At 35.4% G+C, this 529,822-nt stretch overlaps 3 protein-coding genes across 3 annotated transcripts; 2 read left to right on the top strand and 1 right to left on the bottom strand.

The window, feature by feature from the left end:
- Window positions 1-154,806: 154,806 nt before the first annotated feature.
- LOC150101401 (protein ZBED8-like) lies at window positions 154,807-155,388 on the top strand. Its single transcript, XM_090400792.1, has one exon. It carries the CDS (start codon window positions 154,807-154,809, stop codon window positions 155,386-155,388), a length of 582 nt encoding a protein of 193 aa, XP_090256918.1.
- A 114-nt stretch (window positions 155,389-155,502) lies between these two features.
- LOC150101400 (protein ZBED8-like) lies at window positions 155,503-156,273 on the top strand. The gene has a single exon (XM_090400791.1). The coding sequence runs from the start codon at window positions 155,503-155,505 to the stop codon at window positions 156,271-156,273; it is 771 nt and encodes a 256-aa protein (XP_090256917.1).
- A 92,367-nt stretch (window positions 156,274-248,640) lies between these two features.
- LOC150101399 (protein sel-1 homolog 1-like) lies at window positions 248,641-527,887 on the bottom strand. The gene is made up of 19 exons (XM_090400935.1): window positions 527,530-527,887; window positions 510,518-511,309; window positions 489,369-489,429; window positions 475,900-476,062; window positions 461,687-461,740; window positions 443,369-443,428; window positions 427,822-427,903; window positions 413,813-413,967; window positions 398,642-398,698; window positions 386,534-386,602; window positions 376,625-376,702; window positions 364,996-365,058; window positions 345,686-345,773; window positions 327,637-327,785; window positions 312,678-312,843; window positions 296,939-297,013; window positions 286,541-286,713; window positions 263,749-263,871; window positions 248,641-249,070 (listed from the first exon to the last, which is right to left on the bottom strand). Exons 2-19 carry the CDS (start codon window positions 511,305-511,307, stop codon window positions 248,936-248,938), a joined length of 2,541 nt encoding a protein of 846 aa, XP_090257061.1. The 5' UTR covers window positions 511,308-511,309; window positions 527,530-527,887; the 3' UTR covers window positions 248,641-248,935.
- Between the last annotated feature and the right edge of the window lie 1,935 nt (window positions 527,888-529,822).

Here is a 529,822-nt window from a genome sequence, read left to right as displayed (position 1 = left end):
AGAAAAAGTTCCTAACGTGTGTGCTTGAACATATACTTCGGGAAATCGGCAGACATTTGCCGAATTGCAAAAGAAAACTGTTGGCAGTAGCAGAGAGATGTCGTTATTAATCTAGCAGATGTTTTTTTTTTTTGTTTTTTTTGTTTTTTTTTTTTGACTAAGTTACTCTATATGGATAACATCCTTAAACCATCCTGTAGTATGTAACAATGTCATTATGTTGGACACTGATAATTCTAACACCAGAATCAATCACTTCTTGTGTTATCAAATAGAAGCTGCAATGGTGATAGACTGCATTTTTTCATTGGCAAATTCGATGTATATTAGAGCATTTTCGCGCCTGACTTGTGACAAGTGTCCACCAATGAGGTCCCATCAATAGCCCGTCTAAATTTCACTTGCGGAAAAGGTGATCTTCAATATATATATATATATATTCCCGCTGACATTTGTCTTGCTAATTAATAATGTCACTTTCGTTTATGCCACTAAATAAATGACAAATTGGTCGCTGATAATTACGCCCTCTAATCCTGGAACCAGAAGAACTGACAACGCATACGCAATTCAAACAAAAGCAATAATAGTGACAGAACACGCTGTTGTTTCATTAACATCCTGAGCGACAAATATCGCCTTTTTTGGACTAATGTGAAATCAGTCAATATCAGACAGCTGTATCTGTGAGTGAGACAACTTTATCTCAAACGACCGTTATCAACTGCTTCATCAATCATCCTTTCAACTGCTGTACGGTAAAGGGATGATTTAGTAGATATTAAATGAAGATAAGAGATAATGACACATAATATATTTGTGTCGGCATTTCTGAAACTTAAAGTAGAACAGGAAAAAATAAATAAATATCAGCTGTATTATATTATCATAAATTCACTTAATGAGTTTAAGATATCATGAAATTAAAAAAAATCGTTTTTTTTTTCTCTCCTTAATTTTTCAAAGCTAAATCATTTAAAATACACAGAATACTTTTCTCAGCTACTCGTACTCATAGTAACTGCATTTTTAATGCCCTCTGACATCTTGGAAAAAAATGAGTTGAGGATGAACCGGCAGCGCGAAGAGCAATTTATTTTTATACCACGCAGAGCAAAAAACTGTGACATATCAGAGCTACACATCATTTGAAAGATAGGAATAATGATAATGTAATCATAACTGGCGGAATGAAGACCTATGAGAAGAATATTTCAAGAACATATCGATTTACTAGATATAATTGGAAGTAAGTGATGTATAAATATTTCTAAGCAATATTCTATAGCTTTGAGTTTGTTCAACATCCAATGCGTTAGGATACCTTGTAAAGATATTTGCGCTCTATCAGAAAATACAAAAAAACAACAGCTAATAATTCTCATAAACACGAAAGAAAAGAAGATACGAAAAAAAGCAATATTACTTAATACTTTTAATTTTGTACGGAGCCACTGTAAGTATCACAGCATAACAAAGTATAAAACCTGTCGGTTAAGAATTGAAAAAAAAATGCTGAGGAAATCTTACGGGCATAATTTCTTTACTAAGGAGGACACATTGGATAGAACTCCAAATTTAAACTCTTCAAGTTAGAAACTGCAGTGACATCTATAGTTCAATATTTTAATTCATAGAATTATACGTTACAAATTCGATTTTCCCCACAGCTAAATATGAATCAACAATGCTATTCAGATGTTCTGCGTCAAAAATAACGTAAATTGAAAACTGGAGATTGGTTTTTTCGTCATAGCAATGCTCTAGCTCACTATGCTTTCTCCGGGAAACATTTTCTATCAGTTTGATACACTAAGAGAATAATATCATCATATCTGACTAATAAATAAATAAATAATAATAGATAAATAAAGCTAGATATACTTGCCGAATTCAAAACAAATACAATCACGAATCATTGTATAATAGTGCTACTGAAGTTCGTTTCCAATTAACGTCCAGAGATTAAATAAAGACGCACTATTTGCCCAGAATAAATTACAAAATATTAAAGCATAAATGCTTCCTGTTTCCTGCAGTTTCAATGAAACAGAAGGCTTAAGCACCCTCATCGAAAGAAAAGGAATCAAAGCAATGGAAGTAAAGATTACACAGAAAATAATTAAAACACTATATGAAAGAAATTCAGAGTTTTTAAATCATTTGCATAATAAATACTGCGAGCATAGCTTCGAACCCTGCAGGAATCAAGCAGACCGTAATTTTTATGTATTTATTTTTTTTTAAAAAAATGTGCTATTGCATGTTTAAAATGCAAAAGTAATGTCAAACAACTCGGAAGTTTAACATAATAAAAATAATTGGACCGGTAAAGATAACCGCTATCCAAGTATTCCAAGACCATTATGGTTAATAGCAGTCGTATAAATTGAAATAAAGTGAGTCCTTCAGCTGATAAATTATTATTTTGCAATAATATAGATAGGAATGCTAATATTTAACAGTAAGTTGCATATAATAGATATCTTGGTGTTAAACTCTCATAAGTATGCACCCCGAAAATAATCGATAGCTTCGTATATATCTTTTTCCTTGCGAAAATAAAGTTAGAAGTATTAAGAAAATAAATCTCGATTACGAAGGAACGAGATATTAAATATAAAGAATGCATTATAAAGAAGTGGTATAGATATTACTTCATCTGTTTTTTCGCACTCTTATATTATCGTTAATGATCTAGTCGTGTCTGAAGTGGAGTGGTATAAGAAGACAGTGGGAAAAAATCAGTTCACAAAAACGAATGTTAACATAATTTAGAAATTTAATTTATCTTCCTTCTTTCCATCCCCTTCCCCCCCCCCCAAAAAAAAACATGAATGAAATTAGTACAAACTGGATTGAGGAAAGTTAACTTCCTTCGGATCGACGAAATAGACATAACTTCATATAAATATACTGACGGAATAGAATAAATATTTAATCTCCTTCTACAACTAGTAATTTTACGTAAAATTAAAAAAAAAATGTTGACGTAAATTTCTTACAGATGATGTTTATAATTTATTGGTTAAAATATCTTTATGCTTACGTTATAATTTTAAAGATAAATAGCATATTTCCAGATACTATTTGCTTTCTATGCTGAATGTTTTCAAGATAAGTTATTAAATACCGCTTATTTCATAAAGCACATTAGCGAAAAATAGAAGACTACTAACTTGCATGCAGAAGAACGAAAGTCATAAAAAAATGGCAACGATTTATCTTCTACCGCAATAGATCTCAATATCTTGGCTTTGAGGCAGTGCGCCTAGGTCTTTCCTAACTTGTACTTACACTTTTTCCTTTAGCATCGCCTCCAATTTCTTTTTCTCCCTCTCTAGCTGTTCTACACATATCCATTATTTTCCTGGATCCTACTTACACAATATTTAATTTCCAACCATCGTCATATTGCTATAAATAATTATTCGTTAATAAATTATTCATAAAAACAGTTTACCTGAAATTTATGAAGTTAAGTGAAGAACCTGCGAGAAAAAAAAAAAAAAAACAGAAGAGAACTTTCTATAAAAGTACTTATTAGCACAAGAGTAATTTTGAGTAAGCCTATGGAGGTAATTACTTGAGCGTCGTGCAAACACTTAAACTTCACGTTTGCTGCTAATAAGCTGCTCGGGCCTCTACTTAGGATATAAAAATCGCAAATTACTTTGTAAAGTAAAGCTATTAAAGGACACATTCGTGTCACTGAAGTCGAAATAATTATAGGAGAATAAAGACTATAAATCACAATAAAATACATGCCAAGGTGCTTAAGGAGTCTCAGAAAATTAATACGCCTACAAATTAAAAGATTTATTGACATATAACTGCGTTCAATTAACTCGAAAATCATATAATTAAATGCTAATTGGTGGCGCTATTGTTTCGAACAACTCGACACAGGTGTAAAAAGCAGACGATGACAAGGAAATTTAGTGAATATTTCAATGTTTTATTTTCGCGACATATTTGAATAATTTGAAATTGATTTTTTTTCAAAAATGTTCCAGATTTCCATGCCGCTGGTCTCGATGTTTGATATTTATTAATATGCATAAATCATTATTCTGCATTTTTAATATGATAATTAATTTTAATGACTTATTTACTTAGTCGTTTTAAGAATAATATCAGATCGAAACATATTTGATATATATATACGTTTGATATTTTGATGGCAAAATCTAATTTACTCGTAAGGGAGTAAATTAGAATTTGGGAGTACAGAATATATTTATTGAAGGCAATAATTAGTGCATTTCAAATATGACCAATTTTTTTTAAAAAAAAAAACAGACTCTGGAGAGAATAATATAAGAATAATAAATAAATAAATAATGTAAGAAGAACTTAACATTACAAGAACACCTTTATTTATTGTTCCAAAAAACTCGTTCAGTTTCAATAATCGGTCTTAATAATCTTAAAATGAATAAACGATTCACAGCTCAAAACTAAGCAATTAGTAAAACTAAGCGATTCACAGCTCAAAACGAAACGAAATGTAAGGAGATACTAGAAATAAACGAAAACGTAAAATGCATAAACTAAAAGAATGATACATTAAGTGGAGAAAATATTTAATATCTTCAATGCTACAAACGTCACAAAAAGAGTGAAGCTGAGTAAATGTAATTACCTAAACTTGGCAATAATGTTAAAACTGCAAAGAGTTTTGTGGTTTATTCGAGAGGGACAAACAAATTATGTTTACAAAGCAAAGTCAAGCGAAAGATTTTAATACAGCAATTAACACATTCTCCTGCCACTCGGACGTCTATCCCGCTAGTACTACAAACTCATTTCTGCGACTGAGCACTCACTTGAAGAGTTAATAGCCCTAGTAGAGCAAACGGGAAGATGACGAAACATTCACTCTTTGGTTGAAAAAAGAACTAGTGTCAGTCTTTATCATAACATGAAGACTATTGTAAGGACTTTGTCGACTTAAGCGAGTTAGGTTATAATCGAAAATAGTAGGGTCTTCCTCTCTCAAAACAAGAAAACCGGTACGATAATAAGTAATTAACAATGGACAAAAGACATTGATGGGTGGAGTAGAGCTTTGTGGTTGCACAATGGCCTACCGTGATGAGTTCTGAGACTCCAAGGCGGAGTCAAGTAATAATAATAACGATTATAGTAATTAAAAACTGTTCTCTGTTAGCAGAGCATGAGTCTTGGAGAAGCATTGTCTTAGGAGCATTAGAGGCAAAAGAACAAAAAATATTTTTTTAAATAAAAAGCGAATAAAGGAAGCATCTTTTTAGAAGAAAGTGCTTAAAGGTTATAAATAAATGCTAAGAACACTCTTCGCTGTTGTCAACGTAATGTCGAAAAAAATGGCATCTTATTCGAACGTGTTTTGAAATAATAATTAAGAAATAAACCAAAATGATTGGAGGCAATCACAAAAATATATTTTGAAACATATAACTGGGAATTAATGTAGAATTGGCGAGGCCCGTATCCTTATAGATAATCAAAATTTACATTTCCTTTAGTCTGTATCCTTGTTCACTCATCAAAGAATGAAGAGCCTTCGTAGCTCGATCGGTATCGACAATATCCTTTGGTTGTAAAGGAATTTGAATCCTGTCTAGAAGGAGAAAAAGAAACTTTATGTGAGAAGAAAACTTAAGCAAACCTGGACTCTCGGAGTTCTTCACGTCCAGCGTTTTAGTGCATGGTAATCCCACTATTAAAATTTAATATATTAAAAAGAAACTCTGCCTTATTAGTATCTTCGTCATCATTAGTAACCAGAGTTAAAATGAGCATTTATTAATAAATAAAGGGATAAAAGATCAGGCAAGAAAGAGACTCTGAAGAAGATCAAGAAATTAAAGGTTAATCATTTGAATAAAATTAACATTCCCTAACAATGAAACAATTATAGATAATACTTGCATGGTTGTAAAGCATTTTTATTTTATTTTATTTTATTTTTTGCATCGGCATTGCCGTCGATTTCGTGGGTATAGCAAATTATTAAAAATGTGTTGGACCTCCGAGATTTAATTTAGTTTATAATTACAGTACGGAAATACTGAGCAATTCAAATGCTGATGCTCGTTACACGCCCTTACAGTCTGAGTGCCTGTATAAGTTCGTGTACATTTTTTTGTACAAAAATGTTAGACTCCCCGCATAAGAAAGACATTTGTAGATTCGATGTTAGTCCCGGTCAAGAGGCAAATATATCAAAGTTTTTCTCCTAGATGGTTCCCGAGTTAGCAATATTTGCTAGCGATAGATGGCGTTAGTTTAGTTACGGTCTGTTGGTGGATTGAGTGGCGGAGACAGAGTTGTAGAGCAGGTGCCATCCCTCGATGGATCTTTGGACTCTCTGGAGGTATCTAATAATAATAATAATAATAATAATAATAATAATAATAATAAGAAGAAGAAGAAGAAGAAGAAGAAGAAGAAGAAGAAGAATATTTGGCGCTGGCAAGCAAGTTTCGCCTGGAAACTCCAACTTTAAGAAAAATGGATCGTAAAACTCCTTACTTAAGACAATAATGCGAGTGCAATGGTTTAGGATCACGAAATGGACACAGATGTTTGCGGAATTCTCGCCCAAACGCCTTTAAATATCATTAATAACAATGAGTAAAGTTTCGTTTTCGGCTAAGAGCTGCCCACCGATTTCCAAAAGTAAGTTTTGGCTAAAAGAGCTCTGCCTGTGCCATTTTTGGAATAAAAGGTATTTAGATGATTTATTTGTCAGATTATTATAGTAATGAAATACCGGAATATTTTACATGCTGATACTCGTCATATGCCTAAACCTACACAGCCATCGCTTGACCGGAGTTTCATTTAGCAAAACGAAGCAATCTTTACGTCATTAACTAATCAATGACATTTCGCAGTTCTTGCTGCGTCCAGCCTACCTGAACAATTGCAGAAAATGTGTATTATTTAATATTTCATGCATGCTATTACATTCTCAGGAACTACAAATACCCAATAACTAAAGAGAAAAATGTGAATAAATAAAATGAATGTCAGTATAAAGGTTATCTTTCAGAGACTGTTACACTTCAGTACCATCGCTACACTGTAATTAATTCTTGACTGTGCTCGCAAAATTGATTATTTTTCCATCTTTATGCCGCGTTAATAAATATCAGAAACCCATTAAGGACAAATTTCACGCTTATGAATACGATGTATTTTATGCATTCATTGTGCGTTTTTAAGCTTCTTATATTTGTTAAAGAAAGAAATTAAATGGACATTTATTGCCAAATGGTGGTTATTTTAGTTTAATGTGACATAAAAATAAAAATAATTTATCAGGTTGTCAGGGTCGCAATTCACGAGATATATTAATTCTCATTTTATTCTGTTCGTAGTGGCACTTCTAGTGAAATAAGTACCGGGACGTCTAATGATTTAGAATAAAACGGTCGATGTGTATATATTTCCGTATTCATGAGACCTGTTCTAGGGGTATCCATTTGTCGTATAACCCTACAGTCGATATATACCACAAGTATGTGTATTGTTCTCCTAGAGCCGATTTTAAGTTTGTCAATGGTAGATAAAAAAGAAAGTACAAACCTCGAGAAAGGTGCTGTCATAGTATGTCATATGTCATAGTATGAATTGCCTATCTGTTCGTGAAATTGGTAAAAGATTGCCTCATTCTAAAATTAATTTCAGGCAATATTATCAGCCAACTAAAATGGGAAGGAACTATTTCAGCTAAGAAGAACACAACAGAAAGCTCACTGAGGGGCGTGGGGAAAGCAAATGGTGCTTGGAAGTGTGGTACCTAGATCTCAGTAGAAATTATCGCCTAGGAGCTTGATAGAGTCTACAGAGGGTTTTCGGATAGTAGTAATAGGAAAACTATGTAGAGAACTGCACATTCTCAGTTTCTGTGGAAGGGTAGATGTTTGGCTGTACATCAGCCAAACTGAAAGAAAAAAAAATTGTAATGATCTGAATTAATGCGTCCAGCAACTGTATAAGGAATAATGATTATGGCGATAAAAATGGTCCAAAATCACTAAAACAGATTTTTACTAACACATACAGAGAGAGAGAGAGAGAGAGAGAGAGAGAGAGAGAGAGAGAGAGAGAGAGAGAGAGAGACTGCATAAAAAAAAAAACTCTGAAGACATCGGTAATTTTCAAATTTGGATAGGCTGTACTGTAGACTGGCGACTCTTCTGTCAACTGTACTGAAGTTTCACAATAATTTTTTTTCTTAATTTATAAGCATAAAATTCCCGATTTTTTTTTTTTTTTTTAGATGATTGTTTGGTGCTCTTACATGCCACTTCATGCTACATGTGCTTAGCATCCAAGATTGCATTTTAAAGAATTTTAAGTAACAGGCTATTTTCGATAATAGTAAGATAGAGGAAATCTCTTTACTATCGGTCTTAAAGAAATGTTGGAAGGTTAAATGTCTTTCGTAAATCACAGATGGGTCTTTCCCAAAATCATATCATACGTCATATGATCACTCAACGCTACTGACTACAGTTACGACAAGACCGTCAGGTCAGGCTGTTATGTTTAACAATTTTATGTTCTCGAGACAGTTTGCTTGTTTTGCAAGGAATTAGAAACCAAACTACTTCATGCTGAACACCGTATGAGGATGATAACTAATATCATCCATTTAATTTCTATGGTTATTCCATAAGTTATTGAGAATATAACAGACGATGATTTTAACTATTTTTTATTTATTGAAGGAATTATCTCATTTTAGATACGTTTTACAAATTACGTAAGCACCTTTTAGATTTAATTCGTCCAATCCAATTATAATTTCAATCGAACTATTTGCATTGCCACTAAATCTGTCGAAATTATATATTGCAATGACTTCTCTTTTGAATGAACCGGGATTTAATAATATTTGATATTTAGGATGTATCAAAGATTGGATTCTTTGGGAAAAAATAACAAATTGATGCATCCTGATATTAATAATTCTGCACTGTGGGGATGGAATTTATATCAGGATTTCTATTAAATTTTGTCCTTCAAAAATGGACCCTCTTAATGCAAATATTACGCAAACACAACTTATGTGTACTTTGTGAAATGCATCTTTTTTATGATTGTCTGTAGTCATTTGTTTACTTCAAACATTGCAATTGGCTTATGTCGGCCTATGCACAATAGGAACTCTATTATTATCATGAAGAAATTACTTCCTGAAAGGAAAAAAGCGGATTATCTTTCTGACAGTCGTAATAATAATGCATTTTATTTTCAGCGAATCGTATGTTTGTTAGATGAGAATGCGATTGTCGAATATAAAATGAGTGCCGTAAACCCTGAAATGCATACCAAGAGTTTTCGTGTTTGTTCGGAAATTTTCGGAGAACTTCGGAAGCTTTTTTACTATCGTTTGGAAATTCGGAAGTTTCCAATAAACGAAGATTTATAAATGTTGGCTTGGTTCCTAAGCTAAGCCAGTTCACAAAAAAGCAATGTTTTTGGAAACGGTGAAAAAATGTAGTTTTGTGTTGTTTTCTGTTAGTACTTAAATGTTTTTTGAAAACAATATCAATAAAATGTAATAGTAGTATTAAACTGTTGTTGGCATTGTTTTCAAAGCTATTTATTGCAATGATAATTATAAGAAAAATAAAGAAAAGAAAAGGAACACTACAGATCATTGCCTGATTGCTGTTGAGATCACCACTAATTTAAACAACTGGTCAACTCGAATACCTTTCTTGTTTCTCAGAATACTTTATTGTGTCATATCCAGTTCCATCGAGTATTTTGTCTTTCAGGGTTCTTTTAAAATGAGAAAAAGAAAAGAGAACCGTGCAGAGCCATTTCTATACATGTCTAGTGCGCAGAATGTTCTACTAGTGAGATACCGTGTTTGGTCAAAGATTATATCACAACGTGGCTTGAGTGTGCGCAGAATCATTATTATGGTGAAGTTCTCCAAATAATCACAAAGTTCACTTTGATCATTTTTTTTTCACAAAACTTAAATGCTATGTGCCTCTCAGATATCAAGAAATGAAGCATGCAAGAACAACAAACTACCATCAGAGCTGACCATAATCAATGGTCTCGTCGGCTGGCCTAGTCGAAAACATCTTCACCTGGAGGATGTTTCTTTGAATCCCACTGTAGTATGGCTGTATGTAAATGTAGTTAGGTGGTAGATGAATTTTTCATCCCCGGTGAGAGAGAGATCATTTGGTGTGTTTTTGTTAGAGAACTGAAATGGCTTGGAAATTACCATATTTGGGTATTGGGTGTCCCAAATCATGTATTCCCTCATACTAAATGTGCGAGGTGTCTGAAATCTTTCGTGAGCGAGATGCACAACAAAAAGGCTAAAATGATCAAATTGCTTCTCTATATGAGAAGTAATTTGTTCAAATACATCGGCATATTCTTACCATGCCATCACGAGAGTAATTTACAAGAGACGCAAAGCTGGAAATTTTAGCCGTAGTCATAGATTTATAGTTTGTATATTTTAGTTTCCGCATTACGAGACTTCAATCGTTACTAACTCTCAATTTTAAAGCGAAAACGAGTCTTTCTAATAGAATTCAAAGGTTTCCACCGTCAAGTAGTACCAAGAGATGATAAAGAACATCATAAAGAAAATCCTCTATTTTTTATCGCAATACAAACCGGTTGCATCTACTCATTGATGACCAACTTTGGTAATACAGCCCAAGTTCTTCGGCTATTCATTTACTACAGCCGCCATTTTTTTCAACCAGCATTTACTTTGATCTTGTAGAAGATCAAAGTGACACTTCTTTTTGAGTGCAATTTTCATGAGCAATTCTTGCAGATGAAAGCAAAGTTGACCCATTAAATTTTGAATAGATCGCCTCGAATCACTGTCGAAATCTTTTGAGAATATGAACATTTTCCACTCAGACTCACAGTTGGAATCTTTCATGCATATTTGATGCTAATAAAGTTTAGCATTCATCAAGGAATACTTTCCCTTCAGTTGTTTACTTATAATCTTATAATCATCAAGGAATACTTTCCCTTCGGTTGTTTACTTATAATCTGCAATTTGTTTGCTAAGTATCAGCGTGGCGTTTTCTGAAAGTCTTTGGACTCTTAGCTTCCTTAGAAACAACGAAACGTTAAAAGTTAAACAAATGAAATATCATTCAAGGAAATATTTGCAGTGATGAAATTGGAAAAATTCTTTATGTTGTTTGTTTAAAACTGATTGGGAATGATGTCTTTTAACTTGTATTAATTTTTAATTAACTTCATGATATTTGGGTTCTCAGCATTCCAGTGAGTATAATTAAAGGTATAGTTCAACAAGTTCGTGCGACAAAATGTCTGGAATAAAAATAAGGCCCAAAAAAGCATTTTTTATCGCACCAGCCAAGTGCATGGGAAAAGTACAAAAGTAGTTATATTCTAAGCTATTATTATTATTATTCACAAAGACCCATCATTAGGCTTACAACATTTACAGACATACTACAACATAATCACTGATTGGCTTAAGCATAATTCTATCGTAATAAATAGCTATAAATCTAAATTCATCATATTTAGAAATCTTCGGATGGCTGTACATCTCTCACAACTCATATTGTCCAAAAACGCAAAACCTGTCCATGGTCAACAATCCAGGAAGTTACAAAATTCAGATAGTTAGGCCTGTACTTTGACTACAATATGCGATGAAACACACATTAACTACACAAACCAGCCATTGAATTAGAAACTTTTATTACAGCACGAATGCGGGTTGGCATAGATTCCACAAGGTGTTGGATTACATCTACTCTACAACATACCAGGCGTTCACCAGAGAGTCCTTTACCTGGCTCAAATTTGAAGGAAAGAGGACTTGGATCTGTTTTCAACATGTCCCATACATTCTCAATGGGATTCATATCCGTGCTTTGTGGTGACCAGGTAAGATGATGGAAGTCGCTGTCATGCTCGCTGATCCACTGCTGAACAATTCTTCTGCGATGGATAGTACCACTGTCGTCCATGAAACAACCGTCACCTGCTGGATAAAAAGTCAACAAGGCACTTGATCAGCAACAATGTTCAAATGTTAGTTAGAGGACACCCGACCTTCCAGCAATATCAGGGGACCTGTTCTGTACGATCTCCAGAACCTTCACTTGGGTTTACATATGCTGGGTTCATTGCTTCATGGAACTCGCGCAAAACTCTGCCTACCGTCGGTAGAGAATAAGGTGTACTGTTAGTCGTTGGATCACATGACTTTTTTTTTCCAGTCTTCCAGTGTCTAATTACTGTGTTCCCGACACTATTGTAGACGAACTTTCCGGTTCTTCGCAGAAATGAGTGGTGTTCGTATAGGCATGCAACTGCCAATACCGTAATCTTCAATTTGCTGCGCATAGTTGGTGAGATATGGGCCTGGTACTGCCTCGATCAATTGCTGCACATAAAAAATTCTGCTTGTCCGTATACGACGATCTCGTTCCTGACAGACTGTTTTATGACCGCAGCTACTCTTTTAGACAAGCAATGTAGGTTATTTTTCCACTGATTAAACATCCACGATATCTGACATTTTGAGAAATCAGCAAGCTCTTCTGTATTCAAAATCGTAGCCTCAGCCAGATCGAACTCCGAAAGATTATTTATTTTTTTCTCATTGTGATCACCTTTATGCAGATGTACGTAAACGTCACTTACTGAGCGTATATGCAAAATACGTACGTCACCACCTGTTCAAGGGAACTATTTAAAAATGCTTCTGGTCACTAATCGCCAATAATGTTGATCACATTATTGGCGACCAGTGAATTTATACCATTTCTCAGTATAAATTCACTTTGGGATTTATAGATGACTTTCGTAGTGTTTGAGGGTGATATGTTTGTACATAGTCCATTTTAAAGAATAATATTCGAATTTTTCGTGCATATGCACATACCGACCAGTGAATTAGAAAAATTCGAATATTATTCTTTAAAATGGACTATGTACAAACATATCACCCTCAAACACTACGAAAGTCATCTATAAATCCCAAAGTGAATTTATACTGAGAAATGGTATATCATGCTATGGTTTTGCAACCTTAATACTTAATGGAAAAAAAAAAAAAACTAAACTCATTACAATACAGGTTGATGGCAACCACACCTCTGGAGGATCAAAATGGCACTACCTTTTACAACACATGCTAACAATCGACCTCTGACTGTCCCAAATCTTATACGTAACACTTATGACGATAGGACACTACTTTTCCGGAAAATACCAAACAACAACTATCCTTATTAAAGCAGATCCCAACTTATAATATACATTACAAGTTACTATAATAATGCACATGGAAACGCAACCCATCAATTCTATATACCAGTCCTATTAAATAACGTTCCGTACAATATAAAGAACCTAACTACATATGCTGCCTTAAAGAAAACATTTTGGTATACATTCAGAATTCTCTGATTAATAATAATTGTGTTTTTATCATTGTTGATTAACAATAATTTGATTACTTTAGGATTATATAATCTAGCATTTATACAGCATATATTCACTTGACAAAGCACGTTCAACATTCATACATTGATCACTTAGTTTTTGACTAACTACGGAGGCGCCCTATCACATAGAAAGATAGTGGCTTAGTGACTTTTTTCTCTCCGGCATTTGATGGAGGAAAACGACCGATCAAAGATAACCGAAGAAAACTCAGAACTGCTGTTCTAGCTATGCAAAAGATAGCATTTCTTCCTTCAACTAATAGGCTGTGAGTTCTAATTTCACTGTCGTATCGATAGTTTTCAATGCCTGTAAGGGTATAACGATTTTTGCTAGTTTATCGGAGAAGTGATTTGAAAAAAGATATTTTTAGTCTCCAGATCAGGGATCCAGATGATTTTATCTTTATCCCGCTAGCGGTAGTAAATTCATGATAGGCTGACAACTTTTTCTTACGGATCTGGGAGGGATTCATATAAAAAAAAATCTGTTATTCTAATGGCGCGACAACAAACTAATATTAGCTATACATGAAAGAGAATATCAATTTTATATAATTAATAAAAACTTCGAGTGACCGGCAATTTTTTTAAAAAATACATTCTAGATAAAAATAATTCTGTAGATCCCGAAATTAACGAACTCTTTTCTTTTCTAGGTTGCCAAAATGATCATGGTTGTCGTCATAGCCTTTGCCGTATCTTGGACGCCTTATTTTTTGGTCACCGTAATAACAGTGTTCCAGCCAGAGAATTTCTTCGAGAAGCAGAACTTTTTCTTCACCATGCTTTGCATCAATCTGTTTGCTTTCCTCAACTCGTGCGTTAACCCTTTTATTTACGTCACTATGAGTAGTCGCTTCCGTAACGGATTTCGGAGAATAATAAGAATCCTGTTTTGCTACTCAGCTGCGAAGTCTCCCCCTAAAACAAAGAGAAACCGAATTGGTGGGAAACTCCGCCAAGCATATAACAGGAGGGTCATTGTGTTATGCGAGACAACGCAGAATTCTTCGGACAGTAATTCTCAGAGTGATAGCATGCCGCAGAGCGGCATCAATATGGGTAGTGTCAGGACCATAAGAAGTCTTATCACATCGTCTTTTGTGAAGAAGTCGGGTAAACCCAATGGGGATAAAGTTGCCAGCCGAGTACTTAATAAAGCAGCTGGTTCTTGTAAGTATGCATCAGACGCTTCTTTTACTATACGAAGCACTCGTCAAATTGCCCTCAACTCGTTTGTCCGAAGTTCGTGTGAAACGGGCATGACTCGACCGAAGAGCGATTCTAATCTGTATAACATTACGAAAGGCCAGCGAAAAAAAATGCTGGAGAAAACAAATTCCCTTTGGTGCATACATTGAGATTTGCTGAATATTACTTCCCCAAGTAAATAGCGATCAAATCAATCCAACTGAAAACTGAGACGATGATACGACTGAGAGAAGTGAGCTTCAAGGTGCTCTCATTATACTTTGTCATAAAAAAATTATTCTATTTATATACATTTTTTTCATGTATTGTAACTGATAAAACTGAATGTGAATAAATGTCAAACTAAAGTCAGTTTTAGTTTAATAGCTCATAGATCGCAGAGTTCATTTCACAAGATCCAGCAGAATTAAACTTAACGCTGAGGCAGTAAAATTTGTTAATTACGCAACAACCACAGAGCTATACAACTATGAAGATATTATTATTATTATTATTATTATTATTATTATTATTATTATTATTATTATACGGTATCTCTATGGAGTCAGAAGACTCATCGCGGGAGACCGAAACTATCAAAACAATATCTGTCCTACCTCTTCTTGAACTCATTTACAGACGAAGCACTCACAGCTGAGTCAGGCAATGCATTCCATTCATTCACCAATCTCCGAGTAAAAAATCTAGTTCTCACATCCTCGTTAACCACACTTTTCCTTAATTTACAGGGATGACCTCTTGTTCTTCCATCACTATCACACAGCTGAAATATTTCCCTTGCATCAATCTTATAAAAACCTTTAAGTAATTTAAACGATTCTATCATATCTCCTCTGAGCCCTTTCCACCAATTCCTCATCTCCAAGGAAGCTAGGCGACCAGACTTGAGCACAGTAATCCAAATGTGGAAGTATCAACGCCTTATAAAGAGGAATGATAATCTCTTTATCTCTGGATGTTAGTGTGTTCTTCAATAACCAAGTAATCCTATGTGCTATCTTGGACACCTTAGCAATGTATCCTCTGAACTTCAACTCCCTATCCACTAATACCTCCAAGTCCCTAGCCCTCAACAATCTCTTGTAGTACCGTTCCATCAATATTCTCAACAGAATTTCATGTTAATCCTTTATATCGGCATAAAAGGTGTGGAATATTTCACATCTTTTATGCAAATTCCCCTGTTCCAATTATTTTAAATTATACCTGTTAACGGCGTATATTTCAGCAAATTAAACCTGAAATTTAATAAAAGACGTACAATAGTGACTTCCAATAGCGGATTTTGAATATTAAAATGTTCTAAAGCAATAAAGCCATGTTTTATTTACTACAACGTTGTCACATGATGGATACCACTGATATTAAAAATGCAGATCCTCTAGTGGCCATTGTGAAAAATTAATTTAATTATTTTACTACAAAATCTTCTTGCTAACGCTAAGTACACCTGAAATCAGGATAATGTGATTTATACATTCTTTATTGCGTAAAAAGCATTTATTATTATTATAATACACACAAGCAGCACTTTATAGCCTTCATCTGTGCATTCTTAATAAAGTATTGCAGAAACATTGTTTCTTATTTATTAATTAATTTTCGTTCATTTTATATCATTATTTATTCCACTGTTCGCAGAATATTTTATAACACCAACTACTGGTTGGTGTTATAACTCTACTGTTTAAATTGAATTCCGTCCTCTTTCCTAAATGTTCGAGTTCTTTCACAAATACGGTATTTCGCATGCTTCACACTGGATTGTACTTTACTGTGGTGAGGCTTTTGTAACACGATCCGTAAAAAGCCTTTTTTCAAGACATCCTTTCAATATTCACTTTTTTCGATCAGCTTTGAGTCTCTCTCTCTCTCGCTCTCTCTCTGCTGTGTTTCTTTCATATATATTAAGTCCTCTCCAAAATTTTGGTTATTACCTAAACATTCAGGTATCCAGGCATTATTCAAATTTTTCTTATGTTTTATTTTCTAAATATCTCCAAGACAGTGTCATCTAACATATATATCCATTTCGTTCGCCTTTCATTTCATTGCATAAAAGACAGCACGTGCATTTTACTGTAAGCCGTGCAGTATCGAGGTCCTAACTGTGAAAAACCGAATTATTATTATTATTATTATTATTATTATTATTATTATTATTATTATTATTATTATTATTATTATTATTATTATTATTATAATAATAATAAAGACGAAGAGCCTGTGTAGCTCAGTGGATGTGGCGTTTGCACACCATCGCGCTAGGCCGCACGAAGGAAGTCTTGGTTTCGAGTCTAGTCGGCGACTAGAGGAAATTTTTCTAAGCCTTTTTTCGACCGGTTCCCGAGTTAGTCGATCTCTGGCACGGGCAAGCAGGTTTTTCCTCCCGGAAACTCGGGTTTTTCGTCCTGTAAACTCAAGAAAATCGACCGTAGAACCCACATTATTTCAGACATTAAATATATTGTGTTAGGGTTAGTCACCACGAGATGGCGGCACATTTGAGCCGTCTCTCTTCACTGCGTACCGCTTAATTAGTGATAGGCTTGGGCCATCTGTCTCTGATTGGGTACCAGTGGAGATTGAACTGCCCACTCAGTCTCCAAAAGTTAGATAGGGCTAAATGGCCTCGCCTACTCCCGTATATACGGGAATAAAAAGGCGTTAGCTGATTTTTTTTATTTTTTATTATAAAGACTTATAATAATAAGTCTTTTATGAATAAGTTCTTATACAGTATATGCTTTATGCATTTACAGATTTTAAAAATCATTTATTTGCCAATTTTTACACTCATTCTTCTCCTAAAAGGAATATAACACTATATGAAAATGTGGAAAAATTCACCGAGATTGCACCCTTAACCTCAAAAAATCGTTCACTAATTTTCGTAATCCTCAAAATGTATTTGGAACTATTCAATTTCATCACGGCTTAAACTTAATTTAATCTAAAATCTGTAGAGGTATCAACTTATCGCCTAACCTACGTGATGTATAACTATACAGTAATATCGACTTATACCTTACTCTGAGCGAGCTAAAGAAATTATTCTCACTGAGACGAAGGCCTAGGTGGGCCCCCTCCATATCATCCAAAATCTCTCACAAATACACCCACAACTTTTTAATGTAAGGTTTAAAAGCAAAGTGCTTTAACAAAGAAGTTGCAAACAATCCATCTTTGGGGAGATTCTATCTTCCTAAATGTCAAAACGTTGTGTTCCGGAACTAACACCTGTTCCGTACTCTTTTATACGTTGAATCTATCTCAACGCGTGAATAAAAATAGGAGAGATAAAAGTCTGCCATCCAATTACTCCCCCATTGCAGTCAACTCTGTCCACTCCAAAAGAATGGAGTAGTTCATTGACATTCATCTTCTCCACTACATCTAATATAAGGAAGGACACGAGTCAATCAATGAACATTTGTATGGATTCAGCCACTCTAAACCTACAGCAGATTTCTTAACCAACATAATACACTAAAGGATCTGCATGTCCTATCAAAATATTTGGACCAACCTTCCTATGGCTCTTGACATTTCCAGAACATGTGATCGTGAAATAAAAGCCTAAAATAAAGCCTGTTAAGTAAATTGTCTTTCTTTGGTCTACCCTCCACCCTCTGTAACTGGATAGTCGGCTTTCTCTCTTATCATTAACTGTGTATCATGGTGGATAGCTTCCTCGTTTCGTGCTTCTCCACCTATGCAAGAGACGTTCAGGAGAGCTAAATGAAATAAAAATTCAGTTGCAGATTTATCTTATGATTTCAAATCGTTTGAAATAGTATTTATGCGTAACTGTGTCTGTGTGACAAACAAAATATAAATATATTTATCTGAATATTCAAGACAAGATAATGCTTACGCATTAAAAAAATTAAGGGTACCAATAATAACCAGAGTGGTCTGAAAAGTTCTCGCCATAACAATAAAAAAACGAATTTATAATTTCAAAATTATTTTTATTTTTCAACATAATCACCCTTAAGACTAATGCATTTATTCCAGCGATGCTCCAGCGCCATTATCCCGTCCCTGTAGTGGTTCTCAGTAATATCTGCAAAATATCCTTGTACAGCTGCAATCACCTCTTCATTCGAAGAAAAACGCTGACCAGCGAGGAAGTATTTTTAGTTTTGGGAAGAGACAGAAGTCAGAGAGAGCCAAATTTGAGGAATAGGGTGAATGTTCCAACAATTCACAGTGCAGATCCCTTAATTTTCCCATTGCTAAAACACCTTTGTGGGCAGGTGCATTGTCCTGATGAAATATTATTTTTTTCTTCTGCAAACCGGGTCCATTCTCACGAATTTTCTGTCTAGTCTGGTTAAAAGATCGGAATAATATTTTCAGGTTCTTGTTTTACCCTTTTCAAGATAATTAATAAACAAAATGCCTTTAGCATCCCAAAACACTGATGCCATGATCTTTCCTGCTGATGGAACCCACTTTTTTGTCTTCTTTGGCACTGAACAACTGGCTTATGTCCACTGTTTTGACTGCTGTTTGGATTCTGGTGTGTAATGGTGAATCCAAGTCTCATCCATAGTAATAAATCGACGCACAAAATCAGCTTTATTCTTCTTAAAACTCTCCAAGCACTGTTCGCAGATTTTTATGCGAGTGAGTTTTTGATTTGCTGCGAGCAACCGCGGCACCCATCTTGCGCAAAGGTCTTTCATTTGCAATTCTTCATGCAAAATATATCCTACACGTTCTTTTGAAATGCCTATAGTCTCGGCAATTTCACGTATTTTGACTCGCCGGTCATCCAATACCATATCGTGCACTTGATCAATAATTTCTGGTGTTGTTACACTTTTTGGACGTCCTTCACGTGGATCATCTTCAAGGCTGGTACGGGCACGTTTAAACTCAGCATCCCATTTCTTAATTGTCGCCAACGAAGATGAATTGTGTCCATAAAGCGTTATGAACTTCGAATTTTTGAATTTCTTTTGGCGTTAAACCTTCTTTTACAAAGAATTTTATAACCGCACGATACTCAATTTTATCCATTTCAAGGGATACAGACAACACTTCAGACAGCTTTATAAAACAAACTATTTAATAGAATGACTTATAATTTCACATGGATACTTATGACAGATGTACCAACTTAGAAAAAAAATGTTGCCGATAGTGTTGCACCTGTGGTCGAGGCCGAGAACTTTTCAGATCACCCTCGTAATTCCAACTCGTCAAGAAACAACAGCGTTTCTTCTCTCATTTCATCACTTTTTTATTAAAAAATCTTACCATACCATATTAAGACAGGTTTGTATAATTCATTTCGTAATTAATTAAATTTAAAATCATAGTAATTAGTGATGGCTAACGTTTTTATATTTAAATAGAACTTGCTAAAAGTTTTTGATAAGTACGTAAGCAATACAAAATTACATAATGCGATCTAACCATGAAATATCCTACTTTCGTTTCATTAAAATTTCGCCCTTATATTTATTGTCTGTTTAAAGAGAGTGCAATTAGTATTTGATGAGTATTAAAACTTAGTCATAATGAAAAATTTTCAGTTTAACACTTTTGATACTGCAGGCAACTTTATAATATCATTTAAGTAGCAATTAAAAATAAACTAAAATGTCGGATGGATGGAATTACCTGTTTTAATTAACAGTCAAAAACCTTGGTAGAAAGTTAATGACCCATAGACCCACACAAAAAGGTAATTTATTGTACGATTAAAAACTATTAAAACGTAACAAAATAACTATTAATAGAAAATGAAAAAATATACATTTGAGCCACCTAAATTTCACGCTATAAAACAATTAAGAACCAATTCAAACCTAATAGAGCCTCGATGAAAGTCTCGAGGAACTAAAGCGACAATTCTCATCGGTCGGAAAAATGTGAGCTTAAATTCGTCTAAGATTTCAAGCACACCTTTCTAAGAGTTTTAAAATGAAGGTAAGCTTTTCGTACGGAGGGGGAGGCATGGTAAAATGAAAAAAGCTCACTTTTTACTCGAAGAAACTTTCGTACCGTAAAACAGTACAATGCCGAGAATACACGCAATGAACAGAGATGCTATATAGTCTTATAATTTTAACTGCTTCAGCTGTATTTCTAAATAACCAAGCATAAAGCAGAGAACAAGGGCAACTAATCACACGTAACATTTCCGTAGTATTCAAATTGGTATCATTTCAGATGCCTTGGAAACAATGATTTTTATAAAAAATACCACAACAATCCCCTTAGCAAAACGTAATGCAAACTTACTAAATTGCCTTATGTAGTATTCAAGTTTGGATTAAAACATAAACACCAATTCTTTATTTACCCAAATAAAGTTTCACACTTACACCTAAAAAACGGTCGTTGTCTTCTTTAGACGACAAATCACTTAATACCAACGAGGTAGCGTTCGCAAATCACATAAGATTGTCCATCAATCATTTTCTCTCCGCTGACCATGAAATCAAGCAGATAATAACTCTCACACCGGGCAACATCTGTGAGTTAATTTAAACACTAATCTCGGCATACTATTTTCAATTTCAAGACTAAATCTTTAAACAAATACACAATATATAAAATTAATAAAAAAAACAGAAACAATCTCTGACCCACCTACTATGCTAATATACTATAGTTTTACACTTTTACGTGGGCCGTAAATAGCATAAAAATCACCATTGTGGTCAAAATCGATACGGAAATTCTCCATCCCAAGTGTAGGTTGGCTCGTTCATCTTCACGCTCTTATCTCCTCTCTCAGTTTCATTCACAAAAGTAATTTATTATTTTTATTATATGCAAACACATAACCACAATGTGCAGTCGTGCTAAAGTACAGTCATACACAAATTCTTAATTGCATCGTGGTGCCTCAAGGCACAATGCAACAGTAAAGCAGTCGAAAGCGAACTGCACAGACGTCGCCTTTGCATTCGATTATCGACTTCGCTCACACACACACAGCATCAGTTTGTAAATAGGTTGTAAAAACCTATACGTGGGAGTGATTACAAAATCATCCTAAAGCTACAAATAATTATCTAATTTTTTTCTAAGCACCACTTTTATTAATAGCTTCCGCAACCCGTTTCTGAAAGTCATATACATATCTTTTCGACCTTTTCAGCCAGTTACTCTGATCACATAATTGAAATAAAAATAAACGCTTGTTACCAAAGCCCCTACTTTTAATCAGACATAGGCAAATGGGAAAACTTGCCCACACAACTGATTAAACGATTAAGATTAAGCGCCTATGTGTGTGTGTGTGTGTGTGTGTGTGTGTGTGTGTGTATGCACAACAACTTAAATTTCTTATTAAAACAAAACTCTTGGAAGCTAATCTTAGTCTGTTTCTCATATTTTGTTTCCTGGGAGAGAATCCAGGCGTGTCCCTCAGGAAGTAGAGAGAAAAACGTTTCGAATAAAGAAGCCCTGGACATAGAATAAATGGGTATTTACCCATTCTGTGGAAAAGGACTCTACAACCGCACCACTTCTATACCAGCAGTGAACAGAAATGGTGGGAAAATGTCTTTTAATGAATCTTATTCTACATCGGCAGACGAGGAGAATACGCAGAGACGTGTTCAGGACTCAGGAAGATGGTACTTTTCGAGATTCCTCTGCTTATATTATAGTCCCTGTACAGGTCAGTGTATTACTATGAATGAGGACACTGAATTAACTTCAGAGAACTTTACATAGACGCATGAAATACCACGAGTTTCAAGTGGGTTCTCTTAACAATGTCGGTAGAGAGATGGCAGGATGGAGAACTGACATCCTGACAATTACAGAGACTAAATGGAATAGTAAAGGTAAAAAATCAGAAGGAAGGATGATGAGTTAGTTCTTTAATCAGGGGAAAATTCAACGCACCATGATGTAGCTGTGGCATTGAGGAAAGTCAAGCAAGATCCCTTCTTGGTTATATTCTTAGAAATGACAGAAAGTTTATCCTATCAATGTCAATCACGCTGGTTTTATGCACCCTCCATACAGATAGGTCTCATGAAGCGAGTGATGAGTTTTATGAAACCTGTAGACTCTTGTGTGCACTGCTTACCAAGGAAAGAGAGATAGATAGAGAGAGAGAGAGAGAGAGAGAGAGAGAGAGAGAGAGAGAGAGAGAGAGAGAGAGAGAGAGAGATTCATTTTAGGAGACGTCACTGAAAAAATTGGAAAGGAGTATGACAATTAGGCCAAAGTATGGCTGGTTTCGTCTGGGGAAACATAACAATAGTGAAAGACGGTTGAAATCGTCCCACACTAACAGAGATAGCTATCAGTAATACCTACTTCCAGAAGCACTAAATATATGCCTGTGCTTCGACATTAAACACTGATAGGTCAAGATAGCAGACTGATTACATCCCCACATTGCAATGGTGGAAAATTGTCTGACATCTTTCATGTGCATTCTTGTCAAGGAGCTGACTCTGACACAGATAACAAGAAAGAATCAAAATAAAACTGAAACTCCGATATCTCCCAAGGCAATCCCCATGCCGCCATGCAGGATGTCAAAATAATTTCCAGAAGGTTCACAGGAAAAGAATCCGTCAAACAGTTAGATGCACTTTGTAGGATAATGGGGAGAACAACAGTGGCGACCAGTGAAAATTTTAAGGTGGGATGCTGCATATACAAAAAAAAAAAAAAAAAACTTTTTTTTCCTAATCAGTAACGAATTTATTAATAAATAAATTTACATATAAAAAATTGCTTTATTAAAAATATTTCATTCTCACCACGAACAATCACCAATAATAAAAGTTTCGTATCAATAGTAATGACAAGCGCAAACGAATATCGGCGTTAGATCGCAGTGCATTTGTTTCGTGTAACGATAATTGAAAAAATATAATTCTTTTCATATTTTCAACAGTGACACTCGTCATAATTCAGCCTTGTATCTATAATAAATAAATAATTATATGTTATTTTAACAAAATAAAATAAGATTTACAAAAAATAGTTCACCACGAACACGCACCAATAATAAACGTTTCATATCTCAGAAATAAGGTGTGGAAACATATGATACACTGCCCAAGCGGCAGTGTATCTAATGACGTAATGTGCAACGACAAGCGCAAACGAATATCGGCGTTAGATCGTAGGGCATTTATTTCGTAATCTAAAGCGTTAATCGAATCCAATTATTAACTATTCAATCAATGTCAAAACATAAGCTAACCTTTAACATGTTGTATTGCATTTATATAATGTTGTAAGCGTTTTTATTATTTATAAACACAAACAAAATTTAATTTTTGCATTATTTCCTTGGGGGTGCTGCATGTCGCAGTGCTTATGTACGAGCCGCCAATGGAGAACACACTTGAAATATTCTAAGAGGGATCAAAGGCTTAATATGAGATAAAGCCAAGAAACAGCTAAGTCCAATTAGAAGATCAAGAAAACCATAGATCTGAGAGTCAAAAGGAGATTTGAGGGCAGTGAGGAGAAAACAAAGACACAGGGACTGACGAATATAAATAATTTTGCACTATAAGAGTGTCTCGTACAGAAAGCAGAAATAATAATTTTTGCATTCACAATTTGCAAATGTATTTTAGCATTTATACACCACTAATTTTTCATCTTCATTTTATAAATAATGAGCAAATTCCACATCAAAAGAATCAGGTCGAAATGAGGGTCAATTATCTAGTATCATTTGCAAAAACTTAAATATCTAAAATGCTTTTATTAAGATGCCGATGTGGCACATTTCAGTTCAGAAAAGGAAAGAATATTCGCTTCTATGCGAACTTAGTTTAAAAATTGCTACCGTTATAAAGCCAAACTCTGTATCAGAGTTTGGAGATTGACTAGCGTGTGATTCTTGAAGCATGTGATTTTTCCAGTGTACTCGAATAACATTTTTAAGAGTTTATCAATATCGCAAGGATTCACGAAGCAAAGATGCCACTACTATTATTTTTCTTATTGATACCACTACTATTATTTTTCTTATTGATACCACTGAGATACTCGGAAAGAAATTGAGATAAGTATGTTTATTAACATACAATGGAAACTTAAATTTTCGTTGAAGAGGAAAGTCCACAAGTCTGCCATTGTTTTCATTTTCAATAAATATAAAACATCATATTAAAAGATAACAAGGATGAACGACTGTTTATTGTACTCTTCTCGGAAATCATAGACATGATTCGAATGAATGTCTGCATCAGGCATTCTTCCATTAAACCACGTGTTAAGAAGTTTTTTTCCCTTTTCTTTCGCATAATTGTTGAAATTACGAGAAAAATTCAATTTTCTACTGAAACAGTGTTTTCAACTTTCAACATCGGCCTATTTATTGAAAAGGTGACAACGCCCTTCACAAATTGAGATTGATAGCCTTTGCCCTCATCATGCATATATTACAAGAAAATTACCATTATTATCACAGAGTACCTGTCATATTTTACTTTTGATCTAGAACTTTATTAGAACTTTACTGCAGACAGAATTTTAGATAAAAACCATGAAGGGTTTTTCACCACCGTAATAATTACTTAGATATACACTGCAGAAAACATGAAGCTATTTTGTGGGACAAAATATTTTATTAAATTATAAATTTCATAAAATATTTCAGATCAGAGAAAAAAAAATCAATCATGGAAAGCGATTATACAGCGTTTTCACAAAAGAATGTCGGTATTTGAAAATTAAAATATTTAGGGAAACATTAAGATGCAGTTATAGAAAATTCGGAAGGGGAATGAAAACTTAAGAGTGTAAACGGTTATTTTTATTTTTTTAGGCGTGAACATACAATGTGAGCTTTATGATTCCTCCAGATGCATCCAACTGTGCACACTAATCTTTCTCTGAAGTAACTTTAAAAACTATGGTGTGTTTAAATTGTCTTTTTACTTTTGTAATGAAGTCACGTTTGATTTTTAGGTTCGGAGAATTAGTCATTTCCTACGCAATCATCTATTTGGGAAATTGCCATCTAAAGCAAGTCGCGTCTAAAGTCGCGACTTGCTTTAGATGGCAATTTCGGGTGTTGTGTATATTTACGTTTTTCAACGTTGTCATCTTTTAACTGATTACATTGCGACTTGATACATTTATCAAGTGGATAAACCTCGGAGACGCCTAAATTCTTGTCGCATACAAATTATCTACAAATTGCAGGGCAGAAATCTCACATCGGACGATGAAATTTATAATGTAAACAAAATATCCGTGCCCACGGCTGGATTCGAACCCGCAGTCAGCTTGTTGATTGGAGAAAGCACACTCTAGTTATTTAGTCAACGATCTGGTTAAATATCAGTGTCAAATTCTACGTAATCGTATTATATAATAACTTGAGTTTCGTCACGCGATATGCTTTTTAAATAATAAGAAATAATCTTTCAGAGATCTTGCGTTTTTCTGGTTTTTGCTTCTCACGGTCACCGACAGCAAGTGCAGTGGTTGGTTGCAAGTACAATCCACACACTTGTGGTGAAAGGAAGGAGGGTGGGAATCGAACTCATAACCTGTAGAAGCAGGGGCAAATGTTTACCACACGCAACTCATTTGTTTTCTTCTTGACAACATAACTTACGTTTCCATAGTAACATGAAGTATTAGATCTCATCCGTCTTAAATAACAAACTGTTTTATTGTAAGCAAGATAAATAATAAAAAAGATAGGTAGGATAGATATAACATGTGACAAGAAAGCAAGTCAAGCCAGAAAGAAAATTATTTATGCATATATTGCCAGGTGTTATTAGATGAAACATTGTGACTCGATATTAAAAAAAAATAAGAAAAGCATTACCCAACATGGTGCATATAAATCTACAATTCTTACAGGTATCTAATCGAATAATGTTGATCACCTCTCTAAAAATATGTTCGCATAAATTTTACAAACCTGAGCACTTTTTTGCTGTCGCATATTAGAGTATGTTTACTATATGCGAAGAATAATGGGTGTTGTTCTCAGTAAAGTCGCTTGATTAATTTATTTGCAAAAAGAGCAAACGATATTCTTAAAAATCAGAGCTTTAATTATTCAACATTTTTTATTCTTCTTACTTTACTGGTAGATGGCAGCGGTTTCGCCGTGGATGTTAAACCATCCAGCAAGGAATTTACTGAGTGCTTATCATATTATAAGTTAAGAAGTCTTTAATTAGACATTGTCTGTTTTTGATCATTAAAACATACCAGCTGAACAGCAGCATCATGTAAAATAAATGATCTCCACTTAAAAGCGTAGTATTCAGTTTTAAACACAAAATGAAGAGAGAAATATAGCAGAACTTATAACTCCGGAATTTTCTGATGTATATAAATTAATAAATGATGATATATAAAAGAATTGCAAAGGCCCAATCACAGAAATATGCAGGATATTTTCATCTGTAAAAACAGAAAATTGAGATTAATCCCAAAAGTTTTTAAAGCTATATTAAAAGGGGTTACGATTATAGAAAAGGGTTATAGATTATAGAAACTTGAGAATTAAGAAAATTCGCTACTAATGAATAATTGTAAACGATCCAGCTGGATGAATTTAAATATTCCACTCAAAATATTATGATCTTCGTCCTAATAGTTACTGAGTATCCCCCACTTGCTGCCAGAACTGTCGCTATGCGGAATTGAATGGCGTAGACCAGTGGTTCTTTACCTTTTTTTAACTAGTGCCCCCCTTTTCAACTATTTGTATGGCCTGGCACCCCCTCCCCCCTGCTCAATATTTTACACTAGGTTAATGATTCAATAAGATAATTATAATTTATTATTAGGCAAACATAAATTACCATCAACATATTTGAACTGATAGTTAATTAGTTACTTTGATACATTAATTTTTAATAAAAAAGGATGCAGATTTACTGAATTTAATAACGCAATCATTAATAGCTACCTTGAGCCTGATGAGATCCTGCTAATTTTTCAATATCAGGTTCAGTGGTTGACAAACGAAGTCTCAAGTCTCCTCTTTCACTTATTTCCAATTTATTTCGCTGCTTATCTAACAATTGCAACATGACGATGAATCCTTTCTTAACCAAGTATGAAGAAGTAAAAGCAATGAGCAGTAAGTTTATTTCTTGCCAAAGCTGAGGATAATTGCATTGCATGTTTGGCCAGAATCTTTCATACCCACGCTGTTGAAATTGTACTTGAGCTTCAAAATCATTTTTAAAGCCAATAAATTCTTCACACAAATTTAGAAGAACAGAAGCAGCATCAGAAAGAAATGGATTTATGACCCAATCGGGTATTTTAAGGTCATCAAAAGTCTTTAAATCTGATCATTGTCTTCTTTCGGTGCAGAAGATGGGAACAATAACAATCCAAATCTGTATCTAATATTAAATCATCATCTATTATTTGTAGACTTGGGAACTGCAGAAAATGTCTTGCAATGCTCTGCTTGTAGAATGTTAATTTGCTAATAAAAGCATTTATAATCCCCTTTGCTTTAATAGGATTCATGTTGCCCTGCAATTTGATGTTAACTTCATTTAATTTAGTGAACATATCGGAAAGATATGCGATGTCAATTTTTTCCTTTTTTAGAACATTACACGTGTTCTTATCACGTGAATTAAGAAATTTCAAAACAGTATCGTAGAGATCATAAAGCGTTGCAGACAGTTTCCATTTGAGAGCCATCTAACTACAGTGTGAAGCAAAAAGACGCTCAAATTCTTCTTCATTTTTATGGCAAAGTTCCCTATAAATATGGGTATTCAATGACTGGGTTTTTATTTTATTCACTGCTTCAGTAACATTAAAAAGGCTTTGCAAAAACATCTTAGTTTACCGCTAAGATGCTTTGTTTTTTTCACTCATTTTAATGGGCTACAGTGCTACACAATATCAACGAAGTGCGCCACACGATACCACGGGCCAGATGTAAGCTGCAAACCAGGGTTGTCAGATAGATGTTAGGAAAAGCTTATAAATGCTTTTCCTTAAATATATTTGCTACTTATAAATAAGTAGCAAATATATTTAAATAGTATTGCTAGAGCAAAATATATAATATAAATAGGGATGTTAGATTAAATAAGGGATTTTTTGATTTTATTATATTAGTAATATTTATAACGCTTACCGCCCCCTCAGCGTTCACAGCGCCCCCAAGGGGGAACTACCGTCCAGGTTAAGAACCACTGGCATAGAGTCTATAAGAAAGTCAAATGTTGTAGAAGGCTGTATTCTGCAGTCAGGATTGCTTCCTGTAGATCTGCGAACGTTCAAAAATTAACATGAAGGTGCAGGATTGAAAAGCTAGATCTCTCGATCCACTTAATACCAGATATGTTGCATGGAGCTCAAATCCGACGAATTTGTTGGCCATAGTAACCTGGAACTCGGTCATCTTCGATGAACCATTCTTGAATGACGTCAGCAACGTGGCTCGGTTTATTATCCTATTGGCACACACCTGTGGCATCTGGGAAGAGAGTCACCATGAATGGGCGTATCTGATCAACTACAACGGATAAATACTTAGTAGCATTCATAGTAAGGTCCACAAAATTCCTTACCGGTTCCAAGAGATTCCAGAAAAACATCCCATATACCCGTAATGCTGCATCTTGAAAGTTTTTGTTGGACCATGACATCCAGGTTTTCAGTCTAGTACATTAGTTACTGTTCGGTAAACTAAGGATTCTTTCCTATTCGTATGAATTATACACACTGAGTGATCACTTTATTAGGGACACCCCCATTTAAGAAAATAGACAGTTCCTGAGAAGTTGAGTCATTTGGCTGTAGTTTTCTATCCATTACTTCTCTTCCCAGGATTACCTGGAGCCTCGGAATTGAATCGACAAATATTTCCAAGGAAATATTTCCGAACATTCTGTAGTTTTCTATAAAAATCAGGCAAGCGAGCACTTGAAGGTTCTGTTTTTCATGTTCTGTATCAGAATGGGCAAACAGAGTGACTTAAGTGACTTTGAGCGTAGTATGATTGCTGGTGACGTGCTGGTGCCAATATCTCACAAACGGCTACACTTCTGGGCTTTTCACGGGTGCACCAGAAGCGGTGTAATATCCCGGAAACTTCAAGCCAATGGTAGTCCAATGGACACAAATTATTAATGGGCGAGGCCAGAGACGAATACCAAGGATTGTGAAACGTGACAGGAGGGAGAGAACCAGCCAAATCACAACTCAATACTTTAGTGGCGGTCGGAACATCACTTCTGAGTGCATATTTCTTCTCACGCCATCACGGATGGGGTGCAGAAGTAGACGACCATCCCTGATCCCAATGCTGTCAGCTAAAAACAGGAAGATGCGACTTCGGTGAGCACGTGATCACCAACAATGGACAGCTTGTGACAGGAAAAATGTTGCCTGGTCTGACAAATCCTGGCTTGCACTGCATTATGCTGATGGCAGAATCAGAATATGGCGGCAACAACATGAGGCCATGAACACTTCCTGCCAACTAGCAATCAGGCTAGTGGTAGGGATGTAATGTTGTGGGGAATGTTTTTTCGGCATGTTAGGTCCCCTGATACCAGTTGAACAACACGTGTATGTCACAGTCTATATTAACATCGTCGCTGATTACGTTCACCCAATCATGGCTGTACCCATTGTCAAATGGGTACTTCCACAAGACAATACGCATGACACAAAGCGCGTTGAAGTGGTTCGTGGAACATGATAGCGAGTTTCCTTTATTTCACTGAATCTCTGGGATGAGATCGAACGATAAGTTTGCAGTAGCAATCTGCCAACATCAAATCTGCAACAAATGCGCGATGTCATTGTAAAAGAGAGAACAAACATCCCAGAAGAACGTTTTAGACACTTAGTTGAATCAATGCCACAGAAATACAGGATGTTCCTAAGGCAAAAGGGACATTACTCGTGATTAAATATTATTACCACTCAGTGTGTATTATATTATCTGGAAACTTTGAACTACACTCAACTGATCAGTTTTCTTCCCGACAACATAACTTACGTTGCCATAGCAACCATGAAGTAGACCTTATCCGTCTAAAAACAACAAGCTCTTTCATTATAAGAGAGATAAATAATAAAACAAGTTAGGTAAAGTAGATACAACATGTAATAAGAAAAAAAAACAACAAGATAGCAAGTTGGCCTGAAAGAAAATTACTTATGGCTATAGATGAGACATTGTGACTTAATATAAAAAAATAAAAAGTATATTATATTACCCACACGGTGCACATAAATTTTGCACATTCTTATAGATATGCAATCCAATTGCCTTGATCACTTATTTTGATTACCTGAATACTGACGTCTTCAGGTAAGCCTCGTTAACGTTCAATATTTTTTCACTCTCCTCTCCTCTCCTCTCCAAAAATTAATTATTGATACCATCGTGGAAATTAAAGACTCTCCGAAAACAAACTGCATACACAAAACTTAAAAAAAGCATCGCTCTATTCGCTATGGCAATTTATGCACTTTTCATTTAGCTATAAGTTTAAAAGTGTCCTTAACTGTGTAGTATCCTGTTTTAAACACAAAATTAAGAAAAGATCGTGAAATATAGAAGTAGCCATTGATCTCTCTGAAAGTTTCTGATGTAGATAGAATAAACTATATCGAATGAAATAAAGAAAGGCGCTGCGGGGAATATATGTGACATTTCTTAGAATCTATAAAAGCAGAAAATAAAGACTGATTCCAAATGATTTAAGAGATATAATAAAGGAATAAAGATTACAGAAACGAATTAAGAAATTTAATGAGCTTCTTAGGAATAATTTTAAGCATTCACATCAAAATATTACGACTACCATGCTAATAGTTAGTTACTATGTACCCTCTCATGCTGCCAGAACTCTCGATACTATGCATGGATTTTATAAGATTATTGAACGCTGCAGAAGGAATGTTGTGTGCTGCCTTCAGAATTGCTTCCCGCATATGTGCGAGTATTCCATTTCAAAATCATCATGCAGGATTTAAACTCCGAATCTCTCCATCCACCTAATCCTAGAGATGTTTTATATGATTCAAATCCGGAAACTCTGGTTGCTATGGTAGCACCTATGCTGTCGTGGTTCGGCAAACCACTTTCGAACGATATCGGCAAAGGCAAAGTGGAGCAGTACATTATTCTACTGAAACACACCTGGAAAGACCTGTACAGGTATCAGGGTTCCAAGAGATTTCCAGCAAGACATCCTCCATACCATAAAGCTGCTGATTCCTAGCAATTTCTCCTGGACCATGACATTTATAATATACGGAAATGATATTTATCCGTAGAAGAGGTATTAATCTGGCCAAGTTGGCCAACCATTGGCCAACTTGGCTAGATTAATACCTCTTCTGCCCAGTTTCCTTCCAGTCTTGGAACACCTTAAATGCAACACTCCTCGAACGGCCTACAAAGTACATTCCTGAATACTGTACACACTTCGACTAGATCATTTCTGATGTCAGTCCGATCACGTCCCCTACCTATGTCAACTGACAACTTCGAATAAATAATACGACACACACATACCTCCATTTTATCTGTATTGGTTACCACTATGATATGAGTGTCACCTGGCTGGTTGTAATGGCCAACTGTGAAACGAAATACTGCTTGCCAAGGAAGAGTTACTTAATGATACATATACGGAAGGAGGATACTATTCCTATCTTAGGTCTCTTTGCAACCGAGAAGATTGGAAGCAGGGATAATATATTTCATTCTCTAAGTAGATGTATGTCAGATGTCAGCGTAAATTAATCCACTTTTGATCAGCTTGGACTGGAAGCTGGAAACAGTTATTCCAACTCATAAAGGCGGCGGCTGATCGCATCAAGCGGAGAATTATAGACAAATTAGCTTTATTAATGTTGCAGACAGGCAAATAACGGAAAACGTAATTAGGAAAGGATATAAGCATATCCTTGACGTGAGTCAATTCTTCAGCCGGATGATGGTTTTATTAAGAGAAATATCCACTGTATAAAGAGGAAAACTAGGAAAAGACAATGTCTATAGGGTGCTTTGTTTGCTCGCTGTTATAGCCATTACTTCTTGATCACTTTCCCAAGAAGTGCACGACATACTTTCATCAAAGGAAGATCGAATGTGACAAACCAGCATAACATTCAATGTGATTGGTCCACTCATCACATGATTGTTAGGTTTTTTTTTCTTCTTTTTCTCGATGTATTTTCACCATCTCTCATATTGGATGTTTTGTTGACGTCGGCCTGAACTAAATCAACAAAGAAGAAATTTTATACCCCTAATGGTAGCATAAAATTTCTTCTTTCTTGGGTATAACTAACATAACGATATAACCTTACGAATCTCGAATTAAATCTGGCGATTTAGATAAAAAATTGAGCTGATACTGTGTGTTGAAACAACTGATGTGTCCAAATAGCTTTAAAAATGGCTGGAGGTTATACCTTGTGCAAACAAAAGGATCATATTTCCGACTGTTATTTTTATTTGATAAAAAAAAATCTCGACTTTTATCAGCATCGTTTTATCAGCATACAATACAACGCAATATCCAAATATGTTTTGTGAGTTAAAGAAGTTTTTCATAATAACCAGATGTACTAATTTTGGATAAAAATCGCGGATGTTATGAGTCCTGTCCCTCCAGAAAATGGTGTTTCTGAAAGTAGAGGGTATAAACTCTGTACTAGGTACTTTGGTGAAAAAGAAAAGAAAAATAATTCTTTTTTTTTTTTTCAAGTAGGAAGATAAGCTTGACATTTTATATCCCAATTTTATAGCCCAATATTTCAGCAGCCCCAAGACACTAAATAAATAGTGACGAATGTCATTTGAAAGACCCTTAAGGAGTCTTTCAAGTGAAAGAGAATTAGTCAGTTTCATATTAAGGTCGCACCTTTTTTTTTCTACGGGAAAGAAAAGATCAAACTGGCCACAGAACACACGGTGACAAATACTAAAGACTACTGATTAATTGCAATATCATAGCGTACCTATGGAATACCAAATTTCTTGATTAACGAGATTAATAGAAAACTTTAGAAAACCTAATTTTCTAAAGTTATTTCTTACAGTATAATTCATATTATTTTAGAAGTCCTTTAAAGATAACTTCTTCTCACAGATAACATTGGTGATATTTGTCACTTCATCATTTCATTCTTCAGGTAACTTTCACACGAAATGTTTGATATACAAATGCCACTGGTAGAGTCAACATTTGTACTGTTGCCAACTCAGACAATCCTATGCTTGAACAGCGTTTTTCTCAAGCTTGGATTTTTCTAACTTCTGAACAATGTTAACTCTGTAATTCTGATTGCTTTGGAATTACAGCCAAAGCAACTAAGTCTATGAAAGCCAGTATATTATGTCTTTCAATTACTAGTTTAATACATAAAAACCTGAGTTTTCGGAATAATTAAATAACAGACTACAGGAATAAGGATATTATCAGCCTATTCTGTCGGATCTTTAGGAAGCTTGCATGGTATGGTGTGGCTCTACGTAGAACAAAATTCATTAGTTGAAGGTGACGAAGTATTATTTCAATATTTTTTTCTGTTTAACTAAATTATTAATTTGCAAAAAAGTGATGAAATTATTGTCGAATATTCATACAAGTCTTTCATGTATTATGACCACAGCAACCACATTTTATTTATGAGATTCTAGAGGTATCTGTAATGTCTGAAATTTTTTCTGAACTTGACTACTTCACGAGAGGTTGAATGCAAGAACCTTTCTTGATGAACATATTGATTATGGTGAAGTAAAAATTACGTACAGTGTCGTCTAACTCCATTAACGTAACTCTTATGCTTTTATACTTGACGTTTTTTTTATTTTAAAAGCATTTCCCCTTTTCGGTGTTTTATCATAATCTTGCAAAAAAAGTCTTCAAATCTTTGCATTCAATGTTCACAAAATAGCTTCCATAAGGCGACAGCTCCTACAAGCTTTTATTAATTTTCTTCGTATGTTTCCTTCCTATTTATTTTAGCTTCTAGAGGCTCTACTTAATTTTTATTTTACTTCTTTTTTATATTAAACCATTTGTTTTTTACAGTAACTCGTTCAGAATTTAGCACTAAGTGGTAGTTCGTCTGCAGTGACTACAAAATTGAGTTTTGCTAACAATTTAAGTGGAGCGATATTAAAAAAACTAGTTCGGATGTTCTGACTTGTTTAAGTATTTTTGATTATACCTCGAATATCTACCGCAGATATGTTCGTAATTTCAGAAAGCTCATTACTAAGTTACACAAACCACTCCAATTAATTAACTACAGTTCCTTCTTTAAGAGGAAGAAATAAGCAGACACTTTTAATTAACAAATGCAAAATAGAACAAAAATCACTGCATAACTAGGTGGTCAAGATTAGAAAAAATAAAAGAATTCTGAAATTCTCAAGTGATGACATATGAAAGACAGGAGTAAGTGGCTGCTCTTGCTATCATAGGTCCCGCTCCAGAATATGATACTCCTGTTCGATATCAGTATCAATCAAATGTTTTAATCCTATTCGAGCCGGGATGGTTGGCCGAGTGCATAACACCCACTCTACAACCAGATCGTGGAATCCCACCGTGGGTATGAATGTTTGTAAAAGATTGTTCTGGACGATCTTCTACATCTCCTTAGGTTTAGAAGGCTTGTCTTAAAAAAAAAGACAAAAAAAAACCAGGACACAATTCGGAGATTATATTAGCCAGAAATGTCAAACTCTTGCTCTATGATCATTGCAGACTAACAGGAATTTTGATTCTTCGAAACATTGTTATTGGTCGGTAGTTCAAAATATGACACCATTATATACAAAGTTTCCTTAATTGCTGGAGTTGACTGGGTTTGAGATGTTTTGCGATGGGTACAGCTGTGAATATCCTATAATATGAATAGACAAATGCGCATGCAGTTGAAAAATGCATATATAGGATATTAGCAACGGTCATTGCTTTATTCCACCTGCACCTATTTTTTAAGAGAAATCTACTAAGAGCCTGGTTCCTACTAAGTTCCTATTGTTCAACTTTGTCTTCTATGCTAAATTACCCATGCTGTACTGAAATAACTGCTTCAGATGCGTAAGTCCCAACATGAACATGAAAAGATTTTCAATTACCTTGGTGCAGATGCTTTCTATAGTCAAAGCGATGTACGTGATCCGTATCAGGACAATAAACTAGCACAACTCATGTTCCAAGGTTTTCCACATTAGAACTATTTAAGGATAAACACCTGAGACATAGCATTTTTTCTTGAACCAGAGTAAAATATTTTATGGCTTTTATTAATCACAAATCACGCAATAAAACAACAACAAAAAGAAACATAAATACAGCTAATATTTATTAACAGACATCTGGATAACAGTTTCCACACATGAGCGGCCACTACGAAATTACATCTATGACGCAGTATTTCTGTCCACTATTCAAAGAGAAACACTCTCGAGAGATTCCTTCATTTTAGCGACAAGGTCAAAATAATACGTTTCTCAGTTTCATCACTTTAAAAGCGCTTGGCGGGTTCAAGCAGTGTCTTGAATTATCACGCAGCATGTTAGATGAAGTGTCAGATATCGTTGTGTTAAGCAGATTAAGGTTGTATTTGCATGGAGAAGGATGCGCAGCAGTAGTGTATGCATCGATCGTTGCATCCTATCTAACAAGTAGAGTAGAATGCAACGATCGATGCAAACTATTCTGACAGTTCGAGACTAGATAATTGAATACGCACTCTGTACCTAAACTCTGGACCAATCGCAATCAGAAATGTCGAAGATCGCTGTTAGAGGTAAAAACTACACGCACAGGCTTTGATTTTTTACAATTGTAGTCACCACAGTGGTTTTATCAATACTTTTTTTCTTAGTCTACATAAATGAAGTCCCTTACAGAAACAAAGTACTATTATGGTCACGTGATGAAATTCCTAGAGGACAAGTGAATCTGAAGAATTTAAATCACAAATATTTCGAAATGACTAACTACTAATAAAATAAAATTAGCTAGTCACAAAAAAGAAGCAGTTGGGTTTTTTCCCACCCGTGAACTGGAGCTTTTTCATAAAAAAAAAGAACCAGCAATCTAGCTAGTAAAACACACACTTAAAAAAGAATCCACTGACCGTAGAGTCTTAGATGTTTCCGCCGTAACTTCAAACAATACAACGAAATTTCAACTGGTTTAATTCGCTCTTCTTTGACTAGGCTACCAAACAGAATTTTTTACCATGACAATTCATTTACTCAAATAACTGTATCTAGACCATTTTGGCTCGCTTTCTCTTGTATTTATTGCCATTGTTAACATATAATTTTGTATTACTTCGAATGTTTGTTTAAAAAAACAAAGAACAACAAAGCCCTGTAGATTTCTTCCCAAATTTACTAAATCCAACCTGAGCGGGGTAATTATAATCACAGAGAAACGTTTGGCCTAATTTTGAAAGTTGTCCAAATTTAAGACAAAGAAACTGAAATCTCAAAACATTTTTTTTTTATTTCCAGTACCAAATCTGACTTAATTTCTTCCAACAGAGTAAAGTTAAAATTAAAAGAAACACACGTATTAACACAGTGAAAATTATTTAATTGTAAATATTTAATTTTTTTAAATATTTAAATATTTTTTTAAATAATGAAACCTGTGGTTTCGTTATTTAAAAAAGAGTAAAGTTGTTATATGCTTACAGAGAGACGGACAAACAGCCAAAATGAATCTAATAAGTGCGTACCTTATTTGCAAAAACCGAAACTCGTAATAATTTTGTAACAGGAACTTTTCTCCGAATGAGGAATTCAACTTAAGCTATACATAATCATGATGTTTTATTGATATTGTAGACGTCTTTTCTCTCTCTGAAATATACTACTATATATTGAATATCTACAAAATGCATGTTTTTACAAAATGCATTCTCTTAGCTATTAAATAAGTAGATGAAAACTGGACTTCTCTGCTTGATTCTAAAATCTTTTGACAAACTTATCCAAAAATATGGTGGGAAGTTTTGAATTACATTAACATTCTTAATATTTGGACTTGTCCAGCCATGATCACAAATTTCAGGATGAATAGTTTATCTAGGGGTGCCTAACAATAAGAGTACAGCAGACGTGTGGGAATGACAATGAATATGTACAAATCTCTCTCTCTCTCTCTCTTAAAATCTTATTATCACAAGTGAAATGCTTTTATCATATGTTGTGGAAAATTATTTATAAATCACACCCACGAATGGTTGTGAAACCACAGTACATTATCGCAATTGTGGCTGGGCCAACGATAGAGAATCCGGATACTGTTGCAGAGACTAAACAGAAAAATTTGAAACAGGCAAATTTTTCTTCAGGTTTCTAATAATCACGGTGATCTTTTACCAAAGAATGAAATTCAATTCATATCCCATCTAAAGATATTCACAAACAGCTATGCAAATACTCAAAACTCACAGCCTGACAGTTACAGATCGGCGACATTTCCTCGGTCAGTCAGAAAGTAAGTTTCTTCTACTTGGCCTTTAATCGCACCAAACTCGTCCCGTGTAACTGAAAGCACTAGAGCTCAGCGATTAAACGAAGTTGTTATTATGTAAATGAGCAGAGTGAACACTCAGAAATACAAAACAATCGGAAAGCGGAGTGAATGGAATTATCATCGTCAAATGTTTACGTCAAATCTAAAATGGCTTCATATCTAAAGGCGGAGCACGTGCACTGATTAGAATCTGAAAGGCTGTTTTCGAAGCAATGCCTCTTTGCGTTAATGAAAGTGTCGTCGTGTAACTGTGAAAAGGTCAGGGCAGTCGGTAAAGACTGAAAAAGTTAGTTGTCAAGAAGTGTTGCCGATTAACCCTCAAAACGATCGCATAATAAAGCTTTCTCCGCACGTTTTTGTTTATGACGCCTTTTCAGTACGTTTATGAAGAATTCCGATTCAATTTTCTGAAATTTATTTACACTGGGATTTTCTATAGTCCGCACTTATCGATTTTCTCCCCCCCCCCTTTGTTTAAACAAAAGGCTAGGAGGGTCAATCTCGAAGCAGTCTCGAAGAGCAACTAGTTATCGACCTTGGCGCTAGTCAAGCGCCAAGTGAACTCCGCAAATGAACAGCGACGCAGGTCGCTGTTCATTTGCGGAGGCGTAGTAATTACGTCTTTCCCGTAAGTAGTGTACGTGCAAGAAGTGACAAGTGGAAAATAAAACTGATTCTTGACGTAAGAAAACAGATGCGATATGAAATATCATTTGGCCAAACGGAGGAAAGGTCTGAGTGTTAGAAGCGTGTGCTCTGATGTGTGAACGCACGCGAATGAAAGACATAATACATTCGCATTGTAGCCTTAGATGCCTCAATATTAAGTTGAAACAATTGGCGTGTATTTAGTTAAGATAAATATAGTTATTTAAAAACACTAACGATTTTTACAGAACTTGAAATATTATAGAAATGAGCTTACCTCAGTGCACGTACGCTTAACAAGCATCTACTGCGACCGTTGTGCAGAATGCAATTTCTAGCAATCATTAAATTCAATTCTATACAAAGAACACTGTACGTTACTGGACTGTTTCTTACTAACAAGTAGCGATGCAGTGTATTTAAGAGAAAACGAAGGTCATAAATAGTTCGATCAGGAAGACTGTCACTATGACCTCCACAGTCCACAGCAAATGGGGCAAAGAGAAGTGCAGAATACGCTTCTGGATTTTGTTTATGGACTTCATGATGACTATCAGATCATTATAAACAGCATTTTATACTTTGAATAATATTCAAAGAATACGCAATTCTTCGTTATAGATGTCTTGAAATAATACGCGTTAACAATTCACATTAGTAGCACGTGCTTCATGATTGCAAATACTAATACATCGTGCAAACATGATTCAAATACTGTACCTATAATAATCATACAATATGAGTTAATATTTATTATTACATAAGTCGGAAAGATTATCGCTACAGCAAAATTATATTATCAAGTTTTTCAGCCAGTAACTCGATCCCTTTGAAGTTCGTTCTGGTTTTTCTCAGCAAGCCGTAACTCATTAGAGTTTCGAACTAGGGTGGGTTGCGACATAAATCTAATGATATCCAGAGACCGAAGAACGTCATTTTGTCAGACCTGCTATTTTGTCATGTTCCGGTAGCCATTCACTCGAAAAATGAACTTTCAGACCTGAATGGAGAGGCGGTTTCATCTGGTTTTTCCCCACATTGTTCTGACTCACGCAATACAAATTGCACAAACACATCTAGTGAGATGTATTACCTGTCGTGATTTTTCCTACAAAGAGAATGTTTTTTTCTATAGTTTCTCCACGAAAAAGAAACCAGAATGAGTTGGTCATTCTTTCAATGACCACAGATTTTACGTGTTCACAGAGAACATGGGTTGAAATAAAATAAAAATCCACAAACATCTCGATGTTGTGATGATAATTTCGCAGTACTCAATCTCTTCTTCTGGCTAATAATAAAGTTAATTCAAATGGAATTGGTATTAATAAGCTCTTAAGTCTAATATGTTAAGTGTACTCCCAAAATACTTTTTGGTAATGCTTCCAAGAATCTAAAGCGCAGAATACATGCTAATACATTACTCAATGGTTCAGTTATACCTCGAATCTCCCCTCAGTCCCCAAAAGTTAGACAGAGCTAAAACAACTTCGCCTACCTCTATACTATTCTAGAATCGACAAAGACCATTTCTAAATGACTTCGGGATATCCCAATTGTTTTCGGAGGCAAATAAATTTTATAACAATTTTTATTTTAAAAAGCCTTTTTTCATACTCATGACCTGCCTATTTGCTTTAAGGCTATCGCAGTAAACGTTTCTTGCGGGGGAGGGGGGAGATCCGGAACTTTTCAGTTTCCTGAGAGATTCTACAATTGGATGTCGTTTCTACCGAATGGACACTACAGCGAGCTTTATCCAGTTTGTCTAAAGTTTGTTTAGGATTTACTAAGGCGTTTGCTTTTTCCATTGCTTCGGTACTTTTCGTGTCGACGAAAGTCAGCAACTGCCCGAGGCCGATAAAAGTTTCTCTTTGATGCTTACTAGTTTATCCTACAGTCAAGTGAAGGAAATGAAATAATCCGGTTGTTTCTGTGAGTAGCGCATTTCTAAATCCTGTACAGAACAGATAGACAGACAGACAGCGGGATACGGATGGAGTACCTACAGAAACATGTGCTAGCTTTAAAGGTCGATAAAGTAAAAATAGATCAACCTTTTCATGTAATTCTATATACAATTTTATACATGCAATTTTAAGTTACAGAAGGTCTAATGTAGTTACATTAGACCTTGTGTAACTTAAAATTGCTTAATAATCTCTAAGTAATGGTCTCTAAGTAAAGGTTTTTTTTAATGAATTCCTCGAACTCAAGTCTCTTTCCAATCAAAGGACTCCGTCGAAAAGCTATCAAAAAAAATCATTTCAGTGACAAAAAAATCACGTATATTTACAGTGCTACCGTATATAACAAAATATAGTATATAATACGTCTTTCACAGTTTTATAATGATTTATGCATCATAATGACACTGGAAATTTTTCACAGTTGAATTTTCGACTAGCAGTCTTTTTTTGTTTTCTGAAGAAAACTATAATAATGTCTGTCAAAAATTCAAGTCCTTTAAGAACCTCTGCTGAGCAGTGAAATATTTGTAAAATTAAGATCGAAAGTGTTTCAAATTAATACGGCGCTCGCTTATAACATGCAAATTACAGTTTCGGTTTATGAACTGCAGACTTACTTTTGTTCTGAATAACTACAAAAGAATTAAAAGTAATCAAGATTGAAACAAGTCAAAAAATTATTCTGATACTCAAGTTGGATAGATTTTGTGGTAAATCATTAACAGTGATGTTAATTGACATGAATGCCATTAACACTGACACACTTACATGTTTAAGTATTTTTATTTATGAAAAAATTATCTGAATTAAAAACCTGAACAACTCCCGTAAATAAGTAAGCAATTAAATAAAGAAATTAAAAATAAAAAGGCCCAAATAATTTTCAGTAAGTGGATAAACTACTTCCGCCATTAAATTGTTAAATTGATAAGTGTTTATTTCTAACACAAAGACTACATCCGTAAGTTGAAACTCATTTGAAAACAGTATTGTCTACAGCTATTTTAGTGTTTTAGCTAATTTCACTTATATTCCATAAAAATTTATTAACTGGCTTCCCTCCCATATACCAGCTTTGTCTATTCTATTATCTCTTTCCGAATTGTTCTGCATTTTCCCTAAAATTATACTACACAGCTGATTTACCAAGTAAGTATAGGCCATATATATCCTTGCATAATGTCCCATTTACACCATCTAGGTGCAAAGCAATTTTTTTTTTCTTGGAATATGCCTTTTCAAGATCAACTAAACTTAAATACCAATTATTATAATATTTCCAGAATTTTTCGACATTTGTTCCTAAATTAAAAATCTAATCCTGACAACATCATATTTGAAGTGAATCCAGCTTGTTCATCAAGAAGATTCTCTTCAACCTTCTTTTCTCATATTCTAAGCTTTCTAATAGCCTCCAAAACATTTTCAGCTTCCAAATATTTACCATTCTATCTCCGTTTGTTTAGTTACTCTAATATTACTTACTTCAGCTGTTGTTATATATGTTACTCTGTATTTGCTTGGCACCTGTTGACTTCTTTGCCACCTTCCGATATGATTTCTTCTTAAACCTGACTGCCTCTTAACTTCTTGCATCCGTCATGAAAGTTCTGATTTTTCTATGTTTGCAGTCATCTTCACCGCTTTCTTCCATAGTTGAATCGATCCGTGCATCATTCAGATTTTTTCACTAAGCCACCAAGGTTTGGTTCTTGTTTTTAAACTGTTTCATTTTTCTCCAATATTATTTTGTATCTCCGAGTCCACAGTTTATCTCTAAAAGCTTCTTAACTCTAATTAAAAAAAAAAAAAAACTTTTGCGCATATTTTTCTTCTCAATGTGATACACACTTTTTATCCTACTCGAAGCTACACACTTCATATTTTGAATCCCTCTATAATTGAAAAACTGTGAAAATATCACTATATAAATAAACACACTCAGTAAGAAATAAGCCTATTCTTACTTATTCATTTCCTATTCTACTATTTAGATTCCCAACAATATCCACTTTCCTTTTTCTCTGAATCTTCCCTCTTCGCAAATTATCTCTGTTTCTTTCTTCCATAAGCACAAATATATCTCCTCATCCAATTTTTTTCCATTTTCAAATTCGCCATTTGAAAATTTGCATTCAAGAAGTTTATGTTGTTTGGTTTCGACTACTATTAACTGTTCCTTTTTTTTTCTCAGATCACTATGGCCGGAATATAGCATCTTATAGTTATTATTTAGCAGAATCTAACCTATTTGGATCATCTTATTTTCAGTAACACAAATTATGTCGATATAATACCTCTCGAATTTTGCTGCTAGCAGTTCCACTTTATCTCCGTTACTACTTCTAACAGTGTTGGTGATGACTGTCTTCAGTTCTGCTGGCGGCTGACAGTGACTTTTTCCCCAGATTCTGATATTTTACTGTTTGCCTTGGTTCCCTGACGAAAATAGGGATAGCCCTGCTAGCTGGCTAGGGCAAGAAATGTCATTTCTTCAGTTGTAAAAATATCTTTGCTTGTGCTAGACAATATAACTTGGGGAGCTGAATTCCGAATTGCCGGCCATCAAAGAACATACCCAATAACGGGATATCCCGAAAATCTGAGGATTAAAAATTGGGTCAGAAATCCTGATAGATTAAGCGATCCTGAATCCACTTTCATACCTATGATACACTAGTAATAAAGAAGAAAAATGACACAAATAATTACTACTTGAAAATAATACAATGACATAACTAAAATACAAACCTCAAAACTTCGGATGAAGATAATACAAATAAGAAACTATAGTTTCTTATTTGTGTTTTGTTTTTTGTGCTTATTTTTTCTTATTTAAATCTTCTTCTTCTACACGTTATTCCCGCTTCCTATGCAGGGTCCGCTTAGTCGCATCTAAGTGTTACTTAGATGCGACTTCTTGTTAGTACTACTCCCAACCGACCCGTCGCCTGGTCTGCCGCTGGGGGGGATATATTTTGACTGTAGAGGCGTATGTTCACGAGAGGCCGGTTTGCCTGTTTGCGGGATGAAAAACGCCAGATAAACTGGCGGAAAAAACCCTACTGACCGCGCCCAAGACCGGCTGACTTGGCTATGCCTGAGGAAGATCCTCAAATTCCTCACGTCCACAACGGGAATCGAACCTGGGACACTCCTTCCCCAGGCATATGGTTGCGAAGCGCAAAGCCACTAGGCTAACCGCGCAGTCCTAACCACGCAGTCATTTTTTCTTATTTAAATAACTATTTAAATACACGAGAGAAAGCTCGAAAAAAAGTTCGCAGATATAAATGTCTTGAACATAATCAATGATGAAAAATTTGTGACTTCTGGAAAGAGCATTGATATCAGTCAGACATGAAAAACGAAAATAAGACTGGTTACGATAATTATTCCAAATAACAAATTTAGATAGAGGCGCGCGCCCACACACACACACACACACACACACACACACACACCAGCAAAGAGAACATATATTAAGGAGAAGGAAAGCTCTGAAAGTGACGATTTCCATATATACACTGACGGAAGCAAAACCGGAGGGAACGTCAGTTTTTCTTTCATTGCAAATTACAGACTGTCCATTATACAAGAACGCTGTTTGCAATTCTTCGGGAATTAGAACGCAACATCTCTCATCAAAAGACAGCAACAATTTACCGTGACAACAGAAGAGCACTATAGACTGCATAAAAAAAAAAAAAAAAAAACCCGGAGCAACCATATAGCGTTAATAGAACAGACAAGAAATCTGGTTCGGAATCTCTCTCTGGAGTGATGGTAAATCAAGTTCTGTTGGTTGAACGTGCATACTTGGGCAGCAAGAAACAAGAGAGCGGATCAGCTGGCTAAAGAAGCGGCTAGAAACAAGTTACTAAAAGTACTCGAAATCTGCTATAAAAACACTTGCAGAAGAAAGAAACAAAGAAACATAGACTTATGGGAAGAAGAAGAAGAATGAAAAACATAAAAAAAAATAAAAAGAAAACGGATCAACAGCAAAAGAATTCTTGCCTAGCATCAGAAGCAGAGTCAGGCTGAAAAAACACGTCATTTCTCCAGGTGCTAATGGAACATGCAAAATTAGGACAATACCTACACAGATTTCATTTCCTGGAATCCCCATCATGCATTTGTTGTTCGCACCTTTAACAGACTGTTGACCACATACTTTACGACGGAAGCTAATGGGACAAGTGGCCAGTGTCAAAACAGTGAGTTATCCAAAACTATTACTCAGAATTAATTAAATTTGCCAATAATATCAACTTCCAGTCGTTGTAATGTAAAATAAATTACTGATATTATATGAATTACAGGGGTGTAGTCGGGCCAAAACTATCAAAAACTATCAAAAATTTTAAATTCATTACAATGAATTATAAGAATTATAATAATGAGACATATAATGCATTTCCAGCCCGCTCTTGTCATTTTCGTTTCAGAAAACAAGGCAAACTCTCTGCCACATGGCCGTCGCAATAATAATAATAATAATAATTATTTTTTTAATAATAATAACTTTATTATTATTCACATAAAATATTTGCAATACGCACTTGCACACTAATCTGAATACAGGTATTTACACGTACTGCTAACATTTTTTTTTAATAATAATAATATTTTTTTGTATACAAGTACATTCTGTATATATCCAATACATTTACATTACATATAATTTTTTTACATTTTATTATATCTCAGATAAATTACATACATACAATAATAATAATAATAATAATAATAATAATAATAATAATAATAATAATAATAATAATAATAATAATAATTTTTTTTCACGTTTAAACATTTTATTATGTCTCAGATAAATTACATACATAGATACAGTAATAATTATAATACATTACAATTGTGAATAACGGATACTTGCAAGTTAATAATATTTTAAATAATAATAATAATATTTTTTCCCCCTGTATAATGTATTATATTCTTTCTTTGGGAGGCATTTCAGATTTCTTCCTCGAAGCTTAGCAGAGCTTTACGTGCTTGAAAGACTTCAACTGCTATTACAGTTTAGCTTTTTTTTTTTTGGAAGTAGGGTTGGATTTAGACATGGTGTGTTTGTTTCTTTGTGTTCTTGTAGTGATGGTTTTTGAGAGAGAGGGGGTTGTCATAGGTTGTGTGTGTGTGTGTATGTGTGTGTGTGCGCGTGTGTGCGTGCGTGTGTGCGTGCGTGTGCGTGTGTGCGTGCGTGTGCGTGCGTGTGTGCATGCGTTCGTTCGTGCGTGCGTGCGTGGGGGTGGGGAAGAAACAGGAATTACTTTAATATTCATTCTCGCTATAATATTTATATAGCGCCTGTTTCGGCTCTCTGCATGTTCCTAGGTTTCTGTCGTCGAACGGCAGTTTGTTTATCATGTCAGGTACATAGAAGTTTCGGATGGCTTTGCCGTAGTGATTGTTGTACTTATATGTTATATAGTTTGTTGGCTGTTGTCTTGTTATCTGATATGTTGTTCTGGTTACTCTGTAGGTTGGACTGAAGTAGTGTTTTAACTTAACCGTGTAGTGGCATAAGTGTTTCACCTTAAATATTTTGTCTTTTGTCCGTGCTTCCTGCATAAGTGTGGGTTGTTCACAGGATATCAGTTTTACCATTTTATCTTGCAACCATTGTAACCTGTTAAGTCTGTAGTCTGCACAGAATGCGTATGATGTGATTGCATATCTTAAAATGTTTTTACATAATGCTTTATAGATTAGTATTTTTATATGGGTTGGGGCAATGTCTTTTAATCTGTATAGTTTGCTTGCTATTATCCTAAGCTTGGTGTGTAGGTAGTTTATATGGCTATTCCAACTTTGATCAGCATCGAAGTGAAGTCCGAGATAGCGTGTTGTTTTCACCTCTGTGATGGTTGTGGTTTTAGGATCGGTGCTTTGTGTATAGGAGGATGAATGTCGGATAGTGAGGTATTTAGTTTTTATGGGCAGGGTTTGGGGGATTTTGAATATCATTAGCTTTGTTTTTCCAGATCATTATATATATGCCGTTTTCGGTTAACCAGTTAGTGATTTAATTGATGTCGTGTTGCATATTTGTGTAAGCGATATTTCTGCGTACTGGAAGATTTTACTTTTTGGGGAAGGTGGCTTATGTCGTGTGTGTGTGTGTGTGTGTGTGTATGTTAAATAGAATGGGAGATAATAATAATAATAATAATAATAATAATAATAATAATAATAATAATAATAATAATAATAATAAGAGTTTTAAAGAAGGACGGTTGAAAAATAATAACATCAAAAACAAACTGATTAACACATATAATTTGGCCAACAAAACAATTGCTGAAGTTACCGAAGAGCTAAAACAAAGAATTACAGCGACTGCACAGAAAATTAAAAGATATGAAGCAAGAATAAACGAATATGTACAAAATATGCAATTTCGACAGAACCAACGTCAGTCTCCAGTCTCTCCACAAATGCAATACAAATACAAATAGCAAACCATCATTCACCCGGAAAAGAAGAAACACTCAAATTTTGGAAGTCAGTCTGGGATAATCCTATTGAACACAATAAAGATGCTTCATGGATTAAGGAAATAGAATCAGAAATGAAACAAAAACAAATGCAAAATGTCATTATCACTAAAGAAATGGTCAGTTCTCAAGCTAGAAAATTAAAAAAACTGGAGTGCACCTGGCAAAGACGAACTACATGGATTTTGGTTAAAACATCTAACCAGTCTACATGATTGATCGGATGGCAGAACAATTTAATTATTTGTTGCAGTCTGGCTCAGTGGAAGACTGGATGATATCTGGGTGCACTTTTCTCTTTATGAAAGATAAGGATAAGGATGCAGACCCAAGTAACTATCGTCCAATAACATGCCTACCAACTATGCTTAAGCTGCTCACTGCAATCATGGCAAATTCCATATACCACTACTTATCAGATAATCAGATTTATCCGATTGAACAAAAAGGCAATTTTCAAAAATCTAGAGGAACAAAAGACCAGATCCTTATTAATAAAATGATTCTCAGAAACTCAAAAAGACGAAAAACTAATTTAAACATGGCATGGATAGATTACAAGAAAGCATTCGATTCCCTCCCACACCCCTGGATTCTAAAATCACTAAAAATATTTGGAATTAGCAAAAGCATATGTTCGTTTCTAGCTACTGCTATGAAATCATGGAAAACAACATTAATAGTGAATAATGAAGGATTTGGAGATAGCAGCATTAAACGTGAAATTTTCCAAGGTGATTCCTTGTCACCATTGCTCCTCAACATTTCTTTGATACCTTTATCTATTCTGAACAAAACAAAACTTGGTTATGAAATTCCTAAATGTAATATTAAAATTTCCCATCTGTTGTATATGGATGACTTGAAGCTATATGGAAAATCGGCCCAGCAAATAGATTCTTTATTGAACATAGTTCGCATTTTCAGTCAGGACATCAAAATGGAATTTGGTTTAGATAAATGCGCAATTTTATCTATTAAACGTGGAAAAATTAACGACATTAGCAATTTTAATTTTGATCAAGAGAAATATATAAAAGCAATTTCAGCTGACGAACACTATAAATACCTAGGAATATTAGAATCCAACGATATTCTCCACTAAAGTTAAACAACAGGCAGCATCAGAATACATCAAAAGAGTTAGAAATATTCTGAAAAGAAAACTAAATGGATTAAACACAATTAGAGCAATGAATTTTTGGGCTATACCAGTGATCCGATACACAGCTGGCATAATAAATTGGACAAAAGAAGACCTGGACAAACTAGACTGCAAAACTAGAAAACTAATGACTATGCATCATGCATTATATCCACGAAGTGATTGACCGGTTGTACCTACCGAGGAGAATAGGTGGACGGGGTTTGCTGCAAGTGAGACAGACTGTGGAAGAAGAAGAAATTGGTTTAAGAAATTACATCGACAATAGCTCTGAGCCAATGCTTCAAGCAATTACACAAGAGGGCCTTCTAAAAGCAACAGGAAACAAATCCGATTACAAAAAGGAACAACAAAATATGCGATATGTGCGCTGGAAAAATAAACCTTTGCATGGCCAATTTCTTGGAGATACTGAGGACAAGATTGACGTGAACAAGACATGGTAATGGCTACAACACGGATACATTAAAAAAGAAACAGAAGGATTTATTCTAGCAGCTCAAGATTTGATTGCATTAGTTTGATTACAAACTAATGCAATCAAAGCAGAAATTTTCAACATCAATAATAACAGCAAATGCAGATTATGCGATCAGAAAGATGAGACTGTAGAACATCTAATCAGTGCCTGCAGCAAAATATCTCAAACTGACTATAAATACCGCGATGATCAAGTGGCCAAAATGGTTCATTGGCATATATGCAAAAAAAATGGCTTTCCTACTTCTGATAACTGGTGGCAGCATAAAATAGAGACTGTATTGGAAAACGAAACAGCTAAAATTCTCTGGGAGTTTAGAATACAAACTGATCGTCATTTGGAACACAATAGACCTGACATCACAATTATCGAACATCGACAGGTTTGGATTATCGATATTGCAGTACCCAATGATAACAACATCAACAACAAAGAACTGGAAAAAATTAATAAATATCGAGATCTGGCAATCGAAGTTGGCCGACTGTGGCTTACACCAAAGTCATTCCAATAGTTATCGGTGCACTTGGTGCAACTTCAAAGAAGCTGTCCAACTATTTACAGCAATTAAAAATCAATGAAGTGACCCCATATGACCTAAAAAAACAGCATTACTTCGAACAGGCCATATTTTACAAAGCTACCTGACAGACTATTCTTAGATTCTTGGGTAGAATCTGAATTATTCTGAATCACCAGTCATATTTTTATTTATATGATATCTTGTTTTAACCGTGTATCAATTATGTGAATAAAATAATAATAATAACAATTAGCTAACGCCTTTTATTCCCTTATAAGAAAAATGTTGCACTTCGTGCTCTGGATTTTTGTTTCCCTGACACTATTTATTTTAGGACTACACCCCCCTGATGAATTATAGAGTGTAACTATATATATATATAAAAATATAAATATGGATGTAAAAGTCGGAATATGTACATATAGATGTAAAAATATAAATGTAAATATGAATATTGATACAGAAATATAATATAAATGTATATTTCTGGCATTAGCCAAGAACAGTTAATATTTAAGTGTCTCTGCTATAAATTTCTACGTCTTCAGCATACGAACTGTTACTTTGGTTGATTGTTTATCCCAATTCAGGTAACTGCGCGCGCACGCGCGCGTGTGTGTGTTTGCGTTTTCCTCCCAATAGTAGCCCTACCAGGAGGTAATTCATTTCCAACATGCGCCATTACACACAATGCATATATTACATGTAGCTTGAGAAACAATTAGGATAAACAACCAATCAAAGTAACAGTTTATATGTAAAAGACTAGAAATTTGTAGCAGAGACACTTAAATATTAACTATTCTTGGCTAATGCCATAAAATTGTTTCGTTTTAGGGAGAATGTTTGCTAAGCAGGGAAGAGATAACTTGCTCTGCTCATTCAAAAGCAAACGTGGACGCTTTTTTACACTTTGTATAATCTGATTGCTTCACTAAAATCATGCAGAGAAATTTTAAATCTCCATAGATTAGCTATTCATTCTGTTTATGTTTCACTTTATCAAGAAAGAGTTCAAGATGCAGTTAATAATTAAATATAATAATAAATCTCTTTGAAGTGAACAGAATAGGTTCAGGGCCCAGGGCGATAGGAGGTGTGTGTGTGTGGGGGGGGGGGGATTGAACTACGCTGTCGGAAAAAAAGAAGCTCAACTGCCGTGCTAAAATTGTAGACTACCGGACTCACCAATAATATTCTATAGTGGAATGTATAAGACATGTAAATAACGCAAATTAATATGCTATAAGTTCTTCACGAATTTGAACTAATTAAATCATATCAGAAGTCTCAATATCGCTCTACGAACATTCCACACTCTTCCGGTGTCTTCTGCTTCATCTAAAAGAAGAAAAAATTAAGATCGATTTTCGGACGAGAACGATCAGCCTATCTCTTCATAATTGCAGTAGAATATGACGTCTCAAATTTATGAAAACAAAATAAGGTTTCTGTCCATTGAGTGGCAAAAATAATGCAACTTAATGGATCGAAAAATAAAATTCATTTCAGAAAAAAATTGGATTGGAGGTACTTTGCTTTGCTACATGAGGAAAAAATAAGTTGGATCTTAATATTTTCTTCAAATAATTGACATAATTAACAATAAATTTTCTAGTACATATATCGGATCCAGACCAGCTGAGTAAAAGCAATGCGAGTTGTCAAAAAGAAACCTGAAATAAGACTGAAATTTTTCATTTGTGCAAATCGGAATCTGAGTGTAAATTAAATGTAAATGGGAAAATGGAGAAAATATGTGAAACAAGAACGATAGTATGAGCCATTTTATTCAGAGGGTCAAACAGGTGGTAGTCAATGGATGCAAAATCCGGGGTATGGACAGAATTGGGAAGATCAATCAAGTCAAACGTTACAGCAGAAGAGGGTGCAATTTGAAACTGCACCACTTACAGTATATGCAGAATGGTACAAGGAGACCTCATTTTGTGGTGGGCTAACTCCATGGATTCGTTTTTTTTTTGTTTTTTTTAACGTCTCGAAGTTCCTTTCGGAAAGGATCGTGATGCCTCTCTCCAAGAAAAAAAAAAAAAAGTTATCAATTTTTTTTTTTTTTGGTGTCGAGGCTAGCCGGTGAAAGGACGTACTGTCGGAGAGCTCCTGAAAGATTTGTGATTTTTGTTGATTTATTAATATTTTGTTAGATTTAATTGTGTAATTTTAGTATATTATTGTAGCTTTATTAGTGTGTTAGTGTACTAAAGTGTTTTATAACATAATCTATGTCGGGAAGTCGCCGCTAGAGGGATTCGTAGTGTGTAGTGTTCGTGAAAGCTCCTGATAAGATAAGTATTATTTTCAGTTATCGTTGATAAATTTACTTTAATATTGCGTAGTTTTGTTTGCCTTGGGTATCTTAGTGCGTCTGTTTGTGTGTTTTTGGTGTTTATAATTTATAATTTGATAAAATACGTTACTAGTAAGTATGGCTCTGTACGAAGGAAAATGGCGCCAGTAATGATGGTTCGCCATCTTCTTTCAAGAACGGTAATGTAAAGGAGATGATTCAGTGTACTATCTGAGAAATGTACGCAAAGTGTGGTTAGATGATAATAAAGGAGTGAATGTGTGTAGAAAATGTAGGGAGAATGAGGAATTGATGTGTATTTCGGATCGTGAGTGTGATATTTCTGTCAAACTTCAGAATGAAGATAATAGGGATATGACAAGAAACGGCGAGGTTGTACCAGAGAATTGTGAGAGTGTGAATGTAGAAAGTGTGAATGATAGTATTAATGGTTTTACAGAGAATAAAAAAGATGAGATAGATGCAATGATGAGATTGCGTTGTTGAATGGTGCGATACCAAGGGCAAAACAGCAGCTAGAGCGTATGAGCAAAATTCGACTGAATGAACCAGCCAATAATAAAAAGTGTGACAGGAAAAAAGGCGTATGAGTGTGAACATGAACAAAATGAAGGATAGAGTGCTGTATGGAGACTCGTTAGTAGGAGGTGTGTTAGTAGAGGATTTGACAAAATCGTACCAACCTGGTGCGACCATAAAGGATGTAACTGCGTCTATTACAGAGCAAAAGGAAAGGGGGAAAGAAATGATTGTTGTGGCAGGTACGAATGATTTGAAAGGAGATAAAATGGAAATGGAAATGATAGAAGACCTGAATGAATTGTTTGAGGTAGCAAAAGAAAAGAGTGAGAGAGTTAGAATGATTAGTCTTTTGCCACGGTATGACAGTGAAATGTTTAAAAGGAGGGCCATAATTGCGAATGACTTTATGCGTGGGTTATGTATAACGAGTGGTGTGGAATTTGTGGACGTGTGGAGTGAGTTCGATGGGCGAAAGGATCTATATAAGATGGATGGCTTGCATTTGAATGGTTACGGTGTAAGGAGACTTAAGAAAGTGTTGCTGAATGTAGGTGGATGTGCAAATTCAGGGAAACTAGATTTATTAAGGGGGGGGGGGTAGATATACAGTCCTTAGGGAGGCAGTTGAATGTATGAATGAATATAATATGCCCGAGCGAATAAGGACAACAAATCAGAGTGGGATAGTTAATATAAGGCATCAAGGTAGGGTTGGGGCTAATGGGGGTCTTAAATTCATGTACACTAATACTAGGAGTATTAGGAACAAGAAGGAAGAGTTTTTGGCCATGGTTGGCACTTCCAGACCACAGGTTATTGATATTAGTGAATCATGGCTAACTGTAGATGATATAGCTAGTGGGATTGAATGTGATGGGTATAGTGTGTTCAGGAATGGCAGGGAGAATAAAATGGGGGGAGGAGTATTGTTGATGATAGCTGATGAGCTACAGCCAAGGAGAATAGAAGTTGAATTGCAGGATAGAGAAAAGAGCACATTTGAGGCCATTTGGTGTGAGATTGTGGCTAGCAGAACTAAATATACAATTGGGTGCTGCTATAGACCAGGTGATGGAAAAGATGGTGGTGACAGTATGCACAAGCAAATAGAAGAAATGAGTGGAAGGAGGGTAATTATTATGGGAGATTTCAACTATGGTCGCATTGATTGGAGTGAGGAGAGGACACACGGGAGGAAGGAATTGGATTTTATGCAGTTATTAAGGGATAACTATCTGCGACAGCAGTAATGGAAAATACTAGGGGTCAGAGAGTGCTTGACCTAGTAATTACATCTGAGGATTTGGCTGTAAGAAATATGACCACATTGCCACCAATTGGTGAGAGTGATCATAGGGTCTTGACTTGGGAGGTGGCTAAAGGTGTGGGATTTTCAATTAAGACAGGGTACATGTGGAATTATCGGGCTGGAAAGTATGACAAGCTTAGGAGTTTGATTGGTTCAGTGCCATGGCATGTACAACTGCAAGGACTAGAAGTTGATAGTGCATGGGAGGCAGTTAAGAAGTGTTTGCATGAAGCAATGGCTGACTGTATACCTAGAGTCCGAATAATAAATCAAGCAGGGGTTAAATGGATGAATAACACCATTAAGGTTGAGCTGCAAAAAAAAGAAACAACTATGGAGAGAATTTAAGGAGAAAGGTGACCGGCAGGCACATGAACGGTATAAAGCGCAGGCCAGAAGGGTAACGAGTGTGGTAAGAAAAGTGTGGTATACAGTGTGGTAAGAAAAGCAAAAAAGGATTACGAAAGAACATTGGCCATGCAGACTAAAGAGAATCCTAAACAGTTTTTTAGATATGTAGCAAGTAAAAGGAAAAATGTATATGGCAGAATGATTTTAAAGAATGCCGATAGTAGGGAGGTAACTGAATCAATTGATATAGTTGAGTTACTGAGTGAGCACTTTGCAAGTATATATCATCTAGGTGGTGACATTGCAGAAACGAATAAACCGGTAGATTATACGGGAATTGTGGTGAATGAAGTGGAAGTGAGTAGTCTGTTGGATAACCTCAATGTCAATACATCCGTGGGATTGGATGGTATACCAGCTCGTGTCGTACGAGAAGCAGCTAAAGAATTGACAGTACCCTTGACAATTTTGTTTAATTTGAGTCTCGGATCTGGGTTAGTCCCGAGGGGGTGGAAAGAGGGGAAAATAGTTTCACTGCATAAAGGTGGTTCCAAGGCTGCTGTTGTAAATTACTGACCGATTAGCATATCAGGAATCATTGTCAAGGTCTTAGAGAAATTAGTCAAGAAAAGAATACAGGATTGGATAGATGAAAATGGGATATTGTATGGGGGACAACATGGTTTTGTGAAGGGTAGATCATGCCTCAGTAACTTGCTCATGTTTTATAACACAGTGACGGCTGAATTGGATAGGGGTAATGGGTTTACAGTGATACTACTGGACCTTGCCAAGGCCTTTGACAGGATACCACATGGAACCCTAATCAGTAAACTGGAGCAGATGGGGATAGATATAGGGTTGGTGAGATGGATAGGAGGGTGGTTGAAGGAGAGATACCAGAGAGTGGTTTATGCAGGAGTGGAGTCTAAAAGACGGCTTGTGACTAGTGGTGTGCCGCAGGGCTCTGTTCTTGGACCATTGCTTTTCAATTTGTTCATCAATGATATAGGAAGGGATTTGAGAGGAAGTGTTCACTTGTTTGCTGATGATGCAAAGTTGGGTAGAGCAATTGTGAGTGCACAGGATGTCAAAATTTTACAGGATGATTTGGATAGTTTGGAGGACTGGGCTAGGAAAAATGGATGTCAATTTAATGTGGCAAAGTGTAAGGTTATGCAATTTGGGGTGAAAAGAATAGCAGCAGTATATCGCATTGGTGGAACCGTACTCCAGGAGATTGATGAGGTCAGGGATTTGGGAGTGTTGGTGGATAGAGAATTGAAGTTTAGGGGGCACATTGCAAAAGTGACTAAATCAGCTCATCAAATACCTTGGCTTCTGAAAAATACTTTAACATGTAGAGACAAACAAGTTGTTGTTCCTTTGTATCGAGCCTTGATAAGACCCCATCTGGACTACTGTGCCCAGTTATGGGCACCAGGGTTTCTTCGTGATGGGAAGGAAGTGGAGAGGATACAGAGACGAGTGACCAAGATGATAGCAGGTCTGTGGAATGAATCTTATGAGAATAGGTTGAAGATTTGTGGGTTGCAGAGACTGGACGATAGGCGAAGGAGGGGTGATATGATTGAGACATTCAAATTACTGAAGGGTTTCTATAAGATTGATCCAGAAGATATTTTTGAAAATATGACTGGTGGTGGGAGGACTAGGGGCCATGCATGGAAGCTGGGCAAGAGCGTGGTTGACAAGGGTGTTAGAGCTAGGTTTTTTACTTTGAGAGTGGTGAATGAGTGGAATAAGCTTCCTGAGTCTGTTGTGGGTGCTACGACCGTGAATGAGTTCAAGGCAAGGTATGATAGATGCTGTGTCAATGTCGAATAGTTATTCTTGACATGATGTTAGGGCCTCCCTCGATGAGTCTGTCGACTCCTTGGAGTTGCCCGGAACAATAATAAAAAAAAAAAAGCAAGCAAGATACATCTTTGTCCCGGAAGACTATGCCAAGAAAGACAGCCTTGGTCACCATGTCTGTGAATGTGGTGGAACAAGAAACTACTGTCCACTCAGTGTCATGGATAGAAGCCTATGCCTAGCTCGAGTCGAAAGAGAAAAAAAAAGTAATATTTTTGCAAAATCGAAAGATTACTGGAATCTTTCGATTTTGTAAAATATGAGTTGACAAGTAATTAATAACTTCATAGTCGCTTGTGTGTGTACATACAGAGAGGAACTGCATATTTAAAGTTTCCTTTTCTATTAAATAAAAATGAGCAGGACAGCAATGCCAAAGCACCTGCTATAAATAAATGACAGATCAACTTTGACGTTTGCATAATTTAAATCGCGTTGCATTTCTTCCTTTTAAACTACTTAATTATTCTACTGTTTACTATTGTGCTCCTTAAGTACAAGGTTCTTCGTAAGATTGTTTACTTCCATCAAGTGTTTTTAAGAGTTATGCGTAAAATAAAAGCAAAATGTTGCGCAACGTTGTAAGGAGATGCAGATGAAAGTTATTTGTTCACATTTAAATTCTGTATTTCATTCTGTATATACTTCTTCGGAGTTTATTTGTTACAAGTTTGATCCTATTTTTTGAAAAACAGTATTTACTTTTAAATATCTGTTTCTTCGCAATGCCCAAAGTGTCAAATCCAATGCTACACTTGCTTGCTTCTAAAATGTCACCATCAAAATACGGATTTAAGTTTCTTCTTTCTGAATCGATACGTCTAGATTCTTCTTCCGTTCTGCTGTTCTTTAATAGAATTCACATTATTGAAGTTTCTTATTTTGAATTTCTCTGCAAAACATGTTTTCTATTTACATAAAAATAACAGGAGAACAAAAAACAAGGAAGTATTTCATTTTCTTATTTCCAATAGAAAACAGAAAATGCATTTTGTTGGTAGTAATATCTACATAGATGAAAAATAAGCACATAATACTTAATGGTCTTCAAAATTAAGTCATAAAAGCAAATTACTATCCATTGCTTTTAAACCAAGAGACATCATTTCTTCTTTTATCTTTGGACTTTTCCAAGGACCTTTAAGACTAAGCGACTTGCGGAATATTCTTGGTTTCTATTTAGTAGCCTTAATTTAATAAGATTAAGTGTTTACTCATATACAAATTTAAATATTCTGTCTATAAAATTTATATGTTTTCAGGAAGAAAAACATGTCACCGCCACATGAGATCGATTAAATTACCCTTAAGTAGAAAACTCTTCCAGGATTTTCGAATCCTGTATATATCCTATTGCGGACTTTTCAAAGGATATCACCCATGCTGTCTCCGGAGCCTCTTATTTCTCAGTATATATTCATTATTTACATATCAGAAATATACATATCATAATGTCACCGTGAACAGATGAATCAAAGTTGTTCACCGTAAAGGCAAGTGATCAAGTTGTTTCCTAATCGCATAATCACATTGCGGACACATTGAGCGATAAATATATCTTAACGCGTAACGCTTAGTAAAAAATACTGTTATTATTTAAATAGTTGAGTATTCAACATTTAGGATTCTATGTTGGTTTTAGTGCTGATAAGCAGTGATTTTCTAAATAAATGACTTTTTTTTTGTTTTGTCTTGTTTTGACAAAACAAAACAAAATCAAGCATAAAATACGTGCTTCATCACATATTAATACAAGTATCTAAAAACTGCCAGTTATCCGCCTTTCTTTCGTGAACCTTTCACTTTGAAGGGATTAGACTTGAATTAAGATCCAGCCGCGGCATACATTAATAAGGAAATTACGAAAGTTATGTTCTGCAAAAAAATACTCCTAAAGATATAAGAAACGAAACGCCTTCTTTTTACACAAACAAAAAACTTTTCATTTGCTAAATGAGAGGGTTCTTGATGCTGATAGAATGCAATGTTAAAGCGTGAACAAAACGTATCCTTTCTCCTTCCACAAACAACTCATCCTATACACTCTAACCAGCTGTTTTGCTACTACTCCTGAGAAAAAAAAAAGGAATAGAAAAATGTGTGGTTGTAACTCTAGTGTGGTTGTAAACCACGCTAGAGTTTCGTAGAAGCACTCAAATCATGTTTATTTTTACAGATACTCGGTCGGAGAGGTTTTCCTGGTGATGGAAGTGAATTTAATGCTTCTTTGGGGAGAACTTTGGAAATCCTTTCAATTTTCCTTTTCCTCTTTAGCTAAAATATTCTCAATCACGTGTCACTTAACGCCATCGAAAACATTTTCTTGCATCAAATCGAAATCACATAAAAATCTAGTTTCATAGTTTTATGATGACGCAACGTATTCTATTTGATAAGAGAACGGCAATTTTTTTTCATGAAGTTATCTCATGTTTTTTTAAATATTTTTATGTTTTTGTTTTTTTAAAAATAATATCATTAAAATATTTTTGTGATTTCAAGTTTCGTTTCGCATAATATAGATGCGAGCTGCTTAGATAATTATAAAGTGAAGAAAATCGATTAAAATTACCAATAATTAATCATTTATCTACCACAGTTATTTATTGAAGGATTGTATAATTTATCTACAGTGGTAATTTTAAAATTAACTAGCTAAAATAGAATGAGAAAATTCAAATTTTAATAAGGGATTATAAGGTTCAGTTATCTTTCTTTCAAAAGCCATTCTCAGACTACTTTTAAGATCAATTAAGATAGAATTTTACTGCAACATTCGTCATTCGCTTTCCAAACTGAATTAACAGTGATTACTTCAGCCATATAAGCTGAAGTAATCACTGTTACAAGCATTTCGCTTGTAGCAGTCTTATAGAAACAGCGAAACAATGAAATCCACTCTTAGAACAGCAAGACTGTTTAAATTTCGGCTTATATTCCAGATATGTGGCAAAATGGCAAATATACCAAACTTTAGAAGTTGATTTCTTGAGTGATTTTATGAGTTTCGAGAAAGTACTACATATAAACATAGGAACGATTTGTAACTGGTATGAGAATGGCAAATGCAGAAAAATAGCATGAATACCATTCTAGGTGTCTGTTTTAAAATTAGAAGTTATGAAATATTTGAACAGTCTTCTTAAAAATTGTTCTTATGTTGGAAAATAAAATAGAAGAGAAACATAAAGTAATAAAAATTCAAGACGAAATCCAAATGATAAACAGTCTTGAAATAATTTGGACAAGAAATAATTAATCAATTTAAAGAATTATTTCATAGCGAATATGGGGATTCGAAAAATGAAGGCAGCGAAGCAGTTGTAATAATAATTACAACTGCTTCGCTGTTGTAATTATTATTACAACAGCGAAGTTTTATTATTTATTATTACAACAGCGATCTTTATGCTAAGATCTTAGTATACAAATAAAGGTCACAAAATCCAAAGCCAAATGTCCTTGGATTTTGTGACCATAATTCTAGGTAAATTTGGCTAGCCTAAAAGTATTATTTGTATGTAAACTGATGTTCTCCTGGCATCTCCGTATGAGACCAGCGAAATCACCTTCGGCTGAAAAGTCCTGATAAAGGTTTTTCGCGTCCTAAACGGAATCGAACCCAGGTCTTTCCAACCAAAGGGATTCGTTTATATCAACTGAGTTTTATTCCACGGGGAACGAAAGGAACACACAATCAGATGTATAAAAAACGAAAAGGGGATTTGCTGTTCGAAGAGACAGATATCCTAGAACATTGATCAGACAACAGGAAAGATCTAAAAACTAATAATGAGAATGAAACAGATAGTTTTTCATTTCTAGCCGAAGTAAGAAAAGCATTTAAACATTAAAGATCATTGGATTCGGATTTAGTTAAAAATCAAATGCTAAAAATTTAGGAGATAACGATATCATCCAAATAACAACAACAACAACAACAACAACAACAAAAATAATAATTGTGATTTTAATTTCATTCGAATACACAAAAAATTACAGAATGACTTTTACTATTCCTTCCGGAATCGGACCTACTAACTCTAAATAGACTTTATTTTATTGCTTACAATTGCTCATGAAATTGACCCATAAATTTAGAAATTTTTCTTGGAACTTTATGCTAAGATCTTAGTATACAAATAACTAATTTTTCCAAATAAAAATAGTTTAAAATTTTCAAAGCTTATCTCAAATCATTATTGGTCATCTAAGAGGAAGGAACAGCTTCAAGGCCTAAAATAAATCATGAACTGCGATTGAATATAATTACTTTGCTTTCGGAGAAGATCCTTTTATAAAGTAGATACATTTCTATGGCTAGGAAAAATGCTACGTAAGATGAAGTGTAATAGAAAAATACTCCAAGGAATCCAATATCATTGTTTATATGTCCTTCCGAATCGAGACAAAAATCCATTGGTTGTTTTCTCTTTTCAGTGATGAAATGAAAGAAACTGTACATATATTGAAATGGTAAGTAGAATACTAACTTAAGAGAATTCCAGCTAATCGAAAAAGTTTAATTTTTTTCTGAGTTGTAGTTCTTGCGAAAACACAACTTCACATTTTCAAACAATGGCAGTGGAGAAAACGAATATACAAACAGAAGTGAGTTGAGTTCCTAGTTGAATTATGAATAAATAATTTTTGCACACGTAATTTATAATGTTCAAAGGATAGTGGGGAATGCTGACGAAAAATATTGAATTATAAACTTTCACGAAATGAAGAATCAAACATGAGTTTTGAGACAAAATGAAGCCATACGGCTTCATTTTGTCTCAATGAATTTTGTCTTCATTTTGGCGACGTAAATCAAACAGCAATAGTGATTATTAAAGATCCGACGTTATTTCAAAGACGTGTCCGGACAATTGATTGCTGACAATTCATTGCGCATATATATGGAAAAAAGAATATATATATATATATTTCCCATATATGAAAAAAAAAGAAATATTTTATACATTATTTAATATTTCGATTATATTTAGCTTTGTGAATTTTTTTTTATTCCGTATAACGTTATTAATATTCATTCTTAATACAGCTCTGTAGATGGAATTAGAATAGTCATTAGGGAGAATAAAATATTTAAGAACAGTTAAGGAGAAAGGACCCAATATTTAAGAATATTTATTCTTCTAACCATTCACTATTTTTCTGTTTTGCGCATTTAGACATCCATCCAGGTGTGATATATTTTTTATCTGAACTAATTCAGAAGGTGACGGTTTCAGTTATTGAATACACGTGTATTTTGAAAATAACTCCACTTTTCCTGCATACAAAAGACATGTTGTACTCTGCTATCGTTTACAGAGCTAGTTTAAGATCATGGGTTCACTTTTGGGTAATTCTATTAAAGAAAATGATAATAAAATTACGCAGTCCTATCATCATTATGTAAATCTAGCGATGATACATAAAATACGTAATACATTAAATACATAAAACACAAAATAAAATACATGAAATACATAAAAAACTATATTTTGTGAAATTTATCTTGCACCTCATTTACTTTTCATATATCGGTATCAATGCAATATCATTTCAATTTTTTAGCGAATAACATTTTCAGCGAATTTTTTCTGCGACGAATAGTTCGCGCGATGAATTTTCCTGCAATTTCCCCACGATGAATTTTCCTCGCGATGATGAAAAAATGCGAAATTACTGACAACAACAAAAAAACAAGGCAAGAAACCAAAGAAAAAAAGGAGAAACACTCATCATCTACTGACATAGGTAATCATAATATTTCCACCATTGAAGATCTCGCCAAAATTCGGAAAGCACAGGAAGAGCAGCAGTACAGACGACCCATGAATAGCAACGTTTCCTGAAACTACTGTAATTTTGGAGAAAATCAAACAGCAATAGTGAATATTAAAGATCCAACGTTATTTCAAAGCTGAATGTATGCAAAAACCGTGTCCGGAGTTGGCTCATTTAACAAATGAGCCAACTGCTTACCCGAAAAAAGATAGTAAGCAGAAGATAACAGACTTGGCCAGCCAAAGTTAAAATCTAGTATGTAGGAAGACCGGGGGGGGGGGTTCTAACAATGTTCGAATGGGGTGGGTTGGTTTGCGATAACATCCAGACGCTAACCGCCCTCGTTCTGTATGTAATTAGAGAGCAATGATACTCAGTTGTGTGTTATGGAACAGTTTATTATGCTAAAGGCAACACAAACCCTTGCAAACATCGGAACTGCTTTCACAAAACAATTATGAGTGCGATTCTTTCCATTGCCTCGCTTAACACAAGAAATTTTTCTTAGAAAAGCAAGCAAGAAGGTATGTGGAAGCTTATGTTGTTATATAATATTCAGGTGCTCTTTTTACAAGAAACCTGCTTTTCAAATGACAGCGACGTAGAAAACGTTTCAAGCCGCTAACCACTTTATATAATTGTGGGACTTTCGGGGGTGGGGTTGGTTGGGAGCCGTGGAGTCGAAATATTAATATCACTTCCGATTATTGGTGCATTCTTCAATGAACAGCAAGATATTAATGAAAGAATATTAACTGTTGGTTGGGGTTTAGATGGACACAAAATTAGATTTTAGAACACAGATGACCCCAACAGGAAGCGCGATCGGACGACCCTGTTCAACACCCTAGGGAACTACTGTTATGGAACAAACCAAATCATAACAGCTGGTGACTGGAACTGCACAGAGGGCAAGAACACAGACAAAATAAAGTGTGCTCCACATCAAGCAGTGGCGGAGTAGCTGCGTTACTGACTTTTTGTAAAATATTTGATTTAATAGACATTTAAAGAGTCCAAAAACAGGGTACCTGGGGCTGCACATCGTTTCGTAACAGAGTAGTACCCGAATCGACCGCTTCTATGTATCTGGCCACCTAAAATTTCAGGTAATTAATAATTAACGTAAGGCATCTGGGCATACTCAACCAACGGCACATTTCAGATTACAAAATGGTGCTCTAAAAGCTTAACCTAGTTAACAACGTAGACACATTTTCCGGACCTTGGCGAATGAAGCTCAAACATCTTATGCTCTTTCAAGACAAAATCCAAGAACTATGTTATGAATGGACACAGGTTGAATGGGACTGTACAATATGGTCCCAATTTAAGACCGTCATACAAAGTAAATTCAAGTCTTTGAAAGGAGAAAGGCGCCTGCAACAATGTCAGAACCTTCGCTGACAATACAAAGAGCTAAGATGGTATATCAACAACAAAAAATTAGAGGTGCCATACCCTGGTCTGATACAAAGCGTACTTACTGACATAAATCTAGAGAAGAAGAAAACTTTAAAGTAAGGATGCGATTCAGGGAAGCAGATGCTCCTTCTTACTATGGTGGACTTTACCAAGAGTTAAACAGCATTCCTCCCCAAGAAAGACATAGATAACGTAATCATACGCAACTGGCGTCCTATGGTACTCAGCAAAATACATTACAAGTTATTCACAAGAATAATTAACAACCGAATGAAGATCAATCTCTCAAGTATGTTTCCCAGCAAACAGACTACGATATCCCATACTATCATAATCAATCATAATAGGTTTATTATATTACTATTTAACAGGGTCTTTGCATAGGCATACTGAAAATTTTATTATTGCATTTACTGTTCAGTACAGGATATTAAGAACATCCGTTTTTGATAAATATTCATAATTGTTTTTCTCACAACTACATTGCACTTTTTTAATTTCTTTCAATTCGAGCAATGTAGAAGGATTTAAACGTCACTTACACGACTGTAGTAGGTTCCAGTTCCACCAAAGTGAGTAGCTTTGCGATCAGTCACAGGGGTGCATCAAAAAGGTATTCAAACTGTTGAGGTTTGAACAACTTCGTTGAAGTATGGGTTGACCATTATGAGTCTAAATCGAAGCGACAGTCGATGGAATGATATTATCTCAATTCATTGCGCAATACATTCCGTGAGCAAAGTCATGGCAACTGCAGAAAGATGGGGGTCTTGCTTGTGGACTTTCTTGGAGCATAATCAATCCAGAATGGTAGTGGAGATCTTGAAGAAATTAAAGAAGCGTATCCGTAGAGTTGGTGGGACGAACTCTACGTATCCGTAGAGTTCGTCCCACCAACATGAATGAGGTCATCCTCTATGATAATGCCCAACCTTACACCACAAAGGGATGCACCCACAATATTTATTTGGAATAACTTTTCCCATGCCTCTCATAACCTAGATATGGAATCCACAATGAATTACCTGTTTGGCCCTCTGAAGGATGCATGTAATTCGGAGAAGCCGCTTAAAAATGGCAAATGTGTATACAGGATTGTTGAGGCTTTGCTGAAAAATGACAGAGTCAGGCATTAATATCGTAAACCCCCTCGTAATTTGTCAGGAAATAAAAAAATGAATGTAAACAGATTAAGCTGTTGAAAAAAGTTTCCAACAGTAGGTTAAAAATGATTAAGGCGTTAGGCGCAACACGCAGCTTTTATACTTCTCCACTCCTCAGAGATTTGGATGCTTATGTTTAGTCTGTCATGGTAATTTTTCCTTCGCTCTCGGTGACCAAAGATATGAAAATTCTAATTTATTTGAGAACGTCTAACAACGATAGAGTTTGTATTAACCCCAAATTCTCTCCAAAATCCTCTATGAAGAAACATTCAGAGGATTTTGACAGCATTTAATTATGTTGTTTACAACGATATTGTACTAGTAATTAATTTTGATTTTGAATGCCAAAAATAAAATTCCTCCTGTCTTAATTCACCTGCAAAATTCTGAACAACCTTTCGTTCTGTTAATCCATCTTTTTATTTATTTTTCCCCTGTAATGCGATTTCAGCCATCTTATAACAAAAGGTGTGGGAAACTAACGGTCGCAAAGCAGTATTTCATATAATTGTGAAAAGCAAATTTAAAACGTGAAGTGTTAAAAGTACGCACGAAGGTAATAAGATGGATCACTGAGTGGATGGATTTTACTGACATTCAATAATCGAGATCAACTACGACGCCGTTAAACTTCCAAATACAAACATTATTGCTTGTTTATTTGGTTCGCAGTAAAATAAGAGTGAGTGTTTATTATAATAATTTTTCTTTGATGATATTTTAACTTTGATAATTATTGATATCTTTGATATTTTGATGATAAGTTATGCAAAACGATTAAGAATAAAGTCGCTATAAATACGAACATTATAAATAAGACTTAGTTCATGCGAATACTAAATGATTTTCGTTTCTTTTATCACAAGAAAAACCCTATTTTCTGAAAATGAGAGGTACTTAAAAATTTGTGAAATACACAAGACTACGAGTTTCAATAACTGAAGTCATATTTACCAGAAATTTGTTTATTCTTTTATATTCGTTTCCGCACCGTGGTTTTTCTACTGGTTACCTTTTTGCACAAATCAGGCATCTGTCATTCCATTTCCGTTAACAAGATCACACGCATCAGATTCATTAGTGCGATATTCCTTTTCGAAAAGACTGTTTCCATCTTTATCTGAGTGGCAGATAAGACCAATATTATTATCAACAGAATCATCTTCCAACATAATATGCATCTGACACTGCTTATAACAGACTTGACATTGCTTGGAAGCTGATAAGACACCAATACGCGAGAATGGAAACAGTGTATCTAATTACTAATAATTTATGTATACTAATAACCGTTAAAACAGAAAAAAACTGTTATATACAACAAATTGCTTATATCAATGGCTTTAAACTGTGTTTAGGTAATAGAGTTACAATTTCTTTTAGATTTTGGGAAAAAAATCGATGCTGTCATTATTATTATTATAATTGTTAAAAGAGACCTACAGATAGTAAGGGGCTCATTGACGAAGGCTACATACTACACGGACCAGCTATCATACTTATTCTTGAATTCATTCACGCTTCTTGTACTCACAACATCCAATGGCAATCCATTTCAATCAAGCACCATCCTATGAGAGAAAAATCTAGCCCTCACTCCCTTCTTAGTGGTATTTATTCTTAGCTTCCTTTCCCCACTCTCCATAAATTGAAAAATTACATCAACTGAAATCCTGTATAACCCTTTCAGAAATTTGTAAGTTTCAATCATATTACCCCACTTTCTTCTGTATGCTAGTGTCTGCAGTCTACAAATTATTAATCGCCTTCATAATCAGTATTCCACAATCCTGATATCATTTAAAAAAATGATATCAGGAAACTCTCCTTTGCACTCCCTCAACTATATCAGAATCACAACGAAAACCAGGAGACCAGATCTGCGCACATTACTTCAAGTGAGGTCTTATCAATGCCTTGTAAAGAGATAAAATGACATCCTTATCTTTACATGTGAACGTTCGCTTCAGCATTGCAATTATCTTTTGAATTGTATTATCTTTGTCACATGGCCCCTGAACTTCAACTTGCTATCTACTAACATTCCAAGATCCCTAGCCTCATCAGTTTCTTCAAGCATAATCCCACCAATATAATACAACACTGTATATCTAATCATGCCGAAGTGAATGAATTGACATTTACTAATATTGAACTGACACCTATTTTACCACACTTCAATCCTATTCAAATCATTTTGTAAGTATTGCATGCCAGCAGCATTCGTGATTACCTTACCTATCTTTGCATCATCAGTAAATAGTATGTCGCTTGTCAAATCCTTCTCAATATCATTAATGTACAGATTGAATAACAGTGGACCAATCCTTGTGGTACATCACTGGTTACCTTAAATCTTGCAGACTCACATCCCCCATATACCACCTTTTCATATCTGTCGGGTCAGCCATCCTCTTATCCACGCTAACATTCTATAATCCAAACCCACATTCTCCAATTTATGCAACAGTCTACCATGCTATATATATTCTGTCAAAAGCCTTATCAAAATCTAAAAGTATGATACTTTTGGTTTATCCATTCCCCTTGTCTAGTTCAATAGTAATATTGTTATAGAAAGTGAACAAGTTGCTAAAAGTCATGTGAAGTTACACAATAAATATAATAATAATTAGATATAAAATCGTAAAATCGCTTATATTTAAAAGGAACAGAAAGCTTATTTTAATCTTCAAGATTTCATTTTATTTCCTTCTGTGTCACAAAATATCCAAGCAGATGTATGATTCTGTACGGCTACAATATAGCAAAAAGTTCATTTATTGAAGCTACCTCTTTAAAGTATCGTATCCTCCCGATAACTAGAAACATGGATTACATCCCTGACAAAAACAAGAAAATTCCTGTCTCATTCAGAGACTGTTTGATATAGATTTTCAGAAAGAAGTTTCAGACCTCACAGGTGATAACAAGGGATGAGACTGAAAAGAGAAAACAATGAATTCCATTTGGTTTTTCTTCGGGTTCATGCTCAAAAAACAACTTGATATATCCCTCTGGAAAACAATACCATTGAAATCCTGGATTACTTGAGGGTTATGGGATTACATGTAAAGTTAGAGGTGAAAAAGAAAATTTAGTGAAAACAAACAAACAACGGAGTGTAAGAAGGTAGTATGAAAGCTAGTTGGATAGCAACATTCATGAATACTAACAACATGATTTTAAAAAAATCACGAGTTGGTATTGTCAGCCGAGAACATACGAAATCAATTGGGAAAAAGCAATTAAAATGTCGATGAAAAGAAACAACGAGAGACTACAAAATGATAGGCGTCAGAAGAATGGCAGAAATTGTGCGGTCCCCCCTCCCCGTCTCTTTCATCATTCCAGGCATTGACGTGATAATGCATCATGTCATACTGCAAAAACAGTGGATACATGACTTTAAAATCAAATCAAAACATCAACTAATGATGGACCAGTATATTCAACTTCCTTACAGGAACTAGCATTTTTAACATACGAGTAGAAGAAGGCCAAAAATACATATTAGTTTTTCAAAATTCCGTGAAAAAATCTACAGGAGTGGCATGATCACAGGCAAGACAGATTAATGGTAAACTTAGGTTACGGAAATGATGAGCGCTGTTTAAATAAGGAACGCATGTGACATTAATCGAAACCAAAGTGTAACAATTTAAAGACTACTTAAGTAGATATCCAACAGCTACCTCTCCTGTGTGTACAGGAGGATATATATATATATATATATATATATATATATATATATATATATATATATATATATGTATATATATATATATATATATATATATATATATATATATATATATATATATATATATATATATATACAGAGAGAGAGAGAGAGAGTAGCGAACAAATTCATCCGAACACTCGCATTTTAAAGAAAAATTTTAATTTGCAAAAAAAGTACAAAAATTAAACTCCGACTTTACTTAATAATTTATATGTGCCCCTTTGTTTCTAATAAGTTCATTAATTCGCTTAGACCTGAACTCTACCAACGTAGAACACATTTTTCTTATTTATGCATCTCGAAACCATACTTTCATAATGGATTGTATTATGTATTAAGTTATCCTTTGTATCACAATTTAATTTTCCAAGTCTCTTTTTCACTATAGCCCACAAATTTTGTATTGGGTTAATGTCAGGAGAATTACCCGGCGACTGAAGCAATTGGGTGTTGTGATTTTTAAGGAGCGCTCTCACTTTTTTTTTTTTTAATGTGGCATTCAGCGAGATCCTGTTCGGAAGATGAGTTCTTTGTCTTTCTGGATCTGTGGGACCACTCTTTTCTCCAATATTTTTACATATTGGTTACTTTTTATAATAACGTCAACAGGCACAAGTGATCCTGGACCATTATGTGTAAAACAACCCCAGAACATCTTTTTAGCTAAGTGTTTAGGAGCTGGTTGAAGGAGTGCGGGAGAGGTCTTCTCAGCCGCTGATTTGCAAACATAGGGTACTCTCTCTCTCTCTCTTCTTTGACAAAGAAATGGTTATCATCTGAGAATATGACCTTATTCCACTTCTCAGCAGTCCAATCTTTGTTTGTCCCATTGGAACCGCTTTTTCTGCATAGCCTTCGGCAATAATTGTTTCTTTTTTGGTCTGCGAGCAGTCCTCCTTGCTTCCAACAATCTTCGACGGACTGTCATGTCAGAAACATTAAACCCGCTAGCTGCTAAGTCTCAATTTAAGTCTAGAGAAGACAATCTTTGATTGATTTTGTTTTTGCTAACTAGTAAACGATCTTGAACTTTTTCAAGATCGTTTGTCCACATTTTTCTTTTCTGTCAGGAGAAAAGGTACCCGTCTCTCTAAACCTCTTTAAAATCTCACTAACAGTACTCAAGCCAAACCCACACTCATTGACAATTTGTCTTTAAGTCATGGATGTATGCTTAAAAAGAATATATATTTTTGAATGCTTTCTTAGAGATGTATCCATTTTTAGCTACATAAAATGAATAAAATACTACGAATGTTAACTTGTTTACACTATTAAAAATGCACACACACTGTTAATAAACCTCGTAGAGACAGTTAAAACATGCAGCACTCAACCCAAATAGTGAACTAAAACCAAACCCGAAAATAGTAAACCAAAACCAAAAAAACAAACTTACTGTTAACTGAAACAAATTTCAAACTCAAATCAAAAACCTTACGAAACTTCGGCTTCCCTTGCCGCCTAATACTCCTGCATTGAATCGCACCGAATATTTGTGAAATTATGTGGGACGGGGCATCCGATTCAATTCTCGCTCGGTAGCTGACCTCCGGGAGGTTATTCTGTCTAGCTGGTTCCGAATACCTCAGAACACGTTTCGTGATCTAGTGCAGTCAATATCACGACAGGTACAGGCATGTATCTCGGCCAAAGGAAGTCCAATATGCTATTAGGTAGGTAGGTGATCATACTGTTTTGGCTCATTAGTGTATGTATGTGTGTGTGTGTATATATATATATATATATTTACAATTGATACCAGCAGGCGAATTCTAATATCGGGTATGTCCACATTGGTTTTGATCACCTCCTGCACCCTTTGAGGCAGGGAGGCTTTTCACCAATATGCGGTAGTCATTAGGTGGAATTTGTCTCTTTTCCTCCATGAAAGCGGCACTGAGTTCAACGACAGATCAAGGACGTGTTGCTCTGGACCTCAATCGTTGCTCCAATTCGTCCCACAAGTATTTGATGGGGTAGAGGCCAGAACTCGGCCAGGGCAGTCGTTTAGCACCTACCTCTCCATACCATTCCATAACAGCTGCAGGTTTGTGGCATGGGGCATTGTTGTCTTGATAGCAACACGAGTCCATTCCATAAAAACTCCACAGTGTAGACAGCACCTGATTATCCAGAATATCAGGGTACTGAGCAGCCTTCATGGAACCACAGACAACGACCAGGTGGTCCCGCTCCAAACCAGCTGAATGCACCTCACACCATTACTCCTCCACCACTAAACTTTAGTGTGAGTACAACATACTGTGATAACAAGTTCACCAGGCTGCCTCCACACCCTGCCATCAGACAGGGTGTTGAGGCGGGCTGCACACACCCTGCCATCAAACTAGAAACAGGTGAACGTTGATTCATCGCTCCAGAATACAGTTTTCTACTGGTCAATTGTCCAGTTCACACGCTCGTTGGACTAAGGCAGACAAGACACCTTGTTCCTTGTTGTGATGTTCGGCTTGTGCGCCGCTGCCTTTCCGTGGAAACCCAGTAAACAGTGTTCTTTTTGTACAGTATTAGTGCTCACCATGGTGTTACTGGAGCTCTGAAACTCATCACGGAATGTCTGTGCCGACTGAAGCCGGTTTTTGCGTGGTGTCACCCGTTTCAACACCGGTTTGTCCCTCTCAGTCATTTTGGGCGGCAGCCCTGGGTAGGTGTTTTCCTGCACTAGTGATGCCAATACGTCTCCATTTATTGATAAACATCGCCAACCGTTCATTTTGGATGCTCAAGTTGAGTAGCAATGGCACGTATGCGGTATTTTCATCGTGGACAGTGACATTGTCACCAATGTCAATTATCTACCAATAATTGTCCGGACAATTATTGGTAGATAGTATGTATATATATACACTTCTGAGTAAGTGCCAACCTGATTGGCCGAGTGGTTAGCGCACCTGCTCTCCAATCAATTCGATTGTGACGTCACTTCCACACTTATTAGACACCTGCAATGGCTTGAAAAAGTTCCGTGTTTGATCTCTAGAGCAAGGTTTACGAACTATGTAAAAATAAAAAAAATACAAAATATATATATAAATTTATGAAAATGGGAAAAATAAATCCCACCCACGATCAAATGTGCTATAAGGTTACTATTAACCTTTCGTGGGTGGGAACCACATACAAAGAGTATAAAATATTTTCTAAAGGATTTAAAATTGCAGAAAAGAGAGCTGAAATACTCGTCTTCAACCTCGAAGTTGGCGAAATTTTAATTTCTCAATACGGTAGCGAGGAGTCAGTACTTACTCAAATTACGTACCACAAATTAACACTTTTGTTGCGATTATGGAATTCGACTATCATAGCGACAACATCAAATACGACTTACAAAATCTGAGCAACCTCGAGAAATTCCCATTTTGGCTTAATGAGATCCCAAATGATAAAATCTAGTAAGTTTTAGCTTCCAATTCCTTATCTATACCAAACGACGACACTAATATCCCACCTTTGAAAACATCAGGGAAAGAAGTAATTTCATTGACTTAACGACAGCAAACGATGCTATTTTATCCCCGATTTATGAATGGAGGTGCGAGGAAAAAGAAAGTTTTTCCGATCATCGTATATTGTTTTATCATCAGCAACAAAAACTTAAGCGGCATTCAGGAGTCAAACTAACTGCAATAACTTTAAGTACATCAATAAGGAAACCAACTTAGATACATTCTCAGAAGAACTGAAGAAAAATTTGCAAGTTCAATTTCAAGGCATCACCTGATTGTCACCAGTCAGCAACAGTTTAATCTAGTAAAGCACTTAGTCACCAAGTTATCAGTAACACGACTGCCTTGTCATTGAGCTTTCATCATGTTAAAAGAGTCCTGCGACCAAACACTCGGAACACTTAAGTTCAAAAATCAGCACCTTAGTTAGAGGAACTAACTGTCTTAAGAAAACGCATTAATGCACTCAGACAACTATATCAGAGAATTTACAAACGATTAGTTAAGATTTAAGGCAAAAGAGACGATAAAATTATTATGAAGCCAAATACAGCTATCAAATTAAGATTGGTGATGGTGGTTTTTCCCTTTCAGTTCTTTACGACCCTAGGTGACTTGTAAGCATCGGCCACAAAGTGTTTCTGATGAGAGGTTTACAGGGTAGTTCACCATTGCCCCCCCCCACACACACACACACGCTCCCAATTTTATCCCGGCAAGGCGCCGGCATATGGCTGGATCATATTCATGACTGTAATCCATGTGTGTTCACGGGACAGTTTGCCTCTTCTGAGGGATGAAAAACCCGAGTTTCCGGGTGAAAAAACCCTACCTCCGTATGAGACGGTTAACTCACCTTTGGTCGAAAGAGAAAAGATCTGAGAAAAAAGGTTCCTCAGATCTTGGACGGGAATCGAACCCAGGTCTATCCGACCAGAGGGTTTCGTCTAAGACGAAACCCTCTGGTAGGATAGACCTGGGTTCGATTGTAATATTTCGACTAAATCGAATCATCTATAAGTTTGCTGAACGTATGAATAAAACAATACCCATCTTATCAACTACTTAAAAATCAGATTATTCTAATAGAATATCTTAACAGAAATTGTAATTGTTATGATAAACAAGTTTATTCCTGATGATGACGAATTTACAAATGAAGAAATGCATAAAAATATGAAGAATGGCAACATATCAACCAAGGCAAGCACTAAAGAAGCTATTATGGAGATTAAAAAACTCACAGAAGACCGACCACCTTCAGAGAGAAAAAAATCTTTTGATCTTCAAGAAACTTCCATACGGCATGGGGATCAGCCATAAATCAATTAGTTAAAGGATTTTAAGTGCCAAAAAAAAGTATGCCATCCTACAAAAAAGTATTTTAAAAGTAAAAGACTTTATAACTTTTGTCGATGACGTAATGATTACGATTCGAGGAAGAAATGAAAATGACTTACAAATATCAGCAACGACCAATGAAGAACTCTTTAAAATGGCACACGAGAGGACAATAACGTCGACACTACCAAATCTAAAATGGTTCACATTTCTTCCCAAGAGGAAAATTATGGAGATAGACAGAGAGAGAGAGAGAGAGAGAGAGAGAGAGAGAGAGACATAAAATACCTAGGAGTAATAATTCACAACAAACTAAACTTCAAAAGGCACATCAGATATTCACTATATCTGCCTTATATACGAACCTACTTCCAGAAGATATGACGGAAGCTCCAACATCGATCCAAACCTGTTCGAACTTTCTCTTTACTATAAGTGTAAATAGTGTAAGTGGACTGACTCAGCAAAGAAAACATATATTAAGTAAAACGATAGTTCTAAAATCAACAGGAATATAACACATATCCTGACTGGAAATAAAATAGAATGAAACATCGGTTCTTTCATAGGATATATTCTTAATGGAAGGCCGCTGTTTCAACCTACACGCCCTCAATTCAAGCAATTAAGCAGAGTAACCTGGCATAGTTTGTCGCATCTACGAGAATTAAAACTCAACACTACCAAAAGCTTCTTCCCACTGCAATTTATAGTGACAGTAGAATCACTACAGATGGCATGGGAAATTAAGTTCTGCTGGGTAAAGCTGGAACAGCAGGAAACGAAAGAGTGGATTTAAGGCTACAAAAGCACGGATAGAAATAATTCGTGAAAAGTTACTTTGTGAATCTTCGTTATATTGAATTGCTACTGTATGTGTATGAATACAAACAGAGATGACTGAAAAAAATAAACTACAAATTAAGTAAAAAAACAAAAGAGTAAACGAAGGTATGAAAGGTATTAATGAGAGAGGGAATAAAGTTCTCTAGCTGGAGAGAGAGAGATTTATTATTATTATTATGTATTTTGCTTTACCTCGTACTTTAACATTATTGAAAAGCTATAAACTATCGAAGTGGTGTCGATTATTTCATGAAATATTTTCTGGCGAGGAAGAAAACTTCCGAAGTGCAACTACACGTGATTTATCATCATCAGGAAAGCTAAGAAGATAACGACGGAAGTTTGAGATAATAACGTGTACGAGGAGATAAAATGTGAGCAGTGATTATCAGGTAAACAGGCAGATTACCCACTAGGATGTACCGCTAATTGACAGATGGGTTAAAGGATTAGAAATGTCAATCCGCAATGACGGAGTAAGAAACGGAAGCAAAGCTCGTGTGACTGTTTGCGTAGCATCACTTTCTCAAATAACTCTGATTTCGGACATCCGGAGGTGGGATGTATTGGGATACTGCACGATTAGTGACGTTTATGTTATGAATTTCACTGGTTATGGTGTTGGCAAACGAGCAGATTTCGCTAATCAGTTCTTGTTAACTTTCAAGATGCATTAAATTTCAATGGGGGAGGAAACGTCAATTTTCTTAATTCCTCACGAAATGCATTAAGTTTCGAGGAAAAAAACACCAGACAATTTCCAAGAGATTTCTCTGCTATAATCGGAAAACAGTTACACGTGCATGCGGATAGTACGGCGTCCAGTTTGAACTGCTTTGTCATCGACAATAAACCACATAAATCCGAAGAACCTTTCTTTAATACCTTCATCAAAACTGAAATGTAATAGTACTATTAGTTAAATTCCACGAAACGAATTATTATGTGGTTATACCAAGAAAAAAGTGTTATTGTGCGAAGAGTGGTATTAGCCTAAATCAATACCAATCTAAAATTGTAGCCAACTACCTGTCTACAGGCCTCGGTGCCCACTTATAAGTTTACTTTTTTTTTTCGAGTTAGTTGCACACAAATAGACAATATCTATCGCATTCAATGAATTCATCTATTTAAAAAAAAGGTACTTCAGTTTATCGTACTATCTTCTCCCAGGTACATATACGTACGTTATCTTAGAAAGTAAAAATTACTACAACACTTTATTATGTAGCATATCATAAACTATCCATTATTTTTGATAATGTACTAACAGTGCATTTCTAACTCGGTTATGCACCTATTGATTTTTAGCTCAAATTCCGTCCCTTGATATACGGTATTCTTTTTCGTATACTATTCTGCATATTTGTAGTGAGGTTAGTTTAAATAACCGTGCTGCCGTGATATTTCGCAAAGATCATCCAGAACTACCGATTCACTGAAATGTATATCACTAACTGAAGATTCCATGAGCAAAAAAGACGCTATTAAATAAATGAAAGAGTGCCGCAAAAACACTTATGAATATCAATAAAAATGATGTCGACCCACTCCTTTGGTCTAGAACCTGCTAAACACAACTTTTTGTTTTTAAATGTAACTCACTCACGCAAGAAAGATTATCGTAAAACTGTAGTGCAATCGTACGATGAGCGGACTAAAGATTATTTTTTCTATTTTTATTCGAACCCAGTCTGTTGGCTAAAAGGCGGATACGCCAACTAGGCCAACAACTTGCACTTCAGTTTTGTAAAAAATTAAGCAAGATATAACTAATTATAGACCATTAGAGAAACCATTACATTTATATTCGACAGGTTTTTCAAATTAAAAAGATAAAATATTTCATCAGAAATGAAGAAAATTTTGCCGATAAACAAAAATCATCGATTCAGGATATACTTGAATCGATGTCCAAGTATACCCTGTTCCACTTTAAGATTGCAGGAAATTGTTTCCTCAGAGAAAAAGGCCAATTCTGCCAACATAAAATTGTCCCTTCCTAGGATGCAATTAAAATATCGTTGGTATATTATGAGCGTATGTTTAGTCTTTTTTCTTTTAATTAAACAGAACGTTTAAACTTAGTACTACATTAAAAACCACAAAAATAAATAAATCACTAAATAAACTGGCCGATTGTTTTGACCAATCACATCGCTCCATGGGCAAGCCACAATTTCACAATGAGAACAAACATGTCGGACGAGACAGGTGTTTCGATTGCGACTGCAATTTTTTTTTATTCGAAATTCTCATGGGAAAACATTGACGAGTCATTCAAAGCAAGTTTTGGTGAACGTTTACGCGAAGCTTCACACTTGACAACACCAAGGAAGAGGGTTTAGTGATGATGATGAACGAGCTGACCGCTGTTTCAGAGAAAACCATCTTCAGTGGGAAAGCCGATAAAAAGAGGTCACACGCTGTACCGTCGATAGGGTGTAGCACAGAGGCAGCCTGCCTCATGGCGCCGCTTAATTAAGGGCTCTCGTTCAGCCATATTGCGGTAGGCGCCGTATTAGGGCAACAAGACATTTTACATCTGATGTAGATACAATAAATTTATTTGAAGAGCTAAAAATTCTTTCAAAAATAATACAAGAGAAAAGTGGTCCTCACCAAATTTTATCATATATATATATAACCAAAATCTTGTAGAAATTTATCCCAACCTAATCACCGCCGTAAGGACATTGTTAACAACTCCTATTAGCGTAGCAAGTGCGGAAAGAAGTTTTTCCCAAGCTTAAACTGATTAAAAATTATTTGCGAACAGCAATGGCCCAAGAAAGATTGGTTGTTTTAGCAACTATATCGAGAGAGATGGACATATCCCCGTAGAGCAAACATTTAATTAATATTATTATGTAATTGTTTTGCATTAATGTTTCTCTTGCAATAAAAACAAAATAGCAATTGAAGATTTTCTTATATTTTTGTCTTAAAATCCATCAGAGGCGATATTTAATTGTTTGCCCCAGGGCGCGATCTAATCTGGCGATGACCCTGGTCACACGTGCTGAAGACAACATCCAAAAAGCAAGACTCCAATTCGGCTAATCAAATGCATAGCACTCGACGCCAAGAATTGACGATTTCGGTGTGCCATTCGCTGAGAGATTCATGCATTTTTCTTCAGGAATAAGCAGCCCACACCGAACAAGCTGACTGTTAAAGTCAACCCTGATCTGCCACAAATATCAAGAATGACACTTTATTGGACGATGGAGGATCTCGACTTCAGGTACATAAAACAGCAACGTGCATCGGCCAACGTGTATAAGTTTACAACTTATAGTACGCTATTTCCCCCCTAATCTTTAAAATAACTTATTTAAGGATATCTAAATGCTTAACATGAATTCATTCCCAGTTAATGCAAAAACTGAAATGGGAATACTGTATACCTAATACGTAACAAATTATAATCAATTATATTTTAACATGATAAGTTAATTTATTATTATCTGTTGAATCCAGTTGCAAAAGGTGTACACTAATTTTGATCATTGGTCTTCAGAACTATAATGCTTCACTCTGTAGAGTGAAGTGGACAGTATAGATGACAGAAGTAAATAAGTATCTAATTTTATTCTCTCCAAAGAGTTTAGCCAATTTCATGAAAATATTACTAGTATAGAGAAGATTAATAAAACTTTTTATGCACATAAGGTGAAACTATCTGTGTTTATGAATAAACTAGTGACTATATAAATGCTAGTACTCAACTTAAAAAAAATTAAACGTTATTTGTAACAAAATTTTAATTTTAAATAAGGTCCTTCCATTTGATTATCCAAAGTAAATACATGTGGATAAAACAATATATTGTTTTATGATACACACTTCGCGAATCTTTTGTTGCAAAACATCAATCTTGACTGCGCATATCAAGTATGTGAATTCTCGACGCTAGCAATCAGCTTACAGTAAAAGATAAAAATCAGAGCTAGTTGTTGAAAGATCTAGTTAGTGGCCTTCCCATAATGCATAGTAATACTCAAAAGTATGTGTACTTTGCATTATGTGATAGCAAGACAATTAATGCGAAGTCATTAGCCTCTATATACAAGCAGCCTAGTCGTGAAGAAGATACTTCACAAGTAGATTTCCTTTGCTTACACTTGTATAAAGGATTAACCCTGAGTAGTTCTGAAAACAGGAGACTATTTTGAATTCAATTTTCAGACGCTTTCTTAACTACGTTAATAAAAAAAGCAATGTATATCTATTGAAACAATCTTTTCGTTCGTTTTTCTTTTTGCGAATTGCTTTTGTTACCAAACCATAATTTTTTTATGTTGAAGTCAAGTTAATGAGATTCAGTGGTCTTAACGAGATATTAATTTTCTGCTCTCGTAAACATCGGTTCCTCCTCAAGAAAAATATAAAAGAAGGCGAAAAATAAATAAACAGCGTCATAAATTTCATACACGAGTATGGCAATGATCCAAAATTATCTCAAAAAGACATGAAAAATTCCCATCTAGAGAGGATAAAGGAATCTTAGCTACATCGATATTAACCAGCCAATAAATGGAATAATATTTAATATATTATTATCTTTTGCTAGTTTCGTCAATCTGAATGATCATTAGGCATAAAAGGCATTCCCCCCTTAAACTTTATATTTATTACATCTAAACTTATTTAATATTTGTCAACATATCATTGTACTGTTCATATCGCAGAGGAGCTTCCTCGTTATTAAAATATTTTCTAAGATTAAACGCATTTTATATTTTCATGCATTCCAATACTGACATATTATCGTTCATGCCGAGGGAAAGAAAAGAAAAGAAAAGTTTCAATCTCTGCCTTTAAAAGAGACAGGTGGAGTGATAAAGCATTCAAGAGGTCTTCCTAACAAGCAAGAAAAAGAGAACATAAAATTCACTCGCATCAGCCCTGACATCAGTACATGATCGGTCCTGCAAACAAGAGGTCTTAATAGATGATGGACTTTTATGGCGACTTGAACTGCACGAGTCAGACGTGCTAGGAATGTACCAAGCGTGTATTTCCGACTAACTAAATCAACAAGGACGAGCAATACTCTTCAGAAAAACAGCTTTTATGATAACTGACGACACTGCAAGTCTAACAAGTTTAAAGTAGTTATTGCGCTACTTCAGAGTACAACACGGAGGAGAGGCAGAGCGTGAAATTGCATCTGTGGATATGCTATTCCCTGTCCTTCCCTGGCTCATTATGCTTATATACTATTTCTAAAAATACGTACAGGTATTCTTTTACTAATCTAAACAGATATGAGACTGTAATGAAATATGCAGTTGGCAGAAGTATGATTAGCAGTGACAATTTTTAGAAATCATGTTATTTTTAACTTACAGGAAAGTTACTCGTCCCGTTTTTAAACTGCAGGAAGGTTACCTCTTCCATTTTTAAATTGTAGAAAAGTTACTTATCACGTGCTTAACTGTAGAAAAGTTACTTTTCTCGTTTGTAAATTGTAGGAAAGTTACTTGTCCCATTTTATATTACAGGGAAAGTTACTTGTCCCGTTTTTTAACTGCAGGGAAGTTACTTGTCCCCGTTTTTTAACTGCAGAAAAGTTACTTCTTCCATTTTTAAATTGTAGAAAAGTTACTTGTCCCGTATTTAAGCAATAGAAAAGTTGCTTTTCTCATTTGTAAATTATAGGAAAGTTACTTGTCCCGTTTTTAAACTGCAGGAAAGTTACTTCTTCCATTTAAAAATTTTTAAACTGAAGGAAATATAACAATGACCTAAATCTATCAGTAACTGAATTCAGAGTTGTTTATACTGAATAATTATTTATTCTCATATGTGACTATAATTTTGCATCGTTTCGAAATTGTTGTGCTAAATTTTCCAGAAAAAAATCGGTCCGATAAAACCACAAATGAGACGATACAACAAATTTTTCTAGGTTTGCAAAATACGTATTTCATTAAATTTTATCTACCGGAATTGCTACTTTGTATCATTTTTGAGTAGTTTTGCTAAATGTTGTCATTAAAATGGCGCAACTAATATGTCACAGTCTCCCACCTGCTGTGTTTCCCAATGAATATAATTTAAAGTCATTCAAATCAAATGTAAACAAATTCCTCCTTTCCCAATCCACCACCCATACACGGTACTAATGTACTATAGGTTGACCAATCAACCTCATGTGTATGGGCCCAACATAAAAAATAATAAAAAAAAAGGCACAGCGAAGACGTCAAATTGCGTACTGAAAAGATGCAGATGAAGAAAATGAATGAATCTCACGGGGTATGACGTATTTCGCAAAATGAACCAGACAGAGAGAGAGAGAGAGAGAGAACAGTTTCATTAAAATGTTTCGCAGATAGTAATAGTAACCTATCATACAGTACAAGTGGTCATTACGTTTTGCGACTTGTTTCCAAAATTTTAATTATGCAAATATTTGCCTAACACAAGGCTTCTGAAAGTTTCAAAGAATGGCATCAACGAAATATAAAATAAGGTCACATGTCCATGACATTCCAAGGGAAAATATGACCATGAACCTTAATGCCTTCCATGAAGACACAAAAATGGTAATCAAATGAGTTATTCGTGACGAAGAAAGGAAGAGTAGAATGAAAAAAAAAGAAAGAAAGACCACAGTTTACATACTGTAGTTTTTTTATTATTATTCTTCCCCTAGAAAAACTAGAAAAAAATTTTGCTGAATGAAAGACTCACGTCGGTGACGAATCTGATTTAAAACAGAATTGTTTTTTTAAAAAAATAGACAGAGTGATCTTCTGGATAAATTTATTAGGCGCACACAATAGTTAAAAGTGCGGTGATAAATTAGTGAGTCAAACAAACAGGTGGACAGAATCGTAAATGTAGAGAAATTAATGTGAGAACAGCTGGGACTATGCAATGCTCCGCTAATTACACGGTTACCAATTAACGCTACGGGGATGAGAAATAATGTATAAAAATAAAATTGTTTCCAGTATTATGCTAACAAAGAATGAACAATACAGTGTACTTATTTAATTTCTGAATTTAAGTAAGAATATATTTCTATATATCTATTCCATGAAATATGATAACCTATATCACAGTTAGTCCGTGGGTGGATCAGCAATAAAACAAACGTGGAACTTTTTTTTTCTAGTCAGTTCGCGGTTCCGGTATGTAGGACGATGATCCCACACCCACCTGCGAAACTTCTGTTTACTTAACGCACGAGAAACGAACAAATTCATTCGTGTTTTTTCAAATGAAATGAAAACTGCAAGAAATGCATTAAAATGATTATGAACACGTTTTAGATTGCTCCACACTTTATTTACGAACATCTACGATAGTAAACAAGTTTTTTGAAGCCAGCTACGTTTCGCGCATGTTGAGGTGACATCCATCTGTTTATTCAAAACCCAACAAAATAACCATTTGGATCCTCTTTGAAACAATATCCTTATATAAACTCGAAAATCCGTTTGTCAGAAATCTTTTTCTGAAATCGCTTGAACCTAAGTCGAAGAAGGTCGTTTTAAAAGATAACAGAACCTGCCGGATTTTTTTTTATTTTTTTTATTCTGTACTTTTCGACTCAGAGTTTGTGGTTTAATGGACAAGATGCTCGTCGCATCAAAATCCCTCTGTTTATTTTGCTGATGTGCCGGATTACTCGGAGATCCCGCTTTATTGTGGAAACTTAAAGAGAATACAAAGACATATAAAACGCATTGGTCTGCATAGAAGGACAGAAATAACAATCTAAGAACATCTTTATAGCCATCCTGAAAACATAATAGCTTGAAAGAGGAATTCACAAAGATATTTATATGATAATGATATGATTCCTAAAGCAATAAATGTTGATATAATTTATGTCTGTTGCCTGATCCCTAACAGGAAGAACTCGTAAAAGCTACTTATACGACAAGAATGTCTATAAATAACTGCTTAAAATTTCGGCTTTTCATTTCTCTATGGAAAACATTATATATGCGTTCCTTAACAAGAACTATCTGGGAGGGATTTATCTGCTTTGATTTATACGACATATACATTGGCAGACAGTCATTAAATCTATTTATGTAACGGACATGGTCAGAAAAAATTCCCATCTTTTTCCAAAACGTAGTTTATGCGTAGCCCGATAAAGACAGTTTACAGGAAGAGTGTTATCCGATAGATAAAAGCATCTTATGAAAGATGAGTATTCGTGGTTCTTAACAGAAGTATGTTCCTAAAGTGGTTTATGAATTTAGAAAAAAAAGTATGATAGAGATACCTATAAAAGTATTGTCAATACACTGGTGTTCCACAATTGTAAACGATGTGCACTGAAAGTGGATTTTCTCAACATCAGTAAAGAATGCTCTTAGAGACATCGGTTCCATTAGCCTACTGAAATTGTTTTCTATTTCAGTAGGCTAATGGAAAAGAACTATAGCGATACCTAGGTGGCTCTTCAACATCAAATAGAAGGTAAAGGACAAGAAGAAATTTGTAGTCCAACATATAAATCATTCCAAATACCAAAATAACTGCTTATAAAAGGCGGGGGGGCGAGGAAAAAACATGCTCTTCATTTATCTTGAAAAGGATGAAAATCTCAAGTTTCCAGGAGGAAAAAAAATCCTGATACCTATGTGTGACACCTGTAACTCACCTTCAGCTAAAATAATAATAATAATAATCATAATAATAATAATAATAATAATAATAATAATAATAATAATAATAATAATATAAAACTTATAAACATATAACATGGGAATTTTCCCAGAAATAATACCTATAAAAAATTATAAAAGTTCAGATATTTCGAAAATGACGAGAAATTCTTAAATATTATCGTTTCTTGTGATGCTGTTGTTTTTCTTATATACGAGCCTCATATTATAGAAAAACAAGAGAATGCTGTCCTCCAAGATCTTTTGAAGAGTCAGAAAGGTGGGGGGGGATTGAGGTCTAACTATAAGAATTGCGTAAATTTTAAGATGTGCATAGATCAATTCTCAAACTATGCGTGGTCTTGATAGCAAGTTTACAAACATGAAATAAAACAACTTGAAACCAAACTACCTCGGCAGTGAACGTAGAATCCCAGAAAGCAAACAAGAGGTCATTGATCAGAATCAAATTACAATCGACTTCCTATCGGTATACCAGCACACTGTTATGTGATACATTCGCAAGCCTTAGAAATGTGTAGAGAAAAAGGAATTACAAAACGAATTCTCGGAAGTTTAGATTAAGCAAAATCTTATTTCTTCAAAGAATTCCGTAAGTGATAAGTTATTAGATGTTTATGACGAAGTTGGATGGATCATGAATGAAGCATAAAAAATAATATTATTGCTGCGGAGATAACAATATATATATTACTATCATTAACTGATAACCGTTTACATTTCTAATCAAAATCAGAACATCATAAATTAGCTGTTATAAACAATGGAACACCGAAAAGCGCATTAGATGTCGCCTCTGTCGTGCGCAGCAAAATTAAACAATATTATTTTACTTTTTTTAAAAAAAAAAAAAGACTAATATATGTGTAGAGGTAGGGAATTTCTGATTGAATTTATTTGAAAATTCTTGAAAACAATCAAATTTCAGTCGTACAAGAGAAAGCGATTATTTCTCGTTTTCTACAGAAATCAGAAGAGCTAATCGATCAATAGCCGTTTTATTTTTTAGTGCTCACCCTACATACCAATGCACAGGCACATCTAGTCTATTGGGAAGCGCTGATTGATGGACTGAATACTTATTCAAACGTTGGAAGAAGTATGCAGCGCGTTCAAAATATATGTGCATGACATCATGAGCTATCACAGGCTCATCTGGTCGTCAATCTTGTCCTCTTCATTAAAGAGGACGTACGCTTGTATAAAATATTATACAAGCGTACTGGGAAAATACGATCAACGTCATTATAGTCATCACATGAATATCTTATTGCTTTTTCGTACGTTGTTTACTTATGGTTGTGTGCAACTCTTTGCAAGAGATTAAAAGTATGGAAAGGCGTCAAAGATAATTTCACAAATGCAGAACAACCTCAACGGTCGTAAGATGACGGAGAGTGAATTATAGAGTATGACTTGCAAACTATGAGAAGTAATTTGAATGAAATACTGTATATAACACATTGAAACGGAAGTATCACATTAACATAGGATTTGAGACTGGATGATCAGGAGAACCCGTAAAAATTGTGCACATTATCACTGAAGAGTGAAAAACAGTGTTATAACATTATGGGTAGCGAAATACAGTGCTGCCTGGATGCGCGATTGAAACTGATTGAATGCGTTATTATTAGGCTAAGCTATACACATTGTGGTGTAATTTGATTCGAAATACTTGGATTCCATTCCCGTCTTCATACGAAACTTTATCATTATTATTATTGCCGGCCTTCCACTTTGGAGTCCATTCCTCAGATGGTCGCTGTCACCCGAGATGGCCTTACGTCCATCTAGAGTGGCAACAATATGACCTCCGTAGTACATTCAGCACTACTAGCAAATATGTTCAAGGTCAGTTTCGTGTCTGTTAGCAAAAAACCGGAGCACAAGGAGATAAACAGCTAGACTAATGGAGTGATAGAAAAAAAGTTAATACTGTAGTTAATCCAACTCATTTATGAATATAATAAACAACACGGGCCCTAACCGTGAACTCGAGAGTATCTCGCTCCTAACCACTAAATCTCGTATTTATTACTGGTCTAATCATTACGTTCTACAGTCTATCTGTGAGCCATTCTCATACCGATAATGGAGTGTTTTGTATCTCGCAAAACATGCAGAGAATACACACAGTTTACAGACAAACACTTGTCTCAGAGCCATAGTTGATTTGATCTAATCTAAACAACCAACTAATAGTAAATGCCTGGTTAGCGTACTCGCTTTCCTTTCAACATGCTGTGGGTTCAAATCCCACCCCAGGTATGCCAGGTATGAATGTTCGTAAATGTCTTTAGGTGGTAGATGAATTCATCTTTGGTGTGAGACAATCACAATCCTCATTTCACGTGTGATGGATTGAAAAAGTTCCATGATTGGACTGTAGAAATTGATCCCCAGACTTTCTGATTTATCTAACGTTTAGCCAACATCCCACGCTACTAATATTAATATCCTACAGGTTTACAGATTTAGAGGTTTACAGGCTTACAAGTTCGTGGGTGAGATTCACATAAAAATATCAATCAACCAACCAACAGTCAAAAAAATTGGACGTGTTCTTAAGTTAGGACACATCCATGGAATTCAGTAGAATTCCACCAAATTCCATGGATCGTATATAATCTTAGTTTTTAAATTAATTAATGGCTTTAACTGTATTTATTTGTAGATATTATCGGTGGAAGACATGAAGGAGTAACATGCCTGATTTTGTACGGCGTGGATTCCACGTTGGACGAGTCCGGTGCGTATTGATAATAGTTAAAGAGAAGTATGTTGGAGTGACAGATTAGGATACAATTAGCTTGGATTGTGGAACTACTCATTGCTCTGAAGGAGAGGATAAGAACAAAACATGCCTTCTCTCAGGAATTGGGGAAAAGAATTCTGTAAAAAAAGTTCGCCATAAAAGCTAGAAAGCGGACTGAAATCTTATTCGTTTAGAATAGATGAATGAAAACGCGTTATTTTGATAATCATTTTCGAATATTTCTAAAAGCACAGAGCGAATTAGTAAGCATGGGAATGTCGAAGATATTTAAAACAAAAGGGGATTAATTCCTTCAGAGGTTCGGAAAACGTGTGACAGAGAATGAATCGTAGGCTTAAAGATGTATGCAGCTAAAGAATCGGGTAAAGTGGTGTTAAAAGAATATTTTGAAATGTACGGTTAAGTCCACGTGCAGCTGCTCGAATTAAGAAGCTTCTGATATGTAAACGCAATTCCTTGAGGCAATTTAAGTAATCGGCAGTTAGATGACAGTAATTACTTTGAACAAAATCGAAATAATCACTAATTGTAACAGATTATGTGACAAAAGTTCTTGAAAATTATGAGAATATAATTTTCTAAAATTTTCTTAGAATAATTTACGAGAGAAATAAAAGAATTCGACGCATAGCATTCTTAGTTAGGTGCTTAGGTGTAAAATGTTATTAGAGATAAATTAAAATAACAGAAAGGGCTTCGCCAAGTGATGAGTAATTCAATTAGCGCCGTGTGGAACACAAATCTCAGAGGGCAGAAAAACAATCGAAAGCGGATAAGGACAAATGTCAGCTACTTGAAAGAAAAAATGGAAATGTGCTGACAGACTTTCTATTTTAGCAGTTCCAGGCGTGTGTTTTGAAGTGGACTGATGCAATACGTTAAACAGAAAAGAGTAATCGCATTTAATTTAGGCGAATGTCATTTCCAGGAAGTTTTAATATGTGGAAATTATTCAAGATTAGTTTTATTTCTATAACTGCTTTCCTGAAATTGACAGCATGAAAATAGCTGATGTAGTAATATTCAAATACTCATATAAATTGAATTATTCAAGTGGCATAAAATGCATTCGCATAACTTTGACAAAGCGGACTATTATGCCTTGTATGAAAAATATTTCAAAACATTAAGTCGTTTGTAGCACATATAAGATTTTTATAGGAGAAAATATAATGAATACAGAGAATGACAATGAAGTCAATAATAGGTTATATTAATACTATGTGTAATAAAATATGACAGACTTTTTTATGGTCCACAAACTACCCACATTGGCTTTTGTAACCATAATTTTAGGTACGAGTGAATTAGCACTCAAACAATTCTTTCTGCTTACGCCTAACTTCGAACTCAACACAAGTGAAAACGCTTAGCAGCACAACTTCCAGTAAGATGGCAATGAGCGGTTTCATTAACTAGAGTGGATAAAAAACAATCCTAGTCAATTCTGGGATCAGAATAAGCTACTTACGCTATTGATTAAAAAGAGCATTCGGTACAGCAATGCAAACATTGAATATTTGTTTGAAATAACGCACAATCTTCATATACCAAATTTCAAAGGTTTAAATGCTATCTTCAGCTTTTAGAATCATAAATTACCTATTCAAATATCAAACATCAAATAGACTATCCTATAAAATTTACTTTCTTTATAGCTGTACGTGATACAGAATGTCGCAAACTTGCTCAAGAACAATGTTCTGTTATTTTATATTAATTAGAATTTCAAATGATCCAAAACCTACGCAATGCTGACCTTACAGTCAGCATTGCGTAGGTGGTTCGTTTATTTGCGTAGTGAAAAAAAAAATGTTGAGTTGGCTGGTAAACAACTCTACATTTTGCGTCGGAGGAAGATGTAGTACACAAATATTGTTTACTGGACTGCACATTTATTCTACTCTGCTGTCTTCGATCTAATCAACGATTTTAAATTAAAGGTGAAATCCGATCTTTCAGAACCTGAGACCATACCAATAAGCGTACTGTGATATAAGGGCTGTGATGAAAAGACATGAACTTGAAATAACATGCTACTTTGTTAATTTATGGAAAACAGTTGTAATCTGTACAGTGAAAATTCTGGAACTTATTACTATAATGATTTGCAAATATCGAAACAATTTTTGCTGCGCGTGCCATCTTCAGCGGTGAATATCGATGAGAGATTTGTTAATAATTCTATACAAAGAAAAAAAAAAGAAAAAGAAAAAGAAAAAAAGAAAGAAAGAAAGAAAAAAAAGCGAGAGATTTCCCGTGGTATGAGACCATAATCTATTTGCAAATAGTCCACTGAATCCATTTAGAGCAGACTTAAAAATTGAACAAATTGCAACTTCGGTTGAAGTTTTATTTTATTTATCAAGAAATAATCTGATACTGTGCAAAAATATTGGGAAGGCTATTCTAAACAAATGGAATATAACCTTTATGGAGCGCAGAAGCAAGTATGGCAAATTATCTGAAATCAAAGAAAAAAATTGTAAATACGTAAATATACCAATTGTAGAAAGAGAACAACGGAAAAACTATTTTGCCAAATGATATGAAGGCGAAGAAGAAATAAAAATCTCCGAAATACCAAGCCACAAAACACAAATGAAATTGAAATAAATAATAATTTAATAGAATCAGTCGTCCCAAAATTGCGAAATAGGAATGCCTAACACCTCAGAACAGATATACTCTACTACACACTTAAGAGCACCGGTGTGGTACAGTATTATTACGATATTTCCTTATTCTAAATTCAAAGAAAAACTAATTTCCATATGCCGAATGATTGTGGTTTTTTTTATTAGTACAACATACAAACACCAGTAATAGCATAATGAAAATAAATGCATAGATATGATAAAATATTTTGTTTAAATAAAGACGATTGGTTAATTTTAATATTATGTACTCGAAACACGCTACAATATGATAATGTGACTGAAGAAATAAGACAATTAGTCGTCTGCTATTCAAAGCTGTAGTGCAAACTTTCGACAACAATTATGCAATTTCAAATTGAGAAATATTTTGAAACTGTATGAAGAATGAAAAATTCTGGAAAAGTGAGAATTCTAAGTTTAATTTAAGCTAATTCTTTTACTTTTTATCGGGAAGAATTTATATTTTGCTAAACCAAATACATGCACATGCAATTTATGAATGCCCATTATTTACATATACTTTATCGCATACCGGATGTCATTGTTTCCGATTATAAGAAAGAAGAGAATTCAACCTTTTGTCATGTTAATGCTTTTGTTAGTGCGTGTAGTTAACAAGTATTGATTTCGCTGTCGAAAAACCTGGCGCCTGCCTTGAACTGAAACTTTCTAACTCATAATCAAGTAGCGAGAAAGGTTTTAATCATTTTAAGTGTCATCTCATTGTCATGTGATTTACATAATGCTTTCTCGGAAGAGTTTATACAATAAATGGAATGACAACCAATGTAACTCTTAAATGGAAAATGTTTTTCGCGAAATTATTTGGCGTAAAATAATTTGAAGAAAAAAAAAAAGGTGGCTCTATAGAAATGGCACCATTTTTTTTTTCTTATTACAAATATTTTTTTTGTTATTACAAATAACACTCAATTTTAAATCACAATGTAAAAGAATGGCGGCATCAAATTACCAGCGATTACGAGTGTTTTACGTGAATCCACCCACAAAAGGTTGTAAACTTGAAACATGTTAGTGGCAAGGGTTAAAAATATCACAACTCTGCTCAATAGATATTACGAAGGCTGACATAAGGAAAGTAGCTGCCATGGTGATTCCTGCACAAAAAGGAAAATATGTTCTTATTACGAGATAGAACTCGTATGGCAAATGTTTTTGGTACTGTTAATTTTGTTAATTTTCTGAATTTATTAAATTTTTTTTTTTGAAAATAGCAAAATTCTAGAAAATAACATACTTATTTTCCCAAGCTTTCTACAGCCAATCCAAGAAAGCTTCCGAAATTATACGCACTACTCAATGCAATAAAAGCAAAAGGCATCATTTTAAATGAAGTTTGTTCTTCATTTAACAGCAATTTCATGCGAACACACATTGGATCTGCCATCACGCGTCCATTGTTAAACCAGTTTTTCAATAGTTTTTGTACTCTGATACAGTAAAGGTCTTTTGTTTAACTGTTATTGAAAAACTTCTCCTGAAGTAGTGCATCAAAAGTTACAAGAGAATAGTAGAAAAGTGCAATGCAGAACTGATCAAGTCTTATTATTGTTGCGGTTTTTCAGTAATACTGAATCATTCGTCCAAACAGTAATATAGAAAGCAAATACTGGAGAGAAAACTGTCGCAAAAACACTCAATTAGACGCATTACGGTTCTAATTTAAAGAATTATTACGCACGTTCGAGACTTCAGCTAAATTCTGGTTAGCTCGTAAAAAACAGGCCATTAAAAATTCTCGAATATTAATCGAATTACGATTCACAATAATTAATTAAACAATTATCGAAAATACTATGGATTCTTAAACAAAAACTATATTTTGAATACCCATGTCTTTAACATCGCGTCTTTAATAATAATTACCTTTCATCGCCAATATCGTTTTTGTCAATATCAATACTGTTTTTCTTTAATGTTAATTGTTTTCGCGTGGATTAACGTAATCATTTGTTTACTGAAAACACACTGACTAATTATGATGTTTTATTTAAATGGGAGTGCTACTGTCTATCCATGAAGGTACCTCATTCCACGGAATATTATTCGGCACTCTCAATAAAGCCTAAACGTATAGATCTTAGGTCTTAGCATATCAAGAAAACAACCACCTGTTTGCTTCTCTAGTAAACACGTATGATGTTACTCCATGTTTTCTTTTCCGTCATAGCAAGAGTGGTAGTAATCTCTAAGATCATTCGGAAAATTTATCTGAAGCACCAAATATTCTTACGTCACTACCGCCAAAGCATTTTACTTAAGATTGCCTTAAACTTCATCTTACATGATTAGAATCCTAACACGGCAGTGACAGCTTCTGCTGTCTGAATGTGTTAGGTAACTGGGTGTACCATAATCTATTTGGTATAAAATACTGCTGGCTAGATACAGATACAGTCATGTGCTTGAATAACTAATAATTAAAGTGTCAAACCACACAGATATCACCTTTATATCTGAAGATAAATATAACTCACGCTCAAATACTTCTTAGAAACATTTTGCTTTCCCGATATATTGTCAGGTTAGCAGGGTGAGCTGAAATTTAATTTTTCTCCCTTTATTTATCTGCCAAGTTTTCTGGGGTGGCTTAAGACTAGTAAAAATAAAATTTCCAGTTTGAAGAATCTCAGTTTTTTATATTCTAAAATGTCAAAATGCTAACTTTCTCTTATTAGATAGCATAAAACATTCCGCCAGATTCTCGAGATATGTCTGAAGCAGCGATACACGATGAGAGAAAATCAATCATTGCGCTAGAAATAAAAAAAAAAAGGATGAATCGCGTTAGAATTTTCGCCTAAAACAACTTCCGTACAAAAATGGAACAACATAATATACAATTAATAGAAAAATTCTCAAAAGTGCTACAAATCCGTTTGCTTTGAGACCAGTTAACTTATTTTAAGTAGACAAAAACCTTCATAAAGGTTTTTTGAAGTTTCTACAGGTGATATAAACCCAAGCTTCCTAGATTCAAATGCTGTGGTTCATGTGTGCAGTGAACCACGAAATTTGAACCATGGGAAAGCAGTTTTCTCCAGGAAGTTGAGTTAGTCCCATCTCAAATCAACTAGATCACTTTCATTTGCAAATCTCTGATAAAGGTACTTCGCGTCCGAGATAGGATTCGCCCTACGTCTTTCCAGCCAAAGGGCTTTATCTATATCGATTAAGCTACGGAAACTCTTGTAAAAAGAATAGTATTGCTTATTTTATAAAAGATATATTGTTATATCGGAATCTTAGAAGAAAAAACATTGTCTTTCTAAGTGTATCTCGTGCAGTAACCAGTGTCTTCGTCTGACGAATTTAAACAGATGACTGTGAAGTCTGCCGATGTTAAACAGACGCTTGATGATGATGAAGACATGGGGATGAGCAAATTCTTAATGGAAAGAAAAAAAATAACATTAATTATTCATTATAATCTTCCTCCAAAATATCAAGACTTCAGTCTCAGTTACTGAATTGATGAAAAATTATATGGTATGCATGATGACAACAATGCACGTAATAATACAGGAATGATAAACTTAATCATATTTCCTTCTACTTTTTTTGGTAATGCTTCTATGATGAAGAGGATTTTTGATATATTGTATTTATCTTTGTCTTACGTTCTTGACCGTAATATCCCACCGAGCTTTATAAGAAGAAATTACACACTGCAATTTGAATCTAGAAACAGACTTCTCTTTCTGCCTTAACCAGGAAAGCAAGTAAAACTTTTCATACAGAAAATTAAAAACAACTGGAAGACAAACTTTTTCTTTATCGTTAAGCTCACTTCATTTCATTATATACGAAGCAATTTTTTTTGTTTTCATGACAAGCAAATGTTGATATACTAAACTTAAAATAATCAATACTCACCAGCTGAGTGCAACATGATGCATTTAAATAGTTTCAATATACGTGAATCGAACTTTGCAATGAAGAAAGTTCGAAGGAAATATTGAGTCACTTATGAAGTGTGGCTTAAATGTGGTTTCTCTCTTAATCTCTATGAGAAAGTGAATGGTGTGTGTATGTGAGTGTGAGAGAGAGAGAGAGAGAGAGAGAGAGATCAACGATATTAAGCGAGAGTAGTAGGGTAGCTTCTGACAAATCAAGATAAGATAAGGAATTGACGTGATTGGTTGTTCATTTGATGACGCCATTGTATTTGTGACGTCATGAGTTTAGAATGTTTGGAATTTCTCTGGGGACCATCTGTGTGAATGGCTTCAGTTCTTGTGTTTTGGTTAGCGTATGGTATTGTGGGTGACGGTAGAGATAAGGATTCGTGTTGTGATTGGTGTAACACTTCTGACCAGATCAAGATCAAGATAAGATAAGGAATCGTGCCGTGGCTGTGTGTTGTTATCAGATGTAGATAAGTGGCGTCATTTGTTAGTTGTAAATAAGTGACGTTATTTTTTTGAATGGAAAGGAAGATATATTAGTGGATAAGGAATCGTGTCGTGATTCGTGGGACACTTCTGACCAAATCAAGATCAGGATAAGGTAAGGAATCGTGCCTTGAATGTTTGTTATTATCAGATGTAGATGACGTCATTTGTTAGTTGTAAATAAGTGACGTTATTGGTTTGAATGGAAAAGGAAGATATATTAGTGGATAAGGAATCGTGTCGTGATTCGTGGGACACTTCGACCAAATCAAGATCAGGATAAGGTAAGGAATCGTGACTTGAATGTTTGTTATTATCAGATGTAGATGATGCCATTTGTTAGTTGTAAATAAGTGACGTTATTGTTTTGAATGGAAAAGGAAGATATATTAGTGGATAAGGATTGGTGTCATGATTGGTGGTATACTATGAACAAAATAGGGGTAGGGTGAATGGGGGGAAGCGATGTCAGTGTCTTGGATGTGTGCTGTTATGAGTAGTAGATAAGTCAATGGTTTGTGTATGGCATTATGGGTGATGGATAGTGATAAGATAAATTTGGAATGTTTGGAATTTCGCTGGGGCCCCCTTCTGTCAGGGACATAACGTGGTGTGTTGGATTCACGAAATGCATTGTGGGTATTATTTAGAGATAAGCAATCGTGACGTTATGTGTTTGGAAATTTCTGGGGAACATATGTCTCTCTGTGATATCACATGGTGTTTTGGTTTGCCTATGGAATTGTGGGCCCTGATTTTTGAGATAAGATATCTTGGAATTTTCAAAGGGTGACACACATCCGTCATTGTCATGATGTTTTGTCTTTGGTTGTCTATCGGTGGCTGTACTAATTTTCCAATAGATTTTGGGGTATTTCATTCCTGTTAAAGGGTGGGAATTCTTAGAGTAGAGTCATGATAGCAGCAGTGATTAGGCTTTTCTGAATAATTTAATTATATGCTGGTGTCCCTCAAACACTCACACACTCACACGCACATTATACATGAAAATTCGCTAATGTATCCATGTTGATAATACTCTAATATATACCCTATGGATATGCTTATGAAAGAAAAAATTATTCAGTATTAGAATTACACTTACCAAAACATACGAGCAGTGATCATTGAAATTACAATTATCAATTGTTATGTTTAAGTTTAAAAAAAAATTAACCTACGTTTCTTTCCAGAATGGGAACATCTTGGTACTATCTAGGTTTTCTGAATATTCCAAATTGTTGATTTGTAACATATATTCACAGCACAGAACACAAACACAAGTCTGAAAATGCAGTTGACTTTTTCATTATAGGTTCCTGGGGCTAACATATATTCACACCACAAGTGTAGGAGTTGAAAGATATTTCTGTAAATAACCAGAAAATATAGTTGAAACATCATTTAGATTAACACCCGTTTAGTTCTGTTCGTTATCTTGGAGATGACTCATTCATTTCGGATCTTAGTTTTCGGTTCTCTTTTCAGACTATGGAACTGTAGTTACTAACTTTGTATACCACTAAGTGATTAGTATTCACATGATTGTGATGACACATATCCTAAAACTTATTCATTCCTGATTAAGGATTTTATACACTTATTGTTTTCAAGTAGATGGCTTGTTTGTTTGTTTACATTTTGTGTAGCTAGGAAACTGGAATTTATTTCAAATGAATATTAGCTCTGTAATATATACTTTGTTAATTTCTATGTTACCTTTTATTTGACTGTAATATTATTAACAAATTGTATTTACTGACTCTAACATACAAAAATTAAATAAAGTGAAAAAGACACTATTTTTTTCTTATTCTTCTGATTTAACATTTTCGCTGATGTTCAAAGTGTATGATTTCCCACTGGTGCTTACGTATAATTCACATGATTTATCTCCATGTGACATTTCAAAACAAGTTGAACTATGGTTTTTACATAGCTCAAATATGTAAAGCTCATTTCCATTAGTCTCCCAATCGACTGTTGTCCTCTCAGCCCAACATTTATTTCACAGTAGGGATATTTATATATATATATATATATATATATTAACACAATTATTATATTAGATATTCTTTCCAATACAAACAAATAATTATTTATTCTTATTTTAAATGAAAATTAGCTCAAAAAGAAAGAAAGAAAGAAAGAAAAAAAAAATTCACCCTCAAATAAATATTTATGATCACAGTGAACAAGAAATTCATTAGCTTTTTCAAAGTTTTAAACTTCATGCAAATATTGTTTTCATCATTTGGTATCATTTAATAGAAGAACGGGTCTAGCTATTAAGTTCGCTAATGTTTTTTTTATTTTCTCTTCCAATGATGACTATTATTTGATATATGCATGTTGATTCAATTGATTTTATCTGCACACTATGATACCTTTTTTCTACAGCAATCATTTTAAGAGTTTAGTAACATGTTGGTTTATAATATCTAATGTCTCTGTAAAATAACCAAATTCTAACAGTATTGTAACTTTTCAGGTGAAATCTTCTCCACTAAAATTCTGACTATTAATTTAACATCCAATTCCTTTTGCTTCCAAGAGTTGACAGTTTCTTGAAATATTTGAGGGCTTGCATGAACAAATAAGACTTTTAATTCACTGAGTCAAAAAAAAGTCTCCGGTTAGTTTGTGGCATGAAATTTCACAAGGAAAAAAATGTTATGGTCTACGTAAATTTGTATAACACATCAATGACACCCAATTTGTTCATTTAAATTTATGCGTTTTATTTGAGTAAAATATTATTTACAAATTGTATTTACTGAATCTACCATACAGAAAATAAATAAAGTGAAAAATACAATCTATATTTTTTGTTCCTTAATCTTCTTATTGTTAAATTTGCACTGTTGTTCAGAGGTTCTTCCCATGCTTGTGGAATTGCCATCATGTGGTTTTTGACAATGTGACTCTCATCTGAAAGTTAATTTTCATTTGGTGATCGTTGGGAATTTATTACTGTAGTAAAATTAAGGGTTGCATATTTTTTTGAAACCAATACATATATTTTTGAGCATTATTAAATCCCAGAATCTTTCGTTATGTTTTCAAAAGCATTTAAAAGTAGATGTTATGATTTAACGTTTTGGACATCCAATTTCATTTAAATCAAGAACAGGCCTCCCTGTTAACCTCGTTAATGTTTTTGATTTTTCTCTTCCTTTGGCAAGTAATATTCGATATTTGCATGTTGATTCTATCATCCAATTTCTTAGTTTGTCCAGAGAGTGAACCAATTTCCCACTTTAGCTGATGGTTATATTTCATTAACCAAGAATTCTGTTTTTTTTAACTCTTTCAGGTAATTCTTTCCAACTACAAGGTGATTTTGTCAATATCTTACAATAATTCCTTCAGAAATACAAATTTCTTTAATTAGGAAATACATTTGAAGTCTTATTTAAAAGAAATTGAACATCAATTATACCAATGATAACCAAAAATTCGCATTTTTCAATCCCACTGTAGATTTTGCATATTCGTTTTATTTTACTTCATTCTTCTTCTTACATTACTTCATTTGGCACCACAAATAAATAGTTATTTATTATTATTATTATTATTATTATTATTATTATTATTATTATTTCACTGATTATTAGCTCTGATCTTATATTTTATGTTAACTTTCTGTTATAAAATTCTGAACAATATTAGAACTTTTCAAAAAGAAACTTTTAAAGAATTTTGTGGCTCACCCATTATTTTTACATTACCGAACACATCACAATGTGTTCGGTAACGTAAAGTATTGTGATATATGTTAGCCCCAGTAACCTATAATGAAAAAGTCAACTTTCAGACTTGTCTATGTGTTCTGTGCTGTGAATATATGTTACAAATCAACAATTTGGAATATTCAGAAAACCTAGTTAGTACCAAGATGTTCCCATTCTGAAAAGATACGTAAGTTAATTATTTTTTTTAACTTAAACATAACATTTGATAATTGTAATTTCAATAATACTGTTCGTATGTTTTGGTAAGTGTAATTCTAATACTGAATAGTTTTTTTTTTCATAAGAATAATCATAGGGTACATATTAGAGTATTATCAACATGTATACATTAGCGAATTTTCATGTCTAATGTGCGTGTGTGTGTGTGTTTGAGGGGCACCAGCATATAATTAAATTATTCAGAAAAACCTAATCACTGTTGCTATCATGACTCTACTCTAAGAATTCCCACACTTTAACAGGAAAGAAATACCCCAAAATGTATTGGAAAATTAGTACAGCCATCTATAGACAACCAACGACAAAACATGACGACAATGACGGATGTGTGGCACCCTTTGAAAATTCCAAGATATCTTATCTCAAAAAACATCGCCCACAATTCCTTAGGCAAACCGAAACACCATTTCCAAACACATAACGTCGCGATTTCTTATCTCTAAATATCACCCACAATGCAAGCCCAACATACCATGTGATGTCCCTGACAGAAGGGGGGGCCCCAGCGAAATTCCAAACATTCCAAAATTTATCTTATCACTATCCATCACCCATAATGCCATATGCAAACCATTGACTTATCTACAACTCATAACAATACACATCCAAGACACTGACGTCGCTTCCTCCATTCAACCTACCCCTATTTTGTTCATAGTATCCCACCAATCACGACACGAATCCTTATCCACTAATATATCTCCCTTTTCCATTCAAAACAATAATATCACTTATTTACAACTAACAAATGACGTCACTTATCTACCTCTGATAACAACACACACCCACGACACGATTCCTTATCTTATCTTGATCTTGATCTGGTCAGAAGTGTCCCACCAATCATGACACGAATCCTTATCTCTACCATCACCCATAATTCCATCCGTGAACCAAAACACAAGAACTGAAGCCATTGACACAGATGGTCTCTAGAAAAATTCCAAACATTCCAAACTAATGACGTCACACACACAATGAAGTCATCAAATGAACAACCGATCACGTCACGATTCCTTACCTTATCTTGATCTTGATCTGGTCAGAAGTGGCTATCCTACTACTAGCGAGTGTTCTTTCCTGGATATTATTGAGAACTCTTAGGGAGGATTTTGATGCATCATCCCAAAAATGAAGACAATATTCTATCACTAGACGGATTTGGATTTATATAGTGTTAATTGTACAAAGGAAAAGGAATAGAACGAATGGACGAGTACTTCGCGTTTTTTGAGGCTGAGCAAGCTATGGATGTAATGTATTCATACCAGGAAATGTTAGAGATGTAACTTGACCTAGGAAGGTAAATCCGATACTGACTGGAGATCCGAATATTTTCACTACTAAAGAACAGTAAAATGCGATCCTTCTGACAAGAAAGAAGGACTGATGCTAATTAATTTAGTTCCTAAAACTGCAGAGAGTAAATTCATATGCAATTACGAAAAAAAATCTTAAGTATCGGTTACGCAAAGGTGAATATGTGATTCCTTATTTGATTTCACACTTAGATTGTGTAATTTATTACTAGAAAGTTTCCTAGACGTCCTAACTGAAATCCTTCGATTCAGGAAAAAAAAAGCCTCGCTTATTTTCAACGAAGCGCCACTTCAAAAGTTGGTGAATTATGATGAACTAATGAAGCCTGCGTAATAATCGTAAACTGAATGTAATAAAAATCAAAGCCCCAAAATAGTCCAAGCTATTGGAACATTAGCGTACAAGCACTACAGAGCCCTAACTAAGGTATAAATGTGCTACAGCATTAGGTAAATCGATTTGGTAGACATATCGACCTAAAATAATGGCAATGGCCGAATATTTCCTTCCTCCATTATGACAGGTTAATAATTCGATTTCTTAAATTTCATTAATAAAAATAATGGTCTGGTTGGCCGAGTGATCAGCGTATCCGCTCTCCACCCAAAAGGCGCTGCGGGTTCGTATCCCGCCATGGGCGTGGATGTTTGTGATTGTCTGTGAAAATACTAGTGATGATGATGGGCGGTAGATGGCGCTGGTGTAGATGATAGTAGTTGGTGGATTGAGCAGTGGAGACAGAGTTGTAGAGTGCCCTCCCTCGATGAGCCATTGGACTCCCTGGAGGTGTAATGTAATAATAATCGTTCTTAAACTCCCAGAAGGAGCGAAACAACGCCAAAGAAGCTTTGATCGTCTGGATTACTCCTTCATTAAAGAGATAGACATATATTAGTTTGGTACTGACTTGAATTACACTTCGTGGATCTTCTACAACGCCTACTAATCAATTCACTTCGGAAAGAATAAGTGGTAGCTCATAAAATTCGATAGATGCGGAGATAAACAAAAGATTATCAACTTTTTTAAAAGACTTCGAATAGATCAGAAAAATTTATGCTTAGAGAAGAAAGTGTGCTGACGCATCATCACGGGGATTAAGCTCGAAAAAATATCAATATTTGCAGTGCAAGCTGAGGTTCAAATAGTGTTTTTAACATACTTGGTACGGAAAAAACCTGTCCAGATTTGTCATTTCAGGTAAAAAAAAAAACTCATGGATTCTTTTATTTCTACAAGAGTTTAATTAATCGCTTCTTTCACTGTAAAAGACTACGTTTTTGAACTTTTTTTTTTTCTGCGCAGCCTTCGACGTCAACATCTGAACGATAAACAAGGTCGACATGCTCACCTTCTAGCTGCATCTCTCTCTCTCTCTCTCTCTCTCTGAAGGGTTCGGAAATTTTTTATTGATTTAAGGACTTGCTTTAGGATAAAATTCACTTTCATTGTAACGCATTGGCAAGTGTGAAAGTTTAAGAATATCAAGCTAAAAATTCCTAAGTTTGATATTTTATTAAGTTTGAAAAAGCTTTTAACATCAGTTTATTTATTCATTGTTTTTCCTGTTACATACGACTCTCATCAATAATAGCGCCACCTACGTTTCCTCAGTCAGTACGTTTTTTAGATCAAATGGTAATGTTTGATTGGACACTCTTATAATGCAACTAAAAGCACGTAAAGTATTTTAGAAGCGTGATGCGCAGGAACTTCAACAAGCAGAACTCGAGGCGTGCGCCCACAGCAACTCGGATGTTGCTATGGCATTACCATGCTACCGTGACTTAGGAAGACAAGATGAACACTAACTCGTTTGTGTTCATCGTTAGTGAAATGTTTTTGTCTCTAAAAGAAAAAATCATGAATAATGGAATAGCCTGAAGTCATCTTGAATTTTAAATATTACATGACTAAGGTTTTGTTTCTCGTTTTGTTTCTTTTCTTTTTTTCTTGTTGTCGCTGTTGCTGCTTTTGATGATAATGATGATGAGAGTGATATACTTATATAGTTTGTAATCTGTAAAGTGTTGAGCATATTTCTTTAGGATAAAATTCACTTTTATTGTAACGTAATGGCAAATGTGAAAGTTTAAGAATAGCTAAAAACTCCTTTTATTGTAAGGCATCTTCTAAATATTATCTAAAAAGTTAAATGATGAATTTTTTTTTATTAAGTTCATAATAGCTCGCAATTTGAAAATTTCTTCAGCAGTAAGACTCTCCTAAAAGAGTAACTGACCATAATATTAGCAAAAGGCATGCAAATGAAGGAAATAATTGATTTTAAATTGCGTCTAAGTATTGAATTAAACTGTCTCTCGTGAAAGAAGTAATTAAAATCTCTTTTTTTTTTCTTGCTGAAATGGATGTAAATATTCATAATATAAAGTACCCCAGCTACATGTATTTTAAAGATTTCTCAAATGTTAGTGGACTGCTTTGGCAAGCAACTCCTGCTGAAGCCATGGATGTAAACGCGATTACATTTAGAATTAGTGTGCAATGTAATCATAGCTTTATACGCTGTATTTTCATACACTATTGGTAGCCATCGCACACATTATGAAAAAATCTCCCTCCTTAGAATATTTCTAAAATTATGTTCAGAAATTCCATTTTGATTGAAGTGTACCATTCACTTCTGCCGCTTTGAAGAGCATCGAAAATTATTTAGCATAGAATAGTGTTCATTATGCAAATTTATAATAGCTTAAAATGAATCCATTGGAAAACGTAATTGCACAGGATTCTATTCAATTTATTTAAGGAGTCACTGCAGACTCATGCACAATACAGAAAAAAAGAGAACTGACATTAAAAGATCGGTATATTTGTAGGAGTATATGAACGACTCTACAAACATTCTACTCGAAATTTCTTCGAATCATATACAAATATTCCAAGTAAGCAGATCATGATGCGACAACTTTTAAAGAATATAGCATATACTGAGTATATGAATAGATTGGTTATATAATCCAGAAACCATATTCTGTAGAGATCAAACAGGGATGGAACTTATTAAGCCAATTCAGGCTTCCAATAAGCCGAGTTGTGGTCTCACACCTGGTGATGTTTTAATGGTGATGACTTTAAGTACCACTTAAAGACATTTGCAAACGTCCATGCTACAGAGGGATTTGACAACACAACTGGTAGGAGAGGAGAGGAACTATTCAGTTAACTACCTGTGGTGGCATATTTTTAGTTTATCTTCATTGGTAGGGTTGATCATTGGAATAATTCACGAAAACTATAAAAGAAACTTTATTTCTTTGTAATTTAAAGAGAAAACTGTTGATATCTACGATGCAATTAATATAGTAATGTAGTGCGTATCTAATGTTGTAGTTTAATGTTGCTAGCTAAGTAAAATCCAACTAAATTGAATGAGATTTCTATAATGTACAGACTGGTTTATTGAGATTTAACACCAAGGAAGCCGAGATCAAAAGATCGGTATGATCAGATGTTTTCGTAAGGACCGGAAGTTACATGGCGTTTCCTGGAAGACTCAATCCCAGCTGCAAAAAGTGTCAAATGAAAACTACGAATATACCCCACACGACGTGTAAGGTTACGTATCTTAAACGTAACGCAACCCTTTAAGTGAAAGGGTTGCGTTATTTCCATGGTGATATTATTTCTCGGTGAAGCACATAAAACTTATCGCTCTACAGTCCAGTCTCAAAATTATGCTACAGTTCGTATCGAGTTTTCAGTTTTGTCTGAGACTTTTTTTTATTTCAACTGTTATAGACAAATCGGTCATACAAGCTTCGGGAGTGAATTCATGTTTGCGAGTCGCAATAATTTCCTACTTCCCCTATAATTATTATGATTATGAACAATGTGGGTTCATAGGTAGGTAGAAAGAGAAAAACGACGAACTTATGAATCAGAGGCACGGAAGTGCTGTAATAAGCGAAACCGCGAATTGGAAACGCGATCAGACATAAAAAGGTCGTTGATTTACAGACGGAAGTGCATTGCTTGCAGGGATTTAGGAAAAAGATAATATGCGAGTGCAGAGAGAGAGAGAGAGAGAGAGAGAGAGAGAGAGAGAGAGAGAGAAACTGTAACTCAGTTGGAAAGCATAAAAGACAAACCATACGATAGGAATTTACTTAATCGACATTCGTTCCAAAGTTGAATAACTGTCTTAGAGATATCAAAGACATCTCATCTTCCCCAGGTCTTTTCAACCAAAGGGCTTCGTCTATACTGGGCTACGGAGAATCTTGCCAGGCTCTACTATGAAGGGTAATAAGAAATTATGGGGAAAAAAATACAGATTTAATACGACTTAATTTTTTCGTATTAGGTTGGAGCATATACGGAATAACCTTCAAACCGGCTTCAACAAATGGTTCGTGATTTAAACAGATTTATTAAGGAATTAGAAAAATATTAAGGTTGCGACCGAATAATATTATTTGATGTACGGATGATTAGAATGTAATTAATTGGAAATAAATCTGTTAATAATGAGATTTAATATATTCATAACTACGCAAATGTAGAGTTTAAGGTTGAATAATATAAGGAATTATCATATTGTTGATGTGATTGGTTTTGTTTATTATTATTATTACTATAAACTTCCATCTTTGTTTATCATAAATTTTAAATTACAGTTGATATGAATACAGTAATAAGTGAGTGATACGCTCAATTATCACTGTATGTTGCAGTCATTATTACATTTAACGAAAATTATTATGAAGGATGGTCAGGTGCAACTGTCACTATTGGATATGCTGGAATTGTTATAAGTTTTCTCAGTTTATTAACTGCGTTCTAATTTATGGACATCGGAATATCAATGCACTGTTTCTGATGAAAATTATCTGATGATTAAATAGATAATTAGGAGTTAACCGAGCATTCAATATACAACTCATCTGCTACTCTGACTTTTTTTTTTTGTTTAATTTTTCAGTAGTGAGTTATTCAGGATCGACTGTATTCTTGGAGTTAGTTCCTCTTGGGATGTTATGCTTTCCTCCTAATAATCATATATTCACTCTTCGACATATTTTTGTACCATTAGGTTCATAATGCATTTCTCCTGATTGAAGGCTGACGTAATAATTACATATTTCTGAACTGGAAACACTAATCCAATCAACGAAATTAAACATGGAAAAGAATCGCAAAGATGTGTTTATAATTCAAGACAATGCGAGAATGAGGATGCCTGGATGAGTTTCTCTTTGCTCTAGAGTCCAGGAATGTTTGTGAGCACGTTTGTCTTCCTATAATCAAAGTGATGGTATTATAATAATCTGGGTTATGATATTCTACTTCCTAATCGTGCTTAGTACAACAGAAGTGTAATATTTCCATTGCCTTCACGCCTCGATCAATACACACTTCTAGACAGTTTCCTCCACCCTAATAGTTTGGGCTTGTCGATTTGAAAATATTCGAAGATATCCTGTTTTGAACTTGGTAAAATATATCTCGCTATACTTTGCCACGTTCAACTTTCCTTAATATTTTTATTAATTTTGAATAAAATTTTCATCTCTTCGATATAAACATAAGATTATGAAAACAGGAACTCGCAGAATGTTAGAACTAGGAAGCAAGGAATGTAAAAAATAAAATAAAATAAAAGTTATTTTTGGCTAGAAAGTCTTGCATAGAAAATATAAAAGTATCTGAGGTCATCGTCTTTTTGGGAAATAGCCAATCTCCTGTGTGCGACTTCTTGGATCATTTTAACCACACATCTCCCGGTATGCGACGCGAAACGACTGAATAGAAATGCTGGTTTCTAGTTCGAAACTTGAGAACGAATTCGTAATATGCTACAACAGACGTCACCCGCTTCCCCACTTTTTGAACTTCAGAAAGCAATAATATGTTTGAGCTGTACTAATTGCTTTCACTCCGAAAGAAAGTTTTAATATAAGTTACTGAAATCGTATGGTATTCAATATCCACTTAATTTTGAATGTATTTTAATATAACGCTTATTCCATATATTTAATTTGGTTTGATTATTACATAAGGTTACCATTTGTAAACCTCCCCCCCTTCAAGGCAGGGTCATTTCCATCTGCGGGGCTCCTAGCCGTGAGAAGAACAAATACTATCAACTGAGAACATAGCGACCATGATTATCAACGACACTTGATGACGATATTGTGTCGTTTGAGGATGGGGGGGGGTTGATTTTGAGCATATCAGAATTCTTTATTCTCCACCTACAATGGAGAATTAATCAGAAGATTAGTCACAGTTTTATACAGTCAAAACAGAAATCCAGCAGATAAGTCAAACATATGTTGTACCACTTTCATTCTGTATATGGGAACAATCCCCCATACCAGGATACCGTCCCCATGATCGACCTGTTTCCGACCCGCCGTGAAGTCTGTTTAGCCGGCAACAGGGTGGTCATGATTTTTTTGGCTCTTGGCCCAACAGCTAGATGAATTTGAACGCAATGATCTAATATCTACCTGTGCAGCATTTCTATTTCCTCACACTAAGGAAACGCAAATATTGCAGAATAATTTTGAGACGTTTGATTTCGAGAATATATGGGTTTGGGGAGAATAACATGAACGACTGCAAACAGCAAGTTAATGTTTACTGTCTGAAATATATATACATATATAACTACGCATTGCACTGCATACGAAGTAGTAATGGATATTGTGGTTGGATATGTTTGTTACTTTCTATTTTCTGTAATAAATATTCACTAGAATAAATATTACCGTCGCGCTTGTACAGGAAACTAACGGTTTTTATTTTGACAGTGATGTATTTCCTTCATGGTTTTCATTTCCCCTCCGGAGTGTAAGCAAATCCCTAGAAACTCACACGACGAATTTCGGCCAATTCAGTCAATTTCATAAATAAAGTAGCTGTCACTTTAACTACCGCAAGAGCGTGCCCTTTCACGGGCATTGATTAATTTTCCCGTGTTGAACTTTTATCTGTAATGGCATGCTTTCTCGCTAAGTCGCGATAAAGAGATCACTAAACATTTTAAAGACTAATGCATCCGAGAAGACGACACGCTTTTTGAGATGTAATCTTAAAGGGGGGGGGGACGGATCCGGGAAATTTAGGACATGAGGGAAGACATCAATAGAATCCCCTGAATAAATGTGTATCACGAAACTACTAAAGGTAATAACAATTTATTTAATAATGCATTTGAAAGGGTGTTTCAGTAGCGCTTTCTTACTGCAAACAGAATATTGCGTTCCACAAAACAGGAAGTAGATTTTTTTATCAACACGACATTTCAGTATATATGAAGTGGTAACTGAAACGAAAACGAATTAAAATACAGCACCACTAAAAAATAAAAATAAAAAAATAAAATAAAAAAAGCATGATACTATAAAGAAAGACTGTATTGTAAGTTTACTAGCCAGGGCTATTTGGCTACAGGCAGTAAGCATGACAAATGTGAGGTCCCTTTAGATGTTAGGAATACTATCAGTCGCGCGTGGATTTCTCCTCACTTTTCGGACCTTCCAGTCTCAAGAATTTCGTAAATACAGACTTTTTTATGACTTCCACTCGAGAGAGGTAGTAAGCCTTTGATACTTCAATACAGTTGGTGGACAAAGGATTCTGTTTTCTATTTTTTTTTTATTTTATATAATTTTTATTTATTTTTGGATAGTATGGAAACCCTGCTCTAGAGACGAATCATGAAATTTTTTCAAGCCTCCTCAGCATTCCAATAAGAGGAAGGTGGTGTCACACCGGACGATAAAATTCATGTCCCATCTAAAGACAATCACAAACATCCATGCCCACAGCGTGATTACCAGCTTCGCTCTCCAGCCTACACTCTGTTGGCTGGAGAGCGAAGCTGGTAATCACTTGGTGTACCAGATATAAATGCTAAACTGTAACATGATATCTGATTCATTCGTAACACAACATTTATATACAACGCATATAAACTTCAAACCCAGAACTTTTATGAGTGGTATGTAATCTTAAATCTCATATGTTAGTTTTTATCAGCATCTAATTAATTTAAAAGCTGGATTAAAAATGTCTGTTCTCCAAGAAACCAGCCTCCAGCAATTTCAACCGATATTTAACGATTTTGAATTTTTTTCTAAATATCTTTCCCATGTTTCGGAAAAAAATCCGAAACGTTGAAAAAAGATCATAACGTTTGAAGTATATGCTCTTGATGATATTAGTGAAGCAAATGAAATATTACACGCTCGCAGTTACAGTATGCTTCATCACAGAAGAATGTATATCACTATAAAAATTAACCCAGAGTTTGGAAGCACAAATGTTTCCGCATTTCGTAATAACAAGCAAAAAATAAAAATAAAAAATATAAATAGAATAACACAATGGAAATGAATAAAATCGATATTAATTTCAATTTCTACAGAGAAATTTTTCACTTCTGTTTTAAGATAAAAACTCGCTTCTAGTGAAATATTTGTACATTTAGTTTGGAAAATATTCATTTGTCAATCTCTTAGCTTTTCGGTTTCTTCGATTATGAGATGATAACCGTAAAAATAGCTGCAAAATCTTTGTTCGAGGAAATATTATGATGGTATCGTCATTCGCATTTTTATTTATTTATTCATATTGTGTTTCCTCCCTTTTCTCCCCTGTCCATATTGGGGCGTTGAACCCCCTCATAGGGGGTTAAGTATTTATGGCTGTAGATCCGTGTGTATTCACAGGGCTGGTTTGCGGAATGAAAAACTCCAGTGAAATTGGAGGGGGGGGGAGGAACCTGCTATCCACGCCCAAGACTGGTTAGCTTGGTTATGGCTGAGGAAAATCCTTAAACTCCTCACGTCGTCGATGGGAATCGAACCTAGGACACACCTTCCCCAGGCATATAGTTGCGAAGCGCAAAGCTACTAGGCTAACCGCGCGGACGTCATTCGTATTATACATTTTTAATATTTCTCTAACTATATAATTTGAAATGCTGGCTGCAAATTATCCACTTACAAAAAAAAAAGTGAAATATGATGCAATGAAGGCGTGAATTATGTTAGTCTGTTTTTATTTAGCCTTTACAAATCACAGAATAAAATATCAAAATATATAATGAGGAGTATGAAGTATTGTGAGAAGTCTTTGATTAATAAAATATGGAATTATTTTCAATTAGTAATATGACACTTGATGTTTAGTAAAAACAGAAAATGTAAGAATGTCGGCTAGCTTCTGTGCTCGGCGACGTAATAAGCTGATGGAGTATGTGAAAAAAAAAAGAAAGAAAGACAGAGAGTTGACGTTACCTTGAAAGTGCATTTAATCAATTTCTTATCCTTCGCTGAGGAAAGAAGATAATCCTTGCAAGAAAGTAAAAGAAACGGGAAAGCACTTTTTGCTAGAAAATGCTGACCTTTGGAAACACACACTAACGGATTTAGCTAAGCTGAAGACTGTTTGCAAGTAACTGAATCCGAACAATGTAACTTGAAATATTCTTAAATTGAATTTTAGGAAAACTAAACTTTGCTTCCCGAATGACAAAGTTTTATTTTTATTTTTAGCAGTATAACGAAGTATTGCAGAAAACAAATATTTACTTGCTACACATTCCGCATATTAAATCAGATCAGTTTTTAGCAAACTTTTAACATCAATGCACTCTACCTGAAGCAACACCATATGCAATCTGAAGTTTGTAGTTGACACAAAAGTTTGCCACAAAACATGTCTGTTTTACTCATTGCATAATCGGCACCTTTTTTGTCAGTGGTATTGGGTTTTCAGCCACCAACAACAATAAAGGCTGTATTCATTAATAGTCATAGGTAGGTTGGTTTCAACAACTTTCCAGCACACTATCACCGGTTCCTGCGTTGCTTGCCATCTTGTTTCTTGAGGACTGTCATTATCTGCATTTATTCAGGTGGTGATCAACTATTTCAGGAGCAGGTGTTGAAATGAGTGTTTGGTGTTCTGTCCTGAAGGGAGGGTTTATGGGAATAGTTCTAATCCAAATAGGATTTTCCTATGGGACTTATACTTGTTTGAGGGTTTTGGGGGACAGCTTTCCAAAAGTGGATTGTGGCTCCTCTTTGGGCTAAACATTGGCGTTTCTTTATAATATTAAATATTGTACATCTACATGATCATCATAATAATAAATCATAATATTAATAATAAGCACACACGTGTGTGTTATTAATATTATGATTTTCCCCTATTATATGTCTTTTTATTTTCTTATGATTTTATATTAAGGGTAAGACGGACAAAAAAAGTTAGTTTGTCTTTTTTGCGTCCAGACAGGGGCTCAGGAGTTAGTTCTTATGGAAGATTGACTGTCTGGTGTAATTTCCGTGTCCATGCCCATGCATTCACGTTGGTGACTATGAGTATATGTGATTAACGGTAGTGATATAAAAAAAAACAAACTTAATTGTAGTTACAAGTAGTAATGTTGCTTACTATATTCTAGTCCTTAAGGAATAGCACAGGAATGTTGTATGTACATTATTTTCAGGTTTGTGTTACAGTAGTGTTCGTATGTCACTATTACTGTAGTAATGACAGCCATGTTGACACTTGAGTTACGCTTTGAATGTAATGGACATGCGTGTTAGTTATTGTTTTTAGAACAGCTGTCGCTGGGTGACAGGAACGCTAGGAAAAAAAAAAAGGGGTAGGCAGGCAAGGAAGGAGAGCCGGAACGGTCTAAGAAACTACCGAGTTAAGTTCTCTAATCTTGTGCAAGTTTTTATATGCAGCTTTAATTACTCTCCAAAGATACGGAATTCTGAAATTAATAATCGAAGGAAGGTATAATGAATCAAGCATTTGTACAATAGTAAGAATATTTTGTGAAATTTAATGAAAATGAAAAGAATATTAATGAAAAGCAAGTGATATTCCAAGGACCAATAGGGAATCTTCAGAAAAGTTCTTTCTATTGGAAGGGTATTTGGAACTGCTCAATTAAATGTATTCCTATTGTCTGAGTGATTATTCGTCATGCCTACTTCAGAAAAGTGAGGGAAACATGCATTAAGGAAACTTGCTTATTGAAAGAAGACATATACAAGTATATTAGTTAAGTGAGACCTTTTGAATTTTGTACTCTAAGGAACTTGAGAGATAAGACAATAACATTACTGAGTTCAGTGATGCAATTTCTAGAATGATCATTTAATTATTTGTATATATCGAGGTTAAAGATTAATTCATTATTTTAATTCTATAATGACAGTCAGATCTCCTTAAAGATGTAAAGTGAATTACTTATTAACTAGAATTGGATTTATATGTTTACAGTAAATAATTTAAATTTTATATACTAGAGCTTCATTCTTTGAATATACACAACATGCTGATCTTGAAGTCAATGCACAATCATGGATACGAAATCTAAAACATTCTAACCAACTAAAATAAAAATAAATATATCGTTATCTTACTCCACGACTGACTTTAACATATAGGTGAGGAATAATATACTTGGATCAAATCAAGCTAATTAAAATATAACACTATCATCGTAAACATAATACAGGTGGGGAACTTCATCTTTTCTCTTTTCCTGAAAACATTTGGTCCTAATTTTTGGTAAAGTGGGAGATATATCTGCCTGGAGGAGCTGAGGTTTGATTATTGCTTTTAGTGTTGGATGCAATCTGTTAGTGCTTATTTTGGCTAATATTTTTTAATCAGTATTTAGTAAGGTGATAGGCCTCCAATTGCCGACCCGCAATGTGTCAGTGTTTGGCTTTGGAATTGGGGTTATGATCCCTAGTTTCTGCGAGAGTTTAAGTTCACCCTCTGTAATGACTATTCTGTGAACTTGGGTTAGGACAGGAACTAAGATGTTTTTTATAGAAAATGCTACCCAGTCCATCTGAGCCTGGTGATTTGTTTGCTTTCAATGTGGAAATTACCCCTGCTTCTTTAATTTCTCTTTCCAAATCCTCTCTGTCTTCTTGTGCTATCTAAGGGAGGTTGGTGATTATTTCTCCCCATTCTTTCTTGTTTAAAGGCTTTGCAGTACGAGTATGTTGTTCTCTGTGGTAAGAGGTGAAAATTCTACTTATTTCTATAGGGTCTGTTGTTGTTAGGCCCAAATGCTGTATTTTGTCTATTTCTTGTTCTTCCCTTTGTTTTTTAATTTGGTAGTAGAAGGGATTGGCGAATTTTATCTCTGCAGATAGGCTAGTCAACCTACTTTTTAATTTCAAGATATTTAATTATTTCTTTAATTCTATATATTTCTAATTTGTACTTTTTGAAACCAGTTTTTATTAGAACCAGCTTTTATTATGTTGATTTTCTTGTATAATGTGGAAATGTTCTGTCTTTGTTCTTTCTTTTTGTATTTTTTCCCCATTCTATTATGATTTTGTATTTCAGGTTTTTCCGCAATTCAATTAGTGGGCTTTGCGTTCTGGTTAACTCCGTTTTTCTCTTTTTCCATTTGCATTTGTTGTCTTTTCTAGCGTTATTATTAAGTGTGGCTCGCTGTTTAGGCTGCCATTTATAATTTTCTTGGACGCATATTAATCTTATCTGCAACTCTCCCGCACTTCTATATTCCTGATAGACTCTCTGTGCTTTATTTGTGACTATATATTCACTATGCCAGACTGTTTTGTTTTGTAGGATGAAAACCCAACTTTCAGGGAAGAAAAGCCTTGTTATCGAAGTGCAAAACAGACTAATATACCGTCAGCCGAAAATACATTTAGTTTCTCTTAATCACGGAGGGTTTGCTCGCCATGGTGGTCGCCATGGTGAGTATACATAGAAAGCCAAAGAATGGGAATAAATATAAACATCAACAAGACAAAATACATGATCATCAGCAAACATCCAGCCTCATCAATGAAACTGACACTCAATGGGAAAAATATTGATCAAGTGTCAAGTTATAAATATCTTGGTTGCTGGCTTAATGAACGGTGGGATCCAGAAATAGATATAAAGACAAGGATTGAAGTTGCACGGCAGTCCTTCATGAAAATGAGAACACTATTCTGCAATAAAGACCTAAACATGGAAGTCAGATGCCGAATGCTGAAATGCTACGTGTGGTCTATTCTGCTCTATGGAGTTGAAACATGGACATTGAAGGCGACAACCATCAAGAATATCGAAGCCTTTGAGATGTGGCTATACAGAAGAATGCTAAAGATATCATGGACAGAAAAAATTACCAATGAAGATGTCTTAAAATCCATTGGCAAAGCTAAACATCTTGTACAAATAATCAAGAAACGAAAAACATCATATCTTGGCCACATCATGAGAAACAGCAAATACCAACTTCTACAAACTATTTTGATAGGAAGAATTGGTGGCAAAGGAACTAGAGGAAGAAAAAGAATATCATGGTTTGACAACATCAAGACATGGAGAGGAAAGAGCAGTGCACAACTGCTCAGATTAGCACAAGAGCGCAGTTTGTTCGCCAAGATGGTCGCTGAGGTTCGATAAAAGATAGCACAATAAGAATCACGGAGGACGTGCGAAAGTAGTCTCATTTACCAACCAAATAAAAAAAATATATATTTTTTATTACACTACAGATACATTACTGCAATCTTATGTTTAGAAAATATAAATAAAAATCCAAATTTCATCTTATTCAACAATAATGTGATATACTAATTCCAAATATTTTGTGTTTTTACATAACAGACTATTTTCATCTCTCGGTGTAAACCCACCGCGGTCCCTCTTACACGAGGTTTGAAATGGCGCTTAAAATCGTATCTGACCTTGAGAACAAGATTTCTTCATTATTAAATCTTCAGCCTACCTACCCACGACTAAATTTGCTATAGGTTACCAACCTTTTGCGGGTAGAATTGATATTAAAAAAATATGTAACGCCCGAAAGATGGATATTGGGTGGAAGAACCAAATTCAGTGCATTGAAAGCCGTCAGAATTTAAAAGTACAACAACCGTTATTAACATGAAAAATGATGAGGGGGAAACATTGGGGAGGGGGGAAGAAAAATGAATCTATTAGCGACATTCTTCTCGTTTGGCTTAAAACCTCTGTACACATGTGACAGCAAATATTATGGAGAAAAACAAATTCAATTAAAAAAAATAGCAGGTATGAAATGCATAATAAGCGAGTTATTAACTCAAGAATTAATAAAAATAATAGTCAAATAATGAAATTCAGCATCTACAAGAAAAAGTTGTATATTTTAACAACTCGATCCATAAAAATTTGCTAGCACACTAAAGCCGTGGATTAGCTAATGATGACGTTTTAATTATAGTTAATATTTAATTAGTGTAGCCAACTTATCCTAAGATCCTGGTTAGGAAAGCCAATCTGGGTGGCCGTGAGCTTTAAAGTCATATAAATACTGCTAACATTGTATCATCCTTCCCCTACATCAACGATTATTATTACGTGACACTTCCAAGGAGTCCAAGGACTCATCATGTGAGGGCACTTTCCTCTACTACACACATCTCACTGTCTCTCTCCTAACATTTAATAATCCAACAACAATCAACACTACCCATCAACACACAGTGCCATCTACCACCTGCCACTACCAACAATAGTATTTCTGTCTGTAAATTGCATGTGTTCTCATGTCCGATTTGCCTGTATTCAGGATGAAAAACCTGAATTTCAAGGAGGAAAAAACACTGCTACATTCGTATGAGATCAGCTAACTTACGTTCAACTAAAAAAGTTCATATAAAGATTTCTTTATTATCCAGAACTTTGCCAAACAGGGTTTAAGTAACAACTATTGAACACATTTAATACTTTCTAGGAACAAATTATAAAATTAAGGGGAACTATACCTCATCTTGGAAAGCTAAACACCAACGTTATCCACATAAAGAAGACGCTTTGGTTTCTCCAGATAAAAAAAAAAAGATCTAGACACAGTTATCTCAAATATGAACTTTCAAACATCCCTGAATTTGATCAGATACGACCAAGAGATATAAAACGTACTATTCCGCTATATCACCAGTTATACTCAAATTGCTAAATCTAATTTTTCAGAATGAAAACACCACCAGACTTAAAAACTGTAGTGCTAACATTACATTAAAAAAAAAGAAAGAAAAAAAAAGAAAAGAAAAGAAAATCCGGTGAAATTAACAATGACAAGCCTATATCCTAGCGTCGGTAATAGAAAAAGTCATGAAAAAAATAACGGAACCAGTATCTTATTGGATGTATCACATCATCAACTCATCTCTGAACAAAGATGCTAGCTCTTGACTTTTATAAAGATTTTCACACCACTGAGCACACAATTCTTTAAAAAAAAACCGGTAGACATAAGAAGAAACTCCACAATTGATTAAAAGACTTTCTGAAAAACAGAAACAACATTACAAAAATAAATGGCGTCTGTAGCAACAGAACTGAGACTAAGTGTGACATTCTGAAAGGGAGCAATTCCATCGCCGTGCCTTTTCAATATTTTCGTAGAACGATCTAATCTACAGTTATACAGTGGCATCTATCAGTACGCAACTGACACACTACTCATATCTATACACGGAGCCCCATCAGCCTTACAACATTTGCAAACAGACATAATCACTGATTGGCTCATGCGTAATTCTATCGTAATAAACAGCAATAAATCTCAAAGCATCATATTTAAAAAATCCTCGGATGGCTACAGATCTCTCACACATATCACTGAAATGTCATACCCCCCCCCCATTGCCCAAAGAAAGCAAAAACCTGTCCTTGCCCAACAGGAAGTTTTTCTTATTAGTATTCCTTTCATCTTCTTTTACCTACATTTTTCTACATTTAACCGCTACCGTATCGGGGATAAGGTGGTTTGGCCCTATGGCTTCCAGTGTGTCCTATGTCTGTACATGCATCTGTTCACGGGCCGATTTGCTTGTTCTGGGGGACGACAAACCGAAGTTTTCGGGTGAAAAAAAAAACCCTACCTCCGTATGAGACCAGTTAATTCACCTTTAGTCGAAAGAGACCAGATAAAGGTTCCTCATGGCACTGACGGGAATCGAATACACGTCTTTCCGAACAAAGGGCTTCGTCTATAGTGACTGAGCTACCGAAGCTCCATCCAGGAAATCACAAAACTCAAATACTTATGCCTGCCCTTTATCTACAACAGCGGTTCTTAACCAGGGCGGTAGCGCCCCCCCCCACCGGGGGAGTTGTAAATGATGAGGGGACGATAGGCGTTATAATACTACTAATATAATAAAAGCAAAAAATTCTGTATTTAATCTACATTCCTATTTCTATTGTATGTTTGGCAACACTGTTCAGAATATTGTATGTCTGGCAATATTGTTCAAATTTATTCGCTATAATTTTTAGAATTTTTACACTGAAAGTCAAGTAATTGGGCTACTTTTGGGTCTGAATTTTCTACATTGAAAATAATTAATTTGGGCTATTCTGCTACTTTTCCTAACGCCTATTTGACAACCCTGGTTTGCAGTTTAATCTAGCCCGTGGTATCGTGTGGCGCACTTCGTTGATATTGTGTAGCACTGCAGCCCATTAAAATGAGTGAAAAAAGAAAGTGTCATCAATATTCAAGTGAATATTTAAAATATGGAGTTATTCCATCTACAAATAACGAGCAGCTACCGATGTGCTTAATATGTGAAAAAACTTTCTCAAACGAAGGAATGAAACCTTCAGGAATGACTGAGCATTTAAGAACAAAGCATGCAAATAAAGCAAGAAAAGGTTGTGGAATACTTTTGCGAATTAAAGACTAAATTTAAAAATCGTCCTGGACTTTAAGGGTTGGTTGCAAAACAAAATAACCCACAAGAGAAGGGAGTTGTTGTGTCTTACAAACTTTCAAAATTAATTGCCAAATGTGGAAAGACACATACCATTAGAGAAACTCTCATCTTACCGGTTATAAACGAAGTTTTAGATACGCCGATTGGCCCAATTAAAAGTAATATGACGTCATCAATTCCTCTCATCAATAGTTTAGTATCAAAAAGAATTGAGGGAATGGCAAAGACAGTGAAAAAAAAAAAACTTTGTGATGATTTAAAATCCATAGAAGTTTCTTTGCAGCTCGATGAGAGACAGCTTTACGTGACAACGAAGCTTTGTTAATAGCCTACGTGCGTTATATAAATACTAATGAAGACATTATCGGAGAGTTTCTATTTGCTGAACAACTGAAAATTTGACACAAAAGGTTATGCAATTTTTAAGGTAGTTAAAGACTTTTTAATGCTAAAAACATTCCTCTCACAAATATTATTGCGTGTGCAACTGATGGAGTGCCAGCTATGATTGGTTGTCACCTTGGATTTACAGCACATTTAAAAGAAGCAGTTCCTAATATCTTTACAATTCACTGCATTCTTCATAGACAGCACTTAGCTGCAAAACATCTTAGCAGCAGAATACATAAGACTTTGGATGATGTCATTAAAGTAACGAATAAAATAAAAGCCCAGTCATTGAACACCAGTATTTTTCGCGAACTTTGCCAAGAAAATGAAGAATTTAAACGTCTTTTTACTTCACACTGAAATTAGATGACTTCTTCTTCTTCTTCGTCTTTCACTCTGCCTTATCCCATGTTAAACGGGGTCGGCGCACCAATCTTTAACCTTTCTCTTCCAAGTTCTCCGGTCCAGGGCATCCTTCGGACTCCATCCTTTCTCCCTAAGATCCTCTGTCATCTTATCCCTCCAACTGAGCTTGGGCCTGCCTCTTTTCTTCCTTCCCTCCAACTCCATATACTCCACTCGTTTACCAACATACTCCTCACCTTCCTCTCAACATGTCCAACCACCTCAGCCTACTTTCTTGTATCTTCTTGCCAATTGGTCCCACCTTAACCGTCCCTCTGATGTAGTCATTCCTTATCCTGTCCTTCTTTGTCACACCACTCATCCATCTCAACATTCGCATCTCCGCTACCTCCATCTTCCTCTCCTGTGCCTTGGTTATAGGCCACGTCTCCGCACCATGGAGCATCGCCGGCCTCACCACCATCTTATAGAGCTTTCCTTTCCTCTTACAACTCTCTCTCTCTCTCTCTCTCTTGTCGCACAGGACCCCGCTCATCTTCTTCCAATTCATCCAACCGCATGTTATTCGGTGCTGTATTTCCTCATCCAGGTCACCATTCCTCTCGACAACCGACCCAAGGTACTTGAATTTCTTCCCTGAAATTAGCCTTTCACCCTGGAGTCGTATGACGATATCCTCGTCACTCCCCGTTGACATATATTCAGTCTTCACCCAGTTAATTCTCATGCCGCTCTCCTCCAATGCCTTTCTCCACTCTTCCAGGGTATTTTCAAGCTTCTCTCGGGATGATTCGCATAGAACAATGTCATCGGCAAACAGCATGCTCCATGGTGCCTCCTTCTTGACATCCTCCACTAGTACATCCATGACCAGGTCAAAGAGGTAGGGGCTCAGAGCTGACCCTTGGTGTAGCCCTACGACAATAGGGAACCCTTCTGTCATGCCGACACTAGACCTGACCTGAGTTTCTGTTCCCTCATACATCTTCTTCACCAACCTCACGTACTTCTCCGACACCCCCCCCCTTCTTCCTCATACACCTCCATACCTCCTGCCTGGCCACTCTGTCGTATGCCTTTTCCAGATCTGAAATTAGATGACTCTCAAATGGAAACTGTCTGCAACGCTTTAATGATCTCTACGATACTGTTTTGGAATTTCTTAATTCACGTGATGAGAACATGTGTAATGTTCTAAAAAAGGAAAAAATTGACATCGCATATTCCGATATTTTCACCAAATTAAATGAGATTAACATCAAATTACAGGGAAGCAACATGAAGCTAATTAAAGAAAAGTAAATTATAAATGCTTTTATCAGCAAATTAACATTCTACAAGCAGAGCATTGCAAGACGACATTTTCTGCAGTTCCCAAGTCTACAAATAATAGATGATGATTTAATATTAGATACAGATTTGGATTGTTATTGTTCCCATCTTCTGACACCGAAAGAAGACAATGAACAGATTTAAAGACTTTTGATGACCTTAAAATACCCGACTGGGTCATAAACCCATTTCTTTCTGATGCTGCTTCTGTTCTTCCAAATTTGTGTGAAGAATTTATTGTTTTAAAAAAATATTTTGAAGCTCAAGTACAATTTCAACAGCGTGGGTATGAAAGATTATGGCCAAACATGCAATGTAATTATCCTCGGCTTTGGAAAGAAATAAAATTACTGTTCATTTCTTTTCCTTCTTCATACTTGGTCGCGAAAAGATTCATCGTCGTGTTGCAATTGTTAGCTACGCAGCGAAATAAATTGGAAATAAGTGAAAGAGGAGACTTGAGACTTCGTTTGTCGAACATTGAACCTGATATTGAAAACTTAGCAGGATCTCATTAGGCTCAGAGTAGCCATTAATGATTGACTTATTAAATCCAGTAAATTTGCATCTTTTTTGAGCAAAAATTAATTTGCATCAAAGTAATTAGTTTTAATTAACTATCAGTTCAAATATGTTGATGATAATTTAGGTTTACCTAATAATATATTATAATTGCCGGCCTGGTTGGCCGAGTGGTTAGCGTATCCGCTCTCCAGCCAAGAGGCTGCAGGGTCGAATTCCGCATAGGCATGGATGTTTGTGATTGTCTTCATACATTCCTTCACCCTAGTACAGATACACTCTTCCAATATGGACTGGGTCACCATGGGAGTAGTAGACCCACCCTCCCGCAATGGGAGAGGCCTTCACCCTGCAGTGGATAGAAAAATAGGCTCATCATATTATAATTATCTTATTGAGTAATTGTTGCCGATAACTTAGTGTGTGAAAATGAGAAAGGGGCAGGCCATACAAATAGTTAAAAGGGGCGCCAGGAAAAAAAAAAGTTAAGAACCACTGATCTACAATATTCAATGGAACACAGATATTAAATTACACACACACACACACACACACCTATAGTGTGTCAAGTGTGTACCCTGATTCGAAAATTTTATTAAACAATTTTAGAATAATCCGATCGGAAAGTTAAGTGTCCTTTGATATCGTTGGGTCTATTTCCAAGTATACTTGGCCCTTTGTTGTGGTTACTTTGACGGATTACAAGGGAAAGAGTTCGTCCTTTGTTACAATTGAGAATCACATTGTCTGGTTTGTTCATGGACTTAGTAAACAATAGTGCTTTGTGTGAGAGGGGTTTGTTTCCTGTAGTCATGGAAACTATCAGCAAAACAATTCTGGATAATAGCTAATTCGGGATAAAATAGCGAACAATATCGATTAAAACATAGTTTCCAAATATATAAAAATACTAATCTACAAAGCATAATATAAAACAATGGATAAAACGTTGGATCTCTTTTAGCCCGAATTACAGCACATATGGGGTTGGCATAGATTCCACTAAGTGTTGGATTGCATCTATGTCTACAACATAGCAGGTGTTCACCAGACAATCCTTTAACTGGCTGAAATTTTACGGAAGAGAAGTTTTCTTCTGGATCTGTTTCTCTAACATGTCACCTACATTCTCAATGAGGTTCAGATGAGTACTTTGCAGTTGCCAGGGAAGATGGTGGAAGTCACTGTCATGCTCGCTAAACCTCTGCTGAACAATTCTCGTTCATGAAACAACCATCTTCTACTGGATAAAAAGTCAACACTGCATGATGGACTTGATCGGCAACAATGTTCAGATATTTCTTGGGGAATACCCAAGTTTCCAGCAGTATCAGGCGACCCGTTCCGTGCAACAGAGCATGCCCCACACTATGACATCACCTCCAGAACCTTGAGCTGTGTTTACAAGGCAAGCTGGGTTCATTGCTTCATGGGCTCCCAACAAACTCTCTGTGTACCATGACTCGTCGGACCACGTGATGTTTTCCAGTCTTCCAGTGTTTAATCACGGTATTCCTAACACCACTATAGACGAACGTTTCGGTTCTTCACAGAAATAATTAGTTTCTGTATAGGCATACGATTGCCAATACCGGTGCTCTTCAATTTCCTGCGCATAGGTCGGTCTGGAACAGCCTCAATCAATTCCTGCATACAGGAAGTTCTATTTGTCCATACAAGCCTTCTCGGTCGTGAACTGTACGACGATCTCGTTCCTAACAGTCTTAGGACCAGTTACGCCTCTTAGATGAGTAATGTGGCTTATTAGATGAGTAATGTGGGTAATGTGGGTGTATAATCCAGTGATTATACACCCAGGATATCTCACGTTTGGAGAAACTAGTCAGCTCTGTTGTTTTCAAAATCCGGCATGTGTATTTATGACATATTAATACAAACTAAACAGATTACAATCGCTTCCTTATAAAATGTTAAAAGCAGATTTTTCGGGAACCAAGAGAAGATATCACATTCATACCAGCAGCATGACAGAATACAAAATATTTAAGGTAAAACGCCTTTGCCATTTTCACGTTAAAATACTACTTCAGCATTACAACAACAGAGTACCCAGAACAGGATATCAGATAACAGAAAACAGAATACAGATAAATCGGCCCTTCAGAACACACGCAATTTACAGACAAAAATACTAGTTGTAGTGGTGGTGGAGGTGGACGATAGATGGCGTTGATGGAGACGATTCGTAGTATATGTTCGGTGTAGTGGTTGAGAAAGTTGTATCAATTGAGACAGTTTTAGGTGTCCTCCCGCGATGAGTCTTCGGACTCCTTAGAGGTGTCAGGAATAATAATAATAATAATAATAATAATAATAATAATAATAATAATAATAATAATAATAATAATAATAATAATAATAAACAAGACCGTAATTATCGAAGCACCCTACCATTGAAATATTACATATATCACTACGGAAAAGCGACGCAAAGTTCTATTCACTCGACATGATCAACAAACTCTCATTCGGTAAGAAAAACGTAGGGAATCTACAGAGTTGAAACGGGCGCAATACAGATATTATAATGACGTGGATAAGTAGAGACAAATTACTCCAAATAAGCATAATTATTCTCTCTCTCAAGTACCAACACAAAGATACAAACATGCGCTGCGTGCAATGCCTCTCAGTAGTAGGGTTGTCACTCCGAACAAGATCAAGATAAGATAAGGAATCGTGATGTCATTGTGTGATGAGATGATTGACGTCATTGTGAGGGAGGCGTGGCGTGACGTCATGGGTTTGGAATGTTTGGAATTTTTCTGGGGAACATGTGTGTGTGACGTCGTGTTCTTTGTTTTGGTTTGCCTATGGAATTGTGGGCGATGTTTTGAGATAAGATATCTTCGAATTTCCCAGGGCGACACACATCCATCATTGTCATCAAGTTTTGTCTTTGGTTGTCTATAGATGGCAGTACTAATTTTACAATATAGTTTTGGGTATTTCTTTCTGTTAAAGACTATGGGAATTCTTAGAGTAGAATCAAGATGGCGGCAGTCTTTAGACCTGTTCTGAATAATTAATTATTTGCTGGTGTCCCTCAACAACACACTTTTTTTTCGCATATTCATAAATCATCCGAATATTTTGATTTGTCTATTTATTTAAGATCTTAAAGTTCAATAAATAAATATGGGAATTTTTAGTTTAGAGTCAAGAAAGATGATATCAGCATTTAGACCTTTTCTGAATAATTAATTATATGCTGGTATCCCCATCACACACACACACACACACACACACAGTTTTTCTTACTGTTATCTTTTTTACAATTCTAAACAGAATAACTGAGCAAATAAATAAACAATAAATAAGTAAAGTGTATGTGAGTTCACTGTGACTTCAAAAAAAAATAATATATATATATATATATATATATATATATGTATGTATGTAGAAAGTATTTTACCTTGGGTATAATAAATGTTAAAGATACCAAGCTATTTTAAACCTGGTTTTACTCCATTTCCCAAGTAAGCAAACAGACAAATAAGTCAATTTGCGCCTACACGTAATATGCAAGTCTAGCTGACCCTGCAGGTAGTGCAAGACCAAGGTAACTCATGGTAGAAGTAGAATAGGCTCTGATCACTAATCTTAATATTTACCCATAATGCAAAGCACATCTCCTGGAGCAGATGTATGATGCTTTGTATTAAAGGCAAGGGGCCACTACCCAGACCGTTTTTTTTTAAGACCATATATATATATATATATATATATATATATATGGTCTTACTTGACTGATTTGATAATCAGTCAAGTAAGTCAAGTGTGGTATCCACACGACAATCCAATCTTCGCAGCGCGCAGCGCAAGTATTAGCAGCACTAATATAAACCAGGCCGTTAACGTTTTTGCAATGGTTCTTGATTTTCAAATGCAAAGAAAAACTGATTAAATCTTGTTCCTTTTAACTCCATTTCTAAAGATATATAATCCTTATGATTTCCCAGGGTGACACCCATTTGTTATTGACATCACTTTGTGATGCTTAGAGTATAGAATACACGAATTACCCATATAGGTATTTCGTTCCTTTTCTGACTATGGGAATTTTTAGCTTAGTCACTTTCTAATAATTAATGACATCCTATCTCGCAGTCTTTTTCAAAGGGTACATTGGTAGCTGTGGGAAAGCAGAAGTTTCCCACACTTGCAGAACTGTGTTTTGACACTCTTCTGCGAAAGTTTCTTCATTGTGAATGTGAGGATTGTTACCGTATTATAATTAAGGGTTACATTTTTATTTAAGCCAATTTTGTGCTGATAATTCGTAATTTCTTCCCACTGTAGATATTCATTTTCTTTTTCTTCCTTGTAATTACGTTGCTTCTTTTCCCAGCATAAATAAATAAATAGTTTATTATTATTATTATTTCAGTGAATATTAGCTCTGTTATTATGCATTATCTTAATTTCTGTTACCAAATTCCAATAATTTAGAACTCTAAACTATAGTGTTATTTCTCATTTCCGGTTTTTAGTGGCAGCCATCTTGATGACACATGGTCACTTCAAATGACACATGCCTACTAAAGAGCTTATTATCAGTCCTTGTTTTCGACTAGATAAAGTTTGTTTACATTAGTTAGCAAGGTTTGGAATTTGATCTCATCTGTGTGGGGGAGAACTATGGTTATTGGATATCACATGTTCTCGTTATTGGTTTTCCATTGGTTATGATTTTGTATAAAGATACTGTTACGTTCGGAGATCCGTTATTGGATTGAGTGATCTACCGATGAGAATAGTGCACATTAGTTTCTCGGATTACGGACTAATCTCAAAGTATTGGAACCATATTATATTACAAAAGGACGACAGGAACGTTTCTGAGTGAAAGAGCTATACAACAGAATATCGTGAGTGATGAGAAAATCTACTAAGGTAAGTAGAAGCAAATTTTCTATTTAACCTAGTATTACCAAAACCATGGATAAGCCCCTAACATTTGAGGAAGTCTATGGAGAGTTCCTAAGACTAGGAAAACTATTGAACGATAACTGGCCAGGGAAAGTAAAACTGTACGTTCCCACCCACAACAGTCACAGACGACATCATGGACGACAACGAAGACGAAACACAACAGGACTAAGCACATTTTCCTGACCCAGAAGAACATGCAATACAAAACAACACCTACCAGACAGCAGAACCGCATATCGACTTCCAGAAGGTACAAAAGAAAAGGAAAATATCTAACACGACAGAAACACCCAAAACAACAGAGACAGACAAAGGAACAAAAGAAAGAATATCCACAGTCATCCTAAGGGCCAAGGAACACTGGATGTCGATTGCTACCTCTCTAAAGACAACAAAAATAACATTTACAAAAGAAACAAACACAGATGAAGGTATATGCATCCAACCTAAGACATCGACAGAGTACAGAAACATAACAAAATTCCTGGATAGCAGCAACCTACCATACCACACTTTCCAACTCAGCAGCGACAAACATCTGAAAGTAGTACTACGAGGAATCACAGAAACAATATCAACAGAAGAAGTCATCACAGACCTATATAACAAGGGATTTAAACCCATTAAAGTAAGCAGAATGCATAGAGCAGACAAGACAAGACTCCCTATCCCTTGATCCTAGTCGAAATCTCCAAAGAATAGAAAGACATATACGACTTCCAGACTATCTGCGACCTAATAATAAAAGTAGAGGCTCTGAGACGCAAATCAACAACAACAGAATGTCACAGATGTCAGAAGTTCGGTCATAAACAGCGATGCTGCAAAGCTGAATTCCGATGCGTGAAATGCGGAGGAAAACACGCCACTCTAGAATGCAAGAAACCACGCACCCAGCCAGCGAAATGTGCTAACTGTGGGGGCCCGCACCCCGCCAACTACAGAGGGTGTACAACACACCCACAAAACCTGAAGATCCAACCCCAAAGTAGCAAGCCGATACAAGAATATAGATCCACCCAACAAATCACAGCTTCCACAACAAACGGAAGAACATATGCATAAGTTGCAAGACCAGCCCAACAAGAAGACTCCAAATCCAAAACAAACCACCCACAGCAAACCAGCAAAACCAATCTCCTCAACATAACAAGCTGCATAGGAGAGATGCTTACAGAACTCCGACAAACTAACCCAACACAAGAGGCCAAGGATATCATTTTAAAACACACACAGATTTTATTTTCTACAATCCTTAATGGATAAAAGCAAAAGAAAACCCAACTCTCTACAGATCATAAGCTGGAATGCTAATGGACTACCCAAGAAAGCAATAGAACTGCAAGAATTCGCAACAGAGACCCAAGCAGACATCATCCTAGTAAATGAGACACACCTGCCCCCAAGTGACAAGACAAGAATCAACAACTACACCACATACCGCACAGAACAGAACCTATGCAAGAGGAGGAGGTGCAGCCATCTTCATTAAAAAGAGCATAAAACACAACGCAATAACCAGACCTCAAAGAGAACATATGGAAACAACAGGAATTGAAATACACATGGAGAACACAAGCAGTATCATGATATTTGCAGCCTACAACCTTCCAAATAAAAAACTCCTAGAAAGAGACCTAGAAGAATTACTGAACACAGGAAAGGCAGTAATCATAGCCGGAGACCTCAATCCCAAACATCCGACCTGGAACAGTAGAAACACCAATAACAATGGAAAAATACTCAACACATATGCCACCGCAAGAAATATGGCAATAATCGGACCAACAGAACCCACGCACTATGGATTTACCGACGGTCCAGATGTCCTCGACATAGCTATACAACGAAATATACCATACAGCTACCAGAGCTGAGCTCAGACCATAACCCCATCATTCTACAGCTGGGCGCCATACAAGACCCAACAAAAGACAGCACCACCACAATAAACTGGAACCAACAACAGCCCTTCAAGAAAATCTTGGCCAGTACCCCCACATAACAAACACAGAAGAGATGGAAAATGCAGTAACAACATTTGAAAAACAAATAGCGACAGCAATATTATCTGTGACAATCACAACCACAAGGACATCCCCAAATAAACTCCCAGAAGAAATCAAACAATTCATCAAAGAAAAGAACAGACTGAGAAGACAATACCAGAAGACCATGGACCCCACAGACAAACAAGCAATGAACAAAGCAACAAACGAAGTCAGATACGCGCTTAAAGACAATCACAACCAATAATGGAACAACAAAATAGAACAACTAAACACAGACGGCCAACACATATGGAAAATCATGAAGTCACTTCGGTCCAAGCACATCACATACCCCCAATCAAAGGGGAGAATGAGATAGCATACACAGAAGAAGAAGAAGAAGCCTTCGCAGACAGCTTGGAAAGACAATGCAGCCCCAACTATGACAATGCAGACCTAAACTTCATCGAGAAAATCCATAAACAAGTACGCAAGATAACCTGGAACACCAAACCTATCCAGAACTCAGAACCGACGTCACCAAAAGAAATATATCAGGTCATCAAAAAACTAAACACCAAGAAAGTCCCAGGTCCAGATGGGATCCCGAATATAGCACTCAAACTACTCCGCTACAAGGACATCATGCACCTAGTAGCCATCACCAACGCCATGTTACGACTAAAACACTACCCAGAACGCTGGAAACTAGCAGACGTCTTTCTCATCCCTAAAGCAGGAAAGGACAAACAATTCCCACAAAACTACAGGCCCATCAGCTTACTATCTTGCATAGGCAAAATAGCAGAACACATAATCCTTGTAAGAATCCAAGAAGCAGCAGAAAACCACATAATACCTGACGAACAATTCGGCTTCAGAAAAGAAGACTCAACAACCCAACAAGTCTACAGAGTCATAGAACATATCACTCAAGGATAATGGTGCCAACACTCAGGAGCAATCTTCTTAGACATAGCCCAGGCGTTTGACAAGATCTGGCACTACGGGCTACTGTACAAGCTACACAAGGCCAGAATCCCAACACCGCTCATCCAACTCATCAAATCTTTCTTGAGTAATAGAAAGTTCAGAATTAAAATAGAAGGAATCAGATCCACCGAAAGAAAAATAACGGCTGGTATTCCCCAAGGATCCTTGCTATCTCCTCTACTCTTCTCCATATACATGGCAGACCTCCCCAACTTATCACCAACCATCACTGCACTCTACGCCGATGGCACAGTCATCATAGCTAGATCCCTCAGGCCAAAATTTGCAACCAAGAAACTTCAAATTGCAGCCAACATCCTAGAAAACTGGTACAGCAAATGGCGAATAGCAATTAATCCAACAAAAAGTACTGCAGTATTATTCAGCAGAAGGAAAACAGAACCTGAAGACAACATTCAAATGTTTGGAAAAATAATCCCCTGGCAGAAGACAGCAAACTACCTAGGAGTACACCTGGAGAGGAAATTAAATTTAAAGATGCACACCGATTACATTATCACAAAAGCCAACCAGACCGTAGCACAGCTGTACCCACTCCTCAACAGGAAAAGATTCCTAAACCAAAATAACAAAACCCTCATATACAAGACAGTAATAAGACGCCAATTAATCTACGCCTCACCAGCCTGGGGACACACGACAGAAATAAACATTAAAAAATTGCAAACAACTCAGAACAAGTGTCTCAGGATGGCACTAAACGCACCCTGGTTTGTCAGAAACGCTCAACTTCATCGCGATACTAATCTACCAAGCATCAAGACACTCATGAAAACCGTTGCAGAAAAATTCTTTGCAATAACAAAAACCACAAGAACCAATTAGTAAGACAGGCATCAAACTACAGCCCAACAGACCACTTCAAACACAGAAGACCAAAAGACATCTTAAAATGAAAACCACTAGAAAAGCTCACCAAGAGCGGGCATAATACCCACCCAATTACCTCAGGTAAAATAGAGATAAAGGGATAAAGAACCAAGGGCTCTTTATCCCTTTATCTCTATTTTACCTGAGGTATTTGGGTGGGTATTATGAATTTTACCTTTATCCTTTTATCTCCATCTACCACAGAAGTTAACAGTTCACAGATTCGTTATTGTGATTGTTTCTGATATTTTGGAATTCTATTTTGTGCATTCAGAAGTTATTTCCAAGATGAGCCATTCTGGAGAAAAAGTAAGTTATAGTTATCGTTTCTTTGTGTATTTTAACATAACAAATGGTCGTTGTTTGTATTAACATCAGTTGAGATTTTTATTTGTAATTTCAAATGACCAGTGTGCATATGTTTTGGTAACAGGAATTCAAATTCTAATACTCAATAGATTTTCATAAATTAATCATAGGGTACATACATTAGAGCAGCGTTTCCCAAGCTTTTTGAAGTCGCGGACCCCCTGTAGCGAATGTTAATTCACCCCGGCCCCCATAAAATCAAAAATGGAATTTTTTTAATATTTTACATGTCATAAAGGTGAAGTAATAAATTACAATTTTACAACACTAAATGTGTCATTTATGACAAATGCAATACTGTTATAAATGGAGATATTCGTAACAATATGAACACATCAATTAGGCCAGGTGTGAACAACAGGTGCGAGCAACATGAAAAGATAAAGTTAAATGAAAATAAACTATCCCGCAGACCCGGACCACAGTTTGGGAAACAATGCATTAGAGAGTACATTAGCGAATTGTTGTCAAAGTAATGTTATAAGGTGGTTGGCAATGGAAAAAAAAAGAAACGTGTTCATGAAAATATTTCCAAATGTTTTGTGTTAAGTGAAAACCCATAAGTCATTATATTTTTTGCTCGTTAAGTGATTGGGGAAAGATTCTGAGGTTGGATGTTTAGTAAAATTGTGTTAGAGAAAGTTGTGTTATGTTCATGTTTTTGGTAACAGGGAATCAAATTCTAATACTGAATAGTTTTTCATAAATTAATTATAGGGTATATACATTAGGAGTACATTAGCGAATTTTTGTCAGAGTTACTAATGTAATGTTATAAGGTGGTTTGGCAACAGAAAAAAAAAGAAAGAAACATGTTCATGAAAACATTCCCAAATGTTTTGTGTTAAGTGAAAACCCTTAAGTCATTATGTATATTTTTGGCTTTTTATGGGGAAAGATTTGATTATTAAAAATTTGATTTTAAAGATTTGATTATTAAAGATTTGATTGTTAATGGGGAAAGATTTTGAGGGTGGATGTTTAGTAAAATTGTGTTAGAGAAAGAATTGCATAGTGTTGAAGTTGTAAAATCACCTTATGCTGAGTAACATTTATTTATTTCTAAAAAAGATATCTGAAATCTAGAAAGTAATGAGATTTCATTTGTAATTTCAAATGACCAATGTTCATATGTTTTTAGTAACAGAGATTGATATTCTAATACTGAATAGTTTTTTTATAAAATTAACTATAGGGTACATACATTAGAGAGAGAACATTAGCAAGTTTTTGTCAAAGATACTAATGTAAGGTTATAAGGTGATTTCACAACAGAAAAAAAAGAAAAAGAAAAAAGAAAAATGTTCATGAAAATATTTCCAAATGAAAATTGTGTTAGAGAAAGGATCGCGTAGTGTGGAAGTTGTAAGATCACCTTATGATGAGTAACATTTATTTCTAAAAGAGATATCTGATATCTAGAAAGTATTTTTTATAGCAATCATCTGTTATTCACTATGTTGATACTGACGGAAATGTCTCTAATCATTCTCCCCTAATTGTAGAGGTTGACTTGACAGATCCATCTAGGAAGAGAAAAGGAACAACACATACGTCATGGTGTTAGAAATCATATGATTGTCTCTGGTGTGGCTGGACGGAGTTGCGACCTCCCTCAATTTTTACATCCAGATTCTGGATGTGAAACTAAAAGCTCTTCTTCTAGTACTGAGTCCTCACTCTATGGGAATTTCTATACTGTTTCGGTGGGTCAGTCACGGTTTTCTATCAAATATCAAACTCATCAAATGGAGTACCAAATTAGATTTCGTGACCTTGAACTCCTCCCACTGGAGTCGTTTTTCGAAATGTTTCGAGATATGCTTAATGAGATCATTCAGCGTTTGTCGAGTTTAGGAACTTTTTCTCACATTTGATTGGGTTTGTTGCATCCAGTTTAGAAAGCAATATTAACTTACTATTTATGTTGCTTTCTGGATTAACTATCCAAAGGATAGTTGATGCATTTTATGCTCACCCAATCGAAATGTGAGTTTCTTTGGGAAATGATCTTGCTATTGATGTCATACTTATCAACATCAATAACAATGGTGCTGGAAGAACCAGTGTGAAATGAAGAACGCTGCTTAGCCTGGATGACTTTCTGAAAAAAAACAAGCTATTGTGGAAATTACTAACAAAGACAATCTTTGCATGGCCCGAGCACTTGTTCTGGGTTGATGATGCCAAAACATACAGACAAGTGCAATTAGATTGTAAAAAGATACAAGCAAAGAGGGCTTTAACTCTCCACAAAATTGCAGGGGGTTCTGCTCATTTCTTGTGGTATTCAAGAGGTGGCTGTTTTTCAAAAGCATTTGACTCCAGAATACCAAATTGTAATTTTTTCGGCTGATGCTGATTTTTCTGTGGTGTTTCAGGGACCAAATGCAAATAAACAGATCTATCTTTTATATCGCAAGTCTCGTTATGACTTAGTGCGTAATGTCCCAGCTCTGTTCGGGAGTAACTATTATTGCCATAATTGTTTGAAAACATTCAACAACTCTATCAAATTGCAAATACATTGATGTTTCAACATATGCATCTGGTGTCACACAAACGCCAGTCATAGTGTACAGGACCTTCTTTTGTGCAAGTCATGCGATAGATTTTTCTACGGCAACGAATGTTTGTATATATGCATATACAAAATAATATTTGTCCAAAAATCCATCGTTGTGGGCAATGTTTGGATACTTTCTCTACAGATGAAAGCCACATTTGTCCACCTGAAAATTACTGTCGCCACTGCAAATTAGAACACCCAAAACAAAAATGTTTTGTTCAAAAATCGGAGGTCTCAAATAAACAAGTTTCTATGATTTATTTTGACACAAAAATATTGCTAAAAATCATCGCCATGTTCCAGTATTATGTATAGCTGATTTTGGTAGTCACAAGCACAAGTTCTGGGGCTGAAACCTGTGTGGGTCAGTTCCTAGATGAGTTGTTTTCTGTCAAGAATATCATGGAAAGGGGACAAGATGGTAGGATCCTTCAGACTCTCAATCCAAAATGTTTGTGTGATTGCACACAATTTTCGTGGTTTTGATAGGTATTTTATTTTGAAATATATTTTTTCAAAAAATTTCCAACCCCGTGTAGTGTTTGACAGATCGAAGATACTTGCTATCTATTATGACCCTTTAAACATCATATTTTTGATAATTTTTCCTACATTAGTGTCTCTCTAAGAAAACTACCAGCTATGTTCAATTTCCCAGAAGTTCATAAGGATTTCTTTCCTCATAGGTTTCACACATCCGATTCTCTGGATTATCGTGTAGTCATCCCCGAAAAATCATATTTCCAGCCGGAATTTATGAACAAAGAAACTCGTACAGAGTTCGAGACTTGGAATGAAAATCGAGAAGACACTGAATACTGTCTGAAAGCAGAACTTTTGGCTTATACGAAAGATGATGTGTGCATAAACGAAGGAAACACACACACCATTCTCTTTTGTATGGGATGACATATCTGCCAAATCACATTGAAAAGTGTGTAAAAGTGTCGGGACTTTGATTTGATTGCGTTTAAACTTTTTTCTAATGGGTTTATGTCTCACATAGGTAGGCTGTGTCGCTAACCAAATTTTCATGGTTTCATGAGGCAAATTTGTATGTTTCTGTAAAGCTTTGATACTTCCAAAACTAACTAGTGTATTAGGATTATAGTAATCTGCTAACTTTTCCATCACTAACAATAAGCTTTTTTTCTTTGCAGGTGAAAATCAAGAACCATCGCCAAGGTGGCAGATGTTTGTTATGATAGCAGTACTATTTATACTTGTGTATTTTAAACTGTCTATTCTCATAAGGGAAGCAGTGTCAAAATCACCCAATCGCACATGTCTCATCAGAGAAATGTTACGACAAGAAAAACACCACAGACAGTGGTGATGTCTGTAAATTCCTATTTCTGCAAATTACATTGTAAATAATATCTGTGAAATAAAATGTGTAAACTTAAATGAACAAATGGTGTCGTTGATGTGTTATGCATATTTAGGTAAGACCACTTTTGAAATCACAGTGAATTCATACACAGTTTATTTATTTATTGAACTTTAAGATCTTAAATTATAGACAAATCAAAATATTCTGATGAGTTATGAATAAAATATGAATTAGAATTATAATATGAATATAGAATAAATATGGATGAGTTATGGAAAAAAAAGTGTGTGTTTGAGGGGACACCACCATATAATTAATTATTCAGAAAGGTCTGAAGGCTGGCGCCATCTCGCCTCTACTCAAAGAATTCCCATAGTCTTTAACAGGAAAGAAATATCACACTTATTGGAAAAGTCGTACCGCCACCTATACACCATCATTGACAAAAAAAACTTGAAGACAATGACGGATGTGTGTCTCCCTGGTAAACTGCAAGATATCTTATCTCAAAACATCGATCACAATTCCATAGGCAAACCAAAACACCACGTGATGTCTCAGAGACATATGCTCCCCAGAAATTTCCAAACACATAACGACACGATTCCTTATCTCTAAACATTGCTTTAATGCTTTACGCGAGCCAAACACACCACGTGATGTTCCTGACAGAAGGAGCCCCAGCGAAATTCCAAACATTCCAAACTCTATCTTATCTATACCATCACCCACAAGACCAACGCAAACCAGTTACTTATCTACATCTCATAACACATACATCCATGACACTTACGTCGCTTCCTCTATTCACACTACCCCTATTTGGTTTAAACTGCCCCACCAATCATGACACGAATCTTTATCCACTAATATATCTTCCTTTTCTATTTAAAACAATAACGTCACTTATCTTCATTTGATAACAACACACATCCAGGACATCGATGTCACTTCCCACATACACCCTATCCCTATTTTGTTCATAATGCCCACCAATCACGATACGAATCCTTATTTCTAACATCACCCACAATTCCATAGGTAAACCAAAACAAAGAACGTGACGTGACGTCACACGCACATATGTTCCCCAGAAAAATTCCAAACATTCCAAGCCCATGACGCCACGCCTCCCTCACAATGACGTCAATCATCTTATCACACAATGATGTCACGATTCCTTATCTTATCTTGATCTTGTTCAGAGTGACACCCCTACCACTCCTCTCCTTACTTCATACTGATCTTCACGATAACGAAAAGGTTAATTAGGATATATTCAAGATCTAACCGTATTCCAGAACTATATACAGCACTGCTATCCAATAACACCCACAGGCATGTTAATGCAAACTTAATACACCAGAACATAAAGAGAAGATTCGCTTTGTAAATGCATTGACTGAACGTAGTAGTGACATCTATTTGCTACCCACAGAAATACGAATTCAGTCAAGGAATAAGACATCACGATATGATATTTGCGACTTCTAAATTTCGCCAGAAAAATGCTGTTTAGAGAGTATTCGTCCGTGAGAAGACAGTTATAGTGCTCTAAGGCGATGAAACATTTTAAAGATGGAAATTAGGATATCAGTGATCAGTCACCAAACGACCGCGAAATAAACAAAACGCAATATGTCGCAACTCGATTACGCCATCGAAAATCGACGGATAAGAGTAACAGAAAGTGGCGTTAACTTAATATAGCCGGCATGCAACGCAGGAGATGAAGATTGAGGATTATTGGAAAAATCTACTAGCGAAGAGCCTTCGTTTGTGGATAAACTCCAAAGGATATGCATGGAAGAGTCATCGCAGTTACTTCAAAATGCTTCATAGATTGATGACTTCCTCGTTGATATTGGTAATGAAAGCTAATTATATAGCTCGATATCTGTAATGAAAGCTAGTTCCATGGATGGCAGTTTCTGAACAGCAATCAGACTCAATTGTGGATTTCAAGTAAATTATATTAGACTTTTCAATAAGGAACACTGCAAACAAATTAATCAATCTTCAAATCTAGTCTCAAAAAAAAAAAGTAATTTAATTTTAAAAAAAATGTCCTAGAAAGAATTCGAACCTTTGTTTTCCAAACAAAGGGTATCGTCACTAGCGACCGAGTGAAGGATAGTGGCATGTAGTTACCTTAGAACAGTGGTTCTTAACCTTTTAGTAGTCGCGGCTCCCTCAAGTATCCCTAAATATTTTCGCGGCCCCATATTTGTAGTAACATAATAATAATAATAATAATAATAATAATAATAATAATAATAATAGCTCAACTTTTTTAAAATAGTGGTTTTACTTTGTGATTATAATGACAAAAAAATCAGAAAACAGAAATCAACTTCACTTAAATATTACTGTAAAAATTTTATTGTATTTATATTTAGGTAATCAAATAATGTTTTTTGTTTGCTCATGTAATAAGGGGGTAAATTTCAAGAAATAACAAATCAGTATTATAGCACTGAATGTTTCGAAAAGTAGTTGCACTCAAGTAGCACTTAACAACGTTAAGTTCTATGCATTCGTACTAGCATTGTTTAAAACTTCAGAGAATCACTTTTATCACACGTTCACAAGTCCACTAGGCAGATGTCACGACTTGCAGTGTTGCCAGCAGCGAAAAGACGACTTGTGGCACCACCACAAAATAAATTACTGCATTAAACTACATAGTTCAGATTATTAATACAAAATGATACAAGAGATACAAGTTTGAAACAAACTAAAATAACGAGCAAAAAATAATTATTTTAAGAGATTTCAAAATTTTAAAAACTACAAACGTTCTATAAATTTTCCTCGGTCCTCTAGGAACCCGCGTCCCACCGGTTAAGAATCAATGCCTTAGAGTACCATAAAATACATGAACACAATCGCCATAATTAAAAGATACTGAGAGACTCACATTTTGGGCATTTATATGTGAAGAGACTGCAAATCATGGAAACAAACAATAAATATTCGCAGTCTGACTGAATCACCTGTGCAACATGTGTTAATAAATTATAACTCAACCTGAGATGACGAACTATTAGATGATTCAGTTCTGTCGAAAATAATTCAGTGGTGAAATAACAGAAATAATACTTCATGAAATAATACATCATTCGGCAAAAGGTTAATTCTAAACACCACCGATCATCCAGAAGAAACTCAGTCTGAAGTTCCTTCATTGAAAGTGAGTACGTGATCAACAGCGTCACTTCGTTTCACGAAGTACTCTTGAATGGATAAAAAATAATGTGAACATTAGTTAAGTTCACGCTGAATAGTATCTGGAGTAATTTTTCGCTTATCTCTTAGCTTCCTTCACGTTTTAGCACTTGCATCGCAAAAGTGTTTCCTTTTAATTGCTGTGAATTAATTAGACGAAGCTGAGGTACCCTTCTTCAGAAGAAGGCTCTTCAGGTGACTACTTTCTGTTAAAGATATAAAGTTGAAATATCAAAGTACGAATTGTAAAATCATTAAAGGACTCTGCTATTAATAGATACGATGTAAATAGCAAGAATGCGGTAGGCATAAACCGTTAATAAATAACAAAGATAGATAGATGACGATCCAACTGTTAAAATGGATCTTTCTTGGCCTGTATGAACTGTATGAACTAAAACTAAACGATTTATAGTTCAAACCAAACTGAGCAAGCATTCTCTAGTGGGTTATTGATTCTAAGCATTATTTTGTGTATACAGATCGACAGAAATAAAAGAACAAAATATTTATAGTGAGTGCCGTTAAAATAATGGGGGATCTCTATAACAACTGCAATTACAACCTTTTTAATTCATAAATTCAAGTCATTATAGTTTAACTAATTTTTATTATAGCAAAACAAACAAACAATAAAAAACTGTTCAGAGAATACACTCTTTTTAAAAGATGCAATGTATTGTCATCATGACTTTAGTTACCTAAAGGTTTTTACGCCGATCTCATTCGAATAATAATATGGCATTGCAACTACAGTGACAGGGGGAAAAATGAAATACCCTGAATTCCCGATATGTGATTTAATGGACAGAGCTGAATGACGCCAAGGATTTGTTTTCGATGAAGGTCTACAATTTATTTGTCGTGCGCCGTGTGTGTGTGTGTGTGTGTGTGTGTGTGTGTGTGTGTGTGTGTGTGTGTGTGTGTGTGTGTGTGTGTGTGTGTGTGTGTGTGTGTGTGTGTGTGTGTGTGTGTGTGTGTGTGTGTGTGTGTGTGTGTGTCGAAAATTGAGAAAGAATGTACGACCGAACATTTTGCTGGGGAATATTTGACGTAACAAGAAACCACCTAAATTTTCTATCTCTCCGAAATTCTTCTATTTCTTTATTACTTTCCAAATCTTTTAATGGCAGCGTCAGGAAACGCGGTAAATTGTAGTACATTAGTGTCGTGGGTGAACAAGGGTTAGATAAACCGGAGAAACCTTGCTCTGCAGACAAACATGATATTTTTAAGCCATTTGAGGCCTTCAACACGCAGCTTAAATTAAAACTAGATTTATTTTCTTTGTTTTTTTTTTAATTTACTTTATTTTGAAATTTAATATATAAGAAAGTATCATAGAAAAAAATCAAGATACTCCTCAAATTTACAGACATAATATACTTGTCTCATGATCTGAGTTTCCTTGGTGTGATTTCTTACAACCATCTCTCTAGTACCATTTATTATTATTATTATTTTTTTTTTTTACTTATCAAAAATAATAAACGCTAGGTAATGGTTAGGAAAGATCAGGGAAGGCATTATCTTACAAAACGAAGTTTTGTACCTACAGAGAAATACACACATACATCCTTCCCCTTGATTGCAATGCTATATATACACTGTACTGCACTCTACTGTATCTTTTTACCCTCTCAAAATTACGCGATTTTGAAAGAACTCATATTAGGGGAAAACTGCGCTCCAAGTCGAAGATTTCAAAATATCTCAAGAGACTGCATATCTCCTGAAATAACGCAGATGTGTCAGCTCTGAGAAATAGGAGTGACACACCAGATCTCTCTTGATCAGGTAAAGAGCAAGTGCACGTCGGAATGTTCAGATACACCGATTTTTCTCTGGTGTCAAGCTATACTGAGTCGAAAACATGTCACATAAGATAAAACAAAGCATGGATAACAAGTTTTTTCCCTCTGAATTTGTAAGAAATTTATTACGTCATTATTTTCCTATTTATATTTTCTTAAATTCTTTTCTTCATTTGGAGAAACTTTGAACACGAAAATTCCAAAGAAATATTTTTGCACCTATTTCGTCTGGGAAAATTCCTACTTTATCATGCATCGTTTCCTTCAGCGAAAGAACACTTTTTTTATTCATCTACTCTTCACACACGAAATGTTCATAAAGGAAAGATAATTTGTACAGTGAGCGCTGGATATGAATAATTTGTGCATCTAAAAATAACCTAATTTCACTTTCTACACTTTAGCCACATTAAAGCAGAATAAGCACGACAAACACGGTGCAATATTTGGTTTAATAATGGACCAACAGGTGTGATCATGTTATTTTTAGACTCAAATGCGTAATCTCTAGAAAATCAACATGGAATAATTTGTGTTTTGTTTTCGAAGAAAATTTAAAAACAGCTGAGCTCATCGTGTGGAGAAAGTGACATCATGCTGAATGGAGTAACTAGGATTAAAAGTGAAACAAAAAAATAGATATTAAGGCATGAACAAGCTGGTTTTAGAACATGTGAGCGCACTGTACATAACATTTTACTTTACGGAACGTCACTGAAGACAGCGCAGAACGTAGCAGTAGTTTTCAAATAAATCTTCTTCTTCTTCTTGGCTTTTAGGCAAATAATTGCCTGTAAGGTTTTCAAGGGTTTAAAAAGTCTTCCGCCCATCTCCTCCTGGGCATTTCTTTTGATCGGTGTCCTTTTGGTTTATATTTCCAAGCAATATTTTGCCATCTGACCCCATTCATTCTTACTATGTGGTTTTCCAGTTTTTTTCTATAGTTTATAATGTCTTCTGTTATGTTAATTATGGATAACTTTTCTTATTTCTTCGTTTCTTATCTTGTCTATTCTTTTATAGCCTGCGAGCGGTCTTAGGAACTTCATTTCTGCAACTTCCACTTGTCTTTTATCTCGTTTTCCTCAAGTCCATGTTTCACTGCCATATTTCAGAATCACGCATGTGTCTATTCAAAGTTCCAATGACTGCTAGGAATTTTTGCTTTTTATATGCAATGTCGATTTCTCCATTGGGGCTTATGTAATTTCCTAGATATTTAAATGTATTCACTTGTTCTATTACTTTGTTGTGGATGACTAGTTTACATCTTTTAATTTCTTTACCTTGAAATGCTATTGATTTCGTTTTATTTATTGAGATTTTCATGTCATACTGTTCTTGGAGCAGAGCTACTGCGACCAAGCGGGTCCCCAGGTGGCGGATAGAGGAATGACCATCAGAAATGGTGGTTGGCTGCGAATACCCAATAAGCAGTCCCGGACCAAAGCGGGTATGTATGGAGACGCTAAGATGGCAGCTCCATCACCAGATTAGGCTCCGGATGGTTGGTAACCTGCCCAGGTGACAAATTCTTTTACTTGGAAATTTCAAGGGAATAAAAACCGGACAGCCCAAACGGATAAAAACGGAAGTGGAAAAAAGGACTATGAGCCGGATATGGATCGGAACAGTAAATATAAGAAGCATCAATCACAAGATCGAAGGAATACAAAAAGCTCTAACAGAAATGAAAATAAAAACAGCAGTAATTTCAGAAACAAAGAAAAAATCAAAAGGCTCTACAGAACTTCAGGACTACAGTTTAATATACAGTGGAGTACCCAACGAAACACGAGCAGCTGCTGGTGTTTCGTTGGGTATAACCCTCATGATCATAAAATAAATGGAAAGACAAAATTAAATCACATCACTGGATCTCTGAAAGATAATAACGGCTTAAAATAAATATGATTAGTAAAAAGTTATTGAATAGCAAATGTCACAAAGAAATTAAATTCAATCAATATACAGCAGACAAATTAAGAATTTTACATGGTTGGGAGCAAATATAGATACTGAAGATGAAAATGAGCGGTATATAATGCAAATATTGCTTTCAGAAAATTAAGTACTGTATGGAAGTAGTCAAATTATCAAAATAAACTAAAATAAAGCTCTTCAATAGCAGTGTTTAAGGGCAGTATTATTATGTGGATCACAGACATGGAAACTGACAAAAATAAAAAAAAAACTAAATTCAATAGTTTTAAAACAAAATACCTACGTATAAATATTAAAAATATCTTCATCCAATCGTATAACAAATGACTTATACAAACTGAATTAGCAAAAAAAGTATCAGCAGTGAAATGAAAAAATAATAATAATAAAACGTCTATGAAATGGACTGAACACGTACTCAGAATGAAAAGCAGAGAGAAGAGATTTCAAGAGTAGATAAACATGGATTCCGGAATGGACAAAAAAGGAAAACAGAAAGACTTCGTAGAGAATGACAGAAAAAGAAAGGATGACTGGCTGGCTAGGGAAAATGGAGCGAAGCAGAAACAGACAAAATAACAAAAGTATTAGGAAGAAACGGGTCTTGTGTTTAGGTGCCATGAGACATGGAGAGGATAAGTGAGTGAGTAACTAAGTGGAACTGAAACACGCAAAGAGGCAACGCCACGTGCACTCCTAAAAAGGTACAAAAGTCAAGTGTAGTAGGCTACGAATGCTTTTCACTGAAATCAGGAATGTTTGAATGGTAGCAGTGATGCATTGCCGTAAGAAAACGAATGAATCGCAGCAAAGCTGTTAGCCGAGTAGAACTATTATACCAACACTAGTTCGGAAACGCATTTGACTGCGAATGCCACTCAGTCAATCGAAATGCCATTCAGAGGTGAAATGTGAGGGCATTTCGTTGGATGATATTCTGCGGAGTAGTCGGGGAAGATACATCACAAAACAAATGAACAACTTCGCGTTGAGTCGATGCGTAGAACATTAAGATTACTGAAATAAGATTGTACGAAATTCACTCATCGAAATATGAAATCGCCAGACAAATTTTATGATGGTCACTTATCTTTTATGAACGAACAGCTATATGCATATTGTTCTATCTATATAATTGACTAAATAATAACATGTTTTCTTTCAAATTTGGTAACTATCATTTCTACTCAGAAAATAGGTATACACTGATTGGAAAGAAGTCAACCGACACCATAGTGTGAGGAACAACAAATGTAATGATAAAAATGCACTGTGATAAGCATATATATTGATGCTATATTGTATTTAATTATATGTGATAAGAATTACAGAAATTAAAATATTTTCATGAAACAAAATTATATCTAGGAAACTAAACATACAGGTGAAAATGACAGGAGAAACTCAGTGTAGTCAATATAAATTTTTCCTTTTGAATGCTTTATTGTGGATTCAAAACAAACAAAGAAACATTCAAATGACTATCATACGATAATAACACGATAACATAAGCTACTAGTAAGTTTCGTTTACAAACATCAGAAAATGAGGTAGTAATCCTCCACGAAATAGTTTATTCAAAGTTGCTACTTACTTAACGCGTTATAGTTGAGAGCAATGGCCAAAGTTCAAGTGTACCTCGTATGTCTACTGTATGGCCCACTGTACGATGATACCAACAATGACAAAGCCCGAGGGCTGAGTTCAGAATATTTGCAGGGTCCATTCTTTGTCTACAGTCCGTCCATGGTTTCATGTACCCTAATTGTATAGTTGCACAAGTGGATCGTAACCGGTTAAAAAAAGCAAAAGAATGACATATAACGTTCTTATTAGTATTGTAATGCTTATGACTCAGGGTGAAATCTATTCAGAACAGGCTAATCTTATTTTAAATTGAACCATAAACTATTTGCGCATCTGTATATGGCCAATAAATTAATATAACTGAAACTTCTCTGTTCTAATTTGCCGATTATCATCTTAACTGTCATCGTTTACGGCCAAAGGCTTTCCAAATGTTCCTATGCACCGAAAAGCGTCTTGCTTTCGAATAACACTCCACTGCCTCCTATCGATAAACGATATTCTAAATATTCTTAGCTGAGGTTTTCCTTTCTCTCTCTTTCTTTGCCTCCTAAATATTTTTCAATAATGCCTTTTCCTATTACTAGTAAAGTAGAGGCCATAAAACCTTCAAATTTTGTTTTGGTTTCAGGGACCGTCTTATCTGAATATGCAAGGCAGTTATATCATAAAAGCACCATTCAACTGAAAGAAAACGAAAAAAGCATCCTGTGACCCCTGGTATTCAGCAAGCTTTTATATTTTCTTCCGAAGGTAGATGAATAGAATGAACACTGTCTTCATTTCGTGATGTTCGGGTTTTGTCCAGTTGTAAGTAATGCTTACGAACAAGTTGGCAAACAAAACTGACAGTTTTGTTTGCTATACCTCGAACCACGACAGGGCGTAATTTAAAAGTTTCGATAAATTTTCGAAATGAAAGACGGTGGTCAAAAATGAATATCGATGTTGGTGCTTGATAAAAGCGTATCGGAGCAAAGATGTTATATCATGAAATTAAAAGCACATATAGAGGATACGTTTTAAGAACTATTTTGTGATAATTTTTGTAAATTATTTCAATTATGAAAATATGTTTGCATATTTTTGTATTACAACTGGTGTCCTCTTAGCGAAATATGAATGCACTTTTCCTATTCCTCTGTTATTTAGAATTCTTTAGAACGCTAGTAGTCCCGAGATATATATCGTTATTTACATTTCTTAAATCAACTTCGTTCATTTTATCGACATTGATCACAGATGTCAATCTGTGATCAATGTCGATGTCACAAAACTATCTTAACTAAGATAACCACCAGTAACCTCCCCTCACAAAAAAAAAAAAAAATAAAATAAAATCCTACCTCTGGGTTGGATTGCCAGCTTAAAACTGAGGCGAAAGAACACTAGAAGATAAATAATTGAATAATACTTATTTTGTAGAATAAATGCTTTTAATACGACGCAAACTTACTCCCTGTGTAGCTCAGTGTGAAGTGGCGTGTGCCGTCCATGGCGCTAGACCGCCCGCAGGATGAGCGTCGTAAGTTCTATTTCTAGTACTAGAGGAACTTTTACAAAACTTTTTTTCGACCGGTTCCCGAGTTAGTCGATCTCTGGAAACGGCAAGTGGGTTTTGTTTTCCGGAAACTCTGATTTTTCGTCCCGTAAACTCAAGAAAATCGATTGTAGAAGCCCACTGTTTTCAGACAGTAAAACATAGTGTTAAGATTAAGGACCACTAGATGGCGGCACTTGTCAGCCGCATTTCTTCACCGGTGCAGTGTATGATCAAAGATGCTTATAGAGCTAGAAGGTAGAATAAATAGCTAAAAGAAAATAAAGTCTCTTTCTTAAATTTAAGTCTTTTTAGTGGATAGACAACTACGTTCAAATGTAGTGCGGTCTTTCACCTGGCCTTTCAACGTGCAACTCAAATGTTAGTCTCATTTCTGTTTTGTTTTTTTTTTGGCCAAGTATTAAAGAAAGAAAACTCAGTAAATAATAATACCGTGATTCGATGATCACACGCGATAAGCAGAAATGACTAGAAGAGTTTGGTTTGAGTTGTTTTTCCTTTTAAAGAAACAAGTCTGAGAATTGACTTTTAAAATGTAAAGAAATGAAATTCGGAAACAATCATGATAATGTAAAACAATAATTTAAATTCGGAGTCATTTAAAATATTAGGAGATGATTTCTCGGAATTTATTAGCTGAACAAATCGACAAAAATATTAACATAAATATTATTAATAAATTCCATATATTTCGAAGCGAAATGGCTATCTAGCTAAAAGAAGTGGCAGCCAATTGAATTTTGATGAGATTGCGTTCTGAGCACGATTGGGAATTCCTTAACTTATTCGGTCGATTTACTGTAAACAGAAGTTAGTTGGATGGCGATGATTTACATTTCAGTATTGACGGATTCACTGCTCTCGGTACCGCCATGAAGGTTGAAATGCTTCTTAAAATAGTGGAGAGGGTTAAAAGGGTAGTCGTTTTACGTAAGTGAATTGAAGAGAGTGCAGCAAATGCCCGTGGCGATTAAGTGAAATAAAAGGAAATCACCACATCAAAAGCGGACTTAAACGGTATAGTTTTCTGTAAAATTTTCTTTTTCTTTCTTTATTTTTTTCAGCCCGAGTTGAAGGAAGATAATCTGGAGTTATTAATCATCTTCATTGGACTATTCTGCTGATACTTGATCGTTTCACCTGATAATAATCTTTTTTCTCCTTTTACTTTACTGATTAATCAGCTATGAGGCTTTTTTCCCCCACTACCAAAACTAACCTGCCAGCCATCCCTGCCATTACCACTCCGACCCAGTCTCAAGTTCTTTGGTATTAGTTCCGCAATTTCTCTTTTTTCTGTTCGTATTTCTGTTTTTGCTTGCCCAATCAAAATTTTATTGTAAATCCCACAAAAAATCCGAAAACCTATAGTATATTTCTGTTGGATGTGTGAACGGTTAGATAATCCCGAACCCTGTTACTGAATCCAAATACGATACCTCTTTTCAGTGCTAATTCAAGCATCTAATAAGCAGTGATGGTTACACATTCATCTGCCACTTACATTGGCAAAGATCTGATCCGTGCCAGGGATTCTAACCAAAAGACTGTCGGTAGAAGTGCATATCAACACTTGCCTTGAACAAAGAACTGAATAACCTTGCTGAAAATGCAAATCCTCCTGCCCTAATTCAAGAAAAAATCCCCAACTGTACTCCTTGGTTCTTCAACATTGTGGCAAAGAAGTTCAAGATAAAAATTTGGTATATTATAAATGGCTAAAGTAAAAAAAAACTTTGCACACACAGCGCAGACCGACCATTTGCAAAAAAGCCATCAAGAATTCCAAATCATGCTCTGAAAAGGCTAAATATGGAGTACATTTTTTCTGTTCGAGCGGTTGTCGAGCCTTCTGTCTCCTCGCATTATTAAACACAACTTCTACCCTATCATTCTTCCACCACTGCGTTGCCCTTTGAGCGGAAGAAATGTTGCTGAGGGTCTTTTTTTAACATTTTTAACATTACTTGCCAGCAGTATTTTATCGCTAGCAGGCAGGCTTGTTCGTTAACTTTATTATAATTGGGAGGGGGCGATTATATCTCATTCATATATTCTCGATGCTTCGTTTTGTTATTCTATAGATTGCTGGCCTCTAGATTATCAAAGACTCTTTATTTGTTTTATGAGCTCTTGTAGGATTTTCTCTTCCGTTGCTTAATACGTGGTTCAATTTGCAGATATAAATTATGATTATCAGCTAAGGATTGCATTTTCTACTTTTAAATTATTAAATGGCGAACGAAGTTCTACATTTTCTTTCTAAAGATTGTCTTTGATACTGTATTGCTATCTGATCATTATAGCAGCTCTATATGTTATTAACAGTCCTGAGATCGCTGTATTGGATAAAGCTTTCATAATAATCATTTCGGTAATCTCTCTTTGAATAAGATTATTGAGGATTTCTCGACTGAAATTTTAATAGCTCAAAAATCGCTTAAGTATTTAATATTTTATTTTCGACAAGGCATTAACTGCTTTATTCGCGAGATCACGATTCTCAACGAAATAAATAAAGTAACGCTCACCGATAACGCGGGAATTGTTATGATTATTTATGGGAATGAATTTCACTAATTGTTACGCAAGCTCAAAAGCGCATTAAATTGCACACAAAAATATTATTATTATTATTATTATTATTATTACAAAAACCTCCATGGAGTCAAAGACTCATCGTGGGAGGTCCACTGTTAGTGAATATGAATGTTTTTAATGTGCAATTATTCTTACATTACAATAACGCAAGATAATTTTATATTTACGATCAGTTTTGCTGAATTGAATGCATAAAGCATTCATAATAAACGATTAGGCAAACGCTGTCAGCCTGCAGTACAATTGTAAAACTAACAGTCTAGCCAGATCTTTGGAAGTTATTGAAATAACTTTCAGTTTATATGGAAAACAACGGTGTACCCCAAAACTGAAAATATATATATACTGTATATCACTGCCTGTTTATTCAAGTATGACGAGATATTTTTCACGAGAAAAAAAAATGAAATATTAAGCATTCATTTCAGAAATGCCATGGCATAAAAATATACAACTTTTACTTTTACATTCAAAAGAGTAAAAAAATAAAATAAATAAATAATAATAACAGCACTCTATGCACTGTAACATAAATTCCAATGTCGCTCTCGCGAATTAATCAAGCACGTCGACAGATTTCATAGTATAAACTGCCATTCTTTACTCCTAATGGGAACATTTCCCGTCTGACAGCAAAAATGCCATCTCATTTTTAATGGGAAAAAAAATGCTCTTTTTCAGAAACTAGAAATATTCCTTTAACAGCGAACAGAAAACTGCTCGAATAAAGAAAACTTCGATTTGTTTTCTTTCGCTGCTTCAAAATATCAGAATGAACGTACAAAAATTCGATCATGGAGAGGTTAAAAAATTAATTTGATTTTTTTTAATTTCATAATCCATCATTAAATAATTTATACGTTCGATGAGTCAACGAACCAGCTACTCCCAGACATTTTCATTCCATCTACCTCAGTTCTATGGAATAACCTTCCTTATGCAGTATTAATTCAATCAAGACTGCAATCTGAAGCTCTTTAAGAAGAATTCAGCCGATTAATTAGTTAATGACCCCAATACACATACGGTGTTTATTCGCAAGAGGCCATGCTGCCTGGTGTAGAACAAGTGGTTTCCGACGCCTTTCTATCCAACATTATTCTATGTCGTTCTGTTTTCCGTGAGAAAATACTCCACATCCGTATGAGATTGGTTAACTCATCTTTTGATTGAAAATCCCTGATAAAGGCTCTTCGCATCTAAGATGCGAGGTTGCAGTTTCGAATCCCGCCGCGGGCATGAATGTTTGCGATTGTTTTGAGGTGGAAAATGAATTTCGTCTGGTGTGAGACCAACCACCTCCCTGCTTACTGGAAGCTTGAAAAAGTTCTATGTTTGGTCGCTAGCGCAAGGTTTCCGGACTATGTAAAAATAAATTAAAAACACAAAAAATATAAAAAAATTAATAAAACAGAAAAAAAAACTTAATTCACTCACGGTACAAAATGTACTAAAGATTCGTAAATAACCTTTCGTGGGTCAAAGCAACATAAAAATATACACCCTCTGTCCAAAAAGAAACCAAAATTTTCGAAAATAGAAGAAACTAGTGGCGTCACTTGTTGTATATTTTTGTTGTCGAAAGCGACAACCTTCATTAGTGTTGTGTCAACTATTTATGACATTTCTTTCATTAGAAACCGAGTTATAGTGCCAAAAGTTACAGTGTGTTTTGACGAACGGTCGGAAAATGAGTTTCAAACAGAGAGCTGCGAGTGACTTTTGTGTTAAACTTGGTAAAAGTTTTATCGAAACGCATCAAATGCTTTAAAAAGCATACGATGATGAATGCTTATTCCGTACTCAAGTTTACGAGTGGTTTAAGAGATTTCAAAGTGGTAGTGAGACGCTTGAGGACGACGAAAAGCCGGGCCGTCCAAAAACTGGACTCAGCAAAGTTAACACCCAAAAAGTGCGTGATTGCATCAAATAAAACCCGAAATCGTCCGGGAGATTGATTGAAGATGAATTGGGGATTCCAAAATCAACTTTGCGCAACATTTTGACCCAGAGTTTGGGCCTTTGTAAATTGAATTCGTGATTTGTTCCCCACAAGTTGACCGACGACCAAAAAATGTATCAAATTTAACACTGCAAGGACCTTATTAAAACCGCTCGTAAGCAAAATTCCTTGAAACGATCGTTACTGGTAACGAAAATTCGATATGGTTTTGAATATGAGCCCGAAACAAAGCGCCAGAGTGCTGAGTGGAGACCACCAGAAGAGGGGCATCCGAAAAAAAAAGTCGCTTGGAGAAGTCAAAAGTAAAGACAATGCTGATTTGTTTCTACGATTCCAAGGGCATTATCCACAAAGAATTCGTTCCGCCTGGCCAAACGGTCAATGGCGAGTTTTATCTCAAAGTTTTGAAGCGATTGATAGCGAGAATTCGTCGCGTACGGCATGAATATCGTGAAGGCCGACCGTTCGTCAAAACACACTGTCCCTCTTGGCACTATAACTCGGCTTCTAATGAAACAAATGTTATAAACAGTTGACACAACACTAATGAAGGTTGCAGCTTTCGACAACAAAAAGATGATACAGGTGGCGCCACTACTTTCTTCTATTTTCGAAAAGTTCAGTTTCTTTTTGGACAGAGGGTGTATAAACAAACAAACAAACAAAAAAAGTATTTGAACTACACCATGCAGTTCTTTTAGATTCTCTACTGAAACAAGGTGCAATCTTAAATATATCAACCTAATCTCGGCTATATACAGCAAAATCAAGTATCTGCTTCCCAATTAATAAACGTATGAAATGATCCAACAGTCCCTTTGAAGATGTAACTAAGAAAACTTGACTACATCAACAAGCGTATCAGCATCTTGTGAAAGAGAGTAAGCAATCTTAAATTTCTTGATGATATTGTCATCTTTTCAGAAGAACCCTAATGAACTGACGCAGGATAATAAACGAACAGAACGACAATCAAACACTGATTGGACTTGAAATGAATTTTACAAAAGAAAACAAAACAAAAAACAAAAAATAATAAAATTATGATTAAAAATCAAATTATCTTCCTAGATGTCATTAATACTGAATTTAGTATATACACTGCTTGAAAAGAAGTTAACACACGCCTCCATGAGCAAGGTGCATCGTGACATGTAACGAGTTACAAGTTTTTAGAGTATAAATTGAAGGAATATCACGCTCCCAAGTCGGGGAAACTGTCTTCGGGTGCAATGGCTTCGAGAAGGGAACTGACAGAGTATGAAAGAGACGTTGTGATAAGATGCCATGCTGCAGAGCTATCTGTTCGGCAAATTGAAAGACTGGGTCATCTCAGATCAACAATCAGTGATACCACACAGATGGAAGTGTAGGGAGTCAACTACAGGTGTGACCCGCAGTGGACGACCCACCGAACATGACCGTAGGGTGCTACGAAGGATCATATGTAAAAACCGCATTCGTCGGACAACATACATATTCAATGCTATTGACTATAACACGAATCCGCACCAAAACATTCAGAACCAAGGCCCACAACATCGGTTTCAGTGGGAGAACCACAATATACAAGGCCCACCATTACACGAGCCAACATGCAGCGTCGTCTTCAGTGGGGTGTGGAAGCTTGGAAAACTGTGTTATGGAGCGACAAATCACGCTGTTCCCACTACATAGCAGATGGATGGGTGTGGCGGATTCCAGTGAACGTATCTTACCGGAGTGAATAACCCCAACTACAAAAGTCGGAGGTGGCGGTGAGAGGTCCTGTTTTTCCTGGTTTGTCTCTCTCTCTCTCTCTCTCTCTCATCCAGCAAGCAATTAAAAATTAAAACCTGGAACCAGTCGTTTGCCGCCAAGGAAGTGAGCGAGCGATAGAAACAAAACTTCAGCAGTGTTTGAAATGGAAACTTTTTTATATGGACTTGGTCTGATATACGAGGGGATGAAAAGTTCTGGTAAACACCTAGAACAAAAATGATATTAAAGCAACTGATAGAACCACAAGAAATAACATAACTTAAAACTCTTTAACTCTCATGTTTCATCGAATTGTAATAATTTGTTCTTGTACTTTTAGGATATATAAGAAGACCTCAATTCCTTCATGGTGATTATAACAAGTTTTCAGCACACCCTCGTAGAAAAGGGATCGAACTACTTACTGTTTGATTTTGCGAGATGTAAAACTCCAGATTTACGGAATAAAATTCCCTCTATTTCCTTATAAGACCGGTTGTCACCTGCAGCTGCGAACACCTCAGGAAGATTTTTCATATTTTAAATAAGATTCGAACAGAGTTCTTTCCAATAATGGAGGCGCCAATGCTTAAGTGATGAATGAAGACTACAGAATAATAATGACTAATTTCATTTTGTTGAAAAATCTTTAGCAATAGTCATTTCATGAAGAGTTGAAAATAATTAAAAAAAAAGTCAAAATTCCATGGACCATTGCATCACCCGTATCAACAAACATGAAATCTGTATTATTACCACTAATACATATGAGCACAATTTTTTTTAGAAATACCTAAAAATTTGTTCTGAATGGCTAATGGTTCTGAATCTTCCGATTTCCCAAGATAAATCTGTACGTGTACTGTTTTTAATTTTAAATCGTCATAAGTTAAATTCTAACATTGCAAAACTTCTCCTAATGAAATGCATTTGATGACAGCACGTACAAAGGCTTCGACACTGCTACACGAATAATAATACATGAATACGTAGTTAACTGTAGTCGGTAAACTGGGGCAATCAGTGCGACTCACCTGGAATATTTTCCATACCTCGGATTACTGTATACTTCAGTTGATAATTGCTATGAAAATCCGAAGTAGATTTAAAACAATCGGCCGTAATAATGATAATAATTTCACAGCTGCCAGTTAACTGACAAAGTTTGGTTTAGATATCATGAGAAAGGTCGGTTTGAATAATCCCCTCTCTGATGATGCTAGAGAATCATTGAACTAGAAGAATAAATTAATGAGAAATTATCCTACAAGGACACTCTCCCGAAAGAAAATCTTGATAGGTCAGACACAGTGAAACAGAAAGCCGTGAAAATGAACATCCTGAAAGTGTGAAAATCCTTTTAGCGATTGTTCTCATTACGTTTGATTAGCACGTGGTTTGTCAAACACGTAATCTCTTGCTTTCTCCAATCACAATGCAGTATGAACATGGACAAACATTATGTAAGTTATTTAATCATGAAACTAAAAAATTCATTCGCTACATAGCTGTTTTACTGGTAACTAAATAAATATCCAAACTACTATTTTAAGTTTTTTTTTTTTTTTTCTATCATGACTTACGTCTTCAGGGGTAAAAGGTAACTTAAAGTTTAAAACACAAAGAAAAGAGAAATTATTAATAATAGTTTATACTATACAGTTGTAGCCGTCTGACTATTCATAAAATTAAAAATCAGAATGCAGAATCAAAGCAGTGCTGAGTTTAAACAATGCTGGATGATGCCACGTTCTATTGTTCACGTTCATAATGTCCGAGGTCTGACTGAGGTATATCTGACTAAAGATGTAAGTCAAACGACTTACGAAACGTGTCAGGTTTTATATAGTTTAATAAAAATATGTGGTCCAATTACTGGAATATGCCATGTGACCATTTATGTGCAACAATTCACTCTAAATTTATCTGACGGCGATTGTGGCGTTTCGTCATGATGCTCGTAGTCCAATTGTCGTGTCTTCTTTCGTAGTCGAACTTCCGTACCAGTTTTAAATTCTTGTTCTCTATCCACCTCTTCACTCAGTTCTTTTGCCGTTTTTAGAACTTCTTTAAAATTTGTATCTGATCGATACTTCTCTTGTAAGAATATTCTTAAGTTTTCGATAGATTCTAAAGCAAGTGTAATGTTCATATTTTTGTCTTGAAGCATTTTACTCACAGGGTTCAGGGTTTATTCTGTTAAGTAAATCATGCCAAGTTATAAGAGAGCAAAGAAATTTGTAGTCCTTTATTATAGCACATAATGTTTGTGCTTCATGCTGAGTTTCTTATTAAAATTTTCATTATTTAAAATTTCAAAAAGTGCATCGTGAATTTCTCCTAACTGATATCGTAGAGGACGGATTGCATTAATTTTACTTTCCCATCGCGTTTCTGATGGCTGTTTCAGTGTTATGAACTTCAAAAGGATTGCCCAACTTTTGTAAGAGAATGAAAAGAAATTGTATATTTCTTGAATAATTGCCAGGAACTAATTGTATCTGCATTCGCTTTGGCTGCATCGTTAATGATTAAATTTAGAGTATGAGCAGCACACGACACGTGAAAAGGTCGAGGAGTTTTGATCAAAAGCAAATTTTGGAGCCCATATTTTTTCCCTTTCATATTTACCCCATTGTCATACCCTTGACCTCGCATGTCTTCAATGGGAATGTTCCATTTTTCCATTTGTTCCATTATTGTTGTACATAAACCAGGACGTGGTTTATGTTGTTCTGATTGAAACGAAAATTCGTTTCTACGCATAAAAACTGTTCACTATTTCACTTTAGATAGACTGCAGCAGACACAAGATTCTGCAGGCAAGCATTTAGCCTGCTCTCGCTTTAAAATTGTAAACAGCCAGGTGATCAAAGAGGCGGCAATATACAATTTTAAAAAAATTTATTCGGTGTATCGGGCTTTATTTATTTTAATATTGATCATTCTAAGAATTTTTTGTTTTTATGATAAAAATGTCGTTTCTTAAAAATGAACTTATGAACCGGCGCACCCTTCGTAGCGGCGCCCACATGCACCGTATGCTCTGAATGCCCGCTTTCGCCGGCCCTGCCTATTCCAATCGAAGGGCGCAATGTACCGTCGTTCTTCCAATTGCGCTACGGAGGCGCTAAAAGGCGTTGTTGAAATAGAATTTGTCAGTTAACGTTTAGCTTGTAATTTTCGTTTCTTTGCTTTCCTGATTGTACCCTGATGAAGCCGACAGCACAAGCTGGCGAAACTAGTTGGTAATTAAATTAGTTATTCACCTACACTGGACCAATATCCAAATAATAGTTTATTTGCATTAATACGTAATACTGTTTTGGGGACTTAGTATCAGATAATTCTAGAATCAAACTCTACAGACTGAAGTCCTGTTTCGTGCCATTTTAAACCCTGAATAAGCAAGCTGGTGATCACCACCAGGAGATGAAAAATCCCAACTAAGGGGTGAAATACTTACAGTATTTCACCCCTTAGTTGGGAGATTTTTAGTTAGTATTTCTATGTGAATGAAAACTTATTCGGAATGCCATAAAAGCGTTGATTAACGCACTAGTTGTGATCCCTGAAAGAGTTTCTTGTTTGAGTAGATTAAACAGTGAAATTGCCAAAGCCACAAAGAAAGTATGTCTGCTTAAAATCAACGTGTGTGTGTGTGTGTGTGTGTGTGTGTGTGTGTGTGTGTGTGTGTGTGTGTGTGTGTGTGTGTGTGTGCGTGCGTGTGTGCGTGTGTGTGTGTGTGTGCGTGCGTGCGTGCGTGTGTGTGTGTGTGTGTGTGTGTGTGTGTGTGTGTGTGTGTGTGTGTGTGTGTGTGTGTGTGTGTGTGTGTGTGTGTGTGTGTGTGCGTGCGTGTGTGTGTGGAGAAAATTCGAGTTTCTTTATGAGTAAAACCCGCTGTACATCCTCTTCCTGAATAAGTCGTTCTAACTTCGATAAAAGTGAATAAGTTAGGGAACAAATATTTCTTATTATTTGTTGTTATCACGAAAACTAGATGTGAGGAGAGGAAAATAGAGCTATATAAGAATCAATTTTGTTTCACATCTATTCGTAGATAAACGGATGGGTGTGAAAAAAGGAACATCATAAAGTCACTAATACTTATAGTATTGAAATAAGAAGCTACTGAAACATAACTATCCTTCAAAGTTATCTTCTGTCGCAGAATACGTCAAAAGAAGCAACATATCAATTTTGAAATAAAATTCAGAATCTGGTTAAAAAAAAAAGTATGTGAGAAACAAATTCGTGTGCATCAAATTAATGCAGTTTGATATTTTTATCCAGCAATTAGAAAAAGGCCATTAAAAGCGGAGGAAAATCAAAGGATACGGAGAATTGTAATAGAATAAACATGAAAAGGCACGAGTAGGATTTGGAAGTCAAAATAAGCAAGGGTTGCAGTTCCATGCGTTGCTTTAATACGTTGTGAAAATAACAAGGATGTTTTCCGGAAACGAGTTTACGTCATGCAAACCTTATTATAATATATAGGTGGCACCGTTATGTCTACTTTCTGCGTAGTTCTCTCTTCGCAACAAATAAGTGAAACCATAATGCAGTTTCCAATATGACCATTATTAATTCATTGCTACTAGAAATTTCAAACGAATTTTATATTTTAATATGAGATGAACTTAAGCCTGAATATTTTTATTTTTTTTTTCATATTTCAGCGACTGAGCAAAGTGAATTGTAAACAATCACAAAATGAAAGCTGAAGCTGCAATATCTGGATTATTTATATAATTCGTCTATAATTATAGTTCACCTATTACAAGTCCATCAATATCAAACAAGAAATTCTTTTCTTTTCTTTCTTTTTTTTTTTTTTTTTAGATTATCGTTGGGTATGAGGCATCATAAGTGTGTCATGGCAATTCCTAGCAGTGTGGATAATGCGACAGTAAAACTGTCGCTTACGATAATTTGCTTTAAGACGACCCGCTCATATGACGCTTTGCAATTATAACTAATGCTGATTTTTACGACGCCACATTCGCTCAATATGGGAGACAGGATCATGACCTAGAAACTGGAAGAAGTTGGTATTCAAATCCATGGCCAAGAAGGGAGATAAGAATGACTGCAAGAATTATGCAACTATTAGTTTAACCTCTCAGGCAAACAAAATTTTGTTAAAGATCATTCTAAATAGGATTGAAGCCAAATTTGAGGAAGATATGTTTGAAGAACAAGAAGGTGTTAAGGAAGGCAAGAGTATCAGAAATCAGATCCTTTGCCTTAGACCAGTGGTTCTCAAAGAGTGCGCCAGGGCGCACTGGTGCGCCCTAGAAGATTTCCGGGTGCGCCCTGTGGTATTCAGAGAAATATGTGTTCAAAAAAAAAAAAAATCAGCTAACGCCTTTTTATTCCCATATAGGAGAGTAGGCGAGGCCATTTAGCCCTATCTAACTTTTCGAGACTGACTGGGCAGTTCAATCTCCACTGATACCAATCAGAGATAGATGGCCCAAGGCTATCACTAATTAAGCGGTACACAGTGAAGAGAGACGGCTCAAATGTGCCGCCATCTCGTGGTCCCTAACCCTAACACAATATATTTAATGTCTGAAATAATGTGGGTTCTACGGTCGATTTTCTTGAGTTTACGGGACGAAAAACCCGCTTGCCCGTGCCAGAGGTCGACTAACTCGGGAACCGGTCGAAAAAAGAAAAAAAGGCTTAGAAAAATTTCCTCTAGTCGCCGACTAGACTCGAAACCAAGTCTTCCTTCGTGTGGACAAGCGCCGTGGTGTGCAAACGCCACATTCACTGAGCTACACAGGTTCCTTAAAACGTTCTTCTAGTCGGCGACTAGATTTGAACCCAAGTCTTTATTCGCGCGGCCAGGCGCCGTACAGTGCAAAAGTTCAGATATAAAAATAAATATAGGTACTCTATTATACCTTTTCATTACGGATATACCGCTCTTTTTGTCAACACATCATTATTATGTTAATTAACAGCGGTTTTTATATGTTTATTATATGTTATAATAATATGTAATTATTATAACATATTTCTCAGAAATTTGTATATAGTGCGCCTACAATTATTTATAGGATTTTAAATGCGCCCCGACTTCAAAAAGTTTGAGAACCACTGCCTTAGACAGATCTTTCAAAAGTATAAAGAATTTAGACTCCCTTTGTAATTTATAATCTAGATGAGCTGTTACTCATGTCTTTCGTAGAGTAATATCTCTGTTGGCCTCTGCCTCTTCATTTTAGTAGTTCCTATAAGGATGACATTGGTCAATTATTTTAAACTTATTCCTATAATATTAACATGAGAGACACTGTCAGATGGTTTTAACAAAATTTATGAAGAAGAGGTGTGCCTGTTTCATTTTTCGAATATCATTCTGAAGTTTAATATTTCATCGCGTTAGATTTTCCATTTCTGAATCCACACTTTTCTTCAGCTATTATCAGGTATTATAATGTCATCTATCCAATATTATCATAAAAAACAAATTCGAGCAGTTATTCATTAAGCTAACTGTTCTATCATCTCAGTGAGTTTGGCTTTTTTGGGATTGGAATGATTATCATGTTCCGCGTGTTAAGGCTTAAGTACTGAAAGAAACTCATGGTAGAGGCTTAATGGAGTGAAACAGCACTAAGAAAGGATTAAAAATGTTATTTCATTCTTCCAATATTTCATCTCAGTCACGGAGACATCATCAGGGATTACAGTATTCATATTTTAATAAAAATTCATATTGTACTGTAAAATTCCAGCATGGCATTTGCTTCACTGTTCATATTTCACAGATCACCATTTTCAGAAGTCATTTTTTAAGTTAATTAGTTTTTCGTGTGCATATTTATCCGAAATCTCTTTATCAATCCAATTTAGTTTTGAAGTTTTGTTACTACGCTTTATTAACTTTGTGAATACATACAATTTTCCACCATGGGAAATCTAAGGTTACATTTGGAATCAAAATAACTTCACTGCCCCGAAGTTTGCAAACTTCGGGGGGGGGGGGGTGCGGAGGCAGTGAAGAAAAATTTTTGGTATACTTTACGGTTTATCAATCACGTTTTGAACACTATTCTGCACATTTATTGCGATGGAGTTTTTCATTTCCATGGCCATTTGTTGCCGTAGCTCATTCTTATTCACTTCGAAGAATGAAAAATAAGAAGAAAGAGACAACTAACGATTTGGGACAGTCACATTCATAGTTTAATATTAATTTTCCGAATTTATTTGTATTTTTTCCCCAATATATCTGTGCATTTGAATATTGCTAATTTGTCGTCATCCGTGCTGCCAGCTTTCTGCAGTGTAGCAGAGCAAAGTTATGAAGTAAAGAGCGCTCCTAGATTTTCAATGTAAATTTTCTTGACATAAAAAATACTACTTTCCGTAAATACCGCTGCTATTTTTTAATTTCTTTAATGACTTGTACTGACACGTATCTGATATGAGAGCACTCTATTCTTTTTTGTTATTGTTGCAACGTAGCTTGAAACACTACATTACTGAGTTCATATGAATGGTAATGCTATCCCATTATCGGTTTCTGTTTCTGTGTTAAACAGTCATATATAAGTTTGTAATGATGTACATATAACTTTTGCTAGTACCTCTCTTTCTCTCTCTCTCTCTCTCTCTCTCTCTCTCTCTCTCTCTCTCTCTCACACACACACACACACACACACACACACACACACACACACACACACACACACACACACACACACACACACACACACACACACACACACACACACACACACACACACACACACACACACACACACACACATTCTAATAAAACAGAAACCGTAACACCTTCCAGACCACAGTTTCTTAACCAGGGGTACGAAAAAGCATTCCTAAGGGTGCGAGCTGGAAAATATTCCAGCATATATTGAGTAATTATTTAAATGACATTTGCTTTTTCCACGAGAAGAAAAAAGTTATGCAAACTAAATTATATTTAAGATATATAATCTTTCAATCCAATCAGAATTATTCTATTTCACCAAGAACCATTAAATATAAGTTATACATATTTTTTATCTGTTACATTTTAAGAAATTAAAAACCACTATATTAAAAAAATATCCCCGAATGTACTGCCGCTCACAAACGCTCACCCATGCGCCCAAGCCGAAAGCACGGATACTTGCAGCGCATAATATACTCGCCATTTTCACGAGAAACGTCATGTCAACAGTGTGGATCAAGTGGCAAACGAAAGCTATTTTTTTGTTTTACCGGCAGGCAGTAATCGTAAGTAAAGAACAATTGATTAAATTTTTTCTCTCGAAGTTTGAAATGTTTAGTAAGAACTAAAATTTTTTTTTTTTTCTTAAGGAATCATGGTCAAATGCATAGTTAAATAATATGTAAATATTAATTTATTATTTGTAGTAATCCTCGCCATGTCAAAAAGACGCCAATGGAAAGACGATTATGTTGCTTACGGATTTACCTTATCAACAGAGAAAGACAGTACTCAAAGACCACAATGCATTTTATGTTGCAAAATATTTTCAAACTCCAATCTTAAACCATCAAAGTTGTTAAAACATTTCAACAATCAGCATGGTGGTAAAGCTGCAGGACATACAATTAACATCTTGAAGTATAAGAAAGCACGATTCGATAGCAGCGGTACCATTACGAAATTTGACTCTGGAGGAGTTCAGAAGCTTTTGCTAGAAGTTTCTTATCAGGTGGCATATCTGTGCGTAAAGAAAAAAAAACCTCATACGATAGCTGAAGAATTGGTGAAACCATGTGCACTGGAAATTGCGAAAATTGTATTAGGTTCTGAAGCACATAAGAAAATTCAGCAGATTCCATTATCAAACGATGTGATTCCATCATGCATTCAAGATATCAGTCAGGATATTTTACTGCAAGTAATACAAGATATTAAAAATAGTCCTCTGAAAGTGTGTATTCAATTGGACGAGTCAACTGACGTTGATAATTGCAGTGAGTTATTAGTATTGGTGTGATACATAAAAGAAATTTTGGAAGAATTTTTATTTTGTGATCAACTGAAACTGACGGAAAAAGGAATTGATGTTTTTAATCACATTAAAAACTTTATCTTGAAACATCAAATACCAATGGATGTGATTAGCTCAATATGTACTGATGGTGCACCTGCGATGTTAGGCAAAAATTCCTGTTTTTTTGCCTATATCAAAAAAGAAGTACCGCAAGTTACAATAACACATTGCATGTTGCAACGCCATGCACTTGCATCAAAAACTTTGCCAGAGAACTTAAAAAAATATTTAGCTATAGCGGTAAACATAGTAAATTATATTCGAGGATGGGCGCTTAATCATCATCTCTTTCGAGCTTCTTGTGAAGAAAGCGGTGCTAACCATAGTGTGATTCTTTATCACACTCACATAAGATGGCTCTCCAAGGAACGTATGCTTAGCAGGGTTTTTGAAATGCGCGAAGAGATTATTCAATTTCTTACTAACCAGAAATGTAATTTAGTTCAAGACTTTGAAATAAGAGATGCAGTAATTCGATTGGCCTACTTAGCAGATATTCTCACTCACCTAAATGAATTAAATACATCAATGCAAGGGTATGGTAAGAACATAATAAGATCTAGTGAAAAATTATTTGCTTTTACTGAAAAACTAAAAATTTGGATAAGTCGAGTTGAAAATGGTAATTTTGAAAACTTTCCCTTGCTTGATGAAATTGTTCTGGAAAACGAAAAAATCACAATTTTACAATGTATTACAATTTTATCTGAAATTTTAATACATTTGCAACAATTGATTGATTCTTTTCATGGATATTTTTCCACGGGAGATATTGGCAAAGAGCACAGATGGATACTGGATCCATTTTTTTTTATCTTAATTCTATAAACGACGGTAATTTAATAAAAGACGATCTTATTGAAATGTGAGCCAGTGCACGTATTCAAATTGGATTTGAAAAATTGGATTTAGAACAATTCTTGTGTACTCAGAACCATTTCTACAACTGGCGAAGGCAGCATTGCGGACACTTTTACCATTTGCTACCACCTATCTTTGCGAAATGGAATTTCATCAATTTTGCACATAAAAACAAAAACCCGAAATCGCTTAAATGCAAGTGATAATATGCGCGTAGCCCTTTCGAAAAAGGAACCTCGCTTTCAAAATATTATTATCAAAAAGCAACAACAAATTAGTCACTAAAAGTTGATATGCTATTTTGATTTTATGTTGATACATATATGAATATGTATTTTTCAAGGGAGTGCGAGAATGTAAATTGAAGTTCACTGGGAACGGGCCATAAAAAAAGGTTAAGAACCACTGTTCTAGATGATCTTGTAGTGTTAGATTTGTTTATTTTATTAAACTAGTTATTTGTCTGAAAACACGTGGTCTCAACAATGGAAGTTTTCCACAGTGATATGTCATTATACAATTTTTAGTTCACTTGTATTTTGAACCCTTAATCGCTACAGATAGTTAATTAGATTAACATATTTTTATTCGGTGTTTACAGGCAACAAACTTGACCTTCCATTTACGTAAGAGTAAATTAATTTTATGCCCAGCTCCGCCCTATTCGCTTGCTAAACACAACCCCTAAAGAAGATTTGAAGACATTGCCGTGTTGTCCGAAGCAACTATTTTTCAAAACATCAGACGAATATAAAAAGTAAAAACATTACATGTTACAGTTTAACGAGAACAAGAGACTTATATCACAACTGCCACTCAACTGTCCTGACCATCATTCCAGTTTTTCCAATGAAATTTTATTTTCTTTTTATCAACTTTTAAAGTTATTCTGCGATTAACTTTAAAAGTTGTTCCATTTACATACTCTGTCTCTTTCTCTTCTCTATCCACAGCTTGAGGTCAGGAGAAGATAAAAGCAGAGAGAAACAAACATTAATTTTAATCTTCGAAGAAATTAATAAACTGTTTACTTGATTTTGTTTGAACATTTATTCTTTTTTTCCCCTCCGTAATTCATTCCAAAATTCAATCCTAGCAGTAGCCTACTGTTGGAACCGTCACTTTCCAGTATACTAGCATAAATATCAACCATCGTTGATTCGATTTCATACGAATTATATTTTTATTATGTTCTGATCATCTCTTATGTGTTATCTTACGCTGTTTTGCATTCAATTCACCAGCCTTGATACTTTGCTTTTACCCATCACTGTATCTTTCCATCTTGCATATGATAAGTTATGCTATTCCTTCTTTCTTTCTTTTTTCAATGAAATTTTTTTTTCTTAGTGAAAGATCGATTACAATCTTCGAGGAATATAATCAATCTTTCACTACGGAAGAATGGCTGATTACTTTATTTTTTCGTATATTTTTGATTTATCTCTGGGTTTCTTTATTGGCTTTCTACTAAGGACGATGTAACTGATACACAACTCAAAATTAATATGAAACTGCTGGGTTAAATTCATGAATTAAATCATGAATTTAACCCGGCAGTTTCATATCAACTTTGAGTTGTGTATCACTTACATCACCCTCAGTTGTATCAAAATTGGAGCGCGCAGAAGTATGGATATATCTCCGTTTTTATAAAAAATGCTATTAAAGAAACCCAGAGATAAATCAATCAAAAATATACGAAAAAAATAAAGTAATCAATTTCAAAAAATTTAAAAATACTTAATATTCACTATACAAAAAACTAAATGAAAGCAAATTAAAGCGTTCAAATCAAATCAAATCTAACAATTTAAACAATAGCGTTTTTTTTTTTTTTTCGTTTAAAGAATGGTAAACTCAGTATTACTTCTGCACAGTTCGACAGCGAATATATTTCGATTAAGTTTTAAAATGAAAAGCTCATTTAATTTTTTTGTTTAAATATTATATATATATATATATATATATATATATATATATATATATAGCCGGACTGGTTTTGGCCGAGTGGTTCAAAATCAATACAAACAAGCAACTACAAATCATATTACTGTGATTTATTAGAACTCTGCCAATTAATACGAGTGATGGCGCTGCGCTCGACATTACTACCAAAAGCTTCGAATCTCATTGTATTCTTCATTGGGTCTCCATTCTTCTTTGTTAATTCGTGAACGTGGACTTTGATAGCGTAATAACAATCGCCGTGCATTTGGCTGGCGATTTTTTTTTAAGTTTAAAAATTATTCCTTGGGATGACGCACTGCATTAAAATATCGTCTACTCAAATATTCAAAAGAATATTTGTGGCGAAGTTGTACAAAACTGCAGACGTTTGGAAATACGCGTAACTCGTTGTGCAGTGCTAAGAACGCCTAGGCTATTTAATTTGGACGACAAAGAACACACACTGATTATTCCGCACATGATCATAATCCACTGTTGCCATGGGAACATACGTGAGATCCGTTTCATTCAAATGGAATTATATATATATATATATATATATATATATATATATAGCCAAGTTAGCCAGTCTTGGGCGTGGACAGCAGGGTTTTTTCCCCAGTTTATTCTGGGGTTTTTCATCCCGCAAAGCAGGCAAACTGGCCTTGAGAACTCAACACTACAGGCCATAGGATACACCGGGGCATAGGGCTGACCACCTTATCCTGTAAACGGAGTGAGGTCCGATGATCAATAGACCCTCGACACCGCAAGGTAAAAGAGGGTATAAAGAAGATGATGATGATATATATAAAACCGTTTCTATCAAGACGGGTATAAGGTTCTACAGGTCAGCAGCACGCACGCGCACACCCACACACATACATACACATGGTATTGTTACATTATTCTGTTAAGCACCAAACAAGTTAATTTTGCTTTAATAAAACAAGAAACGGTTAATGAAAATGTTTATTTTAAGAAATTTAAAGCCATTGTTGGAGCAACTAATTTCATGTTTTTAAACTTTTTTTAATATCTACAGTAAATATGAGGAAAATGTCAAGTACTGTTTGAAATAGTAACCCGAGTAAAATTGTCATCTCAACGGGAATAATAGTATCGTAATTAAAACTGGCTTCCGGAAGGAATTCCGACCAACATTCTGTTTTGTTCTGTATTAAATCAGTATAATGCAATGGTTGACTTAATTAACTAAAATGATAATTCTAGTCGTTCATTACACTCTGGTATATTCATGATGGCCTCACTTGACGCTCATCTATTTCCTTCTCTTTCATGGGAAACAACGAAATTGTGCAGGATCTTAGAAAGCCAATAAAATACAAAATCCAGATAGTGACAAAACAGTGCTAATCTCTCCTCCCCCAATCCTTCCCGAAAAAATGTCAATGTCGAGGATGATATCAATATGTAAATATCTTTGGGTATATTCGTTTACCCTACTGACTTCAGGCACAAGTATTTTGATTCATCACTTTCAAATCCAAAGGTAATTTTCTGTAATAATATATCGTACTGAACGACTTGTAGTCATTGGGTTTTTCGATTAAACTGTTAGCACCAAATTCCCGTCGAATCACTGATTAGAATTAAGAGAAAATTTACAAAACGTTCGTGAGTACATGTTTTAATTCTCAACTTATTGGTTATTGGACTCCTTTTCACCTTTGCTATGGATTTCTTAGTCAAACCTGTTAATGTCTTTATCTTTGCCTATCCTACTTTGCATATGAATAAAAGAGGTCCTTAATATGTTTGGTATGTTCTCGTTGAGTTGAGCAAGGAGTGCGTAATTCATCAGAAGAATGTGGCGACTGAATAAATGAATACCGGCGGCCTATCAGCAATATTTGATCTCATTTATTTAAACTCGAGCTGATTTTATGAACTTGGTTCGTTTTCATTTAATCGAATATATTGCCATGAATTGATTGTATCTGTGAATTCCTTATTCTTTCCGCGTTATACGGGATGAAAATCGAGATTCTAGCGGAAAACAGTCACCTCCGTCCGTATGAAATCAGATAGTTTTCAAAGCCTTTATGGCTGTTCCTCTTGTGCTACGATGTAAAGGTCTTTTCAGCCAGTTGGAAAGACAGAGTGTCAAGTATGCTTTGAAGCCTTGTTTTATCAACTGGTATTATCTTGATTTCTGTATACTGTAATTTAGTTGTGCAGATTGTTAAAAACCAGTTAGTCATTTATGTACATGTTATGCATTCTCATTCTAAAGGCACTTTCCAAATACATTTTGCTAACGCGGTATATAACTGCATTAAAATGTTTTCATACATGCATCAAGAAACTGAAATAAAAGTCGATAATTCATTTAATCGCAGATGTCACCAAATTGTGTTTATAAACTAGTTAGATAAGGTCAGAATCAGACTACAGAAATTAAGTCTTTAATGAATTAAAAGGGTTCGTGCGGTTAGCTGAATGGCTACACGCTTCGCAATCATATACCTGGGAAAGGAGTATCCTGGGTTCAATTCCCATCGTTGACGTGAGGAGCTTAGGATCTTTCTCAGACATAGCCAAGTTAGCTAGTTTTAGGCGTGGACTTCAGGTTTTTTCTCCGGCAAGCAGACAAACCGGCCCCATGAACACACGCATCTAGAGAATACGACACACCGGGATGCATAAGGCTAGCCATATTATCCTCGGGACGAATACGGCTGGAAATGGCTTAGGATAGCTCCGTAATAGGCCAATAGGCCTAATACAAAAAGAGAAGAATGAATTAAAAGTTTTTTTTTTTTAAATTTCACAAAATAAATTAACCGTCTTACTCCATAGGCCTGTGTAGCCCAGTGGAAGTGGCATGTGCGTCCACAGCGATAGGTCCCCCGAAGAAAGAGCGCAATAACTTCGATTCTTTTGCAGACTTGAGGAACTTTTCTAAACCTTTCTTCGACCTGTTTTCGAGTTGTCGATTCTGGCACGGGCAGGCAGTAACACCCACAGATGCGAGACCCTTCGACACTTCTGCGCATGTCAGAAGGAGGAGAATCCATTCTGATAATAGGATAATCAATCCATCTTATGGGATGAGTTGTTCATTATTACACGTCGGAAAATTAACTTTCTTTTATGAACGTTGTAGTTTTTAAAGCAGTAACTATTTTGCTTGTATAATAGTTGGAAAATAAAGCACGTGATTTCGTGTGTTGGTAACCAATTCGTACATCATTTATTTCTTTGTCCACTTCAGCATGAATTGACTATTCTTGGCAGATTACCAAGCTCGGTTCTATGAACTGTGGGCGTACAATACTACAGAACTTAATTAATTAAAAATAATAATTAAAAAAACTTAGTTCTTAATTTTTTTATTATATCTGTGCGTCACATGCGATTGATATAATACAGTTTGTATTATTAATATTTTAATACCTCTAATAAATAAGCAGGGTGCGCACTTCGTTTCAAGAAATGAGTTCGTTACAGTGAAGAAGGAAATAAAATATTCTTGATTTATTTAAATAACAATGACTTTCAAAGGGCTCTAAATTCCCTAATCAGAAAATTGCAAAACAACGCTGATGATTAGTTGAATGGGTCCAATTGACTAGTCTAATCCAAAAATAAATGTAATTAAATCACGCTTACCCACAATCGCAATAACATAATTATTTTAATAATGCGTTTTAGCGTGTAAATATTGAACCAAAATTACACGACAAAACAAGCACTCGATAATTAGAGGCCGTCGTCAATTAACTGCAGTCATCAATCGATGTTTGACCCTCAGGAAATTTCAGGCAAAACACTTTTATGCACTGTAAATAATCAACTAGTAAATATGTGATGCTTCATTATGACTTTCCCTCAGCTTTTAATAAATCCTTACCTCAAGTTAATGGCTTTATTAAATATTTGACCTGAACTAACTACATTAATAATTCTTTACGTGAACCTGTTTTCGAGTATTCACAAAAATAGCCTAAATACGTTGAAGGATTCTTTTCAAACAATATTTATCGTACAACATCAGAACCATGTTTCAAATTCAAGCTTGCTGTACACACGTCTGTAGAAGGTAAAAGCACTGACTCTGTATTATTCATACTTTTTTTAAATTTCTTTTTTTCTTTGTCGCATACAGTGATAATCGCTCGAAGGATTTTTGACTCGCTTCAATCCGAGATTTTAAGAAAATATTATGAATTTCTGCAACTCCGACATAATGAGTAGTAGTAGTGTAGGCACTAATAACCAGATCAAGATCAAGATAAGATAAGGAATTGTGACGTGATTGGTTGTTCATCTCATGATGTCATTGTGTGTGTGACGTCATGGGTTTGGAATGTTTGGAATTTCCCTAGGGGTATGTGTGTCAATGGCTTCAGTTCTTGTGTTTTGGTTCGCGTATGGAATTATGGGTGATGGTAGAGATAATGAATCGTGTCGTGATTGGTGGGACACTTATGACCAGATCAAGATCAAGATAAGATAAGGAATCGTGTTGTGGGTGCGTGTTGTTATCAGATGTAGATAAGTGACGTAATTTGTTAGTTGTAAATAAGTGACGTAATTTGTTAGTTGTAAATAAGTGACGTTATTGTTTTGAATGGAAAGGAAGATATAATAGTGGATAAGGAATCGTGTCGTGATTGGTGGGACACTTTTAACCAGATCAAGATCAAGATAAGATAAGGAATCGTGACGTGGATGTGTGTTATTATAGAGTTCAGAATGTTTGGAATTTCGCTGGGAGGGAGGGGGCTTTCTGTCAGGGACATCACGTGGTGTGTTTGGTTTGTGTAATGAATTGTGGGTGTTATTTAGAGATAAGGAATCGTGACGTTTTGTGTTTGGAAATTTCTGGGGAACATATGTCTTTTTCACAGAGACATATTCCCACGTAGCTTTCGGGGAGATAAAAAGACAAAATTGGTATTCGTTCTTTGAGCTCATCTGCGGGCAGGGAGTGGACCAGAAACATTTTCCTCACTGGGACTGGCTGACGTTGATGGTTGACTGGAATGGTTCTGGGTATTCGGTTTGTTCACTGTAGGTTCTGGATGTAGCAGTCTATGTTCCTGTTGCTCTCCTTCTGTGTGAGCCAATTGGTTTTTCAAACCTAAATACTTTTGTAGAACATTTAAATATGCTTTTACTTTTTCATCTGCATTTTTATTTCTTATTTTTAAAATGGCACTCATTTCATCATCTAGTGTGTACAGTTCACGCTCCTTTGGTGATTGGGGTAGCGTAAATTTTTTAAACATACTCATTTTTTAATAAATGAACTCAATAAAGGAAAAATGATGCTGCCTAATAATGGGAACAGTGTTCTCCCATGCTGTAAAACCAGTTTTCTTATAGTAATAAAGGAACCGATTTGTTACTTAGTGCTCTTATAATTTTTTTTTCCTTCGTAGGCGTGACTTCTCGTTATGTTTTAGTGGAATATTTCCAGATAAAACATTTTTGCAGATTTCACAGAGTCTGGTGATTTGGCTGGAAGTGAAGTGTATTAAAGCATCATTTGCTTGTTTGGGAGAGGAACGAGATAAGTACTTGATGAGATATTCATAGCGTTTGAGTCTATCAGCCATTCAGGGATAAAGACTGTATTGGGTTCTTCTCCTGGCAATATCCGTGACATTAAGTGTAAAATATCAGGTGTTTCCTGTTTAAAGTCTAAAACTAAATATGAGTGGGGTTCACGGGTTGCGTCTTTATAAATCTCAACTAACACGTTCGTCTTCCTTGGAAATACTTGTGAAGCTAAATGAGAAAATTGTAAAGATTCTCAGGGATTTTTAAATGCAATAACATAATGGCTATTGAGAGAAATTGTTCGAAAATGTGTTCCCTTACAGAATAAATTTTGTGTCAGTAGAATGACACTGACGTTACCGTGATGTGAACCTTTTATGAAAACATCAGCTATTTCAGTGCTGTCCTTAGCCTGGTGAACCAAATCATCCATTATGAGTAAATTTCTCACATTAGAATCAAATTCAGGTAACTTCAAACCATTCACGAATTCTATTTTGGTAAATTTTTTAAATTTATCCTGATTTTCACTGTAACAGTAAACGATTCCCTCCATTGGTGATTTGATTAGTTGATTACAATGTTCTATGAGAGACAACACGAATGTTGTTTTTCCTGACTGAGTAGTTCCCGAAATAATGTATGTAAATGGATGTATGAACATAGCGAAAATGATAACATAATTAGACTGTGATTATTTTATATAATCAGAGATCATGTAAAAACAAATAGATACTTGATTTTAATATAAAAAAAATCTACCCATCAAGATTTTTTTTATCACAGTCACCATGTAATCATACCAAGACGAATTTTTTTCTTCTTAAATTCTAAGAAAAAAAAGCTATTTTGGAATAATAGTAACGATAACGTCGATGTGAAAACTGCACAAGAGAAGGGCGACACTGCAAATTATCATGTTGGGAAACAATCATGGATTTTTACCTACCAGGTAGAATGTTGTTTAGTTTTCTGTCGCATTGATGGCATCTTTTGCTTATGGGGTATGTGAGTGTAAGGAATTATCCTTTAAAATACCCATAGGGAAAAGTGCATGTGTCTGTTGACACTATGCGCTTCGCAAAAGTGTATCCAAATCTTTTTGTTACGGAGGTCGTTTTGAGTTGACAGCTCCATTTTCTCTATGGACAGAAAATGGTACAGGAATTTGGATGTTTTGTGGCTCACCCCTTACTGCTGCTATCATAGATTCCAAATTAATCTCAGTGGCCGTGCAAGAATTTAAAGTAATGCCTTTGCATTTGCTCACAATCTTACCTCCCCATGTTCTGTAGGAATAAGATTTGGGGCCTGTGGTAACAAACTCAACTATAAAGTGACTGTCGAATTCGTAGCCTAGCTCCCCACCAGTGGATGGTGAGTAGTCACCTGGGTTTAACTGAAAATGACAGAATCGGTATCTGTATACACAAGCCGTCTTTGCAAAGGTTCCATTACCTCATATAACTTTATCCTACTGTTGGCAGCTACAAATGAAGAGATGACAGCATTCCCTTACATATTTTCAGGCTCAGTGCCTTCAATAGGAGAGTAGGCAACCATCATCTGCTCTTCTGAAACTAACCTGGCATCTTGGATAACTTTACTGTTATCTAAAAAAACTTTCTACTAGGTCTTCATAAAAGAAATCACCTGGGTCTGAGTTCTCAGCATTCTCATACCAAGCCTTCCCCCATAGGGAATTCAAAAAAAGCTTAGCAACTGAACGTTTACCAGGATTTTTACTAATGTGTTCACTATTTAACATAACACCTTCCCTTAGCAAAAATTCAATTCATCCAGATAAGACTGTTGGTTTTGACCTTCAGGCTTTCCAGATGCTTCCTGTTTCAGCTTCAGAAAGGTATCAATGTAGTGACCAAAGACGTTTTCTTCATCTTCAAATTTTTGAGAAAAATGCCACACCTCATAAAATTCTATAACTTTATAACCAATCCAATCCAACTCTGGAGTGCACCAAAAAGATTGGTCCATATGAGAGCATAATGGGGCCATTTCGGAAGCACACTTTCCACACAGGGGAAGATTAATTTTTCGTTCACCGTGAGGGGCAAAACCGGTAAAAAGAGATTGGTAGGTGCTTCCACTTTTGCATGGCAAATACCAAAGTATACTCCATGAGAATAGTCACAATTAGCGAGAATAACTTCGGGATGCCCCACAGGAAATACCTGGTATTTCATTACCCATGGATAAAAGCTATTGAAGTCCAAATAGTAAAATGGGGTAAAAAGAGGTAAATTGGGATCTGGAATTTTAAGAGCAGCAATAAATTTTTTCAAAGCTGTGTTTTCAGAAATTTCTGTATTAAATTGGCATTCCCAAATTGAGATCACATCGAATCCTTTGCTACGAAAATAGTTTTCTTGATCCTTTGTTTTCTCAAAAAGGGAAATCATGTCTGTGTTTCTGTATGGTCGGAATGTACTTGGTCTGTATAATTTTTGGCACCCATGATGGAAGTAGCCGTAGAATTCATATAAAAAGCTTCCACATTTCCCATCGACAAAATAAGGTTCGATGTGGACTTATCCCCCCACAGAACATGCATGTTGTATAGTTATGTTGTTCTGTTGTTCTTGCCATTTGAGTCAAGCCAAAGCCTTTCGAATTTGCACCCTATGTAATCCAGAGCAGGAAGTATGGCCAAAGTGTTAGGTTTCAAAATGTTTTGGAGGAATGCTCTCAAACATACTCCTGCATTTGTAATGTCATGGAGAAACGGATCGATCTGGGTGAGCTGTATGAAGAGAGTGCGAAACGTGTTGCAGCTATCATGCAAAACATGCACATCATCCTTCATATAAGCGAAACGTTCAGTTTTCAAACAGTATTCACTGTCTAGTTGATTTTCGTATCAAGTCTCAAACTCTGTACGAGTTTCTTTGTTCATAAATTCTGGCTGGAAATATGATTTCTCGGGGATGACTCCACGATAATCCAGAGAATCGGATGTGTGAAACTTATGAGGAAAGAAACCCTTAAAAACTTCTGGGAGATCGAACATGGCTGGTAGTTATCTTAGAGGGACACCAATGTAGGAAAATCTATCAGGAAATATGATGTTTAAAGGGTCATAATAGATAGCAAGTATCTTCGATTCGTCAAACACTACATGGGGTTGGAAATTTTTTGCAAAAAGATATTCCAAAATAAATTACCCATCAAAACCAGGAAAATTGTGTGCAATCACGCAAACGTTTTTGTATTTTATATTGCGAGTCCGAAGGATCCTACCATCTTGTCCCCTTTCCATATTCTTGACAGAAAACAACTCGTCTAGGAACTGACCCACACAGTTTTCACCCCCAGAACTAGCACTCGTGACTACCGAAATCAGCTATACATAATATTGGAATATGACAATGATTTTTAGCAATAGTTTCTGTGTCAAAAAAAATCATAGAAACCTCCTTATTTGAGACCTCCGATTTTTGCACAAAACACATCTGTTTTGGGTGAACTAATTTGCAGTGGCTGCAGAAATTTTCAGGTGGACAGATGTGGCTTTTATCTGTAGAGAAAGTAGCCAAACACTGCCCGCAACGATGGATTTGTGAACAAATATTATTTTGCATGTGCAAATTCAGACATTCATTGCCGTAGAAAAATCTATTGCATGACTCATACAAAAGACGGTTCTGCACACTATGATTGGCGTTTGTGGAGCAGCGAATGTTCACATTTTTACATCTATGCATTTGCAATTTGATAGATTGTTTGAATGTTTTCAAACAACTGGAGCAATAATAGCTATCCCCAAACAGAGCTGGTACACTATGCAAAATCATGATGATCTTCGCAAAATAAAAGACAGATCTCTTTATTTGCATTTCATCCCTGAAATACCATAGAAAAATCAGCATCTGCCGAAAAAATTACGATTTGGTATTCCGGAGTCAAATGTTTTTGAAAGAGACCTGCTTCTGGAAAACCACAAGAAGTGAGTGGAACTCCCTGCATTTTTTTGGAGAGTTAAAGCCTTCTTTTGTATCTTTTTATGATCAAACTGCACTTGTCTGTATGTTGGAATATCATTAGTGTGTGAAGAAACACCCAGAACAAGTTCTCGGGCCATGCAAAGATAGTCTTTGTTGTTAATTTCCACAACAGCTCTTTTGCTTTTCAGAAATTCATCCAGGCTAAGCAGCGTTCTTCTTTAAACATTGGTTCTTCCACCACCATTGTTATAGATGTTAATCAGTATGACATCAATAACAAGATGATTTGCCAAAAGAAACTCACGTTTCGATTTGGCGACAGATGTTGATGTAAAATGCATCAACTATCCTTTGAATAGTAAGTTCAGAAAGCAATATGAATGGTAAGTTAATATTGCTTTCTAAACTGGATGCACTAATGCCAAACCGAATGTGAGAAAAAGTTCCTAAACTCGATAAACTCTGAATGATCTCATTAAGCATATCTCGAAAGATTCCAAAAAACACTCATGGGAGGAGTTCAAGATCACGAAATCGAATTTGATACTCCATTTGATGAGTTTGATATTTGATAGAATTATGTGATTGGCCCACCGAAACAGCATAAAAATTCCTGTAGAGTGAGGGGTAAGTAGTGGTAGAAGAGCTTTTAGTTTCATATTCAGAATGTAAAAATTGTGTGTGTGTGTGGGGGGGGGTCACGAGAATTTCCAGCCACACCAGCAAGAGAAACACATGGATTAACGCCATGACCTGTGTGTTGTTCATATTCACTTACAGATGAATCTGTTAAATCAACCTCGACAATAACTGGTGCATGATTATGCACAATGCCACCACTAACAAACCGAATGACTGATGATTGCTATATAAAAAAAATTACTTTCTAGATTCAGAAATCTCTTTTATAAATAAATGTTAATCATCATAAAGTGATTTTGCAATTGCGGCACTACGCGATCCTTTCACTAACACAATTTATTAAACATCACCCCTCAAAATCTTTCCAAAAAAACCCCTAACAAACAAACAAAATAATAATAATAATAATGATGACTTATGGACATTTCACTTAACACAAAACCAGTTTGAAGTATTTTCATAAACATGTTTTTAAGTCCATTGCAAAACCAACTTATAAACTTATATATTAAAAACTTAGACCTTAAAAAATTACTTTCTCGATTTCAGATAAATGTTACTCATCATAAAGTGTTTTTGCAATTTTGACACTATGCGATGGTTTCACTAACATAATTTATTAAACATCAGCGCTAAAAATCAGACATTAAAAAAATAAATAAAAAGTACTTTCTACATTTCAGATAAATATTACTCATCATAATGTGTTTTGCAATTTCGATACTACGCTATGCTTTCACTAACACAATTTTACTAAATAACCACACTCAATATCTTTTCCCAATCAACAACAATATATATATATATACATATATGTGACTTATGGGATTTCACTTAACACAAAACAGATTGAAAATCATGAACATGATTTTTAATTGTCCATTACAAAAACCACCTTATAACTTTATAGACAAAATTCGCTAATGTAGTCACTAAAAAATTTCAACTAATCTTAAAATTTTCAAATTACATTGCCATAAAAAATGACATAAAGTTAACTTACATTTTCTCCAGAAAAAAACTCGTTTTGGATCTATGAACTGCTGAATGCATACAGATATTCCAAATACTAGAATGACAAATGGAAGCACCAAGCCCATTAGTCTATTTATAAAAAATCAGAACCAATGGAAAACCAATAATGACAACATGTGACATCGAATAACTCAGTTCTCATCGATCACACGAGGTCAAATTGCAAACCTATGCTACCCAACAGTAGTGTAATCAATTCCTGTATCACCTCAAAAACAATTAGTCACATCAGAAATCATGACTAATGTACAACCCTGTGAAAAAATTTTACCATTGAAGAAACCGCGATACGTCTATGAAAGGAAGTGATTCGAATAACTTAGTTCTCATCATCACATGAGGTCAAATTGCAAACATTTGCTATCCAACACTAGTTTAAACATCTAGTCACATCAGAAATCATGAGTAATGCACAACCCTGGGAAAATTTTACCTTTGAAGAAACTGCAATACGTGTATGAAAGGATGTGATTATTTATTAAAAATGTCTAACTAATGTTCCCAACCTCTGACCGAGATCTGACTGGATATGAGTCACTCAGTTATCTACAAACAAGTCTAATGAAAATTAACAGTGTGGGAAAATAATTCACACACAGTTTATTTATTTATTTTACTCAGTTATTCTGGTTATAATATGTAGTTAACTGAATTTTAAAAGTAAAATAGGAACTAACGAATCATTTGAAAAAAACCATATCAAAAAAAATAATAAATAAAATAAAATAAAATTTGCATTGAGAGATGGGAATTACCGATCGCTGGCAGATATATTAGTCAGGAAAAGACAGTTTGAGGTTACACTCACCACCTTGCAATAAAAACATAGTATGACCCAATGCTAAGGAATTAACAGTGTACCAAATGGACAGACAATCTAAGGAACAAAAGTCAAATAGCTTTTCAAGTTATTACAGAAATTTCGTTATTTCAAGATTGTGTTTTTATGTATTGTGGTGTGGATAAATATTCAACTATTTTGGAATATCTATTTGTATTAAGAAGAATCATTCTGGAAAGACTGTAAGTAAATTTAAATTATAATTAAAATTTCTAGACTACATACAAAAAAGTTATTGTAAGCTTTTAAGTCTCTGTTTATTTTTAATTAATTTTTTTAAAATGCCATTTGTTTTTTTCTCTTCATGTAAACTAAAAAAACACCATTACCCAATCATTTGTAAACAAGATAACGTTAATTCGAAAAAGAGGTTGTCATTTGCCAATAATCTTTCAGTGATGTCACCTCCAACTGATAGTGATAAGTTCGGAGCAAAAAAAAGTGTATGTTTGAGGGACACCAGCATATAATTAAATTATTCAGAAAAGCCTAATCACTGCCGCCATCATGACTCTACTCTAAGAATTCACACCCTTTAACAGGAAAGAAATACCCCAAAATGTATTGGAAAATTAGTACAGTCGTCTATACACAACTAAAGCCAAACATGATGACAATGACCGATGTGTGTCACCCTGGAAAAATTTCAAGATATCTTATCTCAAAAACATTGCCCACAATTCCATAGGGAAACCAAAACACCACTTGTTTTCACAGAGACATATGTTCTCCAGAAATTTCCAAACACAAAACATCACGATTCCTTATCACTAAATATCACCCACAATGCAATACACAAACCAAACACACCACGTGATGTCCCTGACAGAAAGGGGGGCCCCAAGCGAAATTCCAAACATTCCAAACTCTATAATAACACACATCCACTTCACGATTCCTTATCTTATCTTGATCTTGATCTGGTAAAAGTATTCCACCAATCACGACACGATTCCTTATCCACTAAGATATCTTCCTTTCCATTCAAAACAATAACGTCACTTATTTACAACTAACAAATTACGTCACTTATCTACATCTGATAACAACACACACCCATGACACGATTCCTTATCTTATCTTGATCTTGATCTGGTGAGAAGTGTCCCACTAATCACGACACGATTCATTATCTCTACCATCACCCATAATTCCATATGTGAACCAAAACACAAGAACTGAAGCCATTGACACATATACCCCCAGGGAAATTCCAAATGTTCCAAACCCATGACGTCACACACACACAACGATGTCATCAGATGAACCAATCACGTCGCGATTCCTTATCTTATCTTGATCTTGATTTGGTTATTAGTGCCCACCCTACTACTATAATGTTAGTGTTTGTGAAACTGCTTCTTTTTGTTATTTGAAGAATTGCAGTTAAAGAGGGAGGCACTTGCTCCACTGATCTCCCACTCTATGCAATGGCAGCCGATTGAGTCCCTTACATATACTATCGAATAAATTTTAAGTGAGCATAAATATCTACAATGATATTTTCAAATACCCAGGTCTATGAGGGATATAAATTTTCAGTTTTAGACAAAAGCATAGCATGGTCGTCCACACCTTATCGTAAGAAAAGATTTAAAGATACAGGCTCATATCAACGATGGTACTTTCAATCCATCAAGGTAAATTTTTTTTTCATGATATACGTTTCATTATTTTTGTTTTAATAATTTACTATTCAATTAGATAACTTTCGTTAGGATGGCATTTTTAACTGATTTTGCAATGCTAGAAATTAACATTATTAATTCGCCAAATGAATCTTTTTTCTTTTTTTTTCAAGAGTAAAATCTTTCCAAATCACATAAAGGAAAATCTCTCGGGTTCGGCAGACGTTAACGACAGCTTCTGACAGACAGACTAGCCTAAGGGTGGGCGATCCCGCTCCACCATTTTCCATTAATAAAAATGCATCAATCACCGACAAAAACACCAGCGCATCCAGTAGTTCCTGCCCCAGTGAGATTTATTGTAAAGTTTTTCTATTAGCAACTGGCGACAAAATCTTCTATACTACTAAACTACTATTTATCATAAAACAGAACAGTATAATTGAAAGTGAACAGTAATATCCGCTAAACATCCAAAGATAGGATAAGAAATGGAATAATTTTTCATCAGTAATGAAAACTGACCACTTCGCCCATGCCAAAGGGTTTACCAGCTAGTGATTAAATATACCAATAAACTTTCATGCTGAGTACTTTTAGATAAGCTAGGATATTTTAGATTTTGCTAAGATTTGAGCAAGATTATCGTCTGATTTTAGTTATGCAATGAAAAGTAATCAGCTCTTAGTGCTATCTTAAAAAAACTTTTAGAACTCAGCCAGAAAAAAAAAAAAAAGAAAGGTGTATTGATTTAAAATAATCGCATTCGTTCTTAATTAAGCCATAAATTTCCTTAAAACAATATTAATTACATGACATTTCATTAGTGTAAACGAAACACGTGATCTTATAATAAATGTACAACGTGATCTGATAGGCGAGTAATCGAGTAATAACAACGGTTCGAGAGTACGAAAGTAAAGGTTTCGCTTCACAACAATAATGGATGCCGATGACAGTATCTACTTCAGGTTAGTGAAGAAAAAACTATCGTTTTATATTTATTTTTCGGATATTGAAAGTGTTTTTATGTTATATTTCAACATTTAAATATTCATAGTGAACAAAAAAAAAAAAAAAACAGTAAGCAATTCATAATTTTTCTGCAATTTTTGGAGAGATCCGTTATCTTTACTATTTACCTAATATTAGTAATATTAGGTAAATATTAACAATTAAAATTAATAAGTTTATGATAATACAGTAATTCAGAAATATCATTCCTATTTATAATATCATTCAAAATCAAAATATGTTTTGAAGGCTACAAAATTTTGATAAAATATACCAATTACAAAACGTATAATATAACCTAATTGAACTCGAATGAAATGTAACCTGTAATTTAATGTGACTTCCACAAAGCAATATTTCGCAGGGAATAAAGTATAACATATTACAGTTAACTTCGCACGGAAGCCAACAACAAACTAAAAAAAAAACTGTACAGTACAAAATTAACAAAACAATGGCTACCACGCAAATCTATATAGAAGATTTTTCTAACTTGTTCTATGGATAAGGTTTTGTATGTCAAGAGATACCACCAAAATATAAACGATATGCCTTTGTTCTTCAAAAAAAGAAAAATCGACTAAGGATGAGTTCTACTCACAGTGAGCAAAACTTGCCCATTTGTCACCAATCCCTTTAGCCCTTACAACAGACTAATTAATCAAGGGAAATGACAAAAGCGCTGTACAGGAATGTAAATCTATGTAAAGACTCAATTCAAGTACTGAGACTTTCCTAAAAAAAGATAAGTATAAAAATAAATTAATAATAATAATAATAAATCCCATAATGGAACTAATATGTTATAGGTTTACAAACCTTCGTAGGTAGTGTCACGTAAAACAGGCAAACAAGCAGGAGAACACCCCCACAATCAACAGACATAATAAACTGATCTGTTATCGTTAGTTGCTTCGGCGGTAATTCTCACCAACAGTTATCTGCTTTATGCCTTCCCTATAGGTATTTGTACACGGGCGCTGTACATGTGAAGCGACTTCCATCAATCTTCCACTGTAGAAACAATTCGACACCCATTTTCAGTTAATCTTCAAACGTAGCGAACAACTTCCTGTCCGTCTGTTTAATTCGACCTTTTTTCTGTCTGTTGGAACAATCTTTCTCACTTAGTTTTTACCCAAGGGATATATATATATATATATATCTTAAAAATACCAAGCAATTTTATAAGCTAGGTTATAATTCTTATTTTTTCCCAAGTAAGCAAACAGACAAGTTAGTCAAGTTTGCGCCTGCACGTAGTGCAAGACTGAGGCAACTCGTGGAGTAAGCTATAAAGGTGGAGTAAGCTATGATCACTTTCCTTAGTATTTTTCCCTAATGCAAAGCACACCCCCTTGCGGAGATGTATGATGCTATGCATTAAAGGCAGGGGCCACTACCCAGACCGGTTTTGACCTTCATTGAGGTCTCGTCAGTGGGAGCCAGACCTAAAAATGCCAAGGTTGAAGTAATCAGAGCTTATAAATTTTACCTAATTGCCACAATGTGCCTTTACCACGAGTTGCCTCAGTCTTGCACTAGGTGCAGGCGCAAACTTGACTAATTTGTGTGTTTGCTTACTATTGCTTGGTATCTTTAACATAGTATACACCCAAGGTAAAAAACTTTCTACATATATATATATATATAATTTAAAATTTAAGAGTTTTAAAACTCATGATTGGATTCCATATAAAATTAGAATGAAATTTTTCTTCATAAGATGTTTGCAGTCATATTCCGAAAATTATCTTAGTCGTACTTTAAATGTAAAGAATGCGATACATTCACTGTCAATACTTGAAATTTCAAAATTAGAATGTTAGGAGCCAGCATTGTTTTCCTGAAATTTAATCTAAAGAACAATATGGAAATACCGAGATCGTTTAAAAATTCAGTATTTTATGCTATTGCAAAAAAAAAAAAAAAAAAAAAAGTGGCAACAGCGAAGTAAAGGTAATGACATCGATACGTATTTCTTTTTTATACTGCGAAAGAATTCAGCTGCAGGAAACAAATGCATGCATATTTTATTGCTGTGATTGCTAATTTTCATACCGTGATATCTGCTGAACGAGAAAGAGAATGTTAAAAAAAAATAGCTTGCGCAAGAAGCAACAATATATCGCGAAGAACGTGCTGGTCACGAAATACTTGACGCGAGCGCCGCTATGAAAAAAAAAAAAAAAAAATCAGCTAACGCCTTTTTATTCCCGTATATACGGGAGTAGGCGAGGCCATTTAGCCCTATCTAACTTTTGGAGACTGAGTGGGCAGTTCAATCTCCACTGGTACCCAATCAGAGACAGATGGCCCAAGGCTATCACTAATTAAGCGGTACGCAGTGAAGAGAGACGGCTCAAATGTGCCGCCATCTCGTGGTCTCTAACCCTAACACAATATATTTAATGTCTGAAATAATGTGGGGTTCTACGGTCGATTTTCTTGAGTTTACAGGACGAAAAACCCGAGTTTCCGGGAGGAAAAACCTGCTTGCCCGTGCCAGAGATCGACTAACTCGGGAACCGGTCGAAAAAAGGCTTAGAAAAATTTCCTCTAGTCGCCGACTAGACTCGAAACCAAGACTTCCTTCGTGCGGCCTAGCGCGGTGGTGTGCAAACGCCACATCCACTGAGCTACACGCGCCGCTATGATTATAATAAAAAAAAAAATTTTTAATCATATAAAACTTTATGCAACTCATATTTGTTAATAATTCCGGCATATTTTTTCTCGAGCTATCTTATGATTAAATCCAGTTGTGGTATCCGGTTTTTTGCCTTATAATTGCATACACACAAATGTGCATGAATAATTTAGATCAATAAAATTTTCCCATCCAGTTTTGGCAGAACGACTGGTCTGTCCGGAATAATTTACACTGCATGAACAAGAAATCTTGCACACTTCCGAAGGAGAATATGGATGAATCTAGAGACAGAAAGAGTAAAGCCAACTTTTGAACAACCGAAGAGAAAAATGTAGAATAATTACAAAGTGAAAAAGTAATTAGAATTCCGCTCATGTTGATCGTAAAAGATGTAGAGTCATTAAACGAGAGAGAGAGAGAAATGAATTCATATTTGTTAGAAGAAAAGACTCTTTATAGACGGATTACTGATTTCTGGTGTGGTTACACTTTTTGGGCGTCCTTTACGTGGATCATCTTCAAGGCTGGTACGGCCACATTTAAACTAGGTAGCCCATTTCTTAATTGTCGAAAACGAAGGAGAGAGTGTCCATATACTTTTATGAACTTCGATTCGAATGTATTAGTCTTAAGGGAGATTAAGGTGAAAAATAAAAATAATTTTGCAATTATAAATTCGTTTTTATATTGTTAGGCCGAGAACTTTTCAGATCACCCTCGTACCATCCCTTAAATGAAACGCATCTAAAAGAAGATAGTCCTCATTTTAAAGATGTTTCATTATTCTAATTTGCAGGTTCAAAATATGTTTTTATTTATTATTATTTATGGTATCTTTCAAGATCCTACAGAATTAAAAAGAGAAGATCTGATCTCATAATCCGATTTCGAACATGAAAATTTGTTTGAAAAAACAAAAACGTTTGTTTACATTTTGTTCCGAACCGAAACAATTTATCATCATCATCAAATTCCTGACATGTACCTTCAAGGGGTATACAGGATATGATAGTACTACACGAAAAATTTACATCATTACTAACTTCCTATCTACAATTTTCCTCCAAATCAGTCTATTACTTGTCAAGACACAAATATTATCATTATCAGATCTTATATTTCTATCGTCTAAGGCACATTGTACCGTATCAATCCACCTATATCTTGGTCTTCCTTTGGGTTGTTTTCCTGCCAACCTGGCAGAGAACACTTGTTTTGCTAATTTATAAGAGTGAAAAAAAATTTCACGTCACTGGATTAAATCCTCAAAGATAAATATGCTAGAACGTAAGCATCCATTAAATTGATGATTATTGCTTCAGTAGGATAGAAATATACACTACTTGGAAAGAAGTCAATGGACACAATAGTGTGAGGAGCAAACAGCCTTGGTGCCCACTTAAAAGATGTAGAACCTCCTTTTCGCTTCGATGACTGCAGCAATCATGCGGGGGATACTTCCCACAAGCATAAGATAGAGATCAGTGTAAATTTTGGACCATTCTACCTGTAGGCGTGTAATGAGATCCTGGTTCTGGGGCGGACGTCCCTTGACCTCACCAGACGCTCCAGTTCAGAACCCTGATCTCAACTCTATTGAACATCAGTGGGATGTTCAATAGAGCATCATTCAATAATGCAGCAGCAGCCTTATGCCATGGTGCATTGCTTTGCTGAAAGAGAAAATGGTCAGTTCCGTAGAAACGCCACAAAGTAGAAAGCATTGCACTGTCCAGAATTTTCAGATTCCTCTAGGAGTTCAATGTACGTTGCAAGACAAACAGTCTGAGATCAAATCAGAAAAAACAGGACCATACTATCACACCGCCACCTGCGAATTTCATAGTTAGAGTTACCACTTTAGTAAGGACGTTCATCGGGCATTTGTCACGCTCACACCCGTTCATCTGTGGTCTCTTCGTGATTCGTCGCTTCATAACACAGCTTTCTAAGCTTCCACGTTCCACTGTACAAATTCTTTACAGCACTGAAGACGATGCTGCATGCTGGTTCAGGTATAATGTGGGCTTGCATATTGCAGTCCTACCATGGAAACCCATGTCCTGACCCTCTGTTCTGAATGTTTTTGTGCAGATTCGTGTTTCAGTCAATGCCCGGAACTCCGAATTCAACACGTCGGCCGACGAATGCAGTTTCTACGTATTATCCTTCGTAGCACCCTACGGTCACGTTCGGAGTGTAGCGTCGTCTACTGTAGGTAGTATTTGAAGTTGACTCCCTGCGCTTCCATCTCAGTATGGTATCACTGACTGTTGACCTGAGATGACTAATATGTCAACAATTTGCACAAAAGATAGGCCTGCAACATGGCATCCTCTCACAACGCCTCTTCCAAACTCAGTCAGTTCCCTTCTCGCAGCTATTGCACCTGAATACAGTTGCACTGTCTTAGGAGCATCACAATCCTCCGGCTAAAAACTCGTGACTTCTTACATGGTACGATGCACTTGGCACATAGGGGTGTCCTTGACTTCTTTCCAAGCAGTTATTTACTACATATATATTTATTATATATATATATATATATATGTAATAAATTTTTTAACTTGGGGATATTGTATATTAGGATAACCAAGTTATTTTATAAACTTGGTTATTTTAACTCCTAATCCCAAGTATGCAAACAATTAAGTTTGCGCCTGAAATCCTAATCCCAAGTATGCAAACTTAATTGTTTGCATACTTGGGATTAGGAGTTAAAATAACCAAGTTTATAAAATAACTTGGTTATCCTAATATATATATATGTAATAAATTTTTTAACTTGGGGATATTGTATATTAGGATAACCAAGTTATTTTGTAAACTTGGTTATTTTAACTCCTAGTCCCAAGTATGCAAACTTAATTGTTTGCCTACTTGGAATTAGGAGTTAAAATAACCAAGTTTATAAAATAACTTGGTTATCCTAATATATATATATATATATATATATATATATATATATATATATATATATATATATATATCGTTCCAATCCGGAAGAGTTATCTGAGGATCAAAAAAGGATTCGTTTTTCGGATTTATTTCAAATCCTGTGTTTCAGTTCTGAGTGAGTACACTTCCCTTCCTCTCTTTTGTCCTAATACTCCTAAAAAAAAAAAAAACCTTCCCTTCTACACCTAATCCTATCCTAACATTATCTATCAACATTCGTTCTATCTCCTTCTATTTCGGATACTCGTCACATTCCTGTGTAGATCACAGCAAGGCATTGCTATGATCTATACGGGATCAAAATCAAATACTTATTATTACTCTCAACAGTTTACACTCTACTCTGTGATTGCCACATAACTTTCCATTAGTCACATTGAGGTTTCGTTGTTTTTTAATCAATATTTTATGTCCTTGTGCTCTCCGGCCAGTTTATTTTTTCTGGAATGTGGAAAAAAAAAAAAAAAAACGTTTCCCAAAGGAAAAACCCCATGCCACTTCCATATTAGACGGACTAACTTATTTTCAGTTTGTCCTTCCATATAAAGATTTATGTTCTAAATGGGATTCGAACCCACATTTTTCTAATAGAAAGGTGAATGTCGCAAGATCCTTGAGAGTACTTTTTTACTTTTAAAAGTAAAAAAAAAAAAAAAATGTGACATCATTTGAGGATGATCCACATATGAGCACTTATTATTTGCCATGTGGACATAAGTTTTTCTAGTTGGGCAGATCTCATGAAAAATGGACTTTGATATTGTTAATAAATTGCATCAACAATTTTCAAATGTGATTTAAAGTCGACATTTATACGGATTGGAAGTACCCAATTTTATTGAATTCTATCAAGACAGTGAGAATTATTAACATATCTCCAATCTGTTTCATTAATAATTGTTAATTTTTTATGAGTTATTAATTATCAATATATCTCCAACTTGCGTGGAGACAGACGGACAAAACAAATCTAATGGGTGCATATTTCATGAAACGAATATGCATACGGGTTTTGGGTTTTGGATATTTTTTCCCGTCAAACTATTCTACAATTTTCATTAACTGGATTAGCGCTTCAAAATATGGCAAGCTGTGACCTGTTAATATATTGAATAAAACTGCCAGACCTATAATGGCCAACTTAGAAAGGAAATACATAGCCAAATTTTCGCCTTAATGATTTATGATTTCGCTTCTGGATGCATCTGCTAACTGCATGCATTCTAAGCATGAAACGGATTGAGTCACCTTTAGTTGAAAAGTCGTTATAAAACTTCTTTGAACAGGATTCGAACACAAATCATTATGGGAGTTATTTCTCGAAATAACTCCCATCATGGAGATGTCAGAAACTATAATGCAAGACTGCGAAAGAATTTGGAAATCTACTCTAAACGAAAGAATACATTACATATTGCTAGAAATGCTTTTAATTCGGGAGTAAGCTAAATATAACTTACATATGCACAGTGGCAGTACTAAATCTCAGCTTGCTTGTCCAATATGCGTTCTAATTTATTCCCCAACCAATTCGGTTCTCTGAGCTCGCCGATCATGCCTGACTGATTACTCTTTGAAGTAGAACTTTATGCAATCAGTCTTACTTAGCTGAGTGCTGACCAAGATTGTTTACGCTGTGATGACACCACGCGTCAATCTTGCTTGATCTCGATGGGGAAGGCTACTGTTTTCTTCGATGCAATATAATCTAATTGCAAATATCTTTGTTTTATGCTGCAGATAGTTGTAATATCTGAAATTTTTAGATCAATCTGTTCTTCCGAATTATATTCATCACGAAATATTCCTCAACTTTCGCCAAGAAAACGACAGTGGTGTATCCAACTTTTCCACATACACAGCACTATAGGTTTTGCAACCTCTCCTGTAGTAGTTTGAAAAAATAAAAAAATAATAAGGATGTCAGGTTAGTTCTCAGATATTCTTATGATTTTATATGCGCTCCTATTTTCATCCATGTATGTATATATATATATATATATATATTCATTTTTTTTAAATTAACTGACTTAAACCCGAGAATTATAACACAATGACATTTATTTGTGTTATAATTCTCGGGTTTAAGTCAGTTAATTTAAAAAAAATGAACATATCCCAACCCCGAGTTAATAGTACGTTTCATATATATATATATATATATATATATATATATATATATATATATATATATATATATATATATATAAGGAATATGATGATCCCAAGTCAGTGCAGCTGTCTTCTGGTGAAATGGCTGCGAGAAGAGAACTGACAGAGTTTGAAAGAGATGTGATACAATGCCATGGTTCAGGCCTATCTCTTCGACCAATTGTTGACAAATTGGTCCATCCCAGGTCAACAATCAGTAATACCATACTGAAATGCAAGCGCGTGAACCAACTGCAAGAGCTACCCGAAGTAGACAACCCACGACACTCACCCACCACGACACACACACACACGCACGCACGCACGCACACACACACACACACACACACACGCACACACACACACACACACACACACACACACGCACACAGAGAGAGAGAGAGAGGCGATTCATGCGCAAATCTTATCCCATGCACAAAGACCCAGTTGTGAGAGTAGGTAATACGTCAGTCGAGAAATGGCAGAAACATCTTCGCTCTGCAGGTTTCGAACTTCAGCGTAGGTTCATCTCTCTAATCTAATCAAATCATGTTTCGTACTCCAAATAAGCGACAATATTTCTAGAAATAACCCATTAAACAATTTGGCCTAATTCGAAGAACAACGGGTATTATCACAGCATCAAAAAATAACTGACAACAAGAATATGTAAAAAGAGCACCTCTTTTATACAAGCGCTGTTATTTGTTCGTAAACTTTTATTATTTGATAAAGAATAGAGGCACATGTCAAGCTAATAAGAAGAAAATGACATAGTGCGTGTGAGAGAGTGTGGGAGGGGGGAAGTCTTGGAACTGAGAATATTAAAACTTACGAGTACAGAGAAAAAAAAATTGAAATAGGAAGGCGAAGGAAGCATCTCTTGGAGTTCATTATACGTCTGACATTCGTGCTTAGGTTATTTCTGGAGAGGGAGGGAAGCATGTTTTTGAGATACGTTATGAGTGCCCTCCAGGTTCGTGGTTATACTGTTCTTGTTTACGGTCTTTTCAGGTTTTTTACAACAATCTCATCCAACAGAAGTTGTTCAGCCTATAGTATATTAGCATGAATGGGCAAAAAGGTGAGAAGAAATAAGAAACGTGTTAACACAAAGATCTTAGGAAAGACATCAGAAGGAAGATTCTTCCAAAATTAAGAAGACACGGGAATTATTGATACTAATTTTGATGAACAGATATATACAAATATTTGAAGAAAATGAAAACAGCAGAATCTGAAAATCTGCGCGAAAGAGAATAAAAGGAATTAGTGGGAGACATGCGAGATCGACCTTATAGCACTATTCTATACTGAGTTAAGTATTTTAAGGAACTCTAAGGGTCACCACCACAAAACATGAGAGCGGTATTCAGTGGCAGGGTGATTTGTATAGATTTTCAGCTGTTCAGAGGTAAAGTAATGCCTCGAGCTAAACAGGAAACCTAATTTTGCTGAATGATGAGGAGGCGATATTTGTAACGTGTTTATCACAAGAGAGATTTGAGGTTACAGAAATCACAAGAAGAGAAATCTCATCAAAATTATCTATAGATTTTTGTTCGGTCAAAAGTAAGATTGGAAGTAAAGGGTTCTTTTATTGCGGCAAACAAAACTATATTGCAATTTACTAGCAATAAAATTATCAAGTTATCAGAACTTGTTGAAGAATAAAACGGTTTGGAGATCGAAACTGAGAGTTATTGAAGTTGATGTTCTGGAAGTTTCTGTGTGGAGCAAGGTTGGTCAAATGAGAAAGAGGAATGTAGTGGACAATCTTACCATCCGTAAAACAATGTATTGGATTTGCAGCCAAATGGAAAAGCCATTGCTATACAGAAGGAAGAGACAGGAGGTGAAAATCTTGTGGAACAACATTTGCAAATTTGAGGACAAAGATCCGTTTACCATCATACGTAACTTGGGTCCAGAGAGTTGGCAACACAATTGCAGAAGTAAAAGCCAGACGACATACCATATGTCAAATTGTGCTCATAATCGGTCTTTGTGCCAAACCCGATCGAAGGTCTCGGATATTTCAAGAGCAACTACTTGAGAATTTCAAAACTTTTCCATGCATTAGTCCAAAAGTAGGTAACACCAGCAAGGAGATTCTCTGTTGATGGGCAGGAGGAATCCACACTAGAGACCGTTTATTAGTTGAAAGGATTCAAAGCAGCATAGAAGTTCAATGTGAAAGGTTTCCTCCATTACTTTAAAGAAGAACTGAAGTCAATGAAATTTGACGGTAATTTCATTGGCAAAGATTTGTTCTCCTTCTTGGGAAGAGAGCTGAATATGGGTCAGAGGACATTAACTCTGGAGCACAAACATTGAGTATAATTGGAGAAATGACCAGGAGACTTTTTGCCATCCAATTTGCACAAGATCCTTATTATCTCTTGCTAGCAGGAAGGCAGGAAATGGCATGAAGGCATTTACCAATATCATCTATAAAATAATTAGAGAAAAGTAAGAAATAAATAGACTATGTTTTTTTTTTATGTGGGGTAATAATGCAATGGAATCATCCCAGTCAAAAGAGATAGAAGCGGTTCAGGACAAAATTAATGGCCAATCAGATCAGAAAGCATGACTACATTTGGAAATGATGTACGTTTCCTGTCTTTAATCCTTTCAAAATCAGTTTTAGATGTACCGATAGTTTGATTGAGCCAATTTCGGGCTTTGTATAAACAGAAACGGAACACGAATATTTTGATGAAAGCCAAATTGAAAACCAAAGCTTTTGATAAGAGAAGGTAATTTAAACTGGGACAGTCGGATGTAAGTGTTGTATATAGAATTTTGAATAAATAGAGGAAGGTATTATGGGTATGCATGTATTGCTTAGTTTATTTCTGGAAACAACTGTACTGGAAATTTTTAAGTCCGTTAAGAGGCTACAGACCATGTTTCTGAAAGGAAATTTGATAGAATTTTGGAGGAATGGGAGAATTTCTTCTAGTTCTGAGTTCGTATTTTGTTCGTATTTAGTTAGTTGATTAAAGCAAAGAGAGTACTGCCTATCTGTGAAACTTCATCAGGATTTGCAATTTTTGTTGCAGAACTTCTGCATAGTTGACACTGAAGGAAACAGTTTTTAAACAGAACTGCTGACGTACACAAAACATGGATGCAAGATTTTGAATTGGGACTTAAAACGAATGCTAACAGTAGAAATAATCAACCTCAACTTGTTCAAAGAATGTCGGAATAAATAGAAACTGAATTGAAAGAATCACTCTGTGGGGAATCTCTTCACTACCACTGACGAGGATTCTGCTGATGTAATCCGACTTATCAAACACATTAACAAAAAAAAAAAAAGTTTGCTGAGAAGAATATAAGACCTTGCTAAATGTTGGTCAGCATTGATAAGACAGAATGGAAATTCTATTGTATTCCTGTGAATGTATTTTGTTAAATTTTAGGAATACAGTGTGCAGAACTTGAAATGACCTTCGTATTTTATAATCCAATCGTGTCTCCTGAACGCTAGATTTGTAATTGGATTTCCTGGATAGTAACGAGAAAACTGCATGCAATAGCGGGAACTTCAATGTTAGTGTAAAGGGATTTGGCATCAGTGTTTCTAGCAAATACCGAAAACAAACCTCTTAATATTTCTCCTGCTCTTCTGAAGATGATTACGTCGATACAACTGCTTCCTCGTTTATATTTCTAGGAAGCAGGTTGATGTCTTCGTTTTTTTTTCTTCCACTTTTTTTTTCCTGTGGGCAGTCTGTTTTTTTTTTCGATAATTCCCACAGGCATTCATGTATTACGCATCTCCTCATAATCTTCGTTATCTTGAAACTGGCGGTCTCAATGACTCCCAGTTCCAACCAACACCCTCCCCAACGCACGCGCGTGCTCACAGGAAAACCCGGGAAAGCTCTTCTTGTGTATTCTTTTTTTTTTTTCAATAATTCAAGATTAAAGTTCGGGAAAAATGAAAAGAAATCTCCTTATCCAAAGGTCTGCTTTTTTTTTCCCATTAGCAATTACAAGAACAACATACAACAAAGCACAAATCCATATGTGCTAGTTAATGCTCTATATTCCATAAAACATACTGCCTAAATTTTATTTAAAGATATATATCTGAAAGAAACAGTATTAAAATTTTGTCTTACTAGTATCTTCATGCAAACTATTTTGATAATCGGAAAACGTCCTTTCTAGAGTTATTTTAGGAATTGCTCGTTCATGTTTAATTTAAGTTTTTTCATCCGAAATTCATTCATTAGTCGATACGAGCTTACTATTAACAGTAAAACATCTTGTTCAATGATTTGCAAATTCGTGGAAAACGCTAATGTACTGTAACTATATTGCTACCTTGATTTCGTAAATATCAACATCCTCTCCCCCCCCCCCAGTTTATCTAGGGAGTTTCATCCCGGATAAACTAGGGGGGGCAAACTGGCCCCGTGAACACACACGGATACAGTCATGAATATCGCCCTTAGGGGATGCAGCAGAGGAGTGGCAAATCGGCTGCATTATTACGCGTAACCCCTCATTAGGAAGGGACTCAACCCGTCCCAGACGGAAGAAGAATAGGATAGGATATTTCTTCGTGTTGTTGTTGTTGGTTAAAGAGGTGACACGCTATATATTGATTTGCGCTTCACGGTCATTGCAAACCAATATGGAGGGAAAAATAAGAAAAGTAACTGTCACATGAATATTTTAAAGAATATCGAAAAAAAACTGTTCTGTAGCGACCTAACATTCAATTGCAAGTAACTATTTTAAAAGCACGCCTCAGTAACTTCGCAAGTTAGCGGATTAAAAAAGAAAGAGAGAAAAAGAAAATTATTTTTCTTTTTTCTTATTCTTTCTTTTTCGAAGTCAGAATCTTAATTCAATAGTGTGATGAAGCTGAATGTCGAGTACAGAAGGAACAGTGCATGCAGCAACAGTAGATGGACGGGTGGTCGTGTCGAACAGAAAATGGCCAAAATACGTAACTGATACGTATTTTGGATCATAATTCGTTTTTTAATGATGTTTTTTTTAAAATAAGTGGTATAAAAATATATCACTAATCATGCAAAAACTAATTAAAAATAAAAATAAAAAACGGTAGACCACCAGTTTTTAAATGCATCATCCTTTAAAAGGAATCTCTATAGCTCAATCGGCATTGGGTCTAAAGACCTAGGTTCAAATTTCGTCCAGGACACAAAGAACCTTTATCTGGGCTTTTCAACTGAAGCCGAGTTACCCGGTCTCATACGGAGGATGGAAGGATTTCCCTACCGGAAACTCGATTATTTTTGTCTCATCATACGCTAGATAAATAAATCTTTTATATAGTCCCTTGTCATGTTTAGATAATCAGCTTATTCAATAATACACCCCTGAATTCGGAACACCGTGCGTTATCTAGACGAATTCTTCCTTTCCTTTCTCTTACGAGGTGAGCTCTGATCTCTCTCATTTCTGAGAAAGGCCTCTATGCACACTAAAGGGGGAAGGTGGGTCTACTTCTCCCATGGTGACCTAGTCCAATTTGGAAGACTGTATATTTTGTATGTATGAATGAAGGACATCACAAAAATCGATGTCCATTTAGGATTCCGGAGACTTTTGGCTAGAGAGCGGATAGGCTAACCGCTCGGCCAATCAGGCTGGCTTCCATTCCTCTTATACCTCTAAATTCCAAGCTAACATCAGCTACTCTACTCAACCCTATTCTAATATGTTTTCTGAATTACGCATTTAAAATAGCAGTTTCACTATAGAGAGAGTATTGAGGAGAAAATATAATGCATAAATAAACTCGTGACCAAAAAAAGAAAAAGAAAAACTTTAGCAATTTTGCGAAGAATCGAGTGAACAGCTAGACAATGGAAGCCATAGAAAACATCTCAGATAATAGTTCTTAGGTGAACAATGGCCATGTTAAATATGATATATTTATCAATTAATGAATTTTGTTAATGTGATATATGACACTCGATATGTGAGAGAAAACTAAAATGAACATGTCAGCCAGAAAATGAAGGGCCATGAAATACTACCGATACATCAAACAAAGCACCTTTCAACTTGCGGAAGCTGTATCGTATTTCTCCACTTGAGATATTGTTGAAAAGGATTTTGCAGTTAGTGTGTTCAAACTGACAGTTTGTCATTTCAGAGTCCGGATAAGCTGCTGTTAGCGTAGATAGATAAGTATAAAATATGGGCTATAAGCAAGTCGAGCTCATCTAGTAAACACGGGGATTAGTCACATTGAAATCCCATAATTGAAAAGTCCTTGAAAGTATCATTGAGTTACTAAATCTATTGGAAGCAGACCGGCAGTCACTCACCTACCCACACATTTTATGTAGGACTCTTGAGTGCGTCATTGCCAGTATATGCACAGTGAAAGGTGATACTGAATAAAATGAGGTAATGTGAAAAAAAAAAAAAAAACTGTCATTTTAAAAAGTATGGATTTTTTTGAAAGCAGTTTATCGATGTGGCTTCACATTTCTTTGTCGGATTCTTAACAATCCAAGCGATTGTTTTCTTTTTTTTGTTGTTGATTTTTTTTTTAAAAAAAGCAGATATAAACGATTCAATCAGCGATTTTTTTCCCAGAAACTCTGGTTTTTCATTAGAAAACAGGCTAACTGACCAGCGGAACATACGTAGTTAACAGACATAATACAAGCCTCTTGCTTCAACCATAACTCCGAAACAATAACAATTTCAGTCATTTAAAATATAAGTCGAATTCTCAAATCTAGACTTTGAGTGAATTATATAAGTTTCACGTCGTGAAACTTATAATAATCACGACGATTCTATTTTTTATCATTGCCAGTATTGTGCGCAGAGTCACAGCTGTCCAACTAGGACGTGTGTTCGGATCTTATTATGCCATGGTAGTTTTAAAAGACTTTAAATAGATGAATTTCGTTACATGCTCTACGACAACTGGCTCTGTTACTAGAGACATGAAATGGCTTGAAATATAAATAAATAAAATAAAATGTTTAATCTAGAACAGGGGTCGGAAAAGTGGTCGATATCGACCCCTGGGGGTTGATGTGGCTATCCAAGGGGTCGAAAATATCTGGGGGGTCAATAAACACCTGAAATGATTTTGAGTGACCTAGTAAACATGTAACTATTCATCAAACACATTCTTCTCATTAGCCATTCCAAGTAAATCAATAAAATGTAAGTACATTTTTAATGTTCTTTATAAATTTCTTTAAGTATTTTCTTTAAACATTTCGTATCGAGAAGTAGTAATGAAGTAAAAGATTGAAGGAATTATTATTTTTAAATTGAGACATTTATTATTGATAACATTTATTCATTTACTTAACATAATGGGGTCGATGAGGGATCAAGGATTCCATGAAGTGGCCTAAAGTTTGTCGATCCCTGGTCTAGAACAAGGTTCCCTGACTATGCAATGAGTAGTCCACCAATGATACTAATGCAATGGTTTGTAACTTTCTGTGGAAAAGATTATCATAGGATTATTATAAAAAAAGTTCACTTGTAAGATCTCAACACCGACATAACAAGACTGTTTTATTTAAAGAAAAATCAGATTCAAAATCCCATCAATGGTGAGGATTTAACATAACTAAAAAACAGAGCCGTAGCAGGAGCAGCTATATTTCATTCTCTGAAAGTGCTATTCGGTTCAGTAATCAGGTTACGGGAATTAATGTTTTCGTATATTGGAATGCACAGATTACTTAATGCGTAATTGAACCCTAAATAAAACAGAAATATACTGATGATGGAAACTTTCACCGAATAAGATCACGAGATGTTATATACTCTCGTATGCATAAAAATTTTCCAGTTACTCCTTACTGGCTTATTCACAATGACGTCAGTAATAAATAATTAGCGAAATATATCGATAATAAAGCATACAAATAATATATTTACAGAATAAGATCACGAGATGTTATATACGCTAGTATGTATATAAAATTTCCAGTTACTCCTTATTAGATTATTCACAACGTAATTTATATCCTAATGAAGTCAGTAATAAATAACTAGCGAAATATATCGACAATAAAGCATGCAAATAATATATTTTGGTTTGCTAAGGCGAAAAACTGAATCAGTGGATAAAGCTCGCAGAAACTTTCAAGAAACAAGAATGTGGAATTAGGAATCTGGTGTTTTAGTTTTACATATATTTTCTTTGAAATTGAACTCCTTTAGTCCTCCAGAGTTGACTATACACTGATTAAATAAGTTTCTTGACAAATTAGGTACCATACTGTGATTGATCTTCATGACTCTAAGTTTTAGGATCAGCTGTACCTGCGCTGACTGTTTGATAATTAGATGAGAAAAACTATGTGGATATAAATCAACAAAAATGTGGTAACGAACTAATCTCGCTGTTAGATATATTGGTCTGGTGACTAAAATACTTTGTCTTTACGACTGTTTTCTTCGGAAAATATTTTTTGCTTTAAATCGGATGGAGCTGATTTTTGTGGCGTAGAGATGCATCTAATTAAAAAAAAGAAAAGAAATATTCTCAAATGTAAAAAAAGTAAGCCAAGTCTCAGGAAGAAGGAGGTTGGCTGCAATTTAGAGGGAGGTACTTATCGCATTCTTTCTAATAATCAGTGGTACTCTTTACTAATAATTGTTGCTACAATTAATTTGAGTGGAATTTCTGAACAATCAGGCAGCAGGTCTAATGAGCCACATGGCTCATTAGACCTGCTCATTCATCGTCTGAGGCGAGACTACCCTGCTTAGTAAGGGCCTGCAGTGGCTTCGAAAAGTTTCATATTTGGTTTTTGTAACAGGAGTTCCGGATTATCTCCCTCTTATCCTGCTCATGATAGAATGTACTGAAATTCTCATAACAGAAAAGCTAAGAAATAATCATACTCTAAAAGTCGAAATAAGTTGAATGATGTGATTCTGCAAGAGTGTCTTGAGTGGAGGCGACCTTTTCTCCGATCCTGCCTTCATTTAAGTAGGCGAATTAGGACTAATTACTCTCAAGGGGACTTTCCACAATGTAAGAAACAAATGTTGCTAACTTTGTTAAACAGGTTGAACGATGCAACCCATAGAAGAGTATGCGAAGGAAGAGTAAGAAAAATGACACTTTCTGGAGTTTTACGCTGTTTTCAAAGTTCTCTGGGTTTAGAATTAATTGGCTTTAGTGCTTAAAATGGGAAAGGAGTGTCCTATTAAATGAATACCTCTGTCGAATTGATAATATTCAAATTCCAATCACAGCCGTGGCAGAGTAGAATTTCAGCACTAATTGTAACACGAGTAGTGAGGGAACGATTCGCTACTATACCCAGTCTACAGCAGTCGCCGTGACTATGGATTACACTAGACTTACGTTGTCAGTATTCTAGATCAGTCTTGGTATTTATTAGGAGGGAAATTTAGATCAGCGTTTAGCTGAAAAAAGCTACTGCGAAATGCAGAAACATCCTTGTAGCTTCCTCAGAGCATAGAACAATTTACGCATGATTTGTTATAAAAAAACAACACAATTTTTACATTGTAATGTGTGAGTGAGAAGATGAAGCTCTCACTTAATGTTTGAGTAAGCGGATGCCGTCGCTTCACTCATTTAGGCTGCAATGCCGTGACACATTCTAATCCCACAGTAACAGACCATATCCTTCAAAAAGAAGGGTATCACTATGGGATTACAAAGAAGAATGTAGTCAATACTGCACTGCTTTTATCTGTTGGAAAAAAGGAGAATTTGAAGTATCATTAACTAAACTGGAAATAACAATTAATAATACCAAATATTTCAAATTATACTCCAAATAAAAGTAAATATTTACTTATTCTCGTGAGTGGTTTGGTGACAGATTGGCTGTCACCGTATATGATACTGTCATTTAAAAAAAAATGAAATGGAAAACATGACCTTCTCTTTTCTCTCGGAACAAACCTGAAAACAAGTGGAGGAAAAATGCATTTTCCTTCGAAACTTCTAGAATCCATTCTATTTTCGGAAGACGGGCATATATTATGGGCACTGACGCGAAATCTTTCATACTTGAGGCGACAAGAAGTGAAATTTCTCCGCTGTTCGATCCATGCCACTTCTCTTGACAACTAACTGGCATTCTCTAGTGTGAGTTGCATTTAAAATCGCAAATATAAACTTTTAAAAAAGCGGGAAGGTGTATAGAGTTTCTTAATTCCCGTTTAGTTTTCCGGGATTTCTGTTTTCCTAGTTACCAGCTCGTTGTCTTTTGAATATTTAACGTTTTAAAATTCAATTTGAACTCTGTGTGTGTTTGTTTTGAAAATGGCAGCATACTTATTGTGAGTGTCAGAGGAAATGGTGACACACTGAAATCATTCATAATATATGTGCAACATTCCGTTAACCATTTGCTTAAAGATTTCTTAAATGTGTACATTTAGGAAGTTTTTATGATCCTGTGACATACGTCCTTTTTCATTCCTGTAACTTAATCGCGCAAACATTGTCAAGTTTCATGAGATAAATAGACTTCTTCGGAAACACAATTTCTCTTACATGAATCTATCAAGTTTTGTTGGAAAAGCTTGCGAAGGACGTTACTAAGAGTTTTTAATTTGAAAACGAGTTTACCACATATGGAAGTGGAAGGATTCTTCCCTTCTGGGGTTTTTCATTCCGAAAAAAAAAAAAATCAAACAGAAGACCATACGCCATTGACCATTATAATACACTTGCCTCCATAGTCTTTGTTAATTCGGCAGTAATCCCAACTAACCAGCCCACCCAATAACAAACTATATATATATATATATATATATATATATATATATATTTGTGTATGTGTAAACTGCGTGTGTATGAATGTTCTCCTATCAGACATCACAAACGAGGAAAAGGTATCAGATTTCTCACAATTCTCATTCCAATCACAGACTGATTGGAATGAGTTAGCGAAATAACAAAGCTATTTCTAAATAAAAGACGGTATCTGTGCATGTGTGTTCAAAGCAGACTTTTGCGTGTGTTGGGGGGAGAGGAGGTACTTTCTCAGGCAACACACACCAAAAACCTTAACGGAAAGAACGCATTCACGTAACCATCACATCGGTGAATATGAAATTTGCATAAATGTGGACATAGGATGGGCAATTGCCGTGTTACTGTGGTGACTATTCGGAATACCGTTTTCATCTTTCTATCCCTTAGCTCTCTTGGAATAAACGATCACCGATCACAATTTGAAACACGTAAACAAAAAAGTCGTTATAGTTCAAATACTTCTGTTGTATCGTTTGCTTCGGTTATCATTCTACCATTGTTTTCATACATCAATGTAATTTTCCCATCACCACTTTTCTTCTTTCTGTTGCTAGATACATGGCAACAAAACTTCCCTTAGTTTTGTTGCAGTGTCATGGGTGGGATTCATTCTTGAATCCCATCCATGAAAGGTTGTAAATCTACAACACATCAGAATTATAAGTACTGTGGGTGGGGTAAGAAATATATATAATCAGTAGACCTGGCTCTAGACATCAAACATGGAAATTTTCCAATCCACTTCAGCTTCCACTAAGGAGAATGGCAGTCTCACAGCAGGTAATGAAATTCATCTACAAGATATTCGCAAATTCTAAGCTGAAGGCGGAGTATCGAATCTACAACCAGCTGATTGGAGAGTGGAAACAATATTCACTCGGACAACCAAGGCGACGACTGGGTATTAAATTGATGATAATCTTTACTCAGTGCTATTACCAAGGATAATAATCTTACCTTCATAGTCCTTCCAGCACATGACATGTTTCGACCGTTAGTCGCTAGCGACATCAAAAACTTGCTTTTTTTTCCTCTCTCTCTCTCTCTCTCTCTCTCTCTCTCCAGAATCCTGTTTATTCTGTCCAACATATATTTCCAAAGATGAAATTCTTCGTTCTGTGTATTCTCTATTTCAAGTAGCTAAACTGTTTTTTTTTTTAATGTTGGGCCCATATACGTGAGGTTGGCTGGTCAACCTATAGTACTTTAGTATCGCATATGGGTCAATATGGGTGGATGGGAGAGGAGGAACTTGTTAACATTCGATTTAAAAGCCTGTATATTGTATTCCTTGGTAAATACATCAGGGGGAAGATTGTTCCACAGTACAGCAGTAGCAGGGATGAAGGAGGAGGAAAAGAAACTTGTTCTGTGGGTTTCGAGATGTACTGTGAAGGGTGTTGGGAGGTGGCTGTAAGTGTTTTAATGGGTTTAGTAGAGAATGGGGGAATTATCGATGTTGTTTCAGATGAGCATTTTCCATGAAAATATTTGTAGAATATACAAATTGTAGAGACTAAACGTCTATGTGAAAGTGGGGGGGGGGGAGTGAGTCGGTAAGAGATGGATCATTTATCAGTCTAACTGCTCTCCTCTTTGTTGAGTCAAGCATTTTAAGGGAGCTTTTAGGAGCCCCACTCCAAATGTGAGAACAGTATTCGATAGCTGGGCGGATTTGCGATTTGTATAGGGTTAACAGTTGTTTTGAAGTGAAGTAGCGTCTTGAGCGAAATAGAAAGCCTAGTTTTTTGGAAGCTGAGGATGCAATGGTTGTGATATGTTTATGCCAGGAGAGGCCTGATGTCATGGTAATTCCGAGAAGAGAGATTTCATCTTGTCTGGGAATTTGAGTGTTATCGAAAATAATACTGAGGGAAAAAGGTTCTTTTTTGTGTGAAATAAGACAGAACTGGGTTTTACTAGCGTTGAAGTTGACGAGGTTATCTGAGCCCCATCGCAGGATGTTTTGGAGGTCTGCGTTAAGGGAAGTTGTGGTTGATGTTCTGTGGGTTGAAGTGAGTTGTACAGGGTGAGGTTTATCAAATGAAAGGGAGGAGTGCAATGTGCTGTCATCCGCAAAACTGTGTATTGGGTTGGAGGTCAACTGAGGTAGGTCATTGATGTGAGTGATGTTGCAATTGAGCCATTTGGGTATGATAGCGGGGGGAGTAGTGTAGGGCAAAAGTTGCGACCAATTGCATTGGCGAGAGACCAAAAGGCATGGCTGCCGCTAGGACAGGTTGCAAGCTTCCTGCTTTTTGCCCGTTCAAATTGTTTTGGAATCATTGATACTTTTTTTGCATCTGTTTCGGGCTTCAGTATAAATACTGAAGGAGGTTGGTGTTCTTAATTTGAGCCAGTTGTGATATGCTTGATTTTTCATTTGCACAGCCTTGGCACATTTTTTGGAGAACCAGGGTTTGGATAGAGGACGGCAGTTCAGAGTGGTGTGGGGAATGTATGTTATCATGCCAGTGAGGATTATTTTGGTGATGTGTTCGGTGCATATGTTAGGATTGGAAGACTGCAAACAGTATTTCAACCATGGGAATGAAGCACAGTAGTCTCGGAGGCTGTCCCATTTAGCACTGTTGTAATGCCAGACTACTTTTGTGCATGTGAACGTTGTTGCACTGGACAGGAGATGAGCACTAGGTTGTGGTCAGAATTACCCAGGGGGATCACTACATTCACTGTATATTTGGAAGGATCGTTTGTAAGGAAGAGGTCTAGGGTATTTGTCAAAGCAATTATATTAAACTTCATGCCGAACACTCAAAATGCATAACACGACAGTCCCTCAGATTTGAATTCAATATTTGGCAAATACGTAATATAATTCTACCATCTTTCCTTTCTCTCATATTCTCTTTCTAAAAACAACCCACGTCAGTCCCAGTAACTCTGAACCAATCTTAGCCTATATTCTTTGCTTGAACATTCACTCCTTTTTTCAATAAGCAGCAATCTTTCTCTCAAAATTAGTGTCCCAATTTTTTTCAACCGTCTCCTCTAAATTCTTTAGTTAAGTATAAACATCTAACGTCCACTTCAAAACCTTATTTTCCCAATAATTTTCTTTAAAAGTTCAAATTGTAATTTCCACTTTCAAAAAAAAAAAATATGTTTTTGGATTTTAATTTTTTGGTTACATCACATATATGTTATTTGATCCATCTGCTACCAATGTGAACACTGAGACTGCTTGCTCGTCAAAACGTTACAGATTATGACAGAACGGAACACAGTTCCGTTCTGTCATAATCTGTAACCGAGTAAAAGATTTAACCGAGTAAAAGATTTTTCCAGGCAAAAATTATAATATAAGATACTTTTGTAATGAATAATGTAGAACATTTAATGTCCAGCATAATGTAGAGTAATGTACATTATGCTAGAGAACATGCTCATCACTTGAAAATCCCTTATCTAAATAGGTGAGCTCATGCTTACTCAAGTGGTGTAAGGTACCTCTAATTTTGTGAAGATCTTTGGGTGATAAATGATTTTCATTGCCCAATCTCAGATAATAATAATAATGATTATTATTATAATTATAAGTATTATTATTATTATTAAGAGAGACCTCTACGGAGTCAGGAACTCATCGAGGGAGGCCATACTATTCGCACCAGCTGTGATACTTGTTCTTCAATTCACACCCACAACATCTAACGGCAAATTCAAAGCACCACTCTATGAGAGAAAAATCTAACCCTCACTCCTTCTTGACAGCATTAACTCTCAACTTCCAAGAATGCCGTCCTTTTCCCACCCTCCATAAAATGAAAACTTCCATCGACTGAAATCCTGTATGACCATTCAGAACTTTGTAACTCTCAATCATACAACCCCTCTTTTTCCTGTTTTCTAGTGTCTGCAGCCTATGAATTCTCAATCTGTCTTCATAATCAGTATTCCATAATCCTGATATCATTTTTGCACTCTCCCTCCAATATATCAGAATCACAACGGAAACTAGGCGACCAGACCTGAGCACAATACTCCAAGTGAGGTATTATCAACTTGTAAAGAGGCAAAATGACATCATTATCTTTACATATTAAGGTTTCAACATTGCAATTATTCTCTGAATAATATTTACAATTTTTGCTATATGACCCTTGAACTTCAACTTCCTGTCTACTAAAACCCCAAGATCCCTAGCCTGATGAGTTTCTTCTAGCATAATCTCCCCAGTATAATACGACATTGGATATCTAATTACACTAAAGTGCGTGATCTTACATTTATTAACATTGGATTGATAGCCATTTTCACATGCCCACAATTCTGGGTTATTCAAATCATTCTGCAAGTACTGCACTCAGCAGCGTTCCTGATTACCTTACCTATCTTTGCATCATCAGCAAATAGCTGTATGTCACTTGTCAAATCCTTCCCAATATCATTAATGTACAGATTGAATAACAGTGGACCAATCACTGATCCTTGTGGTGCACCACTGGTTACCTTTAATCTTGCAGACTCACATTTCCCATATACTACTTTTTGATATCTGTAAGTCAGCCATCCTCTTATCCTCGCTAATATTCTATAATCCAAATCATATTCTCCAATGTATGCAACAGTATTCCATGATGTATTCTGTAAAAGCTTAGTAAAATCCAAGAGTATCATGGTATATCCATTCCCCCTTGTCCAGTTCAATGGTAACATTGTTATAGAATGTGAGAAAATTGCTAAAACGACCATCCCTTAGTAAACCCATGTTGTTCGTTGCAAAGCAGAGATGATTCACTGTCAGTCCATTTATGAATGCGAGTCCTGACTAACTTTTCAAAAACCTTCGCCACCATTCCTGAGATACTGATTGGTCGATAGTTGGATACATCGGTCTTTGCACCACCCTTGTGCAATGGAATTACCATACATTCTTTCCAATCCTGCGGAATCTTCCCTGTTTTGAGACTCATATTAAACAGCCTGGTCAAAGGAACAGCCAGTTCAGCTGAACACTCTTCACATCCGTGTTGATATCCCATCATTCCTTATTTCCGATTTCTTATTCAGTTTGTGCAACACTCCAGTACTTCCTCCTTATCCACATGAGTTTCCTCATACAGTGAATACAATATTCCATATACCAGGTTATTAACTTTTAACAAACAACTGTTTATTAATTGAACAATCACTTTATCAGTTACCCACATACCATCTGCATTCAGCAGAGTTATTATTTCAAATTCATTCTTTCTTTTACTTGCAGCATATAGATAGAATTCTTATGGGTTGTCTTAAGATTGCAGAGCCAGTTTATTTTCATACTCAGACTTAGCTTTCAGTACAACACTTGTGACTCTTCTGGCCTGCTGCTTATAATTATCATAATTGACATCATCCTTATGCATACGGTATTCCTTCCACATCATATTTTCTTACGAATTTCCTTCTTAATTAGATTACACATCCATTTCAATCCTACTCTATTCTTCGAACTCTAGGGACGCAGTTTCATATTGCATCATTTAAGTATTTTTAAATATGCTCATCTTTAATGACGATGGACTGTTTACTATTGAACGTTATCGTTTTTTTTTTATTTGCGCCGTAAAATGGTAAACCGAAATTCGAGGAGTTTTTTTTTAGTGTAGCTTTAGAGCATATTTTATAATAGGGCCATTCTTTTATTTATTTTTTTTTTTTGAGCACATCACCCCGACAGGACCAGTAACTTATTTCATTACCATTTCCCACGCAATGTCGATATTCTTCCCATCCAGCAACCGACACCATTCCTGAAGTCAGTAACATACTTCTCAGTTGGTCATGATTTCCTGCTTTGTAGTTCAGCATGCAACCTTTTCTGAATGGAACATTTATAAACTCAGCCACTTCCCATCTGAGTACCGCATGATCACTGTCATCAACTGGAGGCAGAATAGTTACGTCTTTAACTGAATCCCCCCCCCCACTTCTGACACTATAATCAGATCTAACACTCTCGGACTACGAGTTCCTTCTGTCGCATGCTGCTTGAGGAAGTTATCTCGCAACAACTCAATCCTTATTCAACAACATCCTTCTTATATGATGCTTCATTGGCTTTAAAAATGACAATGGTCTATAAAAGAAATATCTAATCTTTATCCGCCTTAAGTGCCAAGGTGCTATTACGTTTAAAACTTATCTTGTGTACGATTATCATGAAAATATAAATGCCCTATTGTTTTGTTATTGTACTTCCAGTTATGTTCTAATCTTGTAGCTTTAATCTAATTAATGAAAAAAACTGATTTGTAAGTAAGACAGTAAATGTACTCCATAAATAAGATAGAGTTTCAAAGGCGTAGTTCAATTTCCTTTAAGTAAGGATCTATTTGTAATTTAATCCCACAGTAGAAAAATATTAAGCGACAATCTAGTTAAAACGGCATCACGAAAACACATTATGGTTTCTAAAAGAATAAAGAAACGATCTCTCTCCCTCTTTCGCTAAGACATGTTCGAATAGGTGAAACCGGACTCATGGTTTATTAATTACCTGCAAAACAGAAAACAAATCATACATCGCATCAATCAGTTAAGAGTGGCCAGTAACACAGTTCTTTCTCTTTAACATATTTATATATGCTAAAGAGAAACATGAGAGAGGACTGATTATATATATCCTACACAACGTTGCTAAACCTAAAGAAGATCAGTGCCGTTCGAGGCCAAGGGATTAAGAAGAAGAAAGGAACCTTGCTGTTGATTTTTTTTTTTTTTTTTGAGATGAAGACTATAGTCGTTAGGTAAAACTGTGGAGGGGGAGAGACTACTCCAAAACACAGCAGTATATAATGTGAAAGAGAGGATTACGAGAAGCTGATTCGATATGTTTGAAGGTAGACACTGAATGTATGCTGACTAGCAACTTCTTGTGTTTACGAGCTTCGAGGTAAGTAGAGGAATGATGTATGCGATTTCAGGGGAACAGTTCCCATGTATAACTTGATAATCCATCCATCCTGAAGAGACACAAGACGGAAACAGCAAGTGAAGTGTTGATGTGCCAACTAAGTCAATTTCCAAAGCTCTGGCACAAATGCGTAATTAAAAATTACCACCTTATGGTTCTAACATCAGCCATCTGTAACCGGTAATTTGCATGTATACCTTTGTGGCGGATCCGATGAAATATCTTATTAACTGACTCAAGCGATCTGTGTTTCAACAAACCTTTCCAAAACTTGGATCCATAGATGGGTAACGTAGACAAGGAGAAACGCTGAGGATCAAGAGAGGTGGAATCCATACTGGTGGTTACTGATTAGCTACTGAGCTTTCAGATGGTGAAGTTGACTGTTGATGACTTTCTGTTTGATTTTCGACAGAAATGATGTGAGTGCAATGGTATGCTATTTGTATAGCTTGATTAATCCATCCATCACAGCGTGGAAACACGCTGTAAGGTGGGTGGATGGATGCCAAATGAGTATGAAAATACTGTAAAGACGATACACGATCATTAGTTCAAGTGCACAGCTTTTAAGCATAATTGGAGTATATCACCAGGATCAGACCACTTAGTTGGTACTTAGAATTCTTGTCTTTCTTGGTAAAGTAAGGGTAACTTGTTTTGATCATCAGTGCAGGAGTTGGAGGAGAATAATGACGCTAAGCAAAGAACTGCACCTTTAAGTAATGTTACAAAGGTACCACCGAAATGTAAACGCAGAACCGTGGATGGGCATAAGCTCCATTCGAAGCCTCAGCGAGGGCTTTGACAGATGGTGGCTCGACTGCTATTTGAGCAGAAACCAAGTTTTTAGTACTTGACCCTTTAGACATATGTTTTGAATAGGTCAGTAGACTTTTTGCAGTTGCGTGCAGCCTTTCAGGCAGAGTGGAATGCTGGAGTTTCGGTTTCAAGCCACTTGTAGTATACTGAATTCCTTTCTTGAACTGTCTTGCACACTTTTTGAAAAACCAAGATTTGGACATTGGTTTGGTTAAATGGATGGACTGGTGAATGAAGGCCTTAATACTACCACAGTAAGAATTATTTCGGTTTGAGCAAGCGTCTGGATGAGAAGAGCTAAAATAGTAATCAGTCAAGAAAAGGAGTGGAAATCCAGAGGGGCCCATTTGGTATTGCTGCTGTACCAGAAGATATGAGAATGAGAGACTAAATTAAGGGAGTTTTCTAAAGGAGATTTGGATGGTTTGAATTGTCAAGAAGAGCTGATGTCTACAGTATCAGGAGGACTGGTTAAGAAAAGATCTAGGGTGTTGGAAGAGTGGAGATTTTCAACTGTTCTTGTTTATACATGGACAATCCGTGCGCGATTGTTACTGAGAGCAAATATCTCTTTCGATCGGATCGGTGGAATTGGAGACGTGAAGGGAGTTCTATATTAATAAAAAGCTTCACTTATTATTTTATACTTAAGCCAAAAGATAAACCATCACAGGTTCAGATATCCTACAAGGGCAGAATGATTATGAGAATTTGCAGAGCGATAGAGGCAGCAAATGAATTTAAGTGTATGGAAAAGTAAATTTTGAATCACAGCAGATCCTAACTATCTATTCTTGAAGGCAAGACCGAATACGTAGAGAATGCAATTATGGTTTGCAGTAAACGCCATCCACTTAAACTCTATAAGACAAAGTGAATGTCATTTAGAAACCCACAGAGCCAAGCAGCTGACGCCGAGTACCTAACAATCTTAGATACACCCTCCTATGCAGAAGATGCACACATCAGTAAAAGTATTCCTGCCATACAAATTCATACATACACTTTGCATTTTAACTGTATGAGGATCTGTAACAACGGACAATAGCAAGCCAACTAACAGATTCACAATATAGAGATGATGAGAAGAGATGTAAAGAAATGATGCCAAGTTTATTCGGACCACAGAAGGAGAATTTAGAATATTAGGAGCTAAATATCCTGTGTCACTACACGGCTAAAACATTACCAGGATGCTTACTACAGAATAATCCTACAGCATATCGTATGAAAAAGACAACTAGCTACATCTCATGTAAATACTGAAGTCAGTATGGATAAGCAACCACGAGCTACCTTGTTCCAGATACGTCAAACTACCTTGTTCCAGAACTATTATCGAAAACACGAAACCTTGCTAACTGCAATACCCTAGAAAGAGCTATGTAGTTTATTTACCCTGAAGGATCCACGGAAATCCACTAAGAACAATCAATGTGTGTGTGTGTGTGTGCGTGCGCGTGCGTGTGCGTGTGTGTGTGTGTGTGCGTGCGCGCGCGCGCTATTAACCGATACACGCTGGCAGCGCCACTTTCAAAAAAAAAAAATAAAATAAATAATAATAGTAATAAATAAAATAAAAATAAAATAGAACTTAATTTGCAAGCTCATACATCGCAGACAGACCAGAATTAGTATTATAAAATCACCAACACAAAGTATTATAAAGTTGATTGATCTGATCCATCCCCTTCAGGACGGGTAAAGTCCCCTAATGAGGGATTCAAGACGAAATTAATGCGGCCGGTTCGTCACTCCTTGCTGCATCCCCTAAGGGTAGTATTCATGACTGCAATCCGCATGTGTTCACGGGGCTGGTTTGTCTGCTTGCGGGATGAAAAATCCCAGGATAAACTGGAGAAAAAACCCTACTGTCCACGCCCGAGACCGGCTAACTTGGCTATGGCTGAGGAAGATCCTTAAGCTCGTCACGTCATCACCGGGAATCGAATCCAGGACATTCCTTCCCCACGCATATCGTCGCGAAGCGCAAAGCCACTAAGCTAACCGCGCGGCCGTTATAAAGTTATAATATTAGTATTAGAAAATCACCAACATGTGAAATGTAAAATACGCTGTTTATTGCATAACCATGCTATGCCTATTATATAACCATCACTTTAGGGCAAAATTTGTAACAAGCGACATTAGAAAATTTCCATCACACTCACGGTATATATATATTAGTATTAGTATTAATATTATATATATATATATATATATATATACCTGGCGCCCAGCCCCCCGAGTTCCGGACTGGTAGACCGGTTCTCTTTGAATTCTGTTGACTCGAATTTTGAAGACTCGACACTCAGGGTAGCACCTGAGTTTCAAAAAACGTGACATAAAAAAGCTTATCATTATATATATATACACGGGGGGGGGTTGGAAAGTTCTGATAAACACCTATAACAAAATGATATTAAAGCAACTGATATAACCACAAGAAAGAACATACGGGAATATAACATTATATAAGAACATAAGTTGCCTTTATAACTCTACTACTAGTATGGTCTTTCTTGTGGTTATATCAGTTGCTTTAATATCATTTTTGTTCTAGGTGTTTATCAGAACTTTCCGGCCCGAACCGCAGGTGTCTCTACCCGAATGCAGATATGTATGAATAATAAAGGTTGATTGAGTGATTGTAAAATAAATCAACACTGTTACGCTGTTTTTTGAGAAGTGGGTTACTTTTTGTAACAAAGGGAAAGTCTAAAAATCTGGAAAACGCCAGCACTTGATTTATGGAGAACCCGCATCACAAACCAAAGTATAATTTAGTGTTAATGAAAACAACTGACTACTAGAAAGGCAACTGCAGTTTTGCACACAGGAAAGAAACCAATGGCTTCAAGAACAAAATAACTGATATAAATTGAAAAAACTACTCATTACCGTGAAAACTCAATTGTGATCCATGTTGCACGTTAGGTAATAAGGTAGGCAGTCGTCCTGTATGTCAACTGTATTGTTCCTCATTTCTCTGTTTATTCTTCCGTTGTTAAATGTATTAACTTTCTTCTATTATTCAAGAGGAGCAGATGCTAAATATTAAAAATTCATTTTAGCGTTAATATGATGTGATGCCATTCTCTCAACAATTAAGGTGAGGCATTGCACATTTAGTTCGGTTCAATTCGCATGTTGTCGCGCGCTTTTGATTATTGTAAAATTGCATTTCTTGGATTCATGTAAACATTTAAATTAGTAATGCTAAAATGCAAGTGTGTTCACAAGCAAAAATTAACCAATCGGAATTTCCTGAAAACATGAACCGTCCCACGAGACCATTACTTTATGAATAATCCAAGGATAAACGAAAACGCTTTTTAATAAAAAATGATTTCTTTAAAAATACTTGAAATATGGAAAATGAATAAAATCAAATAGGGGCTCTTGAAAAGTTTTGTGCTACCTCACCGAACTAGAGATATTTGCTATTAGAGATATCTCACTTATGAGACATGCCTAATTAATGCTATCCTTAATTGTTACCCAGTGTTTACTAGTTATATATTAGTGTGTTTGTAAGAGCCTCCGTAGTTCAGTCTGTATAGACGAAGTCTTTTGGTCGGAAAGACAAAATTCATGTTCGATTTAGTTGAAAGATACTGGTATCTTTCAACTAAAGGTGAGTTAGCCTGTCTCATACAGCTTTTTCGTCAACCCCAGAACAAACAAACCGACCCCGTGAGCACACACTTCTACAGTCATAAAAATTGACCCCTCCCCATACTCTCCGACAAGCGGGTTGGAGTTTCCCGCAGTCACATAATCATAACAGACCCTGCACCAAGCGGGATAAAAGAGCTATAAAGAGGAAGAAGATATTAGTAGTGTGTTTGTACATCAATTCATGTCTATGAGACAAAGAAAAAAAAAACCGATCGTTTTTTTTTGTTTGTTTTTTTGTTCAGTAATACGCGACTATAGTGATGGGAACCAATTAATTCTACCGTGTGTGTTCAACTTAACAACGGGAAATAGTACCTTTTTTTTTTTCTTTTTTTGCAAAATCAACAACTTGGGCCTCTTGAAAGATGTTTTTTTCACAGCGTATATATTGCTACCATGATGTAGTTTCAACAATCATTAACATTAGGTTTGTAACAATTAATTCTACAATTAATACAATTAATTATATTTAGTACAGTTGAGGAAGTTGTCTATACAGAGTTTTGCGGTTGTCGTGCGAAAATTATTACAATTAATTATACTTAACGATCATGAAAACGTTGCTAGTTGTTATACTATTTTAGTCAAGAGATGCCTGATTTTATATTAATATCATTTTTGCTACTTCTCATTTCTTAGGCTTCTCAGAAAAATTGTGAAAGAGTTGTGATAAGATTCAAGCAAAATGAGAAGAAGAAGAAAAAAAAAAAAAAAACCAGGCGATTATGAAAAGGCAAAGTTAGAAAATACGCCATTATAGTCATGGAAAGATTTCTTAAAGGATGATAAGAGTTTTGCTTGAGAACTCGACATTCACTGATAAAAGAGTGAACGGCAAAGAGATGACAAAGTTTTAATGAGGGCTGCAGCGACTTATGCGCGAAGAGAGCAATTTATCAAAACGAAGCGAGTTTGAGAGTATGTGGTAACAGAAAGTTGTTACACTAGCGTACGGAAGCCAGGGATTACAGAATTCAGTTGCGACAGCTGAGAAAGTGCATAAGAGATTTGTTTACATTCGTTTCTCCAGGCATTGATCTTAAACAGTGAAAATACGAAGCAATGCAGGATTTCAAATCAACTGCAAGTGATAATACTGAAGAAGAGAATCAACCCAATTCTTGTAAAAGAAAATTATAAATGAAGAGCAAAATGGCTCATAAAAGGAATATTCTGCATAGATCCTATATTCACTCTTAATATGCTAATTGAAAAAAGAAGAAAATAACTTCAAACGAATCTAGAATTATTTAAAAAAGGTTTTGACAAGATAAGACAAATATAAACTCTTTGGTATACTAAAAACCTATTTACTATCAGTTTATTAAAATCACCCTACAGGCTATACAAGATAGCGTTGCAACATAATATTCCATTTCTTATCTACATCTTCTGATGCAGATTAGGAATGGAAAATATCCTTCACAACATAGACTAGGTGAGATCAAATTCTCATCATTCCGTTTGTTATTCAGTCTTACATAATACAACATTCTTAACTAAATGTTAACAAATCGCATGCACAGGTAAGATTCGTAAATGGTGAGAAGAAAGATCTTACGAGAATCACAGAATCAGATCAACGTAACCAAATAAAATACTCTTCGCGTGATGTAGAAAACGCGAAGGAGTTTTCAAATGCAAGAACAGTTAGAAATCTTTCAAAAGTCTCTCAATGAAAAGCCAGGGTGTCCAAACACTGCTTATATGAAAACGGAAGTGCTTCAAGAACAGTTAAAGCATACAAGGGCAATGGAAGGAAATAATAATAATACGAACTTGTAGAAGTTAGCGCTGTAAATATGACTGTACATTCCATCACATGTCTGAAACTTAGAGAGAGTTAAGAGAACAAGAAAATAAACAGATGAAATATTGTAGAATGCTTTACAACAACATAAATATTTTTTTAAATCTGGAATTTTTAGATCATGATAAAAATATCCTGCCATGTTGCTTAAGAGAAACTGGAAAATAACTGAATAGTAATAATATGTAGGTGTTTATTACGATATTAGATGGCAAGGCAAAGCAACCCTTTTAAATCTGCAGTCAGCGATTCTCTGGACAGAATACATGTATTGTCAAAGAACCCCCATATTGAGGTGGTCAACGAACTTCAGAGTACACTAAGACATTACAAGTACCAGTTATAGGTCTTTAAGATATGTGTAAAGCTAAGGAGATGGATAAGAAAACCTGCAGAGAATGAAAGCAGCTAATCAAGCCCTCTCTAACGATGTATTTATCTTAAGAGAAATAAGCTGATGACACGCATGAACTGACTGTTAATAATATGGGCTAGTGTAATAAAGCATACAACTGGAAAATGAGATGGGAGAACATGCTGCAAAATCAGAAGTGGATAAAATGACAATTTAAAGACATTTTCAGTTAAAGACCATTCAGAAAAATAAAACATAAAGCATAGATGAGTAGACTAAAACTGGAAATTCAAACTGAAGGCGTATCAAAACCTGAAAGTAATGGCCGTCAACTTATTCGGATCCTGAAAAATGGGAAAAAACACACAAAAGTTTATGTTAAAAAAAAGCTTTAAGAAAAATATGAGGTATACGAACATACACAAGAAAACTTTAGTACAAGATAGAAAGAAAAAGAAATTTGTTAAAGCTGTAACGATTCTTCCTATGAAATAAAGCTCGATTGCCATTGTAGAGATTGGTCAGAAATCCGCAATAATATTCCAAGCACATATATATAAATCAGATAAAAAAGTTAAAAACAAAAATAGCAGAGAAAAAAAAAGTCTATTAGTCGGGATCTTGAATAAGAAAAGGTATGTAAGATGTAGTAATTATGGAGAACAAGAAGAAATTAGCGACTTTAGAATCAGAAATTAATATAAAAAGCATGCAGTTATACATCTCTATGTACTAAAATCAAATATCTAAACATTAAGAAGCAGGTTACTTTACCCGAATGGATGAGGAAATATTACTTGTCCCATGTGTCTTTATTTGGAATCATTTTCTTTATTTCAGAAATGAAAACAATAAATTCATAAATCTGCGGTAAAATCGCATTTTAGAAAAAGTAATCAGCAAAACTGAGCAAAAAAAATTAATGAAGGCGTATCAAAACCTGAAATTAATGGCCGTCAACTTATTCCGATCCTGAAAGAATGGGAAAAAACACGCAAAAGTTTTTGTTCAAAGGAATAATTTAAGAACCATAAATGAGTTTTACAAACAAGTGCGAAATATCTGATTAAAGAACAAAAAATATGTGCCTTTGAAAAATTACATAAAGTTATTAATCTCATAATAACTTTGGGGAATTCTTCTAACAGACTTAAATGAACAAAGAACTAATAGGACAGGAAGCTTCAAGTCAATAAATCTATTTTTTAAAGGAACGTGCAATATAAAAGGGGTGCAAAAAAGTATTTAGGAGATTATCTGAGTTAAAAAATAATAATAATGTAAATCTTCTAATGCCTTTTCATTTCTTATAAGGAGCAGGAAGTAATCGTTTAGCCCTTTCTTACAATCAAAAGAGAGATTAAATATATATAAAAAAGGGAAAAATTAATATAAGGGATAAAGCTTAGTTGTGCACTATATCTGTCTCAGAAACAGTGATCTCCAGCATAGCATTTGAATACAATACTGGTAACTACGAGTTTCGATTGAGCTGAGTTCAATGTCGGAGAGACCGAGGTGGTAATTCCATTCTACCCTCTCGTAGCAGAAATGAACTGCAGTTGACCGATTATTATCCAATCACTAATTTTTTGTTTTGTTTTGATTGCTTATGTCTTCATTGAGAATGATTAATTTCCCTTTAAAGAAGGCAAATTTTGAAATTTTGCCTTCTTTCTTAATAACTACGAAATAGTCAAAGCTCGGTATCCCACAATCTTTTTATAGGATTGTGGGATAAATTATTTTTCCTCCCAAAGCGAGAAAAAAAAAAAGGATTTTTCTTACAATACTTACCTCAACCGCAATTATTTTGTGAATCACGTTTTAAACGATCATGCCGTGAGCAAGGGCGATGAACCAGTTATATTTCCCCAGGAAGTATCCGGGATTGTTATATCTGGGAATTAATACCAGCGCGTATTAGCTTGTTCATCTGCAATTGTAGTCAAGAAAAGAAGTTAGAGGCCGTTTTGAGAGCGCAATCTTCCTTTGCCTATTTCGTCCTTGACGATGTAATGATATAAGCTAAAATATAATTTTAAAAAGGAAACGCATGCGTATACTTGCAGTAACTTTCATGCCGCAAGGTTTGCAGGAAAAAGGGCTCAGAAGTTTTCGATGTTATTTTTATTTATGTGGCTTCTACCCACAAACAGTTATTTGCAAGCGCTGGTGCCACTTTTTCAAGCCACTTCAGGCTTCCAAAAACCGAGGTTATAGTCTCACACTGGACCACGAAATTCATCTCTCACCTAAAGACAATCGCAAACATTCATGCCCGCAGTAGAATTCGAACCCGTGACCTGTTGGTTGGAGAGCAAATAAGCTAACCACTTGGCCAACCAGGTCAACAAAAGTTAGCGATTAGATAAATCTTTTCTGGGCTTTTCTTTATCAACAAATTCCAGAGTGAGTCGCCCTTTGGCGTAAGACACTTATACTTTTTCTCGAAAAAGAACGAGTTTTTAATCCCGCCACAACCTCGTCAATAGACTGGCTGCCTACCGGTTTCCAAAAAGGTTATGGCTAAATTAGCAGTGCCACCTGCTCTCTCTGGGGAATGAGAAATTGTTAGAAAATTTCATAAGGAAATTACACTGGTGACACTTAGTAAGTTAAAAACACTCGTTGGAAAAGCAAACCATCTATCGGGAGTAAAAGGGTGTATGAAGACAACATACTGAAGAAGGACCAGTTTGAGCGTTCAGTGTGGGAACAGCTATTTTGGGAGTAGTTCATGGCAAGTTCATCATCGTATTCAAGTCCAAATGAATGAGAATGTGATGCACAATGCAGTCAGTCCAATATAGTTCGCTACTGTTGTACCAAGACGCTATTTGAGGTGATGTAAAAGTTCTTTTCCGATGATAGTTTGTTTCATCTTCCTTTGGCCTCGAATATCAACCAACGTTTACAGGTCATATGAATTTCATTAGGTGTTTTATTGTCTATTACCATTCTCGGCGAGATTATTTATGCGAAACTTATGTTTCGGTATCATTTTCTGCCATCCTGGTACTCAGAATGATGCCATGTTTAGAATCGATTAAGTCACTTTTTTTTTACCCATCATTCTTATTTTGCATTCATCTTCTAAGTTAAACGTTTTAAGAAAAAAGCTGTAAGACATTGATTTGTTATAAATGCTGAGTGTATTCATGCATAGTGTAATCTGATGAGACTGCATTTCTCCTAGGAAGGGAAGGGAGGTATCTCATTTTGAGAATCTCTGATTTATTGTAGAGTTGCGTATCACAGTTGCTCTTGAGACGTATACCAATGTTTCTCGAATCCTAGGATATTACGTAATTTAAAACAATCAAACCTATTTTTGCCTTTTATATGAACTGAGCAAACAGAATATCCTTTCAAGTTTATTTTTAGTCAGTGAAAGATGTCTGCAATTTAAATGTAACAAACACAAAGGTACATAAAAATAAAATAACATAACCATTTTTTTTTCTTTTATGTAAATGTCAGCATAGACTGATAGCTGCACTGAATGTGATATTTTTTGTAAATTTTTGGGTCTTAATTGAATGAAGGGATCAACAATCAGGCTCCTCTCATTTAATAAACAATAAAATGCCTTGTATCTCGAGTTAAATCAAAGCATAGCTTCATAGAAAGTAATCATGCTTCACATTTTTTTATATATAAAAAAACTTATTCTACGATCTTCGAGCATAAAGGTCATGAATATTTCTGTTCTAAGTCCAGACAAAATGCATTCAGTGTTAAGGAAAAAGTAACTTTTTTTCCTCTCCAACAAAGGAGGAAGAGAGAGAGAGAGAGAGAGAGAGAGAGAGAGAGAGATTTTTTGACTTGCCTCCTTAAATAGGAATGCACGACTGCGAATATCAAATATTTTATTATATTCATTCCTCTGAAGTGAATTCAATCTCTATCAGTCAAAATTAATCCAAAAGAATCCATTTAAATAAAGTTGGTTTCTTTAAGATGTATTTAAGAAATCTGTCCCCTTCCAATACTCTGTGACGTTACCAAGGCATGTGACAGTCTGAATTTTTGAGAGTCAGTTCATGATAAAGGAATTCACTTCAAAATTTCTCAACATACTTTCACGTTCCACTAAGATTTATTACGATTTCTATACTCAAAATCTGACAATCTACTACGTTATTGATTTTCTTACAATATATGAAATCTCAGTTTCATATTCAGAGAGCGCAGCCGTTACTTTTCCATGGATTAAGCAGAATATTTTGAATTCCAATAGTCAAATGAAATGGCGACTGTCGTAAAGCTTATAATATTCAATAAGGGGTTCGTTTTTGTCGTGAAACTGATTCCCAATCTGGTGTTGTAAAGAAAGTTTGAACATCCGACTGTAAAAGATATGAGACAAATCAGAGATTTACTCTGGTCTGAGTATGCGTATTGCTTAAAAAACATTTTCGCCGGTGTGAGAATTTCCACCCTTTTCTTGTTAAGTTACTTGGGACATCTCATCGACCTATTAAAAGCTAGAAATTTGCTTTCACCACCAACCTATGGCGCATGCACCAAAAGTGACGTATTGGATGATTAGAAGTGGCGCATTGGACCTCGGTGATAATAATGAAAAGTAAGCTTATTTATGCAAAATGTATTAACCAACAACCGATTTGTAGAAAAAAAAGCTAAAACTTTAGTAATTATTTTTAGCAATTTTATTGTTTCCTGTTTATCGTTTCATCTTTTGCACATTCATTTGTTTGATCTTGAGGCGCCAAGTGTTAGCAACAGCGGTGTGTCCCAGGTTTTTGTCAGTCAGTTTACATTGATAATTTTTACAGGGAGTTTTTAGTTCTTGTACCGAAACATTTGACACATGGAACGTAAAAGGTTGAATACCCCTGGCTTAGACGATTGCTTCCTTATGTATTTCATTCGACAATAACATTATTTAATTCAACTTAACTAATTTGCAAACGCAATGAGATTTGAACTTCATCATCTTCTGCTACCTTGCTTATTTCAAATCCCATCACTGAAAACGTTACCCAGGATTCCATACTAGAACCTTTACCCACAATTCCACATTCGAACCAAAGACATAATGTGATGTCATTGACGGATGTGTCACCCTAGGAAAGTACAAAAATTCCATACTCGAACCAAAAGATACATTGTGACGTCAGAGAGATGTGTTCCCCAGGGAAATTCCAAGCATTCCATACTCATAACAACTGATAACAACACACAACGATAGCAATGACGTCACACACACACTCGTATCTGATCAAACAATTACGTCACGAATCCTTATCTTATCTTGATCTTGATATTGTTCAAAGTGGTACCCCCTACTAATCTCCTCAAACTCTGGTAGTATTTTGAACTCATTTTCTTGTCAGTGGACATTGTGTGTTTATCTTCTAGCTCTGCTTTTTGCAGCGGGGTTCACTTTGTATCACCATATTGATTCAAAAGGTTGTTACAGATATCAGGTTTTATCTCTGCTCTTCTGTGATCTTGTTAGAGGACAGTATTGCAGCATATTGGAAGTGAAGTCTTGTTGTGGATTTTCGTAGGCCACAATCTGACTCGTCTGTTTTATAATTTTTTTCTGTTACTCCAAGTCACGAACAGTTAAAAATCTGTCGCATATTTAATACAATGAGTGCATTAAGTATTAGATAATTCTTAAAATTCTGGTCTGCAGAACAAAAATGGAACTTATTCAGGCCACTTCCGATTTGAAATAAGCAAGGTGGCAGAAGATGATGAAATTCATCTTCCATTTAAAGACATTTACCACGTCCTCAATGGGATTTGAACCCAGAGGTTATTGGTTGTGGGTTCAATTCTCATTGCATTTGCAAATTAGTTAAGTGACATCACATTGTGTCTTTGGCTCGAGTGTGGAATTGTGGGTACAGGTTCACGTACGGAATTCTGGGTGATGGTTAGAGTATGGAATTCTGACAAGATTCAGATGCTGATAAGATAAAAATTATATAAGTGACATCACATTGTGTCTTTGGTTCGCGTATGGAATTCTGGGTAATGGTTAGAGTATGGAATCCTTGGAATTTCCCTGGGACGTCACGTTGTGTCTTTGGTCCGAGTGCAGAATTGTGTATGTTTAAAGTATGTTTAGGTGATGGTTAGAGTATGGAATCCTGGGTAATGGTTAGAGTATGGAATTCTGACAAGATTCAGATGCTGATAAGATAAGAATTATATAAGTGACATCACATTGTGTTTTTGGTTCGAGTGTGGAATTGTGGGTACAGGTTCATGTATGGAATTCTGGGTGATGGTTAGAGTATGGAATTCTGACAAGATTCAGATGCTGATAAGATAAAAATTATATAAGTGACATCACATTGTGTCTTTGGTTCATGTATGGAATTCTGGGTGATAGTTAGAGTATGGAATCCTTGGAATTTCCCTGGGATGTCACGTTGTGTCTTTGGTCCGAGTGTAGAATTGTGTATGTTTAAAGTATGTTTAGATGATGGTTAGAGTATGGAATCCTGGGTAATGGTTAGAGTATGGAATTCTGACAAGATTCAGATGCTGATAAGATAAGAATTATATAAGTGACATCACATTGTGTCTTTGGTTCGAGTGTAGAATTGTGAGTAATGGTCAGTATATATACGAGGACTGCTTGTGTATATCTGATGACAAAAGAATATATAAGTTTAGGGAGGCACGGTGTACTATCCAGGCTAACACCTTATCAGATGTATGGAGCTGTGCTTCCTGTGATGTCTTCTCTTAAGACTCTTTTGTTTGAACGGCTATTTTCATGTAATATAACCAAGTGAGTAATGAACAATAGTGAATAATGAACATTTTCTTTATTGAACCCATTGGGAAATGTTAAGAGTGTAAACTAAATCTTGTGAATATTTCTAAGTAATTAAATGTTCGAATTTTTCTCTGTGAATATACTTGTAAATAATAATCCAGCAAAATAAAATATGCATTTGTAAACTTAAATGAAATGTGGAAAACGGACCAACAGTGAAAGTTTTACTCAGTTATTCTGTTTAGAAGTTGATATATAAATCCATAACTTTATACCTTAATGCAATTCTGTTTAATTATTGTAAAAAAAGTTAACATTTTTATAGGAAAAAGTAATGAACTTTTAAGATCTATAAAATGACACACATACAAAGACCATATGCGTAAAAATCGGCGAAAACGAAATCTTTAAGCAGAATTATTAACACAGATGATAATACATCATAATACAGGAAAAGGTAAATGTAAAAAAAAATATCACTATAGTGAAATTAATGCCGAGAATGGAATAAAAAAGTGGGGAAAACTGATATCCTGTAATTAATTATTTTAGAAAAATGTCTAATGCCTCCTATTTACATTGTTTGAGTTATATATGTAAAAGGATTATCAGAAACATAGATTTCTGCTTAATTATGAATGAAAAAAATATTTAAGCTTTTTTTACTTAGTTATTCTGCTTAGAAGTTGTATATTATTTCATAATTTTATCCCTTAATACAAGTCTGTATTAGTCCAATTCCTTGTTTGTCTCATTTCCTTTAGTTAAAACTTACTAATGCTAAAGAAAAATATGGAAGTAAGTTCTAAAGTATAATCTTTGGAAGTTGTAACAGAGGAATGAAGTTGGAAATTGTAGCATCAGACCTAATATTCAGTTGAAATAATAATAAATAACTATTTATTTGTGCTGGAAAAAATACATAACACAACAAGGATGAAGAAAATAGAAATCCATTCAAATATAGATTTTAAAAATATCTTGAAATAAGTGAATTCAATTCTGAATTGCTCAGAGTTCTATGAACTGATAAAAATGTGTGCAAATGTTACAATATTAAGGAAATGGAGAGAAACTTATAAGGAACAAGAAACGAGTGAATTTTCAGTTTATTTCCTACAATTTGTTCTTTCAGGGCGTTTTGTGTATCCCATAAAGTAAAAAAAAATGAGCAAACCCAAAACCATTTGAAATTTTCTTTCTACAGGAAAACAGGAGAGAAATCTTGTGAAATATTTCTAGGTAATTACATGTTTGAATATTTCATTGTGAATATACTTGTAAATAATATTTCAGTCAAATAAATGTGTATTTATAAACTTCAATGAACAAATTTAGGTGTCATTGACGTGTTCTCCATATTTAAGAATATTTATTCTGCTTAGAATTTGTAATAAAGTTAATATTTAATTAGAAAAGTAATGAAGTTTTTAAAATCTTAAACATGACATAGAAGCAGTAAAAATGAGATTCCAGTAATTAATTATTTTAGAAAATGTGAGCATGAAAGGAAAAAAAATGTGTGTGTGTGTGTGTGTGTGTGCGTGTGCGTGTGCGTGTGCGTGCGTGCGTGCGTGCGTGTGTGTGTGTGTTGAGGGGGTTATCACTAATATCCAGTAAGCTTAGAAGATGATATATCATTTCATAATTTTATCCCTTAATACAAGTTTGTCACTAAGAACCAAATAGGAGTAAAGGTACAAATCAAAATTAATAGCCAAACCTGTTCATGAAAAAACAATATTGGTTGTCTATGGTACATACCTAGACTTACCATAAATTTTTTTATCAAACCGGGACATTTTTGAGAGTTTGCTCAAAACAGAAAGTAATGCCTTCTATGCTAAGTACTTATGATTCAAAAGGCTAAATAACAGAGTGGTTAACAAAACACAACATTTCGTAGTAATAATTTTTAATTACTCTTAACTGAACATAACTTATTATTAAAAAGTTATTAATATTTATCACTAGCGTGAACTTTCTTTAAAAATTATTTATCATTTTTAATTACATCGAAAAATTCACTACAATTTAGTTCACTATTAAGTTTGCAGCGCAATACAGCTTTTACTATTGATTCAGCCATTCTACCTCTTTCTTTAGACCACATGTTATTCATTATTGAGAATATCCTTTCAACAGGTGGAGATGTGCCTGGCAGGCTGAAAATGTATTCTATAATTTGGAAAAAATTGGGCAATGGAATGTTCTTTTCTTTGAAATGACTGAATAGTTGTATCCATTTTTCTTCGCAACTTGTATTTTTCAAAATGTCAGTTTGCCGACCAAAAAGCTTTTGTAATCACCACTTCATCAAACAGTTCATCCATGTTTATTGCATTATTTGCAAGAGTTTCATTAATTTTTCACCTGAAGCTTCAATTTCCAACCAAGCTAATTCATTTTGTTTATCCAAGTAAAAGATTCTGCTCCACCAAAACAGTTTTCCCAAAGCTCAATGTAACAAAGACATCGGTCATAACATTTTGTAAACTCTTGTAGTATTGTATTAATATTAATACTCCCATTATTTTCCAGTATTCTAAAAAGCTTTTTTGTTTCTTGAGGTATAATTTATTATCACGCCTTTCCTCAAGATTTGTTTTTAATTTTCTAAGTTCAATGACAATATCTGTTGCACTCGCTTTTGTACTTTCCATAATCAAGATAGGTTTGTTAAACAATTTGAGTTGCCCATGCACAAACCACAAATACATTTCATCATAATCATTATCAAAGAACTGTTTTATTATCATTGGACAGTGTTCTTGTGAAATAAAATATGATTTCAGTCCCTCATAGATTTCAAGTATTCTGTCAATAGCTGGAAGTAGCGAAAGAAAACGGGTGTTGCCATGTTGAAGAACCATTTTATACTCTACATCGACAAATTCATAGAACGCTTTTAGTTGAGTGACTCGAACCGTATAAATGTGGAAATATTTATAAATTTTGACTACTAAATATTCTATTTCAATAGGTAGAACATCAACTGCAGTTTGAAGACAGCTGTGAACGATGTGAGCACTGCAACCAGTGCCCACAATATTTCTTACTAGTTCCTTCTTCAATCGACTGTAAATATTGTTTTCTGCTCTCCGTTTTACACCCCAAAATTGGTATTGCAGTTATCTCCACAAAATCCAATATTTTTTTGTTATATTATGAGTTTTCATAACTGACATTAAATGGTTTGTAAGTATTTCTGCAGTTTCACCGAGAACTCATTGAAAGTCTAAAAGTTTAACTTTTATTCCACAATCTGGTGCAAAATACCACACAACACATGGCACAGTTTTAATTTCTTTCCTGTTGGAAGAATCAATTGATATCATCACAATATTTGTTTTGTTTAAATCTTCACAAAGTTGCTGAAACAACAGTGGCTCAATCACATTAACAATGACAGCTTCACATTTTGTTCTACCCAGTCTAACCTTTGTTTCAAAAAGCTTTGATATCAATTTAGATGAACAATCGGCAGACTTAAAGCTAATATTGTGAACAGCAACATGAAATGCAAAAGTGGCTTCTTTAGTAGCTATTAAAAATTCTTTGTCACTTGGATCGGCACTTTTAAAATATGACAATATCTTTGAGGAAGTTCCTGCAGCTGCTAGACTAGCCTTATGTTTCGCACATGTCAAGTGATGTCCAAACGCCCACCATGAGCTACAGAAAATTCTGAAGACTGTTCACATTTCACTTTGCAATTTGACCACAAACGTTTTTTAAAAACGGAGATAATTCTTTTTAAATTCATCCGTAAACACACAGTTTCTTTTTGGCATTTTGGGGTTAAATTAATTTAATGAAGTAAAAAAAATCACAAACAACACGCCGAAAAGAAACACCAACTCGCAATCTAAACTCAACTAAGATTGTGCTTGCTCAACAATGACTTGCGACGCAGTGTACAGGCCAGAGTCAAAGTGGGGTATTCGTGTTGCCTAATCGCCATTTTCCGAGGCTGCACTTTTTGTACTGCATGTACATTCTGCACTTTTAAATTTTTACCAAACAACCGGGACAAAATGACAAACTAGCCAGGACGCCGGGACCATACCTTCAAACCATGACTTATTGTAAGCCTATACATGCCCTCCTGGAAACATTTCATCCCTATACTCGAAAACCAGAACTGATAATCTCAATTTGAATGTCGGTGTCATTAGCATCACAGAAGGACCGTGCATAAACATCAAAAGGGAGGATATGAGTCATGATTAGGCACCGTTGACTTTTACACTCACATAAAGATAACATTATAGTCTAAATTTTTAAATGTTTGGAACTTTGTAACATAGAAATTAACAAAGTATACTACAGAGCTAATATTCAGTTGAAATAATAATAAATAATTATTTATTTGTGCTGGCAAAAGAAGTTTCTAATAAGAAAATACTAATGCGGAGTCCAATCCCTTGTTTGTCTCATTTCCTTTAGTTAAAACTTACTAATGCTAAAGAAAAATACGGCAGTTCTAAAGTATAATCTGCACGATTGTTACAATATGAAGAGTAAAGAATCCGATAGGGAACAAGAATCGAGTGCATTTTTCAGTTTATTTAATTTCTGTATGTTAGATTCAGAAAAAAATACAATATTGTAAATAATATTTCAGTCAAATAAAATGTATAAACTTAAATGAATAACTTTTGGTGTTGTTGATGTGTTCTGCAAATTTAAGAAAAATCACATATATTTTTGAATTACAGTGAATTCACATGCAATTGTTTTTTGCTAAGTTATTCTGCTTAGAATTTGTAATATGCTTAGAATTTATAAGTTTACATTTAATTAGAAAAATAATGAACTTTTTAAGATCTTAAACATGACATAGATGTAGAAGCAGTAAAACTGAGATTCATGTAATTAGTTATTTTAGAAAATATGAACATGAAAGGGAAAAAATGTATGTGTTTGAGGGGGGGGATACCACTGATATCCAGTCATTAATTATTTTAGAAAATGTGAATATGAAATAAAAAAATGTGTGCGTTTGATGGGGGTGAAGGCGATGCCACTGATATCTGGTAGTTAATTATTTTAGAAAATGTCTACTAGTACCTACTGACAAATATTTTTCCCATAGTTCCACAATCGAGCCAAAGACCCCATCACTCAACCAAGTATCCTCCAAGAATTCCAATCTCTAATCATTACCCATAATGCCACATGCGAACAAAAAAACCTCATCTCACGTCACTGACAAATACTGCTACATCCCAGAATTTCATGTTCTGACCATTATCCACAATTCCACACTCAAACCAAAAGCACAACCTGACGTTACTTATCTAATTCTTATCTTATCAACATCTCAATATAGTCAGAATTCCATACTGTGACCATTACTCAGGATTCCATACTCTAACCATCACCCATAATTCCACACTCGAACCAAAGACACAACGTGGTCATTGACGGATGTGTTCCCCAGGGAAATTACAATGATACCATACTCTAACCATCACCCAGAATTCCATATGCGAACCTGTACTACAATTTCACACTCAAACCAAACACACGTTACGTCACTTATCTAATTCTTATTTACATCTCAATCTTGTCAGATTAAGATGTAACCATACTCTAACCATCACCCACAATTCCACACTTAAACCAAAGAAACAATGTGAAGTCAATGACGGATGGTCCCCCCACGAAAATTCCAAACATTCCTTACTCTAAACATCATCGAGAATTCCATACTAAAACCATTACCCATAAGCGATTCCACACTCGAATCAAAGACACAACGTGACGTCATTGACTGATGTGTCACCTTGGAAAATTCCAAGGATTCCATACTTTAACCATCACCCAGAATTCCATACTCGAACCAACACAACGTGACGTCACAGAGATATGATCCTTATCTTATCTCTAACCATTACCCACAATTCCATATGTGAACAATTACCCAGAATTCCATACTCGAGCCAAAAGACACAATGTCACGTCACAGAGAGATGTGTCCCCCAGGGAAATTAAAAGCATTCTAGACTCGTGATGTCACGACATCTGATAACAACACACAATGATAGCAAGGACATCTCACACACACGCTTATCTGATCAAATAATGACGTCGCGAATCTTTATCTTATCTTGATTTTGTTCAAAGTGACACCCCTACTACTGAGGAGTAATATTCACATGATTTTTTAATTCACAACAACAAATCTTGAACATTTTCTGGGGGAGGGGGAAGTACAACAGTAAACAGCACCATATATAGTGAGTTGCTGCGTAACATGATAAAACCTGCAATTCGCAGAAACGCCGAGAAATGATGACACATGGGATTGTGCTAATGAAGATAATGCCTATCCCGACACTGTGGCCAAATTGTCGAAACACTTAACCACGCTACCGACCAAGACATCTATAGACGTCAAGGTTATCATGGATGCGAAGTGCATGTTAAAATTGTAATACCGTTGATATTACATTAATAATATATGATGGATTATGAAGCGTATGAGGATGCGTATTTGATCCATAATGGCCAGTTAGGTAGTTAAAACGGGAGAGGTCATGCAGCATCGTCTGTCACTAGTTTGATTTTGAAAGAACAGTATTCAGTTTGCTCATACAAGGTGCACACGCAGCTTTGCTGGATATATATATATAAATTTATATATTTATATTTATATATATATTTATATATTTTATATATAAATATATATATTTTACCCCTTCAAGCATACAACATCTCTGCACAGCTGGAGTATTTGTATTCAAAACTCGTGTGAAGCATATTGAGAAACACAATACTTAACTGATACAACGACATCTGGTAAAAATCTGAAGTAATTAATTTTAATTTTAATCATTTATAAAAACAAAGAGGTGTCTTTTTTTTGGCCGGTCTGCCAACGTGTTATCAGGACAAATAAAAAAGCATATATCCAATTCTGACTTAACGCATAAACAGAAGAATTTAGCTTTTCAATTAACATTTTTTTCTTGGCAGTCGCATTTTTAACATTTATATTTCTTGGAAATTCTCAGTACAAATTATCTCTGTATAATTTGAAAATATAATCTGAAATTTATGAAACAAAATCTGAATTTTAATTTATAATGATTTCCTTTCATCCTTACAGATTGTAAGGACAGCTATGCTACCATATTAGGGAAGTGATTATGAGCAAGGCGGTTTCCCGTTGCCTTCCCTGCCGTGCTATGTCCTATGGCTGTATCCTGTGTGTTCACGGATCCGGTTCGCCTGTTTGTGGAATGAAAAAACCCAGAATAAACTGTGTGAAAAACCCTACTGTCCACACCCAAGACTTGCTAACTTGGCTGTGGCTGAGGAAGATCCTTTAGCTCCTCACATATCCGACGAGAATCGAACCTAGGATACTGCTTCCCCCAGGTATATGGTTGCGAAGCGCACACTAACTAGGCTACCCACGCGGAAGAATTTGAATTTAAAAGAAAATAATATAATAATTGATAGCATACAAATACGTTATATCACCTCTAATGTTTCTGCTCGCACAAAATAGTTCAAACAGAATGGGAAACTTCTGGCCCATTGAGCCTAAGAAGCTAAGTGAAAAGACGAGGTGAAAAACAGGAAAAAAAAGTATTATATATCCTACTTCAAAATTAGCTACAAATGTTTGAATATTGCATAAATAAGGTCTTCCCTGCAGATGCAGATAAGCATGCCTCACTTGTATTTCGCAAATAGATATTTTGTAAGACTTGTTATTTAACATAATGACCACAGTAGCACTTCGAAGTAAGTGTAAGCTTAGTATGTATAAAACGGAACAGTTCATGTTATTCAATAAGAAAATATTAATTTTGTACTGAGTAACACAGTCAAAGTAAAGAGTTCAGAGTTCTTCCATATGGATTTTAGGCAGGTGACCTGTTCCAAGTCTCATACCATCTCTTTCTTGGTCTTTCCGATTCTTCTTTTTCCACTTTTATATCTGTATAAAATTTTCGGAAGTCTGCTTTTGTCCATTCGATTTAAAGATTCTATCCATTTTTGTTTATACTGTCTTATGTATTAATTAATTGGTTTTATATTCAGGGATTGCAAAATTTCTTCATTTGTTTTATGGTCCTACTTGGTATATCTAGCTGTCATTCTGAAAAATTTCATTTCCACTGTTTGAATTCGTTTATCATCTTTCCTGTTTATGGTCCATGTTTCACTTCCGTATAGCAGAGTTGGTTTTGACAAGACATTATACAGTCTGATTCTAGTTTGTTTTGTACTAGGGATGTCTTATATGTATTATTTATTATGCCATTTACTTTGACAAAGTTTGATATTTTAGTGTGTATATCTTTTTCTTCTTCGTATGATAAATCACGTCCCAAAGATTTTGAAAAAGTATTTACTTGTTCTGATATTTTATTATCTATCATTATTTTACTTCTTATTGAGTTTCTCCTTTTAATACCATTATTTTTGTTTATTCTTTAGATATTGTAATATATTGTTTTGAGATATCATTTAATGATTGTAATCTTTCTAAAATCATCTTCTGATGAAGGCTCGTGCATAGGCACTGCAGAACTGCAGCACCCCCAAATTTTCTCGATATATAAATATATTTATTAATTTATTTATATTTCTTTGTAATATTTAATTTTATCATCAACAATCCTATACAATACTCTTATTTTGTATAAAAAATAATACAAATCCATCTTGTAGCACTTAGCGAAGGACGCTAGCAGCACTATGTTTACCACAGTGTCATATTGGTAGTATTTGTTACGCGTGCAAGCATATGCATGTCATAGTGAGATGCGAGCTATTAACGTAATGCGGCAGTCCGTCGCGCAGTTCCACTGTTGTTTATATGCAGTTTGGGCCAGTAGTAGTGTTTGTAGTGCTTATCGTGTTTATTCCGTCTTTTTAAATATTTGGACATTACAATTAAAGACATAACATTTGTTATAGTTTTTATTTTAGAACATTATTGGGGTTATGATAATGGATTTTATTTTTAAGTAATTTCGAATTATACTAAACTGTATAATTTTATACATAATAAACAATATTTTTTCACGAAACAAAACAAGAAGAATATATTTTATTTTTAAGTAATTTTGAATTATACCAAACCGTATAATTTTATCGATAATAAACAATATTTTTTCATGTTTAATTTTTTTTTAAATTTTTACCATAATTTTGATATTTTATCCAAACACGTATACACTGTACTTACGGTGTGTGTATATTTCGAAAGCTGCAGAACCCCCACGATTTCAAGCCAAGAGCCGCCACTATGACCATGTATATTTATGTATTTCCTTGTGTTTAAACACCGAATTCCTTATTCTCATATTATTATAAATGACAAAATCTCGTAGTCTATGACCATTTTGATTACTTGTATCTTTACCAAATTTACCTGTTTGTTTTGTATTTTTTGTTTCCTATTCTGGCATTTAAATCTCTTGCTTGTAGTAAATAGTCAGTTTTGTTTGTTTTATCTATGGCATTATATAATTCTTTATAAAATATATTAGTCTTCTTCTTTTCCCTCTTCTGGTGCATATGCACCAATTATTATGTGGCCTCTTAATGTCTTTGAGTCTAATTTCTATTAGTCTTTCCTTCAAATAGTTATAATATACAATATACTTGTTTCTTTTGTATCTTTTTTTTTTCTTTGTTTCTATTACTATACATATCTTTATCTTAGCTTGGTTTAGTTGTTTATCAAGTTACTCTTCTTTGTATGCGATGCTTTTCACATTCCATGTTGCAATCTTCATTACTCATTATGCTTCAATTGCGTTTACCTTTTCCTGAATTGTAGTACATTTTCCCTGATAATCCGGCTTTTTTTTTTTTTTTGGATGAGACTTGAAAGTATATTGAATTTCCCCACGGCAGGTTACTAGCCAGTCGCTGTGTAAGTCCAGTGGTAGAGCTGCTACTTAACGCCTCTGGATAGACAGATCTAACACCATTTACTCGGTTAGGATTATACTGCCCATACTCGTTCAGAGTTTTTTGAATTAAATGAGTATTCAATATTTCAGAGAAAGTGTGTTTTAACATTATTTTACCTATACATCATTATCATTTATTTCAAACAATAATTTAATTAGAAATATTAATCATGGATTTGAAATATGGATACTTCAGCTTTTATTATGAGTACAGCAATACAAGGAAACTTAAGGGGAAAAAATTAACTGTAGGCGGCTCCGTGATTAAGAAATATGATACGTTTTATCAATCATAATTCGTAATGAGAAAAACCTTGAAAAACAAATTGTAATTATGGAGTGAGTTCGCGTTACTATCAATTGTATTTTTAATTTTTTTGTGAAGATATGAAATGCACATTTAAAAAAGAAGATACTATCCGATTACCTAATTTCACTGCTAAAATGAAGGTAACTCAATATCAAACAATCCAAAAGGCTAACGCATTTATTAATTTTAAAATATACCATTTAAGTTTATTTGGAAGATAGACTATAATCGGTATATATATATATATATATATATATATATATATATATATATATATATATATATATATATATTAAATTAATAATTTATTAGCCTTGAAGTGTTGGTTAGTATTGGGTTGATTCCATTTCCAGCAAGCTAAGCTAATCAAGTATTATCTTTAAAACAGAAGCTCCATGAAATTTTATATTTCAAAGATCATAATCAATGTGTACAGAGAAGTTTGGCGATAATCTGAATGCATTAATGTGGTTGTATCGTTTTCCAATACAATATTACCCGAATTATTTTAACGAGTAAAATTTCTAATTCTATCTGTCAGTGTCAGGACTTATGTCTTCAAGCTCAACAATTCTGGCAAGCACCATTAAAAGGAATGATAACGTTCGCTAAGGTTCCTCCACTTCCGAGGTTGGATTGGAATTCTATTTAATCCTTGAAGGAACATAAAACGTCAATTTAAGCACGGCTGGCAGAACGGCGTTTTAAAAGTTCACTAATACCTTTTTTAAAGTCTAGTCAGGGGCAAATCTGAAAGCCCTATTCGATGTAGTAGAATGACTTTTGACGGAAGTAATCTTGTGTACACTTGTCAATAAAATCTGTCAAGAATCATTTGATCAAGGCGAAGTGGATTATTTTTGGAATACGTTAACACACAAACTAGAAATATATAATTAGGATTATAAAAAAAAATCCAATTCATTTTTGCTGAAACCTTTATTTTTATTTTATTTTATTTTTATTTTTTTTGAGCTTCTGCATTGTTTTTCTGACTTCTTAAAAATAAAAATTTGATTAGAAATGAAGTGAATTAAAGAAAATGATTTTATGATCAAAAACAGTAAAAATTGGAAATAGATTAAAAAATCACGTAGCAGTGGAACAAGTTCGTACAGAAAAATAGACGAGGTCTATACAAAGAATCAATTTAAGCTGAAGATTACTTGGATTTTCTTCCGAATCACAATTTTTATTAAAAAACGCATGCTTTGTCACTAAACTTGTGGCATCATCATGAATAACTAAATTTAAAAAAAAAAATTTAAAAAAAAATCAACTAACGCCTTTTTATTCCCGAATACGGGAGTAAATGGTAACAATAATATAAACAAAATATATCGAGGTTTGATTAACTGAAAAATGCGTAAAATTTTCTTCGTCCATATGACAGTTTTAGTAACATGACGTAGTTTTAGTGAACTATTTGTTTACAAAATCGTTGCTCGCTAATCTATGTTTTGGTGTTTCGCTGTGAATCGAATTGTTTTTAACTCTTATATTTTATTGTTGTTAATAATGGCAGATATAAAATAAAATTCAAAAGTGCTATTGCTTCCAGTGAAAAGAAGATGCATAAACCTATTACATTACATACTAAAATTAAAATGATTAAATCTAGTGACGATAGTGTATCAAACACTGAAATAGGCCACAGGATAAACTTACCTCGCACTACTGTTTTTGCAATTGTTTGAAACATAGGTGGCCAACAGCGGGCCTGCTGTTGGCCACCTATGTTTCAAACAATTTTATTTTATGTATATTTTTTATTTAACGTGATTTTGTGCTGCCCGCGGCAGAATAAAAACTATATTAAATTATATGTCTTATCAATTTAGCTATTAGTTTCGACCGCAGATTTTCTGATTGATATATTAGTTACATTCATTATTTCTGATGGCGGAAACAATTTATATTCTCAACACGGAATCAAAATTGTTTTAAAAAGATTACTCAATTTACAAAATCGACTGCTTCTCTGTGCGAGTTGTAGGTAGTAGGAGTGGTAGATTTCTATGTGCTCTAGAGTAACGTATCATTGAAAGTTACTTGCTCTGTTCTGGTTACAGTGATCAGTTTCAGAGACTCAGTTAACAGTGTTATTGTTGCAGTTTGTGTCCCCTGGTCAGTTACTTCAGCATTTGTGTACTATGAGTAAGAAACGTAAGATCTGTGAAGAAAACAGGTCATTTCAGGAGAAATGGGAAAATGAATTTCTGTATATAAACAATAACGACAACAAACCACTGTGCCTTGTGTGTTTGAAAGTATTGTCTGCACACAAGGAATATAACCTCAAACGCCAGTACATACAGCACCATGCCGCTAAATATCAAGAATACATTTAAGTACATAGTAAAATTGTACCTAATTTGAAGATAAAGGTTAGTGCACAGAAATCTATTTTTACTAAACATCAATACAAAAAAGCTCACTCTTGGCATCGTTTGTAGTAAGTGCGGAGATAGCAAAAGCAAAAAAACATTATCTGATGGTGAATTTGTAAAACACTGTTCTGTGAAAATGACACGTGCATTTGGGGAAGATAAGATTACCAGTGAGTTTTAAAGCGTCCCACTATCAAAACAAACTGTAACAAAAAGAGTAGAGGAAATAGGTTCTCACATATTAAATAAATTAAAAAGTGTTATTACCGATTCAGCTTATTTCTCATTGGTTCCGGATGAATCAATGGACATAAAAGATACAGCTCAACTTCTAATTTTCATTCGAACTGTTTCCAAAGACTGTTATTAATGAAGAGCTACTAGCATTAGAGTCATTGCATAACACAGCCAAAGGTCAAAACATTTATGATGCAATTATGAAGGTTGTAAATGGTACTGGTAACATCAAGAATCTCACAGCTATTGTGACAGATGGCGCTAAATCAATGCGTAGTACTCAAACAGGCTTAGTTGGCTTACTAAAGAAGGCTGGAATCAATTGTCTTGTATTGCACTACATTATACATCATGAGGCTCTGTGTGGTAAAATTCTGGAGATAGAAGATGTTATGAAAACTGTAATGAAGTGTTTGAATCTAATTATGGGGGGAAATCGGGCCTTGACACACCAAAAGTTTTTCTTTTCTAACAGAAATGGGGGCAGAATATGATGATTTAGTGTTGTACACAAAAGTACGTTGGCTAAGCAGAGGAACTGTTTGAAACGGGTTTTTTTGTTTTGAGAAAGGAAATAAAACAGTTTTTAGAGGGAACACGAGAAGACAAACAAAGAACTAATCATAAAACTATGTGATCCGCATTTTAACAGCTTACTCGCCTTTCTAATAGACATCACACACCACATGAACTCAACGTGAAGTTACAGGGACATAACCAAACAATCTCAGATTTAGTTGGACACCTAGATGGGTTCATAAGTCGACTGAAGGTTTTTAAATTCACCCTAGTCAGAGGAAACTTGGTACATTTCCCTTCCTGTAGGGAGTTGATGGAGGAGAGCCATGACATTGACTTCAAGTTTTCTGTGCCAATGTTAGAGCAATTCAGTAAGCGATTTTCTGACTTCAGTGACATGTGGCCAAAACTGACATTATTTAACAACCCAATGAAATGCGACATTTCAGAACAGCATTACACTATTCAATTAGAGTTATGTGACTTTCAAAGTGACCCCTTTTTTCAGTCAAGGGTGGAGATAGGCATTGATTTTTGGAAACTGGTACCAAGGAAAAAATATCCTGCATTGAGTGATTTCAGCTTGAGAATTGGAAGCACATACATATGTGAATGCACTTTCTCAACTATGAGGACGGTTAAATCATCACAAAGAAGCCGACTGACTGGTGACCACCTGCAGGATTTGTTACGAATATCGTCATCATCATCGTTGAAAATCGACTTTGAACTTGTTGCCGCACATAAACGCCCATAGTGTTCTCATTAAGTCGTGTTACATGTAAAAAAAAACCAGAAATATGTAATTAAATTTAATTTAACTTATATTTAAATCAATCAAGTATTTTATATTATTCTCCCAGTAGTAAAATTATTTAACAAATATAGTAATTTAATACATATAACTATTGCCTTGAAAAAATGCAGAGTTTATTTTTTATTTAAGTTCTGTCTAAAATTTTGCGGCACGTGACGCTACCACTCATCATATATTGGCCCTCGTATAGAATGAAGTTGGCCACGCCTGGTTTAAAACAAAGACAGTGAAGTGAAAATTGCTTCACTAGTTAATACTATAATTACTTGTAAACGTGATAAACTCATTGTCATAATGGAAAAACTTTTAATGGTGTAGATTGATTGACCAGGCTGGTTGGCGTGTTCCCTTAAGCTATTCAAAATAACTTATTCATTTGTAAAAATTATTCTACATTTTCGTTCTAAATTTTTAAGCAATCACATATATAGGACTTCTTAAAAATGTTATTAAACCACTACATGAATCTGCAAGTGGAAGGAAAAAAAAAAGATAGTGATTCGCTATACGACGATTGTCTCTGGAACCTAACATGTTGTATGATTAGGGTATGCCTGCATGCCTAAAGACTAACTCCATTGTGATGGTGTTGTTTCTTGCAGGCTATTTTCTCAAGTTCCAGTACGGTGTCTTGATACAATTTGGCGGAGGTTTTGACCTCTTTCTAACAGAAATGCAACTTGGATACCACCACCCCCCTTCCGATGCTTCACCCACCACTAAACCATCACTGACGAGGTGTGATGACCTCTCTGAATCCTGGGTACTATGGCACATGCTGTGCAACCATCAAGGGCATATACCCGATTGGTTAAACGACTCTTCAATGACGAAAATCTTCAAGAGGATACTTCTGTGTCTGTTGTTCGCGTACCGTCGGAGAAATGCCTTTGATTTTATCACCCTCTGCCGAATAAGTTGTGGTGTTAGCATTTGTCCATTCGAACAACGATAGGCTCCCACCCCAGGTCATCAGCTAGTACACGTGCTAGCTCACTGCAAAACGTTCATCTCAAGCGACCTCACTTTCTGCGTTATCACAGGATTAAAACGGAGGCGTGACTTCTCAGCTCTCACAAGCTTTTGCGTCTCAACACAGTGTAGTCGGCCTGTTCCTTCGCAGGCAGATACGCCTTCTGTATCGTTACAACGGTTTAGTTCGATACACAAACATCCTACTGATCCTGCATGTTTTTAGCGTGTTGAAAATAACAGGTGGCGGCATTCCAATCTATTACAGCTACTGGTTTTTTACCATACCATTGGCTACCAGAAGGGAGAAGAATAAAGATAGCGCATGCGCTTATTTTATTTTCAAACTTGAGCGCATTCGTTATAGAGTTGAAAAAATAATTCCAAATAATCTATGCACTGCGAATAGACTAATTTTTGTTAGGTTACCGTATGAGTTTGTCGCTTAATATATTTCCAAAAAAAAATTTTTTTTTGAAAAAATAAAAAAATGAAACAAGAAGAGCAAATTTGAGAAAAATTTAACAAAGGGCTCGCGCGAGCCCCTTATACTCACCACTGATTATGTAACTCATTTGTGACTGAGGCGATTCGTATTTAAAATAATGCAACACCAACGCAGTTATGTTTTTCTGTATGTCTTTCTTTCTGATGACAAAATTAAAACTCAATAAATATGACCAATCATATAATTATTTCACAAGTTTAGCTATTATTAATGAGAACAACCAATGATCTAACATTTCATTCTTTTAAGGTACTTTTGACTGAATCAATCATCCACCTAGAACTTCGTCTTACTCTGGATCTCTTTCCTGCATCTTGGCATCAAACCTGTTTTGCTAACTTTTCCACACCCATTCTATTTAAGTGTCCATACCCCCTTAGATTAGCTCTGCATACCCATTCTTGAATGTCAAGTTACATTCTAATATTTTCATTTTTAGTATGATTCTGCCATTGATGTCATCTTCTCCCTCCCCTAATTTTTTTTTCCCAGAACTCTCAAATCTGTGGTGTAGTCTTTGATCAAGTGCTTTATTTCTAACCCAACTCTCATTTCCATAACTTAAAAATGGTTCGAACACTGTCTTGTATATTGCTAGTTTGGTGCTTTGACTAATCTCTCTCTTATTCCATATATAAATAAATTTATTCAGTTGGCTATTCACCATACCAGCTTTGCTTATTCTGTTGTCTATTTCCAGATTTAACTTCCCATCTTCACTAAAAACTGTGGCTAAATAGCTGGAATATTTTACTTGTTCTATAGTTCTCCATTCAGAATGCAGTTAATGTGTTCAGTGTTTCTGCCTATTTTCATAGTTTTGGTCTTTTTATTGCTGATTTTCATACCAATCAGAATCAGGACTCCATTGTGTCCTCATTGAGCATTTCTGGCCGATAATATTCAGCCAGAAATGCTTAGTATGGGGGTATAAAAGTTTTGCATAATTACTTCCTTCTGAAATGTTAACTCCTTTGCATGTACTCATAGTTTCGTAATGAAATCCAAGTGAACTGATAATCTCCATTACATATCACAAAATGTGCAGTTGAATCGACTTTCCTGCAATCACAGGAACCATTCACAACTTTGATAGGTCAGAGTATAATATTCAAAAGTAAGTGCATGGTAGGTTACGTTAGTAGAACGACAAACGATTAAAAGTTTATCTATATGCTGAAAGTTAAACTTTCATTGCCACGTTTATTTGGAGTTACATTCGATTAACCTGTGAGAAGTATTATCCACAAAAAGTACCAAATCATATTTTACGCTACAGTATCGCGTATATTCTAAGTTAAAGTGCAGTTACTTGTAAATCCTGCAAATAATCCTAAATATATTCTAAGTTAAAGTGCAGTTACTTGTAAATCCTGCAAATAACCCTAAATAGTTCAATTGCCGATCAATTTTGAATCGCAACCTTTGCACTGAAGAGCCTGTGTAGCTTTTGAAGAAGCATTTGCACACCACGAAGGAAGACTTAGTTTCGCGTCTAGTCAGCGGCTAGAGGAAATTTTTCTAAGCCTTTTTTCGACCGGTTAATGAGTTAGTCTATCTCTGGCACGGGCAAGCGGGTTTTTCGTCCCGTAAACTCAAGAAAATCGACCGTAGAACCCACATTATTTCAGACATTAACACTTTCATTGCCAAGCTGAAAATTGAAATTTCGTGTGGTGGGAAAATTTTTTTTATTTTTTTATTTAGTTAGCGACGTCAATGAACGATATCGCGTGATATCGTTCATTGCCAAGCTAAAAATTGGAATTTCGTGTGGTGGCCAAATTTTTTTTACTTAGTTAGCGACGTCAACGCGATAACGCGTGATCGGCCGTTTGGTGAGAACTCGTATCGCGCGGTATCGCGTGATTGGGAATGAACGTGTTAAATACGAGTGTTAGGGTTAGGGACCACGAGATGGCGGCACCTGTAGAGCCGTCTCTCTTCACTGCATGCCGCTTAATTAGTGATAGCCTTGGGCCAGCTATCTCTGATTGGGTACCAGTGGAGATTGAACTACCTACTCAGTCTCCAAAAGTTAGATAGGGCTTAAAACGGCCTCGCCTATTCCCTATATATATATATATATATATGGGAATAAATAGGCGTTAGCCTGATTTTTATGATATGACATTCGATTAACTAAATTAATTCTGAACTGAAGCGCATAACAAGGAATCTCTAATAGTTGCTCAGAATTCAACCAATTCTTTAACTAAATGCTTTCTCTGTTATGCCATTGATAGTTTAAACACCAATATTCGTTCTGGTTTTGAAATTACAAAAAAAAAAGATTTTGTCTAACCTTTGATCTGACCCGAATACTCCACTTGATCTTGTTCTTAATATCATCTACGAGATCGTAGACCAAGGAGAGGGTTTCTACTTTAAGATAACTTCCAAGTTCTCTTCGTAAAACATTTTCATCTTTTTCAGAATCAAAAAAAAAAAAAAAAACTAAGGCTTCTCTTCACATCCAGAAGCTACTTCTTACAATGACTGGACTTCATAAACAGCAGGTAGTTGATTTTATGTCAAGTTATGAAGCTAATTAATCGTGAATATCCACTGCGTATTCTTCTAGTAGTTCGCTTTCTCTGCTTTTGCGGGTGTGGCGCATAATGAAAACCCCATGTCTTAGAAATTTTCCTGCTAGATTCCTTGTAAAAGCCCTTATAAAGGTTTCTTGCATTTCAGACGGAATTTAAACCAAAGGTCTTTCCAAATAAAGTGCAAATATTGCGATTCAAAATTGATCGGCAATTGAACTATTTAGGGTTATTTGCAGGATTTACAAGTAACTGCACTTTATTTAACTTAGAATATACGCGATACTGTAGCGTAAAATATGATTTGGTACTTTTTGTGGATAATACATTAAAAATGCTTTAATTTTGAACACGAGCAACGGCGAACTTGGAAGTAGGGTTGAACTTCCTTCCATCTCTGATTCGTGCCTCTGATCCTCGCATAACTTGCAGTTGGCACTTAAAAGCTCTGTTTAAACAAAGGCATAAGCAATTGTTTAACAGGAGCTATAAGAATTCAGTGTTTGTTTTTATTCTTCTCGGATGTTCTAAATTAAATATAGTATCTTTTAATACTGTTACGTTAAGCATATTATACATCCATTACATTTAAGCTTAAACCAATTATTCAGCCTTTTACTAGAAAAGTAAAACTGGGGTAATTCTGGTGCCACTGAAGTAGCTTATAATGGAAACAAGTTCATTTAAAAAGACATTCGCAGTAGACCATGCTTAAAGAGGGAATAATCCTCGGAACAGTCAGGTCTTCTCATGAATAAATCACAGACTTCAACAGATTTCTAGTGCTTGAAAAACATCGAACTTTCTAATTTATCACTGCTCTGACAGCTCGTTTGGAGAAGTATAGGAAAACTTTTTGTGTTAGAGAATAAAACCGATATCTGACGCTGCTGCAAAGGCTATGGAAACAAAGAAAAGGGAGAAGCAGAGATACGCTGTAGTAAAAAGTGAGGTCACACGAACATGAACAAGGATGAAAAGAGTTTATTTAATGGGAGCATTCTCCATCCATTTCCTCTCGCAACATAACGAAGAAAGGATACTGTATATTACTTTTAAATATTTAATGCTGTCACTAATTGCACTTCGATAATTCGGAGAAAACCTAATTCGGCTTCCTATTAAAACTTCTAGAAAATAATATGAGTGAATTTGGCACTTAGTCGGCAATGACGAAACTTAAGTCATTCCACTTCCTTGGAAATACTTGAATTGTAATCCCACATAGGACGCGTGGAACCCTCATAAGAGCATGTAAACGGAAGGTGACTTAGCTTGTCTCATAAGGAGGAGAAATAGTCTGTGTTTTTTCAACAAAACACACAAACGTTTTAGTAAGCACATAAAAATGGCACAAATAGTACACTATAACCTTAGTTACCTCAGAGTTAATTATAAACTCATCCAGACGGTGGGATTGTGACTACTGGTTAAGGAGTTTCACTATATTATTCAAACCTTTCTGAAACCTTATGACTTATGATCCGCATGTCTACGTTGTTGCGCATGGATGGTCTTCCAGATTTGGTGTCTTAAGCATTGATTCCTATGCAGATTAATGTAAGGTACGGAATTCGTTGAAAGCATTTTTTTTTTTTTCCAAATAGAGATACAGTCTACTTGAGGAAACGACCTTTATAGGCGTTTCCAAACTTAATTTTTTCCTTCCTTCTACAGACTGCGTCATTCCCATCTATAAATTATCTTCTCTGTAGGTACTGTTTTCAACATGAATACAACAACTTATTACCAATTTATGTCCCGCGTATCACAAAATGCAGGCCAGCAATTAGTGGTATAGTACGCCCACGGATACGAGACGACTCGTCTCGTTTTGTTGCCCTTCGACACTTCTGCGCGTCAAAAGAAGGAGAATCCATTCCGATAATAGAACCCGTATTGTGGGATGAGTATTTATTATTACACGTCGGAAAATGAACTTCTCTTTTATGATCATTGTAGTTTTTTTAAAGTGGTAACTATTTTGCTTGTATAACAGTTGGAAAATTTTACGTATAAAGCACGTGATTTCGCGTGTTGGTGACCAATTCGTGCATCGCCTTATTTCTTTCTCCTCTTCAGCATGAAACCAGCAGGAAATTAATTTTGTTGCCACTTTTTCTACCAGATCATACTTGTAATGTGTTCAAGTATAACAGCATGGTAGGTGGGTATTGTAGAATTTAAATATCAAAAGTGAAAATATGAATTTCAGTACCAATCAATTCTGTATAAAATATTTAATTACATTAACATATTAAAAATAATAAAGCCAAGGCAAAATACATCGGCAGATTTTGTAGTTCATCAAAACATCACATTCTGTCCGTATTTTGCCGTTTAGGAAAACATTTTGCAGGGAGCATAAAATGGAGAAGACAAGGACTGCACAATGTAGCCCTTGGATTGTCAACGGCGATTTCCTAAGATATTTACAAAATAAAACGAAGTAATTAAAATACATTGCGAATCAAAGATGTGTTTAGATTATTTTATTATTACATTTTCAGTATTGTCTTCTCCAAGATAAGGATGACGTAATGCCACACTCAATTTTCAAAAAATGTATAGCAGACTAATTTAGAAATATAAATTGTTTTCTGTAGCAAAAATTGGTTGGTGACTGCTGTATACTCGTACTGATTTGCAGTTGACTTGGAACTTAATCGATCGGTATTTTAATCGTACTGCGGCACTACGCAAAATAAATTCCGACCGCTTTTGTAACCATCGTAGGTGGGAAAATACGTGTTATAGCATGGAGTGTGAAAAGAAACTGGATAAAGGTCGTGGGACATATTTTGCTCAGAAAGTTTCTTTCATTTATATTTTGCATTCAAAAATTATTTAAAACTTAAGCGAATGACAAATCCTGTTAATCAAGGAAGGTTTTACGTTAAATATGCATTTTCAGCAAAAAAAAAAAAAAAAAACCTCAACGTACGAAGCGAAAGAAAGTGTCGTTTGTAACATTGAAGTAATGATATACGCGAAGTAGGAACGCACTTTTCGTATTTATATACCCTACATGCACCGACCCGATAATAAATTCAACCCGAAATACCTACAGCAGATGCAAATTCAAGGTTGAGGGACGGGATAGAAGATGTCTTCGGCGCTCGATGGGTTAGCATGATACATGACGAAGTGGGTACACTTAACTCTATTTTAATATTATTTGTACGAAATATGTATATTTAGACATGTCCACATCATACTTATATGCGATATGAGTAAGGTATTGAGGACATTTATTACTCACTAACCCGACGAAGGGAGTTCAATTAAATAATAATAATAATAAAATAGAAAACATTTAAGGGGATATGGATTGGTATTAATAATAATAAACTAGAAAGCATAGAAGTTCAGCATTTTTTTCTACTTTCACCTCCAAATACCTATCTATATCCATTTAAAAATATATATACTGGAAATATGCTTTCCAACAGCATTTATTAAATTAATTTTTCATGTTAGATAGTCATATGGGCGCTCATAAGCTAAAATGTTTTATACAATCATAAAATCTGGACCAATGAAGTAAATAAAGTCCGACATTGATCTTTTTTAAATGGATGTTTTTACTTTTAATTTTCCAATGAATTAGTCAATAAAAAATTAGCTTTCTCAAATGCATGAGGGTGACCTTTAAATTCTATTGCGAGGAGGCACCCGATTTTTCCACTACGATGCTACCAGCCAGCCCTGCTCAATATTATTCATAAATAAGAACATAATTATATAAACATGTCTTACCTGCAGCTGACTTGCAAAAATGAATGATCACTGGTTCACGTCTTTTAACCGTGGTCATGTCCGAAGTAACAACTATGGCGTGAATTATGAGCATACGGTATCTACTCAGATACTGGCACATGTTCACTTTTTGGAGATTAAAGAAGAAAATCTGAACCGAAATCAGAATCAGACAATCAAAAATACCCGTGCTGGGTAAAATAAACACACAATACCTTTATATCACAACTTGACGCTGCAGAAACGTTACATGTTAAAAGCCTTTAGTTCAAAAGATAACTCCGCTCTCTAAATCTTATTGTTTCCTTTCCAAAGCGGCTGAGTCGACAACAGCAAAGGAATGAGAATTTACAAATTCATGGCGTAACGACACTCATTTCTAGCACGCTATTAGTCAAAACACAAAATTATCACTGTTATTACGTCTTTTGGCCAAGGAAGCCAATCAGAGTGACACAATAATACTGTACTGCAACACCACCACTTATATGAAATACATGTTATAGATATAAATTATTAGCTAAAATAAATAAAATATAAAGAAATTCGTATTGAACGAGTAGAAAAACTAATGCCTCGATAACTGCTTACCCTTATAACTAAAAATAATTACAGGTTCGCATTTTTATGATAATGAATATAAGCAGCTCACATTAACAGCTACATTTGTAGACTCACTCTACTGGAATATAGAATTATTATTCTTGTTGTCAGGACGTCCAGCGCAATATAATAAACATACGCCATCAAAATCTAATATTCGATAAAATTCATTGTTTCCGCGTTACTATGGATATACTATACGTTAAAGATACCAAGCAATTTTATAAACTTTGTTTTAATCCTTTTTTCCAAGTAAGCAAACAAGCAGGTGAGTCAAGTTTGCGCCGGAAGTATTTTCAGGTCTTAGGCAACTCGTGGTAAATGTGATATGCTTTGCATTATGGGAGATAGTAATGAAAGTGATCAGAACTTACTCCACCTTTACCACCAGTTGTCTCAGACTTGAAAATACTTCAGGCGCAAACTTGACGTACCTGCTTGTTTGCTTACTTGGGAAAAAGGATTAAAATCAAGTTTATAAATTTCTTGGTATCTTTAACACACACACACACACACACACACATATATATATATATATATATATATATATATATATATATAAAATGATGTAACTATCCGAAACTGTTTTATTTCAAATTTAAAAAAAAAAAAAAAATCCCAAAATATTTCGAACATTCGGCAGGTATTTTTTTTATTACTATAAAATAATGATGGATGCTTATTTATAATATAATACATTGTTATAAACTAATCAACGCGAAGCTAATCGTGGCATGTTTACATCCATCTTCATAATAACGGTTCTGATGACTTGTTAGTTGTATAACTGGTTAGGTTTGTTTACACCTTGTTAGTTTGTGGGAACCGAAATCCGGACATACATTTTTTTCTGTTATACTAAGAATAACAACTGATGAAAATAGATGATTATGTATATCTGTAATCACGTCTAGAGGTTGTGGTTTGGTGAATGCTAGTAGTTAGCCATAATGAAATAAGATTTTTTTTTTTTTTTTTTTTTTTTTTAAAAGAAAAAAAAAACTTTGGCTATACACCAAAAATTAAACCTTACGTATATCAATATATAATTGACATTACATTTTTTCCCTTTGTGTCAATAAATGTAAGAAACGAATTATTACTCGACACATCCACATTCTAAAATAACATTTCTTTCATGGTAACATCGTTTATATGAACATATCGTTTATCTTAATCGGAGAAGAATCAAAAACGACATTGCGGAGCTCTTCTTGCATCCATTAGGGTGCACGAAAAAGTGTATCCATCTTCTGTTGCCAAACATCATGAATCCCCCGAATTAAATCTTTCGACTTTTCATTTTACAAAAAAAAAGGCAGTTCTTCTTTTAGTATTCACCTTCAACCTTGGTGAACGTTAAGACTAGGTTTCCCTCAGTATCGATGGATGCGAGTGCGTTTTTCAGACAGCGTGGATAGACAGGTGTTGACACAAATCACGACATACAATTAGGAACAGGAGATGTCTATCGCAACTAATACATTATTTGTTCTATCATCATCGTATGTATTTCACAGTGAATTTTTTCGAGTTGAGGTTAACATTTCATTCGAAAAAACTTGAAGGAAATATTTACCTCCGCGGAAAGATACACTAACCCAGGAACTGGCTGAAAAAAGTTCCTCAGTTCGCTAACAAGATTTGAGCATATTATTTTTCCTTTCCCAGATCTAACATGAAAGTGAATATCAGGTTGCTCAGGCACCCAATTTATGTCTCTGGTATCAAAGAAAAGACTGTCCACTGCATAGTGTATCATATTCACGTGAAAAACTATGTTGAAATAATAGTCAAATAATATATAGCTATATAGTCACACACTCCACTTCTCCTTTTCATTCGACTAACCTTGCAATTCACTACAATCTGCACAATCTCTACTACCTTAAATTCTTATTTTGAAAGCATTTATCAATGGGGTTTGGATAATTTTGTCAACTTCAATGCTACAAAACTATTTCTCACAAAAAGAACCTTTTCTTCCAATCTTACCCAAATCTCTATTCAAGATGAGATTTACCTTCTTGGGATAATTATTCTCAAACCTATCTCGGCCCAATCATATTACAAATATTACTCTGTATCATCTAAAAAATTAAATTTTCTCTTTTGCTCAAGGCATTACTTTAACTCGAAACAGCTCCTAACCTTACACAAACCGTCCAATCAATGAATATTGCTTTCACACCTGGGGTTGTGTCCCTAAGAGCTCTCTTGAAAGACTGGATAGCCTGCAGAAAATGTCAGTAAGATTGATTAATGACCTTTCTCTCACTAATACATTCCACTCACTTTCATATAGGCATTGTTTCAGCTGCTTGCATCTGCGAGTATAAACACTTCTATGGCGCTGTTCATCAGAATTGGCATCAATAATTCCTTCTTTCTGTCAAATCAGTCGAAACGCAAACAGCAGCCCATCAACACTCAGTTCAGCCCAAAACTTACAAAACGAATTTCTCCTCCTCTTTGTTCATCCCTTCCACTTCTGCCCTCTGGAACAGTCTCCCACCATGTTTCCAGAGGAATACAATCCACAGCTCTTTAAGTCAAATATGAACAAGTTCCTTCTTGCACATCCAAGGTAGTGTACTACAGGTTAACCAACCTATCGTAGGCGAGTTTTCCATTTAAAAAGCCTTCTACATGATGCACATTGTTTTCCTGTAAAGTTTTACAGCAGCTGGATCACTAGGTGATCTTAAAAAGAGATACTTTAATTCTGATTACCTGTTATAAAAACTCAGGGAGTACGAAGTTTATGATAGAAGGCAAGTAATGAATGCTTTACTCATCTTCCATAAAAACATTCTATAGCTGTAACATAACACCTGCTGAGTCATCTGCAGTAATCTCTTCCTCTTTTAACCACCCTGCATACAAACAGTCACAACATCTATAATATAAGAATGCCATCTGTGGGCAAGTGGTTAAGAAGAAAAGAAGAAATGTTAATACATTTGTTCTTACCCCTTAATTGAAAAGTTGGTGATGGTACACATATGAAAGGATTCTAGCCATATGCTGTTATGTGTTCGGTTCTTCCCATCTCTCATTTTGTTGACAAATTTAAGTGTGTTATGGCATGCATTTTACTGTAAGGGTCTTGAAAGGCCATATATACATTTCTGCTTTTGCCATGAATAATGACAATGGACAATTTTTAGATGGTGTGAAGGAAAAAAAAAGTTGAAGTAGGAAGCAATGGAACAAAATAAAATCAACAACAAAAAAGAAAGTCATTTTTCAGTTTTATAAATTTAGTTGATTGATAATGGCAAGGACCTTAGCATGTATACCATGACATGTTAAAAGCTATAAGCACGTATTCCATCAAAAGCACTTTAGCATAAAATATGGCAGCCTATTATAAACCTTCAGTTATATGTTTTAAATAATATTAATTAATAATTATTATTTATTAATAAATAAATTTATTAAATAATAAAATAAATCTTAAATTGCCAGCAAAGGTTGATCGATTGGTAGAGCCTCTGCTACTAATAGCTTACAAAAAAAGTTCAGCAAGTTTGAGCACGGTTAGTAGTTGGAAGGGAAATGAATTGTTCGATGCTGTTGGCATACCCCCCCCCTCTATGAATCTTTGGACTCCCTGGAAATGTCACATAATAATAATAATATTTAATTATAAAAAATTATGTCTATATTTATTAAATGGAACGGACATGAAACTGGTAACTTTGCAAGAGGAAAGAACAAAACATTTGAAAATTCTAGGTATCCCTGCCCTATGAAAATAAACTAATTCTTCTACAATTAATTAATTCTTAATTTAATGTCACAAGTGTCTCTCAAGAATATAATTCTTCTACACATCACCCAGGATTAATTTAGTATCCTTGTAGGAAGTATTCCTGGAATACTCCCTATGAGGATAAGTTGAAGGTTTGTGAGTTAAAGTTTAATTGATAGGCAGAAAAGAGAAAACATTATATAAACTTTTAAGATATTAAAGGGGTTTTATAAAATTGATGCACGTGAAATTTTTCAATATATGACAGAGAACTAGAAACCATCTATCGAAGTTATGTAAGAATGCGATTAGTAGGGGTTGCAGACCAGATTTTTTGCAGGAAAGTGGTGGTAGAATGTATTGCCAGAATTGGTTGTGAATTCCCTGATGGTGAATGGATTCCAGGAAAAGTATGAAAAGATTTGTGCATATAAGGGTTAATTATGGTCTCTCATGATGAGTCTTCAGACTCCATTGAAATAATTTTTTTAGGCAACAAAAATATTCAGTGGTTTTAAAACTTTTGCTATACGTTCACTAATGCCGTGTACATAAGGGATAGGAATGCACATTATTTCTTCTGTATTTGAAGAGGAAGACATTAAAACTACTCAAAGCTCTTTTGCTGAAGGAATTCTTGTATCCATTAGATAGAAAGAAGTAATATATTGCAGTTCTTTCTGTAATAGATAGTCTGAAGAATAAAAGGAGTGGGCCCGATGAATCAGTGTTTTAATAGTTCCTGCCTTTTGACTGGGATGGTGATGAGATTCAGCATGGCTATAATGGCCAGTATGAGTCTTCTTTCTATAGACTGAGAAATGTAGGTGACCATCTGGCTGGCGAAGAATTAGAAGATCTAACAAGGCTAACTGCTTATTTGTTCGGGCCCACTTTTTGTTCTTCAGACAATCTATTACAGAAAGAACTGCAATATATTACTTCTTCCTTTCTATCTAATGGTTACAAGAATTCTTTCATCAAAAGAGCTTTGAGTAGTTTTAATATGTCTTACTCTTCAAATATAGCAGAAATAACACACATTCTTATTCCTTATGTACATAGCATTAGTGAACGTATAGCAAAAGTTTTAAAACCACTGAATATTTTTGTTGCCTTTCGACCGGTCAAAAAAATCTCCACCTTATTCACTTGTCCTAAGGACAAACTTCCACATCTTAGTTATCCAGGTGTCTACCAGATTCCTTGCTCTTGTGGATTATCTTATTTCGGACAAACAGAAGGATCTGCCTCTATTCGACTAGAAGAACACCAGTCTTATATACAGTACCTTAAACCTGAACAGTCTGTACTTGCAGAACATGCCATCTTAACCAGACATAGAATTCATTGGAAAAAGACAAGAGTCCTTCACAAAAGTTGGTTCCTCATAGAATGGCTTTATAAAGAAACACGTGAAACTTTACTCCACTCTAACTTAAACAGATCCGATGGTTTACGTCTATCACCTTTATTGGAAATAGTACTTTACAAATCAGCTAATCTTTCCTAACTTTTTGTTGTGTGTATATATATAGGTGGTTTTTTTTTTGGTTTTATTTTAGGAAATTTTATTGATCTTTTTAGTTATCTTACACTAGCTACTTAGGTGGCACTTTCTGGAATTGTCAGTTATTGTTTAATTTGAGCTTAAAATGTACTGAAGAGGTGAAAATTATACTATTAAAAATCTTTTTACGTGAGTTTTCAATCATTAATTTTGTATTTATGTGTCTACTCATGGGGTGCTTAAGAGTCAAAGCTGTATAACTGAGAGGAGACCTCCACATAGCCTTTAAAGGAATGCAGAGAACCGACCAGGGCTTCTGACCTAATGTCCAATCCTCACCTTCTCGTGGTGCACCCTGTTGGGTATCTACTTGGATACTGAACGGACGAGGATGGGCTGGCAATTTGGGATTTAGCCGACCAAATTATATTCTTATTGGTTAAACCAAAATATAGAATGATGGTACAACATGACAAAATTTCATGCCGGCTGGGGCGTCGCTCGGTTAAACAAGGCCCCCGTTGTTTTTGCCAGGGAACCAGGGCGACCAGCGAAAAGTCAGCTACTGGAACAAATCTGAAAATAAACTCCAACTCAACATCACCAGAGTTAAAGATCGGTACTATCAACGTAAGAAGCCTGAATGGCAAAGAAATGGAGCTAGCTGAGGAATTAGATAAGTACCAGATCGACATAATAGGGGTGACTGAAACAAAAAAGACCAAAACTGGTGAGATCTTTCTGAGCAATAAATACAAAATGTTATATTCAGGCAATGACAAACAAGGAAAAGAAGGAGTAGCCATAGTATTCAACACAAAATACGAGGCTAATCTTCTTGAATGGCAGTCAGTCTCAAGTAGAGTAATGTGGGCAAATATGAGAATGGGGAACTGGACAATGAGACTTATTTGTGCCTATGGTCCCACAGAAGGTTCTACTAAGGTAGAAGTGGAGGAATTTTTTGAGGCTTTAGAAAAAGCAACTGACACAAGGAAAAATGAAAAGTTGGTCCTTGTTGGGGATCTAAATAGCAGAGTAGGAAATGATTTTGAGACATACAAAAATATTTTGGGAAAATTTGGAGAAAAGAGCAAAGCTAATAATAATGGCAAATATCTGTTGGATTTCTGCTCAGGACATGGACTGGTTATTACTAACACCATGTTCCAACATAAAAATGTGCACAAATTCACATGGAGAGAAGAGGCTAGGAATAAGAAAAGTCTCACTGACTATGTTATTGTTGATAGTGATGTTTTCTCCCTGGTGCAGGACACCAGAGTGTACAGAGGATTTGAAATTGGAAGTGATCACTATTTAGTCTTGAGCAGGATAAAATTGAATTTCATATTGAAAAGAATAACATGTAAGAAAGTTTTAACGCGAATAAAAGTTCAGCAGCTCTCAGATGTGAGCTGTAGACTAAAATACACAAAGATTATTGAAGGAAAAATGAAAGAGTTTGAGAACAGGAATCAAACCTTGGAGATTCATTAGCAAACTCTGAAGAAAACATTGATTGATTCTGCCAGAGAGGCATGTGGTGAGGTTGTTTGTAAGGATAAAAAAATCAGAACTCCCTGGTGGACACAGGAGGTTAAAGAGGCAGTGAAGGAAAAGAAGAAAGCATACCAAAAGTTCCTGTCAAATAAGTCAGCTTGTGCTCTCAGAGAATATAGAGACAAATGCAAGAATGCTCAACACTGTGTAAAACTAGCTAAACAAAAGTCATGGGAGGACTTTGGCAAGAATATAGAAAATAAATATCAAGAAGGTGGCAAAATATTCTGGAGGTTGTTGAAGAAGCTTAAGAATGGAGGAAAGAGTGCTATAAAAGAATTAGAGATGATAAAGGTGACATGAAAACGGGAGAAAAAGATATCCTTGAAGTATGGAGTAATTACTTTGAAAAACTGCTAAATGAAACAAGCAGTGATGACAGCACAGTGGTAAAAAACACTGATCAGGCATGCAGTCAGGAATACATATCCATACTTGAAGTAGAAAAAGCCATCAAAGGCTTGAAATGTGGAAAGGCAGCAGGAGTAGATGATATTCGACCAGAAATGCTGAAGTATGGTGGTATAAGAGTCTTACAGTGGCTGCACTGCATAGTTCAGAAAGCCTGGACAGAGAGACGAATTCCCGATGATTGGAGTAGAGCTCTCATAGCACCCATATATAAAAAGGGAAATAAAACTGCATGTGAGAATTACAGAGGTATTTCCCTACTGAGTATTCCTGGCAAGATCTATGCAAGTATACTTGAGAAACGGTTGAGAAGAATTGTGGGAAAAAAGCTTGGTGAAGACCAAGCTGGATTCAGGCCAAATAGAGGCTGTCAGGATCAGATCTTCACTTTACGACAAATAGTCGAGAAAGCATGGGAATATAACAAAGATCTGTATTTAAGTTTTGTCGATCTGGAAAAGGCATATGACAAGGTGCCAAGAGAGAAGCTATTCAATACGCTGCAGTTATATGGTGTCAATGGGACATTATATCAAGCAATACTTAGTCTTTATTTGAGTTGTAAGTCAGCAATTAGAATTGAAGTACAGGAAGATGGTTTAATGTTAAATCTGGTGTGAGACAAGGATGTACATTATCCCCTCTGTTATTCATTATCTATATGGATCGCATTATGAAGGAAAGTGGTATTAAACATGATATCGAAATTGGAGATGTTAATGTCAGCTCTTTGCTTTATGTGGATGATGTCATACTTCTAAATAAATCCGCTACAAGTCTGCAAGATTCTCTGACTAAATTGAATGGCTCTTGTAATAGATATGGTATGAAGGTCAGCAATAAAAAGACAAAGACAATGAAAATAGGCAGAATCATTGAAAATGTCAACTGTGTTGTGAATGGAGAACCTGTGGAACAAGTAAAACATTTCAGCTATTTAGGCACGATTTTTACTGAAGATGGTAAATTAAATATAGAAATAGACAACAGAATCAGCAAAGCTGGTATGGTGGGAAGTCAATTGAATAAATTCATATGGAATAAGAGAGAAATTAGTCGCAACACTAAATTAGCTGTATACAAGACAGTGTTCAAACCAGTTTTAACTTATGGATCTGAGAGCTGGGTCAGAAGTAAAACACTTGACCAAAGACTAAAGACTTCAGATATGAGAGTCTTGAGAAAGATTATAGGCGTGAACAGATGGCATCAATGGCAGTATCATATTAAAAACGAGGATATTAGGAAAGAACTTGACATTGCCAGCATCCAGGAATGCGTTAGCAGAGCTAATCTCAGGTGGTATGGTCACTTAAACAGAATGGGTGAGGAAAGATTAGCAAAACAAGTGTTCTCTGCCAGGTTGGCAGGAAAATGACCGAGAAGAAGACCAAGATATAGGTGGATTGATACGGTACAAAGTGCTTTAGACGATAGAAATATAAGAGCTGATAATATTGGAGTGTTTACAAGTAACAGACTAATTTGGAGGAAAATTGTAGATAGGAAATTAATAATGATGTAATTTTTTTCATGTGGTACTATCATATCCTGTACACCCCTTGAGGGTAAATGGCAGGAATTTGATGATGATGTCTACTCATGGTATTCCCTTATTAAGAGTTAATATTAATAATGTTTCATGTAATACCGAGTTTGAGGTGATTTGTGTGAAGTGGAAGCCAGTAGGACGAAATATATGTGGGGTGTTGCTACAGATCTGGAGATGTGACTGTTTCCACTAGATGGTGCAGTGATTATGCCATATTGATCTAGGAAGTAGCCAACTATATGGATTTAAGAGGTGTGTCCAGAAAGTAAGGTCCATTCAGAATTCATCACCAAATAAGATATGGGGTCAGAGCATACAACGACTCAGCTAGCTGTTAACCATTTTATTTTCATTGCACTTTGATCTGTTGTCTTATATGAATAATTTATAATGAGTGCTGTGATAAAAAATCCACCAATTAAGAGGCTCATGGTGTGATATGTTTTTTGTTGGTGGAAAACAAGTGTTGCAGAAATTCACCGACGACTGTGTAAGGTATATGGGCCTAACATAATGAGTGACAGTAAGGTTAGGCAATGGTGTCATTTATTTAAAGAAGGGTGCAACAATGTTGATGATGAAGAGCGCAGTGGTTGGCCAAGTGTGGTGACATATGATTTGGTGGAAAGAATGAACATGAAAATTCGTAAGAATCATCGTTTGACAATTACGGAACTTTCTTTTGAATTCCTGGAAATTTCATGCTCAGTTATTCATGAAATTGTGTGCCAGATGAGTTCCAAAAATGCTGACCACTGCACATAAACAGCAATGAGTGAAATCAGCTAAAAAATTTTTGGAGTGTTACAAAAACGAACGAGATTAACTTTTTTCTCATGTTGTGGATGGTGATGAAATGTGGATTTCGTACACAAATATTGAGTCAAAGAGTCCAAACAACAATCAATGCAATGGTGCCATTCATAATCTCCAAAAGCAAAAAAATTCAACAGGCACTGGCAGTCAAAAAAAAAAAAAAAAAAAAAAAAATGGCCACTGTCTTCTAAGACAGAAAAGGGATTTCTTCAGTGAGGAACTTTAATTAATTTGTTGACGTGTACTGTGAAATGCTAACAAATCTCAGATGAGCAATTCAGAACAAATGACAAGGAATGTTGTCATCAGGGACTGTGCTTTTGCATGACAATGTGCGAGTTCACACTGCAGCTTGAACCATCCAGCAAATTCAAAAGTTTAGGTGGAAACATTTAGACCACACACCTTATAGCCCCTGACCTCCTGCCCAATGACTACCTCTTGCACCTGCATATGATGCAGTGACTCTCATCTCAGCACTATGAAGAGTTGAACCCACTGGTAGCAGATTTTTTTTAGATGCATGTATGAAAAATCTGGAGCCACGATACCAAAAATGCTTGGAAGTTAACAGCAACTATGTGAAAAAATAAAGTATATGTGTAGGTATTTTAGCAAATAATAAAACTGTTTTTCCTCTCTACTTTTTTTTTTTTTTAAATTCTTGACCAGACATTACTTTCTGGATGCACTTCATATAATTCAGGACAAGTTACATGCTGAATTACAAACCTGGAAATTATGACAATGAAGCATATTATCTTTGGCCCCATGATATCAGTTACTGAATGGAAAAGATATGGGAAGCTTTGAAAAGATGTTTAAAAATAATGCAATATCTAAATGCATCCCTAGAGATCGAAAAATATATCAGGTGGGAGTGAAAATAAAGTGTGCAATTTCATTAAGCAAGGGATCCATAAGAAGAAGTGGTGTGGAATATCATAAGAATAAGAGAAGTTATGAAATATATATATAAAGCATAAAGCACAGGCTTTATATATATATATATATATATTGCTACATAGGCTGAAGGCAGCCCAAAGGAATTGTATCGCTATGCTGTAAGCAAAAAAAAAAAAAAAAAAAAAAATGAATATGCAAGAATAACTTAATGCAGACAGTGCCCTCATGTCAGAAACAAATGCGATAGTTCACATAATGACTGATAACTTCACCAAGATGTATCCCAACCTGGTGTATATAACAGTACACATGGTGCTACCACTACATCGAAAAGATAACGGTGGATGAGAGCATAACCTGGATAAGAATTCATTAAAAACGACTAATGGGATATCAGCATGCATGTTAAAGGAATGTTCAGCTGAATTGTCTAGGTCTTTGACATTTTTGTATAATTTGAGTCTCAGCTCATGAAAGATCCCAGAGGAATGGAAAGAATGTATGATAATTCTATGGCATGAAGGGTGGTGCATAGATTGAGAGGTCTGTTGACCACTCAGTATCTGTGGAGTGACTGAAGATCTTAAGGTAAGGCAACTTTATCTGACAGCTGAGTCAGATAAAGGGAATGGATAAACTATGATATGTGAATAATAAATAACCAGGTTACAAAGTAACCTGGTTATTTATTTCTTATTTATTTCTAGTTACAAACCATATACTTTCTTATGTGGTTTGTAACTAGATGTGTGGTCATTTCTTAGGATTTTTGTTAGTTTTTGGATGTATCCCGAATATATGAAATGGTGATAGATTTAAAGTAATCTCTGTTATAAAGGGGGACGGGGGTTGTGGTTAGCTGGTTTTAATATTTTTTGAGGGTTGTAGCTATTGGCTAAGAGGGTATTAAGAATATGGTTAAGTTCAGTAGTTAGAGCATTATCTGAACTGATTAATTTTGCCCTGTTACATGAGGTTTTTATAATCCCATATTGTTGGGAGGTGTGGGGGGGGTGACTGTTGGTGAATGTATCTACCTGTATGTGTAGGTTTTCTGTAAACAAAAAGCTAGGGCTCCATCAGGCTGGCATGTAATCAGTGTCTAAGAAAGGGAGACTGTTGTTGTTTTCCTTTTCAAAGATAAACTGAATCCTGGGGTGTTGATTGTTTAAGTTTACTAAAAAATTGTGGAGTGTATCCAGGCCATGCAGTCAAATGGTGAACACATCATCCACATAGCATAGCCAAATAGTGGTTTTATGTGGAGCAAAGTGTTAGGCTTTTTCTTCAAAGATCTCTATAAAGAATATGGAGAATCCATGGCTCTCCCCTCTTATCTGTTTGCAGAATTTTCCTTGACAAACGAAATAGCTTGAGGTCATGGTGAACTGAAATAAGGCTGCGATATTGGGAGGAAATTTGGTTTGAATGAAGTCTAAGGTATCTTTGAGTGGACATTGGTGAATAAGGAGGAGGGGGGGAGAGCCATGGGTTCACATTGAGAATATGTGGAGCACATACACTGGTAGACAGGAAAAAGAGGAATAATATGATCAAGGTGTATAAACTTCTGAGAGAATGTCATAGGATACTGGTTGATAAAAGTTTCTACTATGTGGAAGGTGCAGAGATAAGCTGGCATCCGTGGAAGTTAAGGGGTTTAATCATGAGTGGAATTGTTTGGCTATTGAAGTAGTGAGTGCACCTAGAGTGAACATATTTAAGAGAATGCAGGACAGCTGGTGTGGGTGATAAATATCCTCCTTTGATAAGCCCTCAACTTTCTGTAGGTCTAGTAATAAATTTTCTTTCGTGCTGGTATGCATTTATTTGGAGTAATTTTGTGGCAGGAGTTCTGGTTCACAGTTACATTTATAATGTTTATAAGACAGTATCTTACAGTTTCTGCACTTTTTTTTATGAGTTATCTTAAGATATCCTGGTAGCAGTTTTTTTTTTTTTTTTTTTTTTAAACAAATATTTCATAATATAGGCAGAATTTCTTCTACTGTTTCTATCTTATTTACTTCTGCTATAGTGTCATTATACAGATCTTTGAAATAATTATTCCATCTGTGTGTATATCATCTTGATGAATTTAAATAATTTTTGCATTTTTCTTCAAATGTACCGGCCTGGTTTTTATTCATGCAATTTATCATCCCCTACAACATTCATTTTATGTTCTTTATCTAGTTTTTCTATGTTAAATTCATTAACCACCCCCCTTTTTTTTTGTTGTCTAATTTCTTACATTTCAGCTATTCTAGAAATACTTTTGAAAAGACAGACAATAATAGTATTTAATCAAAAAAATAAAAATGGCTGTTTGATTTTCTTGGATATCTGCAGGAGTATAATTGGTATTAAGAATCTTTGGAATACTTAGAAAATTATTTTTAATGGGCAACAGAGATGACAACGGACCACTAAATAATTGAAAGCTGCCTTTTCAAATGAAAAATATTACAGTGGTAATATTTTGGTGTGTATACATACAATGGATAACTGGTCTTGTGGCTGAATGAACAGCATTTCTATCCTCCATCCAATTGGCCACTGGTTTGAATTTTGCTGCAGGTATAAATGTTTGTGAATATCTTTAAGTGGAAGATTTCACTACCCTGTGTGAGATAAATACTCTGATTAATGGAGGTCTGATGAAGTTTGTATATTGTTTGATTTCCAGATTAAGTTTTATGCTATCCATGATACGTACAACAGATTTCCAACTTTAGATTGGGATTCACATAAAAATGTAGCCTATTTTCTTAATTAGAAAGAACACTGTTCCATCTACTGGCTTCAATGTAACAATCTTAAACAAGAATAAATCAAGTTCATGACAAATAAAAAATTATGAACAAAATATTTCAAAAATAATATTGATTTTTTTTAATTTTATTTATTTATTTATTTTTTATATGACTCCCAGCCATGAAAAGGTGCAAACTTATAGTAATGAGTACCATGGGTAGGTGGATTATTTGAAAAGATACATTTTAAAAAATATATTAAAAAATAAGTTTGTTTGTTTTTTAAATTAAAATGTAATCATTGATTCACCATTAGTTAACAGGTCACCTATATGATTATTTGAACTGAGCAAACTGTGTCCAATATACTAAAAATTTCAAGATTAGTTTGCAGACTACCAATGCAGTAAGATTAAAACAATGTCGTTCTTTTTCTTGGCTTTCAAAAGGCCATGAAAGGCTTACAAAAGTCTGCATGTTTGAATTACAGTGGATCTTAAAGCAATGAGAATACCCAACTAAAAAAAAAAAAAAATAACAACAATAAAAGGTTATAGCAGTATCCCCCCACAGTTCAAAAATCTAGTGAAAACTTTCCAGGTACACTTGCTACAGTAGATACAAATTTTTGTAGATTCCAAATTTCTTTTTAAGCCTAAAGTGATTCTGCTTTATGCAATTTAAATGCACTGACAGTGTTCTTTTACTTACTTCACCTCAACATTTCAAGCATACTATAAAACCAAGTGACAATCAGCAAAAATACCTAAGTTCAGAAAAATCTTGACCCTCAATTTCTTCTGATCCCTGTCATGGCTAGAAGTACAATTCTTAATTCATTTTGTAACACTATCACATATCTTGTTTTGTTTTTTTAACTTTCCATAAATAATATTTAAAATCTCATAATTACACAGACAACCTGAAATAAACACTTAATGTCAAATATCATCTTTAATTTCAGATGTGTAAAATTTCTAGTATATTCCTAAAGTATAGGTGAAACACTACGCATCATCATCATCACAGAGATGAATGGCAATTTCAGCATCACACCTCACAGTGCACCCAAGTTGCAAACCACCATGAGATCAAACTTTTGAAAAGTAGCATTCTAAAGAAATGGGATTTAATATCTTCGTTAAGCACTCATTGCGCTTTCACTGTACAATATTTCACAATATCACCATTAGTGAGAAGTCTTTTATACAAAGGGAAATTATATTAACATCATCCTTGAGGAATTCGCCTGAAATATACTACTATGCCAAGTAAAACTGCAAGTGTAGTCATAACATAAAGATCCCAGTCTGGACCTAGCAGACGAGTCAAACTTACTGAAGGTAACAAGGACTCCCAGTTGTGCTGAAAAACAAAAATGAACCAAATATTGAAAAAAATTAACACATTCACTTCAATTATTTTTGTTAATGTAAAATATGTATTTTCACATTTCTTATGAAAATGGTCTATGTACGTAACTCTTTCACATCTATATATACTGTTTCATGATTAATACAAATGCAATTTACATTTATACAATAAACTGATTATAGAAAACCACAGGAACATAGGAATAGTTTATCTATGTTGAAAAGCTTATGCATTGGACATTATTCATAATATTTTAATATTTTTGGTGTTGTAATATTTTAACAGTATTACAACACCAAACAAAACTAACAAAACTAAATTATAAAAAGATGTTTATTAACTGGCTTATATTTTGCCAGATTTCAAACTGGCCTCTTCAGAGCAAAACAACACATTACAGTTTACACACAACAATGTTCAGCTTGAAATAATTCATACTGTAATGGACAAAAAGATCTGAAGACCTAATTTGCAACAGTATTATAGTTGAGTAGGAGTTTTATAATTTAGTTTTGTTTGGAGTTGCAATATATAAAATAAATATCCATGCAATTTATTGTGATATCACAACAAACTGCAAAACCTAACAGGAATAGTTTGTTACAGTGAAATTTCTTTAGACTGGTACTGATGTTAATGAGATGTCTAAGAATTTTTGTCAAGAAAGGAGTTAGTTCACTATATCAGTGTTTGCTATAGTGAGACTTGAACATGTGAATATTTCTTGTAACAAACCATTAGCAGTATTTTAGTTATTGGAATAAGTACCATAAATATTGATCAATTTTTTTTTTTTTTAAATCAATGACACACCGTCAATCCTCAAGAAATACAAGGTACCACTTACCAACAGTGAGGAAGTTAATAACCAGAGAAAATGTTATAACAGCAGTTTTCTATATTCCATTTTTATTGGAAAATGTTATTGCAACGTCAATATGACCAAGACTAAATATGGTTTATTAATAAGTTTTTCTGAAATTTTTTTATTATTTTGTCTGCTAGATAAACAGAAATTAGCCAATACCAATACTTATAGTCAAAAAAGCTTTTAGGTTAATCACTGAAATAATGCATAGCTGTAAAAATCAAAAAAAATTAATGTACATATGGATGATGGAAAATGGATTAAACAAGTTGATTAGTTCTCAATGCTAAAAAGAAAATTTATGCTAATTTTCTTTTTAGCATTGAGAGATAGATGAATAGAATCAAAGTGCAATTTGAAAATTCTGTAGATCTGATAAGCATAGACTAAAAATCAGTTAGTTAGTTACAAATTTAAAAATTTTCAGTGTATAATCTGAAAAATGTTCATTGCTTAGCAGAAAACTTGTTCCAGCTTGTCTTTTTAAACCTATCCATGCAGTTTGTTGTGATATCACATATCCTGATTTACACTCAGGAGTAGACCCACACTTCACCATGCAGGCATTCAAAACTGAAAATCCCACAGAATAGGTTGGTCAATCCTTATTCCAGGAGTGTCCTATGTCTGTAAATGCTTGTGTTTACAAGGACAGTTTGCCTGTTCTGAGGGAAAAAACCCAAGTTTCTGGGTGAAAAATCCCTCTACCTCTGTGTGAGACCGACTAACTCACCTTTAGTTGAAAGAGTCCAGATAAAGGTTCCTCACATCATAGATGGGAATCAAACCCAGGTCTTTCTGACCAAAGGGATTTTTCTATACCAACTGAGCTACGGAGGCTCTTTGTGATATCACAACAAACTGCAAAGCCTTATCAATTTCATTTGAGATATAAAAAATTTTTAATACCTAATATTTCAAAATTCATTTTACCAATCTTAATGATTTATAAATATAGAGAATGTGCTTTACCTTAGCCTGTTGTGTCAAACCATAGCAAACTTCTTTCTTTCATGGTCACATGAAAGTCAACTATTAATCCATTGTGTACAATTATGGAGACAAACGTCCATGTTAGAACAATTACTTTAAATTAAGATAAAATAACACAATGTTTCAACTTCTTTTATATCAAGTCATTATCATGAATGCGCACCCACCCACCCACACACACACACAGGGACACAAGCTATAGTAAGTTACGGTATAACTGCTGTAGTGAACACCGACTCTAACCTGACCTCTGGTGAGGGGGGGAGGAACAAGAAGAGAAAAAAAATTAAAAAGTAATTACTGAACATTTAAATAAGCGGAACTACATTAACTATTGCTGGTGATGATTTAATTCTCTCTATAAGTTCTGTTATTAGCTATTGATCATTGGTTATAAGTCAATCTATATTTCTTCTAGGTTTCTGTGTTTGGGGGTTTTGGGAGTTTTGCCATTCTGTTCTTCTGCTGTTTTACTCCTAGATGCTATATGGACTACCAAGATGATTCTTGGAACTGTTAGTCATCATTCTTGTTGAGATTGGAATGATGGATTTGCATCTCAAAGGCTCCACTGACTTTTCTTTTATATGCAGTTTTAGTACAAACTAAAAACTGAGTTCCTTTCCTGTCAATTCTGTGACATGTTTGAAATGCATGATCAGAAAGGTTTCATTTTTCATAATTAAGGAATTTAATGTGTAGTTCACGTTATTTTCTTATATTCTATGTCGTGTTTCCTCTATGTAGGGTAAACTACAGGTACAGTGGATTTGTGGAACTACAGGCACAGTGGATAGGAGGAAAGGGATATTGAGAAAAATTGAATAAGCTTGTTAATTTTGTGAGATGTTTGAATGAAGCTTTAATAATGTACTTTTGCAATATTCTTTTCTCAGATATTCTTTTAATGTAAGGAATGGTATTCAAGATAAAAGAATGCTACCAAAGATTTAAAAAAAGGTTACAATAAAATCATAGCTATTCTTACATTAGGGGAATATCTGAGAAAATAGAATACTGCAAAATTACAATATTAAGACTACATTAGAACCACCCACAAAATTAAAAAGATTACTCAGCTCCTCTAATATTGTCTTCCTCCCCTTGCCCATGAAGGAGTGTAACAAATCCAGTGCATCTGCAATTTACCCTATATAGGGGAACAGGAAGTAAATTCCCAAACAGCACATTGAATTCTTTAATTATGGAAAATCAAGCCTTTCTGATTATGCATTTTAAATGTGCCAAAGAACTACAGGCACAGTGGAATTTTTCTTTCATGTCAGGGATGGATGACTTTTCATCCAGCCCTGACATGAAAGAAAAATTTAAAGAAGCCTGTGAGATGCTAATCCATTATCATAATCTCAACAAGAATGATGGCTTAAGAGTTCCATGAGTTTAGAAGATCCATCTAATCCATATAGCATCTAGGAATATGAACAACAGAATAACAGGACAATACAACTCCAAAATATACAAACACAAAACACCAGGAGAAATAGAGATCACGTTATAACACCAGTGGTTGATGGACAAACTTATAAATAACAGGATTGTGGAGAATTAAATCCTAACCAGTGGTAACTGACATAATTTCACGTATTTAAGTGAAATTATGTGTTAAGTGTTTATTACTTTAATTTTTGCTCTTCCTCTTTTTCTTTTCCTCACGAAATTTCATTGGGAGAAAAAAATTAGTTTTTGCCAGATGTGTGTGTGGGGGAGGGAGTGATAATAATATAATATATATTAGGAATCATACCAGCCAGCAACATAATGCTGCCAGATTAAAGATAGATATATATAACAAATGAGGAAGCATATACTTAGTTTTTAAAATTGTGATTAAAATTATAGAATATCTCTTTGTGGCAAGCTGTATAAGGATGTGTATAAGGATTCATAGGAAATATATCTGCTGTATAAAGACACTTGATTTTCTTTTTTTTTTAATCCCATGCTTTGCACCAACCAACAAGAATGAGGATATCACTGACCTACTACAATTTTGCTTTAATATAGTTACTTCCTCATTCTTGATTTCATATTTGAAATCATGGTAAAAAATGCACATTCAACCCATATGAAAATTATACAATGGTATATGAAATCATAGGGAGTGATTATAAAAAAAATTACTAAAAATTCCTTGGATGGGGATCAAAGAAGACTATTAAAGAAAGGTTGAGAAACACTGGTTTAAAGTCAAGTAATTATTCTAACATGGGGGGGATGTTCCTGTGTCTAATTCTACACAATGAATCAAGAACAAACTTAGCAAGAATATACTGTACACAGCACTAATATACAATAAGTGAATTTACATATAGAGAGAGATGATTATGTGATAGCATTTTACATGTAATTTTTTGCTCAGTTGACATGTTGCCAATTTAGCTATCCCTTAACATCCTGACAAGCATGCATATATATTAGTAGAATTGTCTAATCATATATTCATCCTTATTGATCCTTAATTTTTAAAAACTTGTACACAATAGTACTTATGTCTGTTTCAGCATGCCATAGCAATGAGACTACTATATCATCATAAGGCACACTTACTTAACTTCTAGATAACTACTTCCTTCATGAAAAAACATGAAAGTGAACTAAATTAAGAAGAAAATTTATAAAATTAAATTTATAAAATATCTTGATTAATTAGCCTAATTTAGTTGAATGATCTGTGGTTCTTAAGGCTATTACAGTTTTTTTATAATCTTTGTCAAGTAGCTTTATTTTATCCTCCAACATGTTTTGCCAATCTTTTTCTATTGGCATCCTCAGGGAATACAAACTAGTAAGCTAAAATGAAGGTTACAGACTAGGTTATAACAGATAGTTCTAATTCATACAAAAAATTGGTATTGTGCGTGACAATGTGCATGTCTCGTTAACATGATTTATTCGTTATGGCACATTATGTAATTGTTATGAAAGTTCATTTCTTTGATGTTTAATGATCTGATAAAAGTTTTCCAAATTTCTGGTAAAATTAGACCTTGATTCTTGTTTAGGTTTTCAGTTTTACGGGCGACTGTAGCTGCTTCTTTATAGGTTCTTGAATGGTAGTTATCTTCTATGTATGGCATAAGGCTCTTATCCCACTCAATGTGATGGTTAGTAGAGGCAAAGTGGCATGAAAGGCCTGAAATGTCTTGTTTGTTATTTCTGACATATCCTATGTGTTCTTTCTTTCTCGTTTCAAAGCTTCTAGAGGTCTGACCTACGTAACTAATACCACATGAGCAAGGTATATTATATACTCCAGAGTACTTGTAGAATGGGTGAGGATCTTTCAGTGATCTTAAAAATTTCCGATTAGTGTTGATTGGTTTGAATGCCACTCTGATCTTATGTGGTTTTAAAAGGTTAGCTAATTTTTTGGAAAGGTTGCTGACAAAAGGAATCGTAATTGTACTGATGTATTGGACGTCATCACATTGTCGATGTGGTATATCAGTAAAGAGAATCTTGTTATAGAGTCTTTTTGGGTAACCATTTAAAGAAAGTTCTCTGGATATTGTGGTTAATTCCGTTAGTAGGTCATCCTTGTCTGTCGTATACTGTATAGCTCTTTTCTTGAGACTATGGATAATGCTAAGTTTCTGAGCTGTGTGATGAGCTGAGTTGAAATGGAGGTAACGTCCAGTATTTGTAGGTTTTCTGTATACAGATAGGTTGATACTATTATTGGATTGTTTCTTTATTAAAATGTCAAGGAATGGCAGTTTTTTTTATCTTTTTCCATTTCTAATGTGAATTTGATGGTATTGTGGAAACTATTGATTTGGTTGAGGTAATTCATTAGTTCTTTCGTATGATCCCAAATGATAAAGATGTCATCTACATATCTGTACCAAATTTTCGGTTTTGGAATGATCTAGGTTAAGATTTTTTTCTCTAGATCTTCCATGAATAAGTCAGCATAAGGAGGTGATAGGGGGCTACCCATAGCTAATCCAGTGAGTTGTTTGTAGATTGTTTTTTTGCCAAATAAAATAGAAGTTAAACAGTGATTGAACAAAGTAGTGATATTTTTTTGGGAACAAGTTGTCTAAGATGTTGATGACTTCAACCACTAGAATGTTAGTAAACAGAGATGTAATATATATATCCTAGTATAGCCTCTTCAAAAATAGGGATGTTTTTTATTTTATCCATAAAATGTTTTGAGTTTTTAATATAAGTATCTGAGACGTGAATGTGTTGTTGTAAAATCTTTGCAAGATACTTTGACAGTTGGTAAGTGGGAGAATAGATTCCATCAACTATTGGACGTAATGGTATACCTTCTTTATGAATTTTTGGAAGGCCATACAATCTAGGAGTAAGTGGGTGCATAGATTTTAGTTTTTTTTATAATTTCTATAGGCCAGTTATTCATTCCACGTAATAATTCATTGGTGTTATTATGGTTTTTCGTGGTAGGATCTCTACTGAGAACTTCATATACAGACCTGTCAGATAATAGATTTTTAATTTTTTCTTTATAATCTGAAGTATTTAATATAACTGTATTATTACCTTTGTCGGCTTTGAGTATGATGATATCTTTATTATTCCTTAATTTGAGAAACGTTCTTCTTTCCATTTGGTTAGAGTTGGTGTTAGGAGATCTTGACTGAGCTGAAAGCATTATGCTGCTTTTTAATCGTAAGTCATTAGCTATTGGAACTGGTAGTAATGAGAAGGCTTTTTCTAAGTTGCAGATGAACTCTATTTTAGGAATGACAGTGGGTTTTAAAGCAAAATTGAATCCTTTTTTGAGGATAGAGATCTCAGGTTTACTTAAAACGTATTTAGATAGGTTAATTATCACTTGGTTATCTGGTAGAGACGGTTTGCAGATGCTATGATTATCATACAGTATATTGAATTTATCAATTTGTGTCTTTTTGCTGCGATTAATTGTTTTGGTAAAACTGTTGCTAATCATATTGTCTAATAGTTGCCATGTCTCAGCGTCAAGATTATTAGAGATATTTGTGAATAAATTATAGCACTGTGAGTCTATTTTGCTAAGCATGAATCTCGTGTGGCGAATTCTTTCTCTAAGAAGAGCATACGAAGTTCGTTGGTAAATCAAGTTGGCTTGCCTAGTTTTATAATATTGTTTCAAACGAAGAAATTTTGGGATCACGCTATTGTCACTACATCTTTTTAAAAAAGTCAGATGGTTTAAATACCTAGCTTTTTTGCATTTTAAACCTTCGAGATTGCGTACCTTTTGTTTGGTGAACTCGTTGATCCTGTTCATTATGTTGAATTTTTTTCTTGACAATTATTATTCATAAGACTATTACACTTTTTTAATAATCTTTGTCAAGTAGCTTCATTTTATCCTCCTACATGTTTTGCCAATCTTTTTCTATTGGCATCCTCAGAGAATACAAACTAGTAAGCTAAAATGAAGGTTACAGACTAGGTTATAACTGATAGTTCTAATTCATACAAAAAATTGGTATTGTGCGTGACAATGTGTGTGTCTCGTTAACGTGATTTATTCGTTATGGCTCATTACGTAATTGTTGTGAAAGTTCATTTCTTTGATGTTTAATGATCTGATAAAAGTTTTCCAAATTTCTGGCAAAATTAGACCAATATTTCAATAACCTATGACCCTATGACTGCATTTTATGACCCTTATGCTATTAGAGTACTCGAGGGCCATGAGGTCTTTTCATTTCTGGCCTTACAACTATGCCCTCTCTATAAACCTTACTATAATTCTTCTATAATCTACTCTTTCTCCTTCAATATACCCTATTCCTCGTATGGGTTTAAATTTGGAAGAAGGCTAGTTCAGAAGCCTTAAGGTAGCAGCCCTACCACTGAACTATTCCAATGTCAGGCCCTGACATGGAGAACATAATCCTACTTGTAAGCTGACAGATAATCGGATTGAATCTATGGGAAACGACCCTGGAATGGAAAAGGTAAAACAAAAATGGAAACAACAAAATATAATACACATATCAAATTGGAATGTAAGAGGAATAACATATAAAGAAATAGAATTAGACCAATTATTAAATGAAAGAAATTTTAAAATAGCAGTAATCACTGAAACAAGAAAATTAAAAGGAACTATGAGAACCGAAAATCGACAGAGATCAAAGAGCACAAGCAGGAATTATGATTTGGATTCATAACTCCCTTTCAAAACAGTTAAAACATTATAAATTATGGAATGAAAGAATAGAAGCTAGAATAAAAATAGATAGAGGCTATTTAACAATAATTGGTTTATATGCCCCAGAAGAAGGAAGAGAACAGGATAATATTGATTTTTATAATCAGCTACAAAACATATACAGTATAATAAAATAAATAAAAATGATTAAGTAATTTATTTTAGCAGGAGACTTAAATGCAAGAATTGGAAACACGAAAATTAATAATAATATAGGAATACATGGAGAACATACTCTAAACAGGAATGGTAAAAAATTGATTGACTTTGTAGTTTATAATAACCTAAAAATAACGAATTCCATCTATAAAGACATACATAAATATACTTGGGCAGCAAGAGGATGGAAATCAATATTAGATTACTTCATATTAAATGAAAAGACATCAAAATTTTCACTAGATGTTAGAGTTCACAAAGGATATGAAGTAAGCAGTGACCACTTCCTTGTTAAAATAAAATTAAGATTACCACCTAAATGGCTACAAGTAACAAGAACAGAAAGAAAAATTGAAACATTTGTTTATAAAACTAGACTATTGAATGACACAAATGTACAATGGCTATATGAACAAATAATTAACCAATATCTAGATAAAATAAAACAAAATGAAGAAATAGAATGGCTTAATATAAAAATGATACTAAATGCAGCAGCAAATGAAAGCTTAGGAAAGGCCAAAAAATTCAATAAAAGGAAAAAACTGAAGATCTGGGATGATACAATCAAAGAAATAATCAAAAAGAAAAAAGAAGCCTATCACAAATGGTTAAGCAGTAAAAGATTAGAAGATGAAATAGAATATAAAAGAATAACAGCCATAGCTAAAAGAGAAGTCAGAAAAAGACAGAGAATCATGGAACAAATTTGTTTCTAATTTAGAACATGATTTATATAAAATAAGACCCAATGTATATAAGATTTTGAAACACTTAAATGCAGATACCAAAGAAAACATAAAATTAAACACTGAATTGAAATTAGAAGAATTTCTAAATTACTACAAAGAACTGTGGACAGACAAATATTTTTAAAAAGACAACTAGCAAAACAATTAAAGAAAATGAAAAGGAAATAACCAAAGAAGAATTAGAAATCAGCCTGAAAGAAACAAGAAACGGAAAATCACCTGGAGAAGATAAGCTAGGTTCAGAACTATATAAATATGCAGGAACAAGATTCAAAGAAAGACTCTTATTATTTTTAAATAAAATTTACTCAACTGGTATCCCTCCCCCCCCCCCCAATAGAATGGAAAAAAGCAATTGTGATTCCTATCTTTAAGAAAGGTAATAGAGATGACCCTAAAAACTGTAGAGGTATCAGTATACTAAATTCCTGTTACAAAATATATAGCAGAATCTTAAATAGCAAACTAATGAAATATTCCAAAAACTTTATTTTAGAAGTACAGAATGGATTTAGAAAAGGACGATCATGTATAGACCCGGCCTTTTGCCTAAAATTAATAATAGAGAAAAGAAGAGAATACAATTTAGAAACACATGTTGCATTTATTGACTTTGAAAAAGCATTTGACAAAGTTAAAAGAAACATATTATTCAACATATTAAAAGAAAGACAAATACCAAATAATATCCTAAAAGCTATCACAAGTATATATGAAAATAATCAAATACAAATAAGATTAAATCACGAGCTATCATATACGAGAGAGATAAATCAAGGGGTCTGACAGGGATGTCCCCTCTCAGCAACTCTTTTTAATATTTACTTAAATGAAATAATAATAAAATGGATAAGAATTTACATCAAGGAATTAAACTTTCTCCTACAGTAAAGTTAAACACTCTCCTCTTTGCCGACGACCAAATAATAATTACAAATTCTGAAGATAACTTACAGAAAGCTATTTTAGATCTAAATGAGATATCCAAAGATTATGGTATGATAATATCAACAGAAAAATTAAAAACTATGACCTTTAAAGGACAAGATCCAGCAAGAACTAAAATAGTAAAAATAGATAACAAGATCTTAGAAGAGGTGAATTCATTTAACTACCTAGGATGTATGATCACATGTGAAAATGAAAAAGATATAAACATAAAAATTGCAAAATATTTAAAAATAACGGGTGTAATTAACTCTATATTTAAACCATACCTAGTTCAAAAACAAACCAAACTAAAAGTATACAATACATTAGCTCTACCAGCATTAATGAATGGAAGCGAAATCTGGACAATAAAACAAAAAGACAAACAAAGATTAACAACAGCAGAAATGAAGTTTATGAGAAAAACTGCAAAGTATACCCTATTTCAGTGCTTCCCAAACTTCTGGATGTCATGGCCCCCTTTGCAAAAATTAAAATATTTCACAGGCACCCCCCTCGAAAAAAAATCGTAATAGAGATATATATTATTATAATATTTATCGTAGTTATATTGAATACAAAACATAGATAGCGAATATTGCAAAAATCAAATGCATATATTACATTTTTTGCCTCTTACCGTTTGGTTCTGAAGACGATGTGGGCTATTCTGGTAAAATATGAAATACTGTCATTTTTTTTTAGTCTGTTTCTGCTTCTTCTGATTGTTCACAGGGATTTTTTTTTTTTTTTTTGTTTAAATCAGCCACTTATCCATCTCAGGATTAAATTTTTAACGTAGAATAGATCAAATAATAGCACCACTTACCGATACTGGCACACCATAGACTAACAACATGAAATTAGTGAATATTACTTGAATAAGGGAATCCCTGGACCAGGAACATTTTTCTCTTTTGTAACTTTTCTCCCTTTACGGTAATTAAGCCTAACACGAAACAGACAGCAATGATATTAAGAAGTGCATGTGATTGGTGCAGTATTAACAAAAGATCACGCAACTGAAAGATAAAAGCATAGCTGACAATTGAGTTGAAATGCTAATTCTCTTCAACCGAATTCCATATGTGAAACTGCCATAACATTATATATATATATTACATAGTTTTAACACTTTTACGAATTTTAACACATTCGGTTGAATTTTATTGCTGCCTTGGGATATCGAACTCACACACATCTAATTAATAACAATAGTTTTTAGTTAGATACTGTGTTTGCCCATGCAACATATGGTTTTGTTTCAGTCTATACAGCATAGTTTCTGTATGAGGGGATTAATTAGTGTGTTTTTATCCCAGTTGTCTCTAATTGCACTATTTGTTGAGAAATATATTACACAGACTCCTCATACCTTATTCACTAGCATAATAAAAGCACTTGTTTTTATTGCCTCTGCAGTGTAGTGGCTGTTAGGGAGGGCGTGTTGTTTACCACTGCAAGTGAGTTACTATCTCCCCACATGAACTTGTTTAAACTTTTTTTCATGTGTGAAGTATATACGAAACTTTTATTGGTAACAGAAAACTAGCTCGGATGACAGTGATAATATAAAACGAGTTTTGATATGTATATAAAGTCAATATCAACAGTCCCTGATTACGAACGCGTGATGAAAGGGACAGGAAGATTTGAAGCTTCCCTGGAGAGCATTCGAAGTAAATACAATTAACTACTGCTTTGAAATGAAACATATGAATAAGTAATATTTACTAATATTCATTAAGCACCTAAATACGCAGGAAGCAAAGTTTGTGAACCAACACCAATGTGTGAATTTTTCCATTAAAATATAAAAAATAACAAAAAAGAAATAATAAATAATAAAAGTTAAATAAGTTTCCTTTAAAATAAAAAAAATCTAATTAGTCTTAAAACATTTTAAATTTCTTTTCATTATTTCACGGCCCCCCCTCAACAAAACGGACATCCCCCAAGGGGGCCGCGGCCCACAGTTTGGGAAGTGCTGCCCTATTTGATCACAAAAGAGACGAAGAAATTATGAAAGAATTAAACCAAGAACCAGTAATAGAAAAAATTAAAAAATATAAACATAAATGGATGGAACACGTTCAAAGAATGAAAACAGAAAGATTACCAAAACAAGCCTTAAAGTACAAGCCATTAGGAAAAAGAAAACCAGGACGTCCTCTTAAACGATTCAACGATGACTTCTAAGGCCGGAACAGGCCATGCTAGGCCTAAATCCTTGATACGCATGATGATGATGATGATATTCACACAGACTTAAGAAATTCTGTTAAAGTAAACAAATAGTTGGTTATAAATATCTTGCACTCAAACTTCATATCAGTGATCCAAAAAAATCCAAGTGAATATTTTAGTTTCCACAAATCAGAGAACAAATAAAAGATGAACATTCTAAAAGTGTCCTTTTGAAATGTTCTAACACTGGAATTAGGAAGAAACTGAACATCTTGCGAGTATTTAAAAAAATGTTTTAGGGGGAAAAAAAAAGAAAAAAAAAGCTATTCATGTCAGAATTCTGGTTAAAGTTTACTATAGCATATTCAAATTCTCAGTTGCAATGTGTGCCAGTGAAAATACCCTTTCTGCATTCTTCTTAGACCTAGACTTCTTCTCGACCATTTCTAGGGAGATAAGTATTAAATATAGAAAAGGTTCTACCAAACTATTTACAGAGTGAAAAAGATGATTAAGGGAAAGAAAAATTGAAAATGCTAGTGGATCATTACTGGACACTAATTACAGACATCAGACAGCTACAAATAAAAATAAACTACTAAAAATATTAACCAAAAAAAAAACTTGTGAAATCTCTCCCAACACTTTTTTTTTTTTTCAAATCTTAGCCTTTACTTTTTTTTATTTAATAAATTATGCTATAAAAGACTGCATTTGATTCATAATCTTACATTCTATATTTTTCATTTGATTCATAATCTTACATTCTATATTTTTGAGCAGAAAACTAATATTTTGACTGAATTGAAAGCATTGTGGATTCCTGCTAGGTATCTGTACGAAACTATGAGATAATTAAAAAGGAACACTAGACCTCAAATTTGAAGATAATTTCTATGATTACTTTAGTTAATCATAAATTAACTTAAAGCATTATATAATACATTATTATGACTGGATCTGAAAAATGGACAATGACTTGTCTATTATTTCTTTAAGGTGCTAAGTAGATGAGACAACATAGTCTATATATGTTTATGATTCTAGGCATGACTGCAAGGTGGTGCTTCTGAGGAGTGTAATTCCCTTTCACTCTTCTGAAAAACTGCATATTTTGGTGGTGTGAAGACATTTCTGTAATCACGTTTATCTAGCTATTTGAATTCTACCCATTCTGTGTTTTCAAATTATCTTTGTATATCCAAGATACTAAAAGCACAATGAATTTAGCATTCTTAATACACAAAGACAATTTGAAAACCTTACTCTAGATACCAAACATGGTACTATTTAAAGTTATTTGAGGGTTCAAATTGTCCTATGGCATGGTGAGACTGGTGGTGGACAGTATCATCAGGATAGTGTAAGACTACCATCCTGCTTATTGGAGTTCTACTGACTGGAAAGGCAGAGAAGCTATGCAATCAACCAGCCAGCAAAATTTGTTGACTTATTGGTTTATTAAATGCATTAACAACATCCACAATGTGATAAAACAAATATTTAAATATTTACCTTGGTTAGGATCTTTGTGTAATTAAGTACTTTGGAGGTGAAATATCAATTGTAGAAGAGCTCTGAAAGGTAAGCCATGTAAAATGTAGACAGACAGTACAACATTAGGCTGGCAAATTTGTATATGGCACAAATATGAAATTTCTCTGATTCTGTTAATGATGCTTTATTCTTTAGATTATTTTGTCATTTTTTGGCTTGTAATTCAACCATAGTGCAGTCTAAATATTTAAATATCTAGTTTATCATATGGTGGATGATGCTAAAGCATGAAAATTTAATCATCTTGAAAGATATTACAGTATTAATTTTAGGATGATTGGCCTTGATTTTTTTTTATGACAAATATTTATAGTATAGGTTGTGTTAGTATAATTTTAACATATACAGGTGATATGTAAATAATTACTGGTATTTGTGAACTTATCTCCTAAACATTCAGTTAAGCAAATGGACTTATTTTCTGCATGCTTTAATCAGTTTTTTTTTAATGTGTTCTTGAATGTGTATATACATCCATAATTGCTGGATGCAAAATGTCCATTGAAGTCAATATAACCTTTGGATATTATAAAAATAGTATGGATATAAAGTGTTTATTCTTTTTATATTTTATCAGTTTGGCCAGTTTGGTGAATAATGGTAAAATTTTATCTATGTTCTGAGAAAAAGGTGAAAGATACCGATGTGTCAGAAAACATAATTTAATTATTAAGAACTAAAGAGGCAAAGGTTGGTTTTATATAATTATTCTAATTAAGTTATTTTTGAATGATTTCATTTTGAGCATTATGATCTCAGAAGCTCATAATCCTTTTAACTAAAACTTATGTATTATAGGTGATATTACTCAAAACCTTTACAATACTAGAGAAAAAAAAAAATCTATCATTACCAGAACAAGAATTAAAAAAAAAACTCCTTCGAAACAGAGAATTTCTAATTTTTTATGAAAGTGGAATATTATGCTAATTTCATAAATTCAGCCAAAATTGCAATCACTGAATGAAAAAATTATATGATTAATGTTAACAATTTACTCCTAACAGACAGAAAACATTACCTCTTGAAAGTACTGTACACTATAGATAAATCCCAATTTTGCTAAAGCTAAAGCAACAGGAACTTGAGCATCAGCACTTGTTTCAGCAGCCATGTCATAGTAGCGTTTAGCAAGGTGAATATCCTGTTAAATAAACAAAGATGCACGATAAATGTGTCAGAAAATATAATATAATTATTAAGAACTAAAGAGGCAACAGAGGTAAACATAGGTAACATAAGTAAACAAACATAGGTAAATTTAGCAAAGATACATGTGATCAAAATGGTCACAGACTGCATGATTTTGTCATTTATAATAATATGAGAATAATGAATTCAGTGTTTAAATGCAAGGAAATACATAAACATACTTGGTCAGCCAGAGGATACAAATCAGTAATTTTACTAATCAGTAAAATTAACTCTGCAAATTTTAAATTAGCGGAGTTAATTTTAGATGTAAGAGCATAGCAAGGCTTTGAATCAAACTGATCATTATATAGTATTGGCAAAAATTTGATTTAAAACAAAGTTGCTAAAAATACGTAAAATTGAAAATTCAACCCAAAAAACTCCCAGACCCAAAATTAAAACCTAGCTTATAAAATTGCTTGCTATCTTTAACATAGTATATACCCAAGGTAAAAAACTTTCTACATCTTACTTATATCCCGAGATTTTTATTTAATAAGGTCAAAGCACCTTGGGGCAACTTGTTTAGGTAAAATTTATAAGCTCTGCATTACTTCAACCTTGGCATTTTTTGGGTCTGGCTCCCACTGAAGAGAAGTTGAAGCACCATTCTGCTTTTCCTGTGAAATCAACAATGTTAATTTCTCTTACAAGCCTTTTTGCCTCATATTGAATAAGTTTGGTTGACACACATATCCCACTCTGGCACTGCTCCATAATCCAAGTCTTAAGCTTCTGCTCCAAGTTTGGCCATTTTGCTTGTTTTCCTCTTAAGGCCCCTCTTCTTTTTTTTTTTTTGGCAACTTGAGTAGTTGTTCTTCCTGTTTTCTCCACTGTTTAATCATACACTCAGTGGGAGGAGGTCCAAACTGTCTCTCTCAAAGTTTATTTCCATGTTCTTTTGCATAATTGATGACTTTAACTTGAATTTTGAGGAATATGACAATCATTTTTTATTTTTGAACATTTTTATGGGCCAGTGCTCAAAACATTGTTAATGCATTAACTTACCCCGCCAACAAGTTGCAGACGTATGAATGCTTTCAGAGTTCTGATCGGTTTATTCAGAATCAGTCGTTAATGATGTCAATTGACAGAGTTAATAAAGAATAGCGATTGGCAAAAGCCAGTTCGCAGAGACGAGGTACCGGAAGTTTTGTCACGGCAACCACGGGTCTCTCTACCAGTATCCCCCCGCATGTATAAGATGACCCCCAATTTTTGGTCTAAAAATTTCAGAAAAAAGTATCGTCTTATACACAAAAAAATACGGTACTTTGTACCACTTCAAATGTCAGTCAATCAGACAGCATTACAAATGATAGATGCTATGTAGAAACAAACAAATGGGGGGGGGGGGAAGGAATAGTTAAAAATTCTATCATGGTGACTATTTTTGGCTCCCATCCATTTCAGGTAAACCAATAATACATTAGTACTGGGAGTGAGAATGCAAATAACTGCAAATCATCATTATTACCCCAAGACCTCATGGGGTGACAATCATCTAGGAGGTCCCTTTTGTCATACACAAACAGCTCATCATATCGTACCTTAATCACATTCAAATTCTCTGTAGACACAATGCTCTCAGGCATTGTGTCTACAGAGAATTTGATTTTTTGCATGAAGCTATAACTCTTCATGCAAAAAACCCGTTTGTCACTCCCCTGCTCATACCCTACTTATATAGCTTCCAAGGATGAACTCTTGTTCTCCCCCAATCTCCTACCATTTTATGAAAAACTTCAACATTAATCCTATAACAATCCCTCACTAATTTGTACATCTCTGTCATATCACCCATCTTCCTCCTATCCACTAGACTCTGTAAATAGTATCATTTCAACCTTTCTTCATATTCGACATTCCAGAGATCAGAAACTATTTTAGTCAATAGTCTCTGGACCTTCTCCAAGATATCTTTATCCTTTTGAGCACTATGACCAAATCTGTGCACAGTAGTCCATATCTGGCCTAATCAGAGCCTTATACAATGGAACCAGAATCTCATTATTTCTACAAGTCATTGTCCTCTACATCGTTCCCAGAATTCATTGTTGTCCTCACAATTTTGACAATATGTCCTCTAAATTTCAAATCCTTATCCACCATCACCCCAATATCTATTTCCTCTACCTCCAGCAATATATCCCCACCAAAAGTAAATTCTACATCCTATCTTTGTTTTCCAAATTTTAAAACCTTACATTTTGCAACATTGAACTAGCATCCCCAATTCCTGTACCCATTCACTATTCAAATCTTCTTGTGTAAGGGCACAACATCTGCTCTACTACTCAAAGTTTGTCCCAACTTTCCATCATCTGCAAACAACTGAATTCATTCAAATCTTACCACCATTCAAATCTTATCCAACATCATTAACATACAGGTTAAACAGCAATGGCCCTAAAAACAGACTCCCAAGGCACACCACTTATGGCTTTCTTCATCTGGAATGTTGTTCCTGTTATTTATTATTATTATTTGACACCTCCAGGGAGTCCAAAGACTCAGCGAGGGAGAGTGTGCCAACAGCAACGAACAATTGTCCCCTTCCAACTACTAACCGTGCTCAAACTTACTTAACTGAGCCATTAGTAGCAGAGGCTCTTTTTCGTTATCTATCGTTATTGATATAATATATTGTCTATTTACTTGTATCTTTCCTTCACTCTTCCTTTTATATTTATTAATTTTTTTCTTACTTTCTTCACTGATATAATATGCTAATATACTTCCTTAAGAATGCCTTACTCAACTCTACCTAAGAATGCTTCCTTTTTGGACACTGGCAAATTTATTTTTTATTGCTGCACCAGCCAGAGTCCTATAATATGAGCTTATTCAAAATTCAGGGAATATTCCTAGGTTAATTAGCATTCATTCTAATATACTCTAAATAGATACTGGTACTAATTGCAATCGTGGCCAACAACCTATTACTCAAACACTTCCATTAAATTCTCTCCTGCTATGGTTCTAAATTTTTGTAAGTGGTAATTTGAATTCTCGAAATCAGGCATGAGTCAGGCATATACAACAAAATATGTTTATTGGAACAAATTACACTTTACAACTATAATTGGAATAGGATACTAAGCTTTTCAAAATCTCTTGCTACGTTAGTTACTCAATGCTAATTTAACAAAACACTCACAGATCAAATTGCTAATCACACACAAACTATAAAACATTAAAACTAGCTAGCTATGTTATTCTAAATTAACTCTTAATGCATGCTACATTTAAAGACATTTTACAACCCGTTACTATTCTGGTATAAATCATCTACAAAATTGCAAATTCACATATAATCTCAGTCACATGCAGCTAAAATTTCACTCCTGACATTCCTTTCTTCAGCAGAATTACTCTATCTCAAAATACAAATCCTTATTATAGTCCACTATGAATTGTCCACTTAATATGATCTAACATTAAATTCTGTCTCATCCAAACATATAGTAAAGGTCTTTACGTTACCCAATCTTTTTCCGAAGGTCTGTTAACGGCCATGTGCTGTTCGGGTCCTCCTTCGATCGGTTGCTTCTGCAATAGGCTTACGACTACGCCGTCTGTTTTACATTCTTCCGGACTCTAACTTCTCACTGCCTCGATACAGTGTTGTCTCTGCTCCTACTTGAGTGGGACATCCAGTGACTGGCACAATTTCTGTGTAGGCCGATGATTCGCGTGCTGCTGATCATGGAATCTTGTTCAGCTTAGTCAGAATGCCTGTCCATTAGTCAGGAACAACCAGAAAAAAAAAGCCTTGCATTATCGCGTGCACTGCCTTATATTTCGTCCTTTCTTTTCCACACGACCCTTAGTTTTCATGCCCTCAAGATGATCCTCAAGTCCTAGCTGCTGTTAGGTGCTGTATTATAGGGAATCACGCTTGCATCATCTTCCTTGTACATTGTAGCTTGCGGCATTACGGCCGATACATGCGTATGTAACTCGACCTTTGCACTCATACTCTTAACTTCTTTGGCGACTTATTAAGTTTAGGACAGCTTAATGGGACAAGATTATACTACTATTTCCTTATTGCAAATTCATTAATCCGATAATCCTTCAGTTTAGTTTTCAACTACAAGATTTTTCTAGTGAGATTTACATGTTATTACACAACTTCCTATACAACATAAATTCAGAACTGTGTGCTGTCAACCAGGTATTATCTGAGTTAGCCAAATTCTTATGTTAGATTCTGAATGAACGATTTCTTAAAATTCGTCCATTCAGGATCTAACACTCCCCAATACACAACTTGTTGATGCCTATCAGGCAGCCAATCTCCAATCCAATGCACTAGTCTAACATCAATCTAGTTTGACTATCAACTTGTCATACAGTAACCTATCAAAAGTCTTTGGAAAGCCTAAGTATACACTGTGCATTCACCACCTGCATCCAATGCTGCTGTCAGCTTATTATATTAGCTAAGTAGATTACTAAAACATGACCTCTCTTTAGCAAATCTGTGCTGTCCATCAGATTGGCCTATAATTTGATGCTTGATTTCTGTCACCTCCTTTATGAAGCAGCACAATCCTGCCTTTCTTCTGCTCCTCTTGAACATGACCCAATGTAAACAAATATGTCAAGGCAGATGTCAACTCCCTGGCACATTCCTTCAAAATATGCTGTGATATATCAAGTCCCACAGCCAAATCAATATCAAGTTTGCTTAATACCCCATGTACCTCTTCCTCACTCAGTCTCTCCTCCTCCTTATTAACTGCTCTCAATCTCTCCATGAAGTCACATTCACAAGGATGAAAGACCTTTATGAACTGCTCATTAAATATCTCAACTATATCCTCTAAAGCAGTTGTCCTTATATCATTTTCTCCAATCAATGTCATGCTTCCATAATCATTCTTATTTTTGCAAGCTACATATTGAAAAAATTCCCAAGAATTTTTTTTTTTTTTTTTTTGGCTTCATTAACTAACTGCTGCTGATACGAAATTTTTGCTACCGTTACCAATTAAGTCCTTGCTTGTTCTTTACATTCCTCATGGAATTGATTATTACCACTCCCCTTATGTTGCCTCCATAATTCCTTTGTTTTCTGTATTGCCTGCTTAATTTCTTCATTCATCCATTTCACACCTACCTTATTTAACCTTCTGACCTCTGGAATACATTTAGACAATGTTTCTACTAGATAGTTCTTGAATATCGCCCAAGCAGCATTGTTCTCCTTTCCACCCAACTCCTCATTCCATGCTGCAGCTCAAAGCTGTCTCCTTAGCTTATCATAATCACAAGCCTTAATAGTTCCACATATACCCTTTCCTCACAGAAGTCCTTACATGGCTGGCAACCACCCAGGTAATCACTTCATGGTCATCCTCACCAACTGGAAGGAGATTTGACACCTCATTTATAATAACATCCTTTGATAAGGTGATCAAATCCAAGATCCTCAATCCCTGTGTTACATACTGCCTAAGGTAGTTGTCCCTCAAAAACTCAAGAAACTCATTTTCTTTAATTCCAGTTGCTATCTCGTCATCCCAATCTATATTGCCATAATTAAAACTAACTATTTGCTTATACATTTCCTGGTGACTACTCTCCACATTACCAGGTCTATAACTCCAACTAAGTATTTCATTCTATTCAACTCTCTCACACCATACAGCCTCAAAACCATTACCACTATTTCCCCCACATGGACATAACTCTTTTTATATCATCAATAGCACTCCACACCCTTTTTACCTTTTCTATCTTCACAAAATACATCATAGTCTTACATCTCTATTCCTGTCAGAATGTCATTCTCATCCGACCATATTCACATCCTCTTGGAGCATCAACCTTTCTCATGCTGTTCCCCTTCTCATTTACCACACCTCACCTGTCCACCTTGAGTCTCCATTTCTCTGTTTGTCTTGCATGCTTATTCTCTCATTCTCTACACTCACACTGCCTGCTTCTTCATTCATGAGCATCACTTTAATCTCTCCTTCCTTACTCTTCCACTGTTCCATATTGCTTCTTACACGCTCAGATTCATTCTCTCTTCCTGTCCAGCAGCAGTCTCTCCAAATGACTCAAAACCATTCAAATGCAGCCCATCACTCTTATACAGTTCAATTCTTCCTTCAAACTCATTCCACACATAAACAAACTGCATTCCTTTCTTTTCACACATTTCTGCTAACATATCATTCATTATTCTTGCACTCTGCTTCATCTCATCACTGTCATACCTGGGCAACACACTGACTACCTTTCCTCTTACAGTATTATCTTTTAACCTTCTCAACAACCTCCTGATATCCAATCTTAGTTCTCCTTGTTCCCAGTCAGGTAATTTGTTCCTACTACCAACTCCTTTGCTCGATCAGTCCTCATATGCAATGCCTCAATCACTATTCATTTTGCCTCCAGGAAAATAAACCTTGCACATCTTCTCATTTACCAGACCTCTAATAATCGAATTGCCATACATCACCACTCGCAGGTCTTTCGTTACTATTTTCATACCAACATGATTTGTTTGTTTTCTTCACTATTGTGCCTAAACCCCAAATTTTTCTTAGCCTTTCTCAAATATTCTTGCATAAATCTTAGCAGGAACACTAAGTAGGGAAATTCCTCTGTAATTCTGATATTATTATTATTATTTTTTTAAAATAAATGGATACTGTGAGAGTTCTACTCCGATCATCTGGATTCAACCAGCTGACCAGGCCTTGTTATACAGTGTAGTCACTGTAAAACCTTTATACCTTCATATTTGGGCATTGCTGGTTGCATATCATCTATTCCAGTTGCCTTTCAGCATTTCATGTTTTTGATGACTTTCCAAGTATTGATATGTATTCACAATTACATTCCTCTTGAATGTTTTCTACCACCATGCTGTCCCTGCTCATTTCATTTAGCATGGTCTCAAAGTTATTACTCCATACATTTGGAAAATCTATCTTCTGTTTTCATGTCACCTTAATCATCTGATTCCTTTTATATTACTCTTTCTTTCATTTCTAAGCTTTTACAATAGCCTCCAAAATTGTAACCTTTCTGATATTTCTTTTCTACATTCTCACAAAGTTTTCCAATAGCTTTTGTTTAGCTAGTTTGCCAGTGGTCTCTTTCTTACTTTTTACTCTACTCTTACTTTGTTAGAGCACAAACTTACTTGCCAGTAACTTCAACACCCTTTCTTCTCTTCCTTGACTGTTTCTTTAACTTCCTAAGTCCACCATCATCATCAAATTCCTGCCATGTATCCTCAAGGGATGTACAGGATATAATAGTACTACATGAAAAATTTACATCATTACTAACTTCCTATCTACAATTTTCCTTCAAATCAGTCTGTTACTTGTCAAGACTCCAACATTATCGGATCTTATATTTCTATCGTCTAAGGCACTTTGTACCATATCAATCCACCTATATCTTGATCTTCCTCTGGGTCGTTTTCCTGCCAACCTGGCAGAGAACACTTGTTTTGCTAATCTTTCCATGCCCATACCACCTGAGATTAGCTCTGCTAACACATTCCTGGAAGCTGACAATGTCAAGTTCTTTCCTAATATCCTCATTTTTAATATCATATTGCCATTGATGCCATCTGTTCATGCCTCTAATCTTTCTCAGAATTCTCATATCTGTGGTCTCTAGTCTATGGTCAAGTGTTTTACTTCTGATGCAGCTCTCAGATCCATAAGTTAAAACTGGTTTGAACACTCTTGTATATAGCTAATTTAGTGTTCTGACTAATTTCTCTCTTATTCCATAAGAATTTATTCAATTGACTTCCTACCATACCAGCTTTGTTGATTCTGTTCTCTATTTCTATATTTAATTTACCATCTTCACTAAAAATCGTGCCTAAGTAGCTGAAATGTTTTACTTGTTAAACATGTTCTCCGTTCACAACACAGTTGACATTTTCAACGATTCTGTCTATTTTCATTGTCTTTGTCTTTTTATTGCTGACCTTCATCCCATATCTATTACAACAGCTATTCAATTTAGTCAGAGAATCTTGCAGACTTGTATCGAATTAATCTAGAAGTATAACATCGTCTGCATAAAGCTGAGAGCGGACATAATATCTCCAATTTTGTTATCATGTTTAATACCACTTTCCTTCAATAATGTGATCCATATAGATAATGAATAACAGATGGGATAATCTATATCCTTGTATCACACCAGATTTAACATCAAACCATCTTCCTGTACTTCCTTCAATTCTAACTGCTGACTCACAACTCAAATAAAGACTAAGTATTGCTTAATATAATGCCCCATTGACACTATATAACTGTAGCGTATTGAATAGTTTCTCTCTTGACACTTTGTCATATGCATTTTCCAAATCAACAAAACTTAAATACAGATCTTTGTTATATTCCCATGATTTCTCCACTATTTGTCGTAAAGTGAAGATCTGATCCTGACAGCCTCTATTTGATCTGAATCCAGCTTGTTCTTCACCAAGCTTTTCTTCCACAATTCTTCTCAACCAGTTCTCAAGTATACTTGCATAAATCTTACCAAGAACACTCAGTAGGGAAATACCTCTAATTCTCACATTAAGTTTTATTTCTCTTTTTATATATGGGTACTATGAGAGCTCTACTCCAATCATCGGGAACTCATCCCTCTGTCCAGGTATTCTGAACTATGCAGTGCAGCCACTGTAAGACTTTTATACCTCCATACTTGAGTATTTCTGGTTGAATATCACCTACTCCTGTTGCCTTTCCACATTTCAGGTTTTTGATGACTTTTTCTGCTTCAAGTATGGATATGTATTCCTGATTGTATGCCTGTTGAGTGCTTTTTACCACTGTGCTCTCACTGCTTGTTTCATTTAGCAATTTTTCGAAGTAATTACTCCATACTTCAAGGATATCTTTTTCTCCCATTTTCATGTCACCTTTATCATCTCTAATTCTTTTACAGTACTCTTTCTTCCATTACTAAGCTTCTTCAACAACCGCCAGAATATTTTGCCACCTTCTTGATATTTATTTTCTATGTTCATGCCAAAGTCCTCCCATGACTTTTGTTTAGCTAGTTTTACACAGTGTTTAGCTTTCTTACATTTGTCTCTGTATTCTCTAAGAGCACAAGCTGACTTATTTGCCAGGAACTTTTGATATGTTTTCTTCTTTTCCTTCATTGTTTCTTTAACTTCCAGTGTCCACCATGGAGTTCTAATTTTTCTATCCTAGCAGACAACTTCAACCGCATGCATCTCTAGCTGAATCAATCAGGGTTTTTTTTCAAGGTTTGTCACTAATCTCCAAGGTTTGGTTCCTGTTCTCAAACTCTTTCATTTTTTCTTCAATAATCTTTGTGTATTTTAGTCTATAGTTTACATCTGAGAGCTGCTCAACTTTTATTCACTTTAAAACTTTCTTACATGTTATTCTTTTCAATATGAAATTCAATTTTATCTTGCTCAAGCCTAAATAGTGATCACTTCCAATTTCAAATCCTCTGTACACTCTGGTCTCCTGCACCAAGGAGAAAACATCACTATCAACAATAGCATAGTCAATGAGACTTTTCTTATTCCTTGCCTCTTCTCTCCATGTGAATTTGTGCAAATTTTTATGTTGGAAGATGGTGTTAGTAATAACCAGTCCATGTCCTGAGCAGAAATCCAACAGATATTTGCCATTATTATTAGCTTTGCTGTTTTCTCCAAATTTTCTCAAAATATTTTTGTATGTCTGACAATCATTTTCTACTCTGCTATTTAGATTCCCAACAAGGGCCAACTTTTCCTTTTTCACTCAAAAAATTCCTCCACTTCTACCTTAGTGGAACCTTCTGTGGGACCATGGCACAAATAAGTCTCATTGTCCAGTTCCCCATTCTCGTATTTGCCCACATCACTCTACTTGAGACTGCCTGCCATTCAAGAAGATTAGCCTCATATTTTGTGTTGAATACTATGGCTACTCATTTTCCTTGATTTCCTGAGTCCACCATGAAGTTCTTTTTCTACAACATGCCTCTGGCTGAATCAGAGTCTACAATTATCTCTTAAAGCTATTCAACTTTATTTTAAAAACTTTCTTACACCACTTTTTCATAATGATATTCAATTTCATCATGCTTAAACTAAATGAGCATGATGAAAATCTTCTGTATTTCTATATTGAGGACACAAATCCTGTCATCAACCAGCATTAAAATGTACTCTCAACAATAACAAGGTCAATATGACTTATTTTTTGGGTCTTCTCTCCATGTGAATTTATGCAAATCTTATGTTGGAACATGGCATTAATAATGACTAGTCTATGTCCTGAAGAGAAATACAGCAAGTACTTAGAATTATTTGCTTTACTATTTTCTCCAAATTTTCCCTAATATTTCTATATGTCAGGTAATAATTTTCTACTCTGCTGTTTAGTTCTCCAACAGGGACCACCATTCCATTTCTCTTTGTGTCAGCTTTGAAACATCCATCTGTGGTTCCTTCTATGGAACCACAGATAGATGTTTCATTGCCCAATTCCCCATTCTGACATTTGCCAACATCACTACTAGATGCTGCCTGAAACTCAAGAAGATCATCCTCATATTTAACTACTGAATATAAAATCTTGTATTTGCAACAAAAATCTCACTTGTTTTTTTGTCTTCTTTGTTCATTAACACTTATTTTACCAATCTAGTACTTAACCAATTCTTTTGCCAGTTCCATTTCTTTTATGTAGATGTTGAACTCTACTAATGTTGAGTTGAGGTCTGTTCCAGCAACTAACTTTTCGCTGATTTCTGTCCTGGTTCCATGATGAAAACAATAATGGGGGAGGGGGGGAGGTCTTGCTTAACCAAGTGATGCTTCAGTAGACATAAAATTTCATTATGTTAGACAATCATTTTGTTTTAAGTCAATAAGAATTGAATTTAGTCAGCAAAATCTCAAAGTACCAGCTAATCCTTATTTGTTCAGTATCCAGGTAGATACCTACTAATAGAGTACAGCATGAGAAGATGAGGACTGGACATTAGGTCAGAAACTCTACTCAGATCTCTGCATTCCTTAAAAGGTTACAAGGAGGTCTCCTCCCAGTTTCCTAGCTTTGGTTCAAGGCAAGTGACCTCATATATGAAGCCATCCTTGCAAAAATTCTTGATTTTGCACATGCAACAAAAGAGCAGTGATTATGATGACTGAACTAATTAATTTTCTGGTAGTTAGATAGCTATTTTTGGCTTACAAAAAGCAGAAATTATATTCTTATTTAATTTTATATCCAAGTGTAAGCAAACAATTCATCACTAGGCTACTTGCATACAGAAGCCAGACTTCACATTAACTGCCTTATTATCCCATAATGCAAAGCACACATCCTTTTGAATGTGTATAATGCTATACATTATGGCAGGGTCAATATCCTGACTGGTTTTGAATTTTACTGAGGTATGTTAAAAAGTGTGGGAGATACCTCTCCAAAAACTCTGAGTGATCAACAAGATCTAAACTTGCTGAGTGATCCTAAAGGATTGCTACTAAATTATCACTACTGCCCTGAATAACTCCAGGACAGGAAACTCAGCAGTGGCTCCACTCAGTGAAAGGCAAAGCCCACCACCGAGCAGTCTCTCTACTCCCCCAAGAAGCAAGCAAATCCATAGACGAACATTAATAAGTGTCATCAGTGGGAGCTAGATCCAGAAGAGATACCAAGGTTAACTGTTCTAACAACATGGATTGATTGGACCTGGTGGTCCTTTATCCCTTTGTCAGATTTGCAATGAAGTTTCAGGATTATGGAAGATTATTGAGCACTTGGCTTGCCCATTGTGGACCATTGACTTGATTTTTTATTTTTTCTCTCCTTAAAAAAATGGTTTGGTATGATTTTTTGGAATGTTTGTCCTGAAATATTTGTTTTAGTCTCCCACTAGGTGATAGATTGTAACAAGCTAGGAATATTATTAAGCCTTTGGCTTGCCCATTTTGAGCTTCTGGAAGTGGGTTTTAAAACACCTGTTCAGTATGGTTTTGTGATATTTCTATTTGCAAAATCATGTTCGCTGCAATATGCCACTTGGCAGATTAGCGGGTTAGGGTGGATAGCAGTGTTTGCAAAGAATTTTGCAGCCCTTTCACATAGGAAATTTTTGATCTCAGGGATATTGGCTTCCCAGTGAAGCTGCACTGAACAATGGTGTGTTCAATGCTATTCGTAAACACTTGTTTGGATTGTCTGCAGTTTGCCAATGTTGAATCTGCTGCATGACTCCATGTAGGTAAGTGGAGTATCAGGACTAGCCTGATCAGCATCTTGTTTAGCAGCAGTTCAAGTTCTGTGCTTAGTCAGCTATGACAATTCCGCAGTGGGTATAGTTGCCCTATTGTCCTATGTGCTTTCGAGCTGACATGATCGGTATGAGTTGTAAAATAAAGCCCTTTATCTAGTTGTACTCCTAATTGTTTGGCTACTGGTTGCCATGGAATAGCGGACAGGGCCCAACCACAACAACTTCGCCCTCCATGGCAAAGTTGTGAATAGCACTGCAGCACTCTTGTCTGCATTAAGATCAATTTTCCATTTTTTGAACTATTGTTCTAGTACTGAGACTGCATTTTGCAGTTTTTCAGTTGCCAACCTAGGTTGCAAGGAGCAGACCATTATTGTACTATCATCTGCATAGGCCACTGTGGTGGCAACTATGCATTGCATGTCAGCCACATAGATGGTATAGAGTAGAGATGATAGCAGAGAGCCCTGGAAGATATCTGCTGTGATGCTGCATTCAGACAACCTAATTCTCTGTACTTTCACTCAGTCTCCAATTGCTGAGGTACAATTTGGTAAGTTTGACCAGTCATACAAGATGTTTTCCCCGACGCTGAGAAGTTGTTCTTCAAGAAACCAAATTGCTCATCTAGGATGAGATTTAATTCTTTTGTGACTCTCTGCAGTCTTATTAGCATTACCTTTACTCTCTCAGCTATTTTTCCTAGGCAGGAAAGCATCATCAGGCTGACTGGGAAATAGTTTTAGGGAAGTGTAATGCTTTTCCTGGTTTTGGGATTAAGATTATCTGCTACTTTCCATCATGCAGGAAAGTAGTGATATCTTTAATAACAGCAACAACAAGCTGCTGTATAGCTTATGCATTATGGCTTTATGCGTCAGGCATTTGATGTTTGTCAGAAATCCCATCTGGACCTGCTGCTTTTCTATTCTTAACTTTGATGATTTCATGTACCTCAGCAAGTGATATCAGCTGGATGAAGTTTATGTTCTCTGCGCATTATAGCGAACAATGTACCCCAGATGATAGAGATATTGCTCTGCATGGATGTAGTTTGGACTACACTGCTTCTCAGCAAAGGCTTCGACTTTGTCTACATCATGATAAACTAAACCAGACGACATTCACCGTGGATTTGTGGGAGAGGTTTACAATCTGTGTGTAGAGCTTTGGTCATTTTTCAGAGCATCTGGGCTTCTGTGTTTAAGGACTGCAGTTCTGTCTCCCACTGTTGATTTTGATAGCTTTTAAACATACATCAGACTTCTGGGAGGAACATTCTGGACTATTGGTACCTGGTTCTGATCTTTTCACAGATCAGGTTTTTAATCTTATCCAGAAATCGGTTGGGGTTTGTGCATGGCACATACGTGGTGGCACTGTTAATGCAGTTGTATCTGCTTTTCTAAGCTCAAAACCAAGTTATCAATTTTTTTTCCTTTGAGTCGATGGCAGGAACTGAGGCAACAAATCCGTGTAAAGCAGTCAGTTTTCTTCAGCTGACAGTTGGAACCTGTTTGGAATATTTTCAATTGGAGTGAAACTAGGTTGTAGTCAGAGCTGAGATCGTCTATTGCACCTATTTGGTATTGATGCGCTATATTTTGCAGTACTGCTATATTATATCATTAGGAAGTCCTGCCACAATGTAGTACATGGGTTCTGGAGAATCTATGATCACTGTGTTCCTGGTGGCAGCAAAGTCATTGAAGGTTCTATCATTTTGATTTGAAGTTCTGCTGTTCCAGGCTGTGTGCCTAGAATTCAGATCTCCTGCTAGTACTGATTTGTTTGTGTCTAGAATTTCAGTCAAGTCTGCTTCCAGTAACTGTTTGCTTGGAGAGTTATATATGGAGTATATTTTCAAGGAACCTGCATTTGTAGTTTGGAACTCCACTCCCATGATTTCTATGTTGGTAGTGTCAGGATTTACAATTTCATTGTAAATGGGCTTGACAAATATGGCTGTGCCACCCATTTCCTGGGTTGGATCTATCATTTTGGTATAAAACATAGTTACTGAGCTTGAGTTGTCGGTTGATCAAAGGTGCACGCTGTTTTAGATGGATTATCTCAACACTGTAACATGTTGTAAATTCTTGTAGTTCCCACATTGTTTCCTAGACCATTGGTATTCCAGAACACAATCTGTAGAGAGATTGGATATCTGGCTACCTACATTTGTTAACCATCAACTAGTGCAGTAAGAACTGTTTGTGAATGTCTCACAAACTTGTTTGTGGAGTCTTAGCTAGGGTTTGCTTTGCTGAACTCAATTAACATTTCACCCAGAGTGGCTGCTATGACTAGCTTTGCTGGATTTGGTTGGGCATTAGGATTCAGTTTTTCCACAGGTCTTGAAGTCACCATCTTTGCATACAAGACACGTGTTTGGGTGGTTTGTTGGGCCATTGGGGGTCACATTTGCTGTGGGTGCCTGTGGAGTTGTTGGTGAGGCTTTTAAGTTTTCTTTTGTTGAATTTGGATTGCCAAGTATTGCTTACAGCCTTTGTAGTTGGCAGAATGTAGTCTGCTGCAGTTGGCATGGCACATTCAGCTGCCTGTTTTTGATGTTTTTTTTTTGCAGGAAGCCATTGTGTGGTTTTCTTAATGCATATTTAACATAGCTGAAATTGGTCTTGCAGCAGCAATGCAAGTGGGCAGCAAACTGTTTTTAGATCACAGATTTCACAATATTGTTTGCTGATTTCCATTAAGCAAAGAGGCATTGACCATTTATTTGCTCGGAGCAGATAAACTTTAATAGGGTTTAGTCTGCAGTTTTGGAGGTTACCAATTACTTCCTAAGTGGTGACAGATTCTATAGCACTGCACAATACCACCTTGAAGTTTTTTTCACTTTTTAAAATGAACATGTTGTAATGAACATTTTAATTGTCTAAAAGTTAAGTTCACAGTAGTGGGCTACCATCTCTGGGTATATTCAGATCCCCTCATCCATGTTCCTGGCTTCAATAAAATTTAATTTACAGTTTTTGAGGGCCGAAGCCACTTCCATCGATTGATCCTTGGCTCACAGGATAACAGGAGGAACTCTTTTCTTATATCTGTTTGTTTCTTCTTCCATGGGGGTTGCAGTTTTTCATTTTTTCCTTCTCACTTCATAGAACCCATCTTGTTCTTCAGCTGTTTCCTGGGTTAAATATGGGCCAGAATGTGACACCAGAGTGGTTGTTGACCTCTCAAGTTCAACCTGGAGTCAATCAGACTATTTCGTTTGCAAGAAGTCATGAAACCTTCTGAACAGTGCAAACTCCTGCCCTGACTTTAGGCCTTCCCACTGAGAATCATCTATTTAAAGTTCGTAAAGCAATCCTAAATTCTAAGTTTAAGAGAGGATATAAAAATAAAAAAAGAAAGAAAAACAGAAAAGTGGAATAAATCTAGTAACTAGCGCACTTATCTCTGGAGAAGCCTCGAACCCAAAGTCATTAAAGTCAGAATGAATAATTCTGAATGAGTCACCTCAAATACCAAAATCTCAATTTGAAGTTAACCTCGAATTGAGTTAACAAGTTGTCAGAAGGTGTGACACTTTATTATTAAAATACTATTAAAATTTGTGTTTGTCCGGTTCGGACACATCAATCTGTGCAAAGATGTCTACATGTGTAAGGCATTAGAGAATAATACAGATCTGCAAGTTGTCCACCTATGTCAGGCACATTGCAGACAAGACAATACAAAAGAACAAACACATAGATTATTATGTGTGTACACAAATGCTAGGAGTATCAGAAACAAAGGGATAGAGTTTGTTGCCTTAGTCAATATGTTGCGACATCAGATTGTAGGTATTAGTGAGACCTGGCTATCAGAATCAGACCTACTGGTATCGAGTGTCAAGGGTACAGCATTTTTAGGAAGGATAGGAGAGAAGGGGTCATGCTGCTAATGATATTGGATGACTTGAATCCAGTTAGAGTTGAGACCTATGATTGTAGTATTACTACAAACAATATTTCATGTGGCTGTGAGTTTGAAGTCATCTGGTGTGAGGTGAAATCTAACAAGACTAATTACATAGTGGGGTGCTGTTACAGACCTGGTGGATCGGTTGCTAGTGATGAAGAATGCATCACCAAATAGAAAAGATGAGCGCGAAAAGTGTAATCATAACGGGAGACTTTAATTATCCAAATATTGATTAGGTAGTAGAATCTCATGAGAAGAATGAAAATGAATTTATTGAGCTGTTGCAGGACAACTTCCTCAAGCAGCATGTAACAGAAGGAACTTGAGGTCAAAGAGTTAGATTTGATTATAGTGTCAGAGGTCAAACATTTCAGTTAAGATTTAACTATTCTGTCTCCGGTTGGTGACACTGATCATGCGGTACTCACTTGGGAAGTGACTAAATTTATGAATGTTCCATTCAGAAAAGGTTACATGCTGAACTACAAAGCAGGAAATTATGACCAACTGAGGCATATACTGAGTTCAGTTGAATGGGATCAGTTGCTGGATGGAAAGAATATCGACAGTGCTTGGACGTTCCTCAGATCAACAAAGTCTGCGATACCAATCGAGCAATTCCATATCATACTCATTACCTGGTAGTGAGATCTGCTTCAATTCTTCAGTCAGTTTCCCAACACTATCTAAATCTAGTTGTTTTTTTTCCCCCATATAACTCACTACAGTATCTTGTCCATCACTGTACAATTTTATCTTTATTCATCAATACTTTGCCTTTTTCATCTTTAACTGTGGTCTGTTTTGGTTGCAACCTTTTATTAATGGTTCTAATCATTTTGTACACCTCCCTAGTACTGTTCTATATTATTGCATTGGGCTTCGAACCATTTTATCTTATCCATTCTGACTGCTTTTTTCACCTCATTACACTTTCTTCTATACTCCTCTATTTGTTCTGATGCATCCCTTCTTATTTTCAACATTGTTTCCTCCTGTATTACCTTCAGTGTTTCTTGTCTAATTCATTTCTTCTCGATCTTCTCTTCTTTTGGTACTGTTTCTTTAACCGCATCTTCTATTGCTTTCATTATTCCTTTCACTCTTAAATTTGAATATTTTTTCTTTGTCCACACTTTGAAATTTCTTTTCTAACATTGTTCTGTACCTTCTTCCTATTTCTGCTTTGCTTATTCTTGCTATATCTCTTTGTTTCTGATGAGAGATTTATATTTTCTTTTTAATTTCAACTTGATGTTTGCAATCACTATACTATGATCTGAGTCCATATCTGCTCATTGAAAAGTTCGACACTGCTGTACTGACGTTATCCATCTTCTTTTAATCATTTCAATCACGTTCTTGGTTTTCCCATCATTTGATTGCCACATACATTTTCTACACTCCTTTTGCTGAAATCTTGTTACAGATAATCATCTTGTAGTCCACAGCAAATTCTAACATTTTTTCACCTTGTTCATTTCTTTCTCCAAAACCATATTTTCCCATGACTCTTTCCCAACCATCATTATCTATTCTGATTTGGGCATTCCAATCTTCTTCAATAATTAGTATATCTTGCTTTGGTATTGTTTCTATTGTCTCTGTTAGATCTCTGTTAAATAAGTCAATATCCCCATCTATGCTGTCAGATGTGGGTGCATATATCTGGACTATTGATATATTAAATGGTTTTGCTCAAAATCTTGCTGCTATGACTCGTTCATTGACTGGTTTGTAGACTAACAGTGCTCGTGTTAAGAAGGAAGCCAACTCCTGCTTCGTGTCATTATGCCATGACCATATGACTTCAGATCCATTTATCTCTCCTGATGATGTCCATCACATCTCTGCCAGTCCTAGTATATCACACCGATATCGCTTCATTTCCTAACAAAGTAATACTAGTTTTTCTGACATCCAAAGTGGTCCGTACATTCCACGTTCCTACTGATAGTAGTTCTGCTAGTTTCAGTTTGTTCCCTTTCAGTATCCCACTTATCGATCCAACTTCGGTTGCTCAATTGGTATCGCAGACCTTGTTGATTAGGGCAATGTCTGAGCCAGCATGTTGTAGCTGTTGATCATATAGCCATCAGATAACAATTTGTGTTTTTTCTTTACAGTCAGAGCATCGACACTCATCTGACCGACCCTCCGCCTTAATCCAGGCTTGGGACTGGCATGAGATCCCCTAAGGATTCTATGGCAGCTTTTTGCTTTGCTTTCTGGCAAACCAGAATTAACTTACAGCAGATTATTCAGTGAATTAAAGAGCTTATGTTCATCATTAGATCCTGAAACATTAATGGCTGAATTCGAAAAAGCAACTATCAACACTTTTTCTAACATATTTACATCAACAACTATAACAGGTTGTTTATTTCATATGGTAGAAAATCTTTATCAAAAAATTGTTACCATTGGTTTGAAGTTACACCATCAAACAGATGCTGAATTCAACATGAAAATTAAATGCTTCACAGCATTAGCATTTCTTCCAATGAGCGATGTTACTGATGGATTTGTTGAATTGACAATCTGCAGCAAAGAGGTTAATTATTTATGCATTATCTCTTTTAATTTCCACTATTTTCAAATAATGCAAAATGTCTTACGCAGAATTTTTCTTACGGTGAATTTTCCTAGAATCACTTGAATGATATAATATCAGAATGTGTCCCGAGAGTTCAAAGAATAAATAGAGTAGGAGTCAAATGGATGTGTAATCTTATTAAGTAAGAGATTCATAAGAAAAGGACGATGTGGAAGGAATACTATTTGCATAAAGATGACGTCCGTTATGAACATTATAAGCAGCAGACTAGAATAGTTACAACTGTTGTATGGAAAGCAAAGTCTGAATATGAAAAGAAACTGGCTCTGCGTGCTAAAGACAATCCAAAAGAATTCTACCGATATGCTGCAAGTAAAAGAAAGAATGAATACAAAAGAATAACTCTTCTAAATCCTAATGGTGTGAGGGTTACAGATGCAGAAGATGTTATTCAGTTAATGAGTGCCCGTTTAGTTAAAAGCTATCAACCTGGTGTATGAAACATTGAGCTCACTGTTACCTCTTCTAGTGAAGAAATGCAGGTGTATGAGGACGAGGTATAGAGCTGTTGCACAAATTGCATAAGAATTCAGCAATAGAGACTGATGGGATATCAGCAAATGTGCTAAAAGAGGGCCAGTTCAGCTGAACTGGCCATTGCTTTGACCAGGCTGTTTAATATGAGTCTCAGAACAGGGAAGATTCCTCAGGAATGGAAGGAATGTATGGTAATTCCATTGCACAAGGGTGCTGCAAAGACCGATGTATTCAACTATCGACCGATTAGTATCTCAGGAGTGGTGGTGAAGATTTTGGAAAAATTGGTTAGGGCTCGCATTCAGAAATGGGTTAACAGTGAATCTCTACTTTGCATGAACAACATGGATTTACTAAGGGAAGGTCATGTTTTAGCAACTTGCTCACAATATAACAATGTTACCATTGAACTAGACAAGGGGAATGGAGCTAATAGAGCATGGCAGACTGTTGCATAAATTGGAGAAAATGGGTTTGAGTTATAGAATATTAGTATGGATAAGAGGATGGCTGACTGACAGATATCAAAAAGTGGTATACATAGGATGCGAGTCTGCAAGATTTAAGGTAACTAGTGGTATACCACAAGGATCAGTGCTTGGTCCACTGTTATTCAATCTGTACATTAATGATATTGGGAAGGATTTGACAAGTGACACACAGCTATTTGCTGATAATGCAAAGATAGGCAGGGTAATCAGGAATGCTGCTGATATGCAGCACCTGCAGAATGATTTGAATAGGCTGGAACTGTGGGCATGGGAAAACGGATGTCAATTCAATGTCAGTAAATGTGAAGTCATTTCACTTCGGTGTGATTAGATATCCAATATTGTATTGTATTGGTGGGATTATGCTAGAAGAAACTGATCAGGCTAGGGATCTTGGAGTGTTAGTAAATAGGAAGTTGAAGTTCAGGGCCATGTAGCAAAGATTGCAAATGCACCTCAAAAGATAATTGCAATGCTGAAACGAACGTTCGCATGTAAAAATAAGGATGTTATTGTGCGCAGATCTAGTCTCCTGGTTTCCATTGCGATTCTGATATATTGGAGAGAGTACAAAGAAGAGTGTTAAAAATGATATCACGATTGTGGAACACTGATTATGAAGACAGATTGAGAATTTGTAGACTGCAGACACTAGCAAATAGGAGAAAGAGGGAAGATATGATTGAGTCTTACAAACTTCTGAAAGGGTCATACAGGATTTCAATTGATGAAATTTTTCAATTTTATGGTGGGTGGGAAAAGGATGAGAGGGCATCCTTGGAAGGTGAGAATGAAGGCCACTAAGAAGGGGGTAAGGACTAGATTTTTCTCTCAGAGGGTGGTGCGTGATTGGAATGGATTGCCATTGGATATTGCAAGTGCAAGCAGTGTGAATGAATTCAAGAATAAGTATGTGGCCTCCCTGGAGGTCTCTTAATAATAATAAATACCCTGAAATTAGAGCTAGTTGTCACTTGGTTGTAAATTAAATGAAATAACCCAAAAAATAATATTTTTGTTTAATCCTTTATTCAAGTATGAGCAACAAAGTTACATGAAGTATCTTCAGAACTAGGCTACTTGTATACAGAAGCCAATGACTTCACATAAATTGCCTTTGTATCCCAAAATGTCAAGCACACATCTCCTTTTGGATGTATATAATGCTATTCATTATGGGCAGAACCACTACCAAGACTGATTTTACCCTTTAATTAGGTATATATCAGTGGAAGCCAGACCCAGAAGAAACACCAAGATATCACACTCTCTCACCACTTGAATATGGAAAATATGTGACTTCTGCATTATTTCAACCTTGATAACTCGTCTAAGTATTGGTAATGGCCATCCTCGTATACACGCCTGAAAGAATACTAAAGCAATTAATGTGAAGTCACTGGATTCTATATACAAGTACCTAGTCATGAAGATAATTCACGTGAAACTTTGTATATTTGGATAAAGGATTAAACAAGAATAAAATTTCTTGGCTTTTTTAATTTAATTTATAACCAAGAGAAAAAAAAATTTCTATCGCTATTTTTAGAATACATCAGATTTTCTAAAAAAGCATTTGACAAAGTTAAAAGAAGCATTTTATTTAACATATTAAAAGAAACACAAATATCAAATAATATTCTAAAAGCTATCATAAGTATATATGAAAATAATCAAATACAAATAAGATTAAATCATGAGCTATCATATATGAGAGAGATAAACCAAGGAGTCCAACAGGGATGTCCCCTTTCAGCAACTCTTTTTAATACCTACTTAAATGAAATAATAATAAAACAGAACAAAAATTTCCATCAAGGTATTAAACTTTCTCCTACTGTGAACTTAAACACTCTCCTTTTTGCCGATGACCAAATAATAATTAAAAATTCTGAAGATAACTTACAGAAAGCTATTTTAAATCTAAATGAGCCAATGTTATGGAATGATAACATCAACACTTTAAAGGACAAGATCCAGTAAGAACTAAAATAGTAATATAAAACAAGATTTTAGAACAGGTGAACATTTACTAACTAGGTGGTATGATTACATATGAAAATAAAGAAGATATAAACCTAAAAATTGCAAAATATTTAAAAATAACAGGTTGCAAACCAAACCTAGTTCAAAAACAAACCAGACTAAAAGTATACAATACATTAGCCCTACCAGTCCTAATGTGTGAAGGTGAAATCTGGACAATAAAACAAAAAAGACAAACAAAGATTAATAACAGCCAAAATGAAGTTTATGAGAAAAACTGCAAAGTATACTCTATTTGATCACAAAAGAAAACCAGAAATTATGAAGGAATTAAACCAAGAATCAGTAATAGAAAAAATTAAAAAATATAAACATAAATGGATGGAACACGTTCAAAGAATGAAAACAAAAAGATTACCAAATCAAGCCTTAAAGTACAGACCATTAGGAAAAAGAAAACTAGGATGTCATCTTAAAAGATTCAATGATGACTTCTAAGGCCAGAACAGGCCACTCTAGGCCTAAATCCTTGATATTCATGATGATGATGATGATGATCAGAATTTTCAGAAAAGGGAAAGCAAATATCAAGGGTAAATATCCATATATCAAAAACAGATGAAATAGTTTGGATTCCTATTTTTGTTTGGTTTCTTTTTTTTCTCCTCCAAATATGGTCGACTTATGCTATGCTGGTTCACAGAATATGCATCACTGCTTATGATACCAAATTTTTTATATTATGTTTTATGGATTAATGATTATAGATGTACTTGAATGTTAAGATACATTAATATATTTTCATTATTTGCATGAAACAATGAAAGTCTTACCTGTTTCATACCAAGTCCATGTTCATGCATATATCCTAAATTAAACATAGCCTGAGCATTGTGCTGCTGCTCTGAAGCCATTCTGTAATGGGCAGCAGCAGTCATGTAATCTACTCCAGTTCCATATCCATAATAATGATAATCTCCAAGCTTCACCTGGGCTACTGAATATCCTATAAAAATCACACATTATCATCTGACCATGAAGAAAATTAACAGAAGCATCATTTAAAATAAATCTAACATTCAAAAATCACACAATTATGGAGAGAAGGCTCATGTTTATTCAGCTATGAGTAGGGAAATATATATACAGCGAAATGCATACAACTCATGGAAAATAGTCTATCAAATGAAGGTGTCCAAATTGTTGTATTATGTGGCAAATGCAAAATTACTGTTGGTGCACAATCTTCATCTTTAAAAAGAATCTGATATATATTAACAAAACTTGATAGGCTTTTGGTATTCTTCCTGTTTCCATTACTTTGCTATGTAAACAGCAAGAGCACAAGAAAGATTTTAAAGAAGGAAGCATATTGCAAGTTCCTAGCAAGTACTACAGAAAAAATATAAGAAAGCTAAGTAATGAGTTGATTTGTAGAGAGAAAGGGCGAGGATGAATGTCAAAGTTGGCATCTCAACCAACTCACACTTGACTTTTCTAAATTTCTATTAAAAGGTTTCTGTGGGTTTTCTTCAAGGATGACATTAGGAATGTGATCATGCCACTTATATCCTAATATTGATCAAAGGCATGCTGTTCAAATGTTAGTGATTATGCTAACTATGCAATGAGTAGTGATATTCCATGTCTAGAAAACATAAATATAGCGAGATTATTGATTTGGTACAGATGAAAAGCTTTATTGTTGATATAATCTGTCTTGTACACTGAAATAACCAGAGTGGATTACAAAGTAAAAAAAAAAGTTTGATAATATCTGGAGGAAAATTTCAGTGTACAAAACAAATTATACCATCAGATTGACAGCACAGCTATGGATAGGCCTATCTCTTTCTCCTCTTGCCAATTACTGCATGGAGCATTTCGAAGATTGTCTCATTAAAGACATTTCTTCTAAACCTACAGTATGGTATAGATATGTAGATGATTTTTTGCAATATGGAATGGTTCACCATCAGATTTGAAACTACAGTCAACCCTCCTACAACGCGGTACTCTTATAACACGGTTTCCATATAACGCGGAGCCAAAATTGCGACAGCCCTCCTATAACGCGGTTTCCGTTCAACAACATTCCATCAACTTAATTGGTTTAAGAAGATTCTCTATAGCATGAATTTATCTATGTGTTAAATTTTTACAGTTGAAATTAACAGGGAATTTCCTTCTTTTTGGTGAAGGTACATCACCATTTTCCAATTTCAGTTATCAGGGAATTCCCCTATAAGCGAAGAAACGATGCGAGATTGTTCACGGTGCTCTGTTTTAATGCTTAAAATAGACCGTATGATTGGCTGTTGCGTATTTGCATGAATTTTTTTTATCCAATAGCGCTGCCGAACTTTCGCTGTTGCAACCACCCACTTTGTCATCAATTTTAAGTGCAACTTAGTAGGAAACTGTCTGTAAATCCGTGCAGACGTACATATCACGATTAGTGTTCAATAAAGTGCCATTTGCTCGCTTAATTTGTGTTATCGTAATTGGACATTACACAATACTGTAGGTAATATTTTTTTATTTGTCGTAATATAATAATAGTACAGTTTTAGTACAGTTAGAAAAAAAAGCTACGATTGAAAATCAACATGAAGATTTGTCAAGTGAGGAAGACATTTGGCCCATTAAAAGACGAAGAGTTAGGCCACTCATATTTGAAAGCGAGGATGAGTGTTAAAAGCGTTCAATACACATGAAATTATGTTACACAATTTTACATAATTTTCTTGGTTTTGTTGGAAAACAGTTTTTTTGTTTAGTTTAGTTTTAGTTTGATTTTTTTTTTTATCACTTCCTTGTATGAACCATTCGATTCAATAAAGATAATTTTATTGTACTTAACATATTATCTTGCCTTTTGTGTTTGTAAAATTTTTTCCACAACCGTATGCACTGTAACTTGACGCTCTGAGAATGCAATTTTCATACAACGCAGAACGAATCAAACTGATTAACAAGCGATTTTACTTACTTCCGAGTTTCACTCAATGTGGTTCCCATATAACGCGGTACGAATCAATCTGATTCGTACTAATTCTGAGTTTCTTATAGCGTGGTTCCATATAACGTGGTATACGGTTTCCATATAATGCGGCACGAATTAACCTGGTTTGCACGTTAAATCCGAGTTTCTTATAACACGGTTTCCATATAACGCGGTACGAATTAATCATGTTATAGGAGGGTTGACTGTATTCATTTCAAAAATAAATAAGCTTCATTTGAGAATTCGGTTTACCTTAGAAGAGAAAAATGATCAATCAGCCTTTTTAGATAATTTAATTCTTCATCAACCAGATGGTAGTTTACAATTTCCAGTTTTTAGAAAAGAAACTCATACTAATAATTATATCCATGCTACTTATCATTCCAGCTAAAAACGTTGGAACTATTAAGAACTTATTACATTGTGCACATAATCTATCTTCCACTGAAGGCCTTTTACAGCAAGAATTTAAATATATCAAATCTGATTTTATGAATAATGGCTTTAATGAATTCTTTATTAAGAAAGCCTTTAGCAGCTTTATGCCACCAGTCGCTCAATCTCCTGAAGATATTACTCTGATCCCATTCCCATATATTGAAGGAATTTTTGAATGTATTGCTACAGTTCTAAAAGCCTCTTAATTACCATATCCCCAACCCCTTTTCCTATAAACTCATCCCCTGATTAAAAAAAAAAAAAAAATCAATTTTTCAGCCCCCTCTGTCATCTCTTCCCCCTCCAAAAAAAGCACCCTTAAAATTAATAATATATGTATATATTATATTAAAAAAAAAACAGGTTTTTCCAAATTAATTCTTCCACTTTGCCTCAACCCCCCCCCCTTTTAACAGCCCAACAGCAGAAGTATGCACATTGCAGAAAGAAGACAACCAACAACATCCAAAAAAAGGTATGTGCGAATTTTCTTTTTCTATCATTCTGCATAGATTTGTCTCTAAAATACATCGTAATGCCCTATGATTTCTTGAGTAAAAAGCCAATGACATTAAAAAGGGACACTCCTAAACAAAAGCAGGCAAAATAGCTGTGAAATTAATAGTTTTTAAGAGGAGTAACATGGGAATTTTGCCAGAAATAATACCTATATTATCATATCCTTTTGTTTCAGGAAGATTTCTACCTTTCTTTCTTCACCTAAAGACAAGTTTTCTCCACTCAGGATTCCAGATGTCTACCAGATCCCCTGCTCATATGGTTTGCCTTACTTTATTATTATTATTATATGGGTATCTCCATGGAGTCAGAAGACTCATCGTGTGAGACCCAAACTATCAAAACAATATCTATCATACCTCTTCTTGAATTCATTAACAGACCAAGCACTCACAGCTGAGTCAGGCAATGCATTTCATTCATTCACCACTCTCCAAGCAAAAAATCTAGATTTCACACCCTTGTTAACTACATTCTTCCTTAATTTCCAGGCACGACTTCTTGTTCTTCCATCACTATCACACAGCCGAAATATTTCTCCTGCATTAATCTTATAAAAACCTTTTAGTAAGTTAAATGTTTCTATCATATCCCCTCTTCTCCTCCTATCAATCAATGAACCTCTGTAATCCCAAATTCTCAATCTATCAATGCAGGGAGTATGTTTTTAAATCACTCACCACCTTAGTCACTCTCCTCTGAACTTTCTCAAAAACTTCCTCATCTCCAAGGAATCCAAGCAACCAGACTTGAGCACAGTAACCCAGATGTGAAAGTATCAACGCCTTATAAAGAGGAATATCTCTGGATGTTAGTGTGTTCTTCAATAACCAAGTAATCCTATGTACTGTCTTGGACACCTTAGCAATGTGCCCTGTGAATTTCAACTCAATATCCACTAACACACTCAAGTCCCTAGCTCTCATCAATCTCTTGGAGTACCATTCCATTGTAAAATCTTGTATATAGAGAAAATTTAAATTAGATTCTTTCTATATCGATTTTAGTTAGGAATTCAAATTAATCTAATATACTTGTAATTTTAGTTAATATTTAACTTTAATTCTGAATTGCTGTACAACAAAAAGACAAAGAAAAATTGTCTGAATGAAATAACAATAGATTGTTAAGACAAAGAAATAATCTGACAGGATTAAGAATATGACCTTAGGCTTTCACACTCACAAAGGTCAATCATGTACAGGGTTTCCTGCCTTAACGCAGCAACCAAAAAGTGGGGGGGGGGGGAATAGACCTCTAATAATGTTCAAGAGAATAGAAGAGTAGCAGGGCCCAAGGTCGATTGAGCAGCTCAAAAAGGGGACGGAGAAAAAAAAAAGTCAGGGGGTCATCATCATCATCGGAAGTAGTTCTTGCCGTAGTTCGTCGTTGTAGTTGCCATGGGTTTTTTGTGAGCCGTAGTGGATGTCAGTCATTGTCTGGTGGATGGCCACATAGGGAAAGAGGTCATTTCGATGTTCGTGGCAGGATAAGTTCGCCTTCGCCCAAGTTCTGTTCTGGCTCCCAGTTCGAGTATGTCATGCCAATTCAAGGTCGGGGATCCACGTTCCAGCCAACAGACGCCCGAAGTGCGAGATGATTCATTTGAGTATTGAAGAAAGTCAGTTCCAGATTTCCAGCTGCCAAGTTTCCTGATGATCTCAGAAAGAGGAAATACCTTCATCAATCTCGGAAAAGGTATCCGTGTGTGCAACCACGATTGAAACGGAGCAGAAAATAGTGATTTCAAGAATCTTCCATTGTGGACTAGACGACTATATACCAAGTAAGGTCTATTATATAGAATTTAACTAGAAACAGAAATTGTGACAGATTGCTCTAAAGTTTTAATATTGGCATTACTTCAGGACTGAAGGTATTTAGGTAACCATTGTGATAAGGTGAAAATGTAATATGCTAAATATTGTTTAGTAGCTAAGCCTGCCTAATGTATAGTATATGTAAGTTTGCTCTATGTCTGACTAAGTGAAGGCTCAATTATACCTTAGACTAGTTGTTTAAGAGAGGACTGTTGAACTAGGTGGATTATTTGAAATTCCAAGCATATCTTACTGTAGAAGTATAGAGTCTGAGAAAATTTGTGTGCTTAGTGTTAACTTTTATTATTTTATTTACATTCAATTAGTATGAATAAATTGTTTGTCAACTAACTTGCCTGATTCCTATGTACCAATGCACTTCTCATAAAAAATTCAAACCTAAGTGACCTAGAGAGATAAGTAGCCATGACTGAAAAATAGTATATTTTTGTTGCTCAACTTAGCGATAAGTATAAGAAAGAAAGTTCCATGTTTTGTTGAGTGTTTTTTTTTTCTTTGGAAGGATATTCTAAATCTTATCTGTGAATTCTGATGGCGCAGCCAATATAAAAAAAATAAATTTTTCAGAATTCAATATAGAAAGACGCCAGTAGTACGGACAAAGGAATTGACTCAGCCAGAGGCACTTCCTTAGTTTTAAAATTTTGAGCACGTGAAGCATAATTACGACCTTGAGAAAGGGGAGGATTAAAGTTGAATGAAAGGATTAACAGTAGTAGACTAAATCAAGCAACATATTAAGGACTCGGAAAACGACTGTCAGGACAAGTAGAAAGGTGGAAAATATATATATACCTAAAGAATTATAAATAAAGAGATAACACAATAATACAAATAGGGAATAAAAATATTACAATGGTGCAACCGACCATTTACACCATTAATGTGGTATACAGCTGGTAATCTTTGGACAGTCTGGCAGATGTACAGCCATCCATTATCACGTACATAAATCTTATATCCAGTATACTGAACCCTTGAGCAGTCTGGCTTAGCAGAACATGCCATATCAACTAAACATAGTCTTTTGGAAGAAAACTAAACTTTTACATATAAGTGGATTCCTTATAGAGTGGTTATATAAGGAGAATTGTGAGGCTGTTCTACACTGACTGAACTTCAACGGATATGATAGCCTTCTGATCTCACACACATACAATTTTTTTGTTTTTTTAATAATTAGGGATTTACCAACCATTTGTTGTCCTACTAATGCTTTTTGAAATTGATTCTTTTTCTTGTAATTTAATTTATTTCCCATTATTGATTTTGAACTGAAGATGCCTACAATACTTAAGCAAAAATTTTACAGCTAATAAATTTATTTCATGTAAGTTTAAGCTGCCATCTTTAATTTTTCAAAATATGAGGGAGAGGGGCAGATAAACACTTAGAACAAAAATTAATTAATTTTGTCTTCTTATACATTCTAAAAGAAAAAGAACAAATTATTACAATTTGATGAAACACGGGTTTCATCAAATTGTAATAATTTGATGAAATAATATTAATAATAATTCTAATAATTTCATCATGGATATCTTAAAAAGAGTTTTAAGATATGTTCTTTCTTGTAGTTATATCAGTCGCTTTAATATCATTTGCAGGAAGGAATTTGACATTGTTTGCATTCAAGAATGTGCAGCAGGGCTAATTTAAGGTGGTATGGCCAATTATAGAGAATGGTACAGGAAATGTTAGCAAAACAGGGTTTGATGCTAAGATGGCAGGAAAAAGACAGAGGAAGACCAAGTTCTATGTCAGTGATGGCGAACCTATGACACGCATGTCAGCACTGACACACCTGAGGGTTTCAGGTGACAAACCTTGGATGTTGAAAAATATTGGTATTGTGATGAAAAAACTGCGATAAATCTTGTAAGATCGCTATCAGTTAAGGCGAAGGTAGGTTTGTTAGTTGAAAGAACTTTAGTCAGCAACAGAAAAGTCATTAAATGTAATGTAAGTTTGTAATTTCAGTTTATTAAATTAATTGTATAATATGAATTCATCATCATCATCATCATCAAATTCCTGCCATGTACCCTCAAGGGGTGTACAGGATATGACAGTACTACATGAAAAAATTACATCGTTACTAACTTCCTATCTACAATTTTCCTCCAAATCAGTCTGTTACTTGTCAAGACGCCAACATTATCAGATCTTATATTTCTATCGTCTAAGGCACTTTGTACCGTATCAATCCACCTATATCTTGGTCTTCCTCTGGGTCGTTTTCCTACCAACCTGGCAGAGAACACTTGTTTTGCTAATCTTTCCTCTCCCATTCTATTTAAGTGACCATACCATCTGAGATTAGCTCTGCTAACGCATTCCTGGATGCTGACAATGTCAAGTTCTTTCCTAATATCCTCATTTTTAATATGATATTGCCATTGATGCCATCTGTTCACGCCTCTAATCTTTCTCAGGACTCTCACATCTGCGGTCTCTAGTCTTTGGTCAAGTGTTTTACTTCTGACCCAGCTCTCAGATCCATAAGTTAAAATTGGTTTGAACACAGTCTTGTATACAGCTAATTTAGTGTTCCGACTAATTTCTTTCTTATTCCATATGAATTTATTCAATTGACTTCCCACGATACCAGCTTTGCTGATTCTGTTGTCTATTTCTATATTTAGTTTACCATCTTCAGTAAAAATTGTGCCTAAGTAGCTGAAATGTTTTACTTGTTCCACAGGTTCTCCATTCACAACACAGTTGACATTTTCAATGATTCTGCCTATTTTCATTGTCTTTGTCTTTTTGTTGCTGACCTTCATACCATATCTATTACAACAGCTATTCAATTTAGTGAGAGAATCTTGCAGACTTGTAGCGGATTTATTTAGAAGTATAACATCATCCGCATAAAGCAAAGAGCTGACATTAACATCTCCAATTTTGATATCAGGTTTAATACCACATTCCTTCATAATGTGATCCATATAGATAATGAATAACAGAGGGGATAATGTACATCCTTGTCTCACACCAGATTTAACATTAAACCATCTTCCTGTACTTCCTTCAATTCTAACTGCTGACTCACAACTCAAATAAAGACTAAGTATTGCTTGATATAATGCCCCATTGACACCATATAACTGCAGCGTATTGAATAGCTTCTCTCTTGGCACCTTGTCATATGCCTTTTCCAAATCGACAAAACTTAAATACAGATCTTTGTTATATTCCCATGCTTTCTCGACTATTTGTCGTAAAGTGAAGATCTGATCCTGACAGCCTCTATTTGGCCTGAATCCAGCTTGTTCTTCACCAAGCTTTTCTTCCACAATTCTTCTCAACCGTTTCTCAAGTATACTTGCATAGATCTTGCCAGGAACACTCAGTAGGGAAATACCTCTGTAATTCTCACATTCAGTTTTATTTCCCTTTTTATATATGGGTACTATGAGAGCTCTACTCCAATCATCGGGAATTCGTCCCTCTGTCCAGGCTTTCTGAACTATGCATTGCAGCCACTGTAAGACTCTTATACCACCATACTTCAGCATTTCTGGTCGAATATCATCTACTCCTGCTGCCTTTCCACATTTCAAGCCTTTGATGGCTTTTTCTACTTCAAGTATGGATATGTATTCCTGACTGCTTGCCTGGTCAGTGTTTTTTATCACTGTGCTGTCATCACTGCTTGTTTCATTTAGCAGTTTTTCAAAGTAATTACTCCATACTTCAAGGATATCTTTTTCTCCTGTTTTCATTTCACCTTTATCATCTCTAATTCCTTTTACAGCACTCTTTCCTCCATTCCTAAGCTTCTTCAACAACCTCCAGAATATTTTGCCACCTTCTTGATATTTATTTTCTATATTCTTGCCAAAGTCCTCCCATGACTTTTGTTTAGCTAGTTTTACACACTGTTTAGCTTTCTTACATTTGTCTCTGTATTCTGTAAGAGTAAAAGCTGACTTATTTGCCAGGAACTTTTGATATGCTTTCTTCTTTTCCTTCACTGCCTCTTTAACTTCCTGTGTCCACCAGGGAGTTCTGATTTTTTTATCTTTGCACACAACCTCACCACATGCCTCTCTGGCAGAATCAATCAATGTTTTTCTCAGCGTTTGCCACTGAATCTCCAAGGTTTGATTCCTGTTCTCAAACTCTTTCATTTTCTTTTCAATAATATTTCTGTATTTTAGTCTACAGTTTACATCTGAGAGCTGCTCAACTTTTATTCGCTTTAAAACTTTCTTACATGTTATTCTTTTCAATATGAAATTCAATTTTATCCTGCTCAAGACTAAATAGTGATCACTTCCAATTTCAAATCCTCTGTACACTCTGGTGTCCTGCACCAGGGAGAAAACATCACTATCAACAATAACATAGTCAATGAGACTTTTCTTATTCCTAGCCTCTTCTCTCCATGTGAATTTGTGCACATTTTTATGTTGGAACATGGTGTTAGTAATAACCAGTCCATGTCCTGAGCAGAAATCCAACAGATATTTGCCATTATTATTAGCTTTGCTCTTTTCTCCAAATTTTCCCAAAATATTTTTGTATGTCTCACAATCATTTCCTACTCTACTATTAGAGTAGGAAATGATTGTGAGATATAATATGAATTCATAGATTTTATATCAATGTCCTATTAAATAAATAGCTTAATATGATATGTATAAGTCGCCATCTATGATTATGTAGTTACATTTATAATGCATGTATGCAAATGGCACATCAACAACGTCAATATTTAAAAAAAAAAAAAAGTTTGACACACTTGGATAAATAAGGTTCCATCACTGGTCTAGGTGGACTGATTCAGTAGGAAGTGCCTTAGATGAATGAAACACTAAATATGACAATATTCGAGCAATGACAAGTAATAGAATAATTTGGAGGAAAACTGTTGATAGGAGATTATAAATAATATAATCTTAATTATGTAGTGCTGTCATAGTAGCCTGAATATCCCTTGAGTGTACATAACAGGAAAGTGATTATTATCATCATCATTTTTATCATCCTATGATAAAAATTATTTCTTTAACAGAAACTTAGCTCATTTTCATCTAAAAATTAATCAAAGATCGGCCATGGTTTTGTGTGTGTGAGAGAGAGAGAGAGCTATTTACAAGTTCCAAGTAAAGTAACTTGTGGCTAATCTGACTATTATCACAGGATTATTCCAGATATAGTTCATGATGGAAGGCATGATGTGAATTCTGAGATAAGCCTACTACATATGAGGAAAAATTCACCAAAATCTTTACATGGTGATGGCAGCGCTTTCTGCTCACTTGGAATAATGGTGCACAATTCAATAACTGAATAATTATTGAATTGTGCACCATGTTAAATAAGTTTCATTTAACCATATTATTAAATTCACTAGATACTTTTCATGTAGTTTAATGGAGATAGGGGAAAGAAATAGAAGAGGTACAAGTACATACCTTGAGATGCTGCTCTATTCCAATACATTAGAGCACGTGAATAAGTTTCATTCTTAGGAAACAGCTCAGATTCACCTAAAAATATGTCATACAAAATATTACCTTTATCAATATATAGATAATATACTGATCTTCTCTTGATCTTCATTTCTAATATGTATATAATGAAGATCGCAAGAACTAAAAATATGACAGTCAATATTTTTATTAATTTTATAATTTCAATCAATATATTAATGTGCGATTTGTGTAACTTGTCTGATCAAAAAAAAAAAAAAAGAATTAAGCCTAAAACTGTAAACCATGTCTAATACCCTAGACACATTCTTTCTTCATGTATGCACTTGTTCCAGCATTTCTTGCACTGCTGCCAAAAAAAAAAGCTTCCTTGCAGAATTCTGTTTAATTATATTAACATGAAATATTTTGTCATTCTTTGGTGCTCTTAATGGGAAAGAAAAATCACATTTAGCCTTATTAATTAAGAAGTGTCTCTAATCGAATATTTTGATTGTTAAAAAAACTGCAGTGCAAGTTGGACACCATAACAATGCTACAGCAGGTGGCAGTATTGTTAGTGTCCAACTTGCATTCCAGATTTTTTTTTCCTCTCTCTCTCTCTCTCCCTCCCTCCCTTCTTCCCCAGATAGAAATCCCACATCTAAACTGAAAGGACATGTATGAGGTCATAGAGGAATCAGTAGAGATGCCTAATGGGTGAAAATCCATTGGGATCCCCGAAGGCTCTGGTGAAGCTGCAACAAACCCAGCAAGCCACTAATGGATTTATTTAACAGCTATTTTACTGAAGCAAAGGAATCAAAGCTGGATGGATATAAATGGTATATGATATAAACCAGAATGAAAATTAATAATTAGGAAGATTTAACATATTGACATTTAAAAATGAAGAAATAGTGATGCAATGAAGGAGAGGAAATTAAATGTGGGGGTTCAAGGGGAGATGGCACAATATATGATCCTCTCAAGTAGGATCACCTAGCCTCTCCTCACCAATCCAACTCTCACCTCCACATAGTGGAACCTGAGCAACCAAGTGGAAGATTGGGTACTAACACCAGTGGGAAGCTTGGTCAGGAAGAAATGAGAGAAGGGAGAGTTAGGATAAGTTTGAAGACCCAAAGATGGCAGCCCTACCACCAAACTAGGCTGCAAATGGCCAGTTACCAAGATGAATAATTTTTTACTTCAATGTCTCAGGAAAGAAGTAACTGGACTGTCACTGGAAAATGACTCAGACAGGTTAACAGATATGAGAATGATAAGGAAAGGAAAAAAGAATGAAAATAAACAAGAATTTCTGGAATGTTACTACTTATGTCAGGAGTATGCAACACGAATATCAAGATCTAGACAAAACTCTAATAGAAAGAAATATCAAATTAGCAGTAATAATGGAAACAAAGAAAAAACAAAAAAGGTTGAGATGATGAGATAATTACATCTAGAACTAGGTCATCTGCAAAAAAGCAGACATTCAATGCTACATCTTCCAATTCTGACACACTCACTGCCTTGGCTGTGAGTATCAATCCAGTCTATAAATATTATGAAAAGGAGGGGATGACAGAACACACACCCTTGGCAGAGGGCAACGGAGACTGTCAAAGGTTCAGACTTTTGTGCTGTTTACCCTGACACAAAACTCTGGGCATTCATACAGGGACTTGATGGCAGCTAAGAGTTGGCCATCCACTCCATACTCCTGTACCACTTGCCAAAGCGTATCCCAAACCCGGTCAAGGAACCCGGTCATATGCCTTCTCCAAGTCCACAAAACATGTGTAGACATTCTTGGCCAATTCCCAAGATTTCTCAAAGACTTGCCTTAAAGTGAAAATTTGAGCAGTTGTGCTTCTACCAGGACGAAAGCCACATTGTTCTTCCTGGAACTTTGACTCAACTATGCTCCTGCACCGTCTTTCCAAGCACTTAGCATACACTTTCCCAGGCAGGCTGAGCAGAGAGATGCCACGATAGTTACTGCAATCCTTCTGGTCTCCCTCCTTGAAGACTGGTATTATTATGCCTGTCTGCCTTTGCTTTGGTGCTCGCCCAGATATCCAAGCAGCCTGACACACTCGAGTCAGCCAGAGAACACAGTCTCGATTTAAGGCTTTTAGCATTTCGGGCCAAATTTCATCATCGCCAGCAGCCTTGCCTGATTCTAGCGATTTTATTGCTAAATGGACCTCTTCTGCTGTGAGACTAGTCACTGCCGTGATCTGCACCTCTTGGATGTCCACAACTGCTGGGCCACCCGGGTTAAGAAGGCTCTGAAAGTATTCCCTCCATCTGTGGAGGATATCCTTCTCGGTTGTTAAAAGTGCATCATCAGAGGCCTTAATTGCCCTTGCTGTGCACGATTTCCTCCCTCGAAGGCGGAGGATGGTCTGCCAGAATACTTTGTTTGCATTTGCATAGAATGAGTCTTATCTTTCTCCAAAGGATTCCCAAGCCTTTTGCTTTGCTTCAGCAGCAGCTTTTCGTGCCTCAGCATACCGCAAATGCATCTCAGGTGACCTGACCCTAAGCCATGTTAGATAGGACTCCTTTTTTGCCCGGACAGTTTTTTTGGACTTCTTGGTTCCACCAAGGTGTCCTTTTCTCACTGCCCATTACCACGCCAAGCCGCTTTCTGCCACAGCATGAGAGTGCAGAGGCAGTGACAGCTGTTCTGAACAGCTTCCACTCCTCCTCAACATCTGCAGTATGCTTGGGAATCTCTTTGAACCTGGAGGAAATGTCATCTGCAAAATTCTTCCTCACAGCCTCATTTTCCAATGTCTCCCATTTCACGTGGTATAGCTTCTTAGGCCTACCAGCATTGATGGTAGCATCTGGTTTCTGAAGCCGTAGAGTGCACACAACAAGGTGGTGGTCAGTTGACAGTTCTGTCCCCTCTTCTCACATAAACATCCAACACTGAGGAAAATAGGTCTGCTGAGACTATAAAGAAGTCAATCAGAGACCTTTGTTCTAGTGTATCCCTGTACCAGGTATACTTATGGACTTCTCGGTGCTGGAAGAAGGTATTCATTATCGACAAGCTGTTAGTACAGCAGAAGTCCAATAATTTCAACCCATTTGCGTTAAGGTCAGGGGTGCCGTTCCTCCCAACCACACCCCCTCCATGTTTGGTCATCTGTTCCAACATGTGCATTGAAGTCACCCATTAACAGGACTGATTCCATGTCTGTCAGCCTGTCAAAAGCAGCATCCACTTCCTCTAGGAAGACAAATATTCTGACTCCAGATTAGGTGCATAGGCTTGCACCACAGCCAAATCATGGTTTTTCATCTGAAGCCTTAACACACAATGGGATCTACTCAGCAACACAGTCTGACAGCTGGGGGCTTGTGAGGAGTATCCCCACACCTGCCTGAGCAGACTTGTCGGGCTCACCAGATTAGTGGAGCTTCCACCCCTTATCCAGGTTGACAGTTCCAGAGCCTCTCCTCTTGGTCAAAGAAAGCACGACTAAGTTTAGCCAGTAGCGCTTGGCTTCCTCGACCAGTTCCAACTCCTTCCCTGTCAGAGAGAAGATGTCCCAGTTGCCTAAAGCCATAGTCTGGTGCCGTTGTCGTTGCCATTTTCCGTCCTTTTGCAGAACCATTTCTTTGCGCTGCCCCTAGACACCTTCCCAAATGGGTAGCGGGCACATTGATGGAGTTTCCTCTAGTAGAGTGCTCAGGAGTGGTGTCTAAGGGAGACTGTAACATATTTTTCGAACGGGTCCCTCTGCCTAAAACCCGGACGCGTCCCTTGGTAACCCGCGTGACGGACGATGCGGTATGAACATTTTTTAATGGCCTGATCATGTTACAGTGTTTGATAATGTTCTGTTAGCACAAGACGAAATGACACAGCAAAATAGGAAAGATTCCCCTCAAATACTCTAATAGCATTCAGGGGAAGGAGCAAGAAGAGAAGAAAGAAGGGAGGAAGAGGAGGGACCAGTCTACAGATAATATAACAAATGTATATTACATGAAGTAAAGGATGGTCCAACATCAGGTACCTCGGGTTTGCAACGCCCGTACTCACTAAAGTGAGCCCCTGAGGAAATAGAGATAAATTCATAAGCCAATTTCTTCAAATTTGGGAACTGCTCAGAGTTCAAATATAAAAATCGATCAAGTTTCCTTCCTTGTATTTATCTTTAATATGTTCATTTGCCTGAAGTTCAATAATTTCTATTTGAAGTTGACTTGGGACATCAGTAACAACATAGTCAAACGGATTTTGAAACAATCTTATTTCTCTAGCATTAGTGTCCAAATCAGCAAATCGCTACTGAAATTGTTGTTTAAGTTCTGAAATAACTAAATTTGCAAATGAGAAAGGAAATCTGCTTATACAATTCTGCACAGTATGGCATATGAGCAAAGTTACAATTTTTCACCTGGCCCTCCAGAAGTATCAACTTTGCTCTGAATGCCTTGATATGAGATAATAAATCACAAACTTTAAATTCAAATTGTTCATGTGGTTCACCAGATCTGCAAAAAATGCCAATTTCCAAACGCACTCGGTATCTGATAAAAGTGGTTCGTAACGGTTTTTCTCGGTAAGAAATATATCAATTTCATTCCTGAGATGAAAGAAGCACGAAAGAACCTTTTCACAGCTAAGCCAGCGAAATGCAGTATAATATGTCAAGTCAACATACTCAGAATCACATTCCTTGAGGAAAGATCTAAACTGGCGATGATTAATTGCATGGGAGCGAATGAAATTTACCATAGAAATAACAGGTTTCAAGACACAGCTCATATTAACGTATTTTCCACAAAGTTGGTGGATAACAGTGAAGAAACATTGGTTTTGATATTTCTGCATCCTCACAAGCTTTTGTGATTTGCCCAACCAACCCCCATTTTTATACCAGACATGTTTTTTCCTCCATTAACTATCATGCACTGCAGACGATTCCAGTCCAAATTATATTCTGTTAGTGTTTTTTTAATTTCTTTGAAGATATCTTCTCCTGATGTAGTACCATGCATGTTGTGAAGTGACAGTAATTCCTGTGTGACATTAAGTTCATCGTCAATGCCACGTAAAAATACTACGAGTTGCAAAGTATTACAAACATCAGTTGATTCATCCAGCGCGAGAGAATACCAACTAAAACATTGTGCTTTGCCTACAACTTGCTGGATAATGTTATTTTTCATATTTTCGACCCAACGAGCAATAGTATTTGGCGAAAGACTTATTTTAAAAATATTAAGTTTTTCTGGGTATAACTCGGCCACTGCTTCCATCATACATTCTTTGATGATATTGCCATCGATGAATGGTTTTCTTTTTTTTAGCTATCACATAAGCAACCTTGTAACTTACCAAGGTTAAGGCTTCATTTTCTGAGTTTGCTTTTGTAAATAAGCCTTGCTGAGAATGCAAACAATGATTCAAATTTATCTGAACGCTCCTTTTCTCTAAGTTGCAAAAATGTTGAAGCATTGTTTTGCTTCATAGTGGCAGTGTATATTGTATTCTTTCAACACAGCAACAGTGTCTTTACACATGAGACATACAGCTTTAACCTTTGAGTTTGATTGTATGAAGTAATGTTTTATGCCCCATTCTCCATTAAACACACGACATTCATGATCAACTTTTCATTTCTTTTTCCCATCCATGTTAACCCTATAAAACAGAATAAATTTATAAATAATTATAGAATTTTTAAAATCACGAGAACGCCATACGAGCAAATATGTGAATAATGAATACACACCTTTACATACACATTTATGCAATGTAATACTCAATTTGTAAAATAAAAAAAAAAAGTATTCCTTTTTTGAATTCTTTTAAATTTGTTTTCTTCGTTAGTCCATTTTAACAGACCTTTTACAATTCAGAAAGACCATAACTTGGATTACGGTTACTTTTTGGCATTCAGAAATATATTTTGAATACCATCATCATCATCAAATTCCTGCCACGTACCCTCAAGGGGTGTACAGGATATTATTATTATTATTTTTGGGCTATTCCAGGGAGTCCTTAGACTCATCGAGGGAGGCCCTAAACATCATGTCCACACAACTATACGACATTCTCACAGTATCTATCATACCGTGCCTTGAACTCGCCCACTGTCATAGCACCCACAACAGACTGGCAGCTTATTCCACTCATTTACCACTCTAAAAGTAAAGAACCCAGCTCTAACACCACTGCTAACCACACGCTTGCCCAGCTTCCACAGGTGTCCCCTAATTCTCCCACCACCAGTCCTGATCTCAAAAATATCCTCTGAATTAATCTTATAGAATCCTTTTAGCAATTTGAATGTCTCAATCATATCTCCCCTTTTCCGCCTATCAACCAGTTTCTGCAATCCACAAATCTTCAACCTGTTCTCATATAGTTCATTCCATAGACCTGCTATCATCTTAGTCACTCGCATTTGGATCCTCTCCACCCCCTCCCCATCAAGAAGGAACCAAGGTGACCAAATCTGGGCAAAGTAGTCAAGATGAGGTCTTATCAAGGCTCGGTACAGAGGTACAATAACTTGCTTGTCTCTGCTCGTTAAAGTATTTTTCAACAACCAAGTGAGTTGATGAGCTGATTTAGCTACTTTCGCAATGTGCCTAAACTTCATCTCCCTATCTACCAACACTCCCAAGTCCCTGGCCTCATCAATCTCTTGGAGTACAGTTCCACCCATGTGGTATACTACTGCTAATCTTTTCGCCCCAAAATGCATAACCTTACATTTTGTCACATTAAATTGACATCCATTCACCTTAGCCCAGAACTCCAACCTATCTAAGTCATCCTGCAAGACTTTGACATCTTCTGCATTCACTATCGCCCTCCCCAACTTTGCATCATCAGCGAACAAATGAACTGTTCCACTTAGATCCTTCCCTATATCGTTAATGAACAGATTAAACAGCAGTGGTCCAAGAATAGAACCCTGCAGCACCCCACTAGTCACAGGCTGTCTTTTGGACTCCACTCCTGAATAAACCACTCTTTGATATCTCTCCATCAACCACCCACCTATCCATCTCACCAACCCTATATCCATTCCTATATGTTGTAGTTTACGGATTAGAATTCCATGTGGTATCCTGTCAAACGCCTTTGCCAGATCCAGCAGTATCACTGTAAACCCATTTCCATTATCCAGTTCAGTCGTCACCTTATTATAAAACTTGAGCAAGTTACTCAGGCATGATCTACCCTTTACAAAGCCATGCTGTCCCCTGTACAGTATCTCATTTTCATCAATCCATTCCTGTATTTTTCTCTTGACTACTTTCTCCAAGACCTTGACAACTCCTGATATGCTGATCGGTCGGTAATTTGCAACCATAGTCTTGGATCCTCCTTTATGCAGTGAAACTATTTTCCCCTCTTTCCACACCTTTGGGACTAAACCAGACTCGACACTCAGATTAAACAACATGGTCAAGGGCACTGATAATTCCTTAGCCGCTTCACGCAAGACCCGTGCCGGTATACCATCCAATCCCACAGATGTATTCACATTAAGGTTCTGTAATAGACTATTCATCTCCACTTCATTCATCACAATTCCCGTATAAACTAATGGCTCCTTCATTTTTTCAATGTCACCACTTGGATGATATACTTTTGCAAAGTGGGCGCTCAGTAACTCCACTATATCGACTGGTTCAGTGACCTCCTTACCATCGTTATTCCTTAAAATCATTTTGCCATGTACAGTTTTTTTTTCTTGCTTGCAGCATATTGAAAGAACTGTTTAGGATTCTCTTTTGCTTGCATAGCTAGTTTCCTTTCATAATCGGCTTTTGCTGTTTTTACCACACTCGTTACCCTTCTGGCTTGCACTTTATACCGTTCGTGTGCCTGCAGGTCACCCCTTTCTTTAAATTCCCTCCACAGTTGTTTCTTTTTTTTGCAGCTCAAGCTTAATGGTGTTATTCATCCATTTAACCCCTACTTGTTTTACTATTCGGACCCTAGGTATACAATCAGCCATAAACTCCTGTAAATGCTCCTTGACCTCCCCATGCTCTATCGACGTCCAGCCCTTGCAGTTGTACATGCCATGGCACTGATCCAAGCAATCTCCTAAGCTTGTCATACTTGCCAGCACAGTAATTCCACATATACCCTGTCTTAATCAAAAATTCCACACCTTTAGCCACCTCCCAGGTCAAGACCTTGTGATCACTCTCACCAATAGGTGGCAACATGGTCATATTCATTACAGTCAAATTGTGAGATGCTATTACCAGGTCAAGCACTCTCACACCCCCAGTATTTTCAATTACATGCTGTCTCAGATAGTTATCCCTTAATAATTGAATAAAATCCATTTCCTTACTCACGTGTCCTCTCCTCCTTCCAAACAATGTTACCATAATTAAAATCCCCCATAATAATTACCCTCCTTCCACTCATTTCATCAATTTGTTTATGCATACTATCTCCACCATCCATTCCATCACCTGGTCTATAGCAGCACCCAATTGTATATTTTATTCTGCCAGTCTCAATCTCACACCAAATAGCCTCAAATGAGCTTCTTTCACTATCCTGCAATACAACTTCAATTCTCCTTGGCTGCAGTTCAGCTATCATCAATAACACCCCTCCCCCCCATTTTATTCTCTCTGTCCCTCCTAAACACACTATAATCTACACATTCTATCCCACTAACTATATCATCTTTCGTCAGCCATATTTCACTAATAATGCCAATAACCTGTGGCCAGAAAGAGCCAATCAAGGCCAAAAATTCTTCCTTCTTGTTCCTAATACTCCTGATATTAGTACACATGAAATGCAGTGATCCCTTTGTTCCACCCATATCTTGATGCGTTATTGTAAATGTTCCATTCCTATGTTTTGTCCTTAGTGCTGGCTCAGGTACATTATATACATTTTTACACTCAATTGTCTCACTGATGTCTGCATATCCACTACCCCCCCATCCTTGGTAGTTCTAGTTTCCCTGGTTCTGCACATCCATTTTCACTTCATTCAGCAGCACTTTTTCCAGTCTTCGCACACCAAGTCCACTCAAATGCAGGCCATCCATCTTGTATAAGTCCTTTTGCCCATCAAACTCATTCCACACGTCCACGAATTCCAAACCACACTGTCTGCATAACCTGTGCATAATGTCATTTGTGATTATGGCCCTCCTAAACTCTTCTCTGTCATACCGCAGCAACAGACTCACCATTCTAACTCTGTCACTCTTTTCTTTCGCTACCTTTAACAATACTTTCAAGTCCACTCTCATAAAAAATTTATCACCTTTCAATTCATTCGTACCCGCCACAATTATTAATTCTTTCACCCTCTGTTTTTGCACTCTAATACTCTCACTTACATCCTTAAATTTCGCACCTGGTAAGTACGATTTAGTTACACTCCCATCTATCACTCCTCTTAATAACGAGTCACCATACAACATTCTTTCCTCCATTTCAGAAACTTGCCCACTCTTATGCTGGTTATTTACGTTAGCCGAATCACACTGGAAAGAGTTTTGCAGGTGCTCTAATTGCCGCTGCGCATTTTGTATCACTGCATGCAACCTTGCGATCTCACTTCCTACAAATAATTCCTCATTTTTTTTATTATTCAAACCATTTTCTCTCTCTCTGTATAGTTGCTCTCACTCTTTCTTAGATCACCGCTCTCATTCCCGTCTTGTACATCGCAATTCCCTATCAAGCCACTATGATAGTACTGATAGTGCTACATGAAAAATTTACATCATTACTAACTTCCTACCTACAATTTTCCTACAAATCAGTCTGTTACTTGTCAAGACTCCAACATTACCCAGATCTTATATTTCTATTGTCTAAGGCACTTTGTACCGTATCAATCCACCTACGTCTTGGCCTTCCTCTGGGTAATTTTCCAGCAAACTTGGCAGAGAACACTTGTTTTGCTAATCTTTCCTCGCCCATTCTGTTTAAGTGACCTTACCACCTGAGATTAGCTCTGCTAATGCATTCCTGGATGCTGACAATGTCAAGTTCTTTCCTAATATCCTCGTTTTTAATATGATATTTCCATTGATGCACGCCATCGGTTCACGCCTCTAAACTTTCTCAGGACTCTCATATCTGCGGTCTCTAGTCTTTGGTCAAGTGTTTTACTTCTGACCCAGCTCTCAGATCCATAAGTTAAAACTGGTTTGAGCACTTTCTTGTATACAGCTAATTTAGTGTTCCGACTAATTTCTCTCTTCTTACATATGAATTTCTTCAATTTACTTCCTACCATAATACCAGCTTTGTTGATTCTGTTGTCTATTTCCATAATTAATTTACCATCTCCACTAAAAATCGTGCCTAAGTAGCTGAAATGTTTCTTTTTCCACAGGTTCTCCATTCACAACATAGTCGACATTTTCAATGATTCTGCCTATTTTCATTGTCTTTTTATTGTTGACCTTCACACCATATCTATTACAACAGTTATTCAACTTAGTCAGAGAATCTTGCAGACTCGTAGCGGATTTATTTAGAAATATAACATCGTCTGCATAAAGCAAAGAGCTAACATTAACATCTCCAATTTTGATATCATGTTTAATACCACTTTCCTTCATAATGTGATCCATTTAAATAATGAATAACAGAGGGGATAATGTACATTCTTGTCTCACACCAGATTTAACATTAAACCATCTTCCTGTACTTCCTTCAATTCTAACTGCTGACTCAAACTCAAATAAAGACCAAGTATTGCTTGACATAATGCCGAATTGACACCATATAACTGTAGTGTATTGAATAGCTTCTCTCTTGGCACCTTGTCATATGCCTTTTCCAAATCGACAAAACTTAAATACAGATCTTTGTTACATTCCCATGATTTCTCCACTATTTGTCGTAAAGTGAAGATCTCCTGACAGCCTCTATTTGACCTGAATCCAGCTTGTTCTTCACCTAGCTTTTCTTCCACAATTCTTCTCAACTGTTTCTCAAGTATACTTGCATATATCTTACCAGGAACACTCAATAGGGATATACTCTGTAATTCTCACATTCAGTTTTATTTCCCTTTTTATATATAGGTACTATGAGAGCTCTACTCCAATCATTGGGAATTAGTCCCTCTGTCCAGGCATTCTGAACTATGCAGTGCAGCCACTGTAAGACTTTTATACCACCATACTTCAGCATTTCTGGTCGAATATCATCTACTCCTGCTACCTTTCCACATTTCAAGCCTTTGATGGCTTTTTCTACTTTAAGTATGGATATGTATTCCTGACTGTATGCCTGGTCAGTGTTTTTTTTTTATCACTGTGCTGTCATCACTGCTTGTTTCATTTAGCAAATTTTCAAAGTAATTACTCCATACTTCAAGGTTATCTTTTTCTCCCATTTTCATTTCACCTTCATCATCTCTAACTCCTTTTACAGCATTCTTTCTCCCATTCCTAAGCTTCTTCAACAACCTCTAGAATATTTTGCTACCTTCTTGATATTTATTTTCTATGTTCTTGCCAAAGTCCTTCAATGACTTTTGTTTAGCTAGTTTTACACAGTGTTTAGCTTTCTTACATTTGTCTTTGTATTCTCTAAGAGAACAAGCTGACTTATTTGCCAGGAACTTTTGATATGTTTTCTTCTTTTCCTTCACTGCCTCTTTAACTTCCTGTGTCCACCATGGAGTTCTAATTTTTCTATCCTTGCACACAACCTCACCACATTCCTCTCTAGCTGAATCAATCAGGGTTTTCTTCAAAGCGTGCCACTGAATCTCCAAGGTTTGGTTCCTGTTCTCAAATTCCTTCATTTTCCTTCAATAATCTTTGTGTACTTCAGTCTACAGTTCACATCTGAGAGCTGCTCAACTTTTATTCACTTTAAAACTTTCTTACATGTCATTCTTTTCAATATGAAATTTAATTTTATCCTGCTGAAGACTAAATAGTGATCACTTCCAATTTCAAATCCTGTGTACACTCTGGTGTACTGCACCAGAGAGAAAACATCACTATCAACAATAACATAGTCAATGAGACTTTTCTTATTCCTTGTCTCTTCTCTCCATGTGAATTTGTGCAAATTTTTATGTTGGAACATGGTGTTAGTAATAACCAGTCCATGTCCTGAGAAGAAATCCAACAGGTATTTGCCATTATTATTAGCTTTGCTCTTTTCTCCATATTTTGAACACAATTTTAATTAATGCATTTGAAATCTATCAACACCCCATGTTTTTTTTCCCTGCGGATTCTTATTGAAAAATTAGTCCAATTGGCCTGGCCGGATAAAATCATATGGTGTGCCGGATCTGGCCCAAGGGCCATAGTTTGGAGACCCCTGACTTATATGATACTGTCTAGATTAAAGTGGGTTAAAATTATTCAAGTAATCACTCCATTTTGATTATAAACAATAGTGTTCAAGTTGGCTATACATTATAGTGAACTCATTAACTAACTACTGAAAAAATCCAGCCCAAAGTAATATGATCATCAATGCTATTACAAAGAAAATTCAAAATAACAAACCTTCCACTATAACAGAAGAATATGAAATAAATATAATAATCAACTACTCATCAATTAAATAATCAATGCAAGTCTGTCCTTGAGTCATTAATTTGCATATTAATGATACTTTGAATAGTATCCAGAATTCCAGCTTTGCTGATAATGCAAGGTTGGAAAACATAAGCAATGACTCAACTGTAGTCTCTTGAGAAGAACTGAATAGACTGAGGACATGGGAGTTGCTATCAACAGCCTATGGCAAGGAGACTATGTGGTATAAGATTTCTGTTGCTGATGTGAGACCTCCACCGTACTTATTGGAAACGGGAAGTGGACTGAAAAGTTCCACGTGCAGTCTGTCAACAATAATAATTACAAATACTAATCCATTTGTAGGTGGAAGTCACATAAAAAGAGAAAAACACAAATTACAATGAAAAAAAAAATTACTCATCATCATCATGCGTATCAAGGATTTTAGGCCTAGCATGGCCTGTTCCGGCCTTAAAAGTCGTCATTGAATTGTTTAAGAGGACATCCTGGTTTTTTTTTTCCTAATGGTTTATTTTGGTAATCTTTCTGTTTCCATTCTTTGAACGTGTTCCATCCATTTATGTTTATATTTTTTAATTTTTTCAATTACTGGTTCTTGGTTTAATTCTTTCATAATTTCTTCGTTTCTTTTGTGATCAAATAGGGTATAGTTTGCAGTTTTTCTCATAAACTTCATTTCTGCTGTTATTAATCTTTGTCTTTTTGTTTTATTGTCCGGATTTCACTTCCATACATTAAGACTGGTAGGCTAATGTATTGTATACTTTTAGTCTGGTTTGTTTTTGCACTAGGTTTGGTTTAAATATAGAGTTAATTACACCTGTTATTTTTAAATATTTCGCAATTTTTACGTTTATATCTTTTTCTTATGTGATCATACATCCTAGGTAGTTAAATGAATTCACCTGTTCTAAGATCTTGTTATCTATTACAATGTTGAAAGTTTATTTTTCACTTGGTTAGAATATCATAAATTTAGTTTAATCCTTTATCCAAGTGTGAGCAAACAAAGTTTGCGCCTGAAAGTATCTTCAGAACTGGAGGTAAGGTGGTACAACACCAGGACGACTCCTTGCAAAGGTGGAGCAAGCTACCAACACTCCTCTCTCAGTATCTCTCATAATACAAAACACATCTCCTTGCGGATATGTCTAATGTTATGCATTAAGGGAAGGGCCACTACCCAGACTAGTTTCGACCTTTATTGAGGTCTCTTCAGTGGGAGCCTGGCTCAAGTGGAGATACCAGCCAGAAGCATTAGCAGGTCATCTCTACCTCTAGGAGTTGCCAATTGGTGTGCATGGAGTCATCCTGGTGTTGTACCACCTTACCCCCAGTCCTGAAGATACTTTCAGGCGCAAACTTTGTTTGCTCACACTTGGATAAAGGATTAAACTAAATTTATGATATTCTAACCAAGTGAAAAATAAACTTTCAACATCTTTCTCTAAATCCAGAGTAATTTATTAAAAAGGTGGCACACCAATTGGCAACTCCTATAGGTAGAGATGACCTGCTAATGCTTCTGGCTGGTATCTCCACTTGGGCCAGGCTCCCACTGAAGAGACCTCAATAAAGGTCAAAACTAGTCTGGGTAGTGGCCCTTCCCTTAATGCATAACATTAGACATATCCGCAAGGAGATGTGTTTTGCATTATGAGAGATACTGAGACAGGAGTGTTGGTAGCTTGCTCCACCTTTGCAAGGAGTCATCCTGGTGTTGTACCACGTTAACCCCAGTCCTGAAGATACTTTCAGGCACAAACTTTGTTTGCTCACACTTGGATAAAGGATTAAACTAAATTTATGATATCTATTACTATTTTAGTTCTTGCTGGATTTTGTCCTTTAAAGGCCATAGTTTTTGATTTTTCTGTTGATATTATCATACCATAATTTTTGGCTATCTCATTTTAGATCTAAAATAGCTTACTGTAAATTATCCTCAGAATTTGCAATTATTATTTGGTCGTCTGCAAAAAGGAGTGTTAGGTTCACTGTAGGAGAAAGTTTAATACCTTGACGGAAATTTTTATTCTATTTTATTATTATTTCATTTAAGTAAATATTAAAAAGAGTTGATGAGAGGGGCATTCCTGGCAGATCCCTTGGTTTATCTCTCTCATATATGATAGCTCGTGATTTAATCTTACTTGTATTTGATTATCTCATATATACTTGTGATTGCTTTTAGGATATTATTTGGTATTTGTCTTTCTTTTAATATGTTTCTTTTAAAAAAATTAAAAACATTTTAAAAATTAATTTATTAATTAATTAAATTTTAAAAATCGTTTAAAAAATTACTATTTATAATAATTCACAATTATGTACAAACCAATCAGTAGTTTGAAATCCAAATGCAATCTGAATTATGAACATGCATAATTGAATTAGATTTTGAAACTTAGCTACTTTTCATTTAATGAAAATGGGTGGTACAGGTAGGTGGCTTTTTTTTTTTTTTTTTTTTTTTAATGCAGACAAACAGAGTACAGTAGATGGGTAAGAATAAGATAATTTGCAATTGCTGTTTTGGAAGCCAAATGTGGAACTTTTTTCCAAGTTACTTCTCAAATAAGCAAAGCTGTGGTTTCCTTTAGTAAAGTATAATGAAGTACATTAACATCCATATACATAGCAAATGCTATCCTCTTGAATAAATACAGATGTGTACTTAATTGGAAAATAAAAATGATTTCTACACAGATTTAAAGCAAAACCATTCAATTTATTTTAATACAATATCAATTATCCTTTGCCTGCTGAATGGGTATTTCCATTAGATGTCATCAGATTTAGGAAATTGTGCTAACATGTGAAAGAAAATATTTTTCTGCATTTTATCAATTATAAAGTGAAATCAGGATCAATTACTTGAAATCTCTATAACAGTTACTTCATAAATCAACGAACAGAACAGTCAAATTTCTGAGAAAAGAGCAAAGGTCTGATCATAAACACAGATACAGTAAATGTAATTTATTTTTAAACATTACATTTTATTATCTGCAAAGAGTAATTTATTCAACTTATGACAATCTTTGGAACATGATGAAAAGATTTCAGATTTCCAGATATATGATAAATCATTCAATAGAATGAAGGTTTACTTTTTTTTTGGAGGGGGGGGGGGTAAAGGTAAGTAAAGTGAACAAGTTTAAAAAACCTACCTCTGTCCAATATAAAAGCAGCATTACTCTGGGCTACTTCAAATCCTAATTCTCCTAAAAATGCATATTTCACAACTGCCTCATTTACATGACCTTCTTTATACTCAGAATAGGCTTGCATTAGTTTTTCACCCCATCGTCCTCTCTCAGCTACATTTTTGAACAACTAAAATAAAAGTTTGTAGATCTATAAAGCTCTTAACATAATTAATACAAAAATCTTCTAATCCAAACAAAACATCTTTATATTTATCAAAATGAGCAAAAGGCAACATCATAAACAGAATTGGAAGTTTATTTTCCACTCTGGTTAGATTATAATAAAATTAGTTTAATCCTTTATCCAAGTGTAAACAAACAAAGTTTGCACCTGAAGTAAATTCAGGATTGAGGCAACTTGTAGTAAAGATGGACCAAACTCTCATCACTCCTTGTCTCAGTATCTCCCATAATGCAAAACACATCTCCTAGCGGAGATGTATAATGCTATGCATTAAGGGAAGGGCCACTACCCCACCAGTTTTGACCTTTATTACGGTCCCATTAATGGGAGCCAGACCCAGAAGTGGTGATACTAAGGCAGAAGCAATGGAGAGGTCATATTTACTTATACGAGTTGCCAAAAGGTGTACCACATCATCAAATTCCTGCCATGTACCCTCAAGGAGTGTACAGGATATGATAGCACTACATGAAAAATTTACATCATTACTAACTTCCTATCTACAATTTTCCTCCAAATCAGTCTGTTACTTGTCAAGACTCCAACATTATCAGATCTTATATTTCTATCGTCTAAGGCACTTTGTACCGTATCAATCCACCTATATCTTGGTCTTCCTCTGGGTCGTTTTTTCCTGCCAACCTGGCGGAGAACACTTGTTTTGCTAATCTTTCCTCGCCCATTCTGTTTAAGTGATCATACTACCTGAGATTAGCTCTGCTAATGCATTCCTGGATGCTGACAACATCAAGTTTTTCCCTAATATCCTTATTTTTAATATGATATTTCCATTGATGCATGCCATCTGTTCACGCCTCTAATCTTTCTCAGGACTCTCATATCTGCGGTCTCTAGTCTTTGGTCAAGTGTTTTACTTCTGACCCAGCTCTCAGATCCATAAGTTAAAATTGGTTTGAACACAGTCTTGTATACAGCTAATTTAGTGTTCCGACTAATTTCTTTCTTATTCCATATGAATTTATTCAGTTGACTTCCCACGATACCAGCTTTGCTGATTCTGTTGTCTATTTCTATATTTAGTTTACCATCTTCAGTAAAAATTGTGCCTAAGTAGCTGAAATGTTTTACTTGTTCCACAGGTTCTCCATTCACAACACAGTTGACATTTTCAATGATTCTGCCTATTTTCATTGTCTTTGTCTTTTTATTGCTGACCTTCATACCATATCTATTACAACAGCTGTTCAATTTAGTCAGAGAATCTTGCAGACTTGTAGCGGATTTATTTAGAAGTATAACATCATCCACATAAAGCAAAGAGCTGACATTAACATCTCCAATTTTGATATCCTGTTTAATACTACTTTCCTTCATAATGTGATATATATAGATAATGAATAACAGAGGGGATAATGTACATCCTTGTCTCACACCAGATTTAACATTAACCCATCTTCCTGTACTTCCTTCAATTCCAACTGCTGACTTACAACTCAAATAAAGACTAAGTATTGCTTGATATAATGCCCCACTGACACCATATAACTGTAGCGTGTTGAATAGCTTCTCTCTTGGCACCTTGTCATATGCCTTTTCCAAATCAACAAAACTTAAATACAGATCTTTGTTACATTCCCATGATTTCTCCACTATTTGTCGTAAAGTGAAGATCTGATCCTGACAGCCTCTATTTGACCTGAACCCAGCTTGTTCTTCAACAAGTTTTTCTTCCACAATTCTTCTCAACCGTTACAGGAACACTCAATAGGGAAATACCTCTGTAATTCTCACATTCAGTTTTATTTCCCTCTTTATATATGGGTACTATGAGGGCTCTACTCCAATCATCGGGAATTTGTCCCTCTGTCCAGGCATTCTGAACTATGCAGTGCAGCCACCGTAAGACTTTTATACCACAATCATTCAGCATTTCTGGTCAAATATCATCTACTCCTGCTACCTTTCCACATTTCAAGCCTTTGATGGCTTTTTCTACTTCAAGTATGGATATGTATTCCTGACTGCATGCCTGGTCAGTGTTTTTTATCACTGTGCTGTCATCACTGCTTGTTTCATTTAGCAGTTTTTCAAAGTAATTACTCCATACTTCAAGGATATCTTTTTCTCGCATTTTCATTTCAACTTTATCATCTCTAACTCCTTTTACAGCATTCTTTCCTCCATTCCTAAGCTTCTTCAACAACCTCTAGAATATTTTGCCACCTTCTTGATATTTATTTTCAATGTTCTTGCCAAAGTCCTTCCATGACTTTTGTTTAGCTAGTTTTACAGTGTTTAGCTTTCTTACATTTGTCTTTGTATTCTGTAAGAGAATAAGCTGACTTATTTGCCAGGAACTTTTGATATGCTTTCTTCTTTTCCTTCACTGTTTCTTTAACTTCCTGTGTCCACCATGGAGTTCTAATTTTTCTATCCTTGCAGACAACTTCACCACATGTCTCTCTAGCTAAATCAATCAGGGCTTTTTTCAAGGCTAGCCACTGAATCTCCAAGGTTTGGTTCCTGTTCTCAAACTCTTTCATTTTTTCTTTAATAATCTTTGTGTATTTTAGTCTACAGTTCACATCTGAGAGCTGCTCAACTTTTATTCCAGCATTAAAACTTTCTTAAATGTTATTCTTTTCAATATGAAATTCAATTTTATCCTGCTCAAGAATAAATAGTGATCACTTCCAATTTCAAATCCTCTGTACACTCTAGTGTCCTGCACTAGGGAGAAAACATCACTATCAATAATAACATAGTCAATGACATTTTTCTTATTCCTTGCCTCTTCTCTCCATGTGAATTTGTGCAAATTTTTATGTTGGAAGATGGTGTTAGTAATAACCAGTCCATGTCCTGAGCAGAAATCCAACAGGTATTTGCCATTATTATTAGCTTTGCTCTTTTCTCCAAATTTTCCCAAAATATTTTTGTATGTCTCACAATCATTTCCTCCTCTGCTATTTAGATCCCCAAGTCACCCCTATTATGTCGATCTGGTACTTATCTAATTCCTCAGCTAGCTCCATTTCTTTGCCATTCAGGCTTCTTATGCTGATACTACCGATCTTTAACTCTGGTAATGTTGAGTTGGGGTGTGCTTAAGGGTCAAAGCTGTATAACTGAGAGGAGACCTCCACATAGCCAAGGAATGTGGAGAACCGACCAGGGCTTCCGTCCTAATGTCCAATTCTCACCTTCTCGTGGTGCACCCTGTTGAGTATCTACCTGGATACTGAACGAATGAGGATGGGCTGGCAATTTGGGATTTAGTTGACCAAATTGTATTCTTATTGGTTAAACCAAAATACAAAATGGTACAACATGACAAATCTGTACCACCTTATTATTAAATTACTCTGGATTTAGAGAAAGATGTTGGAAGCTTATTTTCCACTTGGTTAGACTATAATAAATTTAGTTTAATCCTTTATCCAAGTGTAAGCAAACAAAGTTTGTGCCTGAAGTATCTTCAGGTCTGAGGCAACTTGTATTAAAGGTGGACCAAGCTCTCATCACTCCTTGTCTCAGTATCTCCCTTAATGCAAAGTATATCTCCTTGCGGGCTGGGTCCCCCTGATGAGACCTCAATAAAGGTCGAAACTGGTCTGGGTAGTGGCCCTTCCCTTAATGCATAGCATTATGCATGTTTGCAAGGAGATGTGCTTTGCATTATGGGAGATACTAAGACAAGGAGTGATGAGAGCTTACTCCTCCTTTACTACAAGTTGCCTCAGTCCTGAAGATACTTAAGGTGCAAACTTTGTTTGCTTACACTTGGAAAAAGGATTAAACTAAATTTATTATAGTCTAACCAAGTGGAAAATAAGCTTCCAACGTCTTTCTCTAAATCCAGAGTAATTTAATAATAAGGCGGTACACCTTTTGGCAACTTGTATAAGTAAATATGACCTCTCCATTGCTTCTGCCTCAGTATCACCACTTCTGGGTCTGGCTCCCACTGATGAGACCTCAATAAAGTTCATAACTGGTCTGGATAGTGGCTCTTCCCTTAATGTATAGCATTATACGTGTCCACAAGGAGATGTGCTTTGCATTATGGGAGATACTGAGACAAGGAGTGATGAGAGCTTGGTCCACGTTTACTACAAGTTTCCTCAGTCCTGAAGATACTTCAGGTGCAAACATAAACAGAATTATATACATTACATAATTTCACACTCAAATTCTAGTCACTTACCAGCGCTTCCAAGATTTACTTTGGCCTTAGAGATAAAGTTGCCAACCTAGCTGGCTGAGAATAAATTAAGAAGACAGCACTTCAGCTCTCCGAATTATAGGTCATGGTTTCTAATTCCCACTAGGGATAAGAGATCCAAAGTTGCATGAAGATTTCAGTGTTTGATATCCAAATTGGAGTTTCTAGATTATACACAATTCTTAGTTCACCCACAAGGTGTGATAGGTACAAGCTTATATATAAGGCCTGTGTTTTGGTAGCACTAAAATCAATAGGTTATCCTCATCTCACTGAAATATGGAAAAGAGATCAGTGCTTAAACCACTGATTATGGAAGATCATGTAGCTTGGAATAACTAAGCACCACAAGGTCAGTCAAATTACACCATAACCACGGCAATAAACTTTAATAAAAATAATGGAGTACTGTCATTAGTACACTATTTCCTTCATCACTCTGGATAAGGTTAAATTTGTACCATTCGAAATTTAGTGTTTGAAATGCTTTCTTCTCTTGGTACATCATCATATGTTTTTTGAGATTAGCAAAGCCTAAATAGAGATCCATATGTTTTCTATAATTTCTTGTCAGTTATCATTTTTAAGGATGTATCTTTAAAAAGTGAACCTGATATTATCATAGTCCAAGCCCTTATTTATATTGCAATTTTTTTAAAGCATTCATCTTTACCTAAATGTAAGAACAATACTGAAAGGTGAGGAAGATTTGGGATTTAGTATCAGGAGTTCAGTAGGAAAGAAAGTGTTTTGAAAAACCCTTTTTTTTTTTTTTTTTTTTTTTTTTGAGAATGAGGAGGCTATTGATGTCATGTGTCTGTGTCAGGCTAAACTAGATGTGAAGGCCAACCCGAAGAGAGAAAATTAATCTGAACTGAAGATCAGAATATTATCAGAAGCTGGGGAGGAGAACCCTTTCTCAAGAGAAGACAGGATTGTGTTTTGATAGTATTACATTTCACTAGTTTATCTTTACCTCATTTGAAAACAGTGAAGAGATTTTTTTTTTTTAAATGAAAACCTATCCACATGGACAGATGAATAAACTTTCCCATCATCCCCCATTATAACAACACGATATCATTAAAACCTCTGCTAACAGAACATCCAACCTTTCTTTCAACCAGGCTTCCTTCCTTCATCATACCTTCCTGTCCAATAGCTATGATGTCAAAGATTACCAAAAAAATAGTTGATCATCCTGTTATCTCACATCTGTCTCAACATAAGACGGTGGCTGTCCTTATCCACTATCTTAAGGATCAACTTCCTCCACTGTTCCAGATTTTACAAGTTTCGTGTTCTTGCAACTTGTCATACTAATAAACTGGATCTAGCATTGGCTTCAAGAACATAAGGAGTACATCCACTGACATAACTGTGGTCAGTCAGGTCTCGCTGATTTCATACAGAGAATCAGATGAAAAAACTACTACTATGTTTTACCACAGTAAAAAAATTGACTTCTGGAATTTGCAACAGATTAAAAAGAAAAAACTACTCTAAATAAGTATGGTTGTGTTCAGCCTCCTGAGATTTAGGAAACGATTTTTTTTAGTCTACCATCCAACAGTCAAGGCTAGCTACCAGCACCCATAGAGAGTGCTCCCCCAGGACTTCAGTTTCTAGTCTGATATCTTTCACTTATTCCATGTATATTGTATCCCAGAAGATGTCTGTGAATATTGAAACCATTAAATCCGTTCTTTATTTCTTTGTGCTGTTTTCCTTCCATTAAACCTCATTGTAAACAAAATAGTCACTTAATGTTAGGACGGCAGAAAAACAATTCAGAGGATACCCAAAACCTTGGTGAATTGATGCAGTTAGAAAAATGCCTTAAATCAGTGTTTCTCAACCTTCATGTGTGTGTGCCCCATTTTTTACTATTAGTTTTTGTGGCAGCCCCCCCTTGCAATGCTTGTGTTGAGACACTGACAAAACCCATAAAAGTTAGCAAAACAAAACAAAAAAAAAACTAGGAATTAATTAAAAATTTTATATATTTACACAAATTTAAATATGTCATCAAATCTTTCGAAAATTGTATAGATCTGGCATCACTACACAGATTGTTGAATCATATTGGCTTTTTGGAAACATTTGCAATTTCATTATAGGAAGTCTCAAATGTTCTGGAAATGTTTCTGCAAGTATAAATAAGGATTGAAATGGCAAGACGGCACTAACACTGCAACAGTGACCAACAGTGAGAAGTCATGGTCAGCGTTATTTTACTCCTATTCACAACGACAGCATAAGAACAATCTTTTCTAGTGTAGAGAAATGAATAAATTTTTAATTGGACTTAAGCGGGCATCTGACAACTGTGGAGCATCAACATCAACAAATTCAGGTTCACAGAATATCACACTGAAAGTAAAATCAAGAATGTATGCAGCAAAATATTTAGATTTCGGTTTTACAAAGACTGAAGTAAATGATGAAAAAAGGCCACTGTGTGTTATTTGTTCGAAAATTTTGGTGGCCGATAGCATGAAACCGAATAAACTTAAAAGATATTTATTATTATTATTCGTTACACCTCCAAGGAGTCCGAAGACTCATCGCAGGAGGACACCTACTATACAACTGCACTACACCAAACCTCTACTACCAATCATCTCCACCAACCACCCACCACCACAACTAGTATTTGTTTTATCTGTAAATTGTTTGTGTTCTGAAGGGCCGATTTGTCTGTATGCGGGATGAAAAACCCGAGTTTCTGGGAGGAAAAAACCCTGCTACCCCCGTATGAGATCGGCTAACTCATCTTAGATTGAAAAAGTCAACATAAAGATTCGTCCCATCACGACGAAAATCGAATTTAGGCCTATTCCAATCGAAGAGTGCATTGTACCATCGTCCTTCCAATTGCACTACTGAGGCAATTTGGAAACACTTCATAAGGAGTATGTTAACAAACCTCGACAGGTCTTTGCTGCCAAACTGAAATGTTTTGAAAAGCAAAAATCTAGCATTAAGAAAGTTTTGTCTATAAATGAAAAAGCTTTATTAGCTTCTTACAAAGTTGCATATAAAATATGCTAGGTGCAAAAAGCTCCACATTATCGGAGAAGACCTAATTCTGATAGTCGCAATTGATATTGTAGAAACTATAATTGGAGAAAGTTTTACTAAACCACTACAGTACATATCTCTATCAAATGATACTGTTGCTCATTGAATTGGTGAAGATATGCAGCAACAGCTTTTGTCGAAGCTTTGTGGCCAATTATTCTCAATTCAGTTTGACGAGGCAACAAAAACAACAAGGATTGTCTCTAGTGGTAAGACTTATACGTTGGTTAGACATAACTGGTAATTAATTTACGGAATTAACAACGCATATAAAGTAAATTAATTAAAGATAACTTTAATGAATCACTTCTATATTTCGACAATGTCACATTGTCATCTTCAGGAACATAAAGATATGGTATGTGCACTACAGGAACTAACAAAGCAAATGAGGCAGAAATTAAGACACTAATTTTGTTCCTAAAGTCCTAATGGTGCCCTCTTGCGGGCTAATTTGGTAGTCTTGGCCGTTGGGCTGAAGTTCTCATAATGAAAGTCTCCCAAATTTGGGGCAGTTTCATGCACCCAAATTTGTTGAGGTTAGGAACGTTTTTTAGAGCTGCTGAAGATTCTTTGAATAATCTTTCGTATTTAAACTTGCTGCGATGGATTATTTTTGTCTTCTTCCAACGAATTTTATGGTGGGTATCTAAGGCATGGTCTGCCAGCCCAGAGCGGCTGTACTGGTGAAACCGGATGTAGTCTTGGTGTTCTGAAATCCTGATATTTGTTGTTCTGCCTGTTTGGCCAAAGTAGGACAATTTGCAGCTGCAAGGGACCTGGTATACACCAGGTAGGTCTAGGGGAAGTGGTTGGTCTTTGGTAGAGCGGATAAGGGATGCCAACTTTTTATATGGTCTGTAACAGGAAGTAAGGTCATATTTCTTGAGGATATTAGTTATTTTTTCAGAGGTGCCCTGGATGTAGGGGATAGTGATAAACTTGGTGTAGTCTTTATTGTTGAGGGGGGTTGTGGTTTTCAGGTTTTAGTATTTTTTGGATTTTTTTGGGGTTATAGCCATTGGCTAAGAAAGTGTTGAGGATGTGGTTTAGTTCCATAGTCAGGGCCTTGTCATCTGAGCAGATTAATTTTGCCCTGTTATATAGTGTTTTTATCACCCCATATTGTTGTGAGGGGGGGGGGGGGATTGCTGGTGAATGTATCTGCCAGTGTGGGTGGGTTTTCTGTAAACAGAGAAAACCAAAGATCCATCAAGCTGGCGGGTGATTAAAGTGTCTAGGAAGGGGAGGGTGTTGTTTTCCTCTTTTTCTAAGGTGAACTGGACTCTGGGATGTTGGTTGTTTAAGTGTGTTAGGAAGGAGTGGAGTGAGTCTGAGCCATGTGGCCAAATAGCAAACACATCATCCACATAACGAAGCCAAATAGTGGGTTTTTGTGGGGCGGAGTTTAAGGCTTTTTCTTCAAATGTCTCCATAAAGAAATTGGCCAAGGGTGGGGAAAGTGGTGAACCCATGGCTGTCCCCTCTATCTGTTTGTAGAACTTTCCTTGCCAAACGAAATAGCCTGAGTTCATTGTGAACTGAAATAGGGCTGAGATATTGGGGGGGGGTGGGGGGGGGGGGGGGTGGGGGGGGGGGGGGGTGGGGGGGGGGGGGGGTGGGGGGGGGGGGGGGTGGGGGGGGGGGGGGGTGGGGGGGGGGGGGGGTGGGGGGGGGGGGGGGTGGGGGGGGGGGGGGGTGGGGGGGGGGGGGGGTGGGGGGGGGGGGGGGTGGGGGGGGGGGGGGGTGGGGGGGGGGGGGGGTGGGGGGGGGGGGGGGTGGGGGGGGGGGGGGGTGGGGGGGGGGGGGGGTGGGGGGGGGGGGGGGTGGGGGGGGGGGGGGGTGGGGGGGGGGGGGGGTGGGGGGGGGGGGGGGTGGGGGGGGGGGGGGGTGGGGGGGGGGGGGGGTGGGGGGGGGGGGGGGTGGGGGGGGGGGGGGGTGGGGGGGGGGGGGGGTGGGGGGGGGGGGGGGTGGGGGGGGGGGGGGGTGGGGGGGGGGGGGGGTGGGGGGGGGGGGGGGTGGGGGGGGGGGGGGGTGGGGGGGGGGGGGGGTGGGGGGGGGAGGATATGATAGCACTACATGAAAAATTTACATCATTACAAACTTCCTATCTACAATTTTCCTCCAAATCAGTCTGTTACTTGTCAAGACTCCAACATTATCAGATCTTATATTTCTATCGTCTCAGGCACTTTGTACCGTATCAATCTACCTATATCTTGGTCTTCCTCTGGGTCGTTTTTTCCTGCCAACCTGGCAGAGAACACTTGTTTTGCTAATCTTTCCTCGCCCATTCTGTTTAAGTGATCATACCACCTGAGATTAGCTCTGCTAACGCATTCCTGGATGCTGACAACATCAAGTTCTTTCCTAATATCCTTATTTTTAATATGATATTTCCATTGATGCATGCCATCTGTTCACGCCTCTAATCTTTCTCAGGACTCTCATATCTGCAGTCTCTAGTCTTTGGTCAAGTGTTTTACTTCTGACCCAGCTCTCAGATACATAAGTTAAAACTGGTTTGAACAATGTCTTGTATACAGCTAATTTAGTGTTCCGACTAATTTCTCTCTTATTCCATATGAATTTATTCAATTGACTTCCTACCACACCAGCTTTGTTGATTCTGTTGTCTATTTCTATATTTAATTTAAAATCTTCACTAAAAATAGTTCCTAAGTAGCTGAAATGTTTTACTTGTTCCACAGGTTCTCCATTCATAACACAGTTGACATTTTTAATGATTCTGCCTATTTTCATTGTCTTTTTATTGCTGACCTTCAATACCATATCTATTACAACAGTTTTTCAATTTAGTCAGTGAATCTTGCAGACTTGTAGTGGATTTATTTAGAAGTATAACATCGTCCGCATAAAACAAAGAGCAGACATTAACATCTCAAATTTTGATATCATGTTTAATACCACTTTCCTTCATCATGTGATCCATACAGATAATGAATAACAGAGGGGATAATGTACATCCTTGTCTCACACCAGATTTAACATTAACCCATCTTCCTGTACTTCCTTCAATTCCAACTGCTGACTTACAACTCAAATAAAGACTAAGTATTGCTTGATATAATGCCCCACTGACACCATATAACTGTAGCGTGTTGAATAGCTTCTCTCTTGGCACCTTGTCATATGCCTTTTCCAAATCAACAAAACTTAAATACAGATCTTTGTTACATTCCCATGATTTCTCCACTATTTTACTGTAAATCCTGCTGCCTATTCACTACAGTCTTTAAGAATGTTTGCATATATCTTTTCTGGAATACTCAAAGAAACTCATCTATGATTCTTGCAATCAAATTTTATATTTCTTTTTATAAATTAGCATGATGAGAGCTCTACTCCAATTGTCTGGAATTTGTTCCTGCTATCAGAGACCTTCTGAATTATCAACTGTAAAACTTTACCATATTTCAGCAATTCAGGTCAAATATCTACTCTCATCTTTTCTACATTTGTTGATATATACATCTGAATTTTTCCACCTGGATGTTTTCTGCTGTTGTTTTAATGTTCATCATCTCTTAACAATTTTTTCACAGCAATTACTCCAGACATCCAAAATATTATCTTCAGTTTGTTTGTATTTCATCTTTACAATCTTTGATTCCTTCTGAATCAGTTACTAGCATCAAAAATTTTTTTGCCACCTCATATATATTATCATTATGTGACCCTTCCAGGGAGTCCAAAGACTCAGAGGGAGAGTGTGCCAACAGCATTGAAAGATTGATCCCTTCCAACTACTAATCGTGCTCAAACTTGCTTAACATTTTGCTGAGCCATTAGTAGCAGAGGCTCTACGAATCGACTAACCTTTGCCAGCAAAGGTTGGTCGATTGGTTAGATTGATATTCCTATTGGATACCTATCGATTGGATCGATATTGGTAGATTGATATTCCTTCCAAAATCTTACCATGACTTTTGTCTGCCAACTTTTAAACATTGGTATAAACTAGCTGCATTTTCTTCTCTACATTCATGCTGAATTACTAGCCAAGAATGTTATTTAATTTCTACTTTTCATAAACTGTTAACTTCCTGGACAACCATGGAGCTTTTACTTTTCTACCTATGCAGTAAAAGTCACTCCATAATTCTAAAAATTCATGAACATTTTCTTCAGATTTTGCCACTTACGTCTAAGGTATGGTTTTGTTTCTTTTTAACAGGTTGACTGCCAACTACGAGATAATTCATAGTAGGCGATCTGGCCAAGAGGGCTGACTACGAGTTATCTCGTAGTTGTTGGACTTGCCTTTTTCGTGCAGCTGCGAGTATATTAGTAGTATATAAGCTTAACTAAGGATAGTTGGCTTCTGGGAAGAGAACAAAAAAATCAAAGCTGACATACATGAACAGAAAATTTATTCATATAGTGAAAATCAAATACAAAGTAATAGAACAATTTTATTTTTTTGCGATATTTTTTAAAACAACCTTCCACACAAAGTGCTGGCTTGACAATAATAATGAGTTTCTCATCATTTTTTAGCTTGGATACAAATTCAACATGGCGTTGTTGGACACCATTTCTTACTCTTGAAAGTTTTGCAATTTCTTGCTCAGCATATAAATTAGTTTGTTCGACCTGTAATGCAAGAAACTCTTCTGAAAAAAATAAGCCCACTAATGTTTGTACTGTAAAATCTGTTGTGTCCAATTTCAAACAAACGTTCTCTTGGAAAATAAATTGTTCAGGATCTTGTTGTATTTCAGTCCACAAATTATCGTTCGTATTTGATGTTGCTTGGGTAGTATCAGGATTATCTTCAGGCTGGGGACGACTTCATCTTTGCTGTCCCCAATCGAATCCTCAGAAGGTTCATAATCGCTACTGTTGTAACCATCCTCAGCAAACATCTCTTCAAATTCCGACTCACTTAGATTAGCATAGTACTCAAATTCTTCTCGAGTCAGTGGCCTTTTCTTATCCATATTGCGGGGTTATAAATATATATTGTAATAATAATTATAAAATAAAATACTCAAGAAAGAAGTAAATATAACGTACTCGACTAAGTTTGATTCACTACTGACAAATTTACACACATATTGCTAACTCTGCTTTAACGAAACAACGACAAGTCGAAGCGCATCTGAGTACGAATTAACTCGTGAGACTTTTTTTTTTAAAAAAAACACATTATGTGTTTTTTGGTGATTACTATGCATTATAATTAGGGTTTTGAATAATATGATATGATTAAATTTGCTTCTGAGACCCAAATCCTGAAAATTGCCGTGGCAGTCAATGTGTTAATTATGATTTTGTTTTTTTGTTGTTTTTAATTATAGTTTTGTTTCATTTTAATAATTTTTAATTATGGTTTTGTTTCTTTTTATTTAATATCATATGAGTCTACAGTTAATATGAGATCTGCTTGACTTTTGTTTCTCAATTTTAACCTGCGTAGTACCTAAGTGGTGATCACCTCATTCTAGTACCAATGAGCTTGCCAGAATGAGAGTAAACTATAATTTATGAACTAACCTCCAAACTTCTTTCTTCATCTCTTCCTACTAGACAAGCTGAACATGTTACAGGCATTCAAATAAATCTTATTACTACCATGATACAATCCCTCTATAATGAATTTTCTCTGAATATCCTCACCTTTTAGCATCCATTAATAATTTGGGTAACTAAAGCTAAAGAAGACAGCTATTTTTGTTGCTGCTAAGAATTTTTTTTAAATATTTTGTATCCAGTGAGCTTTTTTTTTAAGCTATGAACCTAGAATTACTAAAAAAATAAATAAATAAATATATATATATATATATATATATATATATTAGGAGGGAAAAGTTTATTGAAGTAAATCAACAGCACTGGTATTAAAAAAGTATTGTGGTAAATTTGTCGGCCTGGTTGGCCAAGTGGTTAGCGTATCTGCTCTCCAACCAAAAAAGGCTGTGGGTTCGAATCCCGCCATGGGCATGAATGTTTGTGATTGTCTGTGAAAATACTGGTGGTGGTTGCGGAGATGGAGAGTTGTGGAGTGGGTGCCCTCCCTTGATAAGTCTTTGGGCTCCCTGGAGGTGTCATGTAATAATATCAAACATTTTTATTATTATTATGTGATAATAAAATAGGCTGACTATACTAATTCAATTACATCAGACTAGCCCAAAAGAAAATTAAAACTTTTGCTTTTAAAATCCAAAGCGTTCTTGATATGAGATGCTGACTTCACTGTGCAAGTAGAGCAATATTTGAGCATTTATTATTACATGATATCTCCAGGGAGGCAAGGACTCATTGAGGCAGACCATACATCACCCAAACCAGCTCATACCTCCCCTTAAATTCATTCACACTAGATGCACTCACTACCCCTAAAAGCAAACTATTATACTCACTCATTGCTGCTCTGTGAGAGAATAACCTAGCTCTTACCCCTTTCTTGACTGTGAACAAACTTAACGTCCATGGATGCCTCCCCTCATGTCCTCTCCCCGCCCTTCCATATAATGAAAAATTTCATCAGACAATATCCTATAAAAGCCCATTCAGAAGTTTATAGACCTCTATCATATCACCCCTTTTTCTCCTGTTAACCAGAGTAATCCACAGACTCGCAATCTGTCCTCATAATCTAAATCCCATAATACAGATTTTTTTTTGCACCCTTTCCACAAGCTCATCCTTCTTTCTTTATCCCACAGCTTCCTTAGAAGCTGGGAGACCAAATTTGTGCACAATAATCAGTAAATAAACCTTACCTTGCCATGTAAGGTTCACTTCAACATCACAATTATCCTCTGAATGGCATTTGTAACTTTTGCTATATGACCTTTTAACTTTAAATTCCTATCCACCATTATGCCAAAATCTTTAACTTCAGTTTCTTATAGCATAACTCCACTAATATAATATGCTGCTGGAAATCTCGTGCCAAAGTGCATGACTTTACACTTCTGATATTAAACTGACAGTCACTTTTTTTTGGCCCAAATTTCCAGCCTATTCAAATAATTTTTTAAGTGCTTGATATCACAGAATCCTTGATAGCTCTGCCTATCTTCACATCATCTGCAAACAACTGCACATATCCTGTTAGACCCTTCCTAATTTAACTCAAAAAGAAACAATATCAACAAGGCTGTTAATCTGATTTAATGAAGGACTGGATGAGAGGAGAATGGTTAGTGCAGCAATCACAAAGTATAAGCATTAAAGTAATCTTTCCATAATATTCTTTCTTATTCTGTACTAGCCTTGCCTTTAATCTGGCTTGGTGACAAGATTTTTATTTTTTTATTTTTCTGAAATAAAAAATGGCATAATCACAACCTTCAGTAATAATAAGATGTCCTCCTGAGTAAGCAATCAGCCAGAAAACATAACCTATAAACAAATCTGCAAGTTCAGAAAAGTCTATAAATGTACATAAGAGATTAAAAATAAAAAGAGAGAGAGAGAGACAACAAACAAACCTCTACTGCAGTATGACATGATCGTACTGTCCCAGTGCCTGTGGCATGCATTTGGGCTAAATTATAGAAGGCTAAGACATGTCCTGATTGTGAAGCCATAGTGTAGTATTTAATTGCCATCTTATAATCTCTCTGAACTCCTAAACCACCTATAATAGTGAGGAGGAAAAAAACCAACTTATTCACAAATTTGTTATCAACACTAACAAAAAAAAAAAAAAATTGTATAGTATTAACATGAATGATAGTGAATAATATAACATACATTTTCTACCAAAAATTGTCCGGACACCCCGTTATTTGAAGTTATGGAACGTTCCAGGTTTGTTAACTTAAAAACTGGTGTACAGATAGTAGGAAGCAGCATTTCATCATAGCAGCTGAATACAGGTGGTATGGCAATACGACGTGAACTTGGTGACTTCAAGAGAGGTGTCATAATGGGCTGTCACATTGGTGGCATGTCCATACATGCCATTGCTGCTCAAATGGAGCATTCAAAATCAATGGTTCGTGATGTGATCAACAAGTGGAAATGTTCTGACATCACTAGTGCAAGAAAACATTCAGGACGGCTGTGAAAATGACTGACAGGGACAGGAGAGTGTTAAAACGAGTGGCGTGCAAAAACCAGCTATAATCGGCACAGACGATCCATGATGAGTTCCAGAGCACCAGTAACACCATGGTGAGCACTAATACTGTATGAAAACAACTCCATTTACTGGGTTTCCATGGAAGAGCAGGAGCACTCAAGCCAAACATCAAAATAATGAAAGGCGGATCATTTGGCCTGGCGCAAAGAGTGTGAACTGAACAACTGACCAGTGAAAAACGGTACTCTGGTAATTAATGAGTAATGAATCAAGATTCACCTGTTTCCAGTCTGATGGCAGGGTATGAATATGCAGGCAGTCGGGTGAACGCTTGTTGCCACAGTGTTGTACCCACAGTAAAATTTGGCAGTGGTGGAGGCAATGGTGTGGGGTGCATTCAGCTGGTTTGGAGTGGGACCACTGGTCATTTTCTTTTGTCCAAGAAGGTAGCTCAGTACCTTGATATTCTGAATAATCAGGTACTGCCTATACTGTTTACTTTTTGTGGAACAGACCTGTGTTACTATCAAGACAACAATGTCCCATGCCACAAAGCTGCAGCTGTTATGGAATGGTATGAAGAAATAGGCATTAAATGACTGCTCTGGCCTGTGCAGAGTCCTGACCTCAATCCCATCGAACACCTGTTGGATGAATTGGAGTGGTAATTCAGGTCCAGAGCAGCACATCCTCAATCTGTCGCTGAATTCAGTGATGGTTTGATGGAGAAATGGAGACGAATTCCACCTGATGTGTGCCACACATTGGTGGAAAGTCTCCCTCAAAGAGTGCAGGAGGTGATCAAAGCCAAAGGTGGACATACCCGATATTAAGGTTCGCCTGCTGGTATCAATTGTAAATTGCTAAAGTGTCAGACAATTATTAGTAGATAGTGTATCGTGTAGTGAGTAACTGGCTGACATATGCAATTAAATCCTTCATACAAGATTAACTGGAAAAAGATAATGGTATTGCATAGAAGATACTACAGGTCTGAGATGGTATTGCAGCTTCAGCTATAAAACACAACCCTAAACTCATTAAGTATGAGTGCATTAATTTTCCATTAGGGGTGCCCACTATAAGATTAATCTTTATATATGAAAGGTTTTTTTACCTTGGTTTTAATCCTTTTTTCCCAAATAAGTCAAGTTTGCGCCTAAACGTGGTTCAAGGCTTATGGTGGTGGTGCAATACCAAGGCAACTCGTGGTAAAGATGGATTAAGTTCTGATTGCTTTCCTGGGCATTTCCCATAAATGTAAAACACATCTCTTAGGAGATGTATAATGTTATACATTATGGGTGGGGATCAATACCCAGACCGGTTTCAACCTTTATTGAGGTCTCATCAGTGAAATGCCAAGGTTTAAGTAATACAGAGCTTATCAATTTTACCTATGCAAGTTGCCACAAGGTGCTTTGACCTTATTAAGAATCTCCAGATGAGAGAAAGATGTGGCAACTTGCATAGGTAAAATTGATAAGCTCTGTATTACTTGAACCTTGGCATTTCAGGGTCTGCCTACTCACTGACAAGACCTCAATAAAGGTTGAAACCAGTCTGGATAGTGACCCCCACCCATAATGTGTAACATCATACATCTCTTAGGAGATGTTTTACATTTATGGGAAATACTAAGGAAAGTGATCAGAACTTAATCCATCTTTACCAAGAGTTGCTTTGGTGTTGCACCACCACCATAAGTCTTGAACCATGTTCAGGTGCAAACTTGACTTACTTGTCTGTTTGCTTAGTTGGGAAAAAGGATTAAAACCAAGGTTATAAAATTACTTGGTATCTTTAACATAATCTTTATATAGTCTAATTTCATTTCCACTTATTGTTTCATGAGTATTTTTGTGTGTGTTATTACAATTTTAACATTGCATTCCTGAAGATGTCTGTGACGGAGACAAAATATTGAAACGATTAAACCTGCTGTTTAATTATTTCTCTTTGTACTGTAGTTATTCCATTAAATTGTACTGAGTGTAAACCAGCAACTAAGCCTAAATATGCATTTACCATGTGAATATTTATAGAATATGCATACAGCAGAAACAATGCATGGGTGAAAGTATTTGGAGTGAGATGATAAGTGATGTATTGTTAATCAATCTCATTGCTCTTCTTTATTTGTCAAGTATTCTTAGGAAGCTGTTGAGGGCACCACCTCAAACCTATGAGCAGCATGTTTGAGAATGAGGTTTAAAGGAGGCCTAGACCCTGCAAGTGGATGGAATGGTTGTAATGTATTTATGCCAAGAGAGGAATAATGTCAAGGTAATCTTAATGAGAGAAATCTCATCTTGCCTAGAGATCTGAACATTGCCAAAGGTAAGGCTGGAAGAATATGGTTCACTTTGTGAGAAATAGAGCAGAACTGTGTTTTGCAGGGATTGAAATTCACAAGGTTATCCGAGCTCCATCGAAGAATGCTTTGGAGATCAGAATTTAGGGTTACAGAAGTTGTTGCTCTGCAAGTTGTGGTTTGTGTGGTGCACAGTTTGTCAAGTGAGATGTAGTATACTGTCATCAGCAAAACTGTGTTGGACAAGTGGTCAGCTGGTCAAGTTGATAAAAAACAGAAGTATGAGGGTGGGCAAGATGCCATAACCTTGCAAGGACCCCAGCATTAGTTGCATAGTCAGAAACATGAAACAGTCTACCATCACACACACAATTTGTGTCTTATGAGAAAGCTGGAAACTCAGATGCTGAAGTCACAAAACAAACCAAATGATGGGAGCTTACTTAATGTGGCAGACCAAATCAAAAGACCGAGATGTCAAGTGCAACCATATGGGATTTGCAGAACTCTTCTAAACAGGTGGATTACATAAGTGAACAGATCTTCTGTTGATCAGCAATGGCAGAATCCATAATGGTAGCTTTTCATTAGCTGAATGAACTTCAAAGTAGCATAGGAGTTGGGTGTTGATTCTTTCCACTACTTTGAAGATGACTGAGGTGAGAGATAAGGCAATAGTTTGATAGTAAGGATTTATTACCCTTCTCAGGAATGGGTTATAATACATAGGCTAATCTCCAGGGTGTAGGGTAGATAGCAGTAAAAGAGAGAGAGAGAGCATAAAAAGGTAACACAGAACAGGAGTCAACTCTAGAGCACAAATCTTCAAGACAACTGCAGAGATGACATAAAGATCAGAGAAGAAATTTTGGTATCTACTTGGGACAGAATTTTTCTGATTGCTTTCGAGTGAAAGGTCAGAGGAGCATTGAATGTTCAACATTTTGATTTGGGGGGGGGGGGGGGGGGGCAAAATCATATATGCATGCATTTTAAGTATAGTAAGAAAAAGCCAATCTTCTGGCATCAATGAGTGACAATGCAACAGAACTGGCTGGGTGCAGTAGCAGTGTGGGGCAGAAGTTATGGCCAACTGCTTTGACAAGAGATCAAAAGGCACAATGCAGGTTTCTTGCTTTTGACTCTTTGGAAATGAGTTTTATATACACACACACACTGATGATTTTCTTGAAGCTGTTTTGGACTTTGGGGTATGCAGTGAAGGAAGGTGGAGTTCTTGATGAAATCCAGTTGCTGTATGCTCGGTTCTTCATTTTGTACAGCCTTGGCACATTTTTTTTTTTTTTTTTTTGAGAACCAAGGCTTACTTAGAGAATAGAAATTTAGTATGGAATGGGGAATATATGCTTCTGTACCATTGGAGACTGCTTCAGTGATGGATTCAGTGCATGTGCTTGGGTCAGAAGGATGAAAGCAATAATCCAACCAAGGGAATAAGGTATAGAAATCATAAAAGTCAGCCCACTTTGTGTTTTTATAATGCCAAAAGATTCTTGGGATGTTTATTTGGTTGGTGTTTTATGGGACAAGGATGGCTCTGGTCACAGCAGCATACAAGTTAAAAAGCTGTAAAATATGACAAACATATGGAAATAAAAATGTACATAAATGTAGTTCTAAAAAGATAGGTGTACTTAACAAAGCAAATAAAATATAGATAAAAAGCAGGTTAAAACAATCAATGTAAAGGTGTAAAAAAAAGTTAATTAAACAAATAAAAAGCATATAAGGTAAAAGAAATTGTGCATAAAAATTTATAAATGAAAGTGTGATAAAATCTGCCTGAGTATGTAGAGCATAGACAGATTGTGAATGCTGCTATAATAATGACTGCACTCATTCATGAAATGAGGACAGTCAATTAAAATATAACTAATGGTGAGCCCAGCATTACAAAACACACAGAGGCATGTTTTCAACTTCCTATGTTTGAACCCTACATAGACTAGGTGGCATAATTTAATTTCATGCTTAATTTAGAAGAGCTTATTATTATTAGTCTCTATTCCAAGATGACTGCCACTGTGATGGAAGTTTATGTCTGATAATCTGCCAGTAATCATTGTATGGTATAAGTACATGGTGAAAGGTTGAGAAATGAGCAGACCTGGCTGAAGTCTCATTTCACTTGATCCCAACATGACTTGCAATCTAACAGAAGCATACATCTGTTGAACAAAAGTTTAAAATAAGAACAAAAATATAAAATAAGCAGTAAACAAAAACTTCATCAAAAACTCACAACACTCACCAACAGACATTCTGGCTAGTCTAGATATTGCAACTGACATCTCCCAACTATTTAGACATGGGCTTAATTCAATTTATTTTCGATGGGAATGAGAAAATTTACAAACAACTATCTGCTTTGCAATGGGAAGCCCTCTATCTCCTTCATGTGCTGACTTATTCATGGAAAACTTTGAAAAAGATTTCCTACTATCTACAAATCCAAAACCATCACTTTGGTGGAGATATGTAGATGACATATTTATAATCTGGACAGACAGTGTGGTTCAGTTATGCGATTTTCTTTCATCTATTAATTCCTTCCATCATAAAATTAAATTCACTTTAGAACTTGAAAATGAAGGAAAATCACCTTTCCTAGATGTTTTAATTCTGAAAAAAAGAAAAAAAAAAAAAAAAACAGGAGGCCTCTCTCTTAGCATATACCATAAGTTCACTCATAACAGTTACCTGAATTTCTCTTCATTGCACCATATATTGCAAAAATTAGGTATTATACATATTATTATACACTAGTGGCCAAAATTGTGGAAACTTTTTGGAAAAAGTGTATTTTTGAGGTTTGATGGCTCATAACATCAGTTTTTGTTTGGTGTAATACCATAAAATTATATATCAATGGAAAGATAATTTAATCAAGAATGTAATGCAACAAAGTTTGTTCAATTATCTGTATTCTATGAAAAGTAATAGCCAAATAACCAGAAAAAAGAAGCCCAACTTGCTTAGGTTGATATGAAATAGCTTTCCTTCATTTGAATGTAGCCAATGAGCATGGGTGTTTAGAGAGTCAATCAGGTGTCATCTTGTTTTGGCAATGAGCCAATAAGGTCACAGTAGGATTCAGCTATTGATGTCGTGTAGTGGAGCTGAGAGGAAGCATTTTTCAGTGTGTTATGTGATTGCTATCAAGTTGGTTTGGTTTTTTTGTGTTCTTTCATGTAGTGAGCTTGTAAAACGTAATAAAATTAAAGAAATGGCACAAAGAGTTGACTGGTCACCCAGAAAGCAATGTAAAATAGTACTATTAAGTGAACAAGGCTACAGTTATGAAGAAATCAGAAGAAAAATTGGTGGAAACTTAACCAAAGATGGCATTTCTAAATTTTTGAAGAGATATCTCAGTCGCTACAAAACCAGACTGGTAAAGGCAGGAAAAGGTGCACAAACAGCAAGTGATGATAGAAGAATTGAGAGACTGTGCCTACGTGACAGAAGAAAATCATCTGGGTGTATACAAGATGAAATGCTGCAATACAATGTATAGTTGAGTGCAAGGACTGTTCGGAACAGACTGCAGGAATTTGGTCTAAATGCTAGAATTCCATGAAAAAAGCCATTTTTATCTCTCAAACAAAGGTTGAAAAGATTAAACTGGGCTAAAACCCATGCTGACTGGACAGCAGAACAATGGGACAGTGTTATTTGGAGTGATGAGACCAAAATCTCCCTGTTTGGTAGTGATGGCATAAAATACGTAAGGAGAAGAATCTGAAAAGATTTGCATCCTGATTGCATTACATCTACCGTGAAAACACTCACTTAGTGTTATGATCTGGGATTGTATGACATCAAAAGATGTGGGCAGAATTTGCATGATTAATGGGAATATAAATACCCAAAAATACATAAATGAAATACTTGAGCCCAAACTGAAGCCTTTCGCACGTGATCTTTTCCAAAATAATGAAGCATTTATATTTCAACAGGATTCAGCTCATGTTGCTGCTGTGTGCAAAAAGTGGTTTCAAGATAATCATATTCCACTGCTGGAATTAGCCCAATCTAAAATCTATGGAGCCAACTAAAGAAACTTGTTAGTCAGAAGCAACCCACCAATAAAACCCAATTAATAGAAGTAATAATTCAATCTTGGTTTCACATTATAACAGCTGCAGAACTAAAAATAACTTGGTTCACTCCATGGAAAGACGTTGTAAGGCCGTAATTAACACTAAAGGTTACCCAACTAAGTATTAACTCACATTGTGAGAATTTTTATATATCTCATTTTTTCTGTGTTTCACTTTTCTTTATAACTGCTGTTCTAATAAAAAAATCCTTCATAAAAGTTATTGCATTACATTCTTGATTAAATTATCTTTCCATTGATATATATATAATTTTATGGTATTACTCCAGAAAAAAGTGATGTTATGATCCATCAAACCTCAGAAATACACTTTTTCCAAAAGGTTTCCACAATTTTGGCCACTAGTGTATATATTATATATATGCTGAAAAAAAAAAAAAAGGGCGACTAATACAGGAGATGAAGAAACACTAAAGGAAGAATTATATTCTCTTTTCCAACTACTAGCAAAAATCTCCCAAGTGTATCGGTAACTACTGCTGGATGTTCTAAATTAACTGTTCAACCATTATGTTCAAGGGCGGAGAGAGAATCGGTGACATATCTGCCATTCAATCACTTTCAGGATTTTGTCCCAAGCGTCTTTTAATGTCAGTTGTTTTGTTATGGAGAATATATACTGGATCAAATATATATCTGCCATTCATTTTCTGGATTTTGTCCCAGGCTTCTTTAATGTCAGTTTTTTTTTTTTAAAATGTATACTGGATCCAGGATTCCATTTGGACTAATGTTGGAGGTCTCGCTCAGGCACTTCTGAAAGCAATTAGGTTTGTTGTTGTGGATTATCTTCAAAAACTCCCTAAGCTTTCTTCTGAGCTTCTTTGGCTGCTATACGATCGTCATTCCACCATCTGGTCGGTTTAAGTTTCCTTAAACTGACCAGATGTTTTACAAATTGCAGTTAAAGCAGCTTGTGTAATATACTGTTAGATGATTCACTGCAATGCCGATGGAAGAAGATCTGACTGTTGCAAAATCAAATTCTACCAAAGATGAGAACGTGAGCCAGCTAATTCTTGGTTGGATATGAAGCAACATAGTACTGAACCAAGGTTAAAAAATTTGAAAGTGTTTTCACTTGGTTAGACTATAAACTAGAGATACCAAGAAATTATATTCTTGGTTTAATCTTTTATATATATACGAGTAAGGAAACACTGTCTGCAACTGGGCTACCTGTATACAGAGGCTAATGACCTCACATCAATGCCTTAGTATGCCATAATGCAAAGCACGCACACCCTTTTGGATGTGTATAATGCTATGCATTATGGGAAGGGCCACTGCCCAGGCTAGTTTTGACCTTTATTGAGGTCTCATCAGTGGAAACCAAGTGAAAAAAACTTTCAACATCCAGAATATTTTAATAAGTTGTGACACCTTTTGACTACTTGTATATGGGAAATATATGACTTCTGCATTACTTCAACCTTGGTATCTCCTCTGAGTTCAGCTCCTGATGGCAGCTTGCTTCCAAGGTAGTAGACAAGTTCTGCTCAGTGGCTGGTCTTTTCTTGTCACTGAGTTGAGCCACAGATGAGTTTCCTGTCATGGAGTAATTCAAGTTAGGAGTAATGAGTTTAGTAGTGATCCTTTAGGGCAGGGGTCGCAAACCGGCAGCCTGCAGGCCAGATACAGCCCACAACCTTAATGGTTTCTATTCTAAAAATAAATGTTTTTAACAAAATCAATAAATATAACGAAGTTGGTATACCAAATTTTTATAAGTACCTCGGCAGTAAATATCCCAAATATAAAATTTATTGTGCAAAAATGTTGTCAATCTTTGGAAGTACCTATGTATGTGAGCAATTATTTTCAATTATGAAACTTAATAAGTCAAAGTTGAAATGAAATGAAATGAAATGAAAATTAATAAGTCTTAATAAGTCAAACTTAATAAGAAGAAAAGCTTGGTGAAGAACAAGCTGGATTCAGGCCAAATAGAGGTTGTCAGGATCAGATCTTCACTTTACGACAAATAGTCGAGAAAGCATGGGAATATAACAAAGATCTGTATTTAAGTTTTGTTGATTTGGAAAAGGCATATGACAAGGTGCCAAGAGAGAAGCTATTCAATACGCTGCAGTTATATGGTGTCAATGGGGCATTATATCAAGCAATACTTAGTCTTTATTTGAGTTGTGAGTCAGCAGTTAGAATTGAAGGAAGTACAGGAAGATGGTTTAATGTTAAATCTGGTGTGAGACAAGGATGTACATTATCCCCTCTGTTATACATCTAATCGACTGGCCCTTTGCTGCATTTGAGACCCCTGCTTTAGGGTGAGATTTAGAGTGATCTTGTAGATCACCCAGAGTTTTTGGAGCAGTATCCCTGCACTTAAAATACCTCAATAAAGGTTAAAACCTGACTGGGCAGTGGTCCTTCCCCATAATGCATAGCATTATACACATCTGAAAGGATGTGTGCTTTGAATGATGGGATACTAAGGCAATTGATGCGAGGTCATTAGCTTCTATATACAAGTAGCCCAGTCATGAAGATACTTCATTGGCAAACATTGTTAGCATACACCTGGATTAAAATATTAAAATTGGATAAAATATTGGAATCGTGAATTTATAACGTTAAAAAAGTTTCTAATCTGTAACTCTACAACCAGTGACATGGATAGTACTATTAGGACTGTGGAAGCGTAATCCACAGAATTGTAAGCAAACAAGTTGTAAGCAAGTAAGAAGAATTTTAAGCAAACACAGCTGCATGACGGCAAGGGAGAGCAAAGCTGATTGTAAGATAAGATGTGTGGCATAGTAATTTTATGGTTAAAACTAAGTTTAATTTTACTACTAACATTAAATTAAGAGATTTGCATCTTGAATATCATCCCATCCCATTTGTGTGTCATCTCCTAACCAGAAGGTGACTCATGGTTGACTATGGGCATAACATGTGGTGAGGACCCTCTCTCTTCCACATATTATCACAAGTATTCATGACTATAAATCCATGTTTCATTTAAGGCCAGTTTGCCTGTTCTGAGGGACGAAGGCAAGGGAGAGCAAAGCTAATTGTAAAATAAGGTGCATGGCATAGTAATTTTATGGTTAAAACTGTTCTAAGTTTAATTTTACTACTAACATTAAATTAAGATATTTGCATCTTGAATATCATCTCCTATTTGTGTGTCATCTCCTATCCAGAAGGTTGGCTACGATGATATGACTCATGGTGAGGACACACATGGATTTACATGACTTAAATCCACGTGTGTTCATGGGGGCCAGTCTGCCTGTTCTGAGGGACGAAAAACCCAAGATTCTGGGAGAAAAAAAAACCTCTACCTCCATATGAGACCAGCTAATTTACCTTTAGTCAAAAGAGACCAGATAGAAGCGCCTCACATCATGGATGGGAATTGAACTCTGGTCTTTCCGACCAAGGGGCTTCATCTATACTGACTGAGCTACGGAGAGGCTCTTGAATATCATAAGGAGTCATATAAGAAAAACAATTATTTGCATATTGTATATCTGTATTTGTGACAGATACATATTGCAATATTATGATGGTAGAATTATTGATGAGAGTTCAGAGTCATTATTGCCCAGAATTTGAACATTTTTACACTCATTCTGATTAAGATTGCCTAGTTGATTCTGAAGTATATAATAACTTTCTTTCAAGAATCTCTTGAATTTGAAAGAACTTGTGTGAAAAATCTTTGTTGTCCCAGAGAATCTTGTGGCTAGTAGAAATTCCATGTTTTGCAATGTCAGATTTCTTAGCTTACAGAAAACAGAGGAAAAGTTCAGAGTGTTAAAGTTAAATGCTCTCTGACACAACCCTTTCACTTGGGAAAGATGAGCAAGTTGCTTGGAAAGGCTGAAATTTGGGTTTTTATCAGGAAAAGCAGGGTGGGTTTTGCAGACTAGAAATGGAAGTGGACACCACATATATTTCTGAAGTGGATTTGGAAAGTTCTGGAAAGTTTATTATTGACCAAAGGGGGTCACACATATTCCAAATGCAGTACTTGAAGATGTGGTTGCCTATTAGTAGTACTTGATTTACACATCGGTATTCCTTTTGTACTCTATGTTTTCCACATTGTCATGTTTCTTCCAGTTGTGGACAAAGTCAAGACCTTATTCATGCTGGCTAAACATAGGATCAGGCTCGGCTCATAACTGGTTGTGTCGTAACTTAATGGCTGCCATTTTCACATTATGCACACTATTTTGGTCACCTGATGCATCTATTTCTCTCTTATTCCCACCTAGCAAGTAATGCTGAATATCAGAGCAAACATTTACACAAAACAAACATCTAACATTACTTCAACAAATACTCTAATAAAAACTACGTCAGGTAGATTGAAGTTCTCCATTTGTTTCTATCCGTTCATGCTCTTTCTTCATGCACATGATTCCAGTTCAAGTTTCTGTTTTAAATCTTATGTGATCTCAGCATCTTTTTTTTTCCATAGTCTTTCTTGTTGTTTTTCCCTCTTAAATTTTAATTTCATATATTTTTATTTGGTAAATGTAATTCATTCTCATTATATGTCTAAACTATCTCAAGCATTTCTTCAACACTTTCTAGTCAAAAAATATTCCTCGTGTTTCTACATTTCTTATTCTTTTCTTGCTTTTGCCAACATTTCCCCAAAAACTTTCATTTCACTGCTTGTAATCTACTTAAGTCTCTCTCTCTCTCTTTTTGTTAGTTTGCATGTCTCTGCTGTATAAAACTAAAATGGAAAGCAGTAACTTCTGCTAATCAAAAGCTTATGCTTCAGTGGGGCCCTCACTCTTTCAAAATAGGCTACTTACACTATTGGAAAAAAAAAAAAAGCTTGGCCTAGAGAAATCTGCCTCAATATCACCTGTACACAAAATATGCATATCAAACATTTGAAGTTTTCATTCATCGCTCTTCCCAGACTTGCCCTGTAAGTCTGGGAAGACAGATGGCATTATTAACTTCTAATTTAACTTAAATTATTAACGTGCAAATTTCCTCTTTGTTTTAAAACCATGCTCTCACTCTTCTTGCTATTAATATGTATACTCCACAAGATTTGTGTCACAATGTTCCATTTGTCTAGTTATTTCTGCAGGATTCTGGATGTGCCCAAATACCCACATTATCTACAAAGACAGCTTTTTCTTCCTTGCTGGTAACAATACTTTGAATACTATTCATCCCAGTGAGCACCATGAAGATATGATTTTTTCTTGTGGCAATCCATTATTAAGTGAAAACTACTCCAAAATTCCAAATTTATTTTTCACAAAGATGTTACATTTAACAAACATATTGATGATCAAAACTATTTCTTCTTTTGTTCTATCTATCTATATGTTCACTGAGCATCTGCAGATGTCGTATGGTGGTCACTCCGATGCTCGGTGATGAGCCACACCTGGCCTCACCACGTAGTCCTGTTGTTTGCTTTTCTGGAGGCCTCAACTCTCTGAAGATCAGTTACTCCACACACACACACCATCCATCCATCCATCCATCCATCTCATTGATGGTCTACCCCTTCCTCTTTTTCCAGGAACTTTACCTTCTATTACTGTTCTGAGAAGTCCCCCTTCCATCCTTTCTATGTGTCCAAAATATTTTAGCTTTCTTCTGTCAATATCCTTAAAGAACCTTAAAGTTCTACTGATCTTTTCTAACACCAATTCACCTTCTTTTGTTATGTCTATATTTTTCCAAACTTTTGCACACTTTTTTCCTATTGAAACCAATCAAAGGTTTCTTTTAAATCAAGAATGGCATAAATAGGCCTTTTCCAAATTCCCAGTCTCTCAAATGTTATTTTTTTACGGCAAAAATCAAATCAACAATTGACATAAAACCAAACTAAAACTAAAATTTGGTCTAAAACCAAACTGCTCTTCTCTCAGACCGTTATCCATTTTATCCCTTATTCTTGTTACTATTATTCTTTCAGTTATCTTTGCACAGTGACACAACACTATTCCTTTATATTTACAACACTCCTTTCTTGAACCACCTTCATAAATTGGAATAATAATACCCTAGATCCAATCATGAGCCTCCGTAGCTCAGTTGGTATAGACAAAGCCCTTTGGTCTGAAAGACCTGGGTTCGATTCCCATCAGTGATATGAGAAACCTTTATCTGGTCTCTTTCGACTAAAGGTGAGTTAGCCAGTCTCATACAGAGATAGGGTGTTTTTTCACCTGGAAACTCAGGTTTTCCCCAACCCCGAGGGGAAAGCAATGGTGAACTACCCTGTAAAAATCTCACCAGAAATACTTAGTCGGCAATGCCTACAAAGTCACCTACGGTCAGAAATGACTGAAAGGGAAAATCAGATCAGATCCAATTCTTTCAGTACCATGTATCACTTTCTTTCTCCAGATCAGTCAAAACACCATTTCTTTCCTGAACTAATAAGCTCTGATCATTTCAGCAGACATAAAGCTATCCAAAGGGATTTTTTATTCTTCATCTTCCTTAATGCTTCACCTTCAGACCTTCATCCATTATTCCTTATTCTTGTTGCCATTATTCTTTCAGCTATCTTTACACTGTGACACAACATTATTCCTTTATATTTACAACACTCCTTTCTTGAATCACCTTCATAAATTGGAATAATAATACCCTACATCCAATCATCATGTATCACTTTCTTTCTCCAGATCAGTCTAAACCATTTCTTTCCTGAACTAACAAGAAGCTCTAATCATTTCAGCAGACAAATAATCTATCCAAAGGGATTTTTTATTCTTCATCTTCCTTAATGCTTCTTCACCCTCTGGCATATCTATTTCTCTATCCTCTCTCTCTTATCATTATATTTATTCTGGTTTATTTCATCATAGAGATCTGTTAAAATGAAAGCTAAGATAATAATCTTGCTACATAATCCTAGTTTCTCTTTCAGTAGTCACAAGATTTCCATGTATTAAAAAACTTGGTTCTCAATGTTCTTCTATTCTTCATTAATCCACACATTTTCTGGTTATCATATCTCCTACTTTAATATCTTCCTATTTTGAATGAAATGGTTTTAAGAAAAGTATAGATAAATTACATGCATTTTTTTTGTTTTTTGATGCAATTAATGACTAGTTCAGACAGCAACATTTTATATATGGTGGCAGTGAAGCTGCATAACATGTCGAGAGCTCTCTCAAGTCATCATGAATACTGCTGAAGTTATTAAAGAAGCAAAATATCCTGTAAATGCTATCATCCACATGACAACATAGATCTGTCTGCATTTCCTAAAGAATACAGTAAATGAATAAATAAATAAAACATACTATAATGCGCTTTGTGATAATACAATATTTTTATTTATATCATTACAGAAATTATATTCATTCACTCTTTTCTATCATCATGTGGATATGACATTTGTATTTGAATATGTTACTTGGATATGGAAACAACTACATCAAATTGTTCTAGTATTCCATAAAGCAAAACACACTTCCTTTCAGACATATTGCTATATATTATGGGAACAGTCACTATCCTGATTGGTTTCAACTTTTATAGAAGGTGCATCAAAAGCTAGATTACTGCATAAGAAGGCTAATGACTTCACATTAATTAGCTTAGTATTTCATAATGCAAAGCATACTTCCTTTTGGGCATGTATAATGCTGTGCATTATGAGAAGGGTCACTATTTTGACCTTTATTGAGGTATTCTGAAATCGCAGGAGCACTTCTCCAAAAACTGAGTGATATACAAGATCACTCTAAATCTTGCTGTGTGATCCTGAAGGATCACTACTAAACTCCTGACCGGAATCACTCCAGAATAGGAAACTTAGTGGTGACAAAACTCTTTGACAGGCAAAAACTTGTCACCGAGCAGTAATGCTCTATTCCTGAAGAAGATCAGAATGAACATTATTAAATTTCATCAGTGGGAGCCAGACCCAAAAGAAATACCAAGGTTGAAGTAATGCAGAAGTCGTATATTTCCCATTTACAAGTACTGAAAAGGTTTAACACCTTATTATTAAAATACTCTGAATATAACTCAATTTTTTAATTCTTGTAGATAAACTTATACGTTGGTGATATATAACTGTCAATTTTTAGGGAAAGACAACGTATACTGTTATATTAATTAATACTACCTATATTTTGGTAATGTCATATTACCATCTTCAGGGAACATAAAAGGAATATCTGAAGATAACTTGCAGAAAGCTATTTTAAATCTAAATGAGATATCCAAAGAATATGGTATGATAATATCAACAGAAAAATCAAAAACTATGGCCTTTAAAGGACAAGATCCAGAAAGAACTAAAATAGTAATAGATAACAAGATCTTAGAACAGGTGAATTCATTTAACTACCTAAGATGTATGATCACATATGAAAATGAAGAAGATATAAACGTAAAAATTGCAAAATATTTAAAAATAACAGGTGTAATTAACTCTATATTTAAACCAAACCTAGTGCAAAAACAAACCAGGCTAAAAGTATACAAATCATTAGCCTTACCAGTCTTAATGTATGGAAGCGAAATCTGGACAATAAAACAAAAAGACAAACAAAGATTAACAACAGCAGAAATAAAGCTTATGAGAAAAACTGCAAAGTATACCCTATTTGATCACAAAAGAAATGAAGATATTATGAAAGAATTAAACCAAGAACCAGTAATAGAAAAAATTAAAAAATATAAACATAAATGGATGGAACACATTCAAAGAATGAAAACAGAAAGATTACCAAAACAAGCCTTAAAGTACAGGCCATTAGGAAAAAGAAAACCAGGACGTCCGCTTAAACGATTCAATGATGACTTCTAAGGAAGGAACAGGCCATGCTAGGCCTAAATCCTTGATACGTATGATGATGATGAGGGAACATAAAATTAATGATATGTGCATGCAGGCACTAACACTGAACAAATATGGCTGAAGACAACAACTGAAGTCTGTCCTAGAGTCCTAAAAGATGCCACCTAGTGGGCTAAATTGGGTAGTAGTCTTGGCTGTTGGTGCTGATGTTCTAAGAATGCAAACTTCCCATATTTGGGGCAGTCTCATGCATCCAAATTTGTTGAGGTTTGGGGAATTTTTTTTTTTTTAAAGCTGAGGCTGATTCCAGGAATAATCTCTCATATTTATATTTGCTGCAGTGTAGTAAGGTAGCTTTCTTCCAGAAATGGAAGAAAGCTACCTTACTACACTGCAGGTGTCCAAAGCATGGTCAGCAAGTCCTGAGTGGCTGTATTGGGGGAAACGGATATAATCCATATGTTCAAATATCCTGATATTAGCTGTCCTTCCTGTTTGGCAGTAGTAAGACAGTTTGCAACTACAAGGGACCTGGTATACTCCAGGTAGGTCTAGGGGAAGTGGCTGGTCCTTGGGGAGTGGATAAGAGATGCCAATTTTTTTTATATGGTTTATAACAAGTTGTATTTTTTTTAGGATTTTTGTTAGCTTTTCAGAAGTACCCCAAATATAAGGAATGGTGATAGAATTAGAGTAGTTCCTTGTTATGGAAGGAGGGGGGGGGGGGGTTGAGCTAATTGGTTTTAATATTTTTTGGATTTTATGAGGGTTGTAGCCATTGGCTACAAAAAGGTGTTAAGAATATGGTTAAGTTCAATGGTAAGTGCATTGTTATCTGAACTGATTCATTTTGCCCTGTTATATAGGGTTTTTATAATCCCATATTGTTGGGAGGGTGGGGGATTGCTAATGAATATATCTACCTGTATGTGTAGGTTTTCTGTAAACAGAGAAAGCCAGGGATCCATCAGGCTGGCATGTAATCAGTGTCTAGGAAAGGGAGACTGTTATTGTTTTGTTTTTCCAAGGTAAACTGGATCCTGGGGTGTTGATTGTTTAAGTGTGATAAGAAGTTGTGGAGTGTGTACAAGTCATGTGGCAAAATATCGAACACATCATTTACATAGAGTAGCCAAACAGTAGGTTTAAGTGTAGCTGAGTTTAAGGCTTTTTCTTCAAATATCTCCATAAAGAAGTTGGCCAATGGTGGAGAGTTATAGCTAGATGAAAGTTTTTTTCACATGGTTATAAATCAAATAAAAGATGCCAAGAAATTAAATTCTTGCTTTAAATCATTTATTCAAGTGTAAGCAAACAAAGTCTGCATGTGAAAGATTTTCATAACTAGACTACTTGTATATAGAGGATAATGACTTCACATTAATTGCCTCAGCATCCCATTGAGTGTGTATAATGCTATGCATTACAGTAAGGGGCAGACTAGTTTTGACCTTTACTGAGGTCACATCAGTGGGATGCCAGACCCAGAAGAGAGACCAAGGTTGAAGTAATGTGGAAGTCATATATATAAAATTAAAATTTAACTGACTAGAACCCGAGAAAGTATAACAAAAACCTTTAATAAATCACGACTAGTTTCATCGGTGTTTCGACTTCTTCAGGTGAGAAAGAAATAACATAAGACTTATAAAAAATAACCTTGTTATTTTTCTAAGTCTTATGTTATTTCTTTCTCACCTGAAGAAGTCAAAACGCCGATGAAACTAAATGTATACATCTCGAGTCAATCCTAATTACAACAATATATATAAGTAGTGAAAAGGTATATCACCTTATTGAAATACTTTGGATTAGAGCTAGCTTCTGAAAGTACAATGCTGGAGTATTTTAATACTAAGGTATTACACTTTTTCACTACTTGTATATGGGAAATATATGACTTCTGCATTATTTCTCTTCTGATGTATGAACCAGACTCAGAATCTCTTCTGAGTCTGGTTCCCACTGATGAGACCTCAATAACGGCCAAAACTGGTCTGGTTAGTGGCCTTTCATATACAGGTTGTCTGGTTGTGAAAATATTGCATGTGCAAACTTTGTTTGCTTACACTTGAATAAAGGATTAAACAATAATATAATTTCTTGGCATCTTTAATTTATAACCAAGTGAAAAAACTTTCAACAATTAAAAATATGCACAAACAAGTTAATAAATAACCAGATCATCCAACAATAAATAGACTTACTGTAGTACATATTCCCTAGTTGCAGCTGCCCATCAACCCATCCTTGATTTGCAGCAAGAGAAAAATACTTGAATGCTTTGGTGTAATCCTTTATAATAATAAAAGTAATAAAATTCTATTTATTTGAATGAAAACTATTACTAATAGAATTTAAACACATAAAACAACATGAAGTGAATTATTAACATACTTATGAACTTACACATTTGTTAGTAATTTCAAATTTATAAACTTCTATAACAAATTTATTTAAAAAAAAAAAGTTTTTTTTCCCCTTCTCACTTATGTGACTCCCTATAAAATGTTCTTAACCTATTAAGTATTAGTACCATGTACTAATCTAATACTTTAATAAACAAAGGATTTCAATAGGAAGGTGGTCTCAAATGAGCAGACTGTTGGTTGGAGGGCTGATATGATAACAATTTGACCAACTTAGTTAGGTAATTTGATAAGTATTTGACAAAATAAAATGTTTCGTTATGACATCACATGAAAGATACCAATAAACTACAAATTAAAATGTACATTTTCCTTAGATCTTTTTACATTTCTTTCTATATTTTCCTCCCTCAGATTCTATAATCCCTTATCTTCTTTTCTATTCAATGAATAAATTAGATATTGTACACTTTAAAGCTTTTTCTTTTATTTCTTCAGAGACATTGCTTCAGCAATAAATAGTTTGAGATTAACCATAGCAGTAACACTGTAATTGTGAAATGAATCTGTGATTTAACATCAGATTTCTTAAGAAGTGAAACCTGAGGTTGTAGCATAGCTGTGTTGTTGTTCCTAGCACTTGTGACACCACCACCTGCATAGTTGCAATACTTATATTTATCACATGCCACTTATGACAAGTACCAAAATTGGCATGTGAGATATGTATGCAAACAAGTGAAATATGTAATGGGACTAAATTTTGTTTCTATAACAAATTAATACATCTGGAAGAAAAGAAAAAAAAAAGTTTTGTGAACAAAAATTTAGCAAATAAGGTACTTGATATAGTGAAATACCAAATTTATGCTTTTTTGGTGAGGGTTCCCCACACTAAATATGGGAACTTTATACTGGAGCTGTTAATTTCCTATATTGCAGAGGACATTCTTTGGAATCCAGTCAAAGTGACGACCAAGGAACACAACTGTTATACAATATATGTATGTATTTATTTTTTATTTATATATTATTTTATGTGAATCCCACCAATGAAAGACTGTAAACTTATGTCACATTAATACTGTGGCAGAGATAAGGATTAGATAATTCAGAAACCCTATTCTAGGCACCAAACATGAACTTTTTTTTTCAAGCTCCTTCAACCCTCCAATAAGCTGTACAAAGTTCCTCACCAGACAATTAAAATTCACTTATCCAAAAACATTCACAATGACCATGAACACAGCAAGATTCAAACCTACGACCTGTTGTCTGGAAAGCAGAGACTCTATCCACTTATTAATAATACTGTATAGTTCATTTAGTCTGTAATATAAATAAAAGCTGTCATAAAATATATATTCTTGGTTTAATCCTTTATCCAAGTGTAAGCAAACAAAGTTTGAATGTGAAGTCACTTCACAACTGGGCTACTTGTATATAGAGGCTAATGACTTCACATCCAATGCCTTAGTATCCCATAATGCAAAGCACATACCCTTATGGATATGTATAATGAAGAGCATTATATATGTCTGTTTAGGGTTTTTTAATTTATAATATAACCAAGTGGAAAAACTTTAGTCTGTAATATTCACAAGGTGGACTACTGACTGGAGAGCAGAAGCGTTATCCACTCGGCTAACCAGATTTTCCCTGCAGTGTCTTGATCTACATATAAGACTAAAAGTTGATATTTTTATAGTTAAATTATTTGAAAGAAAGTATACTTCATACATGTAAATAATTTCTATCATGTTGATTATTATGGATAAGCAAATCATCCCCTCCCTTATCACTAAGTTATTGTGATCAATTTAAAAGGAAAAAATACATCTTAGCCAATAATTTTTTTATTATTAATAATTAAAACATTTAAAAAGAATAAAACAAAAGTGTGTTCATCATAACTGTTCACTAGCAAAGTGGAGAATTCTTTATTTTTAACACACATACAAAAAGGTTTACTATTCATGTGCTACAACAACCCCCCCCCCCAACATTTATTAAATGACAACGTAATGATGAGAGATGGCGTGAAACCATTATCTGCACTAATTTCAACCTCTGAAGTTGCATCATGCTACTAGATATTTTTAGCTCTAAGTATTTCTAACACAGAAATACTTAGAGCTAAAAATCAATACAGCAGTCTTTTTTTTCAACATACAAGGAGCAAATGATGTATCACCATATTAATATATACTCAGAATTAAGTTTGAGTATATATTAATTGAGAGCATTTTATTAATAAGGCAATTCACCATTTCATTACACATACATGAAAAAAAGACTTCCATTCATTTAGCATTAGTATCTCTATGGGTCTAGCTTCCACTAATGAGACCTCTAACATTGAAGCTTCTATGTGTCATAATTTGCCATAATGCATAGTAATATACACATCCCAAAGAAAGTGCTTTGCATTATGGGATACTAAAGCAGTGTCATGTGAAGTCATCTGCTTTGACATAAAAGTAGCCCTAGTTGTGATACTATGCATGCAAACTTTTGTTTACTCAAGCTTGGATAAATAACAAGCAAACGAACAATCATTTTTTGTCACTTGTAACCAAGTGAAAAATATTTTCTCTCCCAAAATATATTGTACTAACGACAGCAGAACTGCCATAGAATAATGAGAACAGTTTTAAATATAAACCCAAATCTCCAACTGTTTAGGTAGAAAATCCCAAGAGTGCACATCAATACCATGCTGATTGGTCGAGTGGTTAGCATATCTGCTCTCCAACCAAAAGGCTATGGGTTCAAATCCCGTGTGGGCATGGATGTTTGTGATTGTCTGTGAAAATACTAGTGGTGGTGGTCAGCGGTAGATGGCATTGGTGTAGATGATGAAGATAGTTGCAGTTGGTGAAATGAGTGGTGGAGATGGAGAGTCGCAGAGTATGTCATCTCCTTCGATGAGCCTTTGGACTCCCTGGAGGTATTACGTAATAATAATAATAATAATAAATAAGATAGAAAGAAATTAGCACATCAATCAAATAGCTACAATACAGAGGCAAAAGATCCCTTATCAAACACATAACATGATGTCAACATGTGCAGACTACTGAAAACTATTCTCTTATTTCTCCTCCTGCACTTTCCATGTCAGTATATAAGATGATATTTGAAGTTTAAAAAAAACTATTGAAACAAGGGATCATCTTACACTCCAGGTATCAAATCTGAATATTTGCATTCAGTGATGAAAAATGTCATCAAGCAATCATCTAGTTCCTACAGTAACATGTTAGATCAGGGGGTTGCCAAACTTCTTTGACCCTCGACCCCTTTAAGAGTTTGACTTTTTATCGACCCCCTCTATTTTACTATTACGTAATTATAATAGAACAAGCAAAAAAAGATGCTTATGTGAGTTTTTAGATTGTTTATTTTATAGTTACAGTGTTTATTGTATGTATAATATAGTATATATTATTATATTGGCTTAACGTCAAAGGGATAAGTTTTTGACGTCCTGCTTAACATTACATATTTGATAGGAGGGATAAATAAGATATAAAATATAAAATTTAATTTAGATAACAAAATAACAATAATACAATCTTCCTTATATATATGAAAATAAGACTTTTGTTACCTTAGTATACAATTTACTAATGTTGTCAATGTGAAGGGTGTGCTTCATGACTCTTGACAAGATTAGCAATGTTGGGTTTCTTAATGAAGCAATAAACCCAAGTTTCAAATATTCTAATGAATATTGTCTGCATTTCTTTTTAGAATCTGAAGCTGCCAAGCTATTTTAAATATAATCCTGTTTGTTTTTTTTTTACTCCATTTCCCAAGTCTTTACTTGAGAAATGGAGTATTAAAAAAAGGTTCATATTTAAAATAGCTTGGTATCTTTAACATATATTATACCCAAGGTAAAAAACTTTCTATAGAGAAGTTTAGTTCGTGAATGAATAATGATTGAATTATAATATGTATGTTGATGAATTTTAGAATATTAACGCTCACTTGCATGTCAATGCGCAAAAATGAGACTGGGATCAAATACGTGTAAGTATAAGTAAATAAACAACCGCGCACGTGTAGCAATCTCGCTCCTGCCGCGTAGGAATCACCGACATCCATTTATTGGTAAATAGGTCATTTTGGCCTATTTGATTGGCCTCTAACTATTTTCATGACCTTGCTCCATCTTACAGGTCCCATTCATGTCACTGTTCCCACGATTCACTCTTAATTGCATTGTCATTCAGGATGGAGGTAATCCAAGTTAACCGAATTAAATATTACCTGTATAATGATATCTTATCGACCGTGTTAGATGAACATATGCTTTTGGCTCACATGTGATCGAATGACTCATAATACGTGCGTGAGCCTGTCAATTCATGTTGTGGTGTCATGTGACACTGACAAGGCACATCTTTCGCTAGTAGACTAACAATAAGGTTCTATTGTTAAAATAAGGAAATGTGCAATAAGTTTGTTCAAAATACCATAAAATTGTAGACTAAAATGTTTAAGAATCTTTTCTTAACATGTTCATTGTCGATCACGTGATATCGCGTGGACGTCGCTATCGAGTAAAAAAAAATTGGCCACCACACGAAATTCCAATTTTCAGCTTGGCAATGAACGTGTTAATGAGTACTGCTATTTATTTCTAATTTCGAGACACCATAAGATCTTATCCATCTGGCTCCAATCCTACAAAAAAGAAATATGAAACTGGATTTAAACTGAAAGTTGTAACATATGTCAAAACAACTGTGCAGCTACACAAGAATATGGTGTAACAAAGTAGATTTGTGGTTATCTTAAACAATGTATAGCACAAAATTAACATTTTGGAAAGAAATTTTTAGATAGTATTTTATTTAATTTATTTTTAATCTTGAAAAATTGCATTAGCCATACCTTTTATTTAGAAAATTTGATAAGGTCTATCATTTACCAACTGCTATTTCAAGATCATACTTCCAACTTCTATAAATGGTTCACTGGTTTCCTTATTAATTTACATATCATGGTGGTTGACTTTGATGTTTTGGATTGCTCCACTAATACCAAAGAATCCTAGTTCTCTATGCTTTCACCTGAACTTTTCTCTTAGGCTCCAAGTGTACACTTCTATACTTTATATATGACTAACCTCACCATCCTCAAATCCTATTCCTAAACTTTGATGACAGTACACTCCACTCATCTTCATATTCATAGCATATATCCTGAAGGGATGAACAACAGGATACTCTTAACAGTACTACTGATTAAGTTTACATTATTACAGACTTCTTTATTTAGTCAAATGCCTATCTGATGGTGAAGAGATACCACAGGGCATGCCACTTTTAATCTCTGGTTAGTGCTGACATCATTCCATCCTAATTCTCTTTTTTCATTGTGTTTTGGACAGGCAGACATGCTCCTCTCACATGTCTACCTAGGTCATTTCCCTTGACGTCTTGTTTGTCAGGCTTCCTGTGGATCTCTCATTCTTCACTCTGTAAACTTCTCCAAACCATGTAAGTTGTTTCCTGGATAATTATTTTAAGTAGTTTTACTCCTAAACTTTTTTCCTTTTCTTTTTTTTTTTTTTTGTTCATATCTATTCTAGTTTTCCCTTCCATCTTCCTCAGAAATCTCATTTCAGTGGTTTGCTTCTGCCTAAAACTGTTGATATTACTAACAGCTCTATAGGACAGTAATGGAATATAAACTGATCAGTAAATTTTCTTTTGTGGATTTCCATTTTACTCTGAAAATTTCTATTTAACATGTTGTACTACTAGTCTTCCTTCTGATGCAATTCTACTACTGAGTTCTCAGATTTTTCTGTTTGGATTGAAAATTGATTCTAAATATGTCTGGCTACTTAGTCTCGAATTTCATTCTGAAACTTAATTAGATGTGTTCTTTCTTCCCAAACTACTACAGCTCTTCTTTTGCTCTGCTTCACATTTCTTTTCAGCATTTTTTTTTTAATTCCAAATATTTAAATTATAATGTTCTCCTTATGATTCTGCATATAGTACATCGTTACAAAAAATTCTGAAAATTCCAACAGTTTTATCAGCCAATTTCCTATCTGAAATAGTTTGTTTTTTGGTAGTCATCCATTGATACAGTAAACAGCATTAGGCCAAGTACCTATCTTACTCTGCAGTTGTCCTCTAATTTGTACTGCCAGTTCGTGAATACATTTTTGATAGTTTTGGCAGAGAGTGAATCCCTTGGAATCCAAACTTTCCCCTACATATTTTTTTCACATTTCTTTCTTTCCACAATATCCTAGGCTTTTGACATATAGAAAACATGATTCTTTTCCACATTCTTTACATATCAGCATATGCATGTTTGAAAGTAAGGATGACATAATACTTGATACAATAATTTAACTGAGATAATATATACATTATGTTGCCAAAAGTATCCAGAAAGCAACTGTTTATATTTCCCATTGCTACAGCATTGCTGTCAATATTTCACACCATCTGTGGTTCCTTTCACTGCTATTACAGCTAATACTCTTCAGGGTATGCTCTCCACTAAGTTCTGGTAAACTGCTGCTGGAATTATTTTCCATTCCTCCTGTAGTATGGTGAACAGCTAACGAGTGTTAGTTGGGTGAGTAGGTCTGGTGTGCAACCTTCGCTTCCGCTCATACCAAAGATTATTATTAATACATGACACCTCCAGGGAGTCCAAAAGACTCATCAAGGGAGGGCACCTACAACTCTGTCTCCACCAACTCAATCCACCAAATGCAACTACATCAACGCCCTCTACTGCCCACCACCAATATTTCCAAAGATAATCACAAACATCCATGCCCATGGCTGGATTCAAACTGCAGCCTTTTGCCTGGGGAGCAGATACGCTAACCACTCTGCCAACCAGGCTGGCAGGTGTGTTATCATGCTGATACAGGAAAGGCCTATTACAAACAGTTATCGCAGTATGGGAAGAACAGAATTGTCCAAAATATCACGGTAGGCATTAGTGTTTAAAGATCTGGACAAAAAAATCAATGGGTCCAGTCCAAACCAGGAAAAACAGCCTCAGATCATTATGCTACTGCCTCCAAATTTCACAGTCAATACAATACATTATTGTAAATATCTTTCATTAGGCAACTTCCAGGTCCAGACATTTATTTATTTATTTCGTATCCAAACACAAGTGGTACAACATGATTTACAACAAATTAGAATACATTACAAGCTTAGATCTGGTAGGTGAATTACACAGAGAAATAATAATTAAATATGAAAAAAAGGAAACTATACATAACTTATATACAGTCAATATGGTCAGATGTTCCTCCAGTATCTTGTACAATCAATTGCTCTTTCTGTGCAGGATATAAGGTCTTCTTTTGTGCAAGATGATGGAAGAAAGGGGCAAGAAAGAAGGTGTTCCATCGACTGAGTTGTCCAACACTCACAATTGTCTGGGCCAGTGAGGTAGCCCCATTTGATGAGGTTTTGTTCGCAATGTCCTGTCATTCTCAGTCTGTTGAGGCTTTTCCAAGTATTCCAGTCCAAGTGGGCACCACATGGAAGATGTTCAGCTGTTGGAATACCAGTATTATTTTCAGGACATAGTGCAAGCCATTGTTGAAGTCTTGTCTCTGGGAAGTTTTTAGGTGGTTCAACAGTTGCCAGGAAACTATGTCGGGATCTTAGTCTTTGGGGGTACTGCGGTCTGGCTAAATACTGGGTGGTGTTCATCATTCATTTGTCTACTTCCTTCATCAGCTGAGAATGCAGATCTTCGAATTGAAGCGGGTGCAATACCAGCCAAAGTATACAGGTCTTTTAGTGGTGTTGGTCCAGACATGTCCATCAGATTGCTAGATCATGAACCACAATTCACTGACCTGCAGGATTCTCTTCCATTGATGCAGTCATTGGACTGCATCAATGGAAGATTGTTTGCACCAATCCAGACAATGGTGGGCATTGGCAGGTGTAATCAAGAGCTTCTGAGCCACAGCATGACCATGAAATCTAAGAGCAAACATCTCTTCAGCTCATGCAGAAGTCATTTGTGATGACTGCTAAGGCTGACTGACAATTTACTGTGATAACACACTTGTCAGTTTCTTGAGCCTACCAGTTTGGGGGAGGGGTTTGGTTGCTCCATCACATTTCCACTTCATGATAACCTCATTGACAGTAGACCAATGCACGTGTAATGTGACAGAAATTTCTCAGACCAAACGACCGAATTTGTGGCTCTGACAATCATACCACGTTCAGACAACTTGTTGTCCACTCATCCTGATTGTGAACAAATCTTGTTCACAAAAGAAACAAAACCACCATCTGTTCGAAAATTTCATCAACATGTTTCTTCTTAATTAATTCTCAACATACAGCACTAATGTATTAGAGAATTTGTAATTTCTTACGATTATTATAAAATCTTTAGTTTTGAGACTGCAGGTGCGTGTATGCACACACGCGCATCACTGCTAGGTTAGGTAAGAACTTGCATTCATTACCATGTGCCTTTGGTTTAACGTACTCAAGTGTAAATGTTCCAAACTAAAGCACTAACAATGATACTTCATTTAAAAATATAAAAAGTTCTGAGAAGAGACTTGACTGGAAAGTTGCATATGGTTGCATTTCAGTAAACGCAATCAAATAAAGTTACTTTAGCATCACAATCCACATCTGTGATATGTTACATATCAGAAACAGTAAAACATGCATTTCACAGGTGTCCTCTTGCCCTGCATAATGGGAACAGGTTATGTTACATGTTAGGCATTCGATTACTCCAAGCAGACGTTTTTGCAATACTCTGCATCAGTAATTAATGAGAAAAAAAATGTGTTTATAATTAAATTAAAATATCATTTATTGAATGGTAAAACATGGTTATGAAACCAGTAATACAATGTACAAAAGCTTTACAATATTAGAGAAATTCAACTGTTCGGTTAATCATATTTACAAATAAGTATCCTAGGCGCTACCAAATTTTTGGCAGAGTTTCTGCACAACACCTGCATTATGCAATTTTTTTCAAGGGAAGATAAAATTTTGTCTATTCTTATCATGAGTTTTCTCGCACTGTTCCTTCCCCATCCCCTCTCACTTCAGTATTGTCAACTGCAAAGATAAACAGAGTATTCCCAGAGCGTGAAGGCCAACAGGGAATTAATCCTTAGGCACCCCATATGGAGTACTTAGCGGTCAAAGCTGTATAACTGGGAGGAGACCTTGACATAGCACTTTAAGGAATGTGGAGAACAGACCAGGGCTTCTGATGTAATGTCCAATCTTCATCTTCTCATGATGCACCCTGATAGGTATCTACCTGGATAATGAACGAATGAGGATGGACTAAATTTGGGATTTAGTCAACCAAATTGCATTCTTATTGGCTTAAACTCCAATATAAAATGATAGTACAACATGACAGAATTTATGCTGGTTGAGGCATCACCTCCATTAAACAAGGCTCCTGTTTTTGTCAGAAAACTGGGGTGAACAGTGCAAAGTCAGCTACAGAACAAATTCCAGAACACATCCCAACTAACCATCAGCAGAGCTCAAGATTGGTATACTATCAAAGTAAGAAGCAGCAATGGAAAATAAATGCAACTAGCAGAAGAATTGAATAGTACCAGATCAACAAAATAAGCACGAATGAGACAAAGAAAACAAAAACAGACAAGATCTTTCTAAGCAATAAACAAAAAATTTTATATTCAGGAAATAACAATCAGGGAAAAGAGGGAGTAGATATAGTATTCAACACTAAATATGAGGATAATCTTCTTGAATGGTAGGCAATATCAAGTAGAATGATGGGAGAAATATCAGAATGGGGAATGAACTGGACAATGAGACTTAATCTTATGGTCCCACAGAAGGTTCTACCAAGGAAGAAATGGAATGTTTTGAGGCATTAGAGAAGGAAGCTAGCACGCTGAGAAAGGAAAAGTCCATACTTGTTGGAGAGCTAAACAGCAGCATAGGAATTGATTATCAGACATATAGAAATGTTCGGTGAAAAATTGGAGAAAGGTGTAAAGATAATAATGGTAAATGCCTGCTGGATTTCTATTCAGGACATGGATTAGTTATAAGTTCCAACAAAAAAAATGTGTGCAACATGGAGAGAGAGAAGATGCAAGAAATAAGCAAAGTCTCATTGACTCTGTTATAGTTGACAGCAATGTTTTCCCACTGTTCAGGACACAAGAGTAAGCAAGAAGATTTGAAATAGGAAGTGATCAGCACGATAAAATAAAATTTCATGTTGAAAAGAAGATTGTGTAAGAAAGTTTTTTTAAACAAATCAGTTGAGCAGCTTTCAGAAGTGAACTGTAGACTCAAATCCACAAACATTATAGAAGAAAAAATGAGAGAGTTTTGAAAACAAGAACCAAACCTTGGAGACTCAGTGGCAAACTCTAAAGAAAACATTAATTGATTCAACCAGAGAAACATGTGGTGAGTTTTTAAGGATAGAAAAATCAACTTTATGGTGGACTCAGGAAGTTCAAGAGGCAGCCGAGGAAGAAAGCAGATCAAAAGTTTCTGGCAATTGACTTAGCTTGTGTTGTTAGAGAATGCACACAAAAATGTAAAAAAAAAAAACAACAAAAGTCATTAAGTCATGGGAATACTTTTGTAAGAACACAGAAAATAAATATCAGGAAGATGGCAAAATATTCTGGAGGCTATTGAAAAAAAGTTTAGAAATGAGGAAAAAGTATTGTAAAAGAAATGAGAGATGACAAAGGTGACATGAAAACTGAAGATAATGATATTCCAGATGTCTTAAGTCAATACTTTGAAAGATTGCTAAATGAAACGGGAAGTGTCAGTATGATGCAAGAAAGCTCCCAACAGGAAGGCAGATGGAGTAGATGAAATTCAAACAGAAATGCTCAAATAGGGAGGTATAATAGTTTTACAGTGGCTGTGGGCTGTGTTGCATAATTCAGAAAGTCTCATCAGAGGGTTGAATTGTGGATGATTCGAGCAGAGCTCTCACAGTTTCTATCTGTTAAAATTGGAATAAAACTGAATGTAAGAATTACAGAGGTATTTCCCTGTTGGGTATTCTTGGTAAGATATATGCAAGTATACTTGAGAAACAGCTAAGAAAAATTGTGAAAGGGAGGTTTGGTGAAGAACAAATGGATTTAGGCAAAATAGAGGTTATCAGGATCAGATTTTCAAATTTTAAAACAAATAGTTGAGAAATCTTGGAAATATAACAAGGATTTGTATTTACATTTTGTTGATCTGGAAAAGGCATATCACAAGGTGTCAAGAGGAAAGCTCTTCAAAGCACTACAGGTATATGGTATAAATGGAACATTATATCAAGCAATACATAGTCTATTTAAGCTGTAACTCAGCAGTTAGATCAAAATATAAAATGATGGTACAACATAACAGAATTTCATGTCAGCTGGGCACGTTGCCCGGTTAAACCCCCTGTTTTTTTCACCAGGGCAAACAGTGAAAAATCAGCTACTGAAACAAATTCTGAAACACACTCCAACCCAACATCATCTCAGTTCAAGATCGGTACTATCAACATAAGAAGCCTGAATGGCAAAGAAATGGAGCTAGCTGAGGAATTGGATAAGTACCAGATCAACATAATAGTGGTGACCGAAACAAAGACAAAAAATGGAAGATCTTTCTGAGCAATAAATACAAAATGTTATATTCAGGCAATGACAATCAGAGAAAAGAAGGAGTAGGCATAGAATTCAACACTAAATACGAGGAATTTTCTTGAATGTCTCAAATAGAGTGATGTGGGCAAATATCAGAATGGGGAACTGGACAATGAGACTTATTTGTGCCTATGGTCCCATAGAAGATTCTACTAAGGTAGAAGTGGTGGAATTTTTTAAGGTTTTAGAGAAAACAACTGACACAATGAAAACGGAAAAAGTTGGTTCTTGTTGGGGATCTAAATAGCAGATCAGGAAATGATTGTCAGACATACAAAAATATTTTGGCAAAATTTGGAGAAAAGAGCAAAATAATAATAATGGCAAATTGTTGGATTTCTGCTCAGGGCATGGACTGGTTATCACTAAAACAATGTTCCAACATGAAAATGTGAACAAATTCACATGGAGAGAAGAGGGAAAGAATAAGAAAAGTCTCATTGACTATGTTATTGTTGACAGTGATGTATTCTCCTTAGTACAGAGGATTTGACATTGGAAGTAATCACCATTCAAGTCTTGAGTAGGATAAAATTGAATTTCATATTCAAAAGAACATATAAGAAAGTTTTAAAGCAAATAAAAGTTGAGCAGCTCTCAGATGTGAACTGTAGACTAAAATACAAACATTATTCAAGAAAAAATGAAACAGTTTGAGAACAGGAACCAAAACTTGGATTTTCAGTGCCAAGCCTTGAAGAAAATGCTGATTGATTCAGCCAGAGAGGTAAGTGGTGAGGCTGTCTGCAAGGATAGAAAAATTAGAACTCCATGGTGGACACAGGAAGTTAAAGAGGCAGTGAAGGAAAAGAAGAAAACATATCAAAAGTTCCTGCAAATAAGTCAGCTTGTGCTCTTAGAGAATACAGAGACAAATGTAAGAAAGCTAAACACTGTGTAAAACTAGCTAAACAAACATCATGAGAAGACTTTGGTAAGATATTTATTTGCTATGTTTGGTAAACAAACATAGCAAATAAATATCAAGGTGGCAAGATATTCTGGAGATTGTTGAAAAAGCTCAGAAATGGAGGAAAGAGTGTTGTAAAAGGAATTAGAGATGATAAAGGTGACATGAAAATTGGAGAAAAAGATATCCTTGAAGTATGGAGTAATTACTTCAAAATGCTAAATGAAACTAGCAGTGATGAAAGCATAGTGTTAAAAAACACTGACCAAGCATGCAATCAGTAATACATATCCATACTTTAAGTAGGAAAAAAACCCATAAAAAGCCTGAAATGTGGCAAGGCGGCAGGAATGGATGATATTAGACCAGAAATGCTCAAGTATGGCAGTTTAAGTCTTACAGTGACTGCACTGCATGGTTCAGAAGGCCTGGACAGAGGGACGAATTCTGGATGATGGGAGTGGAGCTCTCATAGTACCCATATATAAAAAGGGAAATAAAACTGAATGTGAGAATTACAGGGATATTTCCCTACTGAGTGTTCCTGGTAAGATTTATGCAAGTATACATGAGAAATGATTGAGAAGGACTGTGGAAGAAAAGCTTGGTGAAGAACATGCTTGATTTCAGCCAAATAGAGGCTGTCAGTATCAGATTTTCACTTTACAACAGATAGTTGAGAAATCATGGGAATATAACAAAGATGTGTATTTAAGTTTTGCAGATCTGGAAAAGGCATATGACAAGGTGCCAAGAGAGAAGCTATTCAAAACACTAAAGTTATATGGTGTCAGTGGGGCACTATATCAAGCAATACTTAGTCTTTATTTGAGTTGTAAGTCAGCACTTAGAATTGAAGGAAGTACAGGAAGATGGTTTAATGTTAAATCGGGTGTGAGACAAGGATGTACATTATCCCCTCTGTTATTCTTTATCTATATTGATCACATTATGAAGGAAAGTGATATTAAACCTGATATCAAAATCGGAGGTGTTAATCTTAGTTCTTTGTTTTACGGAGACGATGTTATACTTGTAAATATATTCACTACAAGTCTGCAAGATTCCCTGACTAAATTGAATAACTGTTGTAATAGATATCGCATGAAGATCAGCAATAACAAAAATGAAAATAGGCAGAAGCATTGAAAATATCAACTGCATTGTGAATGGAGAACTTATAGAACAAGTAAAGCGTTTCAGCTACTTAGGCATGATTTTTAGTGAAGACGGTAAATTAAATATGGGAATAGACAACAGAATCAACAAAGCTGGCATGATAGGAAGTCAACTGAATAAATTTATATGGAATAAAAGAGAAATTAGTGAAAACACTAAATTTGCTGTATACAAGGCAGTGTTCAAACCAATTTTAACTTATGGATCTGAGAGCTGGATCAGAAGTAAAACACTTGACCAAAGACTAGAGACCACAGATATGAGAGTTCTGAGAAAGATTAGGGACATGAACAGATGGCATCAATGGCAATATCATATTAAAAACAAAGATATTAGGAAAGAACTTGATATTGTCAGCATCCAGGAATGATTACATCAGAGCTAATCTCAGATGGTATGGTCACTTAAACAGAATGGGAGAGGAAAGATTAGCAAAACAAGTGTTCTCTGTCAGGTTGGCAGGAAAAAGACCCAGAGGAAGACCAAGATATAAGTGGATTGATATAGTAAAAAGTGCCTTAAGAGATATAATAATATAAGATCTGATAATGTTGGAGTCTTGACAGGTAACAGACTGATTTGGAATAAAATTGTAGGTAGGAAGTTGTTAATAATGTAAATTTTTGACGTAGTACTATCATATCTTATACACCCATTGAGTACATGGGAGGAATTTGATAATGATCATGATGTCAGCAGTTAGAATTGAAGGAGGTACAGTAAGATAATCAGATGGTAAATCAGGTGTGTGACAAGGTTGCACACTATCTTCATTGTTGTTCATTATCTATATGAATCACATTATGAAGTAAAGTGGGATTAAGTCTGATATCAAAACTGGCAATGTTAATTTTAGCTCTTTACTTTATGCAGATGATATTACACTTCTGAATAAATCCAGCACAAGTCTGCAAAACTCCCTAACTAAATTGAATAACTGTTGTAATAAATCTGGTATGCAAATCAGCAATAAAAAGACAATGAAAATAGGCAGAAACATTGTAAACCTCAACTGTACCCTGAATGGTGAACCTATAAAACAAGTAAAACATTTAAGCTATTTAGGCACACTATTCGGTGAAAAAGCTGGTATGGTAGGAAGTCAGCTGATTGAATAAATGAGAAATCAGTCAAAATTAGTACACAGTAAATTAGCTGTGTACAAGGCAGTGTTGAAACCAATTTTAAATTATGGATCTGAGAGCTGGATTAGAAATAAAAACTTCAAAGACTGGGGGACCTCTAATATGAGAGTTCAGACTAAGATTAGTGGGGTGAATAGATGGCATCAATGGCAGGATGACATTCAAAATTACGATATTATGAAAGAAGATACCATTATTAGCATTCAGGAATGTGTTAGAGAGAGAGATCTCAGGTGGTATGATCATTTAAACAGAGGAGTGGGAGAGGAAAGATTAGTAAAACAAGTGTTCTTTGTCAGTTTTGCAGAAAAAGACCCAGAGAAAGACCAAGACGAGAATTTGGAGAAAAAATGATCAGAAGTTAGCATTGGTGTAACTTTTTCATCTAGTACAATCATAGATATCTGTACACCCTCACGAGGGTACACATCAGGATTTGATGATGAACCCATCTGAGTACCTGTCATTCCTGGATTATAGTTTTAGTAGGTTCTTCTTGGTTGTTCAGCTGCATGCAATAGGTGAAAAAGCCTTTTAGTTACATGATATAAAAGGAGTTCAGGCCTTTTCTTTATATCTGTAGATATAGTAGGAGATCCAAATATTATCCAGGTGTCTTGAATCCCTATACTACTCTAGGCTTATGACAAACACTCCCTTCACTGATTTGCCTCAAAGATCAATAAATGTCGGACCAGGTAATACCATTCCCAAGATGCAATGTAATATGTGACCAAAAGGAAACTATGCATGGAAGCTAGGTATTATGGGATACTGGAGCTATCTAATATGACATTAACTATGTCTATATCAAGTCATGAAGATACTTCACACGTACATTTGTGAATTCCTAAGTCAGAAGGTTCAAATGAATGAAGTGGTATTCAAGTAGTACAGAGAATCATAGTACCTACATATAAATATAGGAATAAAATAACAATTACATAGGAGTTGAGTGCATATTCCAGATAAAATTTTTGCTAGCACACTCAACAATAAGAAATTGTGGAGGAAGCTTATTCATCTACTACTACAACTGTGTGTTGTAAATTGGAGACACTACACAGTAATATATAATCTATACTTAAACTGGAAGTAAGCAGACTGAACTGAAAGATTTATACAAAGATAATCTAAATACAAAAAAGTGGCATTAAAATCAGAATATTAAAACTGCAATTTTCTTTACAGAGATGGTATCATCATCAAATCCCTGATATGTATCCCTAAGGAGTGTACAGAATACATGAAAGTTACATTATTAACTTCCTATCAACAATTTTCCTCCTAATTAGTCTTATCTTTCAGAACTCCAGCACTGTTAGATATCATATTCTTGTCTTCTAAAGTGCTTCTAAATGCATCAATCTACCTCAATCTTGATCTTTCCCCTGGGTATTTTTTCCTAGCAAATACCTCCTATGTTAACCTATCCTTTCTTGTTCTGTTTAAGCAACCACATCTGAGATTAGCTCTGTTCACACATTCCTGAATGCTAATGATGTCAAGATCATTCTTAATATCTCCATTTTTAATATCATTCTGATTCTGAACATTTGTTCACTCCCCTAATGTTTCTCCAAACTCTTTTATCTACAATCTATGATCAACTGTTTCACTTCTAACCTGTTTCTCAAATCTATAAGTTAAAAATAGCTTCAACATAGACTTGTATGATCATTTAAACAGCTAGTTTAAATATTTTAATTTCTCTAGTTTGGGGTTTTAATTTCTCTCTTATTCAATACAAATGTATTCAGGTGACTCCTTACTATACCCAGCTTTGCTTATTCTGTTGTATGTTTCCATATTTAATTTGCCATCTTTACTAAAAATTGTGCCCAAAATAGTTTAAATGTTTTACTTGTTCTGCCTATATTCACAATTTCCATAATTTGTTGTTTTATTGCTGATTTTCATATCAAAGATATTACAGCAATTATTCAATTTAATTAAGGAATCCTGAAAACTTCTACTGGGTTTATCTAAGAGTATAATATCTGCATGAATAGCTGAAATTGACATTTCTAATTTTCATATAAGGTTCCATTTTACTTCATAATGTGATCATACAGATGGTTAATAACAGTAGAGATAACACACCCACCCTTGTCTCACACTTGAATTAGCATCAAACCTTCTTAATGTATCTTCAATTTAAAGTGCTGACTTAAACAGACTGTACTGCTTGATATTATGTCCCATTTACACCATATAATTAACATTTGCATCAGCTTTTATCTTGCCACCTTGTCATGTGACTTTTTCAGGTCTATAAAAATTAAATACAGATCCTTGTAATATTTCCATGAATTCTCAAATATTTGTCTTAAAAAAAAAATCTGATGCTCAGCTCAGCATATTATTCTCCAAGTTTCCCCTCTGTAATTTTTCTTAGCCTCATTTCAAGAATGCTTCCATAAATCTTACCTGAAAATCTCATATTGTGATTCACATTTATCTGTAATCTCATGTTTTATCTTCTTTTTTTATGGATAGGTACTACAAACACACTACGCCAATCATCTGGAATTCAACCTTCTAACCAGGCCTTCTGTATGTATTGCAGCCAATATAAAACTTTTATAACCTCCATATTTGAACATTTCTGATCAAACATCTACTCCAGCTGCCTGTTCACAGTTAATGCTTTTTTTAAGAGCTTTTTCCATTTCAAGTTCTGATAGGTACTCCAAATTAAACCCTTCTTGAATACTTTCTGCCACTGTCACTGTTCATTTAAGTTTCAAAGATGTTTTATTCTTATATAAACATTTACAAGTCTTGAGGAACAAAAACAAAAAATATACAGATGCCATAAAGACAGGGCCAGAATGTGAAAAACATCAACTCATGGAGAATTTACATATCAAACAAAATACTGCAGCTATTTAGAATTTTTAGTTAAGATGACAAATTAATATGGAATAGATAACAGAATATGCAAACCTAACTTATCAGAACCATTCAAACGCATGGATAAGGAATGGAAATAGCAGATCAACTGGATAAATACCAGATCAACATAACAGGCATTACCAAAACAAAGACAAAAACAGGCAAGATTTTTCTAAGCAACAAATACAAGAAGTTATATTCATGCAATAACAATCAGAGAAAAGAAGGAGTAGGTATAGAATTCAACACTAAATACGAGGATAATCTTCTTGAATGGCAGGCAATATTGAATAGAGTGATGTGGGTAAATATCAAAATGGGGAACTGGACAATGAGGCTTATTTATGCCTATGGTTCTCCCACAGAAGGTCCTCCTAAGGAAGAAATGGAGGAATTTTTCAAGGCATTAGAGAAGACACCTGATAACAAAAAAAAAGTTGGTCCTTGTTGAAGACCTAAACAGCAGAGCAGGAAATGATTACCAGACATAAAAATGTTTGATAAAAATATGGAGAAAACAGCAAAGCTAATAATAATAGTAGTATCTGATGGATTTCAATTCAGGACATGGACTACTTATAATTAACATGTTCCAACAGAAAAATGAGCATAAATTCACATGGAGAGAAGATGCAAGAAACAAAAGTCTCATTGATTATGTTACTGTTGATAGTGATGTTTTTCCACTGGTTCAGGACACAAGAGGATTTAAAATTGTAACTGCTCATCAATTAGTTTAGAGAACAGGAAAAATCAAATTTCATATTAAAAAGAAGTCTGTAAAAAAGTTTCAATACAAATCAATGGTAAGCAGCTTTCAGAGGTGAACTGCAGACCCAAATTAGCCGAATTTAGCTGACCTGGTTAATCGAGTGGATGGCATATCTGCTCTCCAGCCAAAAGGCTGTGGGTGCGAATCCCTCCATGGACATGGATGTTTGCAATTGTTTGTGGAAATACCGGTAGATGGTGTTGGTGTAGTTGCGGTCAGTTGGTGATTGAATGGTGGAGACAAAGTTGTAGACCAGGTGCCCTCCCTTGATGAGTCCTTGGACTCCCTGGAGGTGTTAAATAATAATAAATGCAGAAACATTATTCAAGAAAAACAGTTTTAAAACAAGAACCAAACCTTGGAGATTCGTGTAATGTTCTGGAATAAAATGTTAGCAAAGTTACATTTACAATTAAAACAGGTCTGATAATCACTTGATATAGAATGGTGAAACTGGATGGAAAGCTGGTAATTTTTTTTTAGTAAATTCGGTATTAATTTATCATACACATATACAAAAAAAAAGAGTCAACTTACTTTTGCAACACCTTTGCCATAAAGATACATTAAGCCCAAGCCACTCTGGCCAACTGGATTACCCTAGAAAAAAATAGATTACCAAAATTCAGAATGAAATTACTCTGAAAAATCAACTAAATATTAAACTGTAAATGTTTCCAAAAGCTAGGATGCATTTTGATTTGATGTTCAACACTGCATTCAGAATTTCCCCTCTGTGTTAAATGAAGTGACCTGTCACAGCCAAGTCACTTGACTTCTTTTGAAACTTAATTCGAGCTCTGATAGGGTAGTTTATTTTATCTGCATAATATATTATGGCTGTTAACTGTGTGTTCTTTCAGGAAGAAAAATGTGAGTCAATGGGAAGAAAAACCTTTCCACTTTTGTATAAGGCTGGCTAACTCACTTTCAAATGAAAATTTATTATAAAAGTTCTTTGCATATTTGATGGAATTTGAATTGAAACAAGTCTTTCCAACCAAAGGATGCTGTCAAAACTGATCAGGTATGAAGACTAATACTGCATCAACAAATTCCTGAATACATGAATTAAATTTGCACTATTGCTAGCTTCCTGTTGACAATTTTCTACCACATTAATATATTATTTGTCAAATCTTCAATACCGTCAAATTTAACGTTGCTCTTCTTATGTATTAAACCACATCAATCCAGCTCTTGGGTGAACAATACTATATGGTTTTAACATTATTATTATTATTACACTAACCTCCATGGACTCTTATCATGGAAGGCCAACTTAACTAATAACATATCTATCAAACTGAACATAAATTAAAGATGCCAAGAAATTATATCCTTGGTTTAATCCTTTATCAATTAAACAAAGTTTGCATGTGAAGTAACTTCACGACTGGGCTACATGTATATAGAGGCTAATGGCTTCACATCAAGTGCCTTAGTATCCCATAATGCAATGCACATATCCTTACGGGACATGTATAATTTGGGTAGTGTTATGAAACGCTACCCAAACCGGTTTCGACCTTTATTGAGGTTTCAAAGTGGCAGCAAGAGCAAGAAGTGATACCAAGGTTGAATTAATGCAGAAGTAGTCAAAATATATCACACCTTATTACTAAAACACTCTGGATTAGAGATAGATGTTGAAAGTTTTTTCAACAAAGTTTGTGCATTAACACACGTACTTTGTTTGCTTACACTTGGATAAAGGATGAAACCAAGAAAATAATTTCTTGGCATCTTTAAATTTATAGTATAACTAAGTGAAAAAACTTTCAATACCATATTGAACCTTGAAATCATTTCTACTCCCTGCATTCACAACACACTCTGGCAATGCATTCTGCACACAAATCACTCTTCATGTAAAAGATCTACTCCTCAAACCCTTCTACACTTTATCTTCATGCAATTTTCAGGGATGGCTTCTCACTCTTCCTGTCTTACCTTTTACTGTTTTTATAAATTCTTTCTGTATTTATGTGGTAAAATCCCTTAACTAATTTTAAGGTCTATCATATCGCCTCTTTTCCTCCTATTCACACTCTGCAATCTACATTCCTTCAAGTGTTCTGCAAAACCAACACTCCAAACTCTGGATATTACTTTGGTCATTTGTCAATGGACCCTCTAATGTTTCCACATCACAATGAAAACTAGGTGACCAAATCTGAGCACAATAATCCATGTGTGGCCTGACCAATGTATTATACAGAGGCACCGCCACCTCCTTATTCCTATATGCCGATGTACTTATTACCATAGCAGCAATAAAATGTGCATGCTTTACAACGCTCGTAATGTGCTCTCAAAACTTTAGCCCACTTCTGCAATTATCACAAGATCATGAATCTTATCCAATTAATGAAGTACAGCTCCATCAATAGAGTATGCAGCCTTATATCACTACACTCTAAGTGAAGCACTTTGCCTTAATTACTATTAAAACTGCAACTCTCCACTCAGCTGTCCAAGCTAAAAAGTCTATTCAAATCTTCCTAGGGAGAATTAATATCAGCAATACTACTGATAATTCTACCTAACTTTGCATTGTCAGCAAACATTTGAAGAACCATAGTCAATCTACATGAAATATCTTTAAGTTAATGTGTTTTATTTATTTATTTATTTATTTATTTATTTTTACTAAATAGCTTAAGGAAATTACGACGTCCAATAGGATATACATTAAAATAAATTTTAATACACTTCAACATTTCGGCGTCATGTTGCCATTTTCACAGGAACTTAAAAACAAGACACGTGCATGCAAGCACAACAAACAGTAAATGAGGACGAAGCAGGAAGCTATTCTTTTTCCTAAAAGTTCTGATAGTGCCCCTAGCGGGCAATGTTGGTATTCTTGGGTGATTGGGCTGAAGGTCTTCTGATGTAATTTCCTAAATTTGGGGCAGTCTCATGCAACCAACTTTGTTGAGGTTTGGATTGTTTCTTAGGGCTGAAGCTGATTCCATGAAAAGCCTTTCGCATTTGAATTTACTATGGTGTATTATCGTGGCCTTCTTCCACCGTATTCTATGACGGGTATCCAGCACATGGTCTGCAAGACCAGAGTGGCTGTATTGGTGAAACTGGATGTAGTCCTTGTGTTCTGAAATTCTGATATTAGCTGTCCTGCCTGTTTGGCCAAAGTAGGACAGCTTACAGCTGCCCCAGACCTACCTATACCCCAGGTAGGACTGGGGGGGTGAGGTTGGTCTTTAGTAGAACGGATAAGGGATGCCAATTTTTTATATGGTCTGTTACAAGACGTCATGTTTTATTAGGATTTTCGTAATTTTTTCCGAGGTATATAGGGTATGGCGATGGATTTAGAGTAATCCTTGTTGTGAGGGAGGGGCTGTGGTTTATTGGTTTCAATATTTTTTGATTTTTTTTGGGGGGGTGGTAACTATTGGCTGAGAAATTAAATGAAGTTAAAGCTATCAAGACAACTGAATCGTCTCGCCTTCCTAAAACGCTGCCGGGATAACCAAACTGTGTCAAATTTAAGCACCGTTTCTCTTCGCAAAAGGCTCTTCGTATTTATAAATGCGTCAGCCAAGCTTTGCTCAGGGAACAAATCACTACGATTCGCCGTTTCCTGAATGATGCTAACTTAGCTATCCAGGCACTCAAAGATGACCTTTCAAGCACCTTAAGCCACGAAATTTGTTCCATTTTATATGACATCTCGTGCACTGCTGCAGAGAAAGAATGTAAAAAAGTATGAGATCGACACATCAAAAAATTTTAAAAAGAACTACCTCAAAACCACAACTTCCTACCAAAACGATAGTCAACCTTTTGTCAGTTAGTGTGAACCCTGAAGCACTCGATGCTCTCTCATGTGGCCACAATTTCACCATTGCGCCCAGAAGAATACCTGCTGAAGATATTATGATACAAATTGAACGCAGGATACAACACCTTCCAAACCACTTCACCACGATAATAGACTGGATGTGGCTTGTGTTCTGACCAAAGCAAAACCACCAAAAACTAACATGCCCAGTAAGGAAATTAAATCTCTACTAGAATTAAAGAAAAACAAGAAAATAATAATCCAAAGCAGATCAAGGGAACGCCACAGTATTGCTTAACCAAAAGGATTACATGGGTAAGCTGAAAGCTCTATTGTTAGATCAGACTACTTATCTCCCTATCGAGTACAATCCCACCAACTCGCAAATTAGAAAACTCCACAGGTTCCTTAAGAAGGTCACTTCTTGGCCTGTGGAAGTCACTAACAAATTAAAACCATTTAACTGCATACCCTCCCACATTTATAGACTCCCAAAAATACATAAGGAAAATCTGCCATTACTTCCCATAGTGGATGGCATTGATTCCCCCACATACAAACTAGCTAAACATTTGGCCAAAGCTCTCACACACTATACTGGCAACACACCTTCACAAATAAAAAACTCAGCCCACCTCAAAGCCAGCATAGGAAACCTTACACTCAAACACACTGACTTAATGGTCAGTTTTGATGTCTCCTCCTTATTCACAAATGTCCTACTCAAAGAATCCTTAGAGCTAATCCAAGCTAAATTTCCTCCCGATATCACAGCCCTATTTCAGTTCACAATGAACTCAGGCTATTTTGTTTGGCAAGGAAAATTCTACAAACAATAGAGGGAACAGCCATGGGTTCTCCACTCTCCCCACCCTTGGCCAACTTTTATATGAAGACTTTTGAAGAGAAAGCCTTAAACTCTGCCCCACAAAAACCAACCATATGGCTTCGCTATGTTGATGATGTGTTCGCTATTTGGCCACATGGCTCCAATGCACTACTTTCCTTCCTAACACACTTAAACAACCAACACCCCAGAATCAAATTCACCCTGGAAGAAGAAAAAAACAACTGCCTTCCTTTCTTAGATACACTAGTCACCAGCCAGCCTGATGAAACCTTGGTTTTCTCAGTCTATAGAAAACCCACCCATACAGGCAGATACATTCACCAACAATTCCCCTCCCCCCCTCACAGCAATATGGAGTCATTGAGACACTACACAATAGAGCTAAACTTATCTGTTCAAATGACGCCCTAACCACAGAAATAAGCCACATTCACAACACTTTCTCAGACAATGGCTACCACCCCCAAAAAAATCCAAAAAATATTGAAACTAATACCCCCCCCCCAACAAGGATTACTCTAAATTCATCACCATACCCTATATCCGAGGCACCTCGGAAAAAATTACAAAAATCCTAAAAAAACATTACTTAACGTCTTGTTACAGACCATATAAAAAATTAGCATCCCTTATCTGTTCTACTAAAGACCCCCCCCCCCCCCTCTTAGACCTACCTGGGGTGTACTAGGTCCCTTGCAGCTGTAAGCTGTCCTACTTTGGCCAAACAGGCAGGACAGCTAATATCAGAATTTCAGAACACAAGGACTACATCCGGTTTCACCAATACAGCCACTCTGGTCTTGCAGACCATGCACTGGATACCCGCCATAGAATACAGTGGAAGAAAGCCACGATAATACACTGCAGTAAATTCAAATTAATTTACTTTGTGCCTGGAAATATCCTCAGGACTGAGGTAAGGTAGTAACAACACCAGGCAACTCGCAGCAAAGGTGGATCAAGCTCTCAACATCTTGAGACAAGGAGTTGAGAGCTTGATCCACCTTTGCTGCGAGTTGCCCGGTGTTGTTACTACTTTACCTCAGTCCTGAAGATATTTTCAGGTGCAAACTTTGTTTGCTCACACTTGGATAAAGGATTAAACTAAATTTATTATAGTCTAACCAATTGAAAAATAAACTTTCAACAAATTAATGAAGTTTAAAAAATTTCATACTATTTAATTACACCATTTATATACAAGAGAATCATAAAAACTTTATATAACCAATCTTATGTTTAACAAATTTAGACAATTCTCTCTCATATCCTATTCATTATTTAGAATAGGAACAATTACAATTTAATTCTACCAATGAAATTTAACATTTTCTCTCCCCCCCCCTCAACATGCGTAAACTCACTTCAACATTATGATAGCTTCCTTTAAAGTAAGAGTCTTTCAACTATCCAACATAGACATTGAATTGAAGGCATCATAAACGATATGAAATGAGTACTACAAAAATAAGAACAGGAAAATTACTGGAGTAGTCAAATTGCAATTTCAACATTCTGAACTTTTACAACAGATTCCGAATTCCTCAGAAATATAATCATCACTAAAGCATACAACTTGCTGCATAGTTCCTCATCATTTGAACAACGTTCTTTACTTTCCGCCATCTATTGTTGTGTTTCCTTTTTATGATTATTAGGCTTTCAACTATCCTTACATGTGAAACACTCTCATCTTTGTCCAAATGTTATTTATATAAGAGATATCACCCAAATACAAATATTCAAGCTTCTTCTCCCCTTAGTGTCCCTAAATATTTATTTTATAATGCAACTTTCAGGACATTTAGTTTAAGATATAAGATTCAAAAACAAGGAGCAATTACCAAAATATGTCCAAGTGTAAAACTAATATGCAGTCATGACCTTTATCTCTTAACTTTAAAAATCCCCCCCCCCCTCACCCACATGATTAGGTTCATACGTTGTTACAAGTGGTGCATTGAGCGGCAATCTCAGAAAACTGTATTTTCAATGAACAAAAGTTTATTGAACTCTTAAACATGGTACAATTCATTCTTTATCAAATAAAAGTCAATTCAATACTAAGAATATGTAATACAAATTTTCACTAGCTAAACACAATTATTAGGTTAAGATCCTACATGAGAATTGTGATCATATCGCCATAACAGATTCTATACATATAAACTTGTATAATTCTAGAACTAGTTGATCTTTTGTCTGACTCCTTACTGGTTTGATCACGCCACAATTCTGTATTTTCTAGGACATATATAATCAGTTACTCTAATTTTCTCACTAAGACAATATGGATTAAATTTTTATCCTTTCGCTGAGCTAATACACACCTTGGCCCTTTAAAACTCTCTTAATTAAAATGCAATGTACATGCATAAATCTCTAGGCACATGAATTACATATTAATTAATAATAACAAGCTCATTTTTATTCTAGTTTGACATGTAGTAAAGTCCTAGTATAATTCTCATTAATCCTTTCAAATGTTCAGTAATTGAACAATGACTACAGTTACATATGATTTGAATTGACACGAGATTTTACAGTACCATTTGACTTGGGTCTTCTACACTGGTCTCCATCTTTTTCCGATATTTTACCTTCCTAGGACGAACTCAGGACACCATCTTTGTCTAAAAATTTTAATTTAAAGGATTTGATTCAGCGTACCGTTTGCGAAATGTATGCATTGAGGAGAGTGGTTGGAGTCTGGTTAAATAATGATAGTGAAGTGAATGTGTGCAGAAAGTGTAAAGAATGTGAGGATTTAAAGATTGTTTCAGATTGTGAGAGTGATATTGTTGTTGAAAGTGAGAATCTAGAAAACAGTGATATTTGCGAGGTAGTACCAGATAGCTGTGAGAGTGGAGTTGAAAGTGAGAATGAAGGTAAATACAGAACGAATGAATGAATCATCGGAGAATAAAAATGATGAGACTGAAGGAATGAGTGAGATAGCTCGGTTACGTGGAGCGATACATAGGGCAAATCAGCAGCTGGAGCATTGGCAAAAATGTTTACTGAGTATAGCTACTGATAAACGACAAAAGTATGATAGAAAAAATAAGAGTATGATAGTGAATGTAAACAAAATGAAAGAGAGAGTATTGTATGGAGATTCCTTAGTAAGAGGTGTGTTAGTTGAGAGTTTAACAAAATCGTACCAACCTGGTGCGAACGTTAAGAATGTAAGCGAGTCAATTAGAATGCAAAAGCAGCAGGTGAAAGAATTGATAGTGGTAGCAGGTACCAATGATTTGAAAGGAGACAAACTGGCTACGAGTGAGGATGTGAAGGAATTGCTTGAGGTAGCAAAAGAGAAGAGTGAGAGCGTTAGGATGGCGAGTCTGTTGTCATGGTATGACAGTGAAGAGTATAGAAGGAGGGCCATAATTGCAAATGACTTTATGCGTGAATTATGCAGGATGAGTGGTGTGGAATTTGTGGATGTGTGGAGTGAGTTCGATGGGCAAAAGGATTTATATAAGATGGATGGTTTACATTTGAATGGATTTGGTGTACAGAGACTTGAAAAGGTGTTGTCGAATGTAGTGGATGTGCAGAATCAGGGAAACAGAGTTATTAAGGGGGGGGAGTAGATATGAGGACTTTAGGGAGACAGTTGAGTGTATGAACGTGTGTAATATGCCCAATCGAGTATGAAAGACTACGAATCAGAATGGGATAGTTAGTATAAGGCATCAAAATAGAGATGGGACAAATGGGCTTCTGCAATTCATGTATACTAATGCCAGAAGTATTAGGAACAAGGAAAAATTTTTGGCCCTGGTTGGCACTTCCAGGCCACAGGTTATTGGCATTAGTGAAACATGGCTGACAGAAGATGATATAGCTAGTGGAATTGAATGTGAGGGGGTATGGCATGTTCAGGAGTGACAGGGAGAATAAAATGGGGGGAGGAGTGTTATTGATGATAGTTGATGAGCTACAGCCAACGAGAATAGAAGTGGAACTGCAGGATAGAGAAAAGAGCACATTTGAGGCTATTTGGTGTGAAATTGAAACTAGCAGAACAAAATATACAGTTGGGTGCTGCTATAGACCAGGTGATGGAATAGATGGTGGAGATAGTATGCATAAGCAAATAGAAGAAATGAGTGGAAGGAGGGTAATTATTATGGGAGATTTCAACTATGGTAACATTGATTGGAAGGAGGAGCGGACACATGGGAGGAAGGAATTGGATTTTATGCAATTATTAAGGGATAACTATCTGAGACAGCATGTAATGGAAAATACTAGGGGTCAGGGAGTGCTTGACCTAGTAATTGCATCTGAGAATTTGGCTGTAACGAATATGACCACGTTGCCACCAATTGGTGAGAGTGATCATAGGGTCTCAACTTGGGAGGTGGCTAAAGGTGTGGAATTTACAATTAAGACAGGGTACATGTGGAATTATCGGGTTGGTAAGTATGACAAGCTTAGGAGTTTGATTGGTTCAGTGCCATGACATGTAAAACTGCAAGGGCTAGATGTTGATAGTGCATGGGAGGCGGTTAGGAAGTGGTTGCATGAGGCAATGGCTAACTGTATACCTAGAGTCTGAATAATAAATCAAGTAGGGGTTAAATGGATGAATAACACAATTAAGCTTGAGCTGCAAAAAAAAGAAGCAACTATGGAGGGAATTTAAGGAGAAAGGTGACCGGCAGGCACATGAACGGTATAAAGCACAGGCCAGAAGGGTAACGAGTGTGGTAAGAAAAGCAAAAACGGATTACGAAAGAACATTAGCCATGCAGGTTAAAGAGAATCCCAAACAGTTTTTTCGATATGTTGCAAGTAAAAGAAAAAATGTATATGGCAGAATGATTTTAAAGAATGCTGATGGTAGGGAGGTAACCGAATCAGTTGATACAGTTGAATTACTGAGCGAGCACTTTGCAAGAATATATCATCCAGGTGGCGACATTCCAGGAATAAATGAACCAATAGATTATATGGGAATTGTGGTGAATGAAGTGGAGGTGAGTAGTCTATTACAAAACCTCAATGTGAATACATCTGTGGGATTGGATGGTATACCAGCTTGTGTTGTACATGAAGCGGCTAAAGAATTGTCAGTGCCCTTGACCATTTTGTTTCAGTCTCGGGTCTGGGTTAGTCCTGAGGGGGTGGAAAGAGGGGAAAATAGTTCCACTGCATAAAAGAGGTTCCAAGACTGCTGTTGTAAATTACCAACCGATTAGCATATCAGGAATCGTTGTCAAGGTCTTGGAGAAATTGGTCAAGAGAAAAATACAGGATTGGATAGATGAAAATGGGATACAGTATGGGGGATAACATGGTTTTCTGAAGGGGTAGATCATGCCTCAGTAACTTGCTCACGTTTTATAACACAGTGATGGCTGAACTGGATAAGGGTAATGGATTTACAGTGATTCTACTAGACCTTGCTAAGGCCTTTGACAAGATACCACATGGAATTCTAATCAGTAAACTGCAGCATATGGGGATGGATATAGGGTTGGTGAGATAGATACGAGGGTCGTTGATGGAGAGATATCAGAGGGTGGTTTATTCAGAAGTAGAGTCCAAAAGACGGCTTGTGACTAGTGGTGTGCCACAGGGTTGGACCACTACTTTTCAATTCTTCATTAACAATATAGGAAAGGACCTGAGAGGAAGTGTTCATTTGTTTGCTGATGATGCAAAGTTAGGTAGAGCAATAGTGAGTGCACAGGATGTCAAAATTTTGCAAGATGATTTGGATAGTTTGGATGACTGAGCTAAGGAAAATGGATGTCGATTTACTGTGGCAAAGTTATGCATTTTGGGGTAAAAAGATTAGCAGGAGTATATCACATTGGTGGAACTGTACTTTAGGAGATTGATGAGGCCAAGGATTTGGGAGTGTTGGTGGATAGGGGGTTGAAGTTTAGGGGGCACATCGCAAAAGTGGCTAAATCAGCTCATCAAATCACTTGGTTGCTGAAAAATACTTTAATAAGCGGAGACAAACAAGTTATTGTTCCTCTGTATCGAGCCCTGATAAGACCCCATCTAGACTACTGCCCAGATACAGGTGCCATGGTTTCTTCTTGATGGGGAGGAGGTGGAGAGGATCCAGAGATGAGTGACCAAGATGATAGCAGGTCTTTGGAATGAACCTTACAAGAACAGGTTGAAGATTTGTGGGTTGCAAAAATTGGTTGATAGGCAGAAAAGGGGAGATATGATGAGACGTTCAAATTACTGAAGGGTTTCTATAAGATTAATTCAGAAGATATTTTTGAGAACAGGCCTGGTGGTGGGAGGACTAGGGGCCATACATGGAAGCTGGGCAAGAATGTGGTTAGCAAAGGTGTTAGAGCAAGGTTTTTTACTTGGAGAGTGGTGAATGAGTGGAATAAGCTGCCAGAGTCTGTTGTGGGTGCTATGACTGTGAATGAGTTCAAGGCGAGGTATGATAGATACTGTATGAATGTCGAATAGTTGTTCTTGACATGATGTTAGGGCCTCCCTCAACGAGTCTGTCAACTCCTTGGAGTTGCCCAAAATAATAATATAGTTATTGTGAAATTACTGAAATTAAGCTATTTGACAGTATTAATACTTTGTAGAAGCAATGGAAACAAACTAATAGAAATAAATACTCCAGTTTACCAATTTTAATATTTGCTTCTCGATTTACACTTGCCTTGCACTGAATGTAAGCAATTTTCAGTATATCCAGCTTTCTTTTAATTATACCAATAACATAATGTCTATTGTGAGACATTCTTTTAATGAAAAGAAAAGTAAAGAACAGGAAGAAAACCGTTTTTTTCCTAGTACTTGGAACTGACATTATCAATGATGGTATTGTCGGTAGCCCCCGGAATATTTTCAGGGTCTCTTGATTATTCCTATTATAGAGTTAGGTGAATGAAGTAGGTTAATATTCCTACTGTATAAAACTGTGCAGCAGCATATACCATGTGTTCTGTAGGATGAAAGTAATGGGAAGCAAGGACATATTCAAACTCAGTTACTACCATCTAAGAATGATGGATATTAATGATATCAGACTACAAAACAGCTCGTCATCAACAAGAGGATTAATATCTGTGCTTAAATAATGTATGTTATCCTCTAAGACAAAGAATTTATGGACAGTAATACATGTCCTTGCAATGAATCTCTCAGAAACTCTTATGTTTGCTTACTAAAGAGTCAAACTTACAGTAGTATGTTAGATACTGAGCCTACTTTTTTTGGCTGGAATGTTTTTTGATGCTGTTGGCATTTACTTGGTACTAATGAGGAAATTTCTCAATGTTTTCACTACTATGCATAAATAATCTAACTATAATGCAATTTTGTAAATTACATCAGCACTGACTATATCATTAATACTACAGTGAACAGTTAGTTGTATCTATTTCATCATAATGGACCACGAGATTTGCTATTATTGAAAGGTCAATGATTCTGCACCTTTTTTTTAATCCAAGAAATACAGGAAGAATATACTTGACATAAAAAATACAAAAACATACTTTTTCTGCAGCCATAGTGAAGTATTTCAAAGCTGTTTCATTGCTTTGTTTAACAACTGAACTTCCTTCCAGGTACATCTGAAAAAAAAAATAATAATAATAATTATTAAAATAAAAGCCCCCTACCATTTTGATACACACATGCATATGTACACACAGAAAATTTTACTTCATTACTATTTTCATATAAAAATACTGCTAGTATCTGGTTCATTAGTGGAACATTTGTATTAGATTAAGTTACTACTTATAGCAGATGGGAGGGGAATTGGAAGTGAAAACAGAGGTCATCCCAAGGAAGGTAATACCACTATTTGGGTGGATGGGCTGCAGAACATCAAGTTTTAAGAATAAAAATTTGGAAGACAGTAATTATTAGAATTCATAGATGGCTTGAAGCAACCAAGGCCAGTATATCCAAACTGCACATGTTGTTTAGCCTGTTTTGAAGGATGAAAGACTTGAATTGTAAGGAGGAAAAAACTCTGCCACCTCCATATGAAACCAGCAAACTCAATTTTGCTTTGAAGTACTGATAAAGTGTGTTAGCTGAGATCCAATCAGAATTTGGAGAACAACACAGACAGCAAATGAGTGAAACGTAATAAGGCAAAGAAATGTTCAAAGCAGATCAAAATGAGGGGATTCTAGGTTTGGCATTTGCTCGTATGCAATGTCAGACCTTGCAGATCCACAAGTATAAATTATGGAAAGGGATGATGTGGAACATATTTCAGACAGTTGAGGTGGGAAGTGGTTGTTGTAGACGCCAGCTAAAGTTCTGCTAAAAGTTAAATCTGGATGTCTGAGTGGTGCAGCACATTTATGTTTTGTGTTTAGGCTACATATCTTCATGAAATTGTTTTGTAAAAATTTTCATTTATTGTGGGATTTTTGGAGTTCATCTGCATGTTACTATAATTATTTATCTTGCCTTTCATAACTGGTAATGAAAAATTAACAAGTATAGACATACAGTGTGAAAATGAAGGACCTACAAATATGTATGAGGATGATCTGGTAGATCAAGTGGCAACAGAATTATTCACCTGACAGTTGGGAAACTCCAAATACATTATCATCAGGTTTCATTACATGCAATGTCCACTGTATTTTCATCATCATCAAATTCCTGATATATACCTTCAAGGGGTGCACATGATATGATAGTACCATATGAACAATTTACATCATTAACTTCCTATTCTGTTAAAAGTTAAGACTCCAACATTATCAAATCTTATATTTCTATCTTCTAAGGCACTTTTTACTGTATCAATCCACTCATATCTTGGTCTTCCTCTGGGTGTTTTTCCTGCCAACTTGACAGAGAATACTTGTTTTGCTAATCTTTCCTCTCCCATTCTGTTTCAGTGACCATACCACTTGAGATTAGCTCTGCTAACACATTCCTGGATGCTGACAGCGGCAAGTTCTTTCCTAATATAATCATTTTTAATATGATATTGCCATTGATGCCATCTGTTCATGCCCCTAATCTTTCTCAGGACTCTCATATCTGTGGTCTCTAGTCATTAGTGAAGTGTTTTACTTCTGACCCAGCTCTCAAATCCATAAGTTAAAACTGGTTTGAACACAGCTAATTTAGTGTTCCGACTAATTTCTCTCTTATTCTATATGAATTTCTTCAATTGACTTCCTACCATACCAGTTTTGTTGATTCTGTTGTCTATTTCCATATTTAATTTACAATCTTCACTAAAAATCGTGCCTAAGTAGCTGAAATATTTCACTTGTTTCACAGATTCTCCATTCACAACACAGTTGACATTTTCAATGATTCTGCCTATTTTCATTGTCTTTGTCTTTTTATTGCCGACCTTCATACCATATCTATTAAAACAGTTATTCAATTTAGTCAGAGAATCTTGCAGACTTGTACCGAATTTATTTAGAAGTATAACATCATCTGCATAAAGCAGAGAGCTGACATAACATCTCCAATTTTGATATCATGTTTAATACCACTTTCCTTCATAATGTGATCCATATAGATAATGAATAACAGATGGGATAATCTACATCCTTGTCTCACACCAGATTTAACATTAAACCATCTTCCTGTACTTCTTTCAATTCTAACTGCTGACTTACAACTCAAATAAAGACCAAGTATTGCTTGATATAATGTCCCATTGACACCACATAACTGTAGTGTTTTAACTAGCTTCTCTCTTTAGGACCTTGTCATATGCATTTTCCAGATCTACAAAACTCAAATACAGATCTTTGTTATATTCCCATGATTTCTCAACTATCTGTTGTAAAGTGAAAATCTGATCCTGACAACCTCTATTTGGCATGAATCCAGCTTGTTCTTGTTCACCAAACTTGTCTTCCACAATCCTTCACAACCGTTTCTCAAGTATACCTGAATATATCATTGTGCAATTCTCACATTCAGTTTTATTTCCCTTTTTATGTATGGGTACCATGAGAGCGCTACTCCAATCATCTGGAATTTGTCCCTCTGTCCAGGGCCTTCTGAACTATGCAGTGCAGCCACGGTAAGAATTTTATACCCCCATACGTGGGTATTTCTGGTTGAATATCATCTACTCCTGCTGCCTTTCCACATATCAGGTTTTTGATGGCTTTTTCTACTTCAAGTATGGATATGTATTCTTGACTGAATGCCTAGTCAGTGTTTTTTTACCACTGTGCTGTCATCACTGCTTGTTTCATTTAGCAATTTTTCGAAGTAATTACTCCATACTTCAAGAATATCTTTTTCTCCTGTTTTCATGTCACCTTTATCATCTCTAATTCCTTTTACAGCACTCTTTCCTCCATTTCTAAGCTTCTTGAACAACCCCCAGAATATCTTGCCACCTTCTTGATATTTATTTTCTATATTCTTGCCAAAGTCCTCCCATGACTTTTGTTTTGCTAGTTTTACAGTGTTTAGCTTTCTTACATTTCTCTCTGTATTCTCTTAGAGCACAAGCTGACTTATTTGCCAGGAACTTTTAATATTCTTTCTTCTTTTCTTTCACTTCCTGTGTCCACCATGGAGTTCTGATTCCGCTATCCTTACAGACAACCTCACCACATGCCTCTCTGACTGAATCAATCAGTGTTTTCTTCGGGGTTTGCCACTAAATTTCCAAGGTTTGGTTCCTGTTCTCAAACTGTTTCATTTTTAATTCAATCATGTTTGTGTATTTTAGTCCACAGTTCACATCTGAGAACTGCTCAACTTTTATTCACTTTAAAACTTTCTTATATGTTATTCTTTTCAATATGAAATTCAATTTTATCCTGCCCAAGACTAAACGATCTCTTCCAATTTCAAATCTTATGCACGCTCTGGTGTCCTGCATCAATGAGACTTTTCTTATTCCTTGTCTCTTCTCTCCCTGTGAATTTGTGCACATTTTTATGTTGGAACATGATGTTACTAATAACCAGTCCATGTCCTGAGCAAAAATCCAACAGGTATTTGCCATTATTATTAGCTTTGCTCTTTTCTCCAAATTTTCCCAAAATATTTTTGTATGTCTGACAATCATTTCCTGATCTGCTATTTAGATCCCCAACAAGGACCAACTTTTCCTTTATCATTGTGTCAGTCTTTCTCTAAAGCCTCAAAAAATTCCTCCACTTCTACCTTAGTAGAATCTTCTGTGGGACCATAGGCACAAATAAGTCACACTGTCCAGTTCCCCATTCCCATATTTGCCCACATCACTCTACCCGAGACTGCCTGCCATTCAAGAAGATTAGCCTCGTATTTAGTGTTGAATACTATGGCTACTCCTTTTCCTTGATTGTCATTGCCTGAATATAACATTTTGTATTTATTGTTCAGAAAGATCTCACCAGTTTTCCTTTTTTGTTTCAGTCACCCCTATTATGTCGATCTGATACTTATCCAATTCCTCAGCTAGCTCCATTTCTTTGCCATTCAGGCTTCTTATGTTGATAGTACCGATCTTGAACTCTGGTGATATTGCGTTGGGGTAGGTTTTAGGATTTGTTCCAGTAGCTGACTTTTCGCTGTTTGCCCTGGTTCCCTTGGGAAAACAACGGGGGGGGGGGCTTGTTTAACCAAGCAAAGGCCCAGCCAGCATGAAATTCTGTCATGTTGTACCATCATTTTTTATTTTAGTTTAAGCCAATAAAGAATACAATTTGGTCGGCTAAATCCCAAATTGCCAGCCCATCCTCGTTCGTTCAGTATCCAGGTAGATACTTAACAGGGTGCACCACGAGAAAGTGACAATTGGACATTAGGTCAGAAGTCCTGATCGTTTCTCTGCATTCCTTTAAAGGCTATGTAGAGGTCTCCTCTCAGTTATATAACTTTGATCGTTAAGCACCCCTCACTGTATTTTCTCCTATTTCAAATATGAATAAATACAGAATGATCAGTGTATTTTATCAGATCTGAAATATAAATGTAAGATTCATTAAAAGATGTAAATGTATCTAACAGGCCAAAGGGGAAACTGCAATTCAAGCCATTATCTGCAAGAAGCATCAGGAACTAGAGTCAGGAATTTTGGTGAAGGGTCAGTACGACATGGGCAAAAACTATACTCATCAACATCTTGAGACTTGATGAAAAAGGATATACTAACAGGGATGGAATGTACAGAATATTTTCAGAAATAGAGAATTGAGGCATATTACTAATATGTGGAAGTGTAGCAGGGTCACAGGGAGACAGAAACAAGATAAAACATAATCAGTTGTTATTGTTACTATAACCCACGGGATGCAAATTAGATACAGATAGCACACATCAGCAAATCAGCTCAACGAATAGGATGAGTAATTATGGAAGGCTTCAACTACTTGGACAGAAACTGGAAGGGAAAAAAAGGACATGAGAGAAAGAAAATGAAATTTATACAGCTGAGAGAATTACTTAAAACAGCATGAAAATTTGGAAGTACTGAATCTAGTGATAGAGGATTTGTTCATAACAAATTGAGAAAGACAGAGTTAGTAATTATGAAGGACTTAGGATACAGCCTGGAAGAGTGCCATGGCATAAACTACAAAGGACATTAGAAGTGAATGGTAAAGGGGTGTTAAAGAGACGTGGTATCAGACAGTATACTCAAGGATCAAGAGGTTATTCAAGTCAGTTATAATGGATAAGCAGCATCATTAAGAAGAAGCTGCAAAATGTTGTAGAGGGAATACAAACAAAGAGAAATGTAATTAGCTATTCATAATCAATACAAAGCAGATGCAAGCAAGATTACAAGCATGGTAAGGAAGGCAAAATGAAATTGAGAGGAAACTGACAAAGCAGGCAAAGGAAATACCAAAGTGGAGAGTAAAAAAAAAATGATTATGAAAGGACAAATTTAATGAATACTGAAGGTGACAGAAGCAGAAGAAATAGCTGAATTATTGATTGATCAGTTTATAAGAATTATCATCCATGTTAAGGTAATGCAGTTAACTCATATGACAAGGACAGATTAATGGAAGGTACTTTAGATATATTAAAAACCTCAATGTGAACACAAGCTCTGGACTAGATGTAAACATCATCCAATGTGTTATGAAAAATATCCTTGACTGAACTATTTAAGTCTCAGCAAATAATAGGTTTCAAGAGATGAAAAAGGACAAAATAATTGCATTATACACAGGAGGCTTCAAGACAGAGTTAGTAAATTAAATTTATCCATGTGTTGAGGCTTAAGTTCTGAGAGGACATCATTTTGGAGGCTGCTTAATGGATTGTATACAGCACTCAGAAAGGATTAAAACAGAATTTAATACTTCCTATATTTTGTTTCAGGGATTACAAAAAAATAATTAACGTATAAACAAATACCACACAATACTAAGCCAACCACATGGGTGACTCTAGAGTCCTATCTAGGTTGGATCTCTGTTGATTAGTGTTTCCCAAATCTTAGGAAGCTTAACACAACCATATTTATTTAGATTTGGGAAACAATAGTCTCTCTTTTTTGAATTTACTGTGGTGGAGCATGGTGGTTTTTTCCAAAGAGATCCTATAGTTGTATCCAAGATATGGTCAGCCAGGCCTGACTGACCATAGTCATGGTTGCAGATGTATGACTTGTGTTCCTCTAGGAGGATGGTTGCTGATCTGCCTGTCTCACCAAAGTATGCCAGCTTACAGGAACAGGGTACTTTATAAACTCCAGGCACTGAGAGAGGAGGGAGCTGATCTTTTGTAGAACAGATAAGGGGATAGCAAGTTTGCAGTGAGACTAAAATGCTGTGTGGGTTGTACTTGTTTAAAATCTTGGCTATTTTTACTGATGTGCCACGGATGTAAGGTATGGTGATGGCATTTCTAAACTCTTTCTGAAGAGATGGTCGGGGAATAGGGGAGGAACTGATTATTTTTTTAATACTATGATAGCTGTAGTCATTGGAGAGGAAGGTATTGTGTATGTGGTCGAGCTCAGTTGCAAGGGCGATTCCACTGGAACAAAGATTGTGGGCTCTCTTGGTTAGAGTTTTAATAATGCCATATTGTTGAGCGGGGTGGTGGGAGAGCTTATGAATGTATCTGCCTGTGTGCTTAGGTTATACATGCTTAGTTACACACTTTCCTAACAGTACGCTTTCCTTCACTGAAAACCTATGCACACAGGCAGATACATTCACAAACTCTCCCACCACCACCCTGCTTAACAATATGGCATTATTAAAACTCTAACCAAAAGACCCCACAACCTTTGTTCCAGAGGAACCACCCTTGCAACTGAGCTTGACCACACCTTCCACTCCAATGGCTACAGTGATCATAGTGTTATAAAAAATAATCAGTCCCCCCCCCCCATCTCTTCAGAAAGAGTTTAGAAATGCCATCACCATACCCTACATCCGTGGCACATCAGTAAAAATAGCTAAGATTTTAAAAAAGTACAACCTACACACAGCATTTAAGTCTCACCATAAACTTGCTATCCTTATCTGTTCTACAAAAGATCAGCTCCCTCCTCTCTCAGTCCCTGGAGTTTATAAAGTACCCTGTTCCTGTAAGCTGGCGTACTTTGGACAGACAGGCAGATCAACAACCATCCACCTAGAGGAACACAAATCTTACATCTGCAACCACGACTATAGTCAGTCAGGCCTGGCTGACCATGACTTGAATACAACCATGCTCCACCACAGTAAATTCAAAAAAAAGAGAGACTATTTTTAGAATCCGCAGCAGCTCTCAGAAATCAACCAAATCTAAATAAATACAATTGCGTTAAGCTTCGGGAAACACTAATCAACAGAGATCCCACCTTACATTCCAGGCCACCAACAGCTGTCCATAGAGGCACTTCACCTAGATAGGACTCTAGAGTCATCCACGTGATTGGCTTAGTATTGTGTGGTATTTGTGTATATGTTACATTAGTTTTTTGTAATCCCTGAAGATGTCTCAGTGACAGACGAAATATAGGAAGTATTAAATTCTGTTTTAATCCTTTCTAAGGGCTGTATACAATCCATTAAGTTTCCAACATTATAAATTATATTTACCAACACCTTGGGAGTGGTGGTTAGGGTAATGAGAAAGTTAATCAAAGCTCAGGAATTGGATAAGAATATCATATATTATGAGAAACAACAGAACTATGCAAAGGATAGGTGTTACCTTTATAAGCTACTCACTTTCTATAATTTTTATAAAAAACAGTTGAGTTGGTTGATGGGAATAATGGCTACACTGTGATACTCCTAGACTTTGCAAAGACATCTGACAAGATACTTCAAAGAATCCTATTATGTAAACCAAAACCAATGGATTAATATGAGGGTGGTGATAAGGATACCATGGAGGGAGCTGATGGACAGATAGCAAACAGTATTATGTGGCAGAATAAAGGAGAAAGCAAGTAACAAGTAATGTGCCAGAGTGCTCTGTAATTGAGTCACTAATGTTTAATTTGTACATTAATGATACTACATATGATTTTAGGAGGAACATCCAGTTCTTTGCTAATGATGCTCCAGGAAGAGTAAGAGTTAAAAAGTGATTTAATCATCCTGCAGAATTGTTACAATTAAATGACAATGTGGCAAAGGATATCCGATTACAGTTCAGTGTGGTAAAGTCAAAAGGTTTAGGCTGAAAAGATCATCAGCATGTAAGAAATTGATGAGGCTAGACCACAGCATACAAAAAACCAAAGTTCAAAAGACATATCACTGAAGTGTGCAAAATATCAGCAACGATCACTTGTATGTTGAAGAATATGTAATAAGTTTTCAATGAAATTTCATCTGGATTGCTATACAGAGATTTGGATGCTTGAGTTATAGGATCCAAAAGCAGGAGAAAAAAATGGTGACATGTCTGTGGAATGTCTCCTATAAGGATAGAAAGTCTGAAGGTTTGTATGCTACAAAATTATTTGATAGGTGAAAATGGAGAAGGGATGGGAGATATGATAAACAAAATATAAACCTTCAATGGCACAGACATATTAGCACATTATCGAAGAGCAAAAAGGATATACTTAATGACATTTAAAATCAAACATCTGAACACTCCTTGAGGGTACATATCAGAAAATTGATCATTGATGATAAAAATCAAACAGATATTTTGGAGTAAATCATATAAGTCCATCTCCAGTAAATTCATTATGATTCAATTAATTCAAATAAAGAATGATGAACAATCAACACTGTCCAATAATTTGCGATCTTCATAAACCAATATTCCCCCGAATACTAATGTGGAGAAAATGTCTTATTCTATACATGTTAGGGATTTTTAAGCATGTTGCAAAGATATTTTAAAAGTTTCGTCCAGCCTCTGTAGCCTGCAACAAACTTTCTAGTTTACTGTCCACCACCAACAATAGGCTCTCAACCCAACCTTGCCTGGAGTTTGTATAAGGTTCACAATTTAACCACCACGAAACATTTTTAATTTTAACAAAAGTATACCAGTAATTTTTTTTTTTTTTAATGAAGCGGGAAGAAACATATGGTAATTGTAAGCCATTTATTTTTTTCCCCTTCTCATGCAATAATTTCCATGGCATTACTACTTACAGAAACTGCAGATTTTTAAAATGCATACTGTTGAAGATAAAACTTCATTATTGCTACAGAAATGAAACTATATTTTCAGGAATGTTTAGTAAAAGGATCTTTCTGTATAACTGAAACTGCACAAATGGAATGGTACTATTAGAGCAGCAGTATTAATTTTAGGAATGAAAACATAACGGAGTATGCAGGTGCAGACAGTTAAAGAGTAATCATTTTAACACTGAGAATAACGATCAGAACTTTCTCCACCTTTGCTACGAGTTGCCCTAGTTTATACTATATACTTGAACTACGTGCTTTAGCTTACGCTAGTAGTTGCCGATACTTTTATAGTTACTATATTCGGCATGAAACTCTTTAATTCCAATCTTTGAGTTTCTTATTCAGTTTTAAAACAATGTGGGATTTAATATCCCCTTAATTTAAATAATCATTTTAACATCCGTATGTGTCATTATAATTTGCATATACCTGATGTATCAAAGTTAATTAGGTACAACCAACCAAAAAGTTTTAACAATCTTGACATCAGATATAAATATTCAATAGTTCTGTAATTCATTAGAATATCCCAAATTATCAAATATATGTCAGAGATAAATATTCACTAGCTGTTCTATAATTCAAAACACAGCTCCTAGGAGATGTATTACTGTTTTACATTATGAGAAGAGGTCACTATCCAGACTGGTTTCGACCTTTGAGGTCTCATCAGTTGGTATTCCAGGTCTACCTACTCACTGATGAGACTTCAATAAAGTTCGAAAACAGTCTGGGTAGTGACCTCTCCTCATAATGTAAAACAGTGTACTATAATTCATTAAAATATTCTGTCAACTACAAACTTTATACAAAATAGTATGTAATGATTTCAAAACACACCTTTCCTAAAAATGCCATAGCATTGGCATTACCTGCATCTGCTGCCTGCATGAAATAGTTCAAAGCACGCTAGAAAAAAAAATAATAATAATGAAATTTATTTTACAAAAGTTTGGTTACAGAAATTCGTACAACCTAATCATTAACCATTTTTACTTTATTATATAGAATATTATCAAGAAGTCCTGAGATTGATTTATCCAGTAAACTTTTACCTGCAAAGTATGTGAATAAACAAGTCCTTATTATTATGGGCAACTCTAAGGAGTCCTTAGACTCATCGAGGGAGTCAAGAACAACTATTCAACGTTCACAAAGTATCTATCATACTTTGCCTTGAACTCATTCACAGTTATGTCACCCACAACAGACTCTGGCAGCTTATTCCACTCATTCACCACTCTCCAAGTAAAAAACTAAAAAACCTAGCTCTAACACCCTTGCTAACCATACTCTTGCCCAGTTTCCATGGATGGCCCCTAGTCCTCCCATCACCAGGCCTGTTCTCAAAAATGTAGTAATTTGAATGTCTTAATCATATCACCCCTTTTCCACCTATCAACCAATTTCTTCAACCCACAAATCTTCAACCTGTTCTCATAAGATTCATTCCATAGACCTGCTTTCATCTTGGTCACTCGTCCCTAAATCCTCTCCACCTCCACCCCATCAAGTAAAAACCCTGGCACCCAAATCTGGGCACAGTAGTCAAGATGGGGTCTTATCAAGGCTCGATACAGAGGAATCAGAGATCCCACCTTACATTCCAGGCCACCTACAACTGTCCATAGAGGCGCTTCACCTAGATATGACTCTAGATTCATCCACGTCGTTGGCTTAGTATTGTGTGGTATTTGTGTATATGTTACATTAATACATTACGCAAACAAAATTAATGGCAGATTTTTAAAAAGCTATATACGTGCATAAATTGGACATCTCGTTAACCAAGTAGTTAATGAACATACTTTTAAACTAACATAATGCATGTTTGAATGTTTCATTAGGCACAGACATTTGTGAATGTCTTCAGATTGAAGATGAATTCTGCTCCCAGTGTGTGAGAGTCACTAACACATACTCTAAATTATGTAAAAAAAAATAAAAATACAAAATAACTCTTAACCCAACTACAGTGCTAATGTAATATAGGTTTATAACCTTTCAGAATGGGAGCTGCACAAAAAGATTGGATAAAAAAAATTTTTAAAAATCATAACAGTATAATGTGATGTGTTAAGGATCTGAGCAGCTCTGCTATTTTAAGGATGGATGCCAAATATTACATTTCATATCAATATAATATAACAACAAGCTTATTATGCTTAGGAGCATCCCCTATTTTTTTTTTTTTTAGTTTGTTGGCTTAGTCCTTTTAGTTTAGTGATTGAGACTTAATCATGAAATGTGCATTAAAATTCAACATTCCATCAGAAACAACATACATTTTGAATAAAACATACCTTGAAATTATACTTAAGGTAGAAATGCAATCCTTAGTACTTACACTATCTTCACAAAACGTTTTGTATATATAATCTGATATTTAATTTAAGACTAAAGATATAAAAGGTTTAAAGATTAAATTTTTATTTCTCCATGTATTTAAACACAAGAAAAGGATGAATACATAAAGATGGATGATACTTTAGAATTGTGATTATATGAGCTATTTTAACATGCCATCCTCTTCAGAATCATGACGAGTGCTCTCCAGAGAAAAAGAAAAGAAAGAGGAATAAAAAAAAGGTCGGCCTGGTTGGCTGAGTGGTTAGCATATCCGCTCTCCAGCCAAAAGGATGCAGGTTCGAATTCCGCTGTGGGCCTGGATGTTTGTGATTGTCTGAAAATACTGGTGGCATTGGTGTAGTTGCACTCCCTCGATGAGTCTTTGAACTCCCTGGAAGAGTCACGTAATAATAATAAAAAACTAGGGTCAAAAACTAGTGAAAAAAAAAAAAGGGATGTTCTAAATATGGAAAGTACCTATATGGAAAGTACCTATATTTCCATATAGGTACTTTCCATAAGTACCTATATGGAAATATAGGTACTTATACAGATTTTAAAAATGACAAATTAATATGTTATAGAAATTTGAAGATATATCTAATAAATCTTAGTATATAAATCTCAGGCAGACTGATAAAAGCAGTAACTGTGACTGTACTCATTAATAAAATGAGGAAAATCTACTAAAATATACAGAACTTAAGATGAACAATCTTCACAATCTAAATAAGAACATTTTCTCTTTATCAATTCTGTACATATAATTCCACCACAGTTCAATTACAGAGACTTAAATTAGTAAAATTTGTTGTTCTCTCTATTCATGATGTTTGCTACTGAGATATTAACATTTGACTTTCAATTTTGCTGTAACCCATATAAGCATACAGGTGATGGCATCTTAAGAGAGATGGGCTGACCTAGTTACAATGTCTGTAGCTTCAGTTCTACAGATCCTGAAGTGGCTTGGAATCCAATACAGGTGAATATCCAAATGAAGTCTCCAGATTTGATGTAAGAGGTGCTGGATTTGAGAGAGCACTGGAGAACTTAATGAGTATAAATAATGCACCTCTAGTAGCAATTTATCTGTATATAATATAACGCAAGTTCTACGGCATATAGCTCAGCAGTGTTATTGCAACATTCAAGTGGGATCCAATTGGATATTATATTGTCTGGAAAGACAGCAGCAGACCCCCCCCCCACACACACACACCACCACCACCACCAGACATTGATCAAACTATATGTAGATAGGCAGTAAATCAGAGTATTCTATGTCTGAAGGAATCTGCTGGTAAACAGAAAGAGAGATGGAATGGTTTCCTAAACAGCACAAAAAGAAGCTGCATAATGGAATGCATCTGTGCCAAGGTGATAGTGTTCAAAGGAATTTGAAGAATATCGTCTAGAGATCTAATTCTTTTATATGTAGCCCTAAGGAGCCATGTAAAAGTATGTCATATGTTATATTAAATTTTCAGGGATTTAATTTTGCTACACACAGCAAAGATAGCTATTGTCATTAAAACAAAGATGGTGGATGATTCATTTTGATGGAAACTAGAAACAGGTGATGTTTGGAATGCTTTAATAAATTAAAAATGGCAAACATCACCTGTTTCTAGTTTCCATCCAAGTGAATCATTCACCCCTTGTGGATGATTCTTGTTTTAATCCTTTATCCAAGTGTAAGCAAGCAAAGTTTGCATGTGAAGTAACTTCACAACTGGACAACTCCTATAGAGGCTAATGACTTCATATCACTTGCTTTAGTATCCCATAATGCAAAGCACACATACCTTACGGACATGTATAATACTAGGCATTATGGGAAGAGTCACTACCCAGACCAGTTTCAACCTTCATTGAGATATCATCAGTGAGAGCTGACCTAGATATAGAGATAGATAAATATATGTTAAAATATTTATATGGAAATATGACTTCTGCAGTACTTTAACCTTGGTATCACTTCTGGGTCTGGCTCCACTGATGAGACCTCCAATAAATGTCAAAATCGGTCTGAGTAGTGACCCTTCCATAATGCATGTCCATAAGGATATGGGCTTTGAATTATGGGATACTAAAAGGTAAGTGATGTGAAGTCATTAGCTTCTAATACGAGCTGCCCTGTCCTGAAAATACTTCAGGTGAAAACTTTGTTTGCTTACACTTGAAGGATTAAATCAAGAATATAATTTCTTGGCATCTTTTATTTAAAATTTGAAATGCTTCACTTAAGATTTTAATCGCCTAATAGTGGATAGGATCCAATGACTTAAGTGCAAACTTGGGATCGACAACTTAGTCCTGAATTGGATAAGTGCTTGGTAGTTGGAATAAAGAACACTAGTCTGCATTCCAAGAGGCAAAAGACAGGGTATGAGATATGTTCATTGCTCTCTGGTACTTACCTATTAGGATTTTGCATCGAATGTGAATTCAAAGTACTTTGTCTTTGTCACAACTGGGACCAATACTGGTCTCAGTCTAAACTCTGGGTCAGACTATATTTGCAGCAAAATATGCCTAAAAAAGCCTTCTGCGGCAAAAACCTGGAACACTTTGAAGGAATCCAGATAGAAAAGTGGTCAATGGCTTGCTGCAAGGTCGTTCTGAGACCCTTATATTGCAAGAATGGAATAAGATGGAAAGTCATCTACACAGAGCACTGTTTACGTTAGCAGTTATATTATCATATTAATTTTGACTGTAAATAGCATGACACTTAAAACTGATTCCTGTGGGACATAATCTCCTCTTAAAGAAAGACTTTAGTTCCCCACTTAAATTTCAAAGATTTGGACAGACCTAGTGTTTGATAGGTTTTCCTTCTAAGACCAAAGTCATGTAAGTTTATGAGTATAACAAGCCTTCAAATATTGCCATATGTTTTTCCATATCAAAGGAAACTGATAAAAGTGCTCGTTTTTAAGAAAAAAATCTCTGATGAATGCTTCCAGTCTAATGAGATGATCCAGTGTTGATGTTTTCAGAGGATAGCATGTCTTAGTGAAAAAAAAAAATTATTACTCTTCCTAGATCTCAAATAGAGAACTAGTCAGAGCTACTGGATGATGGCTGATTTGAATGCTCGGATGCTCACCTGGCTTTAGAAAGTCAATAATAATTGCTTTTCCAGGAATTCAGCACTCTATTCACAGAAAATTCTGTTAGAGGGGAAGAATAGCTGATCCATGAAAGACAGTGATAAATAATTAACCATCTCATAACAGATATCATCTGGTCAAATGGCAGTTGCTCAACTCTGAAGCAAAAGCAGCTTTAAATTCTTGTTTCTCGAATGGCATTATTTCTTATAAGTTCCAAGCCATTCAAAGTGAAAAAAAAATTTTTTTGAAGGAACTCAAGGAGAGTAAAAAAAATATCACCAATGTTTTAGTGAAACTCTTCCCAACAATGCCAGAAATTATACATCCAACATTAAAAGTGGGTAAATGGTAAAATTGCCTTTAATTTTCCAGGTTTTATCCTATACCTCATTTGTGTTGATGAGGTTACAGAAGATGTGTACTTGATTGATCCAAGAATACTGGATCCATCCAAGATTGGATGTATTATGCTTGAGAACATTGAAAGCAGTCAGATTCAATTGTTGTGGGGTGTCTGCAGAAGATACCCCAAGCTTTATTTTGAGTTTTCTCAGATGCTGTGCATTCAACATTCCACAATGGTTTAGGGAAAGGCGAAAATCAAAAAGATGTTTTAAATATTGAAGCTGGTGGCAGCTTCTATTACACATTCTATAAGATGATTCATTACATTATAAATAAGAGAAAAGCAAACTATCATAGAACTCAATTCTTCTAATGATGAAAAGGTGAGCCAGCCAACTTGCTCTATTTGCCATTGTTATATCTGATGGTGAACATGAATGGCCATGTAAAAGAGTGGATATCATGGGAAAATGATCATTTCCATGTAAACTATCCGTTTCTCACTTAAACATGGGAAAAGGAAGGTGAATGGGTTATTAAGTCAACATCATTGAATGTTTGGATAAAAAATGGTGTTTTCTGTGTGTGCATGTAAGTGAGAGATTGTTATTGTCAATGCTTAAGAGATACTTGTAGCATAATTTTAACACTAGATTACACAAACACACAAGGAAATAAAATGAACTTTAATTGCCATATTTCAATCTGAAATTTACAGGTCATCATCAGTAGCAGTAAGGCTAGTAGTATACAACGTGCAGCTCAAAAGTTTTGAGACAATCAATATAAAACAATTAATAAATATATCATCTTAATTTTAGGTTAATTTCAAAGAAGACTCCTCCTTGACTGATGCACTTGTTTGATCATTCAGACAATTTGCTGATACCCTCCAAAATTGTCATTTTTGAACTGCTGTTCAGCTGCTTTGTAGATGGACTCTGAATCTCACTGTTTGGAAATTATCTTTTAACAAAAATTTAAATTTTGAGAAAAGAAAATAACCGGCTGAAGCAAGGTCTGGAAAATAGGGTGGGTAGTGAAAGGCAGCAACTTTCCTACTTGCCAAAAATTGCTTCACAACTGAAAGTGCAGTGATGAAGCATGAACCAATCATTGGATTGGTACAATGCTGGTCTCACTCGATTCGTTCTTTTAATAGATGATGCAAAACATCTTTATAAAATTCTGCATTGATATTTTGACCCTTAGGAACAAACTTGATGAATAACTCCTTTTGGATCAAAAAAGACTGAGCATTGTTTTCACTCAAGATTTTTGAAAACACAGCTTCTTGGGTTTTGGTGAATTTTTTTCCACCAAGTCTGCACTCTATCGCTTCATTGCAGGATCATACATGAAACGCCATGTTTCATCACCAGTAACAGTTCTGTTCCAGAAGGTCTTGACATGAAGCAACCTGATCCTGTCTCTGCTCTACTATTCATCACTTACAACACATAAAAACCTTCATTCACAAAATGTATGTTAACAACTGCTTAACACAGGCTACTGATAGTCGGTAACGTGACAGCCTAAGGTTTGCTACAAACATTTCCAGTGTTGGCCAACAGATAGTGTGCACGATATGTGTGAGCTGTAGCAACTGATATATATTATTATTACAAACACCTCCTGGAGTGACGTCTAATGAGGCTTTCTCTGATTTTTGATAAAACGATAAGGTTATTATGATTTAGATTAGCAAGACTTTGGCACCGTCACTAAATAAATCTTCCAACTTGAAGTGACATCAATGGAATAAGATTCTGTAGCCATGTTACCCAAATAGGTTGATCTACCAACCTCTAGTGTATGGGCTCAACTAAAAAAAAAAAAAAAAAAAAAGTTACACTAGAACAGATCTCCAAGATTTCTTAAGAAGTGTGGGATTTATTTTCTTGTAATTCCCCCCCACACACACAGAACAGCCAGTTTGTCCAAAATAGGAAAGGTGGCAATCACAGGAAATGTGACAGATGCCAGTAAGAGAAAGAGAGGACTGTTTATCTTTAGAAGAGGGGGAACCATGAAGAGCTTGTTGAACAGAATAAATGTAGTCACTAGATGTATTTCTTGAGATTCTTGAAATTGGTTCAGAAATGCCAGAAATATATAAAACTAGGACTCTCTGCATTTCAGGATTGTTGGAGGAAGGTTTGAAAGAATCAAAAACACATTGTGAAGTCTGCTTTCAGAAGCCATTCAAGTTGCATAATATGTTGGATGGTGAGAAGTTCTATCTTGAGAGCTCATGAGCTGGAGCACAGAGCATGAGCCCAATGTAGTAGAAATTTTATTATTCCAATTTTTTGGGAAGGATGGTGGGCAGATTGTGTGTAGCAACCAGTGAAGATAGGTCTGCAATATATGGAGGAAGTTAGTAGAACTGAAGAGAGTGAGAGCAAATATCTAAGAATGGGGTTTATTGTTCTTTTCTATTCTCATGGCAAAATTTATCTGGGAGTACAGATTCTTTTTCCAGAAAGGCTGGTAAGGTGTCTTTCCTATGGGGCCAAACAGCAGAAACATCTATGTAGCACACTCAAAAGGAAGGTTGAGAAAGATTGAGGCTGTCTGGAGGAGAAAAGGATTTCTTTTAAATGTTCAAGATTAAAATTTGCTTCTATGGGCTTCCTATAGAAGCCCCATCTATTTGTTTGTGAAGTCCATTCTAGCAGTAGAAATAATCAGAATGGATTACAAAGTTACAAATAATTTAACTATACTTGTAGGAAAAGCTTGCGCAAGCAAATGGAGGAAATCTTCAAGAAGCAGGTTGGTGAATCAGGATTCAACATAAAAACTAACCATTGAATCTGTTAGTAAGGATAAATTCCTCACTTTTTTGCTAGAAAATCTTAAGAGTTTCTTATGAAGAAGTGAGAATTGCCAATTTATGAATTTAATAGTCAGAATAAAAACTTGGCTATGCAATAAGTAGGACAACCAATGAAGTCTATAATCAGGCAGAGAAGCACACCTTTATGGATCTTTGAGTATAAAAGTGAGGATGGGCTACAAAGTAGGGATTTAGTTTATCTATGGTACCTCTGTCAAGATTCATGACCTCATCAAGCAGTGAGTTAGTTTTTTTCTTTAGTTGACTACTCATGGGAATGTAGTCACTTCCTGATATGTGGGTCTATTACATGTTAGAGATTTTTCTTTTATATTTAAAAAAGAAATGACCACAGTAGCTTTTCCTTTATCAGTTTTGCTAACAGTGAGATGGCTGAGGTTGGAAGATTTGAATTTCTGCCAGACAAATGTTAGAAAAGCAGAGAAGTTTGGCTTTAAATAGTACAGAGGAGACTTCTAGGTGATGTTTTTTTGGTATCATCAATGGTGATGATTGGATAAATTACTTTCAATATTGAGGAAGAAATCCAAATATTGTAACTGAAGTATCCCTTAAGCATTGTTTATTATTCCTGAAGAACTAAGAAATCTAGAAAAGTAGTCCACTGTCCAACAAGGTTAACTCTGAACTCAGATTCCTTTCCTTAAAAAATGACACAACTGAAGATAATTCCTAACTTCACGAAACTCAAAGAAACTATAAAATCTCCTGACACTCTTATTTATTTCTCTGCAAGCTATTTTTTGCTGATGTGTAATCAACTTCAATCAGCCAAACATGATCTTGCAATTCATATTCATCTCATCACTAAGCTACAAGAGGTGATTATCTCCATGTTAGACCTTCAACTATTAAATAAAGGTAGCTCTCATATAAAGCGGATGTTAGGTTCCACAGAAATGCTGAGTTATGCAAGACTCAGTACACATAGAAAAAGTAGGGTTATGTTCTGAAATTTTTTTTTTTTTTTAAATTATACAAACAACAATGACATATCCAACAAAAAAATATATATATATTTTTATTTAATTCAGGTAATTCATGTGAGTTAAGAAAACATAAACTATGAAACAAATACATAGAATAAACTTATAAAAATTACAGATTGTACGGAAACTTCATTGCACATAATGCATAAATATTTTCTGCAAAATAAAATAAAGTGCATATTTTAGTCGCACGAGTGTCCAGACAACGTCATCACATGAAATCTCTTGGACATCATTTGTATAATTCTCATTGCATACTTCTGGTTTAGTTATCAAGAAGTCAGTAATAAGACCTTGCTTACCACTATGCTGCAATTTTTTTATTAAGTTCATAACATGGAGCTAAACAAATATCCACTTGTCTTGTGAATTTTCCCGAGCGCTGCATTGAGTGATCATTATTCGCAAAATAAATTCCTCTCTTGCCAAGTCCAATCCTTCTGCTAATTTCTTTAAACTGAATTCTTTAACGGATTCATCACAATCTAAATCTTCGGCAGAACTTTCCCTGCCATTTGGTTCAACGCCATCTATTAATCGTACCAGTTCCTCCTCATTTAAATCTGTTTCCCCATCAATTAATTCACTAATTTCAGTTTCAACCATATCACCAAAACCCTCTAAGTGGCCATTACTATAAAAATAAATTTTTTACATAAAAAACCATTACATATTGTATGTAACTCAACAGAAAATAAAGTGCTCAGCTTGAGATTAACATACTTATGATTTTTAATGTGCTTTCCTGGCAGAAAATGAAGACAACTTTCAACAATCAACACTTTATATGGTAAACAATTGATGTACATATGTGCTAAAGGGTATTTCCCCTAATATAAATTCGCTACTTATAACTACATGCATGATACAGGCAGAGGCAAATTTCACGAAGATAAAATTTGATTTTTAAGTCACATGGCGAAAAATATATGAAAAGATAAAGGGTTTCTACAATTTGTAGAACGTGTTATATCGAAACCGCATTGTACAAGGATTACTACAATTTGTAGACCACGTTGTATAAGTACCGCATTATACAAGGGTTAACTGTATAGTTGAAACTACCTCCAAACACTTTCCCCAATCTTCATTTAATAAACAAAACATAAACTACAACTAGATAGCAAATGAGTAAATTTAACAATCTACTTATTAAGCAAAGATCTTATTTCTTACCAAACAAAAAATGGGTGGTCAATACCTCACGCCATGCAGTAACCATCAACTTCTGCAGGAGGGTCTTGATGTTAATGTTCTGGGAGAATACACATTTCCATTCTAGGATTGCCTTCATTATTTTGATAAAACCATCTGACTTCCAATGATGTGAGGTATTATTTTTTATCAATTTTGGATTTTTCCTTTTTGATGAATTATGGATGGCCAGTGTTATCTGTTCCTCCTCAAAAAAAAAAAAAAATATATTCAAGACATTCAAATTCAACTCCATCCAGGAGAGTGGAAATTTCCATACTTTTATTTTCTTCTGAAGAAAGAGGTATTTATCCCATCCTAACAGTGAGTCTGGAGGCAAGTCCTTAATGCTTTGGGATGCACATTCCATTATTTTTTTTTTTTTAAGTAGCAAGTTTTGGTGTGTTTTCAGAAGTGAGGCTATTTTATTTTTATTCAACTTTACTGAGATAACAAGTAAACCATACCATTCAAGGACGATGTAACTGAGAAGGAAGGACAATCATATGTGTTAGTGTTTTTTTTTTTTTTTAACTATACCTTCTCAGCATAAGAGGATTTTCAACTAGATGTTGTAATATCTTCCTCTGCCTCCTGATACAATGTATTCTGTTTTGTCTCAATCTCTTTCTATTCCTTTCATGTTTGGCATGCTCGGGTCTAGGCTGGATAATCTCTTTTGCAGTTATCACATTTGCATATTTTGCTTTTGAAATCATTATTTTCATGCTCAATTAATAAAAAGGGTTTGGGGTGTACAGTGTGCATTTGCTGATGCTAGAGGTTTGGACATTAAATATAAAGATGATGTTCCTCATCAGAACAGTGAGGAGGTCTCACTGGTATCACTGTAAAAGTTAATTTTGTGGGAAAGATAACATAATTGATATTCTCCTAAATTATGCTGCATGAAGGAATTTCTGGTAAGATGTTTCAACTTGACTGTCGAAAATAGTGTTTTATCAGATTTTGAAGATCTTGCCAACTCTTCAAAATTTTCTGAATAAAGAGTGGCATTTTCTCAATAAGAAGTTTGCCTGTCTAATGTAATATGAGAAATGATGGTACAGTTGTAAGTGTTTCGGTTTCTTATTTTTGCTATCTCTTGCTGTTGTAATAGTTTCTGAATGGCAGTCCTGCCATAGCCATGCAAAAGTACTAGGATCCTCCTTACTGGTTCACAGGTCACACTGTAACAGTAATGAGAATTAGTGTATTTTAACAACTTACTGCAGAATGAAGGTCTTCCAAGTCTGATGTTCTTTGAATTTTCTTTATAAAAACTGTTACAGAAAAACCAAGGAACTCTAAATCAAAATGACAGACTCTTAACAAGATGGAAATCTGGTTGTCTGTGGTAGGCTTATTAATAATCAAAATGAAATGGCACAATATAAAACTTCAAAGAGCAACGTAAAGCAAGTAAGCTAATTAGGAGTGTGAACAATAACAGAAAACTATAAAAGCAAAATCTTTAATATTTAGCATATTAGATATCACTAAATGTTACAATAGCACAATAATAAAATATTATTGCAACTATTCTCAGAATATTATATCTTTCAGAACCACTATGAAAATTCCCTGAAAATGGCAACTACTGAAATGGCATACTTTGCTATTAAAATACTAAACACAATAATGATTAAATTAATTCTTATTTAGTAGTATTAATTAATAATTAATCATTATAAAGCAGATGCTAATCACTCACTTTAATATTTTAGCTTTTGCAGATATCTCTCTTGATCAGCATATATATGCTGATCTCAAACATGCTGACTATTAATCTTACACTCAAAAAGTATTTAGGACACAAACTATTAAATACAGTGTGCTTCAATCACACATTAAATCACAAACACATTCTGCAATATATGCAAGCTATAGTTGCAAGTTACCTGCCATTAAGAAGAAAAAATGTAAGCTTTCTTGTACTTTCAAGTTCAATGTAGAATACTCTGGCAATGATAAACATTTTTAATGCACAGAATTAATTTATTAAAAGGATAACTGTATGGTCATTGGTTTTTTCAGAAACTTAGTGACGAAAATCTTTACTAAAGCAACTATTTTGAAATCTTACAGTATGATCCTGTTCTACACCTCGTCCACCTTGATAATGAAGCTGACCTAATCCAACCTGAAAAACAAAAATAGATATATATATAAAAGCAACAATCATTAGAGAATGAAAATATTGTGTATTATCTACATTACTTAAGACAATTTCACCCATGGAATCTTGAAAATCTCATTCCATGAGCGAGATAAAATTAGCCCTCTTATGTTTTCACACTAGTGTATAAATAATAAAATAAAAATAAGCCCATGAATGATGAGAAATACAAGCTGAGAGAGTGCAAATGAGGAGGTAAAGCACATGCATCGGCATGATTAGAATAATTATGAGGGACTTCAACAGTCAGTATACAGATTGGAAGGAGGATGTGAAAATTTATGCAAATACTAAGAGAAGGATGTTAGCAGTGCACAGGAAAGTAGAGGAGCGATTGGTAGAATCAGAATGCATCCTTAAATTGATAAATGGGAGGGGAAAACCAATCAGGAGTTAATTAACAGCAGCACTAAGCAGATGATTCTGTAAAAATATCATGAAGGGATTATAAAATTGATCAGTAAGTTCAGAAGCAGTACAAAAAAAAACATAAGGAGGATGACATATGGTAAGGCCTAATCAAACAGAGGAAACTAGCAGAGCAAGCCAAAGGAAATCCCAAAGAATTCTTATGCTGTGTTGAGCAGAAGGAAGAACAATTATAGTAGGATAATTGTGATTGTTGATGATGCTAGAGTAGATAAAAAAAGCAGAAGAAATAGCGTAATTGCTAAGTAAATTTTTCAAGGATGAATCATCCAGGTGAAGATAATGCAATGATTACAATGATGGGGACTGATGTTAACATGAAAGTAGATGAACTTGAGATGCTTAGAATACCACAGAATCTCAGTGTGAATGCTGCTATGGGATTGGAGGAGACAGTGATCCATATATTACCGAAGATTTGGGTAGGAAGTTTGTCTAAGTGATAAGGTCTGAGGGAGCTCAAAGAGGACAAAATAGTTTCAGTACAAGGAGAAGACTCAAAGAGAGTTGGCAAATTACAGACTGATCTTAGAAGTGGTGGTAAAAAATTCTGGAAGAGCTGGTTAAGGGCAGAATTTGTGAATAGGTAGCCAGAAGCATAACACAGCATGTGGGGGGGGGGGATACAGGATGGCTGGAAAGACATGAAACCAGTATGTGGAAAAGCAGAATCCAAGAGAGGGCAGGTGAAAAGTGGCATGTCACAAGGCTTTGTATTCAGGCCATGTAAGTTATAGTTTAATCATATAGAGAATTATTTGATGGGGAGGTTATCCAACTGTTAGCTGAAATCAAAATGGGAGAGAATAGTAGTTAAAGGTGATGTAGAGATCAACAGGATGATTTAAATAGAATGATTGTGGATCAAGATAACAGTTTTCAATTAACATGGTCAAACATAAAGTTATGCACTTTGTGATGAAAATATGATATGTGCAGTGTATTATATTTATGGAACTGGACTGCAAGAAACTGATGAAGCTAGGGATTTGGACAAGGAACTGATGTTCATAGAACATATTGCAAAAGTGGACAAAACAGCTCAAAGGATCACTTGAGCAATGAAGAGCACATTAACAAGTAGATATAAAGTTATTATTCCTCTCTACTGAACAACAGTGTACAGATCTAGTCATCTGGGTTTGTTAGGAATGTGGAAGTGATGAGTATTCATAGGTAAGTGACCAAAATGGGACTATTCTGTGGGTGACAAAGTTTTGTTGATAAGTAGAAATAATGCGGATTATGGTACTGTCTTTAAACTTATTTGCATCTGAAACATACTGGATTAGTTATAAAAAATCAAGTGGATATTAGATCCAGCATTATTTTAAAGCCGAATGTAGCATTATTTTAAAATGCCGAATCCAGCATTATTTTAAAGCCGAATGTAGGAACTATGAAAGTTTCATAGTGAACTACAAGTATCTAAGTTTAATGTTATGTTCTTGTTGCAGTAATTTGTGATTTGATGATGCTTGGTATAAAACCAGTGAAGTATAGTATGATCAATAAAATTAACCCCCCCCCCCCATTTGGTGGTGTTTATGTTGTGAAGCACTGTTATAAAAAACATAAATTCAATAGTGAACACAAAGAGGCAGTCATGGAAAAAAAAAAAGGAAGCATATCAAAAGTTAATAAGTTAGCATATGCTCTGAGGAAATACAAAAGAAATTTGTAAGAATCTAAAGTAGGATGTAAAAGTAAGCTAAACAAAAGTTATGTGAAGGTTTATGTAGTCAGTTCTCACTACAGAATATAACATTGTAGCAAACTCACTCATTTAAATTACAGGAAATCTCTGACCAAAGTGCCACAGGTACAATGATGCTATGCTAAACAAAATTCATTATAGCAAACTATCCACTGTAATAAACTATTGAGTTTGCATAATGAAATCAACTATAGAAGAGAAATAGCAGGAAGGGAGCAAAATATTCTGGAAGTTACTGAAGAAGCTTAGTACTGGAGAAAAGTAGTGTCAAAAGAATCACAGATGATGAAGGTGACTTGAAAACTAAACATATTCTAGATGTGGAGTAATTAATTTGAAAGACCTAAATGAAACTAGCAAGCTAGAAAAATTTTAATATATGCAAAGGCAGCTGGAGTAGATGATTTTATGCAACCATACTTTGATTAAGAGACTAAGATAAATTGCGAAAGAGAAACTTGAACAAGTTGGATTCGTGAAAAACAGCAGTTGTCAAGGATGGACATTCACTTTAAAGCAGCTGAGAAATCATGAGAATATAACAAGGATCTGTATTTAAGTTCTAATAGGCATATAACAAGGTACCAACAGAAAATTTGCTTAACACATTCACATTGCAGCAATTTTGTGCTTGCATTTCTGCAGGCACACTACGTATTGTGATAGTTCTTTAATTGTAACCAAATCTGGGTGGGGAAGGGGACAATATGTTTGCTTGTTTCAGGATATATTAGAATACAATAATCAAGGAGAATGCTATATTTGGTTGGTATAGCTGAATTTTACTATGTTTATTGTTTCTGAAGACTGGAATAAAAATGTTCGTATACCATGAAAACCATTCCAACCTCAACAGACGCCATACTGCAGAAGCAAGAAAAACAAGCAGTTTTATTACCTTTTGCTACCTCGAAACAAAGTCTGTTGGCTTCAGTACTGGAAAGATGGCAGATGTTTCTCTCTATGTTATGTATGAAATCTAAATATAGGAAACATTTGGGTGAAATCGCAAATTTATGACCTCTTGCTAGAACATTTAATTCGTCTGTTGTTAGTGGATGGTTAGATAAATTGACTACCCATTTTTCCGTTGGTAATTTGTTAGTGATCTTTTTTGATAGATTTAGCAGATTAAGGTATTTATTATGAAGATTATTCCTTTTATCAAAAGCTTTTCCCCCGAATTCTTTGAGACAATAATAATCAACTGTAGCAGTTCTTGATTTAAACTATTTGATAAGTCTGTTTCAAGTTCCGTAATTTTTTGTTTCGAGGTAGCAAAAGTAATCTACAATGCCAAACCTTCGGACTTAAATATCCCACCATCAGAATTGAAAGCTCTTACATCCTTAAAACGTAATAAAAATATAATCATTACCAGAGCTGACAAAGGAAATACCACTGTGGTTCTTGATACCAATTCATATGACTGAAAAATAAATTTATTACTCTGAGATCGTAATACTTATGCCAAACTGGATTATGATCCTACAAAACATCAACTCAGAAAATTAAACAAGTTACTTGATGAAACCTCCTCCTTAGATGAAGAAACAATTAAAAAAACTCAAGACATACCATGCTAGACCTCCCAGAATTTATGGCTTACCTAAGCTGCTTCACAAAATTAATGTTCCTCTCAGACCTGTCGTAGATTCTATTAGCAGTCCAACTTACAAGTTATCAAGATTCTTATCTAACCTTCTCCATCCTCACATAGGCCACCCAGCCTCTTCAATCAAAAATTCCACAGTTTCATGCAAAAATAAAAGACATTCAACTGTTAAAAACTGACTTGTTAATTAGCTCTGACATTGTCTCCCTCTTCACAAACATTCCCCACAAAGAAACAGTAGAATTATTAACTCAAAAATTTCCTCCTGATATAGTTGAATAATTCAAATTTGTTATTACATTGGGTTACTCCACTTGGAAAGGTCAAATTTACAAGCAAGAAGAAGGAACAGCAATGGGATCTCCTTTATCACCAAACTTAGCAAACCTGTTTCTAGAACACCTTGAAGGAAATTATTCACTTTTGAACCCAAACCAAAAATTTGGTTACGATATGTCAATGATGTATTTGCAGTCTGGGATCATCCTGAACAGGAATTACAACTGTTTCTAGATAAAATAAACCTTCACCCTCGCATCAAGTTTACACTAGAAAAAGAATCTCCACAGGGTATCTCCTTTCTGGATTTACATATTTAAAGAAAAGAAGACTGTTCCATTGCCACGTCTGTTTACACAATTCTTCCGCTCATCATCCATCTCAGAAATTTGGCATCATTAAATCACTAGTTTCCAGAGAAGACAAATTCTGCTCCTCTGAAGATTCTCTAAACCAAGAACTAGAAATAATAAAAAATACAGCTATACTAAATGGATATAATCTTAAAACAACTCAAAACATTATCAGTCACCTTCCCACACATCAACCCTGACAAGAAGTCCATAGGATTCCCATACCTTAAGTCAACGGCATCTCCGAACGTCTTTCAAATATTATGAAGAAATACAATTTTGCTACTACTTACAAACCTATCAACTAAATCTATAACTTGTTACCTTCTCCTAAGGACAAACTCTCACCTCTGATATTACCTGGCATTTATGAGATCCCATGCTCCTGCAAATTGTCTTACTTTGGTCAGACAGGTAGGTCTGTTCAGAAACGCATCTCAGAACATCAAGACCACATTCGTCTTTTCAAACAGCAGAATTCTGGTCTCTCCCAGCATGGAGTTGAAAATCCAAACCATAGGATCCATTGGGAGAAGTCGAAACTTTTACACAGATCTTTATATAAATACGAACGTTTATATAAAGAAATTGCTGAAGCCCTACTACATAGACCAAATTTAAACTGCAACAACATTCTTACTATTCCTAAAGTATGGGAACTTGTCGTATAAAATTATGTAAAATAATATTTATATATACATGTTTTTTTTTTTTTCAGTTATATTTAATTTACTTCTATAACACGTTACTGCACGCATATTGATATTCCATTGTAATCATGTGCTCTAAATGTATGTTATTCCTAGTATTGTTTGAGCTACTGTACTGATGATGTCCCAAGATACTTGGGATGAAATATTTACGAATTAAATAGTCATTACTGTGGTTAGTATGTGTGTTTTTTAGTGATGAATTCACTACAGGTTTCGTTATAAAAACATTAGTGTAATTAGAGAGAACTTATATAAAACTCATAATAGAAAAACACCTTCCTCCCACAGACTATACTACATGAATGCATGCAAAATAGATTTATCGCAGCACTCAACATAGCAGTGTAGTGCTATAACAAACACATTTGTCCTAACATCCTCTTTTAAATTCCAGTTCCAAAATATGCATAACAGCTGTTTATAATGCAGTCACTGGATACAAAAAGCACACACAATTTATATAAAGCAAAAATATCAATATGAGAATATATATACAGGGTGATTATAAAATAACGTCAGGTGTTCAGAGCCCTCTAGCAAGTAATGTATTGGATGAAACACACCAATATTTGGACGTACACAGTGGAACATGGGATTCGATTTAATGAAAAAAAAAAGAGTACCAAATGTTGCCAACAGGGGAAATTTTGGCGCTGTTTACCAAGTAAAATGCATTAATTTGCATTAGCGCGTTTCTTGTCAGTGATCATGCGATAAAAGGAAAGCCTGTGGGATTTCTTATCATTCGTAGACAAACTGCTTTTCGATGCCTCTTACCTTACGTGAGAGCGTGCTTTGTTAGTCAAACTCTATTATCAGCGGAACAATAATGCCAATGCTTGTCTTCGTCATTTTCTGCATATGAAAAATTTACGAAAAGGACCGATTAGCATAACAAACTTACGAAAACTGATTCGGTGATTTGAAGCTACTGGAACTCTAGCAGTGCAGGTAGGCAGGGAAAGCAAACCAATCAATCACCAACAAGTTGAACAAGTTGCAACTGCTATTGTGGAACAGGAGATGATGAATGTGCAGGGTAGTACCAGCAGTGCACGAGCAATATCCAGGCAAACGGATATCACATACACAACGGTGTGGAAAATCTTACATCAGATGTTGAAGTTTTATCCCTATAAAATCAGTCATGTTCACGAATTGTGCCCTGGTGATGCGACCACACGAATCTACTTATCTTTGAGATTCTTAGCGCGCATGGAAGTGGATGATGCATGGCCATGGCCGATTTTATGGAGTGACGAAGCGCACTTTTATTTGAATGGCGATATTAACACACGCAACTGTCGCATTTGGGCTGCAACTAATCCGCACGTGTGTCTGCAGATGCCTATCCACTCGCCCAAAGTCACAGTGTGGTGCGGATTTACGGCATCTTTTATCATCGGTCCATACTTTTACAAGGAAAATCACCAAAATGGTCCAGTGACCTGTTCCATCAATGCTAAAAGGTATGCCAATATGTGCTACAGAACTCTGTGGTCCCACAACTGCAGCAAAGAGGATGTCTCGATTCAACTATCTTCATGCAGGATGGTGCACCCCCCCCCATCAGACTTCAGGTACAGCGTATTTTGCGACAACATTTCTCTGACAGAAGAATCATTAGTCATGCATTTCCCACGCCATGGCCACCGAGATTGCCTGATCTCAATCCTTGTGACTTTTGGCTGTGGGGATTTCTTAAAAGCATCGTGTATCCAGGACATGTACCTGATATTCCAACTTTGAAAGATCAAATAACATTACACGAGACAAATCAATTCCGATATGTTGCGAGCCACTGTGGAAAATGTCGTGCACCATATGCAGTTCCAAGAACATCAGAATAGTCATATTGAACCTCATTTGTAATTAACAATAAACGTCATGAAATTGATGTGTGCTGTCTCTCATTTGCCATTTACTCATTCATTAGTCACACCTACTAAAATTAATTTGGCAGCACCAAAATTTCCCCTGTTGGTGACTTTTGGTACTTTTTTTTTCGATAAATCGAATCCCCATGTTCCACTGTGTACATCTACCGAATATTGGTGTGTTTCGTCCAATACATTACTCGCTAGAGGGCTCTGAACATTTGACGTTATTTTATAATCACCCGGTATATATAAAACTTGAAATCAGTTTGAATTATATTTGAGATATCATCAAGACACTTCACAATCCTACTGAAAAAGTTTCAATTAAAATACCGTCTAAGGTTTGTGAAAATGCCACTTCCTCACATGGAAGCAGCATACATAAGCTAAACAGTTCCTGCCAGCTGTTTATGCAGGTGCAGACAGTCCAGTGCAAACATGTTAAAAAACACTACACTAAAATTATATGGTGAAAAGGGAACATTATACAAAGCAATACATAGTCTGACTACTTCAGTTAGTACTTTGAACTGAAGGAGATATAAAGGAAGATATGAAGGAGATATAAAGGAAATTAGTCAAGAAAAGAATACAGGATTGGATAGATGAAAATGGGATATTGTATGGGGGACAACATGGTTTTGTGAAGGGTAGTTCATGCCTCAGTAACTTGCTCACGTTTTATAACACAGTGACGGCTGAACTGGATAGGGGTAATGGGTTTACAGTAATACTACTGGACCTTGACAAGGCTTTTGATAGGATGCCACATAGAACCCTAATCAGTAAACTGGAGCAGATGGGGATAGATATAGGGTTGGTGAGATGGATAGGAGGGTGGCTGAAGGAGAGATACCAGAGAGTGGTTTATTCAGGAGTGGAGTCTAAAAGACGGCTTGTGACTAGTGGAGTGCCACAGGGCTCTGTTCTTGGACTATTGCTTTTCAATTTGTTCATCAATGATATAGGAAAGGATTTGAGAGGAAGTGTTCACTTGTTTGCTGATGATGCAAAGTTGGGTAGAGCAATTATGAGTGCACAGGATGTCAAAATTTTACAGGATGATTTGGATAGTTTGGAGGACTGGGCTAGGAAAAATGGATGTCAATTTAATGTGCCAAAGTGTAAGGTTATGCACTTTGGGGTGAAAAGAATAGCAGCAGTATATTGCATTGTGGAACCGTACTCCAGGAGATTGATGAGGCCAGGGATTTGGGAGTGTTGGTGGATAGGGAATTGAAGTTTAGGGGGCATTGCAAAAGTGACTAAAACAGCTCACCAAATCACTTGGTTTCTGAAAAATACTTTAACATGCAGAGACAAACAAGTTGTTGTTCCTCTGTATCGAGCCATGATAAGACCCCATCTGGACTACTGTGCCCAGTTATGGGCACCAGGGTTTCCTCGTGATGGGGAGGAAGTGGAGAGGATCCAGAGACGAGTGACCAAGATGATAGCAGGTCTGTGGAATGAACCTCATGAGAATAGGTTGAGGATTTGTGGGTTGCAGAAATTGGTCGATAGGCGAAGGAGGGGTGATATGATTGAGACATTCAAATTACTGAAGGGTTTCTATAAGATTGATCCAGAAGATATTTTTGAAAATATGACTGGTGGTGGGAGAACTAGGGGCCATGAATGGAAGCTGGGCAAGAGCGTGGTTGACAAGGGTATTAGAGCTAGGTTTTTTACTTGGCGAGTGGTGAATGAGTGGAATAAGCTTCCAGAGTCTGTTGTGGGTGCTACGACAGTGAATGAGTTCAAGGCAAGGTATGATAGATACTATGTGAATGTCGAATAGTTGTTCTTAACATGATGTTAGGGCCTCCCTCGATGAGTCTGTCACTCCTTGGAGTTGCCCGGAACAACAACAATAATAATAATAATAAAGGAACATGGTTTGATAAAATCAGGTATAAGGGTGCATGTTATCTCTTGTTATTCATCATCTACGAGGTGGTATCAAAAAAGTTTTGAGACTAGCTCTGTTTACGAGAAATTACCTTATTTATCTACGTTTACATACTATCACCTTCAAAATAGTCCCCTTGCATATCAATATAGCGCTCTTGCCACTTCTGGAACGTGTCCTGGAAGTCTTCTTTTCCCAGCATGTCAAGCACCTTCTGCGATTCGCGCTGGATCTCCACAATGGTGTCAAAAAGGTGATCTTTGAGTTGATTCTTCATCTTCGGGAAGAGGGCTAAATCTGCAGGAGCCAAATCTGGAGAGTAGGGCGAGTGCAGAAGTGAGATCATGTTGTTTCTGGTGAGAAACTCATGTGTGAGGAGAGCTCGGTGACAGGGTGCATTGTCATCGTGGAGCATCCAGTTTTTTTGAGCGCTGCAGATCTGGTCGCTTTTGCCAAATGTCCTCCCTCAGACACCTTAAAACCTGGCAGTAGAACACGCTATTGACGGTCTGGCCCCTGAGGACGAATTCTCTATGCACAATGCCGCGAATGTCGAAAAAGACTATGAGCATGCACTTGGTCGAGCTGCAGGCATGCCTCACCTTTTTCAGTTGTGGAGATGGACTCTTCCACTGTGAAAACTGTTGCTTTATCTCAGGGTCATACCCGTACACCCAAGTTTCGTCACTGGTAATGATCCTCGAATTTCACGTTTTTTAAATGTGAATTTCACGTTTGCTCTTTGTTCTAACTTGCTGTCCATGATAAAATCGCAGATGTGGAAAAGCAGGTGGTCAGAATAGCATCAGTTGCACAGCTCCCGATGTACACAGGACGATGTCCTTCGGCACACTGAGTTATGAAGGTAGGTGCTCCCTGTGACTTTGTGTGCAGTCGGCGTGTTACAAACCTAGTCTCGAAACTTTTTGATACCATCTCGTATATGGATCACCTTATAAAGGAAAGGGGCATTCAACTTGATATCAAAACTGGAGATGTTAATTTAATTTAAGCAGATGATGTTATACTCTTATTAAATCCTGTCTGCAGAATTTCTTTAATAAATTAATTGACTACTACAATAAATTTGGCATGAAAATAAACAATGAAAGGACAAAGATTATTAGCCTACTTTTACTCCTTGCATTAGTCTACTACTATCGTAGAAAAGCTGGTAAGATGAGGAATAAAATGAATAATTTCTACATGAAATAAGAAAAAAATTAAATCACTAAACTACCAGTATATAAGACAGTATTCTAACCAATTTTAACTTATGGATCTGAGAGCTATGTTAAAAATAAAACAGTTAATCAAAGAGTGGAGACCAAAAAAATTAGACAAGTGAAAAATTGAATCAGCGGTAGAATCGCTAAAAATAAAGATAAGGACTTGATATTATTAGTATTCAGGAATGTGCGAGAAGAGCTACCTCAAGTAGAAAGGTCACATGATTAAACAGAATGGAAGAGGAAAGGTCAGCAAAACAAGCATCTGATAGCTGGAAAAAGACCCAGAGGAGACCTAGGATCTAGGTGAACTGATGCAGTTAGAAATGCCTTAGAAGATAAAATGGTATATCTGACAGTACTGAACTCTTGACAGAGTAATCTAGAGAAAAACTGTCAATAGGAAGTTTGTAATAATGAAGCTTTTTTTTTTTTCACGTAGTATTATCAAAGCATTTTATATACCTCTTTGAGGATATGTCAGGAATTTGATAATACATACACATATTTACTGAGCCTGAAAAGAAAACCATAGCAGGTAAGAATTTGGCATTCGAGCATACCTTTTAGCAAAAAAAAGTTAATGCTATGCAAAAGTGATCACTGCTTCAGTAGTAAAAATCTGGATAGTAAATTGCAATGTAAATGAATATATTATATATGCATGCTAATAACAATAAGGCATGCTACTGTAGACAGCCTTTTCAATTTGTATACAATTCAGAAAATAAGTAGATATAGTTCGCCCACTCTCTACTTGGCGTCTTGCCAAGAATAGTCGATTCATGCTGAAGCGGAGAAAGAAATGAAGGAAGTACGAATTGGTCACCAACACACGAAATGACGTGTTTTATAGGTAAAATTTTCCAACTGTTATACAAGCAACATAGTTAACTACAATAATCATAAAAAGAGAAGTTAATTTTCCGACCTGTAATAATAAACAACTCATCCCACAATACGGACTGATTACCCTATTATCGGAATGGATTCTCTTTTTTCTGACATGCGCAGAAGTGTCGAAGGATCTCTAATCGGTGGGCGAACTATGCTAGAAATTACCTTTCTTGCAGTTACTATAAAATGTACTATGCACTACTATTCTTTCCAGTTATGTCATGTATGAAGAAATACTTGCTGCTTTGATTCTCTATTATAAAGTTTGCACCAGAGGACTTACCATCCCAAAATTTATGCAAATCTCTATATCAAGGGTGTGCAACCTTTTTAACTGTGCAGGCCACACTCACCAAATCTTTGATGCAAAATTTTCTCACATGCCAACCGAAATTTTGGGGAACATTATTTTGAGTCTTAAGTATTGGGAGAACCTATTCAAATAATCAAAAATCACACTAGAGTAATAAAATCAAAGAATATTGTAAGAGTGAATATTGTAAGTTATGTAAGATTGATTGTATGTAAAAATTAGTAACGGGATTTTTACTTAAACGTCCTCCTATCCTGTTAATAGAGTGGATATTTTTTTATTTGCTTTTAAGTGCAATTTTTGACATCAGCAAAAGATGAATTCTGCATATTTTTGTTTTTGTGATTTTATAAAGATCAATCAAACATAAGCTTTCACAAGTTTTTCCAATATATTACAGTGCACAATCTCAATTATTTTACTTGACTAAAGCACAATAAAAGCAAATAAAATTAAACATATTATTTTATTAATTCTTAATCCTTTACGAGTAATACATAAAAATTACAGATAAAGTAAAATGTTATTTATTAAACAGAAGTTAATCTTTACCATTTTTAACAGAAAACATCAAATCAATACTAGAGAAAGAAAAATAGTGGACGCTTTATTTATTTAGCATCAATGAGACTTCTCCTGCTGCATCACTGATGACAGATAATTTATATCAGGTTTATATTTTGTAACCTTTAGAGATATGGGCGTTCTATTAGTTTCATCTGTAAGGCTAGTCCTATTACAAGACTTAACAAAGTTTATCACTGAGAACAATGATTCACAAGAATATGTAAATGTAAAAATGGATAATAATGCTGTTACAAGGGTTTTTAAACATACAAAAGTTTGTGGAATATTATTAGAAGTCCTTAGTACCCCATTTTCTGCACTTCTCTCTGTTACTCCTGTCTCTAATCACTCCTTTTCAATATTTTCCAAGTCAACTCTGAGGTTAACAAATTTCTGCCTCCAAATTGAGCTACTTTGAAAATCAATCAACTACATCTCAAAATCATCGATATTTATCCACAAAAACATCTGCGAGTTTAATGTCTGGAAACTTAATGAATTTTGCAGTCTCTTCTAATTCTCTGAATGTACCAAATGTTAGAGAGACTTGCTCAACCGTTGACACAAAGACGTTTAAAAATAGCTTTTGAAGAAGACATTGGCAGTCTGTTTTGTTATCCTTTTGGAGATCACTGATGCATTTCTTTAGGTTTGGAAAATATCTAAATCTCTCACTGTCTACATCCCTCTTAAAAACTCCTAGTTTCATTTCAAATGCCTGTATGTCATCAAATAAAACAGCAACAGTCTTACCAGAGTCCTGTAGTTTAAGTCATTTAAATGTTCACAAAAATCTGCAAAAAAATGTCAGTTTACAAACCCACACGATATCATACATTTCTTTATAAGACATTTGCTGATTAGTCAAAAACAGATTTATCTCATCCAGGCATTCAACAAATCATTTCAGAACAAGACCTCGGCTAAGCCAACGAACATTGTGGTACATTATTAGTCCTTTGCACACCGAATCTACCTCATTCAATAGATTCTGAAATTATCTTTTATTCAAAGTACATGCAGAAATGTAATTACCAACCTTGGTTACTGTTTGCATCACTTCTTGAAGTTCCTTTAGGCCAGCTTTTGCACATAAAGTCTCCTCATGTATGATGCAATGAAACCTATCAGTGGATGACCAACATGTTTTGCAAACAGATTTACAAATCCTGCTTCCTTACCAATCACGTAAGGCGATTAGTAAGGAAGCACTATCTGTTGTGACAGATACCACTTTTGAAATATCAATTTGCCAAATAGATAATTCATTCATAGCTGATTTACATATTTCAAACCCAGTGGTACACTCAGATAGTGTTACAAGGTTAATCATCTCTTTGCATTCTTCGTCAACCCTACAAAATTGAGCAAAGATTGCTTGCCTAGCTGATGATGTAATGTTTGTGCTATCATCAACACAAATAGAAAAGAACTTCCATGAAGTCAAATCTTTTGTTAATTGTTCTGCTGTATTCCTTTCCAACTTATGTATTAACTGATTTTCTACTCACAGACAAATCTTTAACATGCTGAATAATTTTTACCTTTTCTGAAAGATTGTCAAAAAGTAAAAGGAGCACACTCTAGCCATGCTTCTTTAATATATTCCTCATCACTGAGTTGATTTTCCATGTTTGGCAATAACTTTTGAAACTCCAAAACTAGCAGCAACTAAGTTGGAACTAGGTCTACCTGAAATAAATTTCATTGAAGTATCAGACTGTTTTTTTGTCTTGCTCAATACACGAGAAATTAGTTCTCTTTGTTCTTGTTCACTTTCATTGCTTAGGTTCTTATGAACAGTTTCAAAATGTCTCTTTACAGAAGAAGTCCTACAAACAACTGATTCGGAACAGAAAATTAACGTTGCTTTATTATCTATCTTAATCATACCAAATTGTTCAGTGCAGTATTCTTTAAATTCTCTAAATCCTCTTCATTTGAATGTACATGTTTCTTTGCTGGTGGTAGCAACATTCTGTACAATCTGTAAAGGGCAGGAAGCAAATAAAAATATAATGATGGTATATTTATATATATAGCATAAATATGAATAGAAAAAAGGAGGAAGAAAGAAAGAAAGTCAAGAAGAGAATAAAGCAAAAGGAAGAAGGAAAAGTAAATACAACTGAATGATCGTAGTTGTACAACCACGTTAGGTACATACAAAAATAATTGCTTTCTTCGTATAGCTTACAACTTTAATGAAAATCAGATCATGGGGGTGTAAAAATGTGGACAGAGACATATGGACATTGACAAATATTATAATTTGGATTTAGAAAATCTCATCATAATCACTCTCTGCATACATCTACCAAGTTTAAGCAAACCAAAAATTAGTACAATTATAAGCCTACCTACACACATGCAAATGAAAGAGAAAGGTATGCATGCCATCTAATCATGTGCAGATAATATTTCATAATCCTGAAAATTGATAATACATTTCACATAGATTTAACAATACCTTATGTTTATGGCAATGTAAAGAAAATTTGCATTTATATATAATAAATTAAACATTAATTGACAATAAATACTTCCAATCCACATTTTAATGACTTACAATTTAATTAAATCCAAATCCACACTTTAGAAAACTGATAAATTCTTTAAGAAAAATGAAAAAATATATAAAATGATGGTAAAGTAGTCAACACCATGTCTTGGCTGCCTGGCAAATGATACAATAACTGAACGGGACAAAACTTGTAGGTCAGTATATTGCAGAGATAGAAGGAAATAGGATGTTTCTTTCATTTTCTTATTACTGAAACAGTTGATAGTGTTTGTTTCTTTATTGCATTTTTATTTGGTATTGCTTTACTTAAGAAAGTTGTATTCTATTAAGTTAAAATATACAACTCAGCGAAGCTGTTGGATATGTATTTATTTATTTAATTATTTTTTAAGTGAGCCCTGGGTTGCATGATTATGAGAATAACAGACTATATTTGAATCTACACTTTGAGAAAGCAGCAAAGAAAAATTTAATAAACCATCAAATTTAAAAACTGTTTATTAAATAAGAGTTAATGACCCAAGTAATGCTTTGCAACTTCTAGTTTATTATACAATAAGCATTTCACTAGCAAAATAATAAAATAAAATAAATAAATATATCACTTTCTTTGGTTCTAATATATGTATTATTAATATTCGGTAAATTACCTGAGCCTGAACATCTCCTTTGTCTGCCAGAAACTGATAATACTGAATAAGATCATCATCCAAAACTCCTGAAGCCGATCCTGGATTTTCTTGTTCATCTAACAATCGAACTCTCTGGATTACACTGCCGCCACTGGTTGAAAGCTCTTCTTCCACTAAATAAAACACAGTTGATTATGAAAAAAACTGTGCAAGGGAATGGACCTGAATTTTTCAATGAACTATCCTAGCCACATAGAATAAAATCTATAAACTAACTTATGCTTCATTACCAAGTTTTCTCAATTGTACACTTCACATTCCTTTCATGTTGTCAACTGTTCTCTTCCTGACGATGTCCTTGTAAGACAGGAAATTATACTGGAGTTAAATAACAATTTTGTTTTTCTGTACACGTGTCAGCTATTATAAAAATGTGGTTCAGATGTTTTGATTGACATCTGAACACATAATGGCCGGTAAAGCTGACATGTACAGATGTGCAAACTCTGAGTCAAGGATAAAAATAAGCACAATATAATTGTCTTATGAAGTAAAATTTACTTGACCTAGCAAAAAGCAACTTGCTATAACTCTCATTCTAATTATTTTATTAACAGAATGATACACCATGTTATTTGTATATGGGGAAAAAGGACTACACTATTGATTTAACCTCTATCTCCACATGTCTAGCTCTCATTGATGAGAGCTCAATTAAAGGTCTTCCAAGGGTGTTCATCAACCCTAGGAGTAGCCAGTTCATGCTGGCTAAAGCCAAAGTTTCTCACAGTTGCAAGTTTGGCTTGCCATATAGTACAGCAAAGTGCTATAGCACTGTCCAGTGAAATCACTTCTGAGTATCATGGAATGTTCAAGTTGAGAATGATCGCTTAAAGGGATCTTTCTGAATCACTAAATGACCAAGTAATGTCTTCTTGAATCCAGTTTTTGGAGATTTATTTGCACTTTTTCAGGATCTTTCCCATAATACATGCCAATATACATATCTGAAGGGAAGTATGCTGTGTAATAGAACCACTCGATTAAAGTCAACTGCCTCTATATATAACCCCAGTTATTAAAATACTTCATGTTTAAGCATTCATTTGTTCAAGCTTGGGTAAATGGTAAAAACAATTTCTTGTCAAGTTGAGGATTTTGCTCACTGAGCATTTTTGAATAAGAGAAGGGTGTAGAGCATTCCTTAATTCTGATGATGAATACTTAGTTTACATATAGACAACAAAGTATCTTCACTTGTCACAAAATTCCTTTTTCATCAAAGTTCTTACTGCCACATATACTCAACCAAATCAGAGGCCATAGATTTTATACCAATTGCTCCTCTGTTAGAATATATAGCAGAAGTTTGCTGAAACATCTTTGAAACTTCACATCTGCCAGAATTTTTCTTCTGGGGTCTCATTCTGAATCAATGCTACAGGTTATCTAAAGCACAGAATGCTTCTGACAAGCTCATTAAATCAATAAACGCATAAGATTAGTAGTAGCATTATCAAGTTACACAAAGTATTGTTTCATAATTCCAGTATCATAAAAGTCACTACAAAGGACATGTAGTTATGGCTATACAGAAATAAGAAGAACATCTAATGAACAGAGTATATGGATTAACTGGTCCATATGCAATTTTTTTTTTTTTTTTTTTTTTTTCAAAACCCATCCCTCTGCACTTCTGCAGAGGGATGGGCTTTGAAAATATACATACATGTATATTTTCATTTTATGCTTGCTTCCAGTGATAACAAAATTTTATAAACAAATAAAAAAAAGCCTATAAGACTTCAACTTGGCAATGAACTGTATTATTAGCAATAACAGGAATAATAAATATAAATCATTTTATACTAACAATGTTAGTATATAAAAACCCGAGTTTTGAAGGTGATCAAAAGTTGATGAAATTAAACCTCCAGTATATCTTTTAATGCCTTAAGTTGTGTATTATCAAGATGACTCATGAAATATTTATAATTTTATAAGCTCCTGATAATGTTCAGAACTTAGGTTTTTATATGTAAACAATGCTTTCTTACTTGTTAAAAAAAATAATAATAATAATGAAAAGGGGAGGGGGGTAAAAGAGGTACTGTACACAATCTTAAAATGGTGGGTTTTCAAACATCAATGCCATTTATATAGTCAACCACTGAACCTATAGCCATACGTAATATATGGCATAGGTTGGTACTGCTTAATTCTGCTACTAAGTCTGAAATGGCTAAAGAGATTTTTTTTAAATAATGAAATACCAAATTTTATTAAATTTCATAAAGCTAAGGAGAATTGTATTCCAGTTAGTTTACCAATAAAAATGTAATTATAATGAGGGGAGAACGATTTTTTTTTTTGATCAGAGATAATTTCATTGATTGTAGAATTACAAAGTATAAATTTTAACTCAGTATCTAGTTTTTCTTTTCTTGCTTTATTAAACAGAATTTTCTTTCTTAAGAGAACATATTAAGATAACATTTCATCTCAGAAGGATATTAATACACTAAAATAATTAGCTTTAAGTTCAATGGTTTCATCTGAATCTAGGAAAAAAAAAAAGTATTTCCTTTGCTTTTATTTTTAATTACTATTTTCTCTCAATCTCTCTTAATTTTGTCTGGTGATGAAATGTAAGCCTTTTATTATAGATGTAACCTATGCATTCATTCTAAATCTTAGCTTTTTGCTTACACCACAATATGAAAATCAAATATTTTGCCTGACTAGTATACATGCATATCATTTTTAAGCAAGGAAGTTGATTGAAGGCTATCTGCTTTTATTTCCTGCAGTAATGCATGGAGATAATAGTTATCACAATAGAAGTTACAAGAGGAAGCTTAAGAATCAAAGCTAGATAACTGGTAGAACTCCACATGGCCTTTAAGAATGAAGAGAACTTAACCAGGCCTCTGACTATTGTCCAATCCTCACCTTCTCATGGTACAATCCTGTTAAACTGGATAGCCCACCAAATTTATTCTGTATTGGCTTAAAACAAAAGATGGACTAACAAGATGAATTTACTGGGTGGGACATCACTGGATTAAGCAGCCCTTGCCTCTCCTTGCCAGAAAACCGAGTCCTCACATTCCTGTTAACTACACCTTTCACTCAACTTTCAATGGTGACCCTTCCCCCCCATCATGTAGTAAAAAATTTGACCTGCAACAATTGTACAGAACCTCCTGAGCAATGCATGTTTCTGTATGTCCCCACTCCTCTATCAATCCATTTTTTGTAACCCACAAACCTTTATCTTCATAATGAATATTCTGTATGCTAGACACGATCATCCTGCTCACATCTTCCTAAATCCTTTTCACCATTTTGTCATCCACAAGATACTCTGGCATATGCTTCAAAAGCATTTGAAATTGGAAGTGGTCACCATTTAGTCTGGAGCAGGATAAAATTAAATTTCATATTGAAAAGAAGAACATGTAAGAAAGTTTTCATGCAAATAAAAGTTGAAGAGTTATTCAGATGTGGACATCTCAAAGCCTTATAAAGAGGGGAACTTCATTTTTCCTACAATATTAGTGCTTTTCATCATCCAAGTAATACACTGCTATTTTTTCCACTTTGCAATATAAGATCAATGCTCTGTCCACTATCACTCCTAAATTTCTGACCTCATCAATTTCTAGCAATGTAAGACCATTAGTTTAATACATACTATGAGATTTCTTCAATCCAAATTATATACCTTTACACTATTCCCACAATATCAACTTATTCAAATTATCTTATAGGATTAAATTAAAGATACCAAGATTTATATTCTTGGTTTAATCCTATATCCAAGTGTAAACAAACAGAGTTTGAACCTGAAGTATTTTCAGGACAGGGCAACTCGTATATAGAAGCTAATGACTTCACATTATTTGCCTTAGATCCCATAATGCAAAGCACATATCCTTATGGACATGTATAATGCTATGCATTATGGGAAGGGTCACTACCCAGACCAGTTTCTACCTTTATTGAGGTCTCATCAGTGGGAGTCAGACCTAGACACTGATGAGATCAGCGAGATGAGACTAATGTCTCAGACACCGATGAGACCTCAATAAACGTCGAAACCAGTCTGGGTAGTGACCCTTCCCATAATGTATAGCATTATACATACTCGTAAAGATATATACTTTGCATTATGGGATACTAAGACAAGTGATGAGAAGTCATTAGCTTCTATATACAAGTTGCCCTGTAAATACTTCAGGCACAAACTTTGTTTGCTTATACTTGTATGAAGGATTAAACCAAGAACATAATTTCTTGGGATCTATAATTTATAGTATAACCAAGTGGAAAAACTTCCAACATCTTATAGGTTCTCTGTCACTTATTACTACTCTCCCTAACTAAACATCAGCAGTAAACAACTGGATATTAATCTTCAAAACATCTCCAATATCATTAATATACAAATTAAAGAGTAATAAACTAAGCTAAGAGTCCTGCAACACCACTAGTCACCCACTTTCTGTTTCTACATTACACTCTACATCTATCAGCCATGGCTGACACATCGCCTTCGTTAGCATAAAGATAACGTCTTCACAAAGAAGAAAAGATATATCAACACTTAACAAATATGAATTACAATAAAGAGACTGAAATTATTACAACTATCAAAATATAGTAAGTATATAAAATCTCAAATGCTTTATATTTCATTTTCATAATGGCACTTTGCAAGTGCTGATCATAAGTGTTACAAAACCAAAGACATAAAAATGTGCATAAATTCACATGGAGAGAAGAGGCAAGGAATAAGAAAAGTCTCACTGACTATGTTATTATTGATAGTGATGTTTTCTCACTGGTGCAGGACACTAGAGTGCACAGAGCATTTGAAATTGGAAGTGGTCACCATTTAGTCTTGAGCAGGATAAAATTGAATTTCATATTGAAAAGAACATGTAAGAAAGTTTTAAAGCAAATAAAAGTTGAGCAGCTCTCAGATGTGAACTGTAGACTAAAATATACAAACATTATTCAAGAAAATATTAAAGAGTTTGAGAACAGGAACCAAACCTTGAAGAGTCAGTGGCAAGTCCTGAAGAAAATGTTGATTGATTCAGCAAGAGAGGCATGTGGTGAGGATGTCTGCAAGGATACAAAAATCAACTCCATGGTAGACACAGGAATTTAAAGAGGCAGTTAAACAAAAGAAGAAAGCATATCAAAAGTTCCTGGCAAATAAATCATTGTGCTCATAGAGAATACAGAGACAAATATAAGAAAGCCAAACAAAAGTAATGGGAGGAGTTTGGCAAGAACATAGAAAATAAATATCAAGAAGGTGGCAAAATATTCTGGAGGTTATTTGAAAAAAACTCAGAAATGGAGGAAAGAGTGCTGTGAAAGGAATTAAAGATGATAAAGGTGACACGAAAACTGGAGAAAAAGATTTCCTTGATATATGGAGTAATTATTCTTCGAAAAATTGCTAAATGGAACAATCAGTGACAGCACAGTGGTAAAAAACACTCAACAGGCATACTGTCAGGAATACATATCCATACTTATAATAGAAAAAGCCATCAAAGGCTTGAAATGTGGAAAGGAGCAGGAGTAGATGATAATCGACCAGAAATGCTAAAGTATGGTGATATAAAAGTCTTACAGTGGCTGCACTGCATAGTTCAGAAGGCCTGAACAGAGGGACAAATTCCAGATGATTGAAGTAGAGCTCTCATATGGGTACTATGAGAGCTCTACTTCAATCATCCGGAATTTGTCCCTCTGTCCAGGCCTTCTGAACTATGCAGTGCAGCCACTGTAAGACAAAGGGAAATAAAACTGAATGTGAGAATTACACAGGTTTTTTGACTATATACTTGGACAAAGACGATGGAGAAGTGCAATACAGTCTGTCAAGACTTTTCCAGGAGCAGACTGTGGAACAGACAATGAATTATGAGTGGCTAAGATACATGTGAAATTATGGAAAATGAAACATTACAAATGTCAATCAGATGATCTTGGAAACATACCAGCTGAATACAATATTAATATACAGAACAGATTCAACACACTCAATTTGTATGAAAGAGAACCAGATGAATTATGGGAAGATATTAAAGATAATTAAAACAGAAGCAAAGAAGAATATTCCAACAGTTTGTAAGAAGAAGTTTAAATGGCTGGAAGAAGATTCCATCAAAACTGCTCAGGAAAGGAGGAAAATGAAGGCCACAGGAAATTTGCATGAAGTGCAGCATTTGAATGCAGAGTCTCAACGACAAGCCAGAAGAGACAAGGAAAAATACTTTAAACAGGAACATGTTAATTGCAAGAGATTTTTATATAGAGGATATTATCATAATATTAATCCTACTGGCTGCGCAATTATTTAAATATAGGATTTTTATTAATTTAATCCTGTATATAGAAATGATCTCTGTTCAACAATTATTTTTTAATTTATTTTCGAGTGTACCTATATATTATATGCACAAGGATTCACTTCAATTGGTGCAATGACTTCTTTTTTACTATTTCTTTCAGAATCCAAATAAATCACTGACCCAAGACCAAAATACAAAATAAACACATTTAATATAACAAAAACAATATATATATATATACACTTCAATATTACATAACTAACTACAAATTTAATTGGATCCAAGGCTTTTTTATAAAATAAACTTACACTTAAGACTAGACTAAACACTTTGTTTGCACAATGACAAAATGTTCATAGCCAGTTTCTTTCTCTGTTAAGGCCCGTTTCCGAAGATACATGACTGTATTCTTCATTTTCACAGGATCCTTTCTTATCGCTCATGTAGCACACATTAATTCTTCCTGACTCAATTCTGTCTCCTTTTTAGTAAAAATAATAGTTAGATCCAGCGTCCTTAAGACAGATGAAACTTCCCAATCAGTTTTCTCTAACATTCCTTTGGAACATAAATAGCAATTTCTTCTTTTATTCACTAATGCTTATTGACAGTCTTAACTCTTCCACTTTAAAAAATTCACAGTTCTACAATTCACTTTTCAGAATCTACTATAAATCTTCCAATTAGCGTTTACTCGAATATTCCTTTTAAAACGATCTATAGCAATATTTTCTTTTATTTATCAATACTAATTCCACTTTGAAACTTAAAAGTTCCATGATTCCTTTTTCGGAATATACTATTGATTTTCCTCTGACTGTCATATAAAAAAAACTTAAATTCCAACGAATCTAAATATCTGCCGGCCTGTGTTCTAATTTTCTCTCCGAACACTCTTCTTGTTTACTCTCCCATTGCTTCGATACTGAACTTGTCAGCTGTCAATCACACATGAAACTTCTCGGCGAGCATGCACACTCCATGAAGCTGGTAAGCAAGAAGTTAGGTATAATGGCTGACACGTTGTCTCCGTTAGCGACAAGAGAATGTCTTCATAGAAAGACAAAACTTAATATTTTAAATTACAATAAATTTGTTTAAAGTAACACAACTATTCAAATCCGGTAAGTACATAAATTTTTAACTGCTTTACATATCATTTTACAAAACAATTTCAATAATGGGCACATTGCAAGTGCTGACAATGCATGTTATGAAACTAAAACTAATAAACATTCTAACATAAACAATAAATAAAAATATTGAGAATTTTAAATTATGATTATGTTTACATCAGTTTCATCTTTCTCTGAAAATTTAAAAAAAAAAATTTTTAAATATTTAACCTATATCTAATAAAACTTTTAATGCTTATTCCTTGATCTTAAAAAATAACATGATTCCTGCCGATCATTATTTACGCTCTCGGAATCACTAGTTTCAGAATCATCTGATGCTAGAGTTAATTCAGAATTTTCTTCTTCCAATTTACTATACTTACAAATTTCATTTCTATACTTTTCAAATATTTCATTTAAACTACTTGAATTATGCTCTAAATCTACAGAATCAAATTCTACAGGTATCTGAGATTCTTTATCCTCATTAACTAAATCATAGGCATTTTCACATTCCTCTGGCTTGTGTTGTGATCCATCGAGTCGTTTCCGACTCCTGGCGACTTCACGAACACTCGCCATTCCAATCTGTTCCTGACCATGTCTTTCAGAACCTCCAAGTGCACTCCAGTTCAGATGGAGTTTCTTTAACTCCATCCACCCATCTAATTCTTGGTCTTCCTCTTCTCCTGCTTCCATCAATTTTAGCAAGCATCATCATCTTCTCCAGACTGTAATTTGCTTGCATAATATGTCCAAAGGATGACAATTTTTGCTTGATGATCATAGTTTCAAGGGAGCAATCTGGCTTTATTCTGTCGATCACTGATTTATTGGTTTGCTTTGCAGTCCATGGTATTCTTAGTAAGCGTCACCAAACCCATAATTCAAATGCATCTATCTTTCTTCTTTCACTTTTTCTCAGGGTCCAACTTTCACATCCATACAGCACCACAGGGAATACCATTGCTTTCACGATTCTGATTTTTGTTGTGAAGCTAATATCTTTATCTTTAAAGATCTTGCTTAAATTTGTTATTGCTTTTTTTTCCCAAGTAATAATCTTCTTCAGTACAATAACTGTCTTTATCAATTCGGGATTGTATGAACACAAAATTGTTAACTGCTTCCATTTTCTCCCCCATCTACTTCAAAATCATTAAGTTCACATGTTGCCATAACTTTTGTCTTTTTGAGGTTAAGTTTAAGACCATATTTAGCACTTTCTTCTTTAACTTTCACAATAAGTTCCCTCAAATATTCTTTGCATTCTGCTAGCAAGGTGGTATCATCTGCATACCTCAAATTATTAATATTTTTTCCACCAATTAATTCCAACTGAAGATTCCTCCAGCCCTGCCATTCTTAAAATGTATTCACTGTACAAGTTAAACAGGTATGGAGATAAAAATACATCCTTGTCACATCCCTTTACCTATTGTGAAATACTCAGTTTCTCCAAGATCTGTTCGGACAGTAGCTTCTTGTTCATAATAAAGATTCCTCAGAAGGATAATGAAATGCTCTGGGACTCCCATTGTTCTTAACACATTCCACAGTTTCACATGATCTACAAAGTCAAAAGCCTTGCTATAGTCAAGGAAACAAAAGGTAGACATTCTTTTGATATTCCTATGCTCTTTCTATTATCCATCTCATATTGGCAATTTGATCTCTTGTTCCTCTGCTTTTTCAAAATCCTGCCTGTTCATCTGGAATTTCTCTCTTCATGAATGGTTCCAGTCTTTTCTGAATGATCTTAAGTAAGACTTTACTTGCATGAGAAATCTATGCTATAGTTCTGTAATTTTCGCATTCTCTTGCATCGCCTTTCTTCAATAAAGGTATATAAACTGATTTTTTCCATTTCCTAGGCCATGTAGTTGTGATCCAAATTTGCTGACATAGAGCTGTTAAAATTTTAACTGCCTCTTTTCCCAGGGCTTTGAGCAGCTAAATGGGTATTCCATCTCCTCCTGGTGCTTTCTTACTGGATATCTGTTGCAGAACCCACCTCACTTCACTCTCCACTGGTACTGCTTCCTGTGTATAATTCTGCTCTTCAAATTTCTCAGTAATTTTGGAGTCCTTTCTGTAAAGGTCTTCTGTATACTCTTTCCATCTTTCTTTGTGTTTACTTTTCAATATTTTCACCTTGGCACTAAACTTTTCGTTAGTTCTCTGATCTTTTTGAAAAGATCTCTTGCTTTTCCTTTCTTGTTTTGGTCTTCTATTTATTGGCATTCCTGGTTAAAGTATTTTTCCTGGTCTCTTCTGGTTTGTCGTTGAAACTCTATATTCAAATGCCGTACTTCTTGCAAATTTCCTGTGGCTTTCATTTTCCTCCTTTCCTGAGCAGTTTTGATGGCATCTTCTGACAGCCATTTGGACTTCTTCTTCTTACAAACTGTTGGGATATTCTTCTTTGCTTCTGTTTTAATTATATCTTTAATCTCTTCCCATAGTTCATCTGGTTCTCTTTTATACAAATTGAGTGTGTTGAATCTGTTCTGTATGCTAATATTGTATTCAGCTGGTATGTTTCCAAGGTCATATCTGATAGACATTTGTGATGTTTTCAGTTTCCATAGTTTCACATGTATCGTAGCCACTAATAACTTATGGTCTGTTTCACAGTCTGTACCTGGAAAAGCTTGACAGACTGAATTGCACTTCTCCATCTTCTTTGTCCAAGTATATAGTCAATTTGATTTCTGTGTTGTCCATCAGGTGATACCCATGTGTACAATCTTTTGTGCTGTTTAAAGCAGGTGATAGCAACAAACAAAGAATTCTCTGCACAAAACTCAACTATTCTCTTCCCTGCAGTGTTACGAATACCTAAACTAAAATGACCTGTTATTCCTTGTTCCTCAGTCTCTCCCACTTTTGCATTCCAATCTCCAATAAGTAGCCATTAATCTCACTTTGGTGCTGCATCTATCACTTCTTGTAACTTGCCATAAAATTCTTCAATGGCTTCTTCTGATGCCTCTAGAGTAGATGCATAAACCTGAATGATGGTCATATTCATTGAATGTCCACTCACTCTGATAGAAATGATTCCATCACTCACTGGATTCTAATCCAATACATACCTAGCCATCTTTTTCCTGAGTAAGAAAGATACTCCATTTTTTTGACTTGTCACATGTCCTGAGTAATACACCATATAGTCCCCAGATTGAAAATGGCCCATTCCTGTCTTCATCTAAGTTTACTTATTCCCAATATATCCAGCTTCTTACGCTCCATTTCCATCTTTATTATTTCCAGCTTACCTTGGTTCATACTTCTAACATTCAAAGTTCCAATCCTGTGGTTTTTTGTGAAACAGGGAGCCTCCCTTTTCCAACCAGCAACATCCGTGACCAAGCTTCCTTCCGGGTTTGACCTGGACACATCATAAAAACTAGTTCTACTTGTGGAAGCCCTCTGTTCTTCCCCAGTTGCATGTTGGATGCCTTCAGGCCCGGGGGTCTTACCATCCAGCACCATACCTCTGGCTTACCTAATTCTATATTAACTAACCTATGATATTCTGCTATAATTTCATCAATGTTAGAGTCAGTTTGATTATCGTTACTCTTACATTGTACATTATCTGAATAATTTATCTTGGGATTTCTAAAATTTCCTACATTAGGTTTTGTTTTACCCAAATTAAATTTTCTCCCTTGCTGTGTATTTGAATTATGAATTTTAAAACAATTCCCTTTCTTACTATTTGATTGTGATTGAGATATACAATTAGTACTAGGAAAGGAATGCAGGAGCCAGTACCACTGGAGAGTGAAGTGAGGGGGGCACTGCAACAGCTATCCAGTAAGAAAGCACCAAGAAGGGATGGAATACCTATTGAGTTGCTCAAAGCCCTGGGAGAAGAGGCAGTTAAAATTTTAGCAGCTCTATGTCAGCAAATTTGGATCACAACTACATGACCTAGAGAATGGAAAAAATCAGTTTATATACCTTTATTGAAGAAAGGCAATGCAAGAGTGTGTGAAAATTACATTATAACTATAGCACTGATTTCTCATGCAAGTAAAGTCTTACTTAAGATCATTCAGAAAAGACTGGAACCATTCATAAAGAGAGAAATGCCAGATGAACAGGCAGGATTTCGAAAAGGCAGAGGAACAAGAGATCAGATCGCCGATGTGAGATGAATAATAGAAAGGGCACAGGAATATCAAAAGAATGTCTACCTTTGTTTTCTTGACTATAGCAAGGCTTTTGACTCTGTAGATCATGTGAAACTGTGGAATGTGTTAAGAACAATGGGAGTCCCAGAGCATTTCATTATCCTTCTGAGGAATCTTTATTATGAACAAGAAACTACTGCCCGGACAGATCTTGGAGAAATTGAATATTTCGTAAAGGGGTGCGACAAGGATGTATTTTATCTCCATACCTCTTTAACTTGTACAGTGAATACATTTTAAGGATGGCAGGGCTGGAGGAGTCTTCAGTTGGAATTAAAATTGGTGGAAGAAATATTAATAATTTGGGCTATACAGATGATACTACCTTGCTAGCAAAGAAGATTTGGAGGAACTTATAATGAAAGTTAAAGAACAAAGTGTGAAATATGGCCTTAAACTTAACCTCAAAAAGACAAAAGATCGGTTTGTTTTTGTGTTGCAAAAACAAGCAGTCAGAGCAGCGAATGGGATATACACACACACACACGCCCAGCAAACAGCAACGGGACAGTGGATTCCAGTGGTAGTCTAGAAAATAGAGTACAAGAATGAGGAGAAGTGGAGTAATAATATACGGAGATAAAAACAGAAACAAAGAAAGGTACCCTCCCAATGATCTGTTCTTTCAAATTTAATTAGAAGTGCAGAAGAAGTTAAAAGGGGTAGATGCCACTTTCAAGATAAAATAAATTTAGCTCCAAATTGAATTAAATAGCCAGCATATTCTGGGCTCAGATTAAATGCGATTTATTTATCTTTTTTTATTTCTTAAGATGAGTTTGTCATTAAAATCACAAAGTTGTATATTTCCTTTTATTCGTGTATCTTAGAATTATTAAAATTAAATTTTTTTGGTATATAGAAATGTGAAGACTCAATTTTCTTAATTGTGATGTCAAGTAATATTAATTTTTAAGAACAAGAGAACATTATCAAAGCAAATTTATAGTCAAACTAAAGATCAAACTAATGTGTGCTTAGATTTCAGTATAAAAATTAAATACCACTTGTTGCAAATTGATTAACTATTGTAGCCAAAATACACACACATTAAATTTTTACAATCACACATACATGTGTGTGTGCATGCATATGATATATATACAAACATTTTAAACCTACATTCACCATACTTCTGCTCACCATCCCTCTCAAAAATTTGGCATCATTAAATCATTGGTAACCACCAGAGCACACAGATTTTGCTCCTCCGAGGAGTCTCTAAAAACAAGAATTGGAAATAATCAAATACACAGCCACTCTAAATGGATACAATCTCAAAACAACTCAAAAAATAATCAGCAACTTCTCTACACATCAACCTAGACAAGAATAAGCTCATAGGATTCCCATATCTTATATCAAAGACATCTCTGAACGGCTCTCGAAAATTATGAAGAAATACAATCTTATTGCCACCTACAAACCCGTCGTCAACCAGATCCACAACCTGTCACCTTTGCCCAAAGACAAACTTTCACCTATGCTACTACCTGGTGTATACGAGGTTCCATGCTCCTGTAAACTCTCTTATTATGGACAGACAGGCAGATCATTTTTTTTAAACACATTTTGGAACATCAAGACCATATCCGCCTCATCAAACCGCAAAAATCAGGCCTCGCTCAACACAGAGTTGAAAACCCAAACCACAAGATCCACTGGGAAAAGACAAAACTCCTACACAGATCTTCATATAAATATGAACGCTTATATAAAGAAAGTGCTGAAACTTCACAGACCAAATCTAAACTGCAACGATGTTCTTGCCATCCCTAAAGTATGGAATTGTCATACAAAATTGTGTAAAAATAACTTAACTGCAATTTAATTTTAATTAATTTAATTCAATTCAATTTAATCTAATTTAAGTTCAGGCCGCAACGCGCCACTGAACGCAATTTGGATTCCATTGTACGTACATACCCTATCATTTGTGTCATTCCTGGTATTGTTCTACTGTACTGATGATGTCCTAAGATACCTAGGAAGAAATATTTATGTAATAAAAAACCTACTACTGTGGTTCACGTGTATTAATTTTAGTCATGAATTCTCCACAGGTTTTTCTATATAATCAACATTTTAAACCTTGTTATTCTGTCTGTCTTATTACTAAGTTGGTTACTTGCCTATTAAACTTTCTACACTGTTTAATCCCAAAAAATTTATTTTTATCCTTTTCAATTCATGCAGACTAAGTACTTTTAGACTGGATGTTTATACTTTTACATATTTATGATATATAACTATGTCACTAATCCATAAGAGCTGATACAGGATGTGAAAAATTCTCCCAAAGGTGCACTTTGTACATAAATACTTACCAACTTTGGCAACTTTTCTATAGTAAGTCAAAGCAGATTCACAGCTTGTTGCTACTCCAACACCTGCTAAATGTCTGTATCCCTATTTTGAATTTAAGAGAAAACAAAAACAATATGTATAGAATATAAGAAAAAGTAAGGATATGATGATTGCACAGTCATTAAGGTGCATTTTGTCAATTCATTATCAACACCTGAACCAAGAACCATTTTAGCAAATAAAAGATAATTTTATTTTACCTATTCTGCCATTAAAATAGCCATTTCAAATTATAAATATCAAAATTCATTAAATTTCATCAAGTCAGGGAAAAAATAATTTCGAAATCATTCTACCAATAAAACATAGTCCAACTTAAAAAATAAATACTTCATTTCAAAGTGTTTGGCAATAAAAACAGAATTAAAAGAGGAAAATTTTTCTCAATTTGTTGCAATGCATCATTCTAAGGCAGAATGCAAAATGCAATAGCCAACTTTTAATTGTTCCCACATGATACCAGTCTGAAAATGTTTAGATTTGAATTTTACACTGTAGATATGTTTTCTCAAGAACCACTTATATCTGAGATAAATTTTGATTATTCAACTATCAAAGTGATAGTACTCAAAGTCCAGAGTGTTGAAGTCATATCATGTTTATGATTTTTGGGCATATATACTCAAGACAATTTTGTTTTGCTGAATTCTGCCTCTGTAAATGATCCAAATGGTATGCCCTATCACAGTGAGTCCAAGGACTCCTGAGAGGTGCCACAATATAATAAGAATAAAAATGAAACCAAAATTGAAGTACTCAATGAATTTTAGTAGCATTTTAAATCCTGAACTGAATTAAAATGCATCAGCTAGTGTAAAATTATTAATCATTTTGTATAATTTTGCCAATAAAAATGATCCAAATCAAACAAAATTTGAATTACATATACATTTTCTAATGTACCTGCTAAATCCCAAATATTTCATTGTCAGAATAGTTACTGTTAAAATGTTTTTCACTTTGTTACAAAGTAAACTGTACTTGCCAAGAAATTATATTCTTATGTAATCATTTATTATCATCAACAGACGTTCATAGAGTCAAGGAACTCATTGTGGGAGATCTCATTCTTACATATACAGCTCATCATACCTTGACTTAAATGTAGTCACTGTCTCTTACTCACCACACTCTTAGGCAATGCATTCCAATCAACAACCACTCTACTCCTCACACCCACCTTATACAGTTCAAGGAATGGTCTCTTTCTCCCCGTCTCCAGATATTCTACGAAAAATCTCATCCAAGTTAATCTGGTAATTATCTCTTACCAAGTCATACATTGCAATTATGTCTTCCCCCTCTTCCTTCTATCTACCAGGCTCTGTAATTTGCATTCTCTCACTGGTCTCATAATCCACGTTCTAGAGACCAGAAACCAACTCAGTCAATAATCTCTGAACCCTCTCCAACATCTCATCCTTTTGAAAACCTGGTGACCAAATCTGATCAAAGTCTTGTGCAATGGAATTAATACATCCTTAATTCTACATGTCCATGTTCTCCACATCATTTTCATAATCTGCTGTGTCTTCAAAATTTCAAATCTCTATCCATTCCCAAAATCCTTGGTCTCCTCCATAACATGCCCACCAATCCTATACTCTGCATCCCAAATTTTAAAACCTTACAATTTGCAACATTAAACCGACATCCCTATAAACTTGCCCATTCAGTCTATTTACGTCCTCTTGCAAAGCTACATCTGCTCTAATTCTCAAAACTCTCTCCAACTCTGCATCATCTGCAAACAACATGTAAGCCCTTTCAAATGTCATTTACATACAAAATAAACAATGATCCCAAAATAAATCCCTCGGGCATGCTACTAGTGACTTTTCTCTTCTGGAATATCACTCCCCTATACACAACTTGTCTAAACCTATCAGACAACCAATCTCCAATCCAATGCACTAATTTACTATCCAAACCATCTGTCCAATTTAATTACTAGTCTGTCATGTGGTAATCCATCAAAAGTCTCTGCAAAATCTACATATAATACTGTATATGCATTCCCCTTCTCCAATGTATTTGTCACCTCGTTATAGTAAGTAAGCAGATTGCTAAAACACGATCTTCCTTTTGCAAACCCATGCTGTTAAAGAGTTCAACTGCTGTCCTCCAAATTCTGAATCCTTGTCCTCACTAGCTTCTCCAACACCTTGACCACAACTCCAGACAAGCAGACTAGCCTAATTCAAAAGCCTTAGTTTTACACCTCCTTTATGAAGCAGAACACTTTTGCATCTTTCCATTCCTTCGGAACTAAAGTTGAAAATGTATGCTAAAGGTGTTAACTCCCTGGAACATTCTCTCAAGACACGAGGTGATATACCATCGAGTCCCATGGCCTGGCTGACAAGTTTACTCAATTCCTCATATATCTCCTGCTCATTCACCATCAGTGGTCCCATCCCCCATTTCCACTGCTCAAGTTCTGCATTATGTTACAATCACAAGGATGGAATACTTTGATGAACTGCTCATTTAACACCTCTACTATATCCTTCTCAGTGTTTATCATTCTCCCATTATCACTAACGAACATCATCCTCCCATAATCATTCTTTCTTCTACTGACAACATATTGAAAAAACTTCCTAGGATTTCTTTTAGTGTCACTTGCTAACTGCTACTCATACCACACTTTTGCTACCCTTACTAAGTGAGTCACCTTCCTTGCTTGCTCTTTGTACTCCTTATATAACTAATTATCTCTACTCATCTTGTGTTGCCTCCACAATGCTTTTTCCTCCAGAATGCATGCTTCTACTCTTCAGTCATCCATTTCAAACCTACTTTATTTAATCTCCTGACCTTTGGAATATACTCAGTAATTGCCTCTCAGATAATTCCTGAGTAGATACCAAGCAGCAATGATTTCCTCCTGTGCAATTCCTCATTCCATGATATCACTTCAAGCTACCTCCTGAGTTTGCCATAATCACCTGCCTTATAGTTCTACATAACACTTTCTCACAAAAGTCCTGATATGGTTGGCCACCATCGAAGTGATCACTTCATGGTCACTTTTACAAACTGGAGGATGATGTGACACTTCATTTACAACAATATCTTCAGATGGGATAATCAAATTCAAGACCCTCGATCCACAGCGGCCACTGAAACCAGAAAAAACAGCACACTACTGTTACATACTGCTTAATGTAGTTATCCTTAAAAAAACTCAAGAAATTCATTCTCTTTGGTTCTGAAGCTGTCTCTTCATTTCAGTCTCACCAATAATGACCACCCTTTTCTTATTAGCCAGGTGTAAGAAAACATTTGCACATTAAGTGCCTTTGGATTCCATAATGCAAAGAACATTTCCTTTTGGAGATGTACAAGGTGATTCTAAATTATTGTAGGGGTTTCCATGGCTTATATTTTCAAACCGGAAACAACAACAACAACAACATAAAACTGCTTATAGAATATGAAAGTGTAACTGAAAAAATTTTATTTCACAATGGTGTACTTGTTGCATTTATGTCTAAGAGATAATATGTTATAATATTATTATTATAATTACAGGCAACTCCAAGGAGTCATCAAGGGAGGCCCTAAACATCATGTCAAGAACTATTCAGCATTCGCACAGTATCGATCATACTTGTTCACTTTATGGATAGTTCTCCCCCGACCACACCTTCTGGAAAATTTCCTCTGAATTAATCTTGTAAAAACCCCTCAGTAATTTGAATGTATCAATCATATCACCCTTTTCTGCCTATCAACCAGTTTCTGTAACCCATAAATTTTCAAATGTTCTCGTAAGGTTCATTCCACAGACCAGTTATCATCTTGGTCACTTGCCTCCGTATCCTCTCTACCTCCTTCCTTATCACCACCAAGAAACCCTGGCACCCAGATCTTCCCATAGTAGTCAAGATGGGGTCTTATCAAGGCTCAATAAAGAGGAACAATAACCCGCTTGTCTCTGCTTGTCAAGGTCTTCAGCAACCAAGTGATCTGATGAGCTGATTTAGCAACTTTTGTTATGCACCCAGGGGCTCACTTTATTGAGTGCAGGCATGGCAAACCTGAGGTACCTGATGCTAGACCATGCCTTACTTCATGTAATATACATCTGTTATATTATCTGTAGACTGGTCCTTCCTCTTCTCTTCTTGCTCCTTATACCCAATGCTATTAGAGTATTCGAGGGCTAGGGGTGAATCTTCCTATTTTGCTGTGTCATTTCATCTTATGCACTATTGTTAGGTACCAACCCGTCTGGCCAGTGTGGTGCTATAAGGCCAAATACCTTCCCACAAGAACAATGCAAATGATGAATAAAGTAGGAAAATTACATACTGGCTCATCCATCACCCAGCATAAAAAGAGACGCGTCCAGGACTTAGGCAGAGGGTCTAGGTCGAAAAATATTCTACAGTCTCTACTAGCTACAATGAGTCCACCTATAGTGCACAATGATAGAAGGATATTAGTAGGAACATATAACTGCAATTCTCTACAGGATGATGATAGATTGGAAGAACTGATGAAGGAATTGGACCATATAAAACGGGATATTTAGAGATAAGAAGGAAAGAAGAAACTCTCATGCGATTAAAACATTGACATCTACTCTACTACTGTGAATGTAAAAGAAACTCAACTGGTAGTGTAGGATTCCTAATAAATAAAACAATCAAGGACAATGTCTTCTTTGTTAATAAAATAAAATCAAGACTAGCTGAACTAAGTCTCTTCATAAATAAAAGATACCAACTGAAAATTATACAAATATACGCACCAACTACGGACCATCCAGATGAAGAGATAGAAAATTTCCATGAAACAGTAGAATCCACATTAAATAATTCTAAAGAATTCTACATAATTATAATGGGTGTTCATTTAATGCCAAGATTGGAAGCAGAGATGACCATCTGAACTCCATTGGTAAATTTGGACAGAGGAATGAAAGAGGAGAAAGACTTATTGAATTCGCAAAAGAAAATACCTCTTTATTATGAAGAGCTCTTTCAAGAAGAAAATCATCTGAAAATGGACTTGGAGAAGCCCAAACGGACAAACTTACAATGAAAGAGACTTCATCCTCTCCAACAGAAGATATATAATAAATAATACCGAAGCGCTTAATAGATTTAATACAGGAAGTGACCACAGACTAGTAAGGGCAGAAGTATGGATCAACGAAAAATGGGAACGAAATAAGCTCAAGAAAAAAGTGCAATTTAGTCACAATAAAAGCTGTTATAGAGAATCACTCAAAAATGACCTAAAAAAAGTTAAACACAGCTACTACCATCGATGATGCCAATGAAATCTTAACAAAATCTATCTTGAATTGTGCACTAGAAATAGGAGGTGTAAAAAGGCACCAAAGAGAGGAAAAACTAAGACAAAAAAACCTTAGATCTAATGAAGAAAAGAAGAGAATATGAAAAGAGATTTGAATGACACCAATAAAATAGAATATGCAGAAATTTGTAAAACTATACGTAAAAGGATGAAACATGAACTTAGATCATATAATACTAGGAAAATTAAACAACAATAGACAACAATAGTAATATGAAAGTCCTAAGATGAACATTATCAGCTAGAACAAAGAAAATAGCTACTGTAAGAGGAAAAAATGGTGAACTTATAAAAAAAATAGAGATGCAATAATCAAAAGGTTTCAGGAATTTTATAATGAACTCTATGAAGACAAAGACTGAGACATCCAAGAATCATCGATGGATAAATCAAGTGAGGAAGAACATGATGCCCCTGAGATCTTACAAGGTGAATTGGAAATGGCACTGCAAGAAATGAAGAATGGAAAGGCCCCAGGAAAAGATGGAATTATGGTAGACTCCTTAAAACTGGGAGGAAGCCATGTTATCAAACAGCTGACTAATTCTTTAATAAATGCCTAAAACAGAGAAAAATTCTGAAAAATTGGAACAATTCACTTCTAATATTAATTTTTAAAAAGGCAATAAGGAAGAAATTAAAAACTACAGACCTATAAGCCTACTCCCCACCATATATAAAGCCTTCACAAAAATTATAAATAATAGAATTAAATCTAAACTAGAGGGAATGCAATCCTGTGAACAAGCTGGATTTAGAAATAATTACAATACTTTGGACCATATTCACACATTAAGACAGCTCATTGAAAAATCAATTGAATTCAATAAACTCTTATGTCTGGCATATAGACTATATAAAAAAGTATTTGATTCAGTATAAACATCTGCAACACTAAAAGCACTTGAAACCCAGGGAACCGAGAAACCATATATTGAAACACTAAAAAATATTTACAATAATGCAACTTCTGTAATTAAATTATATAAAAACAGTGAAAGTTCCCAATACAAAAAAGCGTCCGGCAAGGTGACACCATATCTCCCAAATTATTTACAGCTGCACTAGAGGAAGTCTTTAGAAGCCTTGATTGGGAAACAAAAGAAATAAACATAAATGGAGAAAGGCTACATCATCTGAAATTTGCAAATGATATTGTCCTAATAGCAGATAATCTTGAAGATCTGGAAGAAAGACTAAATCAGCTAAATAAAGCCTCCAGAGTAATTGGATTAAAAATAAATAGAGAAAAACAAAAATAATGATGAATAAATACATAAACCATAGAACTGTCAAAGTTGAAAACCATGAAATAGAACAAGTTACTTCATATGTATATTTGGGCCAATTGTTACCCTTTGAGGATTGCCAAAGAAAAGAGATGGAACGAAGAATTCACCTTGGATGGATAGCTTATGGGAAAATGAGAGACATATTCAGATGTAACATCCCTATGAGTCTAAAAAGGAAAGATTTCTACCACTGCATACTTCCTGTCCTAACATATGGAGGAGAAACATGGACTTTAACAGAAGCCCTAAACAAAAAGCTGAGAACAACACAACATTGCATGGAGAGAAGTATGCTAAAAATAACATTAAGAGATAGGAAGACAAATACCTGGATAAGATCTCAAACAGGTGTTATGGATATTGTAAAATACATTAAACAGGCTAAGTGGAGATGGCTGGTCATATTGCCAGATGCAGTGATGGGAGATGGACTAGAAAAACAACTGAGTGGAGACCAATGGATGGAGCAAGACAAAGAGGAAGACGAGAAGAAGGTGAAGGGATGAACTGGAACAAATTGCAGGAGTGAGATGGCTGGGAGAGGCAGAAAACCGAGTGGTCTGGAAAATCATGGGGGAGGCCTTCGTCCAGCAGTATACAGAACTAAAAAGTTGAAGAAGATATGCACTCCCCTAAACTTTAACTCCCTATCCACTAACACTCCCAATATCGTGGTATACTACCGATAATCTTTTCACCCTAAAATGCATAACCTTTGCCACAGCCACATTAAACTGACATGCATTCTCCTTTGCCTAGTCTGCCAATCTGGCCAAATCATGCACAATTTTGACATCTTTATTAACCCAGTGTTAGTTATGTGGGGTGTCACAGACGCCAAAGATATAGAAAGAAAGAACTGTGTCACCCCACCTCACTAACATCGGGTTAACCATTGCCTCTACCCAACTTTGGATCATCGTTCAGTTATTTGCATCATTGGCAAATAACTAAACGGTTCCTCTCAGATCCTTTCCTATATAGTTAATGAACAAATTAAATAGCAGCAGTCCAAGAACATAAACAGCACTAGTCACAGGCCTTCTTTTGGACTACTCCTGAATTAACTACTGTGATATCTATCAACCACCCTCCTATCCATCCCCATGTGCTACAGTTTACTGATTAGAATTCCATGTGGTATCCTGTCGAAGGCCTTTGCAATATTAATATAACATTCCTTTTATTAATTGACCAATTCTAGGTCACTACTCTCAAGACAACCAGCATCTTAAAATGCTTCAATCAATGTATACTATGTAAGTGGCAATAAGTATAAGAATCATGACAATGAAAAAAAATTTACCAAACAATAGCTTAACACTTTCGCACCAGATACTGAACAGACAGAAGTGTAACTTAATCCAGATTACCTTAGTAACTTCCTACTTTTAATCAGGAATTAAAATTAACAGGCATTACTATAAAAAAAGAACATTAATTTAAAGATTCATGCAGAATAAACAATCAGCTTTTCAATTTTTCCTAAATGAGGTTAGTAAGAATCACCAACTGCATCATGAATGCAGAGCCTAAACAAGTAAACATTTCAGCTATTTAGGCACAATTTTGAGTAAATGGCAAATTAAATATGGAAACAAACAGAATTAGGAAGTGACATGGTAGGGTCAACTGAATTTATATGGAATAAGAAATTAGTTAAAATTAAGAAGTAGCTGAATACAAGACTTCAGACTAATTTTAACTAAAGTGAACTTAGTGAACTAAAGAATTAAAGCACTTGGTTACATGCCAAAAGAGCACACAGAATTAGTTACTACTAGCAGCAGTATCATATTAAAAACAAAGATGTTAGGAAAGAACTTGTTAGCATTCAGGAATGTGTTAGCAGAGCTAATCTTAAGTGGTATGGTTACCACATAAGGGCAGGGAAGGCTGGCAAGACAAGTGTTCTTTGGACCAGAAAGATCAGATCTAGGTAGATTGACAGTAAGTGACAGGCAGAAAAGATACTAAGGACTGACACACATTCCGTGCCTGCCTTCCCATCATCAAATATTTTCCCATCACCTATACAAATATTTTCCCATCACTTCAAAATGGTGGCTATTCAAGAGAAAGCAGTATGAGTACTTCGGTTTTTCGAAAAAAGTCCATTATCAAAATGCAATGTCGTTAGAGAAAACTCAGTATCGAAAACATCCACCTTCAGATAATGCTATCCGACATTGGTTAAAGCAATTTCAAGAGACTGATAGTGTTCGGTAGCAAAAAAGAGCAGGAAGACCGAGCACTTTTCAGGAAAATGTTGATTAAATTAAAGCATTTTATCGAAGCCCACAAAAATCAACTATACAAGCTTTTTTGCAGTTACGTATACTACACACGACTGTTTGGAGGGTTGTTCATAACACCTTACACTCCATGCTTGCAAATTGTGCAGGCTTACAGCCAGACAATACACCCCACCTTTTCCAATTTTCCCAAAACATTTTGTCAGAAGTGGAAGCTGATGAAAAATCACCTTCACAGATAGATATTTAGTGATGAAGCAACGTTTTGCATATATCAGGGAGGGTAAATCGTCATAACTGCAAAATATGGGGATTAGAAAACCCTCACTCCATTCACGCATTCAAAAGAGATAGTGCAATAGTGAATGGATTGTTTGCTTTGTCATGTCTGGAAGTTTTGGGGGCTTTTTTTCTTGCAGAAAAAACAGTGACAGCGGTGAATCATCTGGAATCAGTTGGAAGATCAGCCTTGTAGCGTTCTAGAAAGATGGAGAATTAGATTTGGCTCTTATTCTCCAAGAATTTCTTGACATGCATTTTCCTGGGTGCTGGACCAATTCCATAACCTCCACACTCACCCAATATTACGTCACTTGATTTCTACCTGTGAGGATACATGAAGAGCATTGTTTACCAGACCACTGTGACCTCCCTCTATGAACTGAAGACCAAAATTGTTGCTTCAATAGAAACAGTTACACCACAAATGATGGAAAACACCTTGATTAGCATGGCTAACTAGTTGTTCAACTTGAGTCCTAATGAGTGGCACTAGAACTGATGTGGAGAGGTTGGAAGGATAGCCTGGAAAGATCATTAGATAATTTCTAGAAAGGCTGCAGTTTTGTTAAAAGTATGTCTTGCCTAGAGGGAATTGCTTACATTCCTTGATAGTGACAGCAGAGCTGGATAAGGTGAATACCACAATCGCTCTGAATTTTGGAAGGAAATTTGACAGGATGCTACATGTGAGGTTGTTATACAAACAAGAGATGGATATGATAAAAAAAACCTGGGACAGAGATAAGGGAATGGCTAACTGACAGGTATCACCAAGTAATGAATGAAGATGCTGAGTCTAAGAGAAGACAGGTGACTAACAGTATATAATAACAGGGCTATGTTCTTGGTCCACTACTATTTAACTTTTATATTAATGATACTGGATATAGCCTACAAGATTATGTAGGGTTATCTGCTGATGATGCTAAGTTGGGTCAAATGATTAGTGATGTATCTGATTCAGAATCTCTCATGATGCCTGTTCAAAGTCAGCCTCAATCTATGGACAAATGCTAATGCATTTTCGCTAATATTCCTGAGTTATTTGAGGTTATGCATGCATACCAACCACATATTAAAGGTGACAAAACCTATAACAGCAGTGCTATTTGTGGACAACTGTTGAGAGAGAAACAACTGGAATGGGTTTCTTGAAGAACAAGGAGTTGCATTCATTAACAAAAATGATATGGTAAAGCTATTTCAAATAACAGGAGGCAGAGAGAATGAAGAAAGATAATGAGGAATCAGTTTAATAAATTTGGATCTGTAACTCTGAATAGATGTTGACCAGTGGTTACTTGTGGTCTTCACTGAAAAATGATAGTGCCACTATCATTTTTCTGGTCACTATCCAGAAAAATGATAGTGGCACTAGACTACCAGTTTTGAATTTAGCCAACCAAACTATTCTCTAATAGCTTAAACAAAAAGACGATGTGGTACAAGATGAAATGTAATACAAGCTGGGATATTACTCAACTAAACAAAGCCCCACCCCCCACCACACACACACACAACAGTTTTTGCCAGGTAAAACATTGAAAAATTAGCTACTAGATAAACTCCAACTCACAATCAGATTTCAAGATAGGTGCCATCAACATGAGAAGTATCAGTTGAAAAAAAGGCATGAAAAGTGGGAAGAATTAAAGAACAGGAAAAGATTAAAAAATTGTAATAATTAAGACAAAAGCAGGTGAGATTCTTCTAAATAAGAACTACAAGACGCTATATTGAGGCAATAATAATAATAATAAGGAGAAAGGAAAGAGTAGCCATAGTATTCAATCCTAAAGAAGGATAATCTCCTTGAATAGTAGGCATTATCAAGTACAATGATATTAGCAACATCAAAATAGAGAATTAGAGAATGAAACTTATTGGTGACTATGGCTCCATACACCAATGTACTATGGAAGAAATGCAGGAATTTTTTCAGGCATCAGAGAAGGCAGCTTGATATAAGCAATAATTAAAAACTTGGTCCTTGTTGCAGATTTCCTTAAACATCTGAGAATGAAATGATACAGGGCACAGAAGTATTTTAGGAAAATTTGGAGAAAAGTTAAAAATTTAATAATAATAATGGTAAGTAATAAAAATAGTAATAATAAATACTGTATTTCTGTTCAGGACATGGGTTAATCATTAACAGCACCATGATCCAACATAAAGATGTGTACAAATTACATGGAGAGAAGACAAGAAAAAGCATCACTGGCTATGTTATTGTTGATAACAATATCTCCATGACAGCTTATAACACAAGAGTATACTTTGAGGATCTGAAACAGGAAGTGATCACCATTTAGATCTGAGCAGAATAAAAATGAATTTCATACTGAAAAGAAAAATATACATTTTAAAATGAATAATAATTCTTTTTGAAAATATTAGTTGGAGTAACATTTAATAAGAAATGCTCAAATATGGAGATAAAGTTTTACCAAGGCTGCAAGAATAATTCAGAAGGCCTCAGAATGTCTAATTCCTGATTATGAGCATACCATATATAGAAAAGGGAGATAAAATAAAACTAAATGTGAAATTTACAGAGGAATTTCTCTGCTGTGTTCCAGGTAAAATTGATGGAAGCATACGTGCAGAAAAGCAAGAAATATTGTGGAAAGGAAACTTAAAAAAACAGGCTGGGGTCAGGCCACATAAAAAGTTGTCAGGATAAAATTTTTACCTTAAAACAGTTTCAGAAATCATGGGAATATAACAAGGATAACTATTCAAGTTAAGGCAGTCAGAGTATATTTTCTGGAAGAAAAAGTATAATTTTTTTTTTTTAATGTTACATTGTGATATAAGCAGAGAAAGATCTGTGTTATGAAAGATTTTATATGAAACACTCTTCTCACCTGAAGTTACTAATAACTTCAGGTGAGAGCAGTATCTGAACAGAAGAGAAGCAGAAAAACTGAATTTTCTTGGGATAAAAGAAATTTATAAGCCTCTTTAGTCAAGTCTGGTAAAGACACCTCCTTATCAGGGTAACATCTTATGGTCTCCATCCTGCCCTTTGTGACTAGAGTGCAAGTTTCCTCATTCACTGCATTCAATATGGATAGTTCTTTCCTGAATTCAGCTTTAACAATGTCAGGATACCACAAGGCTCTGTGCTTTCATCCACTCTTCCTTGTATCTATTAATAGTCTCTCTCTCTCTCTCTCTCTCACTGACTACAATCTTATTCGTAGTTTCTGCTGATGAGCACACTCCATTCCTCTTCATTTGACAAACCTTTCAGTCCTCAAATGATTCAAGCTTCAAGATCTTTTGTACTAAATGTCTTAAACAATGTTCTTCCTATTTCCAATCAAGGTGAGAAAACTCTAGTGAACTTCAATAATACCAAAAACATAGTGCAGCCCTATTTTTCATAAGAAAGCTTTCACTTACCTTTACTTTTGATAATATCTACATTGCCAGTCAGGATCAGCTCTCTTTAAGGGTTAACTTGCAATTCAAGCCTTTCCAGGTAAAGAATATTGCAAAGCCACTGACTGCAAACCCTATTTGCAGTCAATGAGACTTATTATAGATAATCTTGAAGCTTGATATTTGAACAGTGCAGGACTTGTCATATGAGGAGGATGTGATGTACTATCATCTTCCTCATATGACAAACACTGCAGTGTTCAAATATCAAGCTTCAAGATCACCTGTAACAAGTGCCCTGAACACTGATCTCCACAGTATCATTGAAAATCACCCAGTCAACTTCAATGCTCACAAAAACAATTTTGCTCATTTTCTTGCAAAAAAATACCTTAGATCTTCTCCACTTTTGATAATGATCAGGTCAACAGTCAAGTCCAAATCTCTCTTCTCTAACTGACTCTCTTACTCTAAATCTTTTCAGACATAATCATGTCACTTCTAAAGCCTCATCAGCTTGCAAAAAACTTGGCATCCTTTTCCCCTCAATACAATACTTCTCTGCTAAACAGCTACTTTTTTTTTTAATATTGGTCAACCTAAAAAGATTTACTTGTAAGCTTATAGTACATTTGTACACTGTGGATGGAATAAGGATTTTTTACTCTCCTATTTATTGATTATATATATATTTTTTTTTCATTTATTGTTCACAAAGTCCAGAAACTCTGCTCTAGAGACACAAGTCAATTTTTCAAGTCACTTCAGACCTCCAATAAGCAGGGAGGCAGTCTCACATTGGGTGATGAAATTCACACTCCACCTAAAGACAGTCACAAGCATCCATGCCCTTGCAGATTCAAACATACAGCCTGTTGGTTAGAGAGTAGAATGTTAACCACTCAGCCAACTAGGCTAGCATTTGAACTCTATAAATCCCAAATCCAGCCAATCTTGGACTACTGCTCTTATTTTACAGTAGTGCACTTCTAAAATCTCCCTAAAAATTCAGAAAAGGAGAGTTCATTTGATTAATGACATATGCTTCATATAGATACTCTTCAGTCACTTTACCATAGAAAATCAGTTTTTGCATTCTGTCTCTTCTGCAGATATTTCCATGCCCATTGTTCAACAGACCTAGCATCCATTATGCCTGATCTACAGGAACTTGAGCAACAGCTTTTCGACATCCCTTTACAGTCAACACTGCATACTCACTGAACCTGCTACTCCCAGTCATCCTTCATTCCATCCACCTCAACTCTGTGTAAAAGCTTCTCCCATAAAACATTTCCAAAGGACTACAACCTCCAACAATTCAAGAAGAATATCAACAGATTGCTCCACTTCTAACTCTCACCCATACACCTGAAATTTATTTGCTATAGGTCCTTATGCCTTCTGTATATAAGAAAAATAATAACAGTAAACCTACAGACAACATATGGAAAAGTAAACCCATGAGCATTGCCATAAAGCTCAGACCTGGAGACATGCATATTCACAAGTGCTCTCTATAGCTGTGTGATATGGGTAACAGTCAAAAACTCAGATACAAATATTAGCTTTAGAAAGAACACTCTACAGAAAGATTCTATGAATGGTGCAAAAGGTAACAAACTAAGAATTGTGTAAATTATATATTTAGTTTAATCCTTTATCCAAGTGTTAGCAAACAAAGTTTGCACCTGAAGTATCTTCAGGACTGGGGCAACTCATCGCAAAGGTGGACAAACTTCTCATCACTTGCCTTAGTATCTCCCATAATGCAAAGCATCTCCTTTGGGAGATGTATATGGTAAGGGTCACTACCCAGACCAGTTTCGACCTTTATTGAGGTCTCTTCAGTGGGAGAAACCGGTCTGGGTAGTAACCCTTCTCATAATGCATAGCATTATACATGTCCACAAGGAGATGTGCTTTGCATTATGGGAGATATTAAGGCAAGTGATGAGAAGTTTGTCCACCTTTGCCACGAGTTGCCCCAGTCCTGAAGATACTTCAGGAGCAAACTTTGTTTGCTTACACTTGGATAAAGGATTAAACTAAATATATAATTTATAGTCTAACCAAGTGGGAAAAAACTTCCAATAAGAATTGTGTAAAAACGTAAACTGCAAAGAGAGGCTAATACAGAAAATAATTCAAAAGGAACTTTTTGGACATATCTGAAGAATGAAAATAATAGAATGATAAGAACCATAATGTTTGTACAAAAGACAGTACAAACAGAAGAGGACGATCATGATGAGCATGAGTAGATAATGTGAAAGGTGATGAAGAAAGAGCTTGCAGGATTTGAGTCACCTGGAAATAGAGGTATGGCAAAGAATGATGAAAAGAGCATCAGACACTAATGGGCATTGATGATGGCCAAACTCAGTATTTTTAATGCAATATCTTCATTTTGAAAAAATAAGAACAGAAACTGAAAATGTTCTGCTTGAAATGACCTCAGAACAGGCTCGACACTGTGTGAACAATAATGACTGTTTACCAATCTTTAGGGCAAGTATTCAAAGATAGCTATTTATCTTTTCATCATTGTTACCTATGATGAAAATAGGATCTTCAATCAAAATAGGTTGGTTCTATGTGTGTCTTATGAGGCACTAGTCAAATGAAATCAGCTGATTTTCTTAACACAATACCAGTCTGCAGAGAGGAGTTCAAAATATTCGCAGAAATTCATCTATTAAACAGTTGCAACTCTGCCAATGCTGACAAAGTCAATACATACTAGGTGTTTGAGTTTTTCACCTCCTAAGAACATAATGGCTTTTATTTTATTGAATAATGTATTGAAAAGACATTAAAAATATTTTCATGTACCACCAGTTCACACACCAAACACCGTATTTTATTATAGATTACAACAAGAAAAAAATGATAACACAGTTCATTAATTCCTGGCTGATATAAGTGAAGATAAATCACTAATTTTTGCTTACCAATGCCATCTGGGCCCAAGTATTACCTCCTAATGCACTAAATGTATAGAATACCAAGGCCTGAAAGATAAGTTTTGGTCTTAAGATTAATTTGCACAACAAACATTAAAAGTATGATGCAGGGTTAATTAACTTAAATGCTTAATATCCTATTATACACTGCTTGGAAAGAAATCAACAGACACCATAAAGTAAGGGGAAAAAAAACACCTTAATAAGATGTATGATCCCCTTTCACTATGATGATTGCAGCAATCCTATGGGGCTTGATTTCCAGCGTATGATAATAATCAATGGGAATTTTGGACCATTCTTCCTGCAGGAATATAATAAGGTCCTGGACTGTTGAGGATACACATCCCTTGACTTCACCCAACAGTCCAGTTCATCCCACAGCAGATCAACAGGGCTCTGTGGAGAACAATGAAAGTGTGGTGATGTTCATGTCCACAAACCACAGTTACAACAGCAGCCTTATGACACAGAGCATTATCTTGCTGAAAGAGACATTAGTCAGTTCCCTAGAACTGCAACAAAAGTAGGAAGCATTGCATTGCCAGAATGTTTAGATACCTCTCGAAATTCAATGTTCATGACACACAGAGATCTGAGCCCAAACCAGGAAAAACAAACATAAAATCATGCTACCCTCTCTTTTATACGAGCTACAAATGCACGACTCATTACATGGCATGATGCACCTTGCCCATGGATGCCTATTAACTGTATAACAGACTGCATGCAATATTAGGCCAGCATTCATTAACTTGATACTTCTTCATAAATTTCTGACATGTAATCATGTACATCCTGGCTAACTTTCTATCAACAAATTACCTCCAAATCAATCTGTTATCTGTCAAGACTCCAACATTATCAGATCTTATATTTCTGTCTTCTAAGTACTTTTTACTGTATCAATACACCTATATATCTTGGTCTTCCTTGGGGTCTATTTCCTGCCGACTTGGCAGAGAATACTTCTTTTGCTAAGAAATTAAAGATACTAAGATCTTCTTGCAGCCATGTAATGCTATGCATTATGGAAAGGTCACTACTCAGACTGGTTTCAACCTTTATTGAGGTCTCATCAGTGGGAGCCAGAGCCAGACCCAGAGGTGATATTAAGGTTGAAGTAATGCAGAAGTCATATTTTCATATACGAGTCCTGAAAACAGCTCAGGCACAGACTTGTTTGCTTACACTTGGATAAAGGATTAAACCAAGTACAGTCATACCCCGAAGTTACACAGTAGGTGGGACCAACAAAAAGTGCGCAAGTCGAATTTGCGTAACTCGGGGTATAATTTTGCATGTAATTTATATATACAAACATACAAAATATTAGTTAATTGGGACCAAAGGTTTACAAAAACATCTATTTTTTTAATAAATATAATCATAATTGTAGTTTTTCATACATAAAAAAAAAGTTATTTCAATGTCGATGGTTTCATAAAATCTAATAGATTCGTCTGACGGCATAATGTTTTTTTTCTTCTCACACAAAATTTCTTCATAGCAAGCTAATGATTTTTTTATTCCTTGCCTTGTGGCTACAATTCGTTCCTCGTTAGAATCCATGTCCTCCAAAATCTGTAAACCTTTCTTTTATGATTGTTCATACTATGGATTCCTGAAGATCGAACTTCTTTGCTGGCTCACAAATTTTAATTCTGCCTTCAAAATCCTTAATAATGTTGAGTTTTGTTTCCAAAGTCAATGTTTTTCTTTTCTTGCTAGCTGCAGAAGAATCAGACTTGCTTCTTTTGGATGACATTATTTTTTATGTGATAAATTTTTTTATCAAGAACATAACATTAAACAATCGCAAGGTTTGTAAGACTATAAAAATCATGCATGAATGGAGACCGTGCGAAACACGTCAGTGCTGGTTCACAACATGTGCGACACTGGCGAATGCGGTAGGCACCAGGAGATAGGACTAGTGGTGAGGTGTGAAGCAGGACGAGAATACGTACATATAAGAAACCATGTAACTCTGGATTCGCGTAAGTCGGGGTATCACTGTATATAATTTCTTAGTATCTTTAATTTATAACATAACCAAGTGAAAAAAATTTCCAACAACTTTCTCTAATCCAGAGTATTTAAATAATAAGATTTAACACCTCTGAGCTACTAATATATGACAATATTAGTTCCACCTTAATATCACCTCTGGGTCTAGTTCCCACTGATGAGACCTCATATTCTTTCCATTAAAAAAGTAAAATTTGGTATAAAGAAATCTTTAATCTCTTTTGCTGTGAAATTCCACAATTAGGTACTAATGATAATACTTTGTTTCACAATTTGTAGAAGTTCCAAGGATACTCTGACAGGAGGGATCTTGCTTGGAGAATTGCATATGGCCGCCTTCCAGTCAACACCATCAAATGGAGTTATTTCAACATCAGATATCCAATCTCTGACATCTGTTACCAATTGGAAACAGTAGAACGTGCATTCTACAGTTGTCCTCTTGCTCTGCATATTTGGGACATATTATGTAATGTATTGGGCATTCCATTACTTACAACAGTTTTTTTTTTTGCAATATCTGCCACCTGTAAGCAATGGGAAGAGAATTTTGATTTTTATAATTAATGAATCAAAATATCATTTATGGACGGTTAGAAAGAAACATGGATTTGAAAGCCAGCAATATGATATCCAAATGCTTTATAATATTGTATTGTGGAAATTTTATTGTTCAGTCAGAAGATTTTTATATTTAGATAGAAGCATTCTAGGAGATATCAAATTTATGACTAGATGGTGTAGACCACCCACATTATGCAATATTCACCAGGGAAGATAAAATTCTGTCCATTCTTGCTATGAGAGGTTTTTTTTAAAAAAAGTTCCATCTTCTTTATTCAATGTAGTCTTATAGTCAATTGCAGGGATGACTGGAAAGAAACCCCAGGCAGAGAAGGCCAACTCAGGGCAGTTAACTCAGATGGGGCTAACTACCTAGGTATCAGTCATCCTTGCACTTTAGTTTCTTTTGGTTGTTCATCTATATGAGATCGGTGAAAAAGGAAAACTGATAGCCTTTGACTATATGATGATATAAAAGAGCTGAGGCCTTTTTTTTTCTCTCTCTCTCTCTCTCGTGCTATCTATCTGTGTTTTCTTTCTCCTAATACTATCAGGCTCTCTTGCATTCCTATACTAACTCCTCTAGGCCTATGATGAGCAACCCTTTACTTTTTCACCTCAATTTAAAGGTCAAAACCAGTCTGAGTAGTGACCCTTCCCATAATACATAACATTATCGATGTCTGCAAGGAGATGCGCTTTGCATTATGGGATACTAAGGCATGTGATGTGAAGTCATTAGCTTCTATATACGAGTTGCCCTGTCCTGAAAATAGTTCAGGCGCAGACTTGTTTGCTTACATTTCGATAAAGGATTTACACCAAGTATATAATTTCTTGGTATCTTTAATTTATAATATAACCAAGTGAAAAAAACTTGTTTTACTATTCTTTCCTCTACCATTCTCTTTAAGTGACCATACAGCCTGAAATTATCTGCTAATAAACTCCTGAATGCTAACAATGTCAAGTTCTTTCCTAATATCCTCGTTTTTAATATGATATTGCCATATGCCATCTGTTCATACCCCTGATTTTTCTTGACTCTCATATCTGTGGTATCTACTCTTTGTTCAAGTGGTTATTTTTAATCCAGCTCTCAGGTCCATAAGATAAAATTGGTTTGAACACTTTCTTGTATACAGCTAATTTAGTGTTTTGACTAATTTCTCTCTTATTACATATAAATTTATTCAGTTGACTTCTGACCATTCTAGCTTTGTTCATTATGATGTCTATTTCCATATTTAATTTACCATCTTCACTAAAAATTGTAGCTGAAATATTTTACTTGTTCTACAGGTTCTCCATTCACAATGCAGTTGATATTTTCAGTATCTCTGCCTATCTTCATTGTCTTTACTTGTTATTGCTGATTTTCATACCAAATTTAGTACAACAGTTATTCAGGGAATCTTGCAGACTTGTACTGGATTTATTAAGGAGTATAACATTGCATAAAGTAAAGAGCTGAGATTAACATCTCCAATTTTGATATCAGATTTAATACTGCTTTCCTTCATAGCATGATCCATATAGATAATGAATAACAGAGGGGATAATGTACATCCTTGTTTGACACCAGATTTAATATGAAACCATCTTCCTGTACTTCCTTCAGTTGTAACTCCTGACTTACAACTCAAATAACGACTAAACACAGGAAAACTTCACTTAATATGATTAATTAAATCCATCAATTAATGCATGCTAAGCAAAATTGCATTAAGCAAATACAATGAATAATAGGAATAATAATAATTCATCCATCAGTTAGCATACATTTTTAAAACAAAATTTAAAGTATAAGCCATATTAGAGAATAAAATCAAAATTAATAAAAATCAATTGCTTAAATTTTTATTTAATGTCTAAACATTTGATTGAGCTACTTTTTTACAAAAAAAATTAAGTGAAGATGTTTGAATAGTGCTAGACTTTTTCATCTTGTCATGCAATTTACAATAGCTGCAGATCGCTTTATCAAGATTTCAGCGGACTTCGAAGCTTCGTTCCATATCAAACAAAATATCCTTAGCATGCTCAATGTGATTGAAAACTAGCTCAATTTCTTTTGCAGTTAGCTTCTTAGTCATAACATTCTCTTCTTGTTCACACTCCTTATCTTCTTCATATGCATGCTATTCTTCTAGTTGAAGGAGATCATTCTCGCTTAACTGTTCTGAATGGGAATCGCATCTTCATTATCCTGTTCATTAAATCCATATTCTTTTTTTTCTTTATTCAAATCCATATTGAAAAATTGTGCTGATTTCTTCAATAATATTAGATCTTGGATTTTGCACATGATAAACTAACATAGGCTTCAGTTTAAAACTGCCTTCTGCACTACCCCCCTAATAAAAGTGTAGATGATTTTCAGATACTTTGTATCCTGGATGAGATGCTTCAGTTTTAGCTAGGAAAGTTTTTGTTGGCATACTCTTCCAAAAGAAATCAGTTTTACTGACATTGAATATTTGACAATTGTCATAATCACCCTCCTGAATTATCCCTTGCAATTCCTTTTTATCCTTTCCCTTCAGGTAATTTGGCTGCAGAATCTTTATCAGCACTAGCAGATTCTCCAGTTATTCTTACATTATGCAGTCCAGCTCTATTTTTAACATGGGCAAACCATTATAAAATTGCAGTAAAGCTTTCACATTCCTCTTGAAATTTGGTCTTTTTCAATGATGTAAAATTATTGAGAGCTTTTGCTCATGAATATTCCTTGCACTAAGATGTATTCTTTTTTGGTTACAATTCTCAATCCAGAGTGATTAGAAGACGTTTCATCTCAATCATTAAATGGCTAATGGCAACTTCTCCTTGTTCTTTGTATTCTTTGCTCTTATTTAATATAGTCCAAATTATAGACTTGCTGTATCCCAGGTCTCGCACAATCATCACATTACTAGTGCCACTTTCATGTTTCTTAACCCGGCGTTAGTAAGGTGGGGTGTCACAGACCCCAAAGACTTTAAATTCACTATAACTGCGACATCCCACCTTACTAACACCGGGTTAATGACTTCCAGCTTTTCCTCTAGTATAATTACTTTTCTTCTCTTTTTATTACTGCCACTTTCTTTATCAGTCTTTCTCTTTTCCATATCAGGTGTTGAATATAATAAAACCTTATAGGTATCTAAATTAAAGCAAAATGAAGGAAAAGTGATTGAGCAAGAGAATAGAGTTTGCATGTGTGCTTACAATGATAGCTTTGATTCAACTGCCAAGAATCGCCGGCCACTGCCCACTACATTGACAAGTTTTGCTGCTCACTGTAGATTAAAGACAAAAAATTTTGCATAACGTAAAAAAAATTGCGTTAACTGATTAATCACTTAATACAGGAAATAGTATCATTTTACTAATTATTGTGCATATCGTATTTGCATTAAGTAAGGTTTCCTATATTGCTTGATATAATGCCCCATTGACACCATATAACTTTACCATTTCCAATAGCTTTTCTCATGGCACCTTGTAACATACTTTTTGCAGGTACAAAAATTAAATACAAATCTTTGTTATATTCCCATGATTTCTCAACTATTTGTCATAAAGTGAAAATCTGATACTGATAGCGATTATATGCTGTCAGGATCGAGCTTGTTCTTCACCAAGCTTCCCTACCACAATCCTTTGTATGCCTGTTGAGTGTTTTTTTTTTTTTTTTTTTTTTTAACCAGAGTGATGTCATTGACTGTTTCATTTAGCAAATTTTCGAAGTAATTACTCCATACGTCAAGGATATCTTTTTCTCCAGTTTTCATGTCACCTTTATCATCTCTAATTCCTTTTACAACATTCTTTCCTCAATTTCTGAACTTTTTCAAACAATCTCCAGAATATTTTGCACCTTCCTGATATTTATTTTCTATGTTCTTACCAAAATCTTCCCATGACTTTTGTTTAGTAGTTTTACAGTGTTTAGCTTTCTTACATTTGTGTCTGTATTCTCCAGTTTTCAGGTCACCTTTATCATCTCTAATTCCTTTTACAGAACTCTTTCCTTTATTTCTGAGCTTTTTCAAACAACCTCCAGAATACTTTGCACCTTCCTGATATTTATTTTCTATGTTCTTACCAAAGTTAATAGTTTTACACATGGAAAGCTATCGCATGGAAGGCTCCCCAATATAGTAAAATGAAGTTGAAGTTGTCTAGACAATTAAATAGTCTAACTTTCCTAAAACACTGCCAGGATAATCAGGTAATCCCAAACTGTGTAAAATTCAAGCACCGTTTTGTTTCACAAAAAGCTCTCCGTATATATATAACCATGCCAGCTACGCAATACTTCGCGAACAAATCACTGCCATGCGGTTTCTCTTAGCAGACATTAACGAAGCTATTCGTGCCTCCAAAGAAGAGCTTTCGTGCACTTTAAATCACGAGCTTTGGTCAATTTTACATGACATCTTGTGTACCGCTGCAGACAAAGAATTTGAAAAAAGAAAAAATATGAGGACGAACAGATGAAAAAATTCGAAAAATTAAAAAAGAACTCTGCCATCAATCCAAAACTTCCTACCGACACCGTAATCAACCTTTCTTCAGTCATCCTGAAGCACTGAACGTGCTTTCATGTTGCCACAACTTCGCCATTGCTCCCAGAAAAATACCTAGTGAGGATATTATGATCCAGATCGAACGCGGAATCCGCCACCTTCCACATCAAATCGCCAACAGTGTAAGACTGGATGTAGCTTGTGTCCTCTCCAAAGCAAGACCACCAAAAACCAACATATCCAACAAGGAATATAAAGCTCTGCAGGAAATGAGGAATAATAAAGAATTAGTTATCACCAAAGCAGATAAGGGAAATGCAACTGTAGTACTTAACCAAAAGGACTACAAAGGTAAGCTTAATGCTCTTCTATTAGATCGGGCTATTTACCTCCCTATCGAATACAATTCCACCAACTCACAAATTAGAAAACTTCACAGGATCCTTAAGAAAGTCACTTCTTGGTCTGTAGATTAAAGAAGCTGTTCAACTCTATACCCCCTTCCCCGTATTTACGGACTCCCAAAAATACAAAGAAAATGTGCCATTACTTCCCATAGTGGATGGCATTGATTCCCCCACATACAAATTAGCTAAACATTTGGCCAAAGAGCTCACACACTATACTGGCAACACACCATCATACATAAAAAACTCAGCCCACTTCAAAGCCAGCATAGAAAACCTTATACTCCAACATACTGACATAATTTGGCAGAGAAAATTCTACAAACAAATAGAGGGGACAGCCATGGGTTCACCACTCTCCCCACCCTTAGCCAATTTCTTTATGGAGACCTTTGAAGAAAAACCCTTAGCCTCTGCCCCACAAAAACCAACCATATGGCTTCGCTACATTGATGATATGTTCGCTATTTGGCCACACGGCTCCGAAACACTCCTCTCCTTCTTAACACACTTAAACAACCAACCCCTCAGAATCAAGTTCACCCTGGAAAAAAGAGTGAAAACAGCCTCCCTTTCCTAGACACACTAGTCGCCTGCCAGCCTGATGGAACCTTGGTTTTCTCAGTTTATAGAAAACCCACCCATACAGGCAGATACATTCACCAACAATCCCACCACCCCCTCTCACAATAATATGGAGTGGTGAAAACACTAAAACAGGGCTAATCAGTTCAAACGACAAGACCCTAAAAGCTGAACTAAATCACATCCTCAACACTTTCTTAGTCAATGGCTAACCCCCCCCCCCGATAAAATCCAAAAAATCTAAAAAATATGAAAGCCTACACAGCCCTCCTCCACAACAAGGATTACTCTAAATCCATCACCATTCCCTACATCCAAGGCACCTCGGAAAAAATTACCAAAATCTTAAAAATACATGACTTGACCTCCTGTTACAGACCATACAGAAAATTGGCATCCCTTATCCGCTCCACTAAAGACCAACCACTTCCCCTAGACCTACCTGGCGTATACCAGGTCCCTTGCAGCTGTAAACTGTCGTACTTTGGCCAAACAGACAGGACAGCAAATATCAGAATTTCTGAACACAAGGACTACATCCGTTTTCACAAGTACAGTCATTCTCGTCTTGCAGACCATGCTCTGGATACACGCCACAGAATAAGGTAGAAGAAAGCTACAGTAATACACCGTAGCAAATACAAATTCGAAAGACTATTTATGGAATCAGCCTCAGCCCTAAGAAACTCTCCAAACCTCAACAAATTTGGCTGTATGCAACTGTCCCAAATTTGGGAGGCTTACGTCAGCAGACCTTCAGCCCAATGGCCAAGAACATGTACTTAGCCCACCATCAGGACTTTTAGGAGAACAATAGCTTCATCTCTTCATTCTCAGTTACTGGGTTGTAGTGCCTACGTGCACGTGCCTTTTTTTGTAAGTTCCTTTTGAAGATGGCAACGTGACGTTGCCGAAATATCAGAAATATTTATTAAAGTGTAATTTAATTTATATTCGTATCTACGTTGTTCAATTCCTTAAGTGATTTAATAATAATACTAAATGTATTTCTTCTTACAGTTACAATTTCATATACAAGAGAATAAACAACGTATCTTTTCTTTTTCGGTTTTTTCTCGAAATGCAACGACTTAATTTTTTTTTGTATTTGTTTTAATTATTAGTAATTTCAATGGCATTTCTAATTGTTAATGGATGCAAGATATCTAACCAAATATAAAATTGATGAGAACAAAAACAATGAAATATCTTATTTTTAAAAACAAAAGTATATTTTTAGGGATGAAGCATTACTAGAAGAACAGAGTTTGTAGAAATTATTTTCATGATAATTTCACCAGCTAGACTTGAACATAATTATGTTAAAAGATATTTTTATGAAAAAATTGTTATTAAATAACATAAATATAGGAAAAAGTACTTCAAATAGTTGCAAAATTTTTCTATATAGATAAATGCATATTGACATGCTTAGTTTTAGATGCATCACTCTTCTTTTATGAACCACCAAAGATGTTCAACTGCATTACCTTCTTAGCAGTTTTAAGAATGATTTTTGAAATATCAAAGTTGATATATAATACTAAAAAAACTCAACCTTAGCTTAAAAAAATGCAGAATTGGCATACTACTTTTTTTTATACATTTCTAAAAAATAGTATGGCATTCATTAGATATTAAATAGTCTAAACTTTTATATATTCATTAACTACTGTAAAATAGTTCTGTATATGCAAAATGTGCTACTATACTGTGTGTATATATTTAATGTCAATACTCCTCCTCCTCATGAATACAAGAATTTGCTCCTATATTTTAATACACGTACCACAGGCTTTATTATTTACCTGTATTAGATTTCAATAAGTTGAAACTAGAGATATATGCAATAAGAAAAATCTCCAGACACTCCAAAATACAATTTTAAAAAAAAAAAAAAACATCAACAAAATTCAAATACACTGAATCATCTAGTGTGTCAGCTGTAAACATTCACTATTATGCAAAATTTTTAAATGGTAACTAACATAGTGTAGGTCTGATACATTGCATAAATCATATGAAAGACTTCCAATTATGATGTATGATAAAGCCTTAATTTCTGTTTAGGATGCCTTGATAACACACAATTCAACATATAATGAATTTAGTTTAATCCTTTATCCAAGTGTGAGCAAACAAAGTTTGTGCTTGAAAATATCTTCAGGACTGAGGAAAGGTAGTGCAAACACCAGGCAACTTGAAGCAAAGGTGGACCAAGCTATCATCACTCCTATCTCAGTAGGGATATGTATAATGTTATGTATAATTACGGATATGTATAATGTTATGCAGTAAAGGAAGGGCCACTACTCAGACCAGTTTCGACCTTTATTGAGGTCTCGTCAGTGGGAGCAAGGCCCAGAGGTGGAGATACCAAGGCAGAAGCAATGGAGAGGTCATCTTTACTAATAGGAGTTGCCAAAAGATGTGTCACCTTGTTATTAAATTACTCTGGATTTAGAGAAAGATGTTGAAAGTTTATTTTACACTTGGTTAGACTATAATGAATAGTTTACATATCTGTAAGGATATGTAAACTAAATCCATAGTTTACATTATACATATCCGTAAGGAGATGTGTTTTGCATTATGGGAGATACTGAGATAGGAGTGATGACAGCTTGGTCCACCTGTGCTCCGAGTTGCACTACCTTTCCTCAGTCCTGAAAATATTTTCAGGCACAAACTTTGTTTGCTCACACTTGGATAAAGGATTAAACTAAATTCATTATAGTCTAACCAAGTGCAAAATAAACTTTCAACATCTTTCTCTAAGTCCAGAGTAATTTAATAATAAGGTGGCACACCTTCTGGCAACTCCTATAGGTAAAGATGACCTCTCCATTGCTTCTGCCTTGGTATCTCCATCTCTGGGCCTGGCTCCCACTGACAAGACTTCAATAAAGGTCGAAATCGGTCTGGGTAATGGCCCTTCCCTTAATGCATAACATTATACATATCCGTAATGAGATGTGTTTTGCATTATGGGAGATAGTGAGATAGGAGTGATGATAGCTTGGTCCACCTTTGCTCCGAGTTGCACTACCTTTCCTCAGTCCTGAAGATATTTTCAGGTGCAAACTTTGTTTGCTCACACATGGGATAAAGGATTAAACTAAATTCATTATAGTCTAACCAAGTGCAAAATAAACTTTCAACACAATTCAACAGATTTTGAAAGTCTGTAATGTAATATAAGGTGGTTTTCCAGGTAAGGAATTCATATCATGCTCTATGAAGATGCATGGAAGAAAATAAGGCCCATTCATTCTTCCTTTTGTATTCAATAACATATGGTAAGTTGTATCCTATTGTACATTATACTGTGGGCAGGCTTATGGTTGCATGGAAGCCTTGCTCCAGAAACAAAACATGGAACATTTCATTTGGCCATCCAGACCAACAAAAAATTATAAATCAATTCAAAATTTATGTTCACTATGAATAATTCCAATTACATCTGCCCACATAAACACAAAGTGAATAATGGATAACCAATCTTGAAGCATAATCTCATATTTATTTTGAATTTCAGTATCCAAAAATGATAATTTCATTTTATCAAAATGAGAATAAATTAGTAACTTTAGCCCCTAATGAAATGCATGTGTTGAAAATATCTGAGACCAGAACTCTCAAATGTAATGTGTTATTCTATCATCTGCATTCTTTTCCTTTTAGGTATAATGGTTGAATTTGGGAAACAGAAACTGAAACAAACAGAACTGCCATCAGTAGGAACATGGAATGTACAGACACTTTAGATGTCAGGAAAATTAGGACTGGCGGAGATGTGATGGACATCGTCAGGAGAGATAAATGGATGTGAAGTCATATGTTCAGGGCATGACACCAAGTCGAGGCAGGAGTTGGCTTCCTTCTTAACAAAAGAGCTAGAGAGGCACTGTTAGGATCAAACCAGTCAATGAACAAATCATAGTAGCAAGATTTCAAGCAAAACCATTTAATATATCAATAGTCCAGATATATGCACCCACATCTGACAGCACAGATGAAGATACCGACTTATTTTACAAAGATCTGACAGAGACAATAGAAACAATACCAAAGCAAGATGTACTAATTATTGAAGGAGATTGGAATGCCAAAGTCAGAATAGATAATGATTGTTGGGAAAATATGGTTTCAGAGAAAAAAATGAACGAGGTGAAAAAATGTCAGAATTTGCTGTGGACCACAAGATGATGATCTGCAACACAAGATTCCAACAAAAGGACTGTAGAAAATGGACGTGGCAATTAAATGATGGGAAAACCAAGAATATGATCGATATGATTACTTAAAAGAAGATGGATAACATCAGTACAGCAGTGTCGAACTTTTCAAGGAGCAGATATAGACTCAGATCATAGTTTAGTGATTGCAAACATCAAGTTGAAATTAAAAAGAAAATGTAAACCCCATCATCAGAAATGAAGAGATACAGAAAGAATGAAGCAGAAATAGGAATAAGGTACAGAACAGTGTTAAAAGAGAAACTTAAAAGTATGGACAAGGAAAAAAAATTCGAATCTAAGAGTGAAAGGAGTAATCAAGGAGATGGAAGATGCAGTTGAAGAAACAGTATCAGAAGAAGTGCATTACACAAGAAACACTGAAGTTAGTACAGGAGAAAAGAATGTTGAAGATACATCAGAACAAATAGAGGAACAATATAGAAGAAAGTGTAATGAGGTGAAAAAGAGTCAGAATGGATAAGATGAAATGTTTAGAAGCCGAATACAATAATATAGAACAGCACTATGGAGAAAACTTTTATGGAGAGCATAAAACTAGGGAGGTGTACAAAATGATTAGAACCATTAATAGAAAGAAGGTGGCAATCAAAACAGACAACAATCTTCTTCTTCATCATCTTCATCAAATTCCTGCCATGTACCCTCAAGGGGTGTACAGGATATGATAGTACTACATGAAAAAAATTACATCATTATTAATTTCCTATCTACAATTTTCCTCCAAATCAGCCTGTTACTTGTCAACACTCCAACATTATCAGATCTTATATTTCTATCGTCTAAAGCACTTTGTACCGTATCAATACACCTATATCTTGGTCTTCCTCTGGGTCGTTTTGCTGGCAACCTGGCAGAGAACACTTGTTTTGCTAATCTTTCCTCGCCCATTCTGTTTAAGTGACCATACCATCTGAGATTAGCTCTGCTAACGCATTCCTGGATGCTGACAATGCCAAGTTCTTTCCTAATATCCTTGTTTTTAATATGATACTGCCATTGATGCCATCTGTTCAGGCCTATAATCTTTCTCAGGACTCTCATATCTGTGGTCTCTAGTCTTTGGTCAAGTGTTTTACTTCTGACCCAGCTCTCAGATCCATAAGTTAGAACTGGTTTGAACACTGTCTTGTATACAGCTAATTTAGTGTTCCGACTAATTTCTCTCTTATTCCATATGAATTTATTCAATTGACTTCCCACCATACCAGCTTTGCTGATTCTGTTCTCTATTTCTATATTTAATTTACCATCTTCACTAAAAATCGTGCCTAAATAGCTGAAATGTTTTACTTGTTCCACAGGTTCTCCATTCACAACACAGTTGACATTTTCAATGATTCTGCCTATTTTTATTGTCTTTGTTTTTTTATTGCTGACCTTCATACCATATCTATTACAACAGCTATTCAGTTTAGTCAGAGAATCTTGCAGCCTTGTAGCGGATTTATTTAGAAGTATAACATCATCTGCATAAAGCAAAGAGCTGACATTAACATCTCCAATTTTGATATTATGTTTAATACCACTTTCCTTCATAATGTGATCCATATAGATAATGAATAACAGAAGGGATAATGTACATCCTTGTCTCACACCAGATTTAACATTAAACCATCTTCCTGTACTTCCTTCAATTCGAACTGCTGACTTACAACTGAAATAAAGACTAAGTATTGCTTGATATAATGCCCCATTGACACCATATAACTGCACCGTATTGAATAGCTTCTCTCTTGGCACCTTATCATTTGCCTTTTCCAGATCGACAAAACTTAAATACAGATCTTTGTTATATTCCCATGCTTTCTCGACTATTTGTTGTAAAGTGAAGATCTGATCCTGACAGCCTCTATTTGGCCTGAATCCAGCTTGTTCTTCACCAAACTTTTCTTCCACAATTCTTCTCAACCGTTTCTCAAGTATACTTGCATAGATCTTGCCAGGAACACTCAGTAGGGAAATACCTCTGTAATTCTCGCATTCAGTTTTATTTCCCTTTTTATATATGGGTACTATGAGAGCTCTACTCCAATCATCGGGAATTCGTCCCTCTGTCCAGGCTTTCTGAACTATACAGTGCAGCCACTGTAAGACTCTTATACCACCATACTTCAGCATTTCTGGTCGAATATCATCTACTCCTGCTGCCTTTCCACATTTCAAGCCTTTGATGGCTTTTTCGACTTCAAGTATGGATATGTATTCCTGACTGCATGCCTGGTCAGTGTTTTTTACCGCTGTGCTGTCATCACTGTTTGTTTCATTTAGCAAATTTTCAAAGTAATTACTCCATACTTCAAGGATATCTTTTTCTCCCATTTTCATTTCACCTTCATCATCTCTAACTCCTTTTACAGCATTCTTTCTTCCATTCCTAAGCTTCTTCAACAACCTCCAGAATATTTTGCCACCTTCTTGATATTTATTTTCTATGTTCTTGCCAAAGTCCTTCAATGACTTTTGTTTAGCTAGTTTTACACAGGACTTTTACACAAGAATGTTTAGCATTCTTGCATTTTTCTCTATATTCTCTAAGAGCACAAGCTGCATTATTTGACAGGAACTTTTGGTATGCTTCCTTCTTTTCCTTCACTGCCTCTTTAACTTCCTGTGTCCACCAGGGAGTTCTGATTTTTTTTATCCTTACAGACAACCTCACCACATGCCTCTCTGGCAGAATCAATGTTTTCTTCAGAGTTTGCCACTGAATCTCCAAGGTTTGATTCCTGTTCTCAAACTCTTTCATTTTTTCTTCAATAATCTTTGTGTATTTTAGTCTACAGCTCACATCTGAGAGCTGCTCAACTTTTATTCGCTTTAAAACTTTCTTACATGTTATTCTTTTCAATATGAAATTCAATTTTATCCTGCTCAAGACTAAATAGTGATCACTTCCAATTTCAAATCCTCTGTACACTCTGGTGTCCTGCACCAGGGAGAAAACATCACTATCAACAATAACATAGTCAATGAGACTTTTCTTATTCCTAGCCTCTTCTCTCCATGTGAATTTGTGCTCACTTTTATGTTGGAACATGGTGTTAGTAATAACCAGTCCATGTCCTGAGCAGAAATCCAACAGGTATTTGTCATTATTATTATTAGCTTTGCTCTTTTCTCCAAATTTTCCCAAAATATTTTTGTGTCTCACAATCATTTCCTACTCTGCTATTTAGATCCCCAACAAGGACCAACTTTTCATTTTTCATTGTGTCAGTTACTTTTTCTAAAGCCTCAAAAAATTCCTCCACTTCTACCTTAGTAGAACCTTCTGTGGGACCATAGGCACAAATAAGTCTCATTGTCCAGTTCCCCATTCTCATATTTGCCCACATTACTCTACTTGAGACTGACTGCCATTCAAGAAGATTAGCCTCGTATTTTGTGTTGAATACTATGGCTGCTACTCCTTTTCCTTGATTGTCATTGCCTGAATATAACATTTTGTATTTATTGCTCAGAAAGATCAAACGGTTTTTGTCTTTTTTGTTTCAGTCACCCCTATTATGTCAATCTGGTACTTATCTAATTCCTCAGCTAGCTCCATTTCTTTGCCATTCAGGCTTCTTATGTTGATAGTACCGATCTTTAACTCTGGTGATGTTGAGTTGGGGTTTGTTTTCAGATTTGTTCCAGTAGCTGACTTTTCGCTGTTCGCCCTGGTTCCCTGGCGAAAACAACGGGGGCCTTGTTTAACCGGGCGACGCCCCAGCCGGCATGAAATTTTGTCATGTTGTACCATCATTTTTTATTTCGGTTTAACCAATAAGAATACAATTTGGTCGGCTAATCCCAAATTGCCAGCCCATCCTCGTTCGTTCAGTATCAAAGTAGATACCCAACAGGGTGCACCACGAGAAGGTGAGGATTGGACATTAGGTCAGAAGCCCTGGTCGGTTCTCCGCATTCCTTTAAAGGCTATGTGGAGGTCTCCTCTCAGTTATACAGCTTTCACCCTTAAGCACCCCTGGAATCATCTGGAATTTAACTTTCAAAATTGTGCAGTGTAGCCACCATTAAAATTTCATGCCTCCATATATGAGCATTACTTGTCAAATATCATCTGTGCTTGTATTTTACATTGTACATTTTATGCGTTTCATTGCTTTTTCTATCTAAGCACCAATATGTACTCCTGTTAACTTTCCTCGAATATTTTCTACAACTGTTCTGTCACTGTTTGTTCTATTTAAGTTTTTCAAAGTAATTCCTTCCGACATCTAGAATACCTTTATCTTCAGTTCAAGTACTTTTTATCACTTGATTCCTTTCATAGTACTCTTTCCTTCATTTCTAAGCTTCTTGAATTGGAAGAAAGATTACCAGAATATTCTGCTATTATCCTGATATTTATTATTACATGACACTTCCAAGGATTCCAAAGATCAAGGGAGGACACCTACTCTACAACTCTGTCTCCACCACTCAATCCACCAACTACAAACAACGAGCTGTAACTATTTTCATCATCTACACTGAAGGCATCTACTGCCAACCACCACCACCGCTAGTCTTTTCACAAACAATCACAAACATCCATGCCCATGGCAGGATTCGAACCCACAGCCTTTTGGCTGGAGAGCAGATACGCTAACCACTCGGCCAACCAGGCAGACAATCTTCTATATTCTTACTGAAGTCTTCCCATGACTTATTTAGCTACTTTTACACATAATTTAGCTCTCTTACAATTTTCTGTGTATTCTTTTAGGACATCTGCAAATGTATTTCCTAGGAACTTTCAGTATGCTTTCTTCTTTGCCAAGTTGCCTCTAACTTCTTGTGTTTCCCATAGTGTTCTTATTCTGCTATCTTCACAGACAACTTCACCACATGCCTCACTGGCTGAATTAATGTTCTTTTCAGCATTTTCCACTGAGACTCCAAGGTTTGGATCTTTTTTCAAATTGTCATTTTTTTTTCTTCAATGATGCTTATATAGTTGAGTCTACAGTTCACCTATGAAAGCTGCTCAAATTTAATTCTTAAAACTTTTCAAGTATTGTTCTTTTCCAAGTGATATTCATGAACCAGTATTAAGATATCACTATCAACAATAACAATCAATGAGACTTTTTATACTTCTTGTGTCATCTCTCCATGTGAACTTCTGCACATCTTTATGATGGGACACAGTGTTAGTAATGACTAGTCTGCATCCTGAACTGAAATCCAGGCAGATACCTACCATTATAAGACTTGCCCTTTTCTCAAATTTTCTGAAAAAACTTTTCTCAAGGCTTGGTGGGATTCATTTGCTCCTCTGTAGTTTGGATCTCAAACAAGGAGCAGCTTTTCCATTTTCTTTATGTTAGCTATCTTCTCTAATGACTCAATATATTCCTCTACTTCTTCCTTAGAACCTTCTGAAGTTTGCCCAATGACTACATGAACTTGACTTTTAATCAAGAAATTTATCATCATGTTTGGTATTGAATGTTATCACTACTCCTTTCTTTCTTTCTTTGATCATTATTGCCTGAATATAACATCCTATATTTTGTGTAATCTCACTTGTTTTGGTCTCTCAGTAACACTAATTATGTCCATGTGGTACTTTTCAAGTTTTTCTGAACATTCAATATCCTTTCCATCAAATACTCCTTATGTTGATGGTTCCTATCTTCGATTCTCCTGATGTGTTTGGTCGAGTAGATGACTATTCACTCTGATTCTCTGACTAAACAGTAGGAGCCCTGTTTAACCAGGAAACCCAAACCAGCAATGAAACAGCTTAAATAGTTTAAGATGGTAAAGTTATTACATTAATGGTATTTTAGGTATTCTGAAGCAGAGTTGTAATACATATTATATGAACCATTAAACGGTTAATTAGAATTACACATTATTTATTAAAAAATCTAAGACAAAAATCATGAACTTCATACTCATTTAAAACAGAAAACCATTCTTCAAGAAAGTGACTTATACAGTTACCTTTGCTTGACTAGAAGGAACTCCTAATCCTGTAGCATACATGAAACCTAAAAGCTGATACAAAAATATAACTTGGTAAGCATCAAGTTATAAATAAAATTCACAATGTCATGAAATGATAAACACTCAATTGAGAATATCATTATTATTTTTAATAATAATAAAAATTCTAAAGATTTTTGTAAAGTGATAATTTGAGAACATATACAAAGCAACAGCCTGTGAAAATAGTCTGTCATCTTAACAACACTAGTAGATAGAAAGCTGCTGTAAAGCAATAAGAAAACTTCACTATAACAAACTCCTCCTAAAACAAAAAAAAATCCCAACTAAAGTCACACATATGCCATTTTAAAGAAAATTCAGTATAGTAAACTATCCACTACAATAAACAATTCCAGCAATTTATAGGAGTATGACAGCATATGGTGTGGAATCAGCTTGGTAAAAATTTACAGTGAAAGTCTAATTTCTGTTGTTGATAGGAATCTGGAAAATCCGTAATGAACTTATTATTATTATAGAACACCTCCAGGGAGTCCAAAGACTCATCAAGGGAGGACACCTACTCTACAACTCTCCGTTTCACACCACTCCACCAACCGCAACTACCTTCACCATCTACCGCCGACCACCACCACTAGTACTTCACAGACAAACATCCATGCCTGTGGCGGGATTCGAACCTGCAGCCTTTTGGCTGGAGAGCAGATACGCTAATCACTCGGACAACCTGGCCAGCATTATGTAATCTGAAAGATGTTAAGAAAGGAATGTCCTAATTATGGGTAGTATATTTCACTAAATATCACTTATGGTTGCTGTGATATCACGTGTAATTAACATAATTATTGCCAGATGAGCATTATAAATGATATTCTTCTGTACTATCTAGGTTTCCTTTTTTCTCATATACCATCAGCAAATGAGAGAAACCTATCACACACATTAGTGCTATGAAAGGTTTAGATCAGTGTTTTCCAACATAGGGCATACGCCCCACAGGGAGACAATTTGAATATTTTGGCGAGCAATTAGAAAATGATGTTGCATTTGTCACCTCATCACCACTGTCAGCAATAAATTATCGATGTTGCAACCCGGACTTCCCGAGAAAAAAAGCTGCAAACACTAGTAGAGCAGTCAACAAATATTTGGTGGCATAAGTGTGTTAAGGTTAGATCATAGCACTGTCATTTCTGAAGAGTAAACAGTGCCAATTTAACATTGTGCAGTTTTTGTTGTAGAAACAACGAGGTAAGTTTGTTTAATTTTTGTATGTATTTGTTGGTGTTTTTTTGGTGCAGACCTTTTTTTTATGTAAAATTTTTACATGTTGTTAGTTCTCTGGCTAAATAAGTGTGAGGTAACTGATGCTGCTGTATGTGTTATTGCAGATCACCTGAGCAAAATGGCCTGCGATTTAAATGACAGATTTTCTGATTTAAAAGAAATTTATTTTCCATCTTGGATAACTCAGCCAATGCTAGTGGACTTAACTGTTGTAGCTATGCAGTATCGAGAACTCTCAGATGCAAAACGATGAGTCTATTAGAACTTTATTCAACATAAAGGGAACAATGGCATGGCATTATGACAAGACAGAAACGAAATACCCAAATTCAACTAGTTTTGCAAGAAAATTAGTGTTGCCCTTCCCCTAGTCATATTTAGTTGAATGTGACTTTAGTGCTGTAAATGACTTGTGTTTTCTGAAAAAAGAAATCATTGGGATATCACAAACTGTGGGAATTTGAGATTGAAATTGACTAAATTAGTACCTCAAATAAAAACTCTTTGCAGCAGACATCAAGCTCAAGGAACACATTAATTTGGATTTTATTTTTACAAGTGGAGTTCGATTTATGCTTTATAATATACTAAGTGTAATATAAAATTTATATTCAACGAAGAAAGTCAAATTAAAAACAGTTTTACCTATGTTCCTTTTTTATTTGAGGTACTTATTTATATTATAATTTTTCAGAACTTGGTTAACTATTATGCTGAAGAGGGGATCAAAATCTTTGAGGCATTGAGGTGGGGCATGATCCAAAAAAGGTTGGGAACTAGTGGGTTAGATAAACCACATACTGCTCTAGAGACCAAATTAGGTATTTCTGATGTCCTTTCAAGCTCCTAATAAACAAGGTGGTGATGGCAATGAAATTTATATACTACACAACAGTCCCAACAAGTAATGTGTTGGCTGAGTACAAGTGGCATCAACATTCTAATGGAAATTTGCTGTTTTAAGGATACTTGTGACATAAGACTGAATGATATATGCATGTAAACACAAGAAAGATATTTCATTAACCAAATATTTCGGTCTGGAAATAGCAGACCATCTTCAGTGGTATTACAAGAACAGTTTTAAAAAAAATACAAGCTAGAATACTAACAATAGATCGTTAAAAATAGAACATGCCGGGTGATGTTATATCACTAAGTATGAAAAAGAATATTTTCAAGTAGAGACACAATTGAAAAAAAAAAAAAAATTAATGAGTAATCTTGATTCGACTTTCCCAGATTTTTGATATAGATATACAGTCATTACGATTTAGGTTGGGACGAAGGAGCAAGGCCTCCACGCTTTCAAACAAACAAACAAAGTTTCAATACGTCGAGTGCCTATTCCTTATATCTTCGGTATTTCAGAACCTATCGCAAGAATTTTAAAGAAATATGATTTAACAGCTACATATTCTCCTATTAACAAATTCTCCTATTAACTCAACTTTATCTCTTCCTGGAGTTTATCAAATTCCTTGCAACTGTGATCTCTCCTATTTTGGACAGACTGGACGTTCTCTTGAAAAAAGATTCCAAGAACATCAATCCTCCATTCTTCACAACAAACCTGAAAAGTCTGGATTGGCTCAACACAGGATTGAAACTAACCACAGCATCTTTTGGTCCAGGACTTGCCTCTTGCATAGATCCCGTTATAGGTTTGAACGTTTGTTCAAGGAAAGTGTGGAGGCCTTGCTCCATCGTCCCAACCTAAATAGTAATGACTGTATATCTATATCAAAAATCTGGGAAAGTCTAAAAGATTACTCATTAATTTTTTTTTTTTTTTCAATCATGTCTCTACTTCAAAATATTCCTTTTCCTACTTAGTGATATAACATCACGCACCGTGTGTTCTATTTTTAATGATCTATTGTTAGTATTCTAGCTTATATTTTTTAAAACTGTTCTTGTAATACCACTGAGGATGGTCTGCTATTTCCAGACCAAAATATTTGGTTAATTAAATATCTTTCTTGTGTTTACGTGCATATATCATTCATTCTAATGGAAACTGAAAGAATTCCTCTTTCTTATCAACAAATCAAGGGCGATTAATTATATAAATTGCTGCCTTGATGTTACTATAATTCAGATCTAAAATTAGATCAGAGTGATTTGATTGAATTGTGTTGCTAAATAATAAATTGAACTTAACTGCCAGTGTTCACTGCATTGCATAACTGGTTTTGATGTTTTATTTAACTTCCTGAATCATCTCATACCATAAATAATTATGCATTTTACTTATTTTTTACCTTAGTAGCTAGAACATTATTACATGACAGAATGTCTCTGCAAGAGTTTGCAGAAACATGCCTGCTTGACTGAGTGATTAGGATATACTATTCTGTATCAGGTTGTGTTGGAATTCCACCATGGGCATGGATATTTTATGAATGTCTTTTGAGAAAGTACCATTTTTGGTGTTTTGGAGAAGGATTTACAGATTAGATAATCCTTAATCCTACTGATAGTACTATAAGTTAACAGTCTTGCACATGGTAGGATTCACCCATGCAAAAAAAAAATATATATATATATATATATATATTTATTTATTTACTTGCATTACAGAAAAAAATATTTAAAAAAATTTTTTTTAAGTCTTCATTATGATTAATGCCAAAGATTATTAACTACACACTTGCTGATGAAGCATGATAACATTAATTATCTGATCACTATGAAGTTTATATGCTAAATATCAGCAGATTCATATCCTACCTTGTGCATAACTGAATGGAGAGAATTTTAATTAGTCACTAGTAACACACTAGAACAAAAAACTGACTAGTTTGTTAAAAAAATTTTAACACTTAACGGATGCTCCAAAAACACAGACAATAAGACATTTTAACATAATCCTCCTTGCCAAAATCAGAATATTCATCCCTTATATTGATAAACTATCCACTAAAACTGCTATCCTGCTTAAGGATCCTAATATCAGGTAGTTTCAATATATTTCAGGTAGCTTCAAAACAATATATATAGTTTTGAAGCCAAACTAAACCATCTGTAGCCTCCTCTCATTTAAACATCCCAGTGGTGTTTATAAGAAACCATATTCCTGTGGTCTAGCCTACATAAGCCAAACAAGCCACAGTTCTGAACTGAGGGGGAAAAAAAAAGTTGGTGACATAGATCATAAGACCACCTATTAATAACAAACAACTGACTGAGATAAAGCCACCATGTCCTATTTAGAAGAAATCTTTTGCTCAACAGATTAAAGAATCTGACAATTTTTCACTCACAAGACTCCTTCAATAAAAATCATGGTTTGTTCCTAAATGAAGGCTGGAAATCACTGTGCAGGACCTCTTAGTATACATCAGAATTTAACATCAACAAATATCTACAGACTCCACAAAGAGACAGCTAACTTATGCTAAGCATTACTGTGGTCTCATTTGTGTTGGATTGTTTTCTTCTAACCATTTATTTATATTTTAGCATCAACTGCGTTCTTTATTTCTCTCATTAAACAGTCCTGAAGAAGCCACCAGATTACAGGTGTGCAATATTAGTAGGTTATATTTTTTTGTTCTAAACATACTAATAACAACTAATTAAAATTTCCTATTACTTAAAGATATGAACATCTACAATGAACATTGTAGATGTTCATATCTTCAAACAATGTGTGCACGTGCACACACACACACAAATGAAAAGAAATCAAGACACATGACGTTTGATTATGTTAAATGCATGCAAATAGATCATAAATATGCTCTTCATCTCTCATTACACTCAGAATTCTCCAACTGTTGCTTTAAGACACTATATCCTAACTGGCTTGAGAACATAATTACCTCAACCTTTAGAAAAATTTTCTAAAAGCTGCAAAAAATACCATATATGTTGCAAAATGTTTTCAAGAGCACCAAAACCAGATTACTAATACTATTGATATATATATGCCTTCTAATAAACTGATCAAAACTATGAAAATGGGCAGGAACATAGAAAACTTCAGCTGCATTCTGAATGGAGATACTACAGAACAAGTAAAATATTTCAGCTATTTACGCACAGTTTTTAGTGAAGATGACAAGTTAAATCTGTAAATATACAACAGAATAAACAAAGCTGGTATGGTGTGTAGCCAGCCTGAATAAATGTTAAGTTAAATACATTTATATAGAATAAGAAAGAAAATAATAAAAACACCAAACTAGCAATACACGAGAAAGAATCAAACCAGTTTTAAGTTATGGATCTGAGAAGTGGGTTAGAGAAGGTAACAGATGGCATCAATGGCAAAATCATTAAAAATGAAGATATAAGAAAAGAACTTGATAATATTAGCATTCAAGAATGTGTCAGCGAGAGCTAATCTAAGGTTGTTTAGCCACTTAAATGGAATGGATGAGGAAAGGTTAGCAAAACAGGTGTTTGATGCCAAGATGAGACCCAGAGGAAGATCAAGAGCTAAGGTGGATTGATTCAGTAAGTGCCTCAGAGACAAGAAATGTTAGATATGACAATACTAGATTGCTCACAAGTAATAGACTAATTTGGAGGAAAGTTGTTGATAGGGGATTAATAATAATGTAAACTTAATCATGTAGTGCTGTCATAGTAACCTGGGCAGCCCTTAGGGGTACATATCAGGAAATTGAAGATGAGTGAGTGTGTGTGTAAACTAGTAATGGTGAGTATTTTAAGAAGAATGTTGGTGACAGATTCATAGAGTAATGAAAATTCATGTTATGGAGGAACGAGCATGCTACAATTGTAAATGAAATATATCAATAACAATTTAACAAACAAGATTTATTGGTAGTTACACTTTTGTCACTTGTTATAAGGGCATAGAGAGAGACAAAATACTAAGAATACTAAAATATTCCAAAGGTGATATATCATGTGCAACCTGTTCACCACTGAAGAACCACAGCTATATGTGCAGCAGTGTTCTCCTACTGGAGTTCAAGAGCTCCACTGAACTACATCCTAAACATCTACTACAAGAAGGTTATATGTATATAACATTAATTTTTTAAAATATTGGTCACAGCTGTATGTTTTGAATCATAATAAAAATTACTAAAAATATTAAAATAAATATCAGCTACAATTTATGGCAGTATCACTTTAAATGTTGATACTGTCTGAACAATTCAAAAAAGTAATGTTTCATGTCTCCATAAAAAAGCTACTGAATAACTTATTGTGAAGATCTTATTCCAGTGAACAAACTTAGTGTAAATGGCATGAGATGCAAAGCTAGATTTACTAGATTTCAAACATTTAATGTCCCTTTAATTCTGACATCAGCTGAGCATGTATGTATCTAAAATAGGACAGGTGAGTGGAGAAAGGCAGCACACATTTTCCTTTCTTGGACACATCAATAGCAGGTAGTACTACTGGTATGATTCTTTTTTTCATCTATCAGAAACCTGTTCACATTATCCATCACAGAAAGTAGGTGTGGTCAAAACACTATCTGTTCTATAGTGTCTAATGGATGAACTAAATAACAAAAACCATGACTGCTAATGAATACAACTAGGATAACATTCAGATTTTTGAAAATTATCAACTCTCAACTTAATTTCAGCTATTAAGAGTGGGCATACTGTATCTTAAAGGGACATCAAAACAGATAGCACAAGTTATTCACAAACATGATCTACATACTGCCTTCAAACCAATTTATAAATTGTCATCCTTTTTCTGTCTACTACCAAGAACAAATCACTTCCATCTTTTTTTTTTTTTTTTTTAACCAGGTAAATGTCACTTGTCTTATTTTGAACAAAATGGCCAAATACAGTTGAGGTCAAAATTAAAGTACACAAAGATATCAGGTTTAAAATCTGACTTCACATCCCATGCTTCAATACTAGTCACAGCTCAGATCCAAACAACTGGACAACCATACTTCTAATACTAACTACTATGCTGTTGACTGAATTTCAAATTTTATAAACTAAATAAATTTCCTTGTTATTATTGCATGTTCTTTAGCCATAAAACAAACATTCTCTTAAATAGACACTTCAAATTTAATTGTCTTTTGATAAAAATGACCTGTGAAATACTGCTTCACCATCCAAATTTAAATTATTAAGACTGTACTCTGGTATCAAAATTCTGAGAGGTGATCATCATAAACTATCCTTAACATATTTTTTATAATGCTATGATAACATATGTGATCTTAATGAGGTATATGCGTTTAGGACTCTTCAAAATTCTTTTGAACACTAATAGCATGTTCTTTAAATACAGCTGTAACCAACTCAACTTATAAAGGCAACTATCAACTTATCTTTAATCAGATAAGTTTAATGGTTAAAGATAAGTTGATAAAGATATCAACTTATCTTTAACCATTTTTAGAACACTCTTTCTGAAGATGCTCTTATAACTGGAGCCAATAATATATATTTTATCATGTGTTAAATGATTATTCAACTTTTAAGCATGCCTAACACACATTTCTCAAAAAAAATATTTTTTTTTTTATCCAATGCTTGAGTGCATCCCAAATGGTGAAGTTTAGTGGCAAGCATATCTGAGAAAGATTATTTATTATTATTTTTAGTATATCACTCCTCCAACACTACCACAGGCCACAAAACTTATAGCAAATCAATGCTACATATGTGCAGGGATCAATAAAAAAAAATCTATTGATGTTTTTTTGAAGAGTAGGAGGTTGTATATGGGGAAGAATATCACTAAGAACAGACAGATGGAATGAAAAATAAACAGGCATATCTGTCTCAACATGTTAGCAATTCAACAGTAAATGGATAATAAGCAGTTCTTGTTCATGTAATACAGGCTTAACAGTTGTTAGAGAAATGATGGATGCCAGTTCTGATGAACAGCATCCTTGGAAATATCTACAGAAAAGATAGCATAAAAACTTACTGACTGTGAGAAATATCATCAGTTAACAAAGAATTTTAAGGTTTTTCATGCACCATCATTGAAGTGATAGCAATATTCCAGTGCCAGGATGATTTCTAGTAAAGAGTTAGCAGATGGATAACTAGATGAAAGGTAATGCCTTGAGCAAAAAAAGTCTTTTGAAAGCCGAGGTTGCTATAGAAGTGGTGTGTTGGGGGATAAGAGTTAGTCCGAGAAGCAATTTGGTCTTGATTGTTGTGCTAACTGTTATTATTGTTAAGGGGATAAGAACTAAGGTCATTTCTGCAAGAGAAAACAATCATGTTTTAGGAGCACCGAAGGTGACTAGGTTGTCATCACTCCACTGAAGAACATTATGGAGGTCAGAGCATAAGGCAATGGTGACTATCATTCCTCTTACTTATATGAGGAATGATAGTCACCATTCCTCATGTAAGTAAGAGGAATGGTGACTATCATCATCAACAAAACTGTGGATATGGTATGAGATTGTTGAGAAAAGGGAAGTTTATGTTTATCAGAAAATGGGATGTTTATGTATATGAAGAAGAGGAGGAGTGAAATAACAGAATCCTAAGGAACACCTGTACTGGTAGGATAATCTCAAGATAGAAAAAATCATCACATGAAGAGTGACCTGACAGTAAATTGGCAATCCAATTACAAATGGATAGGCTAAGATGGTAATCTGCAAAGAAGCTTTTGATGCCATATTCCAGTGTTCCAATATGCCATATTGGAACACTGGAAATGTTCCAATATCAACATAAATTTCTTCAAACCTTTTCATAGCACATGTCCAGAGGTTGACAACCCTAGATCTACTGTGGATCTTACTAGGGGCATCCACGATGATCATTGATTAGTTGACAATTCTCCAGGTGTTGGAGTTGACTGTTAATGACCTTAAATGGAAGGAATAACTCAGTACTTGATAGCAGACCTTTTTTTTTTTTTTTTGTGGAATTGGCTAAATATGAGCTTGCTTCCAAGCAGTAGGTCGGATGATAGCTAAGTGGAATACAATGCAAAGGGAAGGATAATATATTAGTTAAGGGAGCACATTTCTTGAGCACAATTGGTAGAATATGGAAACCATCAAGACCAGAAGCCTTTTTAGTATTCAGATTTTGGATGTTTTTCTGGCAAAAGGTGCAATGTTGAAGATAATTTGCCTTGGTCATCTATTAATAAATTGAATGAGAATACCTTGAGGTGATGTTGGAATAGTGCCTAGGGGTGTGTGTGTGTGTGAGAGAGAGAGAGAGAGATGGACAAAAATTGCATCTAATGACCTCAAGAAAATACTTTTTGCAAGATTAAATTTTCAACATTTAACTATTTCACAAAATCTAACTTGCTTTGTTAATGAGTTTTGCAATTGTTATGGCGCTTCAGTCTGGGCTGCAAATAAAGTTGGAGTCATTTACAATATGCTTCCATCCCCCATTAGCAAAATAACCTGGATGGGAATTTCGAACAGAGCAGGAAATTAACATCTTCAACCTTTTAGTTCTGTCCATTGCTAAACAAAGGTCTCCCCCAAAAAAATCGGGCAACTCTGTTTTCTGCCTCTCCCATCTCTCTCACTCCTGCAACTTGTTCCAATTCATCCCTCCGTCTTCTTCTTTGTCTTCCTCTTCTTGCTCCATCCATTGGTCTCCACTCTGTTGTTTTTGTAGTCCATCTTCCATCACTGCATCTGGCAATATGGCCAGTTCATCTCCACTTAGCCTGTTTAATGTATTTTACGACATCCATGACACCTGTTTGAGATCTTATCCAGGTATTTGTCTTCCTATCTCTTAATGTTATTTTTAGCATATTCTCTCCATTCAAAGTTGTATTCTCAGCTTTTTGTTTAGGGCTTCTGTTAAAGTCCATGTTTCTCCTCCATATGTTAGGACAGGAAATATGCACAGGTAGAAAGCTTTCCTTTTTAGACTCATAGGGGCGTCACTTCTGAATACGTCTCATTTTCACATAAAGCTATCCACTCAAGGTGAAATAATTCTTCATTCAATCTCTTTTCTTTGGCAGTCCTCAAAAGATATCAGATGGCCCAAATATACACATGAGGTAACTTGTTCTATTTCATGGTTTTCAACTTTGACAGTTTTTTGGTTTATGTATTTATTCATCATTATTTTTGTTTTTTCTCTATTTTTAATCCAATTACTCTGGAGGCTTTGTTTAGCTGATTTAGCCTTTCTTCCAGATTATCCGCTAATTTCAGATGATCCAGCCTTTCTCCATTTATGTTTATTCCATTTGTTTCCCAATTAAGGATTCTAAAGACTTCCTCTAATGTAGCTGTAAATAATTTGGGAGATATGTGATCGCCTTGCCGGATGCCTTTTTGTATTGGAAACTTTTCACTGTTTTTATATAATTTAATTACAGAGTTGCATTATCGGAGATATGTTTTACTATTTCAATATACAGTTTCTCGGTTCCCTGAGTTTCAAGAGTATTGCAGATGTTTTAACTGAATCAAATGCTTTTTCATAATCTATATAGGCCAGACATAAGTGTCCATTGTATTCAATTGAATTTTTAATAAGTTGCCTTAATATGCGAATATGGTCCAAAGTATTGTAATTCTTCCTAAATCCAGCTTGTTCACAGGATTGCATTCCCTCAAATTTAAATTTTCTATTATTTATAATTTCTGTGAAGACTTTTGTGAACTAAAGACTTGGTGGGGAGTAGGCTTATGGGTCTGTAGTTTTTAATTTCTTCCTTATATTGCCCTTTTTAAAAATTATTATTAGGAGTGAATTTTTTCAATTTTTTGGAATTTTTTTCTGTTTTAGGCATTTATTAGAGTTTGTTTGGTCAGCTGTTTGATTACTTCTTAAAACTGGGAGGACTTCCTCCCAGTTTTAAGAAGTCTACCATAATTCCATCTTCTCCTGTGGCCTTTCTTCGTTTCCCACAATACCATTTCCACTTCACCTTGTAAGATTTCAGAGGCATCGTATTCTTCCTCACTCGAGTTATCCATAGTTGATTAGTGGATGTCTCATTTCCTTGTCTTCATAAAGTTCAGTATAAAACTTCTGAATTCTTCTGATTATTGCTTCTCTATTTTTATTATAAGTTCACCATTCTTTCCTCTTACAACAGCTATTTCCTTTGTTCCAAATGATAATGTTTGCCTTATGATTTTCATATTGCTATTTTTTTTTCTATTGTTTCTTTAATTTTCCTAGTATTATACAATCTAATTTCAGTTTTCATTCTTTTGCATATAGTTTTACAAATTTCCAAATAGTCTATTTTATTGGTCACATTCAAACCTCTTCTTTTTTCATTACATCTAAAGTTTTCTGTCTTAGTTATTCCTCTCGTTGCATTTTTACCTCTTGTTTCTAGTGCACATTTCAAGAGAAATTTTACGATTTCATTAGCATCATCAATGGTGTCTGGGAACAACTTCTTTAGTTCATTTTTGAGTTATTCTCTATAACAGTTTTTACTTTGATAGAGATTTTGTAGATTCACTAAATTGGACTTGTTTCTTATGAGCTTATTCCATTCCCATTTTTTGTTGATCCTTACTTTTGTTCTAACTAGTCTGTGGTCACTTCCTGTATTGAGAACATCGGTATTATTTATTATATCTTTTGTTGGATATGAAGTATTTCATTATAGGTTTGTCCATTTGGGCTTCTCCATGTCCTTTTTTGATTAATTTTCTTGTCGAGAAAGCTGTTCATAATAAAGAGGTCATTTTCTTCTATGAATTCGATGTATTTCTCCTCTTTTCATTCTTCTGTCCAAATCCAAATTTACCGATGGAGTTCACATGGTCATCTCCGATTCCAATCTTGGAATTAACGTTGCCCATTATAATTATGTAGAATTTTTCCCTCCCTGCAAATTTTTTTCCTCCTGCAAAGCAGGCAAACCGGTCTTAAGAACAACGCTTCACAAAACAATTACACATGGTTGAGCGTGGGGGTAACGACCCCACCTTGTAGTGAGTTATGAAACCCAAAAATAGGAGGCCAAGGCCCTGCATGGGGGTGTAGTGCCAGAAAAGAATTCTTTAATGTGGATTCTAATGTTTCATAGAAATTTTTTCTATCTCTTCATCTGAATGGTCCATGGTTGAGACATATTTGTATAATTTTCAGTTGGTATCTTTTATTTATGAAGAGACTTAGTTCAGCTATTCTTGATATTTTATTAACAAACAGGACATTGTCCTTGAGTATTTTATTTATTAGGAATCCTAAACCACCAGTTGATTTTCTTTCACATTCACAGGTGGTAGAATAGATGTCCATCTTTAAAGATCCTAATATGGATAATCTCCTATCAAAAATTTTCCTCTAAATTAATCTATTACTTATAAGCACTTGACCTTCATATTACTATCATTTTCTATTGTTTCTTTACTTTTCCTAGTATTATACGATCAAATTTCATGTTTCATCCTTTTACATATACGTTTTAAAAATTTCTGCATATTCTATTTTGCTGGTGTCATTCAAATCTCTTCTTTTCTTCATTAGATCTAAGGTTTCCTGTCTTAGTTTTTTCTTTGGTGCCTTTTTACACCTCCTATTTCTAGTGCACAATTCAAGATAAATTTTGTTAAGATTTCATTAGCATCATCAATGGTAGTAGCTGTGTTTAACTTTTTTTTTAGTTCATTTCTGAGTGATTCTCTATAACAGCTTTTATTGTGGTAGAGGTTTTGTAGATTCACGAAATTGGACTTTTTTCTTATGAGCTTATTTCATTCCCATTTTTTGTTGATCCATACTTTTGCCTTTACTAGTCAGTGGTCACTTCCTGTATTAAATCTATTAAGCACTTTGGTATTATTTATTATATATCTTCTGTTGGAGAGGATGAAGTCTATTTCATTGTAAGTTTGACATTTGGGCTTCTCACAGTCCATTTTTGGTTGATTTTCTTCTCAAAAAAGCTGTTCATAATAAAGAGGTTATTTTCTTCTGCGAATTCAATAAGTCTTTCTCCTCTTTCGTTCCTCTGTCCAAATTCAAATTTACCAATGGAGTTCAGATGGTCATCTTGTTTCCAATCTTGACATTAAAGAAAGTCACTCATTATAATTATGTAAATTCTTTAGAATTATTTAATGTGGATTCTTATGTTTCATAGAAATCTTCTATCTCTTCAGCAGGATGGTCTGTAGTTGGGGCATATATTTGTATAATTTTTAGTTCAGCTATTCTTGATGTTATTTTATTAACAAAGAGGACATTGTCCTTGATTGTTTTATTTATTAGGAATCCTACACCACCAGTTGAGTTTCTTTCACATTCATGGTGGTAGAATAGATGTCCATCTTTAAACATCCTAATATGGATAATCTCCTATCAAAAATTTTCCTCAAAATTAATCTATTACTTGTAAGCACTCCAATACTGTCATATCTAACATTTCATCCTTCTAAGGCACTTCTGACTGAATCAATCCACCTAGACCTTAAACTTCCTCTGAGTCTCTTTCATGTTGGCATTCAACACCTGTTTTGCTAACCTTTCCTCACCCATTCTGTTTAAGTGGCCATACTACATAAATTAGCTCTGCTGACACATTCTTGAAAGCTAATGTCAAGTTCCTTTTTCATATCTTCATTTGTAACATGATTCTGCCATTGATGCCATCAGTTCACTTCCATTTTTTTTTCAGAAGCCTCACATCTGTGGTCTCTAGTCTTTGATCAAGTACTCTATTTCTAACCCAACGCTCAGATTCAAGTTTGCAACAGTTGCAAACTTCCAAGAAAAAACACTCACAAAACATGAAAAAAAGAGGAGAAAAGAAAGGAATAAAAAGTATTTAGAAGTAGTCAAATTTATACATTAAATAACAAAAACTGGAGAGAAGAAGGATACATATTAATCATCAGGAATCCTTGCTTTTATGAACAATATATAAAATTAATGAATGAAATTATGCTTTCCTAAAATACAAGACATAATTAAAAGAATTATGTAAAAAGTGATTATGTATCAGTAATAAGAAGCATTTACCATTTGTCCAAAGGGAGATCCTTTACTACATAAATGCTCAAAGTATATTCGAGCAGCAGTGATATTCTGTGGCAAGATGTCACCAAACATCACCGTTTCTCCAACAAGTTCCTGCGCTCTGGAATGATTAAGCCTTGCTGCCTGCTGAAGCAAGTCATATGCCCTACAATTAGTTAATTATTATATATATAAAATACATGTTTAATCTATAAAAATACCAAAAAATGAACTTAACTTACTTTATTTTTAAAAATATTTTTTTACGTAACTTCTAGTCGTGAAAAGTTTGAAACATATAGTACATTAAAACAAAAAATTACACAATAACCACAGTAATAAAATTTAATGAAAGTACAAATCATACATCATCAGCATGTGGAACCAAGCAAATCAAAGAACAAGAATACAAAATACATATCGGTTTACAATTGGAAAGGCTGCAGTTTGATAGAAATCAATATTAAAAAAATAAGACAAACTATTTTTGATATTTATATAAGATAGAATATCACACTTTTTGGGAAGAGAGCGATCATTCAGATTCAGGCTGATGTAAAAGGGCTTCACAACTTTCTTTGAAAAGGTGTTTGTGTTTAAAACTGTTTCTATAGAGAAGATGAACTTCATCCTGCATGATAATGTGTTTAGTATCCATAACTTATTTTAATAGTATTAAAAACACCAACTATTTTATAAAAAAGATGTTTATTAATTGGCTTGTATTTTGCTGAATTTAAATCAGCACTTTCAGAGCACAAAGCAGCATATTATAGTTTAAAAGCAACAAGTAAATGAAACAATTCAAATTGTAATGGACAAAAGATCTAAAGTCCTGCACACCAATCTTGTAAAAAAGTATTATAGCTATGTAGGAATCAATCTTATGATAACAGTCTTTCAAATTTTTCGCAAATTAATACAACCATATTTGTTCAGGTTATGAGAATTCTTCATAGCCATGGCTGATTCTAAAAATAATCTCTCTGATCTATAACAACTTTTGAATAGCACATTAATCTAACAGATAAGCTTAGGCGTTGATGGTTATTCATGACTTATTTTTCACGGTATTAACAACACCACAAACACTTTTATCAACAAAGATGTTTTATTAACGCTAATATTTCGCTGATTTTCAACTCGGCATCATCGGAGCACAACACACATGTAAATGCGACAGTGAGTGAGTGAAACAATATAATTGCAAAAGATAAAAGATCTAAAGTCCTATTTTTGGCACCCTCTAATAGGGAAAAAAAAAAAAAAAAAAAAAAAAAACCAGCAGTTATCCAGGAGTTTTTCTTAGGATAACCATCTCCCAAATTTTTGGCAAATTAATGCAACCATATTTGTTAAGGTTGGGACAATTCTTCAAAGCCATTGCTGACTCAAAAAATAATCTTTCATATCTATAACGACTCCTAAATAGCAAATTCGTTTTCCTCCATCTAATCCTGTGTGAAGGAGCGTCCAAAGCATGGTCTGCCAGTCCCGACTTGCCATAGTAATAGTAGCGAATGTATCTTTCATGTTCTTCCAGCGGATGTTCACTGATCTTCCTGTTTGCCCATAATAGGCCAAGTCACAGTCACATGGAACTTCATACACTCCTGGGTGTGCTAAAGAGTGAAGTTTATCCTTTGGCGAGCAGATCAGAGTTGCCAGCTTGACATGAGGTTTGAAGGTGGTGCGAAGGCCATGTTTCAACAATACTTTGGCTATCTTTTCCGATGTACCTCTGATATAGGGAATAGAAATGGTCATGTTGTATTCTTGTGTATTAGGGGAGGGCAGAGTAATGGGCCTATGTAGTATTTTATCTATTATGTAGGGATTGTAGCCGTTGGCTAAGAACGTATGGCACAGGTACTGGAGTTCAGTGGTCAGAGCTGTATCGTTAGAACAAATGGCTCTGGCTCTGTGTGTAAGTGTTTTTAAAATGCCGTACTGTTGGACTGGATGATGATGCGATTGTTTATGTAGGTATTTTCCTGTGTGTGTAGGCTTTCTGTAAATAGAAAAAAGATAGTGATCCATCTGAAAGGCGGGTGACTAATGTGTCAAGAAATGGTAAACAGTTATTTGATTCTTTTTCTACTGTGAAGTGAATTTTGGGGTGTTGGCTGTTTGGGTAGGTGACAAAAGCATCCAAAGTGTCTTGTCCATGGGGCCAGATGGCAAACACATCATCTACATAGCGCAACCACACTTGTGGCTTGTATGTAGCTGTGGTAAGTACTTTGTTTTCAAAGTGTTCCATATAAAAATTTGCTAACGGGGGAGAGAGGGGGGAACCCAAAGCAGTACCATTAATCTGTTTGTAAAATTCCCCCCCCCATGTAAAGTAACCTGCATTCATGGTAAATTGAAATAATTCAAAAATATCTGGGGGAAATTTAGACTTGATTAAATCAAGAGTGTCTATAAGTGGTACATTGGTAAATAGGGAGGTGACATCGAAACTAACCATTATGTCTGAATTTTTTAGGATTAGATTTTTAACCAGTGTTTTGAAATGGATTGAATTTTTTTACAAAAGTAGAGGAGTTGCCAGTAAGAGGGGCAAGCAACTTAGCTAAATGCCGGGCCAGTTTATATGTGGGACTATCTATGCTATCAACTATGGGACGTAGGGGAATATTAGTTTTGTGGATTTTTGGTAATCCATAAATACGGGGTGTATTGATGGATTACCAAATCATCAGTAAAGAAATCATCAGGAAAATAAAACCAATTCATGTTAAAATAGATAAAATACTACATAGGCCCATTACTCTGCCCTCCCCTAATACACAAGAATACAACATGACCATTTCTATTCCCTATATTAGAGGTACATCAGAAAAGATAGCCAAAGTATTGTTTAAACATGGCCTTCGCACCACCTTCAAACCTCATGTCAAGCTGGCAACTCTGATCCGCTCGCCAAAGGATAAACTTCACCCTTTAGCACACCCAGGAGTGTATGAAGTTCCATGTGACTGTGACTTGGCCTATTATGGGCAAACAGGAAGATCAGTGAACATCTGCCTGGAAGAACATGAAAGATACATTCGCTACTATTACTATGGCAAGTCGGGACTGGCAGACCGCACTTTGGACACTCCTTCACACAGGATTAGATGGAGGAAAACGAATTTGCTATTTAGGAGTCGTTATAGATCTGAAAGATTATTTTTTGAGTCAGCAATGGCTTTGAAGAATTCTCCCAACCTTAACAAATATGGTTGCATTAATTTGCCAAAAATTTGGGAGACGGTTATCCTAAGAAAAACTCCTGGATAACTGCTGTTTTTTTTGTTTTTTTTTTTCGTTAGAGGGCGCCAAAAATAGGACTTCAGATCTTTTGTCTTTTGCAATTATATTGTTTCACTCACTCACTGTCGCGTTTACATGTGTGTTGTGCTCCGATGATGCCGAGTTGAAAATCAGTGAAATATTAGCGTTAATAAAACATCTTTGTTGATAAAAGTGTTTGTGGTGTTGTTAATACCGTGAAAAATAAGTCATGAATAGCACATTAGTTTTCTTCCATTAGTTTAGGTGTGAAGGGATGTCCAAATTGTGGTCTGCCAGTCCTGATTTGCCATAATAATGATGCCGAATGTATTTCTTAAGTTCTCAAAGGCAGATGTTAACAGATCATCCTGTCTGTCCACTGTAGGCAAGGTCACAGTCACAAGGAACTTCATACCCTCAAGGATATGCTAGCAGGTAAAGCTTATCTTTAGGAGAGCAAATCAAAGTTGCTAATTTAACATGGAGTTTGAATGTGGTGCAAAAGCCATGTTTTATTAGCACTCTGGCTATCTTTTCTGATGTACATCTAACATAGGGAATAGTGATGTTTTTGTTTCTGTGTGTAGGGAGAAGTAATGGGGCTATGTGGTATTTTATCTGTTTCGTAGGAACTGTACTCATTGGCCAAGAAAGCATGGTGCATAATAAATTTAGTTTAATCCTTTATCCAAGTGTAAGCAAACAAAGTTTGTACCTGAAGTATCATCAGGACTAAGGCAACTCGTGGTAAAAGTGGTACAAGCTCTCATCACTCTTTGTCCTAGTATCTCCCATAATGCAAAGCATATCTCCTTGCAGACATGTATAATACAATGCATTAAGGGAAGAGCCACTACTCAGACCGGTTTCGACCTTTATTGAATGTTCAAGTAGAGGTCAAACTCCAAACACTCAGTGTTGTTCCCCTCAGCTAACAGTAACTTGCCACTGAGAAGAACTCTCAGAACCGGTTGGCTCTTCACCATGGCAGGCTCACCCCACCACCGAGCAGAGCCGCTCATTTGCTCATATCTCGAGGGGTAACAGCAATGGCCGTGCCTCGGTTAACATCACAAGTACAGCATTGCCATTCGTTACCCCCTCACACACACACACCCTAGACCTGGGCGACAGCAATAGCCAGGCCTCAGTTAAACTTCATGGGGGCTACAGCATTGCCATTCATCACCACTACTCAAATGTTTCAACGTTTATTGAGGTCTCATCAGTGAGAACCAGACCCAAAGGTGGAAGCAATGGAGAAGTAATATTTACCTACACAAGTTGCCAAAAGGTGTCTCACCTTATTATTAAATTATTCTGGATTTAGAGAAAGATGTTGGGAGTTTTTTCCCACTTGGTTAGACTATAATAAATTTAGTTTAATCGTTTATCCAAGTGTAAGCAAACAAAGTTTGCACCTGAAGTATCTTCAGGACTAAGGCAACTTGTGGCAAAGGTGGACCAAGCTCTCATCACTCTTTGTCCTAGTATCTCCCATAATGCAAAGCACATCTCCTTGCAGACATGCATAATGCTATGCATTAAGGGAAGGGCCACTACCCAGCCCTTCCCTTAATGAGTTGCCTTAGTCCTGAAGATACTTCAGGTGCAAACTTTGTTTGCTTACATTTGGATAAAAGATTAAACTAAATTTATTAAAGTATGGTGCAGATATCAAAGTTCTGTGGAAAGAGCTGTATACCATTAGAACAAATTGCTCTGGCTCTGTGCATAAGTGTTTTTAAAATGCCATACCATTGGGGTAGATGATGCGATTGTTTATGTAGATATCTTCCTGTGTATATATATATATTGGCTTTCTGAAATGCAGGTGACCAATGTGTCAAGAAAAAGCAAACAGTTATTAGATTCTCTTTCTACTGTGCAGTGAATTTCAGGGTGTTGGCTGTTTAGGTGACAAAAGCATCCAGAGTGTCTTGTCCATGGGGCCAAATGGCAAACACATCATCAACAAAGATTAACCACGCTCTTTCATTCATTTGGGTACATCTCAGATTCCTGAGATGTACCCTCAAGGAGTGTACAGGATATAAGAGTACAACATGAAAAACTTGCATCATTACTAACTTCCTATCTACAATTTTCCTCCATATCAATCTGTTACCTATCAAGACTCCAGCATTATCAGATTTTATATTTCTATCTTCTAAAGGCACTTTTTACTGTATCAATCGATCTATATCTTTCCTGCCAACCTGGCAGAGAACGCTTGTTTTGCTAATCTTTCCTCTCCTATTCTGTTTAACTGGTCATACCACCTGAGATTAGCTCTGCTAACACATTCCCTGAATGCATCTCATTTTTAATATGATATTGCTGTTGATACCATCTGTTCACACCCCTAATCTTTCTCAAGACTCTCATATCTGAAGCCTCAAGTTTTTTGGTCAAGTGTTTTATTTCTAACCCAGCTCTCAGATCCATTAGTTAAAATTGGTTTGAATACTTTCTTGTATACAGTTAAGTTAGTATTTTGACTAATTTCTCTCTTATTCCATATAAATTTATTCAGTTGACCTCCTACCAATATCAGTTTTGTTGATTCTGTTGTCTATTTCCATATTTAATTTACCATCTTCACTAAAAATCATACCTAAGTAGCTGAAATGTTTTATTTGTTCTATAGGTTCTCCATGCATAATACAATTCATAATTGCATTGCTTCTGCTTATTTTCATTGTGTTTGTCTTGTTATTGCTGACCTTCATACCATATCTATTACAAAAGTTATTCCATTTAGTCAGAATCTTGCAGACTTGTACTGAATTTATTTAAAATTCAGTACAATTCTGCAAGTTCATATAATATCAGCTGCATAAAGTAAAGAGCTGAGATTAACATCAAGTTTTGATATCAGGTTTAATGTCACTTTCTTTCATAATATGATCCATATAGATAATGAATAACAGAGGGAATATTCCATCAAGAAGATGGTTTAATTAACATTAAACCATCTTCCTGTACTTCAATTCTAAATGCCGACTTACAACTCAAATAAAGACTAAGTAATGTTTGATATGCCCCATTGATACCATACAACTGTAGCGTATTGAATAGCCTCTCTCTCTCTCGGCACCTTGTCATATGCCTTTTCCAGATCTACAAAACTTAAATACAGCTCTCTCATATTTCCATGATTTCTAAATCATTTGTTGTAAAGTGAAAATCTGATACTGACAGCCTCTATTTGGCCCGAATCCAGCTTGTCTTCACCGAGCTTCCCTTCCACAATCCTTCTCAACGGCTTCTCAAGTATACTTGCATAAATCTTACCAGGAACACTCAGTATGGAAATACTTCTGTAATTCTCACATTCACTTTTATTTCTCTTCTTTTATAGATGGTACTATGAGAGCTCTAGTCCAATCATCTGGAATTTGTCCCTCTCTCCAGGACTTTTGAACTATGCAGTGCAGCCACTGTAAGACATTTATACCTCCATATTTTAGCATTTCTGATCAAATATCATCTACTCTTGCTACCTTTCCACATTTTAGGAATTTGATGGCCTTTTCTGCTTCAAGTACAGATATGTATTCATGATTGCATGGCTGGTCGGTGTTTTTTGCTGGTTGTTTCCTTTAGCAATTTTTTGAAGTAATTACTCCATACTTCAAGGATATCTTTTTCTTGTCCAGTTTTCATGTTACCTTTATCATCTCTAATTCCTTTTACAGCACTCTTTCCTCCATTTCTGAGCTTCTTCAATAACCTCCAGAATATCTTGCCACCTTCTTGATATTTATTTTCTATATATATGAAGAGCCAAAGGCTTCAACAATAATACAGCAATACAGCTCCAATAGAACAGTAATAAAGGAGCCAAGTTCACATTATGGGTAAATATCAAAAGTAGTGATCAGAGCTTGCTCCACCTTTGCTATGAGTTGCCGCAGCTTGCACTACCTTAAGGGTCAGTTGCTGCACTATCCAGGTATTTGCGTATGCTTGGAATTGCTGAACTTTATATAGTTTTTATATTCAGCATGAAACTCTGAGTTTCTTATTCGGCTAAGAAATAATATGAGATGTAATATCCCTTAAATAATAAACTTAAATAAGGTTATTTTCTATGTTCTTACCAGTCTTCCCGTGACTTTTGTTTAGCTAGTTTTACACAGTGTTTAGCTTTCTTACATTTGTCTCTGTATTCTCTAAGAGCACAAACTGACTTATTTGCCTGGAACTTTTGATATGCTTTCTTCTCTTCCTTCATTGCCTCTTTAACTTCTTGTGACCAAGATGGATTTCTGATTTTTCTATCCTTGCAGACAACCTCACCATATGCCTCTCTGGCTGAATCAATCTATGTTTTCTTCAGGGTTTGCCACTAAATCTCCAAGGTTTGGTTCCTGTTATTAAACTATTTCATTTTTTTTTGAATAATGTTTGTGTATTTTAGTCTACACTTCACATTTGAGAACTGCTCAACTTTTATTCACTTGAAAGCTTTTTTACATGTTCTTCTTTTCAATATGAAATTCAATTTTATCCTGAAATACGAGCCAACAGGTTTCACTTGGGCGAAGTAAAATTATTCATTACTTGGACTCGCCGAACTTAATATAGTTTTCTATATTTGGCATGAAACTCTTAAATCAGATTTCCTATCTTTGAGTTTCTTATTCGGCTAAGAAATAATGTGATATTCAATATCCACTTAATTTTGATCAATTTTATCCTCCTCAAGACTAAATGGTGATTACTTCCAATTTCAAATCCTCTGTACACTTTAGTGTCCTACACCAGGGAGAAAACATCACTATCAACAATAACATAGTCAATGAGACTTTTCTTATTCCTTGTCTCTTCTCTCCATGTGAATTTGTGTATTTTATGTAGGACCATTGTGTTAGTAATAACCAGTCCATGTCCTGAGCAGAAATCCAACAGGTATTTGCCATTGTTATTAGCTTTGCTCTTTTCTCCAAATTTTCCCAAAATATTTTTGTATGTCTGACAAGCATTTCCTGATCTGCTATTTATATCGCCAACAAGGACCAACTTTTCCTTTTTTTATTGTGTCAGTTGCTTTCTCTAAAGCATCAAAAAATTCCTCCACTTCTACTTAGTAAAACCTTCTGTCAGACCATAGGCACAAATAAGACTCATTATCCAGTTCCCCATTCTGATATTTGCACGCATCACTCTACTTGAGACTGCCTGCTATTCAAGAAGATTAGCCTTGTATTTTGTCTTGGATACTATGGCTACTCCTTTTCCTTGTCATTGCCTGAATTAACATTTTCTATTTATTGCTCAGAAAGATCTCACCAGTTTTGACTTTTTTGTTTCAGTCACCACTATTATGTTGATCTGGTACTTATCTTGAACTCTGATGTTGAGTTGGGGTGTGTTTTAATATTTGCTCCAGTAGCTGACTTTTTGCTGTTTGCCCTGGCAAAAACAATGGGGGCCTTGTAATCAGACAACGCCCCAGCCAGCATGAAATTTTGTCATGTTGTACCATCATTTTGTATTTTGACTTAAGCCAATAAGAATACACTTTGGTTGGCTAAATCCCAAATTGCTAGCCCATCCTCATTCGTTCAGTATCCAAGTAGATACCTAACAGGGTGCACCACGAGAAGGCGAGGATTGGACATTAGGTCAGAAGCCCTGGTTGGTTCTCTGCATTCCTTTAAAGGCTATGTGGAGGTCTCTCTCAGTTATATAGCTTTGACCCTTAAGAACCCCTTTCTTAGTTCTTAAAGGACAATTATATTATGCAATACGTAACAGAGGGCACATGAGTGTTGCAAGTCTTGGATTTGATCGTATCATCAGCAGGTGTGATTGTGTGTCTAATCTTCTCCTGGTTGGCCAGAGTAACCATGAGAAATCACCTGGGTTGTTTCCTGTTGCATGAAAACTTGTGTGAAAATGTGATATATGTAGAACTATATGGCCAGTGATAAAGTTCCCATTTGTCTCTTATGAGACAACTTGGAACTATAGAAGGGAAAGAGGAGTTGAGTGAAAAGGAAACAGATGCTGACTGGGCATTGATTAAGAACTATTTAACAGCAGCAATATCTGAGTGTATTCCAAAAGTGAAAAGGCTACATAAGGTAGAATAAAAGGGATGAAGCAAGGAATTAAGCAAGAAATCTAGAAGAAAGCAATGTGGAGCCAACACAAGATGAATGTTGGTAATAATCAACTATGTTGAGAGTACAAAGAGCAGACAAGAAATGTGATGCAGTTAGTAAAGAAAAAGAAAAAGCAGTACAAGCAGAAATTAGCCAGTCTAGCCAAGAAAAGTACTAACGAGTTCTTTAGAAATGTGTGATAGAAGAAAGTAAGAATGACTATGGCAGGATGATGTCAGTTGCTGGCTTATCAGGGTATTTCATCCATGTAAAGGCAACATCATAAGAAGATAGAGTGTGGGATTTCAGTATTGTGGAGGAAGGACTGATAATGAATGTCAGAAGTATATGAGGAATTAAGTAAACCTTGTGCTAATAAAGTAGCAAGACCTGACAATATATCACTACATGTTTGGAAGGAATGCTCGAGGGCAGGGCTGTCCAAAACACAGCCCGAAGTGCAATTTTGTGTGGCCCACCTGTGGGTTTCGATTTTCATGAGCAAAAAAAATAAAAAAATTTGAATTGAATGCATATTAGATATTTTAATTCTATTGATAATCTCGATGTCGGTAATATTATTTGGTGTTTTCACATCACTACATGTGTCAAAGAAGCGTTCTTACAATATTTTTTTTTATATACTAACAGAAGTGAAAAAGGAAATTTTTTTTAAATTATACTAATAGAGGGGTACCCGAAATTGAGGAACTTTGGCCTCAATATGTGCTCAATGCTCGGGAGCACATATCTTTGTGGAAGCACTTTTTCAAGTCTGAAATTTATTAAATCAAAGTACAGATGTTCATTGACAGATCATTATCTTGCAAATTTATTGCCATTGCCAACTACAAGCATCGAAATTGATATAGGTACTTTAGTAAACGAAGCCAAACCACCGGAGAGCTCTCACTAAAATGAAATAAATAATTATTGCTTCTTGTCTACTGTTTCAATAAAAACTTTTATAAGCACCATGACTTTTCTTTCTTATGAAATTTTTGAAGTGCTTGCTAAACCAAACTACCGGTAGGACTCTCCAAGCAATTTAGTATAGGTACTGTATTGATTATTCTGGATGCGGTCCTCAGATTACCTAAGATTGGTCAGCCCTGCTCTAGGGCATCGGTTCCCAACCGGTGGCAAGTGTACCCCCAGGGAGTACGTGCTGGGCCGTTCAGGGGTACAAAAAAAAGAATCAGTAATGGCAGAAACACAGATTTAAGACTGTATCGTGCATCTTTTGAGGCACTGAACAAAAGTGTCAGTATTTAAAAACAAGGAGTACAATTTATAGAAATGAGTTTAAAAAGGGTACACAATTGGAAAAAGGTTGGGAACCACTGCTCTAGGGAATTAATGGCATCTTTGACACATCTGTTCAACATGCGTCTTGCAACAGGACTAGTCCTAAAGGAGTAGAAAGTGAGAAAAATTGTTCTGCTTGACACTTAACTCTTACCTGGAGCACTCAGTACTGAAATTCCTTTGTAATGCTCACATTGTTTTATTTCCCTTTTTATAGATATACTGGAGTAGAACTCTCAGAGTACACATCTGGAATTTCACCTTCTGTCCATGATTTCATTATGCAGTGCAGCCACTACAGAACTTTTATACCACTATCTTTGGGCATTTCCAGTCAAATATTTCTGGCCTAGCTGCCTTTCCATATTTCAGGTTTTTGATATTTTTTTCCTACCTCAAATGGTGATATGTATCCCTGATTGCATTCCTCTTGAATAATTTCTACTGCTGTTTAGTCATTCTGTTTCATTATTCTTTCAAAGTAATTATTCCAAATATCTAGAATCTATCTATCTTCAGTTTTGATATCACCTGCATCATCTCGAATTCCTTCAATAGTATTCTTTCACTCTTTTCTCCATTTCCAAGCTTTTTCAATAGCCACCAGAATATTGTCATCTTACTGATATTCATCTTCTACATTCTTACCAAAAATTCTTACTAAATATTCTTTGCTAAGAATGTTTAGTTGCTGTTATACATTGCTTTGTACTTTCCTACTTTCAACGTACACTCTTCTTTTACATTACCACTCCCACACATTAAAGGTCTTAAGATGAATAGAAAATAAGTGCTATGCAAAAGCAAAGTGATCTGGTGATATTCTTCTTGAAGAGATGGAGACTAGTCTTTGGGGAATTCTTCATGGGGAAGGCTGTTCCACAGAACTGAGGTAGATGGAATGAAAGATGTACAGGAGTTGTAAGTTCTTTTATCACTTGAAAAATTTTGCCATTACTTACTTAGAACTGATGTAGAAACCACAGGCACAAGTAAGCCTCTTTGTCCAATTCTGATGTATATCTATATCAGTCACTCTACTTGATACCACCTGCTATTCAAGATTATCCTCATGTTTGTTATATAACACTATATCTACTCTTTCTATTTCTGTTGCCTGAATTTATATATCTTATTTTAAAAGACTCACTTGTCCTTTAGTAACACAAGAACTTTTTTTTTTTTTTGAAATATGGAGAACCCATCCACAAAAAGGTTGGACAACCTATCATACCATGGGCAGGCAATAAGGAACTTATTCACATTTGACTTGTTAAGCTGTGGATTGTATTCCTTAGGATACACATGAGATGGCAGATTGTTCTTGTGGACAGCAGTGGAGAGGATGTATGAAGAGGAGAAAAAAAATTTGTTCTGTTGGTTTGAAGTTGAATTGTGAGAGGGTTGTTGTTTGGTTTTGACATGTTTGGATGGATTTTACAGATGGTGGAGGAATTATTAATTCCAATTTGAAGCAATTATAGAAGACACAGGCTGCAGAAACAGAATACCTATGTGAAAGAGAGTGGAGTGTATTAGTGAGAGAAGGATCAATCAGTCATACTGAGTGCCCTTTTTTTTTTTGTATAGATCCAGTATTTTTAGAGAGCTCTTAGTGGCACCTCCCCTAGGAACTGTTGAGCTGAAGTGATGCCTCAAGCAAAAGAGAAAACCTAATTTTTTGGATGCCAGAGGAGGCAATATTTCTGATGAGTTGGTGCCTCTTCCAACAACCCTTTCATGTTCACTCTCATGCTGAACTAATCACTAGTTAAGTCGTTAGTACCTAACACAATTACAATTTAGTTTATTTTTCTGTTTCTGAATTGCTTCCTTTATATTCTTTTTAACTCTGGGAAAACTCAAAGTTATAACTTGCTCATCAATAGCATGTTTTATTATAGAGTCACCATACCAAATAACATCCTTTTTACAAACAATGTCACTTTCCTGTTTTCCATTACTTCCTGACTTATCCATTTCTGTGCTTTGTTGTTTCTTATTTTGTTTGCTTAATTTTCTTTTCCTTCCCATGTTCATTTAAACACTCTTGACTTTTTGTAATTCCTGCATCGTCTCTGATGATCTGCTTTAATTTTGCTATTTTGGAGGTTAATTTATTTTCAATAACCTTCTCCTTATCTCCAATAACCTCATTTTATTCCTAACCCATTGCTCCAATATCCTGACCACAACTGCAGATATACAGACCAGTCTATAACTGAAAATTTCTGTTAGCCCACAAGCTGGTTAGCACTGAATGACATTTTCATTCCTGTCAATATAAAATTCTTGTAAACAAAATATTGCTTACTTTTTTTTTCTTTTTTTTTTAAGAGCAAGTGTCACTTAAATATTTAACAATTTGCTCAAAGAAATAATTTTAGGACTCGTAAAAAATATTTGTCAAAATGAAAAGTTTTTATAGTAATATTCAATATAAATGAGGTTACTATATTATTGAAAGTAATAATGTTCACCATGAAATGAACAACTATATTACCTAATCTGAAGTAGAAGGAGATAAATACCCTTCTACTTCGAGTGCAAGTAATTTAAAAAAAAAAAAAAAAGATCAAGCTAGTTGATATTAAAACCCTACATTTTTTCTGGATTTTTGATTAGGGAACAATGAAAGAAGCACATAATTCCATTTTCAGAGTTTGAAGATTCCTTGAAAATTACATTACTCAAGAACTAATATTCTGACCTAAGAAAATCAAATTATTCTTCTATGAAAGTAAAAATGGCACTTAAGAAACTTACCTCTTTTTGTCAGGTTTTGTAGCATTCAAAATAACCATAGCAGTGTCATAAAGTACTTGTGCTAAAATAGATGAAAACATTACTTAGACTTCACTAAATCACAAATAATTTGAACAAAATTAAGCAAAAATACTCAAGGAAAAATTAAAAATTGGCAATGGTTAAGTGAAATGAAATATTAGATTATATAAGTGTACAATTTTTTTTTTTTTATTGTAATCTCATTAACTGGTTATTCAACTTTTAGAACATTAGTATAGCAGAAGGCAGAAAATTCAGGAGAAAGAAGAAAATTAATGACTTTAGGCTGGAAGACCTGCAAATCATATTCATTGGGAAATACATAAGGAAGATTATTCTAAAAGCAGTCATTTGCAACAGTTGAAAATGCTAGTTCTGATGAACAATGATCATGGAAATTTCTATAGCAAAAACAGAAATGCAAAAGATGCAGAAATTGAATGTCTGTGCGAGTCAACTATTGTGAAATAGGTCAATAATGATGTAAGAATATAATAAATTTAGTTTAATCCTTTATCCAAGTGTGAGCAAACAAAGTTTGCACCTGAAAGTATCTTCAGGATAAGATACTTTGGTGGTACACACCGGGGCAACTCGTTGCAAAGGTGGAGCAAGCTACCAACACTCCTATCTCAGTATCTCCTATAATGCAAAACACATCTCCTTGCAGATATGTCTAATGTTATGCATTAAGGGAAGGGCCACTACCCAGACTAGTTTCGACCTTTATTGAGGTCTCTTCAGTGGGAGCCAGGCCCAAGTGGAGATAACAGGCAGAAGCATTAGCAGGTCATCTCTACCTATAGGAATTGCCAATTGGTGTGCCACCCTTTTTTAATAATTTACTCTGGATTTAGAGAAAGATGTTGAAAGTTTATTTTTCACTTGGTTAGAGTATAATAAATTTAGTTTAATCCTTTATCCAAGTGTGAGCAAACAAAGTTTGCACCTGAAAGTATCTTCAGGACTGGGTTAAGGTGGTACACAGCAGGGCAACTCGTTGCAAAAAGGTTATCTCCACTTGGGCCTGGCTCCCACTGAAGAGACCTCAATAAAGGTCGAAACTAGTCTGGGTAGTGGCCCTTCCCTTAATGCATAACATTAGACATATCCGCAAGGAGATGTGTTTTGCATTATAGGAGATACTGAGATAGGAGTGTTGGTAGCTTGCTCCACCTTTGCAACGAGTTGCCCTGGTGTGTACCACCTTAACCCAGTCCTGAAGATACTTTCAGGTGCAAACTTTGTTTGCTCACACTTGGATAAAGGATTAAACTAAATTTATTATACTCTAACCAAGTGAAAAATAAACTTTCAATGATGTAAGAAGCTTAATGGAATATTTACAGCACTAGGTAAGGATTAAAAACTAATTTTAATGCTTCCAATATTTTTTTTTTTATCAGCCACTGGGACATCTTCAGGGATTACAAAGAACTCTTATAACACAACACAATACTAAATGAAACATGTGGTTGACTAACATCCTATCTAGGTGGTGTGCCTGTCCTCTATGGACATTTGTAGGTAGCCTAGGACATAAGGTAGGACCTCTGACAATTATTGCTTCTCAATTTTGAGAAGCAATAATTGTCAGAGGTCCCACCTTACATCAACAGTTAAGTGAAATGTTTCATGCATCCATATTTATTAAAATTCGGTTGATTTCTGAGTGTCGCTGCAGATTCTAAAAAGTTTTTCCTTTTTGAATGCACTATGGTGGAGGATGATGGTTTTCTTCCAGGAGATCCTATGGGTTGTATCCAATACATGCTGCAATGGCAGATTGATCATAGTCATGATTGCAGATGAATGATTTGTGTTCTTCTAAATGGATGGTCACTGATCTACCTGTCTGTCTGAAGTAAGCCAACTTGCAGGAACAGGATACTTTATATACTCCAGGTACTGAAATAGGAGGGGCTGAATCTTTGGTAGAACAGATAAGGGTAGCAAGTTTCTAGTGAGGGTTAAAAGCTGTGTAGAGGTTGTACTTTTTTTAAAAACCTGGCTATTTTTTCTGATGTGCCATGGATATAGGAGATTGTGATAGCATTTCTGAAATCCTTCTGAAGCGATGGCTGAGGAATGGGGGAGAAACTGATTATATTTTAAAAATCTGTAAGCACTGTAAGGAAAATATGTGATTGAGTTCGGTTGAAAGAGAGGTTCCACTGGAATAAAGATTACAGGTTCTATTGGTTAGAGTTTTAATAATGGCATAATGTTGAGAGGTGTTGGTGGTGGGAAAGTTCGTGAATGTATCTGCCTGTATGAGTGAGTTTTCTATATACAGTGAAGGAAAGGTTACCATTAGGAAGGTGTGTTATTGAGGTGTCCAAGAATGGTAAACTATTGTTATTTTCCTTTTCTATCATAAACTGGATGTAGACTACTGAGGAAGGAGTAATGTCTGTAGGCCATGAGGCCAAATAGAGAACACATCACTACATATCTTAGCCAGATAGAAGGTTTAAGAGGGACTGAGTCTATCGCTTATTTTTAAAAAATTTTTAAAAATTTAAAAAATTTTCCATGTAAAAATTGGCAAGAGGGAGGAACCCATCCCAGTTCCCTCTGTTTGTAAATTTTGTTCTTTCAAGAAAAATAAAAAAAAAGGAAAAAAAAACGTTTCTTAAGAGTGTTAGGGTGTCATTTAAGGGAATATTGGTAAACAGCGAGGCGATGTCAAAGCTTACCAATATGTCTGTATTATTTCAAGTTAGATTTTCAATCAAGGTTTTAAGATAAATATTTTTTTTTTTTTTTTTTTTTTTTTTAAATATAAAGATGCAAGTCTAGTAAAGCAGGTAAAAGTATCATGGAGCATCAATGGCATCTATTATAGCTCTTAGGGAGGAATTAGGTTTGTGGATTTTAGGTAAACCATATATCCAGGGGGAATGAGAACAGAAGGGTTTCAGTTTTTTATAACTATGTCTGGCAGCCAGGAAGATACTCTTAAGCTAGTTTAATTTTTGAACTTGTGTCAGAGGTCCCACTTTACATCATAGGCCACCTACAAATGCTCATAGAGGACACACCCTAGACAGGACTTTAGAATCACCCACATGTTTCATTTAGTACTGTGTTGTCTTTGTGTGTTACAAGAGTTATTTGTAATCCCTAATATTGGAAGCATTAAAATTAGTTTTTATTCCTTTCCTAAAGATGTAAATATTCCATTAAACGTCCAACATGATGTCCACCCAGCACTTAAGCTTTAACACACGGGGTCAATAATAAACTCAACTGCTTTCTTCTAAAATAAAAATATTCTAAATACTCTAGTCAAGGATTTTAGAGAACCTATAGGGATATCACTCCAAAATGTGAAAAGAATATTTTATGGTTTGATAATTTTTATAATTGGATGAAAATTCTAACCTCATCTCTCAGATTAGAATTTTTGTGATTCCACATATGAAAGGCTGTAAAACAGTGCATTAGTATCATGGGTAGGCTAGGTGTATTTTTTTTTTTTTAATGTTTTTTTTTTTTCATAATCTCATTCCAAAAACCACTTCAGGCTTCCAGTGAACAAGATGGTGGCTTCGCATCAGGCATTGAAATTCATCTTCTACCTTGTTGTGTGTGACCATGTTGAATCACAGTGTTCCAGTGAATAACTCTCTGGAATGCTGCTTCAAAATGTGGTAATATGTAATGAAGTCCTACTGCCTTATTAACCTCAAGTTTGCTCAATTCCTCATATACCTCCTGTTCACACACAATGAGTACCTCCTCCATCCTTACCACTGTATTCATCTGCATGATGTCACATTCACAAGAATTAAATATCTTTATGAAATGCTCATTAAACATCTAGACTATATCCTCTGTAGTTGTCATCATTCTATCATTTTCACCAACTAATATCATCTCTCCATAATCTTTCTTTCTTCTATTGGCTACATATCAAAAGAAATCCTTGGGATTCCTTTTAGCCTCCTGTGCTAACTATTCCTCATACTGCCCTTTTGCCACCAAGTGAGTCACCTCTCTTGCCTGCTCTTTATACACTTCATACAACTGGTTATTACCACTCATCTTATACTGTTTCTATAACACATTCTTCTTCTTCCAGATTGCATGCCTCGCCTCTTCATTCATCCATTTCACACCTGCTCTACTGTATTCACTCGAATATAACTCTCCCTCGCATATATCTCAGATCCCTCATTTTATTTTACGAAAAAAGAAAAAGTTTTTCATATACTTCACACACATGAAGAAAGTTCAAAACTTTAAGAAATAGATGATGAATATTATTATGGAAGTTTCAGATATTTTGGAATTCGGTTGAATAGAATCAGCATTTCAACTGAACAATTGTCAGCTTGCCTTTGTTGTTGAGTCGCACGATCTTTTGTTAATATGTACCAATCATATGCAAGACTGGAAGTAGTGATTGAAAATAGTAGATTCTTGGCAAGTCATACCCATTTTAGCTTTATTTAAATCATGGTGATCTTATGATTCCTAAATGAATAAAGGGCAAGCAATAACAAAACTGTTATAATTTAATTTCAGAAGCATTGTCACTAAAGATTCAAATATGTCACATGATGAAGGTGAGCGGCCAATCGCATAAATAACGTTGATAATTAAAATTTATTTCATAAATTATGTGAGGAATTATAAATTATAATGTGAACTTAATTATAAACATCAATTTAACTAAAGTTTCAGGAAAAACTTTAGTTTCCAAAAATCCCCACACTACGATTTTTTAACTTTAATTTTAGGGAAAAAGGTGCGAGTTATGTTCGAGTAAATACAATATTTAGACTCTTAACCTTTGGTATACATTCTGATATTGCCTCCACTAGATAGTGCTTGAGTAAGGCCCAAGCAGCATTGATATGGTTTTCATCCAGTTCCTCAACCCATATTATTGCCAAGCTGTCTACTGAACTTCACATAATGTCTTATAGTTCCACACACATATATCCCTTTCTAACAGAAGTCTTCATATGTTAGTGACTGACTTGATCACTCCAAGTGATCATGTCAGTCCCTCTCACCAAATTTGACCCAAAATAATCATTCTTTTCGTATTTACCAGGCTAATTTGCCTATACATTTCCTTTTCACTGCCCTCCATATTACCAGGCCTATAGCAACACCCAACTAAATATTTCATCTTGTCCATAACTACCTCACACAATATTGCAATTACCCACTAAGATGTATTTGCAATTTTTGCAATGTGACCTATGAACTTCAACTTCCTATCCACAATAACGTCAAGGTCATTATCCTCAGTTTCTTGTATAACGTAACCCTGTTATGTTACAAGATGATCTAGTTTCCCTGACTCTCTATATTGTATATTATATATAAAATAATGCAAAGTGTATAGATATTTGCATTTAAGAGCCTCCATAGTAATAGAAAAAAGGCCTTTGGTTGGAAAGACCCAGGTGCAAATCCCATCTGAAATACAAAGAGTTATTATGAAGGTTTTTCAACTGGGGGTGAGCTGAGTTTTTCTCCCAGAAACACTGGTTTATCTGACCACAAAACAGGCAAACTGGCCAGTAGTATATGCACGCAATAGATGTATTTTGTTATACTCATCCCATACATAAGACGTTGAAGGGACTGCAAGCGTAAGCACATCAGTACGGGTTTTTTTTTTTTTTTAATAACGATACCTGTGGGGCACCTATAACTATTTGTCTGTAGTATGTTGCATGAAGTAAGTTGAAACTTGGCTAAATGTTGTAAGTGAGATTGACGACATATATGTATAATAAATTTAATTTTTACATGTCGTCAATCTCACTTACAACATTTAGCCAGGTTTCAACTTACTTCAAGCAACATACTACAGACAAAAAGGAAGATCTGTCAATAAAAGTATCTCAAAACACCAGGACCACATTTGGCTTATCAAACCTCACAAATCTGGCCTGGCACAACATGGAATTGAAAACACTAGCCACAGGATTCAATGGGAAAACACCAAGCTGTTACATAGATCTATTTATACACAGTGTGACCGTTGTAATGAGACAATTGTTATATTAAAACAAAAGAACTATATTTGGAATTGTCAAGATAAAAAAATTGGATTAGATGAATAACACCATTAAACTTGAGTTGCAAAAAAAAAGAAACAACTGTGGAAGGTATAATAATATTTGGGTTACAGATCAAGTATTGATAAAATTTATTAACTCTGCCAACTAGTTTCGCCACACTTTAACTGTTGGCATCTTCAGGGCACTAAAATATAGGCTTAAAACAATCTCACAATTATGAGTAACTGTAAAACTGAAAAGAATAATTACAAATAAATTATTTATTTGTAATTATTCTTTTCAGTTTTCAAATAAATTATTTATTTGTAATTATTCTTTTCAGTTTTACAGTTACTCATAATTGTGAGATTGTTTTAAGCCTATATTTTAGTGCCCTGAAGATGCCAACAGTTAAAGTGTGGCGAAACTAGTTGGTAGAATTAATAAATTTTATCAATACTTGATCTGTAAGCCAAATATTATTATACTAATTCATATGATCAAGAAAATAAACCTTCATTATAAACTGTGGAAGGAATTTAAGGAGAAAAGTGACCTGCAGGCACATGAACGGTATAAAGCACAAGCCAGAAGGGTAACGAGTGTGGTGAGAAAAACAAAAACGGATTATGAAAGGAAATTAGCCATGCAAGCTAAAGAGAATCCCAAACAGTTCTTTCAATATGCTGCTAGTAAAATAAAAACTGTACACGGCAGAATGATTTTAAGGAACGCCGATGGTAGGGAGGTCACTGAATCAGTTGATATAATGGAATTACTGAGTGAGCACTTTGCAAGAGTATATCATTCAGGTGGTGACGTTGAAGGAATGAAGGAACCATTAGTTTATATGGGAATTGTGGTAAATGAAGTTGAGGTGAATAGTCTATTACAAAACCTCGATGTCAATACATCTGTGGGATTGGATGGTATATCAGCACGGGTCTTACATGAAGTGGCTAAAGAATTGTCAGTGCCCTTGACCTTATTGTTTAATCTGTCTTGGGTCTGGTTTAGTCCCAAAGGGGTGGAAAGAGAGGTAAATAGTTCTACTGCATAAAGGAGGATCCAAGACTACTGTTGCAAATTACTGACCGATCAGCATATCAGGAGTCATTGTCAAGGTCTTGAAGAAAGTAGTCAAGGGAAAAATACAGGAATGGATTGATGAAAATGAGATACTATATGGGGGACAGCACGATTTTGTGAAGGGTAGCTCATGCCTCAGTAACTTACTCAGGTTTTATAAGACAGTGACGGCTGAACTGGATAAGGGTAATGGGTTTACAGTGATACTGCTAGACCTGGCTAAGGCCTTTCACAGGATACCACATGGAAGTCTAATCCGTAAACTGCAACATATGGGAATGGATATAGGGTTGGTGAGATGGATAGGAGGGTGGTTGACGGAGAGATACCAGAGAGTAGTTTACTCAGGAGTAGAGTCCGAAAGACGGTCTGTGACTCTAGGTGTACAGCAGGGTTCTGTTCTTGGACCACTGCTGTTTAATTTGTTCATTAACGATATACGGAAGGATCTGAGAGTAACAGTTCATTTGTTCGCTGATGATGCTAAGTTGGGTAGGGCAATAGTGGATACACGAAATTTCAAAATTTTGCAGGATGATTAGGATAGATTGGAGGTCTGGACTAAGGAGAATGGATGTCAATTTAATGTGGCAAAATGTAAGGTTATGCATTTTGGGGTGAAAAGATTAGCAGCAGTATATCACATTGGTGGAACCGTAATCCAGGAAACTGAGGCCAAGGATTTGAGAGTGTTGGTGGATAGGGAGTTGAAGTTTAGAGGGCACATCGCAAAAGTAGCTAAATCGGCTCATCAAATCACTTGGATGCTGAAGAATACTTTGATGAGCAGAGATAAGCAAGTTACTGTTCCTCTGTATCAAGCCTCGATAAGACTCCATCTTGATTACTGTGCCCAGATCTGGTCACCTAAGTTTCTTCTTGATAGGGGAGGTGGAGACACAAGTGACCAAGATGATAGCAGGTCTATGGAATGAACCTTCTGAAAACAGGTTGAAGATTTGTGGGTTGCAGAAATTGGTTGATAGGCAGAAAAGGGGAGATATGATTGAGACATTCAAATTGCTGAAGGGTTTCTATACGATTAATTCAGAGGATATTTTTGAGAACAGGACTGGTGGTGAGAGGACTACGGGACATCCATGGAAGCAAGGCAAGAGTGTGGTTAGTAAGGATGTTAAGAGCTGGGTTTTTTACTTTTAGAGTGGTGAATGAGTGGAATAAGCTGCCAGAGTCTGTGGTGGGTACTATGACAGTGAATGAGTTCAAGGCAAAGTATGATAGATACTGTGTGAATGTCGAATAGTTGTGATGGACATGATGTTTAGGGCCTCCCTCGATGAGGCTAAGGACTCCTTGGAGTCGCCCGTAATAATAATAATAAAATCGCCCTCGATTTTTTTTAATTTTTTTAAAAATTTACCCAGACACCGAAGGAGGTTCCTGAACAGGAACCTCCTTCGGTGTCTGGGTTACACTGCATTGGATGTCCTCAATATCGTTAAAGCACTCCCCTTTCAGAGAACCCTTCTTTGGAAGGAGTCTGTGGGAGCCAAATCTGGCTAATAGGTGTATGTGGGGGGGAAGGGAGTAATGTTCGACCACACAGATCGACTTCAAAGCCAGAAACTGCTTCACGGGCAGCACACAGTGTGTGGGTGCATTGTCACGCAAAACAAACCAATTGTTGTTGGGGAACAGTTCTTTCCTGACACGTCAAATGCAGGCATACAGCCATTGCATTACTACTAAATAATACTGACTGTTCATTGTGGTGCCCTCAGGAACACATTCATGGTGGATAATTCCAGTAGCTTTGAAAAAAACAATGATCACTGTTGTAAATGTGATTTTTGCAACCTGACTTTCTTCTGTCAGGGAGAAGACGTTCCATTCCATGCTCTGATGCCAGATCAAACTGAAAACACCAACTTTCATTACTGGTGACAATTCTTTGCAACACATCATGATCTTGATGAACTGCATGGATGAAATTAACACGCAACTCTCTTGTGTAAATCTCTTTCTAAGATTAATCTGGCCGTTTTTTTACTAACACCAAGCTGCACAGCAAGCAGTCTAGTGGTTATTTGCCTGTCATGAGCAACAATTTCCCTAGCTTTCACCACATTTTTGTTTGTCCGTATAGAAACTGGCCATCCATAGCGTGGTTCATCCTCCAGGGACGACCTCCCCCCTCTTTAAACATTGAAAACGTCTCTGTTTGGGCATTAGTTTTAAGCACCTTCATAGTGCAATTTGGAAGAACATAGCATCTTCAATTTGAAAAGATGCAAGTTCATCAATCCTTTTCATTATGAAAAATCTTGCCAGCCTGGTTGGCCGAGTGCTGAGCGTATCCACTCTCCAGCCATAAGGCTGCGAGTTTGAATCCTGCCATGGTCATGGATGTTTGTGATGTAGATGTTAGTGTAAATGATGCAGTTCGCTGTAGTTGGTGGATTGAGTGGTGAATATGGAGATTTGTAGAGTAGGTGCCCTCCCTCAATGAACCTTTGAACTCCTTGGAAGTGGTACACTTCCATAGCAGTTTTTTCCTAATTTACGGTAAAATTTTATCACAGCTCCTTGCTCCATGATGCAACTTCTGACATGCTCCTTTTTGAAACTCTTACTTCAATGGTTGCCACATATCATCCAACTCTAAAGTTGCACCTGCAATTACAACACTAGTCATCAAAACTATTAACACATTTGCTACAAGGGCTGCTGTAAAAAAAATCAATCTCATAACTTAACGGGCATACTATGTAAACATGAAATTTATACCAAGTGCTGAAGCTTTAATTCATCGGCCTAACCTCAAGTTGGGGATAAAGTCATCCTCAACTGTATTAAATTTATCTCTAGTTGTTTTTTTAACCTCATCTATTTTAATTTTATTTTCAGTCCAATAGTTTTAACTTATGAACATGAAACTCTATACATAGAGGAATTCCAATTTAACATATGTGCTTTACTGTTTCTTTATTCAAATTCCTTATTCTTCACGATTTGCAATGATGTGCAAGAAAAAATATCTGTATGATAAATTTAACTTTTACTATAGTACATGTGTGATTTTATAGTTATAATCAGTGCAGTGTGTATGGTGCAGATGAGGACTGAGATAAAAGTTTATTGATTTTTTTTTTTTTGAAGAGCTGCAGGTCATAGTTGTTTGGGAATACATCAAGAGGAATGCTTTACCAGAGTATACAGAAGGTCGGTGGAAGAAAACAGGAAGAAGAGAAGCAGGCTCATTGTGTTTACAGTTGTTGTGTAAAGAGATAGTGGTAGCAACTGCTGCTCTTGTGTTATCAGGTGCAATAGAAAGTGGAAGAATGATGGTTGCCAGTTCATCAGAGCAATAATCATTGAAGTACCTGCAGAATAGACACAGTGCTGAAACAGTCTGTGAGACAGAGGCTGAAGTGAATCTGTAAGAGAAGGATCATCTATGAGCAGAGTTGCTCTTCTCTGGACAACATCAAAGATTTTTAGGAAAGTTTTATGTGCACTATCCCAAACATGTCAGCAGGATTCTGAGCACGGGCAGATTTGGGAGTCGTATATAGTTACGAGTTAATTGGGTGTAAAATTGCGATTCCCTCTGAACATTCTTCCAATGCTTTTTTAAAGATTACCTCTGCATATATGTTGAACAGGAGTGGTGAGAGCACACATCCTTGTCTCACTCTTCTTTTGATGTTAATATCACTGGTGGTAATGTTGTCTAATTGAACGGTAGCTGACTGATTCCAATACAGATTTGTTATTAGTCTTATGTCTTGTTCGTCTAGCCTTATTTGCTGAAGGACTTCTATTAAGTTAGTGTGTCTGACTTTGTTGAATGCTTTTTCAAAATCTATGAAACACATAAAGACAGATTTCTGTTTTTCTATGCATTTTTGTATCAATATTTGGGTACAGAAAAGGGCCTCTCTAGTACCAAAACCATTCCGAAAGCCGAATTGTGTTTCACTTAGAGTTTCTTCACTTTTTCTATAAATACTATTCTGAATTACTTTCAAAAATATTTTTAATGTTTGGCTCATTAGACTAATAAGTCGGAAGTCACCACAGGAATTTGCTTTGGGTTTCTTTGGGACAGTGATAAATGTAGATTTGAGCCAATCTGATGGAAATTCATCACTTTCATATATTTTATTAAATAGTTTTTCAAGAAGTTTGATGTTATCTGGTTCTATTAATTTTAAAAATTCTGTTTGCACACCATCTGGTCCACTGGCTTTTCCTGTTTTACTTGTTCGTATAGCATTCTCTATTTCGCATTTCATGATTGCTGGTCCTTGAATGTTATCTTTTATATTTATAGGCTTCTGTCTAGTATCATTGAAAAGTTCTGATACATATTTTATTCAAATCTGTGCTTTATTCTCTTCTTCTAGAACTATTTTTCCATTTTCGTCTCTTAGAGACACTATTTGCTTTTTCCTCAGTTTTCCAGAAATTTCATTGATTTTCTTATACAGATTGAAATTATCATGTTTCTTCTGAAGCAGTTCAATTTCAGTACATAAATTTTTTATCCAAATTTTCCTTGGCTTCTTTTATTTTTTTCTTGATGATGTTATGTGTTTCTGTATACCTGGCAAGGTCTTTGTTTTTGTACATTCTTCTTGTATCAATAAGAGAAAGAATCTCATCTGTCATCCATTCCTGTTGTTTTACATTATTCACATAATCTACTTCTTCAATACTTGTTACGACGGCATTCTTTAAGCTATTCCAAAGAGATTCCACACTTTCATTTTCTTCTATGTTAATCTGTTGTAATCGCAGGTTAAGCTGTGTCTTGGCACTTTTATTTATGTTCGGGTCTTTCAGTTTTTCTACATCAATTTTCTTTTTCTTCTTTTGTAATTTTTTAGCTGATTTTAATCTAAGACGTACTTCTGCAACTATGGGATTGTGGTCTGATGAGATATCTGCTCCAGGATAAGTCTTTGCACTCTTTATACTACTGTGGAATCATTTATTTATCAGTATATAATCAATTTGATTTCTGACAATGTTATGTTGGTTATCTTGAGGTGATTTCCAGGTGTACAGTCTTCTAGGTGGAAGTTCAAACCAGGTATTTGCTATTGTTAGATCTTCTTCCTGACAGAACTGGACTAGGCGATCTCCTCTGTCGTTCTTGGTGCCTAAGCCATGTTCGCCAACAATTTCTCCATCACCCCCTCTTCCCACTTTTGCATTGAAGTCACCCATCACTATGTTTATATCATGTTTCTTTGTTAGGTTTTTAATCTCTTTTAGGTGTTCATAAAACTCTTCAACATCTTCTTCACTTTTGTCAGCTGTGGGTGCATAAGCTTGGATGATATTTATGTTAATGGGGTTTCCCTTAAGTTGTAACAGCATTATCCTTTCAGAAAATGGAATCCAATTTATTACTGATTTATTGATTTCTTCATCTACTATTACAGCTACACCATGTCGATGTTTGTTCTCATCACTCCCAGAGTAATACATTGTCGTATTATCTTGCTGACATTTTCCAGATCCTGGCCATCTTGTCTCGCAAATTCCCAAAATCCGGATGCCCAGCCTCTTCATTTCTCTTGTGGCATTTCTTAATTTGCCAGCTTCTTACAGAGTTCTGACATTCCAAGTTGCAATTTTAATGCTACGTGTGGTCTATTCTGCTCTATGGAGTTGAAACATGGGCATTGAAGGCGACAACCATCAAGAAAATCGAAGCCTTTGAGATGTGGCTATACTAAAGATATCATGGACATAAGAATGCTAAAGATATCATGGACAGAAAAAATTACCAATGAAGATGTCTTAAAATCCATTGGCAAAGCTAAACATCTTGTACAAATAATCAAGAAACGAAAAACATATCTTGGCCACATCATGAGAAACAGCAAATACCAACTTCTACAAACTATTTTGATAGGAAGAATTGGTGGCAAAGGAACTAGAGGAAGAAAAAGAATATCATGGTTTGACAACATCAAGACGTGGACAGGAAAGAGCAGTGTACAACTGCTCAGATTAGCACAAGAGCGCAGTTTGTTCGCCAAGATGGTCGCTGACCTTCGATAGAAGATAGCACAATAAGAAGAAGAAGGGTGTAAAATGACAATCTGGAACAAAAGAGAATGCCTAGTTTTTTGGATGGTGAGGAAGCTACTGATGTGATGTGTATACCCATGGGAGAGACTGCTGAAGGTAAACAGTAATCCAAGCAGAGAGAGATCTGATCTTGTCTGGAGATTTGTGTGTAACTGAGGGTAGGTGAGGAGATATACATCTACAACAAACACTGCAGATAAGATTAACTTGTCCCTGTGATAAGCAGTATCAGGTTCTAAGAAAGCCAAGGAGGTTGGTCATAACAGACTACTGAGTCTTACACAGAAGGGAAGATGTGATGGAATATTTGCATCTTAAAAAAATTGCCATTGTGCCCAAATCACTTCAAAAAAAAAAGGTACAGAAGGAATTAGTCTGCAGTCAGAACAAACTATTGTAGTTTGCCTCCATTTTCATTTAATGTCAATTTAATTTAAAATTATTTATAATGCAGTATACATGTGCCCTCAAAAAAAAAAGGAAAAGTGAATTTAAGAATACAAAATTCTTAAAGCCCTCACTTCTTCCCATACCCCCAATGGGAATGGAATTCAGGTTTTTCTGGCCAAAAGATGTAATTATTCATAAAGGCAAAGATTTTTTTTAACTAGAATCAGCTCTGCAAAACTGTTACTGAATGGCTACCATGAAAATGCTCTGAGCAATGTCAAAAGTAACTACAAGTTTCTCCACAAACTTGTGGTTGCTCCCCAACTAAAACTATCTAGCACTGGATCTTGAATGACAATCCATATTAGGGCCACTAGGTAGGGAAAACTTTCATTGCTGATTGAACTCCATTACATCAAGAGAACCAAGGTGAGTACGATGAAACAATGGTCTGATGGAAGGCATCCATCCTTTAGATGAGTAGAACTGGTTAAGATATAAGGTGGGTATCAATTTTAGAGTGCATGTGGAGAGAGATCAAAACAAAACTAGAAATTTATTAGTTCTAATGTGTTTCTAGCAAAATATCATAAGGAAGGAAGCGAGTTATTGTTGGTATAGTGGAAAGTGATATTGTCTGTCATTTATGTAAAAGAAAAACTATGTCAGGATGTTCAGGGCCAGCCTTCTCTATAAAGGGGCCCAGGTGCAAGAAACCTTTTGGGGCCCTAAAATATTTTTCAAAAGGTAAAAATTAAAGGATTCGAAATAAAAGTATTATAAAACCTGCAAATGATTTTGGCACAGGAAAACAAAAAAAAACACATTCGAAATATAACAGGTTAGCATAACGTTTACTGAACACAAAACAAAAGTATTAAATAATTAAAATAAATAAATATTTAACACAAACAAAAGTAACCTGGCTCACCAACTAGCGCACAAAAACTATTTACATTAATTATTGTTTAAAGTAATAAAAAAAATTAATTTGAGCATATAAAAAAATAAATAGGTTTACTATTTAGGGGCCTAGTTTTACTAACAGGTATATTGCTTAATATGTATTTATTTAAAAATGAATTTTTTTTTTTTCTTCTATGTCATTAATCATTTCCGAAAAATGACAATTTTTGGCAATTTCCTTTTCGATGCTTAATATAACAAGTGCATTTAAGCGTTCTTTGCACATACTTGACCGAAGATAATTCTTTATCAATTTTAATTTGCTAAACGAATGCTCTGCACTTGCTATAGTAACTGGTAACGTAAAGAAAATTTTCAATACAGTTAGCACATTTGGAAATAGTTCATTATAACTATTATTTAATATATATTGCAATATGTCTTGCGCGTTATTTACTTTTTTTTGGTCCAAGATCAATTCTCGTAACAAATCAATTTCCTGGATTTATTTACATCTTTACTATAATATTTTACAAAATCCCTTGAGCGGTTTTCTAGTTCATTTTTTTCTAATGTTTTTATATCAGCGATTAATTTAAAAGAAGAAATAACATTGGGTATATTTTTAAATCTCTCATCTATTTGTACAATAACAGTATCAATGAGTGACAAAAAGTGACAGCTAAATTCCTCTACCGGGTTTAGTAAAACGGAAAATAATCTTTTTCTTTTTCGAATTCTTTTTTCAGGGAAGTCTTCGGAAATATTCAAGAAACTTGAATATTTCCGAAGACTTCCTAATGCAGCAATAATTTCCTCTTGAAATCTATGCGCCAAATGATGCACAATTTTTTTTTTTAGTATTTTTAATTGTCATGACCTATTAGCATAGGATCATATTTACTTAATAATTCTATTAATTTTTAGACGACACAAAAATGCTATAATTTTTGTGTCGTCTAAAAATGTGTTAAATTTTGATCTTAAATTTTGGATTTCATTTTTAATTTTATTCACTAAATTAAAAGCAGAGTCAAGAACAATTGTTTTTGCTTGAAATAGTTTGTTGATACTATTAATTTTTGACAATATTGTAAACTACACCGATAAGCTTAAAATAAATGGCATTTCTTGTAATGAATCTAGTAGACTTTTAGCTTCAAATACTGCTATGTTATCATTAATTACACCAATAAATTCTTTTAAGGCATTATAAGTTTGTTCAAACTGTGTATACACTGGTTTGACTGTGTCTATTTTGGCTTCCCATCGAGTATCACATAATGGTTTAAGCGTAATATTTAAATGTTTTTGTATAATTTCCCACCTTTTTGTAGATGCAGAAAATACGCAGTATAAACATTGCAATATTCCGAAAATTTTTTTACAATATATACTACTGGAAGCAGCATCACAAATTATCAAATTAAAAGAATGTGATAAGCAAGGTACATAAATTGCATGAGAGTTTAAACTAATTATTCTAGATTGTACGCCTTTATATGTTCCCTTCATATTGCTACCGTTATCGTATGCTTGCCCTCTACAATTCATAATATCTAAATCAAGCTCAGCTATTCTTTTTAAAAGCAAATTTGCTAGTCCTTCCGTCGCATCAGTTACTCCAATAAATCCTATGACTCATTTATAATTAATTTTTTGTCTACAAAATTTACATATCTAATAATTATTAAAGTTTGTTCCTTGTGAGAAATATCAGGAGTACAATCCATTTGGACACTGTAATATATGGCTGCTTTTATGTAGTCTTTAATTTTATTAAGGACTTAATTACCTAATGCAGCAATAATTTCCTCTTGAAATCTATGCGCCAAATGATGCACAATTTTTTTTTTTCGTATTTTTAATTGTCATGACCTATTAGCATAGGATCATATTTACTTAATAATTCTATTAAACTTAATAAATTTTCATTATTCGGCATTTCTATTGTTTCATGGGATCCTCAAAATGACAGATTATATTACTTGCTAAAAATAGAATTACATCTACAATTTTTCGGAATAGTAATTTTAGACGTTCCATTTCTTTATTTATATTAATTTGATTTGTTCTGCCAACAGTCGAACATAAATTAAGCCCTTTTAATAATTCTTGCCAAGCAATTCTTCTTGTGCTATCTTCTATCGAAGGTCAGCAACCATCTTGGCGAACAAACTGCGCTCTTGTGCTAATCCGAGCAGTTGTGCACTGCTCTTTCCTGTCCACGTCTTGATGTTGTCAAACCATGATATTCTTTTTCTTCCTCTAGTTCCTTTGCCATCAATTCTTCCTACCAAAATAGTTTGTAGAAGTTGGTATTTGCTGTTTCTCATGATATGGCCAAGATATGATGTTTTTCGTTTCTTGATTATTTGTACAAGATGTTTAGCTTTGCCAATGGATTTTAAGACATCTTCATTGGTAATTTTTTCTGTCCATGATATCTTTAGCATTCTTCTGTATAGCCACATCTCAAAGGCTTTGATTTTCTTGATGGTTGTCGCCTTCAATGTCCATGTTTCAACTCCATAGAGCAGAATAGACCACATGTAGCATTTCAGCATTCGGCATCTGACTTCCATGTTTAGGTCTTTATTGCAGAATAGTGTTCTCATTTTCATGAAGGACTGCCGTGCAACTTCAATCCTTGTCTTTATATCTATTTCTGGATCCCACCGTTCATCAAGCCTATATCAACAGTCGAACATAAATTAAGCCTTTTTAATGATTCTTGCCAAGCAATAAAAGAATTAAAGTGACCAACAGAAAGCTCATGATCTCGAATTACAGATGACAGTTTCCTCCATTTATTAAAACCATATATAAATCGTGTTGATTGATCTTCTCCTCTTCTTTTGGAAAATAATACACAACAAAAGCAAAATACTGAGTCTTGAGCTTTTGAGTAAACTAACCAGCTGTGAAGCCGAGTTTCATCATTTGGCATTTTTTATAAATAGTACGACGTAGAAAATGATTTACCTTCAACATTCTTAACGAGTGCGTCTTGATGATGTTGTTTAGGTCCGGTTTTAACACAAAATAATCAAAATTTATCAGTTATAATATTTGGCCACAAACCTAGATCATTAATATTCAATTGATCACCATCGTTATTTGCTGTATCCAAAACGTTTGTATAATCAGACGCATCTTTTTCGACGAATGCCACAGTTTCTACATATTCGTTGTTTGGAGTTTTCTTCTTCAGTTGAAGTTTGAATCGCAACTGCTGAAGTCGTAGCAATTTCGTTGTCAGATTTATTTTGTAGCCATGAAAACAAATCTACTTGTGACTTTTGAGATTTTGCTTTTGTTCTTTTCTGCTGATTTCCTTTTTTGACATCCAGAGGGATACTTTCTTGGCATGGACATTATGGGTTAGGCTTTGTCTGTCGAATAAGTAAATAATATTAAATATTTTTATCCCATGAATTAACAAAAAGTTAAATATGTACATACTTTTTACAATATTACAAAATTTTAGAAACACTCAAGGAATGTGTTTATTTTTTTCGTTTGTTTACTTCAGTACATCAGTTTCACCCTTATCTATCACTATTAACTAAGTTGAAATTAACGTAGTTGAGATCTAATCACGTGCAGACAACACTTCATAATCCTTAATATTGATAATATATTTCACATAGCTTTAAAAATAACTTACTGTATTAACTGGAATATAACTGGTCCTCACACATAACTCGCATCCCTGATTTTACTTTGCTAAAAAAAAGAAATTGAAAAGTTTCGCGTAATCTCGCACAGAATCACGTTCACCTCATGGCAATAGTGATTCACTTCCCATGGCAAACCACGTGCCCTCTATACTAGCCAATACGTCTGCAGATGCAAGTAAAAGCAGGTCATTTTATTGTATCACTGAATAAGGTACAAACATTTGCAGTCTGTGTAATATATTTCTCAACAAATAGTGCAATTAGACATATGGGATAAAAATGGCACTAACTAATGAATTGCATGTCCCTTCCCCCAAAACCTATGCCATTTAGCTGCAAGCAAAACCATATGCTGCACTAGCAAACACTAAAAACTAGATGTGTGGGAGTCTGTCCCCACAGCTCAAATGAAGAGCAACAATAAAAATCAACAGAAAGTGTTAAAATTCGTAAACGTGTTAAAGCTAGGAAATATATAGTGAATATTGTTATAGCACTTTCAGATACTGAATTTGGTTGAAGAGAATTAGCATTTCAATTCAAAAATTGTCTGCTGACTTTTGACTCGCGCGATCTTTTGTTAATACCACAGCAATCGTATGCACATATTTTTACTGGCCTAGTACCATGGCTGTCGTTCATTAGTCATTCGTGAAGGATTGTTCATTAAGTATCACAAGTCTTGTAAATTACTGCTAATTTTTGCTTGAAATAATGGGAAAGCAGATGGTGCTATTTGGGTAGGATGCACACAAAGAAACTGCTCTCTAGGCAGGAAATAGTAATTGCAATATATGCGGGGATTTTACGAAAAAACTGAAAACTTTAGTTTCCGAAAATCAACGTAAAGGAAATTTGCTTTTATATCTAATAAGTTAAACATATTAATTGACAATAAATACTTCCAATCCATATTTTAATGACTTACGATTTAATAAAATCAAAATACCAATACATTTTAGAAAACGGATACGTTCTTTATGAAACATGAAAAGATATATCAAATGATGGTAAAGGAGTCATGCAACGTCTGGATGCCTGACGAATAATGCAACAACTGAACTGGACAAAACTTGTCCAGTTCAGTTGTCGCGTTTATATTGCGGAGATATATTGATGGCTTGGAAATAGGATGTTTTTCTAATTTTCTTATTACTTATTATTATGAAACAGTTGGTAGAGTTTAATAAATTATTGCATTTTTATTTGATATAGCTGTACTTAATAAAATTGTATTATATTAAGTTAAAATATGTCACCGAAGATGTTTGAAATGTATTTTTTTATTTAATTATTTTTTAAGATGTGCCCTGGGTTGCGTGCCAGAAAAAAGTCATTGGCGTGCCACGTTTGGCAGGCATGTTAAGGGTTGTCCATCCCTGCTCTAGACTAACCATATATAAAGAATATAATAAATATTTTTTCAATGATTTCGATAATGAGCCAAATGATATAAATGTGTAACAGATTAGAAAAAAACTAATGATGAATCGGGCATTTTAGCATTTCAGAGTAAAATCGAAATAATGTTTGTTAATTCTTACACACTGCATAAACTCATCAAAAGGGTTAAGCAAAAATAGTAATATAATAGAGAAACACAGAGATATTATTATTACCTGGGGCCCTAAAATCCTGTCGATGAAATCCCATTAGTTATAAGAAATTAGAAGAAAAATAAATAAATAAAATAAAAAAGTAAGTTTCCGCAAATGTGTACCGACTGTGCCCACTCGATCGTGGGGCCCGGGTGCATTGCACCCACCGCACCCCCAATATGGCCGGCCCTGAAGATGCTAAAAAAGACAATACCGGATAACAGCTCTTTGCTGAGCCTAGTGGCCTTAACAAGAATCCAGAGGGCACAAACTGCAATTTAAGTTAGGGGCAGTTTTTAAGACTTAATTTTTGCAATTCTGTAAATGGGTCACACTGCATAGGTTAAGTGTGAAAATTGGCGGTTTTATTATTAGCTACTTCTAGGGTTGAATTTTTTTGCTTGGATACCTTGGTAAACTTTGCTGGACAACCAAGATCTAGACTGCTGTTGGGAGGCTAGATCAGTAAAAAAAAAAAAAAAAATCAGATTAAAGTGGGAGCAGGATTCCCATCTGGCAGCATTTTAGTGCACAAGGATACTAGGAATTATCTGACTTATCAACAAAACTGATATCAACAGCATGTGTGGAGGGAGAAGTATTCAGAAGTTTAAGGGTATCGGATGGTTAGGTGTAATATGCTATTCCAGTGGTAGGTGGCCATCTGGCACTGGATGATTTCTAATAATAAATACCACTGCAGTTCTTTCAGCTTGACAGTGGGATTGGAAAAGGGAAGGCAGTTTGAGTGGTTGACACTGAAGTCAAAAGAAGACAATCGATTATTTAGGTATTTGGACTGCAGAAAATCAGACTTCAGATTCATATTCAAAGAAATTGAAAGTGAGAGAGAGAGAGAGCAAAACATCATTGTGATAAATCGACATGTTAGTCACATTCCAGGAGCAGAAAGCAATTTTTGTAGGAAACTACCATGGAATATATTACAGCCATTCTAGTCATATCAGCCCACTCTGCACCACCACAAAAAAAAAAAAAATAAATAAATAAAAATAAAAAATAATAATTCTAGGCAGTCCATTGTTCTAACATAATTTCTGGGTGAAATGCCTAAATTGAAGTCTCCATATTATAATATTAATACTGTATTATATGTGCATCGAAACACAGTTGTAATTATAAGGAAAGATTAAAATTTCATTAGAGATGCCAAGAAATTATATTATTGGTTTTAATCCTTTATCCAAGTAAGCCAAACAATGTTTTGTATGTGAAAGGATTAAAACCAAAACTGTCATTTTTGGTTTTAATTACATTTTTAATTTATGGTAGACCAAGTTAATAAAAATTTTTAAAATTAAAATTTCACTTCAAAAATACAAAGCAATAAAATTAAACGATACCTTGTTTTTCTTCTTCTGTTAGTTCAATTGTACTTTGTTGGTCAGATGAATCAAGAAAAAAGTTGGACCGCACAATATTTTCTTCAGTATTTTGATTTATTTCTTTCCTAATAGCATCTGGAATAACTTTGTCTATATCCAAATTTCTCTCTCTTGATTCTTCAGCATCAAAATCAAGCATGTCATCTTCAGCTGGATGTGTTAATTGTTCATTAATGATAATGTCAGAATCCTGATTATCAGACATATCTGCAACATCTCTTAACCTGTCTACATCCTTCTGATTTTCTAAATACAATCCAGTGTTCTCATCAGACTTTTCTTTAATCAAATGATCATCAATAGATTTTTTGGAAGACGTTTTTGTAGATTTATCGACAGATTCCCCTAGAGGTACAGTATTTTCTTTAACATCATTCTGAAGGTCACTTATACTTTCATGAACAGAAATATCTTGATCAGATGTAGAAATATCAATTTCCGTTTTAAGATTTTCAGAATTATCATTTTCATTAATATTAGAATTATCATGCTGTGATATTTCCTTTTTATTACTGCTAACATCAACAACTGGTGCATTTGTCTGGAAACTTTGATGTTTGTCATTTAATATGACATTTTCTTGTTCATTTAAGGTGCTCGCTTCAGTTGTTTCATCATTTTTTTTATTCTGTTTTTTGTCAGCTCCTCCAGAAAATACCATTATTAAAATGCAGAGTAAGACTATAAAGGTTTTTCTGTGTGAATCTCCCATATTTAATATCTCTAATAAATACATAGTATACAGCATACCTGCATGAAATTAAAAAAAAAAAGGTAAGTTTCTAAATATATAATATACAAAAGGAAAATACTTCTAATTAAAAAAAAATAAATAGAAAAATATATAAATCCCCATGAATAACTTAATTTTAGGGCACACCAGTTATTTTGAGGTAAATAAAAGGAACAGACTTTGACAGGTAAATGTTTTTATTAGAATGCCACATACCCTGAACAGAAGTACTGCACAGCAACAGAGATCGTTATAAGTTATTTAATGTTAAGTGTGGAATGTTAATAATATTGTTATGTAAGCTTTGACTGGAATAAAATCTGAAATGTGCAAAACATTAAGGAAGTTACTAAGCAAAATAAATGAAAATCACTAATTATAATAACAAATCCTTTGACTATAACTGTCATCATAATTAAGTCAGAAAATGTAACACAACAGTTTCTATGCATTATGCCCTATTGTAAAATGAGCAGACACTAACAGTTTTTCAGTGGATATGTAATGAGAAAGAAAAAATTAATTCCATCATTTTTTTTTCTGTTCAACGTTTACAAATTAATGTTAAGATTAGGAGATAAGAAATTGAAGCAGAATGTGAAAGAGATATAGTATTTTCAGGTTATTATCATTTCATTAATAATAACGGATAACTTGCAGCCAAAAAGAGATTGCCCATGTGACATCTGTGGAAGACAGTGCCTTTAAGACAATCTATGAGATAGAGGCCAAAAGGACATATACAACTGATTGTTTCTGTCTCCATAGCGTACCGTCATTATAACATAGGGACTGTTAAGTTAGTTAACGGAAATGGCTACACAATGATGCTGCTGGATTTTGCATTAACATCTGTAAAGGATACCACATGGAACTCTTATACAAACTGAAGCAAATGTGGGATGGATATTATTATTATCCAGGCCTCCATGGAGTCAAAAGACTCATCGTGGGAGGTCATTTTTAGGACACACAAAGTTTATCATACCACTCCTTTAACTCATTGACTGTTCCTGCACTAACCACTCTCTCTCTCAGGCAATGCATTCCGAGTTCCAATCACCCTCCACGCAAAGAAACCACTCCTCACCCTCTTGTGCACAGCCACGTTTCGTAACTTCCAGGGATGGCCCCTTGTCATCGCTCCTTCCCGCTGTTCCACCAAGTGAAAGAACTCTCCAATGTCTACCCTGTGTCATCCTCTCAACAGTTTAAAAGTCTCGATGATATCACCACTCCTATCCACCAAACTCTGCAGTCCACATTCCCTCAGTCGATCATCATAACTCATACTGTACAATCCAACCATCTTTGTTATCCGTCTCTGTACCCTTTCCACAGTCAATTTATCTCCTTTAAATCCTGGAGACCAAATCTGAGAACAATAGTCTAAGTGTGGTCTGATCAGTCTTATACAATGGAATGATACCTCTTTTATCTCTGCAAGTAAGCATCCTTCTCAGTATTGCAGCAATCCTCTGAGTTACCCTCACCACCTTTGCAATATGATCCCTGAATTTTCAGTTTTCTATCAATCATCACCCCCAGATCTCGTCTCCCCTACCTCCTCCAATCAAGTATGCATCCTCCCTTCGATGGATCCCAAACCTCAAGACTTTACATTTTGCTGCATTGAACCGACACCCCCATTCATTTGCCCATCTGTCTAGTTTATTCAAATCCTCTTGCAGGGCTGCCACATCTGCACTATTACTGATAACCCTTCCCAGCTTCACATCATCTGCAAACAACTAAATGTCCCCTTGCAATCCATTGACAATATCATTGATATAAAGGTTGAATAATACAGGTCCCAGTACTGAGCCCTGTGGAACCCTACTTGTAACTTCTGCTTCCTTGATATTGCCCCACAATACACAACTCTCTGATACCTATCAGTCAGCCAATCCTGAATCCATTTGACTAATCCAACATTTAAACCCATGTGCTGCAACTTAAATATCAGCTTATCATGTGGCACCCTGTCAAACGCCTTTGCAAAATCCAAAAAAAATAGCAGTATATGCCTTCCCTCATCAACTGCTCGTCACTTTATTATAAAATGCAATCATATTACTAAAGCAAGAGCGTTCCTTAACAAATCCATGTTGATTCTCACAGATAACATTACCTTTATCTGCCCAATGCTGTATATAGTACCTCGCTAATTTCTCCAAGACCTTAACAACTACTGATGACACACAAACTGGCCTATAATTAGACAGTAGCGGACTTCCAGTCTGCTACTGCCCTTATGCAGCAGCAATATCTAGACAATATTAGCATTGTCTCTAAACCCTGAACCTGCCCTATCCCTCTAGTATTAAAACCTCCTCCAGGATGAAATACACCAAGAAAGTTCTCATTGAACAACTCCACCATGTCCTCTGCATCATTCGTTCTATTCCCATTTTTATCCCGCAATGTCATTCTTCAACAAATCGTTTCTCCGCCTACTAGCCACATAGCTAAAAAATTCCCTAGGATTTTCTTTGGATCATAGTGCCAATGTCTTCTCATATTCCAGTTTTGCCTTGCTCACCATTCTGATCACTCTCTCCTGGCCTGTGTCTTATATTCTTTGTGTATTTGTCCTCCACCCCTCTCCTTATATCTCTTCCATAATCTCTTTTTCAACTGCAGTTCCTGTTTGATATCATTTGTCATCCACTTTACACCAAATTGTGTCAGCTTCTTCACCTGTGGAACACAGCTTATTATTGCTGCTAACAAATATTCTTTCACAATTTCCCAAGCACTAATGATATCCTGGCCTTCCAATTATGTCCTCCATGGAACTGCCCCTAGTTGATACCTAAGCCTGTTATAATCTTCTGCCTTATAATTCCACATACTTTCTCTTTTCTTTGATACACCTGCATGTCTGTTCATCTTCCAAGTCAAAACAACACGGTCACTCTCTCCAACTGGTGGGAGAGATGTCATCTCACTTATTACCAGCTCTTCTGATGTTATGACCAAATCCAAAACTCTTGAACCTCTTATAATAAATTTAGTTTAATCCTTTATCCAAGTGTGAGCAAACAAGGTTTGCGCCTGAAAGTATCTTCAGGACTGGGTTAAGGTGATACAACACCAGGGCAACTCGTTGCAAAGGTGGAGCAAGCTACCAACACTCCTATCTCAGTATCTCCTATAATGCAAAACACATCTCCTTACGGATATGTCTAATGTTATGCATTAAGGGAAGGGCCACTACCCAGACCAGTTTCGACCTTTATTGAGGTCTTGTCAGTGGGAGCCAGGCCCAAGTCGAGAAATCAGGCAGAAGCATTAGCAGGTCATCTCCACCTATATATTGTATCACCTTAACCCAGTCCTGAAGATACTTTCAGGCGCAAACCTTGTTTGCTCACACTTGGATAAAGGATTAAACTAAATTTATTATACTCTAACCAAGTGGAAAATAAACTTTCAACATCTTGAACCTCTTGTTCCCTCTATTACATGCTGCCGAAGACATTTGTTCCTCAAGAATTCCAGAAATTCTATCCCCTTCTTACTACTTGCATTTTCCTCTTCTCAGCTTATACTGCTGTAGTTAAAATCTCCCATAATCATTCTTCTTGCACTTGCCAAGCTCAACTGCCTAAATATCTCCCGGTTTCCACCTTCTCTGCTCCCTGGTTTATAGCAACACCCCACTAAATATCCTCTCTTGGCCACTTCTAACTCACACCAAACGCTTTCAAAACCATTTGTGTCACTGCCTTCCAAAGCCTCCACTCTTAGAGGACATAAGTCATCACTTATCATAAGCAGCACTCCACCACCACGTTTCCCATTCCTATCCTGCTGAAAAATGCTGTACCCTGCCACTTCAATTCCGGTTATTATATCATCCTCCGTCAACCATGTCTCAGAGATCCCAATAATCTTTGGCCAGGTTGATGCTATCAGCACCATCAATTCATCTCCTTTATTTTGGATACTCCTGGCATTAGTATAGAGCATAAAAATGTCACTGCTTCTATACCTATCATTATCCCCTCTCAACCCCCTGGACTCTATGTTACATGATATCGTCCCCTTCCCACAAGAGGCCACCCCTGCTACCATCCACCCTGAGAATTCTAGTTTCCCTGCATTGACACACTGACTCGTTCAGAAAACAGCAATCTTTCCAGATGCCTTCGTCCTTCCTCATTCAAATGCAAGCAGTCTCTAGCATACAGTTCCCTTCTGTCCTCAAACGCCCTCCAAACATCCACGTATTCCAATCCTCTCTTCTGACACATTCTGGCTATTATGCGATTCAGTATTGCTGCTCTTCTGCTCAGCTCGTCACTATCATACCTTGGCAACACAAACAATCTTCCCTCTCTGCGTTTTCTTTTGCACAACTTCAAGCAAGAATCTCAGAACTCTTGCTGCCTGATTTACACTGTCTCTCAAGTCATTCATGCCCACCATCACAATGATTTCATCCATCCTTTCACCCCTCTTAATTGCCATAGCCACATTTCCTATCATCCCTCCAGGCAAACACACCTCTGGCATCCTATCTTGCACACCAGAGATCGAGTCTCCATACATCAGGGATGCACAAACTTGTTGAGGCCAAGGGCTGCATAGTTCTACTGTTACTTATGGGAGGGCTGCCAAAAAAAAATTTTAAAGTTATCTACCATATATTGTTTATTTTATTTATACCTATCATAATTGTTACAAAAAAGGTAATAAAAAGTAAGTGAATTTAATTTGATGCATGACAATGCATTGATTTGACAATTGTTTTGATACTTGGTTCGAGTTTTGTAGGTAGCCAACCGCAAAATTCATTCTAAATTTTCATCAGTCAAGCGGTTCCTATTTTTCGATTTGTTAATATTCATGACTGAAAAAGTTTGTTCACAAATATATGTTGAGCCAAAGAGGCTTGCACATTTTAATGCATTATCTAGCAACCGTTCATAATTGTTTTTATCAACACAACGATAGAAGTTTAATAAATCGCCTTCGTTAAATTTATTTCGCAGGCTCTCATCGTTTTGAATGTCGATGAGTTCGAGCTGTGCTGATTCGGGTAAAATGGGAAAAGGATTGCTAAATAAATCTAGCAACGGTTTCACTTTTTTAAAATCAGAAAACTGATCCTAGAAGGCTGATAAAGTTATCGATCATTTCAACATACACAGTTTTGAAGTTGACATTGAACTTTTCAGAAACTTTCTTATAATCAGGAAAATGGATGTAATTCCCTGACTACAGTTGGATTTGAAATAGATTTATCTTGCAATGAAAAGACAAAATGTGGCCATAAAGCTGAGTAACCAATTGATCTTTGCCCTGAAGTCGCGTATTTAACATATTTAAATGATTAGTAATGTCAACCAGAAAGGCTAAGTCAAATAACCAATCCGGATTTTTTATGGCAGGGACGTTTTTGTTTTTTTCAGTCATGAAGACTTAAATTTCATCAATTAATTTTAGGAACCGCTCCAATGTTTGTCCACAACTTAGCCACCTCACTTCTGTGTAAAAAATTAAGTCACCATATTCACTTTCAATGTCTTCAAGAAACTTTTTAAATTGTCGGTGATTAAGGCTACGGGATTTTATAAAATTAATGATTGAAACCACAACTTTCATGACATGCTCAAATCCAAGTTTCTTAGGGCTGAATTTTGTCAGATCTAAATCAATTTTGGAGCACTGTTCCAAAAGCCCAGTGAACATGTCATTACCTTTCATTTGATCTGACAATGAACTCATTCCAATCAGCTTCTCACTTACCTCAAACTCTTGCGTTATTCCACGTGCAAATATTAACAACTGGGCTGTGGAAGTAATGTCAGTTGATTCATCAATAGTTAATGAAAAATAGAGAAATTTCTTTGAATAAGATGTTAATTGGTCCTTTACATTTTCCGACATTGCAGTAATTCTTCTTTGCACATCCTGTTTAACTGAATTTTCTCAACATTTTTTGGCTGATTCTGGACAAATTTTTTTAGCAGCTATCTCAAGGCAATCTTTAACGAAATCTCAGTCTGTAAATGGTCGGCACCTTTTTGCTATAAGGCGAGATATTTCAAAACTTATATCTGTTGCGATTTCCGAATCTTGAATAGGTTTTGTAAACATCACTTGCTGACCTGTCAATTCTCTTTTCAAAAATGAAATCTTTTGTTTACATAGTTCTTCAGGTAGATTTGGAAATGTAGAATGCAGACTTTCATAGTGTCTCCTTATATTGTATTCTTTTGGTATAGCTACAGCACTTTTGCAAATCAAGCACACGATATTATTAAACGACTGCACAAAACCATATTTTTCGGTCCAGCTATCCTGAAACTGCCGTTTTTCATCCTGTAGTTTGCTTTTCCTACTTGGCCCTGCTTTATCCATTGTAGAATTTATTTTTTATCGTTTCCTAGGGGTGATAACTAATTGTAGCAACCGCACCTATGAAAACAAAATACTCATATGACAAATAGACGAATTATAAAATTTGTTGAAATTATTACTAACCGATTATCGCAAGTAGACAGGCAATCATGACGTCACATCTACTTTGCTTTGCGCATGTACCATTTTTAAAAATTACCTATCGTGTAACTTGTTAAAAGTTAAAATAATACACGGCGAGGCGGGCCACCAGCATATCAACGGAGGGCTGCATGCAGGCCACGGTCTGTGCATCCCTACCATACATCAAACCTCTAACGACTGCATTCCTTGATTGCTCACCTGCATCCCTCACTCTCCTCTAACCCTTTCTATGTGTGTTCCCCTACTTACCTGCTGTCCTCGCATTGCTCTGTCCCTGGTTCCAGCACTCCCTCGCATTCTTCTCACTCCCTCTCTTCTACTGTTTCCATTCTCCCCTCCTCTATCATTCCCATATATCTCTCTCTCCTACCGTTTCCCTTCTCTCCCCTCCTAGCATTCCCATACCTCTCTCCCCTACCGTTTCCCTTCTCTCCCCTCCTAGCATTCCCATACCTCTCTCCCCTACCGTTTCCCTTCTCTCCCCTCCTAGCATTCCCATACCTCTCTCCCCTACCGTTTCCCTTCTCTCCCCTCCTAGCATTCCCATACCTCTCTCCCCTACCGTTTCCCTTCTCTCCCCTCCTAGCATTCCCATACCTCTCTCCCCTACCGTTTCCCTTCTCTCCCCTCCTAGCATTCCCATACCTCTCTCCCCTACCGTTTCCCTTCTCTCCCCTCCTAGCATTCCCATACCTCTCTCCCCTACCGTTTCCCTTCTCTCCCCTCCTAGCATTCCCATACCTCTCCCCCCTACCGTTTCCCTTCTCTCCCCTCCTAGCATTCCCATACCTCTCTCCCCTACCGTTTCCATTCTCTCCCCTCCTAGCATTCCCATACCTCTCTCCCCTACCGTTTCCATTCTCTCCCCTCCTAGCATTCCCATACCTCTCTCCCCTACCGTTTCCATTCTCTCCCCTCCTAGCATTCCCATACCTCTCTCCCCTACCATTTCCATTCTCTCCCCTCCTAGCATTCCCATACCTCTCTCCCCTACCGTTTCCATTCTCTCCCCTCTCCCACTGTTTCCATTCTCCCCTTCTATCATTCCCTCTCGTCTACTGCTCCTATTCTCTCCTCTTCTAACATTCCCAAAACTCTCTCTCTCTCCCCTACTCTGATTCACCTTGCATTTATCTCTTCCATTCTCCTACTCTGATTCACAAGACATTCCACCTCCTCTTTCAGCTCTTCTATCTCTCTCTCTGCAAGTCAGTCACTCTTAATCGAAATTCATTCTCCTAAACAAAACCATCTCCAAAACTTACAGTCACTCGTGCCTACACTATCGACTATTATTTTCTCATTCATATTTCTTTCTTCATTCTCTCCTGTCACACTACTCGTCTTCCAATATTCATTTCCCATTCCTGAAGCAATTAGGTCAGTTATCGATATATCTAATTCATTTATTTGCTCCCACTGCCTGCATTTTGCGCACATACGCACTCCCCCCCCCTCTCACAAGCCACATATCCAACTCCCAAGACGCATGCATTGCATGCCACAAAGTCCCTTATTATATTACATATAATAGAGTTCTTAAATGGCGAAGGACTTGGTGACACGCCATTTGCGATTGCAGCTGAATCCGCCATCATTCCTTACTGCCGAGGAACTACTAAAGTAATCATTAATTATATATAAATGCTATATAAACACTGTATTATATATAAAAACACTATATATATATATATATATATATATATGAAGCCAGTGATATGAAAGCAAGGTTGGATGAAGGACAGATTCCAAGAGTAGTATATCGAGAGACAAAATCCAGAAAAATACAACTGGCTACATGATGCAGGGATATGTGCTTTGACTACTGCTATTTAATTTGTATATTAATGATATAAGAAATTATCGAAAGCAAAATATTGAATTCTTTGCTGACAATGCAAAATCAGGTAGTGAAATAGTTGATCAAGATGAGCAGAGAGATTGCAGGACAATTTAAACAGAATGATAGTATAAGCAAAAAAAAAAAGGGGGGGTGTAGAAGCAATTAGAAGACTATACATTTTGGAAACTGACAGATTACAAGCATTGTAATATAATATCACACTGATGATATCTACAATGACATTGGGAAGGATTTGATAGGTGATATACAGCTGTTTGCTCATGATGCAAAGATAGGAAGTTCATAGGACATTTCAACAATAAAAATAATACTGAGAACAACCCATTTTCACGTGTAAAACATTGAAAATCTGTTGTTCTCAATTTAAATAGAGAATAAGCACCTCCATAGCACAATTGGAAGAACAACGGTACATTGCACCCTTCAACTGAAATAGGCCTAAGTTCGATTCTCGTCACGACGGGAGAAATCTTTATCTGGACGATTTCAATCGAAGGTGAGTTAGCCGATCTCGTATGGAGGTAGCAGGATTTTTTCTCCTGGAAACTCAGGTTTTTCATCCCGCACACAGACAAATCCGCTGTACAGAACACACGTAATTTACAGAAAAAAAATACTAGTTGTAGTGGTGAAGGTGGGCAGTAGATGGAGATGATTCGTAGTAGAGGTTCGGTGTAGTGGTTGAGACAGTTGTAAGTGTTCTCCTGCGATGAGTCTTCGGACTCATAAGGAATAATAATAATAATAAATTTAAAAAGGTCAATTTAAATAGAATGACAGTGCAAGCAAAAAAAAAGGGGGGGGGAGCAATTATAAGAGAAAGATCATACATTTTGAAAATTTACAGATTACAAGCATTCCCCCACCCCTTTTACACTGTTAAAACAGTGAAAATGGGGGTTGTTCTCAATTTCACTCCCACCCCCCCATGGATGCATCTTGTTCCAACCAGGTAATATGCTGATTTTACCAACTTTAAAAGATCAGTTAGCTCTCAAGAGCCACATGTAATAGGTTCTTTGTACCCTTGTTTCTGGCATGTGTTTTTATGTTAATGTGTGTTACTGTTTGCGATGGGGGTAGCAGGTTGGTTTCACTCACTTGTAAGAAGGGAGATTAGCTCTCAAGAACCACAAGCCAGAGATGTCTGGTAGTGTACTTTGCTTCTCTGCAGTAGTGTTTCATTTTTTTTTTTTAAATTACATATGCCTTTGTTTGTTATTCTGATTTGTTTAGTGTTTTATATCTGTTTTTGTTTGTTCTTTTACTTTGCATTGTAACTTCCATTGATAAATTATGTGCAAAGGAGAGTTCACAAATGTTATCTTTATTTTTTTATATACCCAAGATGTTCATGGCATTCTGTAAATTCCTTTTTTTCTTGTACTTGTCAGCACAGTCAATATTGTTGTTGTTTACGATATTAGTGGTATTTCTTCAATCATTAATATTCTATAAATTCTTTTTTTCTTATGCTTGTCAGCATGGTTAATGTTGTTGATGTTTACGACATTATTATTATTATTATTATTATTCAGGCCTCCATGTAGTCAAAAGACTCATCGTGGGAGGTCCTTCCTAAGAACAAAGTCTGTCAAGACTCATCAAGGAGAGGTCAACCGCCTAAGAAATAAAGTCTATCATACCACTCCTTAAACTCACTGACCGTTCTCGCTCTCACCACTCCATCAGGCAATGCATTCCACGGTTCAACCACCCTCAATGCAAAGAAACCACTCCTCACTCTCCTGCTCACAGTTTCCTTTCGTAACTTCCATCATCTTCTTGTCATCACTCCTTCCCACTGTTCAACTAAGTGAAAGAACTCCCCACTGTCAACCCTGTAACCACCTCTCAACAGTTTAAAAGTCTCAATCATATCACCTCTCCTTCTTCCATCCACCAAACTCTGCAGTCCACATTCCCTCAGCCGATCCTCATAACCAAAATTGTACAGTCCTGAAACCATCTTTGTACCCTTTCCACAGTTAATTTATTCCATTCAAATCCTGGGGACCAAATCTGAGAACAATAGTCTAAGCGTGGTCTGATCAGAGACTAATACAACGGAATGATAACCCTTTTATCTCTGCAGATAAAAGGGTTATCAGTGTCCTTCTCATAATTGCAGCAATCCTCTGTGTTACCTTCACCACTTTTGCAATATGTCCTCTAAATTTCAGTTTTCTATCAATCATCAACCCCAGATCTCGTCTCCCCTACTTCCTCCAGTATAACTCCTCCCATCGATGTTTCCCAAACCTCAAGACCTTACATTTTGCTGCATTACACTGACACCCCATTCATTTGCCCATCTATCTAGCTTATTCAAATCCTCTTGCAGGGCTCCCTCATCTGCACTATTACTAATAATCCTTCCCAGCTTCGCATCATCCGCAAACAACTGAATATCCCCTTGCAATCCATTGGCAATGTCATTGATATAAAGGTTAAACAATATAGGTCCTAGTACTGAGCCCTGTGGGATCCCACTTGTAACCCTCTGCCTTCTTGAAACTGCTCCACCATACACAACTCTGATACCTATCAAACAGCCAATCCTGAATCCAGTTGACCAATCTGACATCCAGACCCATGTGCTGCAACTTAAATATCAGCTTATGTGGCACTCTGTCAAATGCCTTTGCTAAGTCTAAGAAAATTGCAGTATATGCCTTTCCCTCATCTAATGTTCTTGTAACTTTATTATAAAAGGCTAGCATATTGCTAAAATAAGAGTACCCTTTCACAAATCCATGTTGACTCTCACAGATAACATTACCCTCATCTGCCCAATGCTGTATACAGTCCCTCATTACTTTCTCCAAGATCTTTAGTTGTTAAGATCTTGATGACACACAAACTGGCCTATAATTAGACACTGCCAGTCTGTTACCACCCTTATGCAATGGCACTATCTTACCTTTCTTCCATTCCCTGGGCACCTTTCCCGCAGCCAGACTTCCATTAAAAAGCCAGGTTAAAGGCACTGTCAGTTCCCTAGCACATTCTCTCAAAACTCATGGTGAAATACCATCCAGTCCCAAAGCTTTACTGACATCCAGAGTACTCAGTATGTGAAACACACTCTCCTCCTGTACCTCTAAACTGCCCTATCCCTCTAGCATTAAAACTGACTCCTCTAAGTTGAAATACTCCAATAAAGTGTTCATTGAACAATTCCACTATGTCCTCTGCATCAGTCATTCTATTCCCATTTTTATCCCATAATATCATTCTTCCACAGTCATTTCTTTCTTACTGGCCACATAGCTAAAAAATTCCCTAGGATTTTTTTTTGAATCTTAGGGCCAATCTCCTCTCATATTCCAGTTTTGCTTTCTTTACCACACTAGTCACTTTTCTGGCCTGTGTCTTATATTCTTCATGCATCTTCTCTTCACCTGTCTCCTTATATCTCTTCCATAGCCACTTTTTCGCATGCAATTCCTGTTTAATATTGTTTGTCATCCACTTTACTCCAAATTGTGTCCTCTTCTTCACTCGTGGTATACAACTTACCATTACTGCTAACAAATATTCTTTCACAATTTCCCATGCACCAATGATATCCCAGCCTTCCAATTCCTCCCTCCATGAAACTTCCCGAAGTTGACGTCTAAGACTATTATAATCACATGCTTTATAATTCCACATAAGTTCCCTTCTCTTTGATACTACTGCATGTCTATTCATTTTCCAAGTCAAAACCATATGGTCACTCTCTCCAAACTGGTGGGAGTGATATCATCTCAGTTATTATCAACTCTTCTGATGCTATAACCAAATCCAAAACTCTTGAACCTCTTGTTCCCTAAGACATTTGTCCCTCAAGAATTCTAGAAATTCCATTCCCCTATTGCTACATGCATCTTCCTCTCTCCAATTTATTCTACTGTAGTTAAAATCTCCCATAACAATCATTCTTCTTGCACTTGCCAAACTTAACTGTCTTAACATCTCCTGGTCCCCATCCTCTGTGCTCCTGGGTCTGTAGCAACACCCCACTAAATATCCTGTCTTGCCCACCTCTACCTCATACCATATGCTCCCAAAATCATTTGTCTCACTGCCTTCCAAAGCCTCCACTCTTAGAGGACATAGGTTGTCACTTATCATAAGCAGTACCCCACCACCACGCTTTCCCCTCCTATCTTGCCAAAAAATGCTGTATCCAGTGACTTCTATTCCTGTTATTATATCCTCTTCTGTCAACCACGTCTCAGCGATCCCAATAATTTTTGGCCAGGCTGATGCTATCTGCGCCACTAATTCCTCTCCCTTATTCCAGATACTCCTGGGATTAGTATAAAGCATATAATGCCATTGTTTCTATACCCAGCATTATCCCCTCTAGACTCCACTGGGCTCAGTGTTACCTGATGTCGTCTCCCTTCTCCCAAGTATCCATTCCCACAAGAGGCCACCCCTGCTATCATCCTCCCCGGGACAAACTGACTTCGTTCAGAACAGCAATCTCACAAGATTGCCTACGTCCTTCCTCATTGAAATGTAAGCAGTCTCTCGCATACAATTCCTCTCTTTGCTCAAACGCACTCCAAGCATCCACATACCAGTCCTCTCTTGCCACACATTCTAGCTATTATGTCATTCAATATTACTGCTCTTCTGCTTTTTGATATTTCTTTATTCTTTGATTTTCTATAAATTCTTTCCATTCTTCTTATGCTCGTCAGCACTGTTAATATTGATGTTTATGACATTAGTGGTATTCTTCACTCCTTAATGTTCATTTTTGTGTCTTCTTTTTTTCTGTTAATGCTTGTGTTGGGACCCTCTACATGGCAAAAGTAATGTTGGTATTTCTTCACTTAGTTTTTCACCCCATGTGCATGCCATTTGTGTTATGTTTATGCTGTGGATTCTCTCGACATTTTATATGTCTCTGCAAAAATCAATCATCTCGAATTATTTGCTACATTGTTCTTTTTCTTCATTTTACAAATAGGCGTAACGTTATGGGTGATATTGTTCATGAATTTTCAGTGTGTTTTATTATTGCTTTTTAAGCTCGAGACTGTTTTCCTATCTGTATCATGTTTTGTCTCTGTACTCTGTTCTCCCTGAGTTCTGAGGCAGTTGACTGACCATTTAAAGTGATGTCAATCACATGACACACAGATATATTATATGATTATCAATTTCTCAGTTATCATTAAAGCAACAGCTGCCATATACTTTTATCAGAAAAGTCACTGAAAACTGGTAGGTACTGCAGGCAGCTTTGTATTGCAAAGCATCCAAATACAGCATATGTAAGAGAATACTTAACTCAAAATATGTTAAACAAGAAGGCAATACAAAAAGAATGTGAATTCCACCCAAAAAAAGGTTATAAATCTAATGTGTAGTAGTAGTGTGGCTAAGTTAAAAGTCAGACAATCCAGAAATCCTGGACATTTTCCAAAAGAGAAATTTACAAGACACAAACTCCAATATAGCAGGGTGGCAGTTCCATACTAAATGGCAAAAAATTTGGTATGGAAAGCCCAATGACATACAGTGTAGAACAATTGTGCAATTTCTGAGCTTTAAAAAGTCCAGACTGTATATCAATGGCTCCAAGTCACTGCTGTAAAGTCATGGTTTTAAGAAGGATGCAATATTTATGCATTCTACATAGGATGCCAGGATAGCAATCACAACAGAATACATCTAAGGTTCACTTCACATCTATGATTTGCTAATCCTGTGCAAGAAAAAACTCTAACTGGTTATCACACAGTTTTTTTAATTTTTTATTAATTAATTTTTTTTTTTTTTTTTTTTTTTTTTTTTTTACAAGTTCCTAAGATAGAGGCTGAACAGGAACATTTCAGTAGAAATTGCAACATAAATTGTAACGCAAGCAGAAACTATTATAATGTAAATATTAATATACTCAACTTATTATTACAAGCGACCTCCAAGGAGTCAGACTCATCAAGGTGGCTCACATATTACCCACATCACATATCATATCTTCTCTTTGAGTTCATTCACACTACCTGAACTCACCAACCTTGAAAAGTAAGCCATTCCAATCATGCACCACTCTATGAGAGAAAAATATCTCTCTCACCTCTTTCTTGACTATATTCGTTCTCAATTTCCAGGGATGCTCTCTTGTCCTCTTCCCACCTTGAACATACAAGGTGGGAAGAGGACAATACAATAAAAAATTCCATCCACTAGTATATTATTATATGACCCTTTTAGAAGTTTATGTCTATTCATATTACTCCTCTTTCACCTGTTTGTGATATCTGCGGTCCATATGTTCTCAATCTGTCATCATAAATCTGCATTCCCCAGTCCTGATATCATTGGTAATACTGTGTAAGGTGGGAAGTGGACAACACAATAAAAAATCCCATCCACTAGTATATTATTATATGACCCTTTCAGAAGTTTGTATGTGTCTATTATATTACTCCTCTTTCTCCTGTTTGTGGTATCTGCGGTCCATACGTTCTCAATCTGTCTTCATAAATCTGCATTCCCCAGTCCTGATATCATTGGTAATACTGTGCAAGGTCGGAAGTGGACAACACAATAAAAAAAATCCGATCCACTAGTATATTATTATATGACCCTTTCAGAAGTTTGTATGTGTCTATCATGTTACTCCTCTTTCTCCTGTTTGTGGTATCTGCATCCATATGTTCTCAATCTGTCTTCATAAATCTGCATTCCCCAGTCCTGATATCATTGGTAATACTGTGCAAGGTGGGAAGTGGACAATACAATAAAAAATTCCATCCATTAATATATTATTATATGACCCTTTCAGAAGTTTGTATGTGTCTATCATATCACTCCTCTTTCTCCTGTTTGTGGTATCTGCAGTCCGTATGTTCTTAATCTGTCTTCATAAATCTGCATTCCCAGTACCATATGTAATATTTCTTATTCTAAGACTCAACCCAGGTCAGCTGAACACTCTTATCATATGCTGATATTCCATCAGTCCTTATGGCTGAATTCTTAGTTTATGCAACAGCTCTAACACCTCCTCTTCATACACCCGGCTGATAGATTTTAGCAAAATCTCACTTCGGCATTCATTAGTTGAACAATCGTTTCTGTATCTGCTGCCCACATACCATCTTCATTCAGTCAAGTTATTCTTTCACACACATTATCTTAGTTGCAACACGACGGAATTACTTTGGATCAGTTTTGGCTTGCAAAGCCCATTTCTTTTACTAATCGCACTTAACTAGGAGGTTATTCCGATTTAACCATATCTGTGAAGCTCATGTCAAAATTTCGCAGTCATTAAGAAATAAAGATAAGATTATACAAAACTTAACGGTGTGATGGGTTTCGATACACAACATTAATAGTTCCTTCTTTTTTTCTCGGCCTAAAGCCTAATAATTAGCCCTAATTTGCTGTAGATTTTGCAACATCTCATTTATAGTATGCATTATATAAAATACATTATTATACTGCATGTCAATCAGAAACACTATACAGAATTAAATATTCTAGCTGTTAGAGTAACAACGTACACTGCAATGACATTGATTATCCTCACATAAAATGGATTGCCGCTACTTTCTGAATTATATCGTTTAATTGCTTAGGTTTCCCTTCATTGTACATGATAATCTTTTGCCTTTTAACTGAAATCAACACTGGAAAAGAACCAGTATATCCTGTACAATCACTTCAATGTGTGTATATATTAATATAAAATGAAGGTAAATAGCTGTCAATTCATAATATCAATGGTCACACGGCATTTTAATGAGATCATATTAGAATAATTTAAGAAAAATTGAAAGACGTACACGTCATTTCATCAAGTGGTAAAGTTAACTACTAGAACCTAACAAAATATAAACTTACCTAATTAATGACGCAAGCCATGACAGCAGATTAAATCCATGCCACCACAACAAAATTTATTATTACCATCGTTTAAATCCTCATCGTTTCACAGCAACACTCGCCGAAAAATTTTGGACAAACCTTCGTATGCCACGTACTCTCTATAAATAACACATAACAGAGTGCGTCGAGTTTATCCGACATATGCATTATAAAGCTATCGTTAGCCAATAATTTGCTGCAACGTTCTTCATTGGTATCTGATGTCTTTGCATAACATGAAAATCACGTAATTAACTCTCATTCAGGTTATAAAGAAGATTCTAAGCCAAACAATAATAACTCATTGACAGAAGAAGAGGGGTAAACTCATAAGTAGCACACCTGACGTCTGCTTTAATCACTGATCCTGAGAGAGACATTCAATGATATTAATAAAATAATTACTATATTAGCATAAACAATTCATAAGTAGTAATGCTAAGTGATATACAATTAAAGGAGTGAATATATTAGGTCATAACTCAAAAGAAAACGAAAGTGAATAAAAATATTCATCGGGCAATCATTCCACGGAGTTTTACAGATGTTTATATTAGACAGCAGCAAGTAAAAACGTATTTTTCCTTCTGAAAAACGAAAGTCAACGAAGAATGGTGTCCAATGAATGTTCTGCTAGCATTTGTAACAATAACGAACTCAGCAGTGGAGAAGACCACATTATTTATCCCTATACCGACCGCCCTTGACGCGTTAACATTATCTGTGTAATGAAGAACCAGTACCACCGACAAAAAATTCAAGAAATTTTTGCGTCTCGGACCACTCAGGGATGGGGGATAATAGTTCCAGTCGCTCTTGTGAGAGACTCTAGAGAGGAGATAGAAGAAAGGGGGAGGGAGAGATAGAGATAGAAAGCTCATTCGATTATTGTAAGTTAACTATTGACCAAAATAAGTAAATTCATCTTCTAATGTCTTTTCATCTGATAAGGGAACAGGCGGTTCTGTTATAGCACACTTTTTTTTATTGAGAAATCGGTTGACAATAGCTACGGCTCTCGCCATCGAGAGGTTCAGCGGGTTGCCATAGCCTTTTGGATATGAGACGATGTTTTTTAAAAAAAAGAAAGAAAAAAGTGTAGCTCAGTAGAAGTGGCATTTGCACTCTACAGTGCTCAGCCGAACGGCGAAAGGCGTTCGAGTCTAGTCGCCGACTAGAGGAACTTTTTCTAAGCCTTTTCTCGACTGGTTCCAGAGTTAGTCGATCTCTGGCACAGGCTAGCCGGATTTTCCTCCAAGAAACTCGGGATTTTCGTCCCGTAAACTCAAGAAATTGGCCGTCGAACCCACACTATTTTCAGACATTAAATATATTGTGTTAGGGACCACCAGATGGCGGCACTTACTAGCCGCGTTCTTCACTGTGTGCCTATTAATTAGTGATAGCCTAGGGCCAGCTATCACTGAGTGGCTACCAGTGGAGACTGAACTACCCACTCAGTCTCCAAAAGGTGGACAGGGCTTAAAAACGGCCTCGCCTACTCCCTATATGGGAACAAAAAGCCGTTAGCTATTCTTTTTCCTGTAATAAGCAGTAGCCAACACGAAATGACTGAATGGGGCAACCAAGAAATCCCAAGCTTGTGACTCTTAAGCTGTAAGAGGAGGTCTATAAACCTGTTGATAAAAATCGTAGATACGCGACAGATATTCTTTTTTCCATCTTTCGGTTGGTCCAAATTTAAATGGTAATGTTTGTGTCACAGGAGTTTCTTACATTTCCATATGACTAATTTCATTTAACTAACACACAAAGCAAAAGATAAAAACTCTCTTCAAACAGCAGCAGAAGCAGGTATAATTCTTCATTAGTGATTGCAGAAAATAGTTATTGAAATCGATCATAATCCAAAAGGCCTAGACTAAAATTACCGGGAAAATAATAAATAAAAAAACAGAATAACTTCTCTAATGCCTTGTGCCACAGGAGATCGACGGAAATCCTTTCAGCCAAAACTTTGCGAAAATGATGGATGGACATCAAGTTTCCACTTTGGTCATCAGTGATAGCTTAACTCATGCCTATCAATGATTTTGAAAACATTTCGGAGAGACCAATCAGTCGCGTGCTCCCATCAAATGATCATAAAGCATTATGCTGTCAGAAAATGCGCAGTCTTCGCCATTTTTTTTATTATTATAAATGGCAGAGTTAAAAACTCGAGTTTACAGAGCGAAAAAAGGAACTGTTCGCTAGCTTCAAAATTTGACAGCATTCAGAAACAAACAAACAAACAAAAAAAAAGACA

This window comes from Typopeltis vanoorti, chromosome 11 (assembly GCF_054136105.1).
Source record: "Typopeltis vanoorti isolate ZY-2024b chromosome 11, IOZ_Tvanoo_1.0, whole genome shotgun sequence".
NCBI classification, from domain to species: Eukaryota; Metazoa; Arthropoda; class Arachnida; order Uropygi; family Thelyphonidae; genus Typopeltis; species Typopeltis vanoorti.
Note: the sequence above shows the minus strand (reverse complement) of the source record. Positions and strands in the feature narration are given on the sequence as shown.

What these genes read in the sequence shown, in the direction of transcription:
- LOC150101400 (XM_090400791.1), top strand. Translation starts at nt 155,503, where the DNA reads ATGGATGTGATTAGCTCAATATGTACTGATGGTGCACCTGCGATGTTA.
- LOC150101399 (XM_090400935.1), bottom strand. Translation starts at nt 511,307, where the DNA reads ATGCTGTATACTATGTATTTATTAGAGATATTAAATATGGGAGATTCA. An exon ending in TTCCTTCTAGTCAAGCAAAG is followed by an intron (nt 443,429 to 461,686) that starts GTAACTGTATAA and finishes CTTATCTTTCAG; the next exon opens with GCCTTGGTATTCTATACATT. An exon ending in GTGTACAGTACTTTCAAGAG is followed by an intron (nt 249,071 to 263,748) that starts GTAATGTTTTCT and finishes TTTGTTTTTCAG; the next exon opens with CACAACTGGGAGTCCTTGTT.
- LOC150101401 (XM_090400792.1), top strand. Translation starts at nt 154,807, where the DNA reads ATGTCAAAAAGACGCCAATGGAAAGACGATTATGTTGCTTACGGATTT.